Consider the following 576,716-nt stretch of genomic DNA (forward strand, 5'->3'; position numbering starts at 1 on the left):
TACATGATAAACCCCCAATTATTCATGCAATTTGAAAAACAGATTGTGGAGAGAAAAAATATTTTTATGAAACAACTTTAAATTTGTTCTAATAAATGCAATTCTAAGAGCAATGACGGCAGATACAGCTGCTGATGAAAAGAAGCTGAGAAGGTAAGGGGTTGATTTGTAATGCAGTGTGGAAATAAGATTTAAAAGAATTCAACAGAGATTAAGACAGGAAAATTTTGTAAGGATATAAATCCTTTTTATTTCTTGGGATGGAAGCTCTACTGTCCGCTTTGTTGTTATCTTATTTCTGAATCTTAAAACCAGTACAGAATCCCTCTGGTATTTGTTAGAAGTCTCCTTTGAACTACCCTGTGGAACAGTTTGTCTCAAATTACACTGCATTCCAATTTGTCATCACAGGAAACTGCATTTATCTTAGGATTTGTAACTCCTTTTATTTTATAGTCTGTTTTTTTTTATTTGGTAAGAATAATTTAGGTCTATGACAGAGTCATTTCTTTCTAAAAAATGTTAGAATTTGTTTTGAGAAAGGCTGTCTAGTCAATTGGTTACCTTTTGATTAAAGATTGTATTTACATTCAGTCAGCAATTATTGAACATCTGACTTGTGCTGAAAGTATGCTATTTTATTTATTTATGTGTGTGCACCAACTAATCTTGATACACCATGCCTGTAAAGGGAAGTATTTGCTTACTTTATAAATGCACTCATTCAGAAGGCCCTTTACGATATTTTTGCATAAGTCATTTTTGTGAAGATCAGTTAATAGTTTCCAGTATTGTTTGAAAAGAATATAAAATCTGTCTTAAACCTCTCTCCTTTGATGTGTTTACCTGCTTTTTTAATTCCAAACAACTTGTGTACCTGATATATAATCCCTTCTTTTAAAATTAAAATGTGCAAAGAGCAGTAAAGTAGTTTGAGGTTTTGGCATGTTTGATTAACAAACATGCGTGTTTGCATGTTTGATTTGAATTGCTCTATGAGGTGGGACCCAAAAAACCCCAAAATTTATTTATAAAAAAATTGTGTATTCTTACATGTTCAGACTTCAGTCACCTTTAAAGTACTCTCTATTTGATGCATGCACTTACTGAGACATTTTTTCCACTGCTCTAGACGGTTTTGAACAGTCAATTTTGATGCCTTTTAGTGCATCTGACCATTTTTTTGGTTTTACCTTTTCCACATAAGCAAAACGTTTCCCTTTGAGGACTTTTTTCATCCGGGGAAGCAAAAAAAGTCACACCAGTAGGGTGCAGGGGTCATGCTGCTTTTGGTCAAAAACTGTTGAGCAGTGCTCACTTCAGCAGCACATACACTAAAATTGGAAAGATACAGGGAAGGTTAGCATGGACCCTGTGCAAGGATGACACGCAAATCGTGAAGCGTTCCATATTTTTGTGTGGTGATTGCTAGGGGAGGGGCGTAAAAGGGGACTATGTGGTAATGGGAAAAATATAACAAAGATTATATTTTTATGAAAAACTGCCAGACAGCACAGTGTGGGTGGGTGCACGCATAAATCACCCATCATGAAATAGGCAAATGCATTGAAAGAGCCTTTGAAAAAAATTTCACTGAAGCCAAATGCAGCCTCTCACACCACCACCAGCCGGTACACTGGTAAGATGGGCTCCTAGAATGCTCACCTAGTGTGGGAAGCCTATACTACAAATGGCCTGCCCTCCTGAAGATAATTCTAGGGTTTTTTGGGTACCCCCTCATATGTGCATACAAATTTTTCTAGTTCTTTGGCTAAGTTTATTTTTTTGCATTCATTTTATTTTACTTTTTTATTATATTTTTCCATTACCATATAGTTCCCTTATACCCACCATCCGACACAATCATTATACTGTTGTCTGTGTCCATGGGTCTTTTTGCATTTCCTCAATCCCTCCACTCCCTAACCTCCCTGCATCCCTTAGCTGTCATCCTGCTTTTGGCTTCCATTCAATGTAAAGACGCTACCCAGTTATGAGCAACAAGTGTGTATGAGCACCTTCTGTAGCCACACTTGGCAGTATGATGGACATTCGGGACTGAGAAAACCCATGAGGCATTTCTGGCTGCGAAGGAGTTTATATTCTGTAGGAGTGAGAGAGTATGCAAAAAAACAACCATTAAAACAGTGAGGTAAATAGCGATAGATTCTGTGCTTGGTGTTATGTTATAGGTCTTAAGAAGAAAATCTTCAGGGGAATTTCGAGGGAAAAAGGGAAGGGTTTACAGGAACAAGTATAAAGGACACATGGACAAAAACGGGGGGGTGTGGAAATGGGAGGGAGGTGGGGAAGGGTGGGTGGGTGGGCTGGGATGGGAGTAAAGGACAGAAAATTGTACTTGAACAATGACTAAAATAAAATTCAAAAAAATATATTTTCCTCTTAAATCCTGCTGGATTTAGAAATACTTAGAAGAGTAAGACAACCCTAAGTCAAGTGTTGAACAATCTGAGTTACACATGGTCAAAAGGTGAGAGTAAGGTCTTTAGGTGGAAGAAACACATGAATATATTATACCTTAAAACATTCCACTGACATTGTATGTATGGGTGAATGTATTATGGAAAAGTATAATTCCATCTTCCATGGAATGATTTAAGTCGATAAAGAGAAATATCTCTCATATTCTTGACAAGATATCAATCTAACATAGTACTTGGCATTGCATTTTCTTTTGGCTCAACTCTGGGTTTGCCACAGAAGTGAAAAGAAGTACAGTCATCTGTCAGCATTCACGGGGAACTGGTTCCAGGATCCCCCATGGATACCAACATCCACAGATGCTCAAGTCCTCTATATAAAATGTTGACTTTGCATGTAACCTGTGCGCATCCTCCCCATACTTTAAATCATCTCTGGATTACTTATAATACCTAATAAAATGTGCCCGGGCTGATGTGGCTCCGTGGATTGAGTGCTGGCCCGCAAACCAAAAGGTCACCTGTTTGATTCCCAGTCTGGGCACATGCCTGGGTTTTGGGCCAGGTCTCCAGTTGGGGGAATGTGAGAGGCAACTAATCAGTGTATCTCTCATACATTGATGTTTTCTACCTCTCTCCCTCCCTTCCCCTTTCTCTAAAAATAAAGTCTTTTGGAAAAAAATAGCCTAATACAATGTAATTGCTATGTCAGTAGCTGTTAACAATGAGTTGTTTAGCGAATAATGACAAGAAAAAAAGTCTGTACATGTTCAGTACAGACACAAACATCCTAGGCCTAAGTACATGCTAGCAAAAACATTTTTTTCCCAAATGTATTTTTTAACGCTGATTTGGTAAATGATTTGTTTCTGAAAGTTTATTTTTTTTCCATTACCATTTAGTCTGCTTACACCCCCTACCCCCTCTCAATCACCACACTGTTGTCTGTGTCCATGGGTCCTTTTTCTTTTTGCTCAACCCCTCCACCCCCTAGACTCCCCCAACCTTAGCTGTTATCCTGCTGTCTGTGAGTCTGTGTCTATTTTGCTTGTTAGTTGTTTGTTCATTAGATTCCACATAAAAGTGAAATCACATAGTATTTGCCTTTCTCTGACTGACTTATTTCCCTTAGCAAAATGCTCTCTAGGTCCATTCATACTGTTGCAAAGTGTAAAATTTTCTTCTTTATGGCCAAGTAGTGGTCCATTGTGCAAATGTCCTTTGGTTGTTTTATCTACTCCTCTACTGGCGAACACTTGGGCTGCTACCAAATCTTGGTGATTGTAAATAACACTGTAATGAACACAGGAGTGCTTATGTTCTTTCGAATTAGTGTTTCAGGTTCCTTTGGATATATTCTCAGAAGTGAGATCACACTACCTAGTATGACACTATACTATAAGACCATAGTAATCAAAACAGCATGGTACTGGCATAGAAACAGAAACATAGATCAATGGGACAGAATAGAGCTCAGAAATAAAATCACACCTTCATAGTCAATATTTAACAGGAAGCAAGCATATACATTGGGCTAAAAATAGTTTATTCAGTAAATAGTGTTGGGAAAATTGAACAGATGCAGAAAAATGAAACTAGACCATCTTCTTACACCACACACAAGAATAAATTCACAATGGATAAAAAATGTTAGATGCAAAACCATAAAGATCATAGTAGAAAACATAGGCAGCAAAATCTTGGACATTGCTCATAGCAATATCTTACTGGATATCTCTCCCCAGGCAAGGGAACCAAAAGAAAAAGTAAACAAATGGGGCTACATCAAACTAAAAAGTTTTTGCACAGCAAAGGAAAACAACAAAATAAAAAGACAATCCATGGAATGGGAGATATATTCACTGGTACATCTGATAAGGGGTTAATATCCAAAATTTATAAAGAACTTACAAAACTCAACAAAAACACAACCCAATTAAAAAAATAGGCAAAGGACTTGAATAGATTGTTCTCTAAAGAGGACCTACAGATGGCCAATAGACATGAAAAGATGTTCAACGTCATTGGCCATGAGAAAGAAGCAAATTAAAACCACAATGTGATATCTCACACCTGTCAAAATGGCTACATCTATAAATCAAACAAGTGCTGGCGAGGATGTGGAGAAAAGAGAACCCTTTTGCACTGTTGGTGGGAATGCAAACTGGTGCAGCCACTGTGGAAAGCAGGATGGAGTTACCTCAAAATATTAAAAATGGGTCTGCTTTTGACCAAATAGTTTCAATTGTTGGTTGGATCCACGGATGTGGAATCTACAGATACAGAGCGCCAATTCTATGGGCACATTCCACCGAACATATTCCTGATGAAACATTTTTATTTCTTTGTGGTGAAATACACATAACAAAATCTACCATCTTAACTATTTTGAGTGCACAGTTCAGGTGCGTTAAGCATAATCACACTAGTGCCACCATTGCCCACAACTTCTACATTTTGCAAAATGAAACTCTGAATCCACTAAACAACCTCCTTTTCCCACGGCCCCCAGTCCCTAGCACCCTCCGTTCTAATTTCTGTGTCCATGATTTTGACTATTGTACATGCCACATAAGTAATACAGTATATATGGCTTATTTCATTTAGAATAATGGCCTCAAGTTTCATCCGTGTTGTAGCATTCCTTTATGTCTTAATAATACCACATTGTGTGTATATATCACATTCCTTTATAAGTCTTAATAATACCACATTTTGTTTATCCAGTTGTCCCTTGATGGATACTTGGCTTGCTTCCACCTCTTGAATAATGCTGCTGTGAATACTGGTGCAAAAGTATCTTTTCAAGACCTTGCTTTCAATTCTTGTGGATGCATGAGAAATATATCCAGAAGCGATATTGCTGAATTATATAATTCCATTTTTTTGAGGAACTACCATACTATTTCCCACAGCTGTTCCACTATTTTACATTCCCAACAACAGTGCTCAAGGGTTCCACTGTCGCCACATCCTCAATAACACTGGTTTCTGCTTTTTGCAAACAGTAGGCATTCTGACATCTGTGAGATATATCACTGTGGTTTGGATTTTCATTTCTCTAATATATCCCTTTATATATTTTCAGTCACTTCAGTATTAAAAAAACACATTTATGTCCCCCAAACTTGATGTAATATTTTAACAACATGATGTATAGGAGGTCTTGTTACCTTCCAAATATATAGAACGTTACAATCACAGACATTTTTTAAAGTGCCCTGAGTGTCAAAAACAGGTGTTTGATATCACAGCAAATACTCAATGTGAACTCTCTCAGCTACTGTATGTGCTAAAGGCTTTTTTCCACATTCAGCCTTTCGCGTGTAGCCCCTGGTTTGCCTGCTGTGTTATGAGTCCCATACCAGATGAGAACACTTGGAAGAAAATAGTGGAGAAAGAAAACAAGACAGTGATTATGATAGGCAAGAGGATGATACTGTACATGAAGGTAGTATTTATTAAAACCATATTGTCAAGTGGTCTGAAAGCTGTGATTTAAGCATTTTATATTCAAACATGACACCTTGTTATACATGGATAACTTATGTTTTTGTTACATTTTAGGAACTTGGTTGGAAATTTGGGGTTGGCATGTGCATTGTAATTTTTCCTCTTTAAAAATAATTGGGAAGTGGACTCCTGTTCCTGCAGAATGACTAGTTTTCAGGAAAGGGTTACTGATTTTTACCTCTATTTGGATCTGAAGAACACTTATTTTTGAAATAATCACAAACTTACAAAAAATCTGGAAAAACTTTTACTCATTTCAGAGTAAGTTGCTGAGTTGATGACATTACTCCTAAAAATATTAGTGTTTCCTACAAAGAAGGAAATTCTACATAACAATATAATCATCAAAATCAGGAAATTAACAGCAATACATTATTACCATCTAATCCTGGGACCCCGTATAATTTTCACCATTTGTCCCAATAATGGTCCTTGTAACAAAAGGATCCAAGGTATAATTACATGTCATATTTCATTGCAAAACCCCTTTAGTCTGGAATATTCTATTTTTTCTTGACTTTTATACTTTGACATTTTTGAAAATTGTTAAGTGAATTTATACAGTGTTCCTTATTTCAGGTGTGTGAGGTTTCCTAATGATTGTATCTTTTGGCTGGGCCCCTTTATACAGTGAACAGATGTATACCAAGAGCTAATAAAACTAAAATGCAGACCCCACGGGTAGGAAATGATTTAAGACCCCAAAAGCACAAGAAGGAAAATAAAATGGATTTGACAACAAAAATTTCTATTCACCAAAAAAACCCCTAGGGATTAATATATAGAGAACATACTCCCTGAAATTAACAAAGAGAATATCAAGCATCCTGTGATTTTAATAGGCAAATCACAGAAAAGGAAGCCCAAATGGTCAACAAATGTATAATGAGATGTTCATTATACATTTGAGAAAAGGGGTAATGAAAATTATAATGAAATACCACTTTACACTCTTCAGAACAACAAAAAATCAGGTAATATCATTAGGAAAATGGATAAAACATAGTGGATTCATACAGTGAAATACATTAGAGCATTATAGAAAAAAACATCAGAAGCCCATGATACCAAAACTAGATTTAATACCTGATCTACTTTCAGATTCAGCCTCTCCCAGAAGTGGAGTCTGAATCAACCAGTGAGGTAATTTGTTGCTGTGGATTCTCTCCCACTCCTATAGAAAGAAGAGACAATCTCCATTATTAAAAAAAAAAAACAAACAAAAACAAAAAAACAAAACTTCCCGCTCTCTTCCCTCAAAGAAAAGGTGTCCTGGCCCTAAAATCATCCCTTTGTTAACAGCTCCCTTGCTCTACTTTCCTATAAAAATCTTTCATTTTGTACAACCCCTCGAAGTGTCCTTCTAATTTCCATATGGGATGCTGCCCAATTTATGAGTTGCTTAATAAAGGCAATTAGATCTTCAAATTCACTTAGTTGAATTTTGTTTTTCAACAGAGGATAGTTAGAAACTACTTAGCTTAAAGTCAAATACTCGGACTTCTGGTCAAGACAGAGGCATAGGTAGATACATTTTGCCTCCTCGCACAACCAAAAGAAGGGCAACAACAAATTTAAAAACAAAAAATAACCAGAACTGCCAGAAAATTGAACAGCAAACTGTATGGAAGTCTGACGATCAGGGAGCTAAAGAACAAACATTCATCCAGACCAGTAGGAGGGGCAGAGACTGGTAGCCAGGTGGGGCAGACCTGAGCAGGTGGACCCACATTTGCGTGTGGACAGACTGGGAGAAACAACTGGGGAGTGAGACAGGCCATACAACCCAGGGTTCCAGTGCGGGGAAATAAAGGCTCAAAACCGCTGACTGAAAACACCTGTGGGGGTTGTGGTGGTGGGAGAAACTCCCAGCCTCACAGGAGAGTTTGTTGGAGAGACCTACAGGGTCCTAGAATGTACACAAACCCACCCACATGGGAATCAGCACCCGAAGGGCCCAATTTGCTTGTGGGTAGCGGAGGAAGTGACTGGAATCCAGCCCAGAGCTGAGCAAGTGGCATTGTTCCCTCTCAGACTCCTCCCTTCTATACAGCACCATGACACAGCCACTTGGGTTGCCCTGCTCTGGCAAATACTTAAGGCTCCTCCCCTTAATACTAACAGGTGAGCCAAGACAAAGAAAATATGGCTCAAATGAAAGAAAAGATCAAAGGTCCAAAAATAGAACTAAGCAATGAAGTGATAGCCAACCTATGAGATGCAGGGTTCAAAACATTGCTAATCAGGATGCTCACAGAAATGGTTGAGTATGGTTGCAAAATAGAGGCAAAAGTGAAAGCTATGAAAAGTGAAATAAAGGAAAATGTACAGGGAACCAACAATGACAGGAAGGAAACCGGGACTCGAATCAATGATTTCGACCAGAAGGAAGAAGTAAACATTCAACTAGAACAGAATGAGGAAACAAGAACCTCTGGGACAACTTTAAACATTCCAACATCCGAATCGTGGGGGTATCAGAAGGAGAAGAGAAAGAGTAAGAAATTGAAAACTTATTTGAAAACATAAAGAGAACTTCCCTAACCTGGCAAAGGAAATAGACTTCCAGGAAGTCCAGGAAGTTCAGAGAGTCCCAAAGAAGTTGGATCCAAGGCACATCATAATCACATTACCCAAGATTAAAAAGGAGAGAATCTTAAAAACAGCAAGAGAAAAGGAAACAGTTACCTACAAAGAGTTCCCATAAGACTATCAACTGATTTCTCAAAAGAAACCTTGCAGGCAAAAGGGGCTGGAAAGAAGTATTTGAAGTCATGAAAGGCAAGGATCTACGTCCAAGATTACTCTATCCAGCAAAACTATCATTGAGAATGGAAGGGCAGGTAAAATTCTTACCAGATAAGTTCAAGTTAAAGGAGTTCATCATCACCAAACCCTTATTATATGAAATGTTAAAGGGACTTATCTAAGAAAATGAAGAAGACCAAAAATATGAATAGCAAAATGACAGCAAAGTCACAACTATCAACAATCAAACCTAAAAAGAACAAAAGCAAAAACAAAAATGCACTAAGCAAACAACTAGAATAGGAACAGATTCACAGAAATGTAGATCACATGGAGGGTTATCAGCCGTGGGCGTTAATAAGGTACAGGGAATAAGAAGCATAAAGGTAGGTACAAAATAGATTGGGGGCAGTTAACAATAGTATGGACAGTGGAGAAGTGAAAGAACTTATATGTATGACCCATAGACATGAACGAAGGTGGGAGAATGCAGGTGGGAGGGTACAGGGTAGAGGGGGATAAAAGGGATAAAAAAAAGGGACAACTCTGATAGCATAATCAATAAAAGATATATTAAAAAATAACATTTTTAAAAACCACCATATACTCAGCCTGATGTAGTAAGTAGCACAATGTAGATACTCAATAAATATTTAATAAACACATGGCTATTATAACTTTTACTAGTTGAGCAGTTTGACCAATATCACGTGGGTTAGTTATCTTAAAGACTTACTTTCTAAATGTGATGAAACAAGAAGTTTCCTGAAAATCTGCAAAAAAAAGTACATATGATATGTTACCTTTTACATGAGAAATAAGAGGAAATATATATGCATACATTTGCATAAAAGAACACAGGAAAACAAAACAATGAAGTTGATGTGAAGTGGATAAGGGAAACTGACATTTTTCTGAGTTCACATTTTTGGATACTTTTTTTTAAAAGATTCTATTTATTTATTTTTAGAGAGAGAAGGGAGGGAGAGAGAGAGAGAGAGAGAGAGAGAGAGAGATCAATGTGCAGTTGCTGGGAGTCATGGCCTGCAACCCAGGTATGTACCCTGACTGGAAATCGAACCTGCGACACTTTGGTTCGCAACCCACGCTCAATCCACTGAGCTATGCCAGCCAGGGCTAACATTTTTTTTTGGATAAATTTTACTTTTGGAAGCTTGGGTAATGTTTCACATATCAAGAAAAAATTAATAAGAGTGGGAGTTACTTAAACTACATGCAGGCATCACACACTAAACTGAAGGGTGGGGAGAGACCAAAACTTTTAAGTAGCTTGGAGATAGTACTTTGGCTTATAAACTCTCAGTCTAAGGGGATTTGATTGAATCTTAAAGTTTCATTAATTGTAACATGGGACTGAATTTCAGAAATGTTAAGCTGTGGCGAAAAATGGTATCTTAGAATCAATGAAATATGATATAATATCAGAAAATACAAATCAGAATTAAATTAACCCAGATTATTCAAGAGTATTAGAGTAAGCATCAAATGCTTTTCTAGGGTATCAGGCTAAGGGTACTTCTGAGTTTTATGACAATACATAAAGGTATATGTATATTAAGGGGTAAAGGCAACATTGTTTAATTAGCACAGAGTTTAATTGGATGATGAAAAACTGGAGATCACGGTGCTGAGGAGTCAAAATTTTGAATGTTTCTAATGCCATTGAATTGTAAGCTTAAAAGTGGTTAAAGTGGTAAATGTTATTTTTTACCAAAATAAGAAAAATAACCCAAGAAAGTACTGCACTGTGATTTTAGTAGAAAATCTACAGGAAATTATATAGTTCACTTACACATTTATATAAAATACATAATAAAATATTCATATACTCTTGGGGGCACAGGAGCCTTTTTAAAAAGCCTTAAAATTATTGGCAAAATTGGTGACAGTAGAACATACAGCCTGGAGAGCTACCAACCTTCCTTTCCCAGCTCCAACTGGGTGACCTTGGGCCAGTCTCTTACCTCTCTGCCTCAGTATCCTCATTTGATTAAGTGGAACAATATTAATAACACCTACTTCATAAGGTTGTAATGATGGGAATAAATGAGGTACTCAGAAAAGACCATTTTGAGCTTTCTAGGTTTAGCTGAAGTTCAGCCTCCTTGAAACCTTTACAATCTAGCCTCTTCGGAGACTGCAATGTCTATCACAGTCACACAGTCGCCCCTTCTCTTCAGTATAGTTTCATCGCCTTTTCATGATTTGCTCCTCATTTGGTTTGCTGCTATTTACAGGTAGCTTGCGAGCAGTTCTGCCAGTTTTGTTTCCCACCCTATGACCTATTTCTGTTTGATAAGAGTATTTATATAGCTTTTCCACAGACAATGGTCTTTCATACATTTGTCTTCTGCCACAAAGCATAACAAGACAAAAAAAAATCCTTAGAACGTTTTTTCCTCCACCCCAAGCAGCTTCGAGTTTTTGCACGGGCAGAATGTTCAAAATTCAGTTCAAGTCCACTGTCCTAAAGCTTTCTATAACTGTTGCCTAGGAGGAAAAAGGCAACTAACATATTTCTCCCAAACTGTACCATTGTAGGCACTTGTAAAATTTAATCTTCAGAATCTGAAAAAGTAGGCCTTACTGAGTCCGTTTAACAGAAGAGGACTCCAAGACTCGGGGAGATTTGGCGATTGCCAAAGGACACACCTAGGAAGTTGGCAAAGCCAAGGTTGGTAGGTACCCTTGCCGTCCCTTGGAGGATGTCGCCTCGCTCGTGGGTTCAGCGCCGTAGTACACGCCTCCAATAGTGGCAATCTGCTTGTTTGGCGTCTGCTCTTCAAGGAATCTGGCAGTTAGCGTTGCTTGATAAATATATGTTGAATGAACAACTAAGAAAATTACCTAAACTGCGGTAAACGCAGTGAAGGATACTGGAGCTGGAAGGGACACGGATTGATATAATGCAGAACAAACATATTATCTTGCTGTTGCTGAAAGGGGAGATTTGCCATGTTTCGGCCCCACAGCTAGTTAGTGGCAGAGGTGAGGCCAGAAGGAATTCATTTCTTTGCTCAAACACTGAATGCTTGCTGGAGAGTGGTAGATCTGGGGAGACAATGTCGCTGAGGAAGGCATGACCTTCACCGACCCCTCTCCAGAGCGCTGAAGAAGCACTGCTGGAGACTAAAGTGGGGACGAGGTTCCTAGAGAAAAGGATGTGAAATGAAGAAAGAAGCGAGAGAGCTGGGAAAGAATTAGAGAAGGGAAGAGGGAGGAAGCCGGGCGATCATGGGCCCTCTCGGACGGTTTCTCCGCCAAGACACACGGCGGCGCTGCACCCCTTCTGCGCCCTTCACCCCGGCGGCGCCGCCGGCTCGCCTTTTCCCGGCGGAAATGCCCAGGCGCTGACGGAAAGCCGGAGGGAGGGCAGAGAAAGACCGAGAGAGAAGGGGGAGGAAACTGGGAGAGGCCCGCAAGCGGGAGGTGGTGGAGGTGGGTGGCCGTCGTCCGGCCGGCAGGAGGTGCGCTGAGGCCCCGCGCCGCGCTCACCCCACCTCCCCACGCCCGGGGCGCGCGGCCCGGCGGGCGAGGCCGGCTCGGGGTTTCCCGGAGGCCGCGCGCCCGGAGCCGTCCGCCGGGCTAGGGCGGGGCGTGGGGCCCGCGGCCGCGCTCCGCGGCTCCGTCTTCTCCCGCGGGGAGCTGGCGGCGGCGGCCGGAGAGGGGAGCGGCGCCGGGGCGAGGGTGGGTGGGGGCGGGGAGGGGGGAGGGGGATCCGGCCGCCATGGACGACAAGGCATTCACCAAGGAGCTGGACCAGTGGGTCGAGCAGCTGAACGAGTGTAAACAGCTGAACGAGAATCAAGTGCGGACGCTGTGTGAAAAGGTGAGATAGCACAGGGGAGAGATGCGGGAGCGCGGGCTGTCCCCGCGCTCGGGGCTGGGGCTGGGGCTGGGGCGGGGGGAGCAGGCAGACACCGGCTATTCCAGGGCCCTGGTCCTTGAGCTGCTCTCTCGGGCTCCTGTGCCTCTTCTTCGGACACACCCCACGGCCCGGGTCTCGATACTGGCCTATAGGGTCCCTGAAGATGGGCTGGCGAGAGGTGGGAACGTGGCACCCGGGGTCCACGCCCTGGGATTGATTGGGGTCGCTGGTCCTCTTCTGGGGAGTGATTGACCCTCCAGCGTTTCACGAGTGAACTAGCGAGTCTCCCCGCTTTAGCCAATTCGTCTAATACAGTCTCTTACTAGAAAAGGCACCGAAAATTAACCTGGATGTTGTAAATATTAACGGACTTGTTACAAAACGGAGGGTTTTTCGCAGGTGAATCGGGCCCTCCAGAAATCCCTAACTTGGAGCGTGTCAAGCGTGCGTTCGTAGAGAGGTGGGTGTGATGGGAGACTGGGACTGCGATTTCTAAATAGAAGTTGACTCTTAGTTGAAACGGATGGTGATTGGTCTTCACAGTAAGAGAAAAAACGCTGGTTTTCGGAAAGAAGCCAGCAAGCCTTAAGTTTGGCAACAGTGCTGGCTTAAAATGATAAATAGGGTATGCGTTTTTCGTGTGGAGGAGCACTCTTCAGAAGGTTCTTTTCCATTTCTATTATATGTAATTTTTTTCTTGTTCCAAAGTAGCAAAATATGTAGGTGGTTAACTGTTTATTATTCTTGATTATGTGATCTTAGCCAACTTTCTGAAGTCTGGACCCATTGTCTTCTTAACCGCTGGCATTATTTTGGACTCTCTGTCTTACTTTAAAATGTGGAATTTTTTTCCCCATTCATCTTTTATAGTCTTGGACTAAATAATTTGTATATATTTTTAAGTAAAAATGTCCCATATGAAGGAGTAATGAGGTTGTTTATTCCTTAATACTGTTGGGTTGGTTTGTATTTTTAAGCCATAATCTGTAAGAATTGGTCGTTATGTTTGAAGTCAGGATGCCTCATAAATGCACTGGAGAACCAAAGATTTTTGTCGTTTTTAATAGGGCACTCTTAAAATTAAGCAACTGACTTAAGGATGGAGGAGTAACGGCTAATGTTAATGTAATGTTTTTAACAAGTGCCTTTATATTATAAAAACAAATAGTTATTAAAATTGGAGAAGTTATTTCTGTAAATAGAACTGCCAAGCAAGTGGTATTTTTTTCTAAACAAACTATTTACTTATAGCTTCAAGCAAACATTCGATTTTCTTGTGTGATAACCTGTAATTTCATGACTTAAAATTTACCTTTTAAATCCCTCTTGAGCTCTAGTATCAAGTGAAATATCCAGTTTTGAAATTAGCTGAATCAGTTAACCTCACCGTGAACATTATATATAGATTGGAAGTTATGAACAAGAGTGGGAATTGAATCTGTTTTCCTTTTGACTCCAATTTAAAGATGTATTCCTAGAGAAGACTACTGGTCCACTGCTCAGTCACACTTAAGTCTTAATCACTTAGGGAAGCTTTCTGTATTTGTCAGGAGAGATTATTTTTACTTTAGCTCCTAAGTAAATTGGACTACCAGTCCCTGGGACCTTATAGGTATATTTAAGCTTATACTTTTTTCTTTGAATATTTGTACTTTTGTACTGAACATGACTTTGTTTTTAGAGATTTTATTAATTATTTTTAGAGAAAGGGGAAGGGAGGGAGAAAGAGAGAGAAATACCACTATGTGGTTGCCTCTTGCATACCCCAACTGGGGACCTGGCCCACAACCCAGGTATATGCCCTGCCTGGGAATCGAACTGGCAACCCTTTGGTTCACAGGCTAGTGCTCAGTCCACTGAGCCACACCAGCCAGGGCTAAACATGACTTTTTAAGTGGAAATCCCTTTTCCTTTATCTTTGTTCTCCATCCATTTGATGGACTTGCCAGTGGGGTGGGGAAATACAATAGGATTCCTTCCTCTCTATCCTTCTGAGCAGTGCTTAATTTTGCAGCCCTCTTCTAGCAACTGTGATGTCCGTCTCCCAACCATAATGTAGTTCTATTTTGTATCTCTGCCCCGTCCTTCTCTTTCCTGACAAGTGCAGTGTTTATGGATTATGAACGCGAGCAGTCAGCCTGAGTTCAAACTCGCGCTCCACAGCTCGGTAGCTGCCAGTCTCCTTGGATGGTTGTGAATATTAAGATACTATCCATGTAGGGTCCTGACAAGAAGTAAGCACTCAATGAATATTAAATGAAAAAAAAAGTTATTCATCTTGTTTTAAACTTGTCACTCCATTTTCTATTAGAAAAAGATGCAAAATAAATAGATGGGTTGATGTGGCTTTTCTGGTGAATGTACTTCAAAAGGGTTTTTCTAGAGTGGCTAGAGAACCCTAAAAAATACTGTTTCAGTATTTCTTGTGGTCACTGTTATCTGAAGCATAAAGTACTGGGATTTATAGGAATTTTGTGAAGTAACTTATTGTTTAATTTTTTGTGACAGATTTTTAAGAGTTTTTTAACAAGATTTTTTTGAAGTCTATTGGAAATACTACTCTGTCGAGAGTTACTTTATATGATAGTTTTTTTTCCCTAAAAATTAAATTTTTATTCTAGCTCAAATTGTATAAAAACAGAAGGAAGCAGCTGAAATGAAGACCAAAGTGTACTGGTAAAAGCCCTTTTTTAAGGTACTAGTAAAATAATGCCAGTAGGAGAATAACTTTTTTTAAAAATGGGTACACATGGATACGGTACTTACGTCTGGTCTTCAAGGTTAATGTCTGTCTAGAGAAGATTTGCATAAATAGTAAAGGCATATTTTCTGGGAAGACTGGCTCTTAACATTAAATTAGTCCAGCTTTTGAAGCTAATTGTGAATTTGGCTCCTGTCATGTGTTGAGAGAGACTACTTCTGCAGTTTATTCCTGCGACCGCAGTTTGCACAGTAGCTTTAGAAGATGGTGTGCCTAGAGAGCCAGTCTGGCGCTGTTCAGGACGTTCTGTGACCAGAACTATATTTAACTCTTGGTAAGACGCTCTTTGACATGATAAACTTTTATTTTGAAGAACCTCTGTGGTGATACTCTAAGTAAAGAGGGAAACTTAGCTTGTTTGTATGTTAGCTGCTCTTTATTCAGATTATAAAGTTCCTACTTAGGAAAAATTTGAGGCTTGTACAGGAGTATAAATATGTAAATTTTATATTGGACTACTATAAATTTTATATCGGACTACTCAATCTGTGTCTGGGTCCTGGCCTCAGCCTTGTAATAAGCAAGAAATATCTTTAGGATATTACTTCATTAACATGAAATACCCAAAACCATCTTAATGAAAATTAGATCCTGATACAAATAAATGATTTTTGTGAGTTGAAAAAATCACTTGGAATACTTCTCTTTGATAGATTGTAGCTTAAAAAAAGTTGTTTAACAGTCCAAATTCTGTTACCATTTTACCTTCCCTTGGTATTTAGAATGCACAACATAAAAACGTTTGTGTGCCCTGGCTGGTGTGGCTCAGTGGTTTGAGGGCCAGCCTGTGAATTGAAGGGTCTCGAGTTTGATTCCCAGTCAGGGCACATGCCTGGGTTGTGGGCCAGGTCCCCTGTTGGAGGTGTGTGAGAGGCAACCATACATAGATTTTTTTCTCCCTCCCTTCCCCTCTCTCTAGAAGTAAATAAATTTAAAACAAACAAAACTTTTGTGTGCCTGGAGTTCCCAAGGCCATCCCCAGGTTTGGTGGTGATAAAGACCCACTCAACTTTTGGCCTAGAGTCAGACTCATGGCTGTGATTTGTAACAGTAAAAGGACACAAAGCAAAACCAGCAAAGAGAAAAGGCATGTGGGCCAAAGTCCTGAGCAAATTAAAGGCAAGCTTCCAAGAGTCCCCTCCCAGGGAGTCACAGAGTGCACCCAATGCCTGCAGCAGCACACCTGAAACGCTATCCACCAGGAAGGCTCAGCAGGGAGAGACTCAGTGCCCAAGACCAGGAGCTGGTCACTTAGTACATTCTGCCCAGCCTGCACCCAGACTGCACACTGTCAGAGAGAAAGCACGGGGGCAGCAGGGAGCACGCTGCTCCCATAAACAGTTTAGGCACAGTGAGCCATCCTCAACAGAGAATGGTAGAACCCCCCCCCCCCGCCCCCCAAACCAGGGTTTCAGATACCAGCCAAGGGCAACCTTGAAATGAGGCCTTTCTAAAGAGAGTGGTCTCAGGATTGCTGTGTACAGCTTGTGATTCTGTATGTAATTCTCATGAGTGTTTTTGAGTGTGATTTAGCACCCAAAGCTTAGTTCTCTCTAAGACATGGATAAGACCAAGTTTAAACGTGTAAGGTGAAGACTGCGGTGACAGTAAGTGTCACTGGGCAGAGACAGGCCAGGCAAATAGCTGTTGTACCCGCAGACACTGCCGCACACCTTCTTCATTCAAACTTGTTTCCTTCACCCGTTTAAGACACATTCCTGATGCTCTAAATCAAATCTATCTTAGGAAGAGAATTGAGAAAATGAAGATTTGGGAATGATATTCACATGTAATAGGATGAACAAAGTATTTTTACCTTCTGTCCATGTTTTAGGAAATGCAGAATAGGTAAATATATACTCAAGACTCCCCCGCCTCCCAACGGCTAGCAGTCTGTGTCTATTTCTGTGCTGCTGCCCACTGCCAGCCTCGTAGTAACAAAAAGCTACTGTATTTGGTTGTGGCAGAGGCAGCATACAAATTCTTTTCTTTTCCACCTCTAGTTAGCACATACCCATCTGTTATAAAAGATTATAGATTATTTCTTACATGCTAGGCAAATTAATCTAGGGAAGGCCACAGAACAAACTGATGTCTCAGACAGATGAGATTAAATGAAGTTAAAAATTCTCTAGGTTAATTTAAGGAGGTGCTTGACCTCCTTTAGTTAACAGCTTCTTCCACAAGTGACAGCTGACCTTTTTTTTTTTTAAACTACAAACGAACCTTCCTTTTTATTTCAGCAATAGTCAAGTGTATGCCAAGCAACATCAAGCTTGGAGTAATACCTCACATACTCTGGAAATTAAAAAAGCATGAGGTATGTGTATGCACGCAGGCCAAGATACATGGCTCAGTGAATATTAAACCTATGATTCCATTTCAATAAAAACAATAATACCCCAGAAACACCTGCCCCCTCTCCAGCCCGTCTCTCTGCACACACGGAACGAAGCCCGGCAGACCACACAACTGTCCGGCTGTCTGAGGAGGAGGAGGAGGGCGGGGACAGGGAAGATGCGTGCAACAGTGGGGAGTGTTTGTTCTTTTCCCTACATTTCTCACGTGTGTGGGCTTACAAAAAATATGTTACGTTTCCAATCTGAAAAAGTAACTTTCTGGACTTCATTCAAATTAGAGATGACAGTAAATTAACTATAAATACAACCACAGGGCTATACCCATACAGTGTCACTGAGCCATAAAAAGGAATGAAGTACTGCCATGTGCTCCGACAGGGAAGATTATTCTAGAACATGCAATTCCACAGAGACAGAAAGCAGATTAGTGGTTACCAAGCAATGGGGAGACCAACTGCTAATGGGTACAGGGTTTCTTTTTTGGAATAATGAACATTTCTGGAATTAGATGGTAGTGGTGGCTGAAAAACGTTATGAATACACTAAAACCACTGAATAGTGTGCACTTTGAAAGGGTACCTTTAACGGTAGGCAAATTACATCTCAATAGAAAAAATCTGTATTGGGGTAAAAAAGACTAAACATGAAATACTGTTGTTGCCCAATGGAGTTAGAACAGAATGACCAGTATCTAATGTCTTCAGAGAGAATTAAGCTTTGGGTGCTAAATCACACTCAAAAACACTCATGAGAATTACATACAGAATCACAAGCTGTACACAGCAATCCTGAGACCACTCTCTTTAGAAAGGCCTCATTTCAAGGTTGCCCTTGGCTGGTATCTGAAACCCTGGTTTGGGGGGGGGGTGGTTCTACCATTCTCTGTTGAGGATGGCTCACTGTGCCTAAACTGTTTATGGGAGCAGCATGCTCCCTGCTGCCCCCGTGCTTTCTCTCTGACAGTGTGCAGTCTGGGTGCAGGCTGGGCAGAATGTACTAAGTGACCAGCTCCCGGTCTTGGGCACTGAGTCTCTCCCTGCTGAGCCTTCCTGGTGGATAGCGTTTCAGGTGTGCTGCTGCAGGCATTGGGTGCACTCTGTGACTCCCTGGGAGGGGACTCTTGGAAGCTTGCCTTTAATTTGCTCAGGACTTTGGCCCACATGCCTTTTCTCTTTGCTGGTTTTGCTTTGTGTCCTTTTACTGTTACAAATCACAGCCATGAGTCTGACTCTAGGCTAAAAGTTGAGTGGGTCTTTATCACCACCAAACCTGGGGATGACCTTGGGAACTCCAGACTCATGAGGTTTTGACACCGTGCATTCTAACTGTCAGGTGCTCTGTACTTCCACCAGTCCAACACATTCTTTCCCTTGAAGGCAAGGGAACATCATCTCAAAATAAGAATCACTTGGTGAGCTAGGAATTGGAATAAAGGGCGTGAGTTAGTATATCAAGTGTTTAAAAACAGCAAGGGATGTGTAGAGTGGAAATAAAAATTCGGGAGTCGGAGTGGCTCACACTGACTTGATCAGTATTTCCTTCATTACTATGTGGATAAAGGCTCAGTCTTTTAAAACAGACATTCACACACACACTCACGGTATACCATACACAGTAGGCTCCCTAAACCCCTAGTCGGTACCTGAAACCTTGGACAGTCCCAAACCATACGTGCACTATGTTTTTCCTGTACAAACATATGTATGATACAGTTTATAAATCAGCACAGTAAGAGATTAACAGCAATATGTACTAATAAAATAGAACAATTGTACTAATATATACTATAATAAAAGCCATGTGAATGACTCTGGGGCCATTAATAAGTGGAATAAGGGCAACCGTGTTACTGGGATTGTCGGTCGGATCGCCAAGGTGGCTGGTCATGGGTGGATAGTGTGTTCAACCGGATACACGGGACCAAGGGGTGAGCCAGGCTCTGGGGTGCACTGCACGTGACTTCATCGGCTACTAAGAATGACTCACAATTTAAAACTTAGGAATTTGTTTACTTTGGGAAATTTTCCATTTCATATTTTCCAACCTTGGTTGACCTTGGGTAACTGAAATCACAGATAAGGGGGACTGCTTACTGTATCTTAACTCTTCCAGTAGTTTTGCAAAGCCTGTGCTTGGTTAAGGTCATGTGTCCTCACAAGAACAATTGAATTGGATGTTTACATTTGGGTGCTTCTTACTTCTTTATCTGAAGTAAGACAGTAAATGGTAACAGTTGTATATGAAGCAGACTTTCTTTTCAGAGTTGGAGCCATCAGCTGAGTTGATTTTTATCATAATAAATAGAAGATGTCAGCTGTGATTGAATTTCTAATGATTTGTGCTATTCAGTTTGGTTATTTTTCTGAACAGAATTGAGAGGTTGTCTTACAGAATAAATTCAGTTAAAATGTTTCATTTCTGAGCCATTTGTCAGACCCTTTAGGAGATACTTGATCATCTCTAAGATTCCTTTCAGTTCTGATTGGAGTTACACCTTCAGTGACTCGGCCCTCATTCTGGTCACATTTATGATTGATTGTGGCAGCAGAGATCACGCAAATCAGCTGGCCAGTGAGATGTGACCAGAGTGGCCCGGTGAGACTTCTGGGAAAGCTTTGTAATATTGATAGACTGGGCTGGCTTGTACCGTTTGGTCTAGTGCCCATTCTGCTTTCTTGCTCAGCAGGATACCAGATGCAGGGCCCAGAGAGGCACCACCGTCTGTGTCCGTGAGGTGGTAATTCTCTTTGTTAAGGGTGGCAAAGAAGGTAGCTGGAAAGAGTCTGTTGCCCTGATGGCCCTTGCCTGAGAAGCTGTGCCGTCCAGGGCTGCCTCCCTCCCGTCGTCTTGTTGTGTGAGACACATTAACCCGCAGTTTAAGTCTCCTCTCACAAAGATCATTTCAGTAACATGATGATAATAAAATAATGTATTTTGCCACACAGCAGAGACCCATTCCTTAAACAATTTGTTTGTAAAATAACTATTACCATATTATACTTGTGGAAGGTAAGACTTTGTATTTTAGACATGCAGACTGATAGCTACTCTGAATGAAGAGGTGAAGGGTATGTAGTTCTTAAGGTTCCACATTAGATTTGAACTGGGAGGCGAACCCATATTTTATGGAAGACTTCTGCACCTAGTGTCTCATTCTAACTAATAGGCAAAGAAGAAAAAACATGGGCCAAGAGTTCATAACTCTTGGAAAGTCTATCAGGCTGATTTAAGCAGGAATAGCATTAGTTGGAAGAATATTTGGTAGCCTAGAAACAAAAGGAAAGCTAGAGAACCAAACTGGGAAATTCTGTAGAAATTAAGAGATTGAAGCCAGTCAAAATCATACCGTGCAAATGTTTTAGAACACTGGTGAGAACGTCTCTGTTGGAATAGATCTTACCATTGTTCCTACTGCTTAGAGTCACTTCAAATTAAAAGTCTGGGCTGAGTACATCCAATCGGCATAGATGGATGGGAAAATAGACTTTCTCTGTTAATCCTACAATGTGTGTACAAATTTTCATTGTGAGTTTGTTTTATGTATTCTAACATCAATACTCCATTATTGTAATGGGACAGTAATGGTCACTGAAAACGGAGACTTCGGTCAAGATAGAGACGAAGGTAGACACGCTTCACGTCCTCGTACAACCAGAGGAAGAATTACAACTAGACCTCAAAACAGATAACACCCAAAACCATCAGAAAATGGAGCTGTATGGAAGTCTGGCACCAAGGATTTAAAGAAGCCACGTTCATCCCGACGAGTAGGAGGAGCAGAGACATGGAGACAGGCAGAGACACGGCAGAGGTGGGATGGGAGTCCCACCTTCACGTGTGGGTAAAAATCGAGAGGGATGCCTTGGGACCACACAGCCCAGGGTCCCAGCACCAGGAAGATAAATCCCCATAACTTCTGGTTGTTAAAACCAGTGGGGGGTTGGGGCAGCGGAAGAAACCGCTGGGTCTTCAGGAGTCTTCGCTTAAAGGGCCCGCATGGACTTGGACTGTACACAGACCCACCCTCTCTGGGATTCAGCATCAGGACAACAGCTGGAAAGGTGCCAGTCACATACAGAGAGGGATGAAGTGGCTGGACACAGGGCGAGTGCTGGGCGAACCTCCAGAAGCCAGGCAGCAGCACTGTCCCCTCTCCGAGCCCTCCCCCCACACAGAGTCACAAAGCAGTGAAGTGGGTTGCGTTGCCCTGGTGATTACCTAAGGCTCCGCCCCACGTAATTTACAGATGCCTTTTCTACGGTAGGCCATGCCACTAAGACGGAGTCAAAGCAACTGTACCTAATACACAGAAACAAACACAGGGAGGCTGCCAAATTGAGGAGACAACGATATATGGCCCACGTGAAAGAACCAAAACCCCAGAAAAGGAACTAAACAAAATGGAGATAAGCAGCCTCTCAGATGCAGAGTTCAAAACACTGGTAGTCAGGATGTTCAAAGAACTCATTGAATAAGGCAACAACATAAAGAAGACCCAAGAAGAAATGAAGGTTACCCTAGGTGGAATAAAAAATCTACAGGGAACCAATAGTGGAGGTAAGGAAACTGAAATTCAAATTCAAATTATGTGATTTGGAACATAAGGAAGAAATAAGCATTCAACTAAAAGAGCGAGAAGGGAAAATAATTTTAAAAAAACGAGGATAATATAAAAGGCCTCTGGGACATCTCCAAATGTACCAATATCCTAATCATAAGGATATGAAAAGAAGAGGAAGAGCAAGAAATTGAAGACTTACTTGAAAAAATAATGAAAGAAAACTTCCCTGAAAATTTGGCAAAGGAAATAGTCATACAAGTCCAGGAAGCACAGAGAGTCCTAAGTAAGTTGGACCCAAAGAGGACCACACCAAGACACATTGTAATTAAATTGCCAAAGGTTAAATAAAATAGAGAATCTTAAAAGCAGCAAGAGAAAAGCAGAGATCTAGCTACAAAGGAGTTCCCATAATCAGCTGATTTCTCAAAAGAAACTTTGCAGGCTAGAAGGGACTGGCCGGAAGTAATGATGAAAAGCAAGGACCTGCAACCTAGATTCATATATCCAGCAAGACTATTTAGAATTGAAGGGTAGCTAAAGTGCTTCCCGGACAAGGTAAAGCTAAGGGAGTTCATCATCACCAAGCCATTATTACATGAAATGTTAAAGGAACTTATTTAAGGGGGGGGGGGTGGATCAAAACTATGAACATTAAAATGAGCAAAAAATTCACAGCAATCAACAACTGAATCTAAAAAACCAAACTGAACAACCAGAACAGGAAGGGAATCATAGATATGGAGATCATTTGGAGGGTTATCAGTGGGGAGGGGCAAGTGAGGGAAGGGGTGGGGGAGGTGCAGGGATTAAGAAGCAAAATTGCAGATACAAAAGAGACAGGAGGATGTTAAGAATAGTAAGTATAGGGAATGGAGAAGCCAGAGAACTTACATGCATGACCCACGGACATGAACTAGAGTGGGGGGGTTGCTGGAGGGAACAGGGATACTCGGCAGAGGGGGCTAAGGGAAAATAGTCACTGAAAACAAGTTGAAGTGAATAGGGTACATGTCTCTGTAGAAGTGTGAATGTATTTACCCTTAACATAGTTCCTGTTTCTTTATTGTTACAGGTAGCTCAACAGAGCAAATGGATTAAGAGCGATTGTTAAGCGTTTTAGTCTCATGACCCTTTATATACTTTTAAAAATTAAGGACTACAAAGAGGTGGTTTTATTGATGTTTACTGTATTGACAGTTAAAATTGAAATTTCAAAAAGTGTTTATTCCTGAAGCAGCGATAGCAAATATGTTACATCTGAACATGCTCTGGGGTCACCCTCTGAGAACTGCCACATTCATTTATCTGTACATTATGTTAGTAAACACAGTTTTTTCAACAAAACTTCACAGTGTTGAAATTATGTCATGAAACTATTAAAAGCCATCAATATTACGGAAAATCTCCTTGCCAAGACTTAAAATCAACTTTTTGATGTTAAAATACAAAAGAATAGAACTTTCCATGGTACGTAAATTGGTATAAAAATAGTTATAAGCCTCCTTTCACTTAACAATTTAAATGAAGATGGCTAATTTGAAGCTTTATATCCTTAAATGCTCTTTTTCAAGAATATGTATATAGCTTATTAGGACTTCTCTTAAGATTGACGGAATCAGTGATTTTTGATACATATTACGATTTATTCTACAAATATCTTTATATGGTGGTTATCAATGTGTTCCTATTTATCTTCTGTGTTATAAACATTTTCCCAGGCTTCTCTTTTATCTTACTGTATACGGAAGCTGTTCTTTTGTTTGGCTGAGCCGGTCGAAGCCAGCGTGTGGAGGCTAGAGAGGGTAGTTCTGGCACCGGGCCCCCAGCAGACACATGACAGGTGTGTGCTGTGTGAATGCGTGAGCCTTACCCTTCAGGAGCATGTCGATGTGTCGGGTGATTTCTGTGGACGGTGTATACATCGAGTGAATGCTTTGTCAACTTGATAAACGTCCTGTACAGGTACTGTATGTTAAATAATCTTTCCTGTTTTTGGTAATGTTTCCTTTAGTTTTTTATTATAAGTAAGATTAGCTTGTTAAATTCTTAATGTTATATGACTTGAAGAGTCTAATTTTTTTTACTATTTCTGCAAAATCTTATCTGCCAATTGAGTTTAAATCTCAAGATTTCCATAGGACTTGACCAGTTCTAAAATTTATATGTCAGGCTTGATGAAAGGGCTAGAAATGCCCAAATAGTTTTTAATAAAAGGAGTAGGAAGGGGAGCCTACTTCCAGTTATTATATTTCTTTTTTAAAGATTTTATTTAATTATTTTTAGAGGGAAAAGGAGAGAGAAAGAGAGGGGAAGAAACATCTGTGTGGTTGCCTTTCATGCACCTTTACTGGGGACCTGGCCTGCAACCCAGGCATGTGCCCTGACTGGGAATTGAACCTGCTGCCTTTGGTTCATAGCCCATGCTCAGTCTACTGAGCTACACCAGCCAGGGCCCAGTTATTATATTTCTTATAGTAGTTAAATCTATCTGTTACTGACACAAGGGTGGGGACCAATGAGAATGGAACCCAAGACAAGGGTTAAAGAGCTGACATTTTATTTGGGGAGTGCAAGCCCGAGGTTGTAGGGTGAAGGAGAAAAAAGAAGGTGGGAGAAGCTGTGAAGCAATGCAATATGATACATTACCTTAGAGGGAAATTTGTTTCCCTGGTTCCCTCTTTTCTCCCTCTTCCTGGTAGTTCAGGTTCGCTCTGTGGAGAGATAACTAGCACATATTTCCATATTGTGTTATGGAAAGCTCTCAACTTTCCATAACACAATACCCAGCTCTCAGCACCTGCTCAAGAAGCCAGTCCCACATCCCACCTGTGGCATTCCATCCATGTCTGGAAGTGGAGCAGCAGCTCAGCATAGCTAGAACCAGGGCCAGGCAGGTCCACAGCTTCAGCTTAGACTCCAGACAGCTCCGGCTGGGCAAGGGAACCATCCGTGATGACAGCAGAGCAGTTGGAGAGCAAGGCAGCTCCCTCTGAAAAAGAGGCGGTGAAGAGAGTCTGAGAGGGTTTGCAAGGTTGTGTCCGGATCTTAGAAATCAGGATGCAGTCATAGTTTTTTACAAAAGCTTGGCAGAGGTGACATTACAAATTAGCGAGGAAAGGATGGCACAGTATAGTAAATAATGCTGGGCCAGTTGGCTAATCATTAGTAATAAAATTAAAACTAATTCCCTACATTATACCATACAACAAAAGATTGTATACCATACGATTACAGCTCTGGATTAAAGACTTGTAAAATGTGAAAGCAAAAACTCCTGAGATAAAAATACAGGAGTGCCTTTTTGACTTCTGCGTAGGATACAGTTTCTAAAACAAGACCCAAATAGCACAGACCATAAAGGGAGAAGAGTGGTAAATTTGGGTATTTTAAAGTTTAGAAACAACAACAAAGCTTTAGTAGCACTAAGCAAAATGAAAACACCAGCCCCGGACTGTGAGAAGATACTTAAAATGCATAAAACCAGTCCAAGGTAAATATTTCTAATGCTAAAAATAAACAAAACTAGTAAAAATCAATAGGGAACATATAAACAACCAAGGAGGAAAATCAGGCTAATTTTGTGGTAGATATTTCACACACACACAAAAATCCAATGACCAGCAAACATGACAAGCTGCATTTTAAAAAGTATCAGAGATGCAAATTAAAAGGTAACTGTTGTGCACTCACTGATTGACAGGAATGGTAAAGTGAGTTGATGAAGATACAGAGAAATGGGAGCTTTATGTGCAGAGAGACTGAAAACCCATGTTCTTAAATGCTCTTCAGGTCGTCAGACCCCCGGAGGAGCAGAGAAATGTCTGTCCCTAAAATCTCACCCTCCCACCAGCAGTAGCCATCCTCCGCTGGGCTCTGCTGTCGGCCTCATCCTGAGGGTTTCCCTTTGGCTGCCCCGTGTCATTTTCACTGCCATCACCGTCACGGTGAGGCTGTTTCTTACTAGTTTGTATTTTGCATTAGTCCCAGTTCTCACCTCTTGTCCGTCCTGGTTTTCCATTGATCATCTCTCACAGACCTGGACATACAATAAATAGCGTACTAGAATTCTGTACGTGAGAAGTGAAGAGACCCAGACTAAGGCCTGATAGATGCTTCTGGGGGCTGATGGGAAGGTATATATACTTTCATCATACCTGTTTTATTACAGGCCTTCAGAGGCCTTTTTATTTATTATTTTTATTATTTTGTTATGATTCTGGGATCTTTTTCCTATTAGGCAAAGTTGCTAAATAGATGAGGTGTAATGAACTTGAATTCAGTCTGTACATTTAATTTGTCTTGTTTATATAGAAACTATATATATATATAAACTCAGAGCCTTATGAGGATATATTCTAACTTGCCCCGTTAAATGTAAAACAGTTGGAATAAAGAAGTTGGAGTTTGGCTTATGAATTGGTGAAAGAATGTGTTTCTTTCTAAAATTTGTGAGTTTTTCTTAACTTATGATTGTCTTTTTAAAAACAGCTTTATTAAGCTGTAATTCCTACACCATACAATTCATCCATTTAGAATGTACAGTTCAGTGGCTTTTAGTACATTCACAGATGTGGATCCATCAGAACATTTTCATCACCCCCAGAAGAAACCCTGTGTGTACGCTTAGCCATTACGTCCCTCCCCCAGACTCCCCAGCCCTAGGCAGCCACCAGTCAGTCTACTTCCTGTCTCTGTAGGTTTGTCTGTTATGGACATTCATGGTAAATAGAGTCATACAATATATGACAATTTGTGACTGCCTCCTTTCACTTAATACAGCAGTCCCCACCATATCCACGGTTTCACTTTCCACAAGTGGTTACCCAAAGTCAACCGTAGGCCAAAAATATTACATAGAAAAAATCCAGAAATAAACAATTCGTAAGTTTTAAATTGTACGCCTTTCTGAGGAGCGTGATGAAATCCCTCGCTGTCCCGCTCTGTCCTTCCAGGATGCGACTCATCCCTCTGTCCAGCATCTCCATTGGGCACACCCTCCTCTCGCGTGAGTCGCTTAGTAGCCATCATGGCGATCAGATCCACTGTTGAGGTATCACAGTGCCTGTGTTCAAGCCACCCTACTGTACTTAATAATGGCCCCCAAATGCAAGAGTACTGATGCTGGCAATTCAGATATGCCAAGTAGAAGTCTTAAAGTGCTTCCTTCAAGGGAAAAGGTGGAAGTTCTCAATTTAATAAAGCACGGGAAAAAAATCACGTGCCAAGGTTGCAAAGGTCTGTGCTGAGAATGAGTCTTCTATCCATGGAATTGTGAAAAAGGGAAAAGAAAGCCGTGCTGGTTTTGGTGTCCCACCTCAGACTGCAAAAGTTACAGACACAATGTGTGAAAAGGGCTTAGTTCAGAGGGATAAGACATTAAATTTGTGCGTGGAAGATGTGAACAGAAAACGTGTTCCAGTGGATGACAACATGTGCCAGAAAGCTTTGAGCCCATGAGGAGACTCCAGCAAAGAGTCCCCTGGAATGACTGACCATATTAACTTTGTTATTACAGTATGTTGTTATGATTGTTCTACTTTAATTATGTGTGCAGGATTTGGTACCGTCGCAGTTTCTGGCATCTACTGGGATCTTGGAACCTTGTGACTAGTGGGAGGCTAGTGTGTAATGTTTCCAACATTGTAGCGCGTATCAGGACTTTTTTTTTTTTTAATCGCTGAATAGTAGTCCATTTTATTCATTCACAAATTAATGGACATTTGAGTGTTTTCCACTTTTCAGCTGTTGTGAATAATGCTGTGCGAACACATGTAAACATAACTTTTCATTTCTTTTAAGTATATATCTAAGAGTGGAATTGCAGGATCAAACTGTAATTCTGTTTTTTAACTTGTTGAAGATCTGCCTGACTGTTCCACGGTGGCTGCACCACTTTTCGTTTCACCAGCAGTGTGTGCTGGTCCAGTTTCTGCACATCCTCACACGCACTTGCTGTTATCTGTCTTTAATTGAGCCATCCTGCTGGGGTGTAAAGTGGGTATCTCACTGTGGGGTTTTAGTTTTATGATTTTATAAGGCATGTTTCAGGTTTTTTCCCCCACATTTTATTTTAATACATAAGGAACGATGCTTTTAAGTTTGTGATAGAATCTTTTTTTAATTGTTAATATTCTTTTCCTGACAGGCTAAGGAAATTTTAACGAAAGAGTCAAATGTTCAAGAGGTTCGCTGTCCTGTTACCGTCTGTGGAGATGTTCATGGTCAATTCCATGATCTTATGGAACTCTTTAGAATTGGAGGAAAATCACCAGATACAAACTACCTGTTCATGGGCGACTATGTAGACAGAGGCTATTATTCGGTGGAGACTGTGACTCTTCTTGTAGCATTAAAGGTATGATTAATGAAATTCAGTTTTTTTCGAGCTTAAACCAGCAAAAGGCCAAAGTGGCAGTATTGTGTATCTTCTGTTTTATTTAACAATTCATTCAGTTTATAACCCTTAAAATAATAGTTGGTTTTATACCTTTTAAAAGAGAGATAAGAATAATACATTAAACTTTCCTGGTTACTCCTGGTAAATCTTTCTCTTGGGGAATCCATTGCTGAAGTCTTGGGATCGTTTTTGACTTGGTTGTTCATCCTTCATGTTTAGTCAATTAACAAATCTTTTTTTTTTTAAACAAGTCTTTTAAAATTCTTGCCTTGAGAAGTCTGTTATCCTTGTGTCTTTCTGTTTTTACTGTCTCCACCCAGATTGTATTTTAGCATTCCAGCCTGGTTATTGCCATAGCAGTAATAGTAGTAACTAATATTTCTGCTTCTAAGATCTGACCCCCTCCAAATTCTCCTTGCCCTTGCATATGCTGCCTGATTAAATCTCTTTTAACACTTTCATCTTGTCACTTCCCTGCTCCCACCCAAATTCTTCAGTGATATCACGTTGCCAGTAGACTCAAGCTCAAAGTCCTCCTAGCCTGGCCCTCTGGACTGTAGCCTGAATTTCCCTGCCAGTAGTTGGTAGCAGATCAAATCCGAGTATTGCAGTGCTCAGTCTGTCTCCATCCAGTTTCTTCATGGGATCACTCTGTGAATTTTTACCCCTTATGCCAAAACTCAACTCCAGCTATTCTTCCACGAAGTCTTCAACCATTCTAGCCTTCCTCTTTTCCTTGAAATTACTCTGAAGAGTCTTGTCTCACCCCTTATTTATGTTAGGTAGTGGTTTATTGCCTTCTATTATTTAGTTCACATACTTCTTTAGTGAGATTAGTCCCTAAAGCGCAGGCGTTCTGTAGTGTTGTACTTGTGGAGACCTGACCTCATTGTAAGCACTGAGTTTAAGCCTGGACATATATAATGGGTGCTTAGTGAATATACATGCGTAGAAGAAGTATGTATTTGCAGCTTTTGGTTAATTTGGTTTACAGAATCTGATGCTTTTTGTAACTTATCAGACATGTTCCTAACTAAATGGTATGCTTTAAAGTATGCTTTAAAGTAAGAAGTCACACTGTTCTGAGGAGATTTAGAAAACTAGTGACAGTTTAAGGAGAAAGGTATTTGAAAGAATCACGTACACGTTTATTACAGTGATATAGGTATCAGTTAATGAGGATTCCAAACAATAATGAAGAAGTATGCCTACCCAAAATATTTTGTGATAATTTAATCAATGGTTATGAATGAGAACATTTTTTACTCTGAAAAAGATTTTACTTACATTTAACTTACTAGCAGACAAAAGAGTGATTTAAAGGGATGGGTCATAGGTTAATATATTTAACATGTCACTGGTAAAAATAATGGTTTACACCATGTTTTTTTTTCCTCTTTGTTTTTGTTTTGTTGTTTTTGTGTTTTTGCTTTTCCTTTAGGTGCGTTATCCAGAACGCATTACAATATTGAGAGGAAACCACGAAAGCCGACAAATTACCCAAGTATATGGCTTCTATGATGAATGCCTACGAAAGTACGGAAATGCCAATGTCTGGAGATACTTCACAGATCTGTTTGATTATCTCCCACTTACAGCTCTAGTAGACGGACAGGTGTGTGTGTGTGTGCTCTTCTGGGGGCTGGGGGCTGGGGCGGAATAGAAGTAGGAAAAGATTTTCTCCTAGTAGTCTGGGGTCTAGATTTATATGATGTGTTTTTCATCCCCTTGGCTGGCAGGGGGTGGGGGTGTGGGCCTGGTTCTCTTTTAAAGATTTTAGAGCAGGGACTTGCATAAGATTTATGCATATTGAGACCACAAAATTTTCATGTTATTACTAGATATGTGTTTAAATCTTTTGGCCAGATAATATGCCAATATACTTTTCTATTACAATAAAATATGATAAATGAATGATTAAGACCTTAACATATAATACTAGTAAAGCAAAGCTATTCTTTTAAAACTGTCTTCACATATGAGGGTTTACTGTCCATCATTAATAACTTTTTATTCCAATTTTCATGAAAATTGCAAGCAGTAATATTGCGTATTACACTTTTTTACTAAGAAATGAATGCTTTGTTTCTACCTATAACAAGTATTACAGACATACTGTAAAAAAACTACATAAAAATAAAATTCAAAAGTACAAGAAAAAAATTATTTGTTTCCTGTTATCCCAGTTTATAGATGTAATCCCTATGAGCTTGAACTGGTTTTAATATAAATATAAAACATACTATATAACTACAGTTTTTAAACTGTAAAATCCCAGAGTTGTCAGGGGTGTAGTAGATCCTCTCGGACTGCTGTGGGAATAATTTGGTTAGGACCTTTTCTGTGTGATCCTAATGGATCACATGTTCCCAGCCGTGATTTTGGAGTGTGGTAATTAATTTAGAAGGACAGCCTTTTGCCTGCACTTGCTAAAATGAAAGAAAACAATGTGATACTTTTAAAATTTTGTTTGTTACCCCAAAACATTAATTGCAAAGAACATAAGCACCCCTGTGTTCGTTGCAGCATTATTTACAATCACCAAGATATGGAAGCAGCCCAACTGTCCATCAGTAGAGGCATGGATTAAACAACTATGGGACATTTACACATTGGAATACTACTTTGCCATAAAAAAAAACAAGAAACTTTTATTTTTTACCCTTTGTGACAGCATGGATGGACCTAGAGAGCATTATGCTAAATGAAATGAGCCAGTCAGAGAAAGACAAAAATACCTTATGATTTCACTCAATATGTGGAATCTAATGAACAAACTGAACTAACAAGCAAAATAGAGACAAATTCGTAAATGGAGAGCAGGAATACTGCTAAGGCGGGGGAGGTTATGGGGTGAAGGGATTGCGGGAAAAAGAAGGAGGGTTACTATACTTACTAGCAAAGTATCAGAAACTGTCTTGTCAAAATCAGGAGAAAAATTCCCTGTAAAATTTGATTCCAAATCCCTAGAAGTTGGGCCTGGGAATAGGTGTTTTACAAAAAAGAGCAAAACAAAACACACAAAAATGCTAACTTGCATTATTTAGTTTTGTTTTGGAAACTCTAGCCAGTATACTGAGCAGTAAGAAGAATTAAAAGGTTTAAATACTGAAAAGAAGAGAAAACAAATATTTGCAAGCATGATTTTGCACTCAGAAAAATTAAAACAAACTGGAAAGTCACTGGCTCCAGGAATGGGGCCTGTGGGGTCTTTGTGGAGAGGGGAAACTTGACACAGCAGCGGCCACCGGACGAGTCGGAGATGGGCCACCAGGACCCAGGTCCCGTCACCAGAGAAAGGGACGAACGCTGCGTAAAACACTCGGAGTTTTAAAGAAAAAAGGACAAAAAGATACATTTAAATATTAACATCTCTCTCTGATGTGATTTTTGTTTTCTTTTTCATCATATCCTGTAAATTCTCCATAGTGAATATTTTTAAACTTTATTTTCAAAAGAGCTGTTAGGATTGACATTTATACTCATTACTTACTTTGCATTAATTTTTAGCAATTAACTGATTTTCTTTTTAAATTCACGAACAGATATTCTGCCTCCACGGTGGCCTCTCTCCATCCATAGACACACTGGATCATATCAGAGCCCTGGACCGTTTACAGGAAGTTCCACACGAGGTAAACTTAGTTTAAGTCAGATGGAAAGAAATACAACCACGTTGTAGTGAAGCTTAATTAGTTAAACATGACTGCTAATAATTTATAACACAAACTTAATTTTCTTGACCAGGGCCCAATGTGTGATCTGTTGTGGTCAGATCCAGATGATCGCGGCGGGTGGGGTATTTCACCGCGCGGTGCTGGCTACACGTTTGGACAAGACATTTCCGAAACATTTAATCATGCCAATGGTCTCACACTGGTTTCTCGTGCGCACCAGCTTGTGATGGAGGTATGTCCTTTCCCTACAGGAGGGCGATCTTTATTTCAAATAAATACATGTGTCTTTAACAAAGCCTTCATGCGTTAGAATAGCAGAAACAATCCTCAGCACTATCTAAGTGGGAGGAGAAAGAACTTGGCTGGCCTTTGCAAGCAGCGAAAGTAGTAGTTTGCTATGGCAAAATTATAACTCTCTTTTGAAGTTAATTTAGACTTAGAGAAAAGTTGCAAAACAGTACCGAATAATTCCTTTATATCTTGAAGTCAGAGTCCTCAAATATAAATATTTAAATACATGCTTTGTCATTCTGTTTCTTTGTTCCTCCCCCTTCTCTTACACACATCACTTTCTTTTCAACTGTTTGAATGTGAGTTGCAGATACGACGCTCTTTTACCCCCAGATTTACACGTGTATTTTGTAAAAGTAAGGACTTTTCTCTTACATAACCACACTATACTTATGACAGTCATTAAATTTGCGTTGATGTAGTACTATTATCTAACCTAGACACTGTATTCAAATTTTAATTATATCACTAATGGCTTTTATAGCAACATGTAATTGAATATATGTCTGTATAATCTAATCCAGGATCGTGCTACAGGTGGTCACCTTTGATGTGGAAATAATTTCTCAGATTTTCTTTGTTTTACATAATCTTGACATTTTTTGAAAAGTGCAAGCAATTTTATCCTGTATAAATGTTTTTCATTTGTGATTTGATTGACGCTTCCTTACTGCTTTAGATTCAGGGCGTGTTTTGGTGGGTAAACCACATAATGATACTGTGTCCTTTTCTGAGCATCACGTCCGAGGTCCTGAAATGTGTTAATCCCATAGCTGGTGGTGTTAACCTGGGCCACTTAGTTCTAAGTTGATGCCTGCCAGAATTTTCTACTGTGATGTTACTGTGTTGTAGATACTAAAGGAAAATAAATAGAATATAACCCTTCCAAACCAATAGGAGATAGCTTCAAAATGTAAGAGGACATTTTACAAAGCCAATAAGGGCAAGAGGAGGAGGGAGAACATAATAACATAAATTTTTATAAAGATAATAAATCTAATTATATCAGTAAACATTAAATAATTAAATGGATGAAAATTTTTATTTCTGTAAAAGATGAGGCTCAAATTGGATAAACACTCAAAATTTAGCTGCTGTTTGGGATTTATGTGGAACATGATGACACCACCCCCTGGAAGCAAGGGATGGAAAATGCTGTGCTGGCGTATCATTTAGATAAATGGGCAAAGCACAGCTAATAGTATGAATCAGAACGGGCTCTCAGACAAAAGGTATAATTAGAAGTAAAAAGAGGTCACTACTAGAGAAAACTGGCCTGTATTTACCTAATAATAGATTCAAAATACGTAAAGCAAAAATGGACACAACTTACAAGGACTCTCCCACCCTGGCCAGGTCACTCAGTTGGTCCGAGTGTCGTCACGATTCGCTGAGGTTGCCGCTTCAACATCCAGTCAGGGTACATGCAGGAAGCCACTGATGAGTGCTTAAAAAGTGGAAAAACAAGTCAGTGTTTCCCTTTCTCTCTCTGTCTCTCCCCCCCTCCCCCTTTCCTTTCTCCTGCCCTCCTTCTCCTCTCTAAAAATGGATTTAAAAAAAGGAAGAAAATCTGCCCTAACGGTGGGAGGAATTGAGTACAGATCCTAGCTGAGATGGCAGCCATACGTTAAGCCGAAACAAAGCCTGTGCTGAGCTCCATGTGGTAACAAAACCCTGCGCCCGACAGTGGGGCGTTCTGTGCAGGTGCACGAACTAGTGATGGGTACTGTGTAAGGTAACTTAAAAGACTGCGTTTCCACAGAACGTGTCTGCAGTGTGTAAGTGTACATTTATCTGTGTCGAGATTACAGCTTTATAGTGATGATACTTGTCTTTTGAATGCTGCAGGGCTATAACTGGTGCCACGATCGGAACGTGGTCACCATTTTCAGTGCGCCCAATTACTGCTATCGTTGTGGGAACCAGGCTGCCATCATGGAATTGGATGACACTCTGAAATATTCCTTGTAAGTAACTCTAAATTTCAGTTGTTACGTGATCACTTTTAAAAGGAAACTTTAAAACATAGATGATTAAAACAGGAGGTAGAGGATTTCTGCTTCTGGAACAGTGGAGTGAGAAATGTGGTAAACTCTCTCCCCAATGGAAATAACTGCTTAACTGGAGAAACTTATTTTGAACAAGTATTTCAGAAATTTTGGAAATTGTTTTAAGTAGTACTGCAAATAGAGAAACACTTATTCTAGGAAATCTATTAAATCTCAGTAGTAACAGCCAGAGTTTGTGGAATTTGAGCCACAGTGGACTCCCTGCCCCTAGTCCTCGATCCCTCGTGTGGGAACAACGCTGGGCACAGCACTGTGCGTGGGTGTGGACCGGAAGAGGGGAGCTCTGCCCTTTCCCCAGCTCCCAGTCTTACCCCCAGGGGGCCACAGGCCAGCAGAGCATACCTACCCTGTCCTGGGTCACAGAAGCTGTGTTCCTCGTGGGTGCCGTCAGGCAGGCTGGGATCCCCTTCCCCTGTCTCGCTCCCGGGGCCGAAGCTCTCCTCCCAGTGTGCACGGTGGAGTGAGAATGCTGGGTCCTGGGTGTTCTTTTCCTTCTCCTGCTCAGAGAATGGGGGGCGGGGGGGGGGTCACCAGGAAGTGGTGAAATAGGGGTGTGTCATGTCGAGCATGGTGACTAATTAACACTGTGCCATATATTTGAAAGTTGCTAAGAGAATAGATCCTAAAAGTTCTCACCACAAGATAAAAACTTGGTAACTACGTGTGGTGATGGATGCTAACTAGACACGTTGTGGTGCTTGTTTCTCGAAGTGTATATATACATTTATGGAAGCATATGTGTACACCTGAGAATGATATGTCAGTTACATCTCAATTTAAGAAAGACACAGGTAACAAACCCTATGCACACTAGCTTCCGCAAAAAGGAAAAAAATAAAATAATGGGGGGTGGAGGCAGAAACAGCTTCAAAGCAGCAGCATAGAAGTTCAGGGTGAGAGGCAGAACAAAACGTTCCTCAGCTCTGGCTGAGAGGACTGATCTTACCTGGAACAGAGGGTAGGGAGTCCCAGGCCCAAACATTCTGTTGAAAACAATGAGTATCATGGTAGAAACCAGTTACGAGGGCTCACATCACTCTCCTGACACGATACTAGCAGCATCAAGTGAAGGAGCAGAGCAAGAAGTTTAACAGGGGAAAATAATGAAGGACAAATGAACAGAGCCTCAGAAACGAGGACATCTTCAAGCACATCAGTGTAAGTGTACAGAAGTTCCATAAGGAGGAGAGGGGAGGAAAAGGGAACAGAAAGAATATTTGAAGAAATATGGCTGAAAGCTTCTTAAATTTGATGATAAACATTAATTTGCACATCCAAGAAACTCAACTCTAACTTGGATAAATTCAAAGAAATCCATGCCCAGCATGTCATAGTTAAAATGCTAAAAGTCTAAAAGAAAGAATCTTAGGAAGCAGTAAGAGAAGAATGACTTATGAAGGGGAACCTGAATAGGATAATCAGCTGACAGTCTCATCAGAAAGGCAAGGGGACAATATATTCATTCAAAGTGCTGAAAATAAAAAACTCAGCCAAGATCGTATATCCAGCAAAACTTCAAAACGAATGCAAAAGAAAAATGTTCCCAGATAAGCAAAATTGAGAAAATTCAATACCAGCAGACATGCCTAAAGGTTCTACTTCAGGCTGAAAGCAAATGACACCAGAAAGTAAATCACATGCACGCGTGTGCACACAGTGGCTGTTGCAGAAGTGCAGTTGCAGCTTTCTGAGCCGATTTAAAAACCAGTCGCATCACACAATGTGGATATATTTGTAGTGTAGTTGAATTTATGGGAAATATATGCAAATGTAGTGTATTTGACAGGAACCGGACAGAGGAGATGGGTGGGAATAAAGCTTATTGAAGTAAAAAAGTAACACTAGATGGTAACTTGAATCCTAAGGAAGAACATGAAGAAAATAAAAATGAGGTTAGTATGACAAAACCTATAAATATGTACTTGCTCTCCTTTCTCGGCTTGTTTAAGGTCATCAGATTATGTAAAACTACAAGTATTTTGGGGGGTTGTAATGTATGTACATATACTGTGTATATAACATCAATAGCAAAAAAGGGAGGGCAATGGAAAGGAGTTCTGTATACTACATAGGAGTAAGTTTCTATAATGCACTAGAATTAAGTCAGTATAAATCTGAAGTAGAATTTCATGTTAAGTTGTGTACTGTAATTCTAGAGCAAGCACTAATAATTTAAGAAAAGTAATTGTAAAGTTGTTAAAGGAATGTAAATGGTAAACTAGAAAATATTCTTTTATTTAAAAAGAAAGCAGTTAAAGCAGGAACCAGGAGCTAAAGAAGACACATTTTTTAAATGAAAGATATAAATTCAGTCATAGCAATAACACTAAATGTGAGCAATTTAAGCAGTGCAAACAAAAGGCAGATATTACCATTTTTTTTTAAGATACAGTGTCTGGATATCTACATGAAACATAATTTACATTCAAAAGTATAGATAGGTTAAAAGTAAAATGGTAGAAAAAGGTAACACCATGCAAATAGCAACCACGAGAACATTGGACTGGATAAAATAATCAGGCAAAACAGATTTCAAAATAAAAAGTTGTTACTAGAGCCCTGGCTGGTGTGGCTCAGTGGATTGAGTGCTGGCCTGTGAACCAAAGGGTCACTGGTTCGATTCCCAGTCAGGGCACATACCTGGGTTCCAGGCCAGGTCCCCAGTAGGAAGCATGCGAGAGGCAACTACACACTGATGTTTCTCTCCCTCTTTTCTCCTTCCCTTCCCTCTAAAAATAAATAAATAAAATCTTTTTAAAAATGGTTACTAGACATAAAGCATATTTCATAATGATGAAAGACTCACACCACCAGGACGAGAGACCAACTCTAAAGCATGCACTGAACTACAGAGCCCTAGAGTATATGGAGCAGAAATTAAAAGAATTGAAGAAGGACCTAGACAATTCACCAATAATTGTTGGAGACTTGATTATACCACTTTCATGAATAAAACTAGGCAGAAGATCAGTAAAGAAATAGACTTGAGAAACACTGTGCACTGACTATACCTAACATCCACAGAACACTCCCCCTGACAGCAGCAGAATGCAGTCTTCTCAAATGCATGTGAGACGTTCTCCAAGATTGGTTATGTGCTAGGCTATAAACCAAGCCTCGGTTTAAGAAGACTAGAATCAACATACAAAGTCTGTTCTCCAAACACAATGCAGTGAAATTAGAAATAACAGAAGGAAAACTGGAAAGTTTATAAACATGTGAAAGTTAGCATACTCCTAAATAACTTATAGTTCAAAGAAGAAATCACAAGGGAAATTACAAAATACTTTGAGAAAACTGACAGTGAAAATAGAATGTACCAAAACTTAGGGGATAACTGTGAAAACAGTGTTCGTAGGAAAATTTATAGCTGTAAATGCCTATATTAAAAATCAAGAAAGATCTCAAATCAGAAACCTAACTTTATACAAAGGAACCAGAAAAAGAAAAGCAAACTAAACCCAGTGCAAGGAAAGTTCAGTGTGAAAATGAAATGAAACAGTAGAAAAACAACAGAGAAAATCAACAAAACCAAAAGGTGATTATTTTTAACAAAAACATTAACTTTTTTCCAATGAAAAAACTGGGCTGGCCAAGAAAAGGAGAGAAGACACATTATCAAACTCACTGCTGACCTGACTCAGATAAAAGGAATTATAAGGGAGTGTCATGAATAACTGTGTGGCAGCACATTAGGTAACCTGAGTGAAATGGGAAAATTCCTAGAAAGACAAACTACCAAAACCAACTCAGTTAGAAATAGAATATCTGAGCCCTGGCTGGCGTAGCTCAGTGGATTGAGCACGGGCTGAGAACCAAAGCATCACAGTTTCGATTCCCAGTCAGGGCACATGCCTGGGTTGCAGGCCACAGCCCCCAGCAACCACACATTGATGTTTCTTTCTCTCTCTCTTTCTCCCTCCCTTCCCTCTCTAAAAATAAATAAATAAAATATTTTTAGAAGGTTAAAAAAATAGAATATCTGAATATACTTGTAGCAAGTAAAGAAATTGAATTCATAATTTTAAAGCTTTCTACAAAAGAAGTCCAGGCCCCACTGGCTTCTGTGAGAAACTGTCCATATACTTAAAGAGGAATCAAGTCCTGACAGGTGTGGCTCTGATGGTTGGGCGTCGTCCAGCAAAATGAAAGGTCGCCAGTTCGATCTTGGTCAGGGCACACGGCTAGGTTGCAGGCCTGGTCCCTGGTCAGGGTACGTGCAAGAGGCAGCTGATCAATGTTTCTCTCACACATCGATGTTTAGCGCTCTTTCTCCCTCCGTTCACCTCTATCTAAAAATAAAATCTTTTAAAAGTAAAAAGAATTAATGCCAATCCTTCACAAACATCTCCAAAAACATAAGCAAGGGATTACTTCTCAGCTCATTCTTTGAGGCCTGTGTAGCCCTAATACTAAAATCCATGACATGATAAAGAAACTACAGCTAAATACTGTCAGTGTGTAGATGCAGATTCCTGCAACCAGATACGAGCAAACGGAGGGCAGCGAGGTATAAAAAGGGTGATACACCATGGCCGAGTGGGATTTAACCCAGGAATGCAAAGTTTGTTCAGAACATGAAAATCAGTCAAGGGAATAAACTATATTCATAGTTTATTGGACAAAAAACACATGATCATCTCAGTAAAGCCCGAAAAAGTGCTGTCAAAACGCAACACCCTTTCGTAATAAAAATAATAAACTAGTCAGGGAAGGGAACTTCCTCATCCTGATGAAGGGCATCTACAAAACACCCACAACTAACATCATTCTTAATAGTAAAAGACCGAATACTTTGTCCTGAAGTCTCGCAGAACAAGCACGTGTGCTCTTACCACTTCCATTTAACTCACGATGATACTGCAGACCTTTTCTTCCAGGCGCCGAGGTCGACGTTTTATCTGCTTAGATTTCCACCGTAGCTCTGGGAGGTGGTTTCATGGAAAGTACCTGGAGTGACTTGTTCATTTCAGCCATAGCGTTGATTTGTTTGCTTACAATTTCAAATCCTTTAACTGTTGGGGTTTTTGTTTTTTGTTTTGTTTTGTTTTTTGTTTTTTTGCCATTGACAGCCTTCAGTTTGACCCAGCACCTCGTCGTGGAGAGCCTCACGTTACCCGGCGCACCCCAGACTACTTCCTATAAGTTCCTCCCGGGAAAAAACCTGCCTTCGTATGTGGAAGTATGCTGGCTCTCTCACTCTCACACACACGCACACACACACAGAGTGATCTATGTGTATCTGTAACACATTGGGAATTGGGCTCTGTCTTGGCATTAAGCTGTATCATGGACCAAAACGTGCCATGCTAATGACGAGCACTTAGCACAATGAGAGCGCTGAGACTGAAACTCAGCGCAGCTCTAACGGAGTCGGTCTTAACAGTCTGCCTGCTGTATTTGTAGTGACTGCTTTCCTCTGGACTGTTAGAGCGAAAAAGACCCCTTCGTCTCCTTTGGCACTTACTTGGAAATTGTAGTTACGGTGTTTAGCTGGCATGGATTAATAGAGTTGGAATTTTATTTTTAAGGAAAATTCACAAGCTGACTTTCACCTAATCCATTATCCTTTATTTTATTGAAATGTATCATTAACTGAAGAAAAGATTCTTCTTGGAAGTAGGTAGTCATAACATTTAAAGAGATTTCCCCTCATTTAAGCTATGTCACTGTTTTCTGTTGGTCTGAGTATTACTGTGCATTTGTCTGACAGTGCTTGCCTCCCTCTGGTGTACTGAGCAAATAAACTTTTCATGTTAAACAAAAACAATGATTTACTGTGATATACTTGAAATGAAAGTTTTATTATTTTAAAATTTGATATAAAATCTTGTAATGAACAATGGTGTTGAGGTCTTTTAAATTAATGTTGTTTGTATAAAGCTTATGAGAAAAAATTGAAATAGGACCTGATATCTTTTAGATCATGAAAAAGCCATCTGTAGTCTAAACATTTCATTAGCTAATTTGTGTTATTGTATTCAATGTTTTTAACTATGAATTGTATCTGAAACTGTAGAATATTACATAGCTGGGAAGAATCTTTTAAAAAACAAAATATATGATTAATCTCCAAAAGAGAGTTTAGTAGAAATAGTAGTAATCGTACTATACAAATGTAAATGTAAATTCCAAATAGTAGAGGAGAAAATAGGGCATCAGTTTGGGGGTGAGAGACACAAGAGGAAAAACTAGTAAGTGTTTGTATAAGAAAACAAGATGGTAGGAGTTAAGTGTAAATATCTGAAAATTATAAATCAATGTGAATGGACTGCATTCTCTAATTAAAAGACAAAGGGTCAAATGTGATTTTTTTTTGAACTAGCTATATATATACCCATTATCAGGCACGCACCAACAGCAGAGCAAATTGGGTAGATTGAAAATAAAAAGATAAGATAGATCAAGAAAGTACTGAACAAAGGAAACTTGAAGTAGTTATACTCATATTAAATGGGTTTGTGATAAAACTGCAGAGTGGAGGGCCCATGCAAATGAAGTTAGACTTTCTCTACCTGTGTGCACATACCAAAATAGCCTCAACATGTTAAAAACAGTAATCCTTAGAAATGCAGAGACAAATTGAAGTTTCCGTTGTTACAATGGCAGGTTTCGACTTCCTTTTCTATAGTCAACAGAGGTGTGGAGGATTTGAGTAACACATTTTAATGAGCTCGATACAACAAACATGCGTAGATTTCTGCACCCAAACAGAACACACGTTCTTGTCAAGTGTATAAAAATTGGCAATTATTACACATCAGAAACCTTTTAAAAAGTTGATTATGTCACACTAAAATCTGACTACAGTGCAGTTACTTTAGAGGTCAATAACAAAAATACAACTTGGAAAGCCATTTTGAAATTTAAAAAATAATTCGAGGATCAAAGATGAAATTAAAGGAGACTTAAATTCTATAAAATGGAATTTAGAAAAACTGTGAAAATATATAAAAATACGTGGACAAAACATAGAATACTCAAATTTTGAAAAATTAATCTCCCTATCTGAAAATTTAGCTATTATAAAACTATGGTTTTCGAGACAGTACAGTACAGGTGTAAATGGACACACACAGATAAATGCTTAACATTAGATTGTTTTTCAACAAAGAAACAAGGCAATTCTTTGAAGGAAGGATTTGTCTGTTCAACAAAATAGTGTTAGAACAATTGTACATCCGCACGGAAAAGGGTGACCTTAGATGCTGACCTTAGAAAAACAGTCCCTGAAAATGGATCTTAGACTCAAACGTAAGGCCCGATACAAACTTTTACGAGAAAACACAAAACCCCTTTCAGACCTTGGGTTAGGCAAAGATTTTGTAAATAACTACACTGAAAGAATGGAAAATTAAAGAATTGATGAATTGAACCTCATAAAAATTCAAACTTTTTGTGCTTCCAAGGATGGAATTAAAAGACAGTACTCTGCAAGAAAGTATTTGCAACATGTATCTGATAAAGGACTCGTATCCGTATTTTGTAAGAACTCTTACCACTCAGTGCAGTGAGAGCACGGGCAGAAGATGTGAACAGACATGTCATGGGAGAAGCCACACAAATGGCAGAGAAGCGCAGGAACAGATTACCACCCGCCATCTCGCTGTTGGTTTTCTGTTTGCCCCGTGTATTCTCTTTTTCTTAATTCTTCTGGATTAATTGAATATTCTTCATTTATCTCCTGAGTGACTTATTAGCTATACTGCTGTGGTCTGTTACTTTAGTGGTTACTTTAGGATCTGTGGTACAAATCTTACTGTCTACCTTCAAGTAATACTGCATAAAATTGAGCATAAGAACCTTGTAGTATACTTCCATTTACCCCCTTATCTCTGTGCTATTGTCATATATTTTGCTTTTTTACATGTATTAAAAACCCCATATAACATTATTACTTTTGTTTGAACATTAGATTAATAATTAGATTTAAATTTAAAGGAATTGAAAGACAAAACTTTTATGTATTTACTCATGTTAATATATACTATTTCCAGTGCTCTTCATGTCTTTGTATAAATTCATATTCCCTCCTGGTATAATTTTCTTCAGCATTAAAGACTTTACTTGACTATCTCTTTGTAGTACAAGTCTGCCGGTGATGAATTTCTTCAACTGTTGTGTTTCGTGTTCATTTTTTATAGGTATTGTTACAGCGTATAGAATTCTATCGTTACCCAGAGACTTGGAGCCCAGAGACCTTGAACTCGACAATGATGGGCTGGCTGCTGTTACCTTGTGCTTAGGATGGGGCGGGGTGCTAGGTTTCCCCATGTCCCCTTTCCCTTGTCGCTGCATCCCTGTGTCGGAGAGAGGCCTTTCTTCCTGCCCTTAAGCTTCCCTGTCCGTCCATAGACAGCTGTTGCTTCTCACTGGATGCTAGGCTCATGGCAGGAGCAGGCGAGATGCCCTGTTGTCCCAAATCACCCTTGGTCTCAGATGGGGCCAGTGTGCTTTGGCCTCGGAGGTGGGGTTCCCATTCCTCCTGCCTGTGGCAGATAGACTCTGCCCTGTAGGGAGGTGAGTCTAGAGAGTTGGCTTGCTGAGTCATCCCCAGCGGTAGCACCTGTTGTTACCTGCACCTGCTCCACCCCCAAGAGTAGAGAATATTGTATTTGCTTCTGCCCTTTCCCCAGCAGCACTAAGTACCTGCCTGTGTCCTGGGAGAGGCGGATGGATTTTGCTTTTACTGCTTTTCCAGAAACGGGTCTCTGCCAGTGTCCTTGTGGCCGTAGCATTGGTTGACTGACCCCAAGAAGCTAGTGGAGCTTTGAGTGTGTCCCTCTGCAGCCACCAGTCACCTCCCTGTCTGCACCCAGGTGGCTTTCTCTGGTCGTCTGCATGCCTCTCTCCTCGTGAACACTGGTGAAGGCCGGGGGAGAAGAGCTTTCAGGTGAGTGGGAAGTCCCTTTGTACCCGAGTCCCCCAGCCAGAACTGGCTTCATGACATGTGGCCTGTGCAGTCACACACAGCCCCACCCTTAGCAGGGCCTCGGGCTGGCTTCAACGCTGTGGTGTCACCGTCTTGAGCTCTTCAATTTTGAGCAGGGAGTCCTGCCTGCGTTCGCATTCTGCACTGAGACCCACACACTAAATAACCACTCCCGTTCCAGAGTGATGCGTGACCCACACTTGGCCTTGAAACATGTTCAAAGCTTCGCTGAATTTTTCTGACTGGCTTGTACAGCAGCCACCGTTCTCCCTAGCCCTGCCCGAGGGAAAACTGCCCTGTATCTTCCGGGCAGGTGGTCCTCTCTACTCCAGTTTCCCCAATTGCTTTGCAGCCTCCACCAGCTGAGGGCTCAGAAATACTATGATTTTGTATATCATCCAGCTGTTCCTTGTTAGAGTTTAAGAAATGTTCTTTGCCACTTTCTACATCCCAAGGAAAAGCCCAAAACCGCTGCATGTTTAAAACTTCTTATTTATAGGCTCTCAATTTCAGCCAGCAGAGCAGTTAACTAATGAAGGCTAGTCCACCCCCACCCCTCACCTTTGAAGGGGAATGTCCTATTTCTTTTACAGTTTTTTAAGGAAAAGATGGCTTTTTATTTTCTCCTCTCCCCAAAACAAAATACCCTTAGTCACTGTCATTAGAGTAGAACAATCTAGAATGACATGATTCATGAACAGGCAGCTACTGTACCATTAAATCGAAAGAGCTATCTCCCATGTCAGTCCGTTACAGTGAGGAAGTTGACGAAGAAGCGTGACCGGAGATGAAGAATAACAAAATTAAGGGAAATTCTCTAAGGATGTGTGGCTCGTGTGCTAGAGGTATATAGGTTATTGAGTGCACTCCTGAGCATTTGGGCTGCTTTTTTAAATACCCAGAATATTCTTTAGTATGCTGAGGATGTAGGCCTTTAACATATGTCACTTCTCTTTCACTAAAGTGGTTTATTAAAACAATAATAAATGCGCCAAGTTGAAATAGGATTCAAGTTAGTTTTTCCTGGGGCTTTTTTTTTTTTTTTTTTTAAAGCTAAAGCTAATTTAAGCCACAGCCTTATTTTATCATTTGACAATTTTACAAGTCTGCTCCTTTTTTATCTTAAGCCTGTTATCTTTAAACATTTTATCATGGAAAAGGATGCAAAAATAGGGCATAAAATACCCCGATGTACCTTTCACTTAGTTTTACGATTTGTTCATCTATATCTCCATCTACTGTTCACTGTTCCCCCTCCAGTTATTTTGAAGTCTATTTTGACCATAATTCATGTATCCTAGTGTGTGTCTTCAGGGAGAGAGGTACTTCCCCTGCTTTTCCCTCTTCCTCTCTTCCCTCTCTTTCTCGTAACCACAGTGCCATCACCACACCTAGAAAAAATGATTCCTTACTTATGTTTCTCATTTCTCCAGCTTACTGCAAGAGGACTGCATTAACAGAATAGTAGTTTTAACCAAGAATCTCAAGATTTAAGGCAGCTGTAGTTCCTTTCCCTAAACTCATTGGAAGAATTAGCTTTTGCAGCCAACGAAACAATTGATCACCTCCATGTTCAGCCTTCTAGTCGTACATGCAACAGATAATGCTTGTTCTGCGTCAAAGGAATATGTATTGGCACACAAATGGCCCTGATGATTTTAGGGTTGGGGATTGGGAGGGGGGAAGAAGCTTTATTCCACAAATTTTAGGAACTATTTGTTAATTATTGAAATTTTGGCTTTTTAAAAGAAATATTTTTAGTGGTAATTATTTTCTGTAGTCAGTAGCCTTGGAAATGGGTGTGGATGAACAACTGAACATAGAGCCTGTGGAAGTCTGTGATCAGAACAGGTAAATATGAAAATACTTCTCTTGTATTTGCATTTGCATCTGTTCCAAAGACTAATAATGGGAGCTTACTGAGCCTTCGAAAGAAATCCTAGGAGCTATTAACAGCTAGAGAAACCAAAGGACTTACCCAGAAAAGTAAGTCATTCCTAAGGACATCTTCACATTGTTGGGGAAAAATGCCCTGAATAGTTCTTATAACTAGTTATTGCCACATAAAAGATTTCCTCAAACATTTTAGCTTAAAACAACATTTATTTCCTCCCACAGTTTCCATGGGTCAGGAATCCAGGAGCAGCTTAGCTGGTGGTTCTGGCTGAAGGTCCCTCATTCAGCTGCAGGCAAGCTGTCGGCCAGGCCTGTGACCCCTGGCTGTGAGTGGTGCTGGAGGATAATTCCTACCTTGTGATAGGCAAGAGGCTTCAGTTTCTTGAAACATTGTCCTCTCTACTGGGCTGCTACCACACGGTCTCCTTCAGAGTCATTGCTGGGACAGAGAGGAGCAATAGAAGTGGCAGTCCTTTATAATCTAATCTAAGGAGAGACATACCACGACTGCAGGTTCTTGAATAATGTTTCATAATGTTGATGAAGAAAAAAGTTGATGCCCAGCCAGGGCCACTGTTGGTGCATTTATCTCTCAGACCATCAGGGTCAAGAATCTGGGAGCATCATGGCCAGGTGTTTCTGGCCAGGGCTGTCATGAGATTACAATCAGGCTGTTGCCAAAGCTGCAGCCTTTGGACTTAACTGGGGCCGAGACCCAGCCCCAAACAGCCTCATGTTGTGGTTTAGTTCCTGGCACACGGCTGCCCCAACCCCTGCCATGTCGGGTGAGGGAGTGACCTGAGAGAGCACCAAGACAGAAGTTACAGCAGTCCCGTTCAGTCCAGTCTCAGAAGTGACACACACACCACTTCTGTAAATTTTATTGGTCCCACAGGCCAGTCCTCGTATCATGTGGGAGGGGACCACACTAAGGTGTGACCACAGGGAGGAACAGGTCACTGGACCCACCTCAGGGGCTGCTCTCTCATATCCCAAGTAGACAATTACTTGGTAGCTTTCATAGTAGTCAGTTTTTCCAAAGGATCTAAAGTGTGGGGTCTTTGTTTTGTTTTTTTTTTTTAACCTGTGGCACATAAGCTTGGAACAGTCTGGCAGAACATATAGGAAACAATCATCTTAGCCATGTTTGTGCCTTGATACTGAGGTTATGGGTGATTTGCTTTTGTGCTTTGTGGTTTTGAAATACTTCCATAATTAGAAAAAAAAATTGTTTTTACATGGGATATTCCAGAAATGAAATTAAAAATTGAGACAATTTATTACTCATTTTCAAACATGTATTAAGCGTCTACTCTACACTAGATACCTCTGGAGGGTAAAGAAAGGATTACAGTCCTTGCTTTTAATGAACTTTGTGTCTGGGAGGACAAACAGCTAGAATAGTGTCATTCTACAGAAAAGGCCTAAAGGAGCATTAAAGGGCCACACACTGAGGAGTCGGGCTAATTGAGTCTTAAGACAGAGCATGGGGAAAGGAAAAGGGAGTGACTAGAACAAATTAACAGCCTTTTAATACTGTATTGTAGGGCAAAATTACATAAATCTCAGACATAAGTACAGATTAATCCATGCCTATCAAAAGAACTTTAAAGCTGTAAAGGGCTTTGAATATTCTTTTAAAGTTTTTCACTTCTAGAAATACAGAATAAACATTTCAACTTACAAGACCATGAAAAGTTTCACTGAATTGTAAAATATTTACAGTGTGATTAAGATGAATTGATGCGGCAGAAACTAAAGTCATAAGGCTTTGTTTTTCTGATTTTTACTTACTGATGTTTTCAAAAGGTGAAAGGTTGGGGGGCGGGGAATCATTTGTTGTTCTAAGTATTTATGCACTCATTGGTTGATTCCTCTATGTGCCCGGACTGGGGATCAAACTCACAACCTTGGTGTATCGGGATGATGCTCTGACCAACAGCTTACCCAAACAGGGTTCATTCAGTACATTATAAAATGACATTCCAAAAATTATGTGCAGAGAGCAGTCCTTTTCTAATCCTTTATGTCCATATATTCCCATGGACATCAACATAAGTGTTACTGGCGTGATTTTAATGTGAATCCTTAAGGTTGTGACGTAAGTGATTTTATGTAGGACAGGTACGTCTCGTTTCTAGTTGCTTGGCTCTTTTTCTTCCACATTGAGTACAGTATCCACAGTTATTCCTATGTCCTGCAGTGTCCTGCAGTGAGGGCCTCCCTCCACTTCCAGAGGCCTTCTGGGAAAGGAAGTGGAAAGGCTGTACAGGGAGCTGTGGTACCCGATCTTCAGCATCCAGTCAAGCAGAGCCTAAAAGGTAAGAAACACCGCTGTAAGGCCCAGGGACTACTGGCACCCACATTCGGCAGAGGCATGTAACGATCAGCAAAGCCCCAGCCGCAGGGAAGGGAAAGATTATTCAATAAAATGATCGAGAACAAAAGGTTAACATTTTGGGTAAAAATGATTTAGATCATAATCTAAGCCACATCAGAATCATGCAGGAGCTGATGGAACAAAGTTAATACTGGCTGCTTTGAAAGCATCTTACCCACCAAGCTGTGAAAATGTAATGATAACAAAAATAAATAAATAAAAATAAATAGGAAAAACAAGAAAATTTGAAGAAATCATAGTTCAAAAGACCTAGCACGCCTAACAGCCTAAATTTCTGCAACACAGGACGCATAGAAATTCCCTTTACTCTCAACATAGAGTACACGCAAGTGCTGAGAGGACCAGACGAGGGTGTGAGAACACCTCTCCCACTGCGTGGGGAGAAACTGTTGCCAAAGTCAATAAAAAAATATCTCTCAAAATATGAATGTCCTCACCTGTGAACTGCAAGACTTCAGAAACCTTCTCCTCAGGACCCTCCCACTCGGACACCGGAGAGCAACAGTAACTGCCTGGGCAACGAAAATGTTCAGATAAGATTTCCAATGCACTGCTCTTTGCAATTCCAGAATTACAACATCTGTCATTATAAAAGCTCACGCGGGGTTTCGTAGGAATTTAGCTCTGAGAGAGTAGACCAATGTAAATTAGGTCTGGATAAAATCCACTCTAAACACAGAAATAATTCTTCTGAAACAAAAACGTCTTCCTGTTGGCTGACACCAGTGGCAGAGCCTTCAGAGAGGACGCCAGAGGCTCACCAGCTCCGCCTGCGCAGGGGACATCAGGATCGCAGGCGGGCTTCCCAAGCGACCCACCGAACCAAGCAGGTCCAGTGCCGGCTCAGTCTAGAGGTGAGAAACACGAGATGGGAAGGGAACACAGTTGCACAGCCCACTCTGTTACTGCAGACTGTGCCTGTGTCGTGCAGGCAGACGAGAGACGTGCAGGCAGACGAGAGACGGCCTCGATGCGGTCTGAGCCCGCCTGGCTGGGAGTGGCCCCGCTTTGTCTGCAGTAGGTCCTGCATTTCCCCATAATCTTCCCTTTGATAAAGCTAACAGTGTAACAGCTAAAATGGGCTTACAGCTGCTAGTATATTAATGGACATTCTAAAAAGAAAGTATAATGAATTGGTCATTTCTTCTGATGTTCATTATTTACGTGTCAGGAATCCCTTATGGTCTTATCATCATAACTCTCTGGGAGTTAATGTGTCACAGCACATAGAAATTCACAGCAGCCCTGACCCCCTGAGGGAAAGCAGTGTCAGAAAATACTTCCATTCAAGGAGGTGAGGTGTTTGACTCCCATCCAAATCACCTGAGCTGTTACTACTTCTACTAAAGAGAAGTTTTATAATAAAACAGATACAAAATAACTGAATCACAGAGTAAAGGCCAATTTTGCCTATTTTTAGAGGTAAAATTTAACTTTTTCAGTGAGTTTTTTCCACATAGTGATTTTTAGAGGAGAATTAAAGCCAAATGCTTTATGAGAAACTAGGGTTAAAATACAGTGAACTAATGTTTTCCATTTCAATTAAATGAAACTTGAGAGAAACAAACTGTCATCATTTGGAATCCAGCGACCGCTCTGCTATTACAGGTGTCGTGAAGCAGGTTGTGCAGCTTCCCTTCATGTCCCTGACAGTGTGATGGGCCGACTTGTGAGTGGGGAGGGGGCCTGGGACGCTCTCCGGAACTGGGAAGTGAACCACTGTCACAAACAGACTGTTAAATGACGTCTAAATTGAAAATAGCAGCAATCATTAATATTTGGTTTCCAGGTACTCCTGAAAATGAAGTAAGACAGCATATGGTATTGAAAATAGTTACTATGGTAATATGGTAACATTCCGTGATGTTTTACAGAATTCCAATTTTCTTAAATTCTACAGTTACTATCTTTTCAATTCAAAAGTAGAACAGCAACATATGGTAAATATTCTGTTGTGAATTCTAGACCACCATGAGTTATTTCCTCCTCTCATTTTTAAGTCTTACCATACTATTTTAGAATTCTAGGGATAGTTGTAAGACTAAATATGTAACAGGCACTAGAAAAGTCAAGGTGTTCTGCTTAACAAAGGATTGCATTAATTATGTTTCACACATAATTACTTCTTATCATAAATCCATGTTAGTCATTAGTTCCCTCATCTATTAGGCTGCTCCTAAATCCAAGCAAGCTTCCACTCTAATGAGAATTTTCTCACATAGCTCATTATTATAGAGTCACGGTTGTATGTACAGAAATGTACATACAGACAGTGAAAGCTTCGCCTGGTTCTGATTACCTTTAAAATGAATATTAATCCCTTTCCCTAGCAATAGAGAGGTATAAAAACGGCCCTTCATTCTGTGGGTGACACCAGGCATTTAATGGGCCTAACTTTAATAAGGAAATAGAGAATTTCCTGAAAATTATAATTTCCACTGTTCACAAAAGTGAAATTACTTTTTTACATATGTACGTACCAGACAGTTATATAACTTAGAGATTAAAATATACTTGTTTTTAAAGTTTTCTTTTTTTTTTTAATTGATCTTAGTGAGGGGAAGAGAAATGTTGATTTGTTGTTCCACTTATTCATTCACTGGTTGCTTCTTATATGCACCCTGACCAGGGATCAAACCCACAACCATGGCGTATCAGGACCATGCTCTAACTAAGTGAGCTACTGAGTCAGGGCTAAAATGTACTTGTTTGGGATTTTTTTTTAATCAATTTTTTTATTCTGCACCCAAGCACATGTTTCCATTGGCTCAGAAAGAGAGAGAGAAGGAGAGAGAGAAGCATCGATGTGAGAGGAAAACATCGACTGGCTCCTCCCATACGTACCCAACCAGGGTTCAAACCTGCAACCTTCCAGTGTGCAGAACGATGCTCTAACCAAGGCACACGGCCAGGGCTAAAATACTCTTGTTTTAACAGGGACAGGCTTTCCAGATGATGCATGTCTTGAGTATATAATGCGACACACAGTGATTATACTACCAGGGTGACACTGTTCAGTTGACAAAACAGGAAATGGTATTTCTTCAGAAAGCCCAGAAACAACATGACTACATAACTTACAGACACATTATTAGGTTTCCTGAAATCCTGTGACTGCGGCAGCCCCCAGGAGGCCTAGGTTCTCTCAGAAGACACCTCAGAAACTCTTCCTACCTGAGGCTTCAGCTCCAAGTGAGGAGATGGGATGAGTTATGTAGGTTCATCCCAGCTCGGAAATCCCACTACTCTGACACACACACTCTCATGAGTGCATCACAGAATATCACCTAACAAGTACCGGAAAAGGGTCACGAAAAGTAAATGGGACGACCATAAATACTCTAATGGAGAGGAGAGCAACATCAACGGCCTCTGTGGCAGAGAAGGCTCAACAACGTTGTTAGGGTCACAGATCTGAGATTGTGAAGAAAAACACCCCTCTTTTACATGCAATCACAAAAAGGCATAAACCGAAAGAAATCACTGACAACCTCAAGTCTGTAATCCGTGTACCTTCGGATGACAGCAGACAAACTGCTGTTCTGTGGACTGTCACGTGTTTTAAAGCCAGAGTAAATGCATGAAGGGTGTTCCCTGTCAGACCTGAGCTATGTTTGCATACTCCTGTACCATGAATTGTCGTCACAGACACCACACCGGAGCTTGACAAGGAGAACGCAGAAGTGTCAGGGGGGCTGTACCATGGGCATACATTTATTACGGATAATGGAGAGGAATTAGAAGTTAAAAAAAAATTGTGTTTCTCCTGCATTACACCCTTTATTATCTCTTTCTGTAAGACTTTCGGATTTTCCTTTGATATCCAAAGTACTGAATTTACATGCTGCAGGTGTGTTGACAAGGACGAGGTGCTCCCGGTGGTTTTCATGGCTGTCTCCAAACCGGTTCAGTACTTAACGCAGTCACTGACCCCACACCATGTCAGGCAAAACCGTCAGGGCTCTCCTTCGCCTGAACGACCAAATGGCTTTCAAGTATGTCTGCCCGTCCTTCGGAGATGTGTCCAAAACTAAGCAGGATGAGGGCGGGAAGGCAGCACAGATTATAACGAAGCCGCCAGGCAGAAAGCAGCTCAGCACAGAGTGGGGTTCACGCTGACCTTGACCGTCAAACAGCAGAGCATCCTTGCGTTCAGTCATTGACAAAGTGGCTGCATTCTCATTTTCTTAAGGGGAACACTGCAATTTGAAGTCATCTGCCTGTGTTGATCCTATCTTATCAATAGTAACTCACTCATTTGCTGACCTGAAGTTTTAGAAAAACCTATGTGTTCTTTTTTTTTTAAATAAATTTACTGGGGTGACATTGGTTAATAAAATTATGGAGGTTTTGGGTGTGCAATTCTGTTGAAAAGCCCATGTATCCCATCCCTGCCTGACGCAGTGGGGAGGCTCCAAGCTCTAAAAACACACTCAGTAGACACCAGGCTTCCCAAACAGGACTTGAGCCGTGGGGTTGGATGTTACACCACATTCAAAACAAGACCTAATTACAGTGCAGTCACGTAAACGCTTATGCTGTCCTTCCTCTCAAACCCAAAGTTAGATAGAACAGACATGATGTTAAAGGAAACAAAATATACTTAATTTTCAAAAAAAGAAAATAAGCTTACTTCTTCAGCTGCTTCAGGAGGTTCATCAGGTAAATCTGGAACCTAAAGAGTCGTAAGTATTAGTAATAGGATTATAAACATTTTGAAGAAGAAAAAGTAATCCCACCCTGGCTGGTGTGGCTCAGTGGCCTTAGTGCCAGCCTGTGAACCAAAGAGTTGCCGGTTTGATTCCCAGTCCGGACACATACCTGGGTTGCAGGCCAAGTCCCCAGTGGGGGGCGCTTAAAAAGCAACCACACATTGATGTTTCTCACCCTCTTTTCCCCCTCTCTCTAAAAACACATAAATGAAATCTTTAAAAAAAAGTAATCTCAACGAGAAGAGTTCCTTTCAATGTAAACATCAGATACATCTAACTTAATGAAATCTTTTCATTTCGTACACGCATGTTAAGTTGATGATGAGAATGTGAGCTCAATTAATAAACATTTTTGGGTAAGCAACTGTGTGCTAACAAAAGATCGTAAAAATAAGATTTTAGATGACTGCTACCACCAATCTGTACAAATTTAAATAATTTTGTTTTTATGACATTCCAAGATACTATATAAAATGTACTATTTAAAGAAACAGGATAAATATAAAGTTCAGTAAGACCCGAAAATTACTTAGGCTCATACATATATACATTTTAAAAGGACTGCATATTTTTTCTTCTCAGCTCTTTTACACGACTAATTAACAGCCATTTACTTTGGTAGTTTTCATGATTCACTCATTGCTTCCCTGTGTCAATCTGTTAAAAACCAGGTGTTCAGAACTTTTACTAAAATATTTGTTACCAACAATTTCACCTCTAGGGACACTTTTTATTTTTTACTATTATAGACTCCATGTTTTATAACTTTGTTTTTTAAGATTTTATTTATTGTTTAGAGAGGAGAAGGGAAGGAAAAAGAGGGAGAGAAACATCAGTGTGTAGTTGCCTCTCCCACGCCCCCCACTGGGGACCTGGCCTGCAACCCAGGCATGTGTCCTGACTGGGAATTAAACTGGCAACCCTTTGGTTCACAGGCCAGTACTCAACCACTGAGCCACACCAGCCAGGGCCATGTTTTATAACATTTTATTTAGCAAACATTAATTGCATTTATTAAATAAACCAACTGTTTGGTATCAAAAGCATGTGTCAGTCCAGTAAAATTTACCATCAGTGTGAAATAATCTATGCTACTAACAAACAGCAAAGACTCTTGAATTTTTAATTAGTCCATATAGTTCATTACCCCTTTTTGAAATGTTAGAAATAGTCTGAATGACCAGATTCTCACCCTCAGGCTCCATTAAGGGACCAGGAAACCTCAGACTGAGAAGCAGACATTAGAAACCTCTTTCAAGGACTGAGGAGATGACCTACCAGCTTTCTCTAAGAGTCAGTAAAAACAGCCTTCTTATTTCTAACCTTTGCTAGCTTTAAATTTAACTCAAGGATTAAAAATTTGAAAGGGAAGAAGGGATAACAAACCTCAGCACTGTGCCCAAGAGAACACTCACTAACGCACTCCCTAGAAGGGCCCGGAGGAAAACGAGACGTGTGAATCCTAGCCACTCACTAAGGAGGGCCTACTCTCCTCTCAGCTACCCACGGGAACGTTTCCTTGGTAAAGACTCTTTTTTATTTCTAAGTAATCAAATTACTTCCTCAGAAAGAACTAAGTATTTTCTAAACCTACTATCATTTATCTCCATAGCCTCCTTCTAAGTTTGGTTCAGAACATGAAGAGTGAGCAGGAAAAGCGCTCAGTGAAGGCGATCACTCTGTAAGGCAGGAGGAAGACATGAGCTGGGTTAGAAGCCAGTCCTCCCTCATGGGGCACCGCCTCCTCCCCAGGACGACAGTCCCGCTGCACAGTGATGCCTGCAGTGAGCAGGCAGGAAGTACCAACCTCCTCCGGCTCGGGCTGTTCGCCAGGTTCTGGCACGGGCTGTTCGCCCGGTGGTGGGACTTCGGTTGAAGGCTTAGGCAGGTTCCGTCTCCTTGCTGCTTCTCTGTTCGCTGTTTCAAAAGATGTCTGCCTCTCATTTTCAAGCACCGAATCTTCATCACCCTGGTCAAGAACAGCACAGTTTCAAGAGAGATGCTTTCTATCAACTTTATTCACAATAGTTATTTCTTTTATCCTCATGGCATTTCAGTAAAAAATATAATGTAAAGCAATTATAAGACCCTACAAATGAAAGCATTACCTCCTTAGAAAGTAAAACATGGAGCTTAACATCTTGTAGACACTACCCTTACCCCGCTCTGGGGTTCTCTGATAGATAGATACAAGGCTGAGAGAGACCTTTCCATTTTAGTCGACCCCAAGTTTTTCAGAAAGATGGAAGAAAGAAGACAACCTGGATGGCATCCTTTCCTCTTTTCGGGAAAGGAAGTAAGGCAGTGCAAGGAATCATGCCTTAAAAGCTGTGAAAATAGAACATATATATAAAAACAGGTCCCAGTATATGATCATGCAAAACTTCCGTAGCTGAATGCAGCCATAGTACCTTGTTACATATAATCATATCCTAGTTCTCAGATTCAAACTTGGAGCTTGCATTTGAATTAACAACTTTAGGGGCAAAGGATTTTATTCCAGAAACCATAAAGATTTTTATTAATATTATTAAAACTTCTGCCTTAGCAAGATACTTAAATGTCAAATTCTCAAATATATACTTATTAGTTCATGAATGTCTTTCTTCCATATCTACTGACCTTGTAAATGTTCTCTTTATCAGACTACCATGGACACCATTTTGGTGGGTAGTTTTCCCTAACACAGGTTGGTGGAAGGAGCCTGGGGATTGGGAGTCAAAAGGTGGTGATGCTGAACGATGAAGTTACCAGACTCAGACTGCATCACTGCAAATTACAGGGCTGGGTCAGCTAATAGGTACACCTGATTTCAGCTCTAACACTCCAGTTCTCATGTTCTTTGACAGTCCGAGGAGCCTTACGTTGCAACAGCACCAAAAGTCTACCCTGGACAACTTTTTATTGTCCCTAGTATATAGGTTAAAAACAGTCACAGTGTGAATCAGTAATTTTGCCCCTTGTGTTTAGGCTGTGTCATCATGGTACTACTGGTATTGGGTTGGCCAAAAAGTCCATTATATTTTTTCTGTATGGCGGCTCTAGTAGTGCTTAGTTGTCTTTAATGTCATTGGAAACAATTTTGTTAGACTGTATTGTGACAGCTGTCGTATCAGCGTGCATTTGAAAAGAACACATCAAAATTGGTGAATTTTTGTTTAGCCATTTTAATGTTGAAGATGGAATATGCAACATATGCAACATTTTCAGCGTATTATGCTTTATTATTTCAATGCAACTGAAATGCAAAGAAAGATTTGCGCAGTGTATGGAGAAGGTGCTATGACTGATGGAACCTGTCAAAAGTGGTTTGTGAAGTTTCTTGGTACTACTGACATTTTGGCCAAATAACTCTTTGCTGTGGGGCTGTCTTATGCACTGGAAGATGTTTAGCAGCACCCCTGGCCTCTACCCTCTAGAAGCCAATAGTGGGTGATAGCCGACCTACCCAAATACCCAAATCAATAAAGTCATTGGTAAAAATGAAAAATGTGTCTTTTCTTTTATGGAGAAAACATAACAGACTTTTTGGCCAACCCAATACCAGTAGTACCATGAAGACGCAGCCTAAACGCAAGGGGCAAAGTGACTAATTCACACTGTGACCGTTTCAGAAAGAGACACGGCAGGCTAAAATCAGGCCGCCACCACAAAACTGAACTTCTGAAGACAACTCCAATTCAGAAGTGAAATCACTGCATAGAGCAGATGCATTTTTATTGCCCATCTTTTGCATTAATTTTATTACCCCCTTGATTGTTTTATGACGTATTTACCATTATGAAATGAATAAAAACATTCTGCTTCACTGGAAGAATCCTGTTCACCTTTACTGAATCATTTTCGTTACCAGCTGGTGAAAAGTGCAGTATAAACAGAAAGCAAGTAAGTCTTTGGGACAGAAATAATCTTGCATCTAAAATCTATGACCAGTTATTCTAAAACTTAATTCCTTTATGAGTATCCTCTTCCCTCTTTAAGAAAACAAAACTGTAAACTTCCATTAGCAAATGACAGAATTTGTACTCAAGGCTGAAGGAAAAGAGTCAATGGTTGATTTGGCTTTACAAAAACAGCCAACAGAAATAAATACAATGTGAGCTTGTAATATCTTGGAGATCTTTCTTGGGGAAAAATCTGAATTCCCTCATATAAAACAGTGTTACAGTGAACAGTTTTCTTTACAATTACCTCGAGTTAGAACTTTTCAAGGCTCTTAAGTTTTATGTACTTAAAGGCACTTAACCATTGGACACACAAATATGCTGAATAAAAAATAATATTCAAAACATAAAATGGAATGTTTTCTAACCCCAAGTTGATGACCATTGCTTAACTTCCAGGTTTCCCCCGTCATTCGATAAAAGCGCTCTTCCAGTTTTTTCAATCTCATTTCCTGGTGAGGTTTTAGAACATTTTCTATGTATCTGCTGACCTGTCCAAAAAAAAAAAAATTAGGTGTTGTTACTATTCATTAACATTCCTAAGATTTTACATTGTCCAGAAAATTACCATCAAGAACCAGGTAAGAAATTGTCTTTTCACACTTAACTTAGTTTTGCAAAAAAAGCAGCACCCCCCACTTCTGCATCAGTCCCTCCTAGAAATCTGCATGTGGATAATGCAAATAAAAACAAATATTCTACACTTATGCTCGTTTGGCCATCTGCCTCCATATCCTTGCATGTGTTCTCAGTGCCACAAAAACTCACTGAGCCCCAGCCTTCAAAAGCTGGAAACAACCTAAATGTCTACCAGCAAATGAATGGATGATCAAATTTTGATAGTTCCCGTGCAACCGAACATTAGCCATAAAAAGGAATGAAGTACGGATACATGCAATACGGATGAGCCCCAGAAAATACTATGTTAAGTGCAAGAAGTCAGACACAAAAGGGCATATAATATGATTCCATTTATGTGAAGTGTCCAGACTAAATAAATCCATACAAACAGAAAGCAGATTGGTGGAAGGAGGGAGGGAATGAGAAAGCAACTGTTTAATGGGCATGGGGTTTTGTTATTTATGTTTTTTACACTCAGGCCACGAGTGCACAGGGAATGGGTTCCAGCAGCACAGCCTCCTTCCCACTGGTTCTCGCAAAGTGCCCTTCTCTGGGTGGAGCAGGCTGGTGCTTCGGTGGAACCTGGGTACCTTTCTCTTTGGCTTCCTTCTTTTTCTGATCCTTTTCCTTCACACGTTTCAGGAAGCTATTTTGGCTCCTAGAGTGGTTAATGTGCTCAGTACGTGCATTAATTCTCTCGGCTAGAATGCTGCCCAACAGTGCCCACCGCATGCTGGGTGACACTGTAGACTCTTCCCGTTTGCCTTGGAAACATTTGTGGGGCCCCTTGAGGTGTCCATTCCCTTGATAACTACAATATCACCTTGCTTGTAGATTCACGTGTATTCTGCCAAAGGAACAATTCCATGTTCTCTAAAAGGCCTTGAGAACATATAGCAGGTGCCTATATGTTCTGGCCAAAATGTGGGGTTTTCTGTTGAGGTGAAGAAAATGTTTTGGAACTAGATAGAAGTAGTAATTGCAGAACATTGGGAATGCTCTAAATGCCACTGATTGTGCACTTTAAAATATTAATAGTTAACTGTTTATCATGTGAATTTAACCGTGATATTTTTTTTAAAAAATCTGAGCACAAACAGCAGTAGACCTAAGTTGTAAATGCTCCAGACATTTCTGTGTTCTTTCTAGGCACATTCACTAGAAACTACGCTTTACCTTTTCACCCTGGGCCTCTTGCTGTTTTTCTCTCGCAAGCTTTTGCCTTTTCTCATTCTTCTCTTCTTCTTCTAAGACATCAAAACATAAAAGTGTTTTTAATTCCCAATTCTCAATAAGTTGAATGCTATTTTCTCTGAAAACAAACTGTGGATCTTAACATTTTTTTGAGAAACGACCCTTCAAAAAACAGGTATTTTTTAAATAATGAAAATGGATACATAAGACAGTTGAAACTAAGAAATCTGCAAGTAAAATCAGTAAAAAATGGTCTGTTCTGAAACAAGTACTATAACACATTAGTATTACATGTTACAGCTCCGGTGAGGAGGCTTCAAGGATGCTTATGATGGGCTTATGACAGCAGGAGAGATAGACAGCAGGTGGGCAGGATGATTCTTACTTATTTGATGGAAGAAAATCTGACAGTAACTAGGCCCCATACACAATCTTAATTACTAATTCGTTTTAGCCTTCAGTGATGATTATGTCTCAACACTGTCAACAAAAAATGTATCAAAATGACTTCCACTCACAGCAACAAAAAAGGTACAAGTTAAGGCAAGAAGCTGTCAGGTGTGTGTTCCCCCTTATCTCTAAAACACAGAATACTTGACCTGATAGTTTAATATCAGCAGCAAATATCCTCCTGATATCAAAAGTATGTTTAGAACATTTACTACAAAATGTATTTCTTAGAGAAGTTACGATCAGTTATTTTAATTCTCCAATAGAGTAATTTGAAATATAAGCGATCAAAAAAATTGTCAAACGGAGAAAGAAGAATTTCCAAAATCTATGCTTGGGAGATAAAAGCATCTACATTGTCTTCTATGTTTGGGTTGAATACTGTAAACTTTTAGGATTAGGATTCTGATTTCACTCATAGGTAATCCGAAAGGGCTATAAATTAAACACTAATCATTTTCCTTTTGTATTTATTTACATTTAAATAAAACAAAACAAAACAAACAAAGCCCCAAACTCACTACTGGCAAACTTTCTAACAGGCTGCAAGAATGTAGGCATAAGTTTTAGGCTTCATCTGTTCCGAGGTGAATTACAATACTGTTTGTAAAGGCTTCTAATCCTGCCCCAGAACAACTCTGGAAAGCACAAGCGCGCCTTGGGCAGGAGGGACTTGCTGGTGGCACGTGCATGTCCCACACTGCCGGGTGCCAGACCCAGCTCACCTTTGACAAGCTCTGGGATGCCTTGTGCAGGTGGCTGACTTGGCTGATTTTGTGAAAATTGTTCAGTCTAAGCTAGCATTCACAGTGGCAGCAGAAGAATCTTGTACAAGTATTGGCACCATGATAGAAAAGTTGAGCACACATGTAGAATTGTGTCAAAGTCTGCAAAAATTACTAGCTGATAAAAGGCTTCTAATACAGTTTTCACTTGTCAAAAAAACAAAACTAAGCTAAAAACAAGCATGGTTTCCTAAAAATAAGAGCATATATATATATATATATATGAATGAGAGATAAGTGTGCAAATAAAAACATGCCAGAATGAAAAATAATTTAGGGTAAAAAGCATTTAGAGATTAGTGGTAGATATTGTTAACATTTGTAGGATACTTTATAAGCTATAACTCAAACAGCAGTTAAGCTGCACAAAAACACAATTTAAAATGAGAATTTGCAACATGCCAACTTACAAATTATATATTTCTTTATAGTTATACAAGGAAAAGATATGATTTCTCATAAAAATGTTGGGATTCATGGCCCATTAAAAATCATGACTAAAGTTGTAATACCTTGAAATTACACTGCACAAGATAAGGGTAAAACGGTTCTTACCATGCAAAGTACCAGTATAAGTCAAGGAAACAGGTTTCAGTAGAAAAGGGTAAAAGGGTAGGTAAACACCAATCTTACCTTTCAGATAAACTTGGGAAGATTTAAACGAGTTCAGCCATGAGGTAGTCACAGAAATAATTAAAGTAAGAAGAGCAAGCAGCAAGAAAATCCGGCCACACAGCAAAATTATATCTTTAATTCCTTATAAAGTAAAAAAATAAAATTAAAAATATTTTTCTTGATACTCATAATAACAACACATTAGAAGATTATTTGTACTAGAAAAATACAGTAAGTTAAGTTATGCAGCTATCTTAGCATTTTTCATACAGTCTCCTTTAGGTACCAAAATTCATCATGGTTGTCAATACCAGAACAAGTTTCCAGAAAACACTTCTAGAATATCTTTTGGCTGAGGAGTATAGGTATAATTCAAGTGACTGTCTACATTATAAATATTATGTCTATCACTAATACAAAAATTCTGGTTTCCCTTCTGAGCAGAGGAGATAAAATTATCCACATATTTAGGAATTAAATGCTGGTGACCACATCATCTTTTCAAATTCTAGTTCTATTTAAAAAGTCATTCTCACCCTGGCTGGTGTGGCTCAGTGGATTGAGCCCCCAGCCTGTGAACCAAAGGGTCATCGGCTCAATTCCCAGTCAGGGCACATGGCTGCGTCGCAGGCCAGGTAGAGGGGGCGCGTAAGAGGCAACCACACGCTGATGTTTCTCTCCCTCTCTCCCCCTTCATCCCCTCTAAAAATAAATAAAATCTTAAAAAAAAAAGTCATTCCCACCAAAACACCAATTTCTTACTTTTCGCAGTTAAATTATGGAACTATGTACTTTATTTCTCGATTCAGTCTTTTGTAAAGAAAACCACTATGTACGTGTTTGCCTGGGGAAAAAAACTCAGTATTTGGTTCTACATTATTGTAAGAACCAAGATAAAACTTAAATCAACAGAAATGTAACAAATGCCTACTTTTTGTAATATAATTTGCTAAATGGTGAAGGAAGGAAGATGAAGTCGGGCTAAAAATGGTTTCTACCCCCCAGGAATTTTTAATTTTTTTAAGTCTCAAATATTACCAGGCAGAGGTATAGAGGAACTATTTTACCAATGGAGTGGGGCTGGTAGGTAGTGAATTAACTAAAAATTAAAGAAGCAATTACATATACAAACAGATATATGTTTATATTTATTTACATATTTTTTGCATCATGGCCCTGCTGACTTTCGCCAGCATTAACCATCGATTCTGGTGTTGTTTGATTCCATGTGGGCAGAGTAGAGATGGATGCTCTAAAGGAGAAGGAGCAAAGTCAGTTCTGTAATAGGTAAATGTGAATTTAACATTTCTGTATGTCATTTTGATAAGTCTTGTTAGATTCCAACACATTTGAATTGAGTCAGGCTTCTAGGGGGCCTTTGTAAAGTTTTTTAAAGCATTTTCTTTTTTTATTTTAGTATGTATGTATGTTTATATGTTAATTAATAATTAATTAATTAGGGTAAGGGAGGGACCACTTGGGGACCTGCCCCCCCCACCCAGGTCACGTGCCCCAACTGGGAATCTAACCCGAGAGCTTTCAGTTCACAGGCCGGCACTCAATCCCCCAGAGCCATACCAGTATGGACTAAAGCATTTTTTTAAACTCTAAAACAAAAAGCACTTTAATTTATTTCAAGCAACATTTCTGGGTACCTGACTTCTTAGGGGTGGCTGAGGGAGGGTGGAGAGGCAGGAAATAGTAAAACTGAGTTTCATCACGGTCTCTAACTTTAGAACTAAGTTTAATGAGGGAGAACTGAACTGGTTCTCCACAGGGCCACCATTTTTCTCTCATTGTTCTCCTTATTTTTGGCACTACCAACTACTCGGCGTTATTCTAACCACACGTAGGAGTCATCCTTGAGTCCCTCATTTTCCTCACCCTCAACAATCCATTAACAAGTCCTGTGGTTGTACTTTGTAAATATCCCAAGTCTGTGCACATCACGTCGGTTAACACCCTTGTTCGGGCCACCATCACTACTTGCATACTTTAAAAACTTCACCTGCTCCACTGCCTCCCCTATTGTTTCCTTCCTAAACATTCTCCACACTCAATCCAGGGACCTTCTTAAAACCTTAAGCCACCTAACCTCCCTACATCTCAATATCCTCAACTGTAAATGGGGATGATTGTAACAGTAACCGCCGCCTATCGACGTAATGCAGATAATGAATAAAAAGCATTTGGTGGTAGGCTTATAATAGACGCTCAAAAAATGTTATCTTCAGCCACCCTCCCCCGTACTCTTCCCGACCCAGCTACTCCGGTCTTCGTCCTTTTCCTCCAAGACGTCACAATTCCTTTTGTCTGGAGTGTTCTTGCCTCGGCCTTACTGAAATGTGTTTACAGAATCCACAGAAGGCCTACATCCCATCTCCCTGTTTATTTCCTTTTGAGCTTATCGACACAACTTGAAAGTGGTGTCTATGTTTGTCCTGGGCTTTGGGCGTCTCTCTCCTTAAACGTAAAACTTCAGATCTGCAGGGACACCTTTTCGCCGAGCGGGGTCCGCCTCCCCGAGGCAACCGGGGACTTGCTCCCGCAGGGACCGGGCGCCGCCGGAAGACGGGCGCAGGCGCGATGCAGCCTGGGAGTCGTAGTCAACGTCTGTACTTTTGCGCCCCATTCAAGGGAGTTACCGGGCTGTGAGCGCCGAGAAGAAAAAAATCAACACCTACCCAGGTCCGGGATCCCCCGCCGGAGTTCCAGACACACGAGGGGGAGCGCAGAGAGGAGGAAAATGCCAACGACCCCACGAGATGCCATGGCGGAGGAAGGCCCTCCCTTTCCGGCTCCGCCTCCCCGGGGAAGGTGCCCTGGCACCGTTCCCTAAGGCGGGAATTTGGGAGAGCTGAAGCGCCCAGGGGGGTTGGTTCTCAGGCTTGTTTTTGAACTCATCGGCAGAAGAATTACGAGTCAGCTCCCCACATCACACGGTGTCCGGGGGAGACCGCTAGGCCTGCCCGCCTAGCCAAGTCTTGTGTAAGCAAAGCTTGAGCTCCAGCGTGGCGGGACCCTGGAAACGAGGCCGGCAGCGCCTGCCCTTCGGCCTTAGGACGGCGGAGGCTGAGAGCGGGCTCTCCAGAGTAGAATCAAGTGGAAGAGAAAGTGTACGCGCAGTTGACGCTGCGGGTAGAGAGCCTGACCCCTTGTTCTAGTGTCGTTAGTGGGTGATTGTGGACTTTTGGGTTGAGCTACTAAGCACCACTGTCTTCGGAAGCACTTGCCTTATCTCTCTAAAGGTTCCTGGCCCATCCGCAGTCTTCCGTGTCTGCAGAAAGATGATTCAACGTGGGGGCTGGCACCTAATTCTAGATCCTACAGACCTGTTACCCCTTGTTTTGGCTGCTTGTCAGTTTTCCAACAGGAGTTAATGGTTAATGACTTGGCCTCACAGTTATGTGATGGCAGACGAAAACGGCGCCACATACTCAACCCCACAAGCTCAGGGGTGGCTTGCATGACAGCCTTACAAACTCAGACAGAAAGTAACCACATAGGGTGGTCTGAAACTAAAACTTTATAACTAAAAGCGGTTCGTGGTGGGTAGTCACGTCCTAGGACAGTATTTTTCCCTAACAAAGGTTAATTTTTACCTTATTACAGAGCCTATCATCCCTTTGCATGTAGGATAAAGTACTTGATAACAAGCCTTTGGAATAACGGGGTAATTTCTTTTTTTCAAGATCCCCTCAAAGTTAAACCACCGCACCAGAAGAGAGACCACAAATTTCCTCATTATTTTTATACTGTGAATTGTTGAGGGTTAACTATCCGGTCCCCACCTATGTAAAAGAAGTATGTGCCTATTCATTTTATGTTTTTATCCAATCCCAGAGGTTTCCCCGTTTTGCTTTCTCCCACCTCCCTAATCTATCACCAATTAACTTCATGTAACACCCTTACACCTTCCCCTCTGATTTTGATGTAGAAAATAACTGGAAAAACTGCCATTTTCCAGAGCATTTTCTCAGTCTGTTGAGATTTTGCTTCCTGGTAATCCGCGGTTTGGCTCAATAAGCTCATAAAAATTCTTACAGGTTTGGGCATTTCTTAGGTGGACACTCCATTGCCATCACATGACTCACCTGTGTGGCGCTGCTGCCAACCTGAAACTCTGTTAAATTATGGAGGTCCTCGCAGCTTAACAAGATTTCCTGTTTTGAATTTTTGTTTCTGACCCATCAATCCTTCCTCATCACCCTGGAATTTAATTCAACAAATATTCCTTGAGCCCCACAGTTTGCCTGGTACTGTGGAGATTCAAATATGTGTAAGTTACTGACTTCGTCCTCACGAAACTCAGTGGGAAAGATAGCCCTGGGAACAGATACATACAATACAGTGCCCAAGTGCTATGATAGGGGTATTCCAGGGTGGTACCGAATCCTACCCCAGGGCTTGGGGGGAGGCTCTCCTAAAAGAAATCATGACCAAACTGTGTTGTAAAGGTTAGGAATGAGGGTGCGGTACAAAAGGAAGAGTGGGAGTTTTAAGTTTAGGAAACAATGCAGAGGAACTACCCACAGTTAAAATATTGCAGTTCAGAGTTTGAATGGAGCTCCTATGGGTTGGTTGGAGCTAGGACCTTGGAGGCCTTTGCTTTGCGTATAGGCTAAGAACTGCATCCTGGAAGGGAAGCCACAACGTGAGGGCACAATCTCAGAATTCATCGGCATCCCCTGGCAGATGGACTGTGATTTCTCACAGCAGCTTTGTTTCTGTGGTCACTAATAATATTGAGGACTTTTTGGGGTGCTTGTTGACCATTTAATCTTCATTTTGAAGTATCTAGTCAGGTGTATTTAACTGTATTGTTTCTCTTTTGAATATTTTTTAAAGATTTTATTTTTTTTTCAGAGAGGTGAGGGGTATGGAGAGAAGGAGGAGAGAAACATCACTGTGTGGTTGTCTCTCACCTGCCCCCTACTGGGGACCTGGCCCACAACCCAGGCACATGCCCTGACTGGGAATCTTAACTGGTGACCCTTTGCTTTGCAGGCCAGCACTCAATCCACTAAGCCACACCACTCAGGGCTGTTTCTCTTTTGTATTAATGAGATGTAGGAGTATATAGGCTCAATACTACTCATATGTGAATATTTCTCTCCATCTGTAGTGTACCTACTTGTTTTCTTAATATTTAAATGAGGTTTTAATTTCAAAGATCAGTTTGTGAAATATTCTTTCATAGTCATTGCTTTCTAGGAAACTTTTGCCTTCCTGAGGTTGACGGATTCTCCTATTTTTTTCTAAAGCTTTATGTTTTAGCTTTTATACTTAGGTTTATGAAATTATTTTTGCATTTTCCCTAAATAATGGGAAAGATGGCTACTTTTGAAAATACTTCTTCCCTAGGCTTTATTCCCAACCGAAAACTTAAATTGCAAAAACAATTTAATTTTCACTTCTCAACTTTTAGAGACATCTTGACGTGCTCCATAAGAATTTTGATCCCATAAATGCAACTTAGTGATCTGGTGAAAAATATTTTGTGGTGGATTTTTAGATTAATATTTTTATGTCCTTGTTAACTTGTATTTAAGCATAAATGTCCTTTAGCTTCCTGTCTTTATCCAGTGATCCATTATGCATGTAAGCTAAAATATATGACCAAGAATATAAATTATTTAAAACTGTAAACTGGCCAAAGTCTCGACAGTAGCTTCCGTGTTCAGCAACCACAGTGACCTCTCCTGGCTCTGACTTCACAGCACTCATTGCTTTTTCCGATTCTCTGGAATGCCATAATGTTTTTATATTGTTACTGAACTTTCCACGTATACATTGACTTCTTCCACAGCGATTCTAATTTAGGAGCTATTATTCCAAGTTCCTCGGTGGTATGGTATCTAAATATGGCTTATAAAATAATATGTGGTAACACTACCAAATGTGGGCGAGGGGGTGGAAAAACTAAATTACTCATACATTGCTGGTTGGAAGATAAGCTGCTCAGCCAGTCTGAAAAATAAAGCATTTTCTTAGAGAACTAAACATGCGTTTATCATATGACCCAACAATTGCACTCTTCGGCCTTAATCCCTCAGAAATAAAAGCTACATTCACTTAAGAATTTACAAATAAATGATCATAGCAACCAAGAGGGAGCAGAGTTTGCCAACCCAAAATATGCTTTTGGGGGAGATATTTTAAGCAACTGATTGATGTTTTTCTCTCAGATATCTCCCTCTCCTCCCTTCCCCTCTATAAAAACAAATAAATAAAATCTTTTAAAATATGTTTTTAGCCCTGACTGTTGTGGCTCAGTGGATTGAGCACTGGCCTGCAAAACAAAGGGTTGCTTGTTCAATTCCCAGTCAGGGCACATGCCTGGGTTGCAGGCGAGGTCCCCAGGAGGGGGTGCTTGAGAGGCAACCACACATTGATGTTTCTCTCCCTTCTTTCTCTCTCCCTTCGCCTCTGTCTAAAAATAAATAAACAAAATCTTTAAAAAATTAAAATAATAAAATATATTCTTAAAGATGAAATTATTAAAAGGGGAAATAATTGTTTGGGGCTCTGCTCTTTCTCACAAACCATGCTAATTTATCATGATGTCATAAGACTGCCGCACTTGAACAGTAACTCAGTTGATTTTCTCATCATTTACTGTCATCCCCAAACCACCTCTTATTAACTGCATTAACTAAAATTTTACTTTAGCTAACATTTCTTTGCTTAAAGAGAAAATTTAGATATGATCAGAAGTCTTCAAGTGCTTGGGATAAGGCTGCCTACTCCCACATAAATCAGAAGCATAAAGGAAAAACGCTCACCTGATAATGAAATAATTTAGTCCCAAATATGGCATGAAACTTTGGTTTCAACACACTACGTAGGGTTGTATAACTGGGTGGTTAAAAGTTTATTTCTCCTTTGAAAGTAGCTGAGTCATAGACTTCTGCATCCTTTCACCTTCTTCATGTTTGCTTAATGGAGTTCTCCCCCCCCACACACAGATTTCCTGGTTCAAGATCGGTCATCTTTGACTCTTGTACCCTCCCCCAGCTTGTCCATTTCATTTCTTTATGTCTGTCCAATCTGTTCCTGCTCTGGTCTCAATACTTCTACCTGTTACTTTTGCTTCCTATACTGCCAGTTTCACCGTCTCCAGTTCATTTGATATATTTCCAAGGAAATACACCTCTGAAAAATCTCCAGTGACTCTATTTCTTTGGAGTGATGTCTAAATACTTGTGCCTGATTACCGCTGAAATCCATCTCCCATTGCCCTCTTCAAGCCACCTACGGTCTAGCCAGTCCACACTGCTCTGCTTATTTCCAGTGTCTGTTCCTCCACTCTAGTTACGTCTTTGACATGCTTATTTTCTTTGGTGAGCCTCCCTGTTGACAGATGAATAAGATGAAACTCAGGGAGGTTAAGTAACTATGACAGTGCCTGTGGTGTGATGTGAATCCAAGTTTCTCTGGCTCAGGCTCAACTCCTGAATACTTCAGTGTGTGTCTCTTAAGAACAAGGATATTCTTTCATAACCACAGTGTGGTGCTCAAACTCAGGAAATGTCACATCAATATAGTACCATTATATATTAATACAAGCCATACTCAAATTTCACCAATTGTCCCAATCCAGTTCTACCCAGGATCAAGCCTTAATTCTAGTCATCATATTTCTTCAAGCTTTAACCTGGAATATTTCCTCAGCCTTACTTTGTTTTTAACATTGACAGTTTTTAAATGATCAGGCTAGTTGTAAAACTTCCCTCACTGTGGGTTTTTCTGAGTGTTACCTCATGATTAGATTCAGGTTATGGATTTCTAGCAGGAATACTACATAAGTAAAGTTGTGCACTTCTTGCTGCATCGTGGCATGAGGCACGTAATGACAACTGTCTCGTTGGCAATGTTTCACTTTGATCACTTGGATAAGGTGGCATGTGACCCGCTGTAAAGTTACCATTTTCCCCTTTGTGTTTGTGTGTATTAGGTAGAGCTACTACATCTCCGAGGCTTGACAGTGGCTTAATGTAGTAGGTGTCCTCTAGGATACAGTGGCACAGCCTCCCCTATCACCCAAGCTGGGTACTCAAGGTGTGCCCACTGTGTGGGCTGTGTACACCCTCCTATTGTAGTTGAGCCTTGATTGCAGTCGGCAAAGTCTAAGGTCAGCCACCTCCCCTGTTCTGCCTGGGGTCACACGGCATAAGCTACAAAGTGATCTGCAGATGGCGGCTACTTGTGCTGGGCTTGGAGGTGCCCAGGTGAGGCCAAGCTGTGAACCAAGGCCGGCTGCTGCTAGTACTGGGTCTGGGGCAACTTAGTGAGAGGTACAGGCCACACTGAAGCCAGATGCTGCTTGTTTGAAAGAATTTAGGAAAATCTGAAGCATGGACCAAGACAGGCTATTATTAGTATGGAAAAGCCACCGGAAGCAGCTTGGGTGAGCCTAAAAGTTGGGTGGGGCAGGGCCTCAGGGAATCACCAGGGTAGGGCAAATGGTGTGACCCAGGTTGATGGAGTCTCAAGTATGGTGCCCACCTGCCAGCTCTGTGGCTCTGTGGGGGAAGGGCTCTAAAAAGGACAGTGGCCTCTGCCAGCACTTTTGTCCCAGAGAGAGTTGCCCTCCAGCTCTCACCCTGATGTTGGACAGTTTGGTTCCACCCCTAATGTCTCTGGCGCCTCTGATCTGCTGCCCTCACACTGGGGCGCAGAGAGAGTGAATCTGAGTAAGTTTGTATGCAGGCCCTTTAAGAGGTACTGTCAGGGGCTCCAGAAGTCTGTCTTCTACAGCCTCAACCCCTACCGGTTTTTACAGCCAGAATGTGGCAACTTCTCTTCCTGGTACTGGAACCCTGGGCTGGAGGTCCTGGTGTGGGGCTGGGACCCTGTGCTCAATCCTCCCAATTTTTATCCACCACACATGGGTGTGGGACCGGCGGCATTTGCAGCTTCACCCCTCCTACCAGTCCTGATGTGGTTTCTTGTTTAATTCCACAGTTGAAGGGACTTCCATTCAGCTCAATTGCTGATGGTTCCAGATGATGGTTGTCCTAAAGTTTAGTTGTAATTTTGATGTGGTTTGCGAGTTTCCAATGCCCCCATCTGGACCAGAAGTCTTGAGCTGTTGTTTAAAGCAGGGGCCCCCAACCCTGCGGACTTGTATTGTTCACGGCCTCTTAGGAACGGGCTGCACAGCAGGAAGTGAGCACTGAGCATTACCTACCACCTGCACTCCTGCTCCTATCTTCTCCCCACTGACCGACCCCCGCCCAAATTGTCTTCCACTAAACCGGTCCCTGGTGCCAAACAGGTTGGGGACTGCTAATTTACAGTGTAGATTGCTAGGTCGGTGGTCCGAAGCTCCCATTTAATTGATCTGGGTTAGAGCCTAGGAATCAAACACTCCACGTGGTCTGCGATCAAACTTTAATGGAGGGCAATTCTCCAAAGGCTGGATGAAATAATAGAGGGCGTTCATCTTTCCTCGCCCCACAGGCTTCAAAAACTTACATCTGTTAGAGGCCACTCCGGTATGGGACCTGGGTGGGGTGACTACGGAGGCGGAGTGATTACTCCTACTGCTCCCACCCTCAGCTCCTCACTTTGGGCAGGGAAGGTGGCTCGCACGCAGGCAGAACAGAGAGGGGTGGCGCTGGGGCTTGGGGCGGCCCCTTGGCACCAGTCCACCCAAGTCTCAAGAAGCCGGGGCCTGCCCGGAGGCCCTTGCCCTGCCCAGCACTCCATCCTGCCACGCCCCACTTGCTTAGTCATCTCCGTGAGACCGTGCTTGCCCGGGGCGCCGCGCCCGGTCCTTCCCGGGGGACCGCCCCGGGGCCGCCCCCCTGCGTGCACTTCCGCGTGCATGGCCTTGCTCCTGGGGACGCTGCGCACTAGCGCGGCGCGGCGGAGCTCGAGGCAGGTGGCGCGCGCCTTCGCCGGCTTCCCGCTGTCTCAGCCCCAGGCGGCCTGCGCAGTCGCTCGCGCAATGGCGACAAGGCAGGAGCCGCTGCTCCAGGGCCCGCCGCCCCCCGCCGGCGCCGTGGCCTACGACTACTTGGTGATCGGCGGCGGCTCCGGGGGGCTGGCTAGCGCGCGCCGGGCGGCCGAGCTGGGCGCCAGGGTGGCGGTGGTGGAGAGTCACAAGCTGGGCGGCACTTGCGTGAGTACCGGTCCCTCCCGGCGCTTCTCGCGCCTCTGTCTCTGCTGCAGCGTTGCGACCCACAGCCCCGCTTTCCCTTCGCTTCTCCCAGAACCGTCTGCGCTCCTTCCCAGTGCAGTCGGTTCCCCCGGGCTGTAGGATGCCCCCCTACCCCAGCTCTGCACTGCGCTCGCCGCTTTACCGCCGCTGCTCTAGACAGGATCCCAGCAGGTTTAGATGGAAGACGTATAAAGGGGCGTCCCCGAGACCCCCAAAGCTAAGCCTGAGTCTGTTCAGGCCCAGGTGCCAAATTAGCGATAGCCATAGGTGGTTAAATCTAACGTAACTTCCCTGTGTCCTCACTCAAGGGGGAAGAATATTGTGTTCCACACTTGAGTTTATAACCAGATCCATGAAACATAAAACTGCATCTGGAAAACCTGCAGGTGGCCTGTGTGTATGGGGAGAGGGGCGTATATGTCGTTGAGCAAAGAGAATCCTGGCCCTCTCCCTTCAATTTCAAGGGCAGAGTGATTTTCTCACCCCTGGCTGCACATTGGAATTACCTGAGTAGCTGTAAAAAACTCTGCCTGGGTTCTGCCCCCATGGCTTGCGATTTCATTGGTCTGAGGTGCAGGCTGGCTGTTGGGATTTTTAGAAGCAACATAGGTGATTCTGAATTTCAGCCAAGGTTGAGAACCACTGACTACAGGTTACTTTGGTGTAGAATTTACTACTAAATGAATTTTTAAACGTTTAGCTTGTTTTGTCTTGTGTGTGTGTGTGGGGGGGTGCATTTTAAAACTACCTAAAAAAAGAGGGGTATAAATCCTGCGATTGAAAACCTATCATTTTTAAGAAGTTTTGTTCTTAAGTTATTGCTGCAGCCTTTCCTGTCACAAGACTTGGGCGAGGTACTTGCCGTTAATATTAAAATGTCTCCTAGAATAACCTGGGATTGGGGATGGGTGCTCTAAATTCCTTCGGAGACTGACGTTTAAGTTATACTAAACTGGGAACTCCTTAAGGGCAGGGATGGGCTCCTGTGTGTGTTCACCTCTTAACAAAATACCTTGCTCCATAACCATGTGAAATTGTTACAGGAAAGGGGACCTGGCCCTCAGAGGGTCTGCCTAGAGTCTGCTGCTGGTGTGTGGGTTCTTAGTGCAGGAAACATTGCACAGCAGGAGTCCAGATGATTTCCAGAGGACGTTTATGAAAGTTGGGGACAGTGAAACAAAGAAGGACCTAGGGTAGAGGAAGCAGCAGAAGAGGGACTAAGTGGGGAAATGTGCCTGGACTGGGCTGCTTTGGCTCACCAAGAAGTCAGAGAAAGGAGACCTTGGGGGCAGGGGTAGGGGGTTAGCCCTGGATAAGCTGCCACTGCCCATTACTCCCTGGTTGCAAGCCTCGTGGGGTCCTTTAGGGTTTAGGAGATGTATGCCTGTGGGGGGAGAAGAGGGAGAGGGAGAAGGGAAAGGCACAGTGTGCGCCTGGGAGGGAGAGTGTGCACGGGCCCCTCATTTTGAGGGTTTTTAAAATCTGGCAGTTTGGAGGAAGTCTTGGGGAGGGTTCAATAGAATATTCATTAGCTTTACACTGATGTGCCAAAAAATGAATTTTATTCTGTAACTTCCTTGGGTGTGTTTGGCAAGTGGCACTAATTGAATTTCTGCTATCTATCTCTGGAGCCTCTGGTTGGGGAGAAGTTTAAACTATTGAAATCTTAACTGTCCTCGGTTACAGAAGATAGGGTTTACTATATGGCTGTACATTGCTTGGCTGTTGAACTATCTTTCTCCTTATTCCTCTTGCCCTGGCTTACTAGCCTAACTCAAAATGAATGAAACTTAATATTAACAGCTACGAAAGGGGTGACTCCTATGTCCAGTCCTGATTTTTCAAGTTCAGAATGGGAATGAGAAAAGGAAAAAAAAATCCCTGTTAATTATCTACGTGCACCTTTACACCTCGGTCCAAAGAAACGCAGTTGGAAGTATGTCTCCACAGGAGGGTTGAGGGGGTGCCACTGAAGGTCTCCTAACAACTGGATTACTGCTTATCTTTGTATTGGCAGCAGAATGGCACCAGGTGTGGACTGGTGGCGTCAGAGCAGACCTTGACTTGAGTTCTGGAGAAGAAAGAATGCAGAGCCAAGACTCAAACTGTACGAGAAAGTTTATTTAGCCCTGGCCAGGATGCTTAGTTGGTTAGAGCGTTGTCCCAATAAACCAAGATTGTGGGTTCGATACCCCATCAGGTCACACACAAGAATCAACTAACGAAGGCATAAATAAATAGAACAAATCGGTGTTTCTCTCTGTCCCTTCCTTTCTCTTCAAAATCCATTTTAAAAAATGAATTGAAAAAAAGAGAAAGTGGGTTTAGAAAGTCATAAAGGTGGAAGAAGTGAGCCGTAGAAGACATGGGCTCAGGAAACAAGTTACAGAGGCCAAAGGAGGGCCCCATAGAGCTCAGGAGACAGAGAGGCAAGGGGAGGGGCTGGGGAAAGGTACTGATGTGCTCCTTGGAGAAAGCTGCATTGGGTCTTCCATCCTAAGGGCTTTTTAAGGGTGGGGATTTTAGGAGCGGTCCCAGGAGAGGATTCAGTTAACTCTTCATCAGCTTTGCAGCCATGTCCTTTCAGGGCCATGGTCTCCACTGGTTGGTCAGCACCCGGACAGGAGGTCTTTAGTCCCTGCAGCTGGTCTTGCTGTCAGCTGTGGCGCCCCTGGTCTGGTGTGGTTGCTGTTCCAGGCCTGGAGCTGAAACACAACTGAGGCCTAGGTGTTTTTCATGCAGGTCAGCACCTCATTTTCCTGGGTGCTTAATGCTTAAGACCTATTTTCTTGCCCCCTTGAAAGGGGTGTAGACGGCATGGGCAGTGATATGCCAGGGGAGGAAAGGTCACTCTGGGGGAGGACCTTGTTTTCCCAGTGTCGCTTTCCACCCTAGTGACCTTTTTACCTGGCCTGCCATCCTTGCTCCGCTCCTGCCTGTCTGCCTGCCTGCCACATTTGCACCTCATTGCTCTCTTCCCTATTGGTTTCATAATAAGCTTGTGGGGTTCCTTGTCATTATCTGGGTCTACTGGGATTAACTGAGCAAGGGCTGTCTTGTATCTAGGTCCTTGTTCGTCGTGTGAATACACTAAGGCAGGGGTGTCAAACTCATTTTCACCGGGGGCCACATCAGCCTCACGGTTGCTTTCAAAGGGCTGAGTGTAATTTCAACTCCTTGACAGTTAAGGAGTCGTTACATTTGTACAGTCCTAAAATTATTTTGGCCCTTGGAAGGCAACCTCGAGGCTGATGTGGCCCCGGGTGGAAATGAGTTTGACGCCCCTGCTCTAAGAGGTAAACTCCTCCTGAGAGTGAGCATAGGTCAGCTCAGGGCAGTCGGCATTTCAACCTGCACTGGTTTCCTGAAGAGCACCTGGCCTCCCTTCCTCGTTCTCCTGCGGGAACTTTTATTTCCCCGTGAGCGTTGACGTTCTGGGGGAAAGCCCCGCCCCTTTCCTGGCATTCCATCTGGGTTCTTCTCAAACCGGGTTTCCTTCGAGGAAGGGTGTTGCTATGTGTTGAATATGAGAGAAGATATAACCAACTTGTTAGACATGAGTTTAGGTTTGATCAGATTCCAATATCTGGGCTTGCAGAAATAAACCTCTTATGTGCAGGAACTTCCAAGCAGGTGTAGAGAAACTTGAGGCTCTCTGAAACGTACCATTTCATTCGTTCATGTCTTTATTCCTTGCATCCTAAGTGCTTAACTGGGCCTGGCTGAGAGAAAAGGGTCAATACCAACATTTGTAAGACAAAGTTCCCTTCCCTAAAAGAATTTACGATACAAGTGAGGACAAAATGTAGACAGTCAACCCCAAAGCGAGATGGTCTGGATTAACTGCTGGATTAATAACAAACTACAGTTGTTGAGAGGAATTGTAATTAACCATTTCTGCCTGGGCACCAGGGGATGGTTTCATGGAGACAGTGTCTCTCTGCACTCGGTGGATATATATTTTTTGTGAGGACAGAGTCAGGGCAAAGGCCTAGAGACAGGCGGTGCTGTGTGATCGGATTGGGCTGCAACAGAGGGTGTCTCTAACTGAAGAGACCGGAAGCTAACGGGTAGGTGGTTGTGGTGAAAAATGTGGGGTTTCTGGAAGTGCTACCGGAAAGGAACCAGCCCAAAGCTGGTGTGCCACAGGCCAACCAGTGGTGTATGAGTTCCTGAGTTGGTGCAGGAAAGATTTCACTAACAACAAGTCCAGGTCATTACGAAAGTACAATTAGCAAAGCTGGCGACAGTGGAGACAAAGGGAGGGCTGAGCACAGAAGCAGCACGGGAGAGAGAGCCTCGGTGGTGTCTCGTGGTGTCTGGCTCGGTATAAAAGTGATGGGAAAGGAGTGAGCCAAGGTGGGGCTGCTGTCAGCTCACTGGGGGGTCAGAGAAAGGGGGCCTTGGGGACGGGTTCGGGGGTAAGCCCAAAATGAGCTGCCTGTTGCTCTCCTGGTTGCCAGTCTCGTGGGAACCCTTCGACTTTAGGCAAGAAAAGGAGAGGTGCACGCCCCAGAGGGAAGGAAGTCATGGGCGTGCTTGTCTTGAGGGCTCTTTCGTGTTCTCTAGAGGTGGGTATTTTGCAAGAGGATCGCAATAGAATATTCATCAGCTTTACACCGATGTGCCAGAATGAGATTTATTCCCCTGACTTCTTCTGTTCTTGGATGTGGTTGGCACAAATGGCACTAACTGGATTTCTGTCACCTATCACACCTGAGGTCCTGTTGTGAGGTGGAGCTTGTTGGCAGGGGAACCAACCCCGTGATTTCGGGGTTGCTATTTCAGTCCCACCGCCTTGACCCCTGGGGAGGGTGGAAGGACTGGAGGTTGACTCAGTCATCAGGGGCCAGAGACTCAGTCATGCCTGCCTAGCGAAGACTCCATAAAAAACCCAAAAGGTCGGGGTTCGGAGAGCTTTCCGGTTAGTGAACGTGCGGAGGTATGGGGGGCGTAGCGCACTCTGATAGGGCGTGGAAACGCTGCACCCTTTTCCCCATGCCGTGGCCTATGTGTCGCTTCCGTCTGACTGTTCTAGAATTACATTCTTTTATAACGAACTGGTAACCTAGCAAGTAAAATGTTTCTCTGAGTTTTGTGAGTTGCTCTAGCAAAGTAATCAAAACCAAGAAGGGGGTCTTTAGAACCCCTGACCTACAGCTGGTTGGTCAAAACCCAGGTGACAACTGGACTTGGATTTACGTCTGAGGTGGCGAGGGGTGATGCAGAGAGACCTGGTCAGATCTCCTGGGGAGAAGTAGGGAGGGGCCGTAGGAGGCGGTTGCCGAGGCAACCGTAAGCAGTATAGGACGGGATTGGCTGAGAAGCTGAATGCCTCCGGAGCGCATGTCCTTATGGGCAAGAAGACAGGAAATAAAAGAAGGGCTCTCGGGCTGGTGGGCCCAGGCTCTCTTTGGCTCTCAGACTCTCTTCTTCCTCGAGGATGCCTGCATGATCGCCCTGCAGCTGCCTGCGTTTCCCAACTGATGGTGTTTTGGATGGGAAGGACATGCCTAGGACTGGGCTGGCCTGGCAGAGGGTGGCAGGGTTATTCCTCTTTGGCTGTTCTAGAGGAAACAGGCTTTGAGGCAGAAGCCTGCCCTTCTTCCAGAATTGTGTGGCTTTTGTATCTTGTGTTGTTTCAGGTTGTAAACTAACCCTATAGAAATAAGATAATTAAAACTAACAGAGGGAGGGATAAACAGTCACAGAAACACAAATACCCTATGACTTAACTCATATGTAGCGTGTAATGAACAAAGTGAACCAACAAGGAAAATGGGGACAGACTCATAGATGGAGAGCAGGATGACAGCTAGTGGGGGTGGGGGCTGGTTAGGGGGTAGAGGGATTGAGCAAAAAGGACTCATGGACATGGACGGCAGTGTGGTGACTGCTGGGGGGCGGGGAGGGGAATAAGAGGACTAAAAGGTAATGTAAAAAAAGAATAGAATGAAGATTAAACTTAAAAACACTAACAGGGTATGATAGGAAAACTCAGATGTTAAAGAGCTTAGTCTTAATTGATAGAGGTAAGTGACAAATTCATGTGGAAAGCTGTTATTCCAAAATTGTGAAGCTCTTGAATAAAGATCCCTTTCTTTTATCACCAAACCTTTGCCCCTGGAACTTGGCCTAGAGGGTGGTGGCTCGCAGCGGGACCCCAATTGCTGTTCGGTAACAGGGGCCAGCCTTGAAGGACTAAGCCATTATTAACCTGTGGGGTCTCATGCCATCTCCAGGTAGATAGTGTCAGAACTGAGTTAATTTCTTGGTGGTGTATGATCTCACACACACACACACACACACACACACTCACACCCCTGTCAGAATTGGTGTTAGAATCATACAGGTGTTGTCCAGACAGCATCTTATTTTGTCACTGTTGGAGTAAAGCTGATGAAACTCGACAAAGGCAGGGATCTTTGGTCTGGTCATCTGTGTTTTCCAAGCTCCTAGAATGGTCCTGCAGTGAGTAGTTCCTCCATATATATAGTTGCTGAAAGAATGAATTCATAAATCAATAGCGTTTTGCTTAGTAAACGATGACTGGTCTGTTTTTGAAGGGTTCCTTCCTCCTACTTGTCAGTCTTGAGGCAGATTTTCCCCAGCAGAAGGAAAACGGGGCACTGTGGGCAGCTTTGTGGTGGGGCAGAAGGGAAATGAGAAGGAAGGTTACTCTTACTTAAGCATGTGTGACATTCCTGACAAGGACGGTTGTAACTTAACCAAGTTCTTGTTTGACCAGCACCACGGGCAATGTGGTATTTTTACCTGGGCAGAACTGAAGGTACAAGGGCTAGCCCTAGGAAAAATGGTGATGCTCCTGAATTCCACCAAGTGTAACATCAGGGTCTTTCTTTCGTTTTTGTTTTTTAATCTTTTTTTTTAAGATTATTTATTTATTTATTTTTAGAGAGGGCAGGGAGGGAGGGAGAGAGAGAGAAACATCAATGTGCGCTTGCTGGGGGTCATGGCCTGCAACCCAGGCATGTACCCTCGCTGGGAATCGAACTTGTGACACTTTGGTTCACAGCCCGTGCTCAATCCGCTAAGCTACGCCAGCCAGGGCTAACATCAGGGTCTTTACACATGCCATCCGAGTGTGTGCGGGCTGCTGTCCTCACCGTGAGCCAGTGCTGGCAGGCCGGCCGCACGGAAGGGTTCCGAACACCATTTTGGAACAGGGAGTTCTCAGAGGTGGACTGTCAGTTTGCAAAGGGAGGCAGAGCCTCAGGAGTGCCTGGTGGTGGGTGCACACAGGAGTGGGTGCAAGAAATTTGTCTCTTTCTACAGCTTATTGTGGTCGATGTCCACTTGGAGAATGGGGGCTCTGCAAAATGAGCCAGGTGGAAAGCGTTGCAGGTGTTATCAGCTGTGTGCACCCCTGGGAAGTGAGCCCCGAGAACCCATCACCCTCCTGCCCCAGTAATGCCAGGCAAGCTTTCTTTGCCATCAATCGATCTGTTTCTGAAAGGGAGCCAGTGGCTGAAGGATTTTATCTCCTCTCTGTGCCATATGCCTTTTGTGCACACAGGGAGCCCGCAGAAATAATTCAGAGGGATCAGTGTGTGTCATCAAGTAGAAGAGGGGTGCTTTGTATACATTATGTCTAATAACCTATAACTCTCATAACCTATAATGGAAGTGTTCTCATTCTCATTTTATGTAGTAAGAAACTGAGCTCAGGGAGATTTAGAAACTTGACCCACCAACAGCCAGTAGGTGGGAGGGTTGAGATTCAAGCTCGTGTCCATGTGACTGTAACTAGCTCTCTCTCAGAACTTAATGCACATGTCCGCCTGGCTGACAGTGGGGAAAGAGAGTTGAGCGTGACCGTCCATATGTAGCTCTCCACACCTGCCCACCCTCTTTGTAGACAACTAATTGTTCTCGTCTTTCGTCAAATCAGAGGGGCATCTCATAATCAGTTGTGTTGTGCCGAAGTATAACTAGGTTTCTAAAACCTGCAGAGTTGCCAAAATAGGAAAAATAGTGCTGCAGAGTCAAGGGCTGCCTTTCAGCTGTCTCCTGAGTGCCTGAAGGGTGCTGTGCTGAAGCGCGGATTTCCCAGCCCAGAAAGGTTTCTGATCCCATCACCCACTTCCTCAGATGTAATGGTGTGATTCTGCTGCTGTTGCCCCTTGAGTCAATCTTGGATAGGCTGAGTCTATCATATCACACATATTGGCAAATAATCTTTGACAAAAGAGCCAAAAACATACAATGGAGAAAAGGTAACTTCTTCAATAAATGGTGCTGAGATCATTGGAAAGCCACATGCAAAAGAATAAAACTAGACTGTTAAGTGTCACCATACACAAGCATTACCTCAAAATGGATCAAAGACCTAAATATAAAACCTGAAACAATATATTATATAGGAAAAATGTAGATACTAAACTTATGGACGTTGGCCTAAGAAAGGATTTTATGAATTTGACCTCAAAGACAAGGGAAGCAAAAGCAATAGAAATAATGGGACTATGTCAAACTAAGAAGTGTCTGCACAGCAAAAGAACATCAACAACTAAAAAAGGCAACCAACTGAATGGGAGAAGATATTTCAAACAGCACTTCCAATAAGGGGTTAGTATCCTAACTACATAAAGAACTCATACAACTCAACAACAACAAAACCAAACAGTCCAATTAAAAACTGGGCAGAGGACATGAACAGATATTTCTCCCAAGATGATATAGAAATGACAAACAGATCTATGAAAAGATGCTCAATTTCACTAGCTATTAGGGAAATGCAAATCAAAACTCCAATGAGGTACTTCCTCTCACCTGTTAGAATGGCTATCCTCTACAAGTAACAGTGAGTGCCAGAGAGCTTGTGGAGGAAAAGGAACCCTCATTCACTGCTGATGTGAATGTAAATTGGTATCATTATGGAAAACAGTATGGGGGGTTCTCAAAAAATTAAGAATAGAGTTACCATATAACCCAGCAGCCCCTCTTGGGTATCTACCCCCCAAATTTGAAGACATGTATTCATAAAGATAAATGCACCGCTGTGTTCATAGCAGCATTTTCACAGTGACCAAGACATGGAAACAACTAAAAATATCTTTTGGTAGATGATTGGATAAAGAAGATGTGGTTCTACTCAGCCATAAGAAAAGATGAAATGCTGCCATTTGTAACAACAAGGATAGATCTTGAGAATATCTTGCCAAGTGAGATAAGTCAGACAGAAAAAGTCAAGAGCCGTATGATTTCACTCCTGTGTGGGATCTAAAACTGGAACTCACAGACACAGTCAGAAGTACAGTGGTTACCAGAGGGAAAGGGGTTGGTGGGGGTGGGAAAGAGGAAAGGGGGTCAACTATATGGTGATAGAAGACAATCTGACTTTGGGAGGTGGGCACACAATGCAGTATACAGAAGATGTATCATAGAATCGTACACCTGAAACCTATGTAATTGAATTGACCAATGTCACTCGATAGATTTAATTTGAAAAAAGAGTGGGATTGATCTAGTTTCTCCTTTTTCAGCCAGCTCCTCTGCTAGGGTACACAGAGTGGTTACCCGTTCGGTCAAGTCCAGATTTCTTCACCCTCCAGGCAGTTTTAATCAATCTTACTCTTAACCCAAGTTTTTGTTTGTGTTTGGTTTTTACAGTTATTTTAGGTGATCAAAAGGGAATAAATGGATGTAAGTGGAAGTCTGTGTAAACATATAACACAGCTTGTTTACACGGACCCTTGGGAAGAATTTCTCTCAACTCTAATGGGCATAAATAGTGATTTTCTTAAACAACTAGTTAGTTTTTACATGAAATCGTACTAGCATTTGTGCTTCCCTGTGTGTATTGGCTGCTGGAAGGCTGAGAACCAAAATTGTGATCGGTTTCTAGTAAGTGCATAAGACTTCCCAGCGTAGATGAACCTCGCTGCTTGATTCATCATTGTCCTTTGGTCCTGAAGCATAATGTCGCTTTCCACTAGAGGCTTTCTCAGAGGGGACATTCTGGGTGTTTTACACAGGAGGCTCTGTAGTGAGGGTCCCCAAAACCCTCTAGGACAGCTGCTCGGATGGCTGGGTTGCTCTTACTTAGCCGGATGGTCCTCTCACTTCGCGCTGCTGTTTCTCTGCTGCTTCCCTCTGGGTTCTGCTGTCTCCTGGCCTGTACCCTGCAGTGCGCAGCCGCCCGGAAGTGGGATTGTTTTCCCTCTCTGCTTTTCTTGAGAAAAACGATGATGAGTGCAATTCTCTGCCTCGTCACGTAACAAAAATAACGTTCATATCTTTTCCAACTCTATACAAGGAAAAAGGAAATAACTTAGCATGGAAAGAAGTCTCCTGGGTGGGTGTTGGGGTTCATTTCTTGCAGGTTTGTTGAGTTTAATGTTATTAAAATATGTCCTTTTAAATTTTTTCCCAGGTGAATGTTGGATGTGTACCCAAAAAGGTAGGATTTTTATTTCTTATGAATACTTCTACACTCCTTTTGCGTGTTTGGTAAATTATGATTAGAATAAGGTTGTTTCTGAATGTTTCAGCTAAAATTTCTTCTGCAAAAAGTAACTGAGAAACCAGCTACAAGTGGCTGCAAGTGCAGGTCACATCGAATGAACTCATCCTCACCTGGGACAAAGAGGGAGCCATAACAGCTCTTGTTTCCATAGCTGCCTCTTGCTTATATTTGCAAATAATTTTACTCCTTTCAAAACATGTTATAATCCTAGGCTTACAACGTTTTGTTACTGAGATTACATTTTAAACTGGCAGCTTTTGAGTATACAAGCAAACATCCTCATCTCATCGGTGACACACCCCCGAGTATAACTCCACAAAAGTTTTCTGTAATCCGTCTCCTGGTATAGGTAGCTTTTTTTTTTTTCTGTGTTAGGAAAATTTCTTCTTTTTTTTTTCCCCTGTGGGACGTTTTCCTCAATTTTTTTCTTCCCTTTTTGTCCTAGATTTTGGAATCTGTTCTACTTAGAATCATGCAATTATGACTATATGGATTATGTATATTAGTTATAAGGTAGTTTTATGTAGTTTAAAGTGATTATGGTAGTAAATTTGCTTTTGATTTGTGCTATCTCATTATTTTACTTTATTTATTTTTTTACCTCATTTTTTAAAAATGCCATCTGGGCTGATTTGTGTAGTGGGCCAAATTTGCAATATTTTGTTCCCACATCTTTCCCTTACCCTTCTATTCTGACCACACATGCTAGACATTTACCTTATATTTTTATAGGACTGTCCTGATTTCAAAATGCTGTTGCATTCTTGAAGATCACTTGGTAATTGCCTCTCGTTCTGTAGAACAGACTGGAGACTAGTGTTCAGGTAGAGGCCCCTTCTCCAGAGGGTTAGATGCTGTAGCATCGTACATACTACACATTGGAAATAAATAAATATGGTACCTCAGGATAATCGGAGATATAGTGGTGTTTCTTAAAATGACAACTTATTCGTGGTATTGATACACCTTTCACATGCATTGTTTAAGATAAAGAGTCTAGCAGATAAAATGGTTCATTGTATATTACATTCATTTCACCTTAATAAAAGAAACAGAATCCAGCAGTTATCAGTGTATTCATTATTAGGCACAGAGGGAGAAAGGTGCAGAGGAGCAATGGTAAGACTTGTCAAAAGCGGAGTTAAGACTTGCCTGGCCAAGATAAACATGGTTTGGCTGTCATCTGGAGTCCTGGGTGCCAGTCCGAATTCAGTTATCACAATGATCAGTTGGCATTAAAAGGCTTTTGCAGACTGTAGGCTACACTCTACAAGAGATGCATTGAACCTCTGAGTTCCAGGTATCTGATGACATTATGTTCTTACAAGGGCATGTTCATAGTCCTGCCTACCTAGTAGGAATTCATACTCTTAAAGCTTTTAGTCCTCAACTTTTACCTAATAGCTTCCTTCCAAATCACCATACTACAAAGCTACAGGTGCACTTCCATTTCCTAGAACTGATCACAAAAGGCAGGGCTTACAGAAATCGGAAACTCAAAGAGAGAATGCACTGGTAAGCAGCAGTAAGGGTCAACAGAAGGAGCATGAGCCTTACCCTGGTTTACAGAGCTTATGAACTAGGAAATTTAACTACGGAAGTTTTTTCCGCTATTTCAGACGCCTCCCTGTGAAATCTACCTGGTCATATTTCTGAACTTTCTCTTTTAAAATGTCTAGTTTTGTTTTTAGTTTAAAGGTCAGCATTATTATTTTCTCCGTTACCTAGTTGCCCTTCATTCACCATTTGCGTTTCCCCTGAGGACTCACGTGCTGCTGCTCTGGGCGCTCTCTCTGCAGGTAATGTGGAACACGGCCGTGCACTCCGAGTTCATGCACGATCACGCCGATTACGGCTTTCAAAGTTGTGACAGCAAATTCAACTGGCGGTAAGTGCTGATTCTCAGGGGGCTTCTTTTACAAACCTAAATATTTTTCTTTCATAATTAGATGTGCCATAAACCTTTTCAGGGATGTTGTATGGTGGTGCACTATATATCACAAGCTTTGGGTGGGGATAGATCCGTTCACAGCCTTGATTGTGGTGATGTGTATGCTCCTCTCTAATCCCATTGAGTTGTACACATTAAATATGTACAAACAGCATAAAAGATGCATTTTAGTCTTTTTTAAAAAACTGATTGGAGACAGAGACAGAGAGAAGCATTGATTAGTTTTTCCACTTGTTTCTGTGTTCACTGGTTGAATCTTGTATGTGCCCTGACTGGGGATGGGACCCGCACGCTTGGCTGGCGTATCAGGACGATGCTCTAACCACCTGAGCTACCTGTCCAGGGCCTGTTTTAGCCACTTTAAACGTGTCATTTCAGTGCCATTAAGTATATTCATCGTGTTGTGCGACCATGACCACCATTCCTTTCCAGAACTTTCCTACCATCCCAAACAAGGACAGTGTTGTTCAGTGTACCATTAAACAAAAATTCCTAATTTCCCCTCCTCCCGGCCCCAGTATCTCTCTTCTATTTTCATGTCTATGAATTTGCCTATGCTAGGTACTTTCTGCAATATTTGTCCTTTATGCCTGGCTTACCTTACTTACACGTTTCTGAGGTTCATCCTTATGCCATGTGTCAGAATTTCAATCTTTTTAAAGGCTGAATGATATTCCTTTATATTTATATACCATATTTTGTTTTTCCATTTACTTTTCAATGGACTCCCCCACCCCCCACCTCCTTTTTATCTATTGTGAATAATCATGCTTTGAACATTGGTCTACAGGTTTGTGCTTTCTGTTATTTTGGGTCTGTACCTAGAAGTGGAATTGCTGGGTCATGTGGCAGTTTTGTGTTTAATTTTTTAAAGGGCTGCCATGAACTTCTAAGAGTTTATTTTTTATTTATTTTTAGAGAGAGGGGAAGGGAGGGAGGAAGAGAAGTAGAGAAACATGGATGTGCCAGAGAAACATCGATTGGTTGCCTCTCACACATCCCCTACTGGGGACCTGGCCTGCAACCCAGGCATGTGCCTTGACCGGGAATCGAACTGGTAACCTTTCAGTTCCCAGGCTAGTGCTCAATCCACTGAGTCACACCGGCCAGGGCCCATGAACTTTTTGGAGCCATCGAATTTTTAACCAATTCATTTATTCAACAAATACTGAGTGGCAAATGTGATTTGCAGATTATTTATTCCTTTAGATGCAACTGACCATTTAGTTTCAATAAGGTCTCAATGCTACCATGCTAAGCACAGTGCCAAAGCAACTTTCCTTGTCTTCTGTGCAAAGAAAAATTTTATTTACCTGCCATGGATGCCAACTGAACATTCTCCACGGAGTAAAATGGGGGTTCTCCACACACGGAAAGACAGGCGGACACAGGGAGGGCGAATGACTGTCTTTAGAGACCTTGACTCGTGGGGTTCGTGCTGGCAGTCTGGGACTCTCTGTTCCGGGAGGATGCCCTAGTTACTGGCTGAAAGAGGAGAATCCTCTTTCTCAGTGCTGATTCAGGTTTCACTGCAGGGTTATAAAGGAAAAGCGGGATGCCTATGTGAGCCGCCTGAACGCCATCTACGAAAATAACCTAACCAAGGTGAGTGTGCTGGGTTCTGAATTTTGAGAAGTTGCTCTTCTCTGCTGGAGTGTGCTAGCAAGGCTGGGCAGACTACAGCGTAGCCATTGCCTGTCTCTGTCATTGTTTCTGATACTTCTTTTATGATCAACAATTTCGAGGTTGGCCTATGGAGAGAGCAGCCTCCGACTTGGTGGGCCAGTCTCTTTTCCACAGAGGCTGGGCAGTGTGTGCCCGAGTTGGGAGACCAGGTCTCATGTGATGGCTATACCCTCAGTAGGTCTGGCCTTCCGCTTAGATCCAGAAACCAAACACATAAGAGACTGATTATACCCGTTTAGTAATTAAAATCAGGAGCGTTATCTGGCTGGAAACCTGCAATTGTTATTTGCTCAGAGCAAAGAACATCCTTGGTGCCTAAATCTACTCAGGAGTGCAAATTATGGTTCAGAAGATTTTTTTTGTGTGTGTGAATGAACTCTCATACAAAAAGAAAACTGAGCAACGGCGGGTTTGTCTTTAGCAAATACACGCTATCCTTGGCTCTCCCGAGGTTTCTTCCGTCTTCGTGCTTAGGTGTCATTCCTCTCCCAGCCGGGACTGTGCCAGAGATGCCAACAGGCTGTGCACCATCGACTCTCTTTCTCCTGACAGTATGTATCTCAGCATCCTGCCTTTGCCTTTACGGTCTCACTCTGCAGTTTCTAAGATTTGAAGGTAGCTTAGGTTATATTTAGATCAGTAGATTCTCAATGATATCCAGGCCTCTGTAATCTCATTAGCAGATTGTTTGTAAGCGAGTTTTTGGTATAAGTTACTCCTACAAATGGCTAACCTTGTATATTATTTTAAGATTTTATTTATTCATTTTCAGTGAGAGGGAAAGAGAAGGAAATATCAATGTGTGGTTGCCTCTCTCACGCCCTGTACTGGAGACCTGGCCCGCAACCCAGGCATGTGCCCTGACTGGGAATTGAACTGGTGACCCTTTGGTTCGCAGCCCACACTCAGTCCACTGAGCTACACCGGCCAGGGCTAACCTCATGTGTTTTTATGTTGATTCTCATCCTTCATTGGGTTTCTCTTTGGATAGTGACATTTTCTGATCTTAATCCCCAATTCAAGGGGAAAATATTTGGGGGTCTTTGGTCCCTTACGCACTGATGACAAGATGTTTTAAATCTATTAGACATGAGTATAGAGATAACACTTTTTATACTAAAACACCTGCATCAAATTTTATTAAAAAGTGGAGTTAGGTAAGAATGCAAAAGAGATGGGCAAATCACTCGGGAAACAGCATGTTTAAATACCCACAAATCTTGGTGTGCTATAAAACTCAGTATGACTTTATGCGGAGGAAATTCTGAATAGGAAAGGAAATTTTCTATCAAATATCCTAGGAAATGAAAATAATGATTTCATCAGTTCTTCCCCCAAGCTATTATCTATATTATTGCCACTTGATCCATACCCCTTTTTGTCTAGCGCCCACAGGAAATCATTACATCCTGAAGGAAGGTTTTTCTGGAGGCTTGTGTTGTTTGGCATTGATCTTGGTTCAACCTGATTAAGCAGAGCACGGGCAGAGGAGGCCTGGAGGGGTGATTAGAAAAGAGGCAATAACTGAATTCAGAGCCAAGCACGTTCTGACATGTTAAAGCATTCTATTCTGTGAGCCTGCTTGTGTGACTCCATTATCCTTGTAAGTCAGCCACACTGGCGTACGTAGCATAGCTGGCAGACGCTTGCTGGCAATCTCCAGTCGCCAAATCGAAGGTACCCAAATCGAGGCCCTGGCACAGTAAGGGCAAGTGGGGGCCTGAGTTCTCAACATCCCTGGCACAGAACTCCAATGTCACGTCATTTTGTGGTATTCTTCCCATTTCGTTTAAGAAAGCAGAAACACTGCGTTTTCCTGCCTCAGTGGTGGTATTTCTCTTTTCCTGTAATACCTTGCCTTTGTCCATCCTTTGTCTTTCTCAGCCCTCTGTTCCTCCTGCAGGCAACATCATTCTTTACTGTGTTTTTCTTGCCAGTAAGAAAGGCTTCTTCACTCAACTCTTGGGGACAAAGATATAAACTTTTCCTTTGTGGGGGTGACTTGTATATATTTTTTTGGTCTCTGGGTTTTGGCACAATAGCACCTTTAATTTCTTCTCACTTTAACCCCCTTACCTAGCTATCAAGTAACAAAAGTTCTGTAGAAGCTCGAACATTGAGAGAAGCCTTGGCCTGAGCAAACCCCAAATCCAAATCTTCAGTAGAGAGATGGAAAATGCTGAGAAGCCGCAGGAAGTGTTTTCATGTGAGTCTGAAACACAGGCTCACGCCACGCATGGTTCCTTCTCCAGGCCAAGATAGAAATCATCCCTGGCTATGCAGCATTCACGGGCGATCCCAGGCCCACAGTGGAGGTCAACGGGAAAAAATACACCGCCCCTCACATCCTGATCGCAACAGGTGGCTCGCCCTCGCATCCGCAGGAGAGCGAGATCCCAGGTGAGCCTTCCCAAGGCAAATGCTTGTTCATGACCAACAGGAGGAGTTTATTAGAGCGTGGCAGAGAGCCCGCTGTGCTAGCTGAGAAAATTTTAGTTCCGCGGAGGAATTTGATAGCTATTTAGTCATCACTGCTCTTATTTTCAGAAAGGAAATAAAAATGTTGACCTAGGGAGGGCATGGTTGGCAGCCTCCCGAGTGAGGACTATAAAGAACTTGTCAGAACAGACAGCGTGATGGCTGGGAAAGTACTGGGTCTTGCATTAATTCTCAGGATTATTTTCCAAGACAAAGCCCAGTCTGTGTGATTGATACTGCATTCTCCTACACAGGTGCCAGCCTAGGAATAACCAGTGATGGGTTTTTTCAGCTGGAAGAGTTGCCTCGGTAAGCCGGCATCCCTGCCGAACTCAGTGTTTGTTCTCCCTCGGTCTCTCCTGCTGATGTTTCTCACCACCGCAGTCCCCCCCCGCCCCCACCCCCCATTATATGTAGGCATTTCCTGAATTCTGTCCTCCTGCCTCTTCTCTTTTATGCCTTTGGTCAGAGGCCATTGCAGAGTTTTTAGAACCAGAACCAAACACAGGTGGTTCTGAAGAAGTAATAGTAAAGCCCTAAAACTATCTTCTGTCTTCAACTTGATACAGCATCAATTCATAATGTGTCTCAAATAATTGATTCTTTTTTTAAAAAATTTTTATTTATTTATTTGAGAGAGAGAGAGAAGCATTGATATGGTGTTATTTATGCATTCATTGGTTGGTTCTTTTATGTGCCCTGGCCAGGGATCGAACCGCAACCGTGGTGTGTTGGGACAATGCTTTAACCAACTGGGCTACTCAGCCAGGGCCTGGCTCTGGTTTTCAGAACAACTAGTGCAGAGGGATCCCCGTAAATAAAAGCTCTGTCAATCTCACAGAAATAGATTTTCTGAAATGGTTCTTTATATGTATTTATCCAAATAACCTCAGTGAACCTCTGTCATGGGTTTTCTCTCTGTCAGAATACAGAGAGAAAAAAGATGATGAGGAAGTTTGTTTCTCCGATTTGAAGAAGCTGCCAATCAGAGGCTTTCCCGGTTGGAGGACCGGGAAAGTGAGGAAGGGAGGACCCTTCACAGGGGTGATGCCCAGGAACTGGAGCAGGGGCCCTTCCAGCCCAGGGACTTTTTGTCCTCCTGAGTAACACTCAGTCTGGAGTCAGTATTGCTCAATTCTGCTCCTCCCTTCCTGAGTGTTCCCAGTGCATCGGAGGCCTTAATCCTGTGCTTTTCTAAAGGCCTTCTTGGGGGATTACTGAAAATGCCTGGTGGCATGCCATCTCTCCCGGGTGCACGCCCATGTCTGCATTCCCTCTTGGGCGTGCATCTTTCCTTTCCTCTCCTAGACGCTAAGGGGCCCCATGAGACTTGCAACCAGGGGAGTGGTGGGCAGCGGCAGCTCGTCCCCAGCTCAGCCCCTGCACCTGTCTCCAAGGCCTCTTTCCTCTGACTTCCCACTGAGTCCAGTCAGCCCTGCCAAGGCTCCCTCCCGGAGCTTCTTCTGTCCTAAGCCCTTCCTTGTTTCACTGGCCCCAGTTTGAATAAACGTACTCTCAAAAAATAAAATTCTGGCCCACACCTTTCCTTTACTTCACCTGGAGCCAGAGTTAATACGAGGCAAGAGGGCGTCTCTGCCTTTCCACGGCTGCCGTGAAGATGCCCTGGTAAGACATGCAGACCAGGCAGTCTTTTGACTAAAAGAGCAGCAGTCTTTTTAGATTTCCTGCCTGCAGAGCATTAAACATGCTAGAGAATAGCCTTTCTTCCCTGGGATCCACCCTGTACTGTTTGATTTTCGGGTCAAATAATGCGACATGTGCAGTCATTACATATCTTCTTTAGACGGTATAAGTCAATCTAAACTTGCCCTTGAAGAGGTTTTATTTATTTATTTTTTAAGTTTACTTTTAGGGAGAGGGGAAGGGAAGGAGAGAGGGAGAGAAATATCAGTGTGTGGTTGTGTCTCACGCGCCCCCTACTGGGGACCTGGCCAGCAACCCAGGCATGTGCCCTGACTGGAAATCGAACCAGCGACCCTTTGGTACGCAGCCTGCACTCAGTCCACTGAGCTGTACCAGCCGGGGCTGTCCTTTGAGTATTTTGAAGTCATTTGTTAAACTTGCATTGCTAACAATAAATGCAGTTAAATGAATTCAGTCAAATCGTACCAATGTCAGTTTCTAAATTTTGACATTTGTACCACGGTTATGCAAGATGTTAACTTTCAGAAGAGCTGGGTGGAGGTGTACGGGCCATCTCTGTGCTAGCTTTTCAACGTCTCTGTACGTCTAAAAGCATTCCAAAATAAGTTCATTTAAGGACACTAGCCCTCTGCTCTCCCCGCAGCCGCAGCGTCATCGTCGGTGCAGGGTACATCGCCGTGGAGATCGCTGGGATCCTCTCGGCCCTGGGCTCCAGGACGTCCCTCATGATACGGCATGACAAGGTAGGCTCTGCCCTTCTGCCTCCTCTCTCCTTGAGGTTAATTTTTAAAAAAACGTACAGTGAGAATTTCCTCTCACGTTATCATTACATACTAGGGTGCAGAGCATGTGGAGATCAGCTGCTCTGTCCCACGTGGGGCTGCACAGAAGCCACAGGAGGGAAGCGTTAAGTCCTCCCCAGCTACCAGCTGCTGGTTGGTAATAATGCTTTTGACTTCATCAGACTGGCTGGTATCTTCTTCAAGAAATACTACATAGTGTCGTATGCCTTAATTAGGAGAAATGCAGGCTTAAATATGAATATTAGCTAAATTGAATAGATTATTATTTTAATTTACTATTCTGCAAATCAATTTCATGTGATCAGGCAGTGTTGGGTTATTAACACTCAGTCAACCAAGTCCTTTGCATTAAAAGGAAACATATCCAAAATAGTTACACACCCATGTTCATAGCTGCATTATTCACAATAGCCAATAGGTGGAAGCAAGTCAAGTGTCCATTGATGAATGAATGGATAAACATAATTGCTATATACATACCATGGAATATCGTTTAACCTTAAGGAGTGGCATTCAGCCGTGTTACAGTGCCAATGAACCTTGAGGACATGCTCAGTGAAATAAACCAGCCACACAGAGACAAATACTATATTACCCTACTTCTGTGAGGTATCTAGAGTAGTCAGACTCATAGAAACAGAAAGTAGAGTGGTGGCTGCCAGGGGCTGGGGGGAGGCAGAAATGGGGAGATGCTGTGTAATGGGGTGCAGAGTTTCAGTTGTTCAGGAGGGGTAGGCTCTGGAGGTCACACAACGATAGGAATATCCTTAACACTCTAGAACTGTATGCTTGGAAATGGTTAAGTTGGTAAATTACTGTTAAGCATTTTTTTACCACACAAAAGGCCAAGAGAGGTTCTGTGACTGCTGATTAGTGTGAGAGCTGAGAGTCAGCTAAGGTCTGAGAAGCCCCAGCCAGTATTTTCATCTGGGAAAATGCTGCCTCCATGTTTGCTGTTCACGAGGTGTTGTCTTGTGTGTGTTTTTGATCAATTGTGGCTCAGCACCAGTGGGTTGTGGTGCAATATCAGACCTTTCAGAGACCCGGTGTGGGGCAGTAATAGCTTGGGCAAGTCACTGAGTGCCTTTGAAGCAGGATTTGTCAGATCCCCGACCACGCAAATGCTATGATTCACATTCTTGATTATTTGAGCAGATGGAGGGAGAGGAGGAAAACTGATCATCCTGGTCAGTGTGTACTCTAAGCCTTAGAGTCTGCAGGGCTTTCTTTTTGTCTCTGAGACTTGTCATACAGTTAACCCTCAGAAGAATTAGGTCCCGAATAATGGTTTTCATAGGTAAATGTTATTTGGCATTGCCGGAGTATATCCAGAAAATCAGAAGGAAGAAGGAAGGCAGAGGGGAAGCTAGTCTGAATTTAAGGTATAAATAAGCAAATAAACTGCAGCGGTTTGTCAGTAGAGTGGTGGATTTCCTGTGTTTGGACAAGGGGCTTGTTTGCCAAGAGCCACATCTACTTGGGCCTCCTGCTCTTCCCCACGCCTGCATCCAGCTCGCTCTCCCTCTGCCCCCTGGCCCAGGGCACTCTCTGTCCCAGGGTACTCTGTCCCAGAACTAGCCTGTGACTAACTCATGACCCCACCTGCCCCTGCCTGGGGTGTGTTGTATGTGTGTTATCAGAAAGAAGTCTCTAGAGAAAGAAAGAGGATGTCTGTGAGAAAAGAAAAGTTACTAGACTGTAACAACTGTTATTTTAAAGACTAGTCTCCTGAGGGCAGTGATGGAAGCCATCGTAATGAACATTGAAATCCAACTGGAAATAACACTGAGAATCTTGAAAAAAGAACAAAAATCCTGGCAGCGAAAACTTAGATGAATTATTATGTCAATTCTCTTTCTTATTTCAGTGATGTTATACTCTAGCATTCATGTGGCTCCCAATTAACTCAAGGTTCTATGATGCTCATATTCAGGGAACTTCCTAAGGGCAAGCGAAGAACAGCTATTTCAGCATCTTAAGTGAAAATTAACAAATGATAGTGATACTTATCTTTGGGGATATTAGATACTAAAAACATTGCCTATTCATGTAGGTGCCAAGTGCTTTTTAAATCTCACAGTTCTACTTAAACTATCTGTTAATCTAGCCCAGGTCACTGTATTCTATAGGTTAATTATATACCTAAGGTTGTTCCCTTATTACCAGTTTTACTCATCTTTAATTGTGTCTTCTTTTGTTTGCAAGAGGCCTGATCACATCTCATTAGATCCATTGCCTTCTTTAATTAGCTTAGCTGGCTACTACATCTACCACAGTACCAATTCCTTGATCTCCCCAGTGACTGTTAGCATTTTGAGGATGCACACCTCAAGAAGAGTCAGGATAGACTTTTGCCAATAATGTGTAGGAAAAATGTGGGTTTTTCCATTTTCTTTCCAAAAACCTGCCTTCCCCACTGAGTATCACCTTCCATCACCCCTGTCATCATATCACCAGGGTCATTATCACCACCACCACCAAATCCTCCATCACTGTATTCCGTGGCATATTGATCTACTGCTGTGATTTGCCAGGCCTGAGCATCCATCTAAGCACATACTCCGCCCTCATAAAAGTAATCTCATCAAACATGCCCCATTTCCCAGAAGGAGTTGAACCCTCTCTAGCCAATTCCCTACCTGTAAGCTGGTCCCATCTCCTTATATTTGTATGGACTTTTCTACTTAAGGTGCTTTCCCTTCCCAAATCAAGATCCAGTGCAAATAACACATTCCCCATGAAGTTTTTCCTGTTCTCTTCTGTATCATTTCTGTCTCTTGCAGACCACTATATCTGTACATCTTTTAAGTTAATTATTAGCCTGTCTTTTATTCGGATGTTTTATGTCTTCCACATAGTAGAGCTTGATAAATATTTGTTAATGGAATGAATGATCAGTAATTATAGTGTTGACCTCGGTTTAGCTTGCAGAGTTACATGTCTCCCTCCTGCACTGGGAAAGGCACAGAGGTGTCCATATGTGAGTACAGCCCACCTGACAGGCCGTCGCTGCGTGTCTGCTCACTTCCATGAGAGCATTCAGACAAAGACTAAGTGCAGGATGCCTGTGAAAAAGGTGCAGTGTGCGAGTACTGCTGTAGCAGCAGTGCTAAAGACTGTGGAAATGCCTTGGAAGATATAACTTACCAGCTGCCCTGAACTTGGCAGTCTGAACTCAATTCAGAAAAAATAAAGTCCATAGATATGGAGAGGAGATTAATGAGCCTTGGTTCTAGGAATATGAAGAAGTCCCATGCCTTTACTCCCCAGTTAGTGACACTATACACTCATCTGACAGTTGTGGCAAGAGAGTGGTTTCTATACCTTTGTTCTCCTGTGTTCTCTCTCCCTTCCCAGGACTTACAGCCCTGCAAAGGGTAATGGAGCAGAGCCGTCGGTCATGGGCACACAGGGGTCAGTTCTTAGTGGTCCCAGGGTCTTTGCACTGCCGTCAAGATTATGCGACCAAAGAAACAAGTGCATAATGTCGTGGAGAGAACTTGATCTGAAGAATCAGATTGAGCTCATTTTCAGTCCTGGCTGTACTACTTTCTAAGAGTCACTCCATTTCTTGGAGTCTCAGCTTTCTCATCTGAAAAAAAAAAATGAGGATGACATTGCCTACCCCATGCGATCATTAGAAGGATTTGAGGATGAGTACATAGATGGATAGAGAGATAGACATTCTCTAGAACAACACCTATCATATCAGGAAAAAAAAGACAATGTTCTAACTTTGTCAGGAACTTTTAATAGGAATGGAATTCATATTTACCAAATTTAAATCCCTAAAATAGTTTGAGATTTTAAACAGTAAGACTAGCATTAAACAAAATCTTCAAAATGATTGTATTGCGTTTTCTTCCTGGATAAGGAGATTTTACATCCTCTCAGAGGGAAAGCTGGCCTTGGAATACTGAAAAGAGAAAGAATTTCTGGTCTCTAGACTCAGGGAAGAGAGAAACAAGCTTGGGAGGAGAGGGCATGGTGAAGGTAGTGGAGGCCTGAAGGTTGCCTCTCTATTTAAGTCTAAAACAGGAGGTGGTGAAGTCGGATGTAACACAGACACTGGTGGGGATGTGGGGAAATAGATTCATGAAAGCTGCACTCCCAATATGGCCATCAATGAGGAAGGAGATAAGAGGGAGGATGATACTGAAGTTTCCCTGCCAGGTTCGCAGCCTATCTTCCATCAAGGCTTTTTCCTTTCCCACCACCATCCTTCCGCTGCCTCTGTTTGTATACAGGTGCTTAGAACTTTTGATTCGATGATCAGTTCCAACTGCACTGAAGAGCTGGACAATGCTGGCGTAGAGGTCCTGAAGCACTCGCAGGTATGGCCGGCCCAGGGCATGCGAACGGCCCTGAGTCGTCTCTCTGCCATGAGTCACACTTTGTGCTTTTGGCCTCACCCTCTGAGTTTTATAAATGCAGACTCTTTGTCTGCCCTTGCCAATGTATTCCTTTCTAGAGTATGACCAGCTCTTTTCTTCATTTTAAGCTGCTATATTTCTCATTAATGTATTAATGAAATCAAGTCATAAAAGATTAGAATAATCTAGGAGTTGACTTTAGTTAGAACTAAAACTTTAATTGTTATACATAGATGCTTTATTGAACATCCTTATTTTTCAGGTTTATATTTATTTTTTTCAGGAAATATTATGAAATCTATTTTTAAGCCACACCCTTTTGGGATTTGCAGAATTACAAAGTGCTTTACCTCTCAGGGAATCACCCAAGTTTCAGAATTTTCCTGGAGTATTAACCTTGTGAAAGTGCTTCTTTTTCCTCATAGATTTGCCCTTTCACCATAGGCCATGGCCAGTGCCATAAAAAATGTGAACGTGCCTTGTGAATGTGAAAGCACTAGGTTGGTGGTGGGGTCAACATCAGAATCATTGGGGACCTCCACTAAACTGTGCGTGGGCTCCGCTCTCCTGACCTAGTTCTTACCCCGCCCCGCCCAATTCTGGTTAAAAATGTCCCGGGAGAAGCAATGACTGTACAGTACGCAAAGTTTCTTAGTGATACTTTTCGTCTTCCTTACACTCCAGTTGCACTCCGCTTAGATTTATGAGTTAAAATCTTATCATGGTTTTTAAAGGCACAGTTTAGGGTACTTTGTTTTAAGCTGAAGTATTAGGAGGGTGGCGTGAGCTGCCGTTTCTGGCCGTTGGCTGGGTGATTTGGGGCAGCCGAGAAACCGTCTTGGCTCCCAGGAGTCTAGTGTTGGTGGCTTCGGGGCAGAAGTAAACGCATCCGCACGTAGGATTCACGCATAGGATTCAGTGGGGACTTTTTCAATGTTAAGAATTGTAGTTTCCTCTTTGCTTTCCTTTCTTCCTCCCTCCCCCTGCAATTAACACATTTATTTGCCAATAGGTCAAGGAAGTTAAGAAGACTTCTTCGGGCTTGGAGCTCTGCGTGGTTACTTCAGTTCCTGGTAGGAAACCCACCTTCACCACGATTCAAGATGTTGACTGCCTGCTCTGGGCCATTGGGCGGGACCCAAATTCCGGGGGCCTGAATTTAAACAAAGTGGTAAGCTGATTTAGTCTGCCCAAAATATCCTGAAACCTCTCAGTTGCCCTGTGTTCCCCCACAACTCATCCAAATTCCCCAAACTTTGGTGGGCTCTATTGGATTTTTTTCCTCTTTATTCCTTGCATCTAGTTTGTAATCAAACCCCATTGCTGCTCCTTTGAACTTAAAAGATTTTCTTTTCTGAGTCTTCATCCTGGATCAGGTCCCTGACACCTCTAATCTAGATTGTCTAGCAGTTTCCTGACAGTCTCTTGCACGCTGATTTCCCTTTTACTATACTTGTCTCTTTAAAGCCCTGCCATATTCCTTGTTGTCTGCAGTGCTAACCCTGATAGCTGGGTGTGTAAATCGTCTGGACGTTGTGGCACTTGGGGATGGGAGTAGATGTGTAGCTGATCTACCAGTGCTATAATCAGCATTTTTATTTGTGCTTTGAAATCTTGAAGGAAAGTCTAGTAGAGAGTAGCTTGGGGTGTGGGTCCCAGAGTTTGGCCCAATTTTGAACCTTAGTTCTATTATCTACCAGTTGCATGACCTTACTAGGCAAACAGCATAATTACTCTTAAGTTGAATTGCTTCACATAAATAGGGGAATGATAATAGTACTTGCCTCACTGGGTTATAGAGGAGAGTAAATGAGAAAGTACATGCAAAGTGATTCACTAAGGTTCCGGCTTACGGTATGAACTCAATAAATGTTCGCCAGCTGCTGTTGATGGTTGTGACAATGGTGATTTCTTTGAAATGCTATACTACTCTACTAGTAATGATAGATACTTTATATGCTTGAGGGTTACACATTTGATGGAGCCTTTGGAGAAGCATCTAATATTTTGACTTATGTTCTAATATTACAATCTGTTATAATGTAGAGTCCTTTTTCATTTTTATATCTTTTAGCATTAAAAAATAAAATATTCAGGGAGACGGTTTACTTGTTTTGAAGCTTATCATTCAATGAAATTTAGTAAAACTGTTTTCATAGTAACAAAACCAGTCACTCAGCTTTTTACCCTTCAAGAAATATTTTGCCTTTGTACAAATATAGGCATTAGCAGGTCCAATTTCCAGCTATATTTGCTGAACTTTTCTTAGAAAGAGGCCAAGTTTTTAATCTCATTCAATGTTAAGATATATTTTGCAGTGCACATTGAATGATTCCTATGTGTAGGTTTTGCCAACATGCCACTAATGTATTTAATCTCCCAGCAACTCGGAGGTGTAAGGATGAGGAAACCAGGAGCACAGAGAGAATGAATAACTCACGCTGGAAACTCTGTGGAGCCGGGAGGCTATCTGTATTACTTGCCACTGCATCCACGCTGACGAGGTTAATGCCTCATTTGTGCTAGAAGTTCAAATGTTCATTGACAAATAGGTGGTTATACAAGATCTCGTAGCTAGTGAATGGCAGAGCTGGGACTTGAACCCAGCTCTGTCTGGCTTCTAAGGTAATAAATACACTCTTACCCGCTACGCTTCCTACTTCCTGCTTCTGCTTCATCTTCACTTCACACCCGCGGGTACATTCAGGTAGGATCTAGAAAGCCCCAACAAGATAAGCATGACGCATCTTAGAGCAAAAATTCAGCTTGATATGTAGGGGAAAAGTTTTGTTTTAAGGAAATAGCAGTATGTGTTCGAGTACAGTGCAAAATTTGCTTGGATTTTAAGGCTAAACTGGTACGGTTCAAACACATCTGGTTCTGATGACTGTTTTGGGCTGTAACCCTCTAAGTGTGACTCAGTCTACTTCAGGAGGACTGAGTGCTTCGGTGGAAGAAGGGGAAAACGTGTCCTAAATGGATTACATGGGGATGGCCAATACCATGTCTGGGAGCTGAGTGATTCCTTCTCATCTTGCCTGGCCATTTGAGTTGAACATTGCAAAGTCAGACCCTGTTGAAAGACCTCAAAATTGGATAAATATTTCCCTTTTAAATTAAGCAAAAGCTATGAAACTTGCTGCTTCACTAAGATTTTTTTTCATCCGGGGGTTGAGCCATGTGGTTCTTAGAGATTCAGCCCAAAGAGGTGCCTAAAATGAGGTAGACCCAGAGATTTGATCTTCCACTTTTGTAGAGAGGCCAAATATTTACATGGTGTCCCTTCACAATTTTAGGGGATTCAGACTGACGGCAAAGGTCACATCCTCGTGGACGAATTCCAGAATACTAACGTAAAAGGCATCTACGCAGTTGGGGACGTATGTGGAAAGGCTCTTCTCACTCCAGGTGACATTTCTTCTCTTCTTGGGTGAGGGAGGCTCTGTGTGTCATGTAAGACGGTTTGGCAGTTCACAGTCAAATCAGCTTAAGCAAAGTTAAAAGGCTGAGCATCTTTATGTCATTAACATGAGGAAAATGTATTGAAACAGATGTTGGTTGGGTGCCTGACATTTTCTGAAGAGTACTCATTCTTACTTTAAAAGCGCTTAGTGAAGACAGAAGTTCTCACATAGATGATATGGTCACCCTCTGAGGAGCGCTGTGAGTTGGAATCTGAGTTGTATGTGGTTGACAGTGGAAGGAAGTACTTTAGTGTGGGATTCTTTTTTTTTATTGTTTTTTTTTAAGATTTTATTTATTTATTTTTAGAGAGGGAAGGGAGGGAGAAAGGGAAAGAGAGAAACAGTGTGCGGTTGCTGGGGGCCGTGGCCTGCAACCCAGGCATGTGCTCTGACTGGGAATCGAACCTGTGATGCTTTGGTTCGCAGCCCACACTCAATCCACTGAGCTATGCCAGCCAGGGCTAGTGTGGGATTCTTATATGATGTTTAGTCTTGACACAACCAAGACTGACCCTGTCCTCTGAACCCCAGACCTCAGCCTACTTCCCAAGTTCACAGGCCCCTGCTCAAGTTCCTTGTCCCACTTCTCTCTGTTACGAACACCACTCCAGGTGCTTTCCCTCCACACCCCTCTGGGACTGCACCAGCCATTCCAGAATGGCCCTGGGTCTGACCTCAGAATGGAAACTCCCCCAGTTACACCCCCACAACCTTTTAGCATGTTTAGGAAGTTGTCTTAACAAAAAGCAAAATAACAGTTAAAGCTTAAAAAACTTTAAAACATAATGTTAACAGCCCTGGCTGGTGTGGCTCAGTTGGTAGGAGCGTCATCCTATAAACTAAAAGTTGATGGGTTCGATTCCCAGTGAGGGCATGTGCCTAGTCTGCAGGTTCGGTCCCTGGTCAGGGTGCATGCGAGAGGCAAGCAATCGATGTTTCTCTCTCACATCGATGTTTCTCTTCCTCCCTTCCCCTGTCTCTAAAATCAATAAGCACATCCTCGGGTAAGGATGTAAAATATGAAATGAAAACAATCTATAACAATTGAAAAGTGTGTCAAAGTAAAGAAATTTCTTACATATCCTACTGATATCTTATTTGGGGAGGCGAAGGAAAACCTGTCAATTTAAATCAATACAATTAATAACTGATGCTTTTACTGAACTTAGGCATTAATTCTAAAAGACTTAGGAATAAAAGCAGGCTAAGGAGGATAAACTTTTAAAAAATATAAGAAATAAAAAATAATTTAAACATTAAAATATTTGTGTGAAGTAAGTATGGTTACAGAGTAGAACTGAAGATGCTTGAAACTAATACAGTTTGCTCCATAAATATTGAATCAAAAAGCTAATCTCATTAAGTAGGTAGCTGCCAGATTGATTGGGAACTTGTAAATGTTTAAATTTCTCCTTTCTTTCTTTTTTTATTTTTAAGATTTTTATTTATTTACTTTTAGAGAACAGGGAGAAGGGGGATATAGAGAAGGAGAGGAACATCATTGTACGATTGGTTGCCACCAGCCTGGGACCTGGCCCACAACCCAGGCATGTGCCCCTGCTGGGGATCGAACCTGCAGTCTTTCAGTTCAGAGGCTGGTGCTCAGTCCACTGAGCCATACAAGCCAGAGCTCACTCTTTCTTTTTCTTTTCTTTCTTTCTTTCTTTCTTTCTTTCTTTCTTTCTTTCTTTCTTTCTTTCTTTCTTTCTTTCTTTCTTTCGATATACTAGAATAAGCTGTTAGTTTTGAATTGTTAACTAAGGCATTGATATGTCTTCATTATATTGAACTAGGTAGTATAACGAAAATTGGTGTAAAACTTTGTCAGAACTAGCATGTTAAGCCACATGGCTAGATGGTTACAACTCTGCTGTGTTAAAATGCGCAATAAGCTAACCACTGGTTTAAAAATATCTTTGCAGTCGCCATAGCTGCTGGCCGAAAACTTGCCCATAGACTTTTTGAATGCAAAGAAGATTCCAAATTAGACTATGACAATATCCCCACGGTGGTCTTTAGCCACCCCCCTATTGGCACAGTGGGACTCACAGAAGGTAGGTATTTAAAAACAAAGATCAACTATGGTTTCCTTCCTCCCATCCCCAGGTTAAAACTGGGTGTCTGTCAGCTGCCTAACTCTGTCTCAGCCCTGAAGTTACACTCCTTCTTGGCTAGCCTCTTGTTGCCCCCGTTCTCGTTTCCTTGCCAACCACCACCCCTTTGAGAGCATAGTTCCTTTCCCCCACACCACCCTGTCTGTCTCTTGGACTTTTTTTTGGCTTGTTTATTTGCACTAATTTCAAATTTAAAGAAATGTTACAAAAATAGTGCAGAGGCCTCCTGTATACCCTGAACATTTTCACGTGATCACTTTCTTTCTGCACGCATGTGCGCGTGCGCTCACACTCACACCCACACCTCAGGCACTGTCCCTAAGCACGAGGCCATCCCTCACAGAAGCACAGTGCCGTTTTCCAGTGAGACCATTTAAATGGAAACAATATGATCTCAACTTTAGACTCCATTCAGATGTTGCCAGTCATCTCAAATCAGGACATTTTTAACATTTTTTCCTCCCAAGTGCAGTATTCAGTCCAGGATGATACACGGCATTTAGTTTTTATAACTCTTTGGTCTCTGTTAATTTAGAGACAGAGTTCCTCAGTCTCTTATCTTTCATGACATCAGCATTTATTTTGTAGACTATCGCTCACTGTGGCTTTGTTTGGTACTCATAATTTGATTAGGTCATCTATTGTATTTCTTGCTCTCTGATAGATCAGTGGAATTGTTCTGTTTTTGAATTCATAGATGCTTTTTCCCCTGTGCATTGTAGATGAGGCCATGCGTAAATATGGAAAAGAAAACGTGAAGATCTATTCCACCACCTTTACGCCAATGTATCATGCAGTTACCACAAGGAAAACAAAATGTGTGATGAAAATGGTTTGTGCTAACAAGGAGGAGAAGGTATGGGGGACACCCAGTAAGCTAAAGAGGGACTTCAGGGTTGGCAGGGATGGGGCATTTTGGTGGGGCTGGGAGGGAGGAGACCGAGTAGCTGAGCCTTCTCTGCTTCTGCTGGGGCAGTCCCACTTTCACCTGCCTGTCTGCACAGTGAGGTCCTTCATAACATTTCATGTATTAGGAAGGTTCCATTGCAAACATTAGGGGAAAGGTCAAAAACCACAAACAGCTCTCTGTCATCAACCAATAGGCCCGAGTAGATAGGAAACTCAGAAATGGTGTTAAGTGTGAGCATTCAATGCCAGATAAATTTAATACAATCAGTCAGTGAAGCAGAGGAAGATTAGCCAGTAAAGTGATCTATTTTGGGTTTACCTCTTGAGGAGGTAAACTGTTTCCCAAGTGGCTGCCCTTTGCCATCCCCCTCAGCCATGTGTGAGGGTCCCAGTGTCGCCACAGCTGGACGACACCTGTTACACTTATTTCTTCTAGCCATCGTAGTGGATGTGAAGTGGTATCTTATTGTGATTTTGGTATGAATAGGAGCAGGTTGGGTTTTTTTTTTTAAGATTTTATTTTTTTATTTTTAGAGAGAGGGGGAGGAGAAAGAGAGGGAGAGAAACATCAATGTGTGGCTGCCTATGACATGCTCCCCACTGGGGACCTAGCTCACAACCCAGACATGTGCTCTGACTGGGAACCAAACAGGTGACCCCTTGGTCTGCAGCCCACGCTCAATCCACTGAGCTACACCAACCAGGGCGGAACAGGTTTTTCTTAAACAGAATTTTTGAAGTCTAGGTTTTGTTTTGGTATTAAGTCAGTCTAGTGGGCTTTTCTACAAATTGAATTAAATATTGAAATGCCACTTAGCAGTATGCCTTGTGAACATGCTTCCATGAGGGGAAGTGGCTTAATTGAAGATTCAGATGTATTTTTCCAACTTCTGTTATCAAAAAGAGCACAGTCTGTATTCGATTCAGTGGCCCCATACTGCAAAAGCCACAAGACAGAGTCCCTGGTCTTATAGAAGTCAGCTTCCCTGAGGACTGGCAGGCGCAGAGAATCAGAGCGAAGAGAAGAAGGGAGGTGGGTTGGCAGCAAAACACGGGTCGCTGTTTCTTGACCCTGAATGTTCCTCATTAGCCTAAGCGTTCCAGAGTTGAATCAGCTGGGCCCCTCCTTATCTCTAAATATCAGCTATTTCTTCATACCGTTTATCGTTCATTTGTCTGATAAACATTACCTGACAGTCTAATAAAGACTGAGAACTGGGGGATATAAAGAGGAATGACATGACGTTCCTGCCATCCTCAGAAATTGTGGTTCAGATCATAATACGTTTCTAAAAATCTGGCTTTTTAATACATAGATAATACATGATTTGGAATCTGTTTTGCTTTAAATTGAGATATACTTTTTTTCATTGTGAAAAGCACATGATGTAAAATTTACCATCCTCACCATTTTTAAGTGTACCATTCACTAATCTTAAGTATATTCTTGATATGTTTTTAAACAAACTGTTTTTGTGGCTGAATTTTATGTTCTCTTTTTCAATGGACTTTTACCCTAAAACTGTTTGCTGAGGGTGAACGTTAACTCATAGCTTTAAAGCGCAGCGAGAAACCACTGGGAAATGGAGTCGGAACAAACGCCCCTTCACGGTCCTTCGTGCAGTCGTCCAGCAGGTGCAGGCTGGGCACCTCCGTGGGCCTTTGTGTCACTTGGCCATAGGGATAGGGTGGGGAGCAAAAGCAGACAGGGCCCCCTTCATCTGGAGACTCGAGTCTGATGGGAAAGACGGGCTGCAGCTCTCCGGTCCCCGAATAAATAAGTAAAACGTTGCAGTTGTGATAGAACCACGGTGGAAAAATACTAGTAGTGAGAGACCACATGATCATCAAACTCTAGGGAAGGAGTGTGTAGCTCTCTGAAGAGCAAATGGGCTTTCACCCTGAAAAGAGGAAAGGAGAGATGTTCGGACAGCGTTTGTGCAGAGATGAGAGCATGGTGAGTACTCAGGACCGAAGGAAAGCCAGCGAGGCCAAGAGCCTGAGGCAGGGCCCTGGAGGGCTGTTGAGGCAGGACCACGCAGGGCCTGGTGGGCTGTGTCATCAGAGTCCTAGTGTTTTAGAGGTTTCTAAATGGTAGGTGTCCTTCTCCTTTGTTTCCCAGGTGGTTGGGATCCACATGCAAGGAATCGGGTGTGATGAAATGCTGCAGGGTTTTGCTGTAGCAGTGAAAATGGGAGCCACAAAAGCCGACTTTGACAACACGGTTGCCATTCACCCTACCTCTTCGGAAGAACTGGTCACACTTCGCTGAGAACTCAGAGACTCCTGTGGCTAGAAGTTGGACCAGCAGACCTTCTGAAATGAACCAAATAATCACATTTCCTTAAACTGTTTCCATTTAAGGTATTTCTTTACTGTAATCAGGATCTTCCGATAGTGGAAATTTTCAGTAAGTAATAGAATTTGTTTACGTAATTGGAAATTTTGTTTTGTTATCCAAGATTGATTTTCAGTCAATCACTTCTCACGATAATTAATATTTTGAAGTTTTTTCGGTAACAGCTCTGTGTTAGCTGGTTGTTGTGTTTCTGTTTCAGCCTCATCCCAAGGGTAGAAGTATATGAACTACAATTAAGTGAATGTACTTGAAGGAATGTAGCTTGCCACTCTTCATAGAGGAAGGTGAACAGCAACTGTTCACGTGTAGATAACGCAAGTGCCCAGAACCTTTTGTTGTTGTTTTTGAAGCCAGTCCTGTGCCCTGCACGTTACAAAGCAGCTTCAAGGGCGTGACCTTTCTCCACAAACAGCACAAGAGGCCTTTCTCCCGTATTTTATTCTTTTAAATGATGAAAAATTCTTTGTTGCTTTCATGAGATGAAGTACACCAAACTTGGGAAAGATTTCAGGAGGCTGGTCACCTGAGCGAGGGACATTTTAGAGGTGGTGCAAGAAGGAAAAGGCCTTACACTTCCAAAGTCCCTTCCTCTGCCAAGAGTTTCTATTTCTAGTTCAGTGGAAGATTTCAGTTTTTGTATGTGCTCTTGTCATTTTATTTTTTTCTGAAAACAGTTTCCAAAACTTGAAAATAAAATCACATACTTCTCTTCTTATAAAATTTGTTGTTATGAATGTATGGGTCGCAGTTCATTTCCTAAGAGCATTTCACGTTGGAGGATCAGATGGCAACACCGAGCTACTGCCTTCAGAGGCCGAGAGCCTCATGGGCGGGGGGGGGGCAGGGGGGAGCGAGATTGCACTTTCATAACAAAGAGACCAGAGGTATAAGAAAATCATTTCAGTTGAGTTGGAAGAACAGCCTAGAAATCACAGCACTTTATTTCTGTCAGCCTTCTCCAGCTAGGTAAGTTAGATTTTCCCATGACCTTCATTAGCGATGCAGTGCCACCGACTTCTTTCATTAAGCTTTTACTGAATGCCCTTCTAGCTGGCGGTGGCCAGGTTTGCTGCCCTGACTTCAGCTAGGTCCAATGTCAGCGAAATTACCCCATTAGTAACTGGGTTATGTGGTGATTGCAGCGGGAAAATAGGGTCTAAAAACCTGGTCATGGACAGGCTGACACAACCACCCCCACCCCCATCCCTTGTATGCACCAGCCTGAAACATCGTGGGCCGAGGTTCAGGGCTTCACAGACCTGGTGGTTTTCTCACAGCACATAGGCCCCAAACTTCGGATGTGGCTCCGTAAAGAAAGGGGGAGGGCCCAGTGGTCACGTCTACTCTAACCATGTAATTTTGTTTGGTCTCAGGTATCCTTTGCACTTCCTGTATAATAAACCGACGTGAAAGGAATCTTTTCCAAGTCGTACACTCTGTTCTCACCAGTCCTCAAATTGGTTCAGCTGTGAGGTGATCTGGCAACAGACTGCGTCACATCAGGCGCTGGACAAACTCAGAGTGTACAGGGCAACACCTGCCACACTGTGGGTGCCCAGTAGGTGGTTATTGCAGGAAATACTTGGTACTTGCTCCAAGTAACCATATAGTCTAGAATAAGAGCTAAAGTCCTACACAAATTAAAATAACTATAATTGAAAATAATGTGTTAAGCCAGGATGACCACATGATGTGTTGACTAAAGCAGGACACTTTTGGGAGTGAAACAGGACACAATTAATTGGAACAAAAGGCATACATTTTTACTTTTGCAGAAAACTGGGACAGTGTTACCTCTCTCATTAGAGAGGTGGAATTATGCAAGTTCAGAGGAGGCAGAAAGTGCCATTTTGCTGTGAAAATTGAAGAAGACTTTGAGTAAGAAAGGTTATGTAGGAGTTGAAAGTTGAGGACGGTGAAGGAGGAGGTTAGGGCACGTGGAAGGTACGTGAGACAGAGTTGGGCGAAGTGTTCGTGGGAAATGAGTTCATTCAATGTGGCTGGAGCACAAGTGTGCATGTTGCTTTGTTGGGAATGTCCTTCCCCACTTGTTTACCTGATGATCCGGTTTTGCAGAGCAAACTACCTGAAAACTTACGGGCTTAAAGCAGCAAACACGTTATGATCTGTATCTCACAATTCTGTGGGTTAGAATTGAAGCAAAACTCAAGGAAGCAAGGAAGGATGGCTCTTCTGTTGGTGCTGACAAAGACCATTTGGGAATATTCACCTGGCAGATGGACTTGTCTAGAAGGTCAAAGACGTAGTCATTTATATGTCACACTTAGGCAAGGATGACTGGAAGGCTGGCCTCAGCTGAGACTGTCAACCAGCGTGTCTACGTGTACCCTATCCAGCACTTTGGTCTCAGGGTGATGGACTTGGGTGGTATAGTGAAGTTCAAGGCTCTCAGAGATGGTTCCAAGATTCCCAGGCAGGTGCTGTGAGCCTTATGACCTAGCCTCAGAGGTTCTAGAACATCACTTCTGCCACATGTTATTGGTTAAGCAAGTCACTAAGGCCAGCCCAGATTTAAGCAGAAGTTAATGGGAATTTGTTTCTCCGTGGGAGGATTTGTAAGTAAAGAATTTGTGGTCATCTTTATTTTGTTTAAGATTCTATTTATTTATTTTTAGTGAGAGGGGAAGGGTGAGAGAAAAAGTAGAAGAGAAACTTAAAAGTAGAAGAGAAACATTGCTTGGCTGGCTCTCAAACAAACACACCCCAAATGGGGGCCAAACAACCCAGGCATGTGCCCTGACCGGGAATCGAACCATCAACCTTTTGCTTTGCAGGCTGAGCCACACCTGTCAGGGCACAAATTTGTGGCCATCTTTAATCACACACATCTGGAGATCTCATTTTACAAGAGTTGACTAAACCCACCTTTGTGAAGACTTCTTTAATGGTTTTATATTCCATGTTGCCATTAACACTTTGTCAAATAATAGGTAACACTACATGTTTACCCTGTGTATGTCATTTTATACTTCATGTCAACAACTTCTGTTCTCTATGTTGAGTTTCACAGTATCATTTCTGTATGCCATGCAGCAACTTCGCCTACAAGAGAGCAGAGGTGTGTTACTGTGTAATTTTTCACGCTAATATCTATAGTACAAAAGAGCCAACATTTTAGTCCTTTACATTTTTGAAAAATGAGTGGGCATGACTTTCAGGTCTTCAAGTCTCTTCCTTTTAATGAATCTGATCGGGATGCAGACAAAGAGCTGTTGGAGGAGGGTGTAGAAAGTGGTTTCCATCGTGCCCTGCTCTGAAAAATACTGTTTTATTGCCATTGTCTTTCATACAATTCTTTAGCATGTTAATTCTTCAGTAAGGACCAGTCAATATCTTAAAGGTAAGAATGATTTTTATGATATGTTAAGTGCTATTTAGTGTGTTAGGGGACAGTGTTAAAAGGTCAAAAGTGTTGGATGGTAGCACTGGGGTTATGTCTAGTTTTTATATACATTTTTATGGCCACAATTCCCCTTTTAAGTTATCTGTGAGTTGTAGTAGCCAACAGTTGTTTTTCTGGCTGTTCAGCATTCAGACTCTGAGTTGGGGGACTTTCAAACTTATGAGCCTTGGGAGGAGACAAAGCTCATCTTCCCCCATAGAATCCAAAAATATCAGATGTATGCTTTTTCAGGGTCCCTTGTAGCTAGGGACAAGACACATGACAGGCTTAGCCAAGCCGAGGGACCCTCCCCTGACTACTCAGAAACCAGTGATGCAGAGAAACAGGGATGAGAGAATCCATTCTCGTGGCTATGGCAACATCAAGGGTTGCCAAGCCTGGCAGTAAAACCAGTGCCTCCCATGTCCGTTTCTAGCTATGGTGACTCGAACTCCACTGCAGCTGTGGTCACCTCACTGGCCCATTTCTGAGTCATGGTTTTGGTTCTCAAATAACATCATTGCACTCAACGTTATTTCATTATAACATTGATGGGATGCCATAGGTCCTTAACTTTTGTTTATATCAATTAGCCTGTGTTAAAATTGGTTTCATTATACAATATTTTACTTAAAGTTGCAGAACCTGTTGATGGCATTAAGTAAGGACTTACTGTAATTTGTCATAGCAGCCCAAACTGAGACAGTCCTGGAATTTCCATTACAGATTAGGAAACTCAGGTTCAAGGTCATACGACTAGTAAGCGATAGAGCAGAAATTCAGGCCAGTTCTGGGTTGCTCAAAGGCCAGTATGTTAACCCTTGCAGATTCAAAGTTACTAAGTGGAGGCAATAGCAAATGTTTGCTTTTTTGGAGAAAGTTTGAGAAAGGATGGCAGGTTAGCAGACTAGACTGCCACAAAATATGCCACTTTGGCATAAAGATCATCTTGAGCTGAAGGCAGTTGAAAAGAAGTAGATAGAAGGGAAACTTTCTGCTTTCCCCCCGTTTGCCTGAAAGTAGGACAGACGTTTGTAAAGGCGCCCCCCTTCCTCTCTCTGCCAGGAAGGACAGAAATTAATCACTGGAAAAGACTTTAGGCCCTTACAGTCCCAGAGATGGCCCAGAGGAACCTGCATAACCAACTTTACTAACTGTCCCTTAGCTTCCACTAGTTTCCTCACATGTTTGCTTTTACACAATTTACCGTCCTAGAAACTCAAAGTCCTTTTTACTCGAGATCTTGTCACATCTTTAAAAAGTTACTGTTCTTTTGTTCTACATAAGCCCAAGTTCTAACCGCTCCTTTGAGTTACGTGTTAGAGGTACACCCATGTGTATGTGTAGTGCATATGCTAATAAACGTGTTTGCTTTTCTCTTGTTAATCTGTAGTTAGTCTAATTACAGGATCGCAGCCTCAGAGCTTAGGATGGGTAGAAGGAAAAAAGTTTTTGCTACCTTTTGGGATGAATGCCAGAGAGGGAAGTAGGGTCCCAGGAAGCTCTTTTCAGTATGGGCAGTCTGCGTCAGAAGGTAGGAGGAAAGTCCCCAAGGAAGGCAAGGCCTTCGTGCTAGAGAAATCAAGGACAGATGATGAGCAAAGTACTTAGTTTTGCTCTTGACACGTGTGGATGTGGACTAGTTTGCTTTGTCGGCTATTTTGAGAATTTAGGTATCTGAGTTAGTTGAGATAGACTGCCAGGTGAGGGGAGCTGAAAAGCAGAATTTGATGGCAGAATGAAGTATTATTTACTTTACTTCAATTTTCCACTTCTAAATAATTAGGTAACGTAAAAAAATAAATTATAAAATTAAGCCACTACATAGAAAAGAATGACATTCTGACACATGCTACAACACGGAAGAACCTTGAAAACATTACATCAAGTGAGATAAGCTAGACAAAACAACAAATGCAAGGCCTGTCCAGAAAGTAGCCAACCATGTACTATGAAAACTAGAGACATTTATTGAAGAAGATACAAGGTACAAGACACATCGGACACAGGACAATGATGCCTCAGTCCCCTTCAAAGGAGGACCTTGGGACCTCACACAACTCTCCCAGCATCTCTTCCACTGTTTAAAACACTCTGCAAAGTCCTTTGTTGGAATTGTCATCAGCTTCCCTGTCATATTTTCCTGAACCTCATTAACAGTCTGAAATCTCTTCCCTTTCAAAGGTGATTTTAGTTTTGGGAAAAGCCAGTAGTTTTTGGAATCCCCATATCAGCTTCTAGTTCTCACAGTCAGTCACCAATCTTTGTTGATTGCAGCCAGTACACCTTCAACATTCTCAGGTGTTCTGCTTGTTTCAGGCCTTCCAGAAAATGTGGATCACTTTCAACAGATTCTCCACCACTTTTGAAGCATTTTACCACACTTTTATTTGTCCTACACTCATTGCGCCGACCCTGAAAGCCTTCTGACTCATCCAAATGGTTTCCATGGAGGAATGTTCAAGCTTAATGCAAAATTTCATGCAGATACATTGCTCTACTTGCTCAGACATTTTGAATGCGATGACCACACAGTACACATGCTCACTCAATGGCATCCACTGCCCCCGTGGACTAGTACAGTGAAGTCATCATTGTTCCCCCATGTGCCTTCCAGTCCACTCTTGGCTGCCAGACCACATCGATGTTGCACAAACCGTTCTTCTCATTATATTAACAATGACTGAACTTTTTCTGGACAGACCTTGTATTATTTCACTTACATAACATATCTGAAACTGGGGCACATTCATAGAGATAGAAAGGGATTAGGAGTTACCAGAGGTGGTGGGAGGAGTTATTGCTTAATGGCTATGGAATTTCTGTTTGACGTGGTGAAAAATGATGATGGTTGCATAATGTGAATGTAATTAATGCCACCAAGCTGTACATTTTAAAATGGTTGAAATGGTAAATTTTATGTTATTTGTTATATATCTTTTGCCGCAATTAAATAAAATAGTAAAAAAATATCCATTATTTTGGAATTGATCCTCTGGCTATATTGAGTTGTGCTTTTTTGAGTGGGAGGTTTTGGATTGGTCAGGACAGAAGGTTTTATAAAATACACAAGTTATATTTCCCTAATGAAGCCACCACATTTTCTGCCAAAAAAGTATGAGTATGCAGGGTATTACAAGCATGCATGAGATAAGACACGCCATAATTGCTATTGCATTAGTAGCTTGAATCATACTTCATAAAATCTGATACTAGCCATGCCCTCCTGACCTGAAATACTAAGGATGCCAATACATAGGTGGCTTTAAATAGAGGTTCATTTAAGCATCAGTGGTTGAGACTTGGTGTATATTATACAAATAGCCATGTCCCCATAAACAGTCATGTCCCACACCAGAGTGGGATATTTTTCCTATGCCTTCCCTAATCACTAGTTAGAGGTGCCTCAGAAGCAACCCATATTGTGTAACAAGGAGAAGAAGGCAGAATAAAAATGTGTTTAACCCCCAGACATTGAAGTGTTTGAAACCAAGCTAATTTGGTCTGCTGTTAAATGGTTAAGTCAGTCATGGCAGAGTCAGCATTACCAGCAGGAAAATGGAATGCTTTTTTAGTTCATTTGTGGTGTGTCCACATGTAGGTACTTCTGACACAAAAATGGCTTAATTACAGGCCGTAGAGGGAGCCCACTTTTGTCTTCACTTGAGAATTATCTTCAAATGACAGGACATCACCCAACAGTGTTTTGAATGAATTCAGTCATTGCTGTCAGCATTACGACCTCATCACAGACAACAGGCAGTATAAACAGGGGTGATGTCACTGGTTGATAACATCCATCATTTATATATTTCAACAGTTTGCTGGGCTCTGCAGGGGAGGGGTCAAGTTGAGCAATGATAATAACAGCTAATATTTGGGCAAGGGAGGGACATTTGGGATTCGGGATTATAAATATTTCCAATATTCTAATATTGGCATTAGAAGGTTTAACTGTCCAATTATCTCTTCCAACTGACTGAGATGAGACAAGACATTGAAATGAAGGAATCATTGTGAGCATTTGGTTAAAATAATGAAACAAGGAGGCCATTAGACTGCTGTGGCTCTAATGCCTGGGTAGCTTACATAAGCAAACTGAAACCTAAGCCAGAGTCAACACACTTGAATTGGAGAAAATGAAACTTAAGAACTAATCACAGCCTTGGTCAGGTGGTTCAGCTGGTTGGAGTGCTGTCCCATACACCAAAAGGCTGCAGGTTCCATTGCTGGTCAGGGGACATGCCTAGGTTTTGGGTTCAATCCCCGGTCGGTCAGGGTGCATATAAGAAGCAACTGGTCGATGTTCTTTTCTCACATTGATGTTTCACTCTTCCTTTCTTTCTTTCTAAAAAAGCAAGAAAAACACATCCTTGGGTAAGGATTGAAAGAAAAAAACTAGTCACAAACTACCAACTGGGCTTTTCCAAATAAGGCAATCGCTTAAGCTATGGCCAGTCAACTACTCTCTTTGATATGCTTCCGAGTTTTAGCTAGAAAAAACCTTTCCCTGAGCTCCCGGCAGTGGAGTGTTTAGTTTGGGGCTGCCTGATTTCAATCTAAGTTCGTGCAATAAACTTCAAAATGTTAATGTACCTCAGTTTATTTTTGAACAGTTCATTGTGTGCTTTCCATGAGGTAGACCAGTTCTGTAAAAGCATGATTCTCTAATGGTTAAGCTCAGTTCTCACAGTACATAGTGAGCACATGGATAATTTAACACAAGTGGAAATAAATCAAGATCACTCACACGAGAGCTTGCTCTCCAGGAAGGGAGTCAGCCACCATCACTTGTGTTTGGTAGAAACTCAAAGGCAATCAGAGAGGGGAAGCTTTACAGGCCTACCTTGGAAACAGTGTGGTTCCGTTCCAGACCACCAGAATAAGCGAGTATGGCAATAAAATGAGTTGTAATTTTTTTTTGCTGGTTGTGGATCTTGGCTTCCATATGTAAAAAATATAACTGTGAAGTGTGAAAAAGGGAAGCACAAGACAAAGTATGTCTGTATAGTGAGGGAAAAGTGTGGAGTTTTCCTGGTATGTTGTGTGATTAAAGGTTGTTGGCAGGGGAAGTTGGAGGTGAAATGACTGGAAGTGAAGCATCTGAGTGATTGGTTTGGGGAGCATGTTTGGTTTTCTCTAGTTAGTCCTGGTGTGAGTGTTTATATATCTACTTGTGTGTTGAAGTGTGTATGTCTAAAATAGGGAAGTTGGCAGCCTTTGAGCAAATTCTGACCATTCTGAGCTGGTTGTCTCAAAGGTTGTGGCTTGCTTTCTTATGTGGATCAGAGTTTTATGTTACTTATGGTCTACTCTATAAATAAGTAGACCATGTTTACGTCCATTTGCCCATTAAGTCTCTCACTCATTGAAAAGCTAGCCAGTAGAATGATAGAACTGATTATACAAAGGTATGAGGCATTGGAATTTATATAATCCCAGAGAAAGGAATGACGAAATAAAAATTGATACAATACTGGCTCATGTTTCTTGATTTTAACCTTCAAGATTATTATTATTTTTTGTATTTGATATCTGCTCCTTCTCCTCATTACACCTTGTCAGGTTTTTACCAATCTCTGGCTTTATTGGATTGTAAAATCTTTGTACCCTCCTAAATTGTCACACTTCCCGAGGGTATTGGATGAACATTAAGTGGGTTTATTACAAAATCTTCTAGAATTAAACCAATTTTTAAAAGCCACACAGTTTTTGGGTTTTATTTTCAAATTTTGAATAAAAATTTATCATCTTGTTTAATCTTTGTAAATCTAATGCGATTGTGGTAGTACATTTATTGTGGTAGTACAGTTATCCCCGATGAGAAAACCAAAACAGGTAAAGTGACTTGAGAAGTAACGAGTAAAAGACAGCTAGCTACAGAATAGTTCAGCACTGGCCATACTTACACTTTGGGTTATGAATGAGGAAAGGACAGACAGAGAACTCTGACACACTCCAGTACATTGCAGGCTGTGGGCAAGGCCAATTACTCTTTGCTACTCCTTTATGTTGCTTCTGAATTCTAAATCCTTTCCTGAGGGAGTTCACAGGTGCGGTGGAAAGTGTTCACACGTGTGCTGGTTGGGAATTCAGAAACAGCTTCGCTCCAGGATTTGCTTTTGCTAGTTGTGCTGTTTTGAGCAGTAATTTAGCTTCCCTGGGCTTCCTGTTTCCTCACTTGAAATAGAGCTGAACCAATGTTCTTTGAAGTTTAGATGCTGGTAACTGGTAGCCAATAACTGGAAAAACTGCGTCGCCACTTGAGTTAAACATATTTCAGAGCAGCTGGAGGAGGATCTGGTAGTTTCACATTCTGCAGCGGAAAGATTTTTTTCATCTTGGCGGCTGCTGCTCGCCTCGCACCTGCCTCGGGTTCTCCTCCCGGCCCCAGCAGTTCTCCCGTTGTCATGGAGATTCGGAACGCTCCAGCTGGCCGATTTTCCTCCTGCGGTACGCCCAGCGGAGCACGTGACGACGCACGCGCTCTCCAGGAGGCAACGGCGCCGCGGTGGCTGCCGGGATTGAGGCTTTAGCAACCCGATCAGGAAGTGGCGGGCGGGGCTCCAGGTTGAGTGGCTCCCTCCTCTGCCACCGCCACTGCCAGTGCCGAGACCCCAGGCTGGCGGGACAGCGCTAGTTGTGCGTTCGGGCAGGCGCCGGCGCTGACCAGGAGCAGGAAGCGGCAGCCACGCGGGCGTGGGTGGCTGGCCGAGGCGGAGGTGCAGGGAGGCGGCGTCGGGTCGCGTGGGGCGGCCCTCCTCGCTCAGGTAGGGGCTGCGGCCGCCGGGTGAGGGGCGCGGAGCTCCGGCCTGCTCTTCGCCACCGCCTCTTCCCGAGGGGCGAGCGTGTTTTCCACCCCTAGGAAGGCCGGGAGTGCAGTTCTCTGCGCCAAACGGTTACCCGCGGTAACAACTTCTTGGGAGCATTGTCTCTCAGGCCGGCGGTTTATTGAACAAACTTGTGGGTTGGAAAGGGGGAATTCGCAGTTGCAGAGCCTCTATCTAGCCCCCAAGTTTACGCTAGCAGTAGCGGAGTTAAACTATGGAGTTGGGGTGGTTCCTACCGACTAAAGGCTGTGATTTAGATGCTCGTTCATGGGCGGTCTCTCTCTGTGTTTTAAAGCTGGCTCTTGGACACCTAGTTTGTAATGATGTCTAAACTTCAGCTAGAATAGTTTTGTTTTCTGCAAAGCTAAAACCCATTTCCAAAACGGAACGCTGCGATACATTTTCCTCCGTCTATATATTTTTGTCATTTAAGATGTAAGCAGTCTCTTCTCAGCCTGCCGCCTATCCATAGCAGTGTTCTTAGTACTAGTGGCACCTCTGAAGCTTAGGCAGCGAGAGAGGAAAGTAGAAAGGCTGAAAGAAGTCGAACGATATATTGGAAAGAACGTGGAGTCAGAAGATTGTGACTTAATTTTGGGTTCTCAGTGCCCATCCGTGACACGTGGACACGTGAATTCCGAGTTGTGGTATTTTTCAGTGTAAAACGGGCAGGGTGATGTGTCTACCCCACCTGTGAAACTGCAGTTATTGAGGGTTCTCTTGAAGAGGAGGAGGAAAGTCAGGCGGAGCATGCCCTGGTGATAGACGTTAAGCTTTCTGCTCTGGATGCCTTTGAACGTTATCAGTACAGGAGCGCTGATTTAGGAGTTAGGATAATTTGGGTTCTGATCCAAGTACTTACAGCTGTTGTGACCTTACCGTAACCCTTCAATTCAGATTTTCCATCATATTAAAAGGAGTACATTGGATACCTTTTAGCTCATAAAGTTGGGAGGATCAAATGTAACCATTTAGGTTTTTGTAAACTGTAAGGCTTTTGATTTAAGTTTGTATTAAAGTCATGGTTAAAAGCCCGGGTTAATTAACGTCTCTTCACCAGGTGAAATAAACAGATGTTTCCTGTTTAGGCGTACTGGCCCTACTTTATCATTTGCGAATTCTCCTTTCTGTTCTCACACTTTCCCTCCCCTCGGGGTGGTCTCTTATCTTCCTCACCACAGTATAATCGTTATTTCTTTTCAGAGCCAACTCAAAATAGTAATACCCAAATAACATATTTGTATAGCTTTTTACTACTTAATAATTACTTTCTCATTTTTTTCTTACAGTTGAGCTAGATGTAGACAGCATTGGTAATATCTTCATTTTAACTTATGATAAAAGTGGATTTAGGGAGCTCTAGAGGATTGTCTAGGGTCCTGTTGCTCTTAGGGATTGGAACCAAGGGGAGAAGATAGGTCTTTGAAGTGAGGTCCTGTGCCAGTGATACTTCGTTTCCTACTTAACTGAAGTTTACTCTGGGTATTTCTTATCAATGCTTATATTTTTAACTTTAAAGCCCTCTAAGTCACTTTGTATTTATTCATTAAGTGAGTTGCTCAGTGCTTTCAGGTTCTCAAATGTAAGCCTGTTGAAGGCAAGGATTTATTTTCCAGAACTTTGCAGAACTTGGAGGTCAGTGGCACACAAACAGAGGACATTTAATAAAGGCGTGTAAAACCAGTAACAATGAGGCTGGAACAATTTATGTTTAAAGATGTTTTCCCGTTCATTATTCATTTAACAAATATTTATTGAGCTACCCTGTGCTTTAAGGCTTTCAAAGTACAAGGTAGTCTTTTTCCTTGGGGCCTTCCTACCCGGCTCATGAACACTACTGGTCTTAACACTGCAGGAATCATTTACGTAGTCCGCTTTGAGCTTCCAAGCTCACAGCTATGGGATTCTAGGGAGAGCTGACACAAGAGAGGAACATTTAAAAATACTTGTTGAAAGACCTGTGGCTTCCCTGGTTGTGTTGAAGTTGCTTAGAATTGTAGAGTTTTAGAACTGGGGAAAAAAACGGAAGAGGTTTAGTGTCACTTCTGTCCAAATCAGGAATGTCCTGTAGATATTTCTAACAAATGTTAATCCAGCCTCTTCATCATGTAATGATAGCGAGTTGACCACTTTTAAAATACACCTTTTCATTTGCAAGCAATTCTGATGGTTTTCTCTCTTTTTTTGTTGTTGTTGTGAGCCTACATCTTAAATCTGCTTCCTAGTTTCTGCTCAGTATTCTTGATGTTTTTAAAGCAGCGTTGTCCGATAGAAATAAAATGTGAGCTGCAAGTGTGAGCCACACATGTAATTTAAATTTTTCTAGTAGCCATAGTTTCTAAAAGAGTTTAAAAAATCAGGAGAAATTAATTTTAATATTTTACTTATTCCAGTATATCCAAAATGTCACATCAACATACAATCAGTCTAAAAATATGTCATTAGTAATTTTGTAAGTTCTTTTCTGTGTACTAAGTCTTTAAAATCTGATGTACATTTACGCGTAGAATACATCTCAACTCTAGCCCCATTTCAGGTGCTCAGCAGGCACATGTATGTGGCCAGTGGCTACCATACTGGACAGTGCAGTTCTAGAGCTCTAGAGAATAATCTTTCTCTCTTTACTAGCGCCTGGCACAGTGCTTGGCACAAAATAGGCACTACGTAAATATCTTTTGAGTGCATGAGAGACTAAATACAAGTGTTAGATAACTAGTAACAGAAGGTGATTTTGTTTGGGAAGTAACTCTTACTGAGACCTATGAATTTAACATACAGGTTTGAATTTAGCATAGAGGAATCTGTATTAAAGATACTTATCTTATCTTTGCAGCATTATGGATCCAAGCCTTTTGAGAGAACGGGAGCTGTTCAAAAAGCGAGCTCTTTCCACTCCTGTCGTAGAAAAACGTTTAGTATCTTCTGAGTCATCAACATCATCATCAAAGAAGAAGAAAGCAAAACTAGAACATGGAGGATCATCAAGCTCTAAACAAAATTCTGGTTAGTAAAATTGACTAGCACTGTTTTTATTTTTTAGGAAACCATTTAGTAATGGCAAGTTCATTTTTCAGTTCAACATTCATATTGATTGGGTATTTGAAGTATAAAGGATGAACTGATGAGAGAATTTTTTAAAAAATATTTTATTCATTTATTTTTAGAGAGAGGTGAAGGAAGGGATAAAGAGAGGGAGAGAAACATCAGTGTGTGGTTGCCTCTTGTGCGCCCCCTGCGGGGGACCTGGCCCACAATCCAGATATGTGGAAATTGAACTGGTGACCCTTTGGTTTGCAGGCGGTCACTCAATCCACTGAGCCACACCAGTCAGAGCTGATGAGAGAACTTTTTGCTCCTAAGATGTTCATAGTCTTGTATTGTAATTAGAATTTAGGTTATTATCTTTTAAAAAATAACTTAATTGAGGTTTCCTTTCTATACCATGAAGTTCACTCTTGTTTTTTTAGGTGTACAACGAAAAGACTTCTAGTAAATTTATGATTGTGCAGCTAATTAGCACAATCCAGTTTCAGAACATTTTTGTCACCTTCAAAAGATGCCTGGTACCCATTTGTAGTAGCTCCTTTTTCCGCACTCCAGCCTCAAATAACCAATCGTCTACTTTCTGTCTCTGTGTATTTGCCTTTTCTGGACATTTCATATAAGTAGAATTGGATAATATGTGGTCTTTAGTGTGTGACTTCTTTTTTACTTAGCATCTGTTGATATGATCATGTTGTTCTTTGTTCTAATAACACAGTATATTAGTTGACTTTCAGATGTTAAACCAACTTTGTATTCTTGGAATAAAATCTTCTTGGTCATGGTATATAACCCTTTTTGTTGTTGTTGTGGGATTCATTTTGCTATATGTTGTCCAGGATTTATTCGCTTCGTAGCATGCATCGGTACTTCATTCCATTTTATTACTGAAAAGTATTCCATTGTATGGATACACCACAATTTATCTATTCACCAGTTAATAGATGTTTGTATTCCTTCCACTTTTATCTATTATAAATGATGCTGCTTTGAACATTCCTGTGCAAGTCTGAGTGTGGACATCTTTTTTTTTTTTTTTTTTTCTCTTGTAAAGAGACCTAAGAGTAGATTTTCTGGATCATATGGTAAATTTATGTTTAACTTTTTAAGAAACTACCAAAATGTCCATACCATTTTACATTCTTATCATCAATGCATGAAGGTTCCGTTTTCCTTATTCTTGCCAAGACTTGTTATTCCTGTCTTTCTGATCATAGCCATTCTAGTGGATGTGAAGTGGTATTTTGGTTTTAATATGCAGTTCCCTAATAATTAACAATGTTAGATGTCATTCCCGTGCTTATTTACCATTCATATGTCTTTGGTGAAATATCTGTTCACATTTTTTGCCCACTTAAAAAATATCAGGCTGTCTTCTTCCCGTTGATTTGTAAGAGTTCTTTATATGTTCAGATACAATTTATCCAGTATCACTGTGCTCTTGGTGTTTTATCTAAGAAATCTTTGCCTGACCCAAGGTCATAAAAATTTACTATGTTTTTTTTCCAAGAGTTTGTAGTTTTAACTCTTGCATTAGCTTTATGATAAGTTTGAGTTGATGTTTTGGTTTAGCATAAGGGTCTAATAAATTCATCACTTTGCTTGTGGTTATTCAGTTGTCCCTGTACCATTTCTTGGGATGACTGTCTTCCCCATTAACTTGTCTTGGTCGCACCCTTACTGACTAGAAGTTGACTATAAATGAGTTTATTTCTGGCATCTCAGTGCGGCTCTGTTGACTCATGTGCCCATCCTTGTGACAGTACCACATTCTTATGATAACTGTACATTGTAGTACAGATTTGAAATTAGCAAGTTTAAATCCTACAGTTTTGTTCTTTTTCAAAATCCATGTACATTTTAGAATCAGCTCATCAGTTCACATGGGTAAAAGAGCCAGCTCTGATTTTGATAGGTATTGCATTGACTCTCTACATCAATTTGGGGAGAATGGCTATCTTAACAACATTAAGTCTTGGAATTGATGAACAGGAATATCTTTCCATGTGTTCAGGTTTTTAATGTATAAATCTTACATTTATTTTATTAAATTTATTCCTAAGTATTTTATTTTTGATACTGTTGTCAAGAATTTTATTCTTAATTTGATTTTTGAAATATTCATTCCTGGTACATGAAAATACAAGATTCTTGTCTGTTGATCTTGTATTCTGCAACTTTGCTAAACTCGTTTATTATTTCTAGATTTTGTGTGGATTCCTTAGGATTTTCTATTGGGTTGGCCAAAAAATTCATTGTTTTTTTTTTGTATGATGACTCTAGTAGTGCCTAGTTGTCTTTAATTTTATTCAAAACAATTTTGTACTCGGCAATTCCACTGCTGGGATTATATCCTAAGAACCCTGAAACATCAATCCATAAGAACCTATGCACCCCAATGTTCATAGCAGCACAATTCATAATAGCCAAGTGCTGGAAGCATCCTGAGCACCCATCAGTAAATGAATGTATCAAAAAATTATGGTACATTTACATGATGAAATACTACACGGCAGAAAGAAAGAAGGATCTCCTACCCTTTGTGACAGCATGGATGGAACAGGAGAGCATTTTGCTAAGTGAGGTAAGTCAGATGGTAAAAGACAAATACCATATGATCTCACCTGTAAGTGGAACCTAATTGACAAAACAACAAGCAAGCAAAATATAACCAGAGACATTGAAATTAAGAACAAACTCACAGTAACCAGAGGGGAGGTGGGAGGGGTAATGGGGGGGAAGGGGGAAGGGTTTTGAGGGACAACTATAAAGGACACGTGGACAAAACCAAGGGAGGGTGGAGGGAGGTGGGGATGGCTGTGGTGGGGGGTAAATGCAGACAACAGTACTTGAACAACAATAAAATAATAAAAATTTTATTAGATTGTGACAGCTATCATTATCAGCATGCATTTAAAAAATATCAAAATTAGTGAGTTTTTGTGCAGTCATTTTAATATTGAAGATGAAAGAAGATACACAACATTTTTGGTGAAGTATGCCTTATTTCAAGAAAGGTAAAAATGCAACTGAAATGAAAAAAAAAACATGCAGTGTATGGTGAAGCTGCTGTGACTGATCAAATGTGTCAGAAGTAGTTTGCAGAGTTTCTTGGTACTGTTGACATTCTGGCCAAGTAATTCTTTGCTGTGGGGCTGTCTTATGCATTGGAAGATATTTAGCAGCACCCCTGGTCTCTACCTACTGGAAGGCAATAGTGGGAGATAGCCAACCTACTCAGATATCCAAATCAATAAAGTCATTGATGAAAACGAAAAATGTGACTTTTATTTTACAGAAAAAACTAAACGAACTTTTTTGGCCAACCCAGTATGTACAAGATTATGTCATCAGTGAATAAAGACAGTTTTCTTTCATTCTTTCTCACATGAATGCCTTGTATTTTTTTCTTGTCTGGACTGGCAAGTATGTTGAATAGAAGTAGTGAGACGGGACATCTTTGCCTTGTTTCTGATCTTACAGGAAAAGCATTCAGTCTTTCACCATTATGTATGATGTTAGCTATCCTTTTCATCAAAGTAGGCCTATCATTCCTATTAGCACATGCGTTAGGATTGATCAGCTCTTATTTCAATGAAACTTTGAATTATGATTTATGGGAAACGGAATTTTAGGAACTGTTTTAAACATTAGTAGAGCCCCACTTTAAGACCTCATCTGTTTGCTCCAAAATCTCAATGGCTTAAAACAACAAAGGTTTTTTTTTTTCCTCTTTTTTTCCACACGTTTATCCATTGGCAGGGGTCTAAACTTATTACAGTCACTCAAGGACCTGGGCTGACAGAGTGGTGATTTTTCAAATGTTGGCTTCAGTGCTAAAGGGATAGGAAACTCTGGAAGATCTTGTCTGGCAGTTAAATGCTCTGGCCCAGAGGTGACACACACATTACTTCCTCTCATGACTTACTGGCCGTAAGGCTGTACCGAGCCACAAGTGGTTCCATGTGCTCAGAAAGAGGAGAGCTGCATGTATATTGGGTATAAATGCTGAAGACTTACCTTATGACCCTAATTTGGTTTGCTGTCATTGGATAGCACCGCTAGGTGCTTACCAGGGCTCCTGGTTTAGCTCCCATTCTCTGTGTAGTAGTCAGTGATTCTTCTATTCATAAGTCTGATGACATCTCACTGCTTTTCAGATCAAGTCCATCTCTTCCTGTAGCTTCCAAGCCCTACCTGATCTAGTCTGCACTTACTTTTATGCCTCCTCCCTGTTTCCTTGCCCTATAGTCTAGTGATACTGACTTGTAACTCCTCTAACATGCTTTACTCTGCCTTTGCTCATAATATTTCCTCTTTCTGGAACATTCTTTCTTACCTACTTCCCTCTTCCCTTTGGCTAACTCCTGCTCTCTTAGGTTTCAGCCTAAAAGTCATATTATTTCCACTTTTCAATTTTAATTGAGTTCTTGCCCCAGGGGTGTCCAACCTGTGGCCTGTGGGCTGCAGGCAACCCAGGATGGCTGTGAATGCAGCTCAACACAAAATCGTAAATTTACTTAAAACACTATGAGAGACGCCAAAAGGTAGTGCTCCCTATTTCTGACAAAGCTACTGTGTACTATTTTAATTGCATGATTACTTGTTTGTAATTGTAATGTAATCCCTCACACATAGAAGCACTCACTAATTTGTCATTAGAGCTTCTAAATAAATTAAGGATACAGTAGGGAAAAGTTGATAGTGTACATTATCAGGTAATCTAGTTATCAGAGAATCTATATGCTTTCCATCTATGGCAAAGACCCCAAAGTTTACTGTTTAGGAAATTTTTTTTAAAAGATTTTATTTATTCATTTCTAGAGATAAGGGGAGGGAGAGAGAAAGAGAGAGAAACCTCAATGTGTGGTTGCCTCTCATGTGTCCCCCACTGAAAACCTGGCCTATAACCCAGGTATGTGCCCTGTTGGGAATCAAACCCTTAACCCTCCGTCTCAAAGGCCCACACTCAATCCACTGAGCCACACCAGCCAAGGCAAAAATGTGGTTTTAACAGTGCTCAGAATAGTTCCTGGTTACCAGAGTATCTTGAATACCTAGGTTTCATAAGTCCTTTAAAAGTTGGTTACGTTACTTGTGCTTGTTTCGAATTTTAGAAGAAAATATAAAAAATATTTTGTGGAAAAACTTCAGATTGGCAATTAGGGTTCTCTAAATTGAAAATACTTATTTTTCACTTCACATATCAAATATTTTCTATTTTGTCATTTTTCATTAGCTTCTTATCTGTTAAGTTGAGGTGTCACATTTAAAGCTGTTGTTTCCAATTTTTTATTTTTAGTAATGCTATTATAAACATCTTTGTATTTTGGGCTTTTTTCTTCTTTTGAATTAATGTCTCAATAAATTTTCAGGAGTGACATTTCTGGCCTAAGGGCAGGTCAGCAATAGTGGTTAAGAGCATAACCAGAAACAGTGTAGTGGTTAAGAGCATGCTTTGGTTTGCTCATGGGTGGTAGCAAAATAGTATTAGGGTTAGAAAGTGTAATATCTGTATAGCCCTTGGAATTCTAAGAAATGAAACTGCCATATTTCTTAACAGGTGTTGAGTGGTCCTATCCTTTGACTTTTTTTTTTTTTTGCAGTCTCTTCTATATGAGGTATCTTAGCCCTTCAGAGTATGAATGTGAGAAGCAAAATGAAAGCACAAGCCCAAGAAATGTAATTTAGGGGGTGTACTAGTTTGAATACCATGTATTTCAACAGTTAGTCCAGTTAATGAAAATTTTATGCAAGTATACTTGTGACTTTTCTGAGTATTTGAGACTTTTCACAGTAACCCTACAAAACTTAAATCATTAAAAATGTACAAGTTGTCTTCGACAAACTAGAAAATAATGTTTTTCAATAAGTAGGGATTTTAATATTTAAGTGGAAGTATTTTACTTTGGATTTTGAGAAGCATTTTAAATAGCATTTTTATTGCCAAAACACATGTAGATATAGTGTAACTCTTTTTTAGTCCACATGATTTGTTTACTTATAAGTTATTTTGGCATCATTAGTCTTTCGTATGTTTTCCAGCTTACCTTTTGCTGCTTAATATTGAATTCTAGGAATCTTTTAATTTTTAAATTTTTTTTTCACCCCCACCAGAGGACATTTGTTTTTCATTGTTTTTAGGGAGAGAGGTAGGGAGAAAGAGTGATAAGCAAACATTGATGCTGGTTGCCTCTGGTATGCTCCTGGACCAGGGATAGAACCTGCAACTGAGGCATGTACGCTGACTGGGAACCGAGTCCACAACTGTTTGGTTGTAGGGCGATGCTCCAACCAGCTGAGCCACACTGGTCAGGACTGAGTTCTAGGAATCTTTTATCTAGTTTTTGAAGTGTCATTTTAAAGAGATTGGTAAATTATTCACATTTGTGAAGTTTTACTGTATATTTAATGAAAGGGATACACACACAAAAAGTACGTATTTAACTTGATTTTCCTTTCTAGTAGAAATCTTTTAATCATTCAAAGTCAGTCAATTTTATAATAACAGTTGGCCTGAGAAAATTTTTTTTTCTCAAAAGTTAAAGGCAGTCTTCATAGATTTTGTTGATCTTATGCAGAGCACTAGACCACTTCAGTTTCACGTTTTCTGATGTTGTCCATCATACTTCTAAGAGGGTTAGGTTCATTTTTCAAATCTTTCACAGTTTTGTTTTTTACACAGCAGCAGCAGTCAAGGACTTCGTAAAGGAAAGCCAGCACCACTAAAGATACCACTGTAAATATAAATAAAAGCAGAATGACAAAGCAGGCAGTGTTCCAGTTATCATGGAAAGGGTAAATTTTTTGAACTTGAAAACCAAGATACTGATAAACAGATGTAGTGGTTTCATTCCAGAGGCTGGAGCTCAGGGAGGCCATTCTTAGAGATTTCACTTCTTGTATTACTCTTTTGAATCTATGAAAAGGTAAAAAGTGGATATATGTAATCAGACTTTATAGATTTGTCAATTCAAATCTCAGTGCTAAGATTTGTTAGCAACTTGAGTCTTCCTTATTGTCTGCCAGAGTTAGTGCCTGAATATTATTAATTTTTTAAATTAATTTAAAAACACATTAATGGTATTAAATGTGTTTTTTCTATATCTATGCAAATGTACTATGTTAAACCATACCATATAGTTTTGTGTATATCATTTGTTAGACAAATGTGTATGTTTAAGATTCTTACACAGAAACTAACTGCTAATGGAAGGGGGAAAGCAGCTGAATTGGTTTAAAATTTGAGTAAAGGAGTTCTCAGTGAGGTATTATCTACAAGAATCTTAGCATTTTAAGGTCATGTTTTCAAAATGCCCTTGTGCATCATCTCACCTTCTTGGTTCAGTGTATTTTTGGCTCCTAGTTCCGCTCCTTTAAACTTCACGTTCTGGGACCTGAATCGGGAAATAGTGGCTGGGTGGAAAAATAGTAGAGAAAGTCAAATTAAGTTGCCTGTGAAGAGACCATAATCTTAGGATTTTTTTTTATGTATATGATAGTCTAAGTGATTCATATACCTGAATGACCTGTAAATGTGAATATTTTAAACATCAGGCAAGTTCAGTACCCCAAAGTTACTATTTTTAAAATTATTATTCCATTTCATAAAATTAGCCAGTGAGTTCAAGTTTTAGTATTCTTGCATTAACTTCTGCACTTCTTGACCTGATACTTGTTAGGCCTTAAATGGGATGGTAAGGATTACAGATAATAAATGAATTTTTATTTTCTTGATCTTTCAAACATATCTTTTAGCTTATTTTTAAACCTTAGAAAATACCTATAAAGTAAGACAATTTTTGAAATAGAAAAAATATCCCAGTTCTTCAATGGCATTTTCAGTTTGTTGCTTTTTTGATGAGAGAAATGACTTATTTTGTATGCTTTTCCCCTCTGTGTAGTTGTAAATTGTTTTAAATTCTTCTAATCAAAGGTTTATTGATTATCTGCTATGTACCAAATACTTTCCTAAGTGCTGGAGATAACATGTCTGTGAGAGTATGTTTTATTTAAAGAAGGCTTCGAGGAAGTGCAGGAGTAGACGAGTGTGATGAAAACCCGCGTGTGCTCACACTGCAGCCTCATTCATGAACTCCTGGCCAGTTTGTATAGCTCTGCCCAGTGCTGCACTGATTCTTTTGAAGCAAATCCCAGACATTATATTATTTCTTCTAGGAATATTCAGTATATCTTAAAAGGTGAGGACTGTGTTTTTGGACATAACCACAATACTATTTTCACATTAAAAAGACTAAAAAGTGACTTAAAAACCAAAGCCATACAATATAATTCCTTTAGATTTCTTTTTCTTTATAGATAAAATTTTAAAACTTTGGGGTTGATAAATTGATTTTTTTAAGGTTTTTGTTTTCTTTTTAAAATCAGATTTGCTTGGTAAACCACTTCAGCTCTCTGGATGGACTTGGTTCCTTCTTTTCTTCATTCATGTATTTTGAAGGTAAAATTGATGATCTGAGCCCAAAAGCAAAGGCTCAAATTTATTTTTTTTCCTTTTGGATTTAAGAATTCTTCAGTTTTTTGGTGCTTGGTGAGACCCTTCATCTTGAAATGAGGGATAGCAGACCAATGGACAATAACTGAATCAATTGCTTCTGTTAGTTCTGAGACATAAAAAAATCCATTGGCTGTAACACAGGTATGTGTTACAGCACATTAATTTTCAAACTGTGTAGACCCAGCCTTTCAAAGTTACCCTCTTTTACCCTTCCACTTTTTCTCTTCTGAGCATGTTCTGATAGAAAGCAAGGCTGCTAGGTTGTACAGCTTCAGGGAGCACCAGTCATACTGTGTTGTGGGTGCCATTCACATAGAGTTGTGTAATGTGGATGCTCTGATAGACTACACCTCTATCCTCTGCATTGTTGCTGCCTCTGATTCTAATCACCATGGACGCAAATAGTCAAGTAACTCATAGAAATGAAAATCACATGGAGACAAAAGTCAAGTCCTTTTTGACTCGGCCTTCCTAATAGTGTCCTGTGTTCATGCACACACACTCATTCATACACCCCCCCCCCCCCCGCCCCCAAGTTCAGCTTTGGAACTCCTTTAAGATGTTAAGCACTACTAAAATGTATATACTCCTAAGAGAGGTGACATACATAGTTACAGTTATTTTTACTTCATAGTGAGTAAGTTTCAGGTCCTTTTTGAAAAGCAGAGCTAATAGAAGACAGGGAGAGAAAGGAGAGTGGGACCTTGGGGAAAGTGGGGACAGTGCCACATAATGTGGGTAGGTAAAGAGTGGGGAGAGTTGCGTGAGGGTCCATCTAATCATTTTACTTGGACTAACCTAGGAGCATTGATGGAAATATTCCTTAGACTTTCGGTTAAAGCCTTTCAAGTTGATTCCTTTTTAAAATATGGGAAAAAAAAGTTTGAGGGTCTCTTCTACATTTGGCATTGGAAGTGACCGCAGGGGAAACGGTGCTGGGGAGAGAGCGAGAGGAGAGAGAAGCAGTTTCCACAATATGCCCCTCAGATTAGTTTAGTACCCCTTACTAAGTAAGTAGCTTTGTCGAAGTGTTTACTGTTGATTTCAGAGACAGCAATTTTAAATAAAAATTAAAAGTGTTATCTGAAATTCTGTCTCTCTAACATATGCAGCTTTTAATTTTTTCTTTTCTCCTAGAAATTGGTTATATAAATCTATTAACTCCTACCAGGTTGAAATTATACTGAAGTTATTACTTTGCGTTTTAATTCATTGTGAGTAGTAGGCCTTTTTTATTTGTATTGACTTTAAAAGTGGGGAGAAGTTCTAAAAACTAATGTAAGTTACTATTTCAAAATGAAATTTAAAAATTATTAGAAAGGTCATTTAAAGAACAACTTTTTCTGTTTATTTTTGAGGTATAATTGAATTGCTTAAATATTTTTCAGGTCTCCTCACCTTGGAAAAAATAGAGGAAGAGTGGAAGGGAAGGGGAGAAAGTGAAGATAGGTAGACAGACACAGAACTAAATTTAATGATGTGAAGTTAACACGTGCCCATCATCAGTGAACGATTCTTCTGGTTAACATTAATATAGAATATCCACATAATTGAATATTATACATGCAGTAATTGTGTGGTGATATGGGAAGATTTTTAGGATATGTTGTGAAGTGAAAAGAGCAAGGTGCCAGGACAGTTTGTGTAGGAAAGGAGGGAAATAATACATATTTTTATGTACTTTTATCCGCACAAAAATATCAGATATACAAAAAATTAATAATGATTAGTTGTGGGGTTGGATGGAGAGTAGATTTGGGAGACAGGGGTGTGCGTGAACATATTACTTATTCAAAACCCAAAGTAATGTATTTTAAAAGTATTCCTCGTCTTTGGCTTCTAGAAATCTACTGTTATATATCTATTTAATACATTTATTCAGTGTTCTGGATTCTAAAAAATTAAAATTAGGATTATGAAACACTGTCATTTTGATTTGACTTGTACTTTATCCACACACAAATATGCTTATAGTAATGCTCTCAGTGATGACAGTGGATTGCAGTGTGTGCCATCTCCCAGGGCATTGGTAAGGTCTTCTAGAAGCATCTGAGAAGCTTAGGAGAGAGTGTTTATACATATCAGGTTTATGCTATAAATGATGACAGTTTGCCTCTTCCGGGTGTATTGATAACTGACGAGCAGCTCAAAACATCTGCTCTTTAGTCGGCTTCTGGGCATATCTGAAAATAGTAAACCCTTATAATATGGAATCATTTTTCACCTTATATTTTATGTGAATTATTTTTTCAAAGTACAGTAGACCTCTAGTAATTTTTTGTGTTAAATTTAGGGTACAGTCTAAAATTTACTTAGCTGGATTAGACATATCTAGACATGCAAAAAGATATTTACCATTAGGATTTTTTTGTGTTCTGAGTATATTTTTGAAGCTAAATATATATTTATATTAAGCAAATGCCCTATGAAAAGTGAGAGAAAATGGTGTAAAAAAAAAAAAAAGTCTGTACTTTTCTGTATTCCCCCAGAGCCACTTTAAAATTTCATTACAGGACGGGGAAGTGTTAAGGTAAATACTGTATAACTTTGTAGTTTGTCATATTTGAAACAGTGACTTCACCTATTTTTCCCTCCCATTTCAAAAGGCCCTAGTGAAGTATTTAGTCCTAGAGAATAAGACCTGGAAATGTTTTGGAACCTTGAATTGCCAGATGAGAATAAAATTACGCTTCTGATGTATTGATGGTAAAAACTCTTGAATTGAATTTTCTAGTGCCTTTATACATATCATTTTGAAATATCAACTAATCATAACGACTTTAAATGTGGAGCAGCTCACTCAGCCCTGGAACTCGGAGGTCGGCCATGTCTCTCTCTCGTCCGTTGGGTGAAATGGCAGCGAGCCTCCATCTGTGCTGACCATAGGTGTATTACCAGCAAGATGTAGGCTGATGATGGTTTTAAAACAAGGTAGGTGGTAGGGGTTTAGGTTTACAGTTTACCCGAAGTTTGAGTTACAAGTGAATTTGAAACTTTGTTCTATTTAACAAAGTTGTTTTTATTTTGGCTGAGTCTCTTTGGGCTCCCATACTTCATACAGCAAATAGGAATGTTTTCTAGGTACCTAACCCCATTGTGCTGAACCTGGAGAGATCTGATATCTTATAGCAGCAGCCTTTGGTCTTTGTAAGGGACGCTGGCTCATATTAGCTGCATGCTGGTTAAGAAATAGGAGAAATAAAAATTAGGGAAAAGAAATCCTTTAAGATTTAAATAGATTTATCAACAAAGAAAAGGGCAGAACTTGGATCTTTAGAGCAGCATGTATAGGTAATATTTTGGAGCTCTAGCATCTACTAATGATATTTTTGTGCTTGACTATTAGAAAATTAGAAATTTGGTCAGCACTTGCTACTAATTTTTAGTAGACATGCACGGTTAATCTGGGCCATGAGAGTAATCTTATTACCTTGAAAGGTAATGTACTGTCTTCCCTTAGCCAATTCTTACGACATATTTTTATTTTTAAGTGTAGTTTATCAAAAAGGCTTAATCTGTATTTACTTTAAGGATCAATTTAAGAATAACTTTAACATATAAAAATTACTGTGATTTTATATTTTTGTGGCACACACAAAAATGAAAGGCTATTTTGAAAAGGTTTTCATTTAATAATAGCATGACATGTATTACAGTAATATAGACTTTAGGATTTTACTGTAAGGAATTATTTTAATTAAAATATTAGAAAAGTCTGAAGCTCTATAAATGTTTTTGGTTACATTATAATGTAGCCTACATAATGGTACCTTTATAATTTTATTTTTATGTTAAATCACATTTGTGATAATTTCCCAGCATTCTCTGAGTCTACACTCAACATCAAAAAAACAATTTTGAACTATTTTCTGGTATTTGTTAAAATACAACAAACTTTGTTATAAGCGTCTGCTTTTTACCAGCCAATATAATTTGCATGCATATAATCAGAAAGCTTTAGTCCAGGATTTGCTTTTAGTCCAGGTTTTTCTTTAAGAAAAATCCTTTGTTTAAGACAGACCAAACTGCTAAGATGAAATAGCTTGGAGAAAATGAAATTAGCAAGTAACCACTTAAAATCAAATGCTTATGGTTTACTCTACAGTCTGGATATAGATCCAGTTAAAGACAATGTCATGAATTTTCCATTAAGGCACAGATGGTAAGGGTGCTTATCAAATAGCACAGGCAGTCTTCGTATTTTCATAATAAAATCCTGCCAAGCAATTAAATGAATACATTGCTTTTATTGGTTTTTAGTAGGAATAAAGCTTTCTGCTTGATTTTTATGGTAAAATATTTTTATATTGTATCATGAGGACATGTATTACTAAATGAAAAAGACATATAAACCTACCTCTTGTCTGGAAGGCTGCTGTTGAAGCGATGGTATCGTCTGATTGTAATGCAGTCTAGTGCATAGCCAAGATGGAGCTGAGCTTCTATTGGTTGAACTGCAGCACAGCTGACAGTCTCCTCTACACTCATTTGCATTAAGTCCTGCCACCCTTAAGAGTAAATCATTCATAAACTTGAATAGAGCTGTCTGGGGTATCAGCTGTCACCCTTTTTTCTTGCCTTACATTTTGTCCTTCAGCTACATTCCTGCGTAGGATTTGTTAGTTAGCAACAAATTGGTGTTTCCTCGGTGTTTATAAAATTTCAGAACCTTCAGTGAATATTTTGGTGCTAGGGCTAGAAGGTAACAATGTTGAGAGAATACACAAACAGGCCAGGTTTACCAGCTTTGTATTTCTTCCAGCAAGAGTGCATACAATTTTATAAATGAAACTTTCTTTTCTCCACTTTTCCTTCAGTTCTGTGTTTTATATAACTCTTGGCTTCTGGAAGTGGTTATTTCCATGTGGTGGTTTGATACAGGAGAAATTCTGAGGGAAAAGAGAGAAATAAGATTTTCAGCTTTAATAGTTGGGAGAGCGTCGTAAGCATACCACCTACATTAAAAAAGTCTGTATAATAAATTAATGACACAAGGTTTTATTTATTTATTTTTAGAGAGAGGAAAGGAGGGAGAAAGAGAGGGAGAGAAACTGATGTGTATGGTTGACTCTCACAGGCTCCCAACCAGGCACCTGGCCCGCAACCCAGGCACATGCTGTTACTGGGAATTGAACTAGCAACCCTTTGGTTCTCAGGCCAGTGCTCATTCCACTGAGCCACACCAGCTAGGGCTACTTACTGATTTCAGAGGGGAAGGGATGGAGAGAGAGAGGGAAGAAACATTGATTGTTCGCCTCTGGTACACACCCCAACCAGGGACCAAACCCACTACCTAAGTATGTTCCCTGATGGGGAATTGTCCTGTGACCTTTTGGTTCACAGGACAGTGCTCCAGCCAAGTGAGCCACACTGGCAGGGCAGCATTTTGTGAAACTTAAATGGCAAAAGAATTCTCAGTTGGATGTTTAAGATAGAATGTTTTCTTATTTATGGTGTATTATTTAAAGTTGTGGTCTAAGCATAACAGGATCAAAGTTCTTAATTATGGGAGTAGCAATAATAACAATAGTAGGCTGTGTAAATGTTTGCTGTATAGACTTATTTTAATCATAGATAAATCAGCACATTAGTTTCTGGGGCCATGAAAGGGCACCTGGAAATACTGTTCATTCTTATTCCCATTCCTGTTTCCATTCCCTTTCCCCTCCCCTCCCCTCCATTAAAACAAGCATTGAGTGTTTACTATGTCTGGCATTGAGTTAAATGTTAGAAAGCCCGTGGTAAACAACACTGTATGTGGATCTTGATTGACCATTTGGTGCTTATTTTTAACATACTTGTCATTTGTTTTTTAGTCTTCCCAGTTATTTATACAGCATAAACTTAATATTACTTTACTATAAAGTTAAGAGAGCATTAGATGTGCATTTATAAATATCGATTGATACTCTGGAAAAAAAAGACCAGTTTCAGATGGCATAGCCTGTGTTAAAGGCTGGCTAATTACTCTTTACAAGGCATTATCACAAGGACCAACTGGATTTGAATCTGTACTCTGCTGCTTACTACTTATTTTTTTTTGTTGTTTAAAAGTCCACAGTAGTATCTCCTAAATAGGATTTCTGGGAGGGATTAAATAAGAAAATCATTTGGCATGGCTCTTGGCAAACAGTAAGTGTTCAGAAAAGGTTAGTTATTGTTACATTATAAGGGCCCCAAACATCTAAAAACAAACCGTGTAGGTAGGTAGGATTTCATGATTGAAAAGTGAATGTGAAAGTACACCTATAAAGGCATTGTAAGTACTATTTTGGGAGCCATTAATAAAATGGACTTTAATGTGTCAAGTAAGCTATCAAAATTGTAAGTTATTTTTAGAGGAAAATTGCATATGAAGTCTCATTTTAGTCTCAAAAAAGCATATTTAATAAAGCCTTTTCACTAACTAATCTCAAAGGAGTATTGCCTTCTAGAAGCTGTTCTTTTGGATCTCTGACAGTTGTTACATTTGACTTGAGGTTGTTCTAATGCATTATTTTGCTTCAATTATTGTTACCAAGCTGGTGCCAGACATTGACTCTCCCCTGTTCTATTTAACCTCATCTCTTGTGTACCAGCCACATGGGAACTTTATAATTTCTGATCTGATGCCTTGCTAATGAATATGTATTGTACCTCTGGAATGTTTTCCTAGTATTTATTTGGAAATTTTTTTACCGGTTCTTGCCTGACTCATGGAGTGCATTTGTGATGCAGGGTAGCATTAGGATTTGTGCCTGTAAGAATGCAACAAACGATAGATGTTCTGAAGCAAACAATCCTTGTACAGATTGCCTCTCGCCTGGTGCCATAACTCTTTCTAAGCATCCATGTTTGTGCAGTGGCAGTACCTATATTTCTTATTCCTAATTTATCTAAAGTTTATAGTATCATCCTTTCTATTCTCTGAATTAACATGGAATCTTTAAACATGATGAGCATAAATTGATGTAATAAGTGATGCTGGAAGTTTTATCCTTCAGAAGCAATCCATTCTCTTCTCATGGTTTTAAGTGTGTTAGAAAAGCACTGTTGATCAGATTGAGATTTGTATTGTGTTCTTGTTTTAAAAGCCTTGCTTCTAATTATGGGGGAAATCTAATCAGAATTAAGAGTGAAAAAAAGGTACTTATAAAATAAATGTATGTAAAATTTTTCAAAACATTTTATTTGTTTTCTTTTAGCGGGGAAGGGAGAAAGAAAGAGGAGAGAAGCAGCAATGTGTGAGAGAAACATCAATTGGCCGCCTCTTGCATGACCCCAACTGGGGACCTGGCCCACAACCCAGGCTCTTGTGCCCTGACTGGGAATCAGACCTTTCAGTTCACAGGCTGGCGCTCTATCCACTGAGCCACACCAGCCATGGCAAGAAGTGTATTTTAATGCTTTTGAATTATTTATACTTTGTTCCTGTCCTTAGTGAGACCATGGATAGTTTATTGCACACACAAAGATTTTGAATTTTTCACCAAATTTTACAAGATAGAATTCACTGGATAGAAAAGCTCAAACAAAAATCTTTACCAGAGTTAAAAATCCTCTTAGCTACTTAAAAGTCATAATCATATCTAATATGAAAATGTTACCATTTTTTAAATTTTATTTTCAGAGCACAGCAATGGATCATTTAACTTGAAAGCTCTATCAGGGAGCTCTGGATACAAGTTTGGCGTTCTTGCTAAGATTGTGAACTACATGAAGGTAAGTATTTTTCTCAGATAACAAAAATCATATTTAACTTTTTGGCAGAAGAAGGGGACCACTCCCAAATTTTCAAAAGGAAATTTGTATATATGTCACTTTTTATAAAATTGTATATTTCAATATATGTAGTTTATTATATGCCTATTATATATCAAACTATAAAAATATTTAATGCTTTAAGCCTCATATCAAATTAACACTGCAGTGAGTTACCTAGGTGTATTTAATTTACATTAATTCTAGGACACAGTTTAAGCCCACCAATTAACTTAAAGTTGTGCACAGGCAGTAGATACAGTCACCACTTAATAAGTCAATACCTGTGTGCAGAGCGAGTAGGAAGATGCAAGACTCACACTTACCTTGATGTGAGAAGTAAAAACCAACAGTTCAGGCAGAGGTGTTGATGGCTTTTCTCCATCTTTGAGGAGAAAATTCGAATTACTGAATTACTGCGGGTCTTAGAAAAACACTGACCGACTCACAAAAGAATTTAATGTCTGATGGAAGATTTAGTATTTTTGAAATACGTTTTAATGGTATGATATTTTGGCTTTACTGAAGACTTTGAATCCTAACTATACTTATTAAAGTTTTATTTATAGCTAAGATGGGCATGTGATTTGAAATTTGCCTCCTTCTTCTGGCAAACTCTTATTTCCGTTTAGTTATTAGTTGTATCTCTCGAAAATATAAATCAAGATTTCTGCCCTGGCAGGTGTGGCTCAGTGGATTGAGTGCTGGGCTGCGAACCAGAGAGTTACCTGTTTGATTCCCAGTCAGGGCACATGCCTGGGTTGCAGGCCAGGTCCTCAGTGGGGGCGCATCAGAGACAACCCCACATTGATGTCCCTCTCCCTCTTTCTCCTTCCCTTTCCCTCTGTCTAAAAATATATAAATTTTTTTTAAACTACATAGTTTTGCTTTTTTTAAAAAAGATTTTATTTATTAATTTTTTTTTTAGAGAGGGAAGGGAAGGAGACACACACACACACACACACACACACACACACACACACACACCAATGTGTGATTGCTGGGGGTCATGGCCTGCAACCTAGGCACGTGCCCTGACTGGGAATCGAACCTGCGATGCCTGATTCGCAGCCTGCGCTCAATCCACTGAGCTATGCCAGCCAGGGCAAAATATATAAAAATTAAAAAAAAAAGATTTTATGCTAACACTTTAATAATTTAAGAGTCTTAGTGTCTAGCTACGTTTCAATGCTGTGTATTTAATTTCTAGTAGAAATTAGTTTATAATTTTCCATTATCAAATAATATACTTTGAATTATGCCATGCTTTCCTCCAGTACTTTTTTTGGTTTTACTGACTTGTTTAGAGAGAGGTGAAGGGAGGGAGAGAAACGTTGATGTTTGAGAGAAACGTACATTCTCTCATGTGCCCCCAACCAGGGACCTGGCCTACAGCCTAAGCATGTGCCCTGACACCACTGACCTTTCGGTTTGTGGGCTGACCACACTAAATCCACTGAGCCACACCAATCAGGGTCAAATAATACTTTGACACTTACGTATTCACCATTCATTCATTTCAATCGTCCATTCCCCCCGACATGATAAACAATTCTTAAGACCCGCTATATACTATTTGTAGCACTCAAGTTAGGAATACCCAGGAAAAAAATGTATGCCCTTGTGGCTGTCATCCTTTTGAGGAAGACTGACACTTGCATGTTATGTTTTTGCTACTCTGCTAATAGTCTTCAGTTATCTGGATGACCCTTACTGTAACTTTGTCTAGGACAGTATTGAGATTTTTATATGTCTTCAAAACAATTTTGAAAAATTGTGTATCTCTTTGCACATATTTAAATTGACAACTACAGTTTTTCAGCAAAAGTGACAAAGGAGAGAATTTTCTGCATGTTGTATTTCAATAAAATACATCACTATTTAAAATTTATCCAAGGAAATCTGAGTGCCATTATTAAAAATATAAAACAAATGGTTGGAAACTTAATTGTTTTCCCTATGAACTTATTCTGTTACTCCCTTTGTATTTCTATGTTAATGTTATGTATTTTTATGCTTGAAAGTCTTCTATTGAACAGCTATCAAGCTTTTTTCCTACAATTATATATATACTTATATATATTAGAAATGTTTTTCTTGTGACTGTGATGCTCTAAGTATTAAAAATACCTTCTGATTTGAGTTATTACAGTTAGCACACAGTTGATTTGAATAATGTACATGTATGAAAATTTTAATTAAAATTCACTTTGCATGTAATAATTACTCAGTAGAAATCCCTTTTTATTTATTTTTATTTATTGATTTAGAGGGGAGAGAGAGAGAAGGCTAAAGAGAAGAACATCGATTTGTTGTTCCACATATTTGAGCATTCACTAGCTACTTTCTGTGTGTGCCCTGACTGGAAGTGGAAACTGCAGCCTTGGCGTGTCTGGGTGATGCTCTCACCAACTGGATCGCCGGGCCAGGGCCCAACAGAAATCCATATTTTAAAATAAAATGAATGGTGCTGTCTTCTTTCTCCCTCCAGTCGTTCTTGTACCTGGAGATACATGTTAATTATTGATAGAATGAAGTAGGATTTGGCACCAATTTCTGCTCTTATTTTAAGATTTTGTAGGTTTAAGTGCTAAGAAATAAATGGTCATATAAATAAGTTTTTTCTAATGGAAATTTTGTGATAGCAAAATCTTCCAAGTTATATGCCAGAAATCACTTTGTGATTTATTATCAAGCATACATCAGTTGACATGTCTATTAGGTCCTCCTTCAACTTTGTTGAAAGCAAAAGATTGTGAACTGCCTAACTTTGCCAAAGGATTTGATACCTGGTACTTAACCATTAATTTTTTTTAGTTTCTAGGAAGTGTATCAAAAGGCTTTACCAAGACTTATCAAGTGTCTAATTGTATTGCGTCCCCCTCTTCCCCTGTAGGTACTTTCTTTAATCTGATATACTCAGAAGTGGTTGAAAAATAAAAATATTAGTTTCAGTCCACCTTTGCCAATGTAATTTTTATCATAAAATGATTTTATCTTATTATGCATATAAATACATTTTAGTCGAAAGTTTCAGGTTGAAGGGTTAGCTTATTTGATTTATGGGAAGTACCTCTTGATTAATGAAGCTAGTTTCCATTGTCAAATCAACCAGCTGTATCAAACTTATTTTTTATCCTAAAATGTCATCTTCTTTTAAGTTCAGATAAATAGGTTAATATACATTAAAAAAAAACTTCACCTGAGGACATGCTTATTGACTTTAGAGAGAGTGACAAGGGGAGAGAGAAAGAGAAAACACTGATATGAGAGACAGGCATTAACTGGTTGCCTCTCTCATGACTGAACCTGAAACCCAAGCACGTGCCCTGCCCAGGAGTCACACCCACAGCCTTTTGGTTTACGGGGTGATGCTCCAACCAACTGAGCCACACTGGCCAGGACAGTTAATACACATTTTAAATAATATAAAAACCACTAAGAAATAAATTATAGGATGCATACTAAAAGGTACTATTAAGGTAATTGAGATGAAAATAACATGGGTCAAATAGAATTCATTTATCCATTTTAATAATTTAAAAAACAACTATGCTGCTTATGTTGTATCACATCATTGTTATGAAGTGAGGGATATGAAAAAGTGTGTTATTCCTTTTCTAAATGTGTGTGCTTACATCTTCTGATCTCTGATACTCAGATTTTAGGTATAAATTAAAGGGAATGATTCAGAAATAACTCCATTAATAAGTAACTTTGTTTTAGGGTAATTAATGGAGAAGTTATACCTGTTGTTAAAAATGAATTGGTCTTAGAGCTAACTGTGATTTTGTAATAGGAGGTAGAAACACTAAATTGTTTAAAAGATGTAATGAGAATTGACTAATTAGAATAAAACTTCCATGATACAATTTTACAAAATAAGTTTTAACTACCACAGTATAAAATATAGTAGTTCATATACAGTTCTGTCTGCAGGTTTTTAATAATTTTAGTCATCACTTGGGGATACATTTATTGATTTTAGAGAGAAACATCAATGGAAGACAGAAAAAAATCAATAGATTGCCTCCTGTACAAGCCCCAACTGGGGATCCAGCCGGCAACCTAGGTATGTGCCCTGACCAGGGATCAAACCCGCAGCCTTTTGGTCTGCAGGGGATGCGCCAACCAACTGCGCCACCTGGCCAGGGCTGTTTGTTGCTTTTATGGAGCATAACTTGAATAATGTGGTAGTCCTTGAAAATATTTCTATGTAAAAAAAAATCAGCCTCTTTAATTGATACTGTTTCAGCTCTTTAAATGTGCTTTTTCTCAAGCTAATAATCAAGGAATGAGTTTTGAGAAATATAGGAGAATGACTTATATTTAAATACTTGAAAAAATCTAGTTCTATCATTAGATATTTCTTAGCAATGTTATCTTTAGTTCTTATCAGTCTCTCTCCAAAGTGTGATGGATTCTTGGACAGTACACATGGAGGTGGAGTGTGTGGGGATGGAAGAGGCAGAGTTTGTAAAGGAAACTGCTCTCAATTGCCCATGAACTATAGTGTATCAGAATTAAAATTTCCTGGCATGGGCCAGAATGTCCTATTTTTAACTCTTAAAGAAATATACAAGACTGGAAGAGAGAAGAAGCCCTATAGTAGATAGTCTACGACAACTCAATTATCATTTATGAAGGCTTCCCCAAATAATATTTTTTTCACTTGTCCTTATCTTGAATCCCTGGAGTTTATTACACTTCCAGGCAATGCATTATAAATTCTAGATAGAAGTGAGAGTATTACCTCTTCTTGCCCCCTCCCCCCCCCAAAGAGGAGAGGGCCTGTTTTGACAAAGAGTACATATGAAAGTGATCTGTAAATTGACTCTTGGGAAGTCTTCAACTGTCCCTTGTGTACTGTTTTTGAAAATGTGATAAAACCAAGAACTTAGCAAAAAAAATTAACAACAAAACTCCTCAGAGTTTATTCATTTACTTAGGAACTTTTCAGTTGTCACTGAGAATTACTTAGAAGTTACATGGAGAAGGCTCAAGGGGGCGCCATTAGGGAATGTTTGAGATTTGTACAGTGAGATTTGTAAGTACTAAACAGAAAAGAAAAAAAAAGTAGAAAATGACAAGCAGATTCAGAAACTTCAAAATCATAATACTGAGAGCATCTGGCACAGAAACAAACCGCTCAGTACGTCACACTAGCTCTGAGATGGTTTTTGTTGTGTGTAGTCATGTGGTGTACACTATAGCAGCAACTGAGACATCAAAAAGATTGAATTATGTTCAGTGACCCTGTTTGGGAAGATGTAAGAATTGTATGGTGAATTTAATTTAGTAAAAGATTTTTATTGAAACAGTTAATGTAAAATAAATGTTATTCCTTAAAAGAGTAAGTCTAAAAAGAAACCACTCGAAATTATCTTGAAAAGTCCCTTATGAAGGACTTTTTTTTCTCCATATGAGGTACTAGTTCTTAGATGACAATTCAGTGGTACACTTTTAAAAACTTTATTTTTTAAAAGATTTTATTTATTAGAGAGGGAAGGGAGGGAGAAAGAGAGAGAGAGAGAAACATCAATGTGCAGTTGCAGGGGGCCATGGCCTGCAACCCAGGCATGTACCCTGACTGGGAATCGAACCTGCGGCACTTTGGTTCGCAGCCTGCGCTCAATCCACTGAGCTACGCCAGCCAGGGCGAAAAACTTTAATAATTTCAATTATAGTTGACATTGAATATTATGTTAGTTTCAGGTATACATTCCAGTGATTAGACTTTACATAGTATAACTTAGTAAGTGATCATCCTTAAAAGTCTCACACCCTTCTGACAGCATACATAGTCGTTATAGTGTTATTAACTATATTCCCTGTGCTGTTGTTTACATCCCTGTGACTGTTCTGTAACTACCAATTTGTGCTGCGTAATCCCTGCACCTTTTCCCCCTTCTCCTCCTCTCCTCTCCCCACTGGTAACACTCCAGATGATCTCCGTATCCACGATTCTGTTCCTGTTCTGCTTATTTGTTTAGTTTGTTTTTTAGATTCAATTGTTGATAGTTGTGCATTTGTTGATAATTTAATATTCATAGTTTTGATCTTTTTCTTATAAAGTTCTCTTTGACATTTCATATGATAATGGCTTGGTGATGATGAACTCCTTTAGCTTTACCTTGTCTGGGAAGCACTTTATCTGCCCTTCAATTCTAAATGATAGCTTTGCTGGGTAGAATAATCTAGGTTATAGGTATTTGCTTTTTATCACTTTGAATACTTCTTGCCAATCCCTTGTAGCCTGCAAAGTTTCTTTTGAGAAATCTGCTGACAGTCTTATGGAACCTCCTTTATAGTAACTCTCTGCTTTTCTCTTGCTGCTTTTAAGATTCTCTGTCTTTAACCTTTGGTATTTTAATTATGATGTGTCTTGGTGTGGTCCTCTTTGGGTCCATCTTGTTTGGGAGTCTCTGTGCTTCCTGGACTTATATGTCTATGTACTTCACCAAATTAGGGAAGTTTTTCTTTTACTATTTTTTCAAGTAAGTTTTCAATTTTTTACTCTTCCTCTTCTCCTTCCGGCACCCTTATGATTCAGATGTTGGTACACTTGGAGATGTCCCAAAGGTTCCTTATGCTATTTCTTCTCTTTTTTTAATTCTTTTTTTTTTCTTGCTGTTCTGATTGGATGCTTTTTTCTTCCTTGTTTTCCAAATAGTTGATTTGAATTTCAGCTTCATCTATTCCATTGTTCGTTCCCAGTGGATTTTTATTTCACGTAATGCAGTCTTTATTTCTGCCTGGGTCTCTTCTATGCTGTTGCAATACCCAATGATTTCTTTGAGCATCCTGATAATCAGTGTTTTGAACTCTGCATGAGATAGGTTGGTTATCCCCATTTCATTTAGTTCTTTTCCTGGAGTTTTGCTTTGTTCTTCCATTTGAGCCATATTTCTTTGTCTCCTCAATTAGTCAGCCTCCCTGTGTTTGCTTCTGTGTGTTAGGTAGAGCTGCCCTGACTTCCTGTCTTAGTAGCGTGGCCTGTTGTAGAAAAGGCACCTGTAGATTGTGTGGGGCCTTCAGCAAGGCACCAGGGCGGGGCAGCCCATTTCACAATTCTGTGCCTTTGTGTGGGCAGAGGGCTCAGAGAGGGGACAGTGCCGCTACCTGGCCTGAGAGGAGGCCGTCTCCCTGGCACTTGCCCCTCTGCCCCCTTGCCGGTCACTTCACTTTCTCCCCTTTTCCCGCATATGCTACTTTTGCCCTTCCAGCTGTTGCTGTGGTGCTGAATCCCAGAGAGGGTGGGTCTGCATGAGTCTTAAGTCTGTTGTGGGCCCTTTAAGAGAAGTCTCTTGAGAATCCCACAGTTTCTTCCACTGCCCCAAACCCCACTGGTTTTTGAAGGCAGAAGTTATGGGGATTTGTCTTACTCATGCTGTAACCCTGGGCTGGGTGGTCTGGTCTGGGGGTGGGATTGCTTGCTCCTGAGGTATCCCTCCGAATTTTTATCCACCACATGTGAATGTGGGACCACCAGGTCTGCTCCCTCTCTGCACCACCGAGTCTCCACCCCTCCGACCTGTCTGGATGAATGTGTCTCCTTTAAATCCTTAGTTGTCAGACTGCCCTACAGCTCGATTTTCTGACAAATCTGGGTGAAATATGTTTTGTACTCTCATTGTAATTTTTTGCTGTAGTTGTGTGCAGAGGTGAAGCATGTTTACCTACACTTCCACCTTAGCTGGAATCTGCCCCTTCCTTCTTAAAAGATGCCATACTACATTTTTTATAGTTAATTTTTGTTGTTGTTTTTTTTTAATTGAGATATAATCGACATATAACATTATATTAGTCTTAGGTGTACAACATATATATATTATACAATACAGTATTATTAGCTATAGTTACCATGTTTTACAGTTCATTCCTAGGACTGACTTATCTTATAACTGGAAGTTTGTAATTTTGATCACATTTACCCATTTTGTCCACCCCCTAACTTCAACCGTTGGCAACCACTGGTCTGTTCTCTGTATCTGTTAAATTTAGGATTTTTTGGGGTGGGGAATTTTACATATGAGTGAGATCACACAGTATTTTTCTTTCTCCTTCTGAATTTTATTTAGTATATTGCCCTCAGGGTCCAATCATGTTGTTGTAAATCGCAGTATTTACTTTTTTAAAATGGCTAAATAATATTCTATTATATATATAGAAGTTGTTTTTAATTGATTTTATTTTTTAGAGCAGTGTTAGGTTTTTATAGTAACTGGGCAGAAAGCAGAGTTCTTATGTTCACTACCCCACTTCCAGTCTCATACTGGGGTATCCTGCACCATTATGGTGCATTTGTGAATCTGCACCTGACACATCATTGTCATCCTATGTCCATAGTTTACATTAGAATTCACTCTTGGAGTTGTTACGGGGTTTTTGTTTTAATATTTTATTTATTTTTAGAGAGAGGGGAAGGGAGGGAGAAAGAGAAGGAGAGAAACATCAATGTGTGGTTGCCTCTCGCACGCACCCAACTCGGGACCTAGTCCCACAACCCAGGCACGTGCCCTGACTGGGAATTGAACCTGCGACCTTTTGGTTTGCAGCCTGTGCTCAATCCACTGAGCTACACCAGCCAGGGAGGTATATGGGTTTTGACAAGTGTATAGTGAATGTGTTCTTCATCATACTTTCATGCAGAATACTTTCATTGCACTAGAAATCATCTGTGCTCTGCATCTTCATCCCTTCTCCTCTCTCACCCCTTGGCAACCACTGAATTGTTTATGGCTTCCGTAGGTTTACCTTTCCTAGAATATCACATAGTTGTTGGTATGTAGCCTCAGCTTAGCTTCTTTCAACTAGTAATAGGCATTTAAGATTCTTCCATGTTTTTCCATGACTTGATAGTTTATTTTTGTGCTGAGTTCATTCAGCACATTACAGTTCATTCCATTGTCTGGGTGGACCACAGTTTATCAGTTCATCTACTGAAGGACATCTTGGTTGCTTCCAGATTTTGGCAATTATGAATAGAGTGACACAAGCATCTGTGTGCAGGTCTTTGCATGAAGCAGGTCTTTGCATGAACATTAGTTTCCAGCTCATCTGGGTAAATACTAAGGAGCATAATTGCTAGATCATATAAGAACATGTTTAATTACAAAAAAAAAATCCCAAACTGTCTTCCAGAACATGTGTACCATTTTGCATTCCCACCAGCAGTGAATGAGAGTTTCTGTTCCTCTGCATCCTCACCAACATTTGGTATCTATATGTTCTTTAATAATTTGTCCTGGATGTCTTTTGAAATTAGCATGGAGAGAACATCTGTATTTTCTTTTTTAACATCTGTATAGTAGCATAGATGTGCTGCAGTTTATTTAATTAGCCACCAGGGTTGTTTCTGATCTTTTGCAAGCGATGCTGCAGCGACCTTGTCACTCTTTTGTGTTGTCTTGTATATCTGTAGAGTTAATTCCTGGAAATGGAGTTGCTGGGACAAAGGGCTTAAATTTATTCATATTGTGAAGTTGCCCTCCCTGAGAGTTAGTATTTTTAATAGTTTTTAAAATATTAGTTTTACTCTTAGTAAAAATACTAATCAATTAGTATTTTTTTCTCTTTATATTCTTTTATTAATTTTATTTTAATCATTGTTCAATTAGTTTTCTCCTTTTTACTCCCAATCCAGCCCCCCCTCCCACCCATCCCCACTTCCCTCCCATTACTACCCTCCCCTTAGTTTTTGACCATGTGTCCTTTAAGTTCGTTCCCGTGAACCTTTCCCACTGTCCCCTGAAATTCCCTCTACCCTCTTGTGTGGGCACTGTCAGCCTGACCTCTATTTCAGTCAATTAGCATTTTTAATAGTTTTTGTGAGTTTATTTGAGCCAAACTGAAGACATGCAGGGGAGCAAGATCTCAAATGCTCTTCAATTAGTACTCTTTTTTTAAAAAAATTCTCCTTATAGCCATTTTCAGGGACCTTAATGACTTCAGTGTCTTTAAGGCTCGCAACATGACTTTACTATTGCCAGCTTTCTCTAAATTTCTGCAGAAAGAAACACATTCAGGTAAGCACACTCACAATTAGTATTTTTTTTAATCCTCAACCAAGGATATGTTTATTGACTTTTAGAGAGAGAGGGAGGAGGATAGAGAGAAGCACCGGTGTAAGAGAGAGACATTGATCGATTGCCTCCTACTTGCTACTGAAGTGGGATCAAACCTGCAGTCTAGGTATGTGCCCTGACTGGTGGTCGAACCCTCAGCCTTTTGGTGAATGGGGTGATGTTCTGACCATCTGAGCTCCTGGCCAGGGCACAGTTAGTATTCTTTATGGTAGCGTTTGAGAGGGCCTGTTTTCTTAGAACCTCACCATTAGTCACATGAATTTTCAGCAGTGTCATAGGTAAAAATATCTTGGTGGAGGTTGAGTATCTTTTCGAGTTTTAAGGTCATGAATATCTTTTCATGTTTAAGGTCATTTGCATTTCTTTTTCTTTGATTTATGTGTTCCTATCTTTGTCTCATTTTCCTGATAGGTTTTCAGAGCTCTTAAACTATTAGGAAGATTAGTTCCTTGTCATATTAGTTGCAAATATTTCTCTCAGTTTAGCATTTGATTTTATAGAACCGTAAGTTTGAACCTGGCTCTGTCTGATTTTTATAGTCCATTCTCTTCATCACTGTAATTGTACTGCTTCAGATAATACATGTTCTACATTGCTTAAAAGATTGATTTACTTGTTAATGCACCTAGCATGTTAAAACTATCTTATAATATCTTCCCCCAATAGACACGTCATCAGCGAGGTGATACACATCCTCTAACTTTAGAAGAAATTTTGGATGAAACACAACATTTAGATATCGGACTCAAGCAAAAACAGTGGCTAATGACTGAGGTAAGAATAGGCTTAAAATATTTTAAAGAAATTAGCTGATTACCATGAAATATTTGCTCCACCTAGGGTTTTTAATAGACTAAAATCTGGTAATTGTTTTTACTTATTTTAAAAAAGAATTGGTGTAGGGTCTTTGTTTTGTAAACATTCTTATTTTAAGAACATTTGATTTGGTTTTCATGTAATCTTATATACCTATTTAAAAATGTCAGAGACCTTAGCCTAAAAGTTATAAAAGTCAGCCGTTGTATCAATTTCATTTAAGTTTTTACAGAATTGTTGCCTATTTTGAATTGCTAAATTTTATAATGTATAATGTGTTGGCAAATGGTATTGTCTTTACATATGTTTAAGACGGTGAAAGCATGAGGTAACAGGGGTAGCAAGGTATTTTGTTAAGCGAGATATTTGCTATACTACTACTACCATTATGAATTGATAGTAATGTTATGCCTCCAGCAAGTAACTGGGAAGAACCATCCTGAACATTGTATATATACACACAGCATTGGAAGAAAAGGAACCCCAAACCAATAAGTGATCATGGTAATTTGGAAATGAATAACATTTTTTAAAAATTCAGATAATTTCCCTCTTTTTTGTTTAAGTATGACATTGACAATGAAGAAGACTGCTTTCTAGGACCTGTGCTAATCTAAAGACCAAACGGAAAATTCTTAAAGTATACTTCAATTATTTTAGCAAGCAAATATTGTTCTTTCATAATATAAATGAACCAGTTAATCATTATCATTGTAGCTCATTATATTAGTGATATACAAATAGTGGTAAATCACATTGTTTTGTTGCTATACTTAATCCTGGAATTTCACAGACTGCAGACACTCAAGATTATATTTCTTACTATTTTATTCTCCCTTCTTTGTTTCTTTCTCCTTTCATGGTCAGGCTGTTAGCTGCAAAAGAAAATAAATAGGGTTTCTCTTTCTTAAAAAGCTTTCTGTTTGATGTTAGCTGTACAGCAGAACTGACTGGGAACATAATTACATTCAGTAATTCCTACATTCCTACTCAGCTTCATTCTTGAGCTGACATAATAGGTACATTTCCTATATGCACTGGTTTGGTCCATTTCACTTCCTTCCACAGCTGCTGGTGCCATTTGATGCCAGGTAGGGCAGACCCACCGTTACTGACCAACGGGGGGAATGCTTCTCACATTGTAAAGCCAATATCCCATAACCTGTACTTTGAGAGTAGATAGGCAATACCCAGTTCACTTTGTTTATGTTAATAGATATTGTATTGATTCTTGTCTCTTTGGTTGTCCAAAAGAATATGAGTACAGCTTTCTTCAAACAGTTGTGATAAAATGATTTCTTTCTTACCCAAAGAATTTAGGTAAATAATAGTTTCCTTTATAAAAAGTGAGCACCATGTTGATCTCTAGAGTATATTGTTTTGGATCCTGGATGTCCAAGTATTACAGATCTGCTAGTTGATATTCATAAGATACTTTTAATTTGTCATTGTATTGGGTCGTGTATTTTTTAAAATAATTAGTGGAACTTAAGAATGTATATACAAAGTTTCCTTTTGTTAATATGTCCAAATTGTGTCACTGTTACAGGCATTAGTCAATAACCCCAAAATTGAAGTAATAGACGGGAAGTATGCCTTCAAGCCCAAGTACAACCTAAAGGACAAGAAAGCCCTGCTGAGGCTCTTAGATAAGCATGACCAGCGAGGCTTAGGAGGAATCCTTTTAGAAGACATAGAGGAAGGACTGCCCAATTCCCAGAAAGCTGTCAAGGTGACCTCTCTCTTCTTTCTATGCTTCTATATAATTCGAATTAATAATGTAGTTTGGGGGGTGGAGGAGGTGGCGGAGAGGGTGTCGGGGGATGAATGGTAGTGGACGGAGACTGACTTGGGGTGGAGAACACACAGCACAGTGTGCGGATGATGTGCTGTAGAACTGTGCGCCTGAAACCTGTATCATTTTGTCAGTCAGTGTGACCCCACTAAATTCAATAAAAAGGAAAAAAATAATGTCATCTTGGTTTTAAAAAATAGCAAGGATTTTTAAATTTTCACTTTGAAAGGCTCCATCGTATATACCTGGGGTTGTGGTGAGGCAGTTGAGAATTTGGCATTCCTGCTGCAGAGCAGGACAGAGCACAGCCGTGGTCCTGTGCCTCGGACGGCTTCCTGTCCTGGTGGTGGTGCCTGTGCTTGTTTGACTCTTCGGAATATCTCCAGAAAGTTCTCAAAGGCACAAGTGTTCTTCTCGGAAGTTTTTATGTTTGTGTACAGGAACTACAGAGCTAGTAGACACTGTCAGCCTGAGGAACCAGACACATTAAACACAAAAACATTGGCTAATGAGCTGGGTGTTTGAGCTCCTAAAGGGACTGTCAGTAGAAGTCAGTCATACAGGTTACATTTCCAGTTTGAATTTGGAACTCACATGGAAAGGCTGCCAGTCTCTGTTTTTCCCAGTTGGTGATGATTGGTGCTAACCTGTAAGCAGGTTCATTCTTTTTGTTACCTGTAGAGTAACACTTGCTCATTTCTCTCCTCTACCTCTTGGGAATTAAGTCACACATTATTAGACCTTTTGGTGGTGTCCTACATCCTGAGGCTGTTTATTTTTTCAGCCTGTATTTTGTTCTATTCATCTAGTGTCAAGTCCACTGACTTTTCTTCTTCACCTCTAATTTGTTAAGCCCATTTGGTGAACTTTTTATTTTAAGTTAAGATTTTTATTTTTAGAGAGGGGAAGGGAGGGAGAAAGAGGGAGAGAAATACCAATGTGTGATTGCCTCTCACGTGGCCCCCACTGGGGACCTGGCCCACAACCCAGGCATATCCCCTTACTGGGGATTGAACCAGTGACCCTTTGGTTCCCAGCCCACGCTCAATTCACTGAGCTGCACCAGCCAGGACAACTTTTTATTTTAGAGATTGTATTTTTCATTTCTAGACTTTTCATTCTTTATGGTTTCTGTTACTTTGTTGAATTTTTTTAATTCATTATAAGCAAATTTTCCATTATCTCCTTAAATGCAATTTCTTATAGCTGCTTTAAAATCCTTCTCTTCAGATTTTATCTTGGTACCTGTCTGCACTGACTCTGTCTCTTGAGTACGGGTCACGTTTGCCTGTTTGTTCATGTATCTAATAAATTTCTGTTGCTTATTGAATTTTGTGAACCATATGTATAAAGCCTCAGGATATTTTTAAAGGTTTTATTTATTTATTTTTAGAAAGGGGGAAATGGAGGGAGAAAGAGGGAGAGAAACGTTGATTTGTGAGAGAAACACTGATTGGTGGCCGCTCACACACCCCCAGCCGGGGACCTGGCCTAGTGGACCTTTCGGTTTGCAGGACGACTCCCAACCCACGGAGCCACACCTCTCTGGGCAACTCAGGATTCTGTTTTACTGCTCCAGAGAATGTTTTTGTTTTGTTTTTAGTTGGGTATTTATCTTGACTAGGCTCCACTCCAAATTGTCTTTTCTGCAGTGGGTGGAAGGCATAAGATCTGTTTTGTTCTTAGCTCTTCTACTTTTCAAAAAAAAAAGTCCAGAGTTTGTAGTTGTTTTCTGTGGGAAGGTGGGTCCCTTAGAAGTTACTTGGCCATTATTAGAAGCAGAACCCTCTTAATATTTTTAATTTAAAAGTGTCTAAACTTAACCTGCACAAATGTTGAAAATAAAATATGGCCAAAGTGTATAAATTGTGTACATTATAGCATGTTAAAACATAGAACTACTGGATTTTAGCTGACAGTCGAGAGTGCTAGGTGCGTTTCCTGCTCCGTTCTTTCTTTCCCGTTTTCACATATTATTACTATGCAGTAGACTTTTCATTACATTCTAAAGTAGAACAGTGGTGTAAACTGATCATTGCTTATTCTATTTTAAACCATTTTGTGGTGTAAAGTCACTTTGATACCTTATCTTTAGTGGCTCTGTTCCCTAAGGATTAGAGCTGAAGGGGTCAGGAAAAGCATACAGTCTATTTCATTTTCAGGCAGGATTATTTCAGAATTGCTTGAAACTCAATTTTTATTCTGCTCTTACCACCTGGGTCCATTGAAGTTTGTTTTATTATTTTAAAAAGTATTGTCATGTTATGAATAATTTATATAAAAATAAAGGGATGGTGAAAAACAGCTTAACTAGAAATTTTAATACGGATTTAGTATAGTGCCCCGGCCAGTGTGGCTCAGTCGGTTGGAGTGTTGTCCTGTAACCAAAAGGTTGCAGGTTCAATTCCCAGTCAGGGCACATGCCTGGGTTGCGGGTTCGATCCCTGGTCTGGGTGTGTACAGGAGGCAGCCAGTTGATGCTTCTCCTTTACATTGGTTTCTCTCTGTCCCTTCTTCTTCCCTTCCTTCCTCTAAAAAAAGCAATGAAAAAATGCCCTCAGGTGGGGATTAAAGAAAAAGGCTTTAGTATAGCAAACCTCTGTATCAGGTATGTTTTGGCAAACACATGTCAAAAAGATGGAAGTATATGTCCTTTTAGCAGAGGGAGGTAGCAGAGATTCTTATCACATAATATACAATGAAGTCCTTCCTGTTGAATAACTAACTGGATAAAAATATTTTATTTCCTTAGACGTATGTTGTTCACTTGTTGATCCTATAGCTTGAGAGTATTCACTGTGGTATTGTCATTTAAATACTCATAGTTTGAGACTTTATTTCCATGATGAATTTTACTGTCATCATTAGACTCTAGAGTGTGCTAGCAGGCTTTTTGTATTTTTGTTCTCATTCATTAATAATAGTGATGAAATATCTTCTGTCAGTTTTCTTGCCATTGCTCTGAGTAGTAGAAAATAAATTCTGAATTGTCAGCTGTGCTTAAGAAAGCTAAAAGACAACAAAGACTCTTCGGTCTTTTATACCTTCTTGAGAGATGATGTCATACTTTTGGCAATGGAATAAAAAAACCTGAAATGTGGCTCTTTATTTCACTATTGCCTCATAGTCCTAGGTGATTTGATAATTCTTTCATTTTCTTATTTTAGCTTTTTAAAGCATTAGAAATAATTGAGGTGTACTGAATAAGTAGCAAAATATTTCAAGGTTGAAGAAAAGTAAAAACACTAAGATCCTACTATTTTTCTGAGATTAATAAAAGAGTCCAGTGAACCCAAATCATAATTGCCACACATACTTTTATTCTGTTTTTTTAAAAAATAAATTTTCTTCTTGTACTTTGAAGACGTCTAAGAATGAAAGTCTTGAAGTAGCAATCCTTAAAAATAGTCAGAACTGATCAAGAAAGAAACTCAAGACCTAAAATTGGGCCTAGTGGACCCTAATGGTATACCGAGAGTTGAAAGAAATGGAAATTCTTTGTTGTAAAAAAAACGAAACAAAACAAAACTGGAAGTGGTGGTGGTAGTGAGGTAATTTGGAGAGTTAACTGAAAAAATGTTCTTTATCTTTAAGGCTCTAGGGGACCAGATACTATTTGTAAGTCGTCCTGATAAGAAGAAAATTCTTTTCTTCAATGATAAGAGCTGTCAGTTTTCTGTGGACGAAGGTAAGCCTTTTCTGTATAAGTACTTTCTTTAGTTTGCAAGTGTGTTACAAAATTTATAACATTACAGTACTGCTTTTTATTTGTTTTTTTAGCATTGTCATCTCTTAGAGTAAGTCATAACATTTATTCTCAGAATGCAATTTGAGAGTTTCAGTTAATTACACTTGCAGTCATGGTATAGCAGCTTATGATTTACTATGCTTATACCCCAGCTGTAGCAAAAAAGGAGTTTCTCGGTTATTTTATTTTGCAAATATTACTTCATATCCTGACATGAAAGCTTGATGCAAGATGGGAGAAAATAAACTTTTGTTGGTAACTGATACTCTCAAATAACTTACTCTTTTGATTATCAAATTAGATAAAAGGGGAAGAGATTATTTTTTCCCTTTTTAGTGGGAACTAGAAGTTTGTCTTTCTGAATCAGTGGGATGAACAAAATAATACAGAGAATTTGCTCTGTGTTTTAGTGCTTACAAGTGCAAATCACCGCACTTGTAAGCTTTACAGTAACAAAGGATGGGATCAAACGAGTGGGAGTTTTGCCTTCACTGACAGATGTATCAGTGCCATTTGTGAAAAACCATTGCATCCCTGACCAGTGGCACGGTTGTCTGGGTGTCATCTCACAGAGTGAAAGACTGCCAGTTGGTGCCCCGTCAGGGCACACACCTGGGTTGTGGGTTTGGTCCCTGGTTGCAGTGCCCACGAGAGGCATCCATTTGGATGTTTTCTCTTGCATATTGATAATTCTCTCCTCTCTAAAAATAAAAAATTATAAAAAACATTGTAAAAGCGTGAGCAATTTTTAGAAAGCATACTATTTTATTTTATTTTATTTTATTTATTTTATTTTTTTAGATTTTATTTATTTATTTTTAGGGAGGGAAGGGAGGGACAGAGAGAGAATCAATGTGCGGTTGCTGGGGGTTATGGCCTGCAACCTAGTAATGTACCCTGGCTGGGAATCGAACCTGGGACACTTTGGTTCCCAGCCCGTGCTCAATCCACTGAGCTACGCCAGCCAGTGCTGAAAGCATACTATTTTATATAAAATTATTACAATTTTGTGAAAAATATCGCAATTATCAGAACTTTATGAAAAGTTTTAGTTTTCATTTTTATATGTAATTTTCCTTTGTTAATTATTTAAAGTACAATTTTAACATAAGTTAGAAAATTAAATAAAAGTTACACACAAGTATTTTGAAATGTATATTTTCAGAAAGATTTTTTTGTTGTAATTATAGAATTGGATGCTAAGCTATATGTTTGTTGTCTTCTATTTAAATGGGTGATACCTATATTTTGAATTTTAGCTATTCCGTTATATATTTTCCTGTGCGGTTTTTGGTTTAAAACAGTCTTGACATTTATAGTTTAAGAGTTCGATCTATGATCATTGTAACATATCACTCTTGGTCATATTAATTTACTCGCAGTCCAGCTTTATCTCATATTACTATCTTAACACCTGTACCTTTTTAAAAATTTGATATCTTTTTGCCCATTCTTTTACTTTATACCTGTCTTCTGTTTTAGATAGTTCCTTTGTAGATGGCATACAGTTGGTTTTAATCTTCTGAGTCAGTTCTGAGTATCAGTTTATATACAATCTTATTGTATGATGTATTCTCCCCATTACTTGGAAATTGAGTTTTGGGGAGGTTGAGATATATATATATATATGAACCAAAAAAGCCAGAATTCAGTTATAAAAAATTGTGCATTTAGTCTTACATGTTTAAGCTTCAGTCACCTTCAAAATACTGTCCATTTGATGCACTACACCTATAGACTTTTTCCCCCTGCTCAAAACAGGTTTTGAACTTGTAGATTTTAGTGTCTTTGAGTGCTTCTGTCATTTTTGTTTCACCTCTTCCACATGGGCAGAACATTTCCCTTTGAGCACTTTTTCATCCAGAGAAACAAAAAAATTCTGGCATCTCTAAATGTGTTTGCGGTCAGCTGGCAGCTGGTGTTGAAGGCTCAACTGGACTCGACGCCAGGATGGCTCACAGCCGATGACTGCTGGCTGAGCGCTTGGCTGGGCTCCTCCGTGTGACTCGGGGTTCTCACGGAAACGTGGCTGGTTCCTGAGAGGGGTGTCCCAAGAGTGGGCCTCTGTGGAGTTTGGAGTCTAGTTTACTGTTTATTGTAAAAGGATGTAACTCAGGAACAGCCACATGGAAGGGATGCATAGGGCAGAGTACGTGGGGAGGGGCAGGGATCTTCCCTGGTCCCAGCATGTCTTTCTCCCTGAATCTTCGCGTGTTCACCAACCCAGCAGCTCCCACAAATAATTAGTATCTTCTTATATGCCTCACTTACTTTGCTAAATGTAGGGGATAGTTGATGTAAGAAACATCCAAACCTATAGAGAACTTTTATCAGAATTTGTTTGTGACAGAGGATATACCTGGAAGCAAGATCTGAGTAGACAGATAAAATGCTTCCAAGAAATGACAGTTTGTGGCAGCTTTTATGCATTTGGAACTATGGACGATTACATGAAGGTGGGAGAAGGCAAGGCAGGGAACTGGATTCCAAGATAGTTAACAAGATGATGTGCCCTCTTGAGGGAGGTCACACTTTAGAAGGAAGGGTCTGAGAAGAGAACTGTCAGAGGTGTGTTGACCTGGATGCACAGACACAATGGACAGGGCTTGCTGAAGACAAAGACGAGCCTTTTACTGAAGTTATGTGACTACCCACCATGACCTGTCCACGTAGGAATTTATGATCAGATCACCCTGTGAGGTTACTTTCCATAGAATCCGTTTTTTTTCCCCCCACTACATGGTAGCTACAAATGGAAATACAGGTGTGATGCATTGGCAACTTAAATGTCATAATTGATGCCTTTCATAAGTATGATAAAGAATTCTTTGTAAAAATCTAAAAAATACAAAATGTAGCTTTTCTGTTATTTACAAAGGTTAATCATACTATATATACAGTACACATTGCATGTTTCTAGAAAATCCAATGTGTATTAAAACATAAAAAGATTTTTTTGTGTAAAACAGAATTAGGTTCTAGGCTCAGTTTGTTATTGTAAATTGGTATTTTTCATTAATCTGTATACTTTCCAGGAAAGATATTTGGGAGGAGGCAGGGTTTTTCAACCTTGGCAGTACTGATATTTTGAGTTGAATAATTTTTTTGATGTTGGGCGTGTCACTGTACACTACAGGATGTTTAACAGCATCCCTGGCTTCTTGAGATGCCAGTAGCATACTCTCTTTTCTTTTTCTTTCTTTTTTTTTTAAGATTTTATTTATTTTTAGAGAGGGAAGGGAGGGAGAAAGAGAGAGAGAGAGAAACATCAATGTGTGGTTGCTGGGGGTCATGGCCTGCAACCCAGGCATGTGCCCTGACTGGGAATTGAACTTGCGGCACTTTGGTTCGCAGCCCGCGCTCAATCCACTGAGCTATGCCAGCCAGGGCTTGCATACTCTTTTCAATGTTGACAATCAGAATGACTTCAGACATTACCAAATGTTCACTGGGGAGAACATTGCCGGGGTTGAGAATTCTATTAAAGGTACATCTTATGTTTATAAGATAGAGAAAAATTAAGTACATTGTTTTCACACTTTTTCATGCAGTTTTACATTGAGCACATTCATTGATACAAGGGATCTTACCATGAATAAAGTTTCTGCCCTGGAGCTTATAGGCTGAGGAAGAAATGACATGGGGACACATGCAGTACATCGTGTTGCACATTGTTATTGAGGTGTTCATACAGTGCTGTAAGGTCCTGTGGAAAACAGCCACCCACAGGAACCTCGGGAATGAGTCATTGTTTTTGTTTTTGTAGTTGAAAGTGTCAGTATTGCATAAAGCACTCATTTTAAAAAACTGTGTTTCTGTTAATTGTGGAAGGTATGTGTGTTTCCAGAGAAGTCCCACTGGAAGTTAATGCATATCTGAACATTTGTCTTCTATTTTTCTGAGTCTTTTTTTTGTATTTTACTTCTCACAATGCTTTGTCTAGATTATATTGATAAAGATTTTTTGCTTTAGCCCACTAGGTGGCAGTCTTAGCTATGAAGAAGAAATCTTGTGAGCAAGCTTTCAGTCTCTGAAGTCATCCTTTATTCTATCTGTATTAGAAGTAAATGTCCTAAAACAAGGTATAGCATAAGTAAAGAGAGAGTTTATTATATAGTAATGAACAGAGTAGTTGGACCTAGGTATATGTTCCATTTTTTAAGGTTGCTAATCAGATGACTTTAGTAAAAAAAAAAAAATTTTTGTTTCTGAAAGGTTTCTTTTTTCCCATTACAATTCAGTCCCCTTATGCCCCCCTCCCCCTCAGTCACTACACTGTTGTCCATGTCCATGAGTCCTTTTTCTTTTTGTTTAATCTTTCCGTCTCCTAACCTCCCCCCACCCCCTTAGTTGTCATCCTGCTCTCTACGCGTCTGTCTCATTCTGCTTGTTCATACAGTTTGTTCACTAGGTTCCACATAGGAGTGAAATCATATGGTATCTGTCTGTCTCTGACTGGCTTATTTTACTTAGCATAATGCTCTTTTTATTTTCATACTGTTTGTTGTTCGAGCACAGTTGTCTCCATTTGCACCACACCACGCCCTCAACCCTCACCCATCCCTGCTTTCCACCCTCGAACCTACCTCATTTGGCTTTGTCCATGTGTCCTTTGTACATGTTCCTTGATGGCCCTAGCATAATGTTCCCAGGTCCATCCTCACTGTTGTAAAGGGTAAAATTTTCTTGTTTTGTACAGCTAAAAGGTATTCCATCGTGTAAATGTCCCACAGATGAGTTTTATCCACTCATCTATTGATAAACACTTGGGCTGCTTCTATTACCTTGGCGATTGTAAATAATGCTGTGGTGGACATAGCGTTGCTTATGTTCTTTCAAATTAGTGTTTTGGGTTCCTTTGGATATATTCCCAGAAGTGGAATCATGGGGTCAAAAGGCAGATCCATCTTTAATTTTTTGAGGTATCTCCATACTGCTTTTCACAGTGGATGCACCAGTCTGCATTCCTACCAATAGTGCAAAAGGGTTCCCTTTTCTCCACATCCTCACCAGCACTTTTTGTTTGTTGATTTATTGATGAGAGCCATTCTGATAGGTGTGAGATGGTATCTCATTGTGGTTTTGATTTGCGTTTCTCTGATGATTAGTGATGTTGAGCATCTTTTCATATGTCTACTCACCATCTGTATGTCCTCTTTGGAGAGGTGTCTATTCAGATCCTTTACCCATTTTTTAATTGGGCTATTTGTTTTTTGGTGTCAAGATTTGTAAGTTTCTTATTTTTTATTTTATTTATTTTTCCTAAAGATTTTATTCATTTTTAGACAGAGGAAGGGAGAGAGAAAGGGGGAGAGACATCAGTGTGTGGTTGCCTTTTTGTGCAATCCTGCTGGGGACCTGGCCTGCAACCCAGGTATGTGTCCTGGCTGGGAATCGAACCGGTGATCTTTTGGTTTGCAAGCAGGCACTCAGTCCACTGAGCCACACCAGCCAGGGCAATATTTGTAAGTTCTTTATAAATTTTGGATGTTAACCCCTTATCAGATGTATCAGCAAATATGTCCTCCCATTCTGTGGGTCATCTTTTTATTTTGTTGATGTTTTCCTTTGCTGTGCAATAACTTTTTAGTTTGATGTAGTCCTATTTGTTTATTTTTTCTTTTGTTTCCTTTACCCGGGGAGTTATATCTGATAAGATACTGCTATGAGCAGTGAGATTTTGCTGCCTTTGTTTTCTTCTATGATTTTTATGGTTTTGTGTTCTCATTAAGTCTTTGATCCATTTTGAATTTATTCTTATGTGTGGTGTAAGAAGGTGGTCTAGTTTCATTTTTCTGCATATATCCAATTTTCTCAACACTATTTATTGAATAAACTATCTTTAGCCCAGTGTATGTGCTTGCTTCCTCTGTCGAATGTTAATTGATTATAAAGGTATGGGTTTATTTCTAGCTTCTCTATTCTGTTTTGAATTTATTCTTATGTGTGGTGTAAGAAGGTGGTCTAGTTTCATTTTTCTGCATATATCCAATTTTCTCAACACTATTTATTGAATAAACTATCTTTAGCCCAGTGTATGTGCTTGCTTCCTCTGTCGAATGTTAATTGATTATAAAGGTATGGGTTTATTTCTAGCTTCTCTATTCTGTTCCATTGATCTCTGTGTCTGTTTTTATGCCAGTACCATGCTGTTTTGATTACTATGGACTTAAACAGTATAGTTTCATATTAGGTAGCGTGTTCTTTCACAGGATCACTGTTGCTTTGTGGGGCCTTTTGTGGTTCCATATAACTAGATATGTGTCTTATTGCATAAAGGCATTTAGTATTTCCTTAAATCAAGATCTTACCCATTTAGAGGCTGTATAAATGCAGTGGTTGAGAGGATGGTCTGAGTAGTTAAACTGTAGGTTTATTAAATCTTAGCTCTCCTCCTTACTAACTTAGGTAAAATATTTGTTGTAAACCCTCCTTGTCTGAGAGTTCTTATCTATAAAATAGGAATAATGGTATCTGCACCTCACAGTTCTTAGGAGGATTAAATGAGTTAATATAAATAAAAGTGATTAGAGCTTGGAATAGAACCTGGTATGTAGTAAGAATAACAGTAACAGTAGTGTGATGTTAGCTGTTGCTATTAACATTGAGAATATGAAATAATCACCAAAATACTGGATGTTTTAATCTTACTACCTGGTTACTTACCTACCTCTCTTTAGCTGTCTGGTTATTGACTCATTGGATCTGTAGTTTTGCATTTGATTAGACAGATAGCAAAGGAAGAGTTCACTGAGCAGGCTGAGGCCACATCTGCACTGATACTCAGCAGCTACATTATGTTGGTTGGTGTTCCTGGTGACAAAACCGGTGACAGTCTGAGTTTTCCATCATTGCTGGTAAATACTTCTTTTCTGCCTGGAAGCTTAAATAATTTCAACTTTACCCTTAGAAGTAGGACTCTTCCCAGTAGCTACTTCCTTGGGGCTGATTTGGGTAATTTTTTTGATGGTTTTATGCTATTCTATTTTTATTAATGTACTTTAAGACATTTTTCTGCTGTTCCACAGATAGAAATTTAGTTTTTACTTTACTTTTTTCTATGTGCTATTACAAATAATGCTCAATCCTTGCACATAAATGTATATGCACCTGCCTGCTGGTCTCCTTATTGTAGTTCTTTAGAAGTAGAATTGCTGGGACAAAACATAAGGCATATTTTAAAAATTTTCAGCAGCTTGCCTAATACTTAAAGTGTGAACCACTTCTTTGGACCAGTTCACCTCTCCCCAGCAGTATATGGGGAGGTATCCATTTTTTACCCTCGCCAGTACTGGATGTTTTTAGTTGTCTTTGCTTGCTTCATGGAAAATAAAGATTATCTTGATTTTAATTTGTATTTTCTTACACTGATTTTATAAAACTAAAGGAGAACAACTTATTCCTCTTAGTACTTCTGTCAATTGGGCATTTTCTTTCCCTGCATATATTAAAAAGTAATTAGACTTGGGGTCCTCTGAGACCCTGCCTCTAAAATTAGGCCTCCCTTTCAGTGTTCATCTTTAAGTATTTATGCAGCTGTAATACATTTACAGAGTGGATGTAATATTTAAACATTGCAACAGCGATGAGCTAAGAAAAGGCAGGGATTAAAGGAGAAATGTTTTATTGAAAAAAATACATCTAAGAGTACTGAATAATTTGAATACATCAAAATCAGGGATTTTGTTTTGAAAATACTCCAGTGACATTTCTTCTAGCAAACGGAAGTTGAATTTTGTTTTAAATACTTGCAAGTCTCTTGTACCATAAAATTCATTGTGTTGTACATATAGGGTCTGGCACAAATAATGTCCCTTTTTTATTACAGAATCTTTTACTACAAAATCATAAGCATGTAATTCTGTAACATAACAATACCACACTCAAGCACACCAAATGACATTTTAGGTGAAATGTTCGAATTAAAACTATTTATTACACCCATATACACCCTACCAACCACACTCAAGTAGGCGTTACTTCTGCCGGACCCTGTATATTTTGGTGGAATGTCAATGTACAGATTAGCTCTCCAGACCATTGCTGTCACTATTCTAAAAGGTATTGTGGACTTTGTGACTGTGTCATAAGAAGCCTCAAGTATATAAGCTCTGTACACACCAAGCAGAAAAGTCAAAGTAGTTTCAATTTTCAAGGAACTGATTTTGCAGTGCTGGTAACATAGAGACTTTGTAAGAAGTGTATTGAAATACAATTTTACCATTGTTAAAAGGTGTTTTTATCATATGTACTTTTACAGTTTAATTGGTATACAATTATATCATAACACTACTAAATTAATGAATACAGTTTTTACATATTGATAGAATTTAACAAGTCATGGTTAAAATTCCAAAACTGTCCTTTTATATGTGATATATTTCCTTCATTAGCTATGGTAAATTTGATGTATAAAATTCTGGTTATGGTATACACTTTAAAACAATTTTGTGTGCTTTCTTGGAATTAGAAAAATGTTTTTGTTGCTGTCTCGGAAGTTTAACCTCAAGCTGTTTTCTCTCATATATACCTACAGCGAGCAGAGCTGGTTACGTTGTTTTTAAAGTTTGGCTAAAAAGCAGGTAGTTGGGACTTGTAGCTTTCTCATACAATGGACAAAGCACTGTTCCCACCCCTACAGTAGCAATAGCAGTAAACCCCAGATGGTTGCACATGTCAGGTTTTCCTGAATCCAGCAGAGACCTGAAGTTGCAGGGCCACTACCTGACCTGAAATCTAAGTAAGGAAAGGCAGACGCCTCTGAGAAAAGATGGAATGGAAGCTCTTGTTTACCTGCGATAAAATGAACACTGCTCAGAAGACTTCGTTTGAGTTTTTTAATGACCTGCTGAGGGCTAGTGTGAAGCAGCAAGAGAATGTAGAACCCCTGGGGTCTGCAGACACATGGGAATTTGCACCCGTCTCCACAGACTTTGGTTGATGCTTACAAAAAAGAGAGGAGATGGGGTGGGGGGCGGTCACCGCCCTCTTCAGGCAGGCCTGGAGGAGGGGAACAGTAAGGAGAAGCTGCAGGACAGACATGAAGTTCTGTCTAAATCCTCCCTGCCTCTGTCCTATGAGACAAAGTCCTTAAACTAAGGTGGGAAGGGAATGGAAAGTCCTGCCCTTTCCTGGAGGTAGAACGAGGCAGGGCAGGGCAGCCGCCCTGAGAAGGCTACCCCCCCAGGCACCGGGGAGCACATCGCTTGCCTGTGACTAGGCTTAATGAGAATATCAGAGAACTCCCACCCCGTGCCAGGTTAACAGATGTGGCTTAACAGTTAGCAGTAGAAGGCTGAGAGGTGCAAGACCATGGAGGCTGACAGATCATCTAGGAGCAGCATAAAGGGAAGACTGAAAACCTCAGATTGAGCAGACACAAAACCCTCTGGAAAATGAACTTCTACCCTAAACACAGGTATGGCTGGAGGAATTTAAAGCCTGTGGTGCATTATGAGTAACTATGGCCACGACAAATTCCAAACGAAGCTCATGTCCCGACAGTAGATGACCCTTCACACACAAAAGATCGAGCAGAAGGAAAGGCGTGCCTCTGTCCAGGCACGAAAACTGTTTACCGCCGTCTCTGCTGTCCTACTGAGGATATCCTGCTTTCAAAAAAAAAACAAAAACTAGGCATAAAAAGAAACAGGGGAAAACAGTGTACTTCTGAGGCAAAGGAATTAACAGAACTGCATATTCTTAGACACTTTAGATATTGGAACTCCCAGACATGGAATTTAAAATAGCTCTGGTTAATATGTTAAGTCCTCCAGTAGGAGTGGCATACAGCATGCATGATCAGGTAGGATATTTTGGCAGAGAGATAAACATAACAAAATCAAATGAAAATTTCGTCAGTGAAAAATCACAATAACAGGGACAAAGAATGTCTTCATGAGGTTATCAGTAAATTTGGCATAACCAAGGAAAAAATCTTTAAACTTGAAGATAGGCCAGTGCTAATGATCTAAACTGAAATACAAAGAGAAAAACATAAAAAAATAAAACAGAGCATCCATTAGCTTTGAGATACTATAAAGTGGTCTGAATGTGTAATTAAGATTTCAGGAGAAGAGAAAGAGAATGGGACAGAAAAAATGCTGTAATGGCTAAGAACTTCCAAAATTAGTGACAGACAACAAAACAGATGCAGGAAACCCAGAGAATACATGAGGCAAGATAATCCCTCCATACACACAACAGAAAAGCATATCATTCAAACTGCTGTCAAATGAAGATGAAGATAACGAAGGTAGAGGAAAGAGCTCATTATGAGGAAAAAAGAATTACAGCGGACTTCTCATTTGAACCAGGGCAGATGAAAAGCAGTGTAGTGCTATCTTTTAAGGGCCAAGAGGGAAAAACTTTTAAGCCGAGAATTCTGTAGCCAGCAAAAAGTCTTTCAAAAATGAAGGAGAACTACTTTCAAAGTAACACTCTCGACATCACAGAAACAGAGAATTCATTGTCATCAGACCTGGGAATACTAAGGATGTTCTTCAGGCAGAAGAGATGTGACACTAGACAGTGACTGGGGTCCATACAAATAAGTGAGCGTGCTCTAAATGGAATAAATGAAGATAAATATGAAATTCATGTTTTTCTAATCTGAAAATGTTAAATATTGTTCTGAAAGATAACTGATTAAAACAAAAATATTAGAAATATATTTTGTATTTAGCACATAAGTAATAGTAAAACGTATGACAACAGTAGCTCAAAGGGCAGGAGGGGGTATACTGTAACATCTTTACATGTGAGCTGGTGTAATGTGCTTGACGCTGAAACAACACAGGAACTCAAGTTCCAACTTTCCCCTCCCCTCCCCCCACACACACATAGTCAAAAAGCTGAGTGTAACTTTGTGTGTGTGTGTGTGTGTGTGTGTGTGTGTGTTTAAAGATTTTATTTATTTATTTTTAGAGAGGGAAGGGAGAGAGAGAGAAACATCAGTGTGCGGTTGCTGGGGGCCGTGGCCTGCAACCCAGGCATGTGCCCTGACTGGGAATCAAACCTGCAATACTTTGGTTCGCAGCCCGTGCTCAATCCACTGAACTACATCTGCCAGGGTCCAAGTGTAACTTCTGACTCCCAAAAACATAGTTACTAATACCCTACTATTGACCGAAAGCCTTACTGATAATATAAACAGTTAACACATACTCTGTATATGTGTTATATACTATATTCTTACAATAAAATAAGCTAGAGAAAAAACGTTATTAAGAAAATTATAAGGTTCATCTGCAAGTTTTTGCAAATTGTTGGAAATCTCAGGATGTTTCTAATGTATTTATTGAATACAATTTGTGTCTAAGTGGACCCGTGCCGTTCAAACCCATGTTGTTCAAGGGTTGGCTGTAACCTGTCACAGCTCCTCGTTTCAGCATAAAACTGGTTCCCGTGGTCCCTATGGGTTTCTTTTTAACAGTCGGAGACGAAACGGGGTATACTGAGCTCAGGGGAGATGCGCAGGAATTTGAACTATTTCAACGGAGAGAACTGGTTTTTGGAACAAAAGGAGAGTGTCAACCGCCTTTCCTGCCCAGGAAAGCAGGGAGGCCTTATGCACACGGCCCTTCATTGACCAGACCCTCAAAATAGAGTATGACCCATCTGGTCTGTAAGAATGTAGATCTCGTTCTCAGGCCCTTCTGCCGCTCGGTGTCCAGGGTTTGAAAGTTGTTTTACTTCCTTTGTTTTTATAATGAAATCTCAGATGTGCTATTGTAGGCCAGAGGGGATTATATTGAAGCCCGGATTTTAATCACTGAGGTGCAGTAGTTCGTAAGCATCTGTTGTGTAATAAGTACTGTCTCGCTGGCACAGAGTTTCAGAAACTATGGAGGAGCGTCACCGTGGATTCAATGGATGAGGAGAAAATTGAAGAATATCTGAAGCGACAGGGTATTTCTTCCATGCAAGAATCCGGACCAAAGAAAGTGGTATGTGATCACTAGAAAAAATGCACTCCTCTGTTCTCTGAACTGTTAGCCTGCCTTCCATTCTCTCTGAGGAACAGGCAGTCAGTTCTCCCTCTCAGCTTTTTCTGTGCCCTAATCCATTGATCTTGGTCCGTTGCAAACCAGATAAGCACGTGCTTTATGGAGGGCCGGCAGATCTCTGCCATCAGGTGCTACTCCCCAGACATGTAAGAGTTTTCCCCATCTGACTGCTCCCTGTCCTAGCGGTGTCTGCTCTTAAGCTCCGCCTGCACTGAACTTTGCCAGTTGCTCACATATTGGCCTCCCAGTCCTGATCTTGGCCTTAAGGCTTTGGTCGTGTGCCTTCTCCATGCCCCTGCTCCAGTGAGCCCCCTAGTATTGGTGCCTGGCCCTTCCTTAGTCCTGATCACACTGAATTGTCATTGCTGACTTTGAGAACCCTTTGGAACCACAGAATACTGTCTTTGTAGCACTAAATCCTGTTCCGAGGAGGGGTTCCTAGTGGAATGAAGACCTGTGAAGTTGTCTGTACCAGCTAATCAACTAGCTGTGTTAGTCCAAGGGCAAAGCCCAGATGAGGAATAGTTCACCAGCTCTCTAGACTCGAGCTTCTGTACCTCTCTCCTTCTTTTCCTTGTCCACCATCGGGCTGTGTAACTTGCCTTCTTTGCAACTGTGTGGTGTATGAATTTCTAGGACTCCTTAAAAAAGGCTTGCTACCAGTGATCTCTATGAAATTAGTGTAATGGCAGCACTTTATGATTTCTGTCATTGTTTAGCTTATTGATTTTATCATGTAGTATTAATATTTCAGGAATTGGAAAGAATAGAGAATTATAACAAATCACCATGTGCCCACCCACTTCCCAATTTTGCCATATGTCTGTGTTTTGCCATATTCTGATCTTTTTTTAATTGGTAGTGATGGATATATTTTTAAACCAGATGATAGTGATGAAAAAATCAAAGTGTTACTACCTCTCTTTTTATCTCCTTAGTGTCTGGAATAGCTCTGGGAAGTTTTTGTGCCAGTCTGTTTACTCCAGGTAGAGATGCACCCAGATCGTAACCGAAAGCACTGGTTTCTGTTTGCGGCTGGGAGTATGCTGTGGACTGGTGTGTGTGGGTTGGGCTACAAAGCAGAAAAACGGGTCAGATACTCTTGCTGCTGCTTTCTGGGCATTCTCAGTAAATCCTTACTGCATTACCCCTTTTCGTAGCTGTTGTTTCTGTTTTTACCTCTTCCTGTAGGCCCCTATTCAGAGAAGGAAAAAGCCTGCTTCCCAGAAAAAGCGACGGTTTAAGACTCATAACGAACACATGGCTGGAGTGCTGAAGGACTACTCGGACATTGCTCCTGGCAAATAGTGGAGTTTTGTAGGTGAGCGGAGAGTTACAAATATGAAGTCAAGGGTCTGTCTTGTTGATACCGGGATCTGAAGACTGTCTTCCCATTCTGCTTCCTAGGACTGAGGAGAGGAGCAGTGCAGGTAACAGAACACGTACAAATCATCAAACTCGAAGCTTACTTTCATTGAATAGGCTGCTGACAAATGTGATGTTCCCTGTTGACCTCTGTGACTTCTGGGGGAAAGGCACCCAGCGTGGCATGCAGGTGTCTTTGCTGTTTATCTCTACTTCTAAGCGGTTCCTGGTTCCATTTTTCCTTTTGTTCCTTTAGAACAAGTTTGCGGATAGTCTTGAATGCGGTATTTGTTTATTCCAGAATAACATATTTATAATAAAATCATTGCAGAAGGAGCTCTAAGATGTTGGTGAATTCAGTTTGTTTCTTTGTGTTCTTGGCAATGGTAGTTGGCAGCTCTGGTCTTTAACGCCCACAGAGTGTGGGTTTGGGACGTTGTTAGAGACCGTGATCTGTGCTGCATTGCTGAGCACCTGGGTTTCATAGTTGAAACACAAGCGTGCCTCTATTAGCAAGTGAGGCAATAAAGATTCACTACACGTGGTTTTCTAATGTTTTCTTTCCAAAGGATAAATCAGTATTTAGCCTCTTGGATTTGCAAGTCATCGTCTCATGCCGTCAAAGATGGATAGACTCGTCTCGGCAACCTGAATACTAGCTTTACATCCCAACCCTCAGGGAGCTTGACCTTGAGGTCCTTCTGGTGGAGAGTGTCCTTATCTCCTCACCACTGGCCAAGCTCACGAGAGCTGTTACCAGATACATGGGTTCTTAAGAGTCGTGATGCCCCACAGGAAATCTCCGTGGTTGTTCCAGCCGTCTGTGCAAACTGCCCATTTTCCGTATTTGTATTTATGTTGTGGTCTGCAGTGGTTCTTTGGGTTGATTGTTACAGTCCTTATATCATAAATTGAAATTGTAGTGGATTATAAAAACAAGGTTCGTTGTTCTCGAAAAAGGTATCACTGTAGCCTGAAGCAGTAAGTACTTTGTGCAGATGACAGGGAGTCCTCTTTATTTTTATTTATTTATTTTTTTTTAATATTGTATTTTTTATGGTATTACAGTTGTCCCAATTTTTCCCCTTTTGTCCCCTTCCACCCAGCCCCACCCCCCACTCCCATAGTCAGTCACCATACTACTGTCCATGGGTCACGCATGTATGTTCTCTGACTAATCCGTTCACCTTCTTTCAGCTAGTCCTCCCTACCCTCTCTGCACTTAGAGCTGTCAGTCTGTTCCATGTTTCTGTCTCTGGTTCTGTTTCGCCTGTTAGTTTATTTTGTTCACTAGATTCCACTTATAAGTGAGATCACATGGTATTTGTCTTTCACTGAGTGGCTTATTTTACTTAGCACAATAGTCTCCAGTTCCATCCAGGCTGTGGCAAAAGGTAAGAATTCCTTCTTTTTTTACTGCTGCATAGCATTCCATTGTGTAAATGTACCACAATTTTTAACCACTTACCTACTGATAGGCATTTGGGTAGTTTCCAAATATCAGCTATTATAAATAATGCTGCTGTGAACATAGGGGTGCATATAGTCTTTTGAATTACAGTTTTGGAATTTTTAAGATATATTTTCAGAAGTGAAATCACTGGGTCAAAAGGCAGTTCCATTTTTAATTTTGGGGGGAAAACTACTGTTTTCCACAGTGGCTGTACCAGTCTGCATTTCCCCCCAGCAGTGCACTAGGGTTCCCTTTTCTCCACATCCAGAGACTTGGATGTGGAGAAAAGGCACTTGTTTGTGCCTCGCCAGCACTTGTTTGTTGACTTCTGATGGCCATTCTGACTGGTGTGAGGTAGTATCTTATGGTGGTTTTAATTGGCATCTCTCTGGTGGCTAGTGATATTGAGCATTTTTTCCTATGTCTGTGGTCCATTTGTGTGTCCTCCTTGGAGAAGTGCCTGTTTAGGTCCTTTGCCCGTTTTTTAATTAGATTGTCATTGTTTACCTCTTTATTATATCCAAGGTGCACAACTCGACTTGAGAAGGTGTAAGACTGAGGCTCCTCAGAACCCGGGCAGCTTACCTGGTCTAGCTTCATATCAGAGTTGCTAGTAAGGAGGAACTTTAATGTCTTAACAGCATAAAAGTAGTTTTTCTGTAAAAATCTGGAGCTAGCTTATCTCCAAGTATGCCTACTTTTCGTGGTCTGTACACACCATTGCCCCCCCCCCCAATTTTATTGTATAAATTTGTTTCAGTTGATATAGAGAACTGTGTAAGTTTAAGGTATACGCATAATGATTTGACATACGTATACTATGAAATTGTTATTATAAGCTTAGTTAACATCCATCATGTCACATAGATACCAAAAAATTGTTTTGTTTGCGATGAGAAATCTTAGGATTTACTCTTTTAACAGCTTTCATATATGCCACACACAGTGTTAACTGTAGTCGTCGTGTCGTCCGTGACATCCCTTGGACTCACTCATCTCACAACTGGAAATTTGTGTCTTTTGACTGTCTTCATCCAGTTCCCCTCCCCCATCTTCCACCTCTGGTAACCACAAATCTGATATTTTTTTGATGAGTTTGGATTTTTTTAAAAAGATATTAAGTGAGATTATACAGTATTTGTCTTTCTCTTCCTGACTTATTTCACTTAGCATACTGCCGTCAAGGTCCATCCACATTGTTTCAAACAACAGGATTTCCTTCTTTTTAATGGCTGAATAATATTCTGTTGGGTATATACAGACAGCATCATTTTTATCCATTCATCTGTCCATGGGCACTTAGCTGTTTCCATGTCTTGGCTACTGGAAATAATGCTGCTGTGAACGTGGAAATACAGATATCTATTGGACATACTGTTTTTATTTCCTTCGGGAATATTTCCAGAAGTAGAATTGCTGGATCATAAGGTGGTTCTACTTTTGATTTTTTGAGTAAACTCATTACTGTTTTTCCGTAGGAGCTGTATCAGTTTACAGTTCCACCTGCAGTACACAGGGGTTCCCTTTTTTTTACATCCTGCTAGCATTTCTCTTGTCTTTTAGATGCTAATCATTGTAATAGGCATGAGGGGATATCTCATGGTGGTTTTGATAAGCATTTCCCTAATGATTAGTGATGTTGAGCATCTTTTCATATTCTTCATCATACTTCAGAGAAGTCTCTGTTCAGGTCCTGATACAAATATTGGGTTGGCCGAGGAGTCCGTATGGTTTTTTCTGTAAAATAAGACACATTTTTTATTTTCACCAATAACTTTATTGATTTGGATATTTTGAGTATGTCAGCCATGTCCCTTGTAGTATAATGTTGGTCGCTCTCAGTTAATGTCTTGATTTGATTGCCCTCAACTCCAGCTGGTCTGCCCAACCATGGAGCATTGTCCAGCAAGAAATTTCCAGCACATAACTTGGCAAACCACTTTTGACATGTTTGATCAGTCATAGCACCTTTTCCATACACTGCATCATATGCAGAAAATGTGTGTTTTCTTCCATCTTCAATGTTAAAGTGGCTGCATAAAAATTCACCAGTTTTGATGAGTTTTTTTAAAAAATACACTTTAATTCCCAGTCAGGGCACATGCCTGGGTTGCAGGCCATGGCCCCCAGCAACCACACATTGATGTTTCTCTCTCTCTCTCTCTCTCTTTCTCCCTCCTCTCCCTCTCTAAAAATGGATAAATAAAATCTTTAAAAAATGCACTTTAATGATAGCTGTCACAATACAATCTAACAAAATTATTTCGAATTCAGTTAAAGACAACTAAACGCTACTAGAGTCATCTTATGGGAAAAAACCAAAGGACCTTCTTGGCCAACCCAGTATTTTGGATAAGGGATAACTCATTATCAGATACATGATTTGCAAATATTTTTCCAATTCTGCAGGTTGTCTTTTCATTTTGCTAATTTTTTTTTGCTAGGCAGAAACTTTTTGGTTTGTTTTTAGTTCCACTTGTCTAATTTTTATTTTGTTGTTCGTACTTTAGGTGTCATATCTAAAAATGTCATTCAAGACCCACGTCAGGAAGCTTTCTTGCTGTGTATTATTCTAAGAGTTCTGTGGTTTCTGGTATTACATTACTATGGCTTTATACTATAACATGGAATCAGGAAGTGTGAGGCCTGCTTTATTATTCTTTCTCACGATTGCTTTGGCTATTTTGTTTTTTTTGTAGTTTCATATAAATTTTAGGGTTTTTCTATTTCTGTAGAACATGCCACTGGAATTTTGATGGGGATTGTATTGAATCTATAAATGGCTTTGGCTAGTATTGACATTTTAATAATGTTATTTTTTTCAGTCCATGAACATGATACCTTTGCATTTATTTGTCTTCAACGTCATATAGTTTTCAGTGTGGGTTAAATTTATTTCTCAGTACTTTATATTGTTTTTCATACTGTTGTAAATGGGATTGTTTTCTTTATTTTCAGGTAACTTGTTAGTGTATAGGAATGCTACTGATTTTGTATGTTAATTTTATATGCTGCAACTTTACTGAATTCATTTATTAGATCAAATGGTTTTTTGGTAGATTCTTTAGAATTTCCTGTATTTAAAATCATGTCATCAATTTTAGTTCTTACTTTTCCTATTGCCTTTAGTTTCTTTTTTCTTGAATGATTGCTTTGGCCAGGAATTTGTTCTATGTCGAATAGAAGTGGTGAGATTGGGCACCCTTATCTTGTTTTTGATCTTAGAGAAGAAGCTTTCATGCTTTCACCATCAAGTATGTTGTTAGCTGTAGGCTTGTCATGTGCAGCCTTTATTATATTGAGGTGTGTACTCACTTTATTAAGTTTTTATCATGCATGTCTGTCAAATGCATTCTTTGTCTTTTGAAATAATCATGTTTTTTTGTTATTCTATTAATGGGATGTATCACATTGATTTGCATACAGTGAACCATTCTTGCATTCCAGATACAAACCCCACTTGATCATGGGAACAATCTTTTTAATGTGCCACTCAATTTAGTTTCCTGGTATTTTGCTGAGAATTTTTGAATCTGTTGTATATTCATGAGGCATAGTGGTGGGTAGTTTTCTTTTCTGGATAGTGTTCTTTTTTGTCTTTCGTATCAGGGTAATGCTGCCCTTGTAAAATGAGTTTGGGTGTGTTCTCTGTGATTTTTTTTTGTTAGTTTTAGAAGGATTGGCATTAATTCTTTAAATGTTTGGTAAAATTTTCCTGTGGAGTCATCTGGTCCTGAGCTTTTCTTTATTGAGAGATTTTTGATTACTGATTCATTTCCTTACTAGTAATTGGTCTGTTCAGATTTTCTGTTTATTCCTGAATTCAGACTGAGTAGAGTATATATATCTATTTTTTCCATTTCTTCTAGAGTATCCAGTTTGTTAGAGTATAACTGTAGAGTAGTAAGTAGTCTTTTATGCTTCTTTGTATTTTTGTGGTCTCAGTTGTAATGTCTCCATTTTCATTTATAATTTTGTTGATTTGGGTTCTTTTTTTCCTTGATAAGTGTAGCTAAAGGTTTGTCAATTTTGTCTTTTCAAAAAACTCTTTCTTTTGTTAATATTTCCTATTCTCTATTTCATTAATTCTTTAATCTTCTTTCTTTCTTTCCTTCTGCTAACTTTGGAACCAGTTTGTTCATTTTCTAGTTCCTTAAGGTGTAGAGTTAGGTTGAGGATTTGCGATCTTGTTTCTTAATGTTTATTGCTATGAACTTTCCTCCTAAAACTGCATTTGTTGTATCCCATAAGCTTTGATATGTTTTTGTTTCCGTTTTTGTTTGTCTCAATGTACTTTTTTTGTTTCTCCTTTAATTTCTTCTTTGATTCATTGGTTATTCAGGAGAGTATTTAATTTCTGAATGTTCATGAATTTTTCAGTTTTTCCCCTGTTACTGATTTCTAGTTTCATAACCATTGTGGCCAGAGAAGATACTTGGTATGATTTCAGTCTTTTTGAATTTGCTAAGATTGTTTTGTGGCCTAACATATGATTTATCCTAGAAAATGTTCCATGTGTGCTTGATGAGAATGTGTATTCTGCTGTTATCAGCTATAATGTTCTGTATATGTCTGTTAGGTCAGTTTGCTCTATGGTGTTGTTGAAATCTGCTCTTTCCTTATTGATTACCTAACTGGAGGATCTAGCCATTGTTGAAAGTGGGCTATTAAAGTTCCCAACTGTTTTTCTACTGGTGTTTATATCTCCTTTTATCCCTGATAGTTTTTTTTCTTTATGTATTTGGATACTCTGATATTGGGTGCATGAATGCTTACAATTGTGGTATCTTCTTGATGGATTAACCCCTTTCTCATTATATAATGATCTTCTTTGTCTCTGTTTACCATCTTTATTTTGTCTGATTGATGTAAGTGTAGCTACACCTTTCTTTGGATACCATTTGTTTAAAGTACTTCCATTCTTTCATTCTCAGTCTGTATGTGCTATTAAGGCTTAAGTGAGTTTCTAGCAGGCATTTGGATCTTGTTTATCCATTTCAGCCATTCTTTGTATTTTGATTGAGTAACTTAATCCATTTAAATTTAAAGTAATTATTGCTAGGTAAGGACTTATGGTTGCTTTTGTGGTTTTCTGGCTATTTTGTACATCCAGTATTCCTGTTTCATATCCCATGGTCTTTTTGTGTTTTGATATTTTCTGGTACAGTGTGCTTTGACTTTGTGTTCTTTTGTGTAATTTCTGTCATTTTTTTTCTTATAGTAACCATTAGGCTTACATAAATATCTTAAATAGGTGATGCTTTGAAGTTAGTTTACCTGCCTGGTGCAGTGGGAGAACCAGCTCCAAAGCCGATAAGGCTCTTTGTGGTCTTGACTCAAGCTGACCACTCCTCGAGTTCTCTGGCCAAACGGGGACACTAGGTTGTCACTAGCTTTGCCTGCTGAACTCTGAGCTTTTCAGTGTTCTGGCCAGGTTTTTTGGTCTTTGGGGCTAGGAGCTTCCTCCAGCAATGGTTGGGACTATTACTTAGCTCCCATGCCAGGGAGTGAGGGGAGGGCCAGCCTCTAGAAGGCTCCCAGGTCACCTTGATCGGGCCTGCTGGTTGGGAGGGGCTGGGAGCTGCTCTCAGCAGTGGGTGAGTCCATGACTTAACTCCCCTGCCTGGGCATAGCCCGGGTGGCACTGGGTGTGTGGCACTGGCTTTGCAGGTGATCAGCTCTGCTTGCCTCTGACCTGCTCGATCATTGCTCAGCTTCTAAGTCGTCTTGTCAGCCTCTGTGGTCAGGCGGGGCTGGGAGCTTCACTCAGCAGTAGGTGGGGCAGAAGAAGACCAGGCTCCATGACTGGCAAATCCAAACAGGACCCAAATCAGGCAAACTGCACTCTTCTGAGTTTCCTGGTTGGGCTGTGACATCTACTCGGTTCTGCAGTTGAGCAAAGATGCTAGTTGGGGTTATTACGGTCACAAGCTGCTTAACAACAGGGATACTTCCTGACAGATGTGTTGCTAGGTGGTTTTGTTGTGTAAATGTAACAGTGTACTTACACAAAGCCAGATGACATAGTAGTTGCATGTGCTATACTTTTATACCACTGGCAGTGCATTAGGTTTGTTTATACCAACATTGCTTACAAACATGTGAGTGATGTATTGTACTACATTATGATGGCTGTGTCACTAGGCAATAGGGATTTTTCAGCTCCATTATATATAATCTTATGAGACCACTGTCTGTATGTGGTCTGTCATTGAACAAAATGTCATTATGCTGTGCATGACCACTTGGGCGCTGCAGGTGGGAACTCAAGTCTGCCAAGAACTCCGAGCTGGTGGTTGCAAGTCCCTTTCCCCTTCTCGCCACTTGGATTCTGGGTGGTTAATTTCCTCAGTCCAGCGGGGTGAGATCGAAGGGGGCTCCTAAGAAGTGACTCAACACTGAGACAGCTGTTGTTCACCCTGGACACTGTTTTCCCTGTCGGTTTAGGGGACCTCGGCGTGGTGCTGCTGAGGCCTGCAGAGCGGCTGTGCGGTAGGTGTGCAGCAGCTCCTCGTGCCCTTCTGATGTGGTCTGTTCTGGTCTCTGTGGTGCAGGGGGGAGCTTCAGCCTCACCCTGTGTTCTAGAATTCTCTCAGGTGTGTCTCCTCCATGAATTGTTAGTTGTTCTTGTGAGGGGAACAACATCAGGAACAACCTATGTTGTCATCTTGGGTGTATCAGCTGTCACCATCTGCTTTGTTGGTTAGATCTGGAAATGCATTTTAGACATCTCAGACCCGTCCTTTGTTTCACAAGGAGGCAGACATCAAGGCCTCCATCACAGGTTTTAAATAAGGTGTTCCAGACAGTCGTATTATTACTAGCGGTTTCTAGCTAAGCCTGTGCTCATCGGTACTTTGTGAATTGGCCTTATAGTTGATTTCAGTTATTTTATCTAAACTATTTCAAAAATTAGGAAATTGACATTTAGAGAAGTAAAATGTCTTAACTAAAATGTCACCTTTGCAGGTTCTATAGCTTTACCTCATTCACTTGCATTTTCTTGTGTTCATTAAGCTTTGATGTCCTTCGCCACCTGCATGGGAGAGAAATTTCTCCCCACGTTGAGGTACTGGGATTAGGTCATCTGGTGATTTGTGGGAGGGGCATAGTCTTTGTAGGAAGTTGTGATCCCCTGTTGTGTTTGAAGATTGTAATAAAAAGAAGGAAGAGTCTTTTACCAGTTTTTGTGTAAAAACATATCCACCAGAAATTTGAGTTAAAGTTGCTGTCAAGTTCTTGCCTCTGCTCCTTTCTGCTGGATCTTCTGGCCATTTAGAAATAAGTGGGAACAGGCATGGCTGGGTGCGTTAACAGGTTAGTCTATATGCATTTGATCTATAATTCATCGTAGTCTTTTGAGGCTTTTAAAGGGGGTAGCTAAAACAAATTAATTGAGCCTAGACCAAGTGTAAAAAATGCTGCTGTCACATCCTGTAAGTGTAGCCTGATGATGGTGGGACTCTGGGGACAGAGGGGCCCTTGATACCTGTGGAGCAGAGAACTAGCAAAAAGGCAGTGCAGGCCTGTTACTCCTATTAGTCACATGCCAGTGTCCTGGGGGGCACTGTGGGTGCGCAGCTCTCGACTGCTTCTGGGGACTGTTTGAGACCACTAGGAGGAAAAATACTGTGTGTGTGGCACTAGGGCATTTGGATTTATAAATCCCCCAATTGTTATAAGTCCCCCAAATGAGAGTTTTCCAAGGCAGAGATGTCCCCTCTTCCCTTCTTGCCATTGTTTTTACTTACAAAAGATTCCTTTGTGGGGAGGACTTGGGGTTTTTTGAGGTTTTATTGACTGTATTTAACAAGCCAGGGCCAGCATTGTTGCCCTGTAGCAAGGCAAGAGTATTGTGTGTGGAGACAGCAGACATGACCTGTCATTCGTGTATTGCTGTCCTTGGGGCTTCACATAGGTCAGTCCATCTCTTTCCAGCGAGTGTTTTGTAGCCCCTCCTGAGAAAGCCGTAGGCGTTCTGTGGGAGGCAGAGTGCTGGGGGAGGTCCAAGGACCTCAGGAAACCAGTTCTCAGACTAAGTGAGCCTTAGGACACCTGCCCCAGTCCTGGTGTGTGTGCTGGTGTGTGTGTGTAGACTGGAGGCACTTGGGGAACAGGTAGGCTAGACCCCGGTATTGTGCTCTTGACCTTCCTCTGGCCATAGTTATAAAACCACGTTTTCCTTTATGAAAGGATTTCTATTAGAAATAAGGTGGTTGGTGCCCTCCAGCAGAGTGGCAAGGCTGCTGTCCTGGGCCCCTTTGGACAGGTAGGCCCATAAAATGAGTTCAACGCCCCTGGTTTGGGGGTGGGCCAACACACTCCTGTGACCGAAACCATGGGGTTTCCAGAGTCGGTAAGAAAAGTCAGTGAATTTCAGCCACCCAGAATTTTGCAGGGGCCATACTTCAAAGGACATTCAATCCAAACTTACCTTCAGGTAAGTGAAAACAGGGAAGAGTACTACTAGCAGGAGAGGACCGAGTCAGCTGTGGCCTGAATTTGGCAGGACCTGCTCCAGGAACACCCAAGAGCTGCTTTATCTTGTGCTTGACTATTTTAAGAATGTGAACTTTCTTGCTGAGCTGCTCACACCCAAGTGCGGCCTGCTAGTTCTAGGGGGAAAGCTCTTTTGTCCAGGTAAACATTTCAGCGTGAGCATCATTTCTCATTCAGTGTAGGCGTCTTTTTTTGCTCAGAAGACAAGTTAGGGTTGAATTCAAGCCTCTGAAGTATTTATTGGTGATTTGGGGTTCAGTAGCGTGGTCAGAGTTTCACTTGAGTTTTAAGTGAGAGATGGGTGTGAGCAGTGGAGTGTGGAAGGCTTCGCGCGTCTTTACTTGTGGGCACAGTATGTTCCGGTTCGTAGGAACAGGACCTTTCCCCGTCTCCTCTATAAAGCAGGAGTCAGTGTGGTGGGCACTCCGAAGTACTGGTAAAATAGTCTGGGTGTTACCGGAGAGCTGTGCAGGGGATAAACAAAGAAGTTTCATGGCATATTGGCATCTTTGGGTACTTGGGAATGTTTGAGAGCCAGGTCAGCTTGGAGAAGAGTGCAGTAGTATTGTGGTGCTGTCAGGGAGGTTCTGCCGCAGTGGCTGATAGCTCCACCGTGGCACTCTGATGTTTTTCCCAACCTGGGGGCCTTACATATTTGACCATCGGATTGCTTATCGTGTTCAGTATCCTAGTTCATATTTTTAGTGCAGGTGTTTTGAGGACTGGTATTTCAGATAACAGTAATATTCTCTTGCCTTCCAAGAATGCTGTAAAATTGTTTGACGTCACGTGGGGGTGTGATAGAGCGGATTACCAGTCAGAGTAAGAACAGCTGTGTGTCAGCACTCTTACAGCTGTGTAAGGGCGCCTTTGTCACCAGCGGGTGGTCATCCCAGTGGTAGGGAATGTGGCAGGCAATGTGCACATACCCCAGCACTGAGCGCGCTCACTCAGAGCGCTCCAGAAATGCCTGGGTGATTCCTGTGGCCCCCGACACAGACACCAGGAATTCCTGTGTGCTGAGACGTGAAATTCAGGAACGTTCATTATGCCCCACAACTCAGGGTCCAAAGATGCTGCGGGGTGCTGGGGTTCCGGGAACCTCAGAGATGAGAACAGTAGAAATTGTATATTGGTCCCATGAAAAGTAGGTCCCACGTATACGCAAACATTGGGTCCAGTGAGTTTGAAGCCTAGATATGTGCATTGGCATTCTAACTTTCACTTTCCAAGTTCCTTTAACTTGTAATTTTGTTAGAGGTGGAAGGTGTAGCCTAGCATTTAATGTTAGACACCAGTTTTGTGACTACATTAGTCTTATGTGCACAAGGGCACGTCCTCCCCTCCCAATAGAGAGGGTTCGCTTAGTAATGAAAGGAAAAGATGGCTTAGTTACCGTCTTGGTGGAGCCCACACAGTGGGACATTATGAATGTAAGCCAAAGGGAACAAACTTGCCTCTTCTTGTCCCAAGCTCCCAGTTCTAGGACACTTCATTCCTGTTCAGTAGTGACAGAAAAGGCAGGTTCTCAGACTGGAATGGAGCTGGTGTCTGGGTGGTCAGTGGGAACATACTTAGAGTCCGTAAGCACCACCAGACTTGTCACCTGCACATCACTAATGGCCATCAGTCACCCTGGTGTGGCGATTGGGGTATTCATCCAGCCATCCCAAGGCCTCCCGTGAAAATACCTATGGAAGTGACTGTTCAGGCAGTGACTGGGGTGAGGGTGGCCCAAGGTAGACAGGAGAGGCAGTGAATCTCCTTCCGGAGTAGTGGCACCCTTAATTCCTAGGCTGTCTGGCCAACCTCTGGTGCCGCTGAGTAGGAAGGTCAGAGGGCAAAGCTCCATTGTCAAGGTCAAGTCTATCCTGGAGCTGTGCTGGGTGTGGCCTTCAGAGCCTGGGCAGGACTGTGGAAAGCTGAGAGCCGGTTGTCTGCTGTTATACTTGGGCTCCCAGTTATTGGAAGGCTGTGATGGGGACCTGCTCTTGGTGATGGTCCTCTGTGAAAGGGAGAAGAGACCCAAACCACCAAGCCAGTGTTACTGCCCAGCAGGACTAATAATGGTTGGGACTCAGTACTCTGTGGCTTCCATCCTTCCTCCCCCTTGGGGAAGACGGGCTGGTGAGTGTGTATGAGAAATGCTTTTATCACCTTGGCCATCAGTGCTTGACTTATCACTTAACTGGAAACCCTAAGTGACTATAGATTTCAGATAACCTGGAGCTGAGCTTTGCAGGCTGCGGTGGATGTGCACCCGGCAGAAGAGGCACGTGGCTCCGCTCTGTGCTCCTCCTGCCAGGTCAGGACGGCCCCAGTGAGGGCCATGGACTGCGGTGTCAGCCCCGCTCACCGAGCACCCACCGTACAGTGTTTGTGGAGGCCATTCTCTGGCTCTCCCAGCCCCGTCTCCTCCTCTGGCCTCTGTCGGTGCCTCAGGGGCTAGCGCTTAGGTCTGTCGAGGCCTGAAAAGGGCAGAGAAATCTGCTGGCCCATGGTCTGCAGTGCGGTTTACTCTCGGTTGATTGTGCAAAAAGAAATTTGCCCAACAGTGGCATGACAGCTGGGATAAGCACTTTATTTTTAAAAATGACAATAGAAAATTACCATTAAGTTATAAAAGTATAATAGATTGTGTGGAAGTTGCTGTTTTCCTTAGAAACAACCGTATAGAAGTTTCACCAGGATCGCAGTGGTGCTGAGGGCGTGAGCAGGGTGTGAACACTGCCACCCCGTGCTGCTGCGAGCCCTTGGCCTCGTTTCGGTGAGGGGGAGAGCCCCTCTTCCCTGGCCCCCCTTTTCTGTTGATGACCTTGAAAGGCTTCTTTATTTCTTAGGGAAAATAATGAAATCATATAATCATTAAAACATTGTTTAGCACAACATGAGGTCAGTTAAGAAGGATCTTGATCATGTTTAGCCTATATCAGCAGTTGAAATTCTTAGGTCAGTATATATTTTTTACACATGGCTCTTCTATAAAGAGGGGAGACCGAGCTATCAGACTCTGGAAATGTGTCAGCGTACAGTGCAAGACTGCCTTTGTGGTTCTGAAGAAGTCTTGAGGCAGGCCGAACAGTACTCATCCCACACGCCCACTGACGGCACCATCTCTCTGTGGGCCACCGTGGTAGCAGTGTCCCAGTGAGCACACAGCGTTCAAGACAGTGTTTCAAATGGCTCGTTCGGCACGCTGCTGCCAAGACTTAGGAACACCGCTCAGCCGATGTTTTGCAGAATCAGTTGGGAGACAGGAGCTGCCCGCTACAGCCAAGCAGGTGGCGCACACTCAGCTCCTGCCTGAGCAGTGCTGGCCTCCCAAAGCCAAGGATGCCCCTTTTCAGTGAGACAGGCTCTGCACCTGCACTGGGGGTTGGCGGTACACCTGTATGACCAACAGTTGGTCACCCCTGGAGCGGCCAGGGTTTTCTGAGGGCACAGTCTGACCAGGAGCTTGTACCCAGGAGAGGCTTCCCTGCCCAGCTGTGGACATGTCACCAAGATAAAGCCCTGGGGGCCTCCTACTTGCACCGCCAGTGCACACCTAGTACTGCGGTCAGCACAGCTGTTCCGGAACATCGAACACCATGTTTCTGCCTCACCCTGGACTCGGGCCAGGCAGATTTCTATACATTCACAATACGCTCTGGAAATTTTCATATTTAAAAACATGCCTCAAACATGCAGCTTATTTTAGAGGAAAAAAATAGATATTTTTAAGTACAGGCATTCAAAAGTCGAGCACAAAAATTGTCATCCAACCCAGTGTAAGATCATCCATCCTGTTACACTTAAATGTTTGGTATAAAAATACTCACTCTTGGTTTTATTGTTGACATCTTTTATGTTTTGTTTGAAAATATCTCCAAACTGTACAGAAATGTATGTCAGACCATGCATTCACAAATAACACACTATTTCTTACAATTATACAGTGTAAAAGAGTAAAACATCTTTATTATATTTATTTTCTTCGGGGGGAAAAAACCAGATGTGTGATGGAGGCTGTGGCAAAGTCTTGAAGGGACCAAAACTGGGCAAGGTGTTGTCAAGCCTGAAAGAGAAAGAGGTGTGTGAGGGAAGCAGACTTCACGTGTGTGTGTGTGTGTGTGTGCAGTGATTCCTCCTGGTGCGGGGCTGTGCTTGGAGACACCTGCTGCTGGAGCTCACGCTTCAGAAACTCTCACCTCGGCGATCCCCTATTAAAGTGTGTGCCAACGTGGAATGCGTTTACTGCTTCGCCGGTGAAGACCACACCAGAGTATCAGTCTTAACCTAAGATAATACTTAACTTTCTTTCATCTCTTCTTACTAGAAACCTTTCAACACCTCCTTTCCCTGCAGTTGCAAGGAAATGCCCCCATTTGTTGTGCATCGTGGTGGAAGAAAAGGCCTTCGGAACAATCACTGAGGCGTTCTGATGCCCCTGAAGGAGTCCCTTCTCCCGGGGTTTCCTTAGCTCCATCACGCTCCTTTGCGTCTGGGCTCACGTAACCGTATCGAGGCTGGCTGCCCTGGGAGACCTCTGGTACTGCGTGCGCTCCGCCGCACATTCCACTCGCCCTCCCCAGGCCCCTTGTTTTCCTGCCATCGTTTTACTAACATACCAGACTCACAAATCTGTGGCTGTAGAGGAGGTATATGCTGGAGTAAAACAGCACATACTAAAATCTTGTACAGGGAAATGCTTGTATGTGAGTGGGAAGAAGCTAGAAAGTAGCATTACTACTGAAAACCCATATTATTGTGCTCAGACTTATTTGGGAAAATGTATATTTAGCAGTAAAACCCAAAATTAGAAACATTTTGGTGAACACTCAAACAGCTAATGACATGATTTTAGAAAATACTTCTCCCCAAACCAGGAATGAACAGTGCCTGGTGAATGTGAACTCGGATCCAGCCCACCCTGCCACAGCCTGGTGTGCAGGTGCAGCAGTGGGGCATGAGTCCGGAGCCCCCTGTGACACCTCAGTGGCCCCTCCGACCCCGCCTGCCACCTCTACTTCCTCAACAGGATTCTCTGAGACAGGAGGAAGGAAGGGAACACCTGCAGGGCCTCTCTCTCTGACTGTCCTGCCAGCCCTGATTCCCGGCACACCAGAGGGATCAACCCTCACTCACCGGACTTGGATGAGGGCCCAGCCTGCTCTTTGGTGTAGGTAACATGTTCTGTGATGGATGCTTTGTGAGCAGGGTCCGCATGACCCCTCTTGAAACTTATGTCTCTTCTGCTATGCTCTGATTTCTCCCTGGTAGGGGAGTACGGCGGCCGGGGGGGCGGAGGGGAGGCCCACCGGGATCCCACCGTCCAGGTGTGTGCCGCATGGAGCAGCCCTGGGTGGGTGGCAGGAGAGAATGCCTGGGCTGGGGGTAGGGATCCCGGGCTGCAGGGGGCTGATGAGGCCTGGCATCACGTTTGCGGCTGTACTAGCTCACTTTCCCAAGGAACCCACAACCTTCTGGCCTATCTTGCATCCCCACAAATGTCTGATCTGCTTTTAACTGCCAGAGGACCCTCCCCTCCAGTGTGAAGAAGGCCCCCAACCCCACTGCCCAGTCACTGCCCATCAGGGGAGGAGGAAAGCCAGCTTAGAGGAAGTAGATGTGAAGCCAGTTTCCTTCCCCTGCATTCTTGGCTTGTCAGGCCTGGAATGACACCTTCCACGTCATCCCAGCCTGGCCACATGCCAGGAGCCCAAGCTGTGTGTGTGTTGCTGTCAGGAAACCATTTCTGAGGAACAACGCACAGGGGCTGCACTTGGCTGCCCTTAGACTCCGGGAACAGGAGGGGCCTGCCAGCGGCCTCCTGCAGAGCACCGGCTTGGACAGAGCCACCGTAGGAAAGCAGCCGGCACTGGATGTGGTTACCAGGCACCGAGAGCAGCGGTCTGAAACCAGAGCTGCCACACCGCTTTCAGGGGCTGAATGAACAGGCAAAGGAGCGTCAGCCACACGTGCGCTCTCCTTTCTACGGGCTAGATGAAGTCCCTGTCCTCTCCTCCAGCCCTTGGCTGTGCGTGGTAAGGGGCCTGGCTGGCCTGTTTCTGCTTTCTCTGGAGAGCTCACAACCAACTTGGAGCAAATGCACGTTGCTAGTCCTGACCTCCTTGTGGGTCCACAGCCAATTCCCGGACATTTCTGCCATGACCTCAAAGGCAACATGTCTAATCTCAGACTTGTTAAACCTTAACACAGCTCCTGACCCCTTTCCCTGTGTGTCTTTGCCCCTACACCCAGCCCCCGGCGCTCTGTCCCTGACACAGCCCTGTGCTCTCAGAGCCTTCTGCCACTTCCCGACACCACCACTGTGGGCTTGCCTCTCCTGGTGTGTTCTGCCATGGGTCTTCATCCATTTTGCTGTGGGCAGCAAGATGACAGTGCTGCCTAAAGCAGCCCTCTCCTGTAGACCCAAATCCCTAACACACCCTCCTCAAGGCTCCTGAAAAGCTTGGTCATATTTTCCCTTCCTCCCTTCTTCTGTTCTAACATCCCTCCCCCGCACCCCTGCAAACCTATTCTCTCTCCAATCTCTCTTCTTCCAGCTTTTCCCGATCCCTTCAGCCTGCCCACTTTCTTCAGGAGCTCTCACTGCCTAGACCATGTATTTGGCTTTCTCACAGGATTGTCTTGGATTATTTTCCTCCCTAAAACTATTTTTTCTTACCTCTACCCCAGAAGAGTCACTTGGACTGTGTGGCAAGTGGGGACAATGGGCCACTCCCGGGATGTGGCACTGAAACTCGCCCATGCCTGAGCCAGGCGAGGTGCCTGGGGACCCAGGTTGGGCTCTGGCTACGGGCCCAGTGGCGCCCCGAGCACCTCTGCTGCGCGTCTCCTACAGGAAGCTGGCACAGGGAGAATGGGAAGGGGCCTCTGGCCCGCCTGACCTCATAGCTCTGTCCCCTTCCTCCTGGACTCCTGGGAAGGAAGAATGGCTGATTTTTTGAAGTGAAAAACCTAGAGGGGGGGACGGGAGTCTCTAGTTTCCTGAGCTGTTCCATAACTGCTGCACAACGAAGTCTCACATGGGAAAAGAATGTGTCCCCACGGCCATTGATATTCCCAGACTGAACAGAAGGTCAAAGTGTGGCTATTTCAGTCCCTGTAAACAAGGAAGAGGTTTCACTAGGAATGGAGTTCAAGCCTTGGAATGTACTAACAAGAACATTTTCAACGGAATGCAAAGACATCTGAGAACACAGAGCACCGTGGGGGCAGAGGGTCGGGCTCTGTTTAGAGAGCGGTTTCTCCTCACAGAACCTTCCCTGAAAGGGGGTCATCCACAACCTGCGTGTGGTGGGGCAAACAAGGGAAGAAACGATGTTAAAAATCTCATCAGGTGTAAGTCACAACTGTTCAAATTTTAAGATAACAGAAAATGTTTCCTGATATTTTAAGAACATTATACAATTCTAAAACATTTCATTTCAATTGTCCTTGCTCAGAAAGACCAGTACGTAACCCTCAGAAAAGACCTGACAGGGGCCAGTTTCCCCTCACTCAACTTTCCCATTGTTTGTGGAAGTGCCTTGTGAGCCTTTCCTCCTAGCAGTAAGAAAACACTAATTCCCCTCAATCCATCTACACATACAGAAGCTTCTCCATTTATGATGGGGTTACGTGCCAATAAACCCATTGAAAATACCGTTAAGTCACAAGTGCACTTGATACGGAACATCATAGCTTAGCCTACCTTAAACGTGCTCAGAACATTTACACTACACCACAGATGGGCGAAATCATCGAACACAAAGGCTACTTTATAATTAAGTGGATTAAAGACTTAAGACCTGAAACCATAACACTCCTAAAAGAAAACTAGGCACTAAACTTTTGACATCTAAGCAATATTTTTTTGGCTGTATCTTCTTGGAGAAGAGAAAAAGAAAAATGGATGGGACTACGTATGGAACAAAACTTTCCGCACAGCATAGGTAACCACCAACACAACAAGACAACATTCAGACAACCTGCTGAATGGAGTAAGATATTTGCCAATAGACATCGATAAGGGATTAAATCCAGCATATAAAGAACTCAGTTACAACTTACCACTAAGAAACCCAAACAGTCCAATTAAAAAATGGCAAAGGACCTGAATACACTTCTCCAAAGAAGCCACGTGGATAGCTAATAGACATATGCAAAGATGCTCAACATCATTAATCATTGGAGAATTGCAAATGAAAACCACAGTGAGATACTACCTCACACGTGTTAAAATGGCTCTCAGCATCCAATCAGCAAACGTGCTGGGGAGGATGTGGAGGAAAGGGAACCCTCGTGCACCGTTGGTGGGAATGCAGACTGGTGCAGCCACTGTGGAAAACAGTATGAGGTTCCTTAAAAAAATGAAAACTAAAACTACCCTACGACCCAGGAATTGCACTTACAGGTATTTATCTGAAGAAATATAAAACACTAAACTAATTTGAAAAGATGCACCCTATGTTCATTACAGCATTATTTTAATTAGCCAAGATATGGAAGCAGTCTAAGATCCCATCAATAGATAAATGCACAGAGAGAGGTGCTGCGTACACACAGTGTAAAACTACTCAGCCACAAAGAAGGAAATCTTACCATTTGTGACAACATGGGTGAGCCTAGAGAGTATTGTGCTGAGTGAAATACGAGAAACACAAATACCATATGATTTCACTTACATGTGGAATTTAAAGAAAATTCCACAAACACAGATACAGAGAACAAATTGATAGCTGGTGGGGTGGTGGTCAGTTGGTGAAGGGATTAAGTACAAATTGGCAGTCACCGAACAGTCCTGGGAATATAAAGTAGTACAGCACAGGGAAGAGAGTCACTGGTATGGTAATAACTATGGTGTCAGATGGGTACTAGACTAGGGGTGGGCAAAGGTAGGTTTACAGTTTATATGGAAAACAATTCAGTAAGTCGATAATACAAGAAAGACACACAAATGTAAACCTACCTTTTCCCATCCCTATATCTACACCTGAAACTAACATAGTGATGTATATCAACTGTCACTGAAAACAAAGTTTTCAATATCTCATGTACACGAGAAAACAATATCCAAAGAATGCCGTCAACACAGTACACTACAGACAGAGTGTTGGCTGTTTACCCGCATGCTAGTGCAGCTCACTGCCCAGCATCATGAGAAAGGACTGTGCCACGTATTGCTAGTGTAGGAAAAGACCAATATTCAAAATCTGAAGTAAGGTTTTTACAGAATGCGTATCACTTTTATGCCATCATACAGTCCAACCACCATAAGGTAGGGGCCATCTGTACTTATGATTTTCCCTCCAGAGTTTCTCTAACATTCATTTTTATAAAGAAGTTCCTCCTCCATCCAGCTCCCAATAAACATGGAACAGCATATGACAATGATTTTAAATAAGAGTGGTTTAAGTTCAGAGACTTCCAGACAAGATGGAGGCGTAGGTAGACACACTGTGCCTCCTTGCACAACCAAAAGGACAACAGCAAATTAAAAAAAAACAAAACAAAACAAAACAAAAACCAGAACTGACAGAAAAGCAAACTGTATGGAAGTCCAACAGCCAAGGAGTTAAAAAAGAAACATTCATCCAGACCGGTAGGAGGGGTGGAGACAGGCAGCCAGGCAGAGAGGACTCAGGGTGACGCAGTGGTTGGCAGAGTGGGTGGTCCCACATTCGCATGCAGAAAAACCGGGAGGAACAACTGGGGAGCGAGACAGACTTATAACCCAGGGCTCCAGCGCAGGGAAATAGAGCCTCAAACCCCTGATTAAAAACACCTGTTGAGGTTGAGCTCGTGGGAGAAACTCCCAGCCTCACAGGAGAGCTTGTTGGAGAGACCCATGGGGTACTGAAATGTACACAAACCCTCCCACCTGGAATCAGCACCAGACGGGCCCAATTTGCTGGTGGATAGCAGTGAAGTGGCTGAAAACTGGCAGAGAGCAGAGCAAGCGCCACTGTTCCCTCTCAGACCCTTACCCACATACAGTGCCACAAGGCAGTGATGTGATTGCCCCACCCTGGTGAACACCTAAGACTGCCCCTTTCTATGTAACAGGTACACCAAGACAGAAAAACAAAGGGGGGCAAATGAAAGGACAGTTCAAAGCTCCAGAAAAAATACAACTAAGTGATGAAAAGAGCCAACCTCAGATACACAGTTCAAACACTGGTAATCAGGATGCTCCAGGAACTCACTGGGTGCTTCAACAGCATAAAAAAATCCAGGCAGCAATGAAGGTTGCATTATGTGAAATAAAGAAAAATCTATAGGGAACCCACAGTGATGGGAGGGAAAGAAACATTTTACTGGAACAGAATGAAGAAACAAGAATTCAAAAAAAAAAAAATGAGAGGCTTAGGAACCTCCAGGACATCTTTAAATGTTCCAATATCCGAATCACGGGGGTGCCAGAAGGATAAGAGGAAGAGCAAGAAATTGAAAACTTACTTGAAAACATAATGACGGAGAACTTCCCCAACCTGGCAAAGAAAACAGAATTCCAGGAAGCTCAGAGAGTCCCAAAGAAGTTGGACCCAAGGAGGAACACACCAAGGCACATCATAATTACATTAGCCAAGATTAAAGATAAGGAGAATCTTAAAAGCAGCAAGAGAAAAGGAGACAGTCATCTACAAAGGAGTTCTCATAAGACTATCAGCTGATTTCTTGAAACCTTACAGGCAAGAAGGGGCTAGAAAGAGGTATTCGAAGTCATGAAAGGCAAGGGCCTACATCCAAGATTACTCTACCCAGCAAAATTTTCATTTATAATAGAAGGGCAGCTAAAGTGCTTCCTAGATAAGGTCAAGTTAAAGGAGTTCATCATCACCCAGCCTTTATTATATGAAAGGTTAAAGGGACTTATCTAGGAAAAAGGTTAAAAATATGAACAGTAAAATGACAACAAACTCACACCTATTAACTGAACCTAAAACAAAACAAAAGCTAAGCAAACAATTAGAACAGGAACAGAATCACAGAAATGGAGATCACATGGAGGGTTATCAGCAGGGCAGTGGGAGGGATAGAGAGGAGGAAAAGGTACGGAGAATAAGTAGCATAAATGGTAGGTAGAAAACAGGGGAGGTTAAGAATAGTATAGGAAATGGCGAAGCCAAAGAACTTACATGTACAACCCATGGACATGAACTAAAGGGGGGGAATGTGGGCAGGAGGGGGTGTGCGGGGCAGAGGGGAATAAGGGGCGGGGGGGAAATGGGACAACTGTAATAGCATAATTAATTTTAAAAAATTAAAAATGAGTGGTTTAGTTTCTATTTTATACCTGTGAGATTGTTTTTTTTTTTTTTAAGCCAAATGCTGGTATTAACTTGTAATAAAAAAGTCTAGTTAACATTTTAAAAGGTTCACAATCTCTAGAGGAACAGTCCCCATAGTTATAGTTAGAAATTCCTTCCTGATTCTAGAGGCGCTCCCCTACCACAGCAGCCCGCAAGCTGCCCAGCCCTGACGCCAGAAACCCACCGCGCACAGCCCAGGCCTAGCTCTGCTCTCCAAGGGCAGGCCTTCAGCAGTGTCCTCTTGCTTCAGCTTTGGGGAGAGGAAAGCTTCCACCAAACTTGTTCTTGGAGGCCCTGGATGGCCCACGAACAGGTGAGTGCTCCTCAAACCTGGCTAGTGCCGAAGGCACCCGCCCTGCCTTCAGGCGTATCTGCAACGTGACCCTCAGCCGCTCACCCAGGAGCAAGCCCCAGTTCTCCCGGCTGCATCCCCAGGCCCTCCTGCTCTCTGCATAAAGCCACCATGTGCTCCCGCTGCTGCTTCCGGACTGGGCTCACCTGCACAGGACCCGAATTACTGATGTTTGTGTCCACTTACTGCACTTAGAAGTCACCGTTCTAACCTGTTCCCAAAAATACTGTATGGGTGGCTTTTAACTGGTCTTCAAGTTTCCACAGAGAAGGGGGAAAAGCAGTATCTTGCCTTTTAAAAAAGCTTTACTAAGTGATAGTAGTAAGAATATCATGGGCATTATCATTCAGAACTCTGACAAAAGGAAAACCTAATAGGCAGCTGTGGAATTAGTGGGCTAATAACACCACTGCCCTACGTGCTGTGGAAAACTGTTAACGTGTTGGTAAGTTTGGTTAGCGTGAGAAACAGATGTCAGGGGGAAAGAAGACCCCCAAGTGCAGGTTGCCAGCTTCCCGTCCAGGCCAGGGAGGCGGGCTGCAGAGCCCAGCACAAACCAAGTGCGTGTGCTTCTGGACAGGCGCGGAGTGTTACTGTTCTCAAGACGAAGCTACTCAAGCACCTCCGTCCCTAGCAGGAATCTTGCCTGTCTGTTGACTCATCTTTTCTTGAGGCCCCTCTCATAGGGATGAAATTTGTCCTTTATTTGGGCTGAGACATAACCACTGTCAGCTGCCCCTGGCACTCCTGCTGTTCTAGGCCAGGCTGGTCACCTCTTGGGAATGCTGTGTTACTGCTTTAAAACTACACTCGCTGCTAGAAATAGATGAGCTGAGAAGTGGCACCTGATGTTGACTGAAAACACAGACAAGTCACCAAAATGATCACCCGCTAGCAAAGCCCAGCATCTGCAGGAATTCCGTGAGAACCCTGTATCATTCAGTCCCGCCCAAGGACAGCCACTCCGCAGTCCAATCTTGGCCCTCGACTGTCTCCCATCTCGAACAGTTTGCTTCAGGACCAGTTGTTCACGGCAAACATGTCTGGGTCGTTGCACCAACTTCAGTTCTTACCCTGACAACCCTTTCATGCTGGTACCTGTATGACCAGTTACCGCCTCTCAGGTGACAAAGGAGAGAATGTGCAAGTGTATGGTTCAGTTTTCAAACAAATCACCTCTCAAAGAGCCTCCCAGAGTGAATTAAGTTCTAGAACCAAACTATATTTGGCATTTTTAAAGAGGCTCATAAAAATGTCCTTGGGTCATCAAGGAAGAGCTGCATTGCCTACAATTGGAATAGTAGGTCAGGGGGAATATACATAACACATCTGCAAAAGGTTCCCACCACAGTGCTTAAATACCTTAGGTGGGACATCTCATCCACTGATGCTACAGGACGAGCAGATGTTGATGGCCCAGCCTAGGATGGCTGTGGTGACAACCAGGAACGGGGGTTCCGTGCTTTCAGAGTTTGCACAACTCTGGGTTGCTATCCCGGGACAGCCTTCCCTGTGCAGGCCGTGGTTGGAGGAGGCAATGAAGAACCAACCCCTACCCTGAGCACTCCACACCAGCATGTCCCAGCGTAGAGCACCTACTGGGAGAGGTGTATCCCTCAGACTGCTGAGCCCCACCCCCTGGGGCCTGAGTTTCCCAGGTGATGCTGGGTGGTGGTCCTGACCCCACCCCAGGACACACTGCTTCTCCGGAGGGCCTGTTCAGCCTCTGGCTTTGGAACTCACCGGCATGCTCCAGTTTTGTGGAACAGCTCCAGAACAGTAGCCACCATTGAAGGTTGCATTAATAATACCCACAAGACAGATTGCAGCCACCATCACACACCTGGAGCCTGGGGTGGAAAGAGATCGCCAGTTAATTAAACCCATTAGCAGTGTGCAACAGTCTCCACCCCCAGCCTGGCCTGCAGCTGGGGTTCCCTGGGCCTTTAAGACCAGCCTCTTCTGAGTCAAATGCAAAGGGACCGTGTCTGCTATTGAGCTGAGCACAAGCGCCACTTGAGAATGAATTTGTATCCGTGGCATGAAAAGCTCACAGCCAGGACAGCCAGCTTAGGATGTGCTGGGACAAATGAGGGCAGGCTCTCTGGCCAGTGGATGGTAACAACCAGATTCCCCTGCCCACCCCCCCCCCACCCCCCCCGGTCACAGAGGCGTGAGGAAAGGGCATCCGGAAAACCGTCTCAGGGGACGTCTGCACACGTTCGAGAGTATGAAGATGGAAACCACCCGGTGGCAGAGCGGCAGCACCAGCTGCAGCCCTTCCCAGAGGCTGGGTCCCCAGGACTGAGCACAGCCCTGCTGAGAAAGGCACAGCACCCGGGATCCCAAAGGGAAGGGAGCCCAAGACCTAACCAGTCCAGCGCCTTCTCAGACCAGAGGAACACCTGGGCAGCCCACGGCCACAAAACCAGGTCTCTGGGAGATCCCCGTGGTGTCATGGGCACCTCGGAGCTCAACTGTACTCCAAGCACCTACTGGAAGACAAAAAACCCGAAAGGAAACACTGGTGAGCATATCCGTCTGTTCCCTAGGGTCTGAGAATTTTGCAATAGGAGGGTGCAGAGACCCAGCAAATAATAAGGTTTGTAGTACTCCCCCTGCAGGCAGGGCTGGCTGGGAGCCAGTGGGCGTTCACGAGGCTCCCTGGTGTTGAGGAAGGAAGCCCACCGGCCAGCACTGGAATCCAACGGCTGCCCTATTCCCCGCTAGCAGTTCTCACTCCAGCTCTGGCCGCCACTGCTCTTCTCGCAAACAGGCTGTCTGTGGCAGGCGCGGCTCTGTGAGTGGGAGTGCACAACATACTGCGGCTAGCCCTCGGGATTCCCCATCAAAGTCTCACCAGTCTTCCAGCATGGGAAGCTGGCCCTTCAGAAGGAGGCCTCGCAGCACTCGGGGTTCAGGTGAAACCCAACTCTGGGATTCTGCGTGAGGCTGAAGGAAGATCACCTTCCTGGGGCAGCTCTCAGAATTAAGGGGAAAAAAGTCTTCCCCACAATTTCACTGTAACAACAATAAAGGTGAGTCAGTGTGACTCTAGTCTCCTAGTTACAGTAGGGTTATTTCAGGACAGGAAAATACTCATCCTCACAATCAAAACTTACCAACTCACCCAACTTCTCTCATCTTTTCTAAACTTGCCAAGACACGGGGAGAGGGGGGGACACGACACGGGACAGGATGGGGGGAAGGGAGCACCCCACAGCAGCAGCAACAGCAGACCGGGGGGCCTTCCTGGGGCTGCCAGACCACAGCTGCATCTGTACGACACCTACTCGTTAAGCTAGACTGAAGTGTCCTCTCAGTTTGACCTCGGACTGATAAAGAGTCCAGGAACCCTAGCTGTCACCAGGTCCCGGACTACAGGGTTTTACCACCCAGTTGCGCTCTGCCCACTTTTTACATCAATGGCATGTGCCCACACAGGCCAGGCCTGTCCTCCAGAGGCACTGGGAGATTACTCCCCAAAGAGCATACAGCACAGGGGGGAAGGCTGGATGTGTTCACGTTTAGCTTTACGGAGAGCATGTGAGCCTTCTGAACCCCCTCTGTCAGCCTAGGGGGACGGGATGGAAGTGCAGGGTCGGGGCCCAGGCTGCTGCAGGTGGCCCTCACCTGCAACTGTTCTCCAGCCCCCGCTGGGACTGGACACCTGGACTTAGCACATGGCTGCCCTCACTAAACTCTTCCTAGGGCCCAGGCGACTCTCCTGGTGCACGTGTAGACTCTCGGGGGTCTCAGAGACCTCCCAGCGAGACTTGTAGAAAACAGAAAATGGGCAACAGTGGTGAGATCGCAGCTCTGACAGCACTGGGCTGTCGTAACAGTCTTGGTGTGAGCTGAGCTCATGCACGCATGCGTGGCTGGCAGACGTCTTTTGTGTTATGAAGCCGGGAGGACTCGGTAGTGGCTGGAAGGGGCACCCACCAGCTACTGGCAAGGGGCAGGTTCTCGGGCCTGTCCCTCCTTGTAAGCCACAAGGGAAGTTTAACAGGCCCCAAGGCTCCGGGGAACCAGAACCAGGCTCCGCACGGGGAAAATGGAGAAACCTCTTGGGGAAGCGCGCAGGGCCATGCTGCGCAGGCTGCCCGGGCGCACTGTTCTCTGCCAACGTGCCGTGAGGCCTCACCTAACGTAAGCCCGCTGTCCTTCAAGCCTGCTGACTCTGATTTAGCCGAGGGTGAGCAAGGAGAAGAGGGTTAGTGAAATTACTCTCTAAACTCGAATCAAGTGAGGTCTGTTCTGATAAGGAACCCCACATAAATCTGGGAGAACTTGGGGTCTCTGTTCGAGGGGTGTCAGTCGGACCTGGACTCCACTGCTCCACCGGGTAAAACGAAGTGCCTGCCAGCCCACATCGCCCCGCTGCCCTTGCTTCGCCCGCACCCTCCCCATGACAGTCGGCCCCACGAAGGCAAGGGTTTTGTCTGCTGCGGCCGTTTCATCCTCAGCACCCACAGCAGTGCCTTACACACTGGGGACGTTCGGTGAGTGTCTGTGTGTCAGGGAGAAGGGGAAGGGCAGACCAGCGCTGACTTCCACCTCGTCTCTGGGCACGCTGCCTCGTGGGAGCATGGTGCCCGGGTCTCCCCTAGGGCGCAGGCGGGGTGACTGCAGGAGCCACGGCCCCCGTCTGGGCCTGTGTGAAGACTCGGTGCCCGTCCTGCTCCGCGCTGCCCCACACTGTGCTCTGACACACGTCCAGCGCCTGGGACTCCTCTGATGACGGCTCCGTCCCCAAGGCCCCGGGCTCAGAGGCCGATCCTAGGCCATGCCACCCAAAACTAAACGTCAGGAGTAAACAGCTTCAGATTCTGGCCTTATCTCCTGCTGTGTCCTGCTCTAATGTGGTGAGGCTGTTACTGCTATAATTTCTATGCTGTCGTCGTGGTCCACGGCCCGGGAATTTTCATGAGTTCTTGAAGAACCCCTCCCACATCCACCCCAATGCCTAACACCGCCCCTACTGCCGCTACATTTGGATGGCCAAAAAGGAAAGCTGCGGAACTCCCATTCCCTGTGAGAAGTGACTAAAAACTTCCTCACGCCTTCCTGCCCTCGGCACACCTGGGAGTTGGCCATTTTCGATCGCTAGCGTGTATTCTGTCTGGTGTTCTCTGCCACAAGGCTGGATCATAGCAAAACTCCAGTGACGGGCAGACACAGCTTGTAGTCTGATTAGCTAAGCACCATCCATCAACATCAAGGAAGATAAGGAACAAATTAAAACACCCCTAACCCCCACCGCTCTGACTGTGCACCTTGCGAGCTCGCCCTGGCCAGCTCTCGCGCCCCACGCCGACTCCGGGGTCCCCTCTCAGCAGGCTCACTGGGACCGTCCCTCTCACATGTGTGTCCGTGACTCTCGCCTACTGGAGGTTTAAGCCCTTTTGGGGCACAGGCTTGGCTTTGCACATTTTAATGTCTTAGCACATAGCAGACACATAATACATGTTTGCTTAAAGAACAGAGAGTTTATTTGCCTTTATAGCCACTGATTACCCTTCAGAAACAGGAAGTCAAAGACGGTCAATTAAAAAATGCTTGAAGCACCTCTGGGAAAAGCAGGCCCAGGACCACTGAGGGTTTGGAAGGATGGCATCCTGACGGCCACGCGTCAGAAGTCACCGCTGCTCTTGTCTTCTGTTCTGGTGCCACCTTTGCACGGGGGAGGCGGCCCCCTCTGACGGCAGGAAGGCCACACGGGCCATGGGGGCCACTGGTTGGCACCCACCCTTCATTTGGCCTGAGATACTTGTGAGGTTCTACAATGTGGTTTCATCCGCACCACTGCTTTGAATTCTAACACACATTCCCCTCAGGCTGCATAGCCTGGATAATGAGCTCGCTTGGAAGGGATCCAGAGCCTGGAGGGCCCGAGTAATGAACCCACACCGAACCGGTCTAACTTCAGGTGGGACCAGAGACTGGAGTCCACCAACTGCAGCGGGAATGAGCACAATCACCTGTCCATCCTCCTTCCTAACCAGGTCCTGTCCTTGACACGCTCCGGACCCCACGAGAGGACGCTGGCCCCGAACCAGCAGTGCCTCCCCAGGAGACGTTACATCTCTGTGCAGACCCCACAGCCTTACATGGGCCGTGCTTCCAAAGAGGGAGCACCGCCGCCGCTAGGTGTCTGGTGGATGGGTCAGTGGGGAAGGACGATTTGGAAAAACTTAGGTGAGCCTGCTGTAAGCACGGAGAAGGGTCTTTTGGGTTGGAACCTGTGCAGCTGCTTAAAGATCACGTCCTCCTTTTGGCCCATACACATTTAAAATAAAATCCTTCTGTAGGCCCTGTGCCACCACTGTGCTTTGCCAACCGAAATCGCCAACTTTGGAGGTAAACTCTCATCCACTGTCCTACGGTGCCTGTCACTGCCGACTGAGCAGCTCAACACCACCCCTCCCAGGCTCCGAGCCTCACCCGCTCCTCGGGCCGCTCTGTGTCCTCCACAGGCCGCTCGTCATCTCCCGACCCCTCACGTCTACGGAGCCTCAAGGTTTTGTCTCACCGACTCTCTCCTAACTTCGTCACTTCCTCAACCACCAGCGCACCCTGAACGCAAACCTGTACTTCAACATGCGTGCGTGAACTCTTCCCTGAGCTTCAGGATTTCAAGTTATCTTGTCCTAGACACCGCCAGGTGAGTCTTTACCGGCCGTGGGAAATGGGGAGAGAAACACACTGTCAGAGAGGTGCACGTGAACAGTGCCTCCTGGAACGGTAAACATGACACCCTGGAACGGAGGTTCGCACGTGGCGAAGTGATTGAGGCTTTTCTGAAGTACGCAGCAAGGGCTGAGGACACGTAACGTAAACTGTAAAATCAGTGATGGGCACACGGACGAGGAGCATGGACTTAGGAAACACTCGACCTAGCGGACCAGTAAATATACCGCAACGCTTAAAAGAGGTGCTTTCAGGGGGAGAGTTTCCCCTCAGCAGTGAACTTTTAGATTTCACAAAATAGTACAATATTTTAAAGAATACTTTAGGTATCTACCATGGACTGCTGACTTTATTTTTCTAAGAAAAGGCATTTAAAATATAATTACAAGAGACTAAATAGTAATGGGAAAAATACAATAAAGATTAAATAAAAAAATAAACAAAGTGCAACTGCAATGCACTAACTACCATTTCATCTAAAACGGGTACTTGAACACACACACAGAAGAACGTAACTTCAGAGTAAGGGACAAACCCAGGTGACTTTAAGGAAAGAGGACACTACATCGTCTTGACTTCCCCATCGTCACGGATCAGTGAAAAGTATCACAGATGGCTCACAGGTCCAATGACACACACACACACACACACACACACACACACACAGGGGTGGGCAAAGCAGGTTACCAGTGTGAGTACATGAAACAGAGTTTACTCCTGCATTATCATTGATTATTGGGTTACTTCTCATAGGAACAACTGTACGCCTCCTTGCAAATGGTACAGGTTTTGGTTAAGAGTTTAGGGTACAGTTTCCCAAAGTGCACCCTATGTAAAACATCAGTTTCCCACGATTCAGTAAAAAAAGAGTTCCCTGGCCTCAAATGTGAGAATGACTGCATCCCAGAGTTCTCCAATCTTAAAGATGCACGATGCTCACACTGTTATCAAGGTTCTGAACATCTTTTGGTGCAGAAATTGGTTTGACCCTGACACTGGGAGCGTTTACGAGTTGGTCTCCACCTGCAATGCTCCCTGAGGACTCGGGCTTCGGCCACTTGGGGCAATCTGCTGGGCCGGGGACGAGCAGGCACAATTCTAAGGTGTTGAAGTTGGTGTTTTAAAGCAGAAATGGTGCCCCAACTAACTTATTTTCACCACCAGAGACAGATCCCGATTGGTCGGGGTACGGGGCCCACTGACCGAGCACGCTGCCAACTCTGCCGTGGGGTCTCTGACGCGCGCATGCCCACCCATCAGGGGCCGCGCTCCCGTCGGTGCGGCCCTTCCTTCAGAAGGGAGGGGCCTTTTCTCTGCACCAGGAGCGTCGCGCCCCGAAGTGCCCCCGCTGACGGTAGGAAGAGCTTTAGAGGTCACCTAGGAACTTGCACCAAAGGTGACCTGACCCACTGACTGAGACCTGAGGCTAGCAGGGCAACCTGCCCGTGGAAAACAAAGCCCGGACCTCGGTGAACACCCACGCGGCACGCCTCTCCCTCCCCGCCCACGGACTGGCGCTGCCGTTTCTCCAGCGTTTCCTCCCTGTTTTGTGAGGAAGAGGAGAGACCACGAGAAGGTAGACCCTGCCATTTAAAGGGGTTACTTTAGGGCAGACTCCCCAAATTCACACTTTGAAGAAATGTTACTTAGTACTTAACAAAAAGGCAGTCCAGATACTGAATTAAAAAGGCACTTGGAATTTTCATAGAAATTCTACATTTGCAGGGAAAACATTCATTTGAATGTTCTCTGAAGCAAGGGTAGGCCTACAATAAAATGGCACGAGGTCGCCGATTCAGGACATCCTTTCCCTCAAGATGAGACACTTTCAGGAAAGCTGTCCTGCTGGAACCGCCATGCTGGCTGCCCTCAGGGCAAACACTGGGCATTTCAGAAAGCTCAGAGCGTGCGCACCCACGGGGGAGGGACTGTTTGCTCCATGACCCGACCTCTGCTGACCCACGAGCCAGACCCAGGCCAGGACAGGGCTGCTTCCCATAAACCCCTACAGAGCCCGTTGGACGCAGCCCCCCAGGGCCCCACAGCCCGCTGGGTCCTGGATCAGGCCCCTGTGAGCACGTGAGGTGCCTCCCCTTTACCTGGGGAGGTCGCACCAGCACCACCGTCCATTCACCCCTGTTCTGTGTCTTTCTTTAGTGACCACCACCTTTAGGTGGCACACAGGAGATCCATGATCTTGCCACCACCTAAGGGGCGCCTCCCACGTAAGTCCCTTTGACAAACTCCTGATGCAGTGCTGACGTTTTCTCTCGGCCCCGGGAAATTTTACAAATGTTACTGAAAGCTGTAATATGCATACATACGTGCACGCCGGGAAGTTAATTCCGATAAACTCCAAGGCTCCCATAATAAACCCCTGTGTCAAGTAAGACGACCTGTGCCTGGAACTCAGGAAGTCTCTGGTTGGTGCTGGCAGCAGGGCCACCACACTGCTGTAACGAATCCCCGACGCCTGTCCTGACACCCACCCTGACTGCTGATTGATGGGGTGGGAAGGCCAGGATTCAGTTTTTGAAGTTAGGGGAGCATCCCGGCTCTGGCGCAGTCCCAGGTGAAAATCTCGGCAGAGGCAGGGCGGAGGGTGTGGGTGCCGAGAGGGCAGAGCTGCCTGCTGACTGCCGGCCTGCTCCTGTGCCCCAGGCACGTGCCCCAGCTGTCACTGACGCCCAGTACTCACGTAGTATTCAGCAGAACTGACGGGACTTCCAGCCCTGAGAAGTGGCCTCGGAGGGAGGGAGCCAGCGCATCTGCAAAGAGATGTGGGGAGAAGGCTGTGAACCAGGGCTCCCAGCTCGTGTTCTCGCTCCCCGCAGAAGGTCCTGCTGGGCGGCCAGTTCTCCGGGGTTGGCGCTGCCTCCAGACGCCTCCACACCCTTGGAGAACTGAGGCCACGCCGTCAGGAGAACACCCACCTCCAAGAGCCCCGGTGGCCTTCCATTTCCGAATCACCAGCATGGCTCGGCTGAAGTCCGGCCCCGAGCCCCCCTTGCGGCACTCAGTCCCACCTAGGCGGTTGTGGGACTGTAGGCTGTGCTCAGTAGGCTGGCGGGCAGGCTGCCCAGCGGTTTCCTAAGCAGCATGTGGAGACATGGATCTGCTCTGATGAGGGAGGGGCAGGTTGTGCCACCAGCCGGGCCAGGACCAGGTTCTTTTCCTGTTCTTTAAGGAGAAGAGTTTGCCTTCTCGGCACCGTGTGGTGTCTGGTGCCCTGTGCCCGCTGCTCACGGCTTAGAGGGACCTGCAGCCCCGCCTCTTCCACTGGGTTTCCAGAGAAGGCGGGCAGCCCCAAACACAAATGGACTGAGTGATGCTTTGTCCACTGGGCAGAAGGACAAATCTACTTCAGCGGCTTAATAAAATGTACTTTGCAGCAAAACCCCTTCTTCACCAACAGATGAGGCATCACTCTGGTGGAAATGGAGGTGCAGGGGCCCGAGGCCTGCAAGGCAACTCTGCAGATCCCAGTGGCCCCCGCCTCATCGTCCCGGAACTTACAGGGCTGGGGTGGGGGTGAGCTATGTCCTGCTATCCCAAAGGATAACCCCCCACGGTCACAGGGCCCAGTGGGCTCAGGATCACTAGCTCTACTGATCCGATTCCTAAGTGGGCTGTCTAACAAAGGGACCTAGAAAAGCCCACAATAGTATCCCCGGCCTTTTGCCGGCTCCCCACAAAGTTCTCGGAACACCCCCCACGTGCCTCCCGCCCCCAGAGTGGTCATTTCCTCTCACGCTGCCCGTGCAGGGTGCAGGGCTACCCTCGGGACTCTCTCTCCACCTGGGTGGAGGTGCCCAGTCTCCCCTCTCGGGAAACATACCTCAAAGGGCCACGGATGCATTTTGGGTGTCTGCCTGCACCAGGTCCACCTCAGGGAACCCCCTGGGCCACGGTGCATTCGAGGCCCTCTGAGGGACCACACCAGATTAGGTTACCGGCTTAAGGGGGCCCCCAGATGGTCAGAGGGCACAGCTGTGTTCCTCAAGAGCCACCAGCAGGCACTGAAGCTCATTTAAGGCAAGGCCAGAGCTGTTTCAACACACCCACAATTAAAGAGACACGGGACGGGAGGCTTTTCAAGCAGGTCGGCTAAAAGACACGTTGCCCTGGGAATTTAGGGACGTATGCAGGGCAAAGGAGAGAAACAAAGAGGGGAAATGTGGGCGGCAGGAGGACCGGAAGGGAGAGGGAAGGGAGAGGGGAGGGGAAGGGGGGCGAGGGAGACAGACACAAAGGAAAAAAAAACGCGTACCTACCCATGGTTATAGCTCTGTGCATCTGAGTCCACTTGCTCACTAAGCAAAGGGCAGAGCTGGAGCTGCCTTCCCGAGACAGGTGGGGGAGGGGAGGGCGGGGCACAGCCCTATGGCAGGTGGAGGGCTGGGGACCTAAACACAGTGGAGGGGGAGTCTGTGTGCACCAGGATTGGGGGCAGTGGTGGTGGCTGGTGCTGCCCGGGTGTGGGGCTGGGGCGCCCAGCCCACAATGCCAAGGCCTGACGGTGTTCACAGAGGAGACACAGGAAGAGCCGCGGGGTGGATGGCAGGAGGCTCGTTTCAGTGCAGGTGACTGCGGGAAGGAAGCCCTCATCTCCCACGCACCCGCTCCAGCCTCTCGCGCTCCAGCCTCTTCCACCCACGCAGCCCTCGCACTCTCAGTCACACAGCCACGGGCCTGCAGCTCGTGGACCAGCGCGCCAGTCGGCCTGGTCTAGAACCCCCGGGCCCTCCGGGGCGACAAGCAGGCTGATTTGCGCTGTGGGGTCCAGGAAAAGCTGTGCTCAGCTCAGCTGAGGTGAAGTCGGCCAGCTGGCTGATTCCCAGGAAGAATGTGGAGGTGAGGGAGTAAAGACAGGGCCTGAAATCCATCACTCTTGTGCCCCAAGGCTTGGAAACCACTGCACCTGTCAAGAGGGCAGACTCTGCTCCCCGCATTCCAGACACCCAAGGCTGCCTTTTCTTCCAGCTCCGAGGGTGCATCTGCGCCCACCTTCCAGCAGAGGGCAGTGCCCCTAGGCCCAGCCAGAGCTTTTCATCAGCATTTCACAGAGGGGCGGAGCAGCAGGGCTCCTAGGGCAAAAGGGGCTCAGGCAGCTGGCCCAGGTGCACACACAGTTCTGTGCTACTCACTGCTGCCCTCTGGGGGAAAGCAGAAGGTTTAACCCTCCACCCACTTGGGCTGCCTGTTCTGCTGTGGTTTTGGCCATAGGTGGGCACTCGCGCCCGCTGTGCAGGGGCTGCTTTAGGGGTGTCACCAGCACTGGAGAAACCCCCACTTCTCTGACTCTGGCTCTGCGGACAGTTCAGCAGGGACTCGGTCTATGTGCCTGACCTTCCAGGTAAAATCTTCAGGAAAATGCACGTGCACTCACACTCGTACAAACTCACACTCACAATCCTGCATGTGATTCGAGGGGCGTCTGAAGTCCCTGAAAGAACCTCTAACACAGCATCTATAACCCAAACACTGACTATTTCCTCTGCGCCAGAGACGGCTAAGCACGTCGCACGTATTGTGACACACCGCAGAGAATATGGAACACAAAGGCCCTGGGACACTTCTCCACTGGAACTTAATGACAGTGACAGCTACTCCTGCCCCAACCCTGCAGCCGCACTGCCTGCGACTCCACCACCGTACTTCAGAAACGGTCCAAACGGACCCACCGAGGCCTCCAACTCCGCAGCGTGGGGAGTTGGAAAGGCAAAAGCAAAAATAAAGTGGAATGCTAGAAAAATTAGTAACTATACCCATAAAAATAATTTCCACGAGGAAACTAATGGACGCCCAGAGGATTAAAATGCAGACTTGACTTCCCCACAATGCTGCCAAGGCCAGGAGGACCCAGCCCGGCGACAGCGGCCTGTGAGGAGCACCGTGCGCGGCACTCGCAGCGGAATTACCTGCACGGTGCTACCCCCTTCAAGCCACCGACTCCCAGCATCACACTTGCCTTTACAAAGAATCACAAGACGTCCTTACCAGGTGCCTGGCTCAATTGTGGGAGCTACTAGTAATTGCACCCCTGGGTTTAGCCACTTTCTTCCCTGTGGAGTAAAGGGGTAAGTCTAGATCTCTGGTTTTTGGGGTGCGGCACCCAGACCTTCAGCACCTGCATCTAACAAGCCCCCTCCCCACTCCCAGGGAACGATGATACATGTGCTGCAGCCTGAGAGATGCTGTCCCCGCATACCTGTTCCGAGAACGTGGCCAGGAGGAGGCTGGGGGAGACGCCCCACAGCCTAACAGGTACGGGAGGGGCACAGTATCCCCACAGCAGATCTGCATGCACACTGCTTGTTTTAAGGCCGAGAAGTTCCACAATAAAGAAACTTGTCTGACTTGATTGGACCCTGGATTCTCCAAGTTTATCGGACCATGGAATCTTTTCGTTATGTAACAGCTAATAAAAATCATGGGTGTTGAGAAATGTTCGTCTGGAAGGCCCCACCTAGTGGTGATGTTTGCCGGATGTCACCACTAGATGGGACGCCACTTGGAGCTGGAAGACCACCGCCCAGCGGGTGCCCCAGACACCTAGTCTAGAGGAGCGGTGAGGGCTGGCCTCCGGTCCCGCACACAGCTGCTGCACCACAGCGCGGGCTTCCCCAGCACCACCCCCCGAGCCCGGCTCCCCCTGCTTTCCAAGGCTCGGACATTCTCAGGCAGGTTTCTACCCCGTCCCTAAGAGGCGTCCCTGAGTGTCCTGCCGGGGCTTCCCCAACAGCTGCCACTCACACACCATCACAGTGAACTCTAGCCCGCCCACTCCAGTGCCAAGGACCGGAGCTCTGGGGCAGCGCCACCCAGCAAAGCCCACCAGGTCCCACGGCAAACTCTGCTAAAGGCTGCCCGGCCCGGCCGAGGGAGGAGGCTGCCTGGCCAGGCACACCCACGCCTCATCCCCAAAGTCCACACTCACCAAGAAATAAGGCCCCCTAGCGATCGCTCTGTAAGGGAACACCCACCCCATACTCTCCCTTCAACAAGCTGCCACTCTCCAGGCAAACTGGCAAGACTCGTGGGAACTGGCTCGGAAGTTCAGGATGCCACCCTATCCGACCGAGCCGCTGGGGCAGGAGGCCTGGCAGGAGAAAGCCACGCTGCAGCCGGGCCCGAGCTCCCGCCACCCTCCCGGTCCGACTGGGCGCTGCCGAGGTCTGTGCCGGGCAGGAACCACATCTACGCCCCAAACATGAGGTGCTGGGCCTGGGCATGCCTCCTGCTAACACCAGCCAAGGCTGGGCCTAACAAACCTAAGTCTTCGGGGACAGTTCTCTCCCGGACGTGCAGACTCCCTCCCTGTCTGTCCTGAGCACAGGCCAGGCCCTCGCTGCCAGGCAGGCATGCAGGATGTGCTCAGACACCCCACGAGCTCACCCCGGACGCCGCTTGGGACGAGGGCACCCAGGCGTGTAACGCTCTGTGTCAGGCCAAGTCCACGGTGGCCGCCTGTCATCCATATTTAATTGTGTCAGTCTGTTAATTTTTAACTGTGTTTGCCAGCGAGGGCCATTAGAGGTCCCAGGAGCCAAGCTCAGTGAAGCGAGAAGAACTTCGTGGCGGAGTGGATGGGGCTCGGAGTCGGGGTGCCCCACTTTCCCGCCCTGGCACGGAGCGCTGGCCTCCCCACCAGCAGCACAAACCCTGAATAAAACATGATCCCACTTGGACCTGATGTTCCTTTTTGCCCCTGTCACAACCGGTTTTCTTCAAGGAGAAGTTCACTTTCTACTTATGAAGGTTACATTTTGTAATTCCAAAGTTTCTTTGTAGCCTTGGTTTCATCTGCCAACCAGTTAGAACTCACACACGTTCGGCGGTGTCTGGGCGCCTACTCCGGTGAGCGGAGGCCTGAGGCCCCGGGGGACGGCCACCTGCCCGGCCGGAGCCTCACCTGTGCACACACCACGGCCACCGGCCGCCGGCCTGCCCTGGCTCCGGCCGCCTGTCTGTTCTTTACAAGGCACGGAGCCTGGGCCCTCCCGTTCCTCTCGGCAGGGAGTCGCTCTCAGGCCCCTGCACCCTGACTGCTTCTTTGGCTACCGAGGGAAGGCGCAGCAGCCTCTGGGCCACGCCAGGTCAAGTTCTGACAAAAAGAAGGAATGGAAGGGCTCATTTAATAATTACCAGACTAGGCTGGGCGTTTTACTCTTTCCCTCAATAAATAACCCCGTGAAGGAGTTCATTCTTCCTTCTTATAGATGAGAAAACCGAAGCTCAGCGAGATAGAAAAAGCGTGCCTCTAATCCCAAAGTGCGCAAGAGCGAGTAGGAATAGCCACCAGAGTGGAGCCTGTTTGAATTTAGAAGCCCGAGTCCCTATAACCTGTCTTGCTGGGCAGAGGGGGCTCACTGACAGCACCTGCCCGTGACTCACGGGACTCAGGGACGGGCCCCTTTGCCAGCGAGGGCGGGGAACACAGACGAAGGGCCCAGGAAGCTCAGCCTTGCCAGGACAAAACGGAACCTGCTTAAGGAACCTGGAAAACAGAGCACCACCCAGGGGAGGCAACCCCGCTGCCCCTGCCATCAGGGTGCTGTCCTACGTGGGGATCAGCGACCCTGGACGGGGCCACAGCATGGGGGACTGACCCTGGTTTCGGAACGGGCACCACCACAAGGTGCCCGGTATACGCAAAAGTCTGGCCTCAGCAGCAGCAGCAGCAGCAGCTCCAGCCAAAGGCACAACTGTCCCCCCAACATGGATGAACAGCTGGAATGGCTTTTGGGAGGCCAGCGAGGCCAGGACAAATGTTTCCGGCTCACTTCCTCAGTAGGGGCTCCTTAGCTTTCTGAATGCAAGAAGCAGAGGGGAGGGATGGCCGGGAGGGAGCGGGGATGTGCCTGGCTGGCAGCGGGACCCCCTGGGGCTCAGCCACAGGCCCGAAGAGCTACCTCCCAAGGTTCAAGACGTGACTCCACCACCTAGAAGCAAGGCTGGTGGAATGCAAGCAGAACAAGCCAGAAGCCCAGGAATGGGCCGGTGACCCGGCAGCTTCCTCTGAGGCAGCCTCTCCGACAGAAAAGCGAGATAAGGCAGCAGTGGAAAGTTCAGGGAGAGTGGGTCTGAGAAAAGCAAACACGTGACCCATTTGGTCTCTCTGGGATCCAGCTGTTTCCTGCTCTCGATCCACTTCCTGTCCGGGAGAAGTCTGCTGCTGGCAGGCCTGCCCAGCCTGGCCGTGGGCGGACTTCCCCTGGAGGTGCGTCTGCCCAGCGCTGTCCCTGGGTGACATCGGCTGCTGTCACCGAGGGCTCCCTGGCCTCGCTCCCTGCCCCTCATTCCTTCTTTCCGGCCTCGCGCCTTCCTGTCTCCGCAGCCCTGTCGGTGGTGTCGGACAGGCAGGCGGCCCTGGTCTGCACGACCACAGCCTCGCGGGTGGCCAGGCCTAGGCTTCCTTTTCTTCACCGAAAATTCAAACGCTCCTTAAAAGGCTAATGGCAACTAAGCCCTTACTGTGTGCCAGGCACTCTCCTAAGAGTTTTACACGAGAGACTATCAGTCCCACTTTACTGAAGTTCAGCGAGGTCCAGGAACTTTTCAGTCAAGGTCACACGGCACAGGTGGCAGAGCCGCGTCTGCCCAGGCCACTCCATAACCCGCAGTTTCAACCCTGTGTCACCGCCGGGGACTCGGGTCTCCTGAAGGGCGCAGGCCAGGCCTCACAGAGCAGGCGGTGAACAGCCCGGGGAGGGGACCTGGGAAGGCAAGGGGCAGCGGGCCCCCAATAACTGGGAGACGCACCGCCTCGTGCTCACGCTGCCCGGCCTCCCTGAACAAAACTGGAAACGACATTCTAGCACGCTCAGGAGCACCGAGGCTGGCTTCTCCTCACGGCCTAACCGCCACAGCTGCAGGTTCAGACACAAAAGTAAACGCCAGAGGATTAACAGCTTCCTTTACATCGGAAAACAACGGAGAGGCTGGGGCTGAAGAGCCCCCCAGGGAGCTGAGGTAGTGGTGGTCCTTCAGAGCCTGCTCTCCTGCAGTCCAGGCCCTGGCCGCTGCGGGAAGGCGGCAAGCACACCTTTGGGAGAGCCAGGCCCCAAGGACAAGGACGGAGGAGTTAAGGGCTGATGCCATGACTCTTCCCTCACGTTGGGGGGCTGGCTGGCTGGAGAGGTGCTGAGGCTGCCTCTCAAGGGTCCCAGAGGTGTTTTATTCACCAGTTCCCTCTGCAGGGTCAGCCACCGTTACAGCACCGGCTCTGCCTTCTGAACCAGAGGGGGACGCCGACCCATAAAAGTCCTTCTGTGAGTCCCAGCTGGTGCCCGGCCAGGGCACGGCTGCCACAGCGCCGGGGTGTGGGCTCGCGAGAGTCCCCTCTCACGGCCCTGCCCCCGCCTCTCTCCAGACCCTCCTTTCTCACGGTCGCTGCACTTGACGGACACCCCACCCCACAACAGACACTCTTGTGTCTTCTTCCCCTCAGTATTCTCCACAGTGACAGAGAAGATACTTAATCAAAACTTGGGGGGAAAAAGTTTTACGATGCAGTTCTCAGAGGTCCAGACCGTGCTGCTCAGTGAGTGCCGAGACGTGGGGGCCGCGGCGGGCCGAGCCCCACCGCTGGGCCGTCCAGACTCAGGCCCAGGCCCCTCTCTCCCCCGCCGTCTTTCCTCTCTACTTGTTGTGTCTTTTCCCATGGCCTGTTTATGCACTTATTTTGGACTTAACCTTTAAATTTTTCCAGTGTGTCATAAGGGATCTCCCAAGGGGCATGGCTTGCCCCCGGGAAGTCTGTGTTGTGATCTGACAACCTTTTGTTCACGTGCAGGTGATGTGTCCAAGTCCAAGGCCAAGTCCACCGAGCAGCCCTGTGGGAGGATGCGCTGCTGTTTGGGGCCGAGGACGCCTCTGACGAGCGGGCAGCCAGGACTTGCTCTTCAGTCCTACTTACCTGCAAAAGTTCTAGCGCAAGAACTGACCCTGGTCAGGGGGGTCAAGGGCACGAGGTGTTCTGTTTCTAGAATGTCGTGAGGCCCGTGCTTTGCGGACTGTCCCTCTGCCCCAACAGCAACGAGGCTGACAGCAAAAATGGACAGACTTAAAAAGCCCAGATGTGTGACTAAGAGGTGAAGGAACAGCTGGGTGTCCTCTTCAGAGTATCATGTTCTGAAAGGCCACGGAGGAGAACTTCCTCTCCTGTTTGCAGGGACTTACACAATGTAGCTAATAAATTTCAAATACCGATGACCTTGAAAATAAACAGGATGATCGTGTCTAAAAATATTAATGATCTTCTTAGAAATCAAATGTTTCCTGCACGGAGCAGTTTTTCATCTCAATAAAAATAAGGCAGATTTGGGGCTTACAGTCCTACCACCGTATATCCAGTAATTCTTTAAAAAAAAATGGTATTTGATATCACATAAGTGTCTTCAACTTGGAGACAGGGACACAAGGCCGCCGCCCGAAAGCGGGGCAGAGCTAGGTAAGTGATGTGACTCCTTTTCCACGAGTTTCTGTCTCCTCGCTCTTCTTCTCGAAAGGGTGGATAATCGTAAAATACACTCTTTGCTTCAAACGGGCTTCCACCAGCTAGACACACTGTCCCGCTGCAGCGAGGTCTCCTGGTGGGTGCGACCCACGGATGCCAGAACGAGACCCTTCCAGTGCGCAGCTCGGGGTGGTCTGGGAGCCCAAGAAGACAGGAGCATGGGCAGGGGCCTCAGCTCGCTGTCTCCCGGGGGGTCCGAGTCCTCCCCCACAGGATGGGAGCTCGCCATCGCCGGGCCCATGCCCCCCACAGCCGCAGCCAGAGACACCCCCCCAGCTCCAGCATCACGTCATCGTGAAAACAAAACGCTGCAGTCTCCTTGAGATCGTTTTTGCTCTGATTAAAATTTTTATTGAATTCTCTCAAATGTTATCAAGAAATAGTTTTGGCAAAAGGAGCGGGGCAGAAATAGCTAACAAACAAATTCAGCCTGGGAGCTCCCTCTGCTGGTCTGCAGTAGGTTGATACGTTACAAACATATTCCCAGAGACAAATCTAATTTGCTGGAGGAGTGGACAAAAGACAGGTGTGTTGGGCTTTGCCTCAGGACAGAAACACTAGAAGAAAAAAAAAAATCCATGTCTCAAAATAGAGCACAACATTGCTGAGAAAAGCAAAATAATTTAAAAGCTTCTCCAAAGATATATAGTAAGATCTCCAAGACAAGATGGGATTCTCGACTACGGGGGTGCTCCGTGGGGTCTCCACCCTGCTCTCTCTCCAGGCCAGGACAACTCTCCCAGGCCCCTTGGTGAAGGTTAAGTTCTGGTTCCCTTGTCTTTGCCTCCAGGTCTCTTCTCACAGGCTTCTCATCTCCTTAGAGGAGAAAGGTCCCAAGGAGTCACTGGAGTGAGGCCTTTTCAAAATCCCATCACAGAATGAACAGGTCTTTGGAGAGCCAGCACCGAGGCTGCGGGGAAAGGGCGAGGCCCGAGAGTCAGGGGACCTGGCTCTGCTCGGGGCAGAGCCACCCGCCACTCCGGGTGACTCTGCATCTTCTCCGGTCTGTTTCCTCGTCTGTAAAGTGGGTCAGACCAGCTGATCGGTAAAGCCTCTGCCAATTCATTCTATGATGCTCGTATTGGACAAGGACATTTAAATAAGCATGTTTGTTCACGAGTCTGTAAGATACAGAACCCAAGCCCGCACTGGGTAAGACTGGAAACAAGAAGTGGGGTTGAGTGCAAGGGCCCCACTGGGATCAGAGGAGAGTCCCACTGGCTCTCGGACCGGGGTGGCACAGCCCAGGGGCTTCCGGGTTGGGAAAGCCTCCACATCAAGTGGGAGCTCCCAGGGGAAGGCGCCACCCCAGGCAACACGTCCCATGGAGTCCCATGGCCGAGTCCACCTAGTCTGGGCACTGTCTCTCTCTGCCTTTCCCACAACAGCGCGGGCTTCCTAATCTCTAAGGACTCTTCAGCTCCTTTTCTCGCCACATCCCTAGATGCCACTTTTGGTTTCATCCATTATGTGACATAAGTAAGGGCAGACTACCCAGGTGTTATGGCCAAAAGCCGCTATTCCCAGTCCTTCCTGGCCACTATCAAATCTTGCTTTTCTAGGGCAATGGTGAAAGGCTTTGTGCTGACTACCCAGAGCCATGGACATTCAAGAGCCTGTGAACTTGGCTCTTTCCTGGTGTTCAACAATCGCCTGAACTGTCAACTGATCCAGGGCCAGACCATCTAGCAAGGGGAAGAGGAGGGAGAGGAGGAGACCTGGCCCCGGGTGGCAGGGGTAGGGCACGCGGGGCACAAAGAGGGGGAGGCTCTCTGAGTTGTTCCACGTCACCTACGACGGCACCTCCGAGCCCACTCCGAGCAGGTGGGTGGCAGAAGGTATCCACAGGTTGCTCCCTTCTCCCTGTACCTGCCATTTTCCAGGGTGACCAGGCACTGACATGGACAAAAGGCAGAGACAGCAGGGGACGGAGAAGCAAAAAAAACCAAAAAAACAAAACAAAAAAAAAAACAAGAAAAAAAACACAGCTAATCTACTGTAGGAATGGGTAATCAGTCTTGGAGTCAGCCTGTTCCTTTATTTCCTGTACCAAGCACCACCCACATTTCCCTCCACTACTCACACTGCGTGCTGCCTCCCCCCGCCCCCACACAGAGGGAATCACTTGGGACCCGGCACCAAGGCTGTCTCTGTGTAGCCTGCCCGCCCGGTGCCCGGGACGCCAGGCCGTCAAATGCACGCACGAAGCACCGACAGCTCAGCGGAAAGAGAACGGAAGGATGGACAGCCCGTATCCCTGCTGGCCGCACAGCTGTGAGAGCCCTCGCCGGGGCCGCTTGTAGGGTCTTACACAGTGCGGTGAGTTCACATCAAAGTTCTGCGTCAGAAGGAACAGTACTCTGGGAAGCTGTTTATTTCATCCAGCTTTGTAAATGAACATAAAGCAAAACAAACACCCCCCCCCACCTGTCCAAGCCAACATTTTTTTAAAAACCAGGCTTTCTTGTTTTTAAAGGAGTTACACATGTAGTTAGACAAATGAAATCTTTACTCTTTCTATCTGATTTGCTATTGATCACTTTGAATTGCAATATTGATTATTACCACTTGTACCAAAAGCAAAGCTTTTCTCTCCAAGGGGAGAGAAAGGGTTGGTAGGTAAGCAGTAACCGTTGTGAGAAAACGAGTTTTTTTTATTAAATTCAAGCTATTCTTAACTTTAAAACAAACAAACAAACAAACAAACCAAAAAAAGCTGGTCAGAACAAAGGTCTCTACTTTGACCTGTAATTACATTCTAGACACTACATGGGACATCCTTTTCTTCAGGGTTTCCAGAAAATAAAAAAAAGGACCCTTGATCTCTTAGGTAACATGTGCTCCCAACTTTCCCCTTTGGCCACTAGATCTCAGAGAACACGAGAGCAAAATCTCTCCACACGCAGAAACACACAGACACACAACTCCTGCAGCCAGTGCACGCACCCTCTGCAGCCCCTCCACACGACAAGGCACACACGCATCCCCACTCCAGTGACACCCTCTCGCTGGCTGGGAGCTGGGGAGGTCCTCTGGGCCCAGGATCTCGTGTGTGACATGAGGGTGAGGTCATTAAGGAAGAGCGAGGTGCCGTTTGGGGCAAACATCAGGCAGTGGGTGATAACATTGCTGTCAGATGATCCTCAGAAGTCCTGGAGGAGTGTCAGCTTGATTTAGAGGAGATCATTAATCTCCCGAAGGTGGATCTGTTAGCTGGATAGGTGTTAGTTGTATGGTGTGCTCTGGGGAACCAGGTTTGAAAGGACTGGTGGTGGAGTGAGTGAAGTCGTGGCCGATGGGTATAAATTACCTGGGCATGCAGTGAAGCGGGATAGGTGAAAGCAGGAGGAGGTAGAGCAGGCGCTAACTCCGCTGGGTACAGAGGGTACGGGGCCCACACTTCAGGGCTACTGGGGTAAAGTGCAGGCACTGTGAGCTCATCTGCAAGAAAAGAATAAGGGGAGAGTTAGTGGTTATCAAAACAGCTGGTTTCAAATCAGAACAAAACACCCGGTAACCCCGAGCCCTGATCAATGCCAGAAGTCAAATTACTCTCATTCTTTTAATAACCTGTTGGCTTTGGTCCCCAAACCTGAGCCAGTGGATGGGAAACACACAGTGAGAGAGCAGTATGCCTCTGCTGCTTGCCCAGCCTGCTCAGAGTCCGGCCTGGCTCTCCCCAGGACACTGGGACGTCTTTCCAGCTGGAGCCGGGGGCCCGTGGACAGCGGGGATTCCTGTATGAAACACCAAGTGCGGTGGTCCTCACAGGGGAAGAGGAAGAACAAGCAGCAGCGGGAGGCATCTCACAAAAACATGTTGCAGAGCCTTTGGAAGAACAACAGCTTCCTGGCAGGACCCCAACAGACCAGAACTGGAGGACTTTTCTGCTTATCAGTGTAATTAATAGACAAATAAACTGTGATCGTCAAACATTTTACATTTGGTGCTGAGAAGCACAGAACCAGACACTGTGCCTACACAGCATGTAAGTTGTTAAAAATTCAGAGAATGGAAATAAAAGGCCTTGAGTATCCTGATTAAAGTTAAGGCCAAAAAGAGGCCAATAGGAACGTTCACAGGTGCCGTTTACACTGGCTGTAATGTTCTAGAGAAAAGAACGGAGTCACACTGCCAACCGACTGGTCTAAATGTTCCTGGTGCAGCTCCAGCTCCATTCGGGTCGCGCTGCAGCCCGCCAAGTCGAAGGGAAGTGTCTGGGCCTCAGAAAGCACCAGGAAGCAACCCAGGGAAGTAACAGCAAACACGAGGGAGCATCTCGGCAGAGGCTAAAGTAACACCAGTCAACAGTCAGGAATCTGAGTGCTGTGAGGCACCTCCATGCGCGCTTTTATCACCTGTCAAAATCTGAACTCAAGTAGGTCAAGGATGCTCCCCAGCACGCTGAGGGAGTCAGGAGAAGGTGACTCGATAAAGCCATTAGTGACTTTCCAGAAGTCTGCGGCGCGTGCGAGCCAAGGAGAAGAGAGTCACTTCCCTCCTTCCACTGTCTAAGACGCCACCCCGCCCACTGCAGGCCTCCCTCGTGCTCGCTGTCCCCCCCTCCCCCGCCCCTGGGCAGGGTCTGCAGCATGGGAAGGGGGCGAGACACAGAAAACTGCTTTGTTGAGCGTGAAGTGGAGCCTCTGGGGGCCAGGGGCGGGCAAGGGTTTCCAGAGCCAGCCAGCAAGGCAAGGACGATGGAGTTGAGAGCCAGCTGGTGACCACCCCTTCAGAGGGCAGCCTGGGGATCCCGACAACGTGCTGTGATGTGCTGTGCTGGCCGGCCGCGTCCCTGACACCCGCTCCCTGACGCCCGCAGCAAGGCTGTTAGGCCGACTCCTCGGGACTTGGTGCTGGGAGCACACACTGCTTGTGTGTCTCGGCTGGAGAGCCTAGGCCAAAAGCGGGAACGGACAGTTCCTCCTGGGGAAGGGGAACAGAAGAGCAGCATCATAAGCCCCTTGACAATGACCAGGTCTACACCGCCACTGCAGGGCGCAGGGCTGTGTAAGGAAACCCCTCGCAGGGGCTGCGAGAACGCTCACAGACCGCCGTTCCCTGTCGCCGCGAGACCACGAGATTTCCCTCCGGGCAGGTCCTGTGGGATCCCAGCTCATGGAAACCGAGTGCTGCCAGAACCAGTGCCTCGGACCGAAACGGCCGTTCTCAGGAACGACATGCTATTATTGCTGCTGTTACTTCAGCCACCATGCTATTTTAAGACATTCTGAGCCTTTTCAAAAAGTCAAGAGAGTCCCAAGACCCAGCATACGCAGGTTCGCAGCTGCCATGCTCACCCGGCCCCACTGTGACAGCAGAGGCCCAGCCCCCACAAAAGGCTGAGGTCCTCATCCGCTGCCCCGCAGCAACCCGCCCCGTGGGGCCTTTGACCTGATCAATGCAGGCTTCTCCAGAGAAGTTTCAAGACTAAAATGCCCTTTAAGATACCTGATCCTAGAGAGAGAAATAAATAATGGAGATGTGGTGGAGTCTGCATTTCAGGCTCAGCCTAATGAATGTAATTTGTGATTTCCAGACATTTCCACATTTCCACCTTAAAACTTTACTTCCCATTGGGTCTATACCGATGCTCAGAGACAATTCACTGAATACCATTTGCACAAAACCTAGCCCGGCAGAATGGGGGCTTTGCTTCCACATCCCCTAAACCAGGGGTGTCAAACTTGTTTTCATTGGGGGCCACAGCAGCCTCACAGTTGCCTTCAAAGGGCCGAATGTAATTTCAGGACTGTGTAAATGTAACTGCTCCATAACAGTTAAGCGAGAACTCAGCTACCACCGGGTAGAAACGAGGTGCTGGGCCATGCATGGGCCTTGAGTCTGCCACCTGTGCCCTACACCCGAAGCTGCTGAGTAACGAACCATATCGTCAAGTCGTGAAGCAGACCCTGCGAGATTTGGCTGAACCTGCACTTGGTAAATCCTGTGCCCATCTCATCACACCTCCCCTCTCTCCTCTTGTGAAGGAGTCAGAAGGAGTTACTGTAAATGTTAAGAGACACGCAGCACGCCCTGGGTCGGTCAGTCAAAATGAGTCAACGGAGACGTTCTGCACCAGTGAGTTCAGGGAGAGCAGGTGAGTGAGGGTGCTGTCTAATGCATTCTCAAGGACCCGGGGCTTACGCAAGTCTGCACCCCGGGCCAGCTCTGAGACTGGCTACGTAATGTGTAGTAACACTTGCTGTACTGAATGGTACCCAATGGTAAGGTCTAAAACTTAAAGATATACTACTGTTTTCTTTGTTAAAGGAACTTAGGAAATACCCATAGGAGCTAGATCTAAAATTTCCCAATCTCTGCAGCATTTGTGTCTCTCTCTTGCACGTGCACACGAACACACACACACACACACGCAACAGGAGGCTCAAACCAGAGCAAATGGTACAGAGCAGTAATTCCAAAGTTAAAAATAAAAGCAGTAGAACCCTTTCTTTGAGCTAATTTCCCCCAGAAACTCCTTTCCATAAAAGTATATCTATTTCGACTGACTTGGTGGTGGTAGAGCAGACGGAAGGACCCCACCCCATGTGACAGTCCCCAGGGCACACCCGGTCCCAGAGCACGCACTCTGAAAACTGCTTTGACAGCTGCTCTCACCCAGGGACCCGTTTTTAAAGTAAGCTCCTCTTCAAAATCTCTGAGGCCTGACCCCCTGCCTGCAGCCCCAGAAAGCTGCCTGAGCGAGGGCGGGTGGGCCGTGCGCGGCAGCCAGGGCGAGGGAAGGCGCAAAGACCACGAAAGGCCGGGGGTGGCACAAACAGGCTCTCCTGCCTGCCATGGACTTGAGAACTCTGGGGCCAATGGAAACCTCAGGTGAGCTTTCATGGCCTCACAAAACAAAGAAAAATCTGACCCAGGAAATAAATCCAACAGGTAAAATAACAGAAAAAAGGAAAACGAAAAATGTGGAGCTATTTCCTTCCTCTTCCTCGCTCCCAAACCATAACCAGCGCTTCCTACCCGCACTTCAGCACCACAGCACACTTCGCAAGACGGTCGGGGTGACCAGCGGCCTCAGCCTCCCGGGGAGCCTGGAGGAGATGCAGCCTCCCGCTCGACCTGAGCCCCACTGAATCAGGAGTTCTGCCCCCCGAGCGAGTCTGAGGCATACTTTAGTTTAAGAATCACTGCTATAAGTTGCTTATCTTCTTAGTTTTCTTATTGTATCATTAGCTACTTGAGCAAACTGTTCCACATTTTGCTTTCGAAGAGCTTAATATAGTACCTGTTACCTGGACGTGCTGAACGAACGAAACACTGCAGGAGAGAAAATGCCAAGGAGAGCAATAATCCTGGGCTTGTTTTGCGAGAGGGGTCAGCTGGAGGGTCAAAGCGGGCCCAGCCTGACGAGGTCGGGATCACACCTCCAGGAAAGCAGCCCTCAGGGACACCTACATTTCAGTATGAGGCCGAGCACTCCGAAGACCCACACTCTCCTCTGGTCAAAGAGAGCAGAAAGCTGAATGGGCCTTCTGCATCTGTACATTCCTTTAGGTTGCTAACGCGATCCTGAGCGACGTCCAACAGCCAGACTCGGGCTTTCCACAGCACGGGCCGGGCATGTGGGTGCCCACCTGGCGGAGCAGGCACTGCCCGTCCTGCTCGACCTTCAGAGAATGGGGAGGCTGAGGAAGGAAGGGGAAGTTTTCTGCCCTGGGCTCACCGGAACGAAATGGACTTCAGGGAGGGGGTAAGATTCGCCCCCCCCCCCCGCCCCGAGAAAAGAGGCTCTTTCTTACCCACCTCACCCAGGGTGAGCCAGGACCCCCGGGAGCTAAAACAGACCAGCAGGCCAGGGCTTGTTGTCGGGGTCCAGTCCAGACCTTCTGGGAGGCTTGGTCCTTCCTTTCCCATCGCACCAGGTCTCGCTACATCCTTGCTCTTTTCACACCTCTGAGGGTGACCCTGTTGAGGACTCAACACAAACAACTGGAGAGGCCTTTTCTTAGCATAAAAATATGCAACCGGAAGAGCTCGTGGATCCTGATGAACAAAAACTAGAAACTTCCCCAAATTCCACCCCCAATCCCTTTGAAAAGAAAAGAAGTGCAGTCTCCGAGGAAGATTTAAACCCTAGGAACTCTGAAGATCATCTTGCCTGTGGTCTCACTTTACTTTTGTTTTGTTTTTTTTTAAATGTATTTTTTAAAAGATTTTATTTATTTTTAGACAGAAGAGAAAAAAGGTAGAGAAACATCGATGTGCAGAGAAACACTGAATGGCTGCCAACTTGGGACCTGGCCCTCAACCCAGGCATGTGCCCTGACTGGGAACTGAACCGGTGACCCTTTGGTTCGCAAGCCAGCGCTCAATCCACTGAGCCACACCAGCCAGAGCTATACATCTATTTTTAGAGAGAGGGGAAGGAAGGGAGAAAGACAGGGAAAGAAACATCGATGTGAAAGAGAAACATCCATCAGTTAGTTGCCTCTCGTTATGCGCACTGACCAAGGACCGAACTGGCGACCTTTCACTTTGCGGATTGACACCCAACCAACTAAGCCACACTGGTCAGGGCCGCCACGTCCCTTTAGATGAGGAAACAAAGATGCAAAAGGTGAGGGCTTCAGTCTAAGATCACAACTGAAAACAGAGGTAACAATGAATGGCTCCTAGGAGCAACCGAGAGAGACAGGAACAGGAAGAATCTGTAATGGCCTTCACCTGAGCCCAGCTGAGAACACAAGGTCCAAGAACTTTAAATCAGTACTGTGTTTACTTTGCTACTGGCTACTTCTGTTTGGAAATATTGCACAGCAATCTCATGTTCAGCAGGTCTAAACTAAACACACTTCCTCCGATGGCCTGTCCTCCTTGGCTCCAGATTGCAGTCAAAGATGCTACTCAGCTGCCCAGGCCAGAGACCCGGTGGTCTCCCAATTCTCCCGCACACTCAATCTTCCTCCAAGGTCCCAGTTAATCTTTCTCACCATCCACTCTGATGTTCACCACCATCGAATTACCGACAGCCCTCCCAGTCCTCTGGGCCATCACACGGCAGCCAGGACAACCTCTGAAATACACAATTCAGTAACGTTACTCTCCCACTTTAAAATCTCTCTGCGATCTGTTGCTCTCTGTACAGTATCTGAACTCCAGACTCCATGGACTAGAAGGCCCCACAGGACCTCGCCCGCCTCCATCTCTGACCGCAGCTCTCCCTCGCGGTCTAGGACCAGTCACTTCCACTGCCTGACCACACAAGGTTTCCCCACTTCCAGGCTTCGTACACACACTCATTCCCTCTGCCCGGTGTTCTCCTCCCCTCGTTTGCCCTGGCTCAACCTTCCTCATTCTTCAAAAGACTCCACTGACTTGGGCGGCGGAGGGAAGCACATTCTCTGTTCGCTGCACCTGCACCTCTGCTCACAGCAGCTCCCCCCAGGACTGCAACTTCCCACTCTCACCCGCCCCAGTGCCTCGCACGGTGCGTCAGAAAGCATCACGAAGCCACCCGTTTGTTCCATGCTTGATACACGGAGAAAAAAAATGTGTTTCCATCTTGTCCTTCAGAGGAGGGAGTGCTAAAACTTCAGGTCACCTCAATTCCGTGCGGGAGAGAAACACGCACAGAAGGAGCACGGACGTGATGAGAGCATGTAAATGCCATTCTTAAATAAGATGACACTCCACCCTGTTTTACTGACACCGTGTATGTGCATCCGCCTTTATACACAGCCAAGAACTTGCACATCCATGGTCGGTCAGGAGCCTTGTTAAAAGCCCCAGTGAGGAAAGAGGCAGAAATGGGTGTTGCATTTTAACACTGAGAAAGGCTCTCTCCAAGGTCTCACAGCTAACTCGTCCTGTCTGAACTGGGATCAGAACCCAGGTCTCTCGTCTCACCGCTCAGGTTCCTTCTACACGCACCCCCGCCCCGCCCCAGATGGTGTTCCTGGAGCGGGGGTGCCCCCGTTCCTGGGGGTCATGGAGGCCCCCGGAGTGTGGTAGCAGTCTTCACCTCTAGCTTTTGAACACTCAGTTTACTAGAAGAAACTCAGGGACAGAGTCCTCTAGGAGAGCTTGCCAGACAGATGAAGAATTTGGCCAGAAAAACAGCAATCGTGACACAGAAGGCCCATATATGATGAAAAATTCTGCTTTTATGAGAAAAAAAAAAGATTTTGAAATAAGAAAAACAAATCAAGAGTTCTATTTAGCAAGCAACTCCCACTCACATACCTCTGCAAGTAGTTGACCCATGTCTGTCAGGTAAACCTTTCAGAAATCAGCCACACGAGGCCAACGGGGGGGGGGAGACGGGACACCCCATTAGGGCACGCTCTCTGGTGTTACAGCCAAGAATGCACACACCCACGCCCAGCTTTGGAGGCTCGGCACAGCGCACACCTCTGGCAGCAGTGGGTTGAATAGGGTCCTCCCAAATTCACACTGACTTGCAACCTCAGACTGTAACCTTTTTTGAAAACAGGAATTTTGCAAATGTCATTATTTAAGGATCACAAGATGAAATCTTTCCGACGGAGGGTGGGCCTGGAGAGAGGCATGGGACAGTTCCTCCCTCGGAGCCTCCAGAAAAAAAATACCGCTGATGTCTTGTATTCAGATTCCCGGCCTCCTGACCCGTGACAGAACAGACCTTTCTTGTTTTCAGCCACCCAGTCGGTGGTGACTGGTTGGAAAACTACGGTCCCCACAAAGGTCGCACACCTTCACCAGCTCCCCAAGAAGGTAAGTCCAGGGGAGGGTGGAAAAGATTCGGCGCAGGGCACCAACCACAGGAAGTGCTGGAGACACCAGGAGAAACTGAGTCCGCGCTCAACCCTCCTCTGCTTCTACCTGCTCATCAGCGCAGTCGCGGCCACCCCCGATGCCTCAACGGTTAACTCTACTTGGGATACTTCACAGGCCTATAGCTTTGACTTCCACTCCACGCAGGCCTCCCAAACTCCCAAACTCAGCTCACCCAACAGTGCACTCACTGTCACTCATAAGCCAATTCCCCTTACCTCCCCAGATTTCCCACCTCCAAACCACTGCTGAGTCCTCATGACATTCAAGATGGCCAAGGCACTGGTGATAATGGTGCTCGCGGCAGTTAGTACAGCAGCTGGTGTGTACTGAGCACACTTTAGGGGCCACGCGCTGGGCTGGTGCTTCCTGTGGCAGGCGCTAACGTTAGCCCCATAAATGAAGATGAAGCAGGGGCACAGAGAGGTGCGACAACTAACCCGATGACTCACAGCAAGTGACAGGTGCAGGTCGAGAATCTAAGTCGCAGTAGCCCAGAACCCACACCCTCCACTTCTCTGCCCCTCTCCCTACCTTTCCTTTCTGTCTGCACACCCGCCGCCCAAGTGCAGGTTCTCACCTGGCCTGCGCTTCAACAGTCTCTTGACTTTTAAACTGGCTTAACACCTTCCACGCTCTCCCCTCCAATTCTCTCATAATACATATTCCTGAAGCAACTCTTCAAGCTTACTGTGGGAAAGGCCAACCGAGACCCACAAAATAAATATGCCAAGGAAATTCCCAAACCAAGTTGGTCCTGATTCGGCTGGCCCAGAGTCGCCCCCTCCAGCCAGGGACTTTCTGCCTTGCCTCTGCCGTCACCGCAGCTATTTCACATGTGGGAACGAGCCAGCACTACGGACCCCCAGTCTGAAAGGACCTGATCCCCGATCTGAGCAGTGAAGGGGACCCAGCGTGTAAGCAGAGAAAACCGTTCCTTCAGCCCCTGCTGCCGTCTACTTGTGCTCACCACAATGGGGTGGTCCCATTCCTCTTCCTCCTTGAGGCCTCCAATTGTGGGCTTGAGGGTTACCCACAGCTTCCCCAAGCAATTCCCCTCCCAGACATGCGCAGGTGAACTCTGAGGGTGTTTGCCCACTTCTCCGAGAGCCTGGAGTTCATAGTGACTGCAACGGATTCTGGATGTTTGGCAAGAGCTGTATTTCCAGAAAGCACTGGTTTTGTAACATGCAGGCAACATAAAAGCAATCAGCCAGCTCCACACTGCTGGAGAGCGTGGTAAGCACCACAGGGGTGAAACTCGGCTCAGCTGTATTCACCAACGCGCCCTTTCACAGGGCCAGGCGTAGAGTGGGCGCTCAAACACCTCCTGAGTAAAGATACCCTCCCTTTCGCATACATACCCTCTCCTCCTCAGAACCACAAAGTCCACTGAAGCGTGGCTTCCGCCTCCTTTGTTGCCTAAGCAGCCTTTGCCATTCGTGGGAGAGACTATGCCCGAGACTATAAAGGGACTTCGGTACTGTACCCGAGCGGCGGTGTGTCTTGTTGGTCAGCCCGTCCTCCCGCCAAATGGTAACAATACGGGCACTCGCACAGCGCATTCTTTGCGCAAAGTGCCCTATGTACTTAAACCAACCAACTTGTTCTCCACCACATCCTTGTGAGCCAGGTCCCGTCATTATCTCCCCGTCACAAAGGGAAGGTACGGTACGAAGGGCTTGCAGAGACTACGCAGCAGGCGGCCAGGCGGTGTGAGGCCACAATTTGAAAGCAAGCAGCGAGGCTCCAGTTCAAGCTCTGAAACGACTGTCTTAAGATGGTGCTTTTTTCTAGCCAAACACCCTCCCCAAACATACAGCCTAACTTCCAAACCAAGTTAGGAGAGACAGGTCACTGCCACCAAAGACAGACAGACAGACAGACAAAAAAAGTGCTGCCTTAGGTAGGATGGGTAACGCAGAGCCTATTTTGAAAGCATGACAATTTTGAGCTGCTTTCCAGACCATGACGATATGTAATTATTAAAATTATTTTTAAAATTTGTCATAAAATAAAAGCCTGTCCATAAGGTAATTTTGACACGAATTTTACAAAAACCGGTTAGGAGACACACTGCGTGTACGTGAGCACGGAGCAAGGGCTAAAGAAGGTGCGAGGAGCCGCAGGGCTGGGCCACAGGCAGGCGGGCATGCGAGGAGCACCAACAACCCGCGCTTCACCGAGGATACCCGCGGGGGCGGGAAGGAAGGAGAAGAAACTTCCTCCTCTGTTTACAGAACATTCAGTGTTTCAGTGAAACTTCCACTCGCCATTTGCCTTTTTGGGGAACAGGTGTTATGACTTGGTGAGGGAGGAAAACTAGGAAGGGAGCGCGGTATTACAAGAATATGAGGAGGCATGGGTGTTTTGCAATGAAAATGCTGCTTAACTGTACCTCTCGTCTACAGAAATACATCACTCACAAACTGTTTTATTAAACAATAAACTCCCGGAGCGCAGGGCCTGTATCGGATTTGCTCACCGCCGTATCCCCAGTGCCTAGCGCTGTGTGTGTTCTACAGCAGACATTCGTCATTTTTATTTTTTAACTCTTTAAAAGTCTTTATTGACTTTAGAGAGGAAGGGGAATAGAGTGGGGGGAGGGACAGGACAGGGAGAGAGGTGAGAGAGAGGTGAGAGAGAGGTGAGAGAGAGGTGAGAGAGAGGTGAGAGAGAGAGGTGAGAGAGAGAGAGACACTGGTTTGTTCTACTCATTTATGGATTCACTGGTTGATTCTTACATGTGCCCTGACTGGGGATCAAACCCACAGCCTTGCCATATTGGGACAATGCTCTAACCAACTGAGCTGCCTGGCCATGACTCATAATTTTTAATAGTACTGTGTGAGGCACAAATCTGTATGTACAACTCCCCCCTCCCCTTTGAGATAAATTCTGGGCAGATCACCTCTGTCTAATGTGTGGGTATTTCTAAGGACCTTGATACACCTCGTTGTGTTTTAATGTTGTTTCACTATATAGTCCCAAAAGGAAAAGACATGTTTGTAACAACTTGTAATATGACAACAATGGAAATCATTGTTAAAAGCAAAACTAAATAAAAACCGACAATTGTATAAACAAAACATTTCTCCACTACTTTCTTGTCCATTTCTTTGATAGTTAATGGAGCTAAACTAATGTACTTCCAGGTAATTGGCTGGAACAGGTGCTGCCTAGAAAGAGTCTTCATCAAGGCCTGCTGCCCCCCTGACAGTCCAGGGTGGACCCAGGTCCCTTCCCTGCGGCTCCATCACCGACCAGTGTGCCTCGGTCACCGGATCTGCCACTTATGTTGAAAATGGCCTCTTTCTGTATCTTTCTCTTCCCCAAGTTGTAATCTCCTACTCCCAGCATCTATGTCTGGCACACAGAAGGTACCAGTGAAAGTTTGTTAAGTTTGATATTACCAAGTGCATGAAACTTATTATCACACCATCAAGAGTATGTAAAATGAGAAATAGATTGTCAACCTAATGATTTATACTTTAGCACATTTCCTTGACTTTTAAGAAAATGCCAGTCTAAATCCGCGCAAGTTCCAGTCCTGGGTAAAAAAGGCAGAAACTTTAATAACTTGTCACAGCTATGGGTTTCAAAGAGACTGAAAATGATTTAGGGAACTGATGAATCAGAACTTCAAAATATATCTTAGAGTGCAAATAACACAAATGCAGACACACCCACGTAAGCACAGTGGCCTGTGGGCCACGTGAGGAATTTCTCCATGGAGTGTGTGTCTGAACCGAGCCCTTTCTCTCATCTCCTGAGGCTTCTGCCGCTTCACAAGCTCAGCAAATACGCACACTCTTTGGTTCCCCATCTGTGTTCACTGGCTTGCCGTGGGCCATACACGTTTGATTCACCCACAGGTGATGTCAAGAATGAACACTCACAAGCCACTGGCAGAGCACAGTACCCTGGCTGCCAAAACTGCAGGGATGAGAGGTAGGTGGGCCGCGCCGGCACACTTCTGTGAACCCTGCTCCCCCCTCTTGGTTTTCTCTTGTGTCAGATCAGCCTCGGTCTACGGTCTGCTGTTCTGAAAATGGTTCTGGGTTCAGTATGAATGGCTACATCAAAGAGTTCTAAGCATACTCTCTAGAACTCAAGAAAATCTATCCATCTCTATGGAAGTAACAAAAAAATAGGCACTAGCTTATGCTAGCATTCTGTATCCCACAGGGCCTCTCCAATTACTGAAAAGAAAAAGCCCATAGGCTAAAAGTTGTCAGTTTTACACAGGCAATTAAGACCTACCGTACCCCTGGCTGGTGAAGCTCAGTCGACTGAGTGCGGGCTGCAAACCAAGGTGTTGCTGTTTCAATTCCCAGTGCACATGCCTGGGTTGTGGGCCAGGTCCCCAGTGGGGGATGCGTGGGAGGCAACCACACATCGATGTTTTTCTCCCTCCCTTCCCTTCTCTCTAAAAGTAAATATTAAAAAAAAAAGATCTACTGTAGTCAAATGCCATCATCTCTAGAGACAAACAGCTGAAGAGATTTAGTATTATTTTTCCCTAGTTTCACAGGTGGTACTATAATTTAGACTCTTAAAAATTTAAATTAGCCCTGGCTGGCGTAGCTCAGTGGATTAAATGAGGGCTGCAAACCAAAATGTCGCAGGTTCAATTCCCAGTCAGGGTACATGCCTGGGTTGCAGGGCCATGACACCCAGCAACCACACATTGATGTTTCCCTCTTTCTCTCTCTTTCTCCCTCCATTCCCTCTCTGAAAATAAATAAATTAATTAATTAAAATTACAATCATAAGACCGAAGAAGTCCACGAACTAACCGAGAGGGAGCTGTGCATGCACCGTTGCATCGTCCTCCTGACTGAGGTGGCTCAGGCACTTCACTCACCCCCCCACCCCCACCCCACCGCATCACTAGCCTCTGGGCCATGCAACGCACGGAGACTGATGCAGCCAAAGCGTGCCAAGCCGGGGTCCATCAGAGCCAGCAGTGTGGTGGCCAAACTGCGCAGGATAAATGTCAAAGAAGTCCCACCCGCGAACCTGCTTCCACCAACCGTTCCTGTCCCAGCCTCTGAATGGCACTTGCGGAAGGGGAGGAAGACACAAAAGAACGAGGACATCTATCCTTCATGGCACTGTGGTGGTCATCATTTGAAATTATTTTAAAGGGGACCCCAGTGACCAGTGATGATGATTACCATCGTCACCCTGAAGAAAGTCTTCTTTACACAGAATCGGATGTTTCAGTACTGCGATGCTAACAAAGGCTGCTAAACATTTCTCTGTGCTGGGGTATTTTAACATCTCTTTCAGAGAGACTGGAAATATATCACTAAAATATGAAACATCAATCAGTTAAATAGGAAAAGTCTAGAACCAATCACTTCAACGTGAACTATGCAAAGCCTGTAAAAACAAGGCCATCCGGAGGCCCAGAGCTTACAGTCCACAGGTAACAAAGCTGTTGGCAGACAGGACATTCGGAAACCTGCCCTCCTTTCTCATCTCCTCCAAACTCTCCTTTCTCGATTTGTCCAGTTATTTGTTTGTTTGTTTTATTTATTTTAGAGAGGGGGGAAGGGAAGGAGAAAGAGAGGGAGAGAAACATCATGTGTGGTTGCCTCTCACATGGCCCCTACTAGGGACCTGGCCTGCAACCCAGGTATGTGCCCTGACTGGGAATCAAACCAGCAACCCTTTGGTTTGCAGCCACTGAGCTACACCAGCCAGGGCTGATTTGTCTAGTTTTATAGTTTGGTGGCTTCAGATTAAGTCTTGAGTACAAAGCAAACTCCACTTTCAGAGACATCTGTCGCTGTGTGAGACTGCTTCCCCTCGCCCCCACAATAGCACCGAAGGGCACTTCCACCTGCACAGTCTAGGACGGAACCGAGGAAGATGTTTCCTGAGACGCTGAGCCATGAGGCCGTGAGACAGGCAGAGTAACTGGGCAGTCTCCAGTTAAAAATCAGGAGAGACTAAGCCAGTTCTTAAAAGCAAATGCTGCCCCTGAATGAATAAATGAATGAATAAATCCCACAGTACCCAAAGAAGTCGATTTAGTCAGGACTATTCTCTCTCAAATTATATTACTTCTCTGCTAATGTCTTCAACAAAGATTTACTAAGTACCTACTGTGCACCAAACACTAGCTGAATACCATCATCTTTTATTTCTCGAGCCCAAATGTGGGGCAGTGATGCTGAGCTACAGGTGGTCCTCATTATTTACATGCTTTAAAGGTAAACCTGTTGACCCTGGCTCTCTGTGGGGGAGGGGCTGGCAATGGGGCGGGGTCACAGGTTATTAAATATTTCACTACATTTTTTGCTTCAAAAATTTTTCCTGTTTTCCTCCTCTAAAACCTAGGTGCATCTTATAGTCCTAAAAATACAGTAATTAAATGTATTTTGGTGATCCTGGGTGCAGCGGAGAGAAGAATGTATGTGAAAATAACTATTTGGAAATGAAACGTCTTATTAATTTCATGATGGCAGGCTCTTAGAAAGATGTGATTTACCATCTGGAAAGTGCCAGAAAAACTCTCTTCAAGGAGTCACAAATGGTCACTAAAGAGGAATAGACAAGGGAAGAACAAGTGACCTTCTTGTATCAGTGCTGTACAGGAGGTAATCCCAGGAATGCGGTGAAAATGACTCATCAAGTTCACCTGAAACTCGAACCACTGCTTCTCCTCTTTAAGTCTTTCATTTGTAAATATTGCTGGCTGTGCGCCGTTGGGCACTTACCCAATTTCCCTGAGCCCCAGTTTCTGCAGATGTAAACATGGATAATCACACAGGTTAATTGTAATAAGTAAACGAGAATTTGAGATGCACATAGTAATTGCACAGTATTGTGCGGGGCTGGTTAGCCAACAACAATGAACACTAACTAACACAGGAAAGACGGTGAGGACACCATCTGGGGGCGTGCTCGACACTGTCTAGACTGCAGAAGCTCTCTCCTGTTACCAGAACACGCCCTGGTTCATTGGATTGTTGGGGGCAGTACCTGCCTGGAGGAGGCAGCAGGGAGTGGTGCTTTGGAATGTGCGCCGCTTCTCGGGTTCAACTGTTTCTTCCTCATTCCTCTGTGTCTCCTGCTGACTGTTTAGCTTTCTACTGGGAATAAGTTGATGGTTGTACTACGATAAAGCTCTGTTAACAACATATTAAAAGTGTGTACTTTTTAATTTTTAAAATAACAACAGAGCTCTTCTTTTAAGAGCAGAAAGCTTTCTTCAAAAGAAGTCTCATTGCCCTTCAGCTTCTCAAAGGGAATCTGATCTGCTCAAAAGGTCCATTTGACCCCGTAAATAAAACGGGCCAAGTCCCTTTGGAGACTCCGGCCTGCGCCTCCCCAATCGCCCCCCTTCCATCGGCTGCGGGACTCCCAAGTGACAGCAGCTCCAGGGGGCACTGCTGCTCAGCCTCTCGACTAGCCATACTTTCCTTTTTCCCATCTCTCTGCCTCATAAAAATCAGAAAGATTTAGCCACAGAATTTAATAACAACCATAACAAAAAGCCTAGATCTTAATTGTGCAGGAGGTTAACAATCATACTGTTGACTTTCCAGTAAGATAAACAGTGCAAACTTGGCAAGCACTAATGTATACTCTACCACCAGCCCTCATTCCTGAAGATCATACTCACTCTCGGGACGTGAATGACAGGAAGAGATCACTGGAGAGAACAGGGTACCCTAACCTGGTCAGAAGCACTGAAATACCCAAAGAAACTGGATGGGTTTAGGCCGAGCCTTTTCGTTTTGGGGAATGACAAGCAATTCTGTCTCATAAGGCTCTCGGGTGTCGGGTGATCAACAGATTACCTTCAAACTCTGAAACACTGCCTGTTGGTATAAGTCTCTTTCCAGTTCCAGTCTGAAAGGCGACACCAGGGAAATGTGGGTGAGGGTCAGTACAGGAGGAAAGCTGGCTGGCTGGCTTTGGAGCCTGGCCACGTGATCCGCACAGGGACCCATGCGTTTGGAGAGCCGCTTCCCCTCCAGAGCCAGCCCCCAGGGTGTTTTACAGTAGAATGGGCATGTCCACGCGATCCCAATTCCAGCAAGATCCCTCACACATTTGGAACCGGCACTATGAAGATGGTCATATAAGGTTAAAATAAAAATAAAAAACAATTGAGGAGGACCTTAATGTACAAATCTAGAGGCTAGGTAACTACAAGAGGGCATATCATAGCTACAAAAGATGACGTGTGAGAGCTGTGTTTACAAATATGGAAAGATGTTAACAATGCACTGAGTGAAAAGAGAAAATAGGTTGCAGGACAACATGTGTGGTGCAATCCCATGAACACAGACACACACGCACATGCTTTGCATGAGGAACTGGCATGGGGAGCCGTAGATGTTAGCCACTCATTGGCTGTGACCTCGGGTAAAGCAGGAACTTCTTCAGGACCAAATTTCCCCATTCTGAAAACTATTAAAGAGGGAGAAGGCAAAGGGGAGGGGGGAGGGGGAGGAGGGGGAGGAGGGGGAGGAGGAGGAGGATAGTTCCTGCTCTCATAGGTTATCAAGAGAATTAAGTGAGATATATAAAGGATTATGAAAACCTGTAATATAACACACATTTAACAACATTATTGCGATTAACTCTGGATAGTGGATTTCACTTTTTTTTTTTTTGCTCATTATGCTTTACGAATTTCTACCATAGCCACGTATCATTCCTACGGTTTGTTTTTTAAGGGGTAAAAACACAAGGGGACATAAGAACCCTTTGTGGGATGGGAAAAAAGAGAACATTACAAAAAAATTGAATATGAAGACTGAAAATTCTCTTCATTTCACACCCATTGAATTCCATGTCAGTAAAAGCAGAAGGAAATATCTATACCCCAGCAAAGGAACCATTAAAAACATGACAACTGTGTTATTATTTGTCTTCAAGCAGCCCCGAAGGGCAGACACTATTGCTTCGGGGGGAGAGAGAGAGGGGGAGGGGGGGGGGGGACAGGGCCCGAGTGCTGTGTCCCAGCTCCCACAACTGTGTGTGAAGACGTGTGTTTCACAACCCGGGTTCTTCCGACTTGTGTAAATACGACAAAACGCCAGTAGAGCATGGAGTCTCTGCCCCGAGATGCGCTGCCCCGGACTGAGGTCAGGAGAGTCTGTCCTAGGGTGTCCTCGCCTTGTGCGGTAACGTCCGTGCTGGTTAAAACCTGCGCTCTGAGCAACAGCAGAAAGGTGGAAATGACTCCAGTGTCCACCAGCAGGGGAGTGGCTGAACAAAAGGTGGTGTATGTACCAAAACAAAGGAATGTTATTTAGACACCAAAGGAATGAAATTCTAACATGTCACAACACTGGTGACCCCTGAAAGAGTATGCTAAGAGAAAGAAGCCAGACATTAAAACAAATATTCTGAGTCTACTTTCATGAAATACTAGAACAGACAAATTCATAGAGATACTGTACAAATTAAGAGACTATTGGGGCTCTGGGAGGGAGGCACCAGGGAGTTATTGCATAATGGTTAGCTTTCGTTTGAGGCAATGAAAAAGCTCTGGAAGCAGCGTTAATGGTTGCAAAACATTGTGAATAAGTAATGCCACTGAATTGCACACTTAAAATGGTTATAATGGCAAATTTTATGTCATATATATTTTACTACAATTAAAAAAAGTAATAAGGTAATACACAGAAAATTGAATTGTATGGTATGTGAATTATATCTCAATAAAGTTGTTTAAGGAAAACGAAACCACATTAGACTCTGTGGCCAGACAGACCTGGTTTTAAATCCCAGATGGGCAGCTTACCAATTACAGCCCTGGACACATTTTTAAAACAATCTGGGCCTGATTCCTCATTTTAAAAATGAAGATAATAATTGTATTTCCATATGAGGTTGTTGTGAAGAGTAAAGGAGATAATGAACATAAAGAGCTCAACGGAGTATCTTAAATGAATAAAAGCTCCTGCTATCATCATCATCATCATCATCTTCAAACTTACCATACTTGAAGATTCCCAAAGGTCACACATTACCTACTGACTCCAGCTTTTACCAGCTCTCAGAACTAGGTAAGACCCAATGACCACCCCCATAGCAGGAAGGAGGGTGGTGTGTGTTCTGGCCCCCCACCCAGAGCCCAGCAGGCAGGAGCGCCCCTCTTCCACATCCTACGTGCCCCATGCAACATCAGCTCGCCTCTCTTTGCCGTCAAATCTCACAGCAAATGAGAGGAAACACAGGGAGCAAAACCCTGCAGAAGAGACCGAGCACCTCGGACCCCCTGCCCTATGCAATGTAATGTTCTGCACAGTCCCTCAGTAAACAAGGATTAATATTTTTTAGTGTCTTTATGGACGTTGTTATAACTATGGGGACGAAGAAATAAGCAAAAGGACTTCAGACTGTTCTCTCGACCTCTCTCTCCCATCTGTCTCTTCTCAGGGCCAGACCCACCCAGCTCCTTCCTCCTTTCCTCCGAGTGGCTCCTCGCTCCGATCTTTCAATCATTTTCTCAGGTTGGATTCCCTCCAAGTTTTTCTTTTCTCACACAGTGCTGGGGCCCTGCACGGGATGCAGGGGCTGGGAACAGTCTGGTAAACAGATCGTAAAGCCCACAGCACATACGCTGTGGGGCTCAGATGGTAAGTTATGGAAAGATTAGGTTGAGGCTCTGGATGCAACCAGTGGCCGCGGGCCAACGAGTGGCTGATGGGCTTGGGGTTTACAAATGTCTCACAAAAGGAAGAGAGTCTTTGGAGAGCCTTCCCTGGATCCTCCATGAGAATTCGGGAAAAGGCACGAGAGGGGAAGTTCAGTGCAGACACCTGGAGAACTGGTGGCCGGGGGCCAGGGGAACAAAGCTCACCCGGGGTGAGGCTGGGAGCCCCAGAACGGGCCGCTCGGGGCAGCGGTGGGATGGCGGCCGGGGCTGGGCCCCACGGTGGGCAGACCCCGCGCCGGCTCCCAGCTCCCAGGGCTGTTCCATCGGCGCGTTCCTGTCCCTGCTGCAAACACAGAAATGAGGAGCCCGCCTCCGGGTTTACAGTAATTTGTCTCGAGGTTTTGCTGGAAAAGTTATTTTTGCCGCACTCAAGTATCTTTAGATGAGAATTGGGTCCAAAGGGGCAGATGGTGCTGGAAATAAACAGAGGTGGGGGCAGCGCTGGGAAAGTTTCTTAGATGCCTGTGTCAGGGAAACAGGCGAACATGCCCTTTTTAGGATGGAGCCACAGAGCCCCGTCTGAATCATCGCCCCGATACTTCTGGTGACACATTTTTAATCATTTAATATTTCTTAGATGACAAAATGCCTAAAACAAGGCCGTATCTCCTTTGAAACTCAATGCTGAGATCTTTCTGATAATGCAATTCCCTTTTACAATCTCTAATAGGTCTCAGCTTCTTCTGAATCAAAGACAACTCTCCTAATATACCAAGAATTTCCATTTACTCCTTCCTTCCTTCCTTCCTTCCTTCCTTCTTCCCATATCCACCATACACCTTCAACTCACCTTTAGCTGCATAAAATTAGATGTGATTTATTTTTTAAGTTTATTTTTATGGTGCTTTTCCATTACCATTTATCCCTCTTATATCCCCTTACCCCCCGCAATCACCACACGGTTGTCTACATCCATGAGCCCTTTTTCTTTTTCGCTCATTCCTCCCACTCCTGAACCCCCATCCCCGAGCTGTCAGCCTGCTCTCTGTGAGTCTGTCTCATTCTGCTGGTTGTTCGGTGTGTTCATTAGATTCCACATAGAGTGAAATCATACAGTATTTGTCTTTCTCTGACTGGCCTATTTCTCTTAGCATAATATTCTCCACGTCCATCCACGCTGTAGCGAAGGGTAAAATTTTTTTTTTTTTTTTTTACCTCCAAGTAGTATTCCAATGTGTAAATGTTCCAGAGCTGTTTTATCCACTCATCTACTGGTGGACACTTGCGCTGCTTCCTTATCTTGGTGACTGTAAATGTAAATAACTCTACAGTGAACATAAAAGTGCTTCTGTTCTTCCGAATTAGTGTTTTGTGTTCCTTTGGATATATTCCCAGAAGTTGGATCACTGGGTCAAGAGGCAGATCCATTTTTAATTTTTGAGGTATCTCCATACAGCTTTCCACAGTGGCTGCACCAGTGTGCATTCCCACCAAGAGTGCAAAAGGTTCCCCTTTCTCCACATCCTGGCCAGCACTTATTGTTTGTTGATTTATTGATGATAGCCATTCTGACAGGTGTGAGATGATATCTCCTTGTGGTTTTAATTTGTGTTCCTCTGATGATTAGTGATGTTGAGCATCTTTTCATATGTCTGTTGGCCACCTGTATATCCTCTTCGGAGAAGTGTCTATTCAGGTCCTTTGCCCATTTTTTAACTGGAGTGCTTGTTTGTTTGTTGTTTTTGGTGTTGAGTTTTTATAAGTTCTGGATATTAACCCCTTATCAGATGTATCAGCAAATATGTGCTCCCATTCTGTGGGGTGTCTTTTTATTTTGTTGGTTTCCTTTGCCATCCAATGATTTCTTAAACAAAGGTATTCTTACCAATGAACTTTAAAACCCACTATTCCTCCTTTTGCCTCGCATGTAATTCACCTAAGTCGAGGAGTAGCCACATAGCTTAGAGTGGCTTTCCTACGGCTGTGCGTCTCTCAAAAGCGTCAGGGCTTCTCATTCTTCCCAGTTACAACATTAACATAAGATAAAGCAAAAAAATTGCTCTCAGTAGAGTCACCTGGAAGAATTTCTTATAACTATCACCTTACTGGAATGCCGTATCTATGTTATACTGTCTTTATTGTCTTCCTGTCTGGATTAGAACAAAGACCGTAAGATCTTTGCAGACCACTCCTCAGAAGGAAAGCTATCCTCTACTCCTCTGCTCCTGACAGCTGTTCTGTAAACAAGTATGCACTTTCAAAGGTATCAGAAAGCATTCTCTGGAATAGCTCATTCTTTCTGGGTAGCCACTCCCCAAACCCCTAGATTCTGAAGGTCTGTCATGTAAAAGTGGGATTGGACTTGTTCTGAGTCCCAGGGAGTAAAAACAGGCCAGTGAGTGGAAGTTTCAGGGTATACAGATTTTGGCCAGTTAGTATCAGATATGGAGTAAGAATTAATTGAACAAGTATTATATTTATTAAATACCTACCATGCATCTAACACTATGCATAGCCTAGTTTTATTGCTCAAGAAGCTGACAGACTGCAAGGGAGATGAAGAAGTAACTGGCAATTTCAATACTGGATGACGGGTTTTCTCCCAAGGAGTCAACACAGTTCTACAGCAGCAACCAGCCCAGTAGGACAATTAATCCACCTCTGGACAGTCGGTCAGGCTTTCCAGAGGAGGAGACAGTCAGGGTGACTTCTGAAGGACAAGCAGCTAACGTGCAGAAGGACTGAATTTCCAGCCAGGGGATGGGCACAACGAGCAAAAAGCTCAGAGGCAAAGAGGCCACCTGATGCGTCAGCACAGTCTCCCAAGAGCTGAGTACCGAGGGGCCTGGTGGCTAGCGGTGAGGAGCAGAGGGGGAACACGAAGGGCCTGCATGCCGTGCTAAGGAGGTGAGACTCTCCAGAGGGCAGAGCTCTCCTCGGGTCCCTACGGGATCTGCATCTACTGAGAATACCTTTTCATCGAATGGAGGTCTGTTAAAAACTGCTGCTAATCTGGGATTTAAAAGCATCAAGCATTTAACAATACATCGATACATTTCACCAAGTGACAAGGGGCTTTTCCACACATGGTGTATGGTATTCGGGAGAAGTCCAGAGAGCAGCAGCCAGCAGGCAGGAAGCTGCAGAGCAGCTGGGCAGGGTTGAGAAGGCCCCCAGGAGGGGCTGTCACAAGAGGCAGAGGTGAGGGCTGGTCCTGGGAGCAGTGCTCTCCCTGGCCCGGGGGCCCGAGGCTCATCAAACACCTTCCCCGATACCAGGATCCACGGACCCAGAGCCCCCTCAAGGAGTTTCCATTCTCCTGGACTACAACCCCATTCTGCCTCAGTCAAAGGAGGAATACAATTCCTTCCAGAAACTGGGAAAAAATGCTCTTGTGGTTCCACTGGATCACGTTAAGGCACTTCATGTTTCCCAAGTCCAAAGTCTCACATTTTCATCTGATGGTCTGGATTATGGCTCCAGAATTTTAGATGACTTCAGAGAGGAAGCCAGTCAACTTTGAAAATACATCATTTACATTTGTTTGCCATATCGGGTAGCATTTAAAATATATAAGTAGGGAGATGGGGGGGAAGAAAAACAAAGATTTCTAAAATCTCCACAGGATCACTGTACGTTCTTTTTATTTTGGTGGGGGAGGGTCAAGGGGAAAAATGGCTATATGAGTTCAAACATTTTTTAAAAGAATCAGTTTCCTGTTTGCCCACCTCTTTTGGCATTTTGTAATATCAGACTTTGGGTCCTGGGAGAGGCCAATACATTTAAGACTTTTAAGAGTTCACTTGGATTTAAACTTGAAGTAGAATACTGCTAAATGCTAAATTTAGCTTCTACGCAAAATTACTACATTCAAAACTTAGCTCAACCTTTGAGAAGTATTTGCCAAAAGTAAAATTAAATTGCTATTTTAGGAAAAGAATTTAAATGAAATAAACTTGAGAAATGTTCATTATATAATAAAGTGGCTTCTAAAATACCTTTTAATGACAAGGTTTATCAACCACATCTAGATTAAATTTCTTCAAAAATATATCCACTGATAAATTAAGAGAGAGGTGCTAGGGAAAATGGCATGTTTAGGAGAAACGATGGACTAAACTTGGACTAGTCCTACAGGATTCCAGCTCTGGCATTTTTTACAGTGTTAACCATCTTTAAAGGAGATAGGGTTTGAAAATAAGATTCTAAAGCCACTGATGTTTGGTCAAATATGTATTTTGAAAAATACATAGGGTCAGGTAATGATAAGAGACTTAGGTAATGATAACCAATGGCTGTATAAATGATAAGCATGAGAGCATTAAAGTGAGAGGAAAGGCCCTGGCTGGTGTGGCTCAGTGGATTGAGTGCCGGCCTGCAAACCAAAAGGTTGTTGGTTCGATTCCAGTCAGGGCACATGCCTGGGTTGTGAGCCAGGTTCCCGGTTGGGGGTGTGTGAGAGGAAACCCATCGATGTTTCTCTCACACACGGATCGATGAGTCACTTTCTTTCTCCCTCCCTCCCCTTTCTCTGAAAATAAATAAATAAATCTTTAAGAAAAAATGAGGGGAGAAATTGGGGAATGTTGTCAAAATTGCTTTTGCCTCTAACTTTCCTGTGTTAACTGTTCAGTTCCTTTCCTTTCTCAAAATTTTATTTATTTATTTTGAGAGAGGGGAAGGGAGGAGAAAGAGAAGGAGAGAAACACAATGTGTGAGAGAAACGTAGATCAGTTGCCTCTTGTAGGCCCTCAGCTAGAGACTTAGCCCACAACCCAGGTACATGCACTGACTGGGAATGGAACCTGCAACCTCTTGGCTCACAGGCCAGTGCTCAGTCCACTGAGCCACATCAGCCAGAGCCACTTCCTCTCTTTTAATCTCTTGCCTTGCATTTTTCCTTTCTTACTTTCTATCTTTACTCCTAGATGAAGATGAGCAATTACTTGGGGCTGTTGTAAGAGAAAAGAAGGAAGCTAGCGTGGTATATAAGATTAAGGCAAGACTCATACATTAAACTCTAGGTATTGTACTATGTGATCTTGGGGAAACCTATGATTCTTTTTAGGCCTCAGACACCTCATCTATGAAATATGAATATTAAAATTTGGGTTTTCTGATACACGGCTGTGGTTACATAAATTGATATAATCTTTATACAGGGCTATTTGGTAAATATGTAAAATGTTCTTTAAATTTCATGAAATGCATTCAAATAACTACGACAAATAAACAACTAAATATACAAGGGAACAGGCAATGAGCCAGCAGATCCAGGTGAAGAGCATCGACCGATGGCTGCTGACGTCACCGAAGAAGAGCGAGCTCCCGAGGGAGGTGCACACTGCCAGGGCGTTCTCGCCCTCACCCCCAGTCCTCACGTGAATGTGATCAAGACTTTAAAACTAACTCCTGACTTACAGGAAATTAAAAATCAGAGGACAATTGGGTCCCTCAACAAATAAAATATACTGCAGGAAAAAAAATGACAGAAGAAACACAGAGATTAATCATATTACATCAACAGAGATTTAACAGGCCAACCAAATGTGGAGATGGTATAGATGTGAATCTTGACTGATTCAAAGGATCTCTAAAAAATTATGCTAAAAAACTCTCCACTTCTGTGCCTGGCCAGGTGGCGTGGCTGACTGGAGTGTCATCCCACACACCAAAAAGGTTGTGGGTTTGATCCAGGTCGGGGCATGTGCGGGAGGCAACTGACTCATGTTTCTTTCTCATTCTCTTCATCTCTCTGTAAAATCAATAAGCATATCCTCAGATGAAGATTAAAAAAAAAAAAGACCTCTCTGCTTTTGTGTGTTTGAAATTTTCTATAATAAAAAGTTAAAAATAAAAAATTAGATCACCATTAAAGGTGACAACATCGAAAGCAAGATAACGATCAACTTGTAAATATAAACTCTCTTTTTTCTTGTCTACCCTCTTGGTTACTGATTATTCTCCTGCTTACCAGAAAGCAACATGTCAAGAGCAGTTGTATCATAATTTGTCTATATTAAGGGTAATGCAATGTATGGATTTTGTCAGAGTCTGGGAGTCGAGAAAAGACAAAGGTACCTCTAGAGGAACTGTGTTCCGAAGGACTCTGCAAACGAAGCTCTGTTTAAGCCTGGAGTGTGAAGTCTTCCTGCCACAGTGACACCATGTGCAATGTGCCATTCTGCAGTGCTTAAAATATTTCCAAACACATCCATTCCCACCACAGCTCAGTGAGGTCAAGCGCAACAGGGAGCTCATCGTCATATTAAAGAGAAACCGCCAGCTGTGAGGGATGCTCATGCGATCAATTTTGAGGGAGAGGAAAAAAGAAAACAACTGCCAGCTTCTCCTTCCAAATGAAGAAATTGTGCGCTGAAAATTAACCACACCAGTCAAGAGAGCCCTGTTCTTACACAGACTTATCAGGGAGGAAAATGAGAAACAGACAAGTGGGAAAATACTACTCTCAAATTAAATGGCCAATGAAAATATGAAAAGAAATTAACTGTGTTAAAAAACTATTAATCCCATGCCTATCAGACAGAACGAATTAATTTATATATGATGATATATTTAGTAGAGGGGAAGAGACAGGGAAATAGACATTTTCATTCCAAAGTGCCTACTAAGTTTCCATCCTTGTGCCAGGCACCGTAATTGTGGATGGAATCCATCTACTCTTTATAAACACAAGACGAGTAAGACAAGGTCAGCCTCAGACCTCTGTCGCATCTTTTTGGAGAACAAGTTAATGAACCCAAAAACATCAGAAAGAAATGACAGCTCCATACTGTCTTGATTCTAGAAAGCCACCAAATTTCCAGCAGCATTAAAGAGAGTGCAAAGAAACAACTACAAGGCTTATTCAACAAAGAGAAAACGTCAAACAAACGCACCCGTATCACGAGTATCTTCCCGTCCACACATTCCACTTCGGGGACCAAGGTCAGATGTTCAGACAAGCGCAGGAGACGAGTTCCAGGAACGCTCCATCAATGACACACTGCTACAAGGCTCACATTCCACACTAATCCAAATATTTAACTTTCTGCCCCCTGCGCTTATTTTAAAGCATCTAGTCAATATCATTGCACAGTCTGTTTTATGTTTATTTTATGTGCATAATTCAAAGACACTTTTTTTATGAGATACATTTCATTTCCTTTTGATGAACATTCTGGCTGTTACATGTCCCACCTTTCCATTTTTAGCTTAATGTCACTGAGGAAAACTACTGGACACAAGGAAGTATTTTTCATTACTCTCCTCAAAGATTCTTAAAACTAAGAAGAAAATAACCAATCCTATGTAACCACCAATAATCTCAGTGTTCTACTGCAGCTGTAATTAAGGAATCTGAATAATTTGTTTAAAACCAATCTATTTTTTTCCTAAAATCCTTATCCTCAGCAAGGCTGCAGAAGTGACCTTTTCTGTGAATAAAAAAGGAGCTTTGACCAGATACATAACCAAAAGAATTCATTAAATCCAATGATGACAGGTCCCACTGAGCACTAGGGGACACATACCTTCACCTCTGGGCTGCAAAACCCCAGCACCACCTCAAATAGGGGGCATTCTAAAACTCTGCCCACTAGGGTAGCCCAGGAATTTCCTTCCATCAAAAATGCTGCCTCTTCCCTGTCTTCAGGATTCAAAAAGAGTAATGACTGCAATACAATGAAATACCTTGAAAATATAAAAACACAAATTCACAGGGAAAGCAAAAGGGGGGAAAAAAGCAATGAACAAAAACCCCACAAAACAGTGATCACTAACGCAGATAGTAAAGCACCAAACCATTACGCTAAAAAAATGGCAACGAAAGGGAAAGGACTGTGTATTAATTTGGGGGAGGATGAACTAACCATACTATTTCAGGGTAAACAGAATTAGGAAAATCACCACTTTTCAACCCCAGTCAAGTAGCCACACCTTGGTAGTCCTGGGCTTCAGAACTCATCAAACCCTGTACTCATTGCATTTTGACGAGCAAAAAACTGTTTCAGCACTCGGCGCTTGCTCGGAACTCACTGCACTTGCTAGAACTTACGTCTGAGTTAGTTTCGGTACTCAGCAGTTTCGGCACTCCTAAGGAGTTCCAGAATGAATTAAGGGTGAGTACTGAGGTACCACTGTAACGAGACAGAAAGATCAACAGACAAAACCATGGAAATGAAGGTACTGTCTTGTTTAAAATGGAGGCGTCCTGCAATTACTACCCAAATGCACAAGCGCATCTCGACATCACTAAACTTAGAATACCCCAGACACTAGTCACCTCATAACGCACGGTGCCACCTGAGGCAAACAGCACCATCTAGGATATTCTTTTTGCAAAAAAAGGTAAGCCTGAATTCAACCAACTTTCAAATCTAATCAAGCCTTTTGATTTATAGTAAATACAGGGGATGCAGGAACACATGAAAGCAGCAGACAGAAAAACCCTGGAGGTTCTGTTCCCAGGAAGGCTGCAACTTTTCCCCAACAGAACAATGGTAGAAAAAAAGGGGAGTTGAGGAAAGGCAACTGCTCTGAATTAAAAGGCACTTAAGAGACCTAACTATATCAACTTCATATGAACACTCAACTGTAAAAAGACTGAGGAGGAGGAGAAAGAAGGAAGGAATTCAAAAATCGGGTTGTGGTGAAATCTTGATAACTGTTAAGTATAAACGATGGGGTTTCTGGGGCTGACTGTACTAGTCTCTCCATACTTTGGTATGTTCCAAAACAAAGACGGAGGGAGACACACTCAACCCTAAGCAGAAATAAAACTTCGACACCAGTATCTTCTGTACTCTGACTAAAAAACAAGTTTCTTTGTCCTAAGCTGCAGGTGATTCAAGTTAGCCAGGGAATGTTTTCATCAGCATTTTGTTATGCAAGCATGCCCCCCTCCTGTCAGCGGGTAATGGTAATGGGACTTTTTAATAAAGGCTTTCCTCCAACTAAAATCAGGCTTCTGGGTGTGGGACAGTAGGCAGGCAAAACCACCAGAGAATCTTTCTCTGCTCAGCAGGGGGAGAGAGAAAAAATAGTATTCCACTTCTCTCTGCACCCTTTTCTCCATCTGTCAAATGAAGACAATACTGTTTTGCACAGTTGTCATTAGGGGTCACCACTAATGTATGTGTGTTTGTGCCTGTATTTGGCATATGGTAGTGGCTCAATTAAACAACAGGTTCTTTAAAAAAAAAATAATAATAATGTTTCTACTCCATTGCCTACAATGGCCAGGAACCCCACCACAACCAGGTGGGCAAGAGCGACCCGGTGAAATCGCAACCCAGCCACCACATTTGCTGCAGCCGGTGAGACCAGGAGCAGGGGGTCTGGCTAACGTGTGCACCAAATTCTGACCGATACAATCTGTGAAATAATAAATGTTCGTCGCCTTAATAACCATCCCTTCCAAATCCATATTCCCTCATCCGTTTGCTTATTCCATATGACTAAAGCAGTGCGCTGGTGAGATGCAGCCTGTGATGGAGTGAAAAATCTCAAACGGTTTCTTCCTGTTCACAGAAATGACCCCCCCCCCCACAACCTGGTCCCTATGGGTTTCCCACATTTGGTCCATTACCCCTGCTGTTACCCCAGCTCGGTGCTGTCACCCTCTGTTCCTTCTGGGCACCTCCTCAGCCTCACCAGATCACCAGCTCTTCTGCGACCCCTTCTTTCCTACACTTTGGTTTTGATCTTCATGCCAGCCAGCCCTGTGGTCTGTAGATCCCTTTGCACATTCCTTGCTTTCTGAAATGCTTTTCATCTTCAGCTACCAGGTCAACAGACCTCCAGGAGGTCTTTTCCCAGTCTCTCCATAATTACTGGCTTCATCATTATCTGTACCTTCAATTTAGCACTTCCCTGCCTTCTACAACAGTCGTCTGTAGGCCCGAGTCCCTACTAAAGAGTCATCACCACAAGAGCAGAACCGTACCCTGATTCAGCTTTCCATCGCTCCCCTCCCCTCAAATGTTCGATAAACTCAAGAGAGAAAATTAGAACAGGAAGTCACCATAATATCCTGTGCAGAGCTGTTAATGTTTGACCAGCTTTGATCTTCCTGACCTGAGAGATATTTAATTAAAAAGACAGAAAGACACTCCTCCACACTCAGCCACTAATTAGACCATTTTGTTCAAACAGAGACACTTCTTCTGGTCCCAGTTCCATCATCTCTTTAAAATCCTAGGAGCTGCGCACATTGCGGAATAAAAAGGAGGGTAAACAACCTGCATTTGCACTGAATACACTGCACCTCAAGCCTGAGATTCTCACTGTTAATGCTCCAATCAACCACCACTTCTGTTAGTCTTTTCCCCAAGAAAAAGAGCCTTGACTACAGGGTAATCTGTCGGTGTAAGGCAGCTACATATTTGCAGATGTGCACAATGAGGCCAAGAGCTGAGAACGAAAACGGATTATCGATCAATCAGAGTAGCATGTAATGGATAACCCACTCACACAGTATCAGTCTGTGTATATCTGTATGGCTGGTCATCACAACTGTGAAAACACTTGCCCCTGGGAAGGTGAGATAATTTTCTAAATATATTGATATTGTGTTAAATAAAAGTAGTAGTCACATTAAAAAACAAATGAAAGAGATAAACTAAATTATACATATATATTTTTAAAACTATGTTAAAATGCCGTACACTACAATAGAATTTAATAGCACATGTCTTTAGGTTTAGGAACTTAAGCATTCTTTTCCAACCCCTTGTCTGTCTTTTCCAAGTTGCTTGAAATGAGCTTCTTACAGCTGATACCAGGGGTGATGGAGTGGGGGGGGGGTGATGGCATGGCCAGGAGGATTAAGCATTTGTGAAAGGTGCCCTGTCCAGGTACGTTCCCCCAAGGAGGTTCTCAGAATGAATGGGTGGCAAGTTATCCAGCTCTGCAAACCGCCATTCATGCAGTTATTCCCGGGCTGGTCCCCAGAAAATAAGGAGTCGATCCCCTTATCAAAGGTGGGGCCGGCACCCGAGCCAGCAGGGCCCTGGGCTCTGGAGGAGCCCTGTTTTTCTCCAGTCTCGCTCTGAGTGGCCGTAGCTGCTGTGGCCAAACTATATTACCTGCCCCAATCTGTGCTAACCATCTTTCTGGGAACTGCAAATCCACACGCCAACTCCATTCAAACAGGAACGAATGTCTAAGACCAGTGGATTTTGAACTTTGGTTCCAATATCCCTTTACACTAATAAAACCATTGAAGACACCAAAAAACTTTGGTTCTGTAGGTTACATCAATTGATCTTTACCACATTAAACATTAGAACAAAAAAAAATACATTAAATTAATTAAAAAGCAAATTCCCACGACACATTAAAATAAATAGGATATGCTTTTATGAACAGCTACATATTCCAAAACGAACAAGGAAAAACGTCAGTTGTACATTTTGGCAAACTTCAGAAGTCCCCCATTATCCACGTTTTCACTGTCTGTAGTTTCAGCTACCCACAGTCAAACGTGGCCCAAAAACATCAAATGAAAAATGCAAGAAATAAACAATTCATAAGTTTTAAACTGCATGCCAGTCTGAGTACCTGGTAGGCACTGTATCAGCTCACATCAACACAGTAACTCTTATTACAGTGTATTGTTATAATTATTCCTTTTCATCACTGCTTGTTGTTAATGTTGCAGCGACTAATTTATACATTAAACTTTACTGTAGGGGTGTGTGTGTGTGAATGCAGTGTGTATGTGGGGTTCGGTGCTATCTGCGGTTTCAGACATCCACTGAAGGTCTTGAAACGTATCGCCCATGGGTGAGGGGGGACTACTGTATCTGGGTTAACGGAAGACAATCGGATTCTCGTTTCCACTTCTAATTCAGTCTATTGCAATGTATTGTTATTGGTTGCATTATGTGAAATACAAAAAATGTCCTCAGAGATACATAGCTTGTGAAGGATGAAGTATTTTAATATCTTTTATAAGTAATTGTGGCTATTCATTTCTTATGTTATACCAAAAGATTTGTTGCAGTGTGGAATCTGAAACTTCATCAATGAACTAACTGTCACATTAAACTCCACTTTGTAATTTTCAATGGCTCTTTTACCCACACATGTTTTATAACACAAAGCACTGGCACTTTGGAAAATATTGGTTCACTGAATTAGCGGTCTTCCAAATGTCCACTCATCGTTTATTCAATTAAAAATTATTTATATCAACACCAATCCTATCAGAGAATTCTCTAAGTGTTGGAAAGCCGTGAAATTCAGTTTTTGAAAAATCTAATTTGTGCCTTAGAACCAATTTTATTATTGCAACAAATACGGTTGTTTCCCTTGACGTGACACGTGCTCATCAGATCAGTCGTCGAGAAAACGTTGCCCAGCACAAGTCTGAACGACCGGCCCGTCTCTCAGTTGTTCTCGACAAGAAGCTGGCAGTCGGGTGGAAAGCAGCCAGTGCGGCTCGCAACCAAACTGCCAACGAGCTTTATGGGTAACTCCTTATTTTGTGCAAAAAGAGCAACAGAATGACTTGTATCAAGAAATGAGATGAGATAAAACGGGTAATCCTCACTTCTTCATCAACAAAACTCTTTGGAGAACCCGGGTTTGGTGAAAACGCACGGTGTGAAGAACACAGTGATGAGGAGCACGGACAGCGCGGTGCCGCCGCCTCGGCACGCAGGAGGCGCCAGTCGTCGTGCCCACCCCGCACACCTGCACACGGAGAAAAACCGCCATTCTCCTGGAAACAGTTCAGACCTGGCAGACTCCCTGAAAGGGGCTTGGAGACCAACCAGGGGTTTGCTGACAAATACTCTGGAAACTGCCATACAAGAAAAAGCACCCCTTTATTTGAGGAAGAAATGTCTTCCGTTTAATGAGCAGGTGAGGGGAACACAGGGCTTTAAAAGAAGTCTACGGTTTCATCTGGACGGTCCCAGTAAGTTACTCCCTTGACTCCTTCACTTCTCTGCAGAGGTTAATGAATAATCCGAGTTTACAAAACACTAAAGTTGGGGCAGTAATTTGCATTACAAAAGAGTGCTGTGATTTAACTTCCTGAGTTCTTAAGGGATTTATTTATAGCTGGTCAATGCTTAGATAAACAAGAAACAGAAATTCAAAGCAAAATGGTAATAGCCATTGCTTACCAAAGATATGCTATTCATTAAATCGTAATGTAAATACAGTGGAGCAGCGGAGCTGATCTACATGGTGTTGCAATAACTTACTTCCCACTTCAAACAGCATATGTCCACATGAAACCCATTTTACCAAATCCACTGCCTAATATTACCTTAATATTACTGTTAAATTTTATCATTAAAGGTTATTTAACTTTATACACATTAAGCAAAAACGAGGAACGTGTGCACTTGAAGAGAGAGGTGAACGAACGCAGGCCTGTAAACACTGGTGAGGTTCAGTAAATGTTTGATCCTTCTTTTTCAAAAGGAAAACGATATTTCACTTTGTCAGAGTGGGACATACGTGGACACAAACATTAGTCTAGGTCTCTGGTCTTTAAGAGTATTTTGCTATCCCGACTGACTGCAGTTTTGTTTCATGTTTTCCGTTTCTCAGATTGTCCAGGGGCCTAAGCACCATATACATACCCTGAATGGCAACTGCGTGAGTGTCCTGACTCCTGACAGTGGGCTTTTTTTTCCCCTCTGCGAGCCAACCAGGGGGACCACAAACACCTGGTTGTGCTGTGAGACAGAAGGGGGGCGGGCCAGAGCATGCTCACTGAGTTTACTCAATCATCGTGAAGTCTGGATACACAGAATGAAAATCATTGGCCTGTTTCTGTGAACACCACTTCTGGTAGCTTCAGACTGCTGCACACGAGGACAGAACCCCCACAGTCCCCCCCACTGTGGAGCCCACCATCCGGCAAGCTCAGCCCCCACCCCGAACTTTGATGTACTCTCTACTCCAGCTGCCTCCGGTCTCCTACAGTTTCTATCCCTACCTCCTGTCCTCTTTCCCTTACTACTTACTTCCCAGTGCCTCTGACTGCCCAGCATTTCTATTACCATCTTTCTCCAGAACTTCCTTTTCACACTCTGGGCTCCCCTCCCATCCAGGGTCAGTACTGGATACATGGGAAATTCCAGTGGTGTGGTAGGAAAGCTAGAAGTGTCTGATTATTCACCAAAGGGTTATGTGCTTACAAGGCATTTAAGAGTATCCATTTAATAAAGCGTGCTTTTGCTTTTTGAGGTGGGGAGGGGTCCAATGGAGGGGAAAGAGTAAGTAGGAAGGACAACTTAACTTTAAAATTCATTGCTCTGCTGGTAATTCTCAAACCTGACTGTGCATCAGAATCACCCAAAGAGCTTTTAAAAATACAGAGCTTAAGTCCCAGAACAGACCCATAGAATCAGAATCCCTGGCATTGGATTACAGGGATCTGAATTACTTACTGCAAAGTTCTAGAGAACTTCGACATTTGCCCCATAAAATCTGAATTGAAAGGGGAGGACCTATCGAATCTGAATAAAGGCTACCTCTACCCTTAAGAGCACTATTATAATACGGTATGCTACAAACAGCTTAAGCAGATCAAGAACATTTATTCAGTTAAATTCCCTATGTACTGGGGCAAAACCTAACAAATTGGACACTTTTTAAATATGGGTATTTTATCATATCCCAACCATACCTCAATAACACTGTAAATTTTTGAAGTTCCAAATGAAAAATACATAAAATTTGTGGCATCTTAAAAAAAAAGTCGCATGTATTTCTAGGTGCTAGAAAGCTGAGTACACAAAGGCAGAGAAACTATAAGCTTTCACATCTATGAGGGACAAAAGGCACATTACATACACTTTCTTACACATACATATTAACAGTCACCGAGTGCGTGCTATGTGGCCCTCTTGTAACTTTTACATGCGATTAATTCCATTCTCATAACCCTATGGGCAGGTGCCATTATTATTACCATTTTAAGATACAGAGAGGTCAAGTAACTAGACAAAGTTACAAAACTATTGAAATAAGTGACAGACCAGAATTTAAATCCAAACTCTGTCACTTGATGTATTGAGTCTGCTCAGGCTACCACAACAAAATACCACAGACGGAGTGGCTTAAACAATAGAAATTAATTTTCTCCCATTCTAGAGGCTAGAAGTCCAAGGTCAAGGTGGCAGCAGGTTTGGCTTTTCCTGAGGCCTATGCCCATGGCTTACAGTGCCTACTCACCGTGTCCACACTTTGCCTTTCCGCCAGGAGCACAGCCCAGGGGTCTCTCTTTCTTCTCGTAAGACACCAGTCATATTGAACAGGGCCCCGCTACCCCCAATGATCTCGTTAATTTAATCACCCCTTTAAAGATTTTACCTCCAAATATGGTTACATTTGGAGCTACTGGAGGCTGGGACTTGAACATGAATTTTGGTGGCATGCCATTCAACCCACAACACTTGATGACTGTGTAATCTCAAGGAAGTTACTGACTACCCAGGCCTCAGTTTCTTCAAATGTAAAATAGTACTACTGAGACTCAAATAAGATAATTCATGCAGAATGGTTAGCAGAGTAGAGTGTCTGGCAGAGTATCATCATTTTTACAGACGAGAAAAACAGAACTCAGAGCCATGGTGACTTGCGCTGTTGTCATCTCTGGAGTGGAGTTCTTACACTTGCACGACACTGCTTTTCTGTGCAATCGAATGCATAATCTAGGAGACTTATATATCACTTATAACTTTTCTACATCTCTTACTTCCTGCTTTCTTCTGATATTTTTCTTACTTTATTCCATACAAGAGAATACAAGAAGGGGAAGCTCAAATTAATAAAAATTTAATTTAGGGAAATGGACCACTCTCTTGGGACCGTTTGTGGATTTTATTAATCCTTTCTCCTAATTTGCAAAGACATTTGGCTACAGTCGTATAGTGATGATACCTCATAAGATCAGCACCTACTTTGAACTATTAGGAAAGGAAAGCAACTGGTTGTTTTTTTTTTTAATTGCCTAGTACTCTACACAGGTTACACCCACTTAATCCTCAGCCCAATCACATGGTATTTTAATTAGCTCTATAACAATCATGAGAAGGTATTATTCCCACTTTATAAGTGAGGAAACAGGTGATAGTTTATTTAACTCTGTAACAATCACGAGAGGATATTATTCCCATTTTATAGCTGAGGGAACAGGAGCACAGCAAGGTTAAATAAATGTCACAAAGCTTGACAATAACTGCCAGAGCCAGAACTCTCACTGACATCTTCAAGTCTAAGGCCAAGTTCTCCACGGAGGCCACCACCTCTACCCTGGCAAGTTGCAACACCTGGCCTTCTCGATGGTCATGCTTGCCACAAACCCAGCAGGTGCTCAGCAAATAAAGCCACATGGGATCTTCCCCGTCCCTTGTGTAGGCCGTGGTCCCCGACAGCGCCGACCATCACCAGCTCCTGGGACTGACAGCTCTTCTAAGGCAACCAGCACAGCTCCCTCCCTCCCCAGTGGCTAGCACACTGCGTGCTCATTCGAGTTCAACAGATATTTGAGAGAGTTCAAGTAAATATTTGTTGTATAATCAAATCACAGCAAATTCTTCCTTTAGCGATGGCAATGGGTCCTTTGCAGCCGCCACCAGGTAAAAACATCAACAAGAGGAAGCATTTATTAAAAACCTCTCTCTCACGGCCTACGACAGAGACGTCTGCAGGGTTTTTCCAAGCCCAGAAGCCTGTGGTTTCACTGCAGTCTCTTCCTGCCAGGTGACTAAACTGACCACCTGGGTCACCAGTTGTCTGCACCGTGCCACTGGATCCACCAGTCGGGGACCACAGTGTTCTCAGTCTGCCGACGCTTCAGGAACCCGTACGTGACAGGCACGTCCGCAAGTCCCAGAGGGAACTGTAACGGGTGATGAGGTGGACCTGCGTCACGGCGGAACTGCTGTTTGTCAAGGCCTCTGGGTCGTAAAAAGGAGTTACATTAAGAAAAATCATGGTAACTTTTATTTTCTCAAGAATACACTGCCCTTCAGATGTGTTTTTTTTAAACTTCAAGTTTGTTTTGCCATGAGCAGCCAGGCGAGTTCTGGCCCTGCCATGGAAACTACCTGAGCGCTTCTGGGCTGCTCTGTTCACAGGGAAGAGAGGGAGGCGGAGCCGCGCAGCGCAGCCCAGTGTCTGAGTTCTGCTCTCGCTCGGTAACTTCAGGAACTTCAGGGACTTGCGGGTGTTCGGTTCACTCATCCCTCATCCTGCTGCTTTTTGCACCCTGTTGTGAGCGGGCTATCACCTCCCTGGCTGCCTATTTCCCTGAGCTGTTGTAGCAAATGAGAAAACATTTTGAGCTCCTAGAGAAAGCAATCAATCAAGAACTAAAATGGCAAAATATTAATTTTTCCTCTCTGAATCGATCTCTTCCAAGTTCTCTGAGACCCAAGGCAAGCAAATACACTACAAAAGTAAAGGGTTACTCCAGGTTATCTTTTCTAAGTCAAAGTATCTTACAAATACTCTTTTATGATGTCTTAATCAAGAGAGAAAAAAATTTCAGAAAAAAAATGAAGAGGCACACAAGTGGAATAATTCTAAAAAGAGATAAATTAATTTTTTTAACTTATCCATCATCATCACTGTAATAAATATTTACTAAATATATGCAACATACAAGGTACTGAGCTAGATGCTGCAAGGACACAGATTTTGTAAGAAATGTCCATACGGCCTCCTTTATTGCCCCTGCACCTTAAAATGAAACTTTCATTCAGATTTCCTTCCCAAATAAACAAAGATTTCAAGTCTCCCTAGGACATGGAAGGAAAGAACATTTTTTTCTATGTTATTACTTTGTGGCTTGATAGAAAAACTTTAGAGCACACCAGGGGAGAAACTATTTTATCTCCTAGCTTCCACCAACAAGCAGCAGCTTTCTCGAGAGTGACTGAGCTACACAATGGCTGTAACTTCTGCAATGACCTGATTAAATCTGACAGGCACATGACAGGGGGTAGAAAGGGACCCATGTGACCTTCGATTTCAGTAAGAAAAGTTGACACATATTGTCAGAGAAAGCAGGAAGAAGATGAAGGTCATGTGGTTTGGAAAGAAGGTGAAGAAGGATAGTACAGAAAGAAATATTCCAAACAGCAGCAAATCACTGGGGATTCCTTGAACGCCCTGCCATATTAAATCACATACAGCTACTCAGTGAAAGGGAAGTTCAGGCCTATCTCATGCCTCACTTCTGCTACTGGCTGAGCTTGAGAAAGAAAATTAAGACAAGCTTTTCAGTCAAACACAGAAATTGTAGCATGGACATTTAAGGAAACAGGCCCATGAGGCAGGGTAAGAGACTTGTTTAGCAATTAGTCATTGTCCTTACCCAATTAAATTTAAAACAGAAAGCCCCAAATTTCCTTAAAGCTTTACTGGTGACAGTTTACTGGAACTGATTGTTCCAATGTATAAATGCTTTGTGTGTGTTTACTATTGTCCCTGGATTTACGGCTAAACTGTTCTCAAAAACAGAATAAACTTCTTAATATCTGCTTCATTCACTTTTAACACTGTATTTTCCAAAAGCCACAGAAATGATGTTCTTCAACAAATGAAATAAAGTGAATACCGAGAGCCAGCTCTCATGCCCAAGGATGGGGACATAACCAAGGGTTTACACTGCAAGGCAAATAGGACACACTCATGATATATATAGTGAAGACCATGTTAAGGAAATCTATAACATCAAACGAAATTTTGTAGTTACAGTTCTGATCCAGCTGAACCATCTTTTGAGACAGCCAATCACAAACCAGATTGCTATATTTGGAATTCAGACGGCAAGAATAGGCAGCCTCTTCACAGAAATGGAAAGTGACAGCCAGCCAGCTCTGTGTCCCGTGGTGTCGTCTCACATGCAGCACACCAACGATTCTTAGTTATCCAGGCTTTTTTCTTAACAATGAAAAGTAGATCCACTTACATGGCTCTCTGGCAATGAACTGAGGTACAGTGTTGGGCAGAGGCGTACTGGGGTTCGGAGTCCCGACTAGTTTGTTCTTGGCCATCTTCGTGTTTGCCTTAGCAAACTCTAGTCGTAGTGTTTGCGGGATTTCAGGATCGAAGCGGATGCCCTTGGGAAACAAAGAACAAATGGAAGATGTTTTCATTTCCTCCGAGTCAAACTGGGATGGTGACAAAACAAACACACCGGTAAAGCCCGGCCTGTGCAAACCAGAAAGAACAAAGTCAGCAGGAGCGCTCAGTCTCACTGGTTACACAGAACACGTGAGAACCCACAACACGACAAGTCCAGGAAGTCAGGGAGATTTCGTTTACTTCATGTTTAGTTCCACAGGTTTTCAACTCTTCTTCATGACCTTTCTTCTTAGACAAAACACCTTCATGTTTTAAACTCAGACCAGCAAATTACGAGCATAGTTAAAAACTTCAGTGAGTGGCTACCGATAAGAGTAACAGGGTTAATGTAAAGCTCTATGCAATACTGGAGAGTGTAACACTTAAAATCCAAAAGGCTCAGGCTTGACCAGTGTTCTGACACTCGCTTAAAACAATGCAATTCCTTAATGCCACCGTTTCCATCACCTCCAGGGAGGGAGGAACTCCCGTCCCTTTCTAACTGGACAGCTTTTATAACCGTGATAGACGCGCTCCAAGTTACTAAGAAGACAGAACCTGAACAGTTTTAAGATTTCAATATAAGAAGTATCATTTAATTCTAAGTAGTTTATAAATTTATATAAAATCTAAATGTCTTGATGTGGATAAACTCTGATTTTGATTACAGCCGGCTTGTTAGCAACACAGAGAAACAGCAGGTTAACTGGCTCAGAGACAGGACAGTCGTTTCACAGTGACCCTTGACCCTATTATCACAATTCACCTAAAACAAAAACTTCCTGTGAAATAAATCACAAACACTACAGAATACGAGCTTCAGGGCGAGAGAAGTCAGTCTATGTTGAAACCCACCTTTCAAGAACGCCCCCACTGCTGAGCAGGACAAATCACCTGACATCTACGTCCATTACCATGGATCCGGAACCCAAACCATGGCCCCAAAAGACATCCCAGCACGGGGCACCAATGTGCACTCAAATCAGGTTTAGGTCCCAGCTGGGTCTGTGTGTGTTCGAGAAAAGAAGTTCTGAAAATGACTATCCTAAAGAACACAGGTAGGCCTGTGGGCACCAAACCCCACTTCTTCTTCTTGATTAGCTTAAAGGAAAGCAAGAGCAATTTCCAGAAGAAACTGGTTAGAACTTCTGACTCGACAGATCAGGATGAACAACTGAACCTCACAGGCTTGGCTCCAGGGACAGGAGGGAGGGCCTGTGGCTGGGTGGTAACAGCAGTGAGAGAAGTAAGGTGTGTGGGGGGGGGGGGGGGGGGGGGGGGTCCTCAGGGAGGCACAACAAAGGCCACAGAGCCTGGATGGCACTCCAACCTGCACGTACGTCCTGGAGACAGTGGAAGGGCTTATGAGAAGGTGGCCAACAGGCAAGGGTGGGCAGGAAGGATGGGACTCTACTGTATAGCCCTAACCAACAACAAAAAGTGAAAACAGGGTTCCAGTTCTACGAAACGAAACAGAAATTCTTAAATTGTCTCAGTTTTTAATTTGGGAAACCTTAGTATTCTTCTTGCCAAAACTGTATATAAGGAAAAAGAACAAAGCAAAATTCTGAAGCAGTGGTTGCTTCTATCCACTCCACTTAAGAGCATTTGACTGCATCAGAGCTAATACCCCAACTGAATACATATTTCTAAGTATGGACCCGAGGAGCCGTCATCCGCACTGGCAGGACGTCCAGAGCAGTCCCTGGCTGTCATGTAAAAGGTATGCTGTGGGGGGACCTGCGTATTCACACCACACACCCTCAGCCACACACAGTAACAACCTGCCATTGGTTTCAGAGTGTCATCACTGGCACTAAACTCCACCAACCTTTTTGCAAAGAAGCAATTTTTCTAAACCTGAGTCCACGTCAACCTACGCCCAGGCCACGGCGGCACGGAAAGCACACCCTGGGACCTGTCAGTGGTCCTCTGGGGCATCTGGCCTCACACAGCTGAACCTACACCTCCGCTCTTGCACTGGCGTCGGAGCACGCTCGCCTTGTACAAAATACCTGGGCTGGCGGCTCGGGCCCTAAAACACGCTGGAGGGAGTCTCTCCCACTCCTCGCCCACCTCTCTATAACCTCGCCCAACCCGACACTTGCGCTAAAATAACACCACCATCATGTTCCAAGTCAAAGTTCCAGCTCCTTGTTAAAAAAAGCTAAGTTAAAATGACCTAATTTGTTTGGCAGCTTATTCAGAGGCTAGAGGCTCAGAATACAAGCCACATTCCTCTAACATCTTTGGCAGCAAAGCCATATTTGGTCATCAATATCCTGCGCAGCTCGGTTCCTACCCGCAGGGATTAGCCAGGCCCCAAACACTCTAAACGCTGAAGGAAGATCAAGAGGAGGTAGAGTGGGGTGAAGTGGGGGGGGGGACACGTGGAAGTGAAGAGGAAGAGAAAGAGAAAGATGAAAAAGAGGGGGACAGATAAGGAGGAGATATGAAGAAAATACCTTGTGTTTTTAATTAAAGCAGAGTAAGATTATTTTCTGGCCACAGTGACTTCACGTTAACTGCTGTCGGAATAAGATTACCACCAAGTCAAAGGGGGAAACCTGTGCCTTTCAAAATCAACTTTTTATTCTCTTGCCTATAATTCCTCAAAATCCTTCTTACAGTGAACTGAGACTTTCCCATTTTTACACGCTGTCTTTTTTTACATGCTGACTAGAAATGACAGTTTCTGGATATCAATATGATATCAATCTGAGAATAAACAATTACTTAGGAAAAGCCCAACCTGACTGGCTGCAGGGATCGCCAACAGTCTCTTCAAGATGTGACCCAAGCGGCACAGGGTCACCATGACCTACAAAGGCTCAACTGCCTCTCCAGGGCCAACTCTGGAGGGATAGGGGCACTTCTGACAATAACGTCTGCAAGGGCAGCTTCAAAGCCATGTGCTTACATACTAGGGGCTGAGTGTCGTGTCTTCCCAAAACTCCTGTGTCGACCACCGATGTGACGGTATTTGAAGGTGGGACCTTTGCAAGGTAATTAGGTTCAGATGAGGTCACGGGGGTGGCACTCCTGCGATGGGATTAGCACCCTTGGAAGAAAAACACGGCAGGAATCTCCTCCCCCTGCCCCCACCCCCCCGCCCCTCCGCCTGAGAACGCACACCAAGTTAAGACCGAGTGAAACACAGAGCAAGAAGGTGGCTGTCCGCAGGCCAGGAGGACGGCCCTTGCCAGACACTGAATCTGTTGGCAACTTGATCTTGGACCTTCCAGCCTCAACACCTGACAGTATTCTCTGAGCCCTCCACAGTCCCACGCAGGGACATCTCTCCTCCTCCACCACCAAACCCATCCGCAACCCCACCTTGCAACTTACTGCAGGTGACTCAACCAGCAGGAAGTTACCTTTCACAACCTCTGCAATGCCTGGCACCCGTGATCACTAGAAGGCCCAACAATTCAACCTCAAAGCTACAGAGAACACTCAGAGGCACTGAGAGGAAACGGAAACTGCATTTCCACACTGCGATTCTCTAAGCTCAAGGAAAGTCAGTTCTTGCACTCAGGGCTGTTGAGGGAATGTTTAAAAATCATCTTTTTATTACTCACGTGTAAACAAAGCTCAAGAACCATGTGTGAATAGAAAAGTTCAAACGAGTTTTCTGGACTTGTGCAGCGACCAAACAGACCAGACATGACGTCGTAAGGGCCTCCCTGGGACCAAGTGGGGCAGCTGCTCGGACGGTCCTCCTTCTGTGCGAAGGACACTCCGAGGCCAACGTCCAGGTTCTGTGCCCTCACTTCTGTGACAACAGCTGACTATTTAAGGGACAGCTGCTGCCCAAAGTGACCAAACGTGTTTTTTTTTAATCTTCGGAAGGTTTCAACCTTGAGTACAGAGATACAGAAGATGGAGGTGGCTGGAGCTGAGTCACCTCAACAGTCTCCCACTAGAGAAACCCCTGCCAACCCCAGCCACAGGCCTTCAGCGCGGGCCCGATGCCTGAGGAGTCTTGCTGGTCTGGTGCACCCTCCAGTTCTGTCTGCTACCGGGTACCCCGGTGCCCTCAGCAATGGTTCTACCATTCAAGTACACGGTTGTATCCATCCTGGATGATGAGTTTTGGGGGCCATGGAAGCATTCATCAGAGAGAGAAAAAACAGTAAAGCATGAAACAAGGCTATATATATTCACTAAATAAATATGCCCATGACAATATTATGTTAAAAAAATACTCAACAACGTTTCGGAGTCTTGGGGCTGTGGGGGAGACTGTGTGTGAACACACTAGTCTGTCTGTGTAAGCCCAGGAACGTTTATAAGGTGACAACCGTCCCACTAGTAGTGGAAACTTGGGTGGTGGGGGGTGGTGGGAGGTGGGGAGAAAACACGGCACCATGACTCCTATCCTGTTTAATTCTGTACTGTTTGCACTTTCTGCACATGTGTGTAATTTATGCATGTATGACTTGTAAACTCTGATACGGGTTTTCTAACGAGTGGGAGAGAGCCCGACGGTGGGGGTGTCCACGGAGTGCCGGCAGACCCAGAGCAGCAGACAGGAGGCATCCCGGCACCAAGTGTTCAACCAGCGAGGCTGCTGTTCTGTTAGATTTTTTTAAAAAAGACTGTATTTTGAAATAATTTCAGACTTATAGAAAAGTCACAGACCTAACACACAAAAATTCCTGTATACCCTTTGCCCAGATTTCCCACACAAACTTTTATTTTGCCCTCCCTGAACAGTTTAAGAGTAAGTTGAAAGTATGATGCCCCCTTACCCTTTACGGTTTGATTTTCTAAAAAAAAAAAAAAACAACCCCCAAAACCACGACATCTCTTCATTTTCCTGAGCCAGGATCGATCTAATCCAGACTCACACAAAGCATTCAATAATCTCTTCAGAGTCTGAAATATTTTTCCCAGTCCTTCTCTCTCATGACCTTGACATTTTGCAAGAGTACGGCAGGCTGTTTGTTTTGTAGAATGACCCTCAGTTTGGGTTTATCTAACTTTTTGATTAGATTCAGGTCACGCATTTTTGGCAGGAATGAGATTTGTGTCATCCTCAGTGCACAACATGATGTCATTTTTGTCCCATTCGTAGTGGTAATGACTTTGATCTCTTGCCCAGTTTCTCACTTAAGGTTACTATTTCCCCTTTTTAATGAGTAAGTATGGCATAGGGAGATATTTTGAGGCCACATAAATATCTTGTTTCTCAATAAACTTTCACACACTAATTTCACCACCTATTGATGATTCTCACCTGAAGCAATCATTATGGTGATTTGCTAATCCCACCATCCCTTCTGTATTTATCAGTTTTCTCCTCTAGGGAAAAGTTTTCCCTTCTGTTTTGTTTACTATTCACTCATTAATTTGTTCATTTATTCACGCATCATTACTGATTCATAGCTTATGTTATTCTAGGATTTATAATTAATTGCTATCACTTGTTCTGGTGCTCCACTTTTCCCAGATTTGTAAGTGTACACACACACACACACACACACACGCTTTCACATCCACATCTATTTAGATACATTAACACCCCAAGTTTGTGCTGATATAGCTCCCATTCGAATTCAACACTACTGGGTTCATTTTAGTCTTCCTTCCCTGCACTTGTAACCCTTTCTCCGCTAGCTCTCATTATCAACTGTCCATTTACTTATTTGCTCAATACAGAAATGCATACTAAAAGTGGTTTCAGAATTGCTAAACAATAGCAACATGAACAATCTAACTGGGGTTCATCACTTACTTATAGTTCCTTTTGTCTTTAGCTTAAAAGTATACAACAGCCAGTATGTGTATCAAGAATGATTTGGGTTAGTCCTCGCCTCCCTACCACCTTCGGAGTGGCCGTGTTCATCTGGAATACTTGTGCGCTCACTTGAAATGGTTACAACTCACTTGTCTCTGCTTGCACTCGGTTTAGGCCCTCTCCCCAACCTTCTCTTCACTTTATTTTCTCTCTACCTATGCATTCACAGCAGGTAAAATCATTTTACCACTTAAAAAGTTAAAGTAAATTTATCAACTCATGTTCTCTATTTACACCCATTTTTATGTACATTGAATAAAAAGCTAAGGATCCAGAATTTTAACAGCATCCCCCTCACTTCCTGTGACTGAGATACTGAACCTTTTGAAAGAAGACTCTAAATAACCAAAGGTTTTTAATATCATTTGTTATCATTTTAAAATTTTCAATTCCTCAGTGAAATATATTGAAACATGTCAAAAGGGGGCGGGGCGGGTAACTAAAACTGCTGTAATAAGCAGGCCCTGCTGTACAGGAGGAACAGGTAAGTGTGTGTGGCCTGAGCCTGGGGGAGGGGAGTTCTCAAGGGTGAGCTGCGCTCCACGGCAACTTCTCCTGGTGAGTCCCGGACCGAACGCCTGCACAGAGTGACCATATGGGCAAATTCAAACGTTTACGAACACTATCCCACTTGGACGAGCTGCATGAAACTCCGCTGGAGAGTAGCAGACCGCCCTTACCACTCACTCCACCGTCAGTGGGCTCTGCTCTCCTCTGGGGGACAGCCACACGTCCCCACTTCTCTTACAATGAAGGACATTTCTCCCTACGAAAACCTCCTGGTATTTCATGCATACCCCATCCTCATACAGCAATCCCCTAGATCTGAGGCATACCTATTGAACTGGATTGAAACTTTTTTCTTTGCTAAATATAGTAGAGTAGCAGAGATTTGATGAGATTCACCTGAGTATGCTGAAAGATCTTCCTGGTTGATTCTTAGAAGCTTCTAACCGCCCCTTTCTCCATGCCCAGTTCCAAACGAAAACCAGCTTTGGCTGTAAGGAATGCGGGACATGCAGAAGACCCTAGGCAGGTGGCTATGCTGAAGAGGAGCAATAAATGCTCTCTAAGTTATAGATACTAATAAATTTGTTCTGATTTTCCAACTCAAAATAAAAATGATCTGTTACCAAAAACTATACATATAAGTACAATAAAACACTAGTGTACAAAAACACACTTTCTTTTGTAATAATCTGTTCAGTTCTTCCCTTGGTCTTGAGAATCTTCTAACCTTTTCAGATAAGGTCAACAAGACCCCCATCTCGTGTCCAGGGAATAACAGAAACCGGAAGGCAGGAGCTCAAGTCAAGGTCAAGCTTAATACTGACCCCTTTCTGACCTTGTAATCTAACCTCAGTTCCTGGACCTTGTCTTCTCTCTGGCTTCACACCATCCTTTCTACTGGGCTTTCAGCACTAAAACCCCAGATCCGCGGAGGGCGGGAGTTCCAACACGCCTCTTTAAGGCTTACCCAGGCGCAGACCTCACTGAATCTCCAGGGCTACTTCCTAACCTGCTGTGAGAACCCCCAAGACTCCAGCAGGTGGTGGGAGCTGATCTGCCCGGTGCCTTCTGCTAGTCTTTCATATCACGGACCTAGCCCGTGTTATAACTCATTTTTGTTCCTCTTTTTGATGAAGTAGTTCATTATTATCCTGCAAGGCAGAAGAAATCAGACAGTATAGTGGGATTGGGGATGGAATGGTAAATTGATTTTCTTCTAATTATCAAAATTATCAAGCCCTAGCGGGCATAGCTCAGTGGATTGAGCGTGGACTGCGAACCAAAGTGTCGCAAGTTCAATTCCCAGTCAGGGCACATGCCTGGGTTGCAGGCCATGACCCCTAGCAACCGCACATTGATGTTTCTCTCTCTATCCCCCTCCCTTCCCTCTCTAAAAATAAATAAATAAAATCTTTTAAAAAAATTATCAAGCATTAAACATCAAAGTTAAACCAACACTGCTGGTTTCTGTAAAGAGCAGTACATAAAATGATGTCCATGGGGAGAAAGAACTAATTCAATTCTCAGGAGTAACTACAGAGAATGGCATATGTAGCTGGTGGTGTAGAGGACTTATAAAGCTTATGTATTCTAGTGATTTGAGATTATGGCTTGGTTGAGCTTTAGTAAACAATTATTCAATTTCTCAGCAAACCCCTTAGGTTTCCATAAGAAAATTAAGTGCTCCAAAATCAGTTCCCTTTGCCAGTTACCTAGAACAAGCTAATAAACAAGACAGCAAGCAAGCAAATAAATAAATAAATAAATAAATAGAATGACTCTTATCTGTTGTCACACAATTTGCACTTAAAAGATTTCTTGTCTTAATAGCATGTGGGGGAATACACGGGCAAGAGATCCTCAGGCTGCAGGTGGCTTAATTATGCTACACTACATTAAAAAGACTTTTCACTTAACCACAAAATGCATTTGGGTCCTTATTTGCTAAGTGACCAAACACTGAAGTATATTTTATTCACGACTTAAGTTTCTCTTTAATTTAATGTTGATTTAATTGAAACCCAATGTTATTTTAAAAGATGCTGGAATATCATATACTATTACAGATATTTTCAATAACTTGTTAGCGAAATATAATTCACATGTCATACAATTCATCCTGTTGTATACAATTCGATGATATTTTTCTGTATAGTAACAGAATTATACAACCATCACCTTATGCAGCTTTAGAACCCCCGGGCACAAGTTTTTACGTGCACATGTGTTTCCAGTTCTCTAGGAGTGGAGCTGCTGGACCGTGTGGTGACTCTGCGTTAACTGACTTCACGAACTGTAAGGCTGGATTCCAAAAGGCTATTCCACTTCAATCACATCACCAATGCACGGGGATCCCCATTTTTCACATCTTGTCAGCACTTGCTATTGCCTGTCTTCTTTATTGTAGCCATCCTAGTAGGCATAAAGTGGCATCTTCGTTGTGGTTTTGATTTGCATCTCAATGCTGTTATATTTTAAAACATTTTGTTAAAGAGGGCTAAGAATAAAAGCCTTCTATTTTTCAAAGAGCATTCTGGTCACAAGGAAATAACCTGGGAACCATAAATCTTTCAACATCAAGAAACAAAGTTGAAAGAATTAACTCCTACCTTTTACAAGTTAAAAACGCAAGTTAGAAATAGAAACTGTTTTCTGAAAATTATTGATAGACATGTCACTCCCATCAGGAACTATGTAGGTAAACAGATACTTTGGAGATAGCCGGAGGCCCCAGGGGACCAAACTATATTTACAGTGTTCTGAGTATTGAGGCTTTCTCTTCTACAGGCTGCATAAAACATCCAAACAGATTAGAAACAGACTCCAGGCAAGGTACATGCAGACGTGTCCTCAGGAGTCTGAAAACAATTGTTCCATTCAGCTGAAACCTTAAAATGACCCAATGGCATGCCGAGTAGGAACTTGAATTTGGGTAATTTGGTACAGTGGCGAGGATGGAAGGACGTAAAAGGAAGAACTGAATGTTATACATATAAACAGATGATGAATGGAGAAAAAGAAATGGGGGGGGGGCCCAAGGCTGCAAAGCCAAAAACAGAGAACTAGGTTCTCTGATGCTAAGTAGTAGAGAGCTATCTGCATAAAGCATGAAATTCACAGAATTTTATTACTGGAACTCCTAACATGGACATGTTCGACCATGGGCCCTGTCTTCATGGCCCCCTCCCACACTCCTCAGGACCATCTGAAAACTCGTGAGGGTGTGTCGGGGCTGTTCCGTGACTGAAGACCACACCGGCATTCAGTGGGCAGGCCAGGACGTTAACGTCAGTCCCATACAATACAGGAATGACCTCATCCCAAATGCCAAGAGACTCCCCAACACGGATGCAGACATGAGGATCCAGGAAAGTCACGCACTCCAGCTAAATCCCCACTTAGCCGTGAGAATCCCGAATCAGTTTTCTGACTCCTTTGAGTGTGGCGACTGCGTGCGCATACACACGACTGTCTGTGAAGCCCGTTGCTCTACAAAGACTGCATTATTTCCAGATAATAATAGAGGTCATTGTTCAGTTTCCACTGTGCCAAAACGTAGGTAGACATGGGTTCCAACAAGGAATGAGCAAGTGAGGAAAAGAACCCGTTAGATGTAAACCGGATCTCATACTTTTCCTAAATAAGGGCATGGCTTGCGGAAGCATCTAGACTGTTAGTACAACCACCTGTGCTGCAGGGTCATTGTCCATTAAGAAACTATCATACCAGTTCTCCCTTGTTTTGGGGTATTTTTTTTTTTAAACCAACTACCTCCGAGTGCTTGCCCTGCATTTACCTCAGAATAATCTCCTTACTCATTGTCCTCCTTGTCCGAGCAGTCATCTGGAAAGAATGTGTCCCTCTCACTGGTAAGATATGTAGATCACACTTTAAGAAAGGGTCTCCTTGTCCAGGGGCTCTCTGGGCATATGTGGCCATTTGGGTTGACGCTGCACTCCAAGTCCAGGTTCAATTCCTAGCTCTATTGCCTACTTTAAAAGTGTCCCAGTAAGCATTTGATTTCCCAATGTCTTGTATCCCCTTCTTGTTTTTAACCCCTTGAATTAAAAAAAAAGTGTAATTTCATTTCTAAACCAGATGTTCCATAAAACACAATGAAATTTTATCCTGCTTTGCAAGTTCTGAAACACACGTCCATGTCTAGCCTACAAGGTATCCAGAGGTTTGTCCCTGACTTCAGGCCTGTGGCGTTTCTCTCCTGATGTTTCCCTACAAGCTCATGTCTGAGCGCTGTAATAGGCCAGCTTGGCAACGACCGAGAAACCTGTTATCATCCCTCACTAGCCATCTTGGGTCTGGAATAAAAGAGTTTTAATATTTCCAAGTGACTAGGCCCCTTCCTAAAATAGTTTAGCCTTGGCTCCACTTTTACATGGGGGACCCCAACCACCCCCCCAAAATCCCAGATATTTTTTTTCTTGCATGGGTTTATTTACAGGCTCCAAAAAGCAGCATCTTAAAAGAAACTTGCTCAGCATTCTCTAGGTTTCAGGGAAGATCCTAGAGAGACTTGCTGTTTCCTCAACAGAGTTCCAGAGCGGTCGCCTGCAGGTCAGTCATGGGGGCAGCAGTGGCGTGGGGGCCAGCTTAGTTTCCAAGGATTAAGTTTGGGCCAATCGATATTGAGTAACACTCAGACACGTGCCTTCCTGTGGGTGCTGGTAACACACCGAAAACTACTGTTTCTCCTTCCCTGCGAGGTCGGAAAGACAGGGGCCACGCCTGAGTTCCTTGATTTTACCTCTTTCACTTGCTGTGTTCCATTCACCCACCCTTCTGCCAGAATTTATTTATAAAAAACTGTGTATTTAGTCTTACATGTTTAAGCTTCAGTCACCTTCAGCGTACCCTCCATTTGATGAAGCACACCCACTGAGACGTTTTTCCCACCGCTCAAAACAGTTTTTGAACTCGTGGATTTTGATGCCTTTTAGTGCTTCTGTTGTTTTTGTTTCACCTCTTCTACACTGGCAAAATGTTTCCCTTTGAGCACTTTTTTCATCCGGGAAAACAAAAACAGAAGGTGCTAGGGCGAGATCGGGTGAAATGGGAGGGTGGGGCACGGGGGTCATGCTGTTCTTGGTCAAAAACCGCTGAACACTCAGCGCAGCGAGGGCAGGTGCACTGGACCCATCATGAAATGGACAAGTGTTGAGTTTTCAAAAAAATTCACTGAAGGCAAAGGCAACCTATTCCAACAATGCCACCTGGCACACTGATACAGTTGGGTTCCTAGAACACACAACTCCTGCCCTCCAGAAGATAATTCTGGGTTTTTTTTTCCAGGAGGGGGGTCACCCCTCATATTCATGTGAACAAAAGTTAGCACTCAAATCCACACCCTCTCACTCACCATGCCCGACTCCTACAGTGAAACCTACAAAGTGGTTAAGGTATCTGCCTAAACAACAAAATGAGGAAACCCCTCGTTTCAGGGTCACAAATCCGTAAGGCCTAGAAAACTTGGGAGGTGGTCTGGGTGGACCCCCTTCCACATACTGGTGAAGACAGCGAGAAAACCGGTTCTCCAGCTGTTGTTAATTACAGTGACCATTACAAGGGAGACACCCCCAACTCAAGGTCACAAGCAATTTTGGATGGAACCTCTCCCCAAGTAAAAGAAAGACTTAAGTTGTGGCAATTACAAGTGTGGGCTTTGGAGTCTGCCTGCCTACATTGAAACCTACCTCCACTGCTAATCTCGAGCATGTTTTTTAAACCTTTCTGTGCCTCACAATCACCAGCTATAAACTAGAAATGACGACAGTCCACACCTCATAGGGTGGATTGTCAGAAAAATATTTGCTCTTCCTGTCAATGGTCAGATTAAGGTCCACCGTGTGATAAGCACGCCTGTGGTCCAGTGCACATTAGCTAAGGAACTGCTTCCGAAACATGAACTAACAGTGTTTTTTTCTCCTTTGGGCTTTCTGGAAAGGTGCTGCTATCTCTCGTGAAAGATTCACACTCAGCTTCGAGAACCCCCAAATGGAGTGTGATGCAGCAGGACAGCGCGCTGCTCTCCGAGCTGGCGCTGCGCAGCTGCAGAGAGTTCTCTTCTTCCACCTGGTCCGGTCCCCCCACAGGGAGCTGATGGGCGCCCTGCGTCTCTCACCCTCTTCTGTTGGTTGGCACAGGCAGAGTAGTAGCTCTTAGGGGGATGGGCTGGTAACTGCAGAGACTGGATCCACTTTGTGGGAGAATTAGGGAGAAGTACTCCAGAGGTGTCTGGGTCTCCACTTGATTTGACCATCCACCCCAGCTAAATTTATTTATTTTCCACGAGAGTGTACTTTTTGTCAGCTAGCCACCCCCTGTGTACATAACCGTGCCCTTGGAGATCTGCTTTGTATAGGATGACTATAAAGTCTTGACAGGAGCTTTGAAGCAGCTATACACTCAATCTTGAAATGTCAACAGCATCAGTGTTAAACAGAGTTTATTTTCCAAAGGGCTGAGAGGGCACGATTACCTGAACTTCTACCACTATGTTCTCAAACTGTTCGGAAAAGGATGGTTGAGAGACTTGGGCCCTGACCATGTGAGTGAAGGGATGGGATGTCTCCACTTTGAGCACGGGCAGCTACCCATCAAAGCAGTTATTTTACAGTGACACTGTGAAACAGGTAACATTACGTGGAAAGAAGCAGGCCAGAGTGCAGATGGTATTCTTTCATCCAGGAACCCAACGTTAACATTTTTACTCCGAAGACCGGGAAGGTAAACAGGGCTCACCAGTTCTGGCAGGAACACAGGCATCTCTGGGGATCCTTGACACACAGCTACCAAATGCGGCTGGTGCCGCCAGCAGCCCCTTTCCCTGCAGTCCTCGCTGCCTCCCCTCGTGTCTCACTACTGGACAATAAATGCACGCCCCCTGCCCAGGGGGACAGAGGTAGCAGCTGCACGAATGGCTTCTACTCCCACTACCTGCTGAACGAAGGCACCCACACCAGTGGCTCTAACCGCCCAAGCTTAAAAGTAGGTAGTTCCTAGGCAACAGATTTCACTTAGTTTGGTTTCTGACCCTGAGAAGATCTTTGGGTGACATGGGACAAGCCTACAAAACAGCTTTTGATGGCCCACATCTGCTTAATGTTTGCCCATGACATTCTAGTGTGATGTCTGTCACCCCAGTGGATACCACAGAAATCTCAGAATTTAGGTGGCTAACTTCACTTACTTGGAAAATCAACAGAGAAAAAGAGCCAGCCACAACCAGTACTTTCCTGTACTTGTATAAAGAGTTACAGCTTCATGGCAGAGCTTTTAGAAAGTAAATTGATAGCCTAAAGAAATGTAGAATATAAACCATGTTCTGTCGATGTGAATATGTGAATAGTTTCTAGGTTATGGGATGATTCATCTCTTTTGTAAAGCACAGGTTATAGATTTCTATCAGTTAGACTGGCACTGAGTAAAAAAAAAACTATACAATGAAACTAACAAAAGAAACCAGAATCTTCTTCTTAGCCATAGCATATACTAAATCAGGCCAGTCTAGAAAAGAAATACCTTTAGTCACATAGCGAATCGGATGAAAAGGCAAGGGCATTAATTATCCGTCACATCAACAAAAATCACTCAAATCTCTCTTTCTAGTGATGGCAAAGTTGAGAACATCCCTTTCATTCATAAAGAAAATCCACGTGCAAAGTCATACAGCTTTGTGCAAAGTACAAAACTCCAGATTATACTGGGAAGGAATGAGTTTCTAGATGCTAATTATACACCCAACAGCTCATTCATAGGTGGCAATACAAGCCCTTTAAAAATAAAAGGGTTACTGGTGTTGAAACTTAAGTTTCAAGGATAGTGTTGGCACTTCAAGAAAAAGACTAATTGTACATAATTACACACTAATCTAATTACTGAGCCTAAGGAGACTGACCAACTTCTTTACCCAACAACACATTAAATGCATGCTAGGCAAAGTAAGACAAGGGATGGATGGATGTGTGAAAATACTTGATGAACTCTGAGATGTGTTGAATGATTCACACTGTGCAAGATAAACTCTCAAGAATAAGACCAAGTATTTCTGTGTCTCTACGGAAAAGCATGTGAAAAGTTAGTGCTACTTGTGAGGTAGATAGGCTAAGAAAATACACTCGATGCACTCTTCTTTTAGCTTCCGGTGTTTGTTAGTTAGTCTGAGGGCCCATCTTCACTTTCTGTATATGCTTCAGGGCCATTTTGCAAAGTTTACTTGGAGTCTTTATCAGATCCTGGTGGACAAGGAAAAAAGATGGGGCATAGAGGGGAGAGGAAAAACAGCGCTGATATAAACAGATGCTACAACTGAAAACACACAGCTGAAAAACATAGCTGCCTAAACTTCCCAAAAAAGTTTTGAAAAAGACTTCCACTTCAAGATCAGCCATAGCCCACAATTGGCCTCTGAGTATATTTTTACAGCCCTGTTTCTGCTTTCCAGTCGCTGAGTATGAACACCCCTCCTCCCACCAGAAATCTCCCACACTGGTGGCTGCATAATCACGTTGAGGTAATCTTAATGACAAATCTTAATATTAAAGTTAGTCTTCAGTGAAATGCCAAGAGGAAGTAAAAACACATCTCTTCTAGTTATTAATTTTTTTCATCTACATAACAGCACAATGGCAATTCTTCAGAAAGAAAAGGCTGTATTACATTTAAAAAATAAAAGTATTTTTAGAAGTCAATGACTTCATACCCTCAACTTTACTGAGTATAAAAAACAGTGTCAAATACACCTATAAATTATTTATTTAGTCTTCCAAGTTTTTTATTAACATCACTAAGCTAAATCATTCCATGGGCAGGAAATGTGTTCTCTGATGAATGCATTAAAAATACAGAAATAAGGAAAGAGGCGAGCACTTGCTCCTAAAACACATTTTTTTTTAAAACTCTAGCACAGACCATCAAATGGCTTGCGGACTCTTTCCAAACAAGAATTTGGGGCTTAGATACAAGTTTGTAGAAAAGAATGTAAACAGTGATGTCTAAACTTTGGAAGTTCACGACAAAGTACTTCCTGTGCTTCACGAGGAGCCAAAAAAAAGTGAGTCCAGTCGGGTCTCACCTCTGAGCAGCACTTCAACCAGCGCTCTCCCTCCACTCCAACATATTACCTCTCGGGCACTGATGAGGCCGAGGCTGCGTTTCTCCCTCTCTACAAGAAACCTTGTTTAGACAATAAATCTAAGGAATCACAAGGGCTGGTAAACAACGTTCATACAGAATGGATGTAGGCGTCTTTGGTTTTAAAGTGATTCCTATGGAAACGGAAATGGAGAAAGACATGGAGAAAGGCATGAGCAGCCGACAGAATGAGAGAGATGCAGGCATATTTGCTGGGCTTACAATATTCTGAAGGCTTGAGATCATTAAGGACATTTATTACTTTGTTTCCCAAAAAGGCTCCAAAGGAGAACTGATTAATCAATTTATCATTAATTGCATTATAATACAAATCAAAGTTCAGAAGTGCTCTGAAAGCGGTGGAATTTGGGATTCCCTTTACTTTTACATATAATCAGTCTGTAGGAAAGGGGATTTAGGAATTAAAAACCAGTCCCTCCTTGTGAAAGTTATCACCATCATCAATTACCAGAATTTTTACCTTCTATTGAGTGCTAATAGGTTTAAAAATACTCTCATTAATTTGATGCTATTAACCTTTAAGATATTATCAGTAGGAGGAAAACTGAATCTCAGAAAAGAGCCTCAAATCTGTAAATGGCACTTACTGTCCACACCAGACCAGATGGACCTACAGGGTATTATGCTAAATGAAGTCAGTCAGTCAGAGAACGACAAATACCATATGATTTCTCTCATATGTGGAATCTAAAAAACATAATAAAAACCAAAACTCATAGATACAGAGAGCAGACTGATGGTTGCCAGAGGGGAAGGGGTTTGGGGTACGAGGTGGAAGGACTGAAGGGATTAAGAAGTACAAATTGGTTGTTACAGATTAGTCACAGGGATGTACAGTTAGCATGGAGAATGTGGTCAATAATATGGTAATAACTATGTATGCTGTCAGATGGGTATGAGATTTATCGGGATGATCACTTAGTAAGTTACATAGAATGTCCAACTACTGGGTTGTACACCTGAAACTAACGTAATATTGTATGTCAACTGTAATTGAAAAATACAAAATTACTTTAAAGATAGGACAAACTGGCAGTTACAGTGAAGTCACCAGGATAGAAAGTACAGCACAGAGCATACCGTCAACAACATGGTAAGAACTATGTATACAGTGCCAGGTGGGTATTAGAAGTGCCGGGAAAGGGGGACACTTGTAAGGTGTATAATTTCCTAACCACTATTCGGTACACTTGAAACTAATACAAAATAATATTGAATGTAAACTGAAATTGAAAAATAAATTTTTAAAAAGTATTTAAAAATCTGAAAAAAATCATTAGTATTTACCATGTTAACAAGAAGATAATTCACAAGAGAGAGAACACAAATAGCTAATAATCATAAAATGTTCACAACAAAATAAATGTGAATTTGATAAGCAGGGGAAAAAACAGTAAGTGGCAGATCATAGATTTGAACTGATTGGTCTGATATAACAGCATTACACACTGCCTTGGACTAGAAAGCCTCCCCTCCAAATAGTGGTTACCAAGCAGACATGTCCCTTGCTCTCCTTTTAGCCTCAAATTAGACAGGCATTCAGTACCTTTTCACAGGTACAATCACACTAACAACACTTCATGCTATGCACAAATACATAAAACCACCCTAACACATCAAATACACAGTACACTTTTAACATCAGTGAATTAAGAATCATTTTTAGGGTTGTATTAATTATGTTTTTAGAGTTGGTGAACATCAGTACAGAGAAACCAAGACGACACAGTAAAATGTTGGAAAACTCGAGTATCTTCCTGCTGTATTACCCCGACACTAAAAGTCTTTCCTCAGCCTTTCCTCCAATGGTTCTGTCCCTCGCTTATTATTTAGCACTCTATGATGTGTGAACAGCCAGACTCTCATAACCTGGCAGTTTTCTCACCGAGGTACACCCATGACCTGTGACTCTGAACAGTTGTATTACATTGGCCTTGTAACTGAATACCAAAATTCTATGAAAAATTATTTTGCCATGTTGTGTGAATTCCAATTTTTATTCTGAGTTTTGAAAATATAGACATAGTTTTATACTTTGCCTGGTTTTGCTCCTTTGTTATTAACTTTCTGCTTGAGAATGTGATACAAATGTCTTTCCTTTTAAACTTATTTTCATTTCCCATAATATATCAGGTTGGCCAAAAAGTCTGTATGGTTTTTTCCTGTAAAACGAAAGACACATTTTTCATTTTCACCAGTAACTTTATTGATTTGGATATTCTGAGTATGTTGGCCATCTCCCTCATCGGATAATGTTGATTGTCCTCAACTAATGTCTTGATTTGATCACTGTCAACTTCATCAGATCGCCCGACCGTGCAGCACTGTCTGTCAAGAATCTTCGGCACAGAACTCTGCAAACCACTTTGGACAAGTTCAGTCAGTCACAGCACCTTTTCCACACACTGCGCAAATCTGTTTTTGTGTTTCTGTTACGTTTCCACTTGTTTTGACATAATAAAGCATAATACATGCTGAAAACCTTGTGTATTGTCTTCCATCTTCAATATTTAAATGGCTACACAAAAATTCACCAATTTTGATGTTTTTAAAAAATCCATGCTGATATGACAGCTATTACAATACAATCTAATAGATCTGTTCTGAATGAAGTTAAAGACAAGTAAGAGCTATTCAAGCCACTGTATGAAAAAAAACAAACAAACAATTTTTTGGCCAATCCAATATTGCCAAAATTTTATGTATTATTTATCCATTTACTTTTGAGTGAGGTCTTTTTGAGTGGAAAGCATACAAAGGACACATAAATTTAAATGATCACAAGAGAACCATTGGTTATAAGTTTTTACCAGAAACTTTCTACCCAACTACATTTTCTGGGTAAATAATGTGGACCTTTTGATTTTAAACAATCTTGAAAATTAACTTACCCTACAATGGCCAGAAAATAAAACAAATCCTTTTACACACTGTCCAAGTTACAAAATGTTCTCTATTAGAACATGTCAGTACATTTTTAGAAGATGAATTTTAGTCTTAAAAATATATGTCATAGTTTATTTTCTATAAATATTATCCTTTTAAGACAGACTTCATAATTTTTAAGATTCCAAATTAGTCCAAACATGTTCACTAAAATTATTCTATTTATCCCTCCTTTCCCCATATTTGCAACACATTAGATATATATTTTTTAGATTACAGAAGCATTTACTCTATTTGTTCTTCCCTATTTACTTTCACATATTAAAAAATCCTTGACTGTGGTTCTCTCATTTAAAGTTTTTATATGTTTCCATATAATATTAAATGTCTACTAAAATAAGAAAAGTTTACATTTAAGTATAAACTAGTATCTCATACTGTATGTAGTTTTAAGGAAGTAAGAGTACAACGAACAGCACACCCTCTTCCATTTTCAGGGGCATAAGTCCCACCCCTACTCCCCATAACTTTACAGTGTGCTAATTCATTCCAATTACAGAGTAAGACCAAGAGTTTCAACTTTGTGGATCAAAAGTTCAAATCCAAGTAGATGATCAGAAATATTAAGCCCACGTGAGAGGGAGCTCTCTATCCCCTAGTCAATGATAGTGTGATCGTTCAGTGAAAAATAAAACTTCACAACAAAGGCAGCGATTTTAAGCGCCCAAAATGAGCCGCACTGCAGAGCGCTCAGCACTGTGGACGGCCTCGAGTGGAGATCTTTGGTTTTTAAACTGGCTGGGCTACTTCGCAAAAGGAATCCTAGCAAATAACTCAGTCTTTGCACTTCATATTCCACAAACACTAGTTACACTTTCAACTTTCACTTACAACAGAGGCAAACAGATTTTCGGCATTTCTGAAATACCTGACGAACCATGGAGAAAGGGCAAGGTCAGTATGAGCTAGCATTTTAAAAAGAGACTCTACACAAGTTTAAACAAGTAGATCCAAAAGGAAAAAAAGAAAGCACAACACAAAGTCTGAGAGCAGTTTCACATGGCCATGTAATATTTGATGAACTACTTTACCCAGAGAAGAGCGGGGCAAACTTGAGATTTCCACATGTCCTTGTCATTGCAGTATACCCAAGTTTCTGTATGAGGACCTCTGGTTCTTCCTGTTTTCTCGGGGAAAGGATGACGCTAACATTTCAAGGCTACTTTCCCTTCTCCAAACTTCCTTAGGATTTCTGTTACTAGCACTGTATCTTACGGTTCCCTACGTAAATGCTCAATCGATTTAAATAACCTATTTTTTTTTCTTCAGGCAAAGGCATTAATTAGGAATTTAGCAAATACCTCCCATTCACCTTCATTTGTTTTTTCAGAAAAACTTATATTAATTACGTGCTGCAGCATTCCCAGGGAGGTTTTATAGCAATCCAAAAATGCAAGACCATCATAAAAAAGGGAGGGGAAAAAAACAAAATGAATGAATGAATAAAATAAAAAGCCTATTTCAAAGGCAACTGAACTGCCTGCCAAACCCCAAAGTGCATGCAGTCGTTGAGGAAAAGGGAAAGTGCAACAGCCCCGCACCACGGCGCCCCTAACCCTGGCACAGACACTGTCCCCAACCGGCTGACATCAACGGGCCGCCTTAACACTCCGCAAGTCGAGAGTAAGCAGTTATAAACAAATTTACCAGATAAACACGAGATCGGACTCATGATCTCATCTGGCAGCCCTGCCCGAACAGTTCCCATCCAAAAGTCCCAGCTGGGGTCACACTAATTAGGCCTCTTCAACCACTCTGAGCTACAGGCTAACAGAAATTTAGGGAGAAATTTTTAAAACTGATAAGAAACATACTGACCTGGTGCCTGGTGAGGGGAGAGCTGAGACGGGCCACCTGGATGCTTGTTTTTGAAAAACTTTTGTTTAGGGGAAATGCTTCCACTAACTCACAAGCTGTACAAATATTAAGACCAAAAGTCCGAACGTGCGCGACTCGCCAGGAAAACCTGTGATACAGGAAACACAGACCGCTGTCCAGACCCCTGCCTGTGTGGCCAGTACCTGTCTCAGCTGCCCCCGTGTCTGCGTTCAAGAGTTTGGAGCACTTTACGGCTGTATCTTTTGACCAAGAAAGTATACTTATGGTGTAGGTTCATATTTACTGCATTTACAAGTGTTTGTTGCTTGGTGATTTCCCTTTGCCACTTTTGGAAGTGAATAATACCTCTACTTCACAGAGGAGGAACCTGGTACAGGACTAATGAATTAATTATGGCCAACATGTCGTCAGAGAGCTCCAACCAAACTGAACAAAACTGAACCAAACTGAGATTATAAACACGGCTGCAGTCACTGTCATATAAATGACTGTAGTGTTTACCTCAATGCCAGGAATTCAAGGAAATGTAAACAGTCTTTTCATTTATGGAAATAAGGTTTTCCTGATTATACCAGTTGTTTCCATGTGACACTATCAGGTACCTTTTCAACATGCTTTCTAAAAGATTAGTAAAGATTTCTCTGAAATTTCCTTTTCTCACACATACAGTTGAACCAGTACATTTTTACAATAATCAAGAGATAATTTAATTCTAAATATCCTCAATTCCTCTTTATTTTTACTTATTATTATTAGGGCTCCTTTGCACTGAAGTCTGAATGACGCCACCTTTTCCCTCCTCAAAACCAACTGCTCTCATCCCTACAAAGTCTATGTAGATCTTGGGAAAATGCCTTTCCTTGAAGCCTTACGTTTTGTATTCTTTTATATGCAGCATGCCAGTGTATCTTATTAAAAGGATCATCCAAGGGTTGGGTTGGGTTGGGTATTCTCCTCTCTTCTTTATGATCAGGTAGATCATTTAAGGGTAACACAGTTCCACTGTTTAGAACTGCCATCACAGAAATGCAACTAATCCCTGTTGAAAGATGTTTTTAGTCCCACAAGATACCAGAAGAACCTAAATCTGCTACTGAAATGGGTCAAATTTTTATCAAGAGTGTTGGGAACTGCCCTGCCTGGTTTCAGAAGCTGTAACCCAACCCTCCCCCGCCATGGCTAAGGCTGAGTGAGTGACTTTGGGACCATAAGCCACTAAGGAGACAAAGCTTATCTCCCTGGCAGGAGCACTGCCTCTGCCCCTTTTACTTCACCCTGCCTGGCCCCCAATGCTTGATTGGTTAGCCAATGACAGGTAAGATCCTCAAGGGAGGGACGACCTAAGACAGGCATGATCACAGGGGCCCCCAGGGAAGGACTTGGGGGCTACAGAAAAGGGGGGCGATGGACCCTCACCCCTCGGCTTTGACAAAGCCCGAGTCCTCATTCTGTCTGCAAGAAGTCTCCTAATCTCTTGGCTGCCTTACTTCCCCTGCCTGACTTAGGCCTGAAACAATGCCAGAGGTAAATGTGGCCCTGTGCTGGAAAGAACGAGTTCCCTACAGTGATCAGGCCTAAGAAAGAATGCATAAAATCCTATGAAACCTACTTTGCTAATTAATGCCCTCAATTTATATAAGGGACCAAGCAAGAAGTGAGTTTGTTCCCCAAAGTTTTATAAACCTTTAACTATCTGACCCTGACTCAGAATAATCCCCCAGAGTTCTTTAAAGGTTATCTATTGTTTAATCATTTCTGCCTGACAATGATTGATGAGCTTTATTCCTGTGCAATAAAAGCTTGTCAAGGCAAGGGTTGGGGCGCTCGCCTCTTGAGAGGGTTGCCGGGGCGCTCCAAGGCCTGCTTCCCCCTGAGAGAGAAGCTGCACCGTCCCTTTTCCTCCACAGGACTCAGTAGTCCATGTGAATTTATCTCGTATCTCATCCATAACACCGCGGACACTGCAGGCCAGTGTCCTCGTCAAAGAACCCAGTGATCACTTCACACATTATAGGTTGGTTATAATTAAGAAAAAACAACAGCTCCTGAACATAAGAAGTATTGGTGAGGATATGGGAAAATTGGAAGCCTCATAACATTGCTGATGTGAATATAAAATGGTACAGCACCATGGAAAAGTTTAGAGGTTCCTACAAAGCTAAAAATCTAGTGACCACATGACTGAGCTATTCTATTCCTAAGCATATATGCAAAGGAATTGTCCTAGACAGACAGACATTGGTACAGCAATGTTCACTGATGCATTACTCACAAAGGCCAACAGGTAGAAGCAGCTCCTAAGGTTCATCAACAGATGGACGGATGGATAGACTGAAAGTGGTATACCCATACAACAGAATATTACAGAGCCAGAAAGAGTATTTTGATACATTCAACAACATGGATGAATCTTGAAAACATGCTAAGTGAAAGAAGCCAAACCAAAAAGACAAGAATTTTGATATTAAAAACAGGCAAACTATTAGACACAGAAAACAGATTAGAAATTACCAGGGGCCAGTGGGTTGGAAAAATGGGGATGTGTGTTTAATGGTGACAGATTTTCTGGCTGGGGTGATGAGAAGGTTTTGGAAATATCAACAGATAGCGGTGATGGTTGCACAGCATGATGAACGTAATTAATGCCACTGAATCATAAGCTTAAAAGTCATAAAAATAGCAAATTTTGTCATATTTCATCATGATTAAAATAATATTGACACCAAAAAAAAATTGAATTGTATACTTCAAGTGGGCAAACTATAAAGATGTATGGTGTCAGGTGATTACCAGACTTACTGGGGGGTTCACTTCATAAACCATGTAGATGTCTGACCACTGTGCTGTACTTCAGAAATCAATACCATATTAAATGTCAACTGTGAGCAAATTATGTAGTATGTGAGTTATATCTTAATACAGTAGTTTGAAAAAAACCCAATGGTCTTAGGATGCAATGATAATTAAGAGATCACTCACTCAGCAATTTCCAACCAGTGTCCTACAAGAGCAACACTGGTGTGCCATGAGAGTCTTTACAACATGCAACACCTAACTCTTGAGTCGGGGGCACTGACCTCTTTTCCCTTAGATTGTCAAATTAAAAAAAGGACAACAGTCAACACACTAATAGCTGTCCACTGTGAATAAATCAAAATTACACCTGTTTCTCTCATCAGATTTGCCAAAAATGTATTTTTTGGTCTGCTGCAGAATTTTGGTCATCAGTTTGTGCGTGTCCTAAGATGAGAAAGGTTGAAAATCGCTCACTTGGATCAATGAGTCTCGTTGGACAGTAAAGCAAATTATGGCTAGCCTAAACACTACTTAGTTGTTAAGCCAATTTGCAATGCATGGTTTGATAACGTCAGACTGCTGCAGTCCTGATATAATAATTTATAACAGAGCCTATGATAAAACCTACCCCCCATAACAACTAGTTACAGTCAGGGGAGGAGAGTTCTCTAACAAGTCGGCGTGTGTACTCAAGAGCCCACACACAATGTTCGAGAGTACTTCGGAGGAGCCGACCCCAAGCACGGTGCGGGACGGTGCCCGGGAGGCACTGCAGACAAGCAGGGAGCACAGCGGGCCTGCTGGCCTCAGTGTTAACTACGGACCACGCCGATCTGTGAAACCATGGCTTCAGTGGGGCCACAGCAGCGATATCGGGGTCTTCACAGCTGGCGGGAATAACCAGAGAGGGCCTCATCCCGCCCCTGCTTGGGGTCTTCATCCTTAGACCTGCCCTGCTTCCTGTGTTTCTTCTTAAAACTTCCACAGATCAAGTGTTCACTACCAGGCTAACTCTCAGTGGGACTGTATCTGATTTACATTCCCAAGTTATGCACAAACCCTAAAAATACTTGGATACTTGAAGTTATCAGCTCCCCCTTCCATTAGCATGGAAAACGGAACACTGCCGGTCAAGAGATTACAAGTGTGTGTGGAGGGGGAAGCACAGGTCCCACTCTGCTGTCGGTCTGAAGAATGAATGGGGTTTCTAGCCATGTGGATTAATAGGAACACAGATAACTTGACGCGAAGTCTGGGTTTGGGTTACTTTCAGCGAATTTGGGAGTTTTTACTAGATAAACAAAATATACTATATTTAATGTAGAAGATACGAGTAATCCCTGATACAAGTTCAGTGTTACCAGACAACTCAATCTGAGCTTTTCCATGAAATTATCAAATTCACTGAAGCATAATCACAAAATAGAAGACACTAAGTGGGTTTAAAAATCAATCATTACAAGAAAAGACTAATTATTAATACTCATAACTAAGCCCGAGAGGAACCAAAGCACAGAAATAATAGCAAGAAGAGAAGCTCCAAACACAGAGAAGCGGTTCCTAACATTAAGAACTATTCTGTAACGAGGGACTTACTGGACTGAGGCTTACGTTACTCAACAGCAGGATCAAATAAAACATTACAAAATGGAACTTTCCCCAAAGAAATGTGAGGAAAAGCTTTTAAGAGCCTGGACGGATGACACAAGGAGAAAATTTTGTAACAGCCATGATGAGCATCACATGTTTTTAATTCACTAGTTAGAAGAGACAACCCTGAAAAGAAGCACAATATGCTGGGCCATAGAGAAGACGTGTTAGCATCATGATAAAGTGCATTACCCTAAATGGGCCCGTTTTTTTCTCCAGAGAGAAGAAACCCAGCTCCACAGTCACATACCATGGCCATTTGTCCTGGACCACATGAATTAAACAGTCTGTCACTGCCACCAGGATGGAGATGCAAGAGGCCTATATTTTTTTAATTATCTTTTTTGTCATGCTATTACAGTTGTCCCAAATTTCCCCACCTCCACCCAGCCACCCACACTCCCTGAGGTAATTTCCACACCACTGTCCACATCCATGGGTCCTGCATATATACTGCTCTGGCTACTCTATTCCCTATGTTGTACTTTACATCCCCATGAATATTCTGTAACTACCTACTTGTACTTCTTAATCCCTTCACCTTTTCACCATCCTCTCAACCCCCCTCACATCTAGTGGCCATCAAAATGTTCTCTGTATCTATGATGCTGTTTCTATCCTGCTGGTTTTATTTTGTTATTCTTTTAGATTCAATTGTTTTATTGCCATTTTATTGTTCATATGTTTGATCTTCCTCTTCTCAAAGAAGGCCCTTTAACATTTCATACAATACTGGTTTGGTGATGATGAGCTCCTTTAGCTTTTTCTTGTCTGGAAAGCTGTTTATCTGTCATTTGATTCTAAATGATAGCTTTGCTGGGTAGAGGAATCTTGGTTGTTGGTCCCTGCTTTTCATCACTTCGAATGTTATTTGCCAATTCCTTCTAGCCTACAAAGTTTGAGAAATCAGCCAACAGTCTTATGGGAGCTCCCTGGTAGATAACGAACTACTTTCCTCTTCCTGCTTTTAAGATTTTCTCTTTGTATTTAACCTTCGACATTTTAATTATTATGTGTCTCAAAATGGGCCTCTTTAGGTCCATCTTGTTTGAAAATCTGTGCTTCCTGGACTTGTATATCTATTTCCTTCGCCAGGTTAGAAAGTTTTTTTTCCATTATTTTTTTCAAATGGTTTCCATAATTTCTTGTTCATTCTCTTCTCCTTTTGGCACCCTTATAATACAAATGTTGGCACACCCGAAGCTGTCCCAGGTTCCTTACACTAACCTCGTATTTCTGGATGCTTTTTTCTTCTTGTTGTTCTAACTGGATGTTTTTAGTTTTTTATGTTCCAAATCACTGATTTGATTCTCATTTTCATCCACCATACACTGTTGTTTCCCTGTAAATTGTTCTTTTTTCAATTAGTGAATTCTTCCTTTCTGAATGGATCTTTTTTCACACCATTGAGGTTCTCAATAAGTTCCTTGAGTATCCTTATAACCAGTATTTTGAACTCTGCATCTGATAGATTGCTTATCTCCATTCTGATTAGTTCTTTTTCTGGAGTTTTGTTTTTTTTATTTGGACCATGTTTGTCTCCTCATTTTGGCAGCCTCCCTATGTTTGTTTTTATGTATTAGGTAGAGCTACTATATCTCCCAGGCTTGACAGAGTGGCTTTAATGTAGCAGGTGTCTTGTAGGGTCCAGTGGCACAGCCTCCCCTGTTACCCAAGCTGCAGACTCAAGGTGTGCCCACTGTGTGACCTGTATACAGCCTCTTGCCGTAGTTGAGACTTGATTGCTGTTAGCATGTCCAAAGTCAACCACTGCCTGTGTTCAGTCCGGGGTCACACAGCGTTAGCTTCAATACAAGCAGTAGATAGCTGCTACTTGTGCTGGGCTTACAGGTGCCTAGGAGAGGCCAGACTATGAAACAAAGCCAGCTGCTGCTAGTGCCAGGCCGGGGGCAACTTAGCAAGAGGTACAGGGCTTTGCTGAAGCCATATGCTGCTTGTTTGAGACAATTTAGAAAAATCTGAAGCATGGGGCAAGACAAGCCATTCATATGGAAAAGCCACTGGAAATAGCTTGGGTGGGTCTGAAAGTCAGGCGGGGCAGGGTCATGGGGAATCACCAGGGTGGGGCAAATGGCGTGAGCTAGGATGGTGGAGTCTCAGATAAGGCACCCATCTGCTGGTTCTGTGGGAGAGTGCTCAGAAAAGGTACAATGGCCTCTCCCAGCACTTCTGTCAGGGAGAAAGCAGCTCCCCAGCTCTCGCCCTGATACCAGACAATTCAGTTCCCCCCTATATGTCTCTAATGTTTTCAATCTGCTGCCCCAGGGCTACAGCTTAGAGAGACTGAATCCAACTGAGTTCTTTTGTGGGCCCTTTAAAAGGAATTGTCTGGGATTCCAGAAGTTTCTGTCTTCCACAGCCTCAAATCCAACCTGCAGGCTCAACCCCCACTGATTTTTACAGACAGAAGTTATGGAGATTTACCTTTATGGCACTGGAACCCTGGGCTGAGGGGCCTGCTTGGAGCTAGGACCAACCCCCAACCCAACGCCTGAGACATCCCTCCCAATTTTTATCTCCCGCCTGTGGGTGTGGCACCAGCCCATTCCAGGTCGCCACCCCTACCAGCCTTGACTTGGCTTCGTTTTTAATCCCATAGTTGTTGGACTTCCATTCAGCTCAATTTCTGATGGTTCTGAAGGACAGTTTTTCTACAGGTTAGTTGTAATTCTGATGTGGTTGTTCAAGGAGGTAAACCATGTTTACCTACACTGCCACCTTGACCCTCTTTTGGGGGGCCTACTTCTATTTGTAGCATTCATACTCTCTAGGTCTCAGTTCCCCGAACTGTAACAGGATGGCTTCTAAGGTACAAAGACCTCTAATACTCCATTGTATAAAGTTAAAAACATTGAGAGAGATCAACCAGGAGCGTAATAAATGCCCTATACTCACAAGTCAGCCTCTGAGCAGAAGAAAGCTCATGTTCAATACCCCTCAGGTAAATATTAAGAGTTACCCTTACATCCACAGAGCAGGACAGAAATTTACAAGCTTCTCTTGGAATTCTTCCCAAATTAATAATACATGAGCAACAGACAGAATTAATGATTAAGGGAGAGGGTACTGTCAAAGGCTTGCTATGAGTGAGAAAAGAAGGAAGAGCTGAGCACAAGAGGAACCTAAAACTAGAACTCAGGTCAAGAAAGCTCAATGACCTGGGGCCATTTGATGTAGCGGTGGACTTAAACATCTCTATAATCATGTTACACAGCATAGCTCAATTAACTGACATTTATAATGATATCACTGTTAGGCACCAAGAAAATGTGAAATTATATTGCTACACTCTGCTTAATAAGGTAAGAAAACACAGCTTATGACTATGACCATTTAATAATGTAGCTCACAAAGGAATGTTGCCTTCAGATGAGAGAGGTAACTAACTATAAAGCCCTAATGTTCTTCAGACAGAGTCAGTGACATCTTTATACACATAGCAAAGATCAAGTAAGGCAATGGAGAGTCCATTCTGTGAACAAGTTTCAGCTGCTGTTACTTCCTTTATAAGAACAATGAAAAGAACCCGGTGAACACTTCACCTAACATAACTTTGGAGGACCTAGAACATTTCTGCATTTACAAAGCTGCCACCTGGTTAGAATGAAAGAAAACACTGTTTGAGTAGAAATTATAGTGTAATTTTTTGAGTTTAATTTTTTTTTGAGAAAATTCTGGTTGTATCCATGTAATGCAAATACCATGAAATAACTTTTATGCCAAAATATTCGACTATACACTTTGCTTTGCTGTGTACCACTGGTATTCAACAAATAATTGGTTTACATTCTCTGGGAGAGGAACAGTGTACATAAGCAGTTTTTCTGATCAGAAGGTCACTTATTCAAATCCAGAAAATTTTGAGCTCTCTGATTTCTAAGACTTTCCTGTATGTTTTCATGAAAACAACAACAAAAAAACCCCAATAGTAACAAGCAAATTCTTTCTTCTGAAAATGTATACATTTTTTTTCAAAGCCCCAAAACCTCTCAAGATTGTCACAATGACACCATTATGAGGACCTCACCCCCTTGGGCCACCAAGTCCTCGGGATACCGGGTCTTTTCTACGGTCCCTCCTCAGCACCCAGGAGCTCAGAGGAGCCACTGGCAGGGGGGCTTGTGAGTTCCAAAGCAACACAAAGGCCAGAGACAAGTTCACAGAAGCTTATACCTTAACACCCAGAATGCAGACAGTCAAGTGGCCACTTTCCTTTCAAGAAGCACCCTAAACACTTCTGGCTGCACTCATCAACCCTTATTCACAGTTGCTTGGGCCATCTGCCTGGAGAAGGATGGAGCCAGGCCCTTCTCTGAGAATCTTCACCTGAGGATCAGCTCTCAGAATTCGGAGCCCAATTAAACTGGCTTCTTTCTACTGTATCTCGGCTTGCTTCCCTTAACTTGTTTTGCTTTTCAACATACCAAAGGAGAAAAATATTCACTAAAGTAGAACTGGTAAAAGCTTCGCAACATATGGCAGACGAGATGCCTGCAAACCAGATACAGCTATATTCTTCAGTTACAGTTTACTCTCACTTACTGTATCACACTGCAAAATGTCTTTTGGGAAAGCCATACATGCAAGTTTTTAATCAATCAGAAAAACGACAAAGACCTGTTTAAAAACCAAAAAGCTACATACCTAAAATAAAACCTCATGAAATAAGAAAAGCCAAGATTGTGATCTATTCTTGGCTTAGGCTTAGCTCTGAGAGTATAATGATGGCCAAACGAGGCCGTACACCACCAAGGGATATGATGGGGCTGCACTAAAATAAGACTCACATCATCAGGTATTTTGAGCATTATAGCTGAAGCTAGAGAAGACCAAGTATTACTTAATAGTTTGCACATCTGATCACAATTCCAAGAAAAACCTCTTTTGAGGGCTCATTAAATTGATGAACCCTTCCCGGTTACATTGAGAAGTCATATTCCATTTCAGCTTCTGCAATGTCCCCCACCTCACAAGGACCCCCGCCCCAACGATTGCATGAGTACTCACATTCAGAGCATTCTTCGCAGCTTCTGCTTCTGAGCGACTGTCAAAACTGACAAAACCTACGGGCTGAGGAAAGAAAAGCAAATATGAAGGGAAAAAAATCAGAGGCTACCTATTTTTCTGGGTCAAAGGTGATGTCAAACTGAAGGGCTAAGATAAAGAAATGACCACAGGCATTTGTGTGGAAATAAGAAAGCCAGTCCAGAAGAATCATGAGTCAGTGGTTTAGCTAAATTTCTAACACGAATCAAAGGGATTGTGAGGATGGTTCTTCAAGGGCATAGCTGGGGATTTAGAGAATCATAAATATAACCTAGAAGAGGTAGGAAGGTGAGCAGCAGTGAACAAGGAAGTAGAGGAAAACGGGTTGAGAGTGTCTACGCTCCCAAATTGAATTCCATGTACCTCAGGTTCTTTATCTTTTAATGTAGCAAGAGAACTGAATCACCTCTTGGTGTCAGTGCAAGGCACACAATGACACAGTGAGAGAAGCCCTGTACTCTCACCACACAATCCAAATTGCAAAATGACCCTTTCCATCGCAAATCCCAAGGGATGCCTTTCAAAACTCGTGTTTGAGTAGGTGTGCAGGCCACACTGTTCCAACGAAAGAGAAAGGGGCCATAATCCCTTTGGACTCAGTATCTGTCAGTCCAGAAGGATACTAGCAACATAGCTTGTTCCTGATGAACCAGAGAATGCCTCACGGAGTGACGAACAGTGATTGGGAGGTGAGCGTGCTGAGTGTTCAGCATTAGAGGGGAAAAAGCAAACAGCTGAAAATGTTCAAGAAGCTTGCAGGGACTATGAGGGTCACTGATTACCACCTCCATTCGGGGTTTGAGAGAGAACATGATTCTTCACCACCAGATACTCATACCGATTGTGAGAGTCTGCCTGTTTAACCTTATTAAAAAAAGAAAACAGGAAAGAATTGGGAATAAATGTGAATCTGGATAATAATTGCTTTGAATATACAAACAAATCCCAATATAACTATGCTGGATGCATTGCATTTGCCTTCCTTGGGGCTAGTCCCAGATATGCTAGCTGGAGACTATGGAATTAACAAACCATTTTCCCATGCTAATCCCTAACCAAGCTCACTCTTATTTTTAATACAACAACAACAAAATAAAATCCTAATGAGAATAAAGAATGCTGAGCCCTAGTAACATTCCTGAAGAAAGTCAATTCAAACTTTTTGTGGAAGTGATCATTTATATGCAAGTTTAAAACTCTTACCTGCTTAGATGTGAGCTTTATAAGAGAACCCTCATAGCCCTGAAAAGGAAAAACAAAACAAATTCAGACAGAAAAAAAAAAAGAAGAGTGCTAGGGGAAAAAAGCAGTTATATTAGCACCTTCTCAAGTAAAAGTGAGTGCTTCATGGCTACTGGCTACTTCTTTTCAGAAATGCATGTTACATTCACTGGAAAAGCAAATTATACACACAGGCCCTTGCCCATCTTTACAGATGCCTATGTCTGCACACTCGAGTCCTAGAAGAAATCAAGCCCTGAAATTCATGCATTTTTATTTGTCTCTTTTTATTTTTTCATGAAATTATGCAATGGTAGCACAATCGGTATCTCTGTCAATAGCAGATCTTTATTCAACAGAACCAGGAAAGAAAAGGGGGTAAATTTCCTAACATAGGAAGGTAAGAGTATGTGATCACCTGGTCATGTATTTGCTATAAAACACCAACAATGACACATTAAGAATGCCCTGTACCTTGGTGATCACTTCGTGATTTATATAAATGCCTAATCAACATGATTGCAGGCCTAAAACTAATATAATACTGTACATCAACTATAATTGAAAAATAATTTTAGAAAAGGAATGCACTCGGTAAAAGTTATTAATCAAAATTTCAAAACTGCCAGGAAAGGTTAAGCAGGCAGTGATGCTCAATTCTGCTGAGTCCTTTTGCTCGTTTATTAAATCGGCCAGTGCCACGTAGATATTCTGACTGCAACGTGCAAAAACTCCCCATCGGGTTTTTACTCCAGTTCACCCTCAAGGAAGACAGAAACACTCCCTTCAACCCCTCCCCTCCCTCTTCCCTGGCCCCGCAGCATGTGGATGACAAAGTGTGTTTATTTCTGAAAACAATCAGTGGCTGGTGGCTTGCCCTGATGGATGACACAGAGGGGGGAACCACCACCTGACACGACCGACCGCCGCACATATCAGTGTGGAGACAGGGTTGCGGATGAGGGTCAACCTCCAGGGACGGTATTTAATTAAGAGGGGTGTTAGGAATGTGGCAGGGTCCTGACTTGAGCGCAGCGTTTCTGGGCAGAGCCTTGGGACTGATTCATCCTCGCATCTTCCCAGCATAGAACCACGTGACCCATTAGCTACCACGAACATTTCACCTCACAGGCCTTGAGCTCTTCTGGCCAAAGAGGTTGTGATGTGCAGCCCTGCCTCATCTTTTTTTAAAGTGCTTTCTCTGAAAAGCCCACAGGTTTAAACACCCTGAAGGCCTCAGCGGCAAAGGACAAATGGATATTTCATTCAAGTAAAACCCCACTGGCAGGAATATATTGTGCTCTTAAGTCACAAGAAGGGCATTAGTATCACAAAGCCGTTCAGAACAGGGATGGCAGACTCAGACTGCTTGGGTTTGAATCTCACCCCTGCTGTTCATGATGTGGGCAAACTGGAGCAAAACCGATTCAACACTCGAAGCTTTGTTTTCCTCACCGGCATAAATGAGGCCAAGCTGTCCTAAAGTTCTGTGATGAGAATTAAGTGAGATTGTTCACGTAAGGGGTTTGCCAGCTGAACCACTTTCTCTCTACACGTATGGGAAACACACCAGTATTTTGTGCATTAAGATCAATTAGCTTACAACGTCCTCATCCTACGAAAGGGACGGCAGAATCTGCAGCCCTGCACAGGAAGCTGAGGACCTTCTGTCAGGTTGGCATTCTCTTCCTTCCCACAGCACCTTCGCTTTGTTCCCACTTCCTCTCAGCTAGCCTCCTGTCTAAGCTTCCTCTTCCTCTGCACGGTCACCGTCACGGTCCTGATAAGGCAGCGATTTCCAACCGCTGTGCCGCCACGGGCACTACCTGCCTATTGAGTCAGGGGCACTGACTTCCTTTCCTTCAGGTTATCAAATTAGAAAAATGACAACGGCCAACACAATAGCCATTCAGTGGGAATGAATGAAAACTACGCCTACTTTTGTCAGATCAGCAAAAAGTATGTTTTTTTTGGTGTGCCACAGAATTTTACTAATTAGTTTATGTGTGCCACATGATGAAGAAGGTCAAAAATCGCTGCAGGAAGGGGGCTGGCTGTCAGAATGGATTTTTGTCACTGAATGGTGGTTTCTTGACACATAAACTGGACTCTATTTTATCTTCATTGGTATTAACTGGCTGCCCCCTGGATCTTCCCTATTCCCTTCCTACACAGCTGTTTTCAGCGGTCATATCCGCTTGCTCTCCCTAAGAAGCTAGATAGATCCTATCCTCGGCCTGCCCTGCATCTATGGCTGGAGTCCTCCTTCAATAGGGACGTACATCTAACCAAAAACCAAGGTGGTCCACTGCCTAATTGTCAGTGTGGCCCGAGCCGGCATCATCGACTCAATGACCTCAATGACCAGCTCAGGCCACAGGCTCTGAATTTATCATGGCCTCCAGGTTCACTCGCTGAGGGCCAAGGCCTCCAGCCCGCAGCTCGCCTGGTCCTGGCCTCCGACCCTCCACAAGCTGGGCTTCCAGGTTCTGCCCTGGCAGCACGCTTACTTCAGCTTCAGTCTGACTTCCTGCGAGGTTTCCAATCCCAGATACATTAAGTATCTCCAAAGCAGTTTTATGTCAATAGTTACACTGCATTGAGTACCTCACTAAACACCAGGAAAGATCACTCTCATACAACACTTGAAAATCTTGTCCTTCTTTCCTTGAAACCTAGGATATTATTCCCATGAAAAAAATAATGGTGTTATTAGGTTCATACTCTAATTCATGAAAGTCAATTTAACCTATTATGTTCCCAAAAAATAGTTCTAACAGAACTATTTCAACTAATAATCTCCTGGAGATAATGCTGGATTTATATTATAATATTTGAAGCATAAATGCATAATCAATAATTGATAGCACGTTTGGTTATCTGTACCTAGAAGACATCCTGAACTGGCGGAGGACACTGAGGCCGCTCTACACAGAAGAGACAGATACACGTCCACACCAGTAAGTGAGAGACTTCTCTAGACTGGCTGTCGGGAGGACAGAAGGCGGATTCCGCCTTTCCTAAGGGAGACTGCACACTAGAGCTGAGTTGTTAAATCCCCACTACCCAAGGACCTTTTAAACATAGCGCTATATAGGGCACTTTCTCAAAATTTTATTTCTTCCTCCAAAGAGACCTTAGGAAGCTTCTACTCACACGTTTTGCTTCCTTTCACAATGTCTGAAACAGAAAAGGTACCTTAAATGGTCTGAAAAGCAGGTAGAGCTCCCGAGGTTTGATGTCCAGAGGGAGACCACTGACAAACAGGGTCCGGACCTGGAAGAGACATGAGAACCGCTCAGAGGAGTGGAATCCAGAGACTCACTCTTACGTGCAATTTCAAAACCACGTCTTCAGATACTCCATGCATCCTACCTACTTCATAAGCATTCAATGACGCAAGAGCACTCTAATGTTAAGATGACATTAAGTTAACTCTCTTCTTTGCGGGTTATTCAAAGTGAACTACCTCTAGCTGATTTAAATTCATGAACTGACTTCCTTCCCAACTAGCCATTGTCCGGTTCTAAAACTGGGGGATGGCAGAGGAAGGATCCAGATAATTACTTTATTAGCTTTAGAAAAATGCTACGAGGGTGGACAACCTACCGTTCCTCTGCTCTGATCAAATGGACACAGTATGTGGTTCAAAACTAAAATCAAAGCCATTTATTTTCTCTTGCTTGTCCTGCCACTGCTTCCTGCATCTGCATTAATCATCACAGTAATTTTAATAAGTGGAAGTTTATTGAACAATTCAAACACATCCAAATAGTAGCCAAAATGCCTACCTGCATCTTCTCAGTTCCAAAACAGGGACAGAACTCACTGACGGACAACTATAAGACCTAGGGTACAAACTATCTTTATCTTTATCCTTTATCCTTTTTATCTTTAGCCTCTAGCATTTTAATTATGATGTGTCTTGGAGTGGGCCTCTTTACATCTACAGCCAAGGTTACTCTACCCACAAAGCTATCATTCAGAATTGAAGGACAGGCAAAGAGATTCCCAGAAGAAAAAAAAAAAAAACCAAAGGAGTTCACCATCACCAAACCATTATTATACAAAATGTTAAAGGGACATAATTAAGAAAAAGATCAAAACTATGAACAATAAAATAGCAATACACACATATCTATCAACAATTGAGTCTAAAAAACAAACGAAGCAAACAAGAACAGAGACAGACAGAATCATAGGTAGAGAGCACATTTTGATGGCTGCCAGGTGGGAGGGGTCGTGCGGCAATGTGTGAGGAGGTGAGGGGATTAAGAAGCACAAATAGGAAGTCACAGAACAGCCAAGGGGATGTAAAGTGCAGTGTAGGAAATGGAGTAGCCAAAGAATCTATACGCGTGACCCACGGACACGAACAACGGTTCATGTGGGGATGGCCTGAGTGAATGGGGTACTGCGTGGAGGGGGCAAAGGGGGAAAACCAGGACAACTGTAATAGCATAATTAACAAACTGCCATTTAAAAAAAAGGATTTGGGGAGTTAACTTAGGAAATAAACTCCCAATTACAGTACGAATCTAAAGAAGATGGCTCCACAAACTTGCGAGCCCAATAATTTAGCAACACCACCACGAGAAATCTGGGGGCTATCAACAACATCACTTGATATAAATGAAGGTTCACCTGCATCCATGAAATATAATACGCAACCAACAAAAATGACATTCAGGAAAAAAGTACATATTGTTTGGGTTTATTCTGTGAAACAACCCACCGACACACACGTATGTGGAGAGGGAGAATGCCTTGTGGGATATATACACACCCCAACATGTTTATGTTCCCATGGCTTCGTCCTGAGTGGTAGAATCAGAAGTGATTTTAAAGGTTTTTATTAGTCGTTTTTCCTACCTTTCCACAAATAAAGCATGTATTAGATACTGTAATTTCACTTTGTTGAGAATTATCTTTTTAAAAAATACTTTACTTTCTTGATGAAATTATAAATAATGTCAATATTTATAACAAAAATTGTCAGGTCTACAGAGAAAACTCTTCTACGTAAGTATTTCAGAGACAGGAGAGATTCTTCGTGTCCCCACAGGAAGCTGTGACACGAGGGGGACCACTGGGCTTCCGTTTGCCTCTCGCCCACGGAAGACGACAGGAGGCTCAAGGGAACTAACTCCGTGTCGCTCGTCAGATTAGAGGCAAACTAATAACATGCCCGACATTTTATTGACACCTGGAAGCAACTTAAACTTCCTAGGATCCCACAGAGCCAACGCCTTCTCCGAGGCCTGCCAGGATATGCCGCTTCCCGCTGAAAAGCTCTTCTCTCCTCTGATAGCACAGATTCACTGACTAGGAGCCATAACTCTTAAATACTTACGTTATGAAGTATATAAGTATTTAGTAACGACTAAAGGTCACTAAAATGTGCGTGGCTTGGAATCCACGTGCTTTAAATCATTTCTGGACTACCTCAGGCTAGTAAACTTGGAAGAAAAAAACAACCTCTCCTTCGATATGTGATTCATACTTTCCTATGAACTCCAGGTGACTGAGACCTAGAACCTTGGGCCAAGCTGGAAACATTTCAGTTCCCTTGCTCTTCTCACCACCACTCTTCTCATCTGAGCCACTCACTGACGAAGCACCCTGCCCTGCACCTTCCCAGGGTCTATGGGGATCACAAAGGTTAAGGTGTGACTTCTGACTGCAGGGAACTTAGCGTCAGGGAAGGAAGCAGAACATGCCCCCTGACCTTCCATAGTAACAGAAGGAGGCCTAACTCATTCACAAAGTAACCAACTGGAACCCAAACAGTGAGCTACAATTTTAAGAAATACATAAATCCACATAAATCCATGATCAAATACTATGAAAGAAAATTTTCCCAAAACAACAAGTGAGAGGCACGAAACGAACTTCTGTGGCAGATCCATCGTGATCCTGGGCGGGCCTTAACTGACCAGCAGTGTCTGAGGACACAGATGTGCCTGGCGCCATGCCTCCAGCGGCCCAGATGTTTCCTTCATCGGACACATGGGGAAACACACTTCTCAGTCAAGGACACAACATGCCTTATGGAAGTTCGAGACATGAAGCTGCTGACAGCTCTATCCCAAAGGGACTCCAGTGGATTCTGTGGATGCACCAGCCACCCCCCACCCGACCCCGCCGCTTCATCTTTACCTGGATAAATAATACCGAACAGTTCCAAAGGAACAAATGCTAGGAGAAATCATCCTGTGCGGAACAGTAAGAGCGAGAGCCTTCTTGGCTCAGCTATTATGTATCATTTCACCAGAGGCCACAGCTACATTTTGGATAAAACTAACCATGTGTTCTTAAGTGGTAGTGCCAGCTTTCAGTGGGAAAGACAAGCCACATTTCTGTGACTGACTTCTAATTTAATAAACTCTAACTCAGTAAGTAAAGCCATTCTGTCAGTCTTAAGCTTTCCTGGAGAGAAAGGCCAAACAGGCCTTGAAATGGAAAGGCCCTAATCTTTAATAAATAACAGGCATTAATTATCTTGTAACTAATCTAAACATTCAAATGAAAACCAATGGACACTGCTTGTTAATTTCAGTACACTGCCGCGAATCATCATGTATACTTTTCAGTAAGCGGCCGCATCTGGTATATACCAGTGTCCAAAGACTAGGGAGCATTTTCTGTGTATGTTTTACTTGTTTAGATAAAGGTCTCAGGGATCATCCTCTAGCTGCTCTGAGCTGAGACCTCCCCAGGTTCCTCTTAAATTGATAGAGGATTGGGAAAGACAATTTCTCCTTTTCTAATGATTCATGAATAACTGTACAATCACTCCTTTGAAAGATTCTAATGAGTAAAACCAGGGGGATGATTCTCTAACCTTCTACCCTCTGCAAGCTTTCCCTCCACCTACCCACATTTTTAAACATACAGCTACAGACTCCAAAAGAAGCTTTCAGATGTGGTGTGTGTTTAAATCACTCTTCTGGAGTAATCATTCTTTGTAATACACAGTGGATTCACAGGTAAGAACTTTCAATAGGCGTTGTAGGATTTGAGGGTTTTTTGTTTTTGTTTTTGTTTTTTTTTTACAGTGGGTAGCACAGTCCTAGGCACACAGAGGGTACACTGTATAAATGCCCCATGGCTGATTTTAACAATCTACAGAACAACATTGTGTATCCACGGGACACAGTGAGTGAGTGTTCACAAGCACCCCTGCTGACCACACATCAGAGAGAACGAGGGACCACATTTCCCAGTCAGTCATATCAGGACAGTCACTACAGCATCAACCGATAAACACACACGACAAAAAGGCAAAAGAGGTTCACATTATAAGAAATGGCAACTGAGGAGAGGAAAGAGAGAAATGAGACAAAAACAGCCAGAATCAAGGCAGAGAAATGAAAAAGACAAAACCACCAAAGACCACTAAAAATTTCAGGACTACATGTCCATCTTCAAGGACAGGGTGACCCATACATGAACACCAGTAAAATTGTTCACCTTTCAACTGATGTTTGAAACACACTTATGCATAAATAAGTCCAATTTCAACAACGGTATGTAAATGTATGTAATTCACTAAGTTTTTAACGGACGCTCAAACTCACTAGCGAGTACATGTAAAATGACGGGTAGATATACCTGTATCTACAATAAAGTTCTCAATCATTAGGTTAAAAAAAAAAAAGGAAACAAAGTTATCATCAGGTTAAAAAAAAGCAAACACTAGAAATTGCTCATAATCCCAATTTAATCCTTTCAATTTTTTTTTGTAATGTAGTATATGCTCAAGTTTAAAAAAGTCTTAAAAAATGTATACCTCTGTATACCTAATTCCCTACATGTTCATAGTAGGGAGTTCTGTATGTTTACAGTGGAGAGTGGGTGCAATTTATAGAACATTTTATGTATTTATACACTTTGTTGTTTAAATATTTGTAACAGTAAACTTTGTTAAAGAGAAAACAAATACAAACCCAAAGGTATCTCCTTCCTTGGCAGGTATAAACCTCAGGTCCTGCCTATCCTCATTGAACTTAGAAATTGTCATTTTCCTGTCTATCCTTGCTCCAGAGGGACAAACTTGATCTTGTAGAATATACATTCATGTATTTGTCCCTCACGTCAATTCTGACCACAAGTCAGTGGGTCCTCATACTCTGAAAGTCCAATCTAACCTAAGAGGGGTATCGGCACCTCTGAGATAAGGCCACAGGACCGGGACCGCCCCAGCTGCAGTCTAAGGGTGTCCTTGCTTTGTGACCGCTCTACTCTCCACTCAGACCAGAAGAGAGGGATCACTCACTCTCCCACACCCGAGCAAGTGCCATCTCTTTTCTGCGAGACCACACTGCACAAACTCGGTTTCAGGGACCGAGAAGTTCAGAAGAGCTCCACATTTCTGTGCAGCCTAACTCTCACAGAGCTGGGGTACTGTTAACCCAAAAGGCAGGGGAGCAGTGTTCCAGAGCCTTGTTGGTAAGTTTTACATAATGGTTAAATTACTTCACGCTTTTAAAATGAAGTATGAATGAAATGAGTTCTTTGCTTATTCTGTACGCACCAGCTGCAACACCAACGTGCAAGAATGAACTCTGCTGAGGACTGCTGGTCACCTCACCTGCAAAGGCGGCTTTGTTGGCCTGCTGCGGCTTCCCATTCCCGCCTCGCCACCATGGAAACAGAGTATCACAACCATTAAAATGGACCATCAAGCCTATAATTCTGATTGCAACTCAGCAGAATCTGAGCAGCCTTTGGTCAACTTACAGTTCTTTGTTGGCACTGGCTTCGGGTCAGAGCAGATGGTCAAGTTTCTTCTTCCTGACAATGGCCATCTATTGCACTTGAAGACTCACCCCTTTGCTAGCCCCAGGAAGGTATGTTTTGGTTCAGGAGTTCAGGTTGCTATAGACACCAAGGACTGACTAAACATAGGATAGAAAGGGTCACTACACTGACTCCCAGTTTTGTTTTAGCTTTAAACTGATAATGGCTCTTTTCTTTCTAAAGGAAAAATCCACATAACTACCCACAATGCACACCTCCCTGGTTTTAGGGTGCCCACTAGTGTTTGCCCTGGGTTCTACTGGGTTGGTTGACCCTATCTGTAGGATGTCCAAATGTATACCTTGACTTAGGGCCCATGGAAACCAGGTCCTTTTGCCAAGGTAACCAGAAAGTGTCCGTAACCAGCAGGATCCGGAAAGGAAGCGAGACTCCTGGGAGAGCACAGGTGGAAGGAGGAGAAGTGTGGCATCCCGTGAACTCACATATGCGGGGCCCAGAACATGCACAGAGAACTGGGGATGGCAGGTGATTACTAAGTATACTGTGCTTAATGAACTAGGTTCATTCCCAGTGTCGATTTATAATCAGATGGTCTCATAATCTCACTTTGACAGGACTTCTTAAGACCAAAGTCCAATCTAGGCCACCTCTGGCCTCTGCTATACATTAGTATAAAAGGATAAGAGACAAAGAGAAAATTTCTAGAGTTTGAAAACTGCCCAGGAGATGTGTCTATACATGTAAGCACCTAACCTCATTATGAAGAAATTTCTGCCCTGGCTGGTGTGGCTCAGTGGATTGAGCACTGGCCCAGGAACCAGAAGGTTCCTGGTTTGATTCCTGGTCAGGGCACATGCCTGGGTGGTGGGCCAGGTCCTCAGGTGGCCAGTTGGGGGCAAGAGAAAGACAGCCCACTGATGTTTCTCTCCCTCTTTCTCCCTCCCGTCCCTCCCTGAAAATGCATAAATAAAATCTTAAAACAAAACAAAACAAATTTCTATAGTGCTGTCAGACACAAAGGGAGGTGGGTAGCAAAGGCAAAGCAGAAATTTAGGGCTTGGGTTAACCTAGATAAGACATTAGATATGTAAGTGTGTGCATGTGAGAACTTTCCCTCATTGTTAGTGAATTCACTGAATGCTGTCAACACAATACATTGTTGTCAGGTCCTTAGAGTTCAACAAGAACTTCCCTGTAAAGACAGGAAGCTTTACTCCTTAACCCTGGCCCTGTTTTTACTCCACCTTGGCTTCCTTGTTTCTTTTAGTCAACTTTCTGACAGCTGGTTCTGTTATCTGGTTAGCCAGTGGAATCCTACTCTTCATTCAATTATACTGCTTACATTGCTAAAACAGGGAGATTTAAAGATGTATGCATTAATCCACTGTATTATAAACAGAAGTTTGCATTCTAAGGCCTCCAAGTGCACTTGCCCTTAGAATTTTAATCCATTTGAGTGGCCTAAGTTGAATGTCATAAACAAAACAAAACAAAACAAAACAAAACAAAACAAAAAAACCACCCGGCCTACCCACAATACAGACTTTTACCTTGACCTACCAAAATTACATATAAGCAGAGAATATGGAAAAGATCTTATCAAAACCCCATACCTCTCTTTCTGCATTGCTTGAGTGATTGTCATTTAACAAAACAGAGATCTGCTATTCAAACAAAAAAGTCATTCCACCTCTCCTGAACTACATAGAAAAAGCTATGCCACACAGCACACAGAGTTCTTTATAGTCATTTAAAGCACCTGAAAAAAAATTTAGACTGTACTGTGGCAGATAACAGACCCACCACTGCCCAGGGCTCTAAAGCAGTGATTTTCAACAGGTGTGCTGCAAGAATTTTTAAAACATGCAATGCCCAACTGTTTTGTCAGGGGCACTGACCTTTCCCGTTAGATTGTCAAATAAAAAATTGACAACAGCCAACACAACAACAGCGTTCAGTGTGAGTGCCCTGCCGTGTACCATAAATATACAAGTCATGTAATACAGCTGCATGTTACTGGTCACGCCGCATAATAAGGTTGTGTCAGACTGGTTAATTCCTGGTATCAGAAACTCTTATATACAAGTACAGGCAACTGATTTCTAAAAAGTCACTTTGGAGCAAAAAGGGTAGGTAATTACTGCTATTATTTTTTGCAAACCAATCAAAATTACACCAAAGTACTTTTTGTCAGATAGGCAAAACACGTATTTTTTGGTGTGCCACAGAATTTTAGTAATCAGTTTATGCGCCATGAAATGAAAAAGTTTGAAAATCACTGCTCTACAGCATTCATTGCTTCTGACAGTCGTGGACAAACTCCATCTCAGGGACCGTCACCTTCAATTTGCCATGCATTCTCAGTAACCGTCACAATGCACCATACACGGTTCTAACAATGGAGAAGGTGTGGGAACTGCAAAACTAGAAAGAGGTGGAGAAGAGGTTTGCTTCCCAATATTTAGTTGTGGGAAACAACCCAATATCCATCCACCTAAAACCTTTGGTGCCAGGTCAGCTCACCTTCAAAAATGAAGGCTCTGCCCCACGTGAGGGTGGTGAGCATCTGAGTACCAGGAAGTGGATGACGACAAAAGTACCTGCAGAACAAACTCCATGAGGGAATGTAAATATTAAGTCACAGTACTAGGAACAAGGCATATAAGAGCCGTATGATGTATGTAAATATACGGATATGGATGAGTATGAAGAAGAAATAAAGTCCTTCTAACATTTTAATATGCACTTAAGAGGTTAAGTACTCAAAGCAGTATAGCATATGTAGTTTTTAAAGAAAGATTTGTGTGGAACCAGGCCACTGGGATTTCAATCCTGGTTCTGCAACTCACTAGATACACATCTGGGACAAGTCACTTAACCTCTCCACTCAGAGGTGTCCTCACCTGGAAAAGGGGGATGATAACAGTCCCTACTTGTGGCAGGGGTTTTTTTTTTTTAAAGGTATTTTAAATTTTATTTTGAGAGAGACAGGAAGCGGGGCAGAGAAAGAGGGAGAGAAACATGGATCAGTTGCCTTTCACATACCCGCAACCAGGGACCTGGCCCACAATCCAAGCATGTGCCCTGCATGGGAATTGAACCAGTGACCTTTTGGTTCACAGGCTGATCCCAACCCACTGAGCCACACCAGCTAGGGTCCACTTGTGACCATTTTTAAAATATGTCCACGAATTCTTTGTTGCCCCTCCCTTCATGAGGTGGAACTTAATTCACTTCCTTTTAGCATGGATTTCACTTAGTGACTCACTTCAAATGAGCAGACTTTGGCAGAAGTGAGTGTGTGTGACTCCTGATACTAGGTCAACAAGGGCACTGGGACTTCCTCTGTAGAGGAAAGCCTCTCTTGGGTCATTTGCTCTGGGGAAAGGCAGACACAATGTCGTGATGACAATCAAGAAGCTCCTTGGGCCCTGGCTGGTGTGTCTCAGTGGACTGAGCACCAGCCTCTGAACCAAAGGGTCACCAGTTCAATTCTCAGTCAGGGCACATGCCTGGGTTGTGGGCCAGGTCCCCAGTAGGGGGGCGTACAAGAGGCAACCACACATTGATGTTTCCCTCCCTCCCTCCCTCCATTTCTAAAAATAAATAAATAAAATATTAAAAAAAAAAAAAGAAGAAGCTCCTTGGGAAGGCCCACATAAGAGATTGAGAGGTTTGGTGTCAAAAGCCACATGAGTGAGTCATCGTAGATGCAGGCCTTCCAGCCCAGTCAAGTCTTCAGAAGTCCGCAGCCCCAGCTCAAAACGTCTCGACGCCATCTTCATGAGAGACCTTAAGCGAGATCCACCCAGCTAAGTCAATTGCTCAAGTCCTGACCTTCAGAAATGGTGAAGCAACAACTGTTCATTGTGTAAGCTGTCAAATTTGGGGGTAGCTTCTTACACAGAGTTGTCACAGGATTAAATAAGTTAATAGATGTAAAGCGTTTAGAGTTCAGTGCTTGGTTCATAGGAAGAGCTCAGAAACAATACTCAAAATGAAGATGCTTTTTCATGCTCCAAGGGCAACCCCAAGAGAGGCTTAAAATATTCATGCAACTGTTGCAAACAGGCTTAAAGTAGGCAAGAGAGGAAATAAAAATAAGTTTGCACAGTAAAAGAACCTGCATAAGTTAAACTAGAAGTATTTCCATATTATAAACCACCACAGCGTGACTCAAAGGCCCTTCACCACCTGCTGTCTTTCCACCTCTTTAGAAAGCCACCAGCAGGTCCCATTCCAGCCAGCACCCCACCACTCTCCTGCTCCTCACGCCTTCTCTTAAAGCCTTTTCTTACAGCCTTTTCATCCTTTCTCCTCTTTCAGCTTGTTACATCCGGGAAATCTGTTTCTCTTTTCATTCTATTTCTCGGATTTAAAAAAACAGATCCAGGCTGAGGAGAATAAAGAGGAGGAAAATGAAGTAATAAATTTTAAAGTGGTGTGAGGCAGATCATCACTCTCTAAAATGTTTAATTAAACTTGTACTAATATCTGCTCTCTTCATATCTACATTAAAGGGAAAATTAAAAGTACGAATTAACTTCTATATTAAGTATTAGCATTCATGACACATTAAAAGTATCTTACTCAACGTTATAATATTCTAGATTTGTTTCATCACTTTTTATTGTCTATTTTAGCTACACTATACACTGATTAATACCCATAACTCATTCAAGTCCTCATTTGGGCCCTGACCGTTGTGTGGTTCAGTTGGCTGAGCATCGTACTGCAAAAGCGAACGCTGGTTCGATTCCCAGGTCTGGGCATGCACAAGAGGCAACTAACTGATTAATGTTTCTCTCCCTCTTCCTCCCTCCCTTCATCTCTCTCAAAAAAATAATTAAAAAAAAAAAAAAAGGCATCCATTTGATGAATAGCCATACCAGATTGTGTCATCTCATAGGAAACAAAATGAATGGCAATGCCAGTGCTGACAAGGATGCAGAGACACCAAATCTCTCACATGCGCTGTGGTGAGAATGCAAAAAGGTACAACCCCTCTAGAAAACAGTGTGGCAGCTTCTCATTAAACTGTAATTTTATGTATTAAATGTAATTACTCTACAAAATGTATTTAATAAAATGTATTAAAATGTAATTACTATGTAAGAACCTGTGCACATATGTTTGTAGATGCTTTATTCATAATAGCCAAGACAGGGAAATACTCCAGATGCCCTTCAATGGGTGAATGGTTAAACTGTGGCGCACCCACACCATGAAATACCACTCAACAAAAAAACAAACAAAACCTGTGATTACAAACAAGCTGGATAAATCTTAAGGGAATTTTGCTGAGTACAAAAGCCGAATTCCTAAAGGTCATATACCACATGATTCCATTTACACAACATTCTTGAAATGACGAAGTTATAGCGATGGAAAGCAGATGTGGAGCTCGCAGAGTCGGGGCCAAAGGTGGGGCGGAGGGCGAGAGGAGGGCGCGCGGCACACAGAGGCAAGGGCAGGCATCCTCGCGGCGACGGGGCCGCCCTGGGTCCACAGGACAGAGCGCGCATGAGCTGGGGAAGTCTGAATGCAACGAGCAGGGTCTACGGGTGCCGTGTTTTTAGTTGTGATGCTGCGCTATCATTTTACGAGATGTTGCCAGTGGGAAAATTTAGGCAAAGGGCACAAAGGATCTCTCTGTGTTACTTAGAATGGTGTGTGAATCTATTACAATTATCTCAGAATGGAAAGTTCAACAAATTTAAGCGTACATTTAGAAAAACTTTTTAACATAACTATATGCACATTAATCAAGAGTTATATCAGTTGGTAAAGCTGAGTGGTGACGCTATATGGTTATGAATTCATATATTCAAATATATTTCTATTTTAAAGCCCTACAAGATTAATCTATTCCTATTAATTTTTTGATTGAAGATTCAGTATTGTCAAAGTATCATTATAGCAGAATAAAATAAACTTGGCTTTTCCCAAAAATGAGTATATGGTACTCAATTTACAATTCTCCTGATTCGTTCAACCCCTCCCTTTTATTGTAGTATGCAATTATCTTAGGTATGGTCTACTTTAATTAACATCCATACCTTATTCCATATGTTTCAAGTGATATAAAAAAAATAGAAACACCAAACATATGAACTTAAAACATTTTAAACCACTAGCAGGGAAAAGGCGAAGGAGGATCAAGCCCAGGGAAGTCCACTGAACACGGATATACGTGTACAGGCTGCATTCTGTGTTCAATAATAACAAGGCATCGGTGAGTTCATGACTAAGGACGATCTACTTTTCCAAGCCTGTTTCTACATGAAAATTCATTCAGCCAGCATCAGTCTGCATTTAAAATACCACATGACTGAAATATAAATTTTTGGAATACAACGTAGTTGAGGTTGGATACTTCCTTTTATTCATAAACTACTTAGTTCACTCTACACACGGCAAAGCCCAGTGCTTATACTGTGTTCTCCTAGTACAAGAACTTCCATTTTTAAGTTTCGATCACTCCCTAGGTTTTCCAACCATACGAGTCTCCAATTCTAGAACCTACCCAATACATTTAGGCTAAAACTAATAATCCCCCAGCCTACTACAGGAATTAACTCTTCTCTGAATATATTTGATTTGATAACCACCTATAATTATGTCTGTTTACCATCTATGTGGTCATAAACCAAGTTGACATTAAGTTCGTATGTTACGTAAATGTGGACATATGTGTAATTTTGTAAAGGGATACAGATTTCAGAAGTCTTCACACGACTCCCAAGTAGGACTGCATGTATTGGCTGGGAGCAATGAAAGGCATGTAACATGTCAGGAAAAAAAACGGTGAGGTTTAAGGCTAAGAAATAACCTAGATCAACAGAAGTAACATATGCTTTGCAATGTCAATCTAAAACTTTTAAAGTGTGTTCAATATTGAATATGGGTTCCCACAGCACTGTTAACTTTTCAGTTGCTCTAGTGGAAGGAAAAGACCACTAAATGCAGCCTGCTGGTTTAAATTGCTCCACACAAACAGAGGTCTGAGACCTGAGGGCTGCCATTTTTATTTGGTTAGATCCCCAAGTTTTCCAGGCTCCTTACAAAATCACTGTAGTGGTGGTCTCCACATCTCTGATCCGCACCAAATCTCTTGACCTCAAAGGCCAAGGGAGCCTGTTGCAGTAACACTGTATGTAAACTTAGGAAGTGCAAGGACATTTCTGGGCAGCAGCGTGCACGGCCCGCTCAGAACCCTGGGTGCTCAGGCAACGTTGTGGCAGCCAACATCCAACCACCTACTGAAGTCTAATGAAAACTGGGCTAGACAATGGACTGATCCTGATCTTACAACCTTACATTTCACGGTAAAACGGCAGCTATCTCTTTTTTCTTTAGTTTAGTGCAATAGAAACTTAACATTCACAATCTCGGCGCTCAAAACATGTTGCATCTCTTGATGATACATGTTTCAGTTTCAGGATTTAAGAGCTCCACTGTACTAGAGCTCCCAATGAATAAAGATACTGGCTAAAATAAATGTAGACTGATACTTGCCCAGAGATCCTTTACCATGCTGCAAGAGGACATACAACCAATGAAAAAAAAATGTCTTAAGCCACAAATTTAAAGAATTCAGTAGGCTTGTCAATGCAAAAACAAGGTAAATGGGTTCCAGAGATGAACCCATTCCTGATAAGAAATTAGTTCATCACAGATACTGACCTAACAGTCTTACCTGAATCTATATGCTAGTTTGTTTGTTTCTTCCGTGTGAAAAAGAAAAGCACACTACAGTGTAGAGCTCAGTAAGTGCATAGACTCCAGGGCCACACTGTTTGGATCTGAAATCCAGCTCCGACACCTGCGAGCTGAGTGATCTTGCGTAACCTATAAACTAATTAGAGCCTCCCTCCCTCATCTGTAAACTGAAAAGATGTAAAATCTACCTCACAGGGCTGCTAAGTGCAGCGGTTTCCAACCTTTCTCATCTCATGGCACACATAAACTAATTACTAAGATTCTGCGGCATACCAAAAAATATATTCTCTCTCTTGCCAATCTGACAAATAAAAGGGGCATGATTTTAATTCATTTACACCAGACAGCTATTGTTGTGTTGACTGTTATGATTTTTTTTTATTTGACAATGTAAGGGAGAACAGGTCAGTGCCCCTGACTAAATAGTCAAGTATTGCATGTTTTTAAAATTTTTGCGGCACACTGGTTGAAAATTGTTGGTTAAGAGGATTAAATAAAGGAAGATTTGTAAAGCATTTAGAAAAGTACCTGGCACATAGTAAGCATTATACAAGTTTTTGTTAAGTAAGTTAAATAAACATAACTCCCCAAATGCTATATGGTAACCCTGTTTGCTGGCATGGGTGGAAGGAGCACTGAAGAATGAAAGTTTTCAAATCCTAAAACTTGGGACTTCATTTAGCCAGCTAAAGAAAGATACTTTGAAAAGTTACCCACGATAAAACAATGTTTCAAAAATAGCTGTTAAGGGGGGCGGGGAACACAACCACTGAAGAGTAAGACACAAATCTTTTATTACTATTCAATAACACTTAATTTCTAGAGTGAAATTCTATGTATTATTCACACCGCCCCTTTGCCCTTTCAGGAACTTGGAGCTCCTTTTCAAGGTTTAACACGCAAATGAGAAGACACATCCATAATGTAACATTTGTAAAGAGCACTAACAAAACAGTATGTTTTAAGGAATCAGATCAGTGTTTTCCATTTTATGAATTTCAAATAGCTCCGGCAATTTCCAAAATTATCTTTCTCCAGATGATGGAGAATTCTCAAAACTGTCAGAACCTGAGGGCATGTGAAGGATCTTCCACAGTGGACATGACTTGGCCTGTCGGCTGTCTCCGGGACCTGGTGCCAGCCCACCTCTGGCCAGAACATGGGCTGTGACATGCACGGCCAAAAGAGCTCCCACAGTGCCAGAGTCTGTGTTCTCATATGACCAAATAAAGATACAACCAACGTCCCAGATATGCTGTTCGGTTGTGCCAAAACTTCTTGATCGCTCTTCCAAATAGCCACATCTAAGCTATTCATTAAAGTGTAATTTCCCTAGAATCTAGAGGAAGAATTTCCAAATGTTCTAAATACAACAGAATATAAGATCTCATCAGAAATCTAAAAGCCAGTATATGTAAGAACTGAACTATACTACACCCAAGATTTTAACGAAGTCTTTTTAGTATTGGTTAACGCAGATGGCCCATGCACTGCAAGTCTTTCGCTAACTAAGATACTGTGAACCCAGGGGATGTGAAGATGGATCCCTAATTTTGCACCTCGGCCCTGTAACAGCCGTGCTAGGACGACTGGCCCATAACCTTCAGATGACCCTCTCAGGCGAGCACAATCATCATCTTTTTCCTCCGAGTTTCTTAATCTGTGCTGAAGTGTGTATCGTTTATCAGAAATTTAAAATGTCATGTGATGGCTCAAATATATTTAAAAACGATAGATATATACACACATATACATACACAATTATTCTGAATATCCATAATCAAAGCACGTACAACAAAATTGTGGCTGTTCTAACCTCAAAACACCGCTCACATGCATCAGTTCCCTCCCACTGCATCAAACAAAATTCTCAAATCTATGGCCTTCAAATGTTCATAATTAGAACTCCCTCCTCTTCCTCAAGCTCTCTTCCATGGGCCCACGAGGTCAGTCTTAACACTATATCTTGCTTATTTCCACCTAAAGGCCTTTTCTTTTTGTGTAAAAGGCTCAGTTCCTGACTCAGCAGTCCAAACCAAGCCTCCCCCTCCAAGCGAGAAGCTTTCCACGACTGCTCCCGTCCTGCTCCCGTCCGTCCTTCCTTGCTGAACTAACTCCTCCCGCTCTGTCTGCACCGCAGTCTCACGTCTCACCTACTCTGCTCTCCAACTGTCTCATGGGCTTGAGTTCAGTCCTTTCCGATTAAACCATAAATTGCTTGAGAGCAGGAATTTATTTATACCTATCACCATAACCTTGAATCGGGGATCTAAGTTTCCCGCCACATCTGACATTTATGAATGACACATTCAACTCTGGCCAGTGTGGCTCAGTTGGTTGGATGTCATCCCATAAACAGAAAGGTCACAGGTTCAATTCCTGGTCAGGACACATGCCTAGGTTGAGGGTTCAGTCCCTGGTTGGGGTACATACAGGAGACAATTGATCGATGTTTCTCTCTCTCTGAAATCAGTGAATACATCCTTGGGTGAGGATTAAAAATAATAATAATAAAGGAAAAAAGAATGACACAATCATTTGGAGGAAGCCAAGGCTAGATAGTATTTTCATTATTTCACAGAAAAGGTCAGGTTTTAATTGTAAGAGGCAAGGCTCCCCTTCTATCTGTCCATCAAAAATAATTAAGAATTTAACCTATGAAAAGATTTATGATGTATAAGAACTTGAGATCTCAAATTAGGTAACACTGCCCTAATTTAATCATAGAATTACAGAAACAAATAATTCACTGATTTCTAAGACGGCACCCTTAAGTACTCAGTAACTTATCTTTTTGTCTTAATGTTCAAGATACAAGGATTACTCTGAATCTAAATCAGAGATCAACAGAACTTGTTTTTTTCCTGCAAAACCAGCTTTTTTCTGCAAAGGTTAGAAAGGATGGCACATGAACTATTTAATTACAAGGAAAAGGAAGCATAATTCACTTCTTTTAATAACAATAATAGTGAAAATAAAAGTTTACCTCTGAGGTTAAAGCACATTCGACAATTAAATGTGAACAAGAGTTCCGAGACACGAGATGTCAAATTGCACAGTTGACCCTCCCCATCGCTCCCCCCAGACACACACACGCACACACGTGCACGGCACACGGCCTCACGGGCTCCTTGATGCACCATCATTTCACTGTCTTAGATCCTGTTCCCTGCACAGGTGGAATGCACAGAACACCTGCCACTTTTGTGATATTTTCAAATATAAAAATAAGTAAATAATTTATTAACAAAGTATTTTTAAGTGCTTGACCAGCATTATTATGCGGTAGCTAGTTATCCACATTTCCAGTTTTCAATACTCCACTGGCAATCCGAGCTGCCTCTCTACTGTGCCTGGGGTGCTCTCTGTCCAAGAAAACAAAAGGTTGACACTATGAGTTCCAAAAAATATACTGAGAGAAACCATCTGCTCGAAGGAAGATCACATAGCTCAGGATTTCTCAAGTGTGCCTGATCGAAAGCAAGTCTGGGGTCATCTGTTAAGAACCAGATTGCTGGGATTCTCTTCCAGAAATCCTGATTGTTGATCTGGGGATGACTCTTAGGAGACCAAACTTTTAATAAGCAACACAGATCATTTTCATGATCAGATATATTTGGGAAATACTGAAGTAACACATTTCCAAACCCACAGGAAAGCTCTCTAGTTTTGAAAGAACATAAAAACAACATCCAATTATATTTACTCCCACAGAGTCGAGTTTGTGGCCCCCTGAAAGGTCCTCATTGCCAAGTGCCACAGGGCCTGTGGGAAGATTTTCCTTGACCTTGGAGCAGAGTGACTCTAACACAGGCAGAGAAGAATTAGACCCTTTCATATGAGAAACAGATTTGCAATTTTATTTTATGAAGTACTGCTGTGTTTGTTTAGGAAGAAATCACTACATCTGTGCTTAAACTAGTGACACAATGAACTTACACTATGATTCATTATTGAAAATAATGTGTCCTAGCTGGTAATCTCAGTTGGTGAGAGCATTGTCCTGACATGCCAAAGTTGGGAGTTCAGTTCCCGGTCAGGGCACATACAAGAATCAACCAATGAATCCATAAATAAGGGAAACCGCCAACTGATATCTCTCTCTCCCTCAAAACAATAAGTAAAAAATTTAAAAGAAAATAATGTAATAAGAATTTTCCTGAGACACTCCCTAAATTTCTGAGAAGTTACAAGTTTGTGGGTGTTACGTTGTTTTAGAAAAGCAGAATATCTGAGAAGCAGATCAACAAACCAATAGGCAGTGATAATTGATGGCAGCTTGCTTCTTGTAAGAAGAACTTGAATGTGCCTATTATCTACCATACAGAAACTTATTAACGTGTGCATTCTGATTCAGTAGAGTGTGGGGCCCGAGAGTCCACATTGCTAACTGGTAGCCAGACCTACAGGCCGCAAGGGAAATCCTCTCCAGGAACAACTGCCCAAACCTGAATGGGAATTAGGATCACAGGGGCATTTAGAATGAAGATTACTGGTCTCCATTCCTGGTATTCTGATTAAGTACGGCTGGGTCCCTGGACCCTGCATTTTTAACAAGGACCCTAAATGATCCTGGTTTAGACAACCCACAGAACACACACTGACAAATACTGCTGTAAGGGTCACAAAGATGAGTATACGTAGGTAATCTCTGTCTGAGGAATGCACAGGTTAGGGGGAAGAAAACACCTGTGCCAAAGAGCTCCACTATAAGGCAGTATGAGTTAAGAACATACTGCCTTGTTAAGAACAATACTCATGATTTGCTCTAAAGTTAGGTGATACTGATAATTTTAGGAAGAAAAAGATTTTGAAGTTTTGATTAGCAAACCCTAAGTATTAAGTATGAAAAAGGGTAGTTTTTAGACGACAACTGCCAGTAGTCAGTCTCCCACACTCGACAGAATGGGTTTGATGCTACAGCTAGCTGTCCTGGTGTACGGCCCACAGTAAACACCACACATGGCCGCCCTGATTGGCAGGAAGGGGGCATAAGAACCCTATGGCACTCTTCCCACACACAGGCATCATCCCAGAGATCAGAGACGGTAGAATTACAGACACTGTACTGAAGAAATTGAGAGGAGGATTATTCTTATGTGCCAATAGAAAACAAAAAATTAGTGGGGGTGAAGGTGAGTAGAGTTAATAAATCTAAATGCTCATTCAGCATCTGAACAAAAATGATGAATGCCTAAGTCCACCCAAGGGATTCTCCACCTCTCATCCCCCTGGCATCGAGCATTTTGTTTAGTATGGTCTGGATGCCTTCTCTGTAAATGGCAGTGATACCCAGTACAACCATCTCTGCACATCACACACTAATTACTCCTTCCCTCCTGGTTTCCCAGAGGCTGGACTTGAGGAACGCTGGTTTCTTGGCTGCCTGTAAATGGAGATAACAGGACTCGGGAATGCCCACTTGTTTCAGTGATCGGGGTGTATTTTTACGATCAGTGCTTAGTTAAGTTGAAGTTAGTACAATACAGCCAGTATTGACCATCTCTGAGAAACAGGAATGCTGCCGTGTTGGCAGAGCTCACAAAGGAGGGTGACGGAGTGACGTACAGGGGAAAAGCACTTGATAACGATTATGAGTCTTGTATTCTGGCACCAACAAACTCTGACCACTGCTTCACTCCTAAAACAATGCCCGTGGCTGCGACATCTGTCTGAGAATGCTTGAACTAATGCCGTAACTGAAACAGTGATGGGAAAGAAACCGAGAGCCTATCACTCCATAGTGCTTCCAGGCTAATGACGATTCCTAAAATAGCACTGCATCTAGCTGCTGACTGCCCCGCATTCCCTAAAAGGCAGGAGAGATTTGTACAATTAACAAATTGATTTTTAAAAACAAATGGACTTAGTGTTTCCATAAATAAAATTAGCCCCCAAAGTCTGTGCAAAAATTTCCAGCTTCTCACTTGTTCTTCATTCTTATCAGTACATTCATCACCGACAGACAGTTTCCTGCTTCGAAACATGAGTAAAATGGCAGTTTTCCCCAAGAAAAGACACTAGCCCCATTCACATTTCTGGAGAGCCTAAAATAATGTGAGCTATTTCCGAAGGGAAAACTGTTTGGGGGGAGGGGAGACAATAATCCGTGACTATCAAAACCTCAACTTAGTTCCTGGGCAAAGCATTCTTATTTTGCTCGACATACAACCTTCGCATGACCTAATTCAAAACACCCGCTAAATAAAGAAAGGCATCTCAGTCTTGCCTAATCGACAAGGCCCCAGGAGTACAGACGCTGCGTCAACGGTTGAAGCAATACTTGATGTACATCGTTTTAGAGAAGTTTCCTGGATGCTAGCTTAGGGAGGTATGGAAGAGACATCTCCTGAGGCGGAGGGCGCTGGGAGCCCAGGCCCGGGAAGTGTGCTGAGGTCTGCCTGCTTCTGCTCCGGAGACGTTTGGAAAAGGGAAACACACGCCCTGCTGCACTGCAGCACCCAGGGCCTGCTCGAGACCCCGGGACCGGAACACTTCTTTTGGCATGCCAGTGATTAAACAATATACCCCCAGGGCTCTTAAAGCAGTCTACTTCTAAACAAATACTACAATGCTGACTAGTCACCAGGAGTATTGATGTTTCTAATCATTTTAATATATATAGCAGGATTTTTACTAAATAAATACACCTGCCTTTTATCATTATAAAAGGTTAAGGAAAAATCATTTTAGTTCAAAGTTGTTGTTGTTTTTTTTTAAATGAAAGGTTTTCGTTCAGTTTCGTTCAGTTTCACACTGTTTTATTGCTTTTCAGGCAGTGGGTAACCAGCTAAGACCAAAAGTGACAGGTAAATTAATAGCTGCATTTACTCACGTTGCTATAGAAGACTATGTCAACTTTCAGGTCTCTAGTTAGTTTTTCATCATGAAGTTTCTGCCCATCCACCCGGGTGTCATGGATCCCAAAGCCTGCACTGGTTGGGTGGTAACTACCAAAAAGCTGCCGTTCACCTGCCACTTGGGAGTTGGAAGCCAGTTATCACAGGTACAGATATGGTGTCCACTCACACCCTGCAGTCCCTACCTAAAGTGACCTCCCATGGTGCCTGTCCTGCTCCCCTCCTCAAGGTCTAGTTCTGGGTATGAGGAATAAAAGCAAACAGGAGGTTGTAGCCACAAAGAGTTTCACCACACTGAAACGAAGTCTGCTTGGTAGAGAATATCAAACCCAAATTAGCCCATCTGTAAGTTCGTGTCATGCTGAACTGCTTAATTATTAATTCTGAGGAACTAGCATGCAAGTGATTAAATATTCCACCCCAGGGGTTTCAAGAGCAGTCTACTTTCAAACACACATGAAAATGCTGGCTAGCCATGGTGTTCTTGCAGCCTTAGTCTTATGTGACTAAATGCAGCGATCTAAAATTGTGTAATTTCAATCCATTCTCCTACCTTTCATTTTAAAAGGAAAGTTGTTTGAGAGAAATAAACCATGTGTTAATTTATTTTCGAGTGTAACCTACCTTCCATCAGTGTCCCTTGTAATCCCTCCATTTGTTTAAAAGAAAGATAAACTGTTCTTTTAAAAGGCCTGGAGTCCTGCTTCTAAACAGGATATCCCAGTTGACTTGGAGTGTAACGAAATGTAAATCACAATTTTTCATGATTTTCTGTTGAAACCAAAACCTTCCTATAAAACTGTAGGCTCTGGTCCTGAGGATGGTCTTTGAGAAAGCGTAAAAGCACTCAGAAAAGTCCAAGGAAAGTCTCAGAGGCTCTCAGGGAGCCGAAGGCCCCTGGGATCTGGCCTCCAGTTTGCTGAGGGGAAGAGGTGCCTCCAGGGAACCTGCCTGCGTCAGGTGGCGGTGCCGTTCCCCACCTGTCTCCTCAGCAGAGGAGGTGGGATGATGTGAGGAGGGCAGACTTCAGACCTACAAGGAACTCCGAGCCGGCGGCCAGGGACCGTCATCCAGGTGGTTCAGGGCCATAGTCGAGAATATGGGGCTAAACCAGGAAAGGAAGAGTCTGTTAGAGATTTACTGTTTTTAACTGAAACCCAGGTTTAAGAATGAGATAAAGCTTGTCGTCTTTCACATTTTCCTTTCTCTCTCTTTTTTTCATTCTCAATTAGTCTCAACAAAGCATTTTAGGAATACATGCCAAAATGGTAAACTGTTCAAAAGCCCAAGAATGTACAATTAGCATTGTTCTAACCACTGTTTTACAAAAGTTACCTACTATTCTCCAGTATGCCTTGCTGACTGAAGAAATAAATCACAATGTGTTGAATTCCTAAATTTCTAATCCTGATTTCAACTCCAGGGGCAAGGCAGGCAGGATGCTGGATGAGAGACGTGGACATAAAAGTTTCTCCTCCGAGTATGGCCTCACACTGGATATGGAGAAGAAATTGGGGACATATAGAGCTTATAGTATTTGCCAAACATACTACCAAGCACTTTATTATATATACACACTATTTATTTAATCCTAACTCCAACTGGATAAACTAGGTACCATCTCGGTCACTGTTTTATGGCTGAGGAAACGAAGGTTCAGAAAGCTTAAGTAATCTGTAACAAAACTAGACAATGACATAGCCGAGACTCGAACACTGACCAAGGCCTGTGAGCTTTAAACCAGTGGTTCCCAACCATTTTGGCACCAGGGACAGGTTTTGTGGAAGACAATTTTTCCACAGACAGGTGGGGGAAGGGTGGTTGAGGAGATGGCTGTATAGCTTGCCACCAGATGCAGCTTAATTGTCCCTTGCTACTCACTGATAGGGTTTCTACATGAGTCTGCGAACAACTGGTCTGTTATGGTCTCTGTGCAGCCAACCCTCTCTGCTAATGATGATCTGTACTTACAGCCACTCCTCGGTCCTAGCATCACTGCCCCAGGTCCATCTCAGACGAGCAGGCATCAGAGTCTCAGAAGGAGCACACAACCTACATCCCTCACATGCACAGTTCACAGTAGGGTCTGTGATGCTGTGAGAACCTAATGCCACTGCTGATCTGAGAGGAGGTGGAGCTCGGGTAGTTCATGCCAGTGAGGGGGAGCAGCTGTAAACAGAGACGAAGCTCTGCTTGCTGGCCTGCCGCTCTCCTGCGGTGCAGCCGGGTTCCTCATAGGCCACAGACCAGACCAGTACCAACCAGTCCGTTGCCCTGGGGTTGGAGACCCGTGCTCTAAACCATTACACCTATTCCTACCCACTGCTCGCTCTCTCTCTACTTTTCCAAATTCTCACCCATTTCTACCAGCCACCCCTTTTTGTGTGCACGCATTCCATCTTGAAAAAATTCTATACTCAATAGATTTGGTGCCTTGACTTGAATTTGAGAGGCAACAATGTTCAGAGGGGGGAGGAATGGAAAGGGAGCCAGTTTTAATACGAGTACAGAAAATAGGGGGAGAGCTGATTCAGACGACAATGGTGGAAGGGCACAAGGGCCAAGCACTAGGACTGCATCACCGTGCCAGCATCCTGGTGTCTTCCAGCAAGAATGATGCGCTGTACATTTAAAAACGTGCAGCGGAGGACTTCACACACCATTTTACAGCAGAAACACGACACATAAAAAATAAAGGTAATGCTTCTAATGCTTTACTAACTAACGTACAGTGAATTAGTTAAATCCTAACATCCTAATTAACAAGAATTAGGCAAAAATTATCTTGAAATAGAAAACATTTTTACATTATTTTATGTTTTATTCTGAATTTAACAGTGGGTACTATACTTGAAAATTAGCTCAATTTTTGTTTTGTTGTTTTGTTTGTTTGTTTGTTTTTGGTTTTCACATCAGAGCTCTTTTCTAATAGTGTAAGTATTCTCCCAGGGAAAAATTAGAACCCTGAAAGACCAGACTAGATTTCTGAGGCGAGAGGACAAAATGAACTGAGAGGCTTCAGAAATCTCCTGTTTATATCCAGGAGCTATTTAGAATTCATCATCTAGCAAAAAGTGTAATCACAAATGAAGCATGTGACATATTAATAGCATTGTTTAAAGACTCCCCCAAATAAAGGCTACATAACATTTTTTTAAATGAGGCACGCACATCAATACTGCTGCTGTAGAAGGGGGTCTAAGATACACAGCTAGGTAAAACAAAACAATAAAACACAATACAGATGTAAGTTCATGTTCTGACACAGTAAGTTCTAAAAGCATTTATCTCAATGAAAGCTGGATGAAAGACTTTTACTTTCATTCCTGAATTATTTCTTAACCCTATGTTTCACTTTGTTAATGATAGTTTCTCCTTGCAAAGGCTTTCCTAAATTAAGAATCAGGATTGTGGTAGTAAATACACAATACCATGTACAGGTGATGAGCTGTAGATTTGTACCCTTGAAACCTATAATCTTATGTACCACTGTCACCCCAATAAAGCCAATTTAAAAAAAAAGGAATTAGGAGATCTCTCTCCACATGTAACAGACTATAAAATATTTTTTAAGGATATCCAAGACTGGTGATTTATAGATTCCCAATATATAACAGAGGTGTGTCTTTTTTCCTCTCGGTAAATATGGATGATGAGTATCCACAGTTAATGAGATATTGTCCTTAACATTACATACTTTAGTAGCAACTGACCATTTCCTTCCATACATTTTCTACCCATTTAACATAGCAATGTATCTCAGCTGGGCACAATTTCCCAAACTTCCTTGCTAGTGAGGACTACACTGTATATTTCTAAGGACTGGACTGTGGTGTAGGCAGAATGATGCCTGCAAGTTCTAAGATGTGCCCATAAATGTGGCATATCTTTCTTCTTTCTTATTGTCTAGAAGCTATGATGGTATAAACTAAAGCAGCCATCTCTGCACGTAAGCTGAAAGCTACCTGTGGAAGATGGCAGAACAGCAACATAAAGAATCCCCGGTGAATACAGACCCACGAAGGACCATGTCTCAGGCTGTCATGTGAGGGAGAACCAACACCTACCAGTTCAAACCACATGTTTTCTGCGGCTGCCATCAGTATCGGGCATTTGTGCCTACACCACCCCCCCCGCCCAAAGTTATTCTAAGGTCATAACTAAGTATCATCTCTTCTAAAGCTAAGTTTATTGAACTGATGACTGAACAATCAGTCAATCTGTATTAAATCTTAAAATAGAAAGCAGAGAAGCAGAAAAATCTAAGATATAGTTTCTTCCTTAACCCCCTTGGTTTCTGAGTAGTTTGAAACACAGCAGCCTCACTCTTAATGATTGCTGGTTTTGAGCCTCACTTGTTAAATGATTAGTAAAATATAAGATTTTAAATACTGTGATACAGCTAAAAATAAAATGTACTAAATGACCTATTCAATATCACAGATTTACCACAATAAAGGAGAAAGTAACTAGAAGGAATTACTATCCACAATAAGCTATTAAATCGTCTTTAAAATTAATAGCCTACATCACTATAATGTGAAACAGGAATAGAAATAAATTATACAAAGAAACAAGGCTAACTTCAAGAAGGCAATCTTTGGCAATTTTGTTCTAACTTTCCAAGTTATTTTTAGTGAACCACGACACTGATGTGTCGTAACTGACCCACTGCCTCTTTTAACAAAGTTCTCACACAACTATGAATTTACAGTCAGACTAAAAATAAATGATGTTAGGGAGAAAAAAAACATGTAAAAACTCCAATATCAGTTTTCCTCTACAGAGGATTAATTATTTTTAGGAACTAATCGACTACTGCTTTATGGGTAAAAGTGGTATTTATAGTTCTTCAGAGAGAATAGCTATAAACCAACAAAGTAATCTAAAATATGTTCCTCTCCTTAAGACTCTGAATATCTATGTATTTAGTTACTTCTGTCTATTCATCTATTTCTGGCAGACATAGGTTAGTAACAGTTCCCTTAAACTTTTAAATTTCCCCCTTAGAGAGTATAGATTCTGCTTTGCAGTGTCTGGTTTATCTTTTCAAAAGCATACATTATTCTTCCAAACATTTCCATATCCTCCCCTTTTGGTCAGGCTTCGACTGGGTGTATTAGGTGGAAAGTGGATGGAAATCTAGAGCTGTAACTGTTTTCTACTCCAACAGCTGTAATTTATTTTTAATGACTTTTCATAGGGCAAAATGTAAAATACTGCTAGACTTTCAAACTATGAATTCTTACGAAACATCTAACCCCACAGTCCTCAACTCGGGAATTTAAACTTTCTTTGGAAAAAGAGAGCTAAAATCTTAGAACTTCAGTTACTTAAAATGTAAGCTTTTTTTTTTTACACTATTGGGTGTTCCAGAAATGACCCGCCGCTCACTGAAGCAGAGCAGATCAAATGATTAAACCCACAGGGTTGTCTTTCTGTTCACAGTGTGTGCTGAAGAGCAGACGCAAGTCAATGCAGAAGTCACAAGTTAAAACAACCTGAAAAGCACTGCAGAGATTATCTGAAACCTCTGAAATGAATGTGCTTCCACTCTAAAAATCTGTTCTGTGACGAGCCAACAGGTAGGGGCAAGGCAAGATGGAAGTCAGGAGGAACACGGACCGACGGTACCTGCTCCAGCCTGTCCTCCATCTTTCTTGTTCTTGCACAGCTGGACAGAGAGGTAGACCTGAAACCCAAGTGAAATAGTAACACAGGAAAAATACAGTCATGTGTGGCCCCCACCATATCCACTTTAAACCACAATGACTGAACTATTCTTATAAATAATGACAAGCCAAAAGCCATGACATATGGAAAGAATTCAGTTCTGCATATACTATTTACATTGTGCTTACAAATGCTTTATATATATGGATCCACAAACCCTAATCCAAATTCCAAAACCTAAAAGCTCTCAAAGCCTAAAGTTGTGTTGGGAGGAGGGAGGTTGTATGTACAAACTCACCGGGCGGTAAAACATAACCTGAAGTTATGTGTAACTATTATGTATTATCTTTAATAAATATAAAAAACAGGTTACATAAAAATAAGTATAAAAATATATTCTTTTTTAAAAACATAAGCTTCAGAAAAAGTGTAATAAATACTCCATTTTAAGGAAAATAAGCTTTGGGCAATCTCATTTCGGTATTTTATGAATAAGCAACCTCCACGTGGCACATGGCTCCAGCTCAGGGCCGTGGATAAATGGCAGAGCTTGAAGTGGCTGTACCACATCTGTTCTTGGTATAGAGGAACCACTGCCAGCCAGGTGGACAAGGGTGCCTAAACACATGCTCTTTTTTCATTGCTCTTATCACAAGGAGGTGTTTCAAGAGACACCTTAATACCATGGTTAAAAAAAAAAAAAGGTAGTGATTAAGGATCACTGCACCAAATTAAAACCACAATGAGATCTCACCCCACACCTGTCAGAATGACTATCATCGATAAATCAGCCAACAACAGGTCTGGCGAGGACGTAGAGAAAAGGAAACCCCTGTGCACTGTCAGTGGGAATGCAGACTGGTACACCACTGTGGAAAACAGTATGGAGGTTCCTAAAACAATTAAAAATAAAACTACCATTATGACCCGCAATTTACTTCTGGGTATGCATCCAAAGAAACCCAAAACACTAACTTGAAAGACTATAGGCACCGCTGTGTTCACTGCAGTGTTACTTACAATCAGCAAGATATGGAAGCAGCCCAAGTGCCCATCAGTAGACAGATAAAAAGGCCGTGGTGTATATACACAATGGAGTATTAGTCAATCATAAAAAACAAATGAAACCTTACTATCTGTGGCAGTATGAATGGACCTAGAGGGTACTATGCTAATTGAAATAAACAAGTCAGAGAAAAACAAGACATCATATGATTTTCACTTTTATGTGGGAATCTAAATAAATAAACACACAAAACTGAAACAGACTCAGAGTACAGACTGACAGCTGTCAGAAGGGAGGACTCTGGGAACCTGGTGAAAAAGGAGAAGGGATTAAGAAGTATAAATTAGTAGTTACAAAATAGTCACTGGGGAAGTAAAGTAGAGGACAGCAAACAGAGTGAATAATATTGTAGTAACCATGTTTGGTGCTAGGAGGGTACTGGAAATACTGAGAGGAACATTTTGTGAAGTGCAAGACTAACCATTATGCTGTACATTTAAAACAAATACAAAATATAATATTCCATGTACACTAATTTATAATTATAAATTGTAAAAAGGGAGCCCAGGCTGGTGTGGCTCAGCAGATAGAGTGCTGGCCTGAGAACCAAAGGATTGCTAGTTCGATTCCCAGTCAGGGCACATGCCTGGGCTGTGGACCAGGTCCCCCAGTAGGGGGCACATGAGAGGCAACTGCACATTGATGTTTCTCTCCCTCTCTTCCTCCCCCCTTCTCTCTAAAATAAAGAAATAAAACCTTTTTTTTTTTATTTATTTATTTTTAGAGAGGGAAGGGAGGGGGATAGAGAGAGAAACATCAATGTGCGGTTGCTGGGGGTCATGGCCTGCAACCCAGGCATGTGCCCTGACTGGGAATCGAACCTGCGACACTTGGGTTCGCAGCCCGCACTCAATCCACTGAGCTACGCCACCCAGGGCAGAAATAAAATCTTTCTAAAAAAATAAACGGTAAAATATAAAAAAAGAGTCACTGACCAGGGGAGCTAATGGTCAAGTCTTCCCATAGCCTTTACTGATGACTCCATTTCAATCAGTAACATCACCCAAAACACGGGAACTCTGACGCTTCCCTCCTGGGGGTGGGGGGCGGTTAATAGACCCCTCAGAGGCGCTGGGGCTCCCTATTGCCCCCCAACCACGCTCCGCTCCGACACTACCAAGACCGCGGTCAGTGCGGGCACGTGACAGACCGGAAGTGCGGGTGTGCACCTGACGCAGCTTCCGCCCACGCTGACCTGAGGGTGTCAGTCAGCCGAAGAGGGGAGAGCAGAGGGCTGGAACTGGAACGAGGGCCTGGGGATAACTGCTCCGTTGTTGGCGGGGCAGGAAGCCTCCAGTTGGATCAGGAAACCTTCTGGTTGGACCGAAGGGGCAGGGGGATGTTATTCCGGCGGTGAATGGCCGGGAAGGTGAAGCGCCGCCAGACCCGCGTCCTGGGGCTGCTCCAATCGGAGGAGAGGAGGGAGGAAACCCTCGGGGACAAGCGCTACAAAACCGGCAGCAAAGGTGGAAAACTCGCCGAGACCCCTGGCAGATGTGGGGAAGAGAAAATGGATTGTAAAGGCTCTAAAATGTTTCATTTCGTATTAGTATTATGTCTACATCACCAGAGGGAACACAGTGCACACGTGAGATCCAGGAAAGTTTTGTTTAGAATTGACATTCCGTTGCTAGGTGCTCTGAGGTCAGAAATTCCCCATGTTCTTCTATACAAGGTTACTTCATTCTCTAATGTACGGAGTATGTGGAAGGCAGATTATAAAGTTATTCCTGATATATTAAGAGGGTACAAGAATTTAAAATACTATTGATGACAGATAAATCAAACTTCCAAAACATGAGCCCATTTTTCTCTTTAATATTTTTGGAGGGTTCATTTTTCAGACTTAACAGCAAGGGAACATTTTGGAACTACCCCGCCTCTGTAACAGAGCAAGGACGGAAATGAGGCTTTAGGAGGGAAAAGGGAAACACTGGCTAGACTTGAAGAGATCCACCACCTTATCCATCTTCCTCGACTGCACAGTCTCTGGAGCATTTCCATTAATGGGCAAGAAACATCCCAGTAGTGCACTCGCTGTGTACACCTGTTATTTGTAAACCCTTATGACATGAGTAATGGTTTCCCCACAATCTGTTCTACGAAGCTTTACTTTTTTTTTCTGTCAGCATAATAGTTGTGCAACGTTGAAATCTGCCATTTTAGCCACCAAAATATTCCACTATTTTTTCTATATAGGTTAAAAAATTCCCATGCAGGCTTCGCTGAAAATCAAGAAGAAACAATGATACTCAGCACTGCACCAGATCTATTAAAAACAAATGAAAGAGAACAGTTTAGAACTCAGCTTTTCAGGCAGTCAAAAATTACTTTGATCCTTATGGCTAGTGTTAAAAATGGACAATTACTATAAGAAAGAAAGAAAAAGGAAGGGATGGAGGGAAGAAAAAACAAAAGAAAAAGTTGCAGAGGATGTGGAGAAACTGGAACTCTTACACACTTTTAGCAGGAATACAAAATAGTGCAGCTACTATGGAAAACAGTATGGTAGGTCCTCAAAAAACTAACATATAATTACCATATGATCTAGCAATTCTACTTCAGGGTATATATTCAAAAGAACTGAAAGCAAGACCTGGAAGAGGTATTTGTACATCCACGTTCGGAGCAGCATAATTTGCAATGGCCAGGACATCAAAGCAACCTAAATGGCCATGAATACATGGATGGACAAATAAGATGTGGTTTATATACACACGATGGATACTTGGAAACAAAAAAGACAAGCAGTTGACTCAAAATTTTACAGACTATTAGAGTACCCTGTTGATCAATTAATTTTACTAAAAGTCAACAGGCTTTTTATCTGCAGAGGAAGATGGAAATAACAATAAAAATCTTAAAATTGTGCTCTAATATAAATTTGCATAATAGATCAATCATTTCCTAAATAAAAACAAGTTTTTTAAAAAGCAATCCAACAGTTCAATACAAAATTCTTCTGAAGTGGACTTGTTTATCCAAATGGCAAACTTTGATAGGGTCGATTTTCATGTTAGTCCTATAATCCTGACAACTCTAGGTCAAATCGCTACGCATATCATGACAAGGAGTAAATATTTACATTTCATTACTTATTCAGTTATATTCAGGAAACATTTATTAAGTGCCCATGAGCAAGGATCCTACAACTGGAACACAATGAATCCGTATCTTTCTTTTTAAAACAAAACACGAGCAGCCCTGGCTGACGTAGCTCAGTGGATTGAGCATGGGCTGCGAACCAGGCATCGCAGGTTCAATTCCCAGTTAGGGCACATGCCTAGGTTGCAGGCCATGACCCCCAGCAACGCACAATGATGCCTCTCTCTCTCCCTGCCTTCCATCTCAATAAACAAACAAACAAACAAACAAATAAATAGAATCTTAAAAAAAAACCCAAAACACGAGCAAACCACAACTGCACAAAAGAATACGAGGACACCAACAAGCTGTGGCACACAGCCTGGGAGAGGCAGGAAAGCAGTGGCATGTGCTGAGAAAACTATTACGTCCTACTTCTGCACAGAAGGGCTGTGCTCACAGCACAAAATCCCATCTGAAGACCGTCAGAAACAAGCCAGAGAGACAGAGACATGCAATCAGATCAGAAAAGGAACTGGAAACTATGGCGCATAAAAATGGTTGAGACAAGTACAGATGTTTAGCTTGAAGGGGGAAAAGCAAGGCTCAGGGTAATTACGTAGTCATCCAGGTGGGCAGGATGAGTATTAAACATGGAAATCATAGGAAGGTCCTAGGAGTATAACCATTGGAACTGTCCATAGTAAAACAGGCTACCTTTTAGAACAGAATCTCCTGGCACCAGGAAATATTTAAGTGTTTGGGAAAAGTGAAAAGAAGGCCTGACTTGATAGGGAGGCTAAAGCAGTTACTGTAAGAAAGTACAATTATTTTCTTCAAAAAGAAAAGGGGACAGCTACTGAAAATAACTAAATTGTAAATAAGGACTCAAGGAAATGTCAGAAAAATTGTTTCCTCCCTGTATTTTCCCATATTTCAAAAAAAAAGATTTCTATCTTGGATCAGTGTATTCATGACTTTTCTAACCAAAAGCTGTTTCTTGTTCTTCCCGTCAGTGACTCACCTTTGAAGCCTCCTCAGGATTCTTCTTATATGGAGTCTTCCCTAGTTCTCCTCCACCCCACCCCATACACAGACAGTGCATACCCACCCCCAATGGCTGCCATCTCTCCTCTCTAAATGCCCAAGTTTTCTGTGGGTGTCACTGATACAGTGCTCACTGCCCCCATTTGGACCAGATGGATTTGTGTCTTCTTTGGACGTTTGTCCCTTAGAAACATGGTTCACAACCTTTCTTATTTTATGGCACTCAGCCTTGCTGGGGCTGTCAGTTCCTTGAGGATGGAGAGGGAGGTCTTCCTGTCCCTGCCATGCATGAGCTCTTGGTAGCTGGTTAAATGGAATTCCATAAACTAGTCCCCAGTAGAAAAAAATTTTACCTGGAGAACTAAACTGTGTGCGTGCAATGTGTGTGATGAGGGAGTCATTGCTAAGACCAAGTAATGCACAACCGTTCCCTCATTTTACAGCCTTGGAAAGCTAAAGTGACTTGTTGGTCCAGGACCAGAAACAGGTTTTTTTTTTCCACTTTTTCTTCTCAAATTGCAAACAAAATATAGACTGAATCACCCCAGAGAAGTCACTGCCTTGGTTCAGCACCGCCTGAGATTAATGACTGCAGTCATTTTATTCTTGAAATAGCTTGCACTTGAAAGTTATCACCTAGATAATCACGCATACAATGACAAAAATCAGGGCATGGGAGTCCTACATCAAGTCAATAGTTATACTGGTTATAAAAACAGCCATCATTTCATGAATTCCTACTATATATACCAGACAGTTAACCCAATCGCGTGCATACAATATCTCATTTAATTGTCCCAATGCTCCTGCCACGGCAGGTATTATTATCCCTGGTTTACAGATGAAGTTCTTTTTACCCAAAGACACAGCCTCAAAGCACAAGTCTGGATTTATACCCAAGCTTGTCTGACTTCGAAGCTCCCGCACTCTTTGCTCTGACGCTTTAAGGACTGTCTGATGGTTCCTCAAAGCTGTTCCGGTTCTCTGGGATCATGTTTCTGGATGTTGGCAAAGGCACGCACATGACAGAGGTGGCACAGTTCAAGCAAGGGCTTAGAAAGCCAGGCCCAGCAGGGCTCTAGTCCTAGCACTATCCCTCACCAGTTCAGAATCATCGAGACACACAGAATAGAGGTATTATGAGAAGCTTAACAGGGTAAATGTTAAGAAATGAAGTCTTATTGCGTAAGAGTTATTGGTAAATCATCACCCTTAAAATTCATGCCAGAGTATAATCTTTGGAAGGAACCTGATAAATTATTCTAAACTATGTATGACAACCCTAGAAAGAGAAAACTCACCTCCTAAAAAAAAAAAATCTTAAAATGCAAACATAGGGAACTCTATATTTTGCCTCCCTGTTCGTGTTTATTTTGTATCAGAATTAAGTGGCCATTGGAAGAATAAGTTTTTTCAAAGTTCTGGAAAGTCATCTTAAATTAGGCCCCGGAAAGAAATGGAATCTCTTTTAGTAATGACTCTTGTTTTCTTTGAAAGTTCATGTTTGGGTCAGCCAAGTTTTAAACGGTAAAATTATATTGCCGTGTTGTTAGTCAAGTTTGGGGGGGTGGGGGTGAGGCCGCTAGCTATTTGGATTACAGCAGGACAGTTTATCTGGTTTCTATACTGAAAAGAAGGGTCTATTCTTAGGCAGAAGACAATCATTTTAGAGGAGCAGAAGCTTGCGCTGGATTTCTTTTGACTGTTCCACATGGGAAGACTCAAGAAAAGTCCAGTTCTCCAAATAAAAGCTGTTTTCAAGGCTTGTGTGATTTTTCTTGGGTCAATGGAATGTCTAAGCTAAAGGGTTCTTCTTTTGTTGTTTTGCTATGTTGCAATTTAGCCAGATAGAAAACAATTGCATAGTCATTTTATTTATTTCTTGCCTTGTCCTAACAAGAGTAAAGCTGTATTTGGTTTTATCACAATAGCTATTACCCTGATCTGAAATAATCAGTTACGTAAACCTGCACGCCACACTTTCTCACACTCTACAGGAGCTCACCCGACTTTCACATTACCACCTTCTATTCTGTAACTCTCTTCAGGGAAGTATAGTCACTGCACAGTTACAGGAACCGAAAATAGTGGTTTGGTTGACAAAAAGGCAAAACAGGTGAACAACACAGGTTAAGGCGATAATACCGGAAGAGTAAAAACATTTCACTCCAGAAAGGATTTAAGTAGCCTTGGCACCAGTATCCTCAAGGGGCACCAAAGACAGTCACAAGCACCTTTGTGGTCAATACCGTGTCAGTACCACATCACCAAAGGGCCTGGAGACATTTCTTGCTTAAGAGAAAATAATAAAATACAAATGAGACACAGGGCTAATCTGTCTGCAGTTTTCTATCTAACTAAAGACTCAGAGCATCTCATGAGAAAATGGGGTAAAAAACTGTTGCTTTTTGATAGGAGAGTCAGTTTATTGAACTTCTAGGATTACTTCAAATCACATTAACAAGAGACTGGCACCAAAAAAAGTGGTCTTTTGAAAGAACAATAAAAAAATATTTAAACTCTTACTTGATACAAGAGAACTGTATACTAACATGCATCATCGAAAGAGATGCAAGTGAATGAGAGTAGACCTTGCTTCGTTTAAAAAACACATTATTTTAAATATTAAAAGTAAACTAGACCCCAAATTACATATTTTTCTGCACTGTAATCATCTGCTTCATTTTTCATTGCTGTCACCAGGAAAAAGGCCTTGTTTTGTTTGTCTTTACATGTCGGCAGCTTTCATAATGCCTTGCACACGGTAGGCACTTAGTTTGTCTTTTTGGAAGAAATGAACTATAAAAGGTATTTTTAACATTCAGAGAGCTTTCACCTTGGCTGGCGCACCTCAGTTGGTTGGAATGTCCTCCAGCAATCGAAAGGTTGTGGTTCAATTCCCATTCAGGGCACATGTCTGGGTTGCAGGTTCAATCCTTGCTTTGGCCTTTAGAAGAACTACTAAATATGGTATTAGTATGTGTCTGTCTCTCAAAGGATATCCACTCAAACACATATAAAAGGATGGCTGCATGCTTACACTCCTCATGAGCCAATTAACTGAGATGGCTCCCGGGAACTCGTACACTACTCTCGTCACACAGCACTTAAATACCAGCAATTTTAAAAATGCTGTCACATTACTGCATTTCTATTCTTTGATATGATATACTTTGTGACATAGTTCGGGGGAATGAATCAGAAGTATCAAAAGCTATCAAATAATTCATTATAAGATTGCTTTTCTGGCTCTGGCTGGTGTGGCTCAGTGGATTGAGGTCACTTGCTTTGCTTCCCAGTCTGTGCACATGCCTGGGTTGCTGGCCAGGTCCCCAGCAAGGGGTGCACAAGAGGCAACCACACATTGATGTTTCTCTCCCTTTCTCCTTCACTTCCCCGCTCTCTAAAAATAAACAAATAAAATCTAGATTGGTTTTCTAAAATATAGGGTCCAGCACAAATAATGCCTCCTTATTATTACAAAATCATAAGCATGTAATTCTAAAACACAACAATACCACATTCAAGAACACCAGATGACATTTTAGGTGAAATGTTCAAATTAAAACCATAAATGCTTACACCCATATTATTACCCTCCCAACCACACTCAAGCAGGCATGACTTCTGCTGGACACTGTGTGTGACCAAGAACTACGTTTCAGGGATACATACAGCAAAGCCACCTCTTTGCTTCCAGCTCTCAACGACCTTGTTTCACATGACAGCATAGAATGAAGGCATTCAAGCTATTCCGTCTCTGTATTACAGAGTTACTACAGGTATATAATGTACTGGGTATAATTCTCTGCTCTACTGCCAACAGTAGCAAGCAAAGGGACTTCTGTGACTTCACATTTTTTAAATTGCCAAGTTTTCACATAGATTCTGTAACCATACAGTCATAAACTAAAGTGTTGTTCTATAAATCAAAAGTTGCTAGGGCTGGGGCATTTAAATTGTTACGATTACTTAATTTCTTTTAAAGCTCTCTTTCCCTCTTTCGGTTTAAAAATAATTAAAAATCACACACTGACCTGCATTTTGAAACAAGACAATAGTACATGTACACCATTTTTTAAACCATGGGAATCTGGAGATAATAGTGCCATTCACTGGATTGCTGAGCTTAGAACCTATGCAGACACCAAGAAGCCAAAACATGAAAGGAAACAGCTGCACAGAGCTGATGAAAGGGAGCTTGCTGGGCGACCTGACGACCCAATGGCTAAGAACATATTTGAGACCTACTGTAATGGCTTACACTTTGATTACAAAATAAGATTATAGACTGTTTTTATACGTCACTACCAAAATTTGGGGACATGAATATCCATCACTGGATGAGGTGGTTAAGGTTCCCAACGCTGTCATTAGCTTAATTGTTTTGCCTTTTTTTTGTTTAAGGGAAAACTAAATGCCCTCCCAGGAGGCCTGATTTCACTTTTAATTTAAGGCAAATTTTAGTTATGAAAGAACAAAGGCGGTGCTGCCTGGGGAGTCTAGGAAGGCTTTCCAGAAGCCAGCTGTGTGCTCGAAGTCAGCTGGACACCTCTGCTGGGCAGGCGCACGGGCACCCCTGGATCAGCCGCGTGTCGTCCGTGTGAGGGCGGAAGGCACAGACCTGCCCCCGCCCCCACGACACCGGGCACTATGGCAACTCGCTCCACCTTTCTGTCCTCAGTTTCTCTCCTCAGTGGTCAAGGGAGATGCTCGACTAGTGAAGCCTTCCAGTTCTTTTGCAAGATGTCTCTGTGCTGCCCACAAACAAATGCACAAAGGAAAGAACTCCTTCAATGAAAGTGTTTTCTCACCATGACTAACTTGTCTTAGAAATAAAGGCAAATGTTTTTGTGATTAAATGCCTCACAGATTCTCACAAGGGTGATTCCCAGGGCTACACAGGGTGGGGACTCCCTACCCTCTTCAACGCCTGCTGGGGCTGCTGAGAGGTATTTGGAAAACACAAGGTTTGGACATACTTAAGTTATAACATTAAAGCAGTATACACTGTACTTCTTTTTTAAAAAGTCCTATTCCACAGCATCTACTTCAAAATGACTAAAAGCCCTCACACAGATGACTGTTAGCATCCACACAAAGGGATGGATGGATGGATGTATATGACCTACCCTGGGATTTACAGCTTGGAGAACACAGAACTCACTGAATTTCCATAATTCTAAGTAATGTGATCTCCAACTACCACTGGATTATTTTTAAGAGTTTTTCATTCCCTCAGTGACAGCACTGCTTAACATTATGATTACATGCATGATGGTGACCACTTGCTGAGTATTTCCCACGGACCAGGCACAACACGCATTAGCCCCCTCCGTCCCCAACAAGCCTGTGGATGGGGAAATAGAGGCACTGAGACAAAGGAACTTCTTCACAAGGTTGCAAAGTCAGAGCACCAATCCTGGCATTCTCATCCCACAGCCTACTTGAACTCTGGACGGCAAACACACCCAGCACCTGACACCGTGCTGGGTGATCAAAGATGATTAAGACAGCACTCGGTTTACGGGCACTGCACTCTGCCAAACATATAAAATATAATTACAACGTGGTATCTGTGCTGTAACTCTGGCCTTAAGTAAAAAGTGCTGTAGCAACAGAGGAGAGGCTGCCCGGGGAGTTGAGCAAGGCTCCTGCACTTGAGCTGGGCACTGAGAGATGAGCAGGCACTCCTGGGGCGCAGGGAGAATGGAAGGGCATTCCAGGTAGAGAACAAACAGCATGTGCCAAGGTACATAAAGGTGAGTGTGCTCAGGGAATCCAGTGCGGCCAGCAGGGAGAGAGGAAGGCAGGGCAAGGGTGAGGAGACTCTGTTGGCTGCTGTAGGTTTTGTAGTTAACCGGAACCCTTTCTGCCTCGGGTCCTGTCTAACAACGGAGGCTAGAAAGCAGAACCCATCTGACAGCTGTCTCCTCTGGGGATAATATCTGGTGGATATTAAAATGCAAATAGTCCTGGCGTATAAACAAGAATATAAACATGATACACCAGTTAGCTCAATTTTAGAGCCAGGCTATGCAGAGGCAGAGGATGGCACACAGAGGGAGGGGCGGTAAATGGACTCTTGTGATGAACCGCCATATACTGTAAAGCCTTGGTTTGTGGCCCCAAGGAGTTATGAACAAAGCACAGTGTGTGTGTGTGTGTGTGTGTGTTTTCCGGGGAGAATATCCACAGGTTTGACCAAAGCAACAATCACTGCCTTCAAGCAGGCTTAGAGCCAGACCACCATGTATCTTATAACACCCGAGGCAACCCTAAGACAAAAAAAAAAAATCACTGCAAGCAAAATAAGAAAGCCATTCCCCACCCCTCATTCCTTCCTCTTGGGCCTTACTTGAAATTCTGACAAATACTTCAGCTCCAGACTGTGCAAAAGGCCTTTAAGACCTGAGATAGTTATGTTTGCCTAACTTTACTCAGGTCACATGTGCAAGCCTGCCACCTACTCAGGACCCCAGATGTTCCAAGTTTACCTAGAACATATAAACCCTCCAATTTGCAATCTCATTCTCCAAAGGAAAACCTTCCCTCTAAACAGCAAAAACAGAGAGGAAAGGCAAGAGGCTGGGTCCACGCAGGTACTTCATTAACTTCTCTGAACTAATATTTAAAAGAAAACTTAAAAATAAACCACGCTTCAGGGAAACTCACTTTAATTTTCTACCACGAGATTAAAAGGGTGACTGGCTGCTCCCTGAGAAGTCACTGAGGAGCCTGCACACAGGAGACCTTATTTACAGATGGACGATTTGGCCCCCGGGTGGGACACAAACACCGACCCAACATCTGTCTGTCACCATCCCATCTTACGTCACCAGCATGTCAACATACCATAATTCTTCTGTTGTCAGAACAGCAGAACATGGCCGCTGTTCAACCCCGTGGTGCCGTCTTTAAAGCAGTGCATAGGTCAAGGGAACTGGGGCAACTTTTCTCGGAAGAGACAGAGAGAGAGGGGAGCCCTCAGGCACGGGGAGCAGAGCGCTGGTGCAGAGCCCTACTGCTGGAGTCAGCAGGCGCCTGGGTTCAAGTGCGAGGCGCTCACAGGGCAGCGGGGTGAGTTCGGGTCAGTTACCCTCTCTGGTTTCCTCATCTGTGAAACAAGGGCCACAGCCGCACCTCCTCAGAGGACTGTTACAAGAACTCAGTAAGTTAATGTTTGTAAAATGTTTTAGAACAGTGTCTGGAACCTAGTATTTGACAAAGACACTAAATCTTACCAAAAGTGCTTGATTAAGGAAACCAGCTATTTCAACGAAAAGAAAAAAAAAAGTGTGTTCAGTAAAATGTCAATGTCCCGAGTTAATCTGTCCAATGTTCAATGTGAAATGAAACACTAGAAATAATCACTACAGTGCAAATAGTTTAACTGTCGACGGAACAAAAAATATTTAAAAATCAAGACATCAAGTTAAGTGAAAGAGACATTTATGGAGCTGCTACCACACATTAATCGCCGTGCTAGGTGTTGGGGATAAAGAAATTAAAATTACTCTGCGTACACAATGCATCTCTGAACCTAGCTGCGAAGACACAGAGAGCAGGACTCCCACTCCCGTGCGTGGCAACGCTGCACTGGGGAACCCAGCCGCACCTTATAGAGGGAGACAGGCATTCCTGCAGAAGCAATGATGGAGTGAAGAGTACTGTTCGATAATGGCTAATGCTCTTGTAATGCTCTTGTTGGGGGTGTGTTTTTGCTGGGAAAATAAAGTCGTGCAGGAGCGTTGGATTTTGGAAACACACAGCCACGTTTCCAAGGGCAGGGAGCACAGCGAAGTCCCTGGAGCTTTGGCTGTTTTCTTACTGTGCCCTGAAATTCACTGCAGAGTGGAATAAGCTGCTGTTCTCAAAGTCTGTGCCAAATTCTGTGTCATGTTTTATGGGTAATTATCACCCCGTGGTTCCATGAAGTAGGCATTATCATCACTCTCTTCTTAAAAATAGATAAAGAAACACCTGGCTGGCGTAGCTCAGTGGATTGAGCGCGGGCTGCGAACCAAAGCATCGCAGGTTCAACTTCCAGTCAGGGCACATGCCTGGGTTGCAGGCCATGGCCCCCAGCAACCGCACATTGATGTTTCTCTCTCTTTCTCCCTCCCTTCCCTCTCTAAACATAAATAAATAAATTAAAAATTTTTTTTTAAAAATTAGATGAAGAAATCAATCTACACTTGAGAGAGGTTCAAGTTCTCCCTGCCAGCAAGGAGACTATGAACCTGATTATGAATCCACTTCGATTAAGTGATTTATAACTAAATTTCCAATGTCACCAAAGCTGGGTGTACTGATTGCTCCATAACCAGCCTCATTCCACTTCTCAATGATAACCCCTTCCAAACAACTATTATTATTAACAATAGTATTGTTAATATTAATAATAATTAATAACAAATGGTTGTTGAGCACAGATTCTACTGAGATACGCCTTTTTTGGGTGGGGGGCATGCAATGTGCTCTACAAATGTTGGTACAATTCGTATTCAGCCCTCTGTTGCAGACTTGGTTATTCCCAACTTACACAGGCAGAACTGCCCTCAGAGAAATCAAGTGACCCGCCCAGGGCATCACAACTAACAAATGTCAGAGCTAGGGCAGGAAACCAGGACTCCACACCCACACTGCTGACTTCAGAGCTGAACGCACCACGGAGGAAACTCGTCAACAGCACCATCTTGCCTTTCTTCTCAACCGACCCATGTGCACTGTCTCTGAAAACTAAGATTTCTCTTTCTAGGAAGCCCCCCCCACCGCTCAACCAATGAACTCTGCAAGTCGTCTGGTCCTGAAGGGCACCAGTGGGCGTGAGATAAAAGCAGAAATAGAGAAGTAAAAGAGAAAGGAAAGGTGAAGGGGGAAAGAGGGTAAGGAGAGACGGAAGGGAAAGGGCCGGCTCTCCCAGAGTAGTTTCCCCGCAGCCCCGCCCACCCTGGAGAGAAAACACGGCCCCAGTGGGGCCTCGTCTTCGGCTTCCCCCTTCCGGACCGGCGCGCACCGGTCCCCGAGGCAGCTAGGCAACCAGCCCTGCTGCACACAAAGAGGAACTCGGTGCCAAGCCCCACCACACAGGTCTTCCGACGAAAGCAGAACTGGTGCTCTATAAATATCTGCAAGGTGAGAGAACACACGGTCAAAGAGATAAGGGACAAATATTACAGAGCTTGGCTCTGCTCCCGTCGGAGCAAGAACGAAAGGAGCCCCGGTAAGCCACTGGAGGGAAAGCCACTGGTGGACGGAGAAGGACACTGGAAGGCTAGGCTGGGAAACCAGACAGCGAGGCCTGTGGCGATCAGTACCCAGAGCCAAGGGACCTACACAGAGCTGGACAACTGTCCTTTTAACCCAGCACCGGAGGGCAAGGGCACAGACTTGATGTATTTCAGCTGCTCCGAGGGCTCTGAGCCAACTCCTGCTTCCCAGCTGTACTTTGGGAGAGTTGAAATCAACAGGTAAATGACCCCTACAAAATTAACTGTGAATTACAAACGGGCTTACCGCAGTAAATAGGATTTCCTGTTTCCTGAATCCCCCTAGCACACACAGTAGACATAAATATTGATTGAAAAGGCAACTTTGTTTCAGTAAAACACATCCATTCAATACCATTCAAAAAAATGTGATCCTTCCATTTTTAAAAGAAGGTACATTTGTTAAGTGTGTTTGTTTCCTATGACTTTTGGGGCGACTATGAGTTTATAAAAGGAAAAAAAAAAGAGCCCCTGGCCGCGTGACTCCATTGGTTGGAGCGTCCTTTCTGTACACGGAAAGGTGGTGGATTCAGTTCCGGTCAGCGCACATACCTAGGTTGCTGGTGGGATCCCTGGTTGGTTCCCAAATGGGAGGCAACCAATCTGTTTCTCTCTCACACCGATGCCTGTCTGTGTGTGTGTGTCTCTCTCACACATCAATAAACATATACTGTAGCCCTGGCTGGTGTGGCTCAGTGGATTGAGCACCTGCCTGCAAACCACAGGGTCACCAGTTCGATTCCCAGTCAGGGTACATGCCTGGGTTGTGGGCCACATCCCCAGTTGGGGGCACAACAGAGGCAACCACACACTGATATTTCTCTCCCTCTCTACCTCCCTTGCCTTCTCTCTAAAAATAAATAAAATCTAAAAAATAAATAAACATATACTCTGGTGAAGATGGGGGGGGGGGGAGGCAATGAGCCCAAAGTGGGAGGATTTCCAAAATCTACCTCAGATATGTCCAAATTTGTACAGAAACATACATTTAGGTTTCTCTTATTAGGTTCTCTTATTTCTTAGACTCTTTAAAAGAAGTGCTGTGGCCCTCAACAAAGCCCAGATTTGTGTATAAAACAATAGCATTTAACCCTACACATCCCAGCCCAAATGCTATTGTTTTTCAGAGCACTTCCTCACTCTCTGGTGATCGCTTTTCCCTCTGTTGTAGCTATTAGCCTTTCCTGAAAGGCTATGGGAGTTTAATACTGTCTACCTGTTCCACGAGTCTCCTGAGGGCATTGCAATGCTTGGCACACAGCAGGTACCTAGAAAACTTCAAAAAAAAAAAACCTGATGTGATGCTGTGCTTTCCAACTGAAGAACACGACATACAGTATTTAGATATGACATCTGCACTTGGAGACACTTTTAATGGGAAAGACAAAGGCACAAAGTCGGGAGCTGTGGGGGGCTCAGGAGAACCTCACCAGAAAGAGGAAGCCAGGCTGGGCCCACTTTTCCTTCAAGAAATTTATAACGCTCTGAGAGGTACTGCTGCCGATGCGCCTGTCCAGAACGAAAGTTAAATTAGCCTGGGAGCTGCTGTCTGTTGATGATTTCCTCAGTTCCAGGAAGTTGGTGAGAATGTGATTAAACCTGTTTCCGCCCTTAGCTCCACCCAAGATGCTATCAGCTCGCAGCTGACCAGGCTCCTACCACACTCAGAAAACTTAAGAAAAACAAAACATACTGTGCCACATTTTCACACAAGGAATCACACACTAACTCTAAATCCCCTCCCATACGCGCCCCCCTTTGATTCTTCTTTATCACTCAGCATACACGTAAAACATGGGCAAAAAGTAAATTAAAATGGGCTATTTCATGACTGCAAATATTTAGTATTTAAATATTAATATTTATTTTTACATTTAATATATAGTCCCCCCCCCCTCCGCAAAATACACTATCTTTTTAATTGACAAAATGAGAAATCCCCAAATGGAATTCTGGTAAGAGTTAGAATTATACTCAGTCAGTTCGGAAACTGAGAAATTCTTTTATACTTCATGAAAAATGTCCCTCATCCAGCTCTGTGACCGTAAGCGGGTCATTTCACTGTTCTGGCCTTCAGTCTCCTCAGTTAGTGATTTGTCACTTTTAACTACAACATTATACTATTTTAAAACTTTTTTTTAAGCATTTGAAATGGGTTTTGATTATCTGGTGAGGAAAGTCCCCCTTCATACTTCTTCTTTTAACAAATTTTCTTGGCATCATATACATTTATAAGTCCAGCTGAAGTTTAGAACTAGTGTGTTGTGTTCTTTTAAAATTACTTTGAAATCTGTATTGAAACTGTATTTAATTTGTAAATTAATTTGGAGGAAACTGATAACTATAGAATCCCAATCCAGGAACACTGTCTTTATCTTCATTTATTCAGGTCTTTTATGTCCTTCAGGAAACAGCATTCTTCACCAAGTTCTTGTCAATTTGTTTTTCTGTTCTCAAGAAGGATAATTTTTCACTACTGGGATCTTATTTACCATTTCTAATTTATTAGTACTGCTTTCCTATGCTAGTTATGTTAAAAAAAAAAAAAAAACCTCTGTGATATTGTGTTTATCTTGTCTGGGTACCTCTCTGAAGTTTGTTATTCTAATTTTTTTCCAATAGATAACTGTGGATTTTCTAGGCAGAGAGTCACACTGATGGCAAGTAATGACAGTTTGGACCTACCTTTAAAAGACAAGCAAAAGACTAGGGGAAATATCTCCCAAATACCTATTAGAAAGAACATACATTAGATAATGTTCACTATGTTTTAAAGAGTGCCTAGAAATCAATAAAGGCAAACAACCTAATAGAAAATAAAGAGTATTAATAACCAAGTTATCTAAAAACTAAAACCAGTAAATACATGAAAATGTTAGACTTTATTAATAGTAAGAATACAAGCCCTAGCTGGTGTGGCTCAGCAGATTGAGTGGCAGCCTGCAAACTGAAAGGTCACCGGTTCAACTCCCTGTCAGGGCACATGCCTGGGTTGCAGGTCAGGTCTCTGGTGTAAGAGGCAACTGATAAATGATCGATGTTTCTCTCCCTTCCTCTCTTCCTCTCTCTCTAGAAATAAATAAAATCTTTAAAAAAATACAAATTAAAATAATGAAATGCCTTCTTCCAGCCAACTATTACAAAGTAAGAAAGATAATATCTAATGTTAGAAAAGGTATGTTGAAATGAACTCTCTAAATGATCAGTCTCTTTAGATGGTAATTCACCTTCATCTATCAAAACATTAGCCCTGGCTGGTGTGGCTCAATGGATTGAGTACTGGCCTGGGAACCAAAGTGTCCCAGGTTCAATTCCCAATCAGGGCACATGCCTGGGGTTCCAGGCCAGGTCCCCAGTAGGGGGCGCATGAGGGGCAAGCACACATTGAATGTTTCCTTTTCTCTTCCCTTCCTCTCTCTAAAAATAAATTACAGTGCGACAGGGAACAGGCGACATCGACCATCCCACCCATTCTGGTCAAGACTGAAGTACCCAGTCAGTGTTGACCTATTTAAGTTTTGTTTCTATGGGAAAGTAAAATACCGAAACATTTTAACAAGCTTTTCAGTGATAGCAGACACAACCAAAAGACTTCACTGCATCGTGAGATTAGTCCCAAAGATCTGCCCCTCTGAAGAACGGGCTCCCCCACCAACAGAAAACTGATAAATGACAAGCATCAGGCGGGCGGAATAAGAGTCGAGCGGTCAGACTGGAGAGGAAAGAACGTTCTATTTCCTTGGGATTAACATTTACACAAACACTGACTCCACTAATGGAGGCCTTTTCTGCCCTTTATCATGTTGTTTAGTTTATCCGGCCGGGATGATGCAAAGCAAACCCGGAATGAACAGGGACAAGGCTACTATACATGCAACTCGTCCAAACCCCAAGCCCCAGTGCGTCCAGAAACAACACTCGATATCCTGGCTCACGGAGATTGCCCAACTCTGGAAATCCCACACCGCAATGGAACCTGACTCGGAATGTTACAGAAGGGATTTACTGTATTACACTACCATTCGCCCCCATACATGATAAGTATAAAAAGGACACAAAACCAAACTGACAAAACCTCAGAAGCACTTATTTTAGATGAAGAAATCAGATGTCCTTCCCTCTGCACAACGTGCTTCCCACACGGATCTTCCCCAGAGTCGCCCTTCAAAGTCCGGCAGAAAGACACGCTGAAATACCGCAGTGTCCACATGCCGAGCACTGTGCTAGCATGCGCACCGCCTCCTAACACCCCAAGCAGTCCGCTGCACGGTCCTGACCCGGGTTTTCACCAAGATGGAGCTGTCACGGCCGGTGGCCTCACGGCCGAGTGGCCTCATGGCCAAGCCCACTCCCAGGTCTGTCTTGACCCCTCCCCATCTTCCTGAACTATGCTCCCAAAATCTAGTGCCTGGCAGGATTAATCAATAAAAGTGCTCATTGAATAAACGGAGGAGACGGCATATCACAGAAAGAAGTAGCAGAGCGCCTCCAGGAGACAGTGTCGCAGATGAGGCTACCTGGCAAAGGGACACGGGCAGAGGTTTTAAACAGGAGAATGACAGGGCACATACCCATTTTTTGGAACGGTGGCCCTGGCTGTCCTGAGGAGCTAGGACTGTGGGGAGGCAAGGCTGCAGACGGAAAGGGGTTTCCCAGCTGGTACAGCAGGGCGGGGCTCTGATGGCGGCCTGCGCTCGCACAGGAGCAGGGCAGAAGGACAGAGGGCAGCAGATTTGAGGTGTGAGAGGATCAAGTGTTGGGTTTGGTGATGGACTAGAGAGGCAGAGGGAGGAGCTGGTCCTGGATGAAGGGGGGCTCAGAGATGGGGAACCAGTGGGGAGCAGGTCTGAGGGTGAGGATGATGAAGCAGCTTTGATATGTTGAGTGCAAAGTGTATGGGAGACAATGGGGGGGGGGGCCGGGCAGCTGTTTGGATATCTGGATCCGGAGCTCAGGCCAGAAGTCTGGGGCAAGGACCATCATCCATGGGACCACTGAGTATGAGGAATGAAGCCGCAGGACAGAGGGCTAAGGAGTACTCCCATTTCAGGGTCAGAGGAAGGGAAAACCGTGACAAGGAGAACGTGGGGTCACGGAGGGGGAGGAGAGTCCACAGTCCGCCAGAAGCCAAGGAAAGGGGACATCGAGAATGGAAAATTCCAACGTGTAAAGCCTGTCAGTGTTGGGACAACAAATGGTTTTTGTTTCTTTCCTTATTACTTTTCTGTATTTTCCCAGGATCCTCAATAGACACGTATTTTGTTATTAATCAGAAAGAAAAATACTGAAAAGAAAACTATACGGAATTTCTAACTGTCGTGCTATCCCCATGAATTGGAGAGCCACAAATAGCCTCCTCTCCACAGGACATGTGTTTTGAGTTCCTCCTCTGGGTCTGCTGCTCCGCCTGCTGCAGCTTGGTGACCAGTGACACGCACTGCCCAGTGTCCTGGCCAAGGTCTGGAATCCCAGCAGAGCAGAGCTGGCTGGCCCACACGCCACAGATGGTCCAGTGACCTCGGGTTCATCTGCATACTGTTCTAATCAAATGAGCTAACCAGTAACAGACCCTGCCCTCTTTGCCCCACTTCCCACCACTGCGGAGGCCAAAGTTCCGGGACTCTGCACCATTTCCTATAAACAGGAGACTGCCTATAAACACGCATGCAGATACGGGAGGGCCGAGGCTCATCACAAATATTTGTTCACTGCCTCTAACTAGGATTCGTGTTGACTTTCAAGGTGCTTGCCCTGGCAAGAAGTGTATCAGTAGTGAAAATGATGGTGGCCCACACGGAGCCGGCATGGATAGCAACCAGTGACCCAGGACCCATTGTTCTGATGGCACTTAAAAAAGGGGGGTAAGACCAAGATACTCTTAGAGGTCAGCAAGTATATAAGAAATAATGTTCTAACTTCCCATCCCGCTCTTGACCCAAAAACCCCTCTTGGCATATTTTACAGCATTCACCTTCATAACACCCGTCTTGGAGTGGCCATCATTCTCTCCACCGTGTCATGACGGGAATGATGTTATTTGGCATCAAGGGATCCAGAGGACAGCTCTTCTCCCAGACAGACACGGGGGTCCGTTAGAACAATGCCGCCTACGTTACCAAGGGAATGGGCTCCAGCCCCAGCCCTGGGCCTCAGCGGCCTCACTGCTCGGGTGAGGGGGGTGAGCAAAAGCACTTCAGGGCCCTCCCAGCTCAGGAAAGGATGCGACAGCGTATCTCTCTCTGTGATTATAATGACAACCAGAGCAGGAGGGAAAGTCTTTGAAACTGGCTTTCAAATATGTACATGTTCATGTTCACATACTACTGTATGAAAAGCAGGCCTTTAAAAAGAAAAAAAAAAATCCTCACCCAAGGGCATGTTTATTGATTTTAGAGAGAGAGAGAAACATCAATCAGTTGTCTCCCATAGGCGTCCTGACCAGGGATCGATCAAATCTGCAATGTTTTGGTGTGCGGGGCGACACTCCAGCCAACCGAGGGACCTGACCAGGGGTGAACAGCAGTGTCTTTTTTGAAAGGAAAGTGGGCAAACTTGTGCAGTAATCTATATTAAATACTTGGGCACTTTCACTCATTGATTTGAAAATATGGAGCATGACTGTAATGTTGTTATCTGCTATTTCCTTTTAAAATACGGCGTTTAAAAAGGAATGGATGTGCTTCAAAATAATTTTGGGATAAACAGTCTACCTTTCCAGGAAAAGAAAGTTGAAGAACTTAACTTCAGCTGGAATATCTTGTGCACATGGATTTTACTATACTTGGTTTTCAGAGGAAAAGCATCCCGGAGATGGGCGCTAAATATAGATTGTCATGAAGCCGAGGGCAAAGTCCTTGTGCGATGACACTAACAATTAGCAAAAAAAAGTGGTATCACCAGTATTAAAATAGGAAATCTGAGCCCATTCTGGGAACGCTGTCCCGGACTGCCACAGCCACCCAGCCTCTCAGGCTGGCCCAGCTCCCCAGCAGCAGTCCCTGGACCCCAGTGGACAGCCTTATAAGGCAACTGTGCTCAGAGAGAAGATAAGAACAACACTAAGCACTTAACATTTCCCGAGGCCTCTAAAATATTAACTCATTAATTTTCACAGTGTTCTGGAGAGCCTCACTACTATCGTTTCCGAAAGAGACGGGGGAAGAAAGATACCTGGCTAATTACAGTTAATTATGGCACGGTGGGTACCTCTCCTCAGAAGCCTGGTTCAGGGCCAGGCACGCCTCCGTTCTGTCAGGAACTGAGTAAAAGCTTTCCTAGCAATGAACAGCGAAGAGGGAAATTTCCCAACTTTGACAGTAAGTGGAGAATGCACTCCCCTCTGCCCCCAGTATTTCCCCACAGTCTCCACACGATTCCAACCCTTAGATTTCCTCCGACGTGGACAGCCTAGGAGAGGGGCAAGACGCAGGCAAGGGTCTGGAGCAAAGTTGTTTTCTACCTCCAAGGAGACATTTAAAATATCCATCCTTTCACCTCCACAAAGTAACTCAGCAACTCTGAGTGCAGTGCCGGTAAGAAACATGACAGCAACCTATGTACAGTGTGAAGGCAGTTAAGTAGCCTCAAGTAATCTTTTTTAATTAAAAAAGTTTGAATGCAATAGTTATCAAATAATGTGTACTGAGAATCTACACTGTATGACATGCGGCCAAGCGCTGGAAATGTAAGAGGAGCAGATGTACGTATGTATGTGTATGTTTTCAAGTCACTCAGGATGCAAGCTCTGCTAGGATCTGACGTTCCCACAAAGGCAAGGCTCTTCTTAGCTCTGTTCAACGATTTACCCCAAACTACCTAGTATGTGCCCAAAAAATACACACACGCCCCCCAAATAAGCAAACCTTTGTCGATATGCATGAGAGGATGTACAGTTAAAAAAGACAAGGTACCACATCAGGTGTGCTAAACCCGAAATGGACATAATAGCGGCTAACAAGTAGGAAAGGGCAGGCCAGGAGGAAGAAAGGAAAATGCATGGAGAGGATGGACGGAAGCATTCTAGGCACCGGAAAGGCAGGGACCAGGAGCCAGCATGCCTTTGTAAGAACAGGGCGTCCCTAAAGTGGCAACAACTCAGACGTCCACCAACTATGCATGCACAAACAAAAAGTGGTGTATCCACACAAGGGGAATAGCATTCAGCAATAAAAAGGAACAAAGCGCCAATTCATGCTACAACGTGGAAGACCCTTAACAACATAACGCTAAATAAGCCAGGCACAAACGGCCACACGATTTGTATTATTCTGCTTGTATGACGTGTGTTATTTATTAATAGGCAAGTCCACAGAGACAAACAATGGACTAGCAGTTGCCAGGGGCCTGGAGGAGGGGTTAATGAGCACAGGTTTGGAAGGGGGTGCGGGCAGGTAGCAAACATTTTCTAAAATTAGAGAGTGATGAACTGTACACTTCAGAAGGATGAATTTAATTTTAAGATACCCTTTAGAAGGATAAGTCATACCTCACTAAAGTTGTTATTATAAAAATAGAAAGAACAGGGTACCCTCACAGAGGAGCTGCTGGGTTGAAGAGTAAGACGACAAAGTACCGGGGTGTGGGGAGGAGGAGGGGCAGAAAGCAGACACTAAGTTTGGAAAGCAGGGAAGGGCCTGATCTGGTGGAGCTTTTTACTGTCAGCCAGCGCAACCTGGCTCTTACCCACCACCTGCTACACAGAAACGGAGGTGGACAGGGCTCTCCAGTCTTCCGAGCACTTGAACACACATGAGCGCCTTTCATCAAGGAGCCTCCGAATGCTTTCAGGTGCTCCCTGACGTAGGTAGGGCGAGGAACACCTTTGGAAGAGGAATTTGCCATTAGTGTTGAATGGACTAAGGGTGAGCAGAAGCCCACCCGGCTCTGGAAGTCTAATTTCGAGTCCAGACAGATGAGATGGAAAAGAAGGGGAAGACTGTAGCAAGACGTCAGAGGCCACCCAGATCTTCTGGAGCTAGACTTGCTATCTCTAACCAACCGGGTGACTCCTTAAAAAGAAGTTGCCACGTTACCGATCACTGAGGGCTCAGGCAGTCCCATATCTCAAATTCCTCTCTCTATGAAGGCAGCCTCCTTACAGGTACTAAGCTCAAGAGACCTCTTGATCTCCTCGGAATAAACTTCTCTGAAGGCAGAATATTCCAAGACCGGCAGTGAGGTTTCAGTGTAAGATCACAGATTTTGAACCAACTGCCCAGGTTCACATCCAGGCTTTGCTATGAGCTGTGACCTAGAGCAAGTTACTTGTCACCTCTCTGAGCCTGAGTTCCTCACCTGCACGTCAGGAATATGATGGCCGCTACCTACCAGAGAGCGCAGGGAGGACCGCTAGGGTGAGTGATGTGAACGGTGCCTGGGACGAGCATACGAGGTCCCCTCGTTACCCATCAACTCTAGTTCTCACGTCAGCAAGGCTCTTCCTTCACAGCACTTACCCGTTGGTAAGCCTATATTTACTTGTGCTTTTATTTGTTTCATGTACACTTCCCTGCCACACTCCAAGTTCCAGGAAGGTCAAGGACAATGCCCGTTTGCTGCCCACCGTATCACCAGGGCCTACATACAATAGGAGCTTAACGTTTTTGGAATGACTGTATCAACCAGGAATTATATACTCAGTTTCTAACGCTAAGTGCCGCCCTGGCAGACCGGCAGCCGCACTCTCCCGGACAGGCAGAACGAGGATATGAACACACAAACGAACACAGTCACGGCTTCATCAAGGAGAGAAGGGGACACAGTCAAAGAGGAAAACGCTGCACTTTTTCCAGTATGCTCATCTAAACAGCTTGTGTGGCCTTGAAAGCACAATTTCTTTGCTTTTGTTTTCAAGGCAAAAGTCTTGGCATATTGATACTGGGTTCCACAGGTTATACACCTGTCACCTGTGGCACAGGCCCTGGCTGGGGAACCAATGGTGATTGACAAAATTCTTTAAAATATCCTCAGATCTTTACCATTCATTCACTCGGTCATTCATTAAAAATTAACAGCCAAAGGACGCTTCTCCCTGCCATATAAATCTGTCATCACCATTCCCACTTCCAAATCTTTATGACGGTGACACTCTCCCACCACGGTGCCATGTCTTCTGGCCGATTTAAATCTTACCAGCTCCCTATCAGCCTGTTTTACCTGCATCCACAACCTCTTTCTGGATTTCCAAGCCCTGACTGCATTACACAATGCTGTTGGTTTACACAGGAACTCATATCATTTCCCCATTGTTTTCTGTGTTGACTGGGTCCTTCCACACAGGCAGGGAAACGGCTTCTCTGCACACACTTCCACAACCCTGCGGAATGGCCAAGGCAACGCCAGGGTCACGGTTCCTCTCCAACAGGGACCAGTGCGTGGCTGTGCCCCAGGGGCGTCAAACCTCTCCAGCGCGGGTATCAGTGTTCTTCTCTTCACCAACTGCTCTGCCCCTCTCCCAACCCGAATCAAAGACTCAAGAAAAGAAGGCATGTTTTATTATATTTGCCAAAGAACTTCCAGTTCCTCTGAGAAAGGTGCTATGCACACATACCTTCGGTATTTCATGGCCTCCGTGGGAATTTACCCTGAAATACTGTCAGAGCAAACGCTAAATGAGATGCAGATTCCATTCATCTGCAGCAGTCAGGATGAGTCAAGACTGAGGTTTCTATTAGATCTGCTCACTTGCTCGAGTCACCCTCTCAGAACATGTGTGGAGGGTGTGTGCGTGCTGCAGGAATGTTCTGTGAGCAATTAGGGAGGCCTCGAGGGCCGGGGTTAATGGTGATCGCCCTGCCTGCGAGGGGAGACCTCAGCTGCACTCCTCAGACGGTGTCTGCTCCTGGGATGCCGTGGGCATCCACCGTGAAAGTGCCCTGGGGGAGGATGAGGATGCCCGGATGCTCCACACAGCAGACCGAGTAGTTCTGGCCGCTGCTTCGCTGGAGCTCCAGGCCCTCCTCCTCCTCAAGGTACGGGAGGAAAAGGAACCTTTTCACTAGTAGGTGCACCGCATGGTCCACACCTCTGTTTTAACTGTACCCGTAAAAGCTCCTGCCAGGGATATAACTGGCTCGCTGCCCGCCAAAACTCACGCCAAACTGGCCACCATGCCCAAGAGTGCTTCTGTCCTCACTGCAACAGCAAACCAACTGCACGGCCGAAGGGCAGAGATGCAAGGACACATCCCACAGTTCTGTCACATTTCCGCAATGTGACACCTCTGAAAGGGGAATGAACCTCACAATACAGTTTAACTGGCGGTGTTATGAGCTCACCTGACCAATGCTGGAACACCCTCAATAAACTATCGTACGGGCACACACAACACCCAAGGCAGCAGTGGCCACCAGTCGTTAGGTTAGCAACATCTATCGAGGACTCACTACACAAGATCACACAATCAACCAATCAACACCTTCAGCATGTTCAGTGAACTCAAGAATGGCAGCTCCAGAAATTTCCTGCTAAGCATGGTGGTGCCTGCAGCAGTACCTGCAACAATGGGGCGACGTCCTGAAATGAGCTTAAAAAAAAGGTCAACGTGGAAGATCCTGGTGTCGGACAGATTAGACTGGGCTAATAATAATCAGAACAGAAATGTGGACAACCCCGCAGTGAAGAGCAACCCTTGCAACACTGTAAAACCGCAGTGCCAGAGGACACAGGAAAACGGGCCGGCCGATACTCCTGGTGGGAGTGTAAGTTAGTACAGCGCTTCTGGAGGAGACTTGGCAGTCGACATCTTCTGTCTTAAAAAGAATGTGTGCCCTCTGACCCAGAAATTCCACTTGGAGAAGTTTAAGCGAAGGAAATCAGTGTGGGTGTCCGCTGCGATCCAGCCAGAAGGCCGTGCAGCGCTGTTTACAGCAAACCGGAAACAAGCTACACAATCAGTAACATCCACCGGCATGCAAAGATGCTGAGAGCTATGTCCACTGAAAGAGTCCAATGTAAACACTATCACAGTGTGAGCCCCTTTTGTTTATGGGGGTGGGGGACTGTGTCCCTGTAAGTACACAGAAAGAAGGGCTTTAAAAAGATCGACACCAAAGTGTTAATACTGGTTGTGGAGAAAGGGAGTGTATGTTGCTTTTGTGCTTACCTGTATGTTCAGTGAGGGGAGGGGGAGAGAATGTACGTATATTTGCCATTTATTAAAAAAATGTTTTATGGGGGGAAAAACAACGAAAAGGAACTTAGGCATAATATGATCTAATTGGGTGAACAAATGGCTTGGGAATCTTGGTAGTCTCAATCTGAAAAATCAAATAAATTAAAAATCCAGTGGATTTATTATCATTATTGTTTTAATCCCTAAAGGAGAAGCAATGCATTGCTACCCTTCCTTTGAGAAATGCTGGGAGAAATGACTCATGGAATTAAGTGCAAAACAGGATGTAAGCTATGCAGAAATCTCCCAAGAGATATCTCTGCTGCACACTGCAGCCCACTGCTATAGGAGCCGGCACTACCAATGCCCCACACAACAGCATCAAAACCCACTCCAATCCCAGAGCGTCAGATAAAGGGAAACCACCTCAGGACCTCACAATATGCTTCCTGTCCAATGCCATCCCTGGATGAGAAACTTCCTGATTCCCAGGACGGCAAATCCATCCACTAGACATGGGAGGAAGGTGAGGTGTCTGCGGCAGGCTTCCCAAGGAACACAATGGTAAGTTCAATTTGGAAAACTTAATGCTTATTAGGTTCGAGGAGAGATTTCAGAGAGCCCTGGAGTGAGTGGGGAGACCCAGAGCAAACTGCCAGATTTCTACGCCTGGGTCTCCCGCCCTGAGCAGCACCCAAGCTTTGTCTGGACCGACTTCATCAGCGGAGAAGGAAAGGACAACACTTTGTGGCGGACTTCAGGATGAGCTCACACCAATGGGATTTCTCTGCACAATCATGGCCCATGATTTACAACGATAGAAGTAAGAGCAGTTTTTATGCTGATGAAAGGCCTTTGGGGTTTTCTGAAAGGGAGAGAAAGAATAATGGTTAAAGTTTCTCCAAGTATATCTGCTAAAACCAGAAACTCAAAATATTCGAAGCCCCACAGCACTTTGGACGCTTTGCTCCGCAGCCACCCCTCCCCCCCACCCCCGGACTCGTTTTTTGTTGTGAGCAGGTTGGGTGCCCTATGACCACATGGCAACAGATGCAGAGGCTGCAAAGGGCAAGACACTCCCCTTTGATCACGTAAGAACATGGAGAGAATGGACACACATTTCTAATCAGGACGTTTTCACTCTGATTCAGGGTTTACCAGTGGCTGCACCAATGTGAAGGGCTAGAGAAAAAAAAGCTACCCGCCCACCCAATAAAACCACACATACTCCACTCCTGAGTCCACCGGAACCACAAATGGACCCACATAAAACAGGACAGTTGGGGATGCTGAGGCAGAAATGATTATCAACACAAAGAATTCCAGTGCTATGTACTGCACAATTCTATGCAGCATAATGTAGAAATTACCACTGATATTTTTATATTTTCTCTGTAAAAGTACAAGTGGTGTTACAAAACAAATTTAAGTCAGGATCTATTTCCATATCTGTAAATTAATAGCATCACAACAGGAACCTTTCTCAAAAGCTTGTGTGTCAATGAGAAGACCTACCAATACATCAGACACTGAAACTATCAAGGAGAATAATTTCTTCCTGGACCCTGTGGAATTAGCAATGGTCACATCTCTTTTTAAACAATATACCCCTCACTTCCCATTTAAGATACAGGTTTCCAAGACAATTTAATGTACAAACAAAAAAAAAAAGCCTTTCATGCTGGGATCTGAGTATCAGGTTTAATCTTACCTCTGCACTTCTAAGTGGCTGGAGAGCTACAAAGTAACCCTGACCCTGACCCACAGACCCACCAGCTACATCAGCAGGCCTTTCTAAAAATAGTTAACAATGGGCAACCTAAAAAATAGTGGTGTAATGTTTTCTTCCTTTGAAAAGATGTCCTTTTCAAGTGTTCTGAAAGCTTACGTAAACCTCAAAACCATTTTTGACAAAACGTGTGTTTCTAATTATTAGTGGGAAGATTTATTTGTACTCCAAAAAAAAAAAAAAAGGTGTGAGTAGAAGAGAAGTTCTGTGCTGCGAGTCAGCAAGCATTTGTGAGGGCGGAACAATTTTGATAAGACCTAACTACCTTCCTAGCCATGTCAATTCAGGACCCTGCTGCACGAAGGCAGACACAGACAGCTCCAGGTGACGAGAGGCAACATGCCTAAGAAGGGGGCATGGCTAGGTGGTCCTTCATCCGCCCGCTACCTAACACAGCGATGCTTATCATCCGTACCTGGTTAGTTTACAAAGCAGAAGTCACTCCTCCTGTCAGGTGGTAAATTTAGATTTACAAAAATAAAGACAGTAGTTAGGACAGTCTTTCAAATCCTATTTCCTATTTCTAGGGTATTTTATTATTAGCACCCCATTTTTTGCTTATAAAGAAACAGACCATACAACATTTTTCTCTTCCTCCCTCCACTCCATATTTGTGCATTTTGCTGGTGACGAGTTTTTCAAGCAAAGGATGAAAAGCCAAGGCTAAAGCTAAAATGTATTGCTGGGATAATTCTGCCTAGCCTGGTTCCTTCTCGCCTGTTGGGGGTAACACTCTCCCGAAGAACCTCTAAGGTGCTGACTTCTGTGGTACCGCCTGGCACTTGGGAGGAAAGGGAGGGAAGGAATCTTCTCCTGTCTCCTCCCCCATCAGAATGGCTAAAGCAGAGATTAATCTTAGTTCTGGTTTTCTGCATAATCCTCCTCAAAACACAAAGACACAGGATGGGGCTTAGAGAGTCCTTTTGTTTCGAGAGGGTCATTTCCTGCCGGTGGTGCACACCCAGCAACTCCCACCCATTTCTCAAGGAGAGGCATTGATTTTCTTAGTAAAAAAACAAAAACGAATTTCAGGCCTCACACCATTCTCCCCCCAAAAGCCTACCCCTCCCAGATGGATGCTGGCTGGGGAGCCACCACCTCCCCCCCACCCCCACCCTCGCAGTCACCACGGGGGGCGGGGGGGGGGGGATGGACCATGGAAGGAGCAGAGAAATGGGAGCGGAGTCAACAGTTCTTTTAATGCACAGCAGGTCTTGCCCGTCCAATCCTACAACTTAGTTCAGGAAACAGGCTGCAATGACTTGTCAAAGATAAAACAGCCTAAATTATTTGTCCTGGGTCCTTCAGAAAAGGAGAGAGATAATAAGGGGAAGGACTGATGATTTCGTCAAGAACTGACAGATACAAGGATTTATACACCACTGGTTCCAAGACTCTCAGACAATGGGTGACGGTAAAGTTTAAGAATGTGCTCAAGGTCAAGTATTGTGACACGAATGCCACAAACGAGGACTACCCGGTGGCCTGCATGTCCATGAGTGCATCAGTGTGCCGCTCCCAGGCAGTCCGAGGAGCAAAGGAATGAAGACTTACATTTCTGTCATCCTGAAATGTCATCTGTTCTGCTTCGCAATGAATACACACAGCTCCTGTGTCTGTGAGCCCGACCACTGGGTGGAAAAACGCGGCTGTTCACACACCCAGATTAGACGCGCCCTCGTGGCTGCCATGCAGGTGCTTGCAGGCTGGATTTGTCCAGCTGCAGCCCCACACCATCCTGAGCTGTGCGCCGTGTTGCTTTGCAGGCTCGCGGAGGGCAAGCAAGCACGTGGAGCTGGAGGAGAGCTGTATCAGAGGATGGAGGCGCTAAGGCTACCTCTAAATCAGTTCCACCTGGGTCACTGACAGTAAACCCTTCGCAGCCCAACACTCGCACCTGCAACGCAGGACTCACGTTCACGGTGCCCTACTTTCTACTCACCACCCCACGCCAGGCCCACATTTCACTCCTGGTCCTGGGAGTTACGTACTGTTTCTATTCTCACTGGACCAAGGGAAGGAAGGATACTTTTATGTGTGAAAAATAACTGCATCTAACCCCTAACCCTCCCCACACACCCCCTGCAAGGGATATGTCACTGACCATCACCCCCAATTCCTGGCTGAAAAGCTGTGATAATTCGCCCTGGCCAGTGTGGCTCCGTTGGTTGGAGCATCGTCTCTGTAAGCCAGAGGGTCGCGGTCGCAGGTCAGATTTCTGGTCAGGGCACATGCCTGGCTGTGGGTTTGGTCCCAGGTACGATAGGTGCTTCTCTCCCTCTCCCTACCCCTCCCTTCCCCTCTCTCTAAAATCAATAAGCATGCTCTCAGGTGAGGATTTAAAAAAAAAAAAGCTGTGATCATTGTACTTTCTGATATAATTAAGTGGCATGGGGATCTAGAAATTACCACCTTGAAGGCTGCAATCATTAAAATTTCATCTAAAAACGGCTGGAAAGGGTTTACGATGATGTGCTATGTTGTACAGGCCTGAGTTTGACAGGTTAGTTGGTAGTCTAGCCATTTAAAAATGACACATTCGTGGAGCAGTTTCAGGCATTGTTCTAGATGTGGGTGGGGGGGCGGGGCGGGGGGGTGTTAAACAGCCCCAAGACAGAGGTCCCTGCAGCCAGTCAGCCACAGGCCAGGAAGGCAAGCTGAGTAAGTACACAGGTAATGTCAGTGACTAAGAAGTACTCTCTGGACAACGAAACAGGAGCTATGTAATCGCAGTTGGGAAGGTGGTGCTTTTTCAAACTTGGAGGTCAAAGGTCTCTCTGGGAAACAGGAACTGGAATCGGAATGAGCGACAGGAAAGAGGCTGTCCCCGTGGACATCTGGATGCAGAGTTTCCAGGCAGCCCGGAGGGCCAGCACAAAGGCCCTGAGGCAGAAGCAAGCTTGGCAAGTTGCAGGGCCCTAAATTCGGCCCAGGCAGCTGAGGCAGGACGAGGGAGGCTGCGATTCCTGCCCGGTGAGGTCACAGACCAGCTGGGCCCACATCACGTGGAGACACGCTCAGCTCCTACCCACCAGCTGTAAAACCTTAGACAAATTACTTAATCCCTCGCCTTTCTGATCTCCAAACATGGGATGCTGACACCTCATTTGGTTTGCGAAAGGGCAATGTTTAAAACAGAGTAGACACCACTCAGTAAATGCTTAATGAGTTAATGTGCAAAAACCGAAATCCATAAATGCTTCTACACGTCTGATTGTATTTGGGTATGCACCTGATCTTCAATTTTCCCTCCAGTTAATTTCCTTACAGATTCAATGAGGCCGAAAAGGAAATGCGAGCGGCAACAGTGGTCTGGGCCCGGGTCAGCTCTGACAATTCTTTTGCTCATTCAGGGGAAAACGCCCCAAGGCCCCTGAGCACGAACTGGGCTTCGGAGAGTGGGGAGGGTGGAAGGCAGAACCCAGCACAACGGGGTGGCCTGGTGGTGGCTGACTGGACCCCAGCGGCTCCCTTGTTCTTTCTACTGACTTAGCCAGGCCCTGGGGAGAAGCAGTTACCAACATTTTCGGTCGCATCACCCAGCATCCCAGGACAGGCACGGAAGGGGAGGAAGCGGGGGGGGGGAGGGGGGGGGGAGACAGAGTGAGGGAGCGCAAGCATGTGTGTCACCCTCCACCCCATCCGTCATCTCCTCCTCCTCCCTGCCCCCCCCGCCAGATCCAAAACACATCCTGCCGGTTTACAGGGATACTGTATTGAAAAACAGACGCCTCTCTTAGGAAACGAACACATTTTAAGTCGTGTAAATCACACATGCTGGGTGAAGCAATTACACTTCTGTAGCACTTCCCCTCCGAGCACAAAGGAAATTCTGCTACTTCTGTAACAAGATAGCACTTTCTTGCGCTGCACCTTCTCTCCCGAGGCCCCAGCTGCCCGTCCTATAGGTGAGTACAGGAGGAGTGTTCACAAAACAGGATCCTGAGGATTCAAGGGAAAACACTTTTTTTTCTTTCATCTTTGAGATTTCTAGTAAGGTAATGTGACCACCTGCCGGCATAGCTACCTGGTGACACAATTCAGGAAGGGCAGAGGAATGTCATTTAAAAGTCAGCTCATGAGAAGCAACGGCTCATTCAAAGTAGAAGCTGCTGGCCTTCGGGGCGTTTCTCCTGGGTCGGGGAGATGTGCTTCAAGGTGCAGACTGCCGGGCTTCTCACACCTCTGGCCAAGCCCAAGGGGCGCAGAGGGCTGAGCGGGGCTGCTGCCGGCGTTCTCTTAGCATTTACATTTGTGTGACAATACTGTGCTACAGGCCGGAATTGGGAGCTAATCTTCCCGGTGTGATTGGCATTTATTACTGCTATTTCCTTTTTTCTCCACTATTCTACATAATATGCATCATAATGGCTGCTGTAGGGTTAAGGCCTACCAGAAATACAAATGCAAGTTGTTGTCTTTAAATTCCCAGACTAGCTTTTATTTTTCCGTATCCACGAGCAGAGCCTCACTGGTGAGCGGAAAAGGCAACAAAACTTTAGGAAACCACGGAATGAATCAATTAAAAATGTGACCCACAGAAGAGATGGCCAAAGGTTCATTTTACTATTTCACCCCCACCCCCAAATAAATTCAAAAAAGAACAAAACAACTTGGGGAAACGTTTTCTTACAAAAACACTCAAGCCTCTTGGGGCTGTCCAGCCCACCTTTGCTTCCCAAACCCACCTACACGTTAAGGTAGCTTTGTCTTCTTCCCTTGTAGGTACGGGGTGGGGGTGGGGGTCAGGGAGAAGCGGGTGCAAGCCTGGGGATTAACTGCAAGTTTCAGGAGAAAACAATTTCCAAAGACTGTAGATAAAAGCAAAAATTAAAAAGTGCTTGAGAAATCCTACATGTACACCTAGATTTTTCTAAGCTCCTCCTTTTAGTCTTTCCAATAGCTACAGATACAAACACTGTTATAATTAGATTACATGCAATACATTTTTATGTTCCTAAATGAAAGAGTGCTTTACATTTTTTTGCTTTAATTTTTCCCAAGAATTTCCAGTGCGCCCCCTCCTCCAAGCACTTTTTTACGTAGGTAGAATGTTAAATACAATGTATGTACCTCTCTCTTGCTGCCTACCCACACAGGCCCCCTGGGCACTGGAGTCCCCAGGCCTCTTCACCCTGCCCACCATTTGTTACCAGCTCCAGGCTCTTGAACCACTCTGAAAAACCGCTTTTCAAGATCAAGCCTCTCCATCTCAGAGCCAACGTCTTCACCTCCTTCTTGCTCACTTTTCTTCCCCTTTCAACCTCGCTATTTTCTACTTCTACAAACACAGACACCAGTGGTAGCCAGTTGCCCACTGGAGAAACCCGAGAGGCTTCCGAGACGAAGCGTGCCTTCCCCCCTGGGCACCTGACAATGGGCGAGGCCCCTGAACACCTCCTGTCTCTGGCCCCGTGGCCACCGCCAGGCACGGCCTTACTTTCAGATCAGGACTTGCAACAACTCTTCCAAGACCTGCTACATCCCCTGTCCCACTGAACATCCCAGAACGCCAGGCCCCCACTGCACAGCAGCTGCAGTCACACGATGGAGTCTGACTCCTGGGCACGAAGGGCCAAGCTCCTCCATCTTCTGCCTCCCGGACGCCTGCCTGCCTGCCTGCCTGCCTCCCCCGGCTCATCCTTTCTTCCCCTCCTCTCCTGTACCTCGCTTCTCCAGAAGGGTCCTTTGGTTTAGGCCTCTGTATTTTCCTATAGGCCAATCTTTCCCACCATCTCAACCCTTTCCTCATCTGGCTAAATCTTAATTGAGACTTAGGTCAAATGGCACCTCTTTTCAACGCTTTCCTTGACACAGTTCCATCACCCTCTCCTCCCTGCAGTGGGAACTGTGTTCCTGCTTTAACACAGTGCTTTATTATGCCTGTTCGCTTACCCAAGGGCCATCACCACTGAACTGCCAGGACCACCTCTCACAGACCCTGGCGCCCCCAGAATCTGCACATGAAGGCCCCAGCTACTCAGCCTCAGTGACTGCCACAAAATGAGGATAATCGAGGTGAATGCCCACATCAGCTTGTTGTGAGGATGAAATAATATGGTACTTATCAAGTGCTTGGCCACGGCCTGACACATAGTAAACGCTCACAAGTTAGCAATCATTTCTCGAGTGAATGAGTAAAAAGAGTTCTGAAATTTTCATAGGATTAACTATTCCAATACTTTCTTTTCTTCAGCTATCAATAAGAAATGACAAACTGGGTGACTTTATTCTTACAAACTCGAAGATGTACATCGACTTTACGTGTCCTTTTTACGTGCAGTCAAGCAAGTCCCCTCCTCCCCATCCCAACGAACACACAACACACGGAAGTTGTTGCGTCTTCCAAAGCACCCTAAAGAGCCATACCCAAGTGACCCCCAGACATCAAATAAGCTCATCCCCACAAGAATGATCTGCTGTTATCAACCCAGATCAATTTAAATATCCGGTCCCACGTCGCCTCAAGCCCACTGAGCCATGCAGCCACTTTGGCTACAGCTATTATTAAGGTTCATTCCCCTCATTCCTGCCTAAGTTTTTCCTTTGCCCAAAGCAAGCACTGTTCGAGAGGAACATTTGCATTCCCTTTTCCCTACCCCCAGGCAGACACTAAGGTGCCAAATGAAACTGAACACAAACATTCCGAAGTGGCTGTCACACAGAGCAGGCTTGTCTGGGAACTCGGGGCAGCTCTGTGCTCTTCCACCAAGGCTTGGGAATCCCATGGCCAAAGGATCAAAGTGAGTTCCACAGCAGAAACCAGATCCCAATGGTTAAAACCCAAATGCACCTCGGAATGAGCGGACCCAGACTGGCAGTGGCTGCTGGGTGGACCAGGCATGCTCACCTGTGCACTCAAACGGAGGCTTATGGATGGCAGGTGGAGGGACTGAATTTCCCAGCTGACCCATCCATGACATCTCTCAATCCCCTCCGGGCAAGAGATCGCAATCATAAACGGGCTGCTTTTTAACAGCTTACCTATAAAAAGCCATCAGCACCAACCCTACCAATCAGGCTATTTCATATGTTTATCAATTGTACATTTATAAAGAATTGTATGCATGTGTGTATGTGTGTAGCTTGCAACTATACATGGTACTTCTCTGGTGCTGGGGTACCTCTTCCGTATTGCCAATACCATAAGATGGCACTGATCTTTTTTAAAAAACTACAGGGAGGAAGGTCTTGATTCAGGAGTTAAGTGGAGATAAGAAACAGAAAATTCAGTGGAGATAACAGAGAGAGATAACTGGAATTCTGAGGAAAATCATCTTTCTGGATTGGGACATTTAGGTGATGAGATCCTACAAAAATGTGGGCTGAAATTTGACTCCTGCTTTGAAAGCAGCTCAGGCTCAATCAAGAGGGAAAAGGTGGCTGGAGCAAACGGTGTGCAGGGGGCAGAGGGCAAAGGGCAGAGGTGTGTCAAGGCAATCCTGAAGGCCAACCTTGGACCTTATTGTGTGGGGACAGATGAGTGCTGGAGGAGTTGAGGTGTCAGAGGACCCAGCAGTTGTGGTGCAGGAATGGATTGGGAACGCAGATGAGAACAAGGAGACCTGATGGAGATCACTAAAATGACAAAGGAATGACTGCGAGAAACCTTGGGAAGAAAGGCTGTAGGGACCGGAAGAGATCTGACTCCTGCAGGGAGGCTTGTGAACACAACAAAAAAGTAACCAACCCCACAGCTTTTTGTGACACTTACAGATACTGCAAGGAAATTTAAAGAAATCTACAAAGCCAGCAGATTTTGTTGTTGTTGTTGTTGTTGTTCACCTGTTCATTTTAGAAAATTCAGAAAGCACAGAAAAGCATCAGTATAAAAATGATCTATGACCCACCAGATAATTTTTAGTAATATTTGGTTTTATATGGCATTTCTTGAGGGAATGGGCATCACACAGTATAAAACTTTAAATTTGCTCTTTTCATTTCATGTATAGCACTGAGGATTAACCCCTCAGTTAAAATGTGGCCAGAAGCTGGAAGAGACAAGATCGGATCCTCCCACACAGCATTCGAAGGGAACGTTCACGCTAAGATCTCTGGCCTCCAGAACAGTGACAGAATACACTTCTGTTGCTTTAAGCCACCAAAATACTTCTTCTCCCCACCCCAACACTGATCACTTTTGTCCTCAGAACAGAATATGAACCCCCCCCCAAATATATAAAAGCATCTCCAAAAGGGACCCCTACTCTACCCAAACTATCCAATAAACAAACACCCCTGGGAACAAAGCACATGAGAGCCTATGGGTTTATCGAGGAAATTGTAAAACCCCTACTGGAAAAATAACAAAAGTGCATGCCCTATTGGCACTGATTTTACGACATCAATGTACTATGAAGTCACCACAGTTTCACCCAAAACGCTGCCACCAAACCCCACTCTATGACTGCAGCACAGGATTACTGTATTAGATTTGAACTGGAGTAACACAGGCCCCAGACTTGGTTCAAGTGCACAAAACCATTCTGTACTTTCCCCAAGGCATAAGGGAGAATAATCTTAAGGCTCAGTGAAAACCTGAGGCTGTCACGTCAAACGGACATGGCACCCTTCCCTCTGTGTCAGTTGGAAGAAACAATTTTCTTCATGACTCCAATATTTTGGGTACTGTTAACACCAGCACCTCAACATAAGAAAACTCCTTTTCAAAGTCATGTGTCAACAGCCAAAGGTGGTTTCTTAAGACGATACTGCCTAGTACACAAAATCAGAAGCAAATTCTGAGAATTAGCTTAATTGTAAAATGACGTAGGAAATAATCTACTGCCCTGTACACTAGCCTTAGAAGTCTCAGGCTCCAGCCAGATTTCAACAACTTGTTTTCCTTTATGTGAACAACTTGCACAGGAACATTTCATAACATGTAGCGTACTAGAAGTCGGAACGCCAGATATACTATCTCTTACATGGTTGATTAGCCAAATATTTGTTTTTTCCTCAAAGTTTCAAGTATTATCCAATGCAGAAGTCTATGTCCTGCCCAAGTTCTCAAAAACTCCCAACCCTGAAAAGCTGCAAAAATCCTCAATCCTAGACTGTTTAATCTTTACAGTTGGAACCAAGGAAGTGTTTCTGCATCAATTATTTCACAGCAAGCTTTAAGAGCTCTCCAGAAGGAATAAAATGTCCAGGAAGATAAAAGGACCTCATTTTAAAAAAGAGAGAGAAAGAAAAACAGAAAGAAAGAACACCCTTGGATTCTATAATGTGGCAGAGAAAACCTAAACTACCCTGATGATCTGTATGAAATAAACTATTTTCTCTCAGTGATGATTGGAACCCTCTCTCCCCCATCAGTTCAGCCACCGCCATAAACTACAACAAAACACGCTTTTCCTCTCTTGTCATCATGTGCATATATGTTCTGTTTGTACGTGCCATTTACTGGAGTCCTCCTCAGCCAAGACTTTTAAATGTGTTTAAGGACAAACTGCTGGTCTCTGGGTGGCCAGGGAAAGGATCCAGTGTGCTGGTTTTGCAGAAGGCTGAGCACATTAATGGGACTCACTAAAAACCATTATTTATTTGACTTGTGGCTCTCAGGGTTAGACAAAAGAGGTTAGGAGTTTTTTGAAATCAAAACACAAACCCAAAACAGGGAATCAGGGCAAAATTACCTGGGTGTTCAGATCAACTTACTTTCCCTGGATTTCTCACATTGTAAACACTGTCTGTCTTCAGGGTGCATACGCTTGCACGCTTGCACGCTTCACCTCTCGTACGACTGGGGTTCTGGAATCTTCCTGTCTTATTTCTCAAGTAACACTAACTTGCTAAAACTACTGACACCTCCAAGAGTCAGATGCCATTCCCACCTGAAAAGAAAACAGGGCTACAGGGCAGGGAAGAGGCGATGCCTGTACTGGGACGGCCTGTGGCTCCATCTGGACCCAAAACCAGCACACTGGATCCTTTCCCTGGCCACCCAGAGACCAGCAGTTTGTCCTCAAACACATTTAAAAGTCTTGGCTGAGGAGGACTCCAGCCTCCCGTGGGAAGGCGAACAGTAACAGTGACCAGTGGCCAGGGCACACGACCCCTCAGTACCGCCAGCAGGTAGGCAGAGAAAGGTCAGGCAGAAAAACGTGACTTTTCTCTATTTAATTTTGTCAAGTTAAGTCAGTTATTATGGTTTGGGGACACTCAAACCTCTTGACCACCTACCAAAAGAAAAAAAAGAAATCACTGGTGTGCCTGATTAACTTTTTCTGGTTACAAGTGTTCTTAATCAGGTGAACAGAGAAAGAAGGTTCCATACAATGTACGCTCATCCTCAAAAGCAAACAAACCACCAACCTCATCGGAACAGAAAGGTTTCTGGAGCAATTATTACCTCCATGGGCTAGGATGAATTAAACGTAGCAGTTCTTTAAAAAGGCACACTTGTCATTGTTTTTTGCATTGTGTTTCAATGGTAGGGAAAATAAGTATCAAAGCAGCAGGTAGGGTTTAAAGGGAAAATATGGAACTTGAAATTTGAATCTTCATCTCTTTGAAAAAGAAAATGTCCATACTGTTTCTTTGCTTGTGGTTAAAAACAAGAATGAAAACACTTCTCAAAGTAACAGTCTATAACCCAACAGGCAGTTTCCCGAGGTGGTTTGCTGCAACTCACCTGAGACACACTACCACACCACGGTGTTCAGAGTGAAGCCTTGACTTAGTTTGCCCGGTCTTCGGTCTCTCCTCTATCTCCCCCATTTAAATAGTTCCCATTCTACAAGTGGACACTGTGCAGACGGCTTGTATGTATTTACTAAATCCTCCCCAATGTTCGGTTTCACTACCAGCATTTTAGTTTGCACATAACACAGTATTTCGGTAACAATCTGAACATCCTAACGGCTTTAGAATCAGTTTACCCTTCTGCTAACCTTGTATGTCCGGATGCAACACCTGAGTGAGTGCTTTATAGGTCCTATCTAGATGCACGCTTCCTTTCCTCTACACAACTCGCAAGTTCCTCTTAGAATGTTTAAGAACTCAAGTAGGTGGGATCTTAAAAAAAGTAAGTGAAGTAAATATTATTCCTTGGACTCCAGGTAAGGTACCTGCGGGAACAGAACCATTGGAGAGGATGCCACAAATATTTTAAAGACAAAATTCTGAAGCGTGTGTTCAAAGTTCTCCCCCACCCTTGCAGAATTTTGCTTCCATCCAAGGAACGCTGCGCAACCGCAACGTTTTCAGCGTTATTTGGGACCCACCAATGGAATTTGCGCTCGGAAGTCAAAGTCCTTCTAAAACAGCCCCGATGACCACTTGGTAAGTGGTCAAGTTTTAACTTTTTTTTTTTTTCCTTTCTTCTGTTCCTCACGACCGCATCGCTCTCAATTTACAAAACCTAATCACCCAGGTTCGGGGTCTTTGACTCATCAGAGAAGAATGCTGCTCAGGAGTTATCTATTAATCCGAAATGCCGCGGCTGGAAGGACATTTCACCAAGAACTTCCACCGCCGAAGGGGCGGGGGCAGGGAACAGAAGGTATCTTTTAAGACCAACTTCCCCCGAGTTCTTCCTGAAACCGCGCACACAAACACACCCCACCGCTCACAGCGCCAGACGCAGAAGTTCGGGCCCCCATAATCTGAGGTCACCCAGGAGTCACCTCTCGATTCCGCTTTTAAAATCTCGGGCAAACAAAGCTGACCATTATGCTTACAAGTCTCTGAAAAGTCCTCAAAGTTACGCAACTTTAGGCACGCACCCACAAAAACACCCTCTTCGAGGTTACACCCTCCCGGGGCCACCGTGTGGGGCCACCCCCGACCCCCGGGCTGCGGCGCCCGGGGACCCGCGGCCCCGCCAGCCTCTCCGCCCGCACTTCGGAGAAACGCAGCGCGCGGCCAGCGTCCCGGGTCGCGCCCGCCACCGCACCGCGCCGCTCCGTACCTCTTCCTCCTGAAGGTTGGCCTCGTTCGGGGTGTTCTCCTTCTCGGCTTTGACGCCGTTGTTCATCTTCCCGGTCCTCCCTCGCCGGGCAGGGCTGGGGCGCGGGGCTGGGCGAGGGCGAGCTCGCCCACTCTTCCCTTCCCCGGGCGCGGCGGGCTGGAGCCGGGCAGCGGCGGCTCGGGGTCCCGGGCGCGGCGCGACCGCGGCGGCAGGCGACTCAGGAAGTGCGAGGGAGACTCCGGGCAGGGCGAGGCGCCGGCTGCCTGGGGAGGGGACCGAGACAGTCGGGACCCGGGCGGGAGACCTGGAGAGTGAGGGCGGGCGCGGGGGCAGGAAGGAAGAAAGGATGGGGCGAGGACGCGCGTCCCGGGAGTGACCCCGGAGAGTTGGGGATGTGGTCGAGAAGGGGCTGGGGGCTGCAGCAGCTCGAGGGCCCCGCAGCTACTGGAGGGAGGGGGCGAGAGGCGCCCAGAGTGGAGGGGGAGGAAGAGGAGGAGGAGGCGGTGAGCGGCAGCGGGCCGGGGCTGGGACGCTGGGACCCGAGCAGAGGAGTGCGCGCTCCAGGAAGGCTCTGGGAAGTCCAGGATCCGAGCAGCTCGCTTTCTCTCGCCTCCCTCCCTCCCCTTTCTCCTCCCTCCTCCCCTCCCTCCCCTCCTCCTCCCTCCGCCCTCCTTGGACGGGGCAGCGGGCTGTCGCCGGGAGGGACCGGACGAGGACGGCGAAGCCCCCGGCCAAAGGAGGGGCTGCGCCGAGGGCGGCTGCCGGGCGGCCCGAAGGCGTGCGCCGGGGAGGGGCCGCGGGCCGCGGGGGATACGGCCGGCCCCCAGCCCGCGGCTTCGCGGTAGGTCGGAGAGTTAGGGCGCGGGGCGGGCGCGAGGGAGGGCCGGGTCCTCCCGGTAACCTCAGGGTTAGTCCGGCCCCGGGCGCCCCGGCGGCGGTGCGGGGCCCGAGTTGGCGACCTGGTGTGGCGGTGCGCGCGAGGTTGGTGCGGGGCTTCGGAGAGCCAGGCCCTGCCTTATGGGACCACCGCGAAGTGTGATGTGCTACTTTGGTTCGCTGGCGTCTCCCAGGGGTTTGCACTCCTTCGCGTCAGCCTAAGCCCAGCCCTCGTATTCAGTACCGGGTTAGCCCATGTCTCCCCTTCCTAGTTGGCGGCTGCGAGGACGGGATGCGAGAACTCGAGTGACCTTCGGGGGCGGCCCGCATCTTGAGGCGCGGCCTCAAGCCCACCTCCCACGCCGGGCCCTCAGACACCGCCGCAGCCTCCCCGCATCCGCCGCCTCGCTCCCCCCTAGGCCCCCGCGATTCCTGCTCAGATCCCTCTCCCAGCTCTTATCAAACTGTTCTGGAATTATCTCTTCACCTGTCTGTCTTTCTGGCTCTTTTGCGAGATCCTCCCTGGAAGACAATGCCCTTGCCCAGGTTATCCTTTTTTAATCCACAGCTTTTAAATTACACTACCTGCTGTACGGTGTTAGGGAACTGGGGGCCGCACCGATGACCTCCAGAGGTCAAAGCAGATTAAGGAAAGGGGCTCCGCCTTCCGGGAGGTCAGAGCCCGAGGCTCGTTCTGCGCAGACCTCTGGAGGACCGCGTGCTTTCCTCTTCTCACCTGTGAAATGGGCGCAGCCCCGTTTATCTCCCCGGAGTCAGCTGTTGGAGGAGATTATAGGTTGCTAGAGCGCAGCACCTGGCGCCCTTTCTTGCTCCGCTTAAGTCTACAATGCACGGAAGGTCACCTTATCATTGAGGAAACTTCCATTTCGTCCTGGATCATAGAGAGAGCTTTTCCAAGACTGTATCTTTTAAGTTTGTTTAGACGTGGGTGCTACGGACACAAAAGTTTAAAACTCCAGGCTTCAGCACGTTGTGCCTCCCTTCCCACTCCCAGGGATTCCCTCTCCCCGCGTGCTGCTCCTTCCTAGCCACGATCACCGTTGCTAATTGCTTGTAGCCTCGCTGCGCTGTTTCTCTCTCCCCCCTCCCCCGCCCCAGGGACATTCTTTACGGACCGGTGTACGGACCCGTGTACGTGTTGCTGGGAATGGGGCGAGCCCGGCGGTGGGAACTGAAGATAAGGCTTCCGCGTTGGGGGGGTTGGAAGTGCTGTTGTGGCGACAAGATGACCCAAAACAACTGCACGGCAACACGCTCGCAGGCCCTGGTGCAAATTGCGGAGAGCAAAATACCTGCTCTGAGAGCGTTTGAGGAGATAAAACCGTCCTGATCTTCGGATTTCCATACTGGCTTTCTTCTTGGTGGTGAGGGGAGTCTGAAGATTTTGGTGAAGACAGAACTGCTGTCATGATGTCATTTCTCTCTGTGGGAAGAGCAAGGTGTGTCCTGGGTGAAAATAAACGCAGACTATTCCAACACAACGGAGGTGCAGAGGAGGCAAGGGTCGCAATTGATCTGGAAACTTGGACAGCCCTTTCCACCTCCAGTTCCTCCCTCACTGGGTTCCAGGAGGAGCCACGAGGGGGCGATGTCTCCCCGAGCTCTGGCTGCGCGGTGGTCCTGGGCCCCTGGGCCGACCCGTGAATGCCAGCACTTCCCTCTCCTTGGCCTTTCTGGCTTTTTACTGAACGTTCTCCACAGAAAGGCATTGTCTTGCTGGAGCCTGGCGAAGGCCCAAGGAAAATGACAGTTGATTTAGTCACTGGTGGTTCCAGTCAGACCCCGTTTACGAAGGAGGTGAAAGATGTGCGATTCCCGGCTGCGGGGAGAACCTCCCCGGACCCCACCCAAGGGAACCCCACCCAAGGAAAAGGTGGCTTCCGTCCAAACTAGAACCTGATTCCTTTGTCTTGGAGCCGAGCCAGCACTTTGTCCACTGTTAAAAGTCAAAAATCCCTGCGATAAAAAACAAGAAGTTGCAAGAGAGGACCCATGTTGGGCTGGTTCATTGTTGCGTGCCCAATACCCACACAGTGCCTAACGCGTAGTAGGCTCTCCATTATTTTTGAATGAATGAACACATTGTCTTATCACTTTTGATTCTCAGGCTTGAGTGACATTAGGTCCTTCCACGGTGGGGCAGGGGCGTCTGAGTTCGTGGGCGGGTCTCCGCGTGGAGAGACTGTGCGGAGCAGGACACCTGGCAGATTCGTGGCGGGGGTCTTCACTGTTGTGCAGAGGGGAAACCCCAGGTAGAGAGCTTGTGCACGACGGGACACCTGATGAGATTTCAGGAAATAAAAGTGAGATCGCACCGCTCAGCCAGTCAGCTGACGCATGCGGCAGCTGACAACAGAGCCGAGAGACCTGGAGTATACAGTCAAGGGTGACCCTGAGGGTCAGGGAAGCTTGTGGGGATGACGTAACACACCTGCGGACGGGGGGCTCCTCGTTGGTCCTTTGCGTTAAGAATAGTTCAGACGTGTTTGGAAGAGCAATCGATGGGTGTTGTCAGCAGAACTCAATAAAAATCTGTGAGTCTGGCTATTTATCAGACCTTGCAAACGTGGGGCGTTTGGCTGTGTGTGAGGTGGTGGGGATGGGGGAACCCTTCTGACCTGTTTTGTTCCAAAAGGGTATCTCCTAAGTAGCAATAGTTTCCAGACACACCAGGAGTTACAAGACAACAAAGGGACTTTATATCCTAGAAAAACAGAGCCAATGACCAAGAAACATCTGCTCTCCGTTCTGCCCGCCACCCTACTGCGTTGCTCCTGGCCCCCCCACCCCCAGGTCACAAGGTGCGGGATCGCCAGGGGAACGTGGTGTGCACCTGTAGTTTCTCTTACTCATCTCTGCTTCTCTGGCACTGTGGCTTTGGAGGCATGCTTTAAGAAAGCGAAACCTATAATTATGATGTAAGTGTTTCTCTCTGGGAATCTCAGGCATAAAGGTCTGCTTTGGGGCATGGGCTTTGCCTCCGTGTTAGCATGACAGCAGAAAGCTGCAGTGTCTACCACATGTGTTGTGACGGTTTACTCTTCTGCAGGACCTGAAAAAGTTCTCGGGGGACTGAGTCTGTTTTGTTGGGTGTCGTCATCCATGATAGTTCTTCCTTCCTCGCCCTGCACCCACCCACCCACCCACCCACCTCCAGGCCATCACCATCTTCCCTTGATGTATTTATTGCTTTCTAATTGTGGCTAAAAAAAACCCCACACAACATAGTGTTTACCATTTGAGCCATTTTTTAAGTGTACAGTTCAGTGGGATGAAGTACATTCACATGGTTGTGCAACATCCTCCTGATCTTGACCTCCTAAATAGTTCCGAGATTCGATCACTTCCCTCCAGTTACTTGCGGAAGCCCACGCAGCCATGTGGAGAGGCCCACATGGAGGAGAATGACAGCCCAGCTGAGCTCTCAGGGGACAGCCAGCACCAATTGCAGATCTTGTCAGTGAGTTGTCTTGGAAGTGGATAACCCAGCCCCAGTGTAGTTGCCCCACCTGATGCTGCCTGTGGGAGGGATGAGCTGCCTTCTCTGAGTCGTGCCCAAGTTGCAAAACCGTTAGCACAACACTAAGTGCTGTTATGTTCAATCACTAAATTCTGTGGCAGTTTGTGATGCAGCAGTAGGAGGTAACTGACATGTAATTGCATGCCCAAACGTGAGGTCCGGCTGTCACAGAAACCTAAAGCAGGTGGCAGTGGCTTTGGGAGCAGGTGGAGGAGAGAAGCTGGAAGAACTTTGAGTCTGCTAGTGAAGCGCACTATTAACGGACAGTGAGACTGTTCTTATTCCAGGCTGGAGAAAGGGGAACCACGCTTATGTATGGGAAGAACAATTAGCTAAATTAGCCTTTGTTACCTGGAAGATAGAAAAGATACCTAGTGAGCATGTGGATCTGGCTCCAGAGATATTTGGATAGGCTGTTGAAGGGTTGAATGGTTTCTTTTAGGTACTTACGGTGTAGCACAAGAGAAGTGAGATGAGCTAAAAAAAAAAAAGGAATTTTTCCATCATGAATATAATTTACAGCAAACACAAAGAATCCAGGATCCCTGGATTTGAAATAAATCTATTTGTCTTTTCTAGCTTCTCCAGGGGACAAAACTCTCAAAACAAGAAATGGCCTAATGGCAAGGGTCAAATCCAAGGTGGTATCAAGGAAATGTGACATTGCCCTGGCCAGGGTGGCTCCGTTGGTTGCAGCGCTGTCCCCTACACCAAAGGCTGGGGGTTGGATTCCTGGTCAGGGTGCACACCTGGGTTGTGGGTTTGATCCCAGTCCGGGGCACCTATGAAAGGCAACCAATCAATATTTCTCTCTCACATCGATGTTTCTCTGTCTCTCCCTTCCTTTTTCTCTAAAATCAATAAACATATTTAAAAATATGGCCTTAGGGAAGTTCAAGACAGGGTGTAGTTAGAAGACCTTGTGGTAGGCAGCCTCTGTGATGATCCCTACCTCCCAGTACTCAGGCCCTTGTATAATTGCCTCTCCTGAGTGTGAGCTGGAACTAATGGCTTGCTTTTTTTGTTTTTGTTTTTTTTTCTTAGATCCTCACCTGAAGATGTGTTTATTGATTTGAGAGAGAGAGGAAGGGGGTGAGAGAGAAACATCAATCAGTTGCTGTGTACCCACCCCAACCAGGGACCCAACCCACAAACTTTTGGTGTACAGGACAGTGCTCCAACCCACTGAGCCACCCGGGCAGCGCACGCAGGTTAGATTACAAAGAGAACATGGTCCCCATCCCACATACCCTCTCTTGCTCTCTCACGGGCTCCCTAGATGGAAGCCCCGCTAGTATGACGTGAGCTGCCCTATGCAGAGGCCCGTGTGGCAAGGGACAGTGGAGGCTTCCATTCAAGAGCCAGAAACCAACTGGGGCCTTTAGTCCACCAGCCCACAAGGAACCAAGTCCAGCCAACAACCCCGTGAGTAAGCTTGGAGGTGGGGCGTCCCTCGATGAGGCCTGTTAGATGAGACCTGTTACACACTGAATGTTTGAATCTCCCCCAAAAGTCGTATAATGAAGCCACGACCCCCAAGGTGATGGCATTAGGGTCTTTGCAAAGTAATCAGGTTTAAATGTGGTCTTGAGTGTAGGGTCCCATGACGATACTAGTGCCCTCACAAGAAGAGAAGGAGACCCCAACGCCCGTGCCCTCTCTGCCACGTGAGGGCACTACGAGAGGGTGGGCATCTGCAAGCCAGGAAGACAGCACTCGCCCTGAACTAAGTTGGCTGGCACGTTGATCTTGGACTTCCCAGCCTCCAGGACTGTGATACATGTCTGTCGTTTAAGCTGCCTGCCCGACGCTGTTTTGTTATGGTGGCCTGAGCTGACTAAAGCAGGACCATGGGCCAGCTGACAACTTCGTCACGGACTTGGAGAGACCTTGGGGCAGAAGGACCCAGCTAAGCAGACAGAGCCCTGGAACCCTAACCCACAGAACACTGTGAAATAACAGCGGGTTGTTGTTTAAAGCCATTAAGTTTTGGGGTAACTTATACAGCAGTAGGTAAGTTGATAACTCAGAAAGGTTTAAGGTAGTACCTAATAGATCCTTTCAACTAGAAAGCAGGGCTTCTAAGAATTGAAATGGTGTTGCCCACAACAGTCGTTGGCCCAATGTAGAGAAAGGCCTGTCTTTAAAAAAAAAAAATGTATGATTATAACTTGAAGTGTAAGAAACCTATGGTTATTTAAGGATCTTCCCTAGCTTGCACTGAAATAGAGACTGTTCATAATGAATTGGAGGCATCTGGACCCTCAACTTCACAGGCAGGAAGCAGGCTGAGGAAGCTACTCATTTGCAGTTCTGGACTGTTTCCAGAAGCGAAGATGCGACAAGAGGGAGCAGAGAGCCACTGGGGATTGTTCCCAAGGAGCAGGCGTAGGGCGAGTTACGGAATTGGTAGCATTTGAAGAGCTGGATTTCAGAATTGCTATGTATCACTTCCCTCTGCCCTCCCATTCTCTCCTCTCTTTGAATGGGAGTGTGTATCTGTTAGAGAGTTCCTGCCCTTGCCTTCCCATTAGCTATTGGGTGTGTGAGAAACAGACACTTTGTCTCTTCGCTTCACTGATCTTCAGATCAAAGGGAAACTTCTGAGGAGCCACAGTGAAGGAACCACATCCAAGGAGCCACATTTGCACTTGGATCTGACTTAGATGCCAATATCCTAGGCCAGGGGTTGGTGAACTTTGTAGTGTCAGATAGTAAATAATCTAAGCTTTGCAGTCACATGTGTGATCTGTTGCATCTTTTTTTTTTTTAAAACAACCCTGTGAAAATATAAAAACCAGTCTTATCTCAGGGGCTGTACAAAAATAGTCCATGGGTTGGGATTTGGACCTCCAGCTGCGGTTCGCTCACCCCCGTTCTAGACCCTTAAATGGTGTATAATGGGATGAACTACTCTGATATCCTTAGAGGAGAAAATAGTGTATGTTTCAGATGGGAGGGAAATGTATTGCTGTGGCCGTGGGCTGGAGGGTAGCAACTATTCTTCAAACACGGCCTCAGATCACTTCACCTCCTCGTGCGTTCATGCCACTCTTGCCACCCAGAGCTGGAGCTTGTGCGGCCTCCCCTTGAATCTGAGCTGAGCCTGTTTCTGCTTTGACCCATACAGTCTGGAGGAAATGGCATTCTAGGGATTCTGAGCCCAGGCATTAAAAAATTCTGGCAACTTCTGTTTCTTCTCTCTTGGAAGCCAGCTTTCATGCAATGACAGAGCTCAGACAGTCACCTGGAGAGGCCCACATGAGGGAAATTCAAGCCCCAGCCCTCCCACCCCACTCCCACAGCCTCATTGCCCGCCACAGCCCGCGCCCGCAGCCCACCTGCGAGGGAGCCATCCTGATGCAGACCCCCCACAAGGAGCCACGCCAGATGACACCGCATGGAGCAGAGACAAGCCCTCTTCTCTGAGCACTGCCCAGACTGTAAATACACTTGTAAGCAAATAAATGGTTATTGTTTTCGGCCACTAGCGTTTGGAGTGGTTACTTCTGTAGCGATATAGAATGAAAACGCTGGAGAAGGGAACAATGTAAGCAAGGCGCAGAAACCAGGAAGCACAGCGGTGAGCAAGCGTAGTAACTTTTGACACCATAGTTACAGCTATAAAGTAACAAAATCACAAGTGCCGTTTCTGGCATATACTTTCCTTCTAAAAGACAGTAAAGGAGAATTGAAAAATGTGTGTGGTCCCTTCAGAACCTGAATAAGAATTGCTGACTACGTGACGGTAAGTAGAAAACAACACGGCCAGACCGAGGTGTGGCTGGGACGCAGAGGGCAAGGCACGCTTGTGATAAAGTGGCTTTTCCTACCACCAATCTTATAATAATAGGTGATTTGAGTTGGTGCTGTAGGAAACCAATACATTGGTAAATACCTTTTAAAGAGTCACTTATAAGCAAAGGTCAAATGCTAAATTCAGAAAGTTTAAATGTCTCCTGTACTCTAACTTGTCTAAAATGTAATGAACCTATAAGTGAGTGTTAGGAGGTAAGGCTGAAGAATCAGTTCATTTAGTCATTATTAAGAACTGCTCTTTAGAAAGCAATCCTCAGTGGCTAGTAAGCTCAATTCGAGGGAAGCCAGACAGTAGATGGGAAATGATGACATTGAATGGCCGGGGGGACAAGCAATGAAAAACGGACAACACATGATTGATTGTAGGGGCTAAGGGAAAAATAAGGCATTTGACTTAACAGCCAGGTTTGAAGGCTTCAAGAATTTGGTGACGTGAACTCCAGAAAGAAAAGAAAAAAGGAAGACACACACACACACACACACACACACACACACACACACACACACAGATATCCAGAGAAGACCTGGTTGTGTGGAGAGATGAGTTAAGCATCAGGCATATGAAGTTTTGAATGCTAGGGTCACGCTGATTGACAGTTGGGAAATGAGTCTGTAGCCTGGAGATGGGAGGTAATACATATGTCCATATGCCATCTGAATTGAAATCCCAGGTGAGCTTAAGCAGTAACAAGGTGGGAGAAGAGAATCTTCAGAAATATCTGTGGTTAGACTGGACAAGGAGAAAGATTAGCTAGAAAGGAGACAAACTAAGCAATGAGATATAAGAGGAGAGGGCACACTAATAAAAATAATGCAGCTGCCCTGAACAGTGTGGCTCAGTTGGTTTGGTGTCATCCACAGACAAAAAGGTCACAGGTTTGATTCCCCATCAGGGCACATGCCTGGGTTGTGGGTTTGGTCCCCAGTCGGGGCATGTACGAGAGGCAACTGATCGATGTTTCTCTCTTGCATCAATATTTTTCTCCCCCCCTCTCTAAAAAATAAATAATTTTAAAAAATAATAATAGTAGTAGCAGCTAACAGCCCTGAATGGGGGACCTTGCCACAAACTCTACATGGTTGTCACATTTTACTATTTGAAGATGGCAGGTTAAATGTAAACAGTTCTATCTATTCTGTTCCAAAACCTCTAATAATAATAAAAAAAAAAAACAGAAAGGACTTGTTGCTGGTGTCATCATTCTAAGACATAAACTAATAAGGATCAACAGAATGAAAGAAAGCAGCTGCAGTGAAATTTAGGAAGCTGCAAAGTGTATGGCTAAACACCGAGAAAAGTGAATCCCCAGCCTGGTGGGAGACAACTGAGTAACAGCCTCACACCCAAGGATCCCTGAAGACTTGATTCGAGCCTAGGTAGCGGCTGGCAGCTCGGGAGGGCGCGTGGGAGGGGCTGTGGCCTGAGGGCTGATGGGAAGGGAAGTGCTTTGCGTCAGCTTCCTCCTTTCCCCCTCAGTTTACTGTTAAATTAACATTGAAAAACTCTCCCCTCTTTTTAGGAATACCCAATGGGAAAAATCCAGGGATGTTTTTTTATTTTTCCTCTATAAATGCTGCATTTACTCATAAGGATTTGAGTAAACTTTCTTTTTTTTTTTTAAAGATTTTATTTATTTATTTTTAGAGAGGGATGGGTGGGAGGGGGGAGAGAGAGACAGAGAGAGAGAGAGAGAGAGAGAAACATCAATGTGCAGTTGCTGGGGGTTATGGCCTGCAACCCAGGAATGTACCCTGGCTGGGAATCGAACCTGGGACACTTTGGTTCCCAGCCCGCGCTCAATCCACTGAGCTACGCCAGCCAGGAGGATTTGAGTAAACTTTCAATGAGCGAAAAAGGGGGGTTAAAAAAACCCAGCTTTCTCTTTGTGGACATTATATGTAGATGGTAATACAAATTAATATGTTTGTAATTTTATAAATGCAAGAGGGATCTTCTTCATCAGGGAAAGTTACAAAGAAAAGGTGTTAATACACACAACTCCCTTGTCTTTTTTCTTTTTATCTTTGACTCCTTTTACCCATTTCTCCTACCTTCCACTCTGCCTACCTAAGGCAACCACCAGCCTGTAATCTACATTTTTTTTTTAGATTCCGTATGTCAGAGATCATATGGTATTTGTCTTTTTCTGACTTGTTTCACTCAGCCTAATGCCCTCAAGTTCCATTGCTGTTGTCACAAGTGGCAAGATTTCATTCTTTTTTTGTGTCTGAATAATATTGCATATATATATATATACACACACAGTCTGTCCAGAAGGTATCCAGTCAAGTAATATGAAAAACAGAGACGTTTACTGAAAAAGATACAAGAAACATTGTACATAAGACAATGACAGTCTCTTTCAAAGTAGGCACCTTGGGACCTCACACAGTTCTAATTGCCCTCAGATGCCCCATTACATTGTCCTGAATCTCATCAATGGTCTGAAAACTCTTACTTTTCAAAGGTAATTATAGTTTTGGGAAATGCCAGAAGTCTCAGGGCACCAAATCTGGGCTATAGGGGGACAGAGTCACCTGGGCCATTTGATGTTTTGCAAAAAAACTGCTTGAGACATGATGTGTGAGCACTTATGTGGTCCTGATGAAGCTGCCAATCACCAGTTGCCCACAGCTGCAGCCTTCTGAATCATCCAAATAGTTTCCACAGAAGAATGTTCCAGTTTAATGCAATATCTGATGCAGATTCGTTTTTCTAGTCACTCAGTCATTTTGAATGTGACTGCCACACAGTACACATGCTCCCTCAACAGCGTCTACCACCCGCACTGAGCAGTACAGTGAGGTGGTCCTTGTTCATGAATGTGCCTTCCAGTCCACTCTCCTTGGCCTCATTATATTAGCAACGGCTGGACTTTTTCTGGACAGACAATGGGGGGGGTGTGTGTGTGCGTGTGTGTGCTCACGCACGCATGTACGTTTCTTTGTCCATTCACCCATTGATGGACACTTAGGTTATTTCCATGTCGGCTATCGTAAGTAAATAATGCTGCAATGAATATGGAGGTGCATATATCTTTTCAAGTCAGTGTTTTTAATTTGGATAAATTGCTGAATCATATGGTAGTTTCTATTTTTAACATTTTTAAGATTTTATTTATTTTAGAGAGGGGGAGGGAGAAAGAGAGGGAGAGAAACATTAATGTGTGGTTGCCTCTTGCGCACCCCCGACTGGGGACCTGGCCGACAACCCAGGCATGTGCCCTAACTGGGAATCGAACCAGTGACCCTTTGGTTCACAGACCGGCACTCAGTCCACTGAGCCACACCAGCCAGGTTGCAAATAATATTCTTTAATCCATGTCTTTACTTCACTACCTATTTTTCAAATGAGAGCAAGCATATGAATTTTGCTAGAATATTTATTGACTCTTAAAGACTAAACGGTGACGTAGTCTCATCTGACGCTCCCATTAGATGTACTTACGCCACATTTAAAACATGAAAACAACTACAGGAAGACTCGGCTAGATGACTCATATTTCAACCACGATGTAAATCTACTGAATTGTCTTTCAAGTTTGATACCACATCAGTTAAGCATTCTAGAAAAAAAAATTTTTTTCTTGAACAAAGTATTTGTTCTGAAGTCATCTGGAATGTATTTTATGAGTGCTGATCTTGATCTCTGCTGACCAGACGGTGCTCAGACTTGTTGTCACAGATTCTGGGCTATAACCTGGTCTGACTCAACAGATTTCGTCTGCCTCTCGGATGTTAGTTTGAACTGAACGGCAGCCAGTCAAGAAATACGAAGGAACATGTGCATGGAGGTCATGAAAGAAGGTTCCTGCTTCAGCTTTTGTAACTTAATCACTAACAAACACTTTAAGCTCCTGTTGACACTTTCATTCAAAGTGAGTATTTTCAACTTACAACCAAGATTACTCTACCCAGCAAACCAATCATTTAAAATCAAAGGACAGATAAAGGGCTTCCTAGACAAGAAAACGCTAAAGGAGTTCAACACCACCAAACCAGGATTTCAAGAAATGTTAAAAGCACTTCTTTAAGGAGAAGGGAAAAAAGATTAAAAAATATGAATAATAAAATGGCAATAACTACATATATATCAACAATTACTTTAAATGTAAATGCATTAAATGGTTTAGTCAGAAGATGTCAGGTGGCTGAATGGCTAAGAAAAGAAGACCCATGCGTATAGTATGATGTCTACAAGAGACCCACTTGAGGTCAGAAGACACACACATACTGAAAGTAAACAGATGGAAAAAGATATTTCATGGAAATGGAAACGGGGATAAAAGCTAGGGTAGCAATACTTACACCAGACAAAAAGACTTTAAAACAAATGCTACAAGAAGAGACAAAGAAAAACCCAGCAATTCCACTTCTGGGTATTTATCCAAAGAAACCCAAAAGACTAATCTGAAGGACATATGCATGTACCCTATGTTCACTGCGGCATTACTTATAATAGCCACGATGTGACAGCAATCTAAGTGTCCATCAGTAGGTAAATGGATAAAGAATGATGCATATATACAATGCAATATGCCTCGGCCATAGCAGAGAATGAAATCTAACGCTGGCTGGTGTGGCTCAGTGGATTGAGCACCAGCCTGCGAACTGAAAGGTCACCAGTTCATTTCCCACGTAGGGCACATGCCCGGATTGTGGGCCAGGTCCCCAGCTGGAGTTGTGTGAGAGGCAATGAATTGATGTATCTGTCATATGTTGATGTTTCTTTCCCTTTCTTTCTCTCTCCCTTCCAGTCTCTCTAAAAGTAAGTAAATAAATAAGATCCTTAAAAAAAAAAAAGAAATCTTGCCATCTACTACAACATGGATGGACCTGGAGGGTATTATGCTAAGTGAGATAAGTAAAGCAGAGATAGACAAATGCCATAGATTTCACTTACACGTGGAATCTAAAAAACAAAACAAACAAACTCACAGATACAGAGAACATTTTGATGGTTGCTAGATGGCAAAGGGGTTCAGGGAGAAAGGTGAAAAAGGGGAAGGAATTAAGAAGCACAAATTAGTGGTTACAAAATAGTCATGGGGATGTAAAGTACAGCATAGGGAATATAATCAATAACACTGAAATAACTATGTATGGTATCAGAGGGGCACTGGATTTTATTGGGGCGATCACTTTCTAAGTTAAATAAATGTCTGCTCACTATGTCATACACAATATTGTATGGCAACTACTGTATGGCAATTTTAAAATAAAAATAATAACTATTATTATTTATCCTCATCTTAGGGCATTTTTTCATTGCTTTTAGAGCAAGAGAGAGAGAAACACTGATGCAAGAGAAAAGCATCGATCAGCTGCCTTCTCACGCATGCGCTGACTGGGGATCAAACCTGCAGCCGTGGTATGTGAGTCGGCGTTCAACTGGGAGTCAGACTCAAGACTTTCCAGTCTACGACGAGACAACACTCTAACCAACTGAGCCACACCAGCCAGGCTAAAAGAGTTATTTTCACAAAAATTTTTTATTTACTTATTTTCAAAAAAATTTTTATTTACTGATTTTAGGAAAAGAGAGGAAAGAAGAGACAAAGAGAAAAACATCATTTTTATGGATTCTGGTTTATTCTTGTATGTGCCCTGACTGGGGATTGAACCTGCAACCTTGGCATAGGGGGATGACACTCTAACCAACTGAGCTACCCAGCCAGGTGCTAAAAAACCATTTTTTAAAAAATGTAAATGTTTCAGATATGAGCTACATGCAAGTAGTTTATAGTAGCCATCGTTGAATCAGTGAGTTTTGAGTTATACATAAGACATGAACAATGGGTTGATCGCAGAGTTACTGCTTATGTTGATTTGTGATTCTTTAGAGTGAAACTTTGTCTTAGAAATTTAGAGGTTGGGCACTTTTTTTTGAGCCAAAGCTATGCCACTTGTAAGTATCAACTTTGGGAAAGGTGCTTCCTTTTGCTTGTTTTTAAAACTGGGCTAGTGATGATGGTTTTCCTCTGGCTCAGAGCTGCCCTCAGGACCACCTGAGAGAGAGAGAGTGCACATCTTTGTTTTAACAGAAGCACAGACATAGTTAGGGCACACAGCACCAGTCCGTAGGTTTCTTCACTGACGTGCTTCCACATGACCACATGAAGTAAATTTGCCATACGTCTCCATGATGTGGTAGCAATGCCAACACATAATCTGCTTCTCTGGAGAGTAACTCGGCTACACTCAGGACAAGGTGTGCTTCTTCCATCTTCGTGATGGATTCCAGCCTTGCTATTATAAGGTGCATCCTTTATTTTAAAAGGTTGAGTAAGATGAATCTTTAAAAGAAAAAAAGCGTTCCGGATGGTTACATTTAGGTCCAAGCCCATCCTGAGAGTATTCTTGGGCCCTAAGCCCACATACTCTGTGTGTGTGTGTGTGTGTGTGTGTGTGTGTACATGTGTATATATATGTAGACACACACACTCAGTACTGCATTTTTCATTGGATTTTGAACCACATGCAATTTCTTCCCTTTAAAGCTTTGCTTTCCAGGAAGCAGTTGTTTGAGAGGTGGTGGCAATAACCACACTGACCTTAGTAGTTCTGTCTCCTTTTTTGAACAATCTATTTCTACAATATTTTTGCTAATTAACACACATTTTATTCATGGAAATATTTTCACTAGAGGTCTGTGAAAGAAATAAAGATATTTTACAGCCACGGGAGCTTTTTTTCTTCTTTCATTCGAGGACCCCTTCCCTCCTTCCACCACCAAGTGCCGGTTAGTCGAGCGTTCCCGTCCTGCTGCTGAATCTGACTATAAATCTGGCACTCGCCTGGCTTCCTTCTGTTTGCAATTTGTTTCTTTTTATTTTGCGATAATTACAAACTTACAAAGGAAATCACAAGAACAGTGCAGGGAATTCCCACACACTGTTCGCCCAGAGACACGCTCCAGTTTCATTAACTGTCTCGACAACGTCCTTTCAAGCAAAAGGATCTGATCCAGGGTCACGCTGTGACGTGTTCATTCATCCTGTGTTTTCAGTTTCCTTAAATCCGGAACACTTCCTTGGTTATCGGGTAGATTATCCCTCCGCTGGATTTGTCTGATGTTTCTTTCCTCGTGACAAGGGTGCGGCTAAGCACCTCTGGCAGAGAGGTCACGGAAGCGAGGCTGTGCGCTTCTGACTACGTCCCGATCATGCAGCCCATCTCAGTCTGTCCCCAAATAATGCGAGAACTGTCTGATGGCAGAACGGCTCCTCTTCCCGTCAATCAGCATTTGGAGGGGAGGGACTCGGAGGCTGTGTAAACATGCTCTTCTAATCCGACCTTCAGCTTCCGGTGTTAGCACCCGCTGACGTGTGCTGCCTGCATTAAGTTTACTATGATGATTGACACAGGGCGCGCTTCTAACGCCACCACTCGTTCTGAACTTATGGGTTGGCCTTCTACTCTAAGGGACAATTGTGTCTTCTCCCCGTGTATTTTTTCCTTTATCTGTCTATGCCAGTGTGGACTCATGAATTCCTATTCTGTTCAGTGGGATATAACATCACCATCATTACTTAGTTTGATGCTCAAATTGCCCGAGATGGGCCCAGATTTGGACTTCCATTCAAGCTGACTCCCGTGTCCTTCTGATAGGCCCCATCGATCCGTGAACCCTTCACTACTTCCTGGTACAAGAAGAGGCGGCAGACCCATCTTGCACTGTCCATGCCCCAGGCCTGGACGCAGCCATTTCTCCCAGGAGCCCTTCGGGCGGAGAATTGTGTTTAGATAACAAAGTCTGGACACCAGGTGGATCATCACTACAGGCCCTCCTAGTGGACAGAGCTGGGGAACATACAAATGTGTACACACACAGATTTTTGCATGTATATGTACACACATACAAACGTATGTGTTTCTATATCTCTGTATTCACACCAATCCCTGTAATTCCAGTCCAATACACAAAGCACACATTGCAGTGTTTTCCTTTTCCGTGTTTGTAATTCCCTTCTCCGACAGTGAGAAACCTGGCTGGCATTGTCCCCGATGTATTTACTCATTGCTCCAGTGCCCTGGACGCTCTCTCCGGTGACCGCTGGGCTGTCGCCCTGCCTGGCAGCCTGTCTTGTGTGAACTCCAACGACCTTCTGTGCTCGGACCAGCATTCTGATCTTTACATTAAATTCGGAGGGGAGGAAGGGAGGGAAAAGGGAAAGAGCGTTGCTCACAATTATTCAAAGTCTTAATTAAATGTATTTTAAAAATACTACATCACCCGTATTTAAAGTGCCTTTGAATAACCCAATAGAAAAGTGGTCAAGGACACAGAAAAGCAATTCATTTAAGAAATGTAGTATCTGGATGTTGCACACAAGCTAGATGTGCATAAGCACGAAACTGAATAAGTAATCATATCACACAGTGTATACTGGGCAACCATTAAATAGGATTAACATAGATCCTTATTTATTGATTTGAAAAAACTTCCATGACATATTACATTAAAAATTTTAACAAAATATCACTATTTTACATCCTATTTTGTGTGTATATAGGTGTGCATAGGGAAAAAACCGTGAGAGGTTATAAAGGAGAATATCAATGCTATTCTTGAGTCTTACAGAAATAAAATATTATGAGAGATTTTTAGGAGTTACTCTGAAACCACCACTTAATGATTTTTCCCCTCCCTTTGCCAAGCACATGGGTTTAATAAACTTGCACTATTTAGCTAGGTCTGTGTTTTCTTTTCAAGGAAATAAATATGTATGTATACAATCAAGTGAAGAGAATGTATGACATTTGTAGAATTCTATGTGCAATCCTCTGTGAAAAGAGTGCATGGCTGGTGGTAAGCAGTTTTACTTGAGAACACAGACAGAGTTTCCCTCAGTACCTGGGTGAGCTAACAAAGGTGTAACTGGATCTCACCATTTCACAGCCTTGTATGAGGTAAGAGAGTTGCATTGGCCGTAGTTTCTACCGGAGGGAAGGTGTTAAAAGTACACACACCATGTCTGTCTCAATCCTGGAGCAGGGGCTCCGTGGGGCTGGTGGGGCTGCCCACCCCTCTGGTGAAGCGATCCACACCTGCTTGGGGGGCCTAGATGGAGGAAGAAATCGCACCTGCAGCCGGGAGCTGGCAACAGTGCAGGTGGCATGGGGGCGTTGCTTAACGTGGTCAGTAAAACGACCTGCCCTTCCTGAGTCTCTGTCTTTTGGAGTCCTGAGCTTTTTTTGTGTTATCTCATTGTGATGAAAAAAGCCAGGATAAGATTCTCTAATTTTGTTTTTACTTTTAAAAACATTTTTATGTGCTGCCTGGTAGTTTTAAGAGATTACATACTACATTTCTAAACAGAAAAAAAAATGTTTTCATTTTGAAATTGAAGAAAAGAATGCTTTAGGAATGCTCAAAACTCAGTAAGAGATCAACCCAATTTAAAAATGAAAAAAAAATAAGCTAAAGATTTGAACAGATACTTTAGCAAAGAAGATATATGAATGGTAATTAGACACAAAAAATGCTCAATCTAATTAGCCATTGGCAAAATGCAAATTAAAACCACAAAGAGATAACCCCACACACCTATCGGAATGGCTAGAATTATTTAAACGTACAATGCCAAGCACTGGTGAGGATGGGGAGAAGAACGGGAAGGCCCGCACACTGCTGTCTGGAAAGCAGTGTGACAGTTTCTTATTCACGCAACGTGCAGTCCAGCAACCCACTGCTAGGTAGTTACCCAAGGGAAGTAAAAACCTACATTCACACGAGAACCTGTACATGAATGTTTGTAATGTCTTTACGCATACACCCCAAAGTCTGGAAACAGCCCCAGTGCCTCCTTCTGGTGCCTGGATAAACACGCTGTGATATATTCACAATAAAAAGGGACAAATGACTCATATGTACAACAGTGTACATGCATCTCAAAAGCATTTTGCTAAGTGAGAGGAGCCAAACTCAAAAAGGCTACAGAGTGTGGGATTCCGTTGATGCGACATCCTGGAAGAGGGACAGAAAACTGACCAGCGGTCACCAGGGGCTGGAGATGGAAGGAGGGGTCAACGACCACGCGATGCCAGGGAATTTGGGGAAGGTGGAGAGTGATAGAAGTGTAAAGTTTACACAATTGTGTCTTTCTTTTTTAAATTATTACTTTTAAATTTATTATGTATTTGGAATATAATTCAAATGTAACACTGTGTAAGTAAGGATTTGGGTGCACGTAGTTCATTAACAAGGACGTATGGGGAGGGCGTGGGGGTGCAGGGCCGAGGAGAGGCTGTGCTAGTGAGCAGGCTGCTGCTGTTCCTATCAGGGGTGAGAACACAGGGGACTGTCCACCAGCTCTCATCCCTCACGATGACAATTGCTCCTGGGGCCTTGCCCCCTTCCCTGGTACCGCCAGCTGCCTGGCACATGGGCTCAGAACTCCTCTGCCGCCAGAGAAAGCCCTCAGGAGGGGGCTCAGGTGCTGCTGGTGACCTCAAGAGTGCACTGAGCTGATACTGGTGAGCACCAGTAGCATCTGCTTCAACGTTTTAATTGCTTAAAGCATTTTAAAGAAAACTCTCTTTCCCGCTGAAGCAAGCCTTGAGAACTACATAACCCTATGGATCAGCCCGGAAGACAGTCTCGGTAAGCCTGCTACCACCACAGACCAGCCGGCTGTCCTGCTTCCTCCTGCGTGGCTGGATTTGTGCCTTCGGGGTCCCAAGTTCTTCCACTTTCCAGCCCATTCTTCATGGTTCTCTGGAGCCAAATTCCTCGTGTCTCTTTTTGACATAAAGGTAGAAGGTGTCTGACAGGAACATACCTGGCTGTGGACCAGGACAGCCTATGCTCTTAGGGAACACTACTACCTGGGAGCTGTGGGGGGGGCTCTACCCACAGGGCCCGCCCCCCCCCCCCCAGCTGCCACGGATGAAAATAAGTCTACCAAGACATGATCTGCTTGAGGAGGAAAGGTGGCCCATCTCTCAAAGGAGAAGGGCCAAGAGCCTTTTCCTCAATAGGCTTTTATTGGGTTCATTTTGCACAGGAATAGGGGTAAAGCTCATTAATCGTTGTCAGGCAGTAAAGATAAAACAATAGCATGCAAAGAACTACAAGGACTTATTCTGAGTCAGGAACTGTTAGCTAAGGGGCTACAAAACTTTGGGAAACAAGCTCATTTCCTGCTCGGACCTTTATCATTTAATTGAGAGCATTCTTAGCAAAGCAGGTTTCACAGGATTTTATGTATTCTTTCTTAGGCCTGCTTGCCCTGGGGAGCCCGCCCTTTCCAGCACAGGGTTGCACCACCCTCTGTCATTGTTTCAGGCTTAGGTCAGGCAGGGGAAGTAAGGCAGCCAAGAGATTAGGAGACTTCTTGCAGACAGAAAGAGGACTCAGGCTATTTCAAAGCCAAGGGGTGAGGGTCCATCACCCCCTTTTGCTATAGCCCCCCAAGCTCTTCCCTGGGGCCTCCCCATGATTGTGCTTGTCTTAGGTCATCCCTCCCTTGGGGAATCTTACCCATCATTGGCTAACCGATCAAACATTGGGGGCCAGTTATGGATGAAGAAAAAGGAGCAGAAACAGTGAAGCTGCCAGGGAGATAAGCTTTGTCTCCTTAGTGGCTTATGGCCCAAAGGTCGCTCACTCAGCCTTAGCCATGAGGGGGTTACAGCTTCTGAAACCAGGCAGGGCAGTTCCTAATAGGGGACAACCTTGGAAACACACATTTCTCCAAGTTCCTGTTGTGCTGATTTGATGATATTTCTATGAAGAAAAGAGTGGGTAGATGTCAGCTGGACTCACTAGGTTGCAGGTGAGGGACTGTGGGCAACAATCCAGGGTGCCTTACTGAGGTTGGGATTTGCCTCTGGGAATCCAAGAAAGCTTTGATGCATCAAGGTGAGTGAGCATTAAGAAGCATGTAGGTTTCAGGAACAACCGGAAGCAGGATCTTAAATGCCTCTGCTTCCCTGTGTCCGTCCAATCCTCTTACAGACAGATCCGTTTTCTTCATGTGTCAGGACATGGCTGCCGACAGCTCCCCGTGTTATATGCAAGGTGGGGCAAAGGTAGGTTTACAGTTGTTCTTGTGGGGAATAATACAATAGTTAATAATAATATAAGAATAAACACTGTTTTGCATACATAGGACTGTAAACCTACTTTTGCCCCACCCTGTAGTCTAGAGCTCCAGTTCCTAGAACTGTCCGAGATGACTCCTTTGGTTCCAGGTCAAAAAATAATGAGGAGGAGCTCACTGGCCCAGCTGGAGTCAGGCAGCCGGGACCAGGCAACTGTGGGCTGTAAGAACAAGCCACTCACTCCCATAGGTATCATGCCTCTGGAATATGGGGGTATTTTTCAGAGCACAGAGTAGTGATGCTTGCCAGGCAAAAACAGTAAAAGAAAGAAAAATAATGTCCAAGTGTGGTGGCTAAAAAAACACTAATAGTTTTCCTTCCACCTTCTACATTCTTCTGACTGGGCTAATAACCAAAATAACAAGAGTGAGAGGAACAGGAGAAAAATCAAAGTTTAATACATGCACATCGGGAATTCACATGGGCATGAAAACTTCCTGAAATTTGAAAGGCAGTGAGGCGACACTGGGTATATAAAGACATTTTTGGACAACGGAGAGAGGGGGTGGATGCGGTATTAGATTTCAGAGGCGAGAATAAGCGACTGACACGTAGCTGAGGAGGAATGGAACACACAAGGCAGGAAAATCCTTGGTAGGCAACTCAAACCATGGGACATGCGTGGTGGGGTGGGTGCAGTCCCAGGAGACAGTCCCCTGCCCGAAGCCCTCTTATTTACCATATTGAATTCAAATCAGACTAAGGCAAACATTCTAACTTGCCTTCCTGTGGCAGGTCTCTGTCTGAACCTCTTGGGCAGGAAAGGGGCGAGGGTAAAAGCCTCCCTCTGAGTCTTGGTTCTTTCTTTCTTTTTTATTCATTTTAGAGAAGGGGAAGAGAGGAAGAAAGAATGGGAGAGAAACGTGGATGTGAGAGACAAACGTTGGTCGTCTCTCACACACGCCCCAACCAGGGACCCAGCCATGTGCCCCGACTGGGAATCAAACCAGCGACCTTTGGCTTTGCAGGTTGGCTCCCAGCCAACTGAGCCACACCAGTCAGGGTGAGTCTTTTCTCTTAATAAACAGCTTAAAGCAACATTCCCAAAAAGCAGCAGCAGGGTTGTGAAACTCCTGGCCCTTCATCGACACCACGTGTTGCTATGCTCTTTAGAAGGCAACATGAACATCCTTTTAGATGCGTGTCCTAGCTGTTCCCAAACTAAGGGGAATCCTCAGAGGCCAAAAGTTGAATGCCAAAAACCGGGAGAAGACATTTGCAACCAACAAAGTGTTAGTATCCGGAATATGTGAACACTGAAAAACCAGTAAGAAAAAGATGTACAAACCAATGGGGAAATGGACAAAAGACAAGAACAGGCAATTCACAGAAGAAAAAACATGAAACATATGAAAAATCTCAGTATGCAGGGAAATACAAAACTAAACCCATAGTATCATATTTTATATTGGTAGAAAATTTAAAGTCTGGCAATTTCCCATACAAACTGCATTTCAGTGTAACCAAATACTAATTAGCTAGAGATAAATACTCTAGCTAGTATATGAAAAAGGAATGATAGGTCCTAACCAGTGTGGCTCAGCTGCTGGAGCATCCCCCCACAAGGCGCAAGGTTGCAGGTTCGATCCCTGGTCAGGGCATATGCCTGGACTGCCAGTTCAGTTCCAGGTCAGGGCACATCTGATGTTTCTCTCCCTCTCTTTCTCCCTCCTTTCCTCTCTCTTTAAAAATAAATCAATAAAATCTTAAAAAAACAGAATGATAGAATCTCACAACTTTGCAACCTCTAATGAATAATAAGCTAAGAGGTAATAATCAGTGATTGCCTTCCCACACAAAACAGACGCAGCCAAACATTATGTGCCTCCCGGAGGACAAACACACCACCACCTAAAAAAATGTCCTCATCGGATCAAGCCTCTGGGTTTAATAAACGCATTCCTGGAATCAGGAGCAGAGAAACACACAGAACAGCACCACGTGAATGCACTTAACAAACCCAGTCTGTGGGAAGTTGCAGAGGTCATCAAATAAACTGCAGGGAAGGGGAAAGGATGGTTTTCATTTGGACCCTGATTCGAGCAGACAACTAAACAAACACGAAAGTGTGTGAGAATAGAAGGAATTTGAACATCAACTAGATATTTTATGATATTGTTAAATTTTGGTGTGATGATGGTATTGTTCTTACATTTTCATAAGGTCCTACAAAGGAACTGTCTGGGGGAGCTGGAAATATTCTAGATCTTGATCTGGGTGGTAATTTTGAAACCGTAAAAGACGCTGGTGTTCGGGCTGCCTGTCACTATTAAACCCAATCAGCAATGACAGCAATTGAATCTTTATGGGTGCTTTATTCAGACAGCCGGCAATCAGAGAAGATGGCAGCTTCATACCCTAACAGACCATCTTGTTTGTTGTCTGTTCTTTCCAGGCCAACGTTTTTACAGCAGGGAATAAACAAGGTGCAATGAGGGTTTTTGAAATTTAGGGAGGGTCAGGTAGAAGAAACTACAACATTCCTGTGCTGGGCGGTTAGCTGTTCCCAGGGGCGGGTGGTCCCCTGTCTCTTCCTGGAACACAAAGGCCCAGATGCCTCCAGTTGTCCTCAGGCGGCAATCTTTATCAGAGCCCCAGGAGGTCAGCTGTTTTCCCAGGAGCCAGGGCGGGCCTTATCTGTAGTTTCTGAAACAAAAGCTTTAACATATAGATTACTTGCTAGGCTTATAACTTTTTACCTTAAACTAAAAGTTTCCAGCCCTTGAATCCCCTGTCAGTTTCACAGCAGTGGATGCATATAAAACTTCACCACTCACTGAGTTGAATTCTGAAGGTTTGGGCACTGTACCATATGTGATATTTTAAAGGTAGGGTCCTTTTCGTAAAAACAAAACAAAACAAAACAGGATTTATTTTGAAATTTTTACAGATGAAGTGGTATCATGTCTGGGATTAGCTTTAAAATACTCCAAGATGGCTCATGGAAGATTGGCCGCGAGTTGGGAAGTGTTGAAGCTGAAGGATGGCTTATAATATCATACATTTCCTTTACATGTTTGAAATTTTCTTTAATAGAAGGGTTTTTTTTTTTAAAGTGATGACCTCTGGTCTAGATAGAGGTGTAGGTAAACATGCCTCACCGACCCACAAACTACAGCAAAAATTAACAACTAGGCTACAAAACAAACGTCACCCAGAATTGTCAGAAAAATCAAGCCGTGTGGAGGGCCAACAGCAAAGGATTTAAAGAAGTAACGCTCGTACAGATGAGTAGGAGGGGTGGAGACGCAAAAAGGCGAGGAAAGGTGGAGAGGCGTGGAGAGGCCGAGTGCTGCACAACGGCACAGAGACCTGGAACGCGTGGTCCCACATCCACGTGTGGTGAGTAAACATCAGGAGGAGTACCTCGGGGGCGAGGGATCCCAGCCCCACACCGGACCACCCAGCCCAGAGTTCCAGCACCAGGAAGTAAGTCCCCATAACTTCTGGATATAAAAATCAGTGCAGGTTGGAACAAGGGAAGAAACTGTGGGATTCTCAAGAGATTTCTCTTAAAGGACCCACAGTGGACTTGGGACTCATGCAGACCCACCCACTCTGAGATTCAGCACCAGGGCAATAGCTAGAAGGGCACAAGTGACACACAGGGGGAAATGGGAGAAAGCGAAGTGACTGGCAAGGGGGTTAGTGCTTGGGAGATAGCTTCCTCTCAGGCAAGCTCCAGAGACCAGGCAGTGGCACTGTCCCCTCTCTAAGCTCTCCCCGCACACAGAGGCACAGAGCAGCCCTGCCCTGGTGACTACCTAAGGCCCCACACAATTTACAGGTGCCTTGTCTACAATAGCCCATGCTACTAAGACAGGAACTCAAAGCAGCTCTACTTAATACACAGAAACAAAAACAGGGAGGCTGCCAAATTGAGGAGACAAACATGGCCCAAATAAAAGAACAGAACAAAACTCCAAGAAAAAAACCTAAATGAAATGGAGATAACCAACCTATCAGATGCAAAGTTCAAAACACTGGTTATCAGGATGCTCTAGGAACTCACTGGGTACTGCAATCACATTTTTAAAAAAAAAGACACGGGCAGAAATGAAGGTTGCATTAATTATATAAAGAAAAAATTATAGGGAAACAACAGTGGAGGGGATGAAACTGAGAATGAAATCAATGATTTGGAACATAAGGAAGAAAAAAGCACTCAATCAGAACAACAAAAAGAAGAAGAATTAAAAAAATAAACAAGGATAGGCTAAGGAGCCTTTCGGACATCTTTAAATGGACCAACAGCTGATTCATAGGAGGAGAAGCCAGAAGGAGAAGAGGAGGAGCAAGAAATTGAAAACTTATTTGAAAAAATAATTAAATAAAACTTCCCTAATTTGGTGAAGGAAACAAACATACAAGTCCAGGAAGCACAGAGAGTTCCAAACAAGATGGACCCAAAGAGGACCACTCCAAGACACACCATAACTGAAATGCCAAAGTTTAAAGGTATAGAGAGAATCTTAAAAGCAGCAAGTGAAAAGCAGAGAGTTACGTATAAAGGAGTTCCCATAAGGTCCTCAGCTGATTTCTCAAAAGAAACTTTGCAAGCTAGAAGGGACTGGCAAGAAGTATTCAAAGTGATGAAAAGCAAGGACCTACATCCAAGATTACTCTATCTAGCAAAGCTATCATTTAGAATTGAAGGGCTTATAAAGTGCTTCCTAGACAAGGTAAAACTAAAGAAGTTCATCATCACCATGCCAATATTATGTGAAATGGTAAAGGGAGTTATATAAGAAAAAGATCAAAATGATGAACATTAAATTATCAACAAATGCACAACTATCAACAATTGAATCTAAAAGACAAACCGAGCAAACAAATGAAACAGGAACAGAATCATAGATATGGACCTCATTTGGAGTGTTCTCACTGGGGAGAGGAAAGAAAGAGAAGGGGCAAAGGTGCAGGGATTAAGAAGCACACATTTGTAGCTACAAAATAGGGGAATGTTAAGAACAGTATAGGAACTGGAGTAACCAAAGAACTTACATGCATGACCCATGGACATGAACTAAGTAAGGGGTGGGGGATTGCTGGAGGGAATGGGGGTACTGGGTGGAAGGGAGCAGAGGGGGGAAAGTTGGGACAACTGTAATAGCATAATGAATAAAATATATTAATTAAAAACCAAAAACAATAAAGTAAAACAACAGTGTCTGACAAGATAATGTTACCGAGTAGGTGGAGCAATGGGAACTCCCATACACTGCTGGTGAGGATGTAAATTATAAATTGAACAACTGTGTCACATATCTGGTAAACATGAAGGTGGGCACGTCTTATAACTCCACAATCTCTCCATGAGAGTATACCCTAGAGAAGCACCAAAACTTGTGCTCGTGCATGTGTGTGCGTGTCAGACGACTCACACAGCACTGTTTGTGATAGGCCAAAATAAGAAGGGGAGGAAACAACTCAAATATAAATTGATGGGAGAATGAATAAATAAATTGTGATATGTTCACTCAATGGAATTCTGTATGACTGGGCTATAGCTACACTAACTAACATGGCTGAATCTCACAAAATGAACAAGTACAAACTTTGTAAGTTGCAGAAAAATACTATAGTAATACCATTAATTAAGATTCAAAATTTGCAAAATAGAATACTATATTTTAGAGAGATATAAAAACTGTAAAGAAAAGCAAGTGAATGGTAAACATAGGGGAATATAATTGAGTAGCTGTCTATAGGGCTTTCAAAGGTTCTGATAATATTCTACTCCTTAAGCTGAGTGATGAGTATTTATTTTAATATCATTTTTACCCCAATATATGTTATAAAGACTTATATGTGTGGGGACATTTTATATAAAATATATTTAAAAACCATTTCCTGTTGTTCTCTGCAGCCTGAGTGTCTGAGTCATAGTCAGTGGTGTGGAATGATGCAAAGAACACTGGGTCATCGGGAACTTGGGAAACACAGTTTTCAGATCCAGCTGCTCCACTAACCAGCCCAGTGACCTTGTGTAATTCCTTTCTTTTTTTAAAAAAGAGATTTTATTTCTTTATTTTTTAGAGAGAGGAAGGGAGGGAGACAGAAAGGAAGAGAAACATCAATGTGTGGTTGCCTCTTGTGCGCCCCCTACTGGGGACCTGGCCTGCAACCCAGGCCTGTGCCCTAGACTGGGAAGAAGACCAGCAACCATCTGATTCTCAGGTGGGCACTCAATCCACTGAGCCACACCAGCCAGGGCATAATTCTTAACTCTTCTTAACCTAAGTTTCCTCAGCAAGAAAATGGGCTAATCAGCATTTCTCAATTATGTTCTTCAAAATGCTAGTTCTAAGATATTTTATAGATATTTTGTGACAACAACAAAAAAGCTGTGTGGTGAAATTCGTTTGAGGGTCTCTGGGTTAAACAATAGTAATAGGGTCACCGTGTAGCAAGACTCCTCAGGGTCTTGCCCTGACTGGTGTGGCTCAGTGGGTTGGGCGTCATCCTGCAAAGAAAAGGGTCGTCAGTTTGATTCCCAGTCAGGGCACATGCCTGGGTTGCAGGCCAGGTCCCTGGTTGGGGGCAAGCCAGAGGCAATGGATCCACATTTCACACATCAATGTGTCTCTCCCTCTTTCTCCCTCCCTTCCCCAGTCTCTAAAATAAATAAAATACCTTTTAAAAAAAAGACTTCTCAGAGACTTGAATATACAGGGATGAGTTGTAAATGTCCAAGAGAGGAATACAGAATTTTCAAAAGTCGTTTGCTACAGAATCATGCATATCGGTGTATATACACTACAGCTCTTAAAGAAGAGCGTGGGCCGGGAAATCCTGGAATCACTGCTTCCTCAGATCTCCTTCAACATAACCATCCATAAATCTACAGTTCTCAGATGACCTTTACTGCAGGATGTGTGATGAACTGTGGGAGAAGAGACAGGGGCTGGGACACCTAAGAGATACCGCAATGGCCTGGGCATGGCAGCGTGATGCCTGTAATAGCAGTGTTGTGGCTGGGATGGGAAGGGGGAGGCACAGTCAGGAGGCATAGCTAAGGGACTGTGAAGCGGGGCGGAGCACAGGGCACCCCTGCCTGGTTAAGCTCTACATACCGGTACTAGTCAAGTGCAACTGCTGTGTCTGAGTGCCACTGCAGTGATCAGCTAGCTGTGGCTTTGCACCACATGGAATAGTTTTAGAACATGAAAGACTTGAAGAGCTCAGCAGATCCAGGTCCTACATTTACGTGTGAGCATATTGTATTCCAAAGTTTAGGTGACTTCCCCAAAGGCTACATAGCTCAGGTCAAGAACTGAATAGCCCAGACAAGATGCCCCGGTTCCCAGACCAGCCTGACACTCTGACATTTGAAAATGTGTGTGTGAAGTGTGAGCACCTCACCAAGGACTCAACGTGGTTTTTATTCACTTCCGTTTGAAGGATGATCTTGAGCCGTACAACCTCTATGAACTGAGGTGGCTGTTATGAATTCAAGTGTCCCAGAATTAAGAAGATAATGGTTGATTTCCTCCTAGACAGCCATTAGTAACATTTGAGAATGTGGATGCATTAGGGAAAACCTGCCACAGTTATTGCTCCCACGAAAGAAGAAAGCCGATGTCACAGCTGTGTGTGATAGGTTGTGTTTTTCAGAATGCTTTCACATATTTCACTTCACTGTTCTCTCAACCCTGTGGGGAAATTCATGTTTTCATTTTAAGTAAGAAATGTATTTCTCTAAGAGTGAATAGTGATTTAGTGACAGAAACAAAACCTGAATCCAGGTTTCTTTATTTTTATTCTAAGACTATTTCCATGAAATCACACTTGAATTTTGATATATTGGTTAGTCTGCCATCTTGAATCAAAATAATGGCTAATGAAAACATTTCAAATAGGCGTATGTTCTATAAATAGGAATAGGTTTCAGATAACTGGAGATCCATAAGTTTTAGAACCTTTGATTATCATGGTAGGCAGCTGGATAAAACTGTGGCGTTTGAAAATGCAGAGACACTCAAAAAATATTTCTCCACCAGATCGAACTGGAACCCCTCTGACGTCAGGTGGCCCTGACACAACCAGCAAGAGGGCTTGATTTGAAACCTCACCAAAAATAAGTGGCCAGGGAAAGCATTCTCATTCCTGGTGGGCCTGAGACTCCCCTTTTTGCCAAGAGATGCCACGAGGGCCAGGTGGAACTGGAAGAGAAAGCCAGCTACAGCAGGCGGATTGGTCCAGAAAGCCTTTGTCTCATGGGTCCCAGACCTTCCTCCCCAGCCCAGAGTCACCAGGTGTTATGGATTCAGTGTTTGTCTCCCCCGACCCCCACACTCCCCAATATTCACATATCAAAGCCCCTATGCTCAGTGTGGCTATATTTGAGGAGATGAGGCCCTAAGGAAGTAATTAAAGTTAAATGGAGACAGAACATGGGGCTTGCATCCAATGGGATTAGTGTCTTCATAAGAAGAGACCCCAGAGAGCCCAGAGAGCTCATGCTTGCCCCCTCTCCCTCTCTGACTCTCCCCAGCCCCATACACTCCACTGAGAGGAAAGACCACGTGAGGACTTGGGGAGAAGGCAGCTGGTTTCAAGGTCTCACTAGAAACGCAACTGGCCATCACCTTGATCAAGGATGTCTAGCTTCCTGTCTTGGTCTGTTTAGGCTGCTATAATAAAATATCACAGACTGGGTAGCTCATTAACAACAGAAATTTATTTCTGGAGCCTAGAAATCCAAGATTAAGATGCCAGCATGTCTGCGTTCTGGTGAGGACCCTCTTTCTGGGTCATACCTGGTGCCTTCTCCTGCGTCGTCACATGGTGGAAGGGGCAAGGGATTTCTGTGGGGCATCTTTTATAAGAACACTAATCCCATTCATAAGGGTTCTACCATCATAACCTAAGCACCTCCCAAAGGCCCCACCTCCTACTACCATCATCTTTGCGGGGGACACAAATATTCAGAACTGAGAAAATAAATTGCTATTGTTCAAGCCACCCAATCTGTCCAGACTAATGTAGGAGCAGGACAGAATGGGCAAGAGGAATCCACTTCTGCAAGCGGTCCAGTCTGGGAGGCCTCCTTCTCCCACAGGCCAAGACTCACCCTCGGTGCAGAGTCTGTGGAAGCCGGGAGCACAAATAGGCAGAATCATCCTACCCCATGTTAAGGTTACTGTATGGCTACACTAATTAAGATAATGTGGTATTGACAGAGAGATAGATGCATACAGAAATGGAACAGAATTAAGATTCCAGAAATATGCTCAACTGACTTTTGACAAAGGTACAAAAATGATTAAATGGAGGAAAGTTAGCCTTTTCAACAAACAATATTGAGGCAATTTGGCCATCCATAGGCGATAAATAAACCTTGATCTAAATCTTACACCTATACAGAAGTTAACTCAAAATGGGTCACTGATTTCATGTAAAACTATAAAATGTTGAGAAATAAAACATGGGGAAAAAATCTTCATGATCTAGGGCTAGGCAAACATTCTGAGACTGGACACAAAGCATGATCCATAAAACAAAAACTTGATAAATTGAAAACATTTCCCCTGCAAAAGACCCAACAAGGAGAACAAAAAGACAAATTACAGAATGGGAATGACCAAGACTATTTGCAAACCACATATAGGACAAAGGACTAGTGTCTGGAATACATAAAAAGCTAAAAAATAATAATAATCAAAGAACTTGCACAGTTCAATGGTAAAAAACTAAACTAGTCAATTAGAAAATGGGCAAAAGACATGAACAGACATTTTGATGATAAAGACGTACAGATAGCAAATACACACATGAAAAGATGTTTAATGTTATTAAACTTCCGGGAAATGTGAATTAAAGCCACAGTGAAATATCACTACACATTTTTCAGGATAGCCAAAATTAAAAAGTCTCAACGCTAAATGCTTGTGAGGACGCAGAGAAGCTGGACCACTCACATATCGCTGGTGGGAATGTAAAATAGAACAGCCAGTCCGGAAAACAGTTCAGCAATTTCTGATAAAACTAAACGTGTTCCTACCATATAAGCCAGCAATTCCACACTTGGACATTCATCCCAGAGAAATGAAACTTACAGTCACACAAAGCCCTGTTAATGAGTGTTCATAGAAACCTTATTTGCAACAGGCAGAACCTGGAAAGAGCCTAGATATTCTCCAGCGGGTTAATGCTCGGGTCAATTGTGGAACATACTCAGCAATATAAAGAATGAACTATTGATAATAAGACAACTTGGGTGAGTCTCCAGGGAACTATACTGAGTGAAAAAGTCCAATCCCCAAAGGTAGCATGCTATATGATTCCATTTATGTAACATTGTTTTAAATGACAGAGATTTAGAAATGAGAAAAAGATGGATGTCAGGGAGAAGTACTCAGGGCTGGAGTGGGGTGGACGAGAAGGAGGTAGTTGTAGCTTAAAGGGGCAACAGGAGGGGGTCCTGTGATGATGGAATATTTAGAAACTTGACTCTGGTAGGGGACACGTGATCCTACACAGGTGATCACATTGTAAGAACTTAATAAACACATATGTGTACACAAATGAGTTTTAGTAAAACCAGGGAAATCTGAATAAGATTGGTGGATTACAGCCATGTCAATAACCTGCCTATGAGTTACACCATAATTTTGCAAAATATTACCTTTAGGGGAAACTGGATTCTTGCTGTTATTATTTCTTACAACTATGTAAATCTATAATTATTGATAAAAATTTCAATTTGAAATGTTGTGTAAATACCTAGATGCCATGGACAATAGCAATAGAGATGATTTTACAATTGCTTAGAACAGTAAATAAGAGTACACAAAAGGAAAGAAAGGACCTTGGCTGGTGTGGCTCAGTGGATTGAGTTCCAGCCTGAGAACCAATGGGTCGCCGGTTCAATTCCCAGTCAGGGCATATGCCTGGGTTGCAGGCCAGGTCCCCAGTAGGGGGCACACAAGAGGCAACCACACATTGATGTTTCTCTCACTCTCTTTCTCCCCCCCTCCCCCTCTCTGACAATAAATTAAATCTTTTTAAGAAAAGAAAGGAATTTGAAGGCAATTAAGAAAAACAAGGAAGAGAGAGCTATAAGAAATGCCTGATAGCACCTCTGAATTTTGGAAGTATGAGTAACATACTAAGTTGTTAAAAGAACTGAAATTCCCTCTTCCTGTATTGTCTACATTCGATTTCTGACTCTTAGAACCGCTGGTCTATCTGCAGTACACAGGTATCGAGTTCTAAATGCATCTGGATCTAATTTGATGCAATTCTCTTCATTTTAAGATGGGTATATCTTAATCCCCTGGCTTTCAGTGCACAACCCAAGCAGTTTTAAACATTTCTGGCAATGATTAATTCACTTTTGATTTGTCATGTGCAATCCTGTAATTTTAGGTTTTCCTGCCAATCTTTTGACTTTGTGCTTCTTGACGTAAACGGTTTACCTTGAAAATGGTCCAGTGTTTCATTAATGTATCCATATAAGGCATGATCAAACAGCAGTGCCTAATTTTCATCTTCCTTGTTCAGTCATTCGCCAAAAATTATTCTCTCGTGTCCCCAAATCTCCTCTTTCTACATCCTAAACTGCATTACCGGACGGTGGTCAAGGGCCGATTAGAAATAGCTTTGTAACAAAGGGACTCCCCACCTCAGCCGCCTCTTTTAAAATATCGGATGCTAGGCCCTGCCTCATGCTTAATAATAATGCCCATTCCATGAACAACTCTGTGAGGTATATTACTGTTATTACCCTAATTTCATAGACGAAGAGGCTGAGGTACAAAAAAAGATAAGTAAATGCCCACAGACGCGCAGAGCAAGCTGGGGAGCTGGAATTGGAACCTAGGTAAACTGACTCCAGAGTCTATACGCTTGACCGCTACGCCTTTATACTTCCTGTGTCAGAGTGTCTGGGGGTTGCTCTCTGAGTATCTCTTATTTAACAAAACAAACTTGTTTGCACAGTGCCTGCCTCGGGGACCTCTAGGCTAAACACTGTTCTGCTGGAGAGGCTCAGGAGCTGAGGAAGGTGCTCGTGCTCAGCCAGGGGCGAACAGCCTCCTGCCCACGGACCCGGGTGTCCTGAAATAGGCACCATCAGCTGTGGTTCCGCGTTCTGCATACACTTTCCCCTTGCAACTGCCCTTCGAGGTCAATATCCTCATCCTTGTTTTCCAGATGGAGAGACTGAGGCTTGGAGGAAATAACCCGCCCCCCATCACTCTCCACTGGTAAGTGGCAGAGGCAGGACTTAAACTCTGAAGCGCAAGCTCTCTAAACATTAATAGGGCCTCTTCCATGGAAGGTCCACCAGTGGATCTGGAGCAACTGGTTGGAGCACCTGCTCTGAGGTATTAGCAAACAAGTGTTCCCAGAGGTGCTTTGTAGTCTTCAAAGCAGAACCATAAACGTGATTTGCTGTCAAGACTCCAGGGGAAAACGGTAATGGCAGGACTTCAGGCACTGAGATAAATCTACAGGAGAGATACGTGTGGGGCCAGGAGGGTCTGGCAGCACCTTCTCAGATGACAGTGCGTGAGTGGAGGAGCATCTGAGGGCACCTTCCCTCCCCCGCCCCCCGCCCCCTACCCCCACAAAGCTGCCTTCCCGCGGAGCAGTAACTGGGAGCTAGCCCTGCCTTAGTTCTCCGACCTCCATCCACAGGTCCAGTCCTCCTTCCTTTGCCTTCTCTGGGATCTACCCAGAAACTCTGGGCCAGAGAGCGCGGAGAAGGTTTTTAAAAACTGTCCTGGGTATGATTGTTTATATTTGCCTAATTTAAATAAAACACTGTTCAATGTATTGTGTTGTGTTGTACTGTATATACTGATAAAACTCATTAACTGCATAATGGCTTCATGGTCCCTGGTCTAAAATGTACAATAGGCTCAATATTAAATATTAAAATCAATCCATCAAAATCTAATGGCTAAATAGGGATACTATTTAGCCAAAGTAAGAGGCATTATCTGGATCCGTGTAAAATTATCATGGGATTCACGAAAACAATTGGCAAACTGGGACACAGGACAGAGCCTGAGGTAGAAATAAAATCTCACGCAGAGCAGCAGATCACAGATTTGTGGTGCCCATTTACTGTAAGGGTTTCTGCTCTTTATGCCGGAGTCTCAGCTCGATTGACCTTTAGCTTTTCCCCACCTCTCAGCACTCTCAGCGCCCTCGGGCCAGCTGAGGGAGCAGCCCCGGGTCACCACCAGAGGCACAATTGCTGATCTGAAGAGGGAGTGATTCAGACTCGTAAATCGCCGCCGGGCTTCCTGCGCTGACAGATCACGAGTTGTTTAGCTCACGCCACCTCTTTGAAAACCTTAGTGGTAACTTTCCTTTGCTCGTAGGTTAAAATCTTTAGCACGGCCCTCTGGACCATCCATAATCTTAATCCAACCCATCTTTTGAGCCTGATTTTAGCAACTTCCCCATGTGGATCTTTATCTCTAGCCAGATTGGTTCGTGTTCCACACTCAGGCCTTGGGTCCTTCCTTTTTGGTCCTCTCTCTTTTTTTGTCCACACACCTGTCCTGCCTTGCCTTCCATTTCTGTCAAAATCTTACTCATCCATCCAGGAATCCCCACATCCAGTCTGTCGGAGTCTCAAAGGATTCCTGCATAAATAGCATCTCTCTTCTCCGCCCAGGTTATAAAAATTTGCAAAAGAAAAGAGTAAATGTGGGAGCCCAAGAAACTCAAGGTTTTACTGTGGCTTTTCCAACAGAGCAGGATTAAGGACTTAATTCAGTGTGAGGACTGAATGGGCCAGACGTCCAGCTACAGCGGGGAGCAGACTCGCTCACCAGCCGGTGCTGAGCCCTGAGCCCTGAGCCCTGAGCCCTGAGCCCTGAGCCCTGAGCCCTGAGCCCCGAGCCCCAAGCCCAACCGGGCTGCAGCTCAGTCACTGCCAGGAGGAGCGGGAGAGGCCTCGCCCTCTGCAGCAGCTCCCTCCCGAGAGGAGGAAGGGCTGGGACAAGCTATGTTTATAGGAAGGAAACATTGAATTGAGGGAAAAGGCTTCCACAATGTCTCCATCTATGGTTAAGATTAGATACCAGAGTTTTACTCCCAAGCATCTCCCACATCCATCTGCTTCTCTCCCCCAGCGTCACCACGCTCTGTGGCCTGGATTAGTGCAGTTGCCTGTTATTGGCTGTCTGCACCTGCTCTGGAGCCCTGAAAGCATCATTCCCTACAATGTGACCATCTCGGTGTTTTTAACAGACAAATCTGCTGGTCCTCTCTTTTGAAATCCCCTCTATAGATTCTCATTGCTTGGGGGATCAAGATGAAAAGCTCTTACCTGGCTAGGCCCTGCGTGGTCTGGCTCCGCTCTCTTCTTGTTCTCCCTTCTTCCCTACCATTATTGCCCCACCTACATGGGGCAGTTAAAGTTTTTTAAGTTGCCACACTTCCTCCTACCTCAAATGCTTTGCACAGGCTGTTCCCTTTGACCACCATCCTCACTCCCCGCTTCTTTCTGTGTGCTTTTCTGTTTCCCTAGTTAACTGCTACTCATCCACAGATCTCAGCTGCCACGTCCCTTCCACGGGTCCCCTCTCTCGTGCCCTCCCAGCTCCCGCTCCTTCCTTCACTCAGCTTACCACGAGTTATCATTGTGTAACTGTGCGATCGTTTGATTAATGCCTATTTCCCTTTTCGGCTCTCACAGGACCATGGACCCTCTCTGTTTTACCCACTCTGGCGTTCCCCAGAGATTAGCACCGCCCCAGTCCTCAGCGACACCCAATAAGTATATATTGAATAAACAAAAGCCCAGCTCAACTTGAACGTCCTCCATTAAGCCAGAAATTTTTGTCCTCTGAAATCCTATGGCTCCCGAGATCCCTCCCACTCACTCACAGGATGTAAATGGCACCCCGCATCGTGGTAGTGAAGTTAACTGTACATGTCTTATCTCGCCAGGCAGGTTGTGAGTGCCTGTGGGCCGGGGACCACAGCTTCCATGCAGCTGTGACTCGCACAGTGCCCAGCCCAATTTCCGGCCCTTGACATGTGCACGGTATCCATTTATTCAAAGAATTCATAAAGATTTGGCTTTTCTTTTTCTGTCTGTAGCTGTGTTGGTGGTGATGGGAGGAAGTTACAATCCCCTGATGTTTGGAAATGCAGCAGAGGCTGCGTTTTATAGGTTAGCGCTAGGAAAAGATATCAGGACGCTGTTCTTTTATTGCAAGAACATCTCTCTGCCAATTTGCTTGGCAAAGCAAAGCCTCTTCTGTAAACAGAGCCATTGGTTCTATTTACTCAAAAAGGAAAATATAACCACAAAAGCTGCATATTCACGCAGAGGTGTGCTGTTTTTATTTATTCATTTGAGTTACAGTTTATTACAGTTGTTTGCTAATGATCACAGACATTCCAATCATAACTGTCACTGTTGCAGCCTTCAACACTTCACGCGCCTTCCTAGCAGAAGGCCTGGGGGCAAGCCTGTCAGAAATGTGGGGTGAAGAGGCCAGGACCAGGGTGTTGACAAACACTAGCATGACCAGATGTCTTTCTGGGACATGTGGGGCAGGGCCTGCTTGCAGGGGAGGGCAGAGGTTTCTGGGCCAGGTCAGGCGTTTCCCCTGAGGCACATTTTCTGGGAAAGTGCTGTGTCCGAGAAGGAAGATGCAACCGTAGCCCAAGAAGACCAAGGCAGAGAATACTGAACCGTGAGGAAAGCAAGTAACTGTAGAGTGAGGCGGAGAGTGTGAGGAACAAGGCGCAGCCAGGATGAGGCCCTTGAATTGTGGACATGCAGGGGACACCGCTTTCCTACAGAGCTGTGCTGCAGGAGGGCTGGGGCAGTGGCTGCAGGGGAGGCCTCTGACACAGCCCTGACTTTGAGGTGCTTACCGTTTGGTTCTTCATAGATAGTCAGCACCACCCCTGACTTTATGCAGGGACACTCGGCTACACACGGAAGGTGCATGTCGGGATGCACACTGCAAAGCCTGTGATACCGGTGACCGTGAACAGGCCGTGTCAGAGCTTCTGCGAGACCAGGAATGTGTAACTGGAAAAGGAGGTTGGGGAAATCGTTGCATGTTACCTTCCTCGTGAAACCTCTGACCTCCCTCTCTCCCTTGCTCTGCTTGCTCTCCGGTGGTCTTCTACCTGCATGCCACCTCCTCCTGGGACCTTCACAGTGGTGCTGGCTTCTAAGCCCTGCCTCTTCACTCACCTTTAGCTCCACACTGCCTGTCCAGGAGTCACACCCTCCCCTCCCCAAGCTCAGCCAAACTGACTCCTATCGAGATAATGAGGGTGCATGTTAAGAGACTCCTTGCCCCCAATATTGAACTGGATGCGGTTCAAAGTGACTTGGATACATCCACACCCTTCGGGAGTGCATAAGCTAAAACAAAAAAGACAGACGTAGAAAAGATGTGACTCTATCCCAGAGGAAAGTGCAGTGAAAAGATATACATTGGGAAAATGCAAGGGTGGCCATCACTGATGACACACAGCCTTAGCCACTCAAAGCCTGCAGCATCCTCCCTGAGCAGATGAGTTTGAAATCGCTGTCTCTGGACTCACCCCGTGACTCAGCATCCAGGTGGAAATCTGTAATTGCGTCTGGTACATCTCTGCTTAAATATCTTCCTCTTCAAGATGGGAATTTCCCAACCCGAACTCATCACCCTTTCCCCTACCTCTCCCACCTTTCCCCGTTTTTCCTTCTCAGCCTGTCTCTCCGCACAGACGCCCACCCTGGACATTATGTTAGCATTTCACAGATGACATCATCTGCCCTCGCTCCTGAGCGCGTGGATTTCCCCAGTTGCTGAGGCTTGGAACGAGTAGCATTCCCCCTTAACTCCTGTTTCTCTTTCTTCTCTTTCATCCAATTTTCTACTTGTGTCCTTGGCTTGGTCTCCAAATCCTGTGGTTGTCATTACTTTCTCTTTTCACTTGAGAAAAAAGAATGATCTAGTTTGTTTACACAGAGAGAGCCCAAGGGCGTTTGGAACCTGAGAAACCTGCTGTGAAGCATGGAGGGGGCTGCACCATTGAAGGGGCCCCAGTGAAATGCAGGGATCACTAACATAATCGGGGTTCAAGTGGGCTGTTGAATGCTGTTCTCCTTTATTGACCTGATGCAGATACAACATCCACAGAATAAAATACCATTTGATTTTTTAAATAAAAATAGCGTTTTAGAAGACCCTTGTACACGTTAAATTGCACCTCTTAGAGATTTACCCTCATAGCAACAGGTGTGTCCACACTGGATTTATTCCCCGAACTACTCCCTCCCCCCACCCCACCCCACCCTACACTTCTCGGTTGTTGCTCCTGGAATCCTCCCAAACAGCATGGAGAAGTCCCGTTCAATCCAATATTTACGTTTTAAATCAGAGCGCTGACTAGAAGAGGAGAAGGATGGAAGGCAATAGATCTTTGAGCAGAGGAGGGCAGAACCTCAGGTACACAGAGTTTTGGGAGAAAGGCAACCCAGGGGACTAGAAGATAGAGCCGTTCACAAGACATTCCCCACGGAGGGGGGTGGCTCGCACTGAAAATAGCCACTGTGGTGAAGTGTTGTGAAGACAGTGGCCGCCTCCACTAATACATCAGTTATTTTGGGAGGCGATCTGGGTATCTCTCTACCTTCCTGGGCCCTGCCTGGGGTCAGCACCGCCAGCCGGTGGAAACAGGGGTGTCAGCAGCACCAAGCAGGTTTAACTCACTCAAGGCGTCTCCTGTTAGAGGCAACTAAAAGAAAGTATTTTCAAATATTTTCTTCAGTTGGGAGCTCTGCTTAGTGTAAAGCCTGACAAGAGAAGGGCTGAGATACAAAATTACTGATCACAACTTCTAACAATAGAAAATTATAGTAAACTTGGTTAACAAAGCTTGTGTTCTTTTTTAAATCCTTACCGGAGGACATGCTTATTGATTTTTAGGGAGGAAGAAAGAGAGGGAGAAAAACATCAGTGTGATTGTCTGCTTCCCGCACACTCCAACAGGGAACCAAACCCACAACCCAGGCATGTGCCCTAACCAGGAACCGAACCGACGACTCTTCAGTCCACAGGATGATGCTCCAACCAACTGAGCCACAGCAGCCAGGGCAATGCTTGAATTCTTAATATGCTTTAACATCAGCTTCAAGTGAATATTTCGATTATAACAATACAAATTATATAATAGATGATATACTTATCCATACATTTTAGTAGCAATTCTGAACCCATGAGATATCCTGCACTTTTGATTTTTGCTAAACTTTTAATATATTTGGACAGAATTCATTCAGGTACCAGGTTCTCTCATATTTAACATCAGCTAACTTCCCCCTTTTGTTTGACTTTAGAAAACTCCCTATAAGTCCATTTGGGGGTTTTTGGGCACTTTAAAATTCATGAAAATATTTCCTTTTTTGTCAGGAGAAAGAAAAGCAGATCCATCTTCACCCACAACTAAAAATGGCTTTGTTTGTAATGACTTTGGCGTGCGCTAAATTTGGGCACGGATGGGGGATAGGGCCTTATCTAAAGACAACAGATCTGAGTATCTAAATCTGTGAACGTTTTAAACTTCTCTTTCTGCTCGGACCTGATGCAGTCTGCCACTTTCATGTAAATACCTTCCCGTCCCTTCACCTGCGTTCATTGTAAACATGACTCAGTGGTGACTTGCTTCTGCACACAACAGAGTCTGAGAAGTACGTTACCTGAGTCAACACGAATTTTTAAAAGTACTCAGGTTCTAGGAAGGACGCAGTGATCCTTCCTGATACGAATTTGTTAAACTAGGTTATAAATGTTCACAGTACTTTTAGCTAATGGAGAAGGAAAGAAAGGGCCACCTAAATAAAAACTGTCCATGATAGATTCATTGTTAAGAGATAATCGGTGTTATCACTTAACAAATATTCAGAAGCTGGAACGGAGGACTCTCGCGCTGCTGCCAGACACAGGGCTTCTGGTAGACGAGCACTGGTGACACTACCTGAGACCTTGGCATCACCCCAGCATGGGTTACTGGGGAGTGGAGGCTCAGGTGCCATGCCTTTTCAGGACTGGGACTTGCTCGCTGAGTCTGTTGACTTTGCTGCTGCCTGACCTCGGTGGGAAGCATATGGTCACGTGGTGATGAAGCCAGGTCAGCTCTCCAGTGGGAAGAGCTTCCTTCTGCAGGAGCCCAGGCAGCTGGACCGCATGCAGGCACAGCCCGGGCGTACCTCGCTCCCGCCCCGGAAGACCAGAGCCCACTGAAGAGAAACCCAGGAGCAGGGACCCCCGAGATGTCCGGAAGAGACCTTGACACACCTTGAACACAAGAGTGCTTCCTCTCTTATAGAACTGATGGAGGTGTCACAACCTCATCAGGAAACTAGTTTCATTCACAGATATTTTTTGGAGCGAATTCTGCCTGGTTGCAAATGCTGCCATTAGTTATATTCCACACCACACCACCAGAACTGTACCTTCCGACTGTGTGCATCTTTTTAAAATCATACTTTTTAGCATGATCTTGTAGCCCATTATAAAATCCCCACAGCTAAAAAAAATTTTTTTTAAACCAAAGTGGATATTAGGTTAAGTCTCCCATAGCCTATCTTAATTTACTTTAAGATAAGCTATGTATTAGTTCTATTATATTTCATGGTTTAGATTTTTAGTCCATCAATTTTAGCTATCAATATGATATTGAATCTTAGCACTTTCTAAGACTAGAAGGAAATCCACAGGATTAGAGCTCTCTCCTGGGCATTTGACTTCTGCTGTGCAGTTCAGTTCTCACAAAGCCCCTCTATCAGGCATCCCCATTGTACTGAGAGTCAGAGGGGGAAACTGAGGCTCACAGAAGCTCCCACAGATGGTGAGTGGGCGAGTGGACACCTGTGTGGCACCCTCCAAGATGGCAGCAGTCCCTTATGACGTGGGGTCCGTTATAAACTTAATAAAGTGATTCTCCATGTCTCCGCTTGGAGGCTGACAAAACTATTAAGTGGACAGGACCAATACACTCCATAGCTGGTCCCTTCTCCACCCTCCCCAACCCCCGGGATAGCTCTGCAGGCCCATGCAGGGCTAACAACCCACTCGGGTTGTTTTATTAACCGCGGAGCCGCCTACCTGCCTGTGGAGCCCACATAGCTCCCTCTGGTCGAGATCATGAGGAGTTCTGTTAGATGTGTTGCGAATCATGATGCCACAGTATACAGACTTCCACTATTTTTTTAAAATGAATCTTTAAAAAAAACTTTGCAGAGTGCTGGCTGGTTACTCAGTTGGTTAGGGCATCGTCCCGATACACCACAGCTGCCAGGCTGACCCCCTGTCAGGGCGCAGAGAGGAATCAACCAAGGGAAACATGTACCCGAGGGAAACAGCATGAACATGTAACATGAATGTGTAATCAAGGGAAACAACAAATCCATGCTCCTCTCTCCCTTCCTCTCTTTCTAAAACCAGTCAGTCCATAAATAAATACTTCAAAGAAACTTTTTAAAAAACCTTTAAAGATAACAAAGTTAGCTTGACTGTACCTGTCACTGGTTCCATGTCTCAATGCTTACGTACCATCTGTTATTTGTCAACTTGCATTTTGCTTGTAATCAAATCTACATTCTCTGGAATACATTCCTCTTCCCTGGGTGAATTTTGGAATATTTTCTTGCTACCTGTTTTAATTTTGTAAAAGATTACTGAAAATGGCTCCGATTACATTCTTATGGTACCATGGAGTGTACTGTATTTCATGTTGCTTTGAAGTTAAAATGACACAGATTTTACATTTAAAAGCGTCTCTGCTCTTCCTGGTTCCAACACAAAGAAATCTTTCTCTTGTAATACTATTTTAATGCCCAAGTTTTACCGGGCTCACTGTTATCTATAAACAGAATCAGGGTACTTTCCTCCTCCGTCTTTCTCACTGGGGTGAGGCAGAACCGAAATGAGTGTTAATTATAGCTCCAAGGGCTATGGGTTTGCTTGGTCTTCCGTGAGACCCCAGAAGTTGAGACAAGTTTGAGTTCAAGGTCAGACTTACAGTTCCAGTATTTAATCTAAAGTGTGTCTGGGTGATTTTTCTTCTTGCTTTCTTGTCATGTAAGTGCGTATAAAAAGCACGTGAAATGAAACAGCAGAGGGCTGGTGTTTTGAATTTCAAGTTTCCGAGGGTTAAGTGAGTCTGCAGACTGTTGGGCAGGGCTGCCCCGCGCGGAGCTGCGCCCCAGGGACCTGCGGGCCCAGCTGGATTCACTTAAGGCGCCGTCACCACTTATCTGCTCCCTCACTTCAGCGCCGCTCGTCCCCACATTCCTGGCGGCACTTAGCTCTACCTAATGGACAGAATGCGATTCCCAGATGATACCGCATCATAAATCCGACCCACCTACCATCCATTAGCGTCCGCCGTAGGCATGGAACCTGCAGCGTGCTCATTCCAGCGTCTGGCACTTTGAGATAAAGCAGGTACCCTTGCTGGGGATTTTAACAACTTTAGGACAAATCCGCAGTTGTCTTTGCGATGTCCAGGTAGGGGTTACAGTAACCCTGCTGAGCGAAGAGGGCAGGGCACGTGGGTGGGTTGTCTGCAGACACGACGACTACTTACCTCTGTGTCGTCTGTCACAGCTGCCGAGGAGCCTTGACCGAGAGAAGAGAGTGGATGTGCTCCGCTGAAGAGATCGCCCATGGCCCCAGAAGACAAAGCTCTTCTTAGAGCCTCGTGTCTGCTCACTCAGGGTAGTGAGCACCTCAGACGAGCAGAGCTCTGCTCCGGGCTCTTGGAGGGCGTTTTAAACACACGGGACGGGCTCCAAGGGCGTCCCACGGCGAAGGGGGATTTGGTGCCATGCTTCGTGTTCGGCAGCGTGCTGTTCGAGTCTTCCTCCTCTTCGTGCGGCACCGTCTCGCCTCAGTCTTCACCTCTGGGGCTAGACAGCGCGTCCCGGAGAGGCCTGCCCCGCCGAGCTCCTGAACTGAAATCCTCGCCCCCTCCTCCCCCGACCACAGCACCTTGCCTGCCGTCCTCCTGGCACAGGTCACAGTGCGCGACTGGAGGTGTGTTCGTCTGCGCGTGTACTTTCTGTCTCATACACTTGCTCTCATCTCACAAGCTCGGGGACCCTCTGGCCTTTTTTCTTTCTACTGCATCCCCAACGCACAGCATGCAGTGCCTAGTTGGTACTCAGTAGGCTCGTGGTAAAGATTGAATTAATTAGTGAATCAGTCATTAAGGGTTAGCACTGCTTAAATTCAAGGATGAGAGCCCTTACTTTGTTTAAAGTTCTATTTATGTGTTATAAAGTGGCATATATTTTATGACAAAAATTTTACTGGTCATACTTTTAGACTTGTTTGGGGAAAGTTGCTCAAGCTTCAACTCTAATATCTAACAAGAGATCTCCATTTTGTTCAGGGGTGGTGGCATTTACCGGCTATCCCCGCTGACTTAACCCCCGATGTGTTTGGTCCGATGTGTTTGGTCGTGCCTCAGCCTGCCCGAGGCCATCACACTTACCTCTCAGGGGGCGGGAGCTTTGGTCTCTAGGGTGAGTGTTCACAGTGAGGGTGTGGGGGGAGGGGGAGGTTAGGGGGGGCAAAGTGATCCTAGAGTTTGGGAAGAAAATATGAGAACTTCCACTTACATACTTCTATCCACAGATGAGAAAAAACAATCTTTACAAATCTTTAAGTATGTTTTGAGAATAGTTCACATATAAACTTGTACATGAACATACATACATTGGGGGTACATGTTCAAATTTGTTTTTTACCAACAGGGGTTCTCAATTTAAAAAGTCTGGAAGCCGCTAGACGAGAACGTCCTGTTAATGTAAGATTTTTGAAGGCAAGGATCACGGCGGATGCTTTTTTGCACTCCTCACTGGGCCTTGTACAGTGATTAAAAGATACAAACAGGTGATTGATAGTTGTTTGCTTGACCAGTGAGGTCGAAGGTCATAGGTGCTGCTTCATTCGGGACAGTGAGCTTTTCACTGGAAAACATGAATTGGGCAGGTTGTGTGTCTGGGTTGCCTGTGGTTCACAGGCATGGCTTTACAAACACGTACGATCCGTCTGAGGAAAACTACTCACAGCGGAAGTTCCATTGACAGTGGGCCAGGAGAATTGCCTTGTATACGAAGGGCGGAATATTCCATCTTCACCATAAGCTTTCGCCTCAGGGCTTCGTGAATCAGAGAAACGCTCTCTGCTCCCTGGTTGAAGCATAAACCCACGTAAGCTGGTAAAAGTAACATTGGAGGGTCACAGAAACAGCCTATTCGTTTGTGATAGAACCTTATACACTTGGCTTACATACTCCCGGTCCTGTGGAACTCACTGCCTTTTTTGAATGACTCTGCTCCTCACAGTGACTTGACGTCTGCTCTTTCATAACCTGTGTCCACGGCTCTTGGCGCGCCCTTCCCAGCCCCCAAACAAGTCCAACCCTCCAGCATGCGAATGCTTCCCAATGGCTAAAGGAGAGCTTCTGGGGCTCTGGTAGGTTTTTCTGCTGCAGGGGAGACACCCTTGAGCTTTTCAAGCTTTTTAAATATCCCCTTCATGTTTAAGTCACATCACATCCTTAACTAGGAAAGGAGGTCCAGCTGGTCAGTCTTGTGTGGAGTGCAGTGCTGAGCTCTGTGTATAACTGTCAGGACTGGGCCCAGCCAGGGCAGGCCAGGCCTCTCCCCCCCCCCCCCCCAGCTGGCTCTGAACACCGAGTCTCCATCAGGTGGGCGAGCCTGACGCTGCAGACGCACACTGAGCTTGTAGATTAGGAAATGCCCTCTCTCCTCACCATAAACAAAAGGGAATAATGGATCTTTTTCACTCTTTCTTCCCCCAAACCAAAATTGAGAATTTTCACAGAGTGGTGGGCTGTAGAAGGGGGAAATGCTGCAACTGTAGAGCACCAGCTGTTTGCAGCCCTCTGCTCCCTCCCGATCCTTATCCATAAGCAGTCAGACTGATTGGTTTGAAGCCAGCCCGGGCATGTTTTTCTTTGCATTCTTCTCTTTTCTCTTAGCATTATCTTACATGTACATTTTGAGGCGTCAACAGAATCTGTAGACGTAATTCCTTTTAATAGCAACATAGCATTCCATTGTCTTCATGTACCACGGTTTATATAACCTTTTCCCGATTTGGGCATTGGGTCGCGTCCCATTTTTCCACTGTTATGAATGATGTTACCATAAACATCTTTGTGCTATTTGCTTTCTTTTCTCTTTTGCATGTTTCCTTGGGGTATATTCCAACAGTGGGATGATTGGGTCAAAGTGTGTGAACACTTTTATTACTCTTTTTATATGTTGCCAGACGGATCTCCAGAGGGGTGAATACTTTTTGAAAGTGCCAAATGAGACAATGGGGCTGGGAGAAATGGTGGCTTAGCTGGAAAAGTCTGGCTGGTGTGGTGCATCAGATCCCCTCCCCTTGTCTGCTCCCAGCTCCAGCGATCTAAATGTGTGTGTGGGGGGGGGCGGCTAAGAAGAAGCAGTGAACCACCACCCTCGGTAAACCCTTCTGCTTTACCCAGAAGCGCATCTTGCTGCTTTTCTATGAGAGGATTTTTATCTCCTGAAAGGAGGTTGCACAGTCTCACCAGTTTTGCCACTCCCTTGCTGTGTGCCTTTAGACAAGTCACTTAACCTCTCTGAGCCTGATTCCTTCCTCAGCTGTACACGAGGTTACATGACAGTCCCTCCTCACAGGGTTTTGAGGAGGCATTTTTAAAGTGCTGGGATTCTGTTATTACCTCTGACCCACTGAGTGGGAGGGACCGTGTGTTTCTTCCTTCTCCCTCGTGCTGCCAGGGTCCAGCTCTGTGTTTGACCCATGGCGGAGGGCAGTGCATGTCTATTGTGGGATGCATGGGTTGTCTGTACCCACGATCTTGCTTTACAGTGCTTAGGAGCTGGAAAAACATAATAGAAGTTGATGAAATATAATTTATCTTTAACACAAAGAAAGGCCTTCACTTGAATGTTTGTGGGATGTGCCAGGCTTGAGGCCTGAGCTTTGGTTCACTCACCAAATCCAATTGTTGCTTCAGGAAGAGCATCTCCAGTTTTCCAAGACCCCCATAGGGAAGACAAGATGCGCTGGAAGGCTGAGAAGAGAGGTCAGAGAAAGCTCTTTGTCTCAGAGGAAGGGACTTGCAGGGAAGGCCCTGGCCGGGTCTCCGGGTGTCCAGGGATGTCTGCAGGGCCGCACGTCTCTGAGAGGGGTTGGGAGGACGTGTTCAAGACCTGCCTTGCATCCCCCAGCCTCCTTCCTGCTGGAGAGGAGGAGCCAGAGAGGCGCAAGGATGCTTGTGTGGGTGGCCCACTTTCACTGGATAGAGAATGGATAGAGATTTCCTCCATTCAATGCAGTCTCTGGTGTTCTCAGTTAACGATGGCTACAAATTCTTGCTGTTTGTCCGATTGAGATGTGAAGTCTGATGCCCCTCCCCCAGGGCTGCCAGGGCTGACATTCTGGAATTTCTTATTTTTTAAAAATATTTGTTTTTTATTTTTTAGACAAAGGAGAGAGAAAGAAAGAAAGGGAGAAAAACATCAATGTGTGGTTGCCTCTTATGTACCCCTTATTGGGGACCTGGCCCACAAACCAGGCATGTGCCCTGAATGAGAATAAAACCAACAACCTTTGGTCTGCAGGCCAGCACTCAATCCACTGAGCCACACCAGCCAAGGCAATTCTGGAACTTTTGAGGTGAGGGACATAAGCTTTGCCCTTGCCACTTGAGTTTCTTAGTCCACTCCATTTTCTTCAAGCCACCATGTAAGAAGTCCACTACCCTGAGACTTCCTTCCAAGCTGTAGCGGTCACAAAAACATTCTCCGGTCCGCAGGTCTGGGCAAGCCCACCAAGGCTCTGAACACGTGAGCGGAGCCATGCTGGACCTTCCAGATGAGGCCTCTGCCAGCTGACCACCATTGGCTGACCTCTCTCGACACCACGTGGGGCAGAAAAACTGTCCTGTTGAACTCTCCTGAATTCCTGACCCACCAAGTCATCAGATGGAATGTTGTTTTAACCCGCCGAGTTCTGGAGCCATTTATTACACAACAACAGATAAGGGAGCGCCAGGGAGGCCAGGGCTGTGCTGAGCCTCTGCTCTGCTTCATGCCCTCCATGCAGCTCTGCTCGGCGGAACCAACGCTGGGATCCGTGACCTCACTTCTCACTGTTGGGCTCAATATCAGAGGCCGGGCACAAGTCATTGACGTCGCTCTTTCCACTCGACAGGATTCCTCACATGTATTTTTGGACTGCAATCTACTATTTATGATCTCTTGTTGAATTTTACAGGCAGATAGGGAAGGAAGGGTTGGCAGTGTTCCAGAATCCCAGCTAGATGAATTTTTTTCCGTTGTTTTTAAAGAGGAAATGACAAGGCAAAAATCTGCAGAGCTCTTCCCGTTACTCTAGCCCCGCCCCCTGCCCCTGCCCCGCCCCCGCCCCTGCCAGTTCTGTGTAGGGTGACTCTGTTCTGTGACCCCTACCCTGGCTCTGAGAGTCTCCAACTATGAATGAGGATCCAGTTAGAGCACCCAGATATTTAGGGCAATCAGTTTGCCCTCTTGGCTACTCTCATCTCTCTTCAGGTAACCCAAGGGGTTTTGTTTACCTTTATTTTAGCTGAATTATGTATTCCAAAACTTCAGAAGGTTAAACATGCATCTTCCTTTGCTGATGTTTCCATGTATCTATCACAGGATGACTGTTAGCAGGGCCCAGACATTTGGAGAATCCCAAACAATGAAATGATTGGCAGTTCAGTTTCCAGGCTCTCCCTGTCATTTCAATTATTAACAGAGAAATTAATCATTAAGGGCATTAACAGAACTGGACAGACTGTTTTGTGGAGCAACATTGTTCCTGACACAATAGAACTGGTTTAACTTCTGGCCTTCCATCACTTACTTAGCAACCTTCTCTCTCTCTGTGCTATGTATTTTTTAAATCAACTCTTTGATTTCTATTTATTTCCATGGATTTGTTAGTGACACCAGAGATATCAAAGCTAATACACTACCTTGACCTCCAACTCTTCCAAGCAGATTCTCAACGGTCAATGCTTCTATATTGTTTCATTTCTTCATCTTCATTTATTTTTTTTCACCCATGCAATTATTTACTTATTCAATAAGCATTAAATGTGCCAGATACTGTGCTAGGCATCTGGGATGAAACATGAAGAACACGGGGCTCTGATTCACAGGGGCTCACTGTACTTAGTAGGAGCTCAATAAACAGTTGCTGGACAAGTGACCTTTCTCTGAGAGGACAGGCTGGGAACTCTCGTGTGGGAAACTGAAGCTCAGAGTAAGTCACGAGCACAAAGCTGGACAATAACGAGGCAAGAAGGAACCAAGGGGTGTCTGACTGTGCATCCTGACCACATCACTGTACTCCTTCTTCCTCCTGCTCTGTCCTTACTGGTTCTCCTACTACATTAGCTACATATCGATTCAAAGTCTGAGGCTTCAGAGGTTTGACCGAAAAAGCCCTCTCCTGGATTCCGCCACACTATGTCTCCTCACTTCAAGGCAATGCTTATTGGAGGATCCTGTTGCCAGTTACAGAGCATTCTCTATTATTCTGTGATGGAAAAGCAACTGTATTCCAGTGAGAACAAAAGATAGCTCAGGAGAAATTTTAGTCCACAAAAGATGCCAAAGCCCCTCTCAGAGGGCAAGATAAGGCCAGTGCTTATCTTTATGGCTGGTGAGTTTGCTGGCACGGAAAGCTTGCTCATGGGTCTGCTGTGTAAGGAGCCTGCCAGTTCCAAAGCCCAGGGCATGACCACTCTGTGGGGAGACCTTGGAGGCCTGGGAACTGAAGGACAGTCCGAGCATAGCTGATTCAGCAGCACTGATGGCATTGCCATTAACTCTACTCCTCACCCAGCCTCCTATTTCAACATCGCCTAATCCTTTAAAGCCCTTTCTTTTATGCTGAGCATACACATGGGCAATCAAGGCCAGGCTTCCAGAAGACAGGGGAATCCTTGTCCCACACCCAGGCAAACAGAATGGGGTAATAACTGAAGCAGCTCCCAGAGGCATTCTTTAAAGGGTTTACATGTCAAACATTTATCCTGACTCACTTCCAAACTATGGATCAGCTGCTGAGGAAGCAGGAAGTTATGTACCGCTCCAAGGTGGCAGATGAGAAAACGCCCTGAGTTTCAGAAGAGAGCCAGAAGATCCGCTGGGAGCTCAGCCTGGGTGAGGGGGTCGACCATGGTGTCTGGTTTATATTGACTCTGAACCTTGGCTTGCCCTTTGCCCATGTTCCTGGCTCCCCTCATAAGAAGCACTCAAACTTCCTTCTACCTTAGGCTCCTGGTCCTACCTGTGTACAGACAGCCAAGTTTTAGGATAGCAAATACATCCCCGGCCCAGTCCCTGCTGATAATGGCCCGATCTCTCACCTGATAGCTGAATCTCCTTCTGCTATCTCCCTTGCTGATTACAGCTGCCAGCTGTCAAAGGCTCCCTCTCACCCTGCTCTCCACCTGGTGTCCGGTACCCCATTGTACCACCTCCCACAGCACACGAATGGCATCTTGCTGCAGTGATACTGAAAATCAGCACAAACTGGTCTGAACTGAGTTCATTAAAAAAGATTGGACTTATGGAGTGAAAAGACCTTGTACCTAGAAAAAAAATCATGTTTTGGTGAGAAAAAAAAGCAAGACATAAAATTGTATAACACAGACTTAAGAAGTTATTTAGAGGAAATGACAATCCTTAATGTGTATGTGTCTAACAACAGAGCATCAACATATGTGAAGCAAGACAGACAGAACTGCAAGGAGATAACTCCACCATTACAGCCGGAGACTTCAGCCCCCTCCAGCAGAAATGGACTGACCCATCAGGCAGAAAATCAGTGAGGACACAGATGGACCCAACAGCAGCATCAATCAAGTGGCTATAATTGGCAGCTATAGATTAGGTCACCCGAGATCAGTGGGATGCACATTCTTCTCAAGCTAACACAGAACACTTACCAAGGTGGACCACATTCTGTGCCATGAAACACAGTCTAACAAGTGTAAAAGAATAGAAATCATACAATGTCTGCTCTCAGACCACAGTGGAATTAAACTGGAAATCAGGAACAGAAAGATAGCTGGAAAATCCTAACATACTTGACTATTAAGGAGTACATATCAAAATAACCCCGAAATACTTGAATATTAAGCAGTATACATCAAAGTAACACATGGTTCAGAGAGGAAATCACAAAAAAAATTTAAAAATATTTTGAAGTAAATGAAAATAAAAATACAACTTATCAAGTATGTGGAATACAGCCAAAACAGTGCTAGTAGGGAAATGTAGAGCCTTGAGTGTGTATTGATTCACTAGGGAATTCTGCCAAACATTTAAGAAAAAAAATTATACCTATTCTCTAAAATTTTTCCAGAATATTGAAGCAAAGGAAATACTTTTTAACTTATTCTGTGATCCCAGCACTATGCTAATATCCAAACCAGACAAAGATATCACAGGAAAAGTACAGACTAATATCTCTTATGAACACAGATGTAAACATCCACAGTAAAATATTAGCAAATCAAGTCCAAAAATGGATAAAAAAAATCATATACTACAGCCAAGGGGGATTTATCCCCACTATGCAAGGCTCATTCAATGACTATAACTCATCATATCAACAGGCTAAAGCAGGGCAGGGGGGGCGGATCAGAAGACTTCATTGATAAATGCAGAAAAAGCATTTGACAAAATCCAACAGTCATTCATGATAAAAAAGACTTTCATACATCGGAATAGAGGGAGAATTTTTGCAACTTGGTAAGAATATCTACAGAAAAACCTACAGCTAACCTAATCAATGGTGGGAAACTACATGCTTTCTCACCAGGAGACCAGGAACAAGGCAAGTATATTCGTTCCCACCACTCCTTTCAACATCATACTGCAAGTCATAGCTAATGCAATGAGACAAAAAGGGATATAAAAGGTATACAGATTGGGAAGAAACAAATAAAACCATCTGTTTGCAGATGACATGGTTGTCTATGTAGAAAAATCCTAAAATAATAACCAAAAAAACTCTTGGAACTAATGGGTGATTACAGCAAGTTTTCAGGATGCAAGTTCAATATACATAAGTCAATTGTTTTCCTATATACCAGTAACGAACAAGTTGAATTTGAAATTAAAAGCAAAATAGTATTTAAATAAGCACTCCATAATAATGGAATCCTTACAAATAGGAATGCTAACAAAATAGGAATGGGATCTCTGTGAGGAAAACCACAAAAAGCTAGTGAAAGAAATAAAAAAACCTAATAAATGGAGAAATAGTCCATATTCATGGACAGACAGACTTACTGTAGTCAGAATGTCACTTCTTCCTAACTTGGATACAGGTTCAATGCAATCCCAATCAAAATCCCAGCAAGTTATTTGGTGGATATAAAATGATTCTAAAGTTTATATGGGGAAGCAAAAGATCAAGAATAGCCATGCGATGGTGAAAGAGAAGAACAAAGTTGAAGGACTGGCACTACCTGACTTCAAGACAGTAATTAAGACAGTGTGGTGTTGGTGAATGGATAGACATTTAGCAATGGGACAAAATAGAAGACCCAGAAAAAAACCCGCAGAAGGGTAGCCTGCTGATCTTTGACAAAGAGCAAAGGTAACACAATGGAGAAAATGTAGTCTTTTCAACAAATGCTGCTGCAACAACTGAACATTTACATGGGAAAAATGAATCTAGACACAGACCTTATACACACAAATTAACTCAAAATGAAACATAAACTTAAATGTCAGTGCAAAACTATAAAAATCCTAGAAAATGACAGAGGGAATAATTTAGATGACCTTGGTTATGGCAATGACTTTTGAAATATAACACCAAAGGCATGATCCATGGAAGAAGTCATTGACAAGTTAGACTTCATTAAAATTAAAAACTTCTGCTCTGCAAAAGACTCTGTTAAGAGAATAAGAAGACAAGCCATGGAGTGGTATAAAATATTTGCATAAGACATCTGATAAAAATTATTACCCAGAATATACAAAGAACTCTTAAAACTCGACAAGAAGAAAATAAACAACCCATTTAAAATATGAGAAAGTATCTAAACAGACACCTCACCAAAGAATATATACAAATGGAAAGTGAGCATATGAAAAGATGCTAAACATCATATGTCATTAGGGAATTTCAAATTAAAAAATAATGAGATATCACTGCAGATTTATTGGAACAACAAATATCCCAAACTCGAACAACACCAAATGCTGGGGAGGATGCAGGGCAACTGGCACGCTCATTCCCTGCTGGTGAGAATGCAAAATGGTACAGCCACTTCAGAAGACAGTTTGACAGTTTCTTACAAAACTAAATATACTCTTACTAATCTTACTAATCCAGCAATTGTCTCCTTGGTATTTACCCAAATGAGTTGAAAATTTTCTGTCCACACAAAAAACTGAGCATGGATGTTTATAACAGCTTGACTCATAATTGCCAAAACTAGAAGCAAGCAAGATGTCCTTCAGTAAATGAATGGATAAACTAATCCGTCCACACAATGGAATGTTATTCAACACTAAAAAGAAATAAGCTACCAAGCCATGAAAAGACATGGAGGAACCTTAAATGCACATTGCTAAACGAAAGAAATTAATCTGAAAAGGCTACGCAATGTGTGATTCCAACTATATGACATGCTGGAGAAGGCAAAACTACAGAGACAGTAAGAAGCTCAGGGGTTGGGGGAGGGAGGGATGAAACGGGAAAGCAGAGAGGAGTTTTAGAGTGGTGAAGCTATTCCGTATGATACATAATGCCTATAGAATGTACAATACCAAGAGTGAACCCTAACGTAAACTGTGGACTTAAGGTGATAATGGTGTCTCAGTGGAGTTCAAGGATGGGGTCACATGTACATACCACTGTGACGCAGGATGTCAGTAGTGAGGGAAGCCGTGCGTACATGGGGGTTGAGAGAATATGGGAACTCTCTGTACCTTCTCAGTTTTGCTGTGAACCTAAAACTGCTCTAAAAAGTAAAGTCTAAAGTCTATTTTTTTTATGGCTTAGGTACATTTTATTGGTTTTCTTTCAGAATCCTTCTACAAAAAAGAACAGAGTTAAAATCTAAGTCCCTAGAAAGAGAGTGAGAATACTTCCCCCTTCCCCAGAGCCCTGCACCCTTCTTCCCACATTCATGGAGATGGAGGGCTGGCTACTCTCATCCCCCAATGAACCCCCCCAAAGGAGAAAGACCTACCACCTACCACAGAGCAAACCCTGCCCCTCAACCCCATCCCCCATGAGATGACCCTGGCTACAGGAGAACGTGGTGAGAACTATTGGGATCCTGCATAAAGTCTATTTAAAAACAAACAAACAAGCAAGCAAACAAGCAAACAAACAAACCCCCCTGAAAACATCAAAAGGAGGAGGACACAAAATAGTATAGCAAAACGTAAACGTAGACTAGAGAAAAGGACATGAAAATGTCATTAGTGACTATCTCTGGATAGTGTGATTGTTGTTTTTATTCTATATTTTATTTTGTCTTTCCAAATTTACTATAAAGAATGTGGATTACTTAGATAACAAAAAAAACCCCATATTTTAAAATAAGGGAAAATGAAAGAGCAGGGACTTTGAACGCAAAACTAAAACTCCATTCCTTACTAGCTCTGTGACTCAGCAAGGTGCTTAGTATTGCAAACCTGTTTCTGCATCTGTAAATGAAGACGTGTGTGTGACGATAAAACTGATAAATACACGAATGTGCAAAGCGCCTAGAGGATGCTCAATGTGGATTAATTTCTGAGTACTAGGAGATGTCGCTGGCCTTCTGTTCATCTTTCCCCCTTTCCCGTCGGGACATTCACGCTGAAGCAAACGACCAGGCCTAGGGCAACCCACCCCCACGTTCAGCAAGCCCCTTGATTTTGGAGGAGAGAAGGGACTCCCACAGAGGAAGCCATAGTAACCATTTCTACTTGGGAATCCCCCAGAAAGTGTACGGCTCTGGAACTGGCTGATTTTTGTTGTTCCTGCCTCTGCCATCTCACAAACGCGTTTCTGTGTTTTCTGCCCCAGCCTGGGGGAGAAGTCAAGGGTACACGTCACCAGAAAACAGCTGCAGGGCCAGGGTCTTATGTGAGAACGGGCTTTTGACAAACAAGGAGGAGATGGTTGCAAGCATGGGGCAGCAAGGAAGGGAGCCCAGAGCCACAGGGAGGATGGGAATAAAGAACTTAGTCTCCCAACAAGCCTGGGCCAAATCAGGCGTTACTGGGGGAGTCAGAGGCAGATAACAGACCGGCCCACTCCAACTAAGAGTGGGGTATGGAATGCGAAAGGAAGGTAAGCAGAATGTAATGAGGGGCCTTGGTTCTTACTCACATTTGGTTTTACTTGAAGCATTCCAAGCATGGCGGGAGCAAAGCCTACTTGGGAAGCCCTGTTGTTGTCTGAGGCCAGGGCAGGTAGAAGGCACGGGGGAGGCGCCCAGGGTGGCAGTGACCGCTCAGGGCTCCGGAGAGCGTTGGGCCTGCAGATGAGTGAAGGCAGAAGGTCAGCAATGACTCAGTAGAAGTCTAAAGGACCGCTTGTTTCACGCCTGCGAAGGTGTGAGATGAAATAAAATACAGGACAACTTTCAATGCTACATTGGTGCTACAATGCTGGAATAAATCAGTTGTCAGATTTCCATTAATACAAGTCCTCTTACTTTAAACTTTAATGTTAGAACATTTGCCTCTTCTTTTTTACTTCTCTGATTTTCATTGGCAGGATAGGAGTTCAAAAGCCAAGAACATTTAAATCGAATCTGCCAGTGGTGGTCCTATGACTGGGGCTGACCTTGATAGCAGTGTAGCAACAAATGACAACAAAAGTCTATAAGCACGTTTCAACGATAAACTTGACTCCCTTGTCTTTGTCATCTTACCTGCCTTCAGCCAAATTTCCTATTGTCCCACAAGCCTTTCCTGTGCTTTTGGGTACAAGCCATTTCCAGGAGGGGACACGAAGGAGGGTGGCACAAACACGCCCTCAGCCTCACCCACACTCACTCACTGACCACCTGCGAGTAAAAAGAGCCAGGCAGCACTTTCCTGCTTTCAATGACCTTATACTTTTCTCCTGGGAAATGCAAGAATCTTCAGCTCTGGCAGTGTGGCTCAGTTGATTGGAGCACTGTTCCATGCACTGAAAGGTGGCGGGTTTAATTCCCAGTCAGGGCACACGCCTAGATTGCAGGTTCAATCCTCGGTTGGGAATCTATGGGCATGGCAACAGATCACTGATGTTTTTCTCTCACGCCGATGTTTTTTCTCTCTCTCAGGTCAATACATGTATCTTCGGGCGAGAATTAAAAAAATTTGAAGTGGTACCGGGCAGATGGAAACCCAAATGCCTGAAAGAAGCTAATACAGATTCAAATTCTCTTTGCAGAGGGACACGTTCATCTTAGGCCACAGAGCATCTTCACAAGTAATTTTTTAAGGACAGTGAGCAGCATATAATGAAAAACATGCAAGCATCAAGGATACCAACAGAAAAACATGTAGACTTTCGATCATTGAATTAGTACTTGCAAGTTATGAAACATCCATGCTAATAAACAGTGATGGAAGGAGACTGGACTTGGGGTGGTAGACACACAATACAATATGCAGACGATGTTCTATGGAATTGTACACCTGAAACCTATACAATTTTATTAACTAATAAATTCAATAAAAAGTTTTAAAAAATCCGTGCTTAGTGTTTAAATATATTAGAAATATCTGCAGGGAATGGTAACCTTTAAAAAGTATCATTGGATTTAAAAAATAATGAAGTTTAATCAAAATTAAAAACCCAGGGGATAGATTAGACACAATCAAAGAATCAATGAAAGAGCAAAATAAATTTTTCTGAATGCAACACAGAACCAAAAAGACGGCAAACATGAAACAGGGGTTGAGACATGCAGGGTAATGCCAAAGAGGAATTCCAGAAGGATGGAGGGAAGAATTGGGCAAAGACATTGTTCAAAGACATAAGAACCACACATTTTCGAAATTGCTCCCAATACTTACCCAAAGATTCAGGAAACCCATCAAATTCCACAAAGGGTGCGTAAAACATACTTAGATACATCATAGTGACACTGCAGAAAACTGAAGATAAAGAGAAAAATCTTAAAAGCAGCCAGAGAAAGAGAGAGAAGGTTGCCCTTAAAGGAGCAGCAGCTAGACTGACAGCGAACAAAGGCAGCCAGAAAAAAGTGACGTATCTTCAGTGTGCTGAAAAGTCACTTGTCAACCCAGAATTGTATATGCAGTGAAAAAAAAATTTTTTTTCAAGAATAGGACAGGACAAAATAAATAAATATTCCAGAGAAATAAAAATTATTAGGTCACACTAACCAAAGCTCCTGAAGAAGATACTGAAGGATATATTATACTTGAGGCAGAAAAACAGTGATCCTGCCCTGGCTGGCGTAGCTCAGTGGATTGAGTGTGGGCTGCGAACCAAAGCATCGCAGGTTCGATTCCCAGTCAGGGCACATGCCTGGGTTGCAGGCCACGGCCCCAGTGAGGGCCATGTGAGAGGCAACCACATATTGACGTTTCTCTCTCTCTTTCTCCCTCGCTTCGCCTCTCTAAAAATAAATAAATGAAATCTTTAAAAAAATTAAAATGTCTTAAAAAAAAACAGTGACCCTGTGGAAACGTTAGGGGTATGAAAAGAGTAAAGAGCGAAGACAGGGGCCAATGCAAATGAACGCTGACAATACAGAGTTGTGATTAACAGTATTTGGTTGTGTTTTAACAGTTGAATTGAAGTATGTGATAAAATGAACTTACAACTGGGTAAGGAGGAACGGAATTTAGGTATTCTAAAGTCTTCATATTGCCTGAGAGGAGAGTAAAGCTATTGCTTAACCAAGACTCTGGTAGGTTAGAAACGCAGGTGGGAAACTCTGGAGCAACCACCAACAGAATAGAAACAGGGAGTATAACCTCCAGATTGGTGTGTGTGTTGGGGGAGTAAATGGAATCATTTGAAACCCTCGGTTAAACCGAAAGGACACAACAGGAGGACCGTCCAGGCTTACTCCACTTCCACCTACTTGTAGTTTGCTGGAGCCGCGAGAGGAGAAGGCTCGTGAGTCTGCCGTGGGCCACACCTGCACCATCCGGCTGTCCCCAAAGGGCAGAGACCCCTGACTCCCACTGCGCTAACCAGATTCTCTCCCAGACTGGAAAACAGAAACAGAAACGGGCCCTGAAGAAATATCCTTGAGCGCTGGGTCCCCTGGAGGTCCCCGAAGGAGGGCTGGCTCCCGCCCCCTTGTCCTTCCCAAGACCTGGCCGGTCTGTGAGCTCCGCCACATGCTTCCAATACAATCCGGGTAGATTGAAGAGTCCCTTCCCCGGAACCCTCCTCCTCCTTTTTTTTTTTTTTGACCCTTGCTCAATCAGCCTTGATTTCCTTGAAACAAAGGAAATTTAACTGATGCCAAGAACCATTGCGGCAGATGCCAGATGTATCTTCACTCTCTTACACAAAAACCCAAATGTTTGGCATGAATGGTAAAGTTGTCTTCTTAGCAACAACTTAACCTGAAACGCAGCTGGATCCTTTAACTGCTATCAAATAGGCAAGATAAGGATGCCCAAGATGCAGCCCATATGGGGATGGCCTCCCGTGGGAGGCCTTGGATCTTCCTTTGTACTCACTCAAAGGCCACACTCACCCCTTTGTCACAGCCTCCAAAACACATCCAAACCCACAACACACGAAGGAGAAAACTGATGTTTTATTGAAGATTCTTTGGAGCCTGTGAAAGAGGGTTCACATCCCATACACATCACACAGCAGAAGTGTAATTCATTACCCTAGCAGAAAGATCTTCTCTTCCCCCCAAAGAGCCCACCCCTGCCAGTTGCCTCTTCTTTCTTCTTTCTCCCCCGCCCCACCCAACTGGAAAACTGCTCTTTGTTATCCTAAGAAAGTCAGCTTTTGCCCTTGGCATGTATACTCTATTCAGCGAAACAAAACCTCTGGTAGTTTGCAAAACAGCATGTCCCTTGGGGTTGAGGATCTTGGTTCCTTTACCATCCTGTCTGGTGTGTTTTTCCTCAGAAAACTGAGTGTGCCTCGATGGTGGCAACTCAGCAGCACTCTTAGCACTGTGAATCGTGCCTGGAACAATAGGCTGTTCATAAAGAGTCACCAAATGGATTTTGTACAATTTTGTGTAGCTCATAGAGCCTAAAAAAGTGCATCACATAAAGCATGTGCTTACCAATTGGTCCTTGAAGAGAGATGGCTGCATCACCACTGTTTAGGGGCCTGTACGAGGACTAAAGGTCATGGTACTGGGCAAGTACTACCGTGGATTCGGAGTTGGAAGCAGTCACACTAACAATGGGTGTACAGCAGAATAGAGCATTAGCTTGATTTATCCACCGATTAAACTATGAAGCTTTAGGGCTTCATGTGAAGGGGAGTGGGCCATATGGAAGGAAACGTGGAGTAGAGAAGAGCAGTCTGTGTTTCCCTTTCAAAGATGGTGCAAGAACAGGTAAACCGTGGAAGGACCTCATTTCTATGGATATACGTCTAAAACAAAATCACTATTGGCCTAAAAGTAAAATTCAGACAGTGTCCATGCAAGCCCAAAATATCTAATTTAAGTGGAATTACCAGATAGAATACAGAATACATGATAAAAATCTGAATTTCAGATAAACTACAAATATTTTTTTCAGTGTAAGTGTGTCCTAAGTATTGCATGGGGCATTTTTACACTAAAAAAGTCATTATTTATCTCAGATTCAAATTTTACTGGGTGTCTTATATTTTTATCTGCTAAATCTGGCAGTTCCAAATCTCTGGAAATAAATATTTGGTTTATGGTCTAGATATTTGACCTTATATCATCCGAATAAACCAATCTCCTTTTCATATGGATGTTTGGTCATTGTGTAAAACAGTGATTTTCAATCAGTGCGCTGCAAGAATTTTTAAAGCATGCAATACCTATTCAGTCAGGGGCACTGACCTCTTTTCCCTTAGACTGTTAAATTTAAAAAATGGCAACAGACAGCACAATAGCCTTTTGGTGTGAATGAATCAAAATTATACCTATTTTTTGGTCGGATCAGCAAACATAATTTATTGGTGTGCTGCAGAATTTTTAGTAAGTAGTTTACATGAGCCATGAGATGAAAAAGGTTGAAACTCACTGGTGTAATACCTCACTGGTATTAAAAGCCCACTTTCTCCTATCCTTACAGCTCTGTGGTCCTTTCTCCCCCTAACCATAAGTGTTTGGTTGAAACAAAAGATTTTTCTTGCTATCCCCCCAACTCTCAAGGACTCAAGGACCAAAGCTTCTGGGTAACTCAGTTATTATTTATTGACTTCCAGTGAGGTGACGCTGATAAAAGGGTTCAGAATGACTCCTCTAGATATTAAAGATCTCAAAGTGTGAAAAAGCTCAAAGTGACAAAACCAGCTCATCCTTGACATACTTTCCAGTCTGAGTCACACAGCCCTGGCCGTCAGGGGCTGTCCCAGGAGAGCCAGTCTTAAGGAATATGTTCGTAATCTTTCATAACAAATAATGACTGATGTGGGTAAAAGAAACACAGATGCTCTGAAATCCACAAATGCTGGGGTTCAAGGTACAGAATGTTGGTGGAAGAGAAGGAGAGAAAACTGGTCAAAAGACACAGAAATCTGTACAACAAAAGCCTATAATTGGGATCGATGTCATTTCTTGTTGTTGGGGGCCAGGTGTAAATACACAGATAATTCATCAGCCCATTTTGGTGGGAGGCCAGGCCTATCTACATTAGAGGAAAATTTGACTTTAAAGGTCCTTTAAAAAGAACCAATTTTATTTCCTTCAAGTAGACCCAGTGGAACTATTACAAGTTATACTTTAATAAACACATAAGAATAAGGTATACGGTTAAAATGACAAAGGACCTCTTAGGGTCCTTTGACCCGAAGCAGTGACTAACTTCTCATGGCACTGCTACATAATTCATATCAAGTAATATAAATTTTAAAAACACATATTTTTAATAAATTTAATGGATACAAGTGTGCTATACTTCTTGGGGTGCCTGCCTGGCTCAGAAAGATTCCTCTTTTCTAAAAATGGCTTCAGAACTCAGAAGTTATCTCCCAAAATACTAAGTCATTCAATCCCCCTCACCATAGCTGATTGCCCAGGGGCTGTCACCTGACCCAGGCTGGACCAATCAGAGTATCTTTCAAACTGAGACTTGAATCCAAGCCCCTTTTGGAGGTGGAAGCCTGGTAAGTGAGTCTTGGGAGTTCTCCGTGCCATGTGGAAGGATCTTGACTATCGCAAAAGACTGAGTTCCACATGTAGAGAGAAGCAGAGACTGTGTCCTTGAATTCCAGTCCCTAGTTCCAGTTGTCCCTAAGGCTCAGCTGTTCCTTTCTACTTCCCACTGCTGTGTGAACTGGTGCGAGTGTTTATCTGATAAATTCTCTCTGTTTTTGCCTATGATAGCAATGTTCTTGCCATGTGTAATAAAAGCACCCTGAATATTTCAGCATGGTGTATCATGTGCTGTGCTGCTGCTAGGGTTGTATAGAGATGTATGGAATAGAGCTTTTACCTGAAAGGACTTTACAGTATTGTGCACGAACCATAATATAGGGTGGAAAGTAATAAATGCTGGGAGGGTTTTCAAGAGCTAAAAGAAAGCAAAGGTGGGAGAAATCACCTCTAGTAGGAGGGTTTAGGGACAAATTCTTGCCTGAGATAGCCTTTGAGCTTGCCTCTCAGGTAAGATAAGATTTAATAGTACAGCAATGAGGGGGAGAATACCCTGGAGACAGAGAGACCACATGAGCAAACACTTCGCAGCACACAAAGGGGAGCATATGTGCAAAACAGTCATGCCTGGCAGGTTGAACCATTTAGCAGCAACGGGCAGCCCTGAAGATCCTTAAGCAAGAGAGGGATGTGGTCTCCGGAGTAATAAATCCAACGGTGGATTGACACGAGGGAAAGGGTAAGGGTGCGCAGTCAGGAGGTTGCCGCAGCATTCCGAGCTGAAAATAACACATGCTTTAAGTGGGAGGAAGCCAGCAGGAGTGGACAGAAAATGAGGAAACTTCTTCCTTCAGATAATCAATATTTTTAGTAAAGAAGGATATCTAAAGAGCAGGAGACAGAGATGGAATGTGAACTTGAGGAGTGAAGGGAAGGCTTTGATAGAGGGTGGGGGCAGGGGTGAAGGTGCTATGAGGAGGAGCCAGAAGTAACTAAAGGGAGGACCAGGGCCATTGAAGTCTTCCTTGAGGTTAAGCAATAAGAACTGGAAGGGAAACCAGCAACCAGGCTCTTCAGCTGGTGGCTTCACATCGGAGAAGAGAAAGTGGAAGGTGCAGGTTACCCAGAGAGGGGACCTCGTGAAGTTGGTGGAAGAGAAAGAACAGGAGTGCTGGAGGGAGAACCTTATAGGAATGGTTGGGCCCAGGAACAGCATCCCCACCCCGCCAGGGGACTGCATAGCTTGAAAGTGGGAAGTCTGTAGCCTGGGTGAGGATGCGAGCCAAGTCAGGAGGACGCTCAGAAGACAGTGAGAAGCGCTGGGATCACCAGTTCAGCAGGATTAAGGGAATGTGCGATTCTGCAGAGCTGAAAGGAGAATGTCAGGCTTCCAGAGTGTGGGCCTGGAACCGTTCTGCGTGGTCTGCTTGTGTCTTGATGACATCAGATCAGCGAAGGTAAAGGTCTCCAGACCTGAGGCAGCCGAGGAACTGTAAGGAAAGGTTATATTGGGATGTTTCTAGAACGGGGAAGAACAAAAGACCAGAGCATCTAAAGAATATCCTCAAGTATGGTAGGCAGGAAGAAGGTCTGGGCATCAGAATGGTGGAGACTCCATAGAGGTTGTTGAGAGTTGGCGATGGAAAAAATAGTCAGGAAAAGGAACTTGGGGACAGGAATAAGGAGAGGCCCTTAACGATATGTTGGTTTGGAACGGGGAAAGAGGGGGACAGGAGGCGTGCAAGTGGAATGCTGTGCAAGGAGAGGAGGAAGGTCCTGCAGATAAAGACAGATTTTGATTGAAGGGGGGGGTGACGAAAGCAGCAGTTGAAGTAGAGATTAATGATATGGGATGGTTTATGTCCAAGAGATGACTGGTTTCCCCAGGTGCCCTGAGGAGGAGGGCTCAGACTGAGCTGTAGGGAAATGAGAATGCAGAAGAAAGATGAGCACAGTCGATAATTTCCCACAGTACGTTTAATGAAGTGAGAGGTAGCTTAAGGCTCACAGTAATGATAAGGACGCAGATACGGGAAGATGGATTCTCCCCAGGATTCTTCTTAAAGGTTGTTTTCACAAGGGTGTGCATGTCCCCCCTCCCACACTTGAGCATTTTGTTTGCTTGGCAAATCATTGCGTGTGTGCGCACGTGCAAGGTAATGAGGGCTCACTGGACCGTTGCTGTGTTTGGAGATAAGGGACCTGTGTCCCCTTTTTGATCACGGCAGTAGACAGTTGAGTGTAAAAGATTCCAGAGAAGATAGATGTTTCCCCAACTCTCCTTTTCAGTCTTTGGAGTGTGGGGAGGATGGGGGAGGAAGGAATGTCAAGGTTAATAGCAGAAAGGAGAAGCAGAGGTTATTTGAGTGCCACCTCAGGGGGTAAAGTCCATTTCCCTTCAGGGCTTCTCTCCTGAAGCATTCTCAGCCCCTGTGGCTTCTCCCTGCAGCAGGGATGTAAAATAACCCCGTTCCACTCATTTTCAGACCCACCAGGCAGTGCTCGGGGTGGCCCCAGTTCCAGTGCCCCGGATGCAGGGAGTCCTGTTTGGTGACGAGAGATCCTACAAATAGAGGAGTTAGGCATGGGTCCCGGAGCTGCACCCAGAGACCATGAAGGTGCCCCACTCTTTGGATCCCTCCCAGCATTTGTCACCCAGGTCACTAATGAGGCAGCAGCACGGGGCAATGATTAGGGTTTCCACCCATTGGCTATGTGACCTTTGGCAAGTTATTAGAGTTCTTCACTGTCCCTCACCCGGATCACCAGTATGATGTCATCCTGGATCACTGGTATGATGGTCATATACCGCATTTGTATGAATCGTGAACATGGAGCATGAAATTAGCACAGCACCTACTGCAGAGCTGAGCTGGCTGCATTGCTTGTTATTGTAGATTCAACAAGTTTCAGTGAGAAGCAGGAGGCAGGCCGTGTGTGCAGTGTCACCCGGTCCTTGAGTAGAATAAGGACAGATCATAGGCCAACAGCACCAGGGTTGTGGGGACAGCCCAAGTCCTTGGGAAGGAGGAGCCTTACCAACCCAGGGGCTGGAGGAGAGTCTTCAGGTGTGCCCTGGGTTGCTCTGTATTTCCGTAACAAGGTCCCGGAGCCTCACTACTCAGTGGGGTCTGAACCCGAGTGCTGGCGTCCCCCAGTTAGAAATGCTGACTCTCACCGGAGCTGCCGGAGTCACATCCTGCATTTACAGGACACACTGGAGACTTGTGTGCACGCTGGAGCTTGAGAAGACGTGCTGCTGAGGGGTGAGGCGCTCTGCTGACTCGGTTCACTTAATCGGTGCAACCTTCCAACAAAGGTGGGGAGAGCTCACAACCCGCATGCGGCTCCTGGGGAGCGACTGAGAGGAGGTGGTGGTCAGAGGAGAAACCTTTAGGCTGGCTGCCTCCTAATCAACTAGATTTCACTCGCCCCTCTTGGGAAGGCTATTCATATGGAAAAAGAGTGGGACAGACCTTCCTGAACACTCAGCGGTGCCTGGTGATTTGAGGCCTCAGAAAATCAGATGAAACATTCTAGGGAAGCAAATTAATGAAGTGCCCAGTGCGAAGGAATCAAAGCCTAGGTCGGCCCCACACAGGCTGTGTTTGCAAAGCGCCTGGTGCTGTACTTGCAAGTGTGTATATGTGTGTATATATTTGTGTGCACGTGTGTGTAAACCATCCTTCTCCCACAACACGCATGGTCGGGAAAGACGTCTGCTTTCTTTTGTAAACAGAACCAATGTGTCTGCAGAAGAGGGAATACTATTTGAACATCTCTTCTGAGGGCACACAAACTTCTCTCCAATGATACAGGAAGGAGTTTTCTTTCCTGTGACGCATAACTGGTCTCTGGACCCAGCTCTCCCTCTCTCTTTGTCTTGTCCCCAACGTGTTTTCTCTCCGTTGTTATTGCTTCACGGAGAACACAAGTTTCCAGTTGACAGAGCCCATGCCCAGCTCCCCCACTGAACATTGCACAAGTGGCCCTGCCTCGGGCCACCCTCGTAAACAGACAAGTCAGGAGACAGCCGTGTCCCAGTGCTGTGCGAGCCCAGTATGGGTGCCCTGAGTGAGGCCCTGCTGCCCGGCCCTGGGACTCCCACTCCCTGAAGGAGCCCCGTTCCCGTTCATCAGCACCACTCTGGGATTTGCCCTGTTTAGTCAGGAATGCTCCCCAGATAACGAGCTGAGAGGAATGCAGGCTCTCCATCAAAGCTTCCCAGTGACAACGGATCTGTATCATGCAGCGGGCAAGGGCAGGCACACCACTGGAGCAGCTCCATGTGAAACCTCAGAACAGTGACACTCAGCTGCTGGAACTGAGTTGCAGGGAAAAGTGTGCCGGTGTGGCTAGCTCCAGGATACCTTTGACCTGGAACTGCAAACAAACCCTTATTTTTCTGTCTTGCCCCTCCTTTTAGAATGACCCCAGGAACTGTAGATTACTTAACAGTTATATTTAGCCAGTCAGGGAAGGGATTAGCCAGTTCCAGCCAACCAGCCTTCCTTCCAGGCCTGAATTCCTTTGCCTCCCCTCCGGTTCCTTCCTGCCAGCTGACTCTTAACTCCTTCCTTCCCCTGCCAGCCTCAAACATCAGCAGGACAGACTGTGCGGGAGGCTGCGCAAGTGCCCAGGTCCAACACTCAGCAGCCTGCAATTCTGCTCTGAGACAGGCTTCTCTCTTGGAGCCTGCCTATCTTTGATCATGCAGTGTTTCCTAATAAAAGTTATGCAAGTACCCTTGGAACGGGAAATGACTTAAGCTTTTCTTTTATCAGCTCATAGACGCTGAAGAATGAGCACAAGTCAAGGCTTTGGAGGAGGGAGGGCTGACTGATGAAAACAGAACACGAACCCCCGTCCCCCCCACCCCCGCCCCCAAATCCACCAAAACCGAGCAAAGGAACGGAAAAGAGCATAAACCGTGAGCAGGACGAAGTGAGCGGAAGAGAACGCAGGGGAGAGAGTGCATGCCTTCGCCCCAGCTGTGAACAAAATGAAAAGTCATAGGAAGGGAAGCCCCCAACACTGGGTTCATCAGGACTGTGCGTGGGAGGAGGGGGGCAGGCGAGCAGCAGGGGGTGCAGGAGAAGCCCTCCAGATCTTCATCTTCCGTGCCAGAAGGCCATGGCCAGCACCCGAAACCGCCAGGGAGACGGAGCTGAGTGGGCTTGTACTTTAGAAATGCGGAGTAAACACTAGGAAGAAAAACACCTTCAAAGAGGGAGAATTAGACATAAAGGAATGCAGTAAAGGCTCTTGTCTTCCATACGCTAGCAGAATTCAGGTTATAAACTATGTCATGCGTTTTTCTCATAAAAAATTGAAATGTAAACATGTGAAAGACACGAAGAGAAATGCCTCGGATTTCAGGATTCCGCTCAGGGCCGGCGCAGTGGGGTTGGTTCAAAGCCTGAGCTCTTCAGAGGCTGACTCGATGGAACTGTCTCCACCACACCCTCGAGAGGACAGCAGACAGACCTGCCAGTGTTTTTCCCACGAAGTATGACTAAAACGACAGCATTTTCCTTTGACCCTGCCTGGCTTCAAAGAGGGCAAGCCTGGGGAAAATCTCTTCTACTCTAAACTGTGGGCCTGGGCAGGGTGCAGAGGAAGGGCTTGCAAAGGGCCCGTTCCAATGGAAGAATTTGCATCTCCTTTGCTGCCAGGATTTCTATTTCCCGTGTCCAAAGAGTCCACACTCCAGGTAGACCTGGCCTCCCTGGGACTCCTGCCCAGGCGACTACACATGGGGGCCAGCCTGCACCTGCAGTGGGCCCTGTGCGTGGGGCGTGCCCCGCCCACCCCTTTCCCCGGTGTCTGGGGATCCTAGCTCGGAAGTGGGGGTGGATGGGGAGCCACGGAGTCCTTCTTTTCAACGTGCAGAAAGGCATTCACTGGGCCCGACTGCTAGGGTCCACAGACTGTAACTCAAAAGCCACCGTTCTGCAGTGACAGACACGCTGCCTCCTAGGAAAACACAGTGCAACCCTGTGCCTGGGCGGACCTTGCAAAAATGTGGAAAAAGAAGAAGCTGAGACGGTATGAAGCCTCAGTAAAGCCCCTGGCATACAGTCAGCACTCAATAAATATTAGTTATCACTATGAGAATAATCATTATCACTTTGAACAGGAAATAGTCTAGAAACTGTGATGAATTTACATTGCATTCTCTTACCAATCCATGCCTTTCATATTTTCATTAATTAACATAGTTTAATAAATCCATTGTTTAATTATAAACAAATCCCTGGATTCCAGAGATTTCAGTTTTGTAATGAATGAAAAACTGAACACCAATGCTGCCCAAATGAGGTGTAAGGAGAAATGCTAACCTCTGACCTTTCCTCTTTGTCCTACAGCCAACGGGATGTGCTGGCTGCCACTTTAAGACAATATACTATTCTATTGAATAAAGCTGTCACAATTTTATAATCATTCCCCAAAGGCTGGATATTTAGATTATTTCTTACTTTTCATATTATTTATGATGCTGGATGAGCATTTTTGTTAAAAAAACCTTTTTCCACATTAAGCTTATTTCCTTGTGTTAGACTTACTATAGATAAATAGTAAAGGGGAATGAAGATTTGTCATTTAAAAGGCTCTTGATTGTTATTTCCTAAGAGTTGTACTAATTTATAGTCTCACTGAGAGTATTTTATCTTGCTAGCATCAGATAATTTTTTTGGCCCTGGCTGGGTAGCTCAGTTGGTGAGAGTATCATTCCAGTACACCAAGGTCGAGGGTTCAATCCCCAGTCAGGTGCATAGATGAATCGACCAATGAAGACATAAATAGGGGCCAGCAACAAATCAGTGTTTCTGTCTCTCTCCCCCTTCTTCTCCTCTCTCTCTCTCTAAAATCAATTTAATAAATGAAAAAAATTATTTACTTTTCTATTAAATTACCACAAATTTAGTGGCTTAAAATAACACACATTCATTACCTTACAGTTCTGGAGATCAGAAGTCCAACACAATTCTCAGTGGGCTGAAGTCAAGGTATTGGTGGGGCCCTGGCTGATGTAGTTCAGTGGATTGAGCACCACCCTGTGAATCACAGGGTTGCTGGTTCAATTCCCAGTCAGGGCAGGTGCCTGGGTTGTGGGCCATGTCCCCAGTTGGGGTCATGCAAGAAGCAACCACACATGGATGTTTCCCTTTCTCCCTCCCCTCCCCTCTCTAAAAATAAATACAATCTTTAAAATCAATAAATAAAAACATAAATTTTAAAGTATTGGTGGGGCCATGTTTCTTCTGGAGGCCCTAGGAAGAATCCGTTTCTTCCCTTTTTCAGCTTCCAGAGGCAGCCCTAGAACGGGCAGGCCCATTCACCAGCTTGTGGCCCCTCTACTCCATTGCCAAAGCCAGCAGCACAGAGCCGAGTCCTGCTCACACTGCCATCTGTCTGGTTCTCTCTTCCGCCTCCCTCTTCCACCTAGAAGGATCTTTTTGATTACAGTGGACCCAACAGGATAATCTTCTCAAGATCTTCTCATTAACATACTTGATTCCAGCAATAACTATACTTCCCCTTTGTCATATATTCTAATATGTTTACAATTTCCAGAAATTAGAAAGCAGACATCTTTGGGGTAGGATGGGGGGCATTATTCTGCCTACTACAGTCATGTCTAGCTTCAAGCCAATTAGTACAATTGATTCTCCTGTCTACGGTGGTCATGGGCATATAGACTAATCCAGTCCAATCAGAGTAAATGCCAACTCTAGCTAGGAATGCTGGGACAGAAGCACTCTCTCTCTCTTCTAGACCTGTCCTGCCCAGTACAGTAGCCACTCACTGCATTAGGCTTTTGAACACTTGAAATTAAGGTATTGTGACACAAGAAAATTAATGCAAAATATATTAGTCATTTTTAAATGATTACATATTGAGATAAAGTTTTGCATGTATTGAATGAAATAGAATACATTATTAGAATTAATTCCACCCTTTTCTTCTTGCTTTTTAAACATGTGAATACTAGAAAATTATACATCACACATAGGGTTTGCATTATATTTCTACTGGGTGGTGCAATCCTAGATGATATAGCAACTAGATGTGAGGCCTGAAACTGCTCTAGCAATTTTTGCCAGATTGTGGAAAGTCGACTTAGATGAAGCTGAGATTGAAGAAGGAAGAATAGAGGGAAAGAAATTGGCTCCTTGATAGTTTCATTGAACCACTGGTTCAACCAACCTAGAACCATCCAACCATACTCCTCCAGTTTAACATCCTCGTAGACTTTCCATCCCCTCCTTTACAGCCCAAGTGAACACTTCCCAGCTATGCATCCCTTCCCCTTAGTCTCAAATATAACATCTAAATAAGTCCTTGAGCAATTACAACCCTTTAAAAAAAAAGCTAGTCCTTTTTGAAATGGTAAAAGTAGCCACATGATCAGTGTAGAGTTTGGTCAATACAGTAAAGCCAGAAGACAGTTTCCATAACCCATCCTAACGTCTCTTCTCCCTATGTAAAGCAAACATTCTATTCTGGAATGTGTAACTCAAACTGCATTTAAGTCAAAAAGTACAACAATTACTACATCATCCAGTGAACAGCATCCAGAATGTGTTTGCTTGCCAGACACAGCAACAGAGAGGGCGTTACTTCCCGCTTCCTTCTTCTGGGGTCTTCTCGTCATCAGTTTATCTACTTATCTCCAAGGTTTTTGAGGATTTAAGTAAGGTCTTTCTCCTTGAATTATGCCATTTTCAACTAGTCTCACTAAGGACGTGGCTGCCAGCACCTTGAAGATGCAGATCTGTGGCTTCCCTCGTCCTCTTCCTTGGCTTTCCCTGAGGAGCGCCTTCTGCTTTGGTCTGTTCTGTGACTTCCCTGTGCAGCATTCGTTTCAGTGCTGCAGGACTTGGCACGTTCAGCAGCAGCAGCAGCAGCAGCAGCAGCAGCAGCAGCTCAAGCTGCTCTGTGAGCCTCCTGTTATCCATGCCGCCTTGGATTCCAATGGCCTTAAAGTGGTGTCTGCTTACACTTAAGCAAAGCCAAGGATGCCTTAGAAAATTGTAGACGATTGTTCAAAATTGGAATAAAGCTTTGCCGCTAATAACACACAAATCTCATAGGCATAGAGAATCTCACAATAACAGTAACAGCATGAGGCTGAAAGAAAAAAGCCTGCTGGAGCCACCTCTCACCGTGTGCTCTTGCTTACAGGAGGTTGTCTGAACCTGGGAAGCTCTGTGCACCCAAACGTAACACAAAGTTTTCTGCGTCTCCAAACTTGTGTTGTGCACCAGACTACCATTGACCCGGTTTACCTTTTTTGCTAGAGTAGCTTTTTTAATGGGGTTGGGGACAGAGGGATCACAGATTTGAAGTAAGAATATTCTAGAATGTGTTTCTAGAATATATTTAGTTACATGCTATTTTTAAAATGAAAGCTTTTAAATTGCTTTTTAACAACTCAGAGTTTATTTTATTCATAAATAAATTTAAGATAAAATCATTCAAAGTCTTTATAAAGACTCCATATTACTTAAAATTAATATTAAAAGTTAGCAGTGAGCCCTGACTGGTGTGGCTCAGTGAGCTGGATATTGTCCCGGACACCAGAAGGTTGATGGGTCAATTCCCAGTCAGGGCACATGCCTGGGTTGTGGGCCAGGTCCCTGGTTGAGGGTGTGTGAGAGGCACCTGATTGATGTTTCTCTCATATTTCAATGATTCTCTCTCTCTCTTCCCCTCTCTCTAAAAATAAATAAATTAAAATTTTTAAAAAGTTAGCAGTGAGATTTTACCAGTATTTGATTGCATTATGGCCAGCAGCCTACGACTTTCTTAATCCCATGGCCCACATCTCCAAATGGTTTATATGCTGGGAGGAAGAGTCAGATGGGGAAAAAAGTGCATGACTTGGTAGTAGTTGGCCAAACTCTCCCTACTCCCAAATGTGGGTCACCTTGGTGGAAATGAACTGGAGAATGTAGCCAAGAAGATGCAGTGTGACTTTCTGTATTCTGCCTTCTTGGATCTAAGACGACCATTTGCAGCCTCAAACCCACTGACTCCCTCCATCGCGGACAGAGACAAGGAAGAACAGAGAGGCCTGGCCGGGCTCTGCTGACCAGGGAAACTGACCTCCACCCTTCTGATTATTCTGTTGGGATACAGAAGGGCATGAAGCTGCCTGGAGGATCAAGGGCCTGCAGTGGGTGAGTGCTGAACTTTCAAGGGGAAATGACAACTTCTAATATGTTTCATAATGAATCAGAAGCTCTCCCTCCCTTTGTGGAAAGCAGAGATGAGGGTGGTATATATAGAGGGGCAGGAATATGAAGTTGGGATAGTCTCCTTTCTATTATAGAAGGCAATACCTAATCTAGAACCTTATACCTAGTAGTCATCTAGCAGGCATTTGCTCCTTGTTCGAATGCTATGATGGCATGAGCATCTTTATTCTTATTTATAACGGAGTTACCAAGCTGTACTTTCAAGTGATGCTTTACTGATTGTTTGCAATATTTATGCTATAACATCCAGCTCCTCCCTTCAAAGAGCTTGTAATTTAATTGAGACAATACATAAACACAAAATATTGTACCCGTAAAAATTTACACAAATGTTGAAGGCAATTATAAAATATATAAAGCAGTCAATGGTTAAATGTCAAGTAAATTATAAGGACAATACTCACTAAAGGCGTCCCAAGGAAGGATGGACCACTCCGAGTGAGGCTGGCCAGGGAAAGGCCGGAGGAAACATGATTTCAACTGACGTCACAAGACAGTTACCAGTAAAAAAGGAGGAGAGAAGACAGGGTGGATGTTCCAAAAAGGTGTAGCCAAGTACAGGAAAGAGCAAGGTAGATTTCAGAGATGGTGAGTAAAATGCTTTGACCAGAGCATCAAGTTCATTAGGGGAACGATGGAAGGTAAGATTGACAGGTTATCCTGGTATCAGGATTTGAAGGAATTTGAATGGCAAGCTAAGGTATTTGAACTTTAGTTATTGGCAGTAGGAAGTCATCAATGCTTCTGAGCAGAATAGTGATGAGATCTAAGTGGATTAAAATCAAGTCTTTGGAAAAAATGCTAAAAAATAGTGACATGGTAGTATTAGGATGGCATTGTTTTCTTCTCTATTTTGCAAAGATTTAATTTTTACAAGCAAAATGATAATCAGGTCATTTATTGTTAAAAGGCTAAGTAATTTTCTTCATAGTCTCTCCATACTATGTTTACTCCCTAGAACCTTCTTGGCTTTAGGCATTTGGTTTTGATATGCAATACTTTGAGAAGTCCAACTAACGTGCTGTCCTACTTGAGATCCCAGTTCAATAGAATGTCAACATCTCCTTACCATAGACATAAAGTCTACACAGCACTTGGCTAGAGATTACCGTGCCATGATGCTCATGAGTTGTTCCCATAAACATCTAGCTACAAAAACAGTATTGTTGGTATCTAGTCCCATCCTGGCTGCTTTCCTACCCTGTGGTTCCTTTCAACAAGCCATGACTTTATTTATTCCTCTGTTCTGTTTATGCTAGCTCAGGTTCATCTTTGCTGTCTATCCTCAAAGAACTTCAACTGCTAAGCCAGTAGGAAGATCTATTTTTCTTGATAAAAACTAGTTTGAAATGGATTGCTTATTGATTCTTTTTAAAATTTTTTATTTACTGATTTTAGAGAAAGAGAAAGGGAAGGGAAGAGAGAGAGAGAGAGAGAGAGAGAGAGAGAGAGAGAGAGGGAGAGGGAAACATCGATTTGTTGTTCCACTTAGTTACACATTCATTGGTCTATTCTTATATGTGTCCTGAAAGAGGATTCAGCCATATCAGGACACTGCTCTAACCAACTGAGCATTATTGCTTATCATTATGCTTTGTCATCCAAAACAGAAATTTTGGTTTTGAAAAACTGTCGAGCCCTGTTAAAAAATGGGCATTCTTAAACTGCCAATAGCCCTGGCTGGTGTGGATCAGTGGGTTGAGTGCTGCTGGCCTGCAAAACAAGAGGTCCTCAGTTCAATGCCTGCTCAGGGGCACATGCCTGGGTTGCAGGCCAGTTCCCCCGTTGGAGGTGTGTAAGAGGCAACCACATTGATGTTTCTCCCCCTATTGTTCCTCCTCCCTTTCCTTCTCTCTGAAAAAATAAACAAAACCTTTTTAAAAAACTGCCAATAGTAAATTTGCCTGATAGCAATAGCAAAAATCACTCCCACTGAACATTAGCATCAATTTCTCTTTCTTTAACCCTTGAACTAAACATTCTCATACCAAAACACAATGTGTTACCAAAAACACAATGTGTGACCGGTTGGTCTCATGTTGGAGCACTGGCCTTAGCACATAAAAGTAGGGTTCAAGTCCTAGTATTGCCATTTACTACTTGTGTGCCTGTGGATAAGCGTGTAAATTCTCTGATCCTCAAATATTCTGTCTATTAAATAAGAATAATTCCTTCCACACAAAGTTGTGACATGACATACCGTGAGACATTACGCAAACTGCTTTATGCCAAAGCCATTTTTAAACCATAAAGCTCTTTACGTATGTGAATTCTGAACACTATTTGAATGTCTGTGTTGAAAAGCAGAAAACACAAGCAAAAGAAGGAAGACACAGTAAATACTATGGAGGGCCAAAACCTCGACAGAAAATTCTCTTTTCTCCCCAATTCATCTAAAGTGAGAGTGACTGTAATAGCATAGAAATGAGCCCTTTCTCTGTGTTGACACTAAGGTAAAGAAGTAATGTTCTTTCCCACAGTCCAGTCATGTTCATGGGCATGAACAGAAACTCTAGCATAGAGATTAAAAAACACACTCCTCTAGTTTTAGCTCAATGAGTTGTGGCATGTCATCTATGTACACGAACACTTCTATAGATGTACGTAACACCCTATATTTGGCGAACACATATTTATACAGAAAGTGAGGATTCCAGAGTGAGGGCCTAACTTGGGTATCCACAGGGAATCCAGACATGTTCAGGCATGTCTGAAGGGCCAGGATGTGAGACCACCCGTGATCTATTTACATGAGGGCTTAGATGACGCACACAAGGGACAGTGATGGGACACGCTGGGACAGAGTGTAGACCTCCCAAGAGCAAGATCACCTGGCTGTGGGAAATCCCTCTTCCTCGGAGGGAGGGGGGTTATATGTATAAGCCCCCTGATCCTGGGACTGTAGTTTAGGATAAAAGTGGAAGTTGAGCCCCTATAGCACCAATATGCTGCATTGGTGTCACCAGATGTCCTTAGTACCCCTAGTTCTTGTGACCAAGAACTAAGAACATGGTTATATCCCTAGAGTCTTTGTGGGCCAAGTAAGGTCATAAGAAATATCGGTGGAGATCATCCCCTCCCTACTTCAATCTGGTGCCCATGGATTGACACCAATAAGGTCCATGAAAACAAGAGATGACTAGGAGCAGCACCTGCCCGTTGTGACCTGGTCCTGGTGGCCTCTTCGGCTCTCTTCCCCTATCTCCCCTCACCCTGCCTATCTGGCCTGAGTCCATGGCAAATCCGTCCTCATCCAAGAGTAAGGCTGCTTGCACCCTCTAAAAACTCCCCATGCCCCAGCTCAAATGCAGGGGTTTGCCTTCCCTGTGCCTCAGCACCCTGGTGTGCAAGACCCCCTCATAAGGCTGATGTAGCCTTAGCAAGGCAGAGGGAGATCCTCTAATGCGCTAAGTCCTGTCACTCCTCTTCTCAAAACATTCTAATGGCTTCCACCTCACTCAGAAGGGCCCCTGCTACCTTCTTGTCCTTGTCTCCTTCCCCTTCTACCTCCGGGAGGACCATGAAGCTTATACAAATGGGAGCACTTTCTAAGAAATGTCATACACACGTATAAATGTGAGTATTTTGCAATGAGAAGACAAATCCCAATAGATTAAAAAGATCCCTAACTTGATGTCCCCTTGGTTAGACTCCCCAAACGCCAATTGCCCAATGTCCAACACCATCCAGCTTGGGGGGTAATTTAGGGGAGGGGATGGAGGGGTGGGTGGAGACAGCAGTCCTAGTCAACTGCAGTTATAATACTTACATGTGTAAATTTACAAAACATGTGACCTTGTCAACACACTGCCAGGTTTCTCTCAGACCTTGGAGAGGACCTGTGCAAGCGAGGGGCCCAGAAACCTCACGTGATCCCCCTGGCTGAGGCCCTTTCCTGTCTCTGGTCTAGCCACATTGCCCTCTGCATGAACTTGCTGGGCCACTCTCCTTCTCAAGGTGTTGCTTTTGCTGTTTGCTCAGCCTGGAGTGCTCTTCCCTCAGCTGTCTAAATGGCTGGCTCCCTTGCTTACCTCCTTTGGGTCTGTGCTCAAATAACATTGCGTCAGAGTCCTTTGCAGACATATTTTGTGAAACTACTTAACTCTCCCCCTTGCCCTGCTTTACCCCTCTCGCATGTATCAGCACCTGATATGCCATCGAGTCATTTGTGGCTGTCTCCCCCGAGGGAAACGTGAGAGCAGGTGCTGTTTACTTCATTACTTTCTCCCCAGTACCTATCACAATGCCTGGCATGCAGTAAATGGTTAGTACTTTTTGAATCTGTAAATATTTAAATAATTGTAATTATTACATCATAAGTACTTTTTGACAGGCCTCTATTACAGCAATTTGCAACTGGCGTGCCACAAGAATTTTTAAAATACCAAAACCTGACTATTTGCCCTGGCTGGTGTAGATCAGTGGACTGAGTGCGGGCTGTGAACCAAAGGATCGTTGGTTCAATTCCCAGCAGGGCACGTGCCTGGGTTGCAGGCCAGGTCCCCAAATGGGGGACTCATGAGAGGCAACCACACATTGATGTTTCTCTCCCTCTCTTTCTCCTTCCCTTCTCCTCTCTCTAAAAATAAATAAATAAATTTTTTTTAAAAAAAACCTGACTATTTAGTCAGGGCACTGGCTTCTTTTCTCTTACATTGTCAAGTGAAAAATGGGGGTGGCAGTGGGGGTAAATGGAGACAACTGTACTTGAACAACAATAAAAAAAGAAAACAATGACAACAGCTAACACAACAATAGCCATCTGGTTGTGAATGAATCAAAACTATACTGATCTTTTTTTGTCAGATGAGCAAAAAAAATCTATTTTTGAGACCCTGGCTGGCATAGCTCAGTGGATTAACCGCGGGCTGCGAACCAAAGCATCGCAGGTGTGATTCCCAGCCAGGGTACTTGCCTGGGTTGCAGGCCACGGCCCCCAGCAGCCGCACATTGATGTTTCTCTCTCTCTCTTTCTCCCTCCCTTCCCTCTCTAAAAACAAATAAATAAAATCTAAAAAAAAATCTATTTTTGGTGTGCCACGGAGTGTTAGTAATTAGCTTCTGTGTGCCATGAGATGAACACGTTGAGAACTGCCACTCTGACAGCCGCTACAGTACTTGAGAGCAGGGGACGGATCATCCTTCCATTCATTTATTCAACACATTTTCTGGGCACCCCATGTGTACCAGTCTGCTAGGACTTCTGTGAGAAAACACCACAGACTGGGCACGTAAACACTAGACATCTGTTTTCTCACACTTCTGAACAATGGAAGTCCAAAATGCAGTTTGGTTTCTGGTGAGAACCCTTTGCGGCCTGCAGATGGCGGCCTCCCCTTGGGGCCCTCGCGTGGCCTGTCCTGCATGTGCACAGGGGAGAGCTCTCTGTGTCCACTGTGTCTCCCCCTCTTCTCCTGAGGATACCAATCCTGTCCGGCCAGGGCCCCACCCTATGACTTCATTGATGACTTCAACCTTAATTACCTCCCGAAAGGCCTCATCTCCAAACACAGTCACCCTGAGGGTTGTTGGGGCTTTAACATATAAATTTGGGGGTGGGGCCCAATCCAGTCCGTAACACCCCTGTCTGGCAGTGGAGATGCGATGCCAACCCAAACAGTCCTCACTCCAGCCTGCAGGGGATCCGCAGCACACACGACCAAGAGTCACATTCGGCAGAAATGTTCATGGGTGGGGCTTATGCCGAACACAGAGGCAGAAAGCACTAGTAGGAAGCAGGAGATAGCCACGGCCACAATAATTATAGCTAACCTTTATTTTGCATTCCTATGTGACAAACATTATTATACACAAGAAACAATGATGTGAGGTATATGTTATTCCTCCCATTTTACAGGTGAGGCACAGGGAGAATACACAACTTGCCAAGTGTACACACTAGTGTATGGTAGAAATAGGATTCAAACCCAGGCAGCTTGTTCCCAGAGCTATGCTCTTAACCACTGTGCTGTACAAGATTCGAGAACCACTGTTCTCCCTCACCTTACAGATGAAGACCACACTGGTTTCTTTTATCCATCTCTAGCATCCAACACTCATATTTAGTTAAGTCGAGGCTGCGTCCCTACACTGTGCATAATCCACAAGCTCAGATATGGGTCCTTCTGTACTATTCAGTTATTCACAGTCTTATTATTCATAAGAATAACTGCTATCAGCTAAGTCCTTAACAAGTTTCCAGACTGCTTTCACACGACTTAGCTTACTCGGTCTTCACAATTACACTAGGTAGTAGGTATTGTGACCCCATAGAAACAGAGTAAGAGTGGAAATGTCTAAGTGTCCAGAAGCACTGTGTTTGTTTGCTTGTTTGTTTGTTTTTAGAATGAATGAGAATGGAATATACTGATTGGAATCCCCTATCTCAGGAACGGATCACACCTGCTGTGAGGTCTTGAGCAAATCGCTCTGTCAAGGGAGCGCTTTCCTAAGCTCGGGCTTGTGACCCGAAGGTGGGGTTTCCCAGCCTTAGAATGACTGACATTTGTGGGGCTGTCCTGAGTGTTGTAGGACATGTAGCAGTGTCCCCAGGCTCTACCCACTCCTCTACCCAGCCTCTAGCTGGGATTGTTATTCCCAGTAACAGTACAAATATGGGTTGGGGTTCTCTCATGAATTGCATCTTTTCCTAGCCCAGACTTTCTCAGGTGGATCCTGTGATAAAGTGGGAGGTACAGACTTTGAAATAAAAAATGAGAATTTCCTAACTCTTACTTGCAATAGACCTTGAACAAGTATATGTTACTTGACCTCCCTGAACTTAGTTTCCTCATCTATACAAAGGGATGACAATAACAATTATGTGGATAATGTATTTAAAATCATAGACTGTCACACTGAAGGCTCCTAGTGAGTCAGGCCCACTGGTATTCATGGTCTTCCTGCCTTTAGGGACCTCAACTCTGGCCTTGGCCTTATAACTGGCTTGGATAGTGAGATGCAACTAGGAGACAGCAGAAGCTTGACAAGCATTTGTACATTGGGGGTTACTTTTTTGGAATCCAGATGCCATGTGAAGAAGTTCACCCTATGTAAAAAGAGAGGTCTCACTCTTCCAACCACCCCTGCCCAGTGATGCCATCTTACACCTCCCAGCCCCAGCCAACACACCAGCTAAATGTGGCTTCTTAAGTGAGCCAAGCAAGACCCGCAAAAGAACCACCCAGCCAAATCACAATATCATGAGAAATAATAAATGGTTTTATTAACTGTGGTACATTCACTCAATGTGATACTAAGCAGCAGAAAGAAGGAATTCCTACCTTTTGTGACAGCCTGGATGGGACTAGAGACTGTCATGCTAAGTGAAATAAGGCAAATACCATATGACCTCACTTATAAGAGGAAGCTAAAGAACAGTAAACCAATCAGAAAGTAGAACCAGTGGCATAGACTCACAGAACAGACTGGCAGCTGTAAGAGGTGGGGGGAGGGGAACTGTTTGCAAGTTTGAAAGAGGGTGGAGGGATTAGTCAAGGAACACGTATGAAGGACCCACGGAGATGGACAATGGGGTGGGGACTGACATGGAAGTGGGGGGGTGGGCTGAGTAGACAGGGACAAATGGGGAAATAATTGGAATAACTGTAAAACAAAATAAAAATTAAATTAAAAAATAAAGTGGACCACACTAAAATTAAAAAAAAAAACCCCAAATGGTTTTGTTTGAAGTCACTAAGTTTTGGGACAGCTCGTTAAGCAGTAATACATAATAACTACACTAATTCCCACTGCCGTGATCTGATTTCACTTAGAATGCTTCTGATACCAAATGTGTGGGGTTTTTCCCTCTGCACCAACCAGTTCTCTGACTCTCCAGACACCAACTGGAGATACTGCCTATCTGGGGTTACTATAGACCCCACGGGGTCACAGCTCAGTCACACAAGACTGCCCCCACTTCAGAGGCCAATGATATGTTTAGGCCTCTCATACTTCTGGCCAACCAGCTACAAAATCACTAGAATCACTCACAGAACTCAGGAAAAATGGTTCACTTAAAACCACCAGTTTATTATAAAGGATACAATTCAGGAATAGCTCAATGGAAAAGATGCACAGGGCAAGGACTGGGGAGGGGACTCAGTACGGAGCTCTCATGCTTTCTCTGGGCACACTGCCCTGCCAGCGCCTCAGTGTGCTCACCAACCCAGAAGCCCTCAGAACCCTGTAGGTGAGGGGCTTTATAGAGGTTCCATTGCACAGGCATAACTGATCAAATCATTGGCCATTAGTGATTAACTCAATCTCCCCAGAGGTCAGGGGTAGGGCTGAAAGTTCCAACTCTCCAACCTTATGGTTGGTTCCTCTGGCAATCATCAGGAAGCTGTCTAGGACCCTACCAAGAGTCGCTTCATTGGCATAAATTCAGGTATAGTCCAAAGGGGCTTATTATGAATAATAAAAGACGCTCCGCTAACACGTATCAATCGGGAAATGTCAAGGGTCTTAGAAGTCCTTGTTCAAGGAACCAAGTACGTGTTTCTCACTACATCACAATGTCACACTCGCACATGTGCGCCTACTGTGAGCCAAGCACTGTGCTAGGCTTTTTGGGTACAACAGTAAACCAGGCTAAGATGGGCCTTTGTCTCACGGAACTCTCATTTTAATGACAGCAGATTTAAAAAATAACTAATTACACGTTGTTTACACTATGGAGGGTAAAATGAGCAAACTAGAGAAAAGCATTTCAGGGGTGTTTGGAGCTGAAAAACAAGAGGCCGAGGACTAAGATGGTCCAAGTCGGTCCTAGCTGACATCTGTTTTTTTCAAATAGGTGATCCAGTACAGCATTTGTCCTGAATGTATAGCATTTTTAAAAAAGATTTTATTTATTTCTTTTTAGAGAGGGAAGGGAGGGAGAAAGAGAGAGAGAGAAACATCAATGTGCGGTTGCTGGGGGCCGCGGCCTGCAACCCAGGTATGTGGCCTGACTGGGAATCGAACTTGCAACACTTTGGTTCGCAGCCCGCGCTCAATCCACTGAGCTGCGCCAGCCAGGGCTGAATATATAGCATTTTTTAAAGAAAGCATTTTTATTTTTGAAAATAGTTTCTGAATATAACTGTTTGTATGTATACCAATACAACAAAACTGTGACCAGATATGTATGTATAATATAATACCTAGAGCAATCACTAAAATAGCTAATCAGAGAGATATACTAAAAACACAATAATAAATACAAAATGTTTAAGTAAGGGAAAATAGGAAAATAGAAAAATGAAACAGAGAGAAAGAACAGAAAACAAAAAATAAAATAGCAGACATAAACCCTAACAGATCAATAATATATTAAATGTAAATGACCTAAATTCACCCATTAAAAGACAGAAATTGACAGTGTATAAAAAACGTTGAACTCTATAATGTCTACAGGAAACAAACTTCAAGTGTAATGACACAGGTATGTTGAAAGTGAAAGTATGGGCATAATATTATACTTAATCAAAACAAAGCAGGAAAAAATTAAAAGGACAGACAACAAGTGTCGGTGGGGCTATGGACAAACTGAAACCTTTATTCATTGTTGGTGGAATTGTAGAATGGTACATCCACATCCTAAAACAGTTTGGAAATGCCTCAAAAAGATGAACATGGAGTTACCATACGACCCAGCAATTACACTTGTAGGAATTTATCTAGAAGAGATGAAACATATGTGCACAAAAAACCTATATTCATGGGTTCAAACCAGCATCACTCACAATAGTGAAAACTAGAGACAACCTAAAGGTCCATCACAGGATGAATGGATAAACAAAGTGTGGCACATCCATTTATGATCTAACCTTGAAAGCCACATGCCGTCATTCCCACCGGAATGGCCCACTCTATTGGCCACATGGGACCAGTTCTGAATCACTGTGGGTGAAGGCCACTTATGGGCATGGATTCCAGGATGCTGGGATCACTGGGGTCCAGCTACCACGGCGCCACGCGGATGAATTCAGTTCCCAATTCCACAGACGGCCCCGTGCCGGGCACATCACCTCTTCACTTCCTGAATCTTGGGTGTCGCACTGGTGTTTTTCACCAGTGACGCCTGGCTCCTCCGAGCTGGACTTCCCTCAAGAGTTCTGAAAGCACTGTTTATAATTAGCCAACAGTAACTCCCACCCCTGAGCTCACTCCAAGGCTCAGCTGCTTCCTTCTCTGGAGGTTTTTAAATAGACAGGAATGTCTTAATGGCATAGTACATTATTTTTCTGTTACAGTTTTGGCAGGCAACATGAAATGTGACTTTTTAAAAGAGAAAATATTATTTTAATTTTATCCTTAACTAAGGATGCAGGGGGAGAGAGAGAAACATTGATGTGAGAAAGAAACATCATTTGGTTGCCTCCCTATGTGCCTGACTGGGGATTGTTCCCGCAACCTGGGTATGTGTCCTGACCGGGAATCGAACCCTCAACCTTTTGGTCCATGGGACAATGCTCCAACCAAATGAATCACACTGGCCAGGGGCACATCTCTTACTAATGGTATGTGTGCCTGTTGGGCCCTGCACAGTTCCTTGAACCATGGAATCAAATTAGACGTTTCCATCCACATTTCCTGATCTGTGTTAAATTTTACACAATACTTGCTTTTTATTTTTAAATAAAGTAAAAAACTGATGAGCCCTTTGTCTTCAATTTTGTACCATATTCCAAAAAATGGTACAATATTCCAAAGAATGTCTCATACATATATTCTTGTTTATGTGTAAGAGTATTTCTTGGTAATAATTGTAAACTAATATGCCATCTCATAGTGCATTTACATTTTCAGTCTTACTAGGTAATACTGAATTGTTCTATAAAGTAATTGTACTAATTTATGCTTTTACCAGAGTTTAAGAATTTCCCTTTTTATCACATCTTTGCCAAATTGAATATTATTAAACTTCTCAATTTCTGCCAATCTGATAGGCATAAAACCCATCTCATTTTTTTAAAAAGATTTTAAAATTTATTTTTATAGAAAGGGGAAGGGAGGGGGAAAGAGAGGGAAAGAAACATCAATGTGAAAGAGAAACATTGATCGGTTGCCTCTTGTAAGCGCCCTGCCTGGGAACTGAACCTGCAACCCAGGCACATGCCTTGACTGGGAATCAAACCTTTTGCTTTGTGGGGCAATGCTCAAGCAACTGAGCCACATCGGCCAAGGCTTCATGCAGACTTTTGTATTTTTACTGGGAAAGGAGCAAGATGAAGAGCATGGATGGCTAGAGGATGCCCTCTTTGAGCATCAAGCAACAGGTACACACCATGAAATCAGAGAAAGAGAGAGAGGGCGGGGGAGAGAGACTAAGAGAAAGAAAGTGAGAGAGAGGAAGAAAGTGTGTGTGAGAGAGAAAGTGATGGGGGAGAGAGAGAGAGACAGAGACAGGGACAGGGACAGGGACACTCACAAGCCAGCTCCAGCCCAGGACCGGGCCATGTTCCCTGTACATGGGCTGTCAGGGGTTGGTTGTCTTTGGCTGCAGAAACTGAGGATACTGTGCACAGGGGACTCTCCTGGCCATGTTATATAGATTTTCTCATTGCATCCTCACAGCCACCTCATAAGGCAGATGCTGCTATTCCCTTTCTCTGGGGAAAAAAATAAATAAAGCAATTATTTTGACCCTAGGCAGACGGGATTTCCATACTACTTTTGCCCATTAACCAACCATGTGTGTGACCTCAGCCAAGTCACCCACCTCACTGAGTTGTTTCCTGTCTCAAATGGTATAACATATGCGAGGTGTTCTACTCCATAAAATGAATATATGTAATATTATCAATCATTGTTAAAGATCTAAAACACATCTTGCTAGAGGCCTAGCAAGGGGTTTTGGCTTCTGGACTCAATATGCGAGTGGAATCTCTGGTTCCAGAAATGAAAGCCTCCACAAATTGAAGCAATGTGGGACCACCCTGGGCCCTACCTTGTTCTTCTCCCTCCTCTTCGCCAACACAACCTAAACCTCTGCTGCCCAGAACTGCCTCCTCCAGCCACCCCACCTTGGCGGCCCATTGCAGTTGGGCGGTGGGCAAGACTGGGAGGGGGCTGCTGCTAATTAGCATATCAATATTCCAGGCTTAGCCTGTCACCGGTTCCCCTAGGGAGCCTGGATGCTACCTGCCCGTGTGGGTTCACTTGTCCAGCTCTGATTAGGTGTCCCCGCCATGGAGACAGCACGTCTGCAAACAAATATTTTCAGGGTCAAACCAGAGCAAAACGGCGAAGTGCGCACCAGGGCCTCCTCTCCTCTGTTGACTACTCCCCTGTCTTTCCCCACTCTCCCTGCTCTCCCTGTGCGCTCCCTGGGGGCCCTGGCCTCTTCTGGAACAAAGCAGCAGAGCAGGAGGAGAATGTCCATGCTTACGTCGTGCAGGAAGGATTCAGTCTGATTACTCTTTCCTTTCAGGGCCTGCTCAGCTCGCCATGGATTGTGTTCCTCTTTCCTCTGGGCCCTCAGAGCCTTTTCTTAATTCCAGCCCTTACTTCCTAGTGCATTCTTCTTCTCTCTCACAACTTTAAGCAACTAGCCCACGGCCAGGGCCTTAAACTGCCCCTCCGAGTTCACTGATAAAGGAGCACCCTCTGGGCACATGTAGCCCTTTGCTTCAGGGCTTGCCCAGTACAATATGCACTGGTTTCCAGTTTGTGCTCTCTCCTCATTGGCTCTTCTGTGTCATTGGCCACTGTATTTTCTTCATCTCTGTATCCCCCATTGCCTACCATTCTGCCTGACATCAGTGAACATTTGTTGATTAAATGCCTGTATGAGAGCATAAATGGATGGACGAATCGCCTCTTCTCTGACTCTAGTGACTTACAGGCTAATAGGCAGCTGGTTAACCTACCTAGGTAAAGGGCAGGAGCATTGTGATACACAAGGACGTGTGGTACCATTCAGGAGGGATTTGTGTTATTCATATGTAAACCTGTACTTTCGCGAAAGGGGGCTTAGAACCTACTAACTATTCTAGTCACAACTAGACACCAGCAACAGGCCAGGCCTTTTGAAGGAGATGGAGGAGTGTAAAATATGCCCCTGCCTCCAGGACACTGGTGATCAGTCTACCTGGAGAAGAAAAAGACCACAAAGGGGATGCAATTGTGAATATGACATCAATCAACTCATCACACAAACTAATGGGAGATTATACCTGTGACAAGTGGGACAGAAAGGAAAGTCACACCTGTGAGTAATAATGGGCACAGAGCCAGCCAGAGAGTTCACGGCAGGCTTCCCTGAGGAGGTGACATGTGAACAACCGAGTCAAGGGTTTGCCAGGCGAAGTGGGGAGGGAAGCACTTTCCAAGCAGGGGTGTGACTCATGCCAATGTCCGCTCCTGGAAGGAATCATGGCAAGTGTGAAGTAATGAGGAAGGCTGGAGTGTAGAAGTGTGTGGCACGCCAGGAGACTGGAAACAAAGGGAGGAGCAGACCAGGCCGTGGAGATCCCTGTGGACCACTCAGGGAGCCGCCTTTCCTTGATCTTGAGAGCAACGGGAAGCTATGGCAGCATTTCAGGCATGTATATGAATTCAGGGTGCTGTGCTCTGATCTGGGTTTTGAAACTCTCGTTCTTACTGCTGTATGGAGTTAAGAACAAGACAACAGACTCAAAAATGGAGTCGCTTACGCTAAGTTGCACATCATCAAACCAGGGCCTAATTACAACTTCCTCTCTCCCAGAAGTGGAATCTTAAACCAGTCAGTTAGGATCACCTGCCTAATCAGTACTAGTTAGACAATCTGCCAGCTAAGTCTCTGACATGCCCTAATGGAAAGTGATTTTGCAATAACCAACACGCTTTTTTCCTAGTATGACTTCTTTGTCCTGCTCCCTTCTGCCCATAAAGTCTTTCATTTTTGTATAGCTCTGCAGAGCTCCTTTCTATCCGCTAGGCTGGATATTGTCCAATATGACTTTAATCTTGCTCGAATAAACTCAAAATTTTAATATGCTTCAGTTTATTTTTTAATAGTGTATAACAGAATAGAGAGGGGTGAAAGTGGGTATAGGTAGACACAGTTAAGAAGTTATTACAATAGCCCAGGAGACAGAAGAGGAGAACTTGAACTTGGGTGATTCTGATTATAAAACAGAGAAGTAAACCAATTCAAGAGATATTTTGGAGGTAAAATCAATAATATTTAGGAAGGAATGCACTGGATATATGGAAGAGAGAAGTATTAAGAACACCATCTAGATTTCTGGCTTATGCAACTTGATGGATAGCAGTGCCAGTTTTGGGAGGAAAGGTCCGGAGTTTGGTATTTCAAAGTGTTCTGTCTGTGATGGCTGGCAGATTGCAAAGGAGGATGTGTCAGATTGGCTACAGGCTATCAAGTCTGGGCTACAGAGATAAGTGTGTGATTTGTCCACCTATAGAGGGTGCCAGAGGCTTTTGTAATAAAGAAGGTGACGGAGGAGAGAGCGAGAAAGAGAGCAACTAGTACCGTCATGTCCCTTCGGATCAGTCATTGTTATAATAGTTGAGCTGAAGAGGAAGGGCCCGGAGAGGGAGGGGATGAGGCCAGGTGACAGGAGGGATGCATGGCAGCCAAAGGACTATGCATCTCTAGGGTGAATGGTCAACATGGTTCACCGCTGCTGAGAGGTTAAGAAGAGGACGGAAGCCCATCCATCATTGGCTTTAGCAGCAGGAGCATTTTTGGTGATGCAGCTGATGGTGCTGAAGTGAGACCATGAAGGTAGTAAGTGTAGACCACTCTTTGGAGAAGTTTGGTTGGAAAGGGGTTATAAATGGAAATGATGTGTCAAGGGTGTGTGTTTTGTTTTGTTCTTTTCAGAAATGATTCGTGTATGTTATGGAATTAATAGAAAGGACCCAGGAGCCAGAGGTTGAGAACAGGAGAGAGAAGGGTAATGGGCAGTTTTATGTTCATACGAAGGGCTCTTGCTCAAGATTCAAGGCAGGAATGTAGCTTTTGGGAGGAGAGACAGCACCCTTGCCATGACGAGGGAAAAAGGTTGGCTTTTTGTTTGGTTTTGAGAAGAACCAAAGAATTGCTGTCTCAACCACTTCTATTTCACTGTGCAGTGGGAGCAATGCCACCTGCGGATCGTGAGGGGATCTAAGGAGAGCAGAGTGGGCTTGAAATCGTGCTCACGAGAGTAAGAGAGTAAGTAGACTGGAAAAACCTACCGGTGTTGCTCAGTAGGTCCAAGAGATCACTTGCAGAGCAGAACCAGCCTGGTTAGGGCCAAAGTGAACTCTATCTCATACATGAGTACAGTCTGAAGAAAGGGCACTAGAAAGGTAAAAATAATAAAAAATCAGTCCGTGGTCTCCAGGTCTCATAGTCTACTGGAAAGTTCCAAGGACAAGAATTGTAGGGTAAGGATGAGATTTGGCCGGGAGTAACAAAGGAGCCCGAAACAGCAGTGACTTAAACACAACAGAAGCTTAGGCCTCTGTCAAAAATGATATGTGTAGTAACTCAGAGATAGTGTTGTACACTGTAGTGCTATGAAACACAACTTCTCTCCTGTTACTGTAATGTGCATGGCTTCCATTCCCAAGATCATCTCATGGTCTCAGGTGGCTGCCATAGCTCCAGCCATTACATTGCTATTCCAACCAGAGGGAATAGGGAAGAGAAGCGGCAAAGGGTTTCTTGAAAGCTGTCACATATTATTTCTGCTTGCATCTCACTGGCCAGAACTCAATCACATGACCACACCTAACAGTACAAGAACCTGACAAATGTCAGCTTTATTCCATGTGCCAAACACAAAGCTTGGGGAAGTTTAACGACTAAGGAAGAGGGAAAGAACAAAAATTGGTGACAACTAGCAGTCTGGGGGTTGGGGGGACTCTGCCCGAGGGCCCACCCCTCTGCCCCCGGCTGCCGTGGGTGAGAATAAGTCTACAAAGATAAGATCTGCTTGGGGAGGAAAGGTTGCTGATCTCTCAAAGGAAAAGGGCCAAGAGCCTTTTCCTCAATGGGCTTTTATTGGGTTCATTTGCACAGGAATACAGGTCAAGCGCATTAATTTTTGTCAGACAATAAGGATCAAACAATACATAACAAAGAACTCTGAGGGTCTATTTTGAGTTAGGGTCAGATAGCTAAAGAGCTTTAAAACTTTTGAGGAACAAACTCACTTCTTGCTTGGACTCTTATTTAATTGAGAGCATTCTAAACAAAGCAGGCTTCAGAGGATTTTACATATTCTTTCTTAGGCCTGATTGCCCTAGGGAACCTGCCCTTTCCAGCACAGGGTGGTACCCACTGCCAGCATTGTTTCAGGCTTAAGGCATCGTCTCAGGCTTAAGTCAGACAGGGGTAGTAAGATAGCCCAGAAATTAGAAGACTTCTTGCAGACAGAATGAGGACTCAGGCTTTGTCAAAGCTGAGGGGCGAGGGTCCATCACCCCCTTTTGTTATAGCCCCCCAAGTCCTTCCTTGGGGGCCTCCCACATGATCGCGCCTGTCTTAGATCATTTCCTCCTTGGGGAATCTTACCCATCATTGGCTAACTAACCAAGCATTGGGGGCCAGTTATGGATGAAGTAAAAGGAGCAGAAGCGGTGCTCCTGCCAGGGAGATAAGCTTTGTCTCCTTAGTGGCTTATGGTCCGAAGGTCACTCACTCAGCCTTAGCCTTGGGGGGCAGTTACAGCTTCTGAAACCAGGCAGGGCAGTTCCCAACAGCAGTCTCTTCCACATAAGTAAATAAACAGGAGAATGCAGTGCAGTAATATATAACTTAAGAATCAAGTTCAGAAAATGGAGAAGTCAACTTAGCCCAAAGAGTCCAAGAAATGCTTTGTGGAGGAGTTCAAGTTGGGGTTTTGGGGTGCAATTTACAGAAACCACCTAGGGGCAAACAAGTATTACTCCTCCATATCTCTCCTTTTTTCACAGCATAGAGAAGCTGACTCTAATGTCATATTCTCATAAGTAGAAAATAAACTTGACTCTAAGTTTCATTTTACTGGAATTTTAGCAACTCACTTGTCATCGTGATAATACTCGTCACCTCTGATGGGCAGTAACATGTCTCAGAAGTATGAAATGTGCACGGTAAACAGCTACAGGACATCCTAGTCACCACTCATTTCTATGAGCCGGCATTTTTAAACCCTGACAGTGCAATCACAATTGATAGCAAAGCTAGAAGATACAAAACTGTCGCATGAATCAATTGAAAAGGAAATCAGGTTGTGTGAAAAAGAGATGCTTTCTGACCAGACTGCTAGCTTCGTGCTGCTGCCCAGCGCGAGACTGCATTTCCCAGCCTTGCCTGCAGGTAGGTATGGCCACATGACCAGGTCAGTGCCCTAAATGAAATGTGAGTAAAGCGTGGGCGCACCCTCTGTGTTTCTGGCTTAAAAGGAAATCTCTTGTCTTCCCCTGTTTCCCTTCCCCTTTCCCAAGCTGAAGCGTGGATGTGGTCATGTGACCCAGCTCTGCCCATGCGACCAAGGACAACTGCCTACGGATGATGACACAAGAAGGGTACCTTATGGGTACCTTATGAGGACACTCAGCAAGACGGGAAGAAGCCACATGCCCACCTAACCAGATGGAGAAGTAAATAAACCGAATCTTCTTTAAGCCATTGTGTGTGTGGCTGTCTCTTTCACATAGCAGCTTAGCCCTTTCCTAGGGCATTGTCTTAAGGCATTGTCTCAGGCTTAAGTCAGACAGGGGTAGTAAGACAGCCCAGAAATTAGAAGACTTCTTGCAGACAGAATGAGGAATGAGGGGTAGGCAGTGGCCTTCTGCACAGCAGAGATGACATCTGTTCACCTCTAGCACCCAACATAGCTCCTTATAAAAGATAAGTGTTCAGTAAACTTCTGCTGATGGAATGGGCACCCAAAGTGGTAAGACCCAAGGCCATAAAAAGCGAGTTAGAGCCCCGAAGGGCCTAAGATACCATAGTTAGGAACCTGTACTTTGCCCACATTTAGGTTCCATGAAAAGTTAATTTTTTATTTTTTTAATTATTTTAAAAAGATTTTATTTATGTATTTTTAGACAGAGGGGAAAGGATGGAGAAGAGAGGGAAACATCAATGTGCAGCTGCCTCTCGCATACCTCCCCCACCCCTGCCATCAGGGACCCGGCCTGCAACCCAGGCATGTACCCCGACCAGGAATCAAACCAGCGACCCTTTCTTTGGTTCACAGGCCAGTGCTCAAACCATTGAGCCACAGCAGCCAAGGCTATTTTTTATTTTTTAAATCTTTATTGTTGACATTATTACAGATATCCTCATTTTCCCCACCTATCCCCACCTCCACCCAGCCTGTTGGCGTGGAAAGTTTTAAAGTAGGGACAAAGAATTTTGCATTTTTAGGCTTCTCTGAATCGTGTTAGCTGACGGCACCTGCTGGCAAATTGAAACACTGCAGCCTCATCAAGCTCTGATTCTTCTGTCAGCTGAAGAACAGATAAGGGAGCAAGCAGCTGTTAAATGCACATTTTTAAGTTACAAATAGGAAGGCTAATGCCAATGTGATATATAGCAGCAACTTGGAACTACTCTGGGCCCATCACTGTGATGGATGCCGTAGTGGGGGTGCAGCAAACTTCAGACGCCGTGAACTCCTGGTCTGGAAGTCTAGGTTTTGTTTTTTGGTTTGTTTTTTTCCACGTGCATTTCTGTCCTTTGATCTTGATAAGCTGTAAAATGCCTCTCCCACCCTTTCCCTCTTCCTGTGAGTCCTCCTTGTCCATTTGCACTGACTTACTCTTTTCTCACTTCTACCAGAGGAATTAGTCACCACACAGTGTTATCTGAGCCAACTTGTGACTTCGATTAAAAAAAAGAAAGAACCACAACTGAAAAAATAAAGCAAAACAAACAACCCACGCTGTCATGAAAAATTAGCAGCGTTCTCAGATGAGAAGATGCAGCAGGGCCCTTGGCTGGGCCCACTGGGGAGATTTTTCTCCGTTCTGTTTTCAGAGAAGATGTTGTCTTCCTAAAAACCAGCCTGATCACACGTAAGGGCCCTGTGTGGCCCCTGCAAGGATGGTGTGCCCTGTAGCTTTGGCCTCCCAGGGACCTAAGAGAAAATTTCTGGCCCCCTTTTAGCAGCTGTGTAAGACTGTGCTTTTCTCTGTGCCAGTATTACACCTGAGTTTTTTCATCTTTATTTTATGGGTTTGTAAATCACTTCAGATCTCTAATACAACATATGAGTAAACATTCGAAGGAATGATCCAGATTTAAAAAGTGCACAGGGGACCCTAGAAAGGGGAGCTCCCGGCGAGTGATGGCCGGTAGGAGAGAGACTGAACGCGGAGAAGGGAGGTGGGGGCTTAATGAAGCCTTGGAGGTACAAGGTGGGCTCCTTCTCATTCCTCTCAGTTTTGTAGCCCTTTCCTTATACTCTTCTCCTGGCCTCTGGAAATGACAAAAGGACTATATTTTTTAGTTGACTTTCACAACACCTGGTGAACTTTCCTGGTAATTACCGCCACCCACTCCACTCCCTGCTTGGTCTAACAACATGACTCCATCCTGGAAACCCAACTACGTGGGACTGTTACTGAAAGGCCCTCAGCACACACAAGGGCGGCCTTCCCTGCAAGCAGGGTGCAGAGCCTTCTGAGAGAGGTTATTCTTACAGGGAGCTGAGTTACAAAGAGCAGGCAGGCGCAGGTGAGGGCCAGAGTTGTCTGCCAAAGCGCTGAAATCTGCTTTGATAGCCACATACCTCTGTGCACCAAAAAGTTACTTTTCTGATTCCTTGCTTCCAACCACTAGACAAGGAAGCAGAAGGAACTTCTGCCACTTGTTCATGAGGCCAGGCTTTCAGACACGGGCAGTAACTCAGGCTAGAATAAAGTCTTCAAAGTAAATATGCAGCTCCTTTTGCAAAGCCCTGGACTGTTCCCAGGCAGGCAGGTGGGCAGGGCTTGCTGGGGTCTGATGCTGCTTTGCCAGATGGGCCAGGCCATCAGCCCATTGTGGGCTCTCCATGAATTCTGTGCCTGTGCCCATCTTTCCCCTGCCTCCCAGCAGCAGTGAGAGGCTCATCACCCCATGCTGGCAACACCCTGATGCAGGGGACTGGGGCAGAACCGAGCATGAATACTTAGAGTGACCAATTACCTTCTGGAGCAAAGCGTGTATTTCTTCCCTGAGACCAGGTGAGAACTGAGTTTAGGAGGGATCCCTGGGGGCTTGGGGTTCAGTAGGAGGCCCCCTTAGCTTACCAAGGTCTCAGAGTAAAGAGACTGCAGGGCTGTCTGAGAGGGCTGTGGATCTACGCCTAAACACAGTGTTGGCCTGGGCGGCCTGCACGGCTCCTGCCTCGCCCCAGTGGAGGCTCACAGGGTGGGGCTGGTGGTGGGAAAGAATCAGACCAGAGTCTGAGGCTACCGGTATGGCACGCACGTGGGTGTTGGAAAGATGTGTTTACTCTTACCCCAGGAAAACTTTCCTGTGCCTTGTTGTGGGAAAAAGCTGAGAATGGGGAGGATTGTGTAAGCGGTTAGGCCTGAACACAAAAAAATGAGGAGGGGGATTATTTTCCAGTGTCTACAGTACCTGGTGGAATGGGCAAAAACTCTTTCCCGTCTGCTACTGAGGTTCACCCCATGATCCCTGGGGAGGGGCACGTGTGAGTATGTGGGGTGCACTGTGGAGGGGTTGGCCGCCAAAGAAAGGGTAGGAAATTTCCTATAAATATTGCTGAAATCAAGTGCCCTGGAGGAGCTGAGCAGCTGCAGGAAACATGGGTGACTACCCAAGCCAGGACTGAGTGTGCACCAGACAGCCACGGAGAAGGGCTGGGGAGAGAATGGGGGAGAGAGAAGAGGACGGGGTCAAGGTCAGGACAGCAGGCCCTGTTCTGCCAGACCCCACCACACTTCCTGCAATGTGTACCTGCCCTTCCCTAAAGAACGGTGTTGGAGAAATTAAATATGGACTACATATTGACCAATATTATTGAATCGATGTCAAATGTCTTGGGCGTGATAATGGAATTGTGGTTACATAGGAGAATGCCTTTGTTCTCAGGAGCACATGCTGAAGTACTTAAGGATGAAGAGTCTTGATATCTGCAGCTTTCAAGGGGTTCGGTAAAGAGAAAGAGGAACTGAAAGAAAGCAAGTGTGGCAAAATGTTAACAATTGGTGGATCAGGGCCAGGGGTCTATGAGGGTTCATCGTACTATCTTTCAGTTTTCTGTAGCTTGAAATTTTAAAAAATAATGCAAGGGATAGCCAGTTCCTGGTACATGACAAATAAAGTAGAAGCTAAACACAAAGAATATAATTCCATTTATTTGAAACTCTAGAACATACATCTCTGCCGTGGAAGGATCTCAGAGCAGATTGCCTGAGAATGTACGTGTGTGGGGTGGGGGGTTCAAGGGTTGACTGGGTAGGAATATGAGGGAATTTTCTATATTTCTATAGGGGTTTGGGTTATGAGGGTATGAGGAATTATTCACAACGGAGCAAATGTACACCGAAGATTTACACATTTAATGATGTGTAAGATTCACATAAAAAATGGCTAAGAAAGAGTTGGGGAAAATGATGAGTGAGAGCAGAGTGAGGTTTGTCTTGGAATCCTGTCCTCTTTGGGATAATCCTCAGGCTCTTTTCCAGGTTCCCAGTGTGGCTGGGCATATTTAGAATGCTTCACTTTGAAGGTTGAGAAAGAATACAGTTTTTGCTCAGGTTTTGCAAGTGCCAGCCCCAGAGTGAGTTTTCCAGGCACTCAGCCAGCCATGGGCCGAACGGTGCCGCTACACGCATGGCCGGGCTCTGCAGAGTGTGGCCGCTGGCCTCCAGGACGGCAGCCGGCAAGCCCCGCCTCCTGGGTTTGTGGCCCCTCCCACACTGAACAGGGCCAACCTGTGTAACCAATAGGATGTTGCGGAAATGCTACAGCGGGTGACCTCTGAGATTAAGTCATGAAAGTCATGGCAGCATCTTTCTGAGTCTCTCTTGATCTCTTTGATTCCGGGAGAAGCCAACCCCACGGAGGAGTCCACTTGGCGAGAGCTGAGGCCGCCTGCCAGCAGCCAGCACCAGTGTGTCCGACGAGTGAGCCAGCACGCTGGGAGCGGTCCCCCAGGCCCAGCCGGTCCTTCCTTCGCACGACTGCAACTCTGGCTGACCTCGTCACTGCAACCTCAGAGAGATCCAGAGCCAGAATTACCTCCTAACTCACCCCCGAATTCCTTACCTACAAAAACTGTGAGGTAATGAATGTTTATCCTTGTGCTAAGCCGCTGGGCTTTGAGATGCCGCTGGGCTTTGAGATGACGCTGCAGTGGATAACTAACACCGAAAGTGATCCTGGGACCGTCAGAGCCCACAGGGCGCATCCCCGCAGGTGTGGCCTGCCTTCCTGTGGTGAACCACAGGGGCTTCCTTTTCTGCCCGCAAACCTCACCCTCTTTCCTCGGGTTTCATGCACAACAGCCCAGGGCGAGACTGAGAAGTGATGTTTCTTGCCATTCTGACCCCATCATTGTACTAAAAGTCATTAAACTCCTTCAAGACTTTGCTGTCTAGCACAACCCCCAGAAGACGAGTTGATCCCTCACCACACACTGGCCTCAGGACCTATGGTCCCTCACAGCTCCATAAAGACAATTACTCCTCGGACCCGAGTGGTCCCCAGGTCTCACACACTGAAGAGTCATTGCCAACATCCCGTTCACATTTTTCTCATCAATCTTAAGCCTCTCCTCTAGGGAGAATCTCTCTATCCAAAATCAGTTTTTGTGGCAGAGGCAACACCCCTCTTTTAAAAAAAAAAGTATTTTACTTATTTATTTTTAGAGAGAGGAAGGGAAGGAGAAAGAGAGGTAGAGAAACATGGATGGGAGAGAGAAACATCGATTGGTTGCCTCTCATACGTGCCCCAACCTACGGGTCCTGACCGGGGACCTCGACCTGCAACCCAGGCATGTGCCCTGACTGGGAATGGAACCAGTGACCCTTTGGTTTGCAGGCCAGCACTCAATTCACTGAGCCACACCAGCCAGGCAAAGCTTTTAAAATGTATGCATTTGCAACCTGGATGCTTTGCATATTAAGAGCCTATCCTGACGAGTGACAACTTAAATCTTCCAGAAATACCACAGATGCAGATAAAAGGGAGGAAGCGATCTTTGTCGTCTTTCTGACCAGAAAGAAACGGCCACCAGGTGGGAATGACTGAAGAGAACGAAATGACACAAAACACCTGGCCAATGATTGGACTTTTACTCAAAGCCTGGCACCCGTGACCTCTGTAGATGCCCCCAGATACCTCCCCGGCCCTCGCAGTGAGAACCAGTGCCCCTGTCCCCACACAAATGCCAGAGTTCTGCTCAGACCCAGGTCCCTCTGAGGCCACAGCCCACTGTATGCAGAATACTTTACCCCCTGTTCCAAGGACTTGGAACCGTTCCAAGACCCTCAGCGGATGCCCGAAACCACAGATAGTACCGAACCCTCTATATAATACCTATAATAAAGTTTAATTTATAAAGCAGACATGGTAAGAGATTCACAACAGTAAGTAATAAAACACTTAGGACAGTAATATACTGTAATAAAAGTTGCGTGAATAAGTTTGCTCTGTCTTTCAAAATATCTCATTGTACTGTACTCACCCTTCTTGTGATGATGTGAGCTGATAAAACGCCTTAGTAATTTCACCTTTTCCTTTGAGGCAGCATTTTATGGCTTCTCTTTGGTGTATCCGACTGATGCGACTGAGTGGCATCACTACTCTTGCACTTCGGGGACATTAATAAGTAAAATAAGGGTGACTTGAAAATAAACACCATGACAGCAAGATGCCAGACTGGACAACAGTGGCTGCAGTGACACGACTAACGCAGGGCGAGCACCCACAGCGCAGAGACCGGGACACAGCAATGCGTCATGTCGCAAGTGGGGTGGGATCCCGTGAGATTTCATCACGCTACTCAGAATAGCACCCAATTTAAAACTTAGGAATTGTGTATTTCTGGAAGTTTTCATCTAATGTTAAACGCGGTTACCACCTTCATCGGGGGTAACAAACTGCAGAAAACAGAACAGCAGATGAGTGGTTACAAATGGACCACAACCTGGATGGCTTCAAACAACGGAAACTTATTCCCTCATGGTTCTGGAGGCCAGAAGTCCACAGTCAAGGTGTTGGCAGAGGTGGTGTCTTCTTAGGGGCTTTGAAGGAGAATCTGCTCCTAGTTCTGGTGGTTGCCAGCCATCCTCGGTGCCCCTTGGCTTATAGACATTTGTCTCTGCATAATCTCATCCTACAGAATTACATCTGTAAAGACCCTGGGTTTGTTTTTTTTTTAAGATTTTATTTATTTATTTTTAGAGGAGGAAGGGAGAAAGAAAGAGAGGGAGAGAAACATCAATGTGTGGTTGCCTCTTGCATGTCCCCTCCTGGGGACCTGGCCTACAGCCCAGGACCATGTGCCCCAGTCGGGAATCAAACCAGCAACTCTTTGCGTCGCAGGCTGGCATTCAATCCACTAAGCCACACCAGCCAGGGCTGAAGGCCATATTTTGAAATAAGGTCTCATTTTGAGGTTCTGAGTGGGTATGAATTTTTTGGGGGGACACCATTCAATCCAGTACATCACAGTTCAAACATTCAACATTTGAGCCATCAGCGATGACAACACCAAAGTTATCCCGGTGGATCCCCACATCGTGAGAAATAAAGACGAGGGAAGAGACCAAGAAAGGCAGGGCTGTAACACAGAACCCGGCCGGAACACCCTGGACCAAACCGGCTTCCTGGGGGCCCCAGGAGAACACGGGTGAGGGTTTTGCTCTCGTCTTTGCTGCTTGGAGAAAGCAGAAGAGCAGGTCTTTGCTGGAGGAAACATTCTAAGACATAGGTGATGCAAGTTAATTTCACGGGAACATAAGAGCTGGATCACAGCTCATTTAGGCAAGAAAACAGTGTGATGAATATTACAAAACCTATAAAATGGTCTTTAAGGAGTTCTTAAGGACATGAGAAAATGCTTATGCTGTAAGGCTAAACAAACAACAACAAAAAAAGCCAGGATGCAAAACTGCATTTGTAGCGTGAGCTCAACTATGCGACACAGGGGAAACATTTCCAGAAAACAAGGCTGGTGCCAACCCTGAGGAGGGGAGACAGGAGCAAAAAGCTATTGTCTTTGATTTTATAGACTTACTTATTGTCTGAATTTCACGCCTCCCCCCCCCACCCAATGATCATGCAGCCCACTTTAAAAATAAACTTTAAATTTGAAAATAGTTTAAATTTACAGGAAGGTTGCAAAGATAATACAGGCGTTCCCTCATAGTGTCCAGTTCCGCAGTTCCCCCTATTGTTAACGTCTTACTCTGGTATATTTGTCACAACCACTGAGCCAATACTGATACATTATTATACACCAAGGTCCAATTCTTTAACAGGATTTTTAAAGTGTCTGATGTCCTTTTTCTTCTCTGAGATCCCATCCAGGATACCACACCACAGACACTGATTATGTCTCCTCAGGGGCCTCGAGACGGTGACATTTCCTCGGAGTTAGCTCATTTTTCACGGCCTTGCTAGTTTTGAGGAGTCGTGTCAGATGTTTTGCGGAAGGTCCCTCGATTTGGGTTTGTCTGAAGTTATTTCATGATTAGACTGGGGTTACCAGTTTTGGGGAAAGAACGTAAGTGACATTCTCATCATATCGTATCAAGAGATGCACTACTTTTTAAATGAGACATACAGTGAAATAAGGATTATGCTAGAAAAGTAATAGTGTTTAATTCTGGAGCAGGGGGCTTTCTCAGTATTTTTCTTTGTAGTCATCTATAAAAAGCATACAATATATTTAGAACAAAGAGTTTAGAGAAATGCCTACTGTAGAGGCCTCAGTGGCCCAGGCTGGGAGGGCTGGGGAGGGGCGCGGAGCCTGAGCCTTGGTCTGGGTCTGGCACGGGAACTGAGAATGTCAGCGTGATGGGGAACACACCAGGGCCTGGCTGCCCGCTGGGAGCAGTCAAGATTACTGATGGCAGGACAGAAAGTAACAGCAACAAAAGGAGAGAGCAGGCCTGGGCCGGGAAGACAGCGCTAATGAGAACACTGAGACGCATTCCAGGCGACAGGGAAACCCAAAAATGTAAGCAAGCCTGGAGCCGAGATTAGTTATAGCCAAATAAGTCGTGCAGCATTCAGAGGGTGCAGGCAGGCGCGCGGGGGCTCGGGCACCGCCGCGTCTCTGAACCCGGCAACGTAATGCTTTGTGTAAATACTGACTTTTTAGGGAAGACAGAGAGGAGCCTGTCTCTTTTTCCACTGCAGGGATTAGGGAAAGTTTATTGATTTTTAAACAGACTGTTTCTATTCAGGGCTTAATTCAGATCTAATAAGGTTGTTGTTATTATGCTTTTAATTGGGTGCAGAGAAGGGAGTTCAGTGTCAATCTGTGAGTAAAGTATTTTTAATTGCTTTGGAAGATGTGACATGGAAACTGAGATTGTAGGTCACACGCGAGTCCCCGGGCGCTGGCCCCACAGGCTGTCCTACTGGCACCAGCACGTTGCTCCGGCTCTTGGTCCAGCGTTCAAGTGTCTGGGCAGATGGATTAGCATCCATCGCATGGGGTGAATAGCTATAATTTCCAGAAAAGCAGTCTTTTAGTTGTGATTGGCAAACTTCTATTCATCCTTCCATACCCAAATCATGTGTTCTGATGGACTAAATGGACCAGAGGAAGGGAATGAGGGAGCATGCTTCAGACCGGCAGAGCACTCACTAAAGAGGGACAGAGCATGGGGCAGGCGTGGGAGACACCGGCCTGGAATTCCCCGTCAGACTTCACAGTCCTTGAGGTGAAGGCCTGGCGTGAGATCGTGCGCTAGTCCTGGCTGACCAAGAGGCCCACCGCCGACACCGGCAGCTGGGAAGGCACCAAGTCAAATTGGGGTATCCCGTGGGCAGGCTGGGGAGGCCTAGACCCCTGACTGCCCCCCACCCTGTTCTGACAAGGAAATGTCCTGCCTACGTGCCCGATTTAGGTTTTAACAAGCTGCTTTACTAATTTGTTTTTGCTGTTGTCCTACACATATATTCAGATGTGGTTTCTCCCAGTATACCTCTTCAGACCACCCAACCTGTCAATATCTTAATACTGTTCTGTTCTAGAGTCGCTGCTCTCATTTCAAATTTCCTGAAGACCCACAAAACAACAAAAACAACAATAAAATAGCAACTGTTTCTGGACGTCCATCTTTGTGCCCAGCAGCCAGCTAAGTGGTCAGTGCCCCTCTGTGAGGTCTGTGCTGTGTTCCTCTTTACAGGTGAGGATGGTGAGGTTCAAGAGGCTGTTGACCCAGGGTGGACGCTTGGGGGGTAACAACTGGGGTTCTGACCACAGCGGTCTGGCCCCAAAGCCTGTGTCCTGACCACTACGTGACTCAGGTGAGCGGGCCTCACAGCCAGGAAGACCACCGTGGAACGAACAGAAACATGCTGACTACTTAACACTTAAATCAACGAATAATTAAATAATTAAAATAGGTTTAAATTAAAATGAAACAAAACTGCTGAAGTAAATAAAGAAAACAATTAAAGTAGAATTAATTAATTAAAATAAAAAAGAATAAGTAAATCAACACGATACTTGAATTGATGCTTCATTACATTAAGTCAATTATATGCAAATTACGTAAAGTAGCATCACATACTTTTGAGGGTTTTACTACGTTTCCAAGTTACATGTGATTTTTTTTCTTCCAGAAAATCCAAAGGGCCTGTGTCCATCCTCTCCCACCTTCTTCTCCAGGGCTTTGCTGTTTATATCGTAAGTGTTCTGCAAGGAGCTGTGGGAAAAATAAAGAATAATTAGACATAGCTCCTGCCTTTGGAGGGTTTTCACATAGGAGATAAATGGGGGTGAAATAAGGGGTAAAGGAAGCTTTCCGTGCGTGTCTTTGCTGTCTCCTTTTGGCTGTCTAGAAGCGGCATCGACTCAGTTTATTCTGCTGAATATCTCAAGCTGGAGAGAGGTCTTGAATTTAACAGCCAATGACTAAGTTGTAAGCGTACAACTCGTTGTGTGTTTTCCCGGGCAAGACAACGATTTGAAGGGTGGGGTGATGCTGTGACTGCCAATTGCCAGGGAAGGCTGCGATCTGTCCTTGTCCCTGAATTTGGAGAGGTGAGTGTATTTTAGGTTTAGTCACTGTGGGGGGCCGTCCCATTTCCCCACCCTTCTGGCCTGTCTTGGAATTACGATCGTGTTCAGTTTAACGAACTTTTATTGATGGTCCGCTGGGAGCTAACCAGATCGGCAATTTTCAACCTTTTTCATCTTACGGCACACATATACTAATTCCTAAAATTGCAGCACACCAAAAAATATATTTTTTGCCAATCTGACAAAAAATAGGTATAGTTTTGATTCATTCACACTGGACGGGTATTGTGTTGGCCGTTGTCATTTTTTTATTTGACACTCTAAGGGAAACGAGGTCCGTGCCCCTAAACAAACAGGTAGTGCACGTTTTAAAACTTCTTGTGGCACAACCGTTGAAAATCGCTGAACTAGATAGCGTGTGAGGGAAGTGAGGGCGTCTAAAGGTGCACAGGGCATGGTCTCTGACCTCGAAGGATTTATCACCGAGACAGGAGGGCAGATTTGTCAGTAGAAGCTGGTCAGTTCAGTGGCAGAGGCCCAGATAAGGTGCTAGGAGAGCCCGGAGAAGGGGTTTAGCCCAGTGTCGGAGTGTGGTGTAGTGTGTGTTTGTGTATGTCTGTATGTGTACCTGTGTGTGGCCGTGAGTGTGTCTGTGTCTATCTGAGTGTGTCTGTCTGTGTCAGTGTGTATGCCTTCCTCCCAAGCAAAGAGAAGGCGTCAACAGTGCACCAAGGCAGCAGGTGCCGCGCGAAGACCCATGAACTGGGACGTGAGGTGGGGAGGTCAGGAGGCCGGGCTGAGAAAGCAGGCCAGGGTCAGGACTGGAAGGCGTGCCTGTTGGCGGAGGCACTGGGGATAAGAACGGCCCCTGGGAAGGAGGGGAAGCACATGGTTCGAATAGCCTCATGGTGGGTGTGATGGTGGCGGCAGGACTCTGAGGTCAGCCACCAGGGAAAGCCTTGCAGGAAAGCGGTGATCAGGGCCTGAATTCCAGAGCAGGAGAAGACGGTTGGGAGGAGGAGGTTCCACTCCGTTCTGCTTCCGCTGACATCCCCACTGCCATCTCCATCTCCTCTCCATGGCCTTCTCTCCTCCCGGTCCCTTGCTGACCTTTCCTTCCGCAGCTCCCAGCCTTCCTTAAACACCTGGGAACGAGGAGCTCTCGGAGGGGAGGAGCCCACAGCAGACGGCCCAGCAGACACGGAGCTGCCTGCCAGGGCCTCCCCATTCTGAGCATCCTTCTCTGGTCACTGAGTGGTTTCATTTGCTCTTTGCAGTTTATTAAGTCCAGTTGCTTCTCAATCAGCTTAACCATATTGCATGCTTAGACCCCTGTGAGGAGGTGTAATTATGCTGTGAGGGGGATGAGGTCCTAACTCTGGGAGGTTTTACAACACTCTCCTTTTTCCTTTTTATGGAAACCAGTTTGCCTCCTCCCTCCTCCTTCTTCCTTCCTCCCTCCTCCCACCTGCCACCTTCACCTCTACCCTCCTGGTCCAGGTGAAGAGCCTGTGACGACTGAGGGAAGGTGTCCGTGACCTCAGGAACAGGCTGCTGCTGGGGGAGTCTCCTAGTAAGAGTTTGTTCTTTGCTTCTAGACCACATTCAAATAAATAGCCATCATGTTACATTCTCATTTAAATAGTATCTGTTGTGGGGAGAGGAATGTAATTAGACTGTTAGGCATCCAATCTGTGAGTTTTCAGCTTTCTTCTTCTGGTGAAATGAAAACCAACAGGCGTTTCAGTGCCTCGCACCAGGGAGTGGGGTTGGTGTGCGGAGGAGGCGAGAGCAGCCCAGTCCTGCCCTCCAGGAGGGAGTGCACCATCCAGGGAGAACTCCCCTGCCATGGGGTAGGGGAGAGCAGTAGGTGGGCTTGTGCCTGAACTGGGCTTTTAAATGTTAAGTGGATGTGTGACAGGCAAAAACTAGCACTTTCCAAGCTGGAGACAGCCTGACCAATGGCTTGGCAGGGAATGGTGTGCTGGGTGGGAGCAGATAGGTGTGGGCTGGGGCCTAAGGAGGTGATGGGAGAGGCCGCCGGAAAGCCACTTGAGGGCTAGCGGTAAAAGCCTAGACCCAACTCGGGCTTTGCTTCCAAGACATTGAAGTCCTAAAATGTATGTAGACAGGATGCATTTTGTGTTTTTGGATGATAACGAGATAGTCTAGGAAGAGCGTGGCATAAAAATGAATCTGGAAGCTGTTGGAGGAAAAAGGTGGTGAAGCCCGCTTTAGGCAGCGGGGTGGAGAGAAAGGGACGGTGTCGAGAGGTATTCAGGATGCAGAACTGAGCTGAGCTGGCTGCTGATGGTACGGGAAGGAGGAAAGTTGATAGAAAGTTTGGTAGTTTGGGAAAACAGGTGCCCGTACCGTATACTGTGCTAGAACACCTGAGGAGAGGTTACACTTTCATGAACTGCCTCCTGCTATCATCTCGGGTGCACCTAAGAAAGGAATTACCTAGGGGCGCAGGAATTACCTGGGCAACAGGCCAAAAGGAAGAGCTGAAGGAGGGCGTATGAAGAGAGACTTGTTCTTTGTGCCCAGATGGACTCTGCTAGTGTCTCTAAGGCGTGCAGTTGTGCCACGCCCTGTCTGCTATGCGCAGTGGGACGCTCTCTGCAGCCTCCTGCAGCCCCCCGCCCCTGAGGCATTTTCTGGGAGAGCTGTTGGATGCAAGCACACGCTGAATGTCACGCCAGAAGGACTTCCACTGGAGGCAGTTGAAGCTTGGGGTGTAGGTGAAATTGGTCAAGGAGGGCCCAGGACAGGAACCTAGGGAACATTGAGGGAGCAGCTGAGGAGGAGTAGCAGCGGAATTGGAGGCCAGAAGAGGACAGGGACAGAGCAGAGGCTGGGAACCTGCCATAGGATGGTCCAGGCTGGTTAAGAGGCAAGTAAAGCCAGTAAGGCTGTGGGGAAAGCAGGCACCATGGGACAAGAGGGACTGACTGGGCAGGGCAGGGAGGAGGCGTGTCAGCCTAAGCAGGCTGGGTACTCTGCCGGCGAGGCAGTCACAGCCGGACCGTTGTGCCCCTGGTACTAACTTCTCTCAACCCAGGCCCAGCTTACATTGCTCTTGGCTCATAATTCATGGCTCGAAGGAAGGCCACCGCCTTGACCTTTTGGGGCTCAGGCCGCCAGGATCAGAGGTAAAGCAAGAAGGGTCATACAAGCTCCATTCACTCATCTCTGGGATAAGATCTTCCGGAGCACTGGGCCAACGCTGTTCTTTCTTGTTTTGCACTGAGAAAAAAAATATCAGTGTTGATATCATGCAGAGATATTTCTGCACATGGCTTTGATCTCGTGTAGGAACATTCCAGGAGGAAAATAAGAAAAAAGCTTCTTAAGAATCTGTTGCTTGTATGGCTGAGAGATTGGGTGTTGGGCTGATTGATGAAGGTCACGACACTCAGCAGTTAGGGGGAAAAGCACTCGCTCACTAGCACAACTGCATGGCATGTTCTAATCCTGGCAGGCCAGCTGCTGTCTTCATGGCGAAGCACCTCTAACAACTACCATGTGTCAGCTGGAAATTTTACGTAACCAAAGAAATAAGCAACGACATGTAATAGTGCCATAAAAAGTTTGTGTCCTTATGTTCACATAACAAGGAGAATCATGTCTACTAAAATTCTTTCCTGCGTGAGAACAAATAGACTTTTTAATACCTGTATGAAGTTTTATCACCATCTGAAGTTTTAAAAAGAGAGTGTGAGGGGAGAGGGTTGGAGAATTTAACAACCATGTCAAGGCTCCTCGGGTCAAACCCTTCTCTTCTTCTGCTTTTCAGGACCACAGTGTGAAGATACAGAGAGTAGTAATAATGCTATTCCTTTGTTAAAGAACAATTCCAATGGACGGGAGGTAGATTTTAGAGGTGGTTAACAAGGAATGAAGCATGATAACTTAGTGATTAGCCTGAGATAAATCTAATAAAATCACATTCATCTTGGTGGATTGCGACAAATGTAGATTTTCAAGCAAAAGTAAAGAGGCATTTAACCCACATATTTTCTGTTTAGAAAATTAGTATTTTCTATTTGATTAATGATGGGAATTGATCATGTCTACCTTCCCTCCTTTCCCTTGTTATCAACTGATAAAAGAATATATTCCAACTGCTGTTTCTCCCCTCACCCCAAATCTCCTTGGTCCCTTTAAGACAGAATTGCGCAGTAACAGTAGCTGGCGGTAGCTTCTGAAGAGGAGAGCTGGGTAATCACAGAGACCGAGGGGACATTCAGCGGGTTCGGTCGGGAGGAGGAGGCTGCGTGTGGGGAAATCTGTGGCATCTCATTTTAAGAATTTTGATACTCATGCCCCTCTTAAACATTGTTTTTCTTCTGAACTGAACTCAAAGCATCAGGGTCATTCTTGTTTTAGGTCTTTTTGGTTGTCATTTGTGTACTGATGGAGTGCCTGCCATGCACTGTGCTAGGATACCTGAGGGGAGGTAATGACTTTATCAATTGCCTTCTGGTGTCATCCCAAGTGAATATGAAAACAGAACTGCATGGCATGTTCTGCAAAAGGCGAAAATGAAGAGCTTAAGGGGGGCGTATAAAGAGGGAGTAGGCCTTCACACCCAGAGGGAATCTGCTAGTTTTTCTAAGGTCTGCAGTTGTGCCGTCAGTGCCAAGCCCGGTCTGCTCTAAGCCGGGGGACTCCCACTGCAGACCCCCACCCTTGTGGCATTTCTCGGAGACTCTCAGGGTCTGCCCAGGGTCTTAGGCTCCGCAAGTTGTTTCCTGAGGACATGCATCCATCTCGGATCCAGATGAGGGATAAGAGGAAAACCCTGTTTGGTTGGATTCTCCAGGCTCTCTGACCTGCACTGGAAACACTTTTGAGTCTTCTAGTCAAAATGTTCCATTATTTGTGATGAGAACAATGTTAACTGACCCCTTTTTTCTTATTTGTCATGGCCACCAAGAGTCATGGAGATGTGTTTCAGACCAAAATATGGGGGACTTTATTGCCTTCACATTTTGCAGTCAGAGATGAAAGAGCTAAACATATGGCGAAAGCACTTTGTCAGTTTAATCATTCTTTTTTATCTCCTGAAACACAAGGCTCAGATGATCCTGAGGGAGCTCCCACCTGGCCCGGCAGAGCTCGGTGCTGGACTGTACCGGAAGAGTCCCATCCGATGGCTTCTGGTTCCAAAATCACTTTAAAAGTCTGAAAGCGGAAGTAGCGGCAACTTCATATGGGAACGTAACATGGGTGTGTGAGACGAGACATGTAATCGTGGCTATGAATTATAATAATATCAGCCACCATGGAAGTAGGCTGACCGTGTGTGTTCCAGGGTTTCTATTAATTGCTTTGTAGACCTGCTCTGGAAGCCACACTGGGTGCTCAGCACGGTGGTTAGCTTGTTCTCAGGGTTAGCACATCTGCTTCTGCTCCTTTTCCTGCTTGCAGTGTTCACTTCTGCTTTATTAGTCGATGCATACACATTCTTTATCTTTTTTAAAAAAGATTTTATTTATTTATTTTTACAGAGGGAAGGGAGGGAGACAGAGAGAGAGAGAGAGAAACATCAATGTGCGGTTGCTGGGGATCATGGCCTGCAACCCAGGCATGTACCCTGACTGGGAATCGAACCTGTGACACTTTGGTTCGCAGCCCGCACTCAACCCACTGAGCTACGCCAGCCAGGGATCATTCTTTATCTTAACCCACTTCAAATTTCTCTTAGAAAGAGGCAGACTTCTGATTAATGAAATGCATTTTTGGAATGGTTTTATAAAGAGTGGTTAATTAGGAAGGCTTTAGTTTGTCTTAAATTATAAAGAATTAGAATGAAGGAAGACAACAGCCTTTCTTGTCAAATTACTCTGCTAATGCTTACTTCATAAACAGTGGTATTTTCTGCAAACAAAATTGATAAAAGACCACATTTTGCATCTAATCAATGGACCACAGGTAAGTCCGTAGGTGCTGAGTGATTTGATTTGAACCTTAATAAATATACATATAGTGCTCACTTCTAAAACTGGAACAATGCAGGGCAGATTAGCATGGCCCCTGAGCAAGGACAACATGCAAATTAATGAAGTGGTCCATATCTTTGCATATGAAAAGATACTCATCATCACCAACCATCAGAGAGATGCAAATTAAAATCACAATGGGTTGCCTTGGCTGGTGTGGCTCAGAGCATTGAGCGCTCTCCTGCAAACTGAAAGGTTGCTGGCTTTTGATTCTCAGTCAGGGTACAAGCCTGAGTTGTAGGCCAGGTCCCCAGTTGGGACATGCAAGAGGCAACCGATTGATGCATCTCTGACATACATCCATGTTTCTCTCCCTCTCTTTCTCTGTCCCTTCAATAAACAAAAATTTAAATAAATAAATAAATAAATAAACCACAATAAGATATCACCTCACACTTGTCAGAATGGCCATTATTAATAAATTAACAAATAAGTGCCTAAGTGCCCTTCAGTCAAAATACTGGTTTATTTGCGCAATGGAATACTACGCAGTGGAAAGAAAGAAGGAGCTCCTACCCTTTGCGACAGCGTGGGTGGAACCGAAGAATACTATGCTAAGTGAAATAAGCCAGTCAGTGGAGGACAAACACCATGTGATCTCACTTATAAGAGGAATCTAATGAACAAAACAAGCTAATGGGCAAATTAAAACCAGAGACATGGACACATGAGCAGACTGACAGCAGCCAGAGGGGAGGGGCCAGAGGGATAGGGTGGAAAGAAGGCGAAGAGCCTAGTTAAAGAACATGTGTGAATGACCCATGGACATGGACAACGGTGTGAGGATTGACTGGGAGTGGTGCATGGGCTGGGCAGAGGAGGGCAAAGGGAGAAAAACTGAGGCAACTCTAATAAAACAACAATAAAAAAGAACAAATAAATAAATAAGTATACATATATACCTGTTATTCTCATTATACTTCTATTTAGATTAAAACCTTCTTCCTAAAGGATAAGATCGTTTCCTTGTAAATTTACTTTAATTTCTTTACTTGATGGTTCAATTAGTGTTATTCAATGAAGTTATTATCTGATAAATTATGGAATATATATATTATCAAAATACTTTTAAAATATATTAAAATACCTTTTATTTTATTTTTTTAAAGATTTAATTTATTTATTTTTTAGGGAGAGAGATAGAAAGGGAGAGAAACATCAATGGGTAGTTGCCTCTTCCATGCCCCCAGCCGGGGACATGGCCTGCAAGCCAGGTATGTGCCCTGACTGGGAATCGAACCAGTGACCCTTCGGTTCACAGGCCAGTGCTCAAACTACTGAGCCACACCAGCCAGGGCTAAACTTGTAATTTCTTAAAGGGCCCAAGTAGCTATCAAAGTCAGACTGCTTGTATTTGAATCCAGTCTCTATTACTCACCATATAACCTTGGGCAAATTATTTAGTCCTTTGAGGAGGCTAAATTTCCTCATTGGCAAATGAGGTCAATAATAGCATACTAATCCTAAGGTTTTAGTGAGGTTTTAGTTAAGATAAGCCATTTAAAGCACTTAGCAGAATTGTTTCTTATCCTTTTGGGTAAGATCAAGTATAGTATCTGTTCTTACCAGTTTAATATCTGATATGTCCTCTATCCCAGGGCATTATATTAAATGAATTTTTGGAACTGGGAGATAGAATAGGAGCTTGCTCCATTACTCTGCGCATCGACCCAGTATTGCAGTACTTCCTAGAACGGTGCACCAAAACAAACAAACAAAAAACAAAACAAAACAAAAAACCCAAAACAAAACTAAAAGAAACAAAAAAAACATTTAGCAAAATGCCTGGCACAGGTAAGTAACCAGTAAGTATTAATTTATTATCTAAATGAATTGACATAGAAAATTAGTCGCAATATATTGTTAAGTTGCTTCTCTAGAAACGTCTTTTCTCTTGGCTTGTCCTGCATACTTACACTCAGAGACTAAGGGCCAGGGTTGGGTCAGGGTCAAGGTCCATTCAAGGCTTTCCTCCTCTTTGAACCGACAGAGAGTGAGTGGCCTCTTTGGGGTTCCCTGGGTACCCCTTCACACTGAGTGTGAAATTAAGTGTGTAGCTGGGCTCCCTCCTAGACTGTAGGGCCTCGGACAGAAGGACTGTGTTATTCTCCCCTGCATCACATAACACACTTTGTTGAGTAAACACAGGAACAAAGAAGCACAGAGCAGGTAGTGAAAGGAAATTCTTGCCCTTCCCCTCTAGCTGATCAGATCCCCAGGGAGAGATTAGAAGAGGTTATAGAAATGGAAGAGGTTGGTATTAGAATAAAAAGGATCTTGCAAACTTAGAAAAACACTGTTTGTTCTGTAGTAATGGAAACAAGGAGCCACCGAAACTGAATTTAAGTCTGTTCAATCTATTGGTGACAACTAGCTGAAGCAAACATGCTTTTGCGCACCTGCCAGTCAGCGCCGGCTGGCTCTTGCTTGTGAAAATCCGCCAGTAAGAATGGACCCGCTCCAACAAAAATGCCTCTGAGTGCCAGCCAATCAATGCTTCTCACCCGAGCAACCACACTGCTGCGGATGATGTCGACGCACTCTGAGCTCTGCAAGGCCTCCAGCCCGTGAATTCCACACTTCTCAAAAATCCTACACGACGTCAGCAGTCTGTTCCGTTCTTGGAGACCACGCCTGACCAGCAGAGTTCTCCCCCATTAAAGCAAGCAATACATTCAGCTTTGTCCTTGAGTTTCATACATGGAGGAGGTCTCATCATTCTTTGAAAATTCTGATGTAGAAATTTTCTTGCCCTGAGATAAATTTCATGTAACAAAATTCATTATTTTAAACATTTAGAATGTACAATTCAGTGATTTTTAGTAAATTCACAATGTTGTGCAACCATCATCCCGATTTAATTTCAGAATATTCCCTTTTCCCCCAAAGGAAACCCTGTACTTCTTAATTGCCCCTTCTCCTCATCACCTGTCCACCATTAATCTACTTTCTGTCTGTATAAGTGTCTGTTTTATTTTATAAATCCAAGATGATTTAAGTAAGGATTCTTCTAGAAACCTTTCTGGCTCCTTTGACTTTAACCAACATAGAAGTTTTCAAGCTGTAGAAATATATTAATATAGGAAGATAGAGAAATTGAGTTTATAATGAAGCAGAAAGCCAGAATACTAATAAATGCACTGTGATATGCTTATCAAAGATGATGTTGATGCTAATAGACAAGTCCCAGAAACCAAGCTCAGGGACAGAAAATTTTCCTCCAAGCCCCAGACTCATATATTTTATTGCCTCCATCAAAATGTAGTTTGGAACAAATGTAGATGAGTAACGTTTCTCAATTTCAAGTTTTCCTACAAAGCTGCAGTAATCCGAGACAGTGTGGTGCTGACATACGGATAAACGCAGAGATTGATGGGATGGAATCGAGCGTCCAGAAACAAACTCATGCATCTGTGGTCAATTGACTTTTGACAGGGGTGCCAAGGCCTTAGACGGAAACGTAAATCTTTGTGACCTGGAATTAGGTAATGGTTTCTTAGTTATGACATCAAGAGCACAAACAGCAAAAGAAAAGAAATATACACATCGGACTTCATTAAAATTAAAAGCTTCCGTGTTTCAAAGGATATTGTATTAGTTTGCTAGGGCGGCTGCAACAAAGTACCGCAAATGGTGTGGCTCAGACAACAAAAATGTGTTGTGTCATACGTAGTTCTGGAGACTGAAAGTCGGATGTCAAGGTTTCAGCTGGGTCGGTTCCATCTGAAGGATGTGAGGAGAGGGTCTGGTCTGTTCTGGGTCTCATTCCTTAGCTTGTAAGTGGCTGTCTTCTCCCTGGGTCTCTTCCTTCAATGCATGTCTGTGTTCAAATTTCTCCTTTTTATAAGGACACCAGTCATATCGGACACCGGTCTTATGGCCTCAGTTTAACTTTATGCCCTGTGTAAAGACCTTGTCTCCAAATGAGGTCACGTTCTGAGATACCAGGAGTTGGGACTCCAACATGTCTTTTTAGGGGACACAGTTGAACTCATAATCGAACACATATCAGGAAAATAAAGACAACCCCCCAAATGGGAGAAACTGAAAGTCCTATGTAAGATTAAGGATCTAGTATGCAGAATGTATAACTAACTCTTACAACTAAACAGTAAGTAGGCAAATAACTCAACGAAACATGGGGAAAGGATTTGAATAGATGTTTCTGCAAAGAAGATGTACAAGTGACTCATAAGCACATGAAAAGATGCTCAACATAATTAGTCATCAGAGGATTGCAACTCAAAACCACAAGATATCACTTCACACCCACCAGGATGGCTAATACAAAAACACATTAACAAGTGTCAGTGAGGCTGTGGAAAAACTGGAATCCTCATTCATTGCTGGTGAGTATGTAAAATGGTACAACCACTTTGGAAAATAGTTTGAAAGTTCCTCAAAAAGTTAAACACAGAGTTGCCATATGACCCAGTAATTCAGTCCTGGGTATTGCATGAATTTTGACAGTGGTGCCGAGAACACTCATGCATAGAACTGGATGTGGAGTGGGATGCCTACACGGCTCAGACAGATCCGGAAGCCCGGGATCGAAGCCTGCCCGCCCTCCTGTGAGAGGCCGGTGTTGAAGTTACCCCGTCTGCACACAGCCTTGAGACACAGATGAGAGGCAGCAGACCTGATCGCTGCTGGAAGGACCTGTCACGACAGACTATGGACTTAACTTGCCACCAGTTTGTGCATTTCCTGTGTTCCTTTTACTGTTTTGATACTATATTGTATAAAACCCTTTTTTCCTCTGACTTCGGCTTGATTTCGTTCTGTTGTGTTGGGGTTTTGTGAGGTTTTTTTCTCCTTCTCCCAGACTTCTCTTTGAACATGAACATGTCGCCCCCCTCTCCACCTCTGCCTCCCCTCACCTGTGACATATGCCCTGACATTCTAACATGTCCTCTGGCCCCTCTATACCCCCTGGAGAAAATCCCAGAAATGACCCACCAGTGTTCTTCCCTACCACCTCTTAGGCCTGTTTAGAAAATCTGGAGTTCAAAACCACACTCGGCCATGTTGATATTTTAGTGTAGTAAGTTAGGGACATTGACCTAGCTACAGGGCCACGTAACAGGTTATATACACGGTAGCCGCTCTGATTTGGTTAAAGTTGCCACCATGTGCATTGATACATAATGTGTGCTGGTTTGGGTGTGTGCATACTTTGTACCCTGAAATAAGGTTTATGAACCTTCCTCTTGGCTTTGCATCACATCCAAAGGGGTCCCGCTGGGTTGGCTTTGCCTGAAATAGAGAGTGGAAGGCCATTTGGTTAAGCAGATGCTGCAGAAGGAACGGGAGAAATATGGAGATGCCTGCTGGGGAGGGACCAGAAGACACCCATTCCGAATGTAATTCTTACGTTTATCCCAAACCATTCTTGGGCTTTTCTATGCGTTGGCTTTGTTTGATCACCTTATTTTCCTGGAAGGTTTATAAGTTCAACCATATTCTGTCAACTGCCCCAGTTTTGGTGGAATCTTTTTTTCTGGCTTATAACAAGACGACGTTCTCTCAGATCTCCTGCCCTGCCCCCTCCAAAATCAAGCACATCTGATCCAGAGAGAAGGGACTCTATGTGTCATTTTTTAAGATTGTACTTTGTTTTAGAGGGGAAGGGAGGGAAAAAGAGAGGGAATCATTGATGTGTGAGAGATACATCGATCAGTTTCCTCTCACACACCTCCAGCTGGGGACCTGACCCACAACCCAGGCATTGCCCTGACTGGGGATTGAACTGGTGAACCTTCGGTTTGCAGGCCAGCACTCAATCCACTGAGCCTCACTAGCCAGGGCTCTATGTGTCATCTTTAACATTTGAGGTTATTCATTTACAAGTGTGCACAAGCCACTAGCAAGGGTTGAGCTCCAGGCCATTCATTCCTCCCACCTTCCTGTGATTGGCAGCTCCTGGAATTCTACTGTAAGAAGCTCTCTTCCCTTACATAGTCAAATTCTGTAGTTGGTCAGTTAAAGCAGGGAATCTAAAAATTATAATAGATATCCTTAAAGCTTTATTTTCATTTTAAAACATGCACAAGTCCATTCATTCACCCTTTCTTTGGTATCACGCTAAAGCCTTTCCTTCAACTGGGGTCTACTGGTGGGGTCTGCACCAGACATCCATTAGCATGTCAAACAGCACCGTTAACTTCAGGTGCAGTGGGGTGAGCACTCAGGGTACTTGTGCAGCAAACTGTGGGGCAGACTTCTGGATTTTGACACTTTCCTCCACCCAAACTTCCACGTTTGTTTTACTCACACCTAATTCCACAGCTTTCTTTTTCCCTGGAAGAAGACCTGTCTTTATCACGCTTTCCCCAAGCATTCATTTTCACAGTGATTACCACTCTCTTCACACTCATTTGTATGGTGTTAGTAACATTGAATTAAATTATGCAATTACTAAGCAGGACTTGCATAAACAAGTTTGGGAACAAATGACTGACTTTTGGAAAGCACACAACTCGATTAGGGGGAAAAATGACTGACCCATCAGGGAGTGGCCTACTTCCTGGTTGTGAAGATCGGGTGGGCCTCGAGCTACAGGCGTATTATTCACTCAGAACAGCCCTGGCTGGTGTGGCTCAGTGGATTGAGCGCTGGCCTGTGAACCAAAGGGTCGTGGGTTCCATTCCCAGTCAGGGCCCATGCCTGGGTTGTGGGCCAGGTCCTGGTAGCGGGTGTACAAGAGGCAACTACACATTGATATTTCTCTACTTCTCTTTCTTCCTCCCTTTCCCTCTCTAAAAATAAATAAATAAAATCTTTAAAAAAAGAAAAAGGAGTCTAAATTCAGAGGCGTAGCACTCAAATTCACACGAAGGTAGTACTGAAATTCTTTTGAGAGAAATGCTAACAAAAAGATCTGAACGAACCTCTTTTCTAGGTCTCTGGTAGGACCAGCCATGCTTCTGTGGGAGGGTGTAATGCCTGAGCCTCCATGTGGATTTGATTAGTATCAGTGGGCCTCCTCCTGGTAAATGCTCTAAAATATTAAAATATATATCCCTTTGAAGGAGGCAGGAAAGGAACTGTTCCTAGTTTGTGTTTAATAAAATACTGAAGCCTAAAGTAGCCTTAATATGAGTCAGATTACTAAGGATAATAAATTCTCCGAAAGAACCCATTTGCTAGCCAGTCGGGGGAAAAACTATCCTGTGTGCTGGTGCGCTCCTGTGATAAAACAGCAGGCCTACGCCGGGGATTATAAAGCTGGAAGATTAAAGTATCTGAAAGAGACCTTCACTTACCTTCATTAACGGTCGGACTGCACACAAAGAATAAGCCACCAAAATGATTAAAAGTGTTGGTGCTTGAGGGTGGGCCATGGAACCAGAAGTACTTTCTTTCTACCCCTAAATTGTCGAATGTGAAATTATATTCCTTTTACAAGTGCAAGCAACAAAAACCCACCGTAATTTCCCATCACAGTTAATTGGTAATAATACCAGAACCAGTTTGAAGTTTCAGGTAGAATGGCCCACTGCCTCAGCAGAGGACCCCTTTGGGTCATTCTTACTGAGTTCAGTGGGAACACCAAACAACTCTTTCACGATTTCCCTACTGTTTTGTCTCATGCAGTTTAAGATCTTTAAGAGAAGCAAAGACGAAGCAATTGCTGGATGAGCAATCGAAGGAAGGTTCAGTTGAACTTGCACCTGGAGCCGTAAGACGTGACAAGTCTCAAGATACGCTCTTGCCAAACCACAGCAAGTCATGGTAGACTGACCCTCCCTGACGCACAGAACATGTCTCTCTGGTCACCGAAGTGTGCACGTCTCTTGTGCTTCCGTTGTGCGCAGAGTGTGACCCCCGCTCCATGGTAACACCGTACGGACACTGTCATATTTTGTTTCCTCCCAACCTTGCTTGGTAAATTGACTAATTCAGTTCACATTCTTTTTCCTCAAATGAATTATTGATAATATGACTTAAAAGCCATAGTGTCCCTGGGAAGCAAGGAGGCTCTTCTCACTACATGTTGATTTAGTTAGTTTGATTCTCTGGGGGTAGTTTTTAACCAAGCCCTTGGGAGCTACCTCCCTCACAGGTGCCCTCGCACACTCCCTGGACGGTGTGGACCAGCTGTCTTTATTGGCTCGTCAGAGCTTGTCCGGAGGTAATGTTTTCGAACCAGCACAGCATTTCAAAGGCAGCTTTGTACTTTCCGATCTTTTATCTAAGATGGGGGTGTCAAACTCATTTTCACCGGGGGCCACATCAGCCTCGCGGTTGCCTTCCAAAGGCCGAATGTAATTTTAGGACTGCATAAATGTAACTACTCCTTAACAGTTAAGGAGCTGAAATTACACTCAGCCCTTGGAAGGCAACTGCAAGGCTGAAGTGGCCCCGGTGAAAATGAGTTTGACACCCCTGATCTAAGCTATACTTCATGATCAACCAAACCCTGGGTTGATCACCAGTCATTGAAAAATGAATTAATACCAGTTTTCAAAAACAGGTACTTCTGTGACGTTCTCCCTTTTCAGATACTGTGTGTACAGCAGTACAGCTTTCTAACTCGAGTCACGAGTACTCTTACCAAAACCGACTCGTTCAAATTTGGGACAATTAGGCTAATTAGTACCTGTCAGTTTCAGAAATTCAAAAATAGTTTTTACTATCCACAAACCAAAAATTACATTTCAAGAGAAAATATCTTGGTATTTAATAGTATTAGTCAATGTCTAGTCATTCAGAAGTTGAAAAGTATGTTTTGTTTAAATGTAGAGTCAAATTATTAGAAATACTAGAAATTACAATAAAATCCTCACTATTCTGCCCATTTTGTAATTAGATAAGTAGAACTATGAGTTCAGTAGTTAATAATTAGTAATATGCCAAAATAATTTCATAAATTCATAAATATGTCAAAATCTCCCTCAGTTTCACTGCCCTCAGAAACCCAGGACACCCCCTCAGTGAACGGTCACGTGGCATTGCCACCAGACACCCTTCTTTGTTGGCCTCGTGGTCTACCGAGTATATCCTTCCTGGACCATTTTCATTTTCCTAAGAAGAAAAAAAATATTTTCTTGGAAACAAAATGAATTAATAGCTGCTAACATTTCACTTGAAATTTTAAAAAGCTGCAAATCCACCAGAGGAAAAGACGAACACAGTAGCATTGATACAGGCAGTCTGTAACGGAAATCAGAGCTGTTGTGGGGAAAGCCAGCGTGAGTAGGAACACTGGTCACAGTACGCTCGCTGAAAGTCCTGTTCTCAACGTTTTTATTTAGTTTAGTACATGGCAGAATATAAATACATAACAATATGCCTTTTCTTATCACAGGTGGTCTTTTGTGTAACTAAAATTTGTGGCCAACATTTTGTATAAAAGAAAACTAAATCTGTAAATTATTGGAAAAGGAACAAGGATATAGGAAAATAATACATTTTATATAAATTATAGAGGACAGTTACGATGAAAGCCCATCACTTTCCTTTCTAGCTCCGTTTTACAAGACAAAGCCAGCTGGCACCGTGCTGGGGCCTGCTGAGAGAACGTAAACGTGGCGGCCCTGTCACCGGACAGCGGTCACTGACAACATGCTGTCGGGACGTCATGGCTGGTTCTCAGTTCTTCACTGGAGTGGAGCTTCCTTTCGTGGTCTTCTTCAAGTGGTGGTAGTTGGGCAGGATTTTCATCAGGAAGTCCAGCTGTAGTGTCTGGGGCTGAAGTGAAAACATAATGAATAACTGACTAGCAGAAAGCAAAGCTGAGGGTACAGGTAGAAGTGATTACCACTGGGCCATGGAATTACAGGTGAGTAGCACTGGGTCATGGAATTACTGACTTTAGTATTGCTTACCCATTTTTTAAAAATTTACAAGGAACACATGTTAAGTTTGGTAACAAGAAAAGCCAAAAAATTTTATACATAAAAGTATGCGATTCAGTTTTCAACATTGCTTTTATAGATTTCACCCTGACCTCTAGAATATTCAAATGTGCTCTGGCTGGTGTAGCTCAGCAGATTGAGTGTGGGCCTGCAAACCAAAGGGTCACCAGTTCGATTCCCAGTCAGGGCACATGCCTGGGTTGTGCGCCAGGGCCTCAGTGGAGGGACCATGAAAGGCAACCACTCATTGATGTTTCTCCCCTCTCTCTCTTTCTCTCTCCCTTTCCTTCTCTCTAAAAATGAATAAATAAAGTATTTTTAAAAATAATCATAAAATAAAATGTTAAAATGTTCCAATTACAGGGGGCTGGGTGGAAGGGGGCAAAGGGGGAAAAACTGGGACAACTGTAATAACATAAACAATAAAATATAATTTAAATTTTTACAAAAGCTTCAATCACAGGAGACCACAGGAGTAAAATACCCAGAACACACTGCTTTGCACAGGACCTACACAACCCACATCCGCACACTCATCTGACCCCCACTCTTCACACACCAGCCCTGCCTGAGCCTGCCTCACTGGAGAACTCCCTAGGGCACTTGTGAAAAATACAGTTTTTTTGGCTCTTGCCCTAGACACTCTCTGATTCATTATGTGTGGGGAATCCTTTTTATAAATGAGGATTCCTGCATGATTTTTGTGATCACTGAAATTTGGAAAGCAGCATTGCATACCACTGTGTGTTAAATTTCCGATATTCTTACTCAGTTCTAATCTCCCTTCCCAGCTCTAGCTTCATCTCTCCTCTCTAATCATATTTGCCGTTCTGTAGAAAGATAGTGAAAAAATACTGGATTGGTTCTTACTTCCTTTTTAGTCTACTGAAGTAATACTTGCTTATAATAATAAAACCAATAATAAAAGCCAAACATTACAGAAATAGAATAACCTGAAAGAACTGGAGTTTAAATTTCTGATAAAACATGGCCAGGAATCAGAGGCAAAGCGATAAATGCCTTGAAAAATATTTTCTTTTGGAAGAGTGGAGCGAAAGAGGCACATTGCGTGTGCCAACCAATGAGGCTCCAGATCTCGGTCAGAACGTCTCTGCCCGAAGTCCCAAACGCCCTTTCTGACTCATGTGCTACGCGAACTCGAGACTCCAAATATGCTCCCTTCATTACTCTCAGTTATTAGAAGGGGATCATTTCTCACAAGCCAGGAAATTATCCAGACACAGTTGCATATTTACAACACGTATTTATTTTTATCCTAATTATGTTAGTAAACAATGAATGGATCCCAGCTGGCTGTCCAGTGTAAATTTGTTACTCCTAACACTTGAAGATTTGATATTTTAGGAGGAATCAATACATTTTAAGATTTGGTGATAAATCTTCAGTAAAAATGCATAAGACCAGGATAACATCTCTGAATTTTCTTCTTTCATAATCAATTGGTCATTGTCAAATTTTACATATTTTTGATATTAACTTAAAGACTGAATAATTCAAATCCACTGCAAATAAAATCTAGTTTTAGAGGTGTTTCTATGATGTTTTATGTCAGCTACTTGCTGCCCCATTGAAACAAACAGGTGGTATTCTAAGGAAACCAGCAGCAGCGGAAAGCTCTTTAAGGAGAGGCCCCAGTACCTGCGGTCGCTCTGTCTGCACCCGACGGAGACAGTCCACACCGTAGATCACTGTGTTCTCGGGGATGACCTCAAACGTGTTCAGGTTGCAACAAGCCCCAATGATGCAGCCACTCGTCAGTATCACGTTCCTGCCTACATATGCTGCAGTAAAAACATAGGAAGAATTGCGATTTAAGACATCCAATGATGAGAACACTATTTTTTCTAAGATGATTTAGGTATAAAAATTCAAACTGGCTTAAGAAAAAGAAATTAAGAAAATACTTCATTTCAGAGTTTGTACAGCATAGAGTTTGTGTAGCTCTAAGAGCTCTGCTACTGTTTGGCTGTGTGGCCTTGGTCAAGTCACTGCAAATCCTCTGAGCAAGTTTATCAATACACAGACGAACCTACTTCACAGTTTACTGTGAGAGATAAACGGGAGAGTGTTGTATGGTGCCGAGCAAAGGTTTGACACATAGTAAGCATATAATAAATAGAAAATGGCAATGAGGATGGTAATAATAATTGGTAATCCCAATTAAAATAAAACCATTAAGCAGACTCACAAAAAGTCTGATTTTAGTATTTAAAAGAGAAGCATGTTCCTTCATGCCAATCAGAACCCAGAAAAATAACACATTATTCCAGAAAGTCCTACTGCTGAGGTTCGTCCTGGACTTTAGTGGGACGAGCTCTTAGAGCTGCTTCCTAGCAGTGGGGGTGACTGTGCCTGCCCCCCTGCCCGGCCCCATCTCTGGTAAGTAGCTCAGATGTGTTTCTGATTGGCTAGGGTGGCGGACCTGAGATTAAAGAAAACAAATGGCTAGAGAAACTGATTTTTTTCTTTGATTCTGAAATTACATTAATCAACTAAATTTCATTGATATTAGTATTTAGTAGAAATCTTCTTGCCAACTTTCATTTGAACTTTCCATAAAGTTCAGTTCTGATTTAAATATATACAGCCAAATTTTAAATTTCATGTATTAAACACATCACCGGACTGGGTTCCTTAGTCTCGAGGCTATTTTGGCCACTTCCGACCGCACCTGCCTTCCGTGCACACCACCTCGCCAGAGTCCGGACAGGCATGCTCGAAAACATCACAGGGCTGTGTCCAGACTCCCGCAATAAAGCCAATATTGCAACAAAACGAGTCGCACAAAGTGGTTGGTCTCCTAGGGCACACGAAAGTTATGTTCACACTATACTATCGTCTATTAAGTGTGTATAATAGACGATAGTACAGCGTGAACTAGCATTGTGTCTAAAATATGATGTACACATCTTAGTTAAAAAACACTTTCTTGAGCCCTGGCTGGGAGGCTCAGGTGGTTGGAGCGACATCAGCTCACCAAAAGGTTGTGGGCTCAATTTCCGGTCAGGGCACGTACCTAGGTGGTTGGTTCATCCCCGGTTGGGGTGCGTGCGGGGGGCTACCGACCGGTGTTTCTCTCTGTCTTTCTCTGTCTTTCTCTCTACCTCTTCCCCTCTCTCTGGAATCAGTGGACACATCCTTGGGTGAGGATTTAAAAAAAACCCAAAACATCTTATTGCTACAATTGCTAACCATCATTTGAGTTTTCAGCAAATGGTAATCTTTCTGTTGGTGGCGGTTCTTGCCTTGACATTGAGGAAAACGCAGTATCTGTGAAGAGCAACGAAGCGAAGGGCAATGCAGCCGGGCATTCCAGATGCCGCAAAGAGAAAGGAGGCAATCACTTTTCACAATAAAGTGCTCAGCACAGCTTACCTTTTGATTCAATAACATTATTGTCTCCTATTTTCATGGCTTGAGAATCTGTAAGCCAGAGTTAAGTAAGCACCGTACACAGAGTCCTCTTTTCCCCTACTAGTTCTCTGGGACCTTGTCCAGCATGGGGCAGGGGACACGGCGAGGCAAGCGGAGGGCCACGCACACTCGCCCGCCGAAATTCTATGCCCAGGGGAGTCTGAAAGTCAAGTTTAATCTTTAAATATAAACATGTCTAAGTATAAATAAATGACTTCTCTGTTCTCTAAAGAAATGAGCACCTTATATCTCAATTCTAACAGTAACATATTTCTACAATCATTTTTAAAAAGTTAATACTACCTGTCACTCAATAACTTAATAACAAAACTATTCATGGTTTGATGTGTTTTACATAATTACACATTTCTCTTTATATAACTGGGGATCAAACTGTATAAACTTCTACAGCTCACTTTATTTGGTTCCGTTAAATTTACAACCATATTATATACCTTTAAATTGTTAAAAACATAATTTTAAGTGACTGCCCAATAGTTCTAACAGTCCATTTTATTATTTTATTTAAATATTTTGCTACTCTTAAACATTTAGATTTTTTCCTCCAAGTGTTTCCCATTATAAAATAATGTTTTGCTGACATCATAAAAAGATTGTACTGTCTTTTTAGAGTACAAAGTCAAGCAAAAGAACTGGTGACACTCTGGGAGAAAAAAAACAAAGAATGAAATATTTTCACCCCCACCCACCGTTTCCACGGCAAACAACCCACTGTCAACCAGCAACCACACAGGGATCCAAGGGGCACAGCTGGGGTCCTTGAACCAGGACAGGAGCCAGGACTGCTGCTTCTGTTTCTACTATCACTCAGTCACTGCTGCCTGGCAACAGGCTGTAGCAATAGGAACAGGACGGAACCCACGAAATGCTGGGCTCATGGTCTCTGTGTGCATACGTGTGTGCAGGCACATCACATGGGGAGGCGGTGTGCTCCTTCCTCTGCTGGGTTATTCAGTGGAAGAGAGGGAGTACTTTTTTGATACACTGCAACTCTACCTCCTCAAGGAACTGGATGGCCTAGCCCTGAAAATGTAGTTACTATATGTAATAACTATATTTGATACATAAATTATGACAATTTCTACGAAGAGTCTTGGCATTAAATGACAGCTGGGAATGATTTATCTTAAATTACTGTAAAGGATACAACAGCCAACTTCAAACACATTATTGGTGCCAATGACCATAGGTTTGGGATCTGGATCTTCGGTGTCAGGGGTGATATTATCAGGGTGACTATAAAGAGAAGAGACAAATCATCAAAAAGTCAATAATGCAATAAGCAATTCTCCTGTTTTAGAACCTGGCTTTATACTCTTAATTTAATCTACATAAAGCTTAAAATATGCAACTATGTAATTTCTTAATCCAAGTGAATTACTTATCCCTTGCACTTGACTCAGAGTTAAGAAGGATGCACTGAAATGTAAAGAAGTCACAGGTACATGTAGGAGAATGGCCTTCCTTTTATTAATTAGCTAATTATTATTATTTTTCATTGATTTTAGAGAGAGGAAAGAGAGAAAGAGGGAAAGGGAGAGAGCGAGAGAGACAGAGAGAAACATTAATTTTTTTCCACTTATTTATGTTGATTCTCATGTGTGCCCTGACCAGGACCAAACCTGAGATCTTGGTGTATCGGGACGATGCTCTACCCCAGCGGTCCCCAGGCACTGGTTTTGTGCAAGACGAGTTTTCCACGGACTGGGGCTGGGCGTGGGGGAGGGCGAGATGGAGTTCAGGCAGTATTGTGAGTGATGGGGACCCACCGGACCCGGGGTGGGGGATCCCTGCTCTAACCAACTGAGCCACCCTGCCAGGCTATTCCTTTTATTTTTTAAACTCAAAGCTCAGAGGGCCTTCTCCAAGACAAGGAAAAAAAAAATATTGCCCATGACTTGTATTTAGCTTGTTGAACTGGAATTAAAATCATGCCTTAGTTAAAACATTTTCATTCTTAATAATCATTTGTAAACAGACATTTACATAAAATAGTTATTTAATGCTGTGAGGTAGTTAGTTGAAATACTTGGAACATAAGATGTTTGTGGTCTAGGAGGAGGAGGAGGTCACTTCAAAATGATGATCTACCCCTGACTGCTGAGTTACTGCAGAGTACAGTTGTTAGCTGTACACTTACTTACAGTGTACGCTAAAGACCTGCGCTAAAGATGCCAAAAATATTTTTAAAAGAAACTAATTATAGTAAGAGACTCCCAAATCCTAAGTAAGCTTTAAGACAAAAAAAAAATCTTTTTTATCAGTTAAATATTTTCCCAAGGTCTCTGTTACAAATTCCACCCACTGTTGCTATAAATTAGGTATAAGCTTGTATTTCCTGCCAAGATTTTATCTAGAAAGCTTTATAAATGCTTATGAAAATTTCACAGGTATTACAGTCTAGTTCACTAAGATCATGTACATGTTCCAACATTTTATTACTTTTTAATCTTCAAAGTTTAAAAATTGCCTCTAGGACCCCAGATTTTCCAAATATAATTCTGGGCATTACTCTTACAAAGCATATGAAGTTTCCTGTCAAAGCTCGTGAGTCTGAACATGACTGAGAACGTTTCAGCCGAGAAGTCCAACCAAAAGTCTTTCTTTAGGGTGATCAGCACCGCTCGTGGATGTGGGAAGAGCTCAGGAAAGGTTTGCGTGAGGAACAGCGGAGGCCCACGTGTAAGGGGAAGGTTATCAGACTGAAAGCTGGAGTCTCATCAGCCACCAACCCACCAACCAGCAACCCCACCCTGGACAAGTCTCTTCACTCCCCTGCTCTTTCCTTTCTTCCTCCACTAACGACTTGCGCTGGAAAAGGTCCTCAGCGCTTCTCTGGTTCTAGAACAGTGGGGTTCCAGCTGTCAACCACAAAAGGCTCCCAGAGTTAGCTGAGACGAATAAGACCACCACCTGGCGAGCTTAGTTCAGAGTCTCTGAAGAGCCTCACTCACGCGTTTATGATCAGCGCCTGCTCTTCTATTAGGTTTCCTTCGCCGATCACGATCGGCCCGGCCTCCGCAATGATCCGTGCTTTAGGGTGGATCACCGTCCGAGGTCCTGTTAGCCAAAAAGTGAAAAGAAATGATTAGAGGAGCCTACTTGTCCAACGGGAGTGCGACCAAGGGGCGGGGGAGGCTGTTGGGAGGAACATTTTCTGAAGTGTGTGCTGGGCACCACACAAGGTTCTTCGCAAACCTTATCTCCTCTGCTGCTGTCATCGGTAGTCAGTGCCACATCTCAGAGCAAGGAGAGCGGAGACAGCGCAGGCCTTGTGGCCAGACGGCCCTGGCTCACCTTCTATTTTTAGGCCCCTGTTATCTCAGCAGTGAAATGGAGGTGGTGGTAACACCAGTCTTGCAGGCTTGTTGTAAGGATTAGCTGAGATAATGTTCGTAGATCCAGTATTCTAGTGCATAGTTGGCAACAAAAATTAATTACCTTCCTTTCCTTCATAAAGGTAATCCACCTAACCCTCCCCCCTTTTTTTCAGAGCAATGGAGGCACGTGCTCTGACTGGGAATCAAACAGGGGACTTTTCCATGACGCCCAACCAGCAGAACTACACCAGTCAGGGCCCACCTAAGCCTTTCTTAGGCTGGAATGCCACAGGATTAGTGTTGTTATTAGTGATTTTATTAAATGGTAAGAGGGAATAAAGCAAGGGAGTCAGAAGACATGGAAACTAACCTCAGCTTTGCTACTTTGTCACCATCCCTAGCACAAGCTTACCCCAGGGGGAGGGGGCAGAGCTTCAGTGGTCTGGTCTAGGATGTGATGTTTCCCCCGTTAAAGGTTCAAGAGGGACAGTGGAGGGTCCCAAATGTGTCTGCCGGAGTCCTGAGACTCTAACACACAGGGAGGCCTGAGGCAATGACTCCATTCCCAAACCGAAGGGTCAGGAAAGGGGTCTCACACACCCACTTCCCGATCGGGGTGGCGGAGGCCCTGCATCCCGGAGCAGATTCTGGAGTGCTGGCACATTCCCTCTCCTGGCTCCCACTTACCCACGGTCCCAGCACGCTGATGGTGACGAAACCACTGATGAGAAAACACACCCTCATTTTAGCCTCTCCCTCCCATGCCCACTCTACCACCCCCAATCCCAAAGCGACTTGTATTGGTAAACCAGCGGACAGGAAGCAACGGCTCTGAGAGCAGGACAGAGCGGCAGCGTGTTGACAGAAGGTGGGGAGGGAGCCAGGAGATGATACGGGCCTGAAATTCAACGGCATGAATTGCTAATTTATTCAATAATCATCCTCTGCCCGTGACACGCAAGATGCAGTGCTGTGTGTTACATGAGAACAAAAAGATGTCCTGTTTCTGCCACTTGAGCCTGTCACCCTAAAGACTGGGGCTGCCGTGCACACTCACTCACAAGAGTATGAAAGTAAGGAGGTGTCCCTGGTACCCAAAGAACTGGAAGGAACCGCAGTGCAGGTTATTTTTTTTCCCAACAGTGAAGAGCGGGAGATGAGAAAAGGGTAGGCGGAGCTAAAACAGGGCGCACAGGCTGCTAAGAACCGCCCCCCACGTGGCTTCCTTATTTCTGTCACCTCTGGCTCCCAAATCCTCGGCCGCTAACATAACATTTCCCTGGCAAGTTCATCTATTCAGGACAGGAAATTTTGGGGTAGAAGACAGGATCTCTCAAATTCCTGGGAAGCTTCTCAACTTGACCATGATTGTGAACATGTGTGCCTTTTTCTCTTTATTAAAAAACACACACAACTTATAAAAGGAATACATACATGCTCATTACAAAAAAATTACAGCAAAAAGTGCAAAGATCCTCTCGTGTGAATCACATTCCCTGGAGGTAACTATTCTTAAAAGTCTGAGGTATATTATTCTAGAATTAAGTACTACTGAATATAAGCCTTATTTCATTAGACAGTTAAAAAATAAATTCAACTTGAAGGAGAAAAAGTACAGGTTAAAACCATATACTTTTTTTTTAAACCAAGGAATAGTATTTATCATGCTATAATTTGATTTTTTTTCACCTAATAAGTCATGGTTGTTTTCCCACATAAATACAACAAAGTAGATATTTTTTCAAGTGGCTGAACAGCATTTCATATCATATTAATATACCATAATTCATTTAACCTATTCCTTAACAATGGGCATTTGGATGTTTTCACTCTGGTGGGGGAGGTGCAAACTAACACTGAAACATTGTATTCCTTTGAAATGAGATATTTCTTTTTTAATTGATTTTATTTATTTATTTTTAGAGACACCGGAAGGCAGCAACAGAGAGAGGGAGAGAAACATCAATGGGTTACCTCTCCCACACCCCCAACTGGGGACCTACCCCACAACCCAGGTGTGTGCCCCGACCGGGAACAGAGCCGGTGACCTTTCTGTTCACAGGGCAGCACTCAATCTACTGAGCCACACCAGCCAGGGCCAAAACGAGACATGTCTCCAGGTCTTCCAGCTGTGTGAACCAATTTAAATCTGCAGTTTGCGCAATCAGAGATTTGTGCTTCAAAATGTTCTACAATAAAGGGACACAATCTATTTTGAATTCTTTGTAATAAAAGACCCCGCCAGCACCCACCCTTATCTAGAAAGTCTAGACTTGGCCTGGATCACTTACACGTTATGTGCTTAATCTCACAAAAGCTATTTTCTCATCTGTACAAAGATGAGAAGTATAACTACAGCTTTGGGTGGAAGTGTGAGTTATAGGAAATAATGTTTGAAAGGGAGATCATGGGGTCTGGCCCATAGTTCTGAAAAAAAAAAAAAAAAAAAAGGTTCATCACTGTCTGACACTAAGAGCTAAAAAATAACTATCATAGTCAGAAAAGTAACTTCTGGTCTGAGTCACAGAGGAAAAGGATATGTTTTACTCCTCTATTGGGCCATCAGGGTAATGCCTCCTTTTCTCTCCAGCAGAGAAACTTCTGCCCCTTACTTTAAGATAGTAAAAAATTTGCCCTGGCTGGTGTGGCTCAGTGGATTGAGCACCAGCCTGTGAACCAAAGGGCCGCCGGTTCAATTCCCAGTCAGAGCACATGCCTGGGTTTCAGGCTGGGTCCCCAGTAAGGGGTGTTCAAGAGGTAACCACACATTAATGTTTCTTCCTCTCTTTCTCCCTCCCTTCCCCTCTTTCTAAAAATAAATGAATAAAAAGACAGTAAAAGGTTTAATAAGGGTATCTCCCACACTAGCACTAAAAATCTCAGACAGGACGAAGAGGTCGCCATGGCTGTCACAGAAGGCACATCCTTCGCCACTGCCACACATGTAGCCAGAGGCACCTGATGCTCTGCTGGTCCTCACGGTGTGGCTCCTGACAACAAGCAGGCTTGCAAGAAAATACCTGGAAATGGACTAACAAGACACAGGTACCACTGGGATCTGTTCGTCTTTAAAAGTTGCCCCTTTTCCCTTTCAAAAATGATAGTAATAATACATGTTAATTATATGAAAAAACCAAAAAGATACATACAGCTTTTAAAAGATTAAACTAATCCCATTTCGTGCCTTATACAATATTTAAAAATAATGCCTGAGCTATTTTAAGCAGGTGTTTTCTTCTTGTTATTGTTTTTATCATTATTAACAAGCTAGTTAGTAAATATCTGGAAAACTGGTTTTAAATCTGAGGGTCTTGCCCTGGGAGGAAGAAAGAGCATTATTAACAAGTTAGTTAAGATCTGTGCTTAAGACACTATCTCCACCTGGCGGCAGCACTGCCAAACTACAAGTCCTGGTGCTTCCGGGCTGAATTTCGGTAAAAGGTCAAACTATCAACTTGGAGTTGTGAGTGTTCCAGCAAATGCCTGGGTGACAATAAACTGAATACTCCCTACACACTTCTTGTAGGTCTTTTCTGGGGCAGAGATTAGAGAGGTCAGAATACATGTACTCTAGAATTCATACACTGAAGTAAATGTGACTGCTAAAATTTTGGATCGGTGAATTTTTTTTTACTGGCTGAATTATGTATTTATTATTCTGATTGGGAAGGAAACTTCAATTGTCTCTTCTGCTAGGAAAAAGTCCAAATTTGGCACATATACCATAATTTGCATGGAACATGTGCCCTGTCCCACCTCCCCACCCCGACCCACGTCTGTTTGCACTAGTGAGCACTCGGGGTGGCAGTCACCGCCAGCTCAGGGAGCGGAGCTCTTGCAGGGCTGCAGCGCACCAGGTGGAGGAAAGGGTCACAGACCCCAGCATGGGTTTGCGTTGTCCAGCACCCAAGCTGTGTTTCCTTCTCACTAGTCAAACCCTGGGCTTGTGGGCTGTTTCCATTCCAGCTCATAAACTGAGCTAAATATGCTATCAGTAACTGCAGTGCCTGGGAACAAGTGATATGGTGGATTACTGGTGAACTTCTAAAAGGAAGGTTCTGACTCAGGTGAGTCATGCGTCCCATTCAACTTCGCCTCCGCCCGACTCGGTGCCAGAGGTCGGCACCACAGCACTATTTCATAGACCCGAGCTGCGACGGTTTGATCTCTGCTTTTCTGCATGCAGGACCCGCTTTTACCTAGAATGGGTCTGAATTCAAACCACGTTTAAGGATCTTGAGGTTAAAATGCTTTAAAAATAAAAATCTGTCACCATGGAAAGTTTTTTGCTTTTTTTTTTTTAAAAGACTCTCTTGTGAACCTTCTTGGGGCTCTTTCTGGCAGGGTAGCTTGTATATTTTCTTAACCACATGTGGTGAAACCCTATTTGGCTTATCTCCTTGTTTGGATAAATGTGTCTCGAGTTGGAGCTGCCTCACTGGTTGATGAAATATTTTTCTAAATGGTTGGCTGGGCTTAATTCAACACAGCCAGAAAGACATTCCTTGCATCAAATTTCCATTCCCTTCGTTTGGTAAAGGCCATTTTTCCTCTCTGTCTTTGCCTCAGAAAACGAACTTTGAGTTTGTTTTCATATGTCAATAAATAGTTGAAAAAAAAACACAAAGTTTTTTTTTTGAAAATTAAAATTTGACCTGTAGGCTGAAGTACCTGTAAGAGAACTTCATAGTCCATGAATTTCTCAAGTCAAAGCTACTGCCCTGCCTTACTGAAAAAGATTCCCACAATAAAAGGGAAACTTTTGATCTACATTAAAAACTCTAATGAAGAGAAAGAGTTTAGTGGGACAAAGGGCTTCCATAGCAGAGCTTTTCCCCTGTGCCGAGTTCTACCTTCACACTTCGATGTCCCAACCAGGTCTGGTCCTGATGTCAGGCGACAGCCTTGCACCCTGCATGGCACAGGACTGGAGGGCTGTGCTTAACGGAACCTTCTTGAAATGTTTTCGGCATTCAAAATAAAATTTACAAGAAATACTGCATGGCCCATGAATCGAGTCAGCCTAATTAAAACAGACTTAATACAATGTAACCTAGACTGAAGATAAAATAATAATTAAAAAATAATAATATGCCCTGGATGGTGTGGCTCAGTGGATTGAGTGTCAGCCTGTGAATCAAAGGGTCGCCAGTTCGATTCCCAGTCAGGGCACATGCCTGGGCTGCAGGCCAGGTCTCCAGTAGGGGGCATGAGAGAGGTAACTAATCAATGTATCTCTCGCACATCAATGTTTCTTCTCCCTCTCTTTCTCTTTTCCTTTCCCTTTCTCAAAAATAAATACATAAAATCTTTCTAAAAAATTAACATTATTTTAGTCACTTCCCTTTTATAGAACATCTTGTGAACTAATATTAGATATTATTCCTTGAAACATGATAAAAATACCAGAATAGAAATAATGCAGAAGAATATTTGGATAAACATAGGGCCTCATAATTTCTCCTCATAACACATCTGCCGGCAGTTTAAGAGTTAACACAGCACTGAAAGTAAACAGGGTCACCTCCTCAACTTTGAAATTCTGTCAATTTAAAATAAAACCAACCTGGCAAATTCCTAATGATATCCCTTGATACTGGTGCAATCTTCACTGGTTTTATCAGACATTATGCCTAATTTGGTTGAATGCTTAGACTTCCTAAAATTTATCTTTTTTTTTCATGTTAAGGAAAGACGTTACCACAAGGGCACAGAGCACAACACGCAGCAGCTGGTGAGGATGGGCTCACGTTAACAAAGCTCCAAGGGGACCATGTGCAGGAGAAACACGTAAAACAACTCAGAGGAACTTAAATCATGTTCAGATAAGTCAGTCTCCACATGTTGAATTGTTCATTTGTTTTAAATGTTGGCCTTGACCTCTAGCGAGGCTACACTAATAAGATTTAATGGTGCGATTAGCTAACTTGTATTGTGTGCTTATTGTGCATTCAATTTTAGGCAACCATTTGCACAAATATTCTTATTTAATCCTTCAAAAACTTAGGAAGTAGGTACTCCTATTTTGCATGTGACAGTAACTGCTAGTTGCCACTGAATATCCATTCTTCCCTTTTCCTTGCAACAGAATCCTATTTTATTAAGGGCAGCAATGGGACAAATTAAGACTACATTTCCCAGCCTTCCCTGCAGCTACATGTGACCGTGAAACTAAGTAAGTCCAAGGCATTAGAGGACAAATACAGGCTATGTGGAACTTTCAGGATGACTATTTAAAGGGAGCTGACCCCGCTGAAAGGTACGACACTGTCTTCATCAATGTCACACTTACTGCTTTAGCCTGCAAGGCTGGAACTCCTGGACAGTCAACCGACCGGCCCTGAATTGCCTATCTCTAGACTTTTTATTTTTATGTAAGAGAATAAACCTTTGCAGGTGTAAGCCACCCTTATACGTCACTGAACCTATTCCTGAGACCCACATTTACACAGATTGGGAAAATAAAGGTTAGTGAGGTTAAGAAATATGCCTACGGTAACCCAGCAAGTAAGGTGCAAGGATGCTAACCCAATCTGTCACACTTCATGATTCACCCTCTTAATAACCACTCAGTGGAACATAAGCTCGATAAACGCAGTACGTTTTTCTGCTGTATTCATTGCTGTGTCTCTCTGCCAGCACAGTGCCTGGCACCTAGTAGGTACACAATAGACGTCCCTCAAATAAACTAATAACTTACTATGTTTATCTGATAGAAGTTTAAACAGAGACTCCACCACATTATATTCTTTTAGAAACATAAAACACGTCTGGGAGGAACATACATTGTTTTGTCAATACAATTAGGACATCAGTGAAACAGACACCGTGATACCTAAATACTGTAAAACACTGAGATTAAACCACATCAGTTCTTGGGAAACAACAGTAGCCAACCATCTTCTTACCTATAGTTACGTCCCCCCTGATTTCACTCTCCACACACACAACCGCTCCAGGGGCAATCTTCACACTGTAGGGAAGGGAAAAAAAGTAGCATTTATCACAGGTGAGGCTTAAAAACATTGTTATAGAAGCTCTCCTGACACTGTGGTGAAAAAAGGCTAAGAAAAGAAATTGATGGAAAAAAGCAAAGTCAGTTGTAAGAGGGTAAAGTTTAATATATTGTAAATTTTTCAGCTGGCACACTATCCATTGGGTTAAAATCATATATGATGCCTTATTATTACAATGCTTGAGAGAAAAAAGAATCTTTAGATCCTTTTCTTTTAACACCAGTATTGTTTCTAAATACCAAAAAGCTGAAGACATAGTTATCCATTTGTAGGGGACTGGTTAATAAATTATAGGATGCTATGAACCAATACTTGGTCATAAACAAATTAATCTTCCTGGCTGGTGTGGCTCAGTGGATTGAGCCCCGGACTGTGAACCAAAAGGTCACCAGTTCAATTCCCAGTCAGGGTATATGCCTGGGTTGCAGGCCAGGTCCCCAGTAGGAGGCGCATGAGAGGCAACCACACATTGATGTTTCTCTTCCTCCCTTTCTCCCTCCCTTCCCCTCTCTCTAAAAATAAATAAATAAAATCTTTTAAAAAAGCATCAGTCTTTATGTAAAGGTTTGAAATGATCTGCAAACTAAATGAAGTCATAAAAACAAAGCCTCAAAATGGACAGCTTATTTAATATGCCACCCTTATTTGTAAGTAGGGGGGAAAGGAATGTACATTCAAATTATTTAAACAGCAAGGCAATATTAATATAGAAATCAGAGCAATGCACCAATGTTCCTGTTTATTTTCTAACTATATATAAAACCCCTTATCAAATGATACACATTGTAGTGCAAACTTTTCAAAACAAGTAATTGCTAAATAATTTATTGATACGTTCTGATATTCTGCCGTGATCCTTTGTTTGACACAGCAGAATCCAGCTAAAGGCTGCCTGGCTGGGCCTCATGCTGACGTGAACGACACCAGACGACTCTCCCATTAAACTGACAGTCGTTAAGTAACTTGTTCTCATTAAGAATTTTTCTTAGTAGTAATTATTCAAGGTGTTCAATCTTCTCTCAGATTCTATGAAATAACAGTGCCATTTTAGATATTTTGACTTCACCATTCTATTCAAGTTTTTGAAAATTCTGATCTCCAGTCGTTGATTACTGGTGTACATAAATACAGTCATTTTGTACATTGACCTTGCACCCCGTGACCTTGCTAAAGCCACTCAGTACAGTAGCTTTTTTTGGGGGGGATTCTCTGGGATTTTCCATGTAAAAAAATTTGTGTCTGCGAACAGGAACAGTTTCATTTCTCCTTTTCCAATCCGTGTGATTAGTACTTCTTTTCCGTGCCGTGCTGTCCTGCCTAGGGCTTCCAGGACAACACTGAGTAGGAGCGAGGAGACCAGGGAGCCTGGCCTTGTTCTGATGTCATAAGACCAACCAAGCTATCAAATTTTCTTCTAAGCCATGAGTTTTGCATTTTAGGTAAATTATTAAAAACCTGGTATGTGAAACAATAGAAGTTTTGTTGACCAAAATGTTACTGCCTTGATTTATAAGTTTTTCAAAAAGTTCTTTTCTCATTTCAGCAAATGTTTTATAGCCAGTAATGACCAGAAATCTAGATTGCAATGAATCATTCATATCAACATTAATTTTTAGGTTCTATAATTGTCCATGTATGAAAATGCTTATTTTTAACTTATAGCAGACAGTATAATACAAGTATCTTTTTGACACTTCGTTGTTTAAAAATTGTTTATTGCAAGTTTTTTTCCAAATGCTTTACTGTGAGATAGATTCATATTTTTAAAAAATAAAATGTGTTTTTAAGTTTTTTCTAAAGCAGGGAAATCCCTTCAGAGGCCAGACAGGTAACGGGAGGTAAAGAGCAGCAGCAGGAAGTGAGAGGAGCTGGATGTGGAGGCTCAGTCCCCGTCTCCCTGGAGAACCCTCGATGCAAACAAAAGCCACACCGTTGCGACCAAATGAAGCACGTGTACAAGGGCATACATTTCACCCCCATCACAGCATGCGCTTGGAAAAGATCCTGATTTTTGCCATTGCCAGAACAGCTCTTACTTCTTTTACATCCCTCTCCCCTGGAGCTTCCAGTGATATTTTTAAAAATTCAGCAGTATGTTTACTCAGTTACGATGGTCCCCTGAGCTCTGCACTCTGAGTATTTGGGCTGGATTCCTTCCGTCTCGGTCACTGCAACAGCTAATGTGCTCCATCTGAACGTTCTCATGTCACGTCTCTCTGTGTTCCATCTGCTGTTTAATCAAACACTGGAAAGTCTCATTTCCTTTTTTTTTTTTCACTTTTATTGACGTTATTGGGTTGACATTGGTTAGTGAAATCACATAGGGTTCATGTGTATAATTGTGTAATACATCATATGTATACTGTATTGTGTTCACCACCCAACAGATTCATATGTTTTGAATATGTCCTTTGATGATTGCAAATTTTCTTTATACCTAACATGAACTTACACAGGACATGCTTGCAATTCTAATAAAATATTTGTGTTTATTTAGCATGTTGAAATTTTCTAACTTTTGAGCATCATTTACCTGTTGAATATCAGTATTTATTTGAATATTTCTAAATTTTCTCAGGAAGAAGAGATAAGAAACTATTATTATTCACTGTCCTCAGACAGACAGGCTGGACAGCAGAGACACAAGAGTAGATGGAAGATTTTTTTCATTAAATACCATTTTTCAATCATTTTCATTTTGAATCACATAACTACATTCCCTATTCAGTAAGTTAAACATAAAAATTGATAATACTTTCTCTTTTAAAAGATTTATTTATTGATTTTTAGAGAGAGGGAGAGAAACATCAATGTGTGAGAGATACATTGATCAATTGCCTCTCACATGCCCCCATCTGGGGACCTGGCTGACCCACAGCCCAGGCATGTGCCGGGACCAGGAATTGAACTGGCCACCCTTTGGCTCGCAGGCTGGAGCTCAATCCGCTGAACCACACCAACCAGGGTGATAACATTTTCTTTCTTTCTTTTTTTTAAATCCTCACTTGAGGACATGCTTCTTGATTTTTTAGAGAGAGGGGAAGGAAGGGAGAAAGAGAGGGAAACACTGATTGGTTGCCTTTTGAACACACTCAACTGGGGATGGAGCCCCCCAACCAGGAATCCAACCGCAACCTTCTGGTTCTCAGGGTGACACCCAACCAGTTGAGCCACACTGGCCGGGGACGATAACATTTTCTTAGGACCGGGTGCCAAAGAGGTTTTGGATACATTTCCATACTCAGGGTGAACTTTTATACTCCTTTCCTTAAAATGTCCCCCTCAAATGATTATCCCAACAAACAAGATATCTTCCCCCTTCCATTTTATTTTATCTAAAAATACCCTCTTGGACTTCTGGTCAACATGGCAGTGTTGGTAAATGTGGTACTTGCTTCCTCCCACAACCACATCAAAATTGCAATTAAACTACAGAATAACCTCCGTTCAGAACTGCCTGAAATCCAGCTTGAATGGATGTCCTACAATTAGGGATTTAAAGAAGCCACTTTGTGACAGGAGGGTGGGGCAAAAACAAAGAATGGGATGGGCCTACACCCACCTGCGGTAATTTAAAATCGTGAGGAATATCTTGGCTGCAGAGGTTCCCCACGGGGAGCGAGGGGTCCCAGCCCCACCCCATGCCTCCCCAGCCAGGGTTCCAGACTCAGGAAAGAAAGTCCCCATAACTTCTGGCTGTAAAAACCAGAGAGAAAGAAACCAGGCTGCAAAAAGCAAAGATCGTGGCTGAGTGAGAGAGACCTTCTGGAGTCCCAGGCAGTTTCTCTTAAAGGGCCTGCACCTAGGAGGCTTACTAGGACTCACTGATTCTGAGCTCCAGTGCTGGGGCAGCAGCCTGAGAGGAAACAGGTACATGCAGGGAGGGAATGAACTGTCTGGCGTCAGGGCAAGAGCTGGTAGGGCAGGTTTCTGCCAGACAGGAGTGCCAGCAGGAGCCATTGTTCCTTTTCTGAGACCTCCCCACCACCTGCAGAGCTGGCAGGTGGGTGCCATATTTGAGTCTCCGTGAACATGGTTCACACTGCTCACCCTGCTCTGGTGATTCCTGAAACCCTTGCCCTACCCAACTTGCAGCTCCACCCAAGCAGTTTCCAGTGGGTTTTCTGTATAAATGGCCTCTCTTGTCTCATGCTTCAGACTTTCCTGTGATCTCTCAAATAAGCAGCATCTAACCTCTGCATACCCTGTACTTCTTGCTAAGTGGCCCCAGGCCTGGCACTAGAGGCAACCGGCCTTGGTTCACAGCTTGGCCTACCCTGGGCATCTCCAAGGCCAGCACAAGTAGCAGCCATCTGCAGATTGCTCTGTAGCTCATTCCAGATGGCCCCGGGCTGGGCTCAGGCAGTGGCTGACCCTGCACCTCCTGGGAGGCCCCAGAGCCAGTACACCCAGGGGACAGCTTCAAACCAGGCTGGATTACAACTCAACCACTTCTATGAGTGACACACTCAAAGGGTGGACTCGGTGAGCACCAAAGCCCCACTGAAGCAAGTCCTGCTCTGTGGGGTTGACTCCTGCACAGCAATCCCTCTGCTGTCGTCACAACTGGTCCTCATAGCTTATTGGTCAGGGCGACATCAGGGTGTCAATCCCTCCTGTGGATGCCAACAGCAATCAAGGCTCCACTACAGTAGGGGAGTATATACAGCCCAGGCAGGGGTGCACCTGGAGCACCTGGCTCTGGTGACTGGGGAGGCTGCGCAACTGGGCCCCACAAGACACCGACTATACAAGGCCGCTCAACCAAGTCTGGGAGATGTAGCAACTTTACCTAATACGTAGAAACAAACATGGGGAAGTAGCCAAAATGCAAAGGCAAAGAAATAAATCCCACATGAAAGAACAGGAGAATCTCCAGAAAAAGAACTAAATGAAATGGAGGCAGGCCAATTACCAGATACAGAGTTCAAAACACTGGTTATCAGGATGCTCAAGGAACTTAGAGAGAACTTCAACAGCATGAAAAAGGACATGGAAACCATAAAAAAGAACCAGTCAGAAATGAAGGATACACTAACTGAAATGAAGAATAATTTCCAGGGAATCAACAGTAGAGATGAAGCTGAGAATCAAATCAGCAATTTGGAATATAAGACAGCAAAAAACACCCCATGAGAACAGCAAAAAGAAAATATATGTGTGTGTGTGTGTGTGTGTGTGTGTGTGTGTGTGTATAAATGAAGCTAGTATAAGGAGCCTCTGGGACAACACCAAGCATACCAACATTTGCATGATGTGGGCACTGGAGGGAGAAAAGAGAGCAAGAAATCCAAAACCTGCCCTGGTTGGTGTGGCTCAATGTATTGAGCACCACCCTGCAAACCAAAGGTCGCAAGCTGGATTCTCAGTCAGGGCACATGCCTGGGTTGCGGGCTAGGTCTCCAGTTGGCATGTGAGGGGCAACCCACCAATGTTTCTCTCACACATCAAGGTTTTTCTCCTTCTCTTTCTCCCTCCTTTCCCATCTCTCTAAAAATAAAAGTATTTTTAAAAAAAGAAATTGAAAACCTATTTGAAAAAATGACACAAAACTTCCCTAACTTGGTGAAGGAAATAGACATCAAATCTAGGAAGTGCAAAGAGTGCCAAACAAGATGAACCAAAAGAGGCCTACACCAAGACACATTGTAACTAAAATGGCAAAGGTTAAAGATAAAGAGAAAATCTTAAAAGCAGCAAAAGAAAAACAGTTAGTTGCCTGCAAGGGAGCTCCCATAAGACCGTCAGCTGATTTTTCAACAGAAACTCTGTGGACCCCAAGGGAGTGGCAAGAAATATGCAAAGAGAGAGAAGCAAGGACCGATGACCAAGATAATCTACCCAGCAAAGCTATCATTTAGAATTGAAGGACAGATAAAGAGCTACCCAGACAACAAAATGCTAAAGAAGTTCATCACCACCAAACCAATAGTACATGGGATGTTAAAGGGTCTTCTTTAAGAAGAAGAGTCCTCCTTGCCCAATGTGGCCCAGTGGATTGGGTGTTGTCCTGCAAACTGTAAGTTTCCTAGTTCAATTCCCAGTCAGGTCATATGCCTGGGTTTTGGGCCAGGTATCTGGTTGGGGGAATGTGAGAAGTAACCAACTGATATTTCTCTCCTTCTCTTTCTCTCTCCCTTCCCCCCTCTCTCTAAAAATAAATAAACAAAACCTTTTATGAATAATGAAATGGCAACAAATAGTATATGTATCTATCAACAACTGACTCTAAAAAACAAAATAAATGAACAAGCAGAACAGGAACTGACTCACACACAGAGAACATCTTGACGGTTGCCAGATGCGAGGAGAGGGGTTGGGAGCTGGGTGAAAAACATGACGAGATTAAGAAGTACAAATTGGTAGTTACAGAACAGTCATGGGAATGTAAAGTACAGCATACAGGATATAGTCAATAATACTGCAATAACTGTGTATGGTGTCAGTTGGTGTGCAATTTATCAGGATGGTCACTTAGTAAGTTATATAATGTCTGATCACTGGGGTGCACACCTGGAACTAATATATATTGTATGTGAGCTGTAAAGTAAAAATGAAAAATGATTTAAAAATATAAAAATACTTCCTTGTAACTCTTAAGCATCATTTAATGAATTTTCAACTCCTGTTTCTCATTAAGACCAGTTTTTCCGTTCTTTTAAATTATTTCTCCAACTGCTTCAGCAACAATCCTCTTTAACCAAGGACGTTATTATTTTTCATTAGTATCACTCCTCATTAATTTCAATCTTTAAATAAATGACCTATCATAAATATAACCCCACTATGCCATGTTGAAAGTTTTCTGGAAACAATCTGTCATTTTGGATATTTTTCCTGTAAGAGGTGAAGGATGTGGTGAATGAATGCATCACCATTTGTAAATGATAATTCTCTAATGCCTTTCATTTAGAGTGGGTTTTGTGTGTTAAAATATGTACTTGATTAAGCCTTGGACAAATAAATTAGGCTTTATAAATGCCTCTTATTTTAGGCCCTATTTCCCATTCCAACTTTCCATTCCCTCAGCCTCCCTCTCACTACGATTTTTCATGAAAAGAGTGTTGTCTAACTTCTGACTTGTCCTGGACAAGTGAGGATGGGAGCGATTCCTAAGTGTCCCACTGTCTTCAGTTTTACGCCCAAAGGAGAAGCCCCAGGTAGGGGCTGTGTCACAATCAGCATACTTCTCAGTGCGGCAGGAAATACTTAAATTCACCATTATATCACCTAGACCCACGGCACCTCTGGGTGGCGGGGCAGAGCAGAGAGCAGGCAGCTGGGAGGAGGCTTAATTAGTCAAGATCTATTAAAATAAGTCCGCAATAAATACGTTCATCACCACCGTACATACTGTATAATGTACATAATATTCACAGTAGATCAGTTCCTCTGTAGCTTATGAAAACATATTAGTTACCCGCCTAAGCAGAACAACCTAAAATTTAACTTATGGCACCAGAAACAACTATGTCAGTTTTCTTTTTCAAAGAGTCGGCAGAGGGTGTTTAACACTGCTGCTTTTGAAAATGGTCTGACTTAAGCATTTCTCTCATCCAAGCTATTCCTTTCCACCACCACCAGTTCCTAGCAATGGGAACTGCTGGAGAAGAAGCCACAATTCCTGTCCTCACAGGTTTACAAAGGAGCTTGTCCACGCCCGGCAGAATTCTCAGTTCCAGCCCAGGCGCGGTCCCCTTTCTGACAGGCAACCGCGAATCAGTTTACACAAACACACACCGCCCACGACAGGTAGGAAGGGATGGGGCCGCGGGCAGCACCAATGTGGGTGCCTGGAAACACACACCGGAGAATGAATGCAGTTACTAGCCGTCGGAGAACAGCCGCACCAGGGGCAGCAACGGAGCCAGCGACGCCGATCTCCCTACGCAGCCCAAGCTCTCCCCCCACCCATCCCCGCGCACCAGACCCCCTTCAGGAAGCGCAGGCGCGCTTGGAAAGAAGGCGAGAAGGGCTTGGGATGAGAGAACAAAACCCTTTCCCAGCACGGTTTCCGCGACCCTTTCCAGGCCTCCAGATCCCCATTCGGTAGCCTCCTCCCTCAGCTGAAGCCAGGCCTGGGCTTTCGGAGCCATCCTTGCCGAGGTCCAAGGATAATACACCATCTCGGTCCCCACCATTGGCGACCAAAAACGGGTTCCACCTTTGCGGAGAGCTGAGAACAGCCCTTTCTCAAACAGCACACCCACCTCTTTTGAGTCTTCTCCGCCATGGTTTGGCCTGGGTCTCCAATTGGAGCGGAGATCGACACTAGCGGCTGGGTAAAGCGATGATCTCTACCAGCGATTGCATAGGCTGGCAGGATTGGGAGGGGGCGGGGCAAGGGGGGCCTGCCCTCCCGGGCTGACGGGCTGGGCTCCGGGCTCCGCCTCCGCCTGGGTGAGCCCAATTGTGCTGGGCAGAGGTGTGTGTCCGTCTGCTGCTTTTAACGCAGCCCGGGAGCGGTAGACACAAACGTAAAACAGTCGTTTAGTCCCCTCCGACGCACATCATTATGACCTCATGGCATTCCACTGTTCGTTTCCAGTCTTCTTTCCGGTCTCTGTTCCTTAAGGATCTTCCTGCTAGGCCCTAGGCCCTTTTCCTGTTCAGTGAGTTGATCTCTTCCTGGATGAGTTTATCAGTCCCATAAATTAAGTACCTGCAACGTACTGGCTTTCTTGGACTAATATCTCAAGTTCTGTCTCCTTTGCTGAGCATCTGCTTATTCAATTGCCTACTGCCTCAAAGTCTCATCAAACGTAAAAAGTCAAGAACAGAGCTTTCGATTTACCCCTGGCCCTCTCTGCAACCAGCTGGTCCTTGGATCTCCACCCCAGGAAAGGAATTCACCGTTCATCCAACCGCTCAAGCCTGAAACTCGAGCCATTCTAGGCACTCCTCACCTCTCCATATGTAATTCAGCAGCAAGTTCTGCTGGTCCTTCATCTGGTGTCTCTCATTCTTCCACCTTGCATCATTTACTCTACCTTCTCTCTAATCACCATCCCTGCCCCCACTCCACCCAAGCTTGTAGTTAAAATCATGCTTTAAAAACCAAATCCAGTTTGGTTTTTACTTCTTATTCCTTTTAAAACCCAAACTTCTTTCCATATCCTATCTCTGGGGTCCGGCAACCCTTGCCTACTTCTCTCTTCTTTAATTTCATGTTCCTCTTCGAATTTCTCTAATCACACTTTCATTCTCCAGGAAGCCAAATGAACTCTCCGCCCCAGACAGCTTCCACCTACCCTTTGCACCCGCCTGTTTGACCCTTTAAGTCTCAGATGTCACGTACTCAGTGTATCAGCTTTTTCATTACAGCTGGTGTCAGTGAAAGTGGGATTTGCTGGAATGGGCCTGGCTCATGGAAACATGTGGTTTGGGAAGAGAAAGTATAAAAGGATAGGGGATGAGGAACCTTTGATCTCATGGCTGCTGTCAACCGATGGTAGTTGGCGCCAATTCAACGGTAATACAGCATGGCTGTAAAAACAGCACAGCTGTGCCCAGCCCCTCTTCAGCTAGGGCCCTGCAATGATCTGCTTGGTGATGGGCTGCTCTGCTCTGCCTTTCCAGTCCGCACCTCGCTAATGCAACCCGGGAGCCTTCCCTGGAAAGTGGGCTCTTGAAGCCAGATGGGAGCTGGTTTATATAGATAGTCCGGTCCCTGGTCGCTGATTGGCCAGAATAACGCCTCTCTGATTGGTGGTCAGAGCTGTGCAGCTCTGGTAGGATCGAGAAAGCCTCAGTCCAATTGGTTGAACTAAGACTCCCTGAACTGCTTTGTAGGGGGTGGCTAAGGCAGGCAGTTTAGTACAAAGTCAGGCAGATTAGAACCTTTTCCACAAAGAGCAGCTTGCATGAAAGGTTCCTGTGCAGAAACGACTGCGAGGCTATGGTTTTGCCCCCCCCCCCCTTTCCCAATAAGCAACCAAGAGCCCTTCTTAGTCCTCAGGGTTCATATTACCTAGTCATCCATGGTAGGAACCTGCATCTGTGCTGTGATCAGTTACTAAAGGTGTAAGTTACCAATGGAATTTAGAGATGGGGATAAACACGATTCCAGAGGAGTTGGCTAATTGAATACATGAGGATGTGCAAATAAGAAGAAGCATGCTATACATACAGTCCGTTGGTTATCGCTATTTGTAATAGCTAAAATGGCCAGATCTTGATATCAGACCAAGTTCAGGTTTGGGTCAATCTGAGCACCAGCTACTAGCCTCAAAGCTGCTCACAAAGGGAAAAAACTATGCCAGACCCAGAGACAGTACCTCTAAGGCCCCCGGTGACCAGCAAGGTAGTCAATGTGAGGGGCAGGGCTGAAAGTTCCATGCTTCTGCTCATGGCTCGGACCTTCTGGTGCTCAGCCCCCATCCGGGAGTCCTCCAGGAGCCCACTCAGAGTTGCCTCTTTAGAACAGAAGATGTTCCTGGTGTTCTTACATTTAGGAATTTATTTAGGAGCTCTGTGTCAGGAACTGGGGGCAGAAATACATATTTTTTCCTAGTATCTCATAGGATGAATTTAGAACATTCCGCTGTCCCCAGCTGTATAAACACATATTCATTTTCAAGAGACGTCTGTTTAATTAATAACATGAAAAACTTCCATGGTATATGTATTAGTGTTCTCCAGAGAAATGGTGATACAGAGAGAGACAGAGCGATGGATGAACAGATAGATATGGATATAGACATACATATTGGGGCTGGCAAGTCTGAAATTTATAGAATTAGACCCACCAGCTAGAAATTCAGAGAAGAGTTGATGTTGCCGTCTTAAGTCCAAAATCTGCAGGCAGGAAACTCAGATGGGGTTTCTATGTTACAATCTTGAGGCAGAATTGCTTCTTCTTTGGGAAACGTGTCTTTGCTCTGATGGCCTTCAACTGATCTGATGAGGCCCACCCACTGTTTTACTCAGTCTTCTGGTTTAAATGTTAGTCTTATTTTGACATTGTTTGCCCAAACAACTGGGCAGCGTAGCCTAACTGAGCTGACACAAAATTAACCATCACAGCATGTTTATATAAAGGACCATTTTATCAACATTGGGTACAGTGTCTAGGGCCTATAAACTTTTCAGAGACCTACAAAATGATTGAGACCCGAAAATAAAATGTACCAGTTTCAAAATACAAAAAGAAAAGTACAAGTAGGAATTAACGAACATTTATTTTAGTTAAAAAAAGTGTAACTTTTTTTCCTAACAAATCAACTGCAACTCAATTCTTCTGTACCAAGCAATTATATTTAATGGGGAAGGTGGTTGCATTTTAATATGTTTGATATGATGTGAGCTTACTGATTGCTTAGGGAGTCCTCTACTCCCCCTTAATTTTCTACTGTTTGTCTAGGTCTTTACGCCATCTGTGACCTGGAATAAACTATCCATCTGTTTGGAAACATCCTTCCAGAGCCAACTGAAAAGCATTTCCGCTTCTCTTGCTTTTGAAAAATCCCCTGTCTCTACTGACAATTGCTTCTTTATTTATCCGAGACAGTGGACTCATGACATCTCTAGTTCTTTAACGAAAGTATTTGTTGCCATTTCTGTCTCCTTGGAACACTGAGAGCTACTTGAGGGCAGGGGCCATGCCTTATTCATCCCCCTGTTTCTACTGTTCAGCACTGGTCTCCCACAAAGACATGGTCCTTGCCCTTAAGATGCTTTTGTATCAGGTTGTACTCCCCCCATCCTTTGTTTAAGGCTGAGTGCTCTTGCACGGGTCCTTGGAGATGAAAAATGGCCAGTTGTGGACAGTGCTGTAAGGTGCTGGGCTCAGAAATGGACTCCACTAGCCAAGAGATGGCCCGTTGTTCTTGTCTAGCCTCTAGGCATGTCTCCTGTATTTCTGGCTCGCCCCAAAGAGAAGCTTCTTTTTAAGTGTTTCCTCTCCACACTTTTGCTTCCTTAAAACCTTTTCACTTCAACAAGTACTTACTGGGCACATGGTATGTGCCTGGCACTGTTCTATGTGCTGAGGATACAACAATAAAACAATAAATAAAAAGCCTTTCCTCGCAGAGCTCACATTTGAAGTGGGGGACAGGCAATGAGCTAAGCGAGAAATAGGTTTATAAGGAGGGGTGACAGATTCTATGGGGAAAAAAGTAGCATGAGGACGACAGTGGGGGTCGGGAGGAGGCATCTTCCTCCTCTTTGAAAACCCACCTCCCTTCCTCCTCTTCATGTTCTCGTCTCCCCTCCCCGCAGTCCACAACTGGGAAGTAAGATTTTTCTTTGACTTAGAGAAGAAAATATGACAGTCAGATGGCTGGAAAGACAAATACTGTGGTATGTAAACTAAACAAAACCAGAACTTCTGAAAGCAATGTTTTCAGTACAGGTCATTAAGCGATATACCCTCACATGCGTTTTGGTTTCTATAGTGCATTCGCTTTATCAGAAAGCTAACTTTGGTGCTGCTGTCGCCAGTGCTTTTGTTTGCCTTCTGCTCGCCTAGGCCTTGCTGACCCTTATAAAGGATCACAGGGCTCCTGGCTGAGGATTCTGCTGCAGGAAGGCTCCAGTTAAGGACTCTGGAAAGGACAGTGTCTTTTGTTCCAGTTCACAATGGCTTGGCCTCAGCTGTTTTTCCTCCATCCTGTCTCACTTTATCAAGGGGCTGCCTTTCCTTTCGCATTTCTGTTTAATTATCTCTGCAACGTGGATTCGTTGTCCATTCCTGCCAGGTAGGTTTGTTAGCTAATTTTGTTCTTACATCTCTGAATGCTAGCAGGTCAGAAAGCACAGACTGGAGTGCAGATGTGAAGATTAAACACACTGGTGGTTTTTAAGTTATCGCTGCCACCGATTATGATTACTGGATCATAGAAATTGGCATCGTGTCTGTATTGACTCTGCCAAAGTTTGATAAGTTCACGTTAGATGGGAAAGTATGAAAAGAAATTGGGAGAGGTGGATGTTGAGGTGGTACAAGAATGTCCCAGATGGATGCATCTGTACACCAGTGCTATGCCAAATATGTTCTTGAACAATCCTAATTTCATGGAACACTGTCATTTTCAATAAAATTAAATGTTATTAAATATATAGAACTGTGATTTTAAAAATGCTTACGATTTTTTTTTACAGAAATGAAATAAGTCAAAGCAAATTTTGTTAGATTAGCTATATCTCAGTCTGGGGTTCAAGAATTATTGTCACTAGAGAATTTATAACTTGATTGAAATGATTTTCTTATAGCTAACAAACTCAATACAGTAGAGACCGTTTCTTTCTTTTTCTTTTTCAAGATCTTATTTTTTAGAGAGAGCAGAAGGGAGGGAGAAAGAGAGGGAGAGAAACATTGATGTGTGAGAGAAACTGGGGACCTGGCCCACAACCCAGGCATGTGCCCTGACTGGGACTCGAACCGGCAACCTTTTGGCCTGCACTCAGCCCACTATAAGCCACAGCAGCCAAAGTATACAGTTTCTACTTTTAAAAAAGTTTAGTGGAGTACACTTTTGTAAAGTGAAAATCCATTGCCAAGGGCTACCTCTTAACCACTTAATTTGGAAATTAGGATTTCACATATGAGGTGTTTCTAAGTAAGATCTAGCTGTATGATAACTGGTTGATGGCCCCTATCTTCATTTAGGAGATGGGGAGGCGGTTGTAAAAAAAGTTTTCTGTTGAGAAAGAATCACAAACAATAAAGCAAAACAAGTGCAAGATAAGGGTAAATTCCCATAGGATTCAGGTTGCTGGCTGTGGAGTCAGCCTGGTGGGTCCTGGTCCCTCACTTTGTGAGTGTACTTGTTTGTGTGAATAAACCCTCTCAAGTTCATCTGTAAGTGGAAATAATAACACCTATCTTATGGGGTTATCATAAGGATTAAATAAAAAAATTTCCTATAAAGTGATTATTAGCACATTGCCTAGAATGAAATAAACACTAAAAAAGTCATGCATCCTGCATTGGACATATACAGACAGTGAACAAGTATTATAGACAGTGAAAATGAACATGTACATGCTCACTGTTTACAGATCCCCAGGGCAGTGGCCTCTGGGTAGAGCACTGTCAGGCTTCCATGCCTGTGCATAAGGAGTAGGTGTTCCCCTTGTTTCCCAGGGGCAGGCATATGAGGGCTTGGACGAGTGTTAACAGGGGTGGCTGAGCCCAGCGTAGGCGCAGGGAAGCACAGGAATGGCCCAGGGCCTGTGCAGTAGAGTTCACACGGAAGCAGCTGCCAGTCTCCCTCAAGAGAGAAACCCTCACCCGGGCATGCCCATCGCCAGGCCACACTGCCATGGTGTACGCCACGTGACGTGGAGAAAACACAGTCCTCTTTGACTCTGTTTTCCTGTCCCCAGCTAGTCAGTCCGTGTTTTGCACCTTTTCTGAACTCTTCATTCAGATGTATTAATTTGGCACGAATTACAAACAAACGAGCCTCCTTATACTGCGAAATCTCCCAGGCCTCTGCGGATCCTCCGGGCATCTCCCGGCTTCAGAGGGAGGCCTGCTCCACAAACCCCTTCATTGATGTGGGTATTTATAACGTCAAAAGCCACTAACTCGTGATGCCTTCAAGTTGCTGTAGAGAGGATTAAGGACAGATATGAAGATTTTCTAACTGAGTTTTCAAACACTTATCAAAGGAGGGCATTGAGTCTTTTTTGTCCTCTCGGACACGGTCCAAGGCGATGCAACCCCGTGAAAAGGGCAGAGGTTCATCTTTTATTTTTTGGACTTTAAATACTTTTTATTTCTCAATTACAGTTGACATACAATATTATATTAGTTTCAGGTGCACAACCCAGTGATTAGACATTGATATAACTCACTAAGTTAGAGCCCCAGTAAATCTAGCACCCCCCTGACTGACACCATCCAGAGTTATCACAAAATCATTGACCACATTCCCTGCGCTGTGCTTTACCGCCCTGCGACTGCTCTGTAACTACCAGTTGGGACTTCTCCATGAGATGACGTCGAGAGAGATTTCCTAGATCCTCAATGCCACACCGCTAGATTTGGAGAGGTTCCTAGTGGAGAACCTTCCGGACCTGGGACCTGTCATCCACGGGATTGCTAGGGGCAGGGGTCGTTCCCACTTGGATGGTGAACGTCAAAAAGAGGTTCCCAGTGACACTAAGGCAGGAATCATGATTCATCTCTTGACGTAATCGTTCACAAATTGACGCTGGCTCTTTCTGCCCTGGTTCTTGCCTGCAGAAAAACAAGAGGAAGATTGGGGAGGGGTAAGAGTAAGACTTCCTTAGGTGTTCCGTGAGGCCTGCTTCAATCGGGCCACCCAGAGTGACATCTGCAGCCACGCCGGTGTCGCACGGCTCTAAGTCAGCCTCGCGGGTTGTGCTTTTCCTTTCAGGCACTTCTTTCTCCTGGCTGGCGGAGGCGTCCTGGCCTGGGCTGCCATGGGTTCCTTTGCCGTGCTCGTCTTCATCCCCGCTCTGTGCGCCGGGGTCCTGATCTGCTCCCTCGGCCCGCGGGACGTCCACAGGTGTGCTTTCTCCTTTCAGATGAGCTGGCAGACGCTGTGTCACCTGGGTCTGCACTACACTGAGTATTACCTGCAGGAACCTCCTTCTGCGAGGTAAAGCAGTCCGTCCGTTGGGTTGTACTGAGCTGACCAAGGGTTTGTTTGAGCCCTGGTGAGAACTGGGAATTGAGTGTGAATCTGAATTCTTCCACATTCGAGCAGTGTGACCTAGAGCAAGTCGTTTAACCTCTCCTGGCCTCGGTTTCTTTTTCTGGAAAAAAAAAAAAAAAGGTCTGTGTGCTTGTGGGGGTGGGGGTATAACAATACTTATCTTGCAAGACTCTGATGTTAGAGATAGTGAATTAAATGTAATTATATGACTGCTAACTACCACGTGCTACCTACAAAGCACAGTCTGGCACTTAGCTGTAATTATCACTGTGCCAGAGAGGGGGTTGACCCAGGAGTCGCAGGGCCCTCAGATGAGAGGCTTGCCTGGCGGTGATGAAGGACAGTTTGTGGACCTCGTGTGGGTGGTTTAAACACACAGCCAGCAGCCTACCCTATCCTTTAGCAGGACAGGGAAGGTACAGATCCGGTGTAAACCTTTGCTGCCTTCCCGTGGCACCTGCTGTGCAAGAAAGAGTTGTGCTGTCACCGAGACTCGGCTGTCCTGTCCTCCCAGAAGGAAGAATGTCACCCAGTCCAGGAAAGAAAAGTTGGGCACTAATGACAGCCTAGGGAAGTGTTTTCATGAATCAGTGGCATCACCAAGATTGGGGGATATGCGTCTCTGCTATCTTGAGGCCTATGTTTCAGGCTCCCTCTGTCATCACAATCGATTTGGGTCCATGGTCACTCAGAGAAGTGGGGTTTGGACCTGTCCAGGTGGGTCACCTCTCTGACTCCAGCCTGCCACTGCTTTACTCACTTTCCCATCCCTACCAAACCTAGAATCCTTTGCTCCTATTTCATCAAAGCTCCAGCGTTTGCTTTTTTCAAGAAAAGGCAAGATGGCAGGTAGGTCGGGGAGGGGAGTACTGATGGGGATGTGATGGGTTAGGGTTTCAGTAGGAGGAACAAGGTGAGCAGGGTCTGGCTGCAGAGGAGGAAGGCTGAGCCAGAGCTGAAGGGGGAAGATGTACTAGTTTGCTCTGCCGTAACAAAGTACCGCAGGCCAGGTGGCTTAACCAACAGAAATTTATTTCCCCTGGAGGCTGGAAGTCCACGGCCAAGGTGTTGGTAGGTTCAGCTTTCTCTGAGGCGTCTCTCCTTGACTTGTAGATGGCCATCTTCTCCCTGTTTTTCACGTGGTCCTCCCCCAATGTGTGTCTGTGTCCTAATCACCTCTTCTTATAAGGACACCAGTTGCATTGGATTAGGGCCCATCCTAGTGACCTCATTTTAACTAACTTACCTCTTTAACACCCCATCTCCAAATAGTCACGTTCTGAAGTACCAGGGGTTAGGACTTCAACATATAAAATTGTAGGGGACACATTCAGCCCTTAACAGAAGGTGAGTGAGCAGGGATTGGTGGCATTTGGAGGCTACTTTGCATACTGTTAGGATAAGTCAAATGTAAAGGTCAGTTGTCCTTAAATCCCCAGACACACAGATAGAAACAGCCGTGATTGGGAAACATGCTATTTTCTCTCCAGAGGAGAGAGCTGCTAATGGTAGAGTGTGTCACTGTAATTTTCATTTTCTCCACCACGATTTTGCCAGTGAGATCTTCTCTACTTCGTGGTGCTGAAGCAAGGACAGTCAGGTGACTGGTTGAGGGCACACCTCACACTACTAAGGACTCAGTGCACACCCTGACCCTCTGGCCTGATTCACCGTCCCTCGGCACAAATCCCTGACAAAAGTCAGGGACTGGTTCGTTTTAAAAATCCCCAACTTCCTGTAATCTCTTCACTACTAAGCTTTTGTTTTTTCTATAGCAAATTTCTCCCAGGTCCCCGACGCTAATCTTTATAAGCTAAGTCCATTAGAAATATTATTATCAATATTTTCCCACAGTATTCCTTGTCATCCTTTTGTTCGCCTCTCTGGCTAATGATTAATTTTCCCATTTATCTTTTGATCCTGCCTGGAGTAGCCTGTGGTTCTGAATTAACCCGGGAGTCTTTGTGGGGGCATTCCGGGTGGTGTGAGATTGGTCTTAGTTGTTCAGAACCTTCCATTTGCTGTGAGGGCATGTGTGAGGGGCTGGAATGGGATAAAATAAATATGGAATGTTTTTTACATTAAAAGAAACCCGTGTCTTTCAGGTTCTGCATCACTCTGTCTTCCCTCATGCTCTTGACCCAGAGGGTCACGTCCCTCTCTCTGGACATTCGTGAGGGGAAAGTGAAGGCAGCGTCTGGAGGCGTGGGGAGCAGCAGCTCTTGGTCTGAGCGTCTGCGTGAGGCGCTGCCCTATTTCAGCTACTTGCTCTTTTTTCCTGCTCTCCTAGGAGGTCCTCTGTGCTCTTTCCAGAGATTTCAGACTCGTGTTCAAGGGTCCAGCTCCTTGTGTCCCAGGCACTCTTTCGGGGCTCTGACCTGGAGGGGTCTGCAGATTCTGGGACTAGAGTGCCTGGCGGAGGTCATGAGGGGCGTGGTCAGTGCGGGAGCGGGACTGGCCGACTGCCGTGGGCTCCAGTGCGTCTATGTCATGTGGGCCACAGCGAGGCTCTTCAGACTCACCTACTACTCCCACTGGCTCCTGGATGACTCCCTCCTCCGCGCAGCGGGCTTTGCGCCCGCGTTTGGCGAGAGCCCTGGAGAGGAGGGATACGTCCCTGATGCGGACATGTGGACACTGGAAACAACCCACAGGATATCCCTGTTCACGAGAAAGTGGAACCAAAGCACAGCTCGGTGGCTCCGACGCCTCGTATTCCAGCAAGTCAGGGCCTGGCCGCTGCTGCAGACGTTCGCCTTCTCCGCCTGGTGGCACGGCCTCCACCCGGGGCAGGTGTTCGGTTTCCTGTGCTGGGCGCTGATGGTGGAAGCTGACTACCTGATTCACTCCTTCGCCAGTGTGTTCGTTAGATCCTGGCCGATGCGTCTGCTCTACAGAACTCTGACCTGGGCCCACACCCAGCTCATCATCGCGTATGTAACGCTGGCCATGGAGGTCAGGAGCCTCTCCTCGCTCTGGTTGCTGTGTAATTCTTGCAACAGTGTCTTTCCCATGGTCTACTGTGTTTTGCTTTTTCTATTGGCCAAGAGAAAGCATAAGTCTGACTGACATTTTCCCCCAGCCTTCACCTTATACATCCATGAAATAGAATTTAGAAAGTGCTAGATGGGGTGTTGATGATGCAGATATTTGAACTTTTCCTTAATGAAAGTTGTTTTTTTTTTAAGTACTGGATGAAGGTACCAGATGTCTTGCTATAGAAATTTGTGTGTCTACTTTGACAAGCTATGATCCTGGTACTGAGGGTCCACAAAAAGAAAGATGTGATTTTTTTCCCTTAGGGTTGACCGTGTTGGTGTGGAAGCAAAGTTAAAGTAAAGCAATACATACAAACCTAAGGTGCTGTGAACACACAGACACCCACTAATTGAGTGTCCGACGGGCCCGCCTGATCCTGGAATGTGAGTCTAGGAAGACAACAGAGCAATTCCTAAATCACATTATATCGGTCTGTTACGTGAACTAGAGTTCTTGTTCTGGCCTGTGTCTTGGCCCAAGCAGGTTAGTATTTTGACAAATCACATTTATCTTCTACAGATGCAAGGGAGGGGTCAGCAGCCTTGGTCCTATGGGCAACAGCCCTGGACAAGTGAATTGGATTCTGTGGGCCAAGTAAGTACTAGAGCTAAGTGAACAGTGGAAAGAGCCCCCAGGGGGCACCCACCTCCTGACCCCTGGCCTCCCGCCTTTTATCAGCCAAATTACTCTGAAGGAACCCGTATAGACCCTCAGCAGTCCTCGACCAGCTGTTTGGAAGTATTGTGTGAGATTCTGGTGATTAAGAAATCTCTGAAAATGGGGTAAGCCATGATAACTGAAAACCTCAGAAAATATTTAAGAGAAAGCTGCAAAATTTGCCTTCCTAAGAGGACCAAGACACTATAGATACCATCCGTGTCCTGAAATGGCATTCCCTGGTAAATGTTCTATGAAAACTTCAAGTCATCTCTTGGCCTATCACTTTGGAGAAGCCAGGCTCACAGGGCAGCCCTGTCCCCCTGATGCACAGGCAGCCACTCACCTGTGCGGGTCTTCCTCTGTTGGCAGTGGCCACGACCAAGAGGCAGCCATGGCCCTAAACAGATAACCCAGACTTAGCAATCCACATCTCTAACGGAGACAATCCGATCGTGGTGTTTTTTTTTTTTTTCCCCCTACCTATGTTGTTTTTAGAAAGTAGGCACTGGGACAGTTCACTGATACACATCCAACCTGTTGACTCACCAGTCCTTGTTCAATTCCATGAGAACATGGAAAAGGAGGCTCGGTAGCCCTGGCTGGCGTAGCTCAGTGGATTGAGCGCGGGCTGGGAACCAAAGTGTCCCAGGTTCGATTCCCAGACAGGGTACATTCCTGGGTTGCAGGCCAGAACCCCCAGCAACCGCACATTGATGTTTCTCTCTCTCTCTCTCTATCGCCCTCCCTTCCCTCTCTAAAAATAAATAAATAAAATATTAAAAAAAAGGCAGATCCATTTAAAAAAAAAAAGAAAAAAGAAAAGGAGGCTCGGATGGAGAATTTAAGGAGTTTGTTCTGGCAGGTATTAGGTCTTTCCACCTAGGAAGGTGACAAGAAAGCCTACTTTAAAATCTGCCCAAAGGATGCTCCTCAGCCCATGCGCCTGACCTGCTGGAAGCAGTGAGCTGTCTCTCTGGTCACCTCAGGGCCCGGCAGCCAGTCTGTAAGCCTGGGTGAAAACCAAGGGGACCAGGTTGATGGGGAGGCAGGTTCTGTGGGTGTGAAAAAACAGACTAGGGCCACTCTACAGTGACCAATAGATTCTGGGCTTTGCCATTGCCAGTTGCTATAGAAGTGTAAGTGGCAATCATTAGTAATTATCTTGATTAAAATGCTGAGTACTAGACTGCAGATTCGTCACTTCCAACAGACAGTATATGTTTGTAACATAGCAGATGGTGCAGAAACTTGGTTCTCTATTGTTTCAGGGTTTGACAGTAAGAGGTGGAGGGGTAGTGATTATAATCTATGAGGCCTTTCTCAACTGTGCCTATTTCCAAAGCATCTCAAAAGAAATGGTCTAGTAAAATGGGTATTACTACATTAGTATTTGGTTCCTAACCACTGTTGGTGCTGAGGTCAGCAAGGCCGCCCTGTGGTGAAGTGGCCAGAACACTAATCCCAGAGGCAGAGGGTCTGCATTAGCCCCCTGCTAGCGCTGACCGGCTGTGACCCCAGCCGTTCCCTCTGCAGGCCCAAGTTCCCTAGTGTGCCCAAACAAGTGGGTAAAATGTCCTTTACTTTTAAACCTGAAGGCATCATGACTGTGTAAACTGCTCTGTCAATTTTTCAACACAGGAAAAGGTAAAGCATCTTTCTCCCAACCTGCATCTCTTTATCCAGGAAGAAAAAAATCTGCTTGACTGCCTAAGGTTCTTTATAAAGAACTAGTATATTCTAGTTCTTACACTATTTCCCACCATATAGAAAGAACAAAGGGGTATTTTTGCGGCTCATTAAAAAAACAGAGAAAATGTATTTGTCTAACATTAATAAAACACCTTTAACTTCTCTTTCTGAATACTAGCTTTAACTTCTCAGTCTGTATTTGGCAGCTAATAATTATTGAATACTAATAATTTTCATCTGCTTTGGGCCTCACGTCCTGGAACAAAAGAATAGCTAGAGATGCCAGATTATCTCTAAGGAAGTATCGTCCTCTCGCTTGGTTTTTGCTGCATCTATTTTTTAGAAACGCCTGTTGAGCTACATCAGTTGAGAGTTACATATTTCTGTATTTCTTCCTTGCAGGGAGTTTGTACGCTTCGTTTAACACAGGAGTTTCCTTGGTTTAGTTGCATGGGCAACCTGAGTATGTTAAATCAAGTGACTTAGATGAATCCACTACTGTGAAGACATATGGGTGGTGTTTCCTGGCATCCTCAACTTACTGATGGAATATTTTCTACAATGTTGTTTCTAGGCTGTTTGAAACTCAAATTACATTTTCCTAGAGAAAGAACATCTGACTCCTACTGGGTGACACTCATTGTAATGATCCGAAGTCAAGGTCATGTTTAGGATAGGAGGAAAGAACAAAGATGGTTTCCTCCCCATTCCTTAGATTATAACTGAACCTAAACACATTTGATTTTTTAAATTGTTCATATTTATATAGCTCTGTAAATGTGTGGATTTTGTTTAGATCTTGATTCAAATAACCCAATCCTAAAAGGACCATTTGTAGGGGAATTTGAACATTAACTGGATATTGTAGCATTTTTAATTTTTTCAGGTGTAACAATATTGTATTTGCTTAAAAGGGTCACGTTTTAGAGATACCCAGAGATGTCTTAGATTTGCACTCAAGTAATCTGAGGTATGGCAAATAGGCAGCATGCAGATGAAATAGGCAGGACGCATGTTTCAAGTTGTTGAAGCTGAATGATGGCCCATGGGAGTTCACTATATTCTGCTTTTGTGTTAAGTTTGAAAATGTACATGAAAACAACTATGCAGAAGACTACTGGGTACATTTGACAGAGGGAAATTAAGGGAATTCCCTTCCCCAATTATCTTATGAAAAGATTAAAAACTGTAAAAATCACCGTTCTAAGGATCCTCTAAGATAAGCCCCAACGATCCCTCTTGTCTTCTTGGTACTCCCATTCTCCCACATTCAAGCAAGGTTGGTTTGTGTGACAAATAATCACATGACAGAGGTGATGGTATGCCACCTCTAAGGTTACCGCATTTTGCCATGTATAATGCGCACTCATGTTTTTGTGCGTATTATAGAAGGGATTGTTTTTACCCATAAATAACATGCATCCTTATTTTCCCCTCAAAAACTTGGGCAAAAAAGTGCACATTATACATAGCAAAAATTAGTAGTTAACAAAAGACAATGCAGTTTACCTGCTAATCTTTGCAACTTCACCTTTTGGCATCTTCTTCACTGCAGCCCAGCTATGCACCGCTGACCTAGTTTCTAGCTCCCTAAGCCAGTTCGGTTTCTGGGCTTTTGAAATTGCAGTTTCCTCCGTCTAGAATGTTCATGCTCAGACCTTGTTATGGCTGCTCCTTCACATCACTCATGTCTCTGCTCAAACGACACCTCCCCAGGAAGAACCACCTCGTCTAAGTTAAACCCCCTGTCCACCTCGTCATTCCCTTCTCCTCACCCTGCTTTGTTTGCTTCACATCACTTTTCACAAATCGACATCACAATTTTTATCTAAAGTTAAATCAGTTAAAGGCCTGGATAGTTTCCTAAACAGGAACAAGACATGGAAACCACCTGAACACGCTTTGTGCTTCAGGTCTGCGAGAATATGCTAGTATGTGACATCAGAAAACCTGCAACTCCGAGGGACAGAGTAAACTGGGTCTGAGACCTGTACAGTAAAAACTACAACACATCTGCTGAGAAAAATTAAAAACCAAAATAGAGAGCTATGTGCTCAGTTGAAACACTCAATGTTCACTAAAGATGGATACCACAATATATTCCTTTCCACACGCTTTTTAACAAAATATTGACACTTTTCCCATTGAGTGGTCTATGGCTGTTTCCCTTGAACCTGGGTGAAGGGTGGTAACTTTTTGACTAGCTTGACCAGTAGACCAGAGCCCACAGAAGTGATGCCATGTGACTCCCTGTGTACATGTGTTATTAAACTGCCACATGCTTGTGACTAGTTTTCTTGGGACATCTGCTCTTAAGAGTCCGGCCATCTGTTGTGAGGGAGCCAAATTTCCAAGGCGAGTCAGAGGGTCAGAGAGAGAAGAGGATCAGAGGCCCCTGACCCCCATCCTGGCTGAGCTCCCAGTAAACAGCCAACACTGGTTTGCCAGCCACGTAAGGAACCCATCTTGGGAGACGACCCACCAGTCCCCAGTGCAGCCACCTCAGCGGACACCACAGGGAGCAGAAATGCACCTTCCCTGGCAAGCCCTGCCCAGACTGCGGATTTGTGAGCTAAACAAATGACCATTGGTTTAAGCCAGTAGGTTTTGGGTGTCTTGTCATGCATCTATGGATAACTTCAGATTTCAATTCTCCTCTAAAATGATCTACAGATTCAGTATAATCCCAATAAAAATGCAAGAGGCTTTTTAAAAATAGAAGGTGACAGCTAATTCTAAAGTTTATATAAATGTACCAAGAACTGAGCATACACAATTTTTTTGGGGGGAAAAAAGAGTAGGAAGTCTTACCATAAATCTATAGTAAATTCACACTTACACGGTCCATTAATTTTTTTTTACAAAAGTGCCAAAGTATTTGAAAGGGGAAAGGTCAATCTTAACAACAGTGGCAGAAGTGAACATTCACCAGGGAATAAAAATGAACCTCAACTCTTATTTTATACCACCCACAAACATAAGTGGCAGTGAATCACAGGCCTTAATATAAGAGGCAAGACTATAAAACTTCTCGGACACAGAAGAAAAATCTTCATGACCTTAGATGTACTCAAGAAATGTTTAAAACTCATAAAAAGCGGGAACCACTTTTAAAAGAAATAACTGATAACTTTTATCAAAATAAAAAAAATTTGCTGTCTGAAAGACTTTACAAAAGCAAAACACAAATCTCAGAGTGGGAGTAAGCTAACATAATGCATATATATATCCAACACAGGACTTTACAACTCAGTAAGAGCCCATGCAATAAAAATGTGCAAAAAATTTGAACACATACTTCACAGAACACACTGCATTTTTTAGTTATTATACTCATGTACAAGCCTTTGTGTAGGTATTTTCAATTCTTTTGGGTATATATCTAGAATTGGAATTGCTGGGTCATACGGTAACTGTTTAGCTTTTCGAGAAACTATAAAATGTGTTCCCCAACAGCTGCATTATTTCAAATCCCCACTAGTAATGTATGAAAGATCCCAGTTTTTCTGCGTCCTCGCCAACTAATCATGTCTTTTTTATTCTAGCCATGGCAGGGGGTGTGAAGCAGCATCTCACGGTGGTTTGCATTTGGATTTCCCTAGTGACTAATAATGTTGATCATCTTTTCACGTGTTTACTGGCATTTGTATCTCCTCCGGAGAAATGGCTATTGAGATGCTTTGCCCATTTCTTAATTGTTTTTCCACTGTTGAGTTATAAGTCATTCATCTATTTTGGATACTTAATCCTTATCATACATATAACTTGCCAATATCTTCTGTTTTGTAGGTTGTCTTTTCACTTTCCTGATAGTGTCCTTTGAAGCACAAAAGGTTTACTTTTTTGATGAAGCACAATATAAGAAACCATTGCCGATCCAAGGTTTATACTTATGTAAATCTCAGACTTTTATAGTGCAGCTCTTATAATGTAGGTCCATGATCCATTTTGAGTTAATTTTTTAATATTGTGCGAGGCAAGGGTCCAACTTCATTCCGTGTGGATATCCGGTTGTCTCAGCAACATTTGTTGAACACACTCTTCTTTCCCCACTGAATTGTCTTGGCACCTAAAGTTGACTGCTTTAAAAAAGTAAGAACAACGAAAGCACTGGGGTGCTTAGGGGAGCAAAAGTTAAGGAGACCTCCACGTAAGTGCCCCATACCTGTAGCCCAGAGGTGAGGAAACCACCGCCAAGGTCACAGATCTCTTGCATCTGGTTAAAAGCAGTGGAATGAAAATCTCATCTGCCCCCGAAAAACCCCTCATCTGCAAAAGCCTGCACACCACTGCTGGCAGACAATGAAAACATCTTTTACTTTCATTCAGGTTTCCAATGAGCAAATGTTAGTTCTTTTTGAGTTCAGCTTCAGTTACCTGGAATATGTATTTTACAGGATTATGTTTGGTCCCCTGGGAATGACAGAAAATTAGGAGGCTTGCAATAGACTAAACGCATCCTAACCTTCCCCAAGAAAAATGACAATACAGGTTTATATGGGAAGTATATGAATTTGCATTTCCTACCAACTTTACATATCATAAAGCATCCCGAGATTTGAAACATACATATTACTACTTAACAGTAATGCTGCATGGCTGCTTGCTAGAGTTGTTGCATTGGTTGAAAGTTATCTGAAACTTATGAAATCTATTCACATTTTATATAAATATTCTAGAGCTACTCTAGAAACCTGGACTATTTGGATAGTGTCCCCCAAATCATATTAGACACTAAGAACCTGTAATCTGAACTTTATAAAATATATAATGAAACTAGAATTAGGATAATTTGGGACAAGATTCGTGTCTGATAAGAGAGTAGTACTTTTCTCTGTTCACATTGAACTGCACAGATTTTTTACTTTTAACTGTTTGCAATCTTTGCAAAAAACAAATTACTCTAATAATAAATGGTGATAAAGATAGTAAAACATGGCAGTCATAAAAAAGTTCTGGAAATTTAAGAACAAGTACAACTCTGACTTTAGATGATGAGTAACCTGTTTATGCCAACAAAACCTTCTATGGCTGTTTTTTTTTAAAAGTTGGGTAAAAACTCTACTTTCCCAGATTCGCAGTCTTTTTACTATAGCTCAAAATCACAGGGCTTTCTTGTAATATTTATTACTATGGTTTCAGTTTTATGTTGGAAGTGAAACCTCTGCAAGTCTATCGTTATAGCTAATGTCACATCTGCTTTCTATCACACTATTAACATGGATAACGTACTTCAGAAACTGAAGTGTGTAGTACATTTTCATTTCAAAAACACCCACAAACTAAAAATAGATATTTAAAATCTTTATTGTTTCATCACCAAAAGTTCTGTTTCCATAGAAGAATGGCAATGAAGTATCAGTGCATGTTCTATGGAAAATTCATACCTCAAGTAACTAGCCTAGAAATCAAAGACAGCACTATGTCAAGCCAGTGTGCAAGATCAAAACCACAATGCTGCCAATGCAATTAGTATACAGAAAGACTATGCAGCTGTTAGAAAAAGAGGCTGTGGCCACGTGACTAAAACAGTTGCAGTGTCCTGCACTGACATCCTAGAACAGAAAATGGGGAAGGACCAGAAAATGTACTTCCTGCCAAAAGAAGAAATCGAGTCGACCCCAGGCCCTGAGCTCCCAGTGGTTTTACCAGCTAACTCCTGTGGTCCTGCACCTTCCTCTTTAAGTCTGCAGCACTGTACCACTGCACGCCGCTTGCAGTCCGATGTGTAAATGGGACAACCACGTGCAGATACCTCCCTCTGCCTCCCATCTCACAGCTACAAGCAACAACTTGGGCTCGGCTATAAAACCTGTGGCCTTTAGGCATCTTCAGTAAAAATATGAACAAGCCCAAAATTTGTTCCCATTTTCTTGAGAAATAAACTTTATAAAATAACTAAAGAGAGCTGTCATGAGTACTCAGTTTTGTCTGAAGGCAAAACAACGTTTTATGTAAGTATACTGAATAAACATACAAATCTATGTCCCTAACAAAATACTGTCAGGCCAATTTGAGCATTTTCATAACTAGCTCCTGAAAGAAGTACTGATAATGGTGAGCTGCGAATAATCACTACAACTGGATCACGCCTGGTGGCTGGGGGCAGGTTTGTGTCTGAAGCTGCTGTACAGCTGGATGTGGCTGCTCTGCATTAACTCGCATAATGAATGCCATTTAAGAGGAAACAGCAGCTCTATCACAATGAAATAAAAATGAAAACAATTGAGAGGTATATAGGAAACTTGTCTTAAATAGTTTTAAATAGCCTATGATGAAACCTTAGAGGGTAAGAACTACAATTACCACAGTCTAAATCTTAAATTGTTAATGCAGGAATTATCTGCAGGGCCGGCAAGCCACTCCTCAATCCCACCAAGGCCCGTGGGGCAGAGGGCACTGCGAGTGCCTGGCAGAGCGTTTTCTCTCCAGGTGGGTTACACACCTCCAATGTAAAGTGTTATTAAACGATATTGGAAAGCGATTTTACTTAACACAGACATTGTATAAAATAAATTAAAAGGAGGGAGCAGGGAAAGGTTTTCTGGTAAATGTGATGCAAACATACAACTTTCCCTTATCAGTGGTAGTTCCATGAAAGACCATTTTACCCACGGGAGAACATGAAAGGCTGAAAGAAGATCAGAAATTTCCCTTATAAATAGAAACAGGATTCAAAAAATGAGATTTCAACATAGTTTCCTCCCACAATGCAACTCTTTAACTATTTGCAACTCTTTATCATAAATGTAAATAAAAATCGTATCTTAAAAACCTGTTTTTATGCCCTTACCTTAAAGTTCAACAAAAAATTCTTCAAACAATTGAGAAGAAAAGCACTCCTTTGTAGCAATTCCATAAAATAATTTTCAATTCACAAAACATCTGCTTACTGGTAAAACCAGCAACCCTTATGGAGGGTACGGGCATTAATACCTGGCCCTTCTGAGGTATAAATGCAGCTAGATTTGCACTGAGTATATAGCCTATAAGGTATGCCAACAGTCTAAATGTTTGCATAAAATTGGGAGTGATGTCATCCTGACTGATTGAAAACTTACTTTTATAACTTTTTGTAACAATGGAGGTTAAATAATTTTAAGAGAAAAGACATACTTTAGCCCAGTAAAGCCAGAAGAAATCTAATTTCTAACCAATGTGAACAGTTATTACATTTAAAAAATGTTTAACATTGCATATTGATTTAAAACAAAAAGTGAACAAGGAAAACACATAAATATTTAAATTCAGCAGGACACCACAAAAGCATACTATAGATAAGTGTGAAATCAGTCAAACTTTCCAAAAGAGAAAATCCTTTTAATCCTTTAGCAAGTCTCTGTGAACACAGTATGCTTACAATGCGCGTGAGAGGGGAGCACCTAGAACACCCCCGAGAGGCTTGCTACCCCTTTCGGCAGCGCTGCCCCGTCTCCTGTGTGCGCGGAGGGCCGACCCACGACAAGAAGTCCATCTGACAACAGTTCCGCAGTCTCTTTCACCACTGCTGCCAGCTGAAGTCGTCGTTGCTTCCAAAGACCAAGAAAAAGCCCAGTATAGTTGCAAAGATGACTGTGTTTCCTGTGAGAACAAGTGCACAAGCTCCCCACTCAATCTACGGAAACAAGATATAAATACTCAGTTAACAGACATAGGAAAACCAAAGAAAATGAAAAACAAATCAAGGCTCTAGTCATATGCCAATCATAATCTACAACAAGTAAGATTTATAATAGTAACTTTCACATTATTGAGGGAAGAGAATCTAAAATTTTATTTAAAGTACCACAGGTGAAAACACATTCATGCGTGTCTTTTTAAAGGGGCAAGCGGAGTGAGCACCCTCTCCATGGGGAGGGGTGGCCAGTCCCCCCTCTCTGCTTCCCTGGAGATGGAAGAGTGAACCTGGTCGGGGAGTTGGATAGGAAGAGCTGAGTATAAGCAACCCGCCTTCTCTTTTGTACTTTCCCACCTGCAAAGAACCCATGATCTCCTTGGATCCTCATGGTTCAAGCTGTCCAGGGCAGGCCTACAGTTGTTCAGCACCAGGCTGATGAGCTGTCATGCCCAATACCGACAGCAAAGTATTGGTGAGCCAATGGTGCTGCAGACCCGAGCCATGCTCTCCAATGTAATTTTTACCAGCTAACAACAACAAAAGCTTTTTTTAAGTCTCTATCCTCGAGGCTCCCATGTCTTTTATCTCCCTTTTTTATGTCGTTTTAACAAAAAGTTTTTCCTGAGAAGAACTTTACATTAGTGAAGAATGTATTCACTTACCAGGTGCGCTCTGGCAAATACAATAGGGAGTCCAAAAGCTGAGACAACGATGCCCGTTGTAAGAAATATGGCGAGTTCCTTACAGGCATTACTCATAGCATCTGTATCATCCACTAGTCTTCTCGCTATGCAGTATGGGATAGGTGAAAGGATGTAAAAAAACAGCACAAAGAGGGGCCAGTATTGGCTGGAAAAAGAAAGATGAGTTAATGTAGTTTTTGCTATGTCATTTCCCTACATATAAAATATGCTTTTAAAAAATGAGGAGCAAAGGAATATGGCAATGTATAGAACATGATCTGGCTTAAAAATAAGCTATAACCCGAACACTACAATGAGGAACATTTGGAATCACAGTATTCCTAGTGTCAATTAGAATACAATTAGTGAAATATTTATTCTATTAAAAGAAAATGCTTTAAAAATTATAACAGTTGGAAACAAAGCCCTAAATTTAAAATATTTTCATTTTTGGTTATAAACAAAGAGGCATATGGAGAACAGGGATATCACAGTGAGTTTTAAAATTCATAATTCATGTCCTTAACTGCAAGGATATCCTGCCTTAGCATAAAGCTGGAAAGCCTCCAAGCTCTTCTTAGGTCACTAGGAACTCCCAAAATACTGAAATCAAGACAGGGGAAATGAACTGAAAGTAATATTGAAAAGTTTCAGCCAGAATATAGAATTTATCACAAGAAAAATAGATGGCTTTTAGTTTATAGTCTAGCTATTGTAACGCCACTTCTTCATTATGCTAATATAACTCTAAGTTAAGGTAAGACGGTACACTGAGGGGAACTGTGAAGAATAGGGTGGGGGGGCTGCTCTGTGCTGTGTTTGCAAATTCTTCAGAGTCCATAATTATCTCACAATAAAGAGTTAAAAAAGGATAGACAGCCTTTAAAATTACCATAAATAAAATACACATCAGAGTGGAGATTTGCTTATACTTACAGGCTTTTGACAAAGATTTATCTATGTTTTTACTAAAAATCTTTTCCTAAATATTTTGAGAATATAAAAAATTACAAATGAATATATGCTTAAGAAAAGAAATTTAAACAACAGAGCACAAAAAGTGAAAACTCAAAGTTGCCCATATCTCCCGTTTTTTTTCTTTCTGAGTCTCATTTTGAGCTTTTTATGGATCCTTCCATACAGAAAAACTCCATAAACATATACCACTTTTTCGGACTATAAGACACCCCCCCAAATTTGAAAGGAAAGGGGGCGGCCTTATAGTCCGAATGTAGCTTACCTGACTCGCTGGTGGAGGGGCGGCAGTGGCTTATGTTATTTATGTTATTAAATATTTTGCCACATTTTTTGCTTCAAATTTTTTCCCCTATTTTCCCCCTCTAAAACCTGGGTGCATCTTATAGTCTGAAAATTTTGGTAAAAGAATCACTGCACTTCTTCATTCAACGATACAGCCTGAACTTTCCATATTAGCAATTACAGCTCTTCCTCATTCTTTTTAAGACCGCCTCATGTTTCCATGGGTGGATGTGCCAAAATGTCACCATTTTCTTTTTCCCAGACCTTTAGGATGTTTCCAGGTTTTTCTGTCCGTATAAACAAGGTTGCCACGGATACCCACACTCTCCCCCAACCATGCATATCTGCAAATACCTGCAAGTAGATTTGTGTGAGAAATTCTAATAAGTGGAAAGGTGAGTTTGAAGAACATACATTTTGAGAGCTGCAGGCAAACTGGCCTCCAAAAAAACTGCTCTTGTTTATCCCTCTACTCACAGTATAGGACACTGCCTGTTTGCCGGCATCTTTTTTGTTTTTGCCAATGAATTTCATTTAATTTTGAGTGAGGCTGAGCATATTTTCATGGACTTATAAGCAATTTGCAGTTCTTTTACTTATTTGTTGAAAATGTACTTTCATTTTCCTGGTTTCATTTTTTTATTGAGCTGCCCATCTTTTTCTTACTCATTTATCCTATTAACTTTTAAAATTCCTTGTTACCCTAAGAAAAGTAACTGCTTATATAATTTATTTTCTTAGTTAACTTCTCTTGACTCTGCCTATGGCATCTTTGCCGAAAGGACATTTTTGATTTTGTCAGTGGGTACTCAGAAGGGAGCAGTGGGTCTGGCCCGCTGCGCTGCAATCTCGCGGTCGCAGGCTCAGCAGTCCTCTAGGAGCAACAGCCCAAAGTCTTTTTTGCATCCTGGTGTCCTAAAATATTTATAAATTTTAAGTAAAGACTTTTTAAAAAGTGTTGACCTTGGTAAATGAACATTTCTCAGGATTGCTTTTACAGTCATAAACATTTTTTAATGCTTTAAAAGTAGGAAAATTTTATCTTATTTATGTAAAACGACAAAAATATTACATACTTGTATATTGGAAGAGCACATCCAAGCATCAAAAACATCAGCCCAATTGCTCCTCCGAAGGACAAACTAATCAAAGCTGCAAAATAAAAAGTCAAGTAGAAATACTAATTATTAGTATTAGCAGTCTGAACATTATTTATAATCCCAGAAGCAAAAAGCAAAACAATACACAAAAATACAAATGTATTAAAAGTAAGTTATCTTTCAAAGTCTAAGTTACCTAGTCTCAGAATAGGTCTTCTGTAGCATCTTCAAGGCAAAATGGAGCAGTAATGATTTTCAGAGCCCTGACCTGTTGCTAGCACACCACCAAATTCCCTTTCCTGGCTCCATTTCTAATGAGTGTCTCAATCTGCAAGAGCAATGCTCCTCCAGACATTAGTATTACAGTTCCTCCACAGAATAGTGCAGTTTTGAAAAGCAGTATATGGAGAAACTCTGCACTGTCATTTCTACTGGACTTTAGAAGCCCCATCCTGTGGGAAAATCTCTCCCACTGAGCTTTTGCTGCTTCTTTTTTTTAGGTTTTATTTATTACTTTCAGAGAGAGGGGAAAGGAGGGAGAAAGAAGGGAAGAAACCTTTATGTGCAAGAGATATGTTGATCAGCTGCCTCTCACATGCCCCCTAATGGGGACTTGGTCTGCAACCCCAGCATGTGCCCTGACTGGGAATTGAACTAGCAACCTTTTGGTTCATAGGTGCGCACCCAATCCACTGAGCCATACCAGCCAGGGTAGCTTTTGCTTCTTGTGCATATATATACCCCCAATATGCATAAAACTGTTAAGAAAAAAGTGTCCAAAATGTACAGAATATTGGTTACATCCTTCTGTGGTATCACTATTCACTATTTTAAGACATTATCACAAACAATAGATACATTCTAAGTTGAAACATACTGTAATTGTCGGACTATAAGATACCCCCCACCCAAAAAAAATTTGGGAGGAATAATGGCTGTTAATGCTGCTGTTGAGTTCTGTTTACATTTACATTGGTGAAATATTATGTTATTAAATATTTCACCACATTTGTTGCTTCAAAAATTTTTTTTCCCCTATTGTCCTCCTCTAAAACATAGGTGCATCTTATGGTCTGAAAATATGGTAGCTTCTCAATTTACATACACATACAAAGTCTTATATTTTACAAAGCATTTTCACATATATCAGTGAATAGCAACAACTTTCTTGAATAGCCATAGTTAATCAATGACCTAGAATTAAGCAAAGAAATAAGTGATCAATTTTTTCCAATTCTATGTAGCCCATATTTCTGCAACTGCACGACTAAGAGAATAACATGTCTTTCCCCCCCCTTTAGTGATGTAGTTAAAATTACAAAGATTTGTAGAAGGCCTAAACATCAAAACATATATGTACACATAACATATACAGGCCAAAATTAACTGTAAAGGGGGTAAATGCCGCCAACTACTACTGATAAACTTCTCTGAATTAAAATGGGCATAATCAAGGAAATCCATTGACATGGTAGCTCGGCAGATTTAGTTTTCATTTAAATCACTGATGTAGGTCATGTCAACCCCGAACTCTTAGTCCCCAATGCCATAATATTTCCAGTTAAGGAAATAAAAGAGAGAGAAATATTTAAACTTTTATTTCACGGCAACTGAGGAAGTTTACAAGGGAACGCAATGCAAACCATTAGGAAAATACTGAGTGTACCATCTGCTTCGGTCAGTCCAAAACAGGTCCTCAGAATCTGCCCTGTTTGCTTCCCCTGACACATATCAGCCACAGCAGGCTACTGCTAACCCGTGTCCTCTGAAGTCCAGTGACACTGGCCCTCTCTCCTTTTCTAGAAATCAGCAGGTTCCCTTACCCATGTGGATGTTGCACTTGCTGTGTCATCTACCTCAGACACTTCTTTACTCGTTCATTTCATTCAAAAATATTCACCGAGCACCAAATAAGTAATAGGTGCTGGGGATGTGTTAATAAATGAGACACGACCTTCTCACACTCAGGGAGCTTGCCTTCTTGTCCTACTCCTTACCTCTTACCTCCAACCTAATTTCTACTGTTCCTTCAGGTCTCAGCTCAGTCATTTCTTCCTCAGTAACGATTTTGCAAACCTACTAAGTAGAATAATTGTCCCTATCTCTGTCATTCATTCATTCAATAAATATCTACTAAGCACCTAATGTGTGTCACACACTGTTCTTGATTCTGGAAATTGAGCAATGAAAAAAAACAAACAAAACAAAAAACACAAAGCTCTTACTCTCATGAAGCTTATATCATAGCCAGAGAATATGATTTTTTAAAAAGTCAGCAAATAAATGTCAAGTGCTATAAAAAAAAAAATCATTCCCTGGCTGGTATGGCTCAGTAGATTGAGCACTGGCCTGTGAACCAAGGAGTTGCTGGTTCAATTCCCAGTCAGGGCACATGCCTGGGTTGTGGGCCAGGTTCCTGGTAGTGGGAGCACCAGGGGCAACCACACACTGATGTTTCTCTCTCTCTCTTTCTCCCTCCCTTCTCCTCTGTCTAAAAATAAAAAATAAAATCTTTAAAAACAACAACAAACAAAAACCCAGCAGGGTAAGGGGGAGGGAGTGCTATTCTAGATACATTAGCCTGGGAAGGCATCTCTGACGAGGTGACACCTGAGCAGGGATCTATACGAAATGAGAAACTGGACCATGTGGGTACCTGGGGGAGCAGTCCAGGCAGAGGGACATGCATGTGCAGAGGCTCTCCTTACACTGTACACCTCCCCTTTGTTCAGTTACCACAGCTGTCACTTACCTTGATTTGTATTTGTCCTTCCTTTTAAACTGTTCATTTCACAAGAGAAAAGTTTTTCTGCTGTTGATGCTCACACCCCACTCCTAACACTCAATATTAAGTATCTATAGAATTAACGAAAGGAGCCAAAGGGGTGGGTGGAAGGAGGGAAGAGGAGGGGTGTGGAGGGGAAGACAGTGTGCCCGATACAGCAGGGAAGACACAGCCCTTAACTGAAAGTCAGGGGATACTGGGTCCTATCTCCTACCAGCCTCCTACTAGCTGTCTAAATAATTACAGTTGAGTGTTAGTTCTTTCTTCTACGAGAGTTGGACTAGATCTGAAATGCAAATAATTCTCTTAACACTAAAGATATTTGTTATAAGACATGCTGAAGAAGTAAAAAACCATTTCTACTTTTTTAATGTAGTTGACAAACAGCTGAGTTCACCACTATAGATACTATATAATAATACCTTATTTATTCAGAGGCCCTTTACCCAGAATATAGAATCCTGGAGGCAAAGAAGGCCACTAAAGAGACCAAATGTATGTCACAGAGCCCATACACTAAAGCCAACATTCTTTATACGCAGACCCTTAGGCTCTCATTCAGAGGTTATTTGTTCATATTTTATAATACAATTAGTGTGAATTTCAGAATAAAAAAATTGTTTAAAAAATCATCTATGCTCATTTATAAATATTTTCAATAGAAAAATCATGTACCCAGAACAAAATTAAGTAAAAAGTCACTTTTCCTTCCAGAAAAGATCAGTTACCTATAACTTATGACACAAAAATTTTTTAAGTTTCATGATCTTGTTCCCCACATTGAAACAAATGAAAAAGAGGAGACAAGATGAACTGCATATAAGCAGATCTGCCAGAGGACAGATCTCCTGACAGGGAGGAGACCGAAAAAAAAATTTTAAACCAGGCAGAAAAATGCTCAAAAAACATACCAGTGTTTGGTCATCTTGGCCAAGAGGCCAGTAGCTTTAGGACTCAGTCTCTGAGGGTAACTATTTTGTGACAGAGAACAACTGTTTCATTCTTATCATCAGAAAGGACAGTCTAAATTCTCTGAGTATACTCTTAAAAAGGTAATGAAAGACAACTTCTTTAAAAAACATAAGGAACTAAAATGAGATAAGATTCAGGTGTGAAAAGTAATTTTACGTGACCTCTCAGTGACCTCTCACTTCCCGGTCACAGGGGACCAACGCCAAAGCCAATGGGGTTGAGTAAATTGATCAGAAGTGCTCTCCCAAGTCCCCAGTCTTACGAAATTAGCAACTAGGTTCATTTATATACAAATTTCATCATTAGTGTATAAATGCTTGTCCTAGATGATGCATCAGCAAGACAAAAATTTATACTGTAATTGAGTGATGCAACACTTGGCAACGAAACTTAGATGAGTCTGGTTTCTCTTCCCAAAGCCTCTACTCTAGGGAGGGAACAGCCCAATCACCTACACTCTCTAGAGACAGGGTGCTGGTTCAGTGATTACAGAGAAACTACAGTAGCAGAGGGCACCAGTTTCCTAACCTAGGCATTACCAGAAAAACCCATGATATCGCAAAGCAATAGGCAAGCGCTCCAATAATAAGTAATGAACTCCAACTGTAACAACACTCTTTAATATAAATAGGCCAACAGGAAAAAATATCCTGATAAACAGTCATACTCATAACAATCAGAAGACAATACTGAAACCAAAATTGTTAAGTACAATTCCATCTGAGACACTTTCACCCAGTAAATATTTATGCAGGTTTACAGGAAGAAATTACAGTTATTTTAAGAAAGAGACTCCTGCATTAATGACGCTGAAGAAATGGGAACCTGGCAACATCCTAAAAACCACAGCCGTCTACCATAACTGCCTTTCACACAAGGACTTGAAAAGGTCTACTATGGTTCAAAAGGAGATCATAAAGTGCTTCAGCTGCACAGATGACCGTTTTACATGGGAAACGAAATGTTTTCAGAAAATTAAAAAAAAAAAATGAAAGAGGCTCACAAGGTCTCCGTAGAGGATATAAAAGACACAGAAAGAAAACACGGCTATCAAAGTTTTTCACTTCCTGCTTCGCTGCCCCTTTTACGAAGCCGCAGGTCAGGAAATCGGTGAAGTTTGTCGTCAAATTGAAAACGCGGTTCACTGGTATCTGTTTCTAATCACAACAACAGAACTACCAGTTGAAAAGAACGCAACGTTCCTATATTCCTATTTCTAAAGAAAATATACACTCAAACGACTAACTGTTCATTAAGTTTTAACACTATTTTATCTTGAAAAACCTCAACTAAATAAGAACTTTCAAATGTGAAAAAGCCTCAACGTGCAAGTGTGGGAGTGGGCAGAAAACAGGAGCACTTTGGAGTCGCTTAGAGGGTCTTAGGAAACGGCACAGACGCCACAAATCAAAATGCAGTTTTTAGGAGCGTGGAAAGCCTCGAGCGCGGCTCCTGAGACGGGATGTGGTCGCCGAGGTTTCGGGAAGAACCGTCCTTAACCCTTCCAGGGCTAATCCCTTCCTGAGCGACTGGGTTCGGCTCAGCACCCGAAGATCGCACTTGTCCCTTTAAGTGGGAAATGACACTGATTTTCCGTAACTGGCATCTCTAGTCGTCTCAACCCCCTCAAACCCCACACTCTGCTCTCCTCTTTCTCCGGTGCAAACTCCTGCAAAAGGAGTTGCTGCGGGACTTTAAACGGACCACAGACCACTTCATTCTTTGCACGGGGGGCGATGGGTGGAGAGGGAGAGGCTGCCGAGATCAGCTGAAAGCGGGGGCGGGCGCAGAAGCCGCGGTCCCCTTGGTCCTTCACAGAGAACGCCGCGCCCACCGCGACACCGCGGGCCGGAGCGGGGGTCAGGGGTCGGCCTCCGGCGCAGGACCTCGCGGCGCGCGCTCCGACCGGGGCGGCGGCGTGCCGGGGCCGCGCGGGACCCTCCGACCCCGCGCTGGGCGGCCACTCAGCGCTCCCGCGCCTTGCATCCCAGGCCCACCTTTGATGCCGGCCATGGCGGTAACGTCCCTCCTGGCTCCAAGACCCGAGGCGGCGGCGGCGGCCGGGAGACCAGAGACGCGCGGCTGTAGCAGCCACCAGACAACACCCGGAAGTGCGCGACGCAGCACTTCCGCCGGCGGCTCGCACTCGCGCAGGGGTGCGGGGGGCGCGGGGGACGCGGGGGACGCGCGGGACGCGCGGGCTTGGGACTGGGAGGCCGACCCCTTCCTTCGCTTCTCAGCAACCCGGCAGATCGCCGCCCTCGGAGGCTGTCCTCCCCAGCCCCGCTTCCGGGGCGTGGCGTGCCGGCGCCGTCCCCCACATGCTTCTCAGGGTTGGCGGAAGCTCCATTCCGAAGCTCCTCCGGCATCCCGAAGTGTCGCAGAGTCTTTGATGTGCAGGGATCGCCAGTAGCCGCCGACCTTCGGAAGACGGGGTGATGTCTTTGGGGAAGAATTTTGCGATTCTCAAGGCGCATCCATTTTTCTCTCTTCCCAGCTTTGTAATAAAGGTGAAGGAAGGCTAGCTGGCTGGTCTGCACTTGGCTCCTCGGTTTCCGACTCAGAACTAGGGTTCTGGTGAGACCCACCTCCGGAGAAAGCAGTGGGACCCGGTAAAGGGTGGATTTAATACAAACCCAGTCTCTGGGGAGTCTGAGAATCCCTGGGTTTTTCGGATAGTAACAGGGCTAGAAAAATAAGGAAAAAAGCAGAGGTACAAATACACTTATTTTAACTCGTCGTAGAAATTTATTGAACATTTACTATGTGTTGGCAACAGGGCAAGTCACTGAGGTCACCAAACTGGGTACGGATTGTTCTGTTCAGGAGCTTCTAGTTCAGTGAGACAGACACACAAAACAGCGTGAGATACAACAGTGATAATTGCTAGGGCAATAGGTAAATAGTTCTATGAAAACCTTCGATTTAGATCAGTCAAAAGATTTCCCTGAGGGAGGAACAACAGGGACGTACAGATATGTAGCTAGAGAAGAAGGAAAAGCCATCCCGGGGAAGGGATTGTGTGTTTGTGAGCGGGGTGGGGGTGATGAGTTTGGGCGGCGGACTCTGGGAGCGCAGGACTTGGTCCGCTGGAGAGAAGGTCAGTGGGATTGCTGGGGTTTGGGCTGGGCAGTATGGTTGGTTACACAGCAAGGTCCTATAGAATGGGCCGGCCCCCCGCCCCTTCTGAGCAGTAAGAATCTTTTGAAGGGTTTTAAAAAGATACAAGTGGAGGTGGGTAATGTAAGGTTTGAATTTAAATCTTTTCCGTCATGGGACTAAGATAAGATGGCATATAAACCCTTGTTGAGTGAATGGTTAGAAGACATGTTTCCAACATGCTTTAAAATGAGAGATACCGGGGAACTAAAGATGTTCATTCTGCTCCCTTCCACCATTTCCAAGCTTGAATTAAAAAAAAAAAACAACAAAACTATTTTAAAACAGGTTTCTTCTTAAGGCTTAATGCTCCAAGTAAGTCTATAGGTGCCTTGTGGAGAATTTTTTCAATTCAAGTTGGTGCAAAAAATTCTGCCACCTTCTGTACCACGAAGAAAGAGTTTCCATTTAAGGACTGTGGTAGCAAAACCACAGGCACACTTGAACATATGTTGTGGAAATGTTGCTATTTAGACAGCCTGTGAATCACTAGCCCTCTTTCTAAACTGAAGTAGACCTATGCATCCTGCCGTCCAACCATCTTGAAGGGGGTAGGTGGAATTCCTGGAGAAGTAAATGATTCCATCCCAAATAGTCACTTCTAACATTTTGTTTCACAGGCATCCTTAAAAACAGGGATGGTTGAGGGACCACAGCAAAGAGATAGCTGATCAGTGGTGGTGTATTGGGAAGTGATAGCTTCTTACCTCATAGGTTCATGGCTTGGCTCTTGGGGAAAGTTCACATTTTAGTAAGCCTTTTGGAGCTTCCAAAAACCCCAGTGGCAGAGTTAAATGCTAGTCCCCTAGTTTCCTCCCATGAATATAATGGATTGGGCATTGTAGACATTCATCCTTGATAACATTTATAGGCAACTAGGATTATTCTTTAGGTTAGAGGGGATTTTTGCCTCTGTGGTCCCTGAATCCCAAGAGTTTGTCCTCCTTTGACTTTTCCATAAGATCCACATGTTTCTTGGAAGAAAACACTCACTACACTAAGGACTGTTTTTGGTTTGCGGATGTCTAGAGTTATTTGAGACCTTAAAGACAGCATGTCCAAATGTTGTATTTCAAGGACCACTCTAGATATTCCAGAATTTTTGTGGGCAGAGCCCAGGAATCTGAAATTTTAACAAGAACCCTAAAGATTTCCTGTGCAAACTGAAGCTTGAAAGTAATTGTGTTAAAGGGGCAGAATGTCAGGTGTTTTTTTAAAAAATTTATTTATTAATTTTAGAGAGAAAGGAAGGGGGAGAGAAAGAGAGAAACATTGATTTGTTGTTCCACTTACTGATGCACTCAATGGTGGCTTGTATGTATCCTGACCGGGGATTGAACCTGCAACCTTGGTGTATCTGGAGAATGCACTACCTCAGTGGACCCCAACCTTTTTGGTACCAGGGACCACATTCATGGAAGACAACTTTTCCACTAACCAGGGCAGGGGGATGGTTTCAGGATGCTTCCTAAGCATTATATTGAAGCTCACCTGGTCCACTCCATGGCCTGGAAGTTGGGGACCCCTTCTCTAACCAACTGAGCTACCCAGCCAGGGCAGTTTTCTTTACCAATTTGCCAAGTGAATCTTAAACTTTAGTAATGTTATATCCTTTAAATGTTCTCTATTCCTATATAATAGTTAATTTCTCATAGTTTTAGAACTTTTCATTTAGATGGCTTGCTGTCCTCCAAAGTTAATTCACAAAGATGGTAATAGAGCTGAGGGAAAGAGCTGTTATTTATCGAGCAGCTGCTGTGTACCTAGTGCTTTAAATATTTATCTGATTTAATCTTCCCTACAATTTTGTTAATTTGGAATTACTACCTCTTACAGATAAAGCCAGAGAACCCCCAGAAAAGATTTTAGTTTTAATTTTAAAAAGCTTTATTTTGGAAAATTTTAAATATATAAAAAAGTATTCCAAATAGTGTGATGAACTTCTATGAACCTTCAGCTACCCTTAACAGTTAGCACATGGTCAATGTTTTATCTATTCTCCCCATCAACTTCCTCCTACTTCCCATATTATTTTGAAGGAAATTCCAGATATAACTTTTTATCTTTGATATTTCAGTGTTCCTAAAAGGATCTTAAAAATAACATAGTCATAGTACATATATCACACCTGAAAAACATTTCTAATTTCCAATTGTCTTATAAATATCATTTATTTTATAGTTTGTTTAAACCAGGATCGAAATCAGGTTCCCACATTGCTCCTGCCATACCTAAATTCTCTCTTTAGACATTGTAGTTCTTCCTGGGGCATTAAATAGTGTCTTCATTTTGGTAACTACCAAATTTACCTTAGCTTTGAAATTTAGACTTATATATCCAAGTGTCTACTTGACATGTCTACCTGGATGCCTACATCAAACTCAACATGTTGAGAATAAAATTCTCTATCATCTTTATTCCATTCTTGCTTGGTCCCTCTCTGAGACACCACTGTTCTGCCACCTCTTGTTCCACTCTTCCCCAGTCTAACTTTGCTTTAGTTGTACTGGCTTTGTTTGCCTCTCCCACCCCCAAATTTTGTTTTATTCACTGCTGATCCCCTGTGCCTGGAAGTATCTGGCATGTACTATTATTTACTGATAGGTGCTCCATATATAAATGTATGGTCAAGTTAGTGAATGAGTTGCTCAAAACACAAAGCCTGGCTTTTGCATCCACTGTTCACCAGGCGGGCATGAAGGCTCTTCCTCTGATCTTTGTATGGTTGATTCTCATCATTCAGGTCTCAAAGCTTCAAAATCACTTGCTAAGGAAGGTACTCCCTCCTTGAACAAGTTGCCTCCCAGTCTCCATCACCCTGTTTTATTTTCACCTATGCACTTATCATTACCAATTATCTTAATTTATCAACTTATTACTTAGTTTTGTGTGTCCTATCCCATTTCAATGTAAGATGCTTGAGTGCAGGGACTTTGGCTGTATCCTGCATGCCTAAAACAGTACCCAACACATATTAGGCATTCAGTCTACATAAGTTGAGTGAATGAATGAGAGCCTCCTAGAATTTTCTCTGGTTGATTCTTTATTTAGGCAGTAATTTCTCTTCCTGATATTTTCTAAGCTCTTACTGCCACCACGCAGAAGGAAAGATGCGTCTCGTTTTAGAAGGCTCTGAGCCTCTAAAACGAGACGATATATTTCCATGTTATCTTTCGGTCGAATTTTCTCTGTAGCCAACCAGGTGCTGAAAACAAAGTTGAGCGAGGCACACCAACTTCCCAGGGAAGGTTACTGAGGTTTTGGACAAAGCTAACTTGACTGACTACATACACCTTAGATTTTGCATCCCGATGGTTTCACTCTTTCCCAACCTCAGCACCGACATGAAGAATCCGGACAGCAGCCCTTGGCCCCGCCCGAAGATTGCGTCACTCCTCTCGCTCCGCCCTCCTCCGCTGCGCCCAGTCCCCCGCCGCTCAGAGCCTCAGGGGCGGGGCCAGCGGCGTCCACTCAAGATCCCAAAAGCGCCGAAGCGGCAGTGACGTGAGGCAGGCGCACGGACATCCGTAGCTGTTGCGACTCTGCCGACCGACTGTCCCTTCTTCGAGGCCGGAATTCCTGGTGTCCCTGGGCAGCTGCGCGCGGATTTCCACAGGTCTGATATCCGTCCACGAGTGCCTGGCACCCGCACACCATCTTCGCCCATCGCCATGGCCGCGGCCGGTGGGCCAGGCGCGGATAGACGCTGCTCTTTCCTCGGTCTCCTTTTGCTTCTGATCGTGGGCCCTGCCGAGGGCTGGAAAGACCCAAGTGAGTGCCGTCTTCACTTGCCCTTTCCTGTCGCCTTTTAGCTTGCTTTGAGTGGTCCCGAGGGCGACGATTTTTGTTCGCCGCCCCTTGAGCGTTTCTGCCCTAATTCCTCTTTTTCAGCCCCTTCGCTGTTCATCTGTGCCCTTCTGGCGCCTCCTCGCTTCCCGGGCGTCAGACGGGAGAGTGGGGACTGTTGGGGAGTTGATGGAGCGGGACAACTCAGTATTCCTAACGTCCCCGTTCACCCCTGGACTCCTAAAATTTGCCCACCTTCACCTTCCTCGGGCTACGGCCCTGATCCTGGGAGTCTGGCTGGAAAGGCCGACACTCACCTGCGCATCTTCCTTTGTTGTCCTGACCGTCTGAGGTCCTCGACTCTGGCTGTTGTCATGGCTGCCTGTTGCTATGGCTGGCGGTTGCTTTGACACCGGCAGCGTCTGAGTCACACTCACGGGACAGGGCCGCAGGCCTGTAGGTAAGGTTAGCAGAATCATGTTTACCGGAACCGAACTCATGCTTCTTCTGATCGTTACAGTGAAGTACATTGGGTTACGCCAGCTTTTCTCATTGGTTTTCACCGTACTCTAGAACTTAAGAAGTATTTTCATCTTATTTTTTTGTGTGTGATGGGACATGATAAATGATTTTTTCGGGAAAAATTTCTTTCATTACTTATATTAGAATTATCTAAAGAATTTTGTATGGGATCAATAATATTACTTGTAATTAATATAGGTACACGTCTGTATAATCACATATATACTGATTTCCTTTTAATAAGTGATGTGTGCTATTAAATTAGAATTAAAAATGATTTTTAAAAAATTTTTATTTATTTATTTTGAGACACACACACACACACACACACACACACACACACACACACACACACACACACACACACACACAGAGAGAAACATCAATGTGCGGTTGCTGGGGGCTGTGGCCTGCAATCCGGGCGGGCATGTGCCCTGACTGGGAATCGAACCTGCGACACTTTGGTTCGCCGCCTGCTGTCAATCCACTGAGCTACGCCAGCCAGGGCTAAAAATGATTTTGAGACATTTAAAATTTTGTTTTTGTCCTGCGGAGTAAAGATGTTAAGGCCTGGTGGAAAGTGTACCAATATTGCATACGTGATTTGGCGATAGGAAATGCCTATGTTTTTGAACTTAAGCAACAGATTTATTTCTGTAATTTCCCAATCTTGAATGCTGAAATGATAGAGAAGGTATATTTGCAAATACTTGATTTGAGTAACCCATTTGATGTGGATGTTTTATTACTGCTAAATAAAATGCAAAGTTAGATTTAAATGTCTGTACATTTTCCTTATGTGTTCCTAGAAAGTTGTATATAAATAGACTTTGATTAGAATTATAATTTAAAAACTGGAATGAAAAATGAATTATTTGAACCCTCAAGGAATTCTTAAATATAAAAAGGAAGTTTACAGATGAAGAGTCAGGGGAATTTAAAAAACAAATTTATTTATTTATTATTTAAATAAGATTCAAGTGTACATGTTTCTGCTACATGATAGAAATGTACACTTTTATTTCTTATTTATATGATATATGATCTGTATATTGCATTATGTGACCACTACCCAAAGTCAAATCATCTTCTGTCACCATATATTTGTTTCCCTTTATGCTCTACTCTTCTCCCACGCCCTTCCCTTTTGGTAACCACTGTGCTGTTGTCTGTCTGTGTCTATGAATTTCAGTTTTATATTCCACATATGAGTGAAATTATGTGGTTCTTAGCTTTTTCTGACTGGCTTATTTCACTTAGCATAATATTCTCAAGGTCCATCCATGTTGTTGCAAATGGCAGAACTTCTTAAGATTTTATTTATTTTTAGAGAGAGGGGGAGGGAGGGAGAAATAGGGAGAGAAACATCAATGTGTGGTTGCCTCTCATGCGCCTCCTGCTGGGGGCCTGGCCTGCAACCCAGGCCCCTTTGGTTCAGTGGCTGGTGCTCAATCCACTGAGCTGCACCAGCCAGGGCAGTATTTCATCTTTTCTTACGGCTGAGTAGTATTCCAGGTAATATGAACCACATCTTCTTTATATATTCCTCTGTTGAAGGACACTTTGATTGTCTCCATGTCTTGGCCACTATAAGTAATGCTGCAGTGAACAGAGGGGTGCTTAAGCCTTTGTGAAACTGTTTGAGTTTTTCGGGTAGATAGTAGAAGAAGGATTGCTGGGTCATATGGTAACTCTAATTTTAGTTTTTTGAGGACGTGCCATGCTGTTTTCCATAGTGTCTGTACCAGTTTACATTCCCACCAGCAGTGAATGAGGTTTTCTTTTTCTGCACAGTCTCTCCAGCACTTATCATTACTTGTCTTGTTGATAATGGCGCTTCTAACAGCTCTGAGGTGGTAGAGGTGGCATTGCAATGTAGCTTTGATTTGCATTTCCCCAATAGCTAGTGAAGTTCAACATCTTTCCGTAGATCTGATGGCCGTTTGTATGGCTTTGTGGGAGAGGTGTCTGTTCAGGTCCTCAGCCCATTTTTTAATTGGATTGTTTGGTGTTGAGTTGTCAGCTTTTGAATTTTTAAAGACATTTCTTCATTTTCTTTTTCTAGCCTATTGAGATGTTGGAAACTTTCCTAATTCTTTGTCTTTTGTATGTGACCTGTTTTTCCCTTTTTCTTCTGGCAGTTATTGTCTACAGTGCTCTAAGATTTCCCAGTGAGGGGCCATTGTGTGGTTCTGATGTGAGGCCTGTTTTCTTTTCTTGCGCTATGATAGCTCTCATCCTTCGGCTGTGGGAGCTTTTCTTGAAGTGTATCCCTGAAGTTTGTTCCATCTAATTTTTCCACCCTTTCTTTCTGGATCCCCTGTTGGCTTTTTGGAGTTCCTGAACCGGTCCTGTAATCCACCTCCCTCCCGCTTTGTATCTTTTTGCTCTGTCTTCTAGGAGATTTTCTTACCCTGAACTTCTAATAGTTCTGTTGAGTTTTTCATCTCAAGCTGCCGTGATTTTAATTTCCCGGAGCTCTTGTTTTGTTCTCTGTGAGTGTTTCCTTTAAAAATGATTGTTTTATATCTTTGAGGATATCATAGATGTAAAAATATATAAAAAAAGTTTTCTTCTCCCTGTATAGTCTCTCTTGTCTCCAGCTTGTCTTTGTGGTTTGTTTTGGCCTGGTTATAGTATTCCATGTTAGGGGCTTTCCTCATGTTTTCAGTAGTTCTTGGCTCTGCTCAAAATTAAGAGTGTGAACCCAAAAGCTGGTTGGAAGCTATCATTATGTGGTTGGTGCTTTTGGACTTTGAATTTTACTGTGGGATGATCTGGTGACTGTAGGGTTACTTGGGTGGTTCTTTTTTGGGGAAGCTTCTGATGTTGGTCTATTTAAGTATTTTTTTTTTTTTGAAGAATTTACTTACTTTTAGAGAGAGGGGAAGGGAGGGAGAAAGAGAGGGAGAGAAACATAGATGTGAGAGAGAAACATCCACTGGTTGCCTCTCGCATGTGCTGTGACCGCACCCAGAGCAGGACCTAACCTGCAATCCAGGGTCGTGCCCTGACCAGCGACCTTTTGCTCTGCCGGAAGGACACCCAACCTATTGCATCATACTGGTCAGGGCAAAAACTTTCATTAATCCATTCATGTGTTGACAGACATTTAAGTCATTAAATGTGCTTCAGGAACATCGACGTATATTTTTTGCCACTTTAATTAACCACTAATGTTGTTGTGCAGTAGTACATTTCAGGTTAATGAACTTTTTGGTCCTATTTTGCAAAATTTATGTAGAACTTGTGATATAGAAGCAGTGCAGGGGGTGGGGGAGCATCCAGCCTGAAACGAAAGGAGGCCTTAACAGTGTGACCACTTGAAGTTTGTGCGAGAGATTAAATGTAGTTGGTACAGCTTTGAGGGGCTGTTTCATCTTCACTTAGTCATCCTCAAAAGGCAAGAATGACCGTCTATAGAATGACAAGAGTTTTATTTATCTATGTTTGCCAAGATATTCACTCTCTGCTCTGTTCTTCCTGTTTCAGACAGAATATTGTTGCAGGACGTGAAAGCTCTTACCCTCCACCATGACCGCTACACCACCTCCCGTAGGCTGGATCCCATCCCACAGCTGAGATGTGTTGGGGGCACGGCTGGGTGTGATTCTTACACGCCGAAAGTCGTCCAGTGCCAGAACAAAGGCTGGGATGGTTACGATGTGCAGGTAACATTCATTACATTGATGGCAGTCTAAATGGAGTTTTTATTCAATAAAGTGTTTATTGGGCCATTATCAGTAATTTTGGGAAGCACATATAGAAAATCTCAGGTTAACCTAAACTATGTAAATATAAATAAGTCGTTTATTCTTCAGAAGAAACATCCTCTAAAGAAAATGAACTGATTTTAGCGCCTGGAAGTATTCATTGTAATTTTCATTCCATAACTTCTTTCTAAGACATTAATAACTTTTTAAAACTCTTCATATACTCTGGGGGAATACAGGAGTTCTGCTGGTTGTCATTTTTTTGTCATTCCCTCAAAGAATACCAACCTACCCTTAAGAAATAGAGTTAAGATGGTAAGCAGTTATAGGCTGTAAACAGTGGGAGTACACATGTCCCTTTTGTGCTTCAAACACTTGATTTTAAAATTGTTTTAGAGCAGAGGGCGGCTGCTTCTGAACAGAAACATTTCAGTGGGCTTTATTTGTTTTCTCTTTGGGACTCTGGCATTTTGTACTTAGGGTGGACCATTTTCTTGAAGATCCAAAATTTGTTATTTAGAAATGGAATAGATTTTATTAAATGAATTCAGTTAAAATTAATACTAATATATTTCTACTTTGTACTCTGCCTGCTTTCAAAAAGGATTTAAGACAACTGGTTATTTGCAAGAAACCTCTGTAGATGGTTTCCCCTTCCGTCAGCATGGTCACCTGTGTGCACAGTATGTGCAGTTCAGAGAGAGGGTTCATGTTTACTGCATGATGATTATTTCACACCATTTTCCCCCCGTGTTGCTAACCGAATCACAGAATCTCCAGGTTAAAGCAGAATCCCACTCATTTTACTTTTATAGTCTTTTAAAAAAATATTTAATTCATTTATTTTTAAATAGGAAGTGAGAGGGAGAAAGAGAGAAACATCAATGTGTGGTTGCCTTTTGTGCACCCCTCAACTTGGGACCTGGCCTGCAACCGAGACATGTGCTATGACTGGGAATCGAACCAGTGACCTTTCTGTTTGCAGGCTGAGGCTCAATCCACTGAGCCACACCAGCCAGGGCAACCTTTACAGTCTTGATGGAAAAAAAAAAGATACTAATTGTAAAGTCACTCATTAAACACATGAAATTGCACACAAAAATGGATTACTAAAGAAACTCTAGTAGAACAGCTAAGATATGCATTCAAATTACACATAGGTGCCAACAAAGTGTTATCAAGTCATGCCATTTATAACACTGGAGGGACTGGGGAAGACTTAGGGAAGGTATGTGCTGCGTTAGGAAGGAAGGGGAAGATTTTTAGAGCGGAACAGACAGAGAAGGGACTACATTAGCAGAGATGTGTGGGGGATATCGTACACTGACTTACGTTTAGTAGCAGAAGGGAGCCTGTTCTGATTCCAAACATTTGATTTGGCCACTTTCAGTATGCACTATTAAGGAAATGAAAATTAACATGAAATACCAATAGAGATTTAGCTTTCTTTATTTACCTAAATCAGCTAGCTTATAAATCTTCCTCCAAATAAAATTATTTAAAAAATAAGATGATATAGCAACAGCAATAAGGGCATCAAAATAGAAAAATTGCATTATCCAAATGTAAAACTTTTGAGCTTCAAAGGACACCATCAAAAAAGTGAAAAGACAGCTACATAGTGGGTGAAAGCTTTTCAAATCATGCATCTGATAGGAGACTTATGTCTAGAGTATAGAAAGAATTACTACAACTCACTAAGAAGACAGCCAAATTTGAAAGTGGGCAAAACGTCTGACTAGACATTTCTTCAAAGAAGGTAGGCAGATGACCAGCAAATGTGTGAAAACATGTTCAGCATCATTTGCCACCAGGGATAAACAAGTCAAAACCACAATAAGGTACCAGTTAACACCCAATAGGAAGCTATAATCCAAAAGACACAATAACAAATGTTGGTGAGGATGTGCAGAAACTCTCCTTACATTGCTGTTGGGAAGTAAAATGGCGCAGCCACTTTGGATAACTGTCTGGCAGTTCTTCCAAAGGTTAAACACAGAGTTACCCCAACCATTACAGTCCTAGGAATATGCCCAAGAGAATTGAAAACATGTCCACACAAAAATTTATACATAAATGTTTTTAGCAGCATCATTGATAATAGCCAGAAAGTAGAAACAACTGAAATGTCTATCACGATGAATGAATAAACAAAATAGGCACATCCAAGGAATGAAGTACTGACATACTGCAACGTGGTGTTAACCTTGACAGTGTTATGCCAAGTGAAAGAAGCCAGTCATTGAGGAGCACAGGAAATGTCCAGAGTAGGGAAATCCACACAGACTGACTGGTGGCTGCTTAGGGCTGGGGGATTGGAGGGAAATGGGGAGTGACTGCTGGTGGATGTGAGAGTTCTTTTGGGGGCAATAAAAATATCCTCAAATTGATTGTGGTGATAGTTTTAGTATATTCAACTCTGTGAATGTACTAAAAACCATTGAAATGGATGAATGTATCCTATGTGAATTATGTCTCCATAAAGCTGTTATAAAAATGAAAATGGCATATCTGAACTTTGAGAGAAGAAAATTTGTTTTCCTCTTACAGAAAAACTTACAGAAAGGCAATAGAACCAATCAAATCTGTTTTAGCTTGTGTCTCTTTAAATGTTGTTTAAGAGTCATGTAATCTATTCAGCTCAAAATGTAGTTATAGAATTTAAATTAAGCCTGGGCTTCTTTTTTCAAGTTGGAAATTTTAGAGACTAGTGTGGATTCTTTTGGCATTTTTTGAAATATCTTAAAAAACCTGAAGAGAATTACTTAGAGTATTGGACCCTGGAAAGTTAGGCCATGGTTTTAAAAAATGTGTGTAGAAAACTTTTTTCTCAGAAGGTTATATACTGTCTCTGATACTATATGTAGCTACCAACCAGATCTTCACATATGATGGTTTTTGAGCCTTACCATTAAAAATACCCCTGTTTTAAAAGAAAGCATCTTGAACAACAGTGGTAAAAAGTTGACATGTAGAAAATTTGCTGAAATGTGTGAATTATGGATACTTAATATGTACAAAGTAATTCCCCCATCTGTATGTAAAGAGTAAGGAACGGCGATGAAATGAGCCATCGTGTACCCACCACCTCGCTTAGGAAGTAGAGCATTGCCATCATCAGTGTCTTAGAGGCTGCTAGCTGCCTTCCTTCACTATCCTGAATTTAACTTATCATTCCCTTGCCTCGTTTTGTAGTTTTATGACAGCTAGATAGCCCAAGTGATATATACGAAGTGAAAACAAGTCTTTTGGTTCTAATAACCTTCTCCGACTCTTCTTCACAGTGGGAATGTAAGACCGATTTAGATATGGCGTACAAATTTGGAAAGACGGTGGTGAGCTGTGAGGGCTATGAGTCCTCTGAAGACCAGTATGTGCTAAGAGGTTCCTGTGGCTTGGAGTACAGCTTGGATTACACGGAACACGGCCTGAAGAAATTGAGAGAGTCCGGAACAAACCATGGCCCTAACGCTTTCTCTGATTATTACAAAAAGCTGTCCACTCCAGGCTCCGGGGGCATCAGTGGATTGATTACCATCGCGGTGTTACTTGCTGTCGCCTTTGGAGTTTATAAGTTGTTCCTTAGTGATGGTCAAGATGCTCCTCCACCGTATTCTGAGTATCCTCCAAATTCACACCACTATCAGGGATTCACCAGCGCAGCAGGACCCCCTCCCCCGGGCTTCAAGGCAGGGTTCACAGGTATGCTGTGCCTAGGCGGTGGCGGTGAGGGGTGCAGGTGTGAGGTATGGATCCTGTGCAGTTTCTGATGTAGTAGAACGTGGTTGCATGGGGAAGCCAGGGCAGATGTGTCTTCTCGTTTTATTTTTCACTTTTTACTTCTTTTGCCTCTTCTGATCTTTTCTCTAGACTAATATTTATGATTACTATTTTAAGAATGCATGATTCAATTGTAAATCATCTCAGTCAGAAACACTTGATCGGATTTGGTAATAAGTGTTTACCTTAAACTCTGTCTCACACCGTACACAAACATTTATTCAAGTACTATAGACCACGACATAAAAGATAAAAAATGAAGCTTCTAGATAAAAATGTAGGAAAATATTTGTCATGACCTTGGGATAGGCAAAAATTTCTTAGAATACAAAAATTACCAGCCATGAAATAAAAGATGGATAAATTAGACTTTATTTACATTAAGAAAGTCTAGTAATTGAAAGAAAACATTCAGAGTGAAAAGGCAAGCTATGCACTTGGAGAACATATTTGTAAGACCGCTATCCAACAAAGGACCTGTACCTAGAGTGTATAAAGAACTCACACAGACCTAAGAAAAGACAGACAATCCAATCTTAAAAACGGACAGAGGCCTTGAATAGCCATTTTATAATGAAAGATGATATCCAGATTTCCAATAAAAATATGAAAAGATGCTTAGCATTATTAGTTTTCTGGAAAATGCAGATTAAAACCATAGGGAAGTCATATTAACCACTATAATGGTTAGCATTATGAAGACAGAGTATTGAGTAGTTGACTGGAACTTGCTGGTAGGAGTTAGAATGGTAAAACACTTTGGAAAACTGTATCTCCTAAACACATGCCTACACCGTGATTCAGTAATTCCATTCCTGGATACATACCTAAGAAAAAGTCATGCATGTGTACACAAAAAATCATGCATAAGAGTGTTTATAGCAGTTTTATGCCCAATAGCCAAAAACTGGAGATAGAATATTCATTAGCATTAGAATAAGACAAATTGTGCTTTCTTTTAACCCCATGGAATACCACACATCAGTTTTAAAAGCCCAAAACCTGACAGGTACAATAGCAGGATTGACTCTCATGGTTAAGATGTACGAGAAACAGAAGAATACCTACCATATGACTCTATTTGTAAAGAGTTCAAGTATGGACAAAACTATAAAGTATGGTGAGAGGAGTCAGAAACACTTATCTCTGCTGTGGGTGGTTATCTGTTGGGAATTGTTAATCCTTTCTAGCCTTCTGGGTGCTAGAAATGTTCAGTTGGTGTGGGTAGTAGTGTACATGCATGGGTGCATGTGCACAAACTATTAGGCTTCCCTGTTTGATGAGCACACTTTCCTTTATGCATATTATTCATCAGTTTAAAAAAACTTCCTCTGAGCAGAAGACACTTTTTTGGTCCCCTTAAGACCTGTCTTCCCACCAGATACAAGTATCTGGCTGCCTCCACTTGGATTTCTCCATTATATAGCTGTCACTTGGAGTGTTTAGAGATTTTACGATGCAGGAAGGAAGTAATTTGACAAGTGGGAGTCATCTTCTAGTAGCTCATCTTAAGCAGGGCAGATATGATCCTATAGGAAGTCCCCTTCATCCCAAAATATATCCTTAGTTATAAACTCATATTTTACAAATACACTTTTTGTATTTGTAATACTTTTTGAATACAGTTTGTTTATAAGTTGAAACCTGAGTGCTGTTAAAAAATAGTACAGATGAAATAATTGAAATTTTCCTATTATCTTTGGTTCTGTAGGCTGTGATTTGTTTAAATGAGTATACATAATAAATCATTTTTATTTCTAGGACCCTATGGTGCAACTTCTGGTTTTGGCAGTGCTTTCACAGGACAACAAGGACATGACAATTCAGGACCAGGGTTCTGGACCGGCTTGGGGACAGGAGGACTCTTAGGATATTTGTTTGGCAGCAATAGGTAGGCTTTGCATTTATCTCACTTGGTCTTTTCTTTAGAGAGTTCTTTGTTGTGCTTACAATTTGACTAGATTTGGTTTTGTTAAGGAAAATAAATTAGGGTGACATTGCCCTTTTAAATCAGATTCTTTGGGGATGGGGAAAGAATATGTGCTTTTATCAATATTGTATGTGTTATTTTCTTTCATTGTGTTTTTTCTTCTTGTGTCATCCTTATAGATAATATAAGATAGGAAAAAGACTTTCCTTTGACATTTGAGAAAACTATTAGGAGTAAATAACACAACATTTGGGGAACAGCAGTTTGGTTTGGTAGGCAAATGACAGAAGCAAGGTTGGACCAAACTTGGAGACAGATTTTGAGATGTCTTCAATATTATTGGTAGTTTAAGTTTAGATTTGACTCGAGTGCAAATTCAGAAAGAAAGAGCCATTTCTCCATTTCACTTTCTTCTCCTATGTCAGTGACTGTAACAATATCAGAAATACAGAACAGTATTTGTTTCATATTAATCCTAATGTACCAGAACATCGAAGAAGAATTACTTGATAAGGACTTTTTTTCTGATAACTTAGGGATTGGAAGGTATTTAAAAATGAAAGGCCCAGGGAGAATGCCTGACACACTTTTCTGTCTTTATAGAGCAGCGAGGCCCTTTTCAGACTCCTGGTACCACTCATCTCATCATCCCTCGTACTCCAGCACATGGGGTAGCCATGCTTACTCACCGTTTCGTGGAGGCTCAGGTAGCTCTTCAGCATGCTCAAGTTCAGAGACAAAAACCAGAACAGCATCAGGTAAGAGCAAAAATGTAGAAGTTCCTACCACATGGCAGTATAGTACAGAAATAGTTTTGGAACTTAAGAAGATGATTAACTGTATATTTAGCAATCGTGGTTTTATTTAGTATATCCTCCAGAAATATTAACAGCATGATTAACCGAGAGTAAAATATAATTCAGATTCATTCTTTCCTGTCGCTTCTAAGCATTCTTTGAAAATCAAACAAGGATTTGGTTTAGACTGTTACCACTAACCAAGGTTTTATCTAAAACCTTCCTGGATATTGGTTTCCATATCTGTTTAATTCTGTAATCTGGGGGTCCTTTAAGCTCTAAAATGGAATTTTCTAGGTAGAAGTTTGAACTTTTTAAATTCAGCAAAAGTCAATAAAAATGTATTGAGCCATACTTTAAATAATTGTCAAAAATTTGATTGTAACGGTTATTGCAGTTTTTAAGAGGACATTTTGCAAAAAGCAAAGATACTAAAAAACAAAAACTACTTGGACTTAAACACCCAGCTAATGAGCAGAGAGTGGGAGATGGTGCGTAACGAGGCACTAATGGGGTGCTGTGGATTGAGTTTGTTTTCTTCAGCAGGGGAAGTTACAGAACAAATTTAAGTCTTGAAATTGGTAGACTGTATTTAAATATGTTTTGAAATGTAAGAGCGAAATTCTCATAGTGCTGCGGTGAATATAAATTAACGCAGTCATTTTGAAAAACTGTTGGGCATTGCCCGATTGAACATGAGCATACCCAAGGCTCAGCAGTTCCACTCTCACATCTTTAGCAACAGAAGTGCATGTGCTTGGACACCGAACAGTAAGCACAGGAATGTTCACAGCATCCCGTTCATCATAGTCTCCACCGGGACTCTCAGTAAAATGGATGAATAAACTGAGTTATGTTTATAACATGGAATACTGTGCAAAAGTGAGAATGAATAAACAGTTGTATCCAATAATGTGGATAGTTCTGCCAAATAAAAAGAAAAAAACTAGACACAAAAGAACATATACAATAATGATTACAACATTCATGTTTAAAAACAAGCAAATCTAACCTATGGTGTTAGATCATATGATAGTGGTTACTTTGGGGAGAAAAGGAGAGGTAGTAATTAGGAGGATATACAAGCATAAAAATATAACTACACAGGACATAGGACAAAAGAGAACACCAGAAAACATTACCAAATAACCTAAGGGAAAAGTGGAAAGAAACCGAGACACTTTTCAGGTGGGAACACTGTCATTCTGTCACCTGTCGGCACCTGTGCGCGTGGGTGCACTGGGGAGTCGGAAACTCTCCCCCACGCTTTTGCACTTACTGCCGGAGTTGTGAGATGGAGCAGGACACGGCTGGGGCCCCATTTGCCTCCCTGCTTTGGGCTTAGACTTTGAGTGCTGCTGGTGCCACGTTGGCGCCACCAGAGAGCATGTCTCCTTTGGTTTACGGGACTAAAGGTTCCTCTCCGCAAGCAGGTTTAGTGGGCCTGATGATTGCCTGGTGGGGGGCGCCGTTCTGGGGAGGCGCGGCGCCGTGTCCTGCGTGGCCCTCTCCCACCAGCTCCTCGTTCTCCTTCCTCCTTCTTTCTCATTCGTTTGTTAACAACAATAATATGCATTATTGTTGTAATTTTATAAGCAATTCCAGGGCATTTCAAAAATTAATATAAATTTTACTTTTCTCATTTAGGATATGGTGGTACCAGAAGACGATAAGAGAGTAAAAAGTTGAAGTGAAACACTGGATGCAGCATTTCTGACATTTCATCGCTTTGTCTTAAAAAGAAAAGTGCTACCAGCTAACAACTGGGGAAAAGGAATATTAAAAAATTCGGTGGTGTTTTCTCTCGTATAGCTTTTTGTGTTTTATCATTTAATGAGATTAAGAATTGATACTATGATAAGATACTTATGTAGAAAATTGTTAGTGTAACATGCAGATGTTTATTACAGCTTTTGAAAGTGATTACTGCAGAATACTGAAAATGAATTGTTTAATTTCTAATACCGGTGATGCCATGAAAAGCATTAAGAATGAAGGCTTCAAAGACACTGAGTAAAGAAACTTTGAATCTGGTTTTTGTTCATGAATTATAACTTCATAGAAACAATATATTTGGTGTTCAGTATTTGGTGCTTGCTGTTCTTCAAACATTTAAACCAAGCTTTGGACTACTAATTATACTAACTTGGTGAGTTCTGATCACTTTGAGCTCAGGAGCTTTGAATCCTTCAGTGGTGGGTGGGGTTCTGGTGACAATTATCTAGAAAGTATCTAGAAGGTTGTTGTGAATGATTGTGTGCTGACAAAAATTCTTGAAATCTTCCTTATTCATTTCTTACGAGGTAAAGTTCAAATGCTTCTCCAATGGTCTTTAATAGCAAACACATGCAGTTCTCTGTGGAATCTGAAATACTGTTGTAGCAGTCTGTGTCAATTATATTAAAATTACAGAAAAAATAAACACGAGGTTTTATTCTTACTCTTTTTACCTGCTTTGGATGTGAATTGATGTTACTTTTTTAAAACCATTTTTCCCCGAGGCGAAGGTGTTTGTGCAGAAGTTTTGTCTCCCTAAACAATAATTTCCCATGGTAGTATTGCCTTAGTTACCAACCATTTGGTAAATGTTTTGTTTTCTTTTTTTTTAAGATTTTATTTATTCATTTTTAGACAGAGGGGAAGAGAAGGAGAAAGAGGGAGAGAAATATCAGTGTATGGTTGCCTCTCGAGTGCCCATTACTAGGGACCTGGCCTGCAACCCAGGCATGTGCCCTGACTGGGATTTGAATTGGTGACCCTTTGGTTCACAGCCTGTGCTCAATCCACTGAGCTACACCAGTCAGGGCTTGGTAAATGTTTTTAAAAAGTAATTTAGAAATGGTGTGGAAGGAAAGGCTGTATTTCTAGAGTGGCAGGATCCGTGGACTGTATTTCTAGAGTGGCAGGATCCGTGCTTAAACGTAGCGCCCAGACTGAATTTTAGCCTCTGCTAAAATTGCTTTTCAAAAAAATTAAATATTCAAGCTTCCAAGATTGCACAATCTGCCTTAGTTGAGCTTTTTACCATTTAGGAAACATTTAGACTTGATCTCACTTATAAAAGGGATCTAATGAACAAAATAAACTAATGAGCAAACTAGAACCAGAGGCGTGGAATCACGGAACAGACTACAGCTGTAAGAGGAGACGGGGGAGGTGGGGACTGATTGAAAGAAGTCTAGCCGTGCTGCTCCCTTTGGCCATTCCTCTGGGTGCTACAGAATGTGGTCGCTCTACCTAGCAGTAATCTCTGTTAGCGCTTTGGTTATTCCAGAAATAATACATCATACCCAGATATTTTCCCCATAAAGAATAGATGCACTTTATTCTTTTAACAGCGGCATAGTATTCATCATATGGATATAGCATAATTTAAGCTGCCCATTATTGATAAATGCCATGCTTTCAAAATTTTTCCTATTTTCAACAAAGCCAACAACGAACATCCAAAGATGCCTTCGGTACTTGTGTTTGTGTCACTCTACAGAGACAGGATGGACCCCCACCCGAACAAGGGAGTCACTTTTGTAGCTGAGACCTTTAATACATGTATTTAGATTCGTGGGCTGTATTTCTAGAGGGGCAGGATCCGTGCTTAAACGTAGCGCCCAGACTGAACTTGGGATGTGGGTGTTAGAGGAGCTTACGTTTAACAACACGGCCTCCCGTCTTTCTGCATGGGTGGACAGAGTCACTCTGAAGCAGAGTTTTGTGCAGGGAAGACCCTCTGTGGCTCTTCTAAGTGAGTTAGTCCACAGTGAGGAGCCATCCACTGCCCGTGGGGAATTGTATAACAGGACTTTAAAAAGTGGCTCCATGAAGGCGGATTCTTTTAATACCTTTGAATATGTAGAGATCAAAGGTTGCTTAAGAAGAAGTAATTCATTCCTTGGAGACCAAGGTGGCTATTGGAAGATAATGTATAAATATCTTTCACCCCTTAAGAGTACCTCATGAATAGTATGTTCTGGATGGTTAGAAGTAGCTTTCATTGAGGGAGGGCAGTGTGAGTGTAGACTGCAGAATCTCGCTTGTTACTGGACGGCTTTAGGGGAAACCTGGTTTTGAGCTAATTTGTGGCTGTCTGGATCTGGAATTGCCCCAGATCTTACAACAGGGAACAATGGGTGTCCTTTGAAAAGACTGCTGAACATTTAGGTCTCACCCCAGAGAGCTGTAGTCTGATAGGGCTCCACTGTGGTCTGTACCTGGATAGTGATCGAAAGGAACAGTAAAAAGAATATATCAAGACCAATTTTCAGAATGTGGTAACAAACATGGTAGCTGCAAGTTTGGTCTGCAGGTGGATGGATCAGATCTTCAGATTGCTGTCCACAAGGCATTTAAGGAATATGTTCAGGCATTCTGGACAACGTCCTTGGAGTTCTTGAGTAAGTCGGGGTAAGAAGAGAGGTCCTTTGAGAGGTAGAATGCCTCCAGCTAATCTAAAGTATTGGGGTTCTGGCCCAGTTTAGAAGAAGCAGATGCAACCGTATTTGTTCCTCAAGCTGATCAAGTAAACATACTGGTTATGCCAATACAAAGTTCAGTGGACATATTACTTCATGTGGGTGAACTTTTTATTATTACTACAGTCATTTTGGTAGCTATATCTCTCTACTACTTCATACTAAGCTTCGGAAGATGATTAAAAAAAAAGGCACTGTTTATAGCCAGGAAGTTTGCCACCATCCTGCATTTGTACAATAGACTAAAATGACAACAACAAAAATCCCAAAAATCTAAATTCAGGGATTCCCAGATATACTCACTAAACATCATTTTTCTTTTATGAATCACAAGAAAATGTTTGAGATGTTGACATCACTACAAATACTACTAAGTCTTACACCTGTAATAGTCATGGTGTGTTAACCAATGGGTTTCAGGATTCTTGCTTTCTGGGAAATTATGGATAACTTTGAAGAGCAGTAATGGATTTTATTTTCCCTGACATAGAACTTCTAATGATATCTCCTGATCAAAAATTTTATAAAATATCCTGTCACAGAACAAAGAGACCCCAAATTTCAAAATACACATTTCACTGCAACATTGGTTGCCACTTTCTAGCTTTTTCTAAATTCATTTTCTTTTTCATCACTAGAGGGCGATATTGCTTCAGAAGTCAAAGTTAGTGGGCCACAAAAGCTCTTTTTTACTTTCAATACTTAATGGGTTGTGTATGCTGTTGTAGGCCTACTAGATGGGTTATTTTCTTCCAGACTGTTGCCAGAATATAAGGTTTGCTCATATTAGAGCCATTACTCACACAAGATGTTGCTGACACACTGTTAGAACCAGTGTGGTCTGCTGTCACTGTTCTCACGTTTTCTGTCATGTAGGACTTAATTCTTTTCTGTACATAAAGGCATATCCAGATTCTGATGACTTTTCATTTTTTCCACTGTTGCCATTCAGGTTCAAGCCACTACACCATCGTCACCATCGTCAGTCACCTTAATGGGGTCTACTCTGACTACTTGCATTAGTTAGGGTAGGCCAGGTTATTCTGCATAACAAACAGTCCCCTAGATCTCACTAGCTTAATCACTGCATAGCTCACACCCGATGTCTTACATTGGCATGGGCTTTGGCTCATCACAGTTCGTCAGGGATTCTGGCCGATCAAAGCTTCCTTTTGGCGATTTTGCTGTTGCTGCAGCAGAGGGAAGGGCATGTGGGCAATCATGCACTGTTCTTTTTTTAAGATCATCTTTCATTTTAAAAAACATTTTATTTATTTTTAGAGGGAAAGGGAGGGAGAAACAGAGGGAGAGAAACATCAATGTGTGGTTGCCTCTCATGTACCTCCTACCAGGGACCTGGGCCCACAGTCCAAGCACGTGCCCTGATTAGGAATTGAACGGGTGACCCCTTGCTTCACAGGCTGGCACTCGATCCACTGAGCCACACCAGCCAGGGCTCATGCACTGTTCTTAAACCTTCTGAAATGACACATCGCTTCTGCTCTTCATTGGCCAAAGCAAGTCAGATGGTTACTCCTAAGCAAGTCAGATAGCAGGGAAGTACAATCCTAGCATGGGCCTGGAAGTGGGAATCTAAAATACTTGATGATCAACAGTAATGAAACTGAACTACTTAAAACACCCAACTCCCCATCTCTGCCTTAGGACTTTGCACCTTTCTTGCTCTGCTGCATTTCCCCACCCCCCATAGCACTTATTATCTTCTAATTTATATAATTTATTATTGTTTTTCTACCTCCCTAGAACATAAACCCCACGAGGGCAGGGGTTTTGTCTGTACTGTGCTGTGCCCGCACCACTCAGAGCAGTGTCCGTCTTACAGTGGGCATCCAATAAGCACACAGTGAGTGAGTCAATGAGCCATGAGTCATGTACGAGTTTGTTCTCACACCATAGTCCACCAAACACACTTTGGCTAACTAGAGAGGAATGATGATACACATTAGAGAAATTACTTTCTATGGTTCTTTAAAACCGTTATACTTTGGAAAGTCTTTGCAAGTAGGACATCTTCCTGGGAGGATGAATTCTTTTGAAACCGGGCGCTCCTAAAGCATTATAACAATACACGGATAGATAATAGTGTCTGTTATCTTTACAGTCGGGTTCACACACACAGTGGTAAACAAATAATCACTTATTTTCAGCATGTGCCATAATGGTCCCTGCAGAGGCAGATGGGCCCCCACCCAACGTGAGGCTTGGATGTCAAGGCTGATGACACCTCACATGCACGAGAGGGTATAAAAAAGGTTTGTTACTTAGGTCATTGAGGTCTCTCAGGAGACTGGGGAAGATCTCTGAGTCAGGTTGGCAGTGGGTTGCAACTGTGATTAGGGCCTGGGCCTGAGTGGGAGCTCCCGCCAGAGCCAGAGGAGGGAGCATGCAGACTGTCCCACCACTTGTCCAGGTGTGGGGCAGAGGGGAAGATGGAGGGGTGAGGCTTAAAAGCTGTTCCTCCTCGTCGGTGGCCTTAGAACTGAAATCAGCTCTCCCTTGGGACTGGAAGTATACCATTGAATCTCCTGGGTTTGCAGCCAATTCACTCTGCAGATCTTGGGACTGGCCAGCCTCCATTCCAATACTACCTTCCAGAAATAAGGCGAAACTTGAAAAAGCAATTGTTTTTTAAAATTATTTTTAGAGAGAGGGAAAGGGAGGGAGAAAGATCAGATACACTGATCTGTTGTATCTCATGTGCCCCGACCTGGTACGAACCCAGAACCCAGGTCTGTGCCCTGACTGGGAATCAAACTGGTGGTGACCTTTCGCTTTGGGAGATGACACACAGCCAACAGAGCCCCAGCATTCAGGGCAAGAAACTATTTTATCTCCTTGCTTTCTTTTGCTGCTTCACCCTGTAAGCTTGGGCATAGGAGGAAAGAGTCATTGAGGAGTGGAGTGGTTTGATGGTTACCTTGATTTCAAAGAATCCATGTAAACTTTTTTTTCCTGCTCATGGGGACAGAATACACTGTGTGTGTGTGTGTGTGTGTGTGTGTGTGTGTGTGTGTGTGTGTGTGTTTTCAAATTAAGTGTCCATTGGAAAAAGTGTTAAGATCTTAAGCGGCCAGATGTCCTCCAATTAATGTGTACATCTTCAAGAGCACCAGAAACACCCGCTGGCTAAAATTTTGAGTTGCGATACGACAAGCTATCTAGAACAAGATACCTCTTTTGCCTTCCCTTAAGAAGTACCTGAGCATGGCAAGGTATGAATTCCAATCCCCATTTGTAACAGTGGCTTTCATGAGTATTCTGGAAAAATGACCCTGTAAATTCTCCATCCTATACTCCTTTGGGCCGTCCGATAATCCCCTACCTGCCCTGGCCCAGCGCTCCACCCTCCTTGCATAGGTTCAGCCTCTTGGGAACGGCTCACAGCCAGGGAGGGGACCTTCTCTCCTGTCTCTACCACCTTTTATTCCTGTTCCCCTCAGTTCTTTCTTCTTCCTGCCAGGGCCACTCTTCCTTCTCCTTTCCTGCCATTATCAGGGAGGTCCTGGGGGAGTTTAGATGATGGAGGGTTGGTAGTGCAGCACAGAGGGCAGCGGGAGAGGAGAGGAAAGACGGGGGAGTAAATCTTCTTGCTGCACCTGTGCTTCCCCATGTCCAGCCACCGCTGGTAACTAACTGCTGGCTCCAGCGGTGGGGGTGGGGTCCTCTTTCCCCGCTCTCAGCCTTTTCTCAGAGTCCCTAATCTGCCCCTCTCCCCTGCTGCTCTTTGTGATAAAATTACCTGCTCTCGAAACTAGAATTCTGGGAGGGAATGAGAGAGGAAAGAGTGAGGAAACAGTGAGGAAACAGCAGGGGCTAACTGGAAGGCATCACCAGTACGAACCGTGCTCCAGGCCAGATCCGGGACTGGTTCCCCAGTCTGGTCTGGTCAGAAGGTGAGAGGCCCGAGGTCACTCTTTTACTGTGCTGTGCCGTGCCTGGGGGCAGCGGAGGGGAGGTAGGTGGGGCCTGGTTTCAACTCCCTGCTTGGCACAGTCCCAGGCTTTTTGCTTTATCAACATGTGCACATTAAAACCCAGTTCCCTAGACCAGTCTCTTTTTTAAAATATATTTAAAATGGTCGAATTGAAGGGACATCACTATAGGTCCTATGGACATTGGGAAGAATAATAAAGGCATATTGTGATTAACTATATGCCCACAAATTAAAAAAAAAGCAGCAGCCCAATTCCCTAGATTGGCCCAAGTGTAAGTACGCCCACCAATCCAGGCCAGCTGCCCCAGCGGCACACTCAGACGATGCTCTGGTTTCCAGGAGCCTCTTCATGTCTGGTCTTCGGGAATTTCTATTACTTTCTTGTGTGCTTAGCTACACATTCAAAAAGATTTTTTTTTGTTTGTTTCCTGGCATTCCCCTGTGTTAATAGTGGGAGGTGTTTTCAGAATCTTGAGTTCTATTAATAAGACCAGAAACCTTTAGTGTTCCATTGAATCTAACAAGGGTCTTTGTCTCTGCCACGTCATCCCAGCCTAATTTACATACATATCACACACTTACACAGATGCACAGTGTATGAGCACACATGTACGTAGGCAGGCATTCTCCCCTCTGTCTTCCAGCTTCTAGTCTCTTAACTAGTCTCTAAACTGTGGAAGGGTTAGTAGATTCTTAACTATACGTGATACAGTGTAACTGAGCTTATCAAAAGCTGTAAGTCCTGAACTTAAATCTGTTGCATACAATAGGCTCACTATTAGTACCCGTGCGTAACTTTATCCTTTATAGGGTCTAAGTAAAGAAGTAGAAGTTTGAATGGTCATAGAGGAATATGAAATCAGAGGGATCATTTTTTTTACTTTACTTTCCCATTTATTATTAGAAACTTTGCAGGAAGCACAGCGCAATGCTTAACACCTGTGTAGACAGACAGACAAGTCTGTGTGTGAATCCAGCTTTTGCCAGCCTGTGACCTTGAGCAACTTACTGGACCTTTCTATGCTTCTGTTTTCACACTTGTGAAATGAGTGTCAAGTGTTGTGAGGGTTAAATGAATCTATCTATCTACCTATTGGTAGATAAGTAATGCTTGGCATGTAGAAAGATCTCAATAACGTGTTAACTATTGCAATTATAATTATTTATTTTATGCTTGAAAAAACTCAAACCCATCTGAAAAATCCCTGAAGGCTCATTATGCATTAAGTGGAACTATATGAAATTGTCGATGACTATAGGTCAAAAATCATCAAATATTGGCAATTTTGTAAGGTGAAACTTAATATTTGCTTTAGAGCATGACTCCTGTTTTGAACTTGTTAGAGGGAGAAACATCAGATGGATGAAACTTTGATAATAGAAACACAGACATTGGCTCAGTCCCTGGCGACACATAGGAAAGTCCTAAGGCGTCGATTTTGTGCCCAGCTGAACTCCCCATTGGCTGGGCATTTGACTTTATTGTAATTTGGTTATTCAACTTGAACTTTGCCTAATTTAGATACAGTTTTACCAGTAAGTTGCAGAAGAATGATATGTTTTAGTGTATTGAGCTGGCCTATGTCTTTGAAACAAAAAGAATCCCATTTTGGAAGTGATCGTTAAGAATAGGAGCCAGCCAGCTGGTTAGTTGGCGGGGGCACCTGGCTAGTGAGCTCCTGAGGTGGCCTGCTGAGTGATTAAGGGAGAGAGAAGTGCGAGTGAATTTACATTACGTCTACGTCTGACCTTCTGGTTAACACCGGACAGCTGACTAGTAACTGCGGAGAAGACAAAGGTCCTGCTGGGGGCCCACGGGGAGCAAGGCATAATTAGAAGTAGCATCCAATGCCAAACAGAGGGCTGATGCTTTAGGGTAGATGAGTAACTTCCTGATAATGGGACTTGGAGTTCAGCTGAACTCCCGTCACCTTCTTCTGTAATTTCACTTGTGATTCACTAACAAGGAAAGGGGCTCAGGGGACAGAAACCCTCCCACACCCGAGCCTGTCAGATGCCGTCGGACTCCTTTCGAATTTGCCCCTCTTCTAGAGGTAACCTCTCCCACTCAGTTTTTATGATTAAGGTGAATCAGAAAATTAGTAACAAAGAAGTCTGCTATGGGAGAAGCTTGAGATAGGTGGTTATATTGTAGCAATATGATCTCCTCAAGACTTGGGCTCCTCTAGCTTCTTGGCTGAGTGTTGGCTCGAATGACAGGCAGGTGTTACCTGCACCTCCAAACCTATCACAACTGTTAGATGCCAATGGGCCATATGTTTTTCGTAAATTCTTCTTGAAAAAATTACACAAATCATCTGTGATAACTTTTGTAGTGAAGATAAAGGAAAAAACAAAACTAGATCACCCATGATCACTCAGAAAATGCCATCATTAATACCTTGGGTGTAAAGAAATGTAAGTGAGTGGAAAGGACACTCAGCCCAGGGCAGGTATGTAGACACATGAGCTTCATTACTGGGAAGGCACTTCTCTGGGTGACAGGAGGGAAAGGAAGAAAAGTAGCTGCAAATCGAGGCTTGCTCGATGGCTAAAACAGGAGATGCTTGGCAGGGTGGGCTCTGCATTCTTCTCAAAGTGTGAGAGGTGATCATCGGCTCTGGATAAAAGTCAGGAAGGGGTTCAGAGTTTTAGTGGGGAGAGGAGGCAGGGAATAATAATGGCAAGCGGGAGAGAGGGTTAGGAGAGAAAGCTAGGAGGATTTCCGGCGTGGTTGAATGTGAATGTGAGATTGGCCATCTGAACTGGAGCTGTTAGGGTTCTGCTGAACTGGGGGTTTTTCTTTGGGAACCACCCCTGTTTCAGGTCGAGCCCAGAGGAGGTGGGCAACCATGACTCTGTGCGTGGCTAGGGCTTTGCTGTGAAAGAAGAGGGCCAAGGAAGTGGAGGCATTAGTTTCCGACAACCAATGACTGGCTTTCCGTCTCTGGGGAGTTCCCTCTTTCGGACACTTCATATGAATGGAATATGAGGCTGCTTGTGTTTGGTTTCTTTCATTTGTTTTCAGGGTTCATCATGTAGCATGGCATGCCTTTTTATGGCCAAAGTCTATGTCACATTATCCACTCATTAGTTAATGATATTTATTTTAAAAATATTTTATTTATTTATTTTTAGACAGAGAAGAAGGGAGGGAGAAAGAGAGGGAGAAAAACATTAATGTTTGGTTGCTTCTCATACACCCCCACACTGGGGAACCTGGCCCAGGCACGTGCCCTGACTGGGAATTGAACTGGCAACCCTTTGGTTCGCAGGCCAATGCTCAATCCACTGAGCCATAGCAGCCAGGGCTAGAGATTCTGGTTTATGATGGTGCTGATGAAAATAGGGGCAAACCCAGATGGAGCAGGTGGTGGAAGGGGTGTTTACAGGGAACTGCCGTTCTTTGCCATTCAGCAGCGGGGCGCCAGAGCTGGTGGAACTCCTGTGGGTGAAACACCGTCTCCTTTAGAGAGGTTGCCCCTGTCTTTTGACCTTCAACTTTAACTCAGTCTCTTTCTTCTTCTTTTTTTTTTTAGCATTTTATTTGGAAAAAATTCCAATATAATTAACAAACAAGATATTTAAAAATAATATATTGAAGAGTTATCTCCTCTGGCCAAATTTGCCTTGTCTGTTACCATCCTCAGGATTATTTAGACATCATATTTTTTCATCTGGAAATATTTCAGTGGATGTCCTTGAAAGACAAGGACTCATTATAGGCAACAAATCCCCCAACATGGGATGGTGGTCTTTTAAAGTGTGGTCTCCCCAACTCATGAATGAGAATGAAGGGAGAGCCTGACATAGTAAAAACAGAACAACCGAAATCCAGCTTTGTGAGCTCCAAGACTTTATTGAACCTCTCTGAGCTTCAGTTCCCTCATTCATTAAAAGGAAATAATAGTGCTTCTCTTATAGCAGGGCGGGGTGTGTGTGTAAAGAAATAGGTGATGTACATAAAGGGTTAGCGTAACGTAGGCACATGGTAAATACTCAGGAGGTGGTAATATAGTAATAGTGAGTTGCTTTTAGCTGACTTTCCTTTGAGTGAAGAAAACACTAACAGACATAGAGCTAGAAGTCAGGAGCAGAAAGGGACCCCAAAGTAGCAAACTGGATTAAGAGAGGAAAAAGGTGAGAAGGCATCTGAGAAAAAACTTGGATTACTTCCCATTTTGTGTAGGTGCCATCTGAGTGGACTGAGGATGTTCCACGGACCCCGCCTTTGCTGTTTTGTCATGGTAACCACATCTCCCTTCTTGCTTGCATCCTCCTAGGGCAGTTCCCCGTCAATAGCTGTTATAGGTAGTTCCAGTAGGCTGTGATCCTTCCATGGTCTTTTGAAAATTATTTTCAGAGATTGCTTTCACGAAAGATTAAGATGGATTTTCACTTAAATCCCTTAGACATGGGGTGTGTATATGCTTTGTATGAATACGTTTGTGACTTCTCTTCTACATGGGTCTTTAACTCCATTTCCAAATCAAGCAGGAAAATTGAGCCTTTAGAACTGGGATCCTGGTGTTATTCAGCAAGATAAAGTCTTCCTTTCTGCGTGAGAAGCTGATCAGAATTTCAGTGCCCCTCTGTCTCACCCTGCTTGTTAAAGAAGGCAAAACAGAAATGTAGCATAAATGATTCAACTCACCTCATTTATGAGGACAATTGGAATGAAATCTTCCAGTCTCTGGATTCACTGAATTGGCACAAAGATCTGTTTCTGCCTCTTTTTTCCTTCGATGGTGGGATATGCAGCACTGTGCCAGCGGGGATATTTCTCGTCCTTCTCTTCCATCTCCTCTTGGCAGCTGGACAAAAATTCCTTGTACATATACAAGGAATATGTAGTGCTTAGCTCTGGTAGTGCTTTTATTGGCTGCATGTTTACCCTGGAATTTAGTTTGCAAACCAGATACCAATGATATGCATAGGATTATCCAGGTTGATTGATGGATTGATCCATTCAGTTAACAAACATTTATCAAGTATCTATGTGCCAGGCATTAAATTGCTATGAAAGCATCACCTTAATTTGAAATAAAATTGAAGTGGATGGCAGTAGATTTTTGTTTTGTGTGCTTGAATTGTCTAGATTATGTGGATTCAACAGGGCAGACCTGTCTGAACTTGAACTAGTTGGAGAATGGTATCTATACCCATGTAGGCCTAATTATTGCTACCTGTTGGCTGCTTTCCAACCTGTGGATATCAAGATGCCTTCCTGGGATGGACCATGGTAAATAAACAAGGTGCTGTTACGGTTAAGGGTTCTCGAGAAGTGTTTTCACATGTGGGTACCGGGACTCTCGGGTACAACAGATGGCAGGATGTCACCATAGACTGAGTGTATAAATTGGGCAAGGGACGAATCACAAAGATTTTGTCACTGGAATTAATTTTCTACCTTTCTTAAATGTAGCTCCAAAATTTCCTTTCCATCAGCTGTGGGTTCTGTTTCCATACAAGGTTCTCGTAATCCTGCGATGCCACCAGGCCTCTGCACTGTGAGAAGGTCTTGGAGTCAGGCTTTCTTCGGTGATTCATGTGAGAAAGGCTTTCATAGCGATGTTCTTTGAAATAGCGTGGTAGGCATTTCTAGTACTAAGTGATTTCTAGTTTTCTTCCCCCTTCTGGACACATGGGAGGGATGCTCTTCTTTGACCCTTGCACGTGACTAGTTCTGGCCAATGGGATGTAGGTGTCAGACACTTCTGTGCTAAGAGCATGTGTCTAGAAGCAGACTAACTGGGTTGTGATGTCATGTAAATTTTCAACTTTATTCTATAATGTCCAGTTTTTCTCTCCCTAATTGTTGTAATAATTTATACTTTGACCAAGGTGATAAGAAAGGGCCCATATATCCATATTACTAGCAGATTTATAAATTATAAAATTTTACAATCTAATGGTTATAAAATGGTCTATCTTTTGGTAGAAATTTTTCTTTCTGTGATTACCAGTGAAATGACAATCCTTCATAGATCTACTGGCCATGTGGGGTTTGTTTTTTGTGAACTGTTTGTTCCTTTCTGTAGGGATCATGATTTATTTATTACCACTTGAAGTATTCTCTCTGCATCTTGGTAACTGTCCCCATTCACAATCCTGCTTTCACAGGAGTGATATGCAGAAATCCGCAGGCTTTCTTGCACCTAGGGCATAACATATTACCTAGATTCTTTCAATCAGATGGGCCCATCCTAGACATAAAGTAGAAGTCAGCAACGTAAGTGGTATCCTTAGGGTAACAGTAGCTGCTATAGCAGATAAATCTCCTGCTTAGCCCTGAAACACAACATACATTCACTTCTCACTCATATGGAAGTCTGACATGGGAGTTCTTGGTGGAGTAGCCTTCTGTGTGGTCCCTCAGGGACTGAGGAAGTGGAAGAGGCAAGGGCCATCTCCAGGAGGTTTTTACAGGCTCTTCCTGGAAACATACACTTCTATCTGCATCCTACCGGCCAAAACTCAGGCATATGCCACACTTAACTGTAACAGAAGTACAATCTAGTCATAGTTTTGGTAAGTGCATAGTAGTCCTGCTACATGGTGGAGTTGATTTTTTTTGGCTAGCATGGTGACAGTTGGTTAGTTCTTTGGGGAAAGTGATGGTGGAGCTTTCTGATGCTCAGCCTGGATGGGCATAAGGACAAAGCGGCACTGCATGGGCAGTTCATCGGGAACCCCCACAAGGAAGGCAGCGGGCGTTGTTCCTGCCCGCGTGGTTTCAGTGCCTGGCGTTCTATCCCTCCCCGCGATTCTGTTGGCTATTTAATATCCTCCAGCAAGTTCCTTTTCTGCGTAGATTAGTCTGAGTGGAGTTCATGGGCTGTAGCTAAGAGTTCTGATGTTTTAGTTCCTTTTGGTTATTCGTATTTACCTTTGAGACTGGGCCTCAGAGAGTGTCTCTATTGAACTAAGTCGTGGTGTTTATTCCTCTGTGCATAATAGCCTATTAGCCCTTCTTGTGTTAAAACAAACCAATACCCACATGTATGCAAAAGCATGTCTACAGAGGATCAACTCTGATAGTTTCAGGCCCAAAGGCACCTCTTCCTAAACCAAATCAGAACAAGAAAATATCCATAATTTATAAGCAGTTAAGAGAGGACTGTCTACTCTTTCTTTCTAATCTCATCTAACATAAGTTGATTTGGAATCTCACTACTTCATTTGTGTCAAGAATGCAATCCTACCTCTGGGAGGGGTGCTGCTGCCTCTGCTTCCTTCCTTGTTCGGGGTCCTTCAGGCCCCCAGTGAGGCTGTGACAAACAGCCAGGAATCTGGCTGTGTGATCTTGGAGAACAACCAGGTAGAGAATCAAGACTGACTAAGAGATCTGATTAGTCCTATATATATCCCCGGGTTAAGGGAGAGGTGAGAGATTAAATGTTTTAAGGTGAAGTACAAATCCCTTAATAATTGAGGCTCTTCAAAACCAATTTATCTTTTTTGGGTTCATACTGGGCTTAAATCATATCCAAGATTGGCCGGTTTAATAATGCCACTGGCTAATTCTTGCAGCTAAGGCTCTCTGCCAGTCGCCACTTTGGGGATTTGATTTCACTAGCAGATTTTCAGTGATTCTTATTATAATTCTTGGTTGCTTTCAGTATTTTCCACCAGGTGGCTCTCGTCTCTCGATGTAAACCACTGCCCGTAGCCTCATTTTGAGCTGGGCTGGCCTATGTGGGTTATTTTCCTCTGCCCACTCAACTTCTTCAAATCTTTCAACAAACCCCTTTGTATGTTTGACAGCATCTTCTTTTTGTCCTTTCTGGAAACATAGATCAAACCTCAAGTCATAACCTCCAAATTTATTATTATTATTTTTTGATAATACCACGTTGTTCTCTACCATAATAATCTCTCTGGCGGGTTGTGGCCAGGCCCGGTGCCCCACACCTGGAGCTGGCCCACCGGTGCTGCTGCAGACAGGGTGTGGCTGGAACACCTGTGTGACTGGAGCTCACTCCTATGGGTCCAGAATCCCTGCGGAAGTCCATGAACTCAGATTCTGGGCTGTTCTGTCTTGGCAGATTCGCTATTTTACCCGACTCGATGAAACAAGTCTGTTCTGACGGCTTCACCGTGAGGAACTGGGAGGGCAAAAAGGGGTATTCAGCTTATCTGTATCTTTAGTCCCGTGTGTGTATTTCCACTGCGTGTTGGCTCTGTGGGTGGCAGAGAGAAGCGGAAGCAAACTTCAGCTAAGTCCAAATCATCACTCGGAAACAGTCGGATTCAGATCAGTTTGGTGATGTGATCCAGCTCAGTCCCTAATCAACTTCGTTTCTTTAAAACAATCCTGACATCATAGATATATCTGTATGTGTGTAATAAGTGACCAAAAAATTACCTTGAGTTTTCTTCTGTTGTGGACTCAGCTTGAAAGAATGGAAGCCACGTTCCCATTTTCCACCCTTGAGCTGTGCTGTGTTTGAAGATCTAGGTCCACTGGAAGTGGGGTTTGTTGGCGGAAAAACACTGGAGAGCATAAGAGGAAGAGGAGGTTGGAGACCTGGCAACTGAGGTATTCATCCAACAGATGCTTGTCGCTGCCATGTGCCAGGCACTTTTCTAGGCATTGGTTATGTATCAGCAAATAAGGCTGGAGAGGATTCTGCTCACACGGGATTTATGTTCTTCTGGAGAACACAGAAAACCAACGCGGCGCACAAACCTGTTGGTTCAGGGCAGCGACCAGAACCGTGGAGACGACGTGACGGGGCTGCGAGACGGAGTGCTAGGCGGAGGGTTGTGAGCGTCCCGAGCAGCGGTCGCCAAGGGACGCTCCCTCGTGGTGGCACTTGGCACAGCGGCGGGGATAAAACTGCTTGTCATTGAACACGCAGAGCACACTTGGGGGGATAATCGGGATCCCACTTTTCTGATCATATAAGCTCCATGGGTTCTCACGCTCTCGTGGAGGGGCAAGTATCCTCCGAAATGACAGATACTAGGCTTTTTATCACCTTTGGAAACTTGGGTCTTATTAGACTTCATTTAATTGAAAAAATTAAGAAAATGGGCATTCTCATGACATTCCTTTCCACTGTCGTGAAGCTGCATAAGTACCTTCAGGTCAGCCAGGCACGTGACCTCATACACAAAACGTCCCAGGGATTCAAAATTTCATATGCAGCAGCCATTTCAACCACAATAAAAAACCCCAAACTTTTTTCTTTTTAACCTAAGTGACTGCCGTGAATGTGGGAAGACTGTGAAAACGGGCGGCAATAGGCTTTTCCAGGCTGGGACAGACGAGTGGTTAGATCTGGAGACCTGATTTCCAGAGGGACCTGGAGCCCTCCTTTCGGCTGTTGACATTCATTACTCGGGGTGATGTTCCTCCTGGAGGCCTCCGCGGCCTGGGCCTCTCCCGGTACCTCGTGCTCCTGCGGCCTGGCGCAGCTGCAGGCGGCGAGGTAGAGGCAGAGGCTTCCGCGGCCCCTAAAACGCAGGCCCCCTGGTTCACGTGCCGTGAGTGACAGATCCTGGATGATTACGCCTCAGGGGCCGGATCCCGCACCGGGAAGCAAGCTCCTGCGAGGCGCTGGCTCGGAAAAGGCGACCAAGTGCCAGGAAACCTGCAAGGAAAGCGACGTGGCATCTGCTGTGAGCACACGGTGCATCTGCCAGAGTCTGTGTTTGCCACCTGCTTCTGCGCTCTCCGCCGACTGGGGCGGGGGTGGGCGCCCTGGGAAGCGAATGCGGAGGAGCTCGCGAGGCGGCCCGGTCGCCAAGGAGCCTCCTGTCCGCTGGGCCGTGTTCTCTCTCTTTCTCATAAACATCTTGGCTTCCAGGAAATTTATCAAAATAGTCAAGTTTGTGCGGGCCCCTTGACGGTATGCCAGGTTTTTGAGTGGGCAGGTGTCGTTAGCTGCTGCAGCTAGTTGCTAAGGTTTGAACCCGAACCAGGAAAAGGGTGGGAGTGGAGCGGGGCAGGGTGGGAGGGAGACAGCAGCTGCAGGGGGAGGTGGTGAATCAGCCGGAAGAGCCGCACCTCCTCCTTCCGTCCTGCCCACACCTCTGGCGGTGGCCCCGGGAGGCCAGCCCAACCTCCCAGGCCTACCCCTGCCCGCGCTCCAGTGCCCAGGCCTCCTCCGGGTCTCTTTGGGCTGCTGAGATCTTCTGCGAGCTCTGCCAGACCTTGGAGGTACAGATGGATGGACCCCGAACCCCCTCTTTTGAGCGAACCCCGCCTTCCTTACAACCTGTATAAAGGAAACCTTGAACCGAAGCCTGACCCGCTCCCCTGCTTGGGTGGCTGCCTTCCACCTTCCCCTTGTCCTTTAGCGCTGGGCTCTTTGTAGGGAGACAGTGACCCCCGAGCAGATGTTTCCTACTTGAGGTCCTCTGTCTTCTTGGGAAGTCATTCGCAGTCCCTGCAAGGCATTTGGCCTCACTCCAGCTGGTGAACACATTTTCCTGGGCCCACAGCAGGCTAAAAATACTGTCATCACAAGGCTGTGCAGTGGATTCCTGGACGATTTCAAAGCACGTAGGCGCCATCACAAGAGAAATCCACACTTGTTTCTGCAACCCTGTTTCCAAGAGAGGGAGAATTGGAGTGACCGAGTTTTGGCTGTAGGGGGCCCGAAGGGCTCTTCCTATCTGCCTTCTGGGAGAGGGGGCCTCAGCCCTGCGACCTTGTATCTCCGTGCCTCTGTTTCCTCCCTCATTAAATAAAGAGGTTTGTAAAAGGTGAAACCACGCCCACAGTCCCGCCCACCATTGATCTGCACTGCTCTTCCGTGGCAGGTGGGATTGGTCAGAGTCTCCAAGTAACTGCCTGTGACTGAGAAGAGGTCCCCGAGTCTGGGAGTTTGCAGTGGTGAGTGTGGGGACAACAGGCTTGGCCTCGGGGTGAGCTTATTTGACTCCAGGGCTGATAACTCTGGAGGCTGAGCTGATACATCAAGATGACAAGAAACCAGTTCTGGCGGGTGTGTCTCAGTGGATTGAGTGCTGGCCTGTGGACTGAAAGGTTGCCGGTTTGATTCCCCGTCGGCGCACTTGCCTGGGTTGCAGGCCAGGTCCCCAGTTGGGGGCATGAGAGAGGCAACCAATTGCTGTTTCCCTCACACATCATGCTTCTCCCTCCTTTCCCCCCTCTCTAAAAATAAATAAACAAATAAATAAATAAATAAATAAAGACAAGAAACCAGAAGTATCCATTACCTCTTGTGCCAACTGGAAATTTCATATTAATTTGCCTAAAGCAACTCATATTTTATCCTCTTTTCAGATGTATTTCAATGAAAGAAAAATAATTTGGACAATTCTGAGTAATTTTCTCTTTATTATAGTAAGCACTTAATGAGAACCTGTTTTGAGTTGAAAACACACACCGAAAACAAATTATTATTATTATTTTTTAACTGAATGTTTTTCCCCTAAGCGATGCTGAGCTAGGGAAGTCGTGGGGAAGTCACGGTGGCGGAGGTGGGGGGTGGGGAGTGGGTGGGGAGTGGGTGTGGGGGGTGAGGGCGGTTCAGTGGTGCTGAGACTTTCAGGTTCTAAGGTCTCAACAAGTTCCAAATATTCAAGTTTTTACAACACCAACTAAAGTAGCTGTCCAAAATACCTATTTTGACCAACAGCAACAAAATTTAGTAATTCCTCAAAAGAAAAGGTAAATGTATTTTTTTGCCCGATGTTCCCAAAGCTACACAATGGAGTTTTGTTTGTTCTTTTTGATTTAAGTCAAAGAATGTGTTTGAGATTTTCCAGACAGTTTTTCAGTGTGTGATTGTCCTGTTTGAAATAGAGTTATTGCTTTGCTAAGAGCAGTGGCTGGTACGGTGATGGAACTGGCCAGGTACAGAAAACACATAGTTATAACTAGTTTCCGTTGTGATTGGTTTTTGTGACGAAACCCCAAGTAATCAGCAAAAACGCTAAGTAATCTATGATACCTGTCATGCTCTGTCTCTGGGCTATGTCCTTGGCCTCCTAGCACCAAAATCCTCTACGATGTGTGCTGTAGGAGCCATACAGTTCTGCAGGACCACATCTTTCAGCGGCTTATGACTTCCTTCAGAAAGAATGGGTGTGGAGAGGACTATTCGTCTGCGGCTCCACGTGAGCTCCGGGGAACCCCCACTGCAGCCAGAGCCCGTGACTGAACTGCTACGGCCGCGCAGTGGCCAAGGCCCAAGGAGATGGAAGGTGTGGGACTCCTTCGAGTTTTCTCTTCCACCTCCAACTTTTCTATTAAACCTCTCGTTCTCGTTAGATGTTTGTTGAGACCATGAAAATTATGTGAGACTATTTTATGCCATACATAAATACATTTATATATTATACATAATATATAGATTTCCCATTTTCTTATTTAAGTAGAAACAATAATATAATATATAGAGATGTTATATCTCCATATAATATTAATTATATTATTAATAATATATCATTACATTACACAGCAATTGTTAATCACATATTAATTATAATATCAATAATTATATAATATAACAGTAATTAATTATGTAATTAGAGGGCTATAATCAATTATATATTAATTACAATATCAATCATTATACAACTATTAATTATATAGATATTGTATGTATATAATTATATAACATCTCTATTATATATGTAAATCTATTTATAGATCTGTTTCTTTCTCTCTCTCCGAGGAGTTTTAAGCCTTTTACTACCAGAGCCAGGGGGCAGAGATATTATTCTTACTGCTGTAGATAGGTAAGCGTGTTAGAGAAACAAGAACACTTCTTTGAAGATTACGGCAGGCTGACGGCAGAAACCACAGCAGGACCCTGTGTGGGGCCCACCGTTGTCTGAGGGCCCGGGACCACTCCCTCACGTCCTGCCACGGCAGCCTCAGTCGAGCTGGGCTCTTCAGTCCTCAGATGACATCCTTCGTTAGTGGGCCTCAGGGAGGAGGCCTGGCATGTGAGCCTGCTGGGTGCAGCTTCTGGGACATCAGGATGCCTAAGGTAGAGCCTCAGATGAACTGGGGGTGTCAGCAAACCAAGGCACTTGGACAGGTTTTATGGGTACCAATGAGGAAATGATGTTTGCTTTTGACACCTGCTTACGTTCCCTTCTGCATCTCCATCCGTCCCTCTCTGGGAAGCCTAAGACCTATCTTCTCAGGTTCCCGGCCCCTCCTGCTTGCTGCCCTCTAGCTGTTTCCCCATCCCGTCTGTCACCCCCTCTCCCGCTGCTATGGTAGTGGTCATCCGAGAGATATATTTCTTCCAAAAGGTCAGCTCTTGGTCTACATTCACCATTACACTGAAAACATACATTGGACCAAACCTCTATCAGTGTGGGCTCTGAGGTTTCTGACATCAATGCGTATGCTGCTCTGCGCTTATTTCCTGTTCTGCCTTCCCTATTCGTCTGGATAATGGTAAGGTCAAGGAGAGGAGGGCGCTAACTGCTAATTTTCTCCCAATATCTCTGCTCCCTCTTTTCTGTGGTAATCGAACCCCTGACTTTTAGCTCAGCACATTACTGCCGAGATTATTCACTTCTGGGTATGGATTTGTGACTGAATTCTTGCCAAAGGGTTATGAATGGAAATACGGTGCAGCAGATTCTGAGAACGTTTCTTCATCTTGCTTCCTGGAAGGAAGGTGCTGCTGTCTTGGACCGTGAGGTCAAAGCTGTACCTGGTGGAGCAACAAGATAGAAGGAGCCAGGCTTCAGGCCACTGTGGAGCAACCTATGAACTTGGGTTGCTTGCTTGGATTTGTTGAAGCCACTGTTAACTTTTTAAAAATTGTTTATTTCTTTGTTGATTACTCCGTACTAACTTCCAAGTAAGAGCGTGGGATCTAACGGCAGCTGTGTAGATTGCTCCTACCCCGGGTCAGTTACACCGACCCTCGGAAATGACCTTGCACCATTTCCCAGACCGAGGTTCCTTCCAGGCTGATGCTGATGGGTAGAACACGGGAGAGGGTGTGGGTACACAGTTACAGGATTTAATCCCTGGTTCACCAGAGGGAGGAGCAAAAGTCAGCAGCCCCCAGAAGTACAACTTCTTCTTTGAATGTACAGATCAGCATCTACATGTTCATTCTTTGCCTAAAGCACAAATTCCCCCAAAAGCCTCTTTTGATGTTCCCCCTAAGACGGAGCCAACTTGTCTGCATGTAGCCTAGACTTGCATTACTGTTTTCTTCTTTGGAATGTGTTTTTTTCTTACCACAAAGCCACTGCCAAAAGAACGGGGGTGCACCACCAGGTCAGTCAGCACTGGGCATATGCAGCTTGGCCTTACTTGGGTATTCTTCAGATTTGTGAAGTCATGGATGCAAAGCAGTCCACAGTTCTGTCCTTTCCCCATCCTCTGTCCGGCTGTTATGTTCAGTTTCTTTGAAATTTATTAATTTAATCCAATTTATTTCTATTGGCCACCTTGATGCCTTTTTCTCTGCCCACAAAAAAGATTCCCATCACAAGCCCCCTCTAATTAACACTCATGCTTGAGGTTGGGGTCACCTGCTCCCCCACTTCCCCCTTATCCCCTTGCTCTCCACTTTCCAGGTAAGCCATTTAAAGTGAGCTTCAGGACCCCAGTGAGCTCTCAGAGGTGAATGAAAGGCAATGAAAACAGCTTTGAAAAGATCCAGGTCCTTGTGTAAGGCTGGAGTATGCTTGGAAACATGCCCTGTCTGTGGTTTCTTCCTGTTAAAGGTTTGGATGACGGAAGAAGAAAACAGGTCAGGGAGAGGCGGCCTCTCCTAGGTTGAAAAGTAAGAGAAGCAGCGTAGAACTCTGAACGCCAGTTCTGAAGTGTGACCGTGAAATTTATTCCAGCAAAAGAAAAGGAAGCTCTATTTCCCCGTGATGTATAACTCATATGGAATTTTACACCATGAAGTTGAAGGGAACGCCAGCTCAGAAACTCAGCCCACTCTGCAGCGGAGGTTGCGTGCTGCATTTGTCACGACTAACATTTCTGTTGGCAGGTGGAATGCCTCTTCTTACATGCTGCACTATTCCAATTTCCCCAGGGGTTCATTTCTTACTGTAATATATGTGTTCATCTTTGTGAAGGCTTTTCATTTACTTTGATTGTGAACAATCATCTTCCCCTTATCTTTTTACTCTTAAGTTGATTTGCATACAAATTTCAGCCAGAAAACATCTATGAGAACGTTAATATTATTGCCAAGATTGATTACTTTGTCTCTGAACCGTAGCCTGGCCTGCTTCAAGGACATACCTTACCTTTCTTTGTTCTGCCTTTGAATGACAGGGCCGTTTCTGAAACTTTCCCAGGGCTGGGTCTCTACCCCCGAATCTTTGACCCAGAGATATTAGGAACATGGTGGTATCAGTTATAGATTGTGTGGGCATGAGCATGACTTGTGACTTCAGGTCTGTCCTGGGACCATTCCAGTGGCTTACACCAAACCTTTAAGGGCAGGCCAACATCTGCCTGGAATTCTTACCTTTGTCAGAAATCTTGAACTACTGTTGCTGATGGTCTCTAAAAGGCCAGTGTTAAGCTGCTTTTTGGACAATCACCTTATTTTTGTCTACTGCTTCCCTGCTTTTGAAAACACTCTGGGAAACATGGAAACCACAGGAGTTTCCCTGAGCCACAGGCAGGACTGAGCATGGATGTGCTGGACCTTAGTTAGCATTCTGAGTCTTTAAGGTCGGGTAACATGAAAAATTCTCAACCACAAACACTTTATAGCAACATAGACACAAGCAGTAACAATTTCATCTACACGAGGCTCTTCAGATTTACCTCTGGTCTGTATACATATTCCAGTGATTAAAGAGTTGTTAAGAAGTGTGATATACAATTTTATATTCTAATATTTTCTTAAGATTCCTATTCCAATTTATTTGTATCAACATTATACTTACCATTGACGGTCATATAATTCGTATGACATGATTTTATCAATAGGCCATGTTTTTAGTAATTATTTTCTTACTGTGTGTTTATTGTGTTTTATTTTCAGTTAATAGGGTTCTTGGGCTTTAAGAACAAAAGTCTAGAAATGACCATTAAGCCTCAAGCTACAAGTTGAGAGTTAACGCGGCTTAGTCTTGCCTGGGGAAGGAGCTTACAGACTTGAAAATTGTTTTCCAAGCTAGCAGTAGTTAAACATTTTTTTAAAAAGCAACAAAACAAAAAACAGACTATTAATCATTCTGCACTTTAAAATAAAAGAACTGTTTCCATTATTTTGTATTGCAATCTAGTATTGGGACATATCCATCCAATATACACATTTTATAACTCTAATTATACTGTACATGCAGTTTGTAATCTCTTTTCATTTTACATTGGACCACATAGAGAAGTTCTAAATCATTACTTGAAGTAGTGAGGATTTTAACAGTGAAAAGCTATGCAGATAAAGTTGTGGTCTACATTCCTGTCTACATAATTTTTGAAAATTTAGTTGCATTACTTCCTGGCATCAAGACCCAAAGATAATGGATTTCACGATAAACATACTGTCACATTTCTTTCCAGTATGCAGTGATGTAGGCAAAGCAGGAATGTGTCAGTTTTCCTGGCATTTTGACAGTCCTGGACGTTGCCGTCAAAACTGTGTGGTTAGTACGTAGATGTAGATGCTAACTGCTCGGTGCCCACACAAGGAAACCACTGCTGTTGGATAGTGAATTAAATGTCCCAAGTTTCCCTAAAAAACAAAAAACCTTTTGTTCACTCTGAATGAATTGTCACAAGAACAGATAGGTTTTCTTTGTGTGACCTAGGTGGTAACGGTAATGCAATAAAAAATTAAAATGCTGTCAGATGAGTATCCACTGTGTAGTAATGGGTATCTTCGTGTTTATACTCGGCTTGCAGGGTTGTGGGGAGTTAAGGCCCCCGACTGCACACTAGAGGGTGCTCGTGGCTACCGAATAGCTCTGCCCCATGTCCCCATTCATTTTCCTTAGCATTGTCTCAGGGAAACTGGCCCGCCACCAACGCACACGGCCTAGTAACTGCTGCTGCATTTGCCCTCTGGCAAGAGAATCTCAGATATCCGACTTGCAAAGGGATGTTTACCCTTGGGAGGCTTGTGTGCCTTTTACTTTTCTTCTGGTAAAGCTCTACTTGGATGTTTTCAAGAGCAAAGATTTCAAGAGTTTTCAGTGGAGGACACTCTGATGTTCAGACAAAACCCCCGGGCGGGGTTCACGCAAACAAAACCTCTGCGGAGGGATCTGCGCTGCAAAAGCAAACAGCAGGAATTGCTCAAGTGCACGGGAGCTGAGTAGACCTTGGCTTTGGAGATTTTAGTCGTCACAGCGGATTGGGATGGGGACTGGACGGGACCAAAGGAAGGCCAAAAAGGCAACGGAGGAATAGACACACGGGCTCCCGGGAGGGGCGGGAAACCAGGGAAAAGGGAGTAGCCTCGAGCCGCTGGAGCCATCCTGCGGGAAGACATGAAGCCGCGGCCCTTCATTATTTTGCTTCTCTTAAAAATAAGCAAAACAACGGTTTGTCCTGAATTTTAGTAGCCTCTTTCTCGAGAAGCTCAGAAGACCGGGCATCATTAGCCCCGAGGGAGGCTCTGTGAGGATAACTCCCCAGTAGCACCCGGTCTGCTGAGCAGAAATCAAGTCCCCGAAAGGGGCGGGCCGCGAGGCTGGAAGAAGCAGGTCCATCTTTCCCTCTTAGGGAGTACTTGACCGTGACTGAGTGGGGTCCTCCGGGGCTGTCGTCTGTGGGCTGGGGAGAGGCTCAATGGCACCCCTTTCCCTTGAACTCACCTCTTCTCCAGAGCCTTCCTCTTTCGGTGTTCTGCCTCAGTTTTTCTCTCTTAACTTCAACCTCAAACAAATGCAGGTTTCTCTTACATTGAAAACAAACAAAACCTCTCCAATCACTCTTCCCTCCACCTGCCGTAGCCTGGAGCGAACTTCCTCTCTGTCGTTCCAACATCAAGAAAGATGGGTATTTATAACAGTGAGAGGTTGGAAATAACCCTGACTACCTGTTTACATACATCTTGGTTTAGGCAAACGTCGGACTATTACTCAAAAATTGAAAACAGCATTTGACAACTCATTACATAAGAAAACTCTCCAGATGTAATTTAAATAAAACAATCAAGAATAAACCTGCGTATAAACTATGTATGATTCCAGTTTAAAAATATAAATCTCCCTAATGTATGCACAGAAACATGTCCAGAGGGAACTAGCCCAGGATGTTAATAGTGTTTATCTCTGGTGTGGGAATGTGGAAATTTAAACTTTCTTCTTTATATTTTTAGAAACTTAAAAAACAATACATTGGCATTAGTTTTTATAACTAGAAAAGGGTATATTGTTATTTATCTTGCCTTTTCCACTCCCACTAACTGACCACCTCTTTAACCCTTGCATCCCACCTGCCATCCCCAGATCTCTTCCGAAGTGGTTCTTTCCAAGGTCAAAAAGGTCACTTGCTTATTTGATGTAGTGTTTGTTTTCTCTTTTAACTTCAACCTCATGGACTCACTTCTACTTTCTTCATCCTCCAGACATTTTCAGCTGGGTGCCTACCAGGACCTCAGTATCAAAACATCCAAAATGGGATAAATATTCTTTATTTACTTGTCTCAATCCCTCCAGTTCTCCTCCCCAGACCTAAATCTCTGCCTCACTTTAAAATTTCCAATGATGATGATATTGCTTTGCTTCCATAGATCTGGACTCAAAAAAGCAGGTCAGTCTGACTCCATCCTCTTCCTGGTTCTCTTCCCCATCTCTGCAATCGCTGAGTTCTCAAAACTCTACTCTGTGATGTCTCTTTCATTCTTCAAACCCACCCCCTCCCCTTTTCTGGTTCTCACTGTGTCCTGTCTTCTAGTTCAGGTGCTCCCTGTCTGACACCTGGGCCACTTCGACAGTGTCCTCACAGTTTGCTTTGTCTTTAGTTTCTGCTTTTCTCCAGCCAGGCGGTCCACTGACAGGGGGCCGCCCGCAGCCCGGCTCTGGGCGGGTCTCTGCTCTGCGCGGAGCTGTCCATGAGCTCCTCTTGGGCTTTCAGCCCCCAGACAGATTTTCTTAGGCCTCACTGTTCCTTTCATTATTGTTTCCTACTTTCCATGTGCATCAGCCAGCCCAGCTACATACCTTTACCCAGACCCACCCCACCAGAAGCTCCCTTTCTGATGCCAGAGTCAGAGAACCACGGATCCGGGAGGGACCAGGCTTAACTCGTCCAACTCCTTCCTTCCACCCTTCTTTCTTGTCCGGTCTCTTTTGGAAAACACTCCTGCTCGCTCATGACTCTTTCAAATTTGGCACCCAGTTCTGCTTTCAGTTTTCTGGGTGGAACAGGCCCTTGGCTGGGAAGGGGATTGGAGATGAGGAGTTGCTGCTGGAAAGTGAGGCTACATGCAGCCACTTCTTTGCATATGGTGCTGAAGGGGTTCCCTTGGAAGAGGGCATGGGACTCCGATTTCCACTATGGTCCAAAGATGTAGAAACATGTGTGATAGATGGAGGTGGCCCAGACAAGGAGAATGGGAACCCCAAGAGAAGCTTACTGTAAAGATAAGAAGAGATGAACTGCAGGCAACTCTCCTCATCAGGTCTAGAGGTTGAAAGAGTTTAGAATTAGGGGTAGATAGATAGGAAGCCCCTTGTGACCTAGCCAGGCTAGGGTGGGTGGATGGAGAGAGCTGTGGTGGAAATTTCCTTTGCAGTCAGTACCGAAGCTATTAGTTATAGAGTCTGGCTTCTTAGGCTAAGTATAGTCTCCGTTCTCCTGCCAAGAAGTGAGAAGAAATCTGGAGTGAATTGTGGACAATGGTAAATCTTGCTGGAGACTGTTGGAAATATCTAGGGAAAGGAATCCTAGGAATAGGATGGACTTTTTGTGAGGCAAACACATGGAGATGAGGAACCTCAGGATCTGGAGTGATACTTGTAAAGTGGTCACTTTAAGGCTGGTGAGGTGAGTTCCACAAGTGTGGCCTTCCCCCGTTAGATTGTAAGCTCCGTGAACTCAGGGCTACGCCTGTCTTTTAACTGTAGTAAACCTAGTGCCTGACTCTGAATAGACACTTCATCAGAATTTGATAAATGAATGAATACATAAGAAGTTTGATCTACATACAATAGAAAGTACGATCACTTTTATTTTAGAGTCTGTATTTCTATTAACACACCCCAAGAGCACATTGATGTGTGTGGGTGCCGTGTTACACTTGTGGCTGACCCTGTGGACTGGTCATCCTCAAATTGGGGTGTGCTTCTGAATGACTTGTGACATTTAGAAAGCACTCAGATATCTGGGCCTAGGGAATCAGAATCTCTTGAGCTGGGGGTAGGGCACAGGCTTGTCTATTCCTTTGGGTTTCTTTGGGTAAACCTCTGCTAAGGCCTGAAGCACCTCGGTAGTTTTCAGAAGCATTATGGCTACATCACGTTTCCTTCCTATGCTTTTGTAGTTACATTTGTAGACTCCTGATACATTTTGTCTTTTCAGTTTTGGCTCATTGCTGTTGCTCATCAACATCTCTTTGATCTTCTGTCATTCACTATATCAGCTATTTCCCCCAGATTTGTGTCACATGCAAATTAGATAAACTCGACTTCTTTCTCTTTGTGTGAGTCATGGAAAAAAAAATGTTAAACATGAAAGCATAAGGGTTGAAATGGATTAATCAATTAATGCCCAGAAATAAAATAAGATAAAAAATTCTTACACAACATTATTTTTCCCTTCATAAATGCACTTCAGAGGGAAAGAACGTGGGGACACAGTGAGGACATTTGATTTCTGTATCCAGCTCTGCAATAATATCTCTGTGACCTTGGACACGTCACTTACTCTTTCTGGGTTTGCCTGTCTCTGTGAGGAAAACCTCGGGGAGGAGAGTTAGTGCTCTGAGCTGAGCCCAGTCCTCTCCTTCTGGGTCTTGTCTCTGGCCCCGCCCCAGTTCCATCCACTCCTTCTTGACCTCAGGCCGGCGTGGCCCCCACTGTCCCCACGCCTGGCCTCGCAAGCACTACTTCCCTGCTCTCAAGCCAAGTGTAGACAGGTCCCCTGTTCCAGTAGACCAGCCTGGATAAGGGAGAAATTTTTCAGAAGGACTTTTCCAATGGATAAAACAAATACCCCTAAGGAAACAGCAAGTAAACTAGCAAGAGAAATGGGGGATATTACTCACTCGTCAGGGATTTGTCGGGTTTCTGTGATGTGTCAATCACTGTTCCGGGTCCTGGGGGTACAGCAGTGAAACCAAGTACTTGTCCTGACGAGGCTAGTGTTCTGTCGTGGGAGAGACAGATCAGAAAGACATAATCAGATACACTAGGTGGTGAAAATGTTTCATAGAAAAATAAAGTCTGGTAAAGGGCATAGGGAGAGTGGGTGGGTGGTTGCTGTTTCATGTAGGCTGTTAAAGGAAAGCCTCTCTACTAAGCTGGCGGGGAAGCAGAGATGTGGAGGGCGTGGAGTGCTGGGGGAGCGAGGGCACTGGGCAGGATGCATGCCTGCGAGGTCTAGGAACAGCAAGGAGGCGTGGGAAGGGCAAGATCACCTTGGAGGGAGGTGAGATGGAGCAGGCAGCGGACAAGCCAGGCTGCCAGGCCCTTATCGTCCATGGTAGAGACATTGGATTTTATTCTGAGGGAAATAAGAAGCCATTGGAGAGTCTTTGAATGGAGAGATAAAGTGCTCCGACTTAGATTTTTAAAGGATGCTTCTGGCTGCCGTGCAGTGAATGGACTCTATTGGGGCAACTGCAGGAGAGAACATTTGACCATTTGGATCAGGGTCAGGCTGAGGATGTGGCGAAAGCCTTCAGATCGGAAATGTCAGGGAACTTGGAAGATCAGCCGGCAGGATGTGTTGGTGGGGTTGGATGTAATGTGTGTGTGTGTGTGTGTGTGTGTGTGTGTGTGTGTGTGAAAGTGAGAGGGAGAGGGAGAGGGAGAGGGAGAGACAGACAGACAGACAGACAGACAGAGAAAGCGCTGTCCAAGGAGAGACCCCGTGCTTTTTCAGCTGAGTAACTGGAATGATTGATTGTCCTTGGTTAAGATAGAGGCTTGGGTGAACATGAATTTGATTTTGGGCATGTTAAGTTTGAGATGACTTTTCAACATTTGAATGAGTCAGGGGTTGGTCTGAAAACCAGAAACCACCACGGCTGTGTCCAGGAGGATTGTTACCTCAGAGAAAGGGGTTTCAGAACAAAACTTACATGGTTCCATAACCCCAGGTACTGAAATCCAACCTTAGCTTTGCACATTCCATCTCTCCCTTTCATTTTGCACAAATATCCTTATTTGCTACTTGCTGAGTAAGGCTGGTTTCCCGTGGAAGAAGGCTGACTTTCTTCAGCTGTGATTTTCATGAACCGGTCTCTGTCACTAGCCTGCTGGGCTTAGACTGGGCTGATCTGACAGCTGACGGAAGACTTCTGGGCTTTTTCCTGATTCAAACCTGGCGTCTTTGCCTGCCTGCTAAGTTCTTTTTTTTTCTTAGAGGGTTACTGTTGTCACTACCTCATTTGCAAGGTGGAGATGACTAAGATACTGTGGGTCTGGGTGTCTTTCCAGAAGTAACCGCTTCCCCAGGTTCCCTGTGGTGACTCAGAAAAGTGTCCCCTCTTGTCTCTGTGCCCTTTCATTGCCCACAAGAATCTGAACATTGCAGGTTTCCCGTAGAAAACTAAACAAAGACTCAGTAAGAGAAGATTCATCCTCTTGACACTTCTTTCTATAAATTAGGGGATGGATTATTATTAAGATAAGTAATACCTTAAGATTCTGGGTATCAAGAGTCATGTAATAACACAAACATTTATGAAAAAAAGAAAAGTAAAAGCAAAAAGTAGGGAACATTATTTCTTATCTTGATTCTAATGAAGGAGGATTCTATGATCAGAACTCTAAGATGCTTATTTCAGATGATGCCTAAGACATCAACTAAACCATTTCTTTGTCTAAGGCCAGGTTGGAATTCACAGCATTTTGCCCCCACCGCTTTTCAATCTTATTGTTTTTATTTTCTGTGATGGTGTTAATGAACAGTTAATTGTTTAAAGACGGCTTGCTGATGAAGAAGGAAGTGTGGGTGTCGCAGGTTCGATTCCCAGTCAGGGTACATGCCTGGGTTGCAGGCCATAACCCCCAGCAACTGCACATTGATGTTTCTCTCTCTCTCTCTCTCTCTCTCTCCCTTTCTCTCTCTCTCTCTCTCCCTCCCTTCCCTCTCTAAAAAATAAATAAATAAAATCTTGAAGTCTAACACTTAAAAAAAAAGAAGGAAGTATGAAGGCAGGAAACCAATGACAACAGAGAGTTCCCAAAACTGTTAACAACAAATTATCAATGAAATCTGTAGACCCTCAGATTAAACAGATTCTGAGTGGAGCTGCTTTGCCCTGGACTCCCCCATAGCCCCCCGCCCTCCCCACGCCATTCTTTCTATAGAGTTTTTGCAAGAGCTCTTTGTTGGTGCTTCCCCCACAGACCTCCACTCAGGGAGGAAGCTCTGTGTTAACTAGTTGATCAAAAAAAAAAAAGCAGAGACTTTGAGATCATCCCAAATATGTATATCTTCATCTCGAGGGGTTTTCGTCATGTTTAGAGCCTATAATTGAGAAGCTGAGAGCCAGGGAGAGGAGAACCTGGGCTAATGCTATTCTTGGCTTAATGCTTATGGACCCCAAGCCATGCTTTGCTTGTACCAACTTGACAGCGAGAGTTTGAGATTCCCTTCGCCTTGTGATGGAGAAGGAGTCAGAGGAAGAGTGGCTAAGCAACAGAAGAAAGCAGAAAGAACACATGCCATGTACCATGACCTTTGTAGAAGGCCTTGACTTTTCCTCCTCTAAGTCCCCAGTGTCCTGACTTTATGCCCACTCCCCTTGGACTCATCATTTTAGTCGTTTTTGCTTAGAGAGCCCACACTCCTCCCAGACTGTGGTTTGAGCTCCAGATAGACACAATGGCCTGGCAGTGACGGCTTCACCTCTGAGTGGTGAGAAGCACGATGGACCATGACTCACTCTAAGAGTTTCCATCATCTGCTCCAGCCAGCCAGCCCATCCATTATCTGTGGTTTGTCTCATTCTTCCTATTAGCTCATCTCTCTTTGCCAAGTTGACTTCGGTTTTCCTTTGTTCGAGCTCCTGGGACTGTCTGCCACATTACCTTCTTATGTGCTCATTGTCCCGCATGGTGCCATTTGCAGACACTATTAACATGCCATTTACACTCTCCTGGATCACTAATAAAAATGGTAAATGAGTCAGAACCTGACACTGTGCTTTTGCCATCTGCAGCCTGTTGACATTTGTCACTACCACAAGCGTATGGCTTTTTAAGACAGAAATCCAGCCCTACATTCACAGCAGTCAAAACTCGTCCCATTCAAAATTGACTTTCAGCATTTGCAGTGGTAAACACCCCCATTAGCCACAATCATTAGCTGTGTTCACCCACAGTGTTGGCCTAGGTAGTGCTGAAGGGGATGGATGAGCAGGGTGGTGAGTAGGGAGCAAAGGGGATGAGGAGCTCTGAGCTGATGTGGCCAGATCTGAGATTCAGGGGGCTAGGTTTTCTGGGTCCTTGAAGTCTGCAAGCACATACCAGTGACATGTTGTCACTGGGGTCAGGTTGGGGAAGGGAGTGTTGCCATTTGGGGTGCAAAGCAGATTGTTTTTGGTTTGAATTTTGGCTGCCTGTCTACTGTGATGGAGTTGACACTTCAGCATAGACACAATCTAGAGATTTATAAAATACCAGTTATCTTATTTTTTTGGCTGAATTATTAAATACTAATTTATGTATCTTTACTTTCCAATGTTGTGGTTTGACTTTTCTTCTTTTTAGAAATTATTCTGGTTATTTCAACATTTATTTTGAGATCTCCTTGTTTAATTTAGGATTTTTCTCACTTGTTGGCTTGATTTTATGTCATGATAGAAAATCCTGTTTTTCTTTTTTTTTCCTGGAAAATTGACTTTTTCTGTGTGTGTGTGTTTAACTCTGGACTGTAACACATTGGTAGAACACAATCTTACAAGCTGGAGGTCAGTGTGATCCTGCAAAAGTCCATGCTGTGGCTCTTTCTCAAGAGAATTGAAATTTCTCTCTGAAATTTCCCAGTTTGATTTCTATACTTTTCAACATTCTGTAGGATGACTATGATTCTTCCTTTGTTTTTGACTAGAGGAGGGAATGAGACGTGGACACACATGGCATAAACGTGAGGGGAAGAGTCATTAAGTGACGTCACGCTGGGGCCAGCGGCTGTGACAGGGACTCAGGCCCTTCCAGGAGACACCGACAGACCACTCTTGTCCCCCGTGTTGAAGTGACAATGAGAAGCCAGAGAAATTCTGTAATCAAGGACCCGTGTATGCTGTGCTGCGAATCTGAAAGTAGGAAAAGAGAGTTTTAGAATTAGTAGCTATACATATCATTTCTTGGAGCAATTTCCTGGAAAAGGCAGTAAGAGGCAAGAAGAGGGTGAAAAATGAGCCTTTATGAACTTTAAACCATTTATTTTACTGATTGATTGAGCCAAACATTGAATTAAATGCTCTACTTGCATTAATAATAGTAATTATGATTATCTTAATAACGAGTCTCCATAATCTTCCCACCCACCAAGTCAGCATAGAGAGGTTAAATAGTGAAAGCTTTCCAAGGTCACACAGCTTATAAGTGGAAGAGCTAGAACATCGTCCTAGCTGATTCCAAAGTCTGAGTCCCTAGTCATCGTTCCAAATGTCAGAGATGCAGACATGAAGCAAATGGTGCCTTCCCTGCAGGACCTCATCATTGAATGGCAAGGAGGTGGATTCATGTCATCATATTTTAAAAGCAGGGTGATCAGTGCTATGATAGAAGCATGCACAGGGTTCACTGGGGTACAAAGAAGAGCCCGTGTGATTCTATGTAATGTAGGTGTTGAGTCAACAGAGAAGGAAGTCTTGCAGGATGATCCAGGAAATCCTCTCAAACCAGCCTTCTACACTTTTCTTTGGCTCCACAGTGCTTTTAATTCGATGGTACTTATTGAAATCTGCTGCATGAAAAGGTCATTATTAGAAATTGAGCAGGAATGCAAGCAAAATACAGGATTTGGTCTCAGCTCTGCCGTCCACACGGAGAGAGAAGGAGGGGTGCAGGCGTGCAGTGCTCAAGCAGTTCAGTGCAGGAGAGACGGGTGTGGGTGGGTCTCTTGTAGAAGCTCCCCGGGAGAAGGCAGCCGCTGAGGTCCTGGAGCAAGAGGGGGTGGAAGTGGTGGGAGCAGCACGAACAGAGGTTTGGAGTTGTGACTGAGACGCTGTATTCAGAGGAGAGGCTTGCTGGTCAGAGGCAGAAGATTCTGACGTTGTTAGTGGAGGCGTATAGATGTGAACAAGGGGGATGAAGCCTGCTTCTGGAGACTCTGTCCTAATGTCACCTTGAGAATGTTACCCCTTCTGACACTACAGTGCCCTCCAGCTCCCTTAACACTGCAGAGCTCACTGCCCCCTGTCACTTCCACCCTCCACCCCTGCCCCACCCGGCCTGAGACTGCTGGCCTCCTTCACCCCCCCACTGCGGGGTGGGTTGTCGGGGGGGACAAACAGTTCCCTACTGCCCAGGTTGCTTTGTCACTGTCTTCTTAGCTAATTGCAGTGTGGCTTCACCTTCTTTTGAAATTGGTACTTTTATGATCATAAGTCTCTGCAGCTTAGGGACTGACTCTGAAGGGTCTCCTGACCTTACACTCATCACGGCTCCCCCTGCCCCAGACACTGCCCGGGGCACCGGGTGTCCTCTCCCTCTCTCTGGATAGGTGCTGTGTCGGCTTGCACGTAGTTCATTTCTGACTGAACGTGCAAACTTGTACATTGCTGCTGGTGGTCCCTCTTGACACCTCTGTTAAAATGGAGGGTAGGTAGGTTGTCCTACTTGGAGGAGTCGCTTTAAATGTACATTTTAAAAGTCACTTATCTGTAAATTTGTGGTAGTTCCTCTTACTTTTCAAACATAACTCAGGGTATTTTTCTATCAGAGAGTTCATTATCATTATCTAGTAAAAGGTGTTTTGGCTTTTCAGATAAGACCAAGTGTGATAAAAGGTGTTTTCGGTGACCTCCGGTTCACCCTTCCATTCATCAGTGGTCTCAGGTCTCCTCTGCAAGTGGCTTTTGGAGAAAGGGGAGGAAGCAGGAGCAGGTGGTAGGCAGTGTTGTGGCTTTGTTCCCCTACGGGTCTAATCTTAGACTTTCGGATCCATTTACTAGACACAAGTCCAGTGGCCCTGGGGCAGCATCCCACTCTGAACACTGAGGGCAATGCCTATGTGTATAAGCTGTTTCCCTTCCTTGGTTTCGAGGCCCAGACTGGGCTTGCCCTGGGTCCGGCATTCTCAGGTACCTGGGACCATTTCTCTAGAGTGTGTTGGGTAATTGAGATCCCTGGGTGGGTAGCCCCAGGGGAACCACTGCGCCCCCTGCTCCCTCTGCCTCTTAACTCACCTCCTTCCCCCTCTGTCCTTAGGAGGAAGCAGGTGAGAGACCTTCCATGTCACATCTGAAAGGTACCTTTTCCCCTGCGGTAGGGCATCAACCAACCACCGGAAGCAAAGGATAAAAGCTAAGAAGGGCAACCAAGTGTGAACAGTTGGAGAGCAGTTGGAGAGATTCTAACTGTGAATATTATTGAAAACTTTTTCAGTGAGTCTGTAATGATGTTAATGATGGCATTAGCTTTTAGAAAAAATTATTTATTCGTGTAATTACTGGCTGCCCTTTTTTATTACTGGAAAAGTGCTGTATGGATAACAGTTTAATGCTGTGCTCTGCAGTGCTAACTCGTTACAGCGCTCTTTGTCTCTGGAACACTTTTCTAAAATATATATGTGTGTCTGTAAAATAATCAATCACAGAAAACAGAATATGATATATTTTTATATAGAAATTCCTTTCTCTGAGTGTTATTGAACTGTAAAAGCAACATTATAAGCTCCAAAAGAAGCAAAAAAAACCTATAACTTTGAATCAACCTTACAGAAAACTGGAAAAATTATGGATATCAGTTCTAATTTATGGGAAGCCTTGGTAGGGTTTATGTTGTTGAGAGAAGTACTTTGAAAATTTAAGTTCCGGTTGCTCTACGGCATGTCTCGGTGAGGTAAACTAGAGAGGTTTAGAGCATCTTACGTTTTGTTAACCACGGAGTGCAGTGAGCAAAGACTGCTGCGCTACGGAGTGGTTTCCCCTTATCTGTGTGTGGGGGGTACTTTCCAGGCCCCCAGTGGATGTCCGAAACCATGGGTGGTACAGAACCCTGCATACACTATGTTTTCCCTATACCTACGTTCCTATGGTGAAGTTTAATTCCTTGATGTGAAAGGTGGGCACCGTAAGAGACTGACAAAAACAACATACAACAATGATTAAATATACTGTAATAAAAGTCATGTGAATGTGTTCTCTCTCTCAAAAAATATCTTACTGTACCGTGCCCACATGTCGCTTCAAGGAAGCACTTTACGGCTTCTCATTGGCGTATCTGAATTGCCAGTATCTCTACTCTCGCACTTTGGGGACTTTCTTAAGTAAAATAAAGGCGACTTGAATATAAGCGCTGCTATATTGTGCCAGTTGATCTGATAACCAAGACAGCTACTAAGTGACCAAGGGACACACACAGCACGGGTGCTGGACGAGGGGGTGAGTCACGTCCTGGGTGGATGCAGTGGGCTGGAGCGGAGCTGCAGGAGATTTTTATCACACTACTCAGAACAGCATGCAATTTAAAACTTATGAATTGTTTATTTCTGGAATATTCCATTGAATATTTTCAGGTCACATGTGACTGCAGGTAACTGAAAGTATGGAACACAAAACCATGGACAGGAGGGAACTACTACTGTCTTAGCTAGTGGGGCAAAGTTCCTGTTCAAGTTTATATCTATACTTGCTTGCTTGCTTACCACGACGGAGTTTCTTTCTTCGTGCCTGCTGCAATGTCAGGAGAAGCAAAATGCTTTCTAAGTCATCCTATTTTTTAACTGTAGAAATTCTATTTTTCTTCTTGGAAAAGTAATGTTTTAACGAGAAAGCTGTTAAATGTTGAAAACGTGTTTGTGGTAGGACCTGTAGTTGTGTACTTAAGCCATAAATGGTTTGTACAGAAAATTGAATTTGCTTACTTGAGCTATACATGAACTCCCCAGTCTGATCTTAATTAACTCACCACTCTCATAAATGAATTTACCAGTTTTTTATGTTAATTGACTTTCCACTAGATATACTGTGTGTATTCTCTTGTTAGTCAGAAAGCAACCAATTCTAATCTAGTTTTCTCCTTGTAGGCCTGTTTGAAATAATGAGTGCCTCTTGTGGGTTTTGATCCAAACATAGTACAGAGTATCATCCTTCCACAGAACACTCTCAGCCAGTGGGGGCTAACTGTTAAACTCTACTTTATTCTCTAGATAACATTGGCTTTCATAGTTTAGGCCAATGGTTGTTAATGCACCACGCTGCAAATATTTTCAGCCAGTGATGGTTCTGTTGTGGTATCCTGGGTTGAATGCATTTTGCAATGTGTGTAGTTTACCGTGGTCTCTCTTTGTGCCAGTTATTTTGTGTGCTGGTGAATCGTCCTGACCCACAGCAGTTGTCAAAGTTGTGTGAGTGATGGCGCTGGCCCCCCCTGAACCAAATGAGAGCACCCGGGAGGACATTAGAAGTTTGAGTTCCATGGTGTCTAGAATTTATTCCAGCACATCATTGAAGAAGCAGGGGTGAATTTTAGCAAGCAGTGAGGAATTGGTGGACATCCTTGACTTTATGAATGACGTTATTAAAATGATTGCAAACTGGGAATGAGGGGTGGTCAATTAAATGAATGGAGGTCGAGAAAAAGTGGCCGGGTTGGAGAAAGGCCTGTTTTGACTTCAGAGGAGTTGAAGGGAGTACTCTGTGATTGCCGGTGGACCCTTCTGAGGACACACCGTCACTTAGGTGCTGACACAACGACCCTGCGAGCTCTGAAGGAGCCAATGTTTTGAATTCCAGGAAGGGACTCCCCACCCCACCACCTCCACCAAGTAAAAGGGGCATTTGTGTTATTGTACAGGGTGGAAAAACCGCCTGTGTAGAGGGGGGGCATGAAAAATACAAACCTCCATCCTCTCCTTTTCAGCTCCATTCTGTAGGGGTGACTACTGTTAGCCATATCAGAAATTTTAAATGCATGTGCCTGCATAAGCAGTGGCAAACTTCAGGCCTTACCAAGTGGCAGGAAATAGAATTAATATTTTTTCTATAACAGAAATTACTTCTTTTTTTTAGTTGCCATTGGCAGGTATGAACTTAAGTGCAGACACTTTGGGGTTTACCTCTTCCTTTTCCTGGAGCTGTGACTAAGCCTAGAGGGTTTGGTGGACAGAGACCCCCTGTGGGGTGGGTGAAACATGTGTCTTCGCTGTTCCTTGCCACTCCGGCATCTTGAAGTTCTTGTTCCTGTTCCGTGTCTAGTCACGGGTCCATGCGGAGAGCTGTGGCAGCCTTTCCCGTTCCGGCTTCAAGGCCTCTGAGGTCTGAGCTCTCGGCCACTTCTGGGTCCCTTCAGGGAACATCTGATTCTTCCCATTCTTTAGTGGGTGTTGCCTGGGGGGCGTGTCTCGGGGCTCTGTCTCTGGGCCAGCCTATTCTGCTGTCTCTGCTCTCTGCCTCCCTGTCTTTGGGATGTCTATCATACCCTCCCCACTGGCACATGTTGGGGACGGGAGTGGCAGGTGGGACACAGGGCCCTTTCTTAAGGACCTGACAGCGTTTAACTCACTGTCTTCAGCTAGTCCAAGGAATCTTCGTCTCGTCTGAGAGTGAGTGAAAACGGATGCGACTGAACATACATTCTTCCAAAACTATGGCTTGTGGCACGAAATGATGTGCATCTCAGAAGTCTCACTTCTTAAAACTCGAAAGCCTTGGGTTTTAAACCTCTCAAAGACACTATTTCTACCAGGAGTGTCAACAGGCTATTTAAAAATGCGAAAGCCAGGAACTGACATCTTTATTTTCTGTGTAGGGCTTCTCGGAGAATATTCTAACGGCTGCCTACCCAGAGGAAAGGTCACGGAGTAACAGAAAACATCAAGAACAAAGATCACATCACTGTTAAAATAGTACACATTGTAAATGTCTACCCTTTTCAAAAGTACTCGTGGGGTTGATGTTTGCTTTTCTGCACCTGGGCTGTGCTTTCTTGTTTGTTTTCTGTTCAATTGTATGTTTTGGAGATAGTTCTGTATCATTGCGTATAGACCAAACTCATGCTTTTGAACATTTGCTTACAATTATTTTGTATGGCTGCATCAAATGTGTTCAAATGGCATTTTGTTGTTTCTTTTTTTGGTTGGTTTATTACAGTGAATGCTCCAGTGGGGCATTGCCACCCAGGCCACTTTCTGGAGGCGATTTAACCCCACCCTGCGCCTGGCATTGAGTCAGCTGGTTCCTAAGGGCTTTCCCAGCACAGAGGAGAATGCTGTGATGCTGGCACCATGACACGCCCCCAGGCCCCCTGGAAGGGATGAGGCCCCTTGTGGAAACAGTTTCCTACAAATAGTAAATTTTTGTTTAGCAGTTTGGGTGTGCAGTTTGGGTGTGCATATTTTTGTGAGTTAAAAAGAGGAACATCTGGCTTTTCAGGATGAAGCTGGCCAGTTGTTAGCCAGGCCCCTCAAGAAGCTCACGCACCCGTGGGAATGCGGACCCAGGACCTGCGCCCACGGGAAAGGCTTGTGTAAGTAGCAGCACCTCAAAGCGTTCGTCCCATGGGATGCTCAGTTCTGTTGAACCATCAGTGAAGTGTGGTGATCGCCTTCTGAGGGGCTTCTCTGAGACAGCCCCTCGTGTAGTCAACAGCTGGGAACAACGCTGTAACCGCAGTGCGCAGGGCCTTTGAGTCACGGCGGGTGGGGGGCCTCTGGGGAAGAAAGCAATGGGCCAGAGCAACCTGGGGCAGAATAGATGCTCCAAATACCAGACACAGGTAACTGCACTAAACTTTTTCAGCCTCCGGCCGATAATGTCAGCTTCAATGGCAGGAGTATGACCGTCTGAAATAGACTGAACCGGATTAAAAACACTAAAAATTCCTTCAGTAAAAATGATTTCTGGGCTACAGCACTGAAATTTTGGGGTGTAGTAGCTCTGGCCCTGTAGCAAGTGGGGAGATATTATCTTGGAAAGGTTTTTTACTTTTTTAAATTTTATTTCTTCGTGTGTGCAGGTAACATTGGATGGAAGTATTACTGGGATACACCATGTGAGAGACCTTCTGTTCAGCCTACATTACCATTCGTTTCGGCCACACTTCCACCGGCATGCCCACCAACGCTCCTACTCCCTTCCTTTTAGCCTTTGCTCTCCCATCCTCCTCTTCTTTACGCCGCTTGCAACAGTAGCGTGACACCGCCAGCTCAGGAAGGGGCAGAGCACACAGCGTATTTCCCGATCTGCACACCGTGCCCATCTCTTGCTCACGTCAGGTCCATCTGAAAACCACCCACCTGGAAATGGAGGTGACACATTCTGCTTCCAAAGACAGGAAAGGAGATTTTGATACCAGTGAGGGGGAGAATTTCCCCTAAGATAATAGAGGTTGATGTGTATACAATTCTTGAGTGCTGCTTGAGTGCTGGTCTCGTCTCTAGGTGGACGTGAGTCTGACTGCTGGGGAGAGCTCACCCTCCTTGGGTCTTGTTGGCTACTCTCTTAATGAGTGGAAACTCCCCGAAGGGCTTTTTCATGAGAGAAGCTGCGGCAGAGCAGCTCAAGGTTAAACTGAATGCCGCTGTTTATCAAGCAAATGAGCTCGAAGGAAAGAAGGATGGTTTTATATAAAAGGAGATGAGGTCAGGGGCATGGTGTATCTCCTCTCCTTCTCCCTGACCTTCCTAGCTAAGAGAAAAACTGTTAGCTGTCATCACCTAAAGTAACCAAACGCTAATTCACGGAGGGATCCCAGTGTGTAAGAGGCTAAAAGAAATGCAGGCAAGTATTCAAACCTTGAATTTGGACCCCCATCTAAACTTGCTGCCCAAGAGATTCTGTCTCCATACCCTGAGGATAGTCAGTAAGTTAACTCTCCCTTTCCACCGATTGCTGGTGGAAGACATTTTTACCCACTTTTATTTCCCAGTTCTTCCTATTTTCACCCAGAGTCTCCCAGCGTGCCCTGAGTTGGTCTCAGTCCCTACATATTGGAAGTTTAGCAGAACTGGAAGCACACAGGAGCAAAATGCCAGCCTCTCTCCTCAGATGTAGGAGGCAGCTAACAATGAACATGTCTTCTAGCTGTTTTCAGCACACCTGCATTACTTGGCTGCCGTAACAAAATAGCACAGACTGGGTGGCTTTACCAACAGACTTTGTTTTTTTTACTGTTCTGGAGGCTGAAAGTCCAAAGCCCAGAGGCCGGCAGGGCTGGTTTCTGGTGAAGGCCCTAAGGCGGTCTTTCCTGGTGCTCATGTTCCAGCGGCTGCTTCCACCCCTGGGTTCTGGGATCGCTGCCGAGTGGTGTCTGGTCTGTGGGTGGTTGCTGGTGGGTCTTATGAGCGAGACTGAAATCAGGAGTGACCTGTGTCAACATCTTAATCCAGGGAGGTGTACTTTCTACAGGAAATGGACTAGTTTACTTATTTTAATCCAGAGTTTCTCAAACGTCTGTTACCAGGAAACCCCTCACAGAGGCCTCTTTAGCATCCATACAGTCCACTCGGAGAAACGTTGCCTCAGATGCCCCCTAATGTACAACAGAGCCGGAACCCCACAAAGTCTACTCACTTACGTTTGCCCTATAGAAACATGATGAGTAATTATACAGGATTACTATACAATTTATTTTAAAGGAATATAGAAAAACTAGACTGGACTCAGGGGTGATTTATTGTAAAAGATGAATTTTCCCCTCAAACACCTTTGAGGGCCTTAGCTTCACCGGAAGTGGTAAGCTTAAAAGACAGTTCACATGCATGGGGCACATTTAAGTTTTGTGGGACAAGAAACTCTGTTCTTGTCTTTCTAAATGCCACTAGGGTAGCCCCAAACAAGTTCCCAGAGTGCCTTTCAGACTTGGCAGAGCTGGGAGACATCTCACAGTTTCTGCTGGCTTCTGCAGTGACATTTCTGGGATTTGGCATTCAAAGGAGAATGCTTCCAAGAGAGAATTAGTACAGAGGCCTCTTTCCCTCAAGGGCCCGGAGCACTTAATTGTCAGTTTCCTGTGAAGGCACAAGTGGGACCGAGGCTCTTCTCCTCATTGTTCACGTAGGTCCCCAGCCCCCCGACTGACTCGCTCAAGGTCCTTCTGCCCTCTACTAATTAGACTTCCTCTCTTCAGTTAGAAGTCTGGGCGTTTGCAAATAAAATGGTGAGCAGATGGAGAAGGCGGAACTCTTTGATGGAATTAAGTCCCAGAGATCCCCAAAGAGAGGTTTAGTGAGGTAGCCCTTGGTTGCTAATCAGGAGTGAGACAGACTTCAGTTGGAAAATTTCAGGGCTAAAAAGCTTTACTCAGTGGGAGGTTGTAAGGCCAGCAACTTGTTCTAGGTAAATGTAGAGCAGTAAGCGAACTGATTTCACATGCACTGCTTGATCTGCACGTTTATCGCCCCCCCATTAGTGAGTTTGGACTGGCCCACAGACTGAGTCCAAGATAACTGAGGGTCTTGGGCTGGTTGACTTCATGTTAGTGTGATATCATGTATAGCTTTATTTAGGACTTGGGATTTTATTTTGTTCTGACCAAGACAACTTGCAGGATCAATATAACATGGTAGGTCAAAACTTTTACCCAATTCAACTGCTCCACCCTCAAAAACAGATGCTCTTAAGTGAAGATAACTAACTGGTAAGATTAGCAAAGAACACGTGGGGCTCGACCTCGTGTCTGTAGCTGCTTTTGTTTGTGCGGAGCAAGCGACCTCAGTGTATCTCCCAGTCCACTGGGACAGCTGCCGCTGTGTCGTTTCGTCTTGGATCCTGAAGTTCTTTCTTTTGGTTTGAATTGTGTGTGTGTGTGTGTGTGTGTGCATGCACACGCGTGTGTATATGGAATTTTGGTGGGAGACAGACTGAGAGGAGCTCTCTTTGTATTTTCCTCTCTTCGAGTTTGCTGGCTTATATCTCCTGATCTAATAATTTCTTCAGGCTGCTTCTCTTTCTGGGCCAGGATAGTATTCTTGTTCAGTAATTAATCTTTACACAATATGGGAATAAAGCAGTTCTGTGAAGGAATTCAGTTATTTAAGTGGTACAGAAACCTTTTAAAGATTTGACTTGTTTTCATTGGGTCGTTTTAGATGTTACGAAGGATGGGTAGATTATTGCTTTGGCATCCCGTCAACTTGTGACCTAACAATAAATTTTTATGCTGAAATGGACAGCAATGAGGTGCTGTTCTCAGTGGTGGGCCTGTGTGCATTTTCCACTTGCTATTCCTTTATTTTACTCTCATGCGTCTTCATTGTGCCATTGGAATAAATCCATATAAATGTAGGGACCACATATCTAGCTCAAGCCATTAATTTTCATTGCTATTGAACTTCATTCGTAATTACCTTTTTACAGAGTGAATTTTTTCATGTCCATTTTTAATCTTACAGAGAATCATAGATCAAGCTTTAAGGAAAATTTTGCTCAGTTGTTTGGGAGATATCCAAATACCAAATCAGAAAAAGTATTTGTCAGCCATTCAAAAAATTATTCAGATCTTCTGTTGTACTCAGAAACCTTGAAAATAGATCAATTTACATATGACATTTATTATAGCTATTTATAGTTTGATTTACAAAATATGCTCAGCGTGCAATCTTGCTGGATGCATACTAAAAAGAATGAATAATTAAATGAATTTTTAGCTAAAGAGAAAGTTTAAGCTGAACTCTTGCTCAGCTAGGCTTGGTTGAAATGTGTGTGTTCTTAAGTTGGATGTGTATTGTCTATAAAAAGGATAGATGAATAAAGAATTATGTACTGGATTCAATATAGGTTATCACCTTTAATTTTATTACTTCTCTCATTAAGGCCGAATATAGAGTGAGTCATCCCAGGCACTGCAGGGAATGCAAGAGACAGAGAAGGCATGACCTCTTGTATCGGAGCCCTGTAGTCAGGGAGACAAGACTGGCACGTGTGAAACCATTGTGGCTATTGGTGAGACGGTCTGTGATCAGGCGGCGCACGGTGATGCAGGCAGTGTGACTACTGAAGACCTTCCGAGGAGGGAGAGAGGAATGTGCATTCGAGTAATCTCGTTGTGTCAATTTGAACAATTTAGAATTCAAGCTTCCTGGATTCATTCAAGTCTTTGAACAATAAAAACCAATCCCACTCTCCTTCGGTTTCATCACCTTCTAGAACTCCTTTTAGGTGTATGTTAGTCCTTTTCATTTTGTCTTCTCACAGCCTCTGCCTAATATTTTCATCTCTTTTTGTCTCCTGGAGATTTATGCTGAGCGATTTCCTCAGGTTTTCTAGGCATACACCAGTTCTCTCTTCCCACGCTGGGTCAGCTATTTAATGCATTTGCTGAATTTCATAATTTCAGTGGCAATATATATATATATATATATATATTTGAACTTTTTATTGTATTTTTCCATTACTATTTATCCCCCTTATACCTTCTTACACCTTCACTTACACCCCCACCCTTGCAATCACCACCCTGTTGTCCATGTCCATGAGTCCTTTTTCTATATTGCTTGATCCCTCCACCTCTTAACCCACAGCCCCCTGCCCAGAGCTGTCAGCTGGCTCTTTATTTGAGTCTCTCTATTTGGCTTGTTAGTTCAACTTGTTCGTTAGATTCCACATGTGAATGAAATCGTATAGTATTTGCCTGACTGGCTTATTTCCCTTAGCACAGTGTTCTCCAGGTCCATCCATGCTCGGCAATATATATATTTTTATTTCTAGAAATTTTACTTATTTTCAGTGTCTCTTCTTTCTGAACTTTTTCTTTCCTGATTTTAATTTTTAAACAGTGACCTGTTTTTAAGCTTTTTTTGTATCTTCTTTAATGTCCTTAATAGCTTTAAATATAACTAACTTTCTAATCTTATTTAGATTGTTTAATTACCCGGGTTTATTGAAAATCTAATCCCAAAGTTTACTGTGCCCATGGAGGATAGATTCCTAGCATATTTACAAAATATTGCTCATGTATTTATAATTACTGAGCTTCAAATCCATCTTCCTTGTTACTTCTACGTAGCTGGGATGGGGAGAAGAGGCTTTTGGAGCTGTTTTACATTAGCATTCCAGGGTATCAGCAACCTGGGACAAATTTTTATGTTGCTTTCTTAGATTGAGGGTTGAGGGTTGGCACATCACGTGGCTATTATAAACGCAAATAAAAAATCTGTGTGTGGCCCAGGCCAAGATTCCTAGGAGGGAATATTTTTCCTACCCAAGATTAACTCTAAAACAGACAAGATTTTTTTTTCTGATGTGTCCCTGTGCTTCTGGTTCGTTTGTTTCTTCCTTAATCTACCTTTATGAGGGTAGATCTTTAAAATGTTCTAGTTTGAAGCAGAGGCCTGAATTCTAATTCCCACACAGACTAAAAAATTAAAACCCCCAGGGCACCAAAAACAATGTCCCCTGACCCCCTTCCTCTGTGCCTTGCAGAGTGATAGCAACCGGAAGGCTTAACTCTGGTTTCCGGTGGCTTCTTGTTTCTGGCATTTGAGAATTTAATTTTCTTGAAAACTCACCTATTACTGTTAAAAAATGCTTGTTATATTTTATCCAATATCTTTTAAAAAATTCTGACCCAAATGAGATGGAGTAGGTCATGGTGTACCCTTCCTAAGCTTTTTTTCCCAACTCAATAGTAAGAGCAGTATAAAATGTTCATATACGTTTACTATTACATATATGATTTTAAATCTATGAAAGCAATGTAGCATCTTTTGAAGTGTCACCTGAATTTTCCCACCAGTTTTTTAATACAATGAAAAAAAGTCCTTGAATATTCAGAATATATTGCCAGCCAACTAGCAATAAGCACTTCTTTTGTTGCATACCAGAGTTAGTACCATCTTGCCCTTATGCTGACTTCAAATTCAACAGCTTCTACTGCCTTCAAAGTGCTTCTTTAACACAACCCCATTTTACCAATGCAAGCTTATGTCCCACTCACACAACACTCCTGTCCATTTGGATCTGCTTTCCTTTTGAGACACATGCTCCCCTGACCCTCAGTCTCTGCTGGAATGCCACCTTCTTTCTTTATCTTCTGTTCTTACTTGAGCACTCCTTTCCTGAAAAGCTCTTCCCGAGTCCTTTAGTACATATGGAGCTCTTACTTTCAGTGTGTCCATTTAGGATTCCATTGTTCTGATTTTGTTAACTAGTTGTTGAGGAATCAGATGGCAGTCTTATTGGTGCTCCCTTGTATATAATCACCTGCTGTTCTCTGGTATCTTTTAGGATTCTCTCCTTGTCTATAAGCCTGGTCATTTTAATTATGATGTGTCTTGGCGTAGGCTGCTTTGGGTCCAATGTGTTGGGGACTCTCTGAGCTTCCTGGACTTGATTGGCTTTTTCCTTCATCAGATTAGGGAAGTTTTTGGTCATTATTTCTTGAAATAAGTTCTTGGTCCCTTGCTCACTCTCTTCTCCCCCTGGTATTCCCATGATTTGGATGTTGTTATGCTTCATGTTGTCCCATGTGTTTCTTAAGCTCTCCCCATGTTTAAGATTCTTTTTTCTCTTTGGTGCTATGTGGGTGTTTTTATCTACCTTGTCTTCCAAATCACTGATTTGATCCTCTGCTTCATTTAACCTACTGTTTATTCCTTCCAGTGTATTATTTATTTCAGATATTGCATTGTTTACTTCTGACTGGTCCTTTTTTTATGGTTTCTATGTCTTTTTTTCAAGTTGTTGAGTGTCCTTATAATCATTACTCTAAACTCTCTATCTGATAAATTGCTTGCCTCCATTTCATTTAGTTCTTTTTCTGTAGAATTCTCTTGCTCTTACATCTGAGGTCTGTCTCTTTGTCTTTCCATTTTGGCTTCTTTGTATTTCCTACCTTAGTTGTCCTATCCAACATCTTTAGATTGTACTGTAGAAGAAAATTTTCAGGACTGTTTTTTTTTCAGAAGCAGAGCCTAAATTCCTTACTATTATTTTCCTCATAAAGTGTATTCTAAACCTTCTGATCCTTTTGAACTTCTTGACTACATTGTCCCTTTGCTTTGCAACATTATCAATGAATCTTTCTCTCTCTTTTTCATGGAGCCTTTCTGTCTGCCCAAAATAAGCACATATATCCCTCATTTTGAAAAAGTTTTCACTTGACTCTGCCTTTTCTTGTATCTGACCTAATTCTTTTTTGCTTTTCACAGTTGGAGTCAGTAATAGAATATTCTATTAATGTATTGCTAGCTCTACTGATTATCAGCTCATTCGGAATGTCTTATGCTATGACCTTCATCTCCACCTCTGCACTGAAACCATTCTCTCCACTATCACCAATGATAACACATACGCTGTAACCAACAGTTTTTTCCTCTTTTCCCAGGTTTAACAATATTTTGCTTTTCTGAGGTTTTTGTGGTGACCATCTCCTGCTTTAAACTTTATTTCTTTGAGCCTCATGCCATAATACTGTTCTAATTCTTCTCTGTTCTTCTAACTATCCAGTCCCTCTTTTGTAGAATTCTCTTGCTCTTCCATCTGAGGGCTCTTCCATCTGACTTCTTCTTTGAATTCTCCCCCCCCCCCGCCACCCCATTCCTTAAATAGGTGTGGCATTTCTCTTCTTGATTCAATGTTCTCTTTCTGCATTATCTCCACTCCATGTTACTTTTGTACAGATGGTTCACAAATCTCCATCTTTAGCCTTACATCTCTTTAAATAAAATTCAGTGTTTTTACAAGTGCTTTCAGATGTTTTTTTTTCTGGATGTCCTGCTGACACGTCATATTAAACCATTGGATTTAATACCAAACTCATGATACCCTTCCCCCCACTAGCCCATTCTTGTGACTTAGCCTAATTTTGTCTAAGTTATCACTATTCTTCCCATCTCCTGGGCTTAAAAATTGACTAGAGAAATTCTTCATTCCTGTACATTTTTTCTTTCCAATTTCTCTCTGATTTATCTTTTATTTTTCAGTCTCTTTGTGACTCCCCCTATTTATATTACTTTTGTACTATTTGTCTTCTGAGTGGTTTATTCAGTTATAGACTCACTTTTCTATAATCTAGTCCACCAACCATCCCAGCCTATTTGGTTCATTACCCAGCTCACAAACCTTAAATGACTGCCAAATACTAAGAGGATTAACTTTTAGCTCCTTATTTTGGTGACTTAGGAAAAACGCTTGGAGAATCCAGTGCTGTTGTCCTGGGTGTGGCTACACTCTGACTAATTTGTTTTGTGAACATGGTAAAATCACTAGTCACCAGGTAAAAGGTCTCTTTCTTCTAAATTGAAGTACTAGCAAAAGAAAAATAACTAAAAGGAATTTTTCCAAAAGAGGAATGCCAAATGGCCAAAGAGGAAGCAAAGATGAGATATCATGGCATGCCACCAGAATAGTTCAATTAAAAAAGGTAGACAATACCATATTTTGACAAGGATGTGTAGCAATAGGAATTTTTATATACTGCTGGTCCATGAACAAGCAATTCTCCTAGGTATACACTAAACAAAATTTTACATATATTCACCAAAGGGCATGTACGAGAATGTTCACAACAGCACTATTTCAATCAGCCCAAAACTTGAAAGTCCCCCCCCCCACCCCACCAAACCAAAGAATAGGTAAATAAGTTGTGGTACATTCACAAATGGAATAGTACTTAGCAGCAAAAATGAATAAGTTACACAACATGAATGAATCTCAGACATGATGACAGGGGCCAGACATGTAAGAATATGTACCATGTGATCTCATTTCTAGAATGTGCAAGATCACGGACACTCACCTGTGCTGCGGCTACCTGTGGGGTGCGTGCAGGAAGGAGCACAAGGGGGCTCTGTGGTGCCTGCCAGTCATCTTTGTGCATCCTGTGGCTGGGTACCCTGGCATGTCCAGTTCGTGAAAATGCATTGAGCTCTGCACCTATGATATGTGCACTTCTGGTGTGTCGGTTGTGCTTTAACAAAGGATTGGAAAGTGGGGATTTGGGGTAGCTGTACACAGTGGCAATAGTGTAGTAAGCAGCCTCCCCAAATCTCCCCCCAAAATGATATGAAATAACTTCATATCTACAAAAATTCTATGAAAACAGTCAAGTCAGAGAAAGCCGAAACTGTAAAATAGCTGTAAAAAGAGAAAAGTCTACAAATGCCAGTGCTCTGGTCCACGTGCTCCCTTCTCACGCCCTGGGGTTTGGGACAAGCAAAGGCAGACCGAGACTCAAGCGGGGGGGGGCGGCATTGGGGATGGGCCTGAGGGTGAGTTGGTGCGACCACCAAAAGGATTACATCCATCTTCAATCTGGAAAGCCTAAAAAGGTAACCAGGCTGATCAGCACATGACAGAAGAGAAGAAATTTCAAAGCATTTGGTCTTAAAGAATCAGGTCTATTGAATAAAGGACCAGGCATGCAATTTAAAGAGACAGATTATTTTAAAGGGAACACCTGATTTAAAAGGACAGGCATGATTTAAAAGGATATTCTTCGGAGAAAAAGGCAAAGAAGAAGGAAGAAGCACCCTTTGAGAATACCCGGACATTTCTAAACCAAAAGCGAATTAGAGCAAGAACCTTCTAAATACTGCAATATTATAGAAATGAACAAAAGGAAAGTTTATAGAGGAATATTTCAGAAAATCAGGAAATGAATTTGCATGCAAATCAACTGAGGAAAATTTCCTTCAAAATAGCCACAAAGCAGAATAAAATAGTAAGTCTGTACACTCCTGAGAAGGTGAAATATACTGAAACAAACATCCAAGGATATGAAAAACCACTTTAAATCTGAAACCCAAAGAATCAGGAAAGAAATGGAAGAAAAAGACCAAATTATCTCAGAAACAAAGAACAAATTCCAAGAAGCACAAGGGAAAATGGACCAAATGAAAATGTAATGAAGGGCAGGAAAACAAGCAAGAGAATGGAAATAAGTTCAAGAAAAAGGAAAAAAGGCTCGGAAAGTAGTAGATGTGGAAGACAGGCAAAGAAAGAATGATGTTCGCATTATCTGAGTCCTGAAGAAGAAAATGAAACAATGGGACAGAGCTAACATTTAAAGCTATAATCCAGGAAAACGTCTAGAAGTAGAGAAAGACCTAAGTGAACACACTGAATGAGCTCACCTGGCAAATTAACCCAGAACTAGCAATTCTCAGACATTCCCTGGAGCAGCTATTAGTTCTTAAAAATAAAGATACATTTCCCAAAGTCTCTCTATAGGTAAAAATATAAAATTACCTACAAAGACAGAAGAATTAGACTAGCATCAGACTTTCAAAACCAGTATACAAAGCAAGGCAGCAATAGATACATTTGTATTCCTATAAATCTTCTTGAGCTTTGTTCTGGGATGCAGTTCAAGTTACTTGGAAACAGCCTGATCCTTTCCAGCCTTGCTGTTATAATTTGTTAGATGGGTCTAGAGAGGTGCTTAGTCTGGGCTAATTATTCCCCACTACTGAGGCAGGACCTTCCTGAGTACACTGCCCAACGCTCTGGAGAAATTCTCCCTGTTTGGCTGGTGGGACTAGGCTCTGTTCTCTGGTCTGCGTGAGAGTTGCTTCTTGGAGTCCTTTCGGGTGGTCCTCTCTTTTGTCTTGGGTAGTTAGTTACCCACTATCCACGCACTGACCAGTCCTCTGCTGAACACTCGAGGGGGACTCTCCACTGGTTTCTGGGGCGTGCTCTCCGTGCAGCCCCCTCTGCTTCACATTCCACCTGACGAATGCAGCTGCCTCAGTCTCCCCCCAGACTCCCAGCTGTGTCTCCTCAACTCAGGGCATCCTCTGGGCTCTGCCTCACTTGCTGCTCCCTGGGCCATGGTGGGGACATTTTCTCAGGGCTGGAAGCCTGGATAATTGCGGGGCTCACCTCGTTTGTTTACTGTCCCTCGGATACTGCTGTCATTCATTGCCTGACGCCCAGTGTCTTGAAAACTGTTGTTTCATGTATTGTTCCAACATTGATTTCTAGCTTAGGGAATTGTACTATGGGCATATGAGATATTAACATCCGGGAAAGGTGGATGAAGGATACACAAACACTTTCTGTAGTACTTTTGCAAATTTTTGTGAGTCTAAAATTAATTCCAAGTAAAACATTAAAAATATTTATTTTTGTAGAAAGAGAAAGGGAGTGAGAAAGAGAAGGAGAGAAACATCAATGTGAGAGAGAAACTTTGATTACTGGGTACTGAACCTGCAACGCAGGCATGTGCTGGGACCGAGAATCGAACTGGCAACCTTTCACTTTGCGGGATGACACCAAACCAACTGAGCTGCACTGGCCAGGGCTAAAAGTATTTTTAAATGAGGGACTTAATTTGTTACATTAAAATTTATTTAAAGCTTAGTTTCTCTTTATTTTAAATTCTATTGTGTATTAGTCTTTCATATAAATCTTATCATTGAACATATGCTTAAAATTTCTAATCTCACTTATGCATTTAGAAAATGCATTCTGAATATAATTTTCTCCCCTGCGTCGTCTGTCAGCACCTCTCACTTTAGGACCTAACTCAAACATCACTTGTTTTGTGGATTCTTAAATAGTCACTTAAGTCAGAAAGGACTTAACTTCATGTGAAACATTAGGAACACACTGCTTATCACTATGTAGAATGTAAGGCTGCAGTTTTAATCCGTATAAGGGGTACATATATAAGTGATTTCTGTAGTCATCTCTTTTTCACATACAGGGTGGACAAATGAAGGTTTATGGTTGTTCAAATGGGAAAAGACATGTAGGTTATGATGATTACAAAACTTTATTAACTCAGAAGAATGTCATTATGCAACTGTAAACCTACTTTTGCTTCCTGCTGTATTTGGATTGAGTCCCAACTGAGTAGTGAAGGATGGATTTGATTTGGAAGGACAGAAAGAAGGAAAGAAGATATTTCAGGTGAAGATATTAGCACAGGCAAAGGCATAATACAGAAATAAGTATGGCAGAAGCAGGGATAAGAAATGCTGAGGAGAGAACCTCTATTGGGTTGCAATCCTATCTCTTTATTTTTTTTAGATATTTTATTTATTTATTTCTAGAGAGAGGGGAAGGGAGGGAGAAAGAGGGAGAGAAACAGCAACGTGTGGTTGCCTCTTGCTTGTCCCACACTGGGGACCTGGCCTGAAATCCAGATATGTGCCCTGACTGGGAATCGAACCAGCGACCCTTTAGTTCACAGGCTGGCACTCAGTCCACCGAGCCACACCAACCAGGGCAATCCTATCTCTTTGGAAGGAAGATTATAAGGGAACTTCTGACTTGGGACAGAAGCAAAAAGATTTTGGGTTTACAGGTTATGTAACCTTAGAAAGTCATTTAACTATCTCTGGTCCTCAATGTTCTCATCTATAAAACACAAATAAGAGAACACAGTTCATAGGACATTTATGAAAAACAATGTTTAAAATATAAGTTAAGGTACTTTGGCAAGTATAAATGGTGCATGACATATTTTTCTTAACTTCTGGTTTTATACTTAGAATAAAATGTCTGTACAATGATTTGCTTTAAAAAAATAAATCATTGAGTCTTGTTGGAAGATAGATATTTCCTTGGGGAATCTGATTGAAGCAAGATG

At 43.5% G+C, this 576,716-nt stretch overlaps 10 protein-coding genes, 2 long non-coding RNA genes and 4 other non-coding genes across 21 annotated transcripts; 9 read left to right on the plus strand and 7 right to left on the minus strand.

Annotated features, from left to right (window-relative positions):
• The first annotated feature begins 1,310 nt into the window (after positions 1 to 1,310).
• Positions 1,311 to 1,416, plus strand: LOC123807833. The gene has a single exon (XR_006783710.1). It is a non-coding gene; the product is annotated as a U6 spliceosomal RNA (small nuclear RNA).
• Positions 1,417 to 12,426: 11,010 nt separating this feature from the next.
• On the plus strand, positions 12,427 to 40,474 carry PPP2CB (protein phosphatase 2 catalytic subunit beta). The gene is made up of 7 exons (XM_045821361.1): positions 12,427 to 12,552; positions 28,419 to 28,628; positions 30,112 to 30,285; positions 32,216 to 32,305; positions 32,418 to 32,579; positions 34,487 to 34,605; positions 39,780 to 40,474. Exons 1-7 carry the CDS (start codon positions 12,451 to 12,453, stop codon positions 39,850 to 39,852), a joined length of 930 nt encoding a protein of 309 aa, XP_045677317.1. The 5' UTR covers positions 12,427 to 12,450; the 3' UTR covers positions 39,853 to 40,474.
• A 6,571-nt stretch (positions 40,475 to 47,045) lies between these two features.
• Positions 47,046 to 63,079, minus strand: UBXN8 (UBX domain protein 8). Its single transcript, XM_045821569.1, has 8 exons — positions 62,942 to 63,079; positions 60,276 to 60,398; positions 58,390 to 58,460; positions 56,961 to 57,083; positions 54,456 to 54,617; positions 52,570 to 52,611; positions 48,374 to 48,448; positions 47,046 to 47,849 (listed from the first exon to the last, which is right to left on the minus strand). The coding sequence occupies exons 1-8, from the start codon at positions 63,027 to 63,029 to the stop codon at positions 47,673 to 47,675; spliced, it is 861 nt and encodes a 286-aa protein (XP_045677525.1). The 5' UTR covers positions 63,030 to 63,079; the 3' UTR covers positions 47,046 to 47,672.
• A 6,937-nt stretch (positions 63,080 to 70,016) lies between these two features.
• GSR (glutathione-disulfide reductase) lies at positions 70,017 to 103,436 on the plus strand. The gene is made up of 13 exons (XM_045821783.1): positions 70,017 to 70,386; positions 80,822 to 80,848; positions 82,714 to 82,802; positions 84,401 to 84,470; positions 86,804 to 86,951; positions 87,284 to 87,338; positions 89,338 to 89,437; positions 93,745 to 93,831; positions 94,883 to 95,041; positions 97,167 to 97,278; positions 99,257 to 99,388; positions 100,171 to 100,304; positions 102,480 to 103,436. The coding sequence occupies exons 1-13, from the start codon at positions 70,090 to 70,092 to the stop codon at positions 102,627 to 102,629; spliced, it is 1,560 nt and encodes a 519-aa protein (XP_045677739.1). The 5' UTR covers positions 70,017 to 70,089; the 3' UTR covers positions 102,630 to 103,436.
• Positions 103,437 to 112,655: 9,219 nt separating this feature from the next.
• Positions 112,656 to 162,412, plus strand: GTF2E2 (general transcription factor IIE subunit 2). The gene is made up of 9 exons (XM_045821437.1): positions 112,656 to 112,889; positions 115,783 to 115,952; positions 132,119 to 132,210; positions 143,004 to 143,111; positions 144,703 to 144,885; positions 148,543 to 148,636; positions 160,529 to 160,644; positions 161,896 to 162,025; positions 162,112 to 162,412. Exons 2-8 carry the CDS (start codon positions 115,787 to 115,789, stop codon positions 162,010 to 162,012), a joined length of 876 nt encoding a protein of 291 aa, XP_045677393.1. The 5' UTR covers positions 112,656 to 112,889; positions 115,783 to 115,786; the 3' UTR covers positions 162,013 to 162,025; positions 162,112 to 162,412.
• On the minus strand, positions 122,445 to 128,997 carry SMIM18 (small integral membrane protein 18). Its single transcript, XM_045821438.1, has 3 exons — positions 128,867 to 128,997; positions 123,327 to 123,407; positions 122,445 to 122,910 (listed from the first exon to the last, which is right to left on the minus strand). The coding sequence occupies exon 3, from the start codon at positions 122,871 to 122,873 to the stop codon at positions 122,577 to 122,579; it is 297 nt and encodes a 98-aa protein (XP_045677394.1). The 5' UTR covers positions 122,874 to 122,910; positions 123,327 to 123,407; positions 128,867 to 128,997; the 3' UTR covers positions 122,445 to 122,576.
• LOC123807851 lies at positions 142,168 to 142,300 on the minus strand. The gene has a single exon (XR_006783725.1). It is a non-coding gene; the product is annotated as a small nucleolar RNA SNORA33 (small nucleolar RNA).
• A 13,542-nt stretch (positions 162,413 to 175,954) lies between the features above and the next one.
• Positions 175,955 to 343,271, minus strand: RBPMS (RNA binding protein, mRNA processing factor). 4 transcript variants are annotated; one of them, XM_045821591.1, is made up of 9 exons: positions 342,700 to 343,263; positions 276,596 to 276,673; positions 273,380 to 273,418; positions 272,138 to 272,200; positions 242,243 to 242,393; positions 205,198 to 205,328; positions 193,065 to 193,134; positions 185,417 to 185,523; positions 175,955 to 176,078 (listed from the first exon to the last, which is right to left on the minus strand). In XM_045821591.1, exons 1-7 carry the CDS (start codon positions 342,763 to 342,765, stop codon positions 193,072 to 193,074), a joined length of 591 nt encoding a protein of 196 aa, XP_045677547.1. In that variant the 5' UTR covers positions 342,766 to 343,263; the 3' UTR covers positions 175,955 to 176,078; positions 185,417 to 185,523; positions 193,065 to 193,071. The 4 variants fall into 4 exon arrangements, with proteins under 4 accessions (XP_045677547.1, XP_045677548.1, XP_045677546.1 ...); XM_045821592.1 differs by lacking the exon at positions 205,198 to 205,328 and having other exon boundaries at positions 342,700 to 343,271; XM_045821590.1 differs by lacking the exons at positions 175,955 to 176,078; positions 185,417 to 185,523; positions 193,065 to 193,134 and adding an exon at positions 202,207 to 202,444 and having other exon boundaries at positions 342,700 to 343,269.
• An 88-nt stretch (positions 343,272 to 343,359) lies between these two features.
• On the plus strand, positions 343,360 to 350,606 carry LOC123807617. Of its 2 annotated transcripts, XR_006783675.1 has the most exons (4): positions 343,362 to 343,540; positions 348,161 to 348,541; positions 348,913 to 349,129; positions 350,328 to 350,606. It is a non-coding gene; the product is annotated as an uncharacterized LOC123807617 (long non-coding RNA). The 2 variants fall into 2 exon arrangements; XR_006783674.1 differs by having other exon boundaries at positions 343,360 to 343,540; positions 348,161 to 349,129.
• Positions 350,607 to 385,675: 35,069 nt separating this feature from the next.
• LOC123807644 lies at positions 385,676 to 389,800 on the minus strand. 2 transcript variants are annotated; one of them, XR_006783679.1, is made up of 3 exons: positions 389,648 to 389,800; positions 386,101 to 386,248; positions 385,676 to 386,000 (listed from the first exon to the last, which is right to left on the minus strand). It is a non-coding gene; the product is annotated as an uncharacterized LOC123807644 (long non-coding RNA). The 2 variants fall into 2 exon arrangements; XR_006783680.1 differs by having other exon boundaries at positions 386,101 to 386,222; positions 389,648 to 389,798.
• A 56,937-nt stretch (positions 389,801 to 446,737) lies between these two features.
• Positions 446,738 to 446,840, plus strand: LOC123807843. The gene has a single exon (XR_006783718.1). It is a non-coding gene; the product is annotated as a U6 spliceosomal RNA (small nuclear RNA).
• A 1,438-nt stretch (positions 446,841 to 448,278) lies between these two features.
• On the plus strand, positions 448,279 to 448,468 carry LOC123807811. Its single transcript, XR_006783701.1, has one exon. It is a non-coding gene; the product is annotated as a U2 spliceosomal RNA (small nuclear RNA).
• A 7,525-nt stretch (positions 448,469 to 455,993) lies between these two features.
• Positions 455,994 to 478,737, minus strand: DCTN6 (dynactin subunit 6). The gene is made up of 7 exons (XM_045821466.1): positions 478,624 to 478,737; positions 470,306 to 470,370; positions 463,032 to 463,137; positions 461,225 to 461,313; positions 460,018 to 460,065; positions 458,281 to 458,423; positions 455,994 to 456,454 (listed from the first exon to the last, which is right to left on the minus strand). Exons 1-7 carry the CDS (start codon positions 478,644 to 478,646, stop codon positions 456,356 to 456,358), a joined length of 573 nt encoding a protein of 190 aa, XP_045677422.1. The 5' UTR covers positions 478,647 to 478,737; the 3' UTR covers positions 455,994 to 456,355.
• Positions 478,738 to 482,946: 4,209 nt separating this feature from the next.
• MBOAT4 (membrane bound O-acyltransferase domain containing 4) lies at positions 482,947 to 489,116 on the plus strand. Its single transcript, XM_045821752.1, has 3 exons — positions 482,947 to 483,114; positions 485,764 to 485,988; positions 488,151 to 489,116. Exons 1-3 carry the CDS (start codon positions 482,996 to 482,998, stop codon positions 489,112 to 489,114), a joined length of 1,308 nt encoding a protein of 435 aa, XP_045677708.1. The 5' UTR covers positions 482,947 to 482,995; the 3' UTR covers positions 489,115 to 489,116.
• A 9,616-nt stretch (positions 489,117 to 498,732) lies between these two features.
• LEPROTL1 (leptin receptor overlapping transcript like 1) lies at positions 498,733 to 508,128 on the minus strand. The gene is made up of 4 exons (XM_045821606.1): positions 507,849 to 508,128; positions 502,071 to 502,146; positions 499,714 to 499,900; positions 498,733 to 499,048 (listed from the first exon to the last, which is right to left on the minus strand). Exons 1-4 carry the CDS (start codon positions 507,862 to 507,864, stop codon positions 498,932 to 498,934), a joined length of 396 nt encoding a protein of 131 aa, XP_045677562.1. The 5' UTR covers positions 507,865 to 508,128; the 3' UTR covers positions 498,733 to 498,931.
• A 4,375-nt stretch (positions 508,129 to 512,503) lies between these two features.
• On the plus strand, positions 512,504 to 525,978 carry SARAF (store-operated calcium entry associated regulatory factor). Its single transcript, XM_045821422.1, has 6 exons — positions 512,504 to 512,781; positions 516,811 to 516,989; positions 520,316 to 520,733; positions 522,573 to 522,702; positions 523,345 to 523,499; positions 525,186 to 525,978. The coding sequence occupies exons 1-6, from the start codon at positions 512,682 to 512,684 to the stop codon at positions 525,209 to 525,211; spliced, it is 1,008 nt and encodes a 335-aa protein (XP_045677378.1). The 5' UTR covers positions 512,504 to 512,681; the 3' UTR covers positions 525,212 to 525,978.
• Positions 525,979 to 576,716: the final 50,738 nt, after the last annotated feature.

Source organism: Phyllostomus hastatus, unplaced genomic scaffold (genome assembly GCF_019186645.2).
Source record: "Phyllostomus hastatus isolate PE091 unplaced genomic scaffold, TTU_PhHast_1.1 phas_scaffold_46, whole genome shotgun sequence".
Taxonomy (NCBI): Eukaryota; Metazoa; Chordata; class Mammalia; order Chiroptera; family Phyllostomidae; genus Phyllostomus; species Phyllostomus hastatus.

Coding starts and splice junctions, on each gene's coding strand:
- PPP2CB (XM_045821361.1), top strand. CDS start 12,451: ATGGACGACAAGGCATTCACCAAGGAGCTGGACCAGTGGGTCGAGCAG. Junction 28,629..30,111: donor CTCTTCTTGTAGCATTAAAG/GTATGATTAATG, acceptor CTTTTCCTTTAG/GTGCGTTATCCAGAACGCAT. Junction 32,580..34,486: donor CGCACCAGCTTGTGATGGAG/GTATGTCCTTTC, acceptor TGAATGCTGCAG/GGCTATAACTGGTGCCACGA.
- UBXN8 (XM_045821569.1), bottom strand. CDS start 63,029: ATGGCATCTCGTGGGGTCGTTGGCATTTTCCTCCTCTCTGCGCTCCCC. Junction 60,399..62,941: donor GCGGGGGATCCCGGACCTGG/GTAGGTGTTGAT, acceptor TTACTTTATAAG/GAATTAAAGATATAATTTTG. Junction 48,449..52,569: donor CTCCTGAAGCAGCTGAAGAA/GTAAGCTTATTT, acceptor TTCGTTGCCCAG/GCAGTTACTGTTGCTCTCCG.
- GSR (XM_045821783.1), top strand. CDS start 70,090: ATGGCCTTGCTCCTGGGGACGCTGCGCACTAGCGCGGCGCGGCGGAGC. Junction 87,339..89,337: donor CAGCTGGAAGAGTTGCCTCG/GTAAGCCGGCAT, acceptor CTCTCCCCGCAG/CCGCAGCGTCATCGTCGGTG. Junction 99,389..100,170: donor CACAGTGGGACTCACAGAAG/GTAGGTATTTAA, acceptor TGTGCATTGTAG/ATGAGGCCATGCGTAAATAT.
- GTF2E2 (XM_045821437.1), top strand. CDS start 115,787: ATGGATCCAAGCCTTTTGAGAGAACGGGAGCTGTTCAAAAAGCGAGCT. Junction 115,953..132,118: donor AAGCTCTAAACAAAATTCTG/GTTAGTAAAATT, acceptor TTTTATTTTCAG/AGCACAGCAATGGATCATTT. Junction 160,645..161,895: donor AATCCGGACCAAAGAAAGTG/GTATGTGATCAC, acceptor CTCTTCCTGTAG/GCCCCTATTCAGAGAAGGAA.
- SMIM18 (XM_045821438.1), bottom strand. CDS start 122,873: ATGGCCTCCCTGAGCTCCAGCCTCTGGAATGAAACCACTACATCTGTT.
- RBPMS (XM_045821590.1), bottom strand. CDS start 342,765: ATGAACAACGGCGTCAAAGCCGAGAAGGAGAACACCCCGAACGAGGCC. Junction 273,419..276,595: donor TGCTTTTCAGACCATTTAAG/GTACCTTTTCTG, acceptor TTTCCTTTTCAG/GGCTATGAGGGTTCTCTTAT. Junction 272,201..273,379: donor TAAAGCTCACATCTAAGCAG/GTAAGAGTTTTA, acceptor TTCTTTCCTCAG/CCCGTAGGTTTTGTCAGTTT.
- DCTN6 (XM_045821466.1), bottom strand. CDS start 478,646: ATGGCGGAGAAGACTCAAAAGAG. Junction 470,371..478,623: donor GCGGAGAAGACTCAAAAGAG/GTGGGTGTGCTG, acceptor CCTTCCCTACAG/TGTGAAGATTGCCCCTGGAG. Junction 456,455..458,280: donor TGCAGACAGAGCGACCGCAG/GTACTGGGGCCT, acceptor TTTTCACTTCAG/CCCCAGACACTACAGCTGGA.
- MBOAT4 (XM_045821752.1), top strand. CDS start 482,996: ATGGCTTGGCCTCAGCTGTTTTTCCTCCATCCTGTCTCACTTTATCAA. Junction 483,115..485,763: donor TCGTTGTCCATTCCTGCCAG/GTAGGTTTGTTA, acceptor TTTTCCTTTCAG/GCACTTCTTTCTCCTGGCTG. Junction 485,989..488,150: donor CAGGAACCTCCTTCTGCGAG/GTAAAGCAGTCC, acceptor CGTGTCTTTCAG/GTTCTGCATCACTCTGTCTT.
- LEPROTL1 (XM_045821606.1), bottom strand. Junction 499,901..502,070: donor TGTGCTCTTCCAATATACAA/GTATGTAATATT, acceptor TTCTTTTTCCAG/CCAATACTGGCCCCTCTTTG. Junction 499,049..499,713: donor TATTTGCCAGAGCGCACCTG/GTAAGTGAATAC, acceptor TTGTTTCCGTAG/ATTGAGTGGGGAGCTTGTGC.
- SARAF (XM_045821422.1), top strand. CDS start 512,682: ATGGCCGCGGCCGGTGGGCCAGGCGCGGATAGACGCTGCTCTTTCCTC. Junction 512,782..516,810: donor CGAGGGCTGGAAAGACCCAA/GTGAGTGCCGTC, acceptor TTCCTGTTTCAG/ACAGAATATTGTTGCAGGAC. Junction 516,990..520,315: donor GGGATGGTTACGATGTGCAG/GTAACATTCATT, acceptor TCTTCTTCACAG/TGGGAATGTAAGACCGATTT.